General features: G+C 45.8%; 16 protein-coding genes and 1 non-coding gene across 23 annotated transcripts in view; 7 read left to right on the top strand and 10 right to left on the bottom strand.

The window, feature by feature from the left end:
* Positions 1–156,037: 156,037 nt before the first annotated feature.
* On the top strand, positions 156,038–156,724 carry LOC119462017 (prenylated Rab acceptor protein 1). The gene has a single exon (XM_037723374.1). It carries the CDS (start codon positions 156,038–156,040, stop codon positions 156,722–156,724), a length of 687 nt encoding a protein of 228 aa, XP_037579302.1.
* Positions 156,725–161,423: 4,699 nt separating this feature from the next.
* LOC119460904 (cubilin-like) lies at positions 161,424–291,265 on the top strand. Its single transcript, XM_037722028.2, is given in 17 exon segments — positions 161,424–161,513; positions 161,943–162,123; positions 223,613–223,790; positions 230,020–230,228; positions 243,956–244,163; positions 245,903–246,111; positions 262,957–262,998; positions 266,441–266,670; positions 270,599–270,766; positions 272,103–272,314; positions 273,292–273,509; positions 274,144–274,311; positions 275,036–275,165; positions 276,245–276,312; positions 277,048–277,161; positions 282,105–282,256; positions 282,259–291,265. Coding segments are annotated over 17 exon segments (2,643 nt in total). The 3' UTR covers positions 282,325–291,265.
* On the bottom strand, positions 202,604–202,793 carry LOC119462973 (U2 spliceosomal RNA). Its single transcript, XR_005194322.1, has one exon. It is a non-coding gene; the product is annotated as a U2 spliceosomal RNA (small nuclear RNA).
* A 2,751-nt stretch (positions 291,266–294,016) lies between the features above and the next one.
* Positions 294,017–295,711, bottom strand: LOC119462016 (kelch-like protein 10). Its single transcript, XM_037723373.1, has one exon. It carries the CDS (start codon positions 295,709–295,711, stop codon positions 294,017–294,019), a length of 1,695 nt encoding a protein of 564 aa, XP_037579301.1.
* A 2,555-nt stretch (positions 295,712–298,266) lies between these two features.
* LOC119462015 (cyclin-dependent kinase 1-like) lies at positions 298,267–299,205 on the bottom strand. The gene has a single exon (XM_037723372.2). It carries the CDS (start codon positions 299,203–299,205, stop codon positions 298,288–298,290), a length of 918 nt encoding a protein of 305 aa, XP_037579300.1. The 3' UTR covers positions 298,267–298,287.
* A 7,626-nt stretch (positions 299,206–306,831) lies between these two features.
* LOC119460903 (transcription initiation factor TFIID subunit 12-like) lies at positions 306,832–316,819 on the bottom strand. The gene is made up of 7 exons (XM_037722026.2): positions 316,466–316,819; positions 315,914–316,140; positions 315,453–315,671; positions 312,860–312,937; positions 308,679–308,793; positions 308,411–308,499; positions 306,832–306,941 (listed from the first exon to the last, which is right to left on the bottom strand). Exons 2-7 carry the CDS (start codon positions 316,085–316,087, stop codon positions 306,903–306,905), a joined length of 714 nt encoding a protein of 237 aa, XP_037577954.1. The 5' UTR covers positions 316,088–316,140; positions 316,466–316,819; the 3' UTR covers positions 306,832–306,902.
* A 134-nt stretch (positions 316,820–316,953) lies between these two features.
* LOC119460899 (coiled-coil domain-containing protein 174) lies at positions 316,954–334,153 on the top strand. The gene is made up of 11 exons (XM_037722021.2): positions 316,954–317,217; positions 317,281–317,379; positions 317,470–317,576; positions 318,547–318,608; positions 323,143–323,353; positions 325,369–325,467; positions 326,997–327,142; positions 327,688–327,782; positions 328,200–328,326; positions 332,210–332,377; positions 333,479–334,153. The coding sequence occupies exons 1-11, from the start codon at positions 317,155–317,157 to the stop codon at positions 333,766–333,768; spliced, it is 1,467 nt and encodes a 488-aa protein (XP_037577949.1). The 5' UTR covers positions 316,954–317,154; the 3' UTR covers positions 333,769–334,153.
* Positions 334,154–335,415: 1,262 nt separating this feature from the next.
* On the bottom strand, positions 335,416–343,425 carry LOC119460902 (dynein light chain Tctex-type 1-like). 2 transcript variants are annotated; one of them, XM_049672517.1, is made up of 6 exons: positions 343,360–343,413; positions 343,220–343,277; positions 343,073–343,114; positions 342,666–342,789; positions 342,040–342,117; positions 335,416–335,765 (listed from the first exon to the last, which is right to left on the bottom strand). In XM_049672517.1, the coding sequence occupies exons 2-6, from the start codon at positions 343,223–343,225 to the stop codon at positions 335,695–335,697; spliced, it is 321 nt and encodes a 106-aa protein (XP_049528474.1). In that variant the 5' UTR covers positions 343,226–343,277; positions 343,360–343,413; the 3' UTR covers positions 335,416–335,694. The 2 variants fall into 2 exon arrangements, with proteins under 2 accessions (XP_049528474.1, XP_037577952.1); XM_037722024.2 differs by having other exon boundaries at positions 343,220–343,425.
* Positions 343,426–343,616: 191 nt separating this feature from the next.
* LOC119460897 (protein dopey-1) lies at positions 343,617–400,985 on the top strand. Of its 4 annotated transcripts, none has more exons than XM_037722017.2 (34): positions 343,617–343,813; positions 345,948–346,112; positions 348,890–349,242; positions 349,952–350,141; positions 351,235–351,410; positions 354,173–354,362; positions 354,691–354,821; positions 356,146–356,455; positions 358,940–359,345; positions 360,446–360,715; positions 361,566–361,759; positions 362,320–362,559; positions 364,202–364,302; positions 365,022–365,454; positions 365,562–366,605; positions 367,633–367,792; positions 368,822–369,035; positions 370,862–371,093; positions 373,833–374,021; positions 375,876–376,001; positions 379,741–379,878; positions 380,931–381,091; positions 381,539–381,605; positions 382,282–382,420; positions 383,474–383,607; positions 384,623–384,732; positions 386,137–386,348; positions 386,947–387,099; positions 389,392–389,528; positions 390,136–390,191; positions 391,624–391,638; positions 394,441–394,602; positions 398,312–398,447; positions 399,699–400,985. In XM_037722017.2, exons 2-34 carry the CDS (start codon positions 345,966–345,968, stop codon positions 400,020–400,022), a joined length of 7,050 nt encoding a protein of 2,349 aa, XP_037577945.1. In that variant the 5' UTR covers positions 343,617–343,813; positions 345,948–345,965; the 3' UTR covers positions 400,023–400,985. The 4 variants fall into 4 exon arrangements, with proteins under 4 accessions (XP_037577945.1, XP_049528467.1, XP_037577944.1 ...); XM_049672510.1 differs by having other exon boundaries at positions 343,617–343,822; positions 345,964–346,112; XM_037722016.2 differs by having other exon boundaries at positions 343,618–343,822.
* Positions 400,986–403,642: 2,657 nt separating this feature from the next.
* Positions 403,643–426,477, bottom strand: LOC119460898 (DDB1- and CUL4-associated factor 6). The gene is made up of 19 exons (XM_037722020.2): positions 426,092–426,477; positions 425,766–425,827; positions 424,128–424,220; positions 423,969–424,046; positions 423,608–423,826; positions 420,417–420,552; positions 420,011–420,171; positions 418,898–418,960; positions 418,134–418,233; positions 417,023–417,274; positions 416,374–416,584; positions 415,122–415,357; positions 414,509–414,605; positions 412,832–412,930; positions 410,448–410,604; positions 408,074–408,230; positions 407,367–407,455; positions 406,184–406,292; positions 403,643–404,012 (listed from the first exon to the last, which is right to left on the bottom strand). Exons 1-19 carry the CDS (start codon positions 426,177–426,179, stop codon positions 403,939–403,941), a joined length of 2,481 nt encoding a protein of 826 aa, XP_037577948.1. The 5' UTR covers positions 426,180–426,477; the 3' UTR covers positions 403,643–403,938.
* Positions 426,478–426,658: 181 nt separating this feature from the next.
* On the top strand, positions 426,659–432,261 carry LOC119460901 (mesoderm-specific transcript protein). Its single transcript, XM_037722023.2, has 10 exons — positions 426,659–426,943; positions 427,495–427,652; positions 428,563–428,699; positions 429,552–429,601; positions 429,700–429,740; positions 429,818–429,885; positions 429,975–430,076; positions 430,712–430,788; positions 430,880–430,940; positions 431,359–432,261. The coding sequence occupies exons 1-10, from the start codon at positions 426,784–426,786 to the stop codon at positions 431,522–431,524; spliced, it is 1,020 nt and encodes a 339-aa protein (XP_037577951.1). The 5' UTR covers positions 426,659–426,783; the 3' UTR covers positions 431,525–432,261.
* Positions 432,262–432,847: 586 nt separating this feature from the next.
* LOC119460896 (SET domain-containing protein 4-like) lies at positions 432,848–438,015 on the bottom strand. Its single transcript, XM_037722015.2, has 7 exons — positions 437,678–438,015; positions 437,112–437,238; positions 436,620–437,052; positions 436,063–436,231; positions 435,823–435,913; positions 435,656–435,739; positions 432,848–435,534 (listed from the first exon to the last, which is right to left on the bottom strand). Exons 1-7 carry the CDS (start codon positions 437,826–437,828, stop codon positions 435,324–435,326), a joined length of 1,266 nt encoding a protein of 421 aa, XP_037577943.1. The 5' UTR covers positions 437,829–438,015; the 3' UTR covers positions 432,848–435,323.
* Positions 438,016–438,171: 156 nt separating this feature from the next.
* On the top strand, positions 438,172–469,344 carry LOC119460894 (Golgi-associated PDZ and coiled-coil motif-containing protein). Its single transcript, XM_037722012.2, has 8 exons — positions 438,172–438,676; positions 456,170–456,334; positions 456,971–457,146; positions 459,217–459,487; positions 460,663–460,827; positions 462,383–462,465; positions 463,749–464,042; positions 464,576–469,344. The coding sequence occupies exons 1-8, from the start codon at positions 438,461–438,463 to the stop codon at positions 464,589–464,591; spliced, it is 1,386 nt and encodes a 461-aa protein (XP_037577940.1). The 5' UTR covers positions 438,172–438,460; the 3' UTR covers positions 464,592–469,344.
* LOC119460893 (uncharacterized) lies at positions 448,309–455,291 on the bottom strand. Its single transcript, XM_037722011.2, has 4 exons — positions 454,154–455,291; positions 452,282–452,571; positions 450,398–450,788; positions 448,309–449,405 (listed from the first exon to the last, which is right to left on the bottom strand). Exons 1-4 carry the CDS (start codon positions 454,394–454,396, stop codon positions 448,542–448,544), a joined length of 1,788 nt encoding a protein of 595 aa, XP_037577939.1. The 5' UTR covers positions 454,397–455,291; the 3' UTR covers positions 448,309–448,541.
* A 2,708-nt stretch (positions 469,345–472,052) lies between the features above and the next one.
* LOC119460892 (SH3 domain-binding glutamic acid-rich protein homolog) lies at positions 472,053–478,200 on the bottom strand. Its single transcript, XM_037722010.2, has 4 exons — positions 477,766–478,200; positions 476,336–476,518; positions 475,881–475,970; positions 472,053–473,475 (listed from the first exon to the last, which is right to left on the bottom strand). The coding sequence occupies exons 1-4, from the start codon at positions 477,808–477,810 to the stop codon at positions 473,014–473,016; spliced, it is 780 nt and encodes a 259-aa protein (XP_037577938.1). The 5' UTR covers positions 477,811–478,200; the 3' UTR covers positions 472,053–473,013.
* An 11,972-nt stretch (positions 478,201–490,172) lies between these two features.
* On the top strand, positions 490,173–494,019 carry LOC119460891 (mediator of RNA polymerase II transcription subunit 24). Its single transcript, XM_037722009.2, has one exon. The coding sequence runs from the start codon at positions 490,435–490,437 to the stop codon at positions 493,456–493,458; it is 3,024 nt and encodes a 1,007-aa protein (XP_037577937.1). The 5' UTR covers positions 490,173–490,434; the 3' UTR covers positions 493,459–494,019.
* A 15,292-nt stretch (positions 494,020–509,311) lies between these two features.
* Positions 509,312–534,127, bottom strand: part of LOC119460889 (protein argonaute-2-like) — a 47,758-nt gene continuing 22,942 nt past the window's right edge. The window contains exons 1-3 of one of the 3 annotated variants that reach the window (XM_037722004.2): positions 529,731–529,801; positions 528,271–528,419; positions 509,312–512,655 (exon numbers count right to left, since the gene is read on the bottom strand). In XM_037722004.2, the coding sequence (XP_037577932.1) occupies positions 509,975–512,655; positions 528,271–528,412 (2,823 nt within the window). In that variant the 5' untranslated portion in view covers positions 528,413–528,419; positions 529,731–529,801 and the 3' untranslated portion in view covers positions 509,312–509,974. Of the gene's footprint in view, positions 512,656–528,270; positions 528,420–529,730; positions 529,802–534,127 lie in introns of those variants that run through there. The other 2 variants (XM_049672463.1, XM_049672462.1) reach the window with 2 other exon arrangements.

Genomic DNA, 534,127 nt, shown 5'->3' with positions numbered 1-534,127 from the left:
TGGCTTCGTTTGTCTGCTGTTCGGGCGCACCAGACTCGCGTCCCTTGAGCTGCGGTGAAGCGAACTTCTCTCGCAAAAACAAACGGCTGTCTCTCTCAAGACAGCCATCACATCTGGGCGGCCGGTGAATTCCCCATTCTAACTCAAATGAACTGCATCAACACCAGAAAGCTATGTCCTTTGACGCGGAGAATGATTTGGCTTCACTGGTAATTGCTGGTGGTAGCAATTCATCTGGATTGAGTTCTTGTTGAGCAGGCGCTGAATGGGTGTAGCTTCCGCGTGCGACGGTTTCGCGATTACCCAGGCCAGACGCGGAAGGGAAAAGCAGCGAAATAAGTTCACTTCAACACTGAGTGGTTTGTTTTGTCTTATTTAGCTGTCGTAAATAAGATTTTTATATCTTCTCTTTCCCAGCCTAAACTAACGCAGATGAAAATGTGGGACTCTTGTCAGGAACTAGCGCTTGCGCGCGCTTTGCCTCCGTAGCTCTCCCTTCATTGCCAAGTTGGCCGCAAGATCGAGCAGAGTCGCCGCCTGACGGTCACAAAGGGTAGTGTGGATAGCGCCGCGCATCGTCTGCTAGCGCTTCGTGTTGACATGTGCATGCACGGCGTGCGTATCTTAAATGGCAGTTTATTCTGTGGTTGTAGCCCAGTCGAAAATGTTGGCCTGCATTTTTTTACGATGTACAGAAGCATTTACCCTTGCGCTGTCGTTTTTGCGCCGTAGTAAGACCAGCGACCGTACGTGTTGAGCTGGCGATGTGCTACCGCCGCTTTTAATTGTTTCGGGTACATCACAAAAAGCGATTTCCTCGTTTTTAACAAGTGAAGTGGTCGCAGCGAGTCGTGAATGCCGCGCTTTAGGGACTTGTCACTGACGTGTTGATCACTCCTCAATATAGCATGAAACATGAACGAGGTGGCGTGAACATCACTGAGCATCAGAAAAAAAAAAAGCAATAAACATGCACTCATATTATATCGCGTCATATACTTTATATTACGATAACTGACATTATGATAAGTGCGATAATTGCATGACTCTCACTTAGAAGTTACGCGACCAGCCTTAATTAGCTGTGCATGAGGTTTTCGTTTGATGTGGGCTTCTGAAGCTACTACCGTAAATCCGTTTTGCCTCGCAACTAAATTGTGGGCTTCTGTGCACTGATTCGCTGCTACAAAAGGAACGCTAAGATAGAGTACTTTATGGGGATCATGTGTTACACGGCAGTCTCTAGACGCAGGACGTCATAAAACGTAGTTGAAAAGCGGCTATATATAATTTTCTTTCGCTCTTCTGTGTGGCGTTGTTAGCTTTACGGAAGTCAGCGGCCATTATTAGCTGAAATAAAACAACGTAATAATTTTATCTCCTCAAATCATTACAACGTTGTCGCATCGCCACCGCGTCCGTAACAATATAAGGGCATTGTTGTGCTGAAATGATGCGTTTTCAGTGCAACTGCGATAAACATAATCTCGTCTGAAGCAACCTGGGAATCCTACTGACGTACTGCCACTCACAGTGGCCTAGCTTCTTTTATGAGTACATAAACACAAGGCATTGTGTTTGTAATAAGCGAGTGTCAATGGGCGATTAGACGCTTACGCGTACAAAAAAGAACCAGAAAGCTCGCCTTTGCGCATCCGCGGCAGCGGCGGTTGCATTTTGCATTGGCCTCTCTACAATGCCTGAATAAAGCCTTCCGTGTCACTTTGTGCGGACATTCAATAAACACAAATAACTCGTGTTTCGGCTCCCTTATGTACTCAAACAAAGCTTCCCTGTATATCAATTCCAACTCGTTGGATCTGCTGCATTTCTTTATTATATTTTTTCAGGCAGTGGGCTGCCAATTTCACAATCGCCAGGCAAAATATCTGTTATAGGTATTGCACGCGTCAAAAAGAAGAAAAAGTCGCAGTTTCAAAAACGGAGCATCGATTGCGATAGGCAGCTATACGAAGTAAGAATAGAAGTTTTATCATCCGTATAAATTCGTAAACACTCGCTTATTAACTAAACAAGCATGGTGCCACGCGCACTCAGGCAAGCACACGTACATACACATCTCACTCGATGAGCGCGGTGGCCCCTTCTATACATACGATGCAACGCCGGCTCCTCCTCTGCTGCAACGCGGTTTCACCGGCTCCTCCTCTGCCGTCATGCCAGATGCAAGCGGCGAACGCTTGCAACACAACTGCGGCAGCGGCGGCACGTCCCCGCGCGTGGTAACTCGAGCAGACGATGCCAGATGGCGCGGTGAGCGGCGCTGCCAGCTGCGGCGGTTGTTAGGCAACGGCTCAGCTCGTGGTGCGGCCACCGGCCACAGCGACACGGCGAGAATGCGGCCAGTGTAGCTCTCACTACAAAATTATTGAAGGATCGGAACAAACTCGTACAGGCTCGTCCACTCTTGGGTGAACACGTAAGCGCGTGGCAATATCGCCACGAGATCAAGTTACATGTGGCAGCACCGTCGCATGCGTTAGTGTGGATAGGCGGTTGGCGGCACACATTGAAATAAATGCACAGTCTCAGCGGAGGCACAATCCATTTTCCAAAGCAGGGGTGACCGTCAGAAAGCGTGTCATGATTTTGCCGCTCCGGCCACCAGTCACTTGAGCTGATGTTTTTCCGCTGGGACTGTACACGGCGGCGCTTCGCTGTGGACGATTTGGTCCGACTTTATGGCAATATGAAACTCTCTGCGCACAGTGAATTGGTCATACATTGCCCTCCAATGCCACATTTTTGCTTTTATTTGAGTTCCACGGCCATCGAGTTTGATGGAAAATACTATGTGCAGAAGAAGGCTGGAATTTGCGTTGGTTCGGCAGTTGCACCCGTTCTTTGCGATATCTATCTGTCGGTGTTTGATCAAAGAGTTCAGCAACTAATTTCCGGGGAACATGTCGTGCGTATTTTCCGTTATGTCGACGATTACTTAGTCATACACCACGTGTCCAAAAGTGATAACCTTAATGAGGCCGTAGATCGCATTTTGAATATATTTCAATCAGCTTCGGGAGGGCTCACCTTCACCCACGAGCTAGCCAGGGATAATGTCCTTCAATTTCTGGACCTCAGCCTACATTTTGACGCTAAACACATCTGTTGGTATTACAATCCGAGGACAAAGAAGGCCCCACTGCCGTTTGAAAGTGCTCATTCCAAACTAGTCAAAAGGGCCAACGTAACCCTAGCTTGCAAATCCGCCCTGGAAAAATCCTGCGAGCACAAATTAGAGCTCAGTTTCAATCAGCAAGTTAGGCGCTTCCTTTCGGCTGGTTACCCTCAGAGCTTAATCACAGGTGCCTGTGAAAGTCTCGTGCAAAAACTGAAAGGCAGAAAGCAACAGAAAGAGGATATTAAGAAAGATAAACTGCAAGTCATGCCCTACATTCATCGAGTTTCGCACAACATCAAAAAGGTGGCAAGCCGTTACGGGGTCAAGGTCGTATTTTCGGCTCCATGCAAGCTTAGTAGAGTGTGCCCAATGGTGACAGGTAAGAAAAAAGATTAGACCCCAGTGCTCAACCATGCACGAAACGAACTACACCGAGTGTGTTTGTGGGGTAGTGTACTCAATTCCCTTGACTTGTGACAGCATTTATATTGGTCAAACGGGCAGGTGTTTTAATGAAAGGGCACGGGAACACCAGTGACATTTAAAGAACAATGCAGGAGGCACTTTGGCCCAACACTGTAATAGATGCAGAGGAAATGATGAGGGCGGAAGAAATAACCCTTGCAAACCGATTCTTAAAAACACAACGTTCTTGTTCAAATCGAGGGACCAGACCGAAAGGGAGATTGTTGAAGCTTTTTACATAATAAAAACAGGCGACAAGTGTATCAGCACGCCGTCTCTCTCGTTGTTACCAGAAGAAGGTAATTTTCTGGAATGTGCCTTGTAAAATCCTTCTTGGCGCTCAAATTTTGCTGTTTTTTGGTTTTTTTATCGTTGGTTTTACACTGAAACAACGCTTCAGCGCTAGTTTTTTTACCATGTTTTATGCTTTTCATAGCCACGTTTATAGTTTTCGTCGACGTCATCTTTACATCTGGTGTTTTTTTCATTAAGCTTTTTCTTCATCCTTCATGCCTTTTATCACATCATCGCCTCTACATTTGTTGTTTGATGTATTATTTGTTGATTTTATTTCTTTTTCTTTTTTTCAAACGTATTTATCACCTCATCCTACACCTTTACCATGGTTATTTGTTAAGTGACATCTGCCATTTTCGTTTCGTTCACATGCTCACGGTTTTCTCTCCCTCGTTTGATGACGCAGCAAGAACGGCTCTTGGTTAGTTTGGTGATCGCCTGTCGCAATCCTGTTTACAAGGTTACACAGCAGATATATTAATTTTTTTGTGTGTTTTTGTGTTTATCGGCACATGTGACAATGACAATGCGGGCACATGTTCAGGATCATGAATGAAATATATGCTGCTTGCTATCCCAGAAATAAACAGTTGGCAGTTCTGCGCTCGTGGTGTCGTGTGTGTTTTCTTTCTTGTGTCTTCGTTTTTTTGTGCAGTTTATGAACGTCTAAAAGCTATGAACCAACTAGCCCGCCAGAACGTCCTACTAAATTTCCACGCAATAAAGGGGAAGAAATTTGGTTGTGGCCTAATGGTCAGAGCATTGGGGTGCCTGTGATGGAGGGCCGATTCTCCATCCCAACATCGGGCACTTAATTCAATTTTCTTCTTTTTAAGCGTGAGCTATTCGGCAGCTGCAGCAGCCGCGGCAAAAAAAAAAAAAAAAAAAGAAAAATAAAAGAAAAAAAAAGGAACTTCGCTTTAATAAAGATCTTGTGAAATGGACTTATCAGGCCGGGAAGTTTACTTTCACTCGCGCGTCATCATGCTGCACAGGAAGCTCCGGATTAATGCTACTATTGTGATTGTACGCTAACATGAACGTTTAGACATGCGGTATAGGATAAGCATTGGAGTTACAGTCATAGTGAATTGGTGTCGCTATCCATCGAGTGACAAAGATGTGAGTAATGCCACAATATAGGAATAAATTCTGACATGCCTCGTTGTAGCAAAAAGTACATGTTATAGGTGGGTATTATGCCCCAGTGTAGCTTTCTTGGCCCGAGGTCCCTCTTTTCATGCATCTTAAACCATATTTTAAAGTGATCGAAGCATCAAAGCTTCTCTTCACATTATTCCAAAATGTGCGTTGGATCTGCATAATTTCATTGTACCGTAATTTGGGTTCGTGTTCTAGCTTGCAGAATGCAAGCACTCTCTGAGAAGAATATGAATGAAATCTGGGGTTCTACAGACCAAAACCACGGTTTGATTATGAGTCACCTCACGCTCCTTCACGCGATGTACCCCACCCTTTATCAGCCCCTTTGTCCTTTCTGTACAGAGAGAGCTACCCTCTACCACACCACATGGGCATGCCAAAATATCCTCAATAACTCCCGAAATCGAAACGCAACGTATGAGCAGTGGGAGATGGTGCTGACCAGCTCGGCACTGGAGGATCAGCGAGAGCTAATCGCCAGAGCCGAAAGTGCTGCCGCCGCCGCTGGGGCCCTGGACTTAAGTCTCCACCCACCACGGAGATCGACGCTTCTCCGTGCCCCATCAAACTAAAGTTTTGTCTCTCTCTCTCTCTCTCTCTCAACGACAGCGGTAAGCTTTCAGTCAGGATTCGACAATGCCTGCCGTATGCACGCACTCCAACCCATTTTTTATTCTTCTGTAACTACCCTTCTCATGATCCGCGCCACCAGCGAATCATGATCTTCTTATGATCCACTCCACGCCACTGGTAGACGGACGGCGCAGACATCTCACTGAATCGCCAGCTGACCACGGAAGCGTCCACAACCACTTTATTCGCGGTTAGCTAACGACCGTCTGGCGTGGTCCGTCCCTCTGGTCTATCGGTCATCAATTTTGTGCAGCCGCTGGCTGCTTCCCTCCTGACGATGACAGAGTATATATTGCCGACAGCTAGGAGGCCGGCTATCTTGCAGGTCACTGCGACCAAGTTGGCCCGCCGGCTTCGAGTGTGCGTCGCCCCTGGCAACGCGCTGGCCTTCATCAATGACACGAGTGCGTGGTTGAAATTTAACGCGGAATCACCGCAGATTCGTGTTGATTGCGGATCGCGAAAAAGGATAGGTTGAATTGATTGGAAATATACAGCTTACTGCGCTGACGTTTGGCGCTGTTTCGGCGTGTCGTACGCAAGCGTTAATTTCCTGAAAAGTTAGTTGCGACCCTCGTACAGATGGGAGAGCATGGTGGTATAGTGTCCGATTCAATAACGTGTCGAGAAGTGCGCCGAAATCTTTTAACTAAGAGTAGCCAGCAAATGAAGGGTTGAGACCGCGCAGGAAAACATGGTATATATCATTAGACCGTCCATAGCCAGCACTCGTTTTCGCAGGCTCTTCAATGAAATATAATCTCACTTTGATCATTAGGAAGAGCCGTTTCTATAGTGGAACGCACCTTGTTCTTTGCTTTTTAATGCGTAAGCATTCGGAGTATCAAAGTGAAAAGAAAAGTGCGATTGACTGAAGTACGTCTGCTCCGGACCAGCCGTCAGTTGCGCTTGGCTCCACGAAGAGACAGGGCGTGTGTCGAGTGAGCTCCTCAAACACCAATTTTCAATGTGAACGTGGTTCATACCATGTAACCGGGGCCATAAAAAGGTGCGACGTAATACTAACGCATTTATCTCGCATCTACCACGATATCATCACTGATAAATGTTTGTTGTTCTTGTTGTTTCGTGAGGTTCTAGCTCAGCCGATTTACTCTGATAATCTTGGAGCAAAAGTCAAGAACTGCACCGGAACGCTTTCTAGCGCAACAACAAACAGAACGATTTGGAACAGGACACGCACCACTAAGTGCACGACTTGCAACTTCTGGCAAACAGTTGCTGTAGTCGCACTCTATATGGGGCATATATGTCCCGTTCTAAGACACTTCTGTTTTGTTTAGCGCTACGAGATAGCGCGTTTCTCCTAAACAAACAACCCAACTGCGGCGTTAGTTAGTGCATCTTACTCGCCTGTAGAATTGTGGTCTTTTGCCTCTCGCGTAAAGCATAGGGATGAACGACAAGAACCACCCGTGATTAATCCAAAAGTGAGTGAAATGAACTGACGAGAAAGGATTACTTCAAGCGCGCCGTGCCAAGGCAAGAGTAAGCGAGCGCAGAGAGCAAACAGCCCTATAAGACGCCCGTTTACTCGCACATACAGCTATACTAAACACACACACACACACACACACACACACACACACACACACACACACACACACACACACACACACACACACACACACACACACACACACACACACACACACACACACACACACACACACACACACACACACACACACACACACACACACACACACACACACACACACACACACACACACACACACACACACACACACACACACACACACACACACACACACACACACACACACACACACACACACACACACACACACACACACACACACACACACACACACACACACACACACACACACACACACACACACACACACACACACACACACACACACACACCACACACACACACACACACCACACACACACACACACACACACACACACACACACACACACACACACACACACACACACACACACACACACACACACCACACACACACACACACACACACACACACACACACACACACACACACACACACACACACACACACACACACACACACACACACACACACACACACACACACACACACACACACACACACACACACACACACACACACACACACACACACACACACACACACACACACACACACACACACACACACACACACACACACACACACACACACACACACACACACACACACACACACACACACACACACAAAGAAACATTTGAAGAAATAAGTGAAAAAAAGAATGATAGAAGGAGTGCTTGTCACTAAACGGGACGAAGCGACAGAAGCGTCGTTTCGATCTGTCTTCCCACAGCTTGCGGGTGCATTTTTAATTTGGAGTAGGAAGCCGTCTGTTCAACGCATTTCCGTGAAACCTAAGCTCCTATATCTGCTCTTCCATAACTTCGGTTACGAAGCCCATGCCTCAGCATAGCCGGCACGTTGACTAGCATGTGAACAAATAAAGACGACATTGTTGCCACCGGTGGGCAAATAATTCGAAGCGCTCTGCGACATCAAGGAATCATAGATTGCCTAAAAGTGTCTTTAACTTTTGTGTACAGGTGGCGCGTGCGTCTGTTAGTTACAATACCTTAGTCGCAGGGTTATGATCGGACTTCTAAGCGATGTCTCGCAAGTCACGCCACTATCAGGGAAACAGTGGGGAGCGCTTCACTCCACTCGAGGTGTCGTTGGAGTAATATCGATCGACACGTATAGGGAAAGCAGCGCCTCTCGGCCAACAGATGCCCGACGGGCTCTTTGCCGCCACTCTGCGGATGCGGCGGCGAAAGAGGGAAAATATGAACAAGCCGGCAACGGCGGGTTTAGGGATGCCCCCGGGGAAAAAGTGCGGGAAGTGCGGTATAGGGGAAAAAAAGGAAGGGGGAATGCGCGTTTCCAACTCACTTAAACGGCGAAGGCGTGACGCGTCGTCGACGTCTGCTATAGGAAAGGATGAGGAAGGGAAAAGAGGGAAGCGGTTATATTTATGTTCCTCATAGCAGTCGCTCGTCCGTAAAATGCTGTCAGTTTGTGTACGGAGTGGTTCTAGGCTGCATGCCCTCGGAGGTTTGCGCGCACTTGCTCCCCCCCCCCCCCCCCCCTTTTATTTTTTTAACAATTTACGTTACGGGCGCGCACAGGAAGGAGCCCAATTCTTAGCCTGCTCAGAACCATCCGAAGACGCAGTATGATAAACAGAGAGAGAGAGAGAGAGAGAGACAGAGAGACAGCTCTCGACTTCTAGTGGTGCGCTAAAATGAGAGGTAATAAACAGCACTATATAGTTGGTAGTCATTTTTTTAAAGGCGAATGCCTTAGATAATGTAGCTCATGGGCCGAAAAATCCGTCGTCCGGCGTTAAAGCACCAAAATTCATGGTTCCGCCATGCCATCTGGTGCCACCATGGGTTGAAACAAAGGGCGTGGGTTCGAGTGCCTTAGTTTATGCTACCTTAATTAAGATAGAGCTAATTAAAGCGTTCCAATCCACGACTTGTTTTCTCCCACCAGAGGCTGTTCGACTCCCATCAAAGGTCGTTTGTTCGAGTGCCTTAAATAACTCTATCTAAATAACTGTGCCTTAATTAACCTTGCCTTAAGTAACACCAAATGTAGTGGGTTCGACCTTTTCTTTGTGAACAAGGTATTTCAGAAAATGCGTCCCAAGTTCCTTAAACAAATGTGGAAGATGATATGCTCAAGCGATTTCATAGGGATCGATTTTACCACAGCCGAAGACACATTAAAACAATATAGGTAGTAATCAGACAAGTACTGATAAATGCTAGACTAATTAATATTTTAATATAACGAGTCAGAAAGTCAGATGGCCGATTCTGGCGTGAGACTTTAAGCCCGTCTTCCGAACAGTTTTTAACCGGTTCCGGACTGAGGCTGGCTCCGCTAGTTCCTGCGGGATAAAGTTGTATCGCAAAATTGACACGGAAAGAACGAAGAGCGCAACTGCCAAAAACTTAGGAGACCTCCGTGGGTGACGAGACTGTTCTCGTCTCGCAGTCAGTAGGCATGAAGAGAGGGAGATAACGGGTCAACTCTCTCATGCTCAGAAGACGGCAACTGAATCTAATCTAGCAATCTATTAGCTATCTTGCAAGATAACCTATACCTTGCTATCTGAAACGCAACGTCTGCTCTTAAAACACGTGCCGTACTTGACGGCGCAGGGGTATCGTTGCTGGTTTTAGTTGGTTAGTTTGTTTGCTTGTTTGTTCGTTTCCGTTTATTCGTACTTGTGCCTGTTACGTTCGTTTTGTTTACGCAGCACCCTGAATACACTCAGCCAAAATGAGCAAGCAAAGCTTGCTGCCCTAGCTAATTGACTTTACGTGAAGTTCCGTGGAGCGATAAAGGAAAAATGAGGTCTTGGTGACCGCCTGTACCTGCGATGATCTGAGCAGATAACGAAGTGATACCACAGCAGTTGTTACATTCGCTATAGGAATAGGACAGAAATCAGCTCCCGGTATTAAGAGAGTTTCGTAAACATATTTCGTCGGTGTTCGAGGTTTTTTTTTTTTTTAACAGCGAAGCTGTTAAAGCTTGAGCTCCAGCCATGCCCAGCGTGGATCGGAAACTATCATCACCCGCCGGGGTGGCTCAGTCAGCTAAGGCGTTGCGCTGCTGAGCACGAGGTCGCGGGATCGAATCCCGGCCCCGGCGGCCGCATTTCGATGGAGGCGAAATGCAAAAACGCCCGTGTGCTTGCGTTGTAGTGCACGTTAAAGAACCCCAGGTGGTCAAAATTAATCCGGAGCCCTCCACTACGGCGTGCCTCATAATCAGAACTGGTTTTGGCACGTAAAACCCCAGAAAGAAGAAGAAACTATCATCATCAGCATCGGCTGGAAGCGTCGTCGTCTTCTTCCGAAACTGGCTCGTTGGCACCCCTCGGGTTGTGTTCGCGCCGTTGGATGCCGTGTCAAGCACTAGAGCACGCGCTCGAGCTCGGCACGGCATCCAACGACACGGAGAACAACAAAACGACGCATAGAACAATAATTTCGTATTCATATGCGTGAAGGTTTGGCTCCGGGTGCGTGGCGGTTTCCCGCCAGTTGTGCAGACAGGACGAGAAGAATGGTACGGCGAAGAAGATGGCATTTGCCTACGTGGAAAAGAGGAGGATCAAGAATCAACATGTGAAGATGAGCGTGAAGAGGCTGACGAAGAAGAGGAAGATAAAATGCTTGACTAAGCAATGTTGACTGATGAAATGAAAGAGAGATGCATTAAATAAGCCACGTGTGTGTGTGCATCATAAAAAATAAAAGAAAAAAAAAACATTCACCAGCCCTTCCCCTGTCGAGAAAATGGGGGTAAGCGAAGCTTGTCATGTGTGTATGTGACCTCCGTCAGGGTAACGTAAAATTCACGACATGTCACGGCAATGTAACATAAACGTTTATTAAATGTATGCATCGAGGGAAGGAAACGTACAATGCATTGGAAGGAAAAGTTGCACGAAAAGGAAACAAAAGTAGAAGGAAAGGGAACGAAAAGTAGTAGGAAAGGGAAGGGAAAGTAGCAGGAAAGGGAAGGGAAAGAAGTAGGTCAAGTACACACATGAACCTTTGCTTACCCCCATTTTCTCGACAGGGGAAGGGCTGGTGATTTTCTTCTCTCTCTCTCTTTCTATCTCTCTTTCCTTCTTCCTCTCTTTCTTTCTCTCTCTCTTTCTGTCTTTCTCTCCTTCTCTCTTTCCTTTTTGTCCCTGCATGGTATGTGCCATTGAGCTTGGACCCTTTCTGCACTATCGCCAGGATCGGCCAACTTTTCAGCGTGACACCACCACCACCACCACCACCGCCACCACCACAGCCACCACAACCACCGAAACTTGTGAGCCTATAAAGCTTCGTTAAAAAATTACGTGCAGCTTCGGAAAAGCGGCGGGTGAAGGGCCCAGCACGCCCGTGAGGCGGCGGCGAGGCAAGCCCTCGACGATCCCTCATGGGAGGCGCCCGGCCATCTTAAAGTGCTGGTTCCGCAATAAATGTTTATTCCTCCTCCTCCTCCTTCGGAAAAACGGTGCGAAGGCTGAAGGAACAGCGAGCGTCATACCCACTACGCTATACACCAACGCTTGCAGAGCTCCGCTGTTTCATCAGATTTCACAAGCGTGGAACTGCCTTTAATTTTTTTTTGTTGGTGTATTACCATGGTGGTCAAAGGAATGCCATAGCTCAATGCAATTCAAACAAAACTCGCTGCTCCCTACGAGTTACTACATACTACTAATTAGTACGAGTTAACCCTACACATTTACAACTGCGGATTCAATATATCAAGTTATTTCTAACCATACCATTTGCTACATGCCTAACCATATCATTTGCTACATGCATGACATGCATATTCAAGTTCAAGCAGTTTGGAGGGGGGGGGGGGGATTCTTCCAATTGAATGAAAATGTGCACACAATTACCTTCCTCCAATAGCTTTGTTCAAAATGGATCGGCGGAATGCTAGTATCCATCGGCGCTTATTGCCGAGAAAACACGGTATTTCGGCATTCGGTGAGGGAACTGCTCCTGTGCACTTTCTTGCCATGGACGTAGTAGTGTTCGCACATTTACAGGCCAGTAAAGGGGCTTTCTTTCAATGCCCAGTGTGTGTTACCCCAACGCCATAATCTTTCCCCGCGAATCCTCGAGTTGCTGCACTTTTATCCGGCGAGCGACTGCGTGCTACATAAGTAATAAGCTTAGAACGTTTCTCGCAGTACGTCGGACGAGCAGTTGGGAGTTCTTTGTCTTCAGCCGCCTTGCCCTTATGCAAAATACAGCTGGGCATAAATTTTGCAACGATACCTAGGAGCAACTCTGAATTGTGGGACTCGCTTGCTTGCGTTGGGGAGCGTTTATGGCGAAGAGTGGCGCCACGGAGTGTTTAATATTTGTTTGCTTGTTCTCGGGAAGCAGTTCTCGAAATTGGGAAAGCATTTAAGAGAGAGAAAGGGAAGAAAATATAAGTATTCAGAACCATCACTTGTTGCAACTACAAAGAACAAAGCCAGAAATGGATGTCTGATTGTGGAGGTCGTTTTCCGAACGTTGATGGTACGTCAGTTTGGCTTTCTTTTTCTTCGCCACTTGTGATACCTCGTTGGCCGAGGTACTGGTTCCTAATCTGCCCAACAAGCAGCAGTAGCCTCTTTTTTCTTCAACTATATTTCCATGAATAGTTTCCTGGATGTAACGATGGGCGTTTGGACTAATGAGTCTACAGCACCACTTTGCCTATTTGACTTTCAATTGATCTAATACTAGCAGCAGCAGACAGGGCGATGGTTCGCGTTATTGTACACATATATCTGCTTAAAATTTTCCTGTTGAGTGTGTGCTAAGCTATCTGTACACGTTGATTACGCATTGTTTGGCGACAGAATACGGCTGGGCACGACAAGACACGCTAAAACAACGCTTTTCCCAAATTAATTTGGTAAACACAGGATGGCGTACTTAAAAACGAGAACCACAGAACTTACGCGAAAGAAAGTGATAGCTCCAGAAAAGTGTTAAGTTTCATACTACTTACCTTGTTTACAAAACCAGTTTCAGAGACGCAGCTATCTTTAAAGAAACACTAGAGAGGTTTAGATTAGGTTGCCCAAGCGTTGGGGGACGCAACCTGCTAGGCTTACAATAGAAAGCAAAACGAGCACTAATGAGCGCAAAGGTACCACAATGGAGCTTGCGTCCCCCAATGTTTGGGTGTGGCCTTGAGTACCCTTCCATATCACCCCGTCAAACCACCGTGGGTGATGGTTCAACCGTCGGTATTCGTGCACGTCCCCGGCATACTAAAGAAATCATTAGTTCCCGTTAGCGGACTACAAGAACTTGCTCTGGCATACATCTGGTCAGAATAGACGACGGTAGAATAGACAGACGGTAGAATCTAGATAGGCGGTAGAATCTGGTAGAATAGACAGACGGGTCCGCGTCACCAAATGCATCGACAGCAGCTGTGGTGAGACCAGCCCAGCAGATGACTCGAGGTTTCATTCTAGATCACAATTCAACATCAACCGCTGCAGAGCTTGTGGCTATTCGGGAAGCGATTCGCTACATCTGCGGGGAAAGACCTCAATAATGGTGCATTTTCACGGACTCAAAACCCGCGCTGCAAATTTTGGGATGCTACCTGCGCCACACCGCATATCAAGTTCTGGCACTACAGATCACCGAGCTACTTTTATGCGCTCAAGAAAAACACCACCACATAGTGTTCCAATGGATCCCGGGACACTGTGGGCTCAATGCTAATGAGATGGCCGATGCTGAAGCAAAGCGCGCCCTCAGCAATGGCCTGCGAACTGTAGTGCTGTTCTCTAGACCGGACATCACATGCCTCTTGTCGAAATTAATGAGGAGTGAGTGAGTGAAATAACTTTATTGAGGTCCAGAGAAGACGCAGGGGACACCCCGCGCCACCCGGCTAGTCCCACGTAGGGACCGGCAAGCCGAGCTTGACGGCCTGATCGCGGGCACTCTGGACGGCCAGGGTTTGGTCGTTAAGTTCGGGGCTGCCCAAAAGCGCAGCCCACCTATCCTCGCTGAAGGCGGAGCCGATGGCTTCACACTCCCACAACACATGGTTAAATGTTGCCGTTAGTCCACAGGCAGGGCAGTCCGCACTGGGATACCTTTCAGGGTATATAGCGTGAAGAACCGCAAGGTTAGGATACGCACGAGCTTGTAAAAGTCGAAGGGTCACCGCCCGCGCCCTGCATAAGGCAGGGTGCGGGAGGGGGAATACCCGTCTTGACAGATAATAATGCTTAGTGATCTCTTTATACGTCATCAATGGTTCCCCGCGGGGTAGGGGGACTGCGGAGGCGGCGCGGTCAGTGAGTCCTCGCGCGGCCTCGTGCGCGCTCTCGTTAGGGTTAGTGGGAGAGCCCTCAATCGACCCCAAGTGAGCGGGAAACCAAATGAGAGAATGCGGAGAGATACTTTTCAAGCTTTGGAGAATGCGAAGGGCCTGAGGGGAGACCATCCCGGTTTGGTAGGCCTTAATGGCCGCCTTAGAATCGCTATATATTACCTCTCTGCGACCATCGAGCACAGCCAGCGCGATTGCAACCTGTTCGGCTACAAATGGCTTCGAAGTGCGTACTGTAGCGCAGCAAGTGATCTTGGAAATAGAGTCGACGATGCAGACGGCGAACGCCTCTTGTTGGACATACACCGCGGCATCCACGAAGCTTGCCTCAATGTGGTGCCTCAATTAATGAGGAGTGCGACGAAAACATACTGGGCCCAGCCAGACGCTCGTCACGTCCGCCTTAAAAGGCTGGATCCCGATATGCAATTTCCTGTTCTGCGTGGAATCCCACGCCCTTATACATGCCTGATACACAGACTGCGATTAGGCGTCGCTTTCACGCGCAAATACTTGCACATCATTGGACGGACAGACTCCCCGGACTGTTCAGTGTGTGGTATTATAGAGACTATAGACCATGTTCTCGTGGTGTGCCCTGAGTATGCGCGCGCAAGACTGACACTGGCAGCTACCTTGAGGCATTTATACAATGGACCACTGTCGGAAGACCTCTTGCTGGGCGCATGGCCACAGAGTTGGCAGACGATAGAGACAATGCGTGCTATTTCACGTTTCTTAGGCGACACGTGCCTGGACTCACGATTGTGATATTTATGCAATGTGTCCTTTCACCTTGTTCCTCCCATTGTCATCCCCCATTGTGACCCTCTTTCTTCCCCTCTTCCCCTTCCCTTACGTAGAGTAGCAGGCCAGATGTTCCATTTTCCGGCAGACCTCTCTACATTTTCAAATCATTAAACTACTTATTCTTGGGTACCCTATTCTAAAACTCTCTACTACCTGTCGTCCAGTTGCTCTTTCTCACAAGTGCATACGTCTGGACCAATGACGCCCCAACAGGTGCTATAAAATACGTCTTGCAAATGATCTATAAATAGCATTTGCAACACGGCCGGTGCACTTCGATCCATCACATCATGCTACCTTGCCCGACTGCCATAGGTTCTAATGAGGATGCTCCAGAGTAAGCCGCGGTGATTTTGACGTCACCACTTCGCCATGCCGGTCTTGGCAATAGAAATCTTTGTCCAAGTAGCATTACGTCATAAAGCAGAGTGCACAGACCTGCTATCTAGGAGGCGTTGACTGGAGCCCGGTTGGCTACCCAGCACTGTGGAAAGGGGAATGGAATATGTGAAGAAGGAGAGAAGCTCACAGTATGCATACACACACGTGCAACGAAACGGAGTCCATAACAAGCGATTATATAGGCTGGCGCATCTTAAGAAACGCAACATCTCTTTGGAGGCTTTGTACATCGTTGACGCACGAGACCATGGTCCCAGGATCCCACGCGGAAGGCTCGCCATCTAATTTCCCTAAAGCTACCAAAACTGGGGAAACAAAATGGCCGACGCGCCATGCTCTCCCACGACAGCGGTTGTGATGGAGAGGTCGTATCATGGAGGAAGGGGTCGTATGGATCTGTGCAGCAGACGTGATGCGGAGGAGCGGAGGAGTGAGAAAAAGGAGGCGCAGGAGAAGAGGCGCTCGCGCACTCAAATAGTAATGCAAAAAAATAGGGAGAACAATTGTGGCGCCATCTCTGGAAAGGCCGCAGAACCGTTTGCTGGAACCACGCGGTGGGCGCGCCCCCTGAATGTCGCGCGAGGCGCAAGCGCAGGCTTGCGCGGAGAGCACTTCGCGCCGCCCGCGCCGCCGCTTGACAGCCTGCAAACGCAACATGGCCGACGCGTTGATCGCCGGTTGCGGAGCTCCGTGGGGCCGGCGGCGGTGCTAGTGCGCGGCGCGTGCTCGCTGCGTCTTCCCGTAACCGTGGCGACCCGTCATCCGCGGCGCGATCGCGGACACACGGATCGCCCGTGCGCCGAAGGCCGTGAGCCCCGAGGATAATACTGCAACGGCAGCAGCAGCAGCATCACCGTCGTCGCCTCCGCCGGGCCGTGCCGTGTATGCATCCCCTGTTCCAGAATGCCTTCTCGGCGACGATCGAAGTCGACTCTCACATGGGCTGTTTCTCAGCTGCTGCCGCGTCGTCTGAATGGATGCGACCGCCGGTCTTCTTGAGTAGGCCTAGGAGGAGACGGGTAAGTACGTCGCCCGATCGTATACCGAGCTCTGTGGTGTCCCGAAAGCGCGGCGAATCCCGAAAGTGCACCGGGAGTTTCGCCCGTGTCCCGCTTTTCTTCCCTCTCCCATCCCGTGCCACCCGCGAAGAGTCAACGTGGAACCGGACCCGTCGAAACTAGGGCGGGAGCAGTAGGACGGCGTCTGGAGGCTCGGGAGCATTGATGCAATGGGGCGAAGCGAAACGCTTGTTTCGCATCCGTTGCGTGCCTCTTCCTCCCCTTATTTTTTTTTCCTGTTTTCTTTAGAGCTCGCCTGACAGGGTGATCGAATGGTGCTTATTGTTCTACTGTAGCATGCGGGTCGTCGATCTTACGCCAACGTACCTCTGCTGCGTTGATGCCAATAACGATGCATGTGCTCTAGGGATCGACACATGGTCTCAGAGACTTGACTGATACGCCCGCCGACTGGCTACTCGAACTCGCCGGGTGGCTCGAGAACGTATGAATAGTGGCGAACGTAAGAAAAGAAAGAGAGCAAAGCCGTGTCCACCAAGCGAACTTTGTTTCACGTTAGCATGAACTTGGTGGCCGTGAATCGAGAACATCCGTAATTATGCAGAATATCCAGCAGTACCCTACGGAAAACTAACTGAGTGAGCGTATTACGGCTTGATTTAGTTGCTTTGTTTGTTGAACGTAGCGCCTCTTCTAATATGCATACCTGACTCCTCGTTCTCCAGAATGGACGAATTCTTATACTGACAGACGACAGGTAGCATTCGTAAATTGAAGTATACAATAAAAAAAAGTATGCTTCGCTGCACCAAAAAGTACTTTTTTAAAAGACAGTATACTAATACAGCGCGAAGACACAACGACAGAGAAAACACATGACACAGCGCCTGTGGCATGTGTCTATCTGTGTTTTCTTCACGGTTGGGCCTTCGTGCTTCATTAGTAATGTCCTCAAGCAAGCGCTAACTAGCCCAACGAAATGTGTTCGCTCAAGAAGCGTTACCTCTTTTGACAGCGACATAAACAGCGACAGTCTTACTGGTGCATCGATGATCTAGAGAACGTATGACACTGCGGCTTCCGTGACTTCGAGCTCAGCGGCAAAAGCCGCAGCCAAATGAGACCATGGCTGGTTTCAATTTCAGCAGATAGGCCAAAGCTGCGATGTTGTTTCTCTCTCTCTCAAAAATATGTCCGCATACTTTTACTCATGGGTGTTCGTTCTATGCAGACACGCTTTCATCGCCTGATTTAGGTTGTTCCCGGGATACCATGGCAGCCTCGTACCCTGATATCCCTCCGCGCGACGCGTGCGCAAATTGACCAACATAAACTAAATTAGCGCGGCCTAGTCAGTGCGCTTGTTGCGTGCGTCTCCTGTGCCGCCGTCTGCAGCTTGTCGACAAGACCTTGCGGAAACCCCCTCCATTCCGCGTGTCTTCTCTATTATGCATGCGTCTTCGCGAGGCAAGAATCTTGATCCTTTTTTCCCACCGCTGTGGGTGCATCCATTCTTGTAGCTCCACTAGTTGTGTACAGGGTGTTCGTACCTTGGTTTTGCGTACCAAGTTACGCCTTCTCGCGACGTTCTTAAGTAGATTAGGGGCTCCTTTTGTCTTTCTGTCGCTTTATCTTTTACGGATGCAAGCCTTCGCGCCAGCCCCGTGGTTTCTAAATGTTCAGGCTCCAGCTTAGGAACTTGTCGTTCTTCTAATGAGGCCAAAGCCTGGCAAACGCAGGTAGTGTTCGAGGCGCACGAGAAGTACAGCATGAATCAAGTCTGTTCGTGTATTTTTGATATGCTTTGTATTATGCCTAAGGGCAAGCTTTCGAAAAAAACAGTACAGTACACCCAGTTACAGCGAAGTCGGATACAAGGAATGACGCCCCACATTGAAGTAGCAAAACTGTACGGTACAAGCGGTATTAGTGAGATGGGCACTTTTACAGGAGATATGTAAGGACGAAGACGCGTCTTGCTGTCGAAACGCTGGGACCATTCGATCCACCTTGAACTTCGTGAACTAGTTCCCGCCAGTTCAGTGGAACTTCTTGCTCGTGCGGAGCCGGCACGAACGCTGCACTTTTATGACGAGTGCAGGCTAAGCTGCGAAGTCCTGCACGAAGCTCTCCACTGACTGAAACGAATGGTGAAGTGCAGACGCCGCCATGTTGAACCGATGAACCGAATATAGCGAAGCGGAGCACCTCGTGAACTAGTTTAGAAAATGCAGGCGAATACAATGAACCTGTTGTCATCGGACGTAGGCACTCTTTACCTTAAATGTAGAAAAATGGAAAAGAAGGCTTCTTTAGAGCCGCCTATGGTTGACTTGTACAGGGCCGATGACCCCGTGCTGCAGTTAGGTGACGCAGGTTTTCGGCCGCCGTTGTGAGGTATAGACGCGGGCGAGTTCTTGTATCCGGCCACTTGCTCCAATGCGTTCTTTTATGCTTAGCGCTGTTTCTCCACCGTGCCTTTACTGAAATTTCCCACGCCTACCTACAGCTGCGTGTAATTATGCAAGCAACGTGTCCGCATGTACGGTTCCGGCCGCAAGGTACGTACGTAAGTTGCGCAAAATACGGTATTCAATCCACCAACTTCACGTGTCAACTCGCAGATCATCTGCGTTGGTCCGAGTACTGCAGCGTTAGCGAGGCTACAATTCATCCGTGAGAGATGACCACTCGGAATCGGTAATTTGGTACGTATCAGTGAACAAGAGATAGCTAGCCGCGCTTTTTGGTTTGCTTTCCTATTTTTCATGTACTTTGCTCACATGGAATTAAAAATGTCTCGAAAAAAGTTTTAGGTCATGCAGTCAAGGGCTCTCACCGCTGCCGTTATCGCTATGCAGTAGTTAAAGATGCGTGATTGGTGCACGCATGACAACATGCCAAGGTACTTCACCTGCCCCGTTGCGAGGAACCAAGCCTGCGTTCACTGGGTCATACGTTATGCGGCGAACACACTATGTGTATGTCAGAACACCACAGCAAACTCAATTAGACAAGTTGCAGGGCGCGCGTGGCCCATGAACTTTGTACGTGTGTCCTGCGCTCGCCCGCATGTCTATACTTTACAATGTCGGCGGAAAACCAATGTGTGCACACGGGGCTGTCGACATCACGCAAAAGGTCTATACCGAAATCAAAAACACAGTACAGAGGCAAAAATAAAGAAGGTAAAGAAAAACAAGGAGAAAATATCAGCAAGCACCACACCACACTAGACACACGAACACAAGTCACAAATACACACGCAGAAATCAGCACCAGAAGCAACGTCCAATAGCTGAGGCAGTCACTCATCACAGAGGAACGAGGGAGGAGAAGGAGAATCTGCACAATTTCTTTCACGTATATAAGCATATGAAGCATCTATATGTTTTTGTCCCATACTAACGGCAGAGCTCTACGTAGGCTCGTGCTAGATGCGTGATTGAATAACGTTTTCTCTTATGCAGGTTACCGAATACCACAGAGAGCTTTATTTTGGAACGCATTCTCCATCCTCCTCTTCCCCCATCACGCCACTGCTCTCATTTCTCTTTTATTTTTCACCGAGGCGGCTGCCATAACACGAGCGCTTGCCTAACCTCGCAACCATTGCCCATGCCCGCTTCCATTCTCCAGCATATTCCTTTTCTTTTTCTTTTTTCGTTGTTTGGCCTTCACGTGCCGTCTGAGCTCACATTCAAACACCTCCCCACTAACATCTAAATTACCCCTCAAAACGGTGATGCGCAGGCTGGCCCGTTTATAACGCTCTCTTGCCGACTAAATCTATACAGCATTGTAGAAGCCAAGAATCATGCTGCAAACAGGTTAAGCTAATGCCCAAACGAGAGCAATGTTGAGTTTCAACTGGGCAGAAGAAGTACTGCGTACTTTTTCTGCTCAGTTGAGAGCACTCACTCACAAAACGAGTCACTGAATACTCACTGTGAAATTTACAGAATCGTCCGCTTGTTAAAAAAAAAAAAAAAAAAAAAAAAGCCGGACGACGCGAGGCTTCCGAACTTGAACAGACGGCTCAAGATTACCATTACAGCGCCGGTACGTTCACTCCCTTAATTAGCTTAACTGTTTACTCAATGCTGCGCGGTTTATTTGAGAGAACGCGCATGCTGTTTTGTAGTAAAACTGTGCAGTTATTTGGAAGCTTGGTTAAGTGACAAGAAACGACGTTCCGGCTTCCACTTGAATGCCTGGTTTGGCGTTAAGTTTTATTTGTTCTTATTATGAATCTACTTATTGACCAGACGGAATGTCGTCCAATGATCGATTTCGCTTTACTGCTTTTGTAAGCTTGGTGTGGTGTAAGGCACGAACCAGTCACGTTGCGTAAATTGTGTGCTGCCATGTTTGCGCCTAAGCTTCTGTATTTGTACCTTGGGTATTTGAGCAACCAAAAAGCCCATGCTTGAAACCTCGCGCGAGAACATAGTTGTTGATTTTTGACTTGGGATTAAGCATGCGCGAAGTACTTGACCATCTACTGAAGACTTTAGAGTGAAGTTGGGGCAAGTAGGGGAGATAGGATATTTCAGCGGACGCCAGATATTGTGCGCTGCCTGTTCCAATGCTCTTCTCTATCCTAATCAAGCAGATCTGCGTCGCCACCTTTTTGGAGGAGGTCTCTCTTCACATAGGTGGTGGCGGGACCTGCAAAGAGAAAGAGCGAACACAGGCCTTTTCGTGTGCTATGCTTCCAGATTCGAACAGATGCAGTAAACGTATCAACATAGACCAATGAAGCTGAAGTTCAACCAACTTTTATAACATCGCTGGACTCCCAGTGTTTAAGCGCGCTACTGATCTACGTTCTCAAATACGACTCGCAAATAGAGTATTTCGAAGCTCCGTGGCCTTCTACAACACTGCTCGTTTTTAGTGACACAAAACGCGCAGTGCCGCGCACGTAAGGCCTCACGAGCGGCGTTCACCTCGGCCCGAGCCAGGGACATGGGGAGGCTTCCTGCCACGTGCCCAGTTACAACGCTACGCGAGTTAATTGCGCCCCAAGGGCCATGCTCCGGGACATCTCAGGACGAGTGTTTTGCGCCAACTCGGTACGGCCGGCAGCAACAGCTAAACTTGCTCGCCTGCTCGTGTGTGTTTTCTCTCGAATTTGTTGTCCCGTTTCTTCGTCTGGCGTGTTCGACTCCGAAAGAGAGAGTGAAAGAAAGAGTGCGAGGAACTACATAGCTTGCGACAGAGACAGGGCCCGCCTGATTTAGCAGAAAAAAAAGGAAACAGAAAAAGAACTGCATCCGCGGTGTGCAATTCGGTGACACCACTCGAAGGCAGGTCACCGTTAAAATTGCCACCGCGACGTTCCTCTTCTCTTTCGGCCTACCCCAGGAGACGGACGTTATTGCTGGCAATGGCGTGAGTGGTCGCAGAGGAGCCGTTGTTTCGCGCGCTTACATCTTCCTGTCGACACGTTCCGCTTGTCTTTGAGGCTATCAGACCCGAAGTGCTCCAAACGAACTAGAGTGAATTCTTTTTTTTTTCCCGCGTAAATTGGGTCTACCTGGCTGACGAATAGCTTTTCTTTCCTGTTGAGTGGCTGTCAACAGAAGTTCTCTGCATTTCTTTACTTTATGATATTGATGGTTGCTTTTAAGCCAAGGAAAGGTTGCTTTTAAGCCAAGGTCAAATTTAAGTATCTCTCTTTTTTTGTATTGCGCTACGCACACTAACGTAACACACGTTAAAGTGTAGGAAAGATGTAGACGCAACATGTCACCAGTAGGAACCAATCTACGTAATGTTGAATGTACGATTTATACTGGATGCGATGAACGGAGCTCACGGGTTATGTTTACACCGGTTGTGTGCTTGTGCTTTTCCACTTGATCTCCAGAACGTCTCCAGACAGTTTCAATGGGGCGGATGTGAATGTCATGTGCAACTCAATATCAAGATTTTTTTTCTGTCCGAACAGTGAATAAAAGTAGGTCCGCAATGCTGATTAGGTATGCAGAATAGTTTTCATGTGCGTTTGACTAGTTGGACGTTGGCGGCATATGTAACGTATGAGAATATGAAGACAATATTTTCGACATATGGGCTTTTCGATTGAGTTAACCAACGTACTGTAAGTGGATTCTCTCGGATACGTTTGCTCCGCACATGCCGTATCCATTTCTGGAGCGCAGCAAAAGCCGATAGACCGATGAAAGGGTCACACAACACAAGTGCACACGATGCAGTCAGTTATGCAATACCAACAAGCCCACCTATCTATCCTATTGCATATGCCTTGTTATCTTGATACTGACAGGTCATTGAAAGCTGAGGGATTATAACGAGACATAGATTGTAGAAATATAGCGAACGAGTCAAAATGTTTAGACATGTTCGGATCAACCGATATATTGGATTAATATGGATTCTTAACAATAGCGAGTCACTACTGCATTTCGCGTCTACCTGCAATGATTAACTAGTTTCCATTCTAACACACATCTAATGGTCTCAGCGGCCGTTGGCCTATTTTGTAATTTATTTCGCTTAACGACCTTCTCACCCCTCCCTTGCGCTCGCTCATCCTTTGCCGCAGATTGTTAGCTCGGCTTTGCCGTTGAAAGAGCTCGTTAAAGGAGAAGCACGCTTTACAGGTACTGACGAGCCACATTTGTCGACTTTTTGCATTGCTTAGGCAGCGGGGAATCTAAATAAAGTGAGGCACAGCACTTTAGAAAATTGGGTCAGTAGTGTTTAAGACAAGGTATAAGTTCGGCGTCAGGACCAAATCACTCATTTTGCAAAGGCTTGTTGGTGTGGCTTTACCGTCAAACGAGTTGATAAAGAAGGACCACGCTTTACAGGATTTAATCTGCGCTGGGCGCGCAATAATCGCACGTAACGTCGCGAACATGAAATACAATAAAGTAGGAACGCCATACACGAATAACCATAACAAGAAAGGTTCAAGGGTTAGTTGTCCCCTCGAGGATCAAGACGAGGACACCCACTTTATCCTGGTGTATATTGTCTGGCTTTGCCACCAATAGAGTGCGCTTAAGAAGAAGCAAGCTTTACAATCAATACAGTTCTTTCAAAGACGTTGTACTACGTTGAAATTGTAAAGACAGAATGAATATAGCAAGTAAACAAAGAATAACATACGCACGAGGCACCTACGAGATTTATGTGGTCCTTGACGGTCGCTTTCGCGTCATGCCAGCAATCCGTGTTGTGATCGCTTCTTCTATATAGTTTTGGCTTTGCCGTTATACGAGGCTACTGAAGGAGAAGCACGCTTTACAGATTGCAAGGAATTCGTCTTGGGCAGACACTGAACTTGTTGGTTGACAATAAAAAGGACAAAAACAGAACGTAATAGAACAAACAACGATCATAGGTGAGTTACGTAGACGCATTTTGAAAAAAAAAATTAGGAACGAAAATATTCGACGATATTTGCCTAATGTTTAGCCGTTGCACATAATACATACGAACAGCTGTCAATGATATCAATTAACTGGAGTGAGCACCCACGGCAGCTCTGCGTGACGTCACACAATGTTGACAAGGTTTTCTCTGGTCTAGAGAAATACCTACTGGTAAAGAAAGACTACATTGCATTCTCAAGGAAATAAGAACTACACCTAGCAAGTTCTGAATACATTTCTTGCATCAAAACGACTGATATGCGAAAAATAACTTGGAAATCTGTGACGTCACCCGGACTTTTTTTTTAATCGTGGCTTCAGTACGAGGTTTGAGAAAGGGAAGTATGGCCTTTATTTTTCTAGATTTTTCTGCTCCAAGTGACTGAAAGCACAGTTTTTATCTTTCTCATCTCTTTTCTTTTATTTCCGCTTCCCCTTTCCCCTGTGTAGGGTAGCAAACTGGGTGCAACTTGGTTAACCTCCCTGCTCTTTCTTTTCTCTCTCGCTCTCTCTTGAAAGTACACGTAACTAATCTGAACTGCTTTAAATGGTGCTTTAAACCGTCCCTTAAAGTCCTGCTTTAATTTGCCCCCTGCAAATTATTGTGATCACATCGGTACTAGAACAAATAGCCAAAGAAAACGAATTGCATAAATAAATGAACATAATTGTTCCAATGAAAAAAATAAAAGGAAGAAAAGAAAAAGATAGGCCAGAAAAGCGCGCGAGGTTCCGGAAAAACGATGTCGCTAAGGAAACGGGATCTCGCGCTCTTACAAGATGCAGTTTTAATAATGAAGTAGTTGGGAGTTCGATAAAAGCTGAGTTGCTCCATCACCAAATTTTACTTAAACGAGCTGCGACCTCGTTCCATCCGCTCCTATAGACAAGATTTCCGCCTCTGATGCCTGTCTTTATCGGCTGTTCGAGTGCTCCAATAATTTTTTTTCTTGTTCTGAGTTGTGTGAATAGTAATAACGTAGTAAATATTTTGTGTCTCCAAGGATGCGGCCGCTAGCTTGCGGTAACATATCTAAGGTTATGCCTATGCCTCAATGATCCTCCCCGTCTCCCCCCTAGAAAAGTCATAATAAACCATCGCTTGTGGCGGGTCGGACATGATTACCGGACATATCGGACATGATTATGCAGACACTACGCCGTCGTCCATTTTTTTGCGTTTTTGTTGTTTAATTTCTTTTCTTTACTTTCAGCGCTAGAAGTGTCTTTTTGTTTAGTTATTTTACTTCATGTTGTCTTTCTAATATGAGCGCAAATAGTGGCGCCATTCTTTCTATGTCTCTAGAGTCATTGATTGCAGAAATGTTGGCAGGGAATCGCGACTGATTCGACTTTCCTGCTTCCTACTTAATAAATATACGCATCCCAACTGCCTACCCGATATGCAGGCTCTAATTTCCACGCAAACATTATTTATCCTTATTACAGTTAAAACTATTTTTGTCCTATAACGTTAGGCGCCGAGAAACACGGAAACATAAAACTTTTGCCTGTTGTAGGCGCTGTGTCAATCGCTTGATTAAAGCGAAGACATTTACGCTGCAGTGCTTCGCAATACCAATGATTACTATGAGATGTACAAACGCTCTTTATTAGATGAAGTATCCCGACGCTGGTGTTTTATATAAGACACGCAAAAGCAGCTAAACGTAATGTGTGGAGAGGTTATTTATTCCTTAACAACAACAACAACAACAACAACAACAACAACAACAACAACAACAACAACAACAACAACAACAACAACAACAACAACAACAACAACAACAACAACAACAACAACAACAACAACAACAACAACAACAACAACAACAACAACAACAACAACAACAACAACAACAACAACAACAACAACAACAACAACACAACAACAACAACAACAACAACAACAACAACAACAACAACAACAACAACAACAACAACAACAACAACAACAACAATCTGTCGCGAGCCTACATAACGAGGTCTAGACAGGTTTGGGTTTACTGGAACTTTCTCGTGGCGGCTATGCATCCAAGCAATCGTGGAGCTTCGTCAGCGTGTGACGTGCACGTTCTCGTGTCGGCTGCAGCCCGCTTTCGGCGCGGGCACTCCTTGCGGTCGCCTCTACGACGAACGTTCGACGTGATTGAATGCGAAAGACTACTTTCACTACTGCCACTCCGCTCTTTGCATCGCCAGTTCGCAGCTTGCGAAATGACCTTTTTGCGTTGTGACGAAGAAATAAATAGGCAATGAACGCAAATACCATTTGCTGTACCACGCCGTCAGAAGCAGTGTCAAGTGCATGTCGACGCTAGGGTTTCGTAACAGTCTTAGTAATCTAAAGTGTATCTTTTTCTTTTCTTTTTTTCTTTCTCAGTCAGTCACAGAAGGGCTTTTCAACACAATCTGTCACCTTTCTCCGCTTTTCACTTATCGCAAATTCGATGTAGTTTATTTTACGCAGTTTTTCTGCAACCTCGCTTTCGTCTAGCTATTTCTGCACCAACCTTGTTTGCTTATCTCTGGCTATGGTTCCTGGCATGCCCCTTTTCAATTCTTTCTGCTGGATTTTGTCGTTCTCGCTGGCCCTGACACTGCTTTCGCGATTTCGTTCGACACTTGCGCTATCTGCGTTGCTACGTAAATTCTGGCGTGCCTCGACCCTGCGACCCTGCATAAAAAAGTAAATCAAGCCTGGCTGCACGAGCAGCCAAGTCTGTCAAGCAACGAAAGAGAGAGAAAAAAATACTCAAATTGCGAACGTGTCTTTGTTATTTTTTTAACGTTCCAGCAGCGTTAAAACCTGTCAACCATGTCAGCGTCCTGAAGTACGCCGGCGCAGTGCGGGCCTGGTTTTGCGTCTGGAGGATAAAATGGCTCTAGAGGCACCGGAAGCGAGCAAGTGTCATGCAAAAACGAGCTAAGAAGCAATAGCGAGAGAGATAGAGAAGGAAAAATAAAGAGCAACAATAGAGGCAGAATGAAAGTGCGATGAAAGGTAAAGAGAGAGAGAGAGAGAAATAGAAAGAATGGGAAAGAAATGAGAAAGGGCGGTTTTACCCGAGCCGTCCGCGCGACCCTTCAGCGACGCGTTTTGCGTCGACGTTGCGTCGGTGCTTTTAGCTCGTCTCAAAAAGCGGCGCACACATTTTTGCTTTTATTCCCAGCCAGAGCGTTCCCACTCCTTGCAGTCTCAGAGTAGGTCTCTCCTTTCTTTCTTTCTTTTTTCTTTCTTTCACAGCGAGATATATATATATATATATATATATATATATATATATATATATATATATATATATATATATATATAGATTATGCATGTCAGTTTGAACGCAAGAATAATCAGGCCTACGAAAGCCTGAAAGAGCTTGAGTGGCAGCGCCTGGGAGACAGCGAACAATGAGATAAATATGCAAAAAAAAAAAGAAAATACAGACGTAGAGAACCTGACAAAATGACTTAGTAGCACAGAAGACTAACACTACACACACACACACACACACACACACACACACACACACATATATATATATGTATATATATATATATATATATATATATATCATCATCATCAGCCTATATTTATGTCCACTGCAGGACGAAGGCCTCTCCCTGTGATCTCCAATTACCCCTGTCTTGCGCTAGCGTATTCCAACTTGCTTGCGCCTGCGAATTTCCTAACCTCATCATCCCACCTGACTTTCTGCCGTCCTCGACTGCGCTTCCCTTCTCTTGGTATCCATTCTGTAACCCTAATGGTCCACCGGTTATCCATCCTACGCATTACATGGCCTGCCCAGCTCCATTTCCTCCGCTTAATGTCAACTAGAATATCGTCTACCCCCGTTTGTTCTCTGATCCACACCGCTCTCTTCCTGTCTCTTAACGTTACTCCTAAGATTTTTCGTTCCATTGCTCTTTGTGCGGTCCTTAACTTGTTCTCGAGCTTCTCTGTTAACCTCCAAGTTTCTGCCCCGTATGTTAGCACCGGGGCAGAAACTTGGAGGTTAACAAAGAAGCTATATTATATATATATATATAATGAACGAGAAGGAAGGGAACAGAGGCGCCCGATTTTTATTAATCATATTATAAGAAGCCAACAAACATTGACACCAAGGACAACATAGGGGAAATCACTTGTACTTACTAATTCAATTAAAGAAAATGATAAATTGACAGAAATTAAAGTGGATGAAAAAACAACTGTCCGCAGGTGGGGAACGAACCCACGTCTTCGCATTACGTGTGCGATGCTCTCACCATTGAGCTACCGCGGAGCCGTTTTCCCATCCACTTTCTGGGGTATTTATGTTTTACAACTAAACTCACCCTGGGAGTGTTAGCCAGCGCCACCACTCACAAACCTAGGGGAAGATGTGGAACATTTATTCTGCCGCAGGCGTCACGAGCACGTGATCTTTTTGGGTGATGGCAACTGGTCAATAAACCCACAACAAAACATAAATACCCCAGAAAGTGGATGGGAAAACGACTCCGCGGTAGCTCAATGGTGAGAGCATCGCATGCGTAATGCGAAGGTGTGGGTTCGTTCCCCACCTGCGGACAGTTGTTTTTTCATCCACTTTAATTTCTGTCAATTTATAATTTTCTTTAATTGAATTCGTAAGTACAAGTGATTTCCCCTATGTTGTCCTTGGTGTTAATGTTTGTTGGCTTCTTATGATATATATATATATATATATATATATATATATATATATGTATTTCAGCACAGAGACAAAATAGCTGCATATTCAAAAGGAATGACAACATTTTGAAATGAAGTCAATAACAGCTGATAAAAACAATTTATGGGACAGGAAGCGATGTAGAGATGGATCGCAAGGTTTTTTTTCAGACTGAATTTAGATTTAATGCGGAACAGACTAGCTGGTAGGCTATTGAAACAAACAGGTGCATAGTAGTGGCGTGCGCATTTTCCATACCGGGTTGAGGAGCGAGGAATGCTATACCGATGTATTGGCCTTAGATCACGTGCAGGAACGTTGAATAGTGAACTGACTGCACCAAAAATGTTTTTAATACACCAGTGTATATTAAGAAAGCGTTAACGTTTGGAAGCATTAGTATTTTAAAAATAGCAACGTCATTGCCAATGGACAGGTCGTACTCTTTAGAATGTACTGCAGAATTGAATTCACCCTTTGTCGCCAACGGACCGTACAGTGACCATAAACAGTGATACCATATCTAAGCACACTATACGCTATGAAGCGAGAGCTCTATATGAAGGGCATCCTGCAGGGTTTAGGATGGCGGGAGTCTGCATTGGCGTAAAAGAGATTGTAGCGACATATACTTTAAAGAAACGCACGAGTACTGTTACTGCAACTACTATTAGCACTACTACGACAACAACAACCACTAGCAGTCGCAAATACAAGTTCCGTTCGATATCATTACAAAGTTACAATGCGCATTTTGCTTACACACACAGATGTGTTGCTGCAGCACTCGTCATGACCATTCTGCATGACTTCTACGCCTCTACAATCCTCACCGTGTTTCTTTAAAGCGACAGCTTCTTTGCCACTTCAGCGTCTTTCCGTGGTCGTTGGCTGGCAATTCGGTTTCTAACCTAAAGCCAGCTGATAGACCTGTTTTTCACCGAATAGGCGACGTAACAGCCGAAATTCTGACGAATCAGCTTTTATAGCCGTCTGTACATGCGTTACATAAGTGCTACTGACCAGCGTTGTTCTCTGCGGTTTATCAACACTCGACCGGTGCTGTAGGCTATATAATTAGCGGTCGCGTGATTCACGTGGGTCGCAGCGATGGGGGCCTCGCGTTCGCCTATAGGTGAGAGAGCATGGGCACAGCTGAGCATATGAAAACCCCCGTTGCTGTGCGAAGGGCGAAAGCGCGATATTTTTTTTCTCTTCCTTGATCCAATCTGAGGTTCTGTATTGACTGATTTTCTTTTGATCGCGCTCGCCTTCTTTGCATTAGGACTTGCACATATTTGGCTGTCAGCGCGCGTACGTGCACACACTCTCGATTTCCTTTCCCTTTCTCTCCCCCAATGTAGGGTAACAAACCAGGCACTATCCTGAATAATCTCCCTGCCTTTCATTGTTGCATTGTTTCTGTCTATCTTTAAACTCTTAACGCTTTTTACATTTATTTCTAGTTCTTAAGTGCTCAATGTACATTGATTGATGGGATATAGCGTCACAGTAGTGGCAGAGGGGCTGCCAGTGGCGCCTGAGTTGAGGGCTCTTAATCAGTTCCGACAACCTGGGAGTACTCAATGTACCCTCAAAGAGCGGTGCACGCGCGTTTATGCATTCCGCCCCCATCTAAATCCGGCGAACCCACGATCTAGTGTTGAGCAATATAGAACGCCATAGTCCATAGCCACGTGGGGTTAAATGCACCAAGTACAAAAGTTGTCGTAGCTGCTCTTGGGTATCTTGGGTAACACTTGGAAACGCTTGAGTGATTGATCGACCGACCTAATGATTGTTCTCAACTACGTAGAGGCCTCTGCACGCGTGGATAGAGCAACTGCCGGGGGCGTGTGGGCTCGGTTGGCGTAGCAGTCGTGGCTGAGACAGAGATGCCGAGAGCGAAGACGAGTGTCCCCCCCCCCCCCCCCCCCCCCTCCTTCCCCCTGCTCATCTCCTGTAAAATTTCCGGGAGCGCAGCAGTGTTCGGGACTCTAGAAAGAAAGACTGACGCTCTTGTTTTTATTAAATGAAGATGAATGGGAGCACTGCTTGTCTAAGAACCTCAGCACGCGATACAGAAAAAAAAAGAAGCAGGGAAGGTAATATGAAAATAACACTGAATACGACATATACTATCGCAAATCGCAAGCACACAAGTAGTGCCACCAAATGCAACGGCACCGGAAGCACGCTGTAGTTTTTTATTTATTGAACTACGGCGCACGTGTATAGACGTGTCACTGGTGCGTTGTATCGGGTATACATTGTCAACGTTCGCGGTACTTTTAATCTCCAGCGAGTGGCAAGAACCGTTGTTCACATTGTCTATACACGTTTTGTGCGCCAAAAGTGTGTTGGATGTAGTATGTGTGGTTTTGGCGTTAATCACACCTTCTGGGGCGAACTTGGTTGACAGAGTAGGAGCCGCATTGCGGTGTCGTGGAGCAGTTGCGGTGTCGTGGAGCAGTTTTTAAGCCTGGGCATATACAGCGTCGCTGTAAAAGTTGGGACAAAAATAAGAGTCAGCAATTCAGGCTCCGTAACGCTGCACGGAACAGGGCACGACCCGAAGTATAAACCCTACGTTGCGCGCCTCTCACGCTGTCGCGGGCAAACGCCAGTGTCTCTGACTGAAAGTTTGTGCGGGCTAGCCATCTCTCTCGCCCTCCTCTCTGGCGCGGGAACAACAATGGCTATGACAGCAGCTGCGAGCAGGACGCATGCTCGAGCTCGGCGAGGAAAAAAAAAAGAAGCAATAACAGTGACCATACGAAGGAATGGCGACGCCGGGTCCAGGGAGGAACGGCGGCGCAACAACTTCGACATCGCGGACGGTATTGAACGCGCCGGACACGAAGAGAATCGGGTGCGGGCCATTGGTAGCGGTAAGAGGAGAGAAGGTGCGGGGATACGGGTTGGGAAAGGGGAGTACAAGAACACGCTATAGCACCAGCAGGTTACTGAGGCGGAAGGACGTTGTAAAAAAAAAAAAGTTTATTTAACGGCGGGAGCGTGGCATTTCTTTCGCGAGAAAGTGTGCGCGAGAGAAACTAGAGGCGCGCGTTGTCGGGGATTGAGCACTTTTGTGGAAGCACCGAGTGTGTGCTGCAAGTGCATGAGCTTTACTTTACCTAGTAGTTTGTTCTATCTTTGTTTTTTGTTTTTTTTGTCGCGTCTGAACACATTCCTCGCGGGGTGTCGCGGCTTGAGTGCTCTTCTGCGCGCTTCCCTTAGCCCCCCTTCTCCGTACACACACAAACAACCCCGTTCTTTGGTGTACAAAGAATGCTTTGGTCATGAGTTCGGTATTACATATCGTTTCGCAACTCTTTACGGCAGTACTTCCCGAAATGCCCAGCTCTCGTACGTGTATGGCGCTTTATAGGACGCTAAGCTGTCGACCAAACATTTTGCGGCCGCTGTCTCTACAACGTTGCATACCTTCCCCCCGAGCTCTCGTCCGCTGTATCGCCTCTTCTAACGGTTAGAGGCGTCGTCTTTTTAGCACACTCGTATTTCTTTATTTCTTTTCGTCGAGGGGCATTCGAACCTTTCTCTCTCTCTCTTTTTTTTTCTGTACGCGCTTGCGAACCTGGCAAACGATGCCGAGCGCAGCCGAGCGTATACGGCTGTTTGCCGATAGACGCAGCGTGTAAGTTTGCCTAATCTTTCTCTTCCTGGGGCGGCAGACGCGAAGGAGGGGTAAGAGGGTAAAAGAATAAGAAAAGAAAGACGGGAGGAATAATGAAACCACAAGAACCGTAAGAGGAAAGAAGGAAAGGCGGAAATGGCAGCCGCGCGCAAGAAAAAAAAAATAAAAAAAAAGAGAATCGAATTCAAGAAAGAAACCGAAATAAGGAAAACCAAGAAACATACGTAGAGAGATCCGAGCGAAATGGACACGACACGGCGGTGGTCGGTCAGGATTCCTGGAGATCTAGACGAATGTCACGGTCATTTAATGCGCGCGCGCGCGAGCGCCCTCTGGTGAACGCCGCGTGCCTCATCCTTTTCTTACACGCCGTCCCGTCCCGGATCCCGGCGTTTCCTGTCCGGGTCCCGCGCTCTTGCGCGAAAGAAAAATCGCGCCTAATAAACAACAAGGAGAAACGTTATTCGTACCGTACATATTTCTTCCTTCCGTGGCCTCTTCCTTCCTCTTCCCTTTCTATCTCTCTTTCTCAAGCTCGAGACAGGGTCGGAAACGACGGAGAAGAAAAGACGGAGCGGATGCTGGGAGATAGCGAAAAGGAGAGAGAGAGAGAGAGAGAGAGAGAGAGAGAGAGAGTGAAGAAAATACGCTTCCAAGCAGGCGCGTGCGCCGAAGAGAGAGTCACAAACAACTCCCCGCTTAGAGTTTTTTTCCCAGCTGGGCTCGGTTTCGGCTCAGCGCGTCTCGGCAGCGCCTTCGTTGTCCCTCCTCCTGATCGTCGAAGACTTTCTTTCCCTTTGTGTTTCTCTCTCTCTCTCTCTCTTTGCTTTCTTTCTTTCTTTCTTTCGTCGATTCGTCTTTGTCCGTTTTCCCCTTCTATACTCCGGCCTGGCCCAGTTTCAAATTCTTCTCTCGGAGAGACAGCGCGGCATCTTTTCGGGTGGGCGTCGGAGGAGGGCGTCGGAAGGAGGAAAACAACCGACACCCCGACAGTTCCTCTTTGCCAGACGACTCTCGCGCTTCGACCCTTTTCGCGAAATTCGCGTTTCTCGAGAAAAAAGGGGGCAAGAAAAAAAAGAAAAAACAGAAATGCGACCGCTAGGCGTGCGGAGTGCGCGGTGCAGACGCAAGCTGCTTTATTCGGTCCCGTGCCACTTTGCGTTCCATTAAAGGAAAATAGAGGAGGAGCAGCGGGAGGACCGCCTGCTGACTTGCGCTAAATAAGGAACGGCGTTGGTTGGGAAAAATCTAGCCCGTATTTTGCCCGTTAGTGCCGTGCAGTGAAGTAGACGCTGCAGCGGTGGGGTCGGCGTCTATCAGCGGCGGTAATTAATTCACGAAGCCGGTGACGCGTGATTGAGGTTTGCGCTTGTATAGTGCCTTTTTCTCTTGTACCGTGGGCCACGTGATTTGTCGGAGCGTGCCTTCGACGAATCTCAGATATCTCATGCAAAAAAAAAAAAAAAAGGGAGAAACCCACAGACACGAGCACGAATAACGCCACCAAGTGTAAGTAGAAAAAAAAAAGAAAACAATGTTCACGAGAAAAACGTGTGTCGGTTCGAAGGAATACCTGTATCGCGCGAAAAGTTCGCTCACCCTATAGGTGAAATACGCATGGCCGAACGCGATAAACCTTCAAGCACTTGTCGCACTGTTGTGTTCCGGCCGCTGTTTGGTGGAATCGTAATTCGAAGGAACAACACTTTGCAGCCGTAGACTGAAGAACTCTTTTGCTCCGATTGTATTAGATTTCTGCCATTCGTCTTGCCGAGTGCCCAATTCCGGCGACCGTAGATACATGTCTTCGTTCGCGTCAGTAACGAAGAAAGAAATGTAAAAATAAAATCAAAATAACTTTTATAAAATACAGCCCTTTGAAGTATACTTTCTCATTGTTCAAACAATAGGACCAGGCGTTTTCACTGTAAAGTAAGAGAGCGTTCATGTCTGCATCTAACTTTTCGTTGCACTTCCTTCAGTGTAAATAGGCGCTGACTCGCCCAAAAGTTCACGTCACCGACGTAAGCCGCTCTGTTACTATCTGCGTTATGAGTTCAGTTTTCGTTTGTTTGTTCCTTCGTACGATTATATATAATTATTCATTTAGGTACCTGCCTTCTTTACACAGGCCACCACTACAGCAGGCATTTTGGATACATTGATCAAAACTCTGAACAGAGCCCACTATAGTGCACACATGAAAAGAATAAGAGGAAGAACCGAAGAAATACTGCATCACAAGTGAAGCAACAAGAATTCAAAACCAGAGACGGGAGAACTCAAAAACAAAACAAAGAGGCCAATAATAATAATCATTAAAATATAAGGCGCTTGACACCCCAAATCATATCGCGGGCTATGAGAGACGCATGTAGCTGTGTTCTGGATTAAACTCCATCACCTGAAGTTCTTTCCCGTTTCAAAGCAGGGCACACGAACGCTTTTTAATTCCGGCTACCATCGGAATGCGAGCGGATATCGAACCCGCGTCCTCGTGCTCAGCAGCGGAATGCCACAGCCACTGAGCAACCGCGGTAAATGAAGTAATAGTAATAGCCGTTTGAAGCCAAAAGGACGAAGGTTTGGCAAATATGTGTACTAACCATCACTCCCATATCTAGGCTCTACATCTACTTCTACATCACTCCCAGGCTGGCTGACAAAATATCGCGTCAGAGGTTCGTGCGCCCGCAAGTAGGTGGCGGTAAGCGTACAGGAGTCTGCACATTCACAGAAATTCACCTTTTCGAGCATACATGGCGGTACGGGTGGGGCGTTTTTGGGACACGAAACGGAAGGACGAACGAAGTGGAGCAGAAAATGAACCCGGACTAACCTAACCAGAGAATGCCTACGCATTAAAATATTAATAAAAAAGAAGCTTACGTAGGATGTCACTAACGCTTTCAACGCCAGAATGAATAGCAGTACAGAATATGAAATTTGTGGGTGCAAACGACGGTTGCGCAGCATCTCTGTGAATGTTCACGCTTCAGTTCACAAAGAACACCCCTGTGCACGGTAAAATATTTACACCCTGAAACGTGAATGCGGGTGTAAAATGGTCTGACTCACACCCTACACCATTGTTGATTGTAAGGGTGTCAGTCACAGCCGATGTCAGTGCGTGTTGCTTTAAAGGCGCTGATGTGTTTTTCAAAGCCACCAGTACTGTATAAAATATTTTAACCGTTGTTAGGCGCCTTTGTGCGAACAGATCGTTTTCATATATTCTTTTTTTTTCTCATCTTTTCTACGCTTCACTTCCTACAGTGCAGAGTAGCCCACCGGACGGTTAGTCGGTTTATCTCTATGCTAACCATCTCTTACTTTTTTCTCACTCTTTTGTAGAATGAAGGCAACCATAAAACAAACACGAAAGAAAAATCGTTACGACGATATTATCGACAGGAGTTACACATTACTGCGCAAATATTGCTTAACTACAATACCAAACACTTCGCCAAAGCAGCAAAAGCAACTGTAGGTTTCCATAGTGCTGCACAGAATACTCGGAAGGAGCAAACTTTTTTTTTTCTCGTGTGTTCATGTTTTTCTTACGAAGCAGCTCCCGAGTGCTTGCGCTAGCGTTCTCGCGGTTGTGTGCTGCGCGCCGTTATCTGGACGTTTCCATTGGTCGAACGCTATAGTTTCGTTTTCATTCTCTAACCCAGCACTGCTCTTTCTGCTCGCCCACCTCGTTCATCCTCTTTCGCGTAGAGAGAAGTTACGTAAATAGCCGAGTGGCTCTTTTGTTTCTCCACCTTTTGTGTCTATCGCCTTGCCTTATCTTTGTTTTCGGCCTATTAACTTCCTCGTTGTTTGCGAGCCCCCCCCCTCCCCTCTCCTCCTCTCGTTCCCAGCGCTCATTCCTACAACCCCATCTAGCCTCGCTTTTTTTCTCTCCGGATGGCTCATTTGCGTAGCCGGTCGTCGGCGTCTGTTTTTTTTTTTGATAAACAGCAGGCATACCACTGGCATGCGATTTCTCAGACCGTCTCTCCCATAATGGCGATATGGGAAAGGCAACCCAGCTCGGATCGTTATTCACCGTATAGCGCAGAGATATGACCGCGGTTCTGGTGTTGTCCATAAAAGGAGCGAGCAAAAACAATGTGTGTGCCATTAACTAGTTTAGTCATTCCTTATTCGGGATATAAATGATAATTTGAGCACTGTAGGTCTAAAAAAAAAGGGGGGGGGGGTGTAACGCTGAAGAAATGCTAACGCTGAACAAAGAGGGCGATGCTGAACAAATGAATACTGTTGAAGTTTACTTCGAGAACTATATTTTCCGTCATTTTGAGCAATACGCTGAATTATTAGGGAAGAAAAATTAACGCGAAGGTTCCTTTTACAGAATTTGTAACGGCGCAGGGCTTCGCAAGTGGCATCAAGGATTTGTGTATTACGTCGTTGTGTGAGTCGTGTAATTGCTAAGAAAAATGTTTCAAAAATTTGATAGGTTGATTCTCTGGTTTTTCTTGGAGGCGATATGGCCCTTTTTCGTTGATAAACAAATAAATAGTCAGCGGCTGAACTAAATCCGGAGTCCTTTACCAAGTGCTCGCTTATAGACTCTAACCCGTGTGTTGCTTTTTAGACAATCAGTCTTCATCAAATAATCAAGCTCGGCTCGTTCTGCAGCATAAAATCCCAAAGTGCCGCGTTTTTAAAGCTATACTGATGTACTGAGGCAGCGTTTGTTTTACTTGTGAGATAAGACAAATTGGATTTGGCGGTCTCGGATTTTTTCTCCGCAGTAGAAAAGCATAAACAAATGAAACATAATGCGCAAGAAAATTTGTTGTGGTGCCTTAGGTATCGCAAAAAATGATTTTCGGATAATTTAAAGCTGGATAAACATTGAAGATCGTTGTGGGGGTGGTTATGAGTGTTGGTGTTATTGGTGGCTTAAATTACAGACGGGTTTGAATACCCTTTGACCGATGTTTCGCTAACTTGGTTATGCGCTTGAGCTAGGCTGATGTTGCGTCATCAGCCTGGTTGCATCCATTATGCTTACATCAGCATGATGTACAGATAATGGCACGTGAATGAAATTCACGGTGGAACTGTTTTGAATTTTAAAGAGTTCAATTACTTTTCCTTAAATATTGTGAAATTATCCTTCTCTGCAGGGCATACGGCTAATCTCTCCCTGGACTTCTAGCGAATGATGTCGTTTGCTGGGGGTTTGTTTAGTATCACCAACAGTATGATATCACATGTCTAACATTACGCTTTTGTAAGAAACAGACGAAATGTAGTTATATGGACTTTGTATAGTGCAATGAAGAGTAAATCCTAATACTGTGCATGTATTCCCGTTATAGTTTATTTCTATTAGAGGAACTCAACGCGGCCACCTAACAGGTCACCTGTGATGCTGGTAAGTTTTTATTTAGATAGCAATTACATGGACACTCTAAGCAAATTTTTGCCGTCGTCGTCGGCGTCGCCGTGAGGTTCAGGATATATCTCGGTATATGTATGCTATATGCCAGGCCATGCTATAGCACATGCAATATATGCGGGTTATATTGCCACACCATTCTATCACTAAAGTTGCTCATACCAGGTCCTACATTCTCGACAAAATTATTCCTCGGAATTTTAAGAATGGCAGGCCACAAACAAATGTCATGAAACAAAACACCGACAGCGAATGCTTTTCATCCTGAATCTTTTCAGACTTAAATGTTAAAAGTGCGAAACAGTAACACAGCGAAAACTTCAAAATGATGTAATTTTATTGGTGCGGCTGTGCACTACCTCCGGGATCGGCCCAAGAAAGGTTTGAAACACACCCGATACGGTAAAGTGGTGGTAATGTCGCTAAGAAAGACGTTGGCTTTAATTAGTAAACACGAATGAAATTGTACGATGACAGGATTCAAGCAGAGGGCCCCTAACACTCGTTTTTGCGTATTCAGCTTACGTTTACTTCAATTCATACTGCCACTACAGCTACGAGTCTTACACTTCGTGCAATATTTTAACATGTTGCAATCGCAATTACTGCTTCGCCCTCATGGCGAAACTGTGATATATTTCGATCAGGTCAAAAAAAGAAAACAATCAGAAGTCAGCTGGTAAACTTCGCACAGTGATCTATCGTCACCCCGTTGGCCTACATCTTCCTGATGGCCAGCCGTATTACTCGGTGGGCTAATACGGGAATTGCGGGAGATGAAAATTAAAGACGTTGAGCAAAACGAGAAAAAGATGAAAGTAGGAGCCAACGTTTCGACAAGTGGACTTGTCGCCTCGAAAAAGACAAAAGTCCACTTGTCGAAACGTTGGCTTCTGCTTTCATCTTGTTCTCGTTTAGCTCATCGGTGGGCCAATGTAGTTTCGTAAATTAAAAAAAAAAGAAAAGAAAGCTTACCGTCTATCTCGTCAACTTCCTGCTCTAGCGGCGCCAAAAAAACAAACAATCCGATTGAATTCAATTACCTCACGTGTAAGCTCTCCAGATCCCGAAAGATATATATAGGTCTCGAAACAAGCGTACTCAAAGTCACTATTAGGGCATGATTGGGTTAAGACCGCACCCTGACGTACGTCCCGCCGAAGCAAATAAAGCTCGACACCAACTAACGAGAAGGTCGAAGCTAAGAAACGACCACTTTTCCGTCTAGTCCTTAACGAAAAAAGACAAAAAAAAAAAAACGCTCTGCAAGCATAAAAAAACTAAGCAGAAATGAAGGAAGAGAGGCTGCAAGCATGGAATCGGTCGAAGTTAACGAAGTAAAAAAAAATCACTAAAACCGTGCAGTGTTGTGAGACCTGGAGAGAACGTGGGACAATCAGGAACTGTGCTCGTATAGCGCTGACTGCATGGTAAGGAGGGCGCGTGATTGGTGGACGCTCGCACGCTGGCTGACCAATCGCGATAGCCGATGACGCGAGCGTCAAGGAAACTGCCATTGAAGAAGCGTCCTTATTGTGAACCTTGCGCCGAATTTGCAAAGCTTTTCTTTCGTAAGCACACTTTGTCTCTGGCCGGTCGCCTGCGCTAATAATATGCTCAACGTCATGATTGGCAGTAAGTGGCTGTTAAGAACAATTCTAGCATGAGTGCTTTCTGCGATGTTTGCTGTATTACGACGTCTTACCGGCAAGTCCGGCTAACGACCATTTTGCCGATGGTTTTTGAATTTTAAGGTTATTTTCAGCACGAACAAGGCTCTCATTTGGGGAAGCAAAAGATCAGCTTTCTAACAAAGTTTGCCCTTGTAGGCGCTAAGCTTTTATTTAATGTGATCTTCCTCGAAGAGCACGACATACCGTCAGACCGTCGATTGAATCAGAAAGGGTTAAATATGGGACAAAGAGAAACAGTTCCCCTGCAAAGAAATAAAATAATAATAAAAAAGGATAGTTGCGACTACTTTTGTTGAAGAAACCTGCCACCAGTGTTGGCATATGTTAGGTGTTAAGTGTTCTTGATGCTGGCTGCCGAGCTTCAACCTGCACCCTTATTTTTTTGTTTACATTTTGCCAGTGTTGTGAAGCTGCTTAATTCGTTTTCCCACCCTGCTATAACCCCGATACCGGGATTGCCGTATCAATAAATATGTAAGAATGCTTCACCTTAAACGGGTGATGTCTACAAAGTTGCATCTCACATTTATGTAGCAGTGTGGACATATGTTAAATGTTAATCAAACTATCTGTGGTGGCATCCTTAAGCAGAAATAACACAACTTTTTATGTCCAGCGTTAAGATTGGGTAAAATTTGCTCTTAGGAACAATTCAAGTGCCAAAGCTTTTTTTTTCTTTCTTTTTTTTGTATTGCGCCTAAATCGTCTGTGGATAGTCGGTACAGTGGCGAAATAATTTTTCATTGAAAGGGCAAGCTCTTGAATAATCCTGCACGGTACTGTCGGCGTGGTACTACACCACGGGAGCGCCAAACCGTAAGAGGCTGTAGTGTACGTGAGAGGCGCGATAGCTCATGGGTGGCGTCGTTGGCGGCGCAGTTTAGTGAAGACGAGGTTAAGGGCTGCTTCCCGGCATCGATCCCTCAACCGAGGGGAAACCCACGCCTGCCAAAGAGAACCCTACTTGGCCACCGCCGAGAACGGCGAACCCTTTCCCCCCACCCTTTCGTCCCTTCTCTCTCTCTATCTCGGTCCAGAATTGATCTCGTTGGACGTATACGCTGTTGGCCTCGCAGATCGCGTTGCCTTCTCGCTCGCTTTTGCCGTTCAGCTTGTCTCTAGTCCTTTTACTTTGTCTCTGCTCCGTAAACGTTGTTCGGCGAAAAAGTGTGCAGCGTCGCGGAGCGCTATAGGGATTACAAAATTACGTCTGGGCATACTCTCTGTAGAAGCGTGCCACGCTGGGCTACTTAATTCGACATGACTTGTGACGGGCAAGCAGCGTAGAGATGCACAATACATGTTGACGGCGCGTCGTAAAATCAGCGCGCAGAAGGTTGCGTATGCCTTGCTTTTTTTTATTTTTTATTTTTTAGGCAACCTTCCCGCGTAGTTCTTTGTCGTTCGGCATGTTCTCGCGTGCTTATCGGGCGTTGAGCTCTTGGTTTCGCGGGTCGGTTGTTAATGCTATTTTTTGATCTCGTTGCAATAAGACCCCCTCCAGTTGTTAGTCAGCGCTTTATGGCGTGTGTTCTCTTACGCTGTTTGTGGCGTGTGTCCTCTTCTGACGCTGCTTACCGTCACAAGTCTGTATAGGCATCATCGATTACTTTTCCTTGGTATTGCTCTTTCTGTTGTTCCTGTCAATTTGCTGTCCATACCCCAAAGACAATAGCTGGCTGAGGTTGAAGACTCTTTATAACCAATAACCTTGTAAATGAGGCTGTTTTTAGGAGGATTGCATATATAGTTATATATAACGATGGTCATATTATTATATTGTTGATAATGTCATAATTATTTACAATTTATGCACAACAAAGGGTTTAAGTGAATTGTCTATAGATTGTTTGTTCACCTCTGTTTATATTCGCAGGCCATCTATACATTTTTTTACTGACTATAGCCGGTGGTTTGTGCATTTATAGGATATCATAGACAATAATAATATTGTCAGGTCATAACCTATACAATAACACTATTGTCAAGTCATAACCGATAGGGTTATACGGATTGAGACAGCCTACGGACATTAGGCAACTTGAAGTATGTATGTATACATAATGTATAGATGTGATGGGTCGAGTGCCTATAGACTTTCCGTGAACCGGCAACACAAATTTTTGTCAGGATAGAGCTGGTGGCAATCAACTGCAGGGGAATATTTATGCATACCGAAGACCTGTGTTATTGGGCTGCACCTTATTATAGCTCTTTCTCTGGCGCAACGAGACTGTTGATGTTAGGGAGCTTACATGCAAGCGCTGTTTTAGTTGATATGGTTATCGAATGTTGGGGCAAAGCTGGCGACGATTGTTTCAAACATTTCTACAATCAATCAATCAATCAATCAATCAATCAATCAATCAATCAATCAATCAATCAATCAATCAATCAATCAATTATTTGTTTCTTTGTTATTTTTTAATAATTAATTAATCAATCAATTTGCTAGTGCACAAGAGCTACGCAAGCAGGGCGCACCCACTCGCCCATAATGATCCCAGTAATTATCTACAATACACCGAGGATATCTTTAACACCATAACGACTTATCTATGAGCTGTGATAAAATGATGCTGAAACATTTAGCGCCGATTATACGCTGTGAATACTCTAAAAAATTGTCCAGAGTCAGTGTAGAAGTTAAACTGTGCGCCGCACGCGATGCGAAGCAACGTGCCAATACCATCCGTAAGGTTATCGTACCAGTGAGGTAGGTATCGACGAGTATAGTAATTCTCTTGCAGAATTCACAGCGTTCGTTTGTTCGCAAGAACCTTTATCATTAGACGGCTGTCTTCAATAACGATACCTCCTCCTTCACAACCTACCAACGCATACTTTAACGAACCACTCTAGCGCATGAATGTTTTGTGAATACGGGCTCCTGTTTTCATTTCGCGCTTTACGTTTTTCTAGCATTGATTCTTTCTCGTTAAATGCACCTTCATACGGACTGTATATAACGATGTACCGAGAGGCGGGGAGAGTGCGAACGGGAGTGTTTACGAGTTCATTAAATGCTTTCAGAACTGTCACACAATGAGCACTAATCAGGGTCCGTTTTCACGAAGCATTTCGTGCGCTAGAGTGCTTCATAATTAGAGGCGCCTGCCAATCATGATAACGTAGCGAACGTAGCTAGCCAGTCAGAAACTGTTCTTAGGAACGAAAAATCCTCGCGAATTCAGCCCCAAGTTACACGAACACTGATGGAGCGCAACGCCTCTACTTGCCTCCTCGCATGTGCGCGCTGTTTGTAAACCACGTGACACGACCCACCGACAGCTCGAACCAAATCTCTCATCCAGTTCGTGTTTCGAACGGTAACAAATGTAAGCGCGCACTATCAACACTCGTTATACCGTATACTCCATCGCGCACCAGTAACCACTACTCCTCGGCGTCCAGCTCTCACTGCACTGAATGGTACTATCCAGCCAGTTATACAAGCTCGTTGTTTTTTTCTTTTCGTTTATTTACGTTCTGTCTTCCTGTCCCTCCACGGGACGTCCGCGGCCTCTTCGGCCTCGACGTTCTCCCTGGCGACTATTGGGACTTTTCTTTCTTGTTCTTTCTTCCCTGTTCTCCCAGTGGTTCTCCATCCTCGCGCATTATTGGGTTTAGACGGGGATTGTTCTTTCTTTTTTTCTCCGGTACAAAGCTGTGTTCCCTCCGCGTTGCTGCTGTCGTTAGTGCGTGCGATGTGTATGGGCATGAGTGTGTGTGTGTGCAAGCGGGGTTCCTACGGGTTTGTGCGTCGGGCGGTTGTTGTTGTGCGGCTCCGCCTCCTGCCTCGCCCTCCTAATTGGTAGTCCGGCCGAGTCACGTTCCGGGCAACGTTTACCTCGGACCTGAACCAGGCACCCGCCACTCGGGCAGTTCGCGCGCCGTGGCTCGAGAAACTGTACGTAATACAGTACCAACGTGTACAAACACACAAACAACGCGCGCGCACGCTGCCACTAATACGATGCCCGCGTGTCGCAGACCGGCCGAGAGATGTAAGTCGCGTTTCAAACTCTCGCATCGAGATTCAGAAATACGCGCAGTGCCGCACAGGCTGCTGCGTGCCCTGTGCTTGCCGCGTCGATATACACATAGCAATATCAAATACGACGCGCAGAGGAAAGGGAGACCCCCATAGAGACAAACACGAACCCTATATGTCTTTCAGTGTCTTTGGGTGTGCGCCTTCGGGGCTGAGCCCCTGTGACTTCTGAGCGGCGTTTGCGCTTATTAGTAGCCATAAACCGAACTAGCGAAAATCAGGATTCTCATCGGGAACACGACGCGTTTGGATCGTTGTTTGTTTGTTCGTTTGTTTGTTTGTAAGCAGCCGTGTTCTCGTGCACTGTCAAAGCTCCGGGGAAGCATCCTGTGAAACAAAGCTCTCGGTAATGTTGCCGAAGATAATGGTCAGTGGGGCTGAACTGGACTCATCTCCATGGTCTCTATTAGGCGATGTAATTGTGAAACCATCACAGCTATGAAAATAAGGGCCCGCGTCGCCAAAACAGTTTTGTGCGGTACGAAATAAAGGATTGTAAAAACAGGTACTGGTTAATAGTGGTATCAAAGTGGGTTCAGCCAATCACGGGCAGTTATTACGAACGAAAACCGCCGTGGATGCGGCGCATTTTTGCCGCAGAAAAACAAAAGGATATATGCAGGCACAAGAGGGAGCCGTACTTTTTGAACGTATTCATATATTTTAGTAAATGCTGTGGCTGTGTTTCGTACTAGACGCATTTATTTACCATCAAGTTCGAGAGCAAAATACTTGTGGGTGGAAGTCATCTGGAAGCGCAGGGCACTCTGCCCAGTCATTATGTGGACCAAAACGTATTTATAAACCACGACAGGAAATGCAGCAGACGCTCGTACACCGTGCCTTGTGCGCATTTTGAAGAACTCAACGTTGCCAAGGTTAATCAAAGCCCTCCATAACCGCGTTTCTCATAGCACCAGTGTCGCTTCAGGACGTTAGCCCCGAATGAATGAGTGAAAGTGACAGCTACCGATTTTACAAGGCCATTTTTGTATACAGAGTACTTGTAAAAGCGAAGCTTTTTGCGTACTTCGCCAGGTTTCGTGACCGTGGCTGCGGCCTGGCTGTTCCCTTGCCGAATAGGCCGACCAATCACAGCGGAGCACGCGCGCCGTGAATGGGCGCCTCTGCGTTCCTTGCTGCACCATCAGATGGCGCTCGACTCCCCGCATTCCTGGCAGTGGTGGCGCCGGCCGTGCGGGGGAAAGAAAAAGAGCCAGAAAGTTCGCCTTCGCGCATTCACGGCTGCAACGAGGAAGTAAACGCTTCTAGCGGATAGAATTGATTGGCGTCCATTTCAGCTAACACTGGCGCAGAATTAAGGCATCGAGCGCTCGCGAGACAGGGCGTCGTTGTGCCCCGCTCAGTTAGCGTGTCATTGGCTGCTCGAAGTAATTGCAAAGCTGCAACGCTTCGACTCAACGCGGAGCCGCCGCGCGGAACGCTCGATAAAAATAACGAATTCGCGCCCTAGCGAGCGGTCCCTAGCTGTGATTAAGCGGCGTCGGATGCAAAAACGAAAGAAAAAAATAAGGAACCCAGCGGGAATGTGGCGAAACTGCGTGGAAGAGATGATTGAATAATTGGATGAATAAACAAACGGGCGAGCGCGTTCCGCCGCGAAGAGGTGCGGGTACGTGTTGCGCTCTGCCATCTCCGCGACAACAAATGTGTTCAGCGCCATGGCAGCTGCTTAACGCACCGGAACTATGAGAATAGGGGCAGTTGACGTTCACTGCAACGTAAACGTAATGGAATTGACAGTGGCATAAACTGAAGCGGAACAACGAGCGCCGCAGGAACTTGAAATAGAAAGCATTAGAATTGCTAGAAAATTTCCTTTCTTTCTCTTACACCGTCGAACCATGGAATAGCTCGGATGGCGCAGTGAGGCAACTGCAAATTGGGCTTTTGCACTCGGAGTATCGGATTATACCTCTCTGTCTAACTTCACTTCGGTTACATTTAATTATGATGTACTGTGGATTCATATATGAGCGGAGCACGCGCGCCGTGAATGGGCGCCTCTGCGTTCCTTGCTGCACCATCAGATGGCGCTCGACTCCCCGCATTCCTGGCAGTGGTGGCGCCGGCCGTGCGGGGGAAAGAAAAAGAGCCAGAAAGTTCGCCTTCGCGCATTCACGGCTGCAACGAGGAAGTAAACGCTTCTAGCGGATAGAATTGATTGGAACCACGCGCTATGTACGTACGCGCATGCTGTCTCTGAAATTATGATGCGTTCAAGGCGTCCGTCGTACTCGCTAGTAGTCAGCAACTCCGCTTACCAAAAGGCTCGGTACTATTCCAACTCGTTGGATTTGCTGCATTTTTTAATGCAGGCAATTAAATCAGATTTTAAACATTTAGCCACGGCTATACATAACTGTTGAATAGGACAATGTCATCTGCAAACTGAAGGCTGCTGAGATCTCCGCCGCGTATCCTCACTCATAAGCCTTCCCAGTCTAAGAGCTTGGATACTTCTTCTAAGCATGCAATGAATAGCACTGGATACATTGTGCCTTCTTGCCTGACCCCTTTCTTGATAGGTAACTTTCTGGTTTCCTTGTGGAGAACCAAGGTAGCTGTGGAATCCTTGTAGATATTTGCAAAGATATTCACGTATGCCTCCTGTACTCCATCATTACGCAATGCCTCTATGACTGCTGGTATATCTACTATTCAGCAACAATGGGGACAAATTAGAACAAATGATTGAGGACCTTAACCGAGAAAGTGAAAGAGTGGGGTTGAAGATTAATATGCAGAAGACAAAAATAATGTTCAATAGCCACGCAAGGGAACAAGAATTCAGGATCGCCAGTCAGCCTCTAGAGTCTGTAAAGGAGTACATTTATCTGGGTCAATTACTCACAGGCGATACCTGATCATGAGAAGGAAATTTACAGAAGAATAAAATTGGGTTGGAGTGCATACGGTAGGCATTACCAAATCCTGACTGGGAGCTTACCACTGTCGTTGAAAAGAAAAGTGTACAATCATTGCATCCTACCGGTGCTAACATATGGGGCAGAAACTTGGAGGTTAATAAAGAATCTCGAGAACACATTAAGGATCACACAAAGAGCGATGGAACGAAAAAACTGTCAGCCCTTCTGGGGTGGAGATGGAAGACCAGCGAAGCTCTACTATGGTGGGAATTATGTATTTCCAATTATGACTAATAAGATGTGATGGTGTAATTGGTTATTTGAACTATTAAAGAATGAGAAATATATATGATCCGGTGGTTTTAATTTATTTAGTGACCACAGGCACCATGGCCTTATGGTCGCTACGGTACATGTGCACTGCCATAGGGTGTACGGCAAAGATTGGCACGTTTTTCATAAACACGTCACCAACGCCACACGCGCTCGGTGCGAACGCGGGCAAGACGCCGCCGCCGTGGACAACAGTTCTGCGCGTTGCGAAGCATCAATTGCGATAGCAAATTAGTAGCGAGCTGTACGGAGTAAGCATAGTAGTTTTATCGGCTGTATAAACTTGGACACATTCGCTTACTAACTGAATTAACAAGGATGGTGTCAGCGCACAAAAGCAAACATGAATAGATCACACTCGATGACCGCGCACCACCACTGTAAAAACGCTGGCGTGAGCAAGCGCGCCAGCAGCAGCGAGCGAAGGTTCATGCGGTCTATCGCTTCAACGGAAACAGAGCGGCGAAAGCACAGCGCATACAAAGGTAGGAGCCGTGTTGCAGATCGCTTTAAAGATACGGTGCGCGCGACCGCGCGTCGCCGCGCAAAGTACAAGTACGCAGTTAATTGCTCGCAGAGCAAAAGCCGCTATCCCTCCCTCCCGCGCTGCCTTCCCGCTTTCCTCCTTTCGCGTGGGTGATTGAGTCGCCAGTTTCCCTTGCGCCCGGTCGCAAGATACGCATTTGGTGGCCTCCGGTCCCCCCACGGCCTTTCACGTGACGGAAGAAGTGGCATTTGCTCTCCACCGTGCGTTCGCTCCCCGTGAAAGCGCCCGTCCATCGCGCGCTTTCACTCGCACCTACAGCATACGGCCAATGAGATTTTATTCTACACGCGGACACGACCATCAAAGACTGAGCCCTTAACAGCTTCACTGTAAAATGTTAGGACTATCGTTAAGAGCTGATAGGCCTAACAGAGCGATGTGGATCAGAGAGCAAACGGGGATAGCCGATATTCTAGTTGACATTAGGAGGAAAAAATGGAGCTGGGCAGGCCATGTAATGCGTAGGATGGATAACCGGTGGTCCATTAGAGTTACAGAATGGATACCAAGAGAAAGGAAGCGCAGTCGAGGACGGCAGAAAACTAGGTGGGGTGATGAAGTTAGGAAATTTGCAGGCGGAAATTGGAATCAGCTAGCGCAAGACAGGGGTAATTGAAGATCGCAGGGAGAGGCCTTCGTCCTACAGTGGACAGAAATATAGACGATGATGATGATGATGATGATACATAACTGTATGTATCGGCCTGCTTTTGGACTGGTCACGTGACTTACAGGGGCCATAATTTCTAGGAATGCTGATTGATTGTTCACTTCCTTTTGTCTAGGTACACTATAGCCTCGAACGTGAAACACGAAAAGTAAGTGGAAGCTTTTTATTCGTTCTTCCGTTTACAAACATGTAGGGACAAATTCACAAAGCCTTTGTGTTCACAAATCCCGTTTGCCATTGGCGGACGCGAACGCTAATAATATGTCCGTCGTCGCGATTGGCTGGCATTCGCTCTCAACAATTCTAGCGTAAGTAGATTTTTTTTCTTTTGCGAATACGGGCCATTGATTTTAAAAGACGTCGGTTTTCTTCTTTTCAGTATCGTTTCGAGGCCGGCGCAGGAAAGTGGGTCGTGTTTGCTCGCGAGGCGTAATGAAATTAAAGAAATGCGGCCGGGAAGAACAACGTTGTTATTAGTTCACGACAAGCACGTTCCTTTAGATCCTTATTTTCCTTTCTCGCGTTTAATAAACGGAGAAAAGACAGAAGCTTGAAATAAAAGAAAGAGTAAAAAAAAAAGAGCTTGGAAGGACTGCAGGTGGCGCTTAAGGCAATTTATCGTGTTTTATCGAACTAAAAGTAAGCGTGTTTGCAGCGATGAAGTGCTCTTTCCAGAAACGTTCGCCTTCATTCGAAGCCCCAAATTTGCTGGCATTCTAGTCACATAACGACGTAACGAGTAATCCTTTAAGCTAAGCTGGGCGCTTTTACGGCACGCAATTAAGTGCACGAGAAGTTTACCAATTTACAGCGAGGAGCGGCTAATGAAAGCAGCATTAACGGCCGCAGTTATCTCCTAACGATGCCAGTATTTTGTGAAATGTCTAAGCGAAGATGCACTGAAACGAGAGCGACTGTCTCGCTATTTCATCTAAAATTTAGCTATAGGTGGTTTGCTATGGTGTATCCATTAGGGTTTAGGAAGATTAAAAAAAATGTGCTTTGTAGCTGTTTTGTGAGGGTTAATTTTAGCGGCACTATTATAGGTGCTTGGCAAGGAATAGGTTCAGAGCTGCAACGCATGACTGCAATAATTTTGAGTTGTTACCCTTAAAACATTTCTAATAACTTTTATCAGAGTACTATGTTGGGGTTAGTTGACGTATAGCTTAAAAAGGATATGTGACGCAAGGTTAACATCAACGGAGCAAATAAGAGGTGAGCGAAAGAGCGCTCGTCTTGTCTCCTCTTATTTCTTCCGTTGATTTTAACCTTGCGCCATACGTCCTTCTGAAGCTTCTCCTAAAATTATGTCAATTGGGTCAAGTTTATTTTTTAAGGACCAAGAAAAGTTGTGTGAGAAGTTTCAAAGTATACAGCTAAAGTTGAATTTCGCGCATGTTATTTTCTTTTTTGCTGGTTTCCTCGCCTTCGTTGTGAAGAAGAATATTATACGCACGTAAATCCGTATTAAACAAATGCAATGCCGAGACAGGCAGCTCCCATGTGCGGGTCTGTGCCGGTATCTCCTGGAGAAACGTGCACTGAAGCGAAGAAACGTGATACATTTGGAAGCCATGAGACGCGATCTATGAGTAACCGGCTTGATTTAGGATTTCGGTGTTCAATTGGCTAAAGCGAAAAAAAAAAAAAAAAACGGTGGTGACGTGCATTGCCAAATGCTTGGCTACAGAGAACTGGTATAAACGAATATAAATTGTGAATGTAAAACGAGCGTTGTACACCTCATATGTGCGCCTGTTCATCTCTGGTCGCATTGTGGCCTGGTGTGTGTTGCAACTTGTCCTCGTCTTTTATCTCGGTGTGTTTAACTCCGCTCTGGATCTTTCGAACCTGTGGCGTATTTTCTTGCGATATAGTTTAATCGTTACTGTTATGTGCAAAGATGTAGCCGTCATTATTAAAAGGTGACTAAATCTCTTTATTTCACTTTCATTTCAATGAAAATAAAATCCCCTATATGCAGCAGCCAATTAACTTGATCGAAGAAGCAGACAGCTCTTGCGTTTTCGGTGATTGGGAATTAAAATATAACTCCACAAGGCGCCAACAAACAACAATACTCCACAAAGCTGATACATCGATAGTGTTCAGCGAGCAAATAGAAGAGCTATTTGTGATCACTGTTGCACCGTGTAGAGACATGTAATGCCCGCACTCGCGTAACTCAGAAAGAAAATTTTGACAAATAACTTATTCTTTTACTTCACCCCCTTTGTAAGTCAGGTCTCTAACTACGAGAGAAAAACGAACCATTCTTCGTCATGCCAAGCCGTAGTCACAAAATTAATCCTCGCCCTTGGTTCTTACGCATATGCCGAAGAAAAAGGTGCGGCTACTAAACGTGTGTTTGCGCAAGTTTCGCTTTGTGGCGTAGCACAGAAGACGACAACACTACGTGGGACTTCTGGCATGAAACACGCAGCAATGAACATATGGCATGGAACGGATGAGCATCATCATGCCATTTTGTGCCATATAAGTGCGTGCAGAGGCTTAAGAGATGTGATAAGCTAAGAAAATTTGCTGTCAAAGCATGGAGTAGGCTGACGAGATAGAGATGGTGAGAGAGAGAGAGAGAGAGAAAAAAAAGCCAGCTTATTTCAGAAGTAAGTGGGGATGGCAGTGAGACGTTCTTCGTCCTCTTATGAAGGAAAAAAAGAGGAGGGGGAGAGGGGGGGAGAGAGAGAGCGGAGTAGCATTACGCGTGCACTTACTTCGAGGTACTCTATAAAGCAAGAACGAGGGGACAAATGCTAAAAAAAGTTTGAAAAAAAAAGGGAAGAAGAAAAGGTCGAGCACATAAGGCGCTAGTTTGGTTTCCAATTTCAGCAAGGTCCGAGATCCATCGCCCTTCCTGATTTCTGGGGCGTGTCATTCGCATTTTTCTTTTCTTTCTTTTTTGACGAAAAGCCGAGAGCCTGGATGGAGTCTCTTTTCAAGCACGAAGCGCTCTTTTATGCCTCCTTTTACGCGTCTTAAGCGGTCGAGCGCGATGCCATCTCAAGGGTGCGCCGACTTGCGAGAGGGGCGAAGACGCCCCGGTGCACCTTTTGTTCACCGGACGGTTTTCTTAGCGGCTCCGCTCGGGGAAGACGACACCGTCTGGCAGTTTGTGTGTTTCAGCCGCGTCGCTTAAGCCGACTGTCGTTAATGAGCGACGTTGAAAAAGCAGCTATTTACCGCTCATTACGTTCGAGGCATTACTTTGGCTAATACTAACGTGGCGCTGGAGTTGGAGGCTACAGCTGGTGTTAGCAAATCAGGAGTGCGGTCATGCAGAAGGACGCGTCCTTATGCGCCACGTGACAGCATCGTCTGCTCGGTCTCGAACGCCTGGTAGCTCTACGTTGAAGCAGAGCGTACTTTTAAAGCGAAGCTTTCTTCGGCTCTTCCACTCACTTTGCATAGGCGTATTTCTGGCCGAGTAACTGGGCCGATCCCGCAGGCACTGTAATTAAAGGTGGTCGTTTACTGGGACGATCCTGATACCAATGCAGGATGTGTGCCCTAGAAAGGGTTGCAGCGTATTTGGTATCTAACGCGGGACGACCCTAGAGTTAGTGCAACGTCACAGCCCCCACACGCTTCATGGCATTTAACCAACAGATATAACCAATAAGCGTCCCTGGCAGCCTATACCAGTAGGGCTATACCGAGGAGTTATCACTCGACTTAGACAATCACTCTCTGATGACGTAGCAGCAAGCTCGCGAGTGGGTGATTTTCGGTGATTACGCGCGGCTCTGCGATGCCTGAAGTCTTCATGCCTGCAGGACGCAGCTAGTCACTGATATTAACTGCTGACACACGATGACCTGCAGGTTAAGCCGCAGTGTTATGCCCACTGTGGCTTATAGCTGGCATGTGTCAGAGTTCCCTTTCATTTTTCTTTCTCTCCACTCGCTCCCTTTATTTCATTCCTTCTCACCATCTCACTTAGGGTAGCTAACCTCGCCAGATATCATCATGCTTTCTTTTTTTTTCTCTCTCTCTCTCCAATGACTACTGCCCCATTTTAAAGCGAAACCTGCTTTGCCTATTATCACGTGTTTTCGCCTGGTTCGCTCGATTGGTCACTGGTCGTGTTCTCGCCGAGTAGCTTCCTCCTCTCCCTCAAAAGAAAGAAAACGTAGCGCGTCCGGCAGCCGGATTTGAATCTCGCCCCCACCATGCAGCCCGATGTTCTAACCACTGGGCCAATGGCACGTATATTCCCACCGGGCCAACGCCAAACCAGCTCTTTCAGGTGATGGCCGCGTGTTGATCATGATGATGATTTACATACTATGGCACATACCCACAATGGGGTATCGGCCAAGAAGCGGCCGGTACATTTAAAATAAATACATATGGTACACGCGCGTTTTTTGCATCCCGCTCCGATGAGAATACGGTCGCCGCGACTGCGATTCGAACCCACGACCTCCATGATAACAGAACGCCATAGTTACTGAGCTTATACGGCGTTGCAAGTAAAGCGCGTTCACTTTCTAGTTTTCCGTTAATACTTCTTGCTGTTTTTTTTTTAAATGCGAACGCATTATATGCCTCATTACGAGAAAATCCGTCGGCGTGACCGAAAGATGCTCGGATTGTCGTCAAATTTCTCAGGGAGGTTCCTGTAAACAAAGTAAATTAATGGCTTTGGAAAGACAATTTGGTACATTTAGGTCTGGGTGGGAATCGAACCCGGGCCACCGGGGTGGTGCGAGACGAGCACGCTTCTCCAACGCCACGGCGGCTCTACGGTTGTGGCTGACTAAAGGTGTACCTAGTGCGTGCGTCATTGCACACCCCACGTCGCAGCCATCTGGCTGACTAAAGGTGTGGCCTGGTGCGTGCGTCATTGGGCACGTGACGGCGCAGCCAATGGGGAGTAGGTGGCGCCACGTCATGAGTGTATAAAATGAGCGCGTTCAGGACGTTCCGAGGTCAGCAAACGGTATAACGCTTTCTTATTCCCACACGTAAGCAGTTCTCTGCCGAATCCTCTATTTTTTGTACTTCGACGAAAATTACAATCCACGAGAGAGAGAGAGAGAGTGCAGTGGGAACTTACACTTCAACATTGAAGGGGTGATTCAAAGTCGCTCTGGTAAAACGCAAGAACGGTCCCTCCTTTTTTTCTCCGCTCCCCTCTAGGGAGCCGCCTGTGGCGGAGAATTTATTGTCTCTGATAACAGTGTGGCCTCCGCTTTCTTTACGTCCCGCAGGTTAGAAGCGGCACTCACCTAAATTTTTTCTCACTTTCATTTTCTTTTTTCTTCGTTTATTGTTTTTTTTAAGCGTTGCTTTTTCAAGTTTTCGCGTTTGCGCGAGCAGCAACGAAGACAGGTCTCACGCTCTCCTGCGTCCGTTTTCTTGGCGGTGGAAGATTGGGAGGAGACGGAGTGTAGGCGAAAAAAAAAGATAAATTAAGAAGGAAAAGGAAACGGTGTAAAACGTGGCGAGTATAAACTCTGCAAAGGGACGAGGTAAAAGAGCTACACTTCGGATCACTTTCGCTGGCGAGAAATATGGCGCGCAGTCAACTCCCCTTACCTTTTTTTTTTTCTCTTTTTTTTCCCCCTCGGGAGCTCTTCGTCTTTGGCCAGTTCTGGAAGAAAGAAAGTAAGAAAATTTGTTGACGCGCGCAGATTTTTCGAGCAGTTACGCTTTCTTGTCGAACGTCCCGCGATTACTGCCGGATAATTGTTTCTTCGCTAAGTGACAGGCGACGCTTTGCCTTAGAGGGCTTCTTTCGTGCATGTATAATTGAAATTCAATCATTCTGCTTATATATATATATATATATATATATATATATATATATATATATAAACGCGGATATTTTGTTGATTATAGGAAACTATGTGCATATTTTTTTTTCGACCTGTTAGAGCGCTCACATTTTTCAGTCAGCCGAATTTCATCCTTTTTTTTTCTTTTTCGTCGCAGTATACACGAGATGCGTTTCGTATAATTGAATTTTACGTAAGAATAGTAAACCGTTCGCCACTCCCCCTTGTCTTGCATATGCGAAACAGCGTCCTAAAGTAATATATAAAAGAAAAGAGATACGGTAAAAAAAAACGGAAAAAAATAATAAAAAATTAAAAGAAGGGACAACCGCTTAACTTGGAGAGCAGGATGAGTGCACGCGCTTCTCATATTAATTTCCTCAGAAGCCCAGCAAAAGCAATAGCACGGTTATTCAAAATCTGCATTTGGCTAAACTTGCAAATTCAAAAAAAAAAAATGTCAGCGCACTCTTACGGAAGACATTTTGACATCGCTGCTGCGCTGTTGAATGTCACGAAGCTAAGGTTTCTCTGAGCTCGGAGAACTAAGAGAATATGCTGATGACGCCTGTGATTCACATAAAAAATTATCCACGGTATAAAATTACGAGGAGCTTCAGCGAATGAAACAGAGCAGAAATATGTTCGTCGCACGCGTATATTGCGAGACCTGGAGAGAACAATGAAAGACACATATGCAAATTTTAACGATTGAACGCTGACTGCCTGGAACAGTGCAGCCTTATAAAAGCCTTTGGTGCTTTAGTCTAGGGGTATGCATGCTTTGACAGTGTGCAGTTCATTCATTCATCCATTCTTTCATTCACTAATTAATTAATAATTAATTAATTAATAATTAATTAATTAATTATTCATTCATTCATTCTTTCATATAACGCGCGTAGGAGCCACGTGGTCGGTTCTCGGAAGCATGAAGCCGACCAGGATGCAGGTAGCTTGGCGGGAAGGACATTCAGGATAGCAACAACTTCCTATTGAGGAGCTTCTATGCATAAATAGACAAGGATAAACAGGGTTTAACTGGAGAGGTTGGAAGCAGTACGCCTCCGGATACCTGATTTGACCTACACAAAAGTACACCGATGCCTTCAAAACTAAATGAAAAAAAGTTGCAGTGGCTTAGCTCGGCTATGCCAGGATATACGTAGCGTTAGCAAAGGTTCAGCTGATTATTCTTAGCTTCCCTGGTTGTCTAGATTGTCAAGGATTAGCTTGATTGTCATGCTTACTGCTGCTCCAATGACACACACGCGGTATACGTATTATGTGGCACATGTATATTTATTTTTGCTCAACGTCACGTTGCTTCTCTATTGCCACAAAGACGGCTCGGTGATCAGTGAAGTAACACGCTGCCGTCTCTATGGCCCCAACACAGTATTCCTCCTACGCTCAACCGCTAATTGCCAGGCAACTACTTCGGGATCCGATGAGTCAAGCTTCTCCGTTCTTCTGCGCTGTTGAGCAGCATTTGCGCTCTCCTTCTCCATGGCTATACCACACTGGCAAACGCCAGTCAGAAGCGCAGCGGCTCCAGCGCAGTGTCAGACGGCGACTGCACAGCTAGCGCACGCCGGCGCCAGTGCGTCTACCACGGCTACGACGTCACTCCTCTGGAATACGCAGACCGGCGGCGGTGAGTCGCGCGCGGCGGCGGTGGAGTGCGCAAGCCGTGTGACATCACTGATCCTTGCGCATGCGCAGCACGGCTCTTGATGTGCCGCGCGAAACGGGCTTGGCTAGGCCAGTGTAGCTAACGCTACAAAATAAAACGCATTAAATTAACATTCTAGCGCGCAGAATCACTGACACATACGAAAGGACAAAAAAAAAAAAAAAAAGTCAGCGTGCGAAATTGCTATGAATCAAATCGCTCCTAGCGTTTTGAGCATGTGTCCGCACTAATAAATAAGTATTTAACTGTCATGAAAGCTGTCTTTTCAAGGCCACTAACTGGCCATTGTCTGAATATAATCCCAAGCCACTATGCACGATTGCTCAGGGGCGCTATAACATAAAACTATTCCAAACTGTTTTTTATTCCAATCTCCTGACGTCAAATTTACGTAACCACCGACGAAAGCATCGGGCGGTGGCCCGCAGCGTTGTCTGAACAACTCAATCAAGCACTCTCCTCGTTTATAGGAGGTCACCTTTGTTCGTTTTCAAAACCAATAACATCGCCTACACTCAGCGGTTTTTCTTATCTAATTGGCTGACAACAGGCGAGGAGCAAGCTCTAGTGGAGATGGTTTCAATGGGGCCTGAGCCAGCACAGTGAAAATATATAAGCGCATGAAGAGCCAGCTTCTCCGATTGGTCCGCTTCGCCTTACTTAGCTTGCGGTGGCTGGTCGAAAATCGCGGCGGCGTGCAACGGAAGGATAAGAATGCTCCTAAAACGGATCCACATCAAGGAAGAGTTGGCAGAGCGATGTCGCATACGTGCCGAAAGGGATCGATAACATTTTACTGCCACGCAAAGAGGTTTATCATGCGCAAATAAATACATGCTCACCGGCAGGTGCGAGTAGCGAGGGCCTGAGCGATCGGCGGGCAGCCATCTTCTATTCCTTTCGGAACGGGGCAGTCTCTGGCTATTCAGAAAAATTTTCAGTTTTGTTCGGCATAATATGCATTTTTTTCGCGCACACGTCACTCTGACGCGGTGAGTATTTGCGGTTTTGTGAGGTCGCGTGACAGAAAGGCGAAGTGGGCGCAGCCTGAAAATATTGGACCAATAGCAGAGGGCTAATCGTGAAGAGGCGTCGAATCAGGAATAATTATTTTTCTTTTGTGCATGTTTAATCATGCATAATCAGTGTGTACACGTTATATCAGATGGGAAGCTATCGCGGTTTTCGTGACGTCGCGTGACAGACAGGCGAAGTTGGAAGTGGCTCGAAAATGTTTTGACCAATCGTGGTGTGCTGATTCCAGAATTGGAATAGAAAAGTTTGCAATAGCTTTACGTTATAGCGCCCCAGAACTCTAATTTTACAGCGTAGATGTTCTCCTTGCGCGGCATATATAGCGGGCATCCTGTAGAAACACGTCCGCTCCACACATCTCATACGACGCTGAGCTTTCACGATGGAAAAAAAAAAAAAAAAAAACAGGAACAAACAAGAACGAAGTGTTTGCTTAAGACCACAGTAAGGCGAAAGCGGTGAAACAAGGTAACCACAATTCCCGGTGGCTTCGCATGTACAGATAATTTCAGTCCAAGGTTTACGGACTGCGCAAAATTTATGTCTTCTCCGTTAGATCGGATCATGGCACAAATGATTTTTCTCGCTCAGAGTTTGAATGATGACAATTACGGAATTATCGAGTCATCACACTTTTAAATATGGCCAAAGTTCACTGTAAAGTATCCTGACCGGTCTCAACGTGATACTTTAGCTCTGTATGCTTTGTTACCGGCGTTCATATCAATCAATCAATCAATCAATCAATCAATCAATCAATCAATCAATCAATCAATCAATCAATCAATCAATCAATCAATCAATCAATCAGCCAATCAATCAATCAATAAATCAATCAATTTCTTATTATTTCACAAAAAGCTTTTACAGATAGAGGTATACAGAAGGAGGTCCCATAGTAAACTGATTTGGTTTGGTTTGGTTTGGTTTGGTTTGGTGCCTATAGATATAGCACAACCCACTACGGGGGATTGGCCATGAATCGGGCGGCAGTGGGAAGAAAAATGAAGGAAACTGAATTGGGGCCTCCTGTTCACGGTTAACAGAAAAATTACAGTGGCAAGAACGGTAGATGAATCAGTACAACTACAAAAATGATAAATAATGATACAGATATAAGTAAATGAAGATATTAACAGACAACAATGTATTGGCAGTAAATAATATAATGAAACTAGGTAAAACCAGGGTCCTTCAATACTATTGAAGGACTATTGAAGGACCCTGGTAAAACTAACATGGAAGACGAGGAAAATGATGGGGATAAAGAAAAATTAATGGAGATAAAGAAAAATAATAAAGAACTTAAGCAACATGTTGACGTACTGTACATAAGAACGTCAGGTCTAAAACGAAATCGAGTTAACAATACACTGCGCCACCATACATATCACATAAAAAAAAAATCAATTCATGGCCAAACTCATGGGCTTTCTGGAGTTTTATGACAAATGGTAATGTATTCCATGATGATATGGCTGTAAAGTGAACAATCTGTTTGCCATAATTAGTACACATTTTGGGCAGAATGAAGTTATTATGCAGCGCGAAACGTGTTGAGTTAGTGTTCGTTAGAGATGATACAGGGACAATGAGATCTCGTCATTTATTAGTTTGAAAAGAAAAAGTGGCAAGGTTGTACTTGACAAAGGCGGCAACGTCAAGAATGTTATTTTCTTGTAGTAACTGTTTAGCATTGTCGGTGTGTGGACTCGACGTGATTATTCTGATGGCCTGGTTCTGGATAGTTTGTTTTAGCGGTTTTAGGTGAGTAGTGTACGTGTTACGCCGCGAGGTTATGCGCGTGGTCTTATTACATGTCGTATGTCCACGTGCGTATCATTTCAATTAACATCGCATTCACCTAGACCGGCATGCTATGGGCACGCCTCCAGGCTAACTTCTCCCGTTTTCATTAAAGCATCTCTCTCTGCTGGCAACTCGGCACTATTTTCTTCTGCGTAGAATAGACAGCTTTGGAACGCTTCGCAGCCTTTCAATCCGCTGCACGGTTTAAACTGGAACGGCGACGCGCAGGTCCGCGCGCATCAGCATTACAGACGGCCCAACGCGATCCCCCGACGTAGCGGTAACAGCGGGCGGAGCCAAAATTGAATTGCCGTATACGGCCTTCCACGCGCCTGCTCCCGCGTTTCTCGCATTTTTAATGCGGTACACGAAACTGCAGATTAAAAAAACCGGCGTCGCTGATGTATATGTCGAGGTATAAGCTATACGCCGCGGTCTTCTGTCGTTTCATAAATCACTTCTTCTCCGACGCCGCTGCGGGAATTCCGGTGTGCGCCGCGTCTCCCGATGAAATTGCACAGGCTCGTAGAAGGAAGGACCACGGATGCGTCCTGTACAGCAGGAGAATAATCGCGGGTTGCCTTCGGACTGTTTTGAACGAAGTCCTATAAACCTAGACGCGTTGGCGTCCCGTTTGGATTGTGATAAGAAGCGGCGCAATATGACGTTTCCTTTTGGAAAAAAGAAGTGCAATATTCCGTACAGGAACAGCAGACGGCACTGTTGTAACCGACTAAACAAAAGGTTGAGAAAAGGAACCAGAATTATAACTTCCTTATTGCGTTATTCTTAGAAATAAACATTTGGTCTAATTTTAATGCAACCAACGTTGGACAGCCGACGAGGCTAATAAAACATTACTAGCTATGGTTACTAGCCGTATGCATAATTCTTTGCCAGTTGAGCTATGACTGCGGTTGTCACCGCAAAAGCAGACAAACGCCCAAGTTTTGAATTACGGCTCTATAGAGTCTCCTTTCTTTTTTGTTCAGCTTTATCTTAATTTACCTTTTTGACATGCTATACAAGCGAGAACACTGTACGCTGTCGGTTGCACTTGAAGGGCCTATATTTTTCTATGGCTTTTCTTGAGTCGTTGACTGGTAGCTTCCTTCATGTTTGGTGGTGACAGCGGTGGGGGTGATGTGAATAGTAGTAACACTTCATCGATCAGTCAGAAGGTATACAGCACAGTCCACTCTTATAAAATAATTGCCGTTAGATTAACGCTTCTGCTGTGACTAACGCTCAAATTTTTATGATAATATTGCAGTAAAATTTGTTGCGCTTTCACTTCATCTTGCGAGACCAGTTTTTAAAGAAATAGAAAACGAAAATTAGAGCAGGGCCCATTCCGCATCTATGCGTTCGTCCAATGCTTCAGTTCCCAACAAGTTGTAAAGCACGAACGCCGGGATTTGAACATCCTTTAGTCGCGTGCCTTACCAATTAAAATCGAATCCCAATACTCGTGGCAATACGACTGCCCCTTTCAACATCTTGCTGATACGTTAGCATGCCCACTAAGAACTTTACAGGTAATTTTAGAATAGGAAAGTTTTCAAGGATTCCTTGGCTATCCGAGCGCATCAGCGCTTTCTTAGTCTTTTCGCGAGTCAAGATTTTGGGCTGGCGTGACGGTTGCTATTTGGTCGCGGACACCAGCGGTTAAACCACGACAGGCGAATGAGCACGAGATCTTAGATGATGAATGGCTCGGAACGGCGGCGTGATTAGAGCCTGTCGTGATTGTGGCACCGTAAGCGCTGAAGTTACGAAACATTCAAATCCTTCCTCTCGAGATGCACCTACGTGACCCCAAGAGGTCGTTGTTCAGGTGGCGTGCTATCTACAGCTTAGATGAACTTTTGGCTAGGGCTGACTTTCAGGGAGAAATGCGCATGGACTCGTTTAAACTTGGCTTAGAATGCAGACACAAGGGAATTATTTATGCGACCTTAGTCTCATCCTAGGAAAAACAAAGAAAAAAAAAAATAAAGACAGGGACATTGCAGACTTTCTTGGTCTCTATGGCTTCGTCACTTTAGGAATACATAAAATGACAAAAAAAAGATCACGCATTTTAATAAGCACATGCAAATGCGAACAGAAGAACAAAATGGGGTGCTATAATAATGTGCTCCAAAAAACAGTGTTTCTATTTTAGTTTGGCTTAAGGAAAACTTGCTGTCAGGGAATTCCGGTGCGTTACACTGGGTTGGCTGCGATGCCTTTCCTGAAGCCGGCCGGGTGCGCGAAACGCGAACAGTATATATATATATATATATATATATATATATATATATATATATATATATATATACTTTGTGCGTGCCCAGTCCGTTCAATGCTGCCGAGCGCTACGGAACCGCGTCGCACTATGCATTTACCCATCCTAGCGTGAAAACAAGGTGTATTTGACAATGCACCGTAATACAAAGTGGAGAAAATGAATAAATAAGAAAAAAGAGAACATTCTTCGAGCGGAAACGAGTAACGTTGAATCATTTTTACCGCTCGCATCGTGGGAGATCAATCAGCGCTTCAGGGCTTTAGTATTAACACTTAATCACCTTTTTTTTTATCGTACGAGGCTCCCATGGTGTTCACTTTTGCTTCGCGAAGACTTTAAACCGAAAAAAAAGTTAGGAAGATTGTAGCTACCGATACTAAGAACGAAAAAGAAAGTAATAGATACAAAGGACCATAAAAGAGAAAGATTAGGTGAAGCCGCGTTGAAGTTTGTGAGAGAAAAAAAAAAGGGCCTTATTCTTATTTCATGCCTGAGTGATTGCGGAAAGAAGACTCTCCGTATGTTCCCAGGGGGAGCTCAAGGCTATTTCCTCCGAGATCGTTGACCATGTGGCGGTAAAAGCAAGTAGAACGCGTCAGAAGCTGAAATTGGGGTCCTGCTACCTGCTTCCCCGAGCACGTAACGATTTCGAGATGGTTGTTTTCATATGAATTATTTTTGCCCTGGGCCAGTCTAAACCTCCCTTCCCTGCAAGGGTTGAGCGTTTTTAGGATCAATAATGGGCGTCTACTAGACAAGAAAGAGGCTGATAAAATGGTAAAGCATTCGCAGGCATCAGAATTGCTATGCGCGTAACCCTTTCAGTCGCAGTGCCTGCAATTACTCCTCCTCGTGCCCCAAAACCAATTTCATAGGCCAAATTTGATGCGGACCGTAATTCGGAACGATGTGAACGATGTTTTTTTTTTTTTTTTTTTTAAGGAGCTTTACTACCAGGCCAAGTCAAGTCTTTTTATTTCAATTTGTACATACAAACAAACTGGAGATGGTGGGAAAAGAGCAACGAATTATACATCGCTAACGCGCCTCACCACCCCTACAAGTCAGCCGTAGGCACAATGCAAAAAAAAAAAAAAAAAAAAAAAAAAAAACACCACTGGACAAAAAATGAGTACGAGTCTATATGAACTTATATAAAAGAAGATTGACAGAAAAGATAAGGTGTCGTAAGCGGCAACAATAAGTAATGCAAGTAATTGTAAAGCTGTAAAAGAGAGTGGTAAAGTGTAAGTTAACATACAAACACTTGACATCAAGGTAGCATAGATTGCGGAATAAAGCTTTTCCAGATTCCAGACAAAAACATAGTATTTAGTTGGTCAGACAATGAGGTATTCAAGAACTTTGGCACAATATAGTATAGCATAGAAAACCCATAGTTATTTCTACACTTCGGTAATACAAAATTACTCTGTATTATGATGTCATATGATGAGTGGCGACGTATAAGAAGTACAGTTGGAGAAATAAATGAATAATCTTTTTCTTGTTATTGTTTTACAAAATCATGCAAATCTGTAGTCAAATAAATTGTTGACAGGTACAGTATTATAATGTATGTAAACATGCCTAGCGGGCGAATCATGCGACCCGCTGACAATAGCGCGGAGCATTTTCTTTTGTAACGTTTCCAGTTTTGGAATGTTAGACACCGTTGTTGTGTTGCCCCAGACAAGGAGACAATAGCTTAAGTGATGATGAAAATGTATATTACTAAGTAATGTTAGTTTTGGTAGGTAAAATATGCATGCTACGCGAGATAATTGCGATTATTAACATGGGCATCCCATCTCACCGTACGGCTGAACGTTCCCTCCATGATTTGAAGGTGGCCACATATTCGATCACAGTGTCACCGAGGTAGAAATAGGGGTAGAAACACACACACACACACACACACACACACACACACACACACACACACACACACACACACACACACACACACACACACACACACACACACACACACACACGCACACGCACTCACACACACACACACACACACACACACACACACACACACACACACACACACACACACACACACACACACACACACACACACACACACACACACACACACACACACACACACACACACACACACACACACACACACACACACACACACACACACACACACACACACACACACACACACACACACACACACACACACACGCACACGCACTCAGAGGCAGAAACAGACAGAACAGCTGGCGCCGGAGTGGGGTAATAGGAGATCGCAGGGAGAGGCCTTCGTCCTGCAGTGGACATAAATATAGGCTGCTGCTGCTGCTGCTGCTGCTGATGATGATGATGATGATGACATAGAACAGGAGTGGGCCCCGAAATGCTACCCCGATGGACGAAATGTTCGACGGTTTCCTCCCTGCAGAGGGCTCTTTTCTTATATAAGAAGGTCCTTAACTTCTTTAGATAAACATGCCTTTAACAAATATTTTCTTTTTGCGGATAATCTAAACAGCGGATAATCTATGGAAGTTAAATAGCTGGAATAAATATGGCAAGAGAAAGCATCTATCTATCTATCTATCTATCTATCTATCTATCTATCTATCTATCTATCTATCTATCTATCTATCTATCTATCTATCTATCTATCTATCTATCTATCTATCTATCTATCTATCTATCTATCTATCTATCTATCTATCTATCTATCTATCTATCTATCTATCTATCTATCTATCTATCTATCTATCTATCTATCTATCTATCTATCTATCTATCTATCTATCTATCTATCTATCTATCTATCTATCTATCTATCTATCTTGCCTGAATAGTTCTAACGTTTATTTTTATGCTACGACCTAGGAATTTCCCCCCCCTTTTTCTGTGGAGTCTGTGCAGTCGTGTCCCTTGAAAAAATTACGAGATATGGAAGGCTTAATAACACTCGGTCATAATATTAATGAATTAATGAATGAAGAGATAGATAGAGAGATAAATAGAAGAGAGGAAAGGCAGTGAGGTTAAAAAGACACACGTCCGGTTTCACTGGGTGAAGGGGGTGTAGGGAAGAAAAGAGAGTAAGATGAAAGAGAAAGAGAGAGAGAGAGAGAGAGAGAGAGAGAGAGAGCACAGGTTCGCGCGCGTCTGCAGGTTCGCAACGAGTCTAGAAACGGTCGCCAAGACCTGTCGACTTGAGGTACTGCAATAACGCTTTAGTGGCTTTCTGTGCCGTTCATGCAGAGGCGCAAATGCGGTCCGGGATTGGCAATCCCTCCAGCTATAGTCTCGCAATCAGGATGATCGCAATTTTCAGTATGAAACCTTACAAACTATCCCGTCAGTACGAGTCGAATCCTTTCTTTATTCTTTTATATTCTTTATATAGGTTTCTTTTGTTTTGCTGTTACTGTACCTTCTCAATAACGACTACGCCTCTGCACTATTTGTTGTGAGTGAGTCTGAAAAAACAAGTGCCATAAGAAAAAAAAAAAAAAAAACAGGAACAGGCGTAATGGGAGCAAGATGTTCAGCTTACGACGCACGAAATGTCACGATTAATGTCACCGCGGTCTGCAAATATGGCGCGCGAATGAGCGCGCACACATTTGGTCGAATCAGCTTCTCTCCTGATGCTTGGAGCGACGTGCGAAAAAAAAAAAAAAACAGAAAAAAAAACATCAGGGAGTTGGAAATGGGTCTCGGCAAAGCTCCCCCGCTCTTCCGAAGTCGTAAAAGCGGGAAGATATCTTTAATTTTGTTTGTTTGTTCGTTTTTGTTTATGGTTTACGATGCGGGCCACCGTCACCACTGCAACGATTACCGTGTACGCAGTTTCTTCGCACCAGCTAGCTTCTCTTTCATTTACGGACGCGAGAAGTACGTCGTTCCGCATTCGCGCCTGCATTACCCGTCCACAAGCCCTGCAGGAAACGGTCGCAGATGCAGTCCTCACGAGGTAAACAACGATCCCCAGGGCAAAAAAAAAAAAAAAGTAACTACAAGTGAAGAGGAGCTAGCAGGAAATAACGAAGTCGACGCGCCATGAATGATTCCCGACGCCAAAGGCTTTGCGACTCTCTCGGCGTTGTTTGGTAAACAAGCCGAGACAGCCACGTATGTTAGAGCATTCTATATATATATATATATATATATATATATATATATATATATATATATATATATAAGACGCGGAGGTTGTCTTTGCAGCATGGAGACCACGGAAACGCGCTGGGCCTAGCTGATACGCCATTACTGCACGGGCTTCTTCATCTTTTGTTCTCCCTTTTTGCTAAGAGCGCAGCGACGATGTGGTGGCAATATACGAGCGGATTTAATACGGCGGCGCTAATCGCCGCTAACGGCCCGGAAGAAAAGCTTTCAAAGCGCGAGCGTGGTGTCTGCGCTGCCGGTCGCACAGCAGCAGCATCCGCAGCGTGGGCCCGAAGACGCCGGCGTGAACGATAACGGCCGGAAAGATGATGGCGGCTCGGCTCGGCTGCCTTTTGTTTAACGCTGACCTCGACCGAGTTGAAACAGGTCCCTCGAAGCGTGTGCTTTAATCGCTGTATACAGTGTTACCAGGAAAGCGCGAGGGACTCTTGTAAGGAGGACAACGAAGAGAAACACCGAACTATGATTATCGAGTGCAGGACTTATCGAAAGCCTCGTTTGCATTTCCTTGACGAATCAAGAAAGAAAAAAGAAAACGAAACAGAAGGAAACAATGATAAGAAAGGATAAGGAAGGAACCAAGCATAGAGAGACTGATGACCAAAGTCCACGTGCTCTCTCTCTCTTTTACTCCCTCCCCCCCCCCCTCCCAATTTTTATGTACGGAAACTTTTCAGAAGCTGCAAGGTGGAATGACTGCATAGTTTTCGTAGTGCAATGCGATCCATACAAGCAAGAAATCTTCAGAATTAGGGAGTATTCCACTGCTATATTGGTATGCATTACGTGAGTCGACCACATTACCACGCGCTTGTTTTCTGCCTCCCCCTCCCCCCCCCCCCCCCCCTCCAAAAAAAAAAAAATACCCTGGTCGCTCGTCGTTGTGCAAAATACCGCAGCTAGCCACCGGTCTATTTCTTATGTTGGTGTTTTCGTATGCATAGAAATGGTAGGAAGCGGCGGCTACTTCCTGTCACGCGATAAAAACATAAAAACAACGCATGAAAAGTGCTGACGACCGCCAGAAACCACGAACACGTGCAATGTTTCGCGCACCAGAGAACGGAATGCGCAGAAAAGAGCACGCACAGACTTGCAGATTTACTACACAGTCAACTATACAAACATAAACAGTGGTGCCCTCTAAACGTGCCGGAGGGTATAGGACAGCGCGAAGCAGGTGAATAAACTAGAAACGTCGGACGGTTATTGGCGCCGCCATGAGCCCCTCGGCCTGTGAACCACGGCCCATCTCTCAGTGTTAGGGGCTGCCGAGTCACGTACTGCCTGCAAAGAGTCGCCGACCGACTGCGAAGGCCCCGGTGTTGTCGTTCTCGTCAGTTTATTGTGACGACACGAAGAAGTGGGAGACGTTTTGTTTGCCACCCGGCGCGCCGACGGAAGGTTCGCAAACAGTGGCCGCGACGTGTCGACGGCTCTGCGGCGTTACGACTGCGTAACTTGCATATGTGGTATACGCCTCAGTAAAGCCGTGCAGCAGTGCGGATGCCACAGGGCTCGATTCAGTGAATCGAGGACCGAATTCACTAAGCTTTTTGTTCGCAAGAGCTGTAGGCCATTGGTCGAGTGCCTACGCTGGTAGTATGCGCAGACGAGGCGGATCAACTAGCTCGTAAATTCGTCGTGGCGTTTTTTTTTTTTATTGATGGCAACAAGAAACGTCGGTGGCCATTTAGCGGTGAATGCGAGAGAAATGCGTTAACGTTACGTCGCGCCCCCTTAGCTTTGCAGATCATTTTCGCTCTCTCGATATACGTCCTGCCTTTTCTCTCAATATACCAGTGACGGTGATCCTGAGCAGACTGAGGCGACGGCGCTTCAGCGCCGCCGCATCTTCTTTCTCTATCGAGCGTTCATTCGCAGCTCTGCTCTCTCTCCCTCCTTCCCAGCTCTGACTGGCTTCTAGACCACCCTCTCGTAAGCCCTCCCGTCTCCTACCTCTACCACGTGACCGGCTGCACATACCTTGAATCGTCCTCACACCCTTCATACACATACACTTTTCCTCACTTCGAACACTCCTAATGCTAACGCACTTAAAAAAAAAAAAAAAAAAAAAAAAAAAAAAAAAAAAAAAAAAAGTGAGGAGCCGGCTGCTGTTCGTGGGGCCGGAAGATTCACATGGCGACGGATTACCAGGGAAGCTGTTTAGACTGCATACTTGACCTGCATACATTATGAACTCATACATTTTTTTCATAAGTCACCGTGCACACCGACACAAGCACCGCCGCCGTCACTGCACCTTCTATGCATCTGCCGCAACCGCTGCTGCAGCTGCGCCGGCACCTCCGACTAGAGTTATTCTGCAGGCTACCTTTAGGATCCCTTTAGGCTCCCTTATTGACCCTTTTCGCGGCGATCCCGTGGGCGCTGCCATATTTGATCACGTGGTGACGCGTCCATTGCTTGCCTCAACTGCCTCCGTTGCCTCCTTGTTTACAATGGAAGTGTATGACGCCCGCGCGGCTTAGAAAACCTCTGTTTCCGGAGATATCGTAGACGGTGACTACGTGGACGACACGAAGCTTTGATCACAGCTTCAGAGAACATGGAAAAGCACTTTCGGAGCTGATTAAGCTATGTCCAAACGGCGCAAGCAGCGTATATTCTGCTTGTTCTAAAAGCGGGGCTAAATATCTATTCCAAGCTATCCAAACATTCCGCTCATGAATTCAGTCAGGATTAGTGTGTTTTGCTGTTTGTTCTTTATTCGGCAAGTATTTTGAAGCAGTGGCTTGCCATTTTCTGACTCAGTGAAGTTCCTCGGTGCGGCCACTATCTGATTATTTTCTGCATAACCGCTCGCGGGCGTGCTCAGTTCCGATAGATTTACCTTGCTGCGCACAAGGCTTGAAACGTAGCTGTTTTGTACATTGTAATACCTTGTAGCAAATATATGTTATAGCTAGTAACTCGCTTACTCTTGTGGACCGTCACGAAACATTCAGCTTCGACCATTCGTGCGCCATAGGTGTAGTCCGTCATTTATTGTATTTGTGCGTATACAGTGTGCACATATTCAAGTGTGCGCCCATTCACTTATTCTTGATAAGTCGGCGATAGAGTCGGCATAAGTTTTCCTGCCATTTGGGACATATGTGTATAGAATAACGTGCGCGAAACTTACTATGACAGGAAGCGGCGCTACTCCCTTTCTCATTGTTTAAGGAGTGGTACTCACTCTTGCCGACATTCTGGGGATGAAGCCCTTTCTTTGAAGGTTAGCGATACAAGGCTGGCGGATGAGCAAATTTCTGTATCCTCGAGGAAAGCCGTACATCACGAAGTGCCGGTAACACGTTCGGACAGTTGCCGCAGCGGTCCGCGAACTTGGCCACACAGATTCATTCTATTCTTTAACATGCCAGTAACTATTTTTGCAGCCAACTACTGCACACGTCTTCAATCCACATGATTCAATCTAGCATGGTTGGAGCACAGTGTGTTAGCGAAAACTCAGTTGCGTTTCCGGCAGCTGATCGCACAAAAGCAAGGTAGAAGAGGTAATGGTTTCGTATTCGTGCGCGGTCGCTGAGGAGAGGTATGGCGCGCCGCCGTGAGCGCCATCTCGTTTCTCTAAAACAAACTGCTCCGCGCAAAGGGCCAATAGGCTCCGTAAAGAGAGCATCTACAGTAACCCTACCAGCGTATACGCCACGTGCACAGGCGCCGTCGCCACCCTCTTTCCCTCTCTCCCCATACCCGTCTCCATTGCTGAAGCACTATCGTCGCACTCTTCCACCTCTCCCCTACCCCTCTCCATCACTGCAGCGCCGTCGCCACACTCTTTCCCTCTCTCCCTTACCAGTCTCCATTCCAGCAGCGCCGGCACCTCTGAGGCGCTTGACGTTGTAACCACAGAAGTGCAAGCAACGTGCACAATCGTCTCCATTCCTGTCCAATCGTATCGTCTCCATGCGGGGGATGCATACGGGTGCTAGAGGTAAACAGATTCACTGTAAAAGAGAGCGTTTGGGAGATAGGTGACTTCGCGCTCCGCTTGCGAACTCCACGAGTCGCGCACGACTGCAAAACTTGGCTGAGATGTTCACAGCATTGTATGCTATCTGTGGACTATGTTTATTCACAAAGCCCGAGGGTTGCTTTAGGACCCCTTTAAAATAAGGTTCACTGCTACATGCAAAATATAGTCACTGGACGTTTAAGAACAGAGATATATTGGCAGGTTAGAATATTATACTTTAAATAAATTGCGGAGAAAACTTGTGGCCTTGCTGTTGCTGTAACGATAGTCCTATAATGGAATGGCTAAGCTGTTGGCTCCAACAGCAGTTGATCTCAGGAGTCTGATCATCTGATCCGACCATATTTTGACAAGGGATGTAACATTCTGTATGCCCTTAAATAGTCCAAGGTTATATAGGCCAATATCTGGGGAAGGCTCCATGATAAAAAAAAATGTTGAAGTTTCACCCGAAAGGCGAAGCATCAATTGCGATAGCAACTTAGTAGAGAGCTATACGGAGGAAGGATAGTAGTTTCATCAGCTGTATAAACTTGGACATGCAGCAGCACCAGCAACGCGCAGAACTGTTATCGACGCCGTCGGTGTTTTTCCCGCGTTCGCACCGAACGCGTGCGGCGTTGGTGACTATACGGAGTGAATTGCCAGGGCCTCTGGGGGCGGCTCGGAGGTTTTCGACGAGATCAGAACGGGAAACTCGTCGAGCAGCGTCGGAAGTCGATGCTTCGGAGGCCGATGCGTATTTTATTTATTAAAAAGTTGTCGCAGTTTCACCTGAAAGGCGAAGCATCAATTGCGATAGCAAATTTGTAGAGAGCTATACGGAGTAATGATAGTAGCTTTATCAGCTGTATAAACTTGGACATGCAGCAGCACCGGCAACACGCAGAACTGTTGTCGACGCCGTCGGCGTTTTGCCCGCGTTCGCTCAAAATGCGTGCGGCGTTGGTGACTGTTGCCGGAGCCTCTGATATAAATAGGCACTTGGTGCCGCAGCTAAACGTCGCCTCCCTTCCCTCCCCCACGGCCTCTCGCGCGTCGGAAGAAGGCGCGTTTGCTTTACATATATGGTGATTGTAAAGGAGGAAAGAGACGCCTACTTCTGCAGCCCTTAAGCAAGAACCACTTATCATCATCATAAGGGAGCACGGCGCAGAACGCGCGTTCGTTCTCCGCCGTGCGTCCACTCCCCGTGAAAGCGCGCGCCCCTCGCACCCTTTCACTCGCACATACAGCGTTCGGCGCGCGGCGACGATTTCATCTCCATTGACGTCATACGGAACCTCACGGCGACGGCGACGGCGACGCCGACGGCAGAAATCTGCTTTTGGGTGTCCATATAATTGCTATCGCAATAAAGAATTGTCGCAGTTTCACCCGAAAGGCGAAGCATCAATTGCGATAGCAAATTACTAGAGAGCTATACGGAGTAAGGATAGTAGTTTTATCAGCTGTATAAACTTGGACATGCAGCAGCACCAGCAACGCGCAGAACTGTTGTCGACGCCGTCGGCGTTTTGCCCGCGTTCGCACTGAACACGCGCGGCGTTTTACTGCGATAGCAATTATATGGACACTTCAACCGGATTTCTGCCGTCGTCATCGCCATCGTCGCCGCCGTCGCCGTGAGGTTCCGTATAGATTCCAAAGGCGATAAAATCATCGCCGCGCGCCGTATGCGCGAGCGAAAGCGGGCGTGGGACGCGTGCTATCACGGAGGGCGAACTCCCCCGCGCGCTATCACGGAGAGCGAACACACGGCGGAAAGCAAACGCGACCGTCCCGCGAAAGGTTGTGGGGGTATGGGAGAGAGGGAGGCGGGGCGGCGCTGTGCTCCAGCACCAAAGGCGTATCTTGCCACTCAATCTCCTGGCGCTGAGCCGTGCTCCCTCAAGGGCTGCAGAAGATAGCGCCAACCTTTCCCTTTCCCTCAAGAACCACTTATCATCAATCTCCCACGCGAAAGCAAGAAACGGGAAGAGGGGGGGAGGGGGTCGGCAGCTTCTCCTCTGCCAACAACTTCTCCTCTGCCCTTTGCCCGGCGGTGCCGGTCGCCCGCACCGTCTCTTATCTCCACACGGCTCTGACCTTTGTATGCGCTGTGCATTCGCCGCTCAGTTTCCGTTGAAGCGATAGACCGCGCGAACCTGCGCTTGCTGCCAGCGTTTTGACAGTCGTTGGCTGCGGTCATTCAGTGTGATCTATTCATGTTTGCTTGTTCGCGCTGACACCACGATTGCTAATTCAGTTAGTAAGCCAATGTGTCCAACTTTATGCAGCCGATAAAGCTACTATCCCTACTCCGAATAGCTCTCTACTAATTTGCTATCGCAATCGATGCTTCGTCTTTCGGGCGAAACTGCGACATTTTTATATAAAAAAATGTCACAGTTTCGCCCTAAGGGCGAAGCAATGAATGCGATAGCAACACAGCAATGTCATACGAAGTAAGGTGAGCGGCTTTGGTAGCAACAACACGCAGAACTGTTGTCGACGCCATCGGCGTTTTGCCCGCGTTAGCTCAAAATGCGTGCGGCGTTGGTGACTGTTGCTGGAGCCTCTCATATAAATAGGCACTTGGTGCCGCAGCTAAACGTCGCGTCCCTTCCTTCCCCCTCCCCCACGGCCTCTCGCGCGTCTGAAGAAGGCGCGTTTGCTCTACATATATGGTGATTGTAAAGGAGGAAAGAGACGCCTACTTCTGCAGCCCTTAAGGAAGCACGGCGCAGAACGCGCGTTTGTTCTCCGCCGTGCGTTCACTCCCCGTGAAAGAGCGCGTCCCTCGCGCCCTTTCACTCGCACATACAGCGTTCGGCGGCGCGCGGCCACGATTTCATCTCCATTGACGTCATACGGAACCTCACGGCGACGGCGACGGCGACGGCGACGGCGACGCCGACGGCAGAAATCTGCTTTTGAGTGTCCATATAATTGCTATCGCAATAATACGCATTTGGTGCCGCAGCTAAACGTCGCCTCCCCCCTCTCTCTCCCTCCCGTACCCCCAATGCCTTTTTGGCGTCTGAAAAAGTCGTGTTTGCTCTCTATATATGGAAATGTGGAAAGAGACGCTTAATTCTGCAGCCCTTCAGGGAGCACGGCGCAGAACGCGCGTTTGCTCTTCGACGTGCGTTCGCTCCCTGTGAAAGCGCGCGTCCCTCGCACCCTTTCACTCGCACATACAGCGTCCGGAGCGCGGCGACGATTTCATCGCCGTTGACGTCATACGGAACCTCACGGCGACGGCGATGGCGACGACGACGGCGACGCCGACGGCAGAAATCCGGTTTGGAGTGTCCGTATAATTGCTATCGCAATAAAAAAAGCACAACCTTGCACTCGGCTGCGCAAGGCTTGAATCAGCGAAGGTGGGCGATCGTAGCCCAGCATTTTCTGCAAGTGCACGCATACTTTTCATCTTATTACTCATGATGATGATAATGTCTTTTCGCGCGTCTCGGACTTACGGCTGTCACTGCGCGTTGCTTAGCGCAGCTTGCAACACCGACACCGCGTTCCACCACGTTGCAATGCCGACAACGCGTTCCAGCAGACCCGCTCCGTGAATGCGTCTGTAGCGCCCACCGACGCCGCAGCGCGGGGCGCTTCGTTCGGCGCTCTCAGCTGGTGCCTTGGCGCCGGCTGTCGAAGGAGAAAATAAAAGAAGCGCAGCGCGTGCTCGGGGCGCAAGCTCGGCACGCGCAGTGTCGTTCCAAAAAGCCAGCCACGCTGGTCGTTGCAGCCCCGTCGCTCGGCTCGCCGCCTTCACCCTTCTGATCAGGGACGACGGCACGGCTCGTACAGCCGCCATCACGTCCCTCCTACATTGGTGACCCGGGAGAACGCGCGTTCCACCGAGCGACTCGCTGCCATGGCTCACTGGCCGGAGCCGCAGTTCGACCCACCACTGCCGCCGTTCTCGTCCAGCTACGTCGGCGCATGGTTCGCTCAGTTCGAGGCGGCTCTGGAGCTTAAACACATCTGGATCCAGGAGTTCAAGCACGCGGTACTCCTCGACGTCCTGCCGCTTGCTCTCCAGCTCCACCTCGGCGTTCCATCGCCTGGCCCGCGCCCGTACGACGAACTGCGGCAGCGCGTGCTCGACTTCTTCGGTGCTGTCTACCACCCTCTTCCAGAGGTAGACCGCGCGGTGCGCGAGTCATCTCTGCCGGCGCTCTCACCGCCAGCACCAGACGCGTCTGATCCTGCGCCCGTTAGCCACCATCAGGCAAGCCTTCCTCACTCGACTTGCCCCGATACCGTCTCGGCGACCACCCGATGCGCTGCCGCACAGACCCCGGCCTCCGGCTCTCTCCAGGGGTCTCTTTCGTGCAAGTACGCGCACAATGTTGTCGCCGAGGGTATCGTCACGACCAAGACACCGGCCACGTCATCGCCTTTCTCGCCCCCAACGATGGCAGGCGACAGTGGAGACATCACCGACCCAACGCCGGCTACCGTGCCGCATGCCATAGGGTCTGTCTCCAACGCCATCGCTCCTGCATCAACGGCACCCGACCCTTCCACACGGTCTGCTTGGCCGGTCTCCGAGGCGGCGCGCGAGCTCGGTACCGCGCCGATCCCACTGCCTCCGACTCTTCCGGCTACCACCACCGCGGACACGGGTCACGACCTTCAGCGACCCTCACTGCATCCCACGTCAGGCGTCCTCAACGAACCACCGGACGCTCCTGCAGGCCTTGACCCCCCTTTGCCCGGTCCGCTCGTGGCGCCCTCGCGACGTATTCCGTCGCTATGTACCCTGCCAGGCTGCGCCACGTCCACCTGCACTGCTCGCGTCGTGGTCCGCCCAGCACTTCAACGCCATCGGTCGTGCGCGCACCCTACGCGCCACGTAACGGTGCGGCACGTAATACGCCGCCGACCACGCTCGCGCGACTACCGCCGGCGTACCATTCGCCTCACAGGCCTCCCCGTTCCTCCTTCAAGACTTCCCAACAGCGTCCGTTCTGCGAGTCCCTCGACCGTTGCGGAGCTCCCAGTGCCGCCCGCCTGAGTAGTGGTGGCGACCCGGTGCCTTCAAGTTCACAACTCGGACTGGCTACGGACAATTTTCAATCGTGATTTAACCGGCTTGTCTTTTCGACGTTCCGTCTGGGCGGGGGGCCCTGTAGCGCCCACCGACGCCGCAGCGCGGGGCGCTTCGTTCGGCGCTCTCAGCTGGTGCCTTGGCGCCGGCTGTCGAAGGAGAAAATAGAGCTATACGGAGTAATGATAGTAGCTTTATCAGCTGTATAAACTTGGACATGCAGCAGCACCGGCAACACGCAGAACTGTTGTCGACGCACTCGGCGTTTTGCCCGCGTTCGCACAAAATGCGTGCGGCGTTGGTGACTGTTGCCGGAGCCTCTGATATAAATAGGCACTTGGTGCCGCAGCTAAACGTCGCCTCCCTTCCCTTCCCCTCCCCCCCACGGCCTTTCGTGCGTCAGAAGAAGGCGCGTTTGCTCTACATATATGGTGTTGGTAAAGGAGGAAAGAGACGCCTACTTCTGCAGCCCTTAAGGGAGCACAGCACAGAACGCGCGTTTGTTCTCCGCCGTGCGTTCACTCCCCGTGAAAGCGCGCGTCCCTCGTGCCCTTTCACTCGCACATACAGCGTTCGGCGGCGCGCGGCGACGATTTCATCTCCATTGACGTCATACGGAACCTCACGGCGACGGCGACGGCGACGGCAACGGCGACGGCGACGCCGACGGCAGAAATCTGCTTTTGAGTGTCCATATAATTGCTATTGCAATAATAAAAGAAGCGCAGCGCGTACTCGGGGCGCAAGCTGGGCACGCGCAGTGTCGTTCCTAAAAATGTTGTGGCAGTTTCACCCAAAAGGCGAAGCATCAATTGCGATAGCAACTTAGTAGAGAGCTATACGGAGTAAGGATAGTAGTTTTATCCGCTGTACAAAGTTGGACATGCAGCAGCACCGGCGGCAACACACAGCACTGTTGTCGACGCCGTCGGCGTTTTGCCCGCATTCGCACAAAATGCGTGCGGCGTTGGTGACTGTTGCCGGAGCCTCTGATATAAATAGGCACTTGGTGCCGCAGCTAAACGTCGCCTCCCTGCCCCCCCACGGCCTTTCGTGCGTCAGAAGAAGGCGCGTTTGCGCTACATATATGGTGATTGTAAAGGAGGAAAGATACGCCTACTTCTGCAGCCCTTAAGGGAGCACGGCACAGAACGCGCGTTTGTTGTCCGCCGTGCGTTCACTCCCCGTGAAAGCGCGCGTCCCTCGCGCCCTTTCACTCGCACATACAGCGTTCGGTGGCGCGCGGCGACGATTTCATCTCCATTGACGTCATACGGAACCTCACGGTGACGGTGACGGCGACGGCAACGGCGACGGCGACGCCGACGGCAGAAATCTGCTTTGGAGTGTCCATATAATTGCTATCGCAATAAAAGCCAGCCACGCTGGTCGTTGCAGCCCCGTCGCTCGGCTCGCCGCCTTCACCCTTCTGATCAGGGACGACGGCACGGCTCGTACAGCCGCCATCACGTCCCTCCTACACGTCTCTCTGTCTCTACCTCGCTCTCATTTTCTTTATCTCTCTCCCGAGCATAGCGCGCAAAACCTCTTCTTCAGCTCGTAGAGCACTGACACGAGCGCGTGCGAACGCGCCAGCTGTGGATGAAGACGACAACGCTCGAACGCAATCATATGGTTCGCACAAATGCATGTTCTGCAAGCGAAACGTTACCTGTTAAAACCTGGTTAAAAATGTCACAGTTTCGTCCTAAGGGCGAAGCAATGAATGCGATAGCAACACAGCAATGTCATACGAAGTAAGGTGAGCGGCTTTGGTAGCAACAACACGCAGAACTGTTGTCGACGCCATCGGCGTTTTGCCCGCGTTAGCTCAAAATGCGTGCGGCGTTGGTGACTGTTGCTGGAGCCTCTGATATAAATAGGCACTTGGTGCCGCAGCTAAACGTCGCCTCCCTTCCCTCCCCCTCCCCCACGGCCTCTCGCGCGTCCGAAGAAGGCGCGTTTGCTCTACATATATGGTGATTGTAAAGGAGAAAAGAGACGCCTACTTCTGCAGCCCTTAAGCGAGCACGGCGCAGAACGCGCGTTTGTTCTCCGCCGTGCGTTCACTCCCCGTGAAAGACGCGCCCCTCGCGCCCTTTCACTCGCACATACAGCGTTCGGCGCGCGGCGACGATTTCATCTCCAAATGACGTCATACGGAACCTCACGGCGACGGCGACGGCGACGGCGACGGCGACGCCGACGGCAGAAATCTGCTTTTGAGTGTCCATATAATTGCTATCGCAATAATAGGAAGGGCATCAATGTGTCTTCGATTAACTGTCGTCTCTGTAATGTGCCGGAAACTATAGAACAATGCTTTATTGATGGCAAGGACGCCATATTATTGCGATAGCAATTATATGGACACTCCTAAGCAGATTTCTGCCGTCGTCGTCGCCATCGCCGACGCCGTGAGGTTCCGTATGACGTCAATGGAGATGAAATCGTCGCCGCGCGCCGAACGCTGTATGTGCGAGTGAAAGGGCGCGAGGGACGCGCGCTTTCACGGGGAGTGAACGCACGGCGGAGAACAAACGCGCGTTCTGCGCCGTGCTGCCTTATGATAAGTGGTTCTTGAGGGAAAGGGAAAGGTTGGCGCTATCTTCTGCAGCCCTTGAGGGAGCACGGCTCAGCGCCAAACCGTGCTGCCTTACGGGCTGCAGAAGTAGGAGTCTCTTTCCTCCTTTACAATCACCATATATGTAGAGCAAACGCGGCTTCTTCCAACGCGCGAAAGGCCTTGGGGGGGGGGGGGGGGCGGGCAGGGGGAGGGAAGGGAGGCAACGTTTAGCTGCGGCACCAAGTGCCTATTTATATAAGAGGCTCCGGCAACAGTCACCAACGCCGCACGCATTTTGTGCGAACGCGGGCAAAACGCCGACGGTGTCGACAACAGTTCTGCGTGTTGCCGGTGCTGCTGCATGTCGAAGTTTATACAGCTCATAAAGCTACTACCATTACTCCGTATAGCTCTCTACAAATTTGCTATCGCAATTGATGCTTCGCCGTTCAGGTGAAACTGCGACAACTTTTTGTTTTGGGACGTTCTCCAAAGGACTCTAAAAAAGGATCTTGATGTAAATCCTTATACGATACGATATCTGATACCACCTAAATGTGAAGATGTGCCTTTTGACATGCTCCTACTTATGGCGTTGCACTGTTTAAGGAAAACTCGCATGCTAGACCGGAATGCAGAACCAATTGTATCTTCGAAGTCACATTTCATTCGAATGATTTCACAACTGAAAGACTTTTATGATCACAGAGACTCCCAACCAGACTGGTATCCATTGTTGATGCAGTGTATCCTTTTGTCTCCCTTTTAGAGAACTCTTACTGTAATAATTGTACTGTGAAGTGTTTGTTTTGGGCTTGTAGACGCGGCTAAGACTGTTTTGGCCGCTATGAAAATGTATTACGCATGTACGTTTTATATTCGTAATAAATACCATGAAAAAAAAAGAAAAGTGGCTGTATAGCTTTGTGGTTACGGCGCTCGCCCTGGGATTGTGGGTATACGGGTTTGAATCCCGCCTCGGCAAGAAAGCTTTTATTTAGTTCTTCATTGCTGATGACAGTTTCGTGATACAAACCACAAATTACGGCTGGCTTAAACAGCTTCGCTGTTATAAGCCGGCAGATCTTACGCCCTGTGGGAATTGATTTTATGCGAATCAGTGTGCGGGGAGCCTACCAAGTTAACGAAACGACCAGGAGAGCACCAAGACGTTAGCGGCTGTCTCATGACCTACATAACACGCATGCCATGACCTATCATTTATGTTCATCATAGACTCTTGTCATACTATGTCAATTTTGGTACCTACCAAGTTAACGAAACGACCATGAGAGCACCAAGACGCAGGTGGCTAGGTAGATACTCTCAAAGTGGCAAATTTTTGCCAAGAAATGCTTTGCATTAACAAGAAAAAAAAAAAGAAAAGTGTGTGAGTCAAGGTTCTATAACCTTGCATTATAGTGAGATAGCTTTCCTGATGCGTGTTATGAACAGCGAACAAGGACAAGACAAGGACACGGGACAGGCACTGTCCCGTGTCCTCGTCTCAGACCGACAGCTGTATCCTGTTAGATACGGACCCTTTTCATAGCATCGGTAAATTTTTTCGAACGCAGCCACTTGCCGTCGCCTGTCAATTATGGTGCGCATTGAGGTGCGCGTCGACCGCGATATCGGGATCGTCAAACAGATTGGCTATCTCGACCTCGGGTGCCGCGCGTGGAGCTTTTGTCGCCCCCCCCTGCGTGACTCTTCCCGAAAGTGTAAAAAGAAACCGGCACGGTTAGAGGTAGTTGATCCAGTCCCGAGAAAAGTTGCTTTGCTACTCTGCAATGTCGTTCGAGAACCGCCTGTCCCCGCCAGCTGAGCGCCTACCAGGCGAGGAGGAAACGCCGGACGAAGGCAATCATCGGAGAGTAGAGCCCTTGGGGTGTCCCCATTGGCCGAACATGACGCCACTTGCACAGGCCCGACGATTGGATGAAAATGACAACACCTGCATGGGCAGTATACGATTGGCTGAAAATGACGTGACCCCGACGGATTCAAGGAAATATAAGCGAAAGATCGAGAAGAGAGTCATTCTTGCCACGGGCTGCAGCGTCCGATTTGCTGCCGGCCGTCGATGACTTTATATCTGTTATTTGCTTTGTTACTGTACATAATGTAAATAAACCTTCATTTCCCTAAGTCCCCCTCAACGTCGGCCAACTCTCACACTCAACGGCACGATCTAATAACGCGTTGGCTAACAGACAACAAATTCGCTGAGATACTGCTAAAATTTTTACATAGGAAGGGCTTCCACGATTTTAATTGAATAGACATATATGTGGCATGGCAAGCTGCCCGAAAAAGATAATAATTGAGAATGCGTTTGTACAAATTCTTTCGATAGGTTTTCGTAGCGCCACGGCGCACAGCTGTGAAGTATTCGCTACAGGGAAGGGAGGAGACCATTTTTTTCGTCGGTGACAGCGCGCACAACGGAACAGAAGCGTTAGCATTTTTGTAGCCAAAGCAGTGACGTTTGCAGGAGGTGTTGACCAAAACCGAGGTGTGTGGGAGAGTTCGTTCGGCCGGTGCTCCCCGCTGGCTGTGAGATATCGGTATATCACAGTGGTATTTTCTGGTCATTTTGCCATAATTTTATGAGTGTAGGTTTTCGCCGTGTTTTCTACGCTGGGTGTAACTGTGGCTCAATTTTGAGTCAATCAGAGGAGTAGGTGCAAGACGTCGCAGCCAGCAGCGTGTTTATATAGACATGCGGCTGTCCTGCACGCTCGTCCGCAAAAATCGGAGGACACTTAAGCGCTTATGAGTTGTGAATGTGAAAGCATTAATTTCCAATTGAATGCCGCTGAGCGGTCCTTCGAGCTCTGCGATGCGAGTAGTGTACCTAGTGGTAGATGCTGCCCGAGCTAGAAAGCAGCAGGAGCCTGTGGTGTCAACGCCGCATGCCACCAACGTCCTGCGCGACGAGAGACCGAGGAAGCGGGAGCTGCCACCAGCGCGGGCAAGCACGCGGAGCAGCTAAAAGCCCAGTGGGGGTGAGAGAGAGAGATACGGACCGCTCGCCGGCTTCCGAGAGCGAGGGTGACGGGGTGTCGCCGCGATGCCCTCTCCCCTCAAGCAACACCTGGCGCGCTAGTGTTATAACAGATGTCCCCTTTCCCCCTGCTCTGCTCCGTCGAGACACGCTCGTGACGTGGCGTCGCAGCCAATGGGAATTTAGAAGTCGTTTCGCTGATACAGACTATAGACGACGGCTTTTTCGCTTATGCGCCATTTGACGCTTTCGCATCAGTAATTATAAAAGCTCGAACACTTTGTCGCGTAAACAGGAACATTTGAATTAATAGACACGTTGAGTCCCAGGCAGAATACACTCAAACTTTAAGCTACATGCTGAAGTGGCACAATGTTGCCAACATTTAACAGTCTCGGTCACCGGAAAACCTTTGTGCGGAGGTACTCATTCAAGTTGCAGCCACATTTCAACCATTATTGCACAATTTGCAGCTAGTGAAGACTAAGATGTCAGAGCGTGTCCATGTTTGTTTTAGGTGTTTACACAGGATATTGTTATGACATGGCAATATATTAAAGAAGAGGGAGAGAGAAAGACATTAAAGACAGATGGCAATGTTAGCGAAATGCCTATTGTGAAATGACTCAAATGCTACTGCAAGTGATCAGAGCGGAAGACGAAATGAAAATAAATAGAAGAGAAACAAACATGAAAGAAGAAAAAAACGCCGTAAATAAAAAAAAAATGCAGCAGATACAGCAAGTTGGAATCTATACACAGCGAAGCTTTGCGTGAATGCATCATAAAAAGTCGAAACACGAATACACGCACGCACGCACGCACAAGCACCACACACACACACACACACACACACACACACACACACACACACACACACACACACACACACACACACACACACACACACACACACACACACACACACACACACACACACACACACACACACACACACACACACACACACACACACACACACACACACACACACACACACACACACACACACACACCCACACACACACACACACACACACACACACACACACACACACACACACACACACACACACACACACACACACACACACACACACACACACACACACACACACACACACACACACACACACACACACACACACACACACACATGCACACAGACATGCACACAGACACAAGCGCGGGCGCACACAAATTATACCGACATTTTTGTTAAGCGGAGCGGTTGACTACTAGTGAGTACGACAGACGCCTTGAACGTATCATGGTTTCATCAGAGGCAATATGCGTGTACGTACATATAGCGTGATTCGAATCTATTATACCCGTGTCACACGGGCGTTTCGAAGGCCTTCCAACCAATGGTCAGTTGACTCAAAGGTCAAGTTCGAGCTGCTACACGAGCGGTTTCGAAGGCCGTCGAGTCAATAGTCTATCGAGTCAACGGAGCACTCTACAACTCTATCGAAATCTCGATGGCCTTTGAGCTACGGAAGCGGAAACAGCGCGAACATGCCCTCTCGTTCACAGTGTGCTCGTACTCATGGTTAGAAAGAACAAATCAAACGAAAATGCTCTAAAAATTCTGTGAGTGTTATTAATTATTCAATAAAGTATTTTTGCTACTTGATATGTGCGAACTGCACGTACTCTCGACAACAGCGACGTGCTTGTGTTCATTCCTTCCTCCATGTACACTTTCCCTCTACTTCATGTGCTGCCGGCTGCCGTCATATCGCCGCCATTTCGCCGTATAAACAAACATAAAAGAAATTATAGTGCTTTTAAGTGGTTTTAATGTTGTTTAACTTTTGGTGACATGAAAACGAAAATAAAGATCCGCAGCGCCACACAATTTTGCGAGAAACGCCTGAACCACTCAACGGCCTTTCAAATGTGCCGTGTAGCAGCGCGACAACTCCTTTGAGTCGATAGAGTTGTGGCGTTTCGAAGGCCGTCGACTGGAAGGCCTTCCAAACGTGCCCGTGTGACACGGGTATAATATCCGCTATAAGCGTTTACTTCCTCGTTACCGTGCAGCTGTGGATGCGCGAATGTGAACTTTCTGGCTCTTTTTCTTTCCCCCGCACGGCCGGCGCCACCGCTGCCAGGAATGTGGGAGTCGAGAGCCATCTGGTGGTGCAGCAAGGAACGCAGAGGCGCCCATTCACGGCGCGCGTGCTCCGCTGTGATTGGTTGGCCTATTCGGCAAGGGAACACCCATGCTGCAGCGCCCAAGGTCACGAAACCCGGCGAGGTTTGGCAAGGAAAAGCGTCGCTTTATTATTGAATGATTGGGCGCACAAATGAAACAAGGACAAGCATATATGAATCCACAGTACATCATAATTAAATGTAACCGAAGCGAAGTTAGACAGAGAGGTATAATCCGATACTCCGAGTGCAAAAGTCCAATTTGCAGTTGCCTCACTGCGCCATCCGAGCTATTCCATGGTTCGACGGTGTAAGAGAAAGAAAGGAAAATTTCTAGCAATTCTAATGCTTTCGATTTGAAGTTCGTGCGGCGCTCGTTGTTCCACTTCAGTTTATGCCACTGTCAATTCCATTACGTTTACGTTGCAGTGAACGTCAACTTCCCCTATTCTCATAGTTCCGGTGCGTCAAGCAGCTGCCATGGCGCTGAACACATTTGTTGTCGCGGAGATGGCAGATGATGATAAGTGGTTCTTGAGGGAAAGGGAAAGGTTGGCGCTATCTTCTGCAGCCCTTGAGGGAGCACGGCTCAGAGCGCAACACGTACCTGCACCTCTTCGCGGCGGAACGCGCTCGCCCGTTTGTTTATTCATCCACTTATTCAATCATCTCTTCCACGCAGTTTCGCCACATTCCCGCTGGGTTCCTTATTTTTTTCTTTCGTTTTCGCATCCGACGCCGCTTAATCACAGCTAGGGACCGCTCGCTAGGGCGCGAATTCGTTATTTTTATCGAGCGTTCCGCGCGGCGGCTCCGCGTTGAGTCGAAGCGTTGCAGCTTTGCAATTACTTCGAGCAGCCAATGACACGCTAACTGAGCGGGGCACAACGACGCCCTGTCTCGCGAGCGCTCGATGCCTTAATTCTGCGCCAGTGTTAGCTGAAATGGACGCGCTTACTTACCACGCATGATCGCGAAACGTCTCGTGCGGGAGGGGAAAAAAAGAAGGAAAAAAAAAAAAGAAGAAGAAGAAACAGGAGAAGGCGGTTGTTAGGCGATTAAAAGATAATCTCATTTTGTGGAGTGATATCCAGAGCTCCACAGTTAGCAGGCTGGTTCCAACAGTCAAAATGTGCACAAAAAATCAAGTAGAGGGTGCGGCACGTCGCTAGAACTCGAATTACAAGCGCTCCCTAGGCATATAGAGAGAGCGAGATAGATAGATAGATAGATAGATAGATAGATAGATAGATAGATAGATAGATAGATAGATAGATAGATAGATAGATAGATAGATAGATAGATAGATAGATAGATAGATAGATAGATAGATAGATAGATAGATAGATAGATAGATAGATAGATAGATAGATAGATAGATAGATAGATAGATAGATGGGGATGTGCACGAAGATTTCAAATTTTTTGAAACCTATTCGGACACGTGCCATGTCGAGTGGGAGCTGTAGCGCAGCTCTAATATGAGAGAAGCCTGAGGTTTGATGTCTCGTTTCGAAGTGTCCTGTATCATACCTTGCTTCAAATCGAGAAGGCATTGCTTTTGCGGTATTGCCTTTGCGGTATATTGTGTTGAAGGCCAACAAGAAATAAGAAATTGCTGCGTCACAATGCCCTTGCTATGAGAACAATATGTCCGCGTTTTAAACGCTAGGCGTTTATTGATTTAGTGTTCTATCTTTAGCTTAACTAAAAAAGAAGACCCTAGAGAAACGATACAGATAGCGGCACCAAAATAAACGACGCGTGTTGGTAGGATAAGCGACACAGTGAGCAAAACAAAATAGCAATAATCACATCATGTATCTAAATCGTTGTTATTTTTTCTATATCTGCCATGGGACTACCGCGCTATTGCGAGTATAACACAGCGGTCGTAACCGATAGTCATGGGCTCGAATGCGGTCCGTATAGATTAGGATTTCTTTCTGCTGTGTGATGATGGACCGACCAACCGAAAGAACGCAAGCGCTAGCCGACAAAAGGTGCATTGTGATCCGTAGAATGGCTATACCATTAGACAAAAAGGCAGTATTTTACAAGAAAGTGTCTAACCACAAGAAACAATGTAGTAGTTGAAAAGGCTAAACTTAGAGAGCACGTACTTCCGCAGGAACACAGTGGCGCCCGACTCGGATGGCTGTGGGAGACGAGGTCGGCCTGCGATAAGACGGCACTTTTAAACAGTGTGTTGAAAATAGCAACACAGTTATTTGAGCTGAGGAAGAACTTCGTATTAAATAAAAAACAAACCATACACTCCATATGCTCTGTGTTCATAATTCTGTGTTCAGATGGCGTCCTGTATCCTTGTGTATCGTATCCGTATAGGATTATACAACGCACAAAAAAAAAAAAAAAATGGGGCGAGGGGCCACTTAGAAGAAACTCATCAAAATAAGCAAGCTGGCTCAAAAGTGGGGCACACTTGAAGGCAGAACAAGTTAAAACAGAGCATTGAAAAAGAATGCGGAGGTTTTCCTTTCTCAATTTCTGCACTAGAGAATGACGTCAGTGTGAAATTCAAATTTGTTACAGCGTCACTGTTCTTTTTCTTCTAGAAATAATTAGAAAATAATTGCATGTCTCGTTCCATTATGCAGTTGAATTTATACCAATTAGAATGAGGCTTATTGATTTGCAGCACATTTACACGATTTCCAACGTGGCACGCGCTTCTATTCGTTAGTTAATAACGACGGCGCGTGTCTTGGATTATATAAAACAGCTTTTATTTTTTGCTTATTCAATCAGCAACTTTTTCCCTGCACTTTTCACAAGTAAGAAACTCGCTAAATTAAATTCTACATTTGAAGCCTTCCTTTTTTTTTTAAATTCGGATTTTCTTGCACGATTCCATCGAAGGTTCCCTTATTCCCGCACCTCTAATACAGACAATAAATTCGGGGAGCTTTGGGGAACGATGGAAGGCATCCGCGACTGAACGATACGAGGGAGGTCTGGCCGTCCTTCGACGTCGGCGTGGTTCCTTGGGTGTTTGCTTTGCGGATAATACTCCTCGTCTGTGCGTAAGACATATTCCAGCATTCATCATCTCCCGCCGGTTCCTGTATATATTCGAGTCACACCTCGGACGCGCCTGGCCAGATGAAACGCAGAATGGAAGGGGCCAAGTATGACTAATGAAGGATCCGAGAACGGATGGGAAACAGCAGCAAGAAGGCGGATTGGTAGGCTTCTCTGTACGCCACCGGTATCGTGCAGTGGAGCCAAACCTAGTACGCGTGCTGAGGCGCTGATATAAAATGGGAATGTAGCTCGTGTTTTGAAGTATGCCTCTGAAACTAGGTTAGTTGTTGGTCTGCCTATAAAGCTAGCTTGGTAAAGCTGTAGAGGCGCGCATTTGCGGTCGCTGACAAAAGTTTGTGGAATGCACGAGCTGCAGGAAAACAGAGCTTGTTCGTGGCGCAAGCATGCAAATTGATGTTGAAAAAAAAGGGTAATAACGATGTTTCCACGCTGAAGTTTTTTAACGAGCCGTCATTTCCATGGTACGCGTTTTGGACACGAAACATTTATAGTTTCTCATGGTTTATGTGGCCTAATAACACCAATCCCAAACTGTTCACGCACTAATACGTCGTTTCATCAGGATACCTTCCCTTTTTCATATGGCACATTTAGAGAGGCACATGAAAACCAACGTGTAGACAGCAGCTCAGTATGTGGGGATAGTCTGCCTGAGTACCAGATATTATAAACAAATCTCCCGTGACGCTCACGTGAACAAGAACTGCGAGATTGTACGAAATGCAGCGCGATCATTCTGCGGTTATTTTGGAGTGCGTGAGTGTCACGAACGCTGCGCGAGTTCGTGGTCAGCCCAGGCGCCGAGTTTTTATGCGAATAATACTCGACAAATGCATGGCGTGGCGGTCGCTGAGCCGCCATCAAATTGATGCGTAGTGCGTCGACTTTTCTTGACTTGTCCGCGAGCTTCACCGAGAACACGCCAGTGGTTTGGTTTTTTTTATTCGTTGAAGGGCGAGCACAAATTGACGGGTCGTGGAAGAACGCTCTGACGCGTCCAAGCGCTCGCTTCTCTGATTGCTTAGCGTGACCCGCACCATTGGCTGCACTGCACGCAATTAGAGAGAGAGAGAGAACATAGAGATACGACAGGGGAAGTAGAAATAACAAGTATAAGGAGCACGCTGGTAGTTGGTGAGGCTGTGAGTAGATTGTGAATGGAAGCAGCACTGTTGTTGCTCACTCCTGCAGACAGCTGGCGCATTGTCCGTTCGAGAGTGCCGCATGGCTGAAGTGGCTGCAGCGCATCTAGAAGCAACGACGAACGGTATAGGAACGACGAAGACGTTCTCCTATAAGCCACTTCCTCTTTATTTTATTTATTTTCGTGTCATCTTGCCGTCTTCACTTTGGTCCTGCCTCCTGCCACCCCTTTTTCTTTCGTTCGTTTTTTTTTTGTTCTTCTTTCGTCTGGTCGTCACTGCATTGTGTCTGCCTCTGTCACCACTCAGCGGAGCTGGATTGGCGTTCCGCTCGGGCAGTCCAGGCACGCTGCCTTCTGCTCATGAAAGACGAATCGGAGAGAAAGAAAAACATATCTGCGCACTCAAGCCTTGGTATTGCTGTGCAGTGATGGCTAGGCGGCTCACCGACGAGGTTACCGTTACCAGTTGAAGGAAGTAGCGCCATTGTTTTTGAGCGCACATCTAATTATCACTTTCTGAAGTACGCATCCGTCACGAGCGAAGGATCAAGAAGTATACTTGAAACTGAGTAAGTAGCAGTGCCAAGCCTGCCTCTTGCAGAGCGTCGTCTGCTAGCAGCATTGGAGAGCAGACGACTTGTCCCTCGTCGACGTGCACAAACACTGTGGGGAAGTAAGGAGCACAGGCGATCTTTTGCCACTCTGATTGGCTGACGAGGGACCACTGTCTTCTACAGCGCTTCGGTAGCTGTAAATTACACCCACTGGATTTGCAACACAGATTCCTCCTGAGAAAAAAGAAAGAAAAAAAGAAGAAAGTGCCACAGAGACTTGCGACTTTCTGTAAGCTTCCGAGGCGTGAATAGGCAGTCATCTGCGCGCGGCAAGAACTAGTGCTCACACTGGACAACGCTACACGTGTTCTGAAGTCATTCACACCGGTCCTTTTTCTTTGGACTCGGTACATTACGGCAGGTGCAGTTATGTGTCCACGTGACCAAGCAGCGTCGTATGCCGTTTCCGACAGCTGACGACGTAAACAGCGCGGAGGAATACACGCGTGTTCTGATTGGCTGACGCTAGGCACAGCTTGCACAACGATGCACGGTATTAGCGAGACAATACGCGTGAGGAAGACAGGGAAAAGGAATAGGGAAAGAAAGGGAAGGCATCTCGCGGAAGCAATGGCTTTCCGTGATGGCGCCGAGGTCACAGTGGGCGCCAAGTGAACCTCGTCGCCTCCACGTTTGGAAGGCAATCGCCGTAGACGTCCGTGGGCTGCCGGGGGAGAATAGGGGTGGAGAGTGCGATCTCAGGCGATGAGGGGGCAAAGATTGATGCCCATGTGCCTTCGTGTCGCGTCGCGTTCGGGAAACGACTTGCCCGCCCGCTCCTTCAGCGAGACGCGACTTGGATCGACGAGAAGAAACGCTGTTGCGACTCTCAAAGTCGTTGGGAGTGCTTCCTGGATTCCTTTTGAGACCCAATCCCCAATATATATGTGTATTGCGCGTACGCGGAGGTGTACGCGGATTGGCCCGCCGCGGTCATTTGTCACAGAAAAACAAACGCTACGCGTACTGCGAGCGCTGAAATCCGCGGCGCAATCCGGAGACCCAATTCGGGACTGAAGTCCGGGATTTAAGTTTAACGACCGGAAAGAAAAAAAAAATAATTTAGGGCGGGCGCGTGGCAGCGTGGATGGACAAACGAATGGCTCACTTCTGTTGCTCAATTGTTCTATGTAACGTTAAAAGTGGCTTCCTTATTTCTTTTCTTCACACGCACCAAGTGTCTGCGGATATGTGAGAAGCAGCGGCTGTGATACTTGTGCACAATAAATCAAAAAGCAGATTGGAAATTTTGTCGAGTTTGCTAAAGGACAGATAGATAGAAAGAAAGAAAGAACGAAAGAAGGGCAGGAGTTATCTAGTTAAGAACTTAAATAAATTAGACTATATTGTTTGTGAAGGAAACAGAGAGAATGAGAGAAAGGCAAGCCTGTTCAATGTTACGACAAGCAATTGCCTGTAAAAATGCGTACATGAACTCTCTGCATTTGCAGTCATCTGCGTAATTCAAGGTTATACTTAGTTCACGTTGAGAGCTTGCCAAGCCCACGCTCTAGTTATGTAGCGGCCGTGGTAGTTGTATTTAAGCATCTTGCTGGTGGATGCCTTCAAGAAACTTTCAACTTCTCATTGCCATACTATGTTGCTCGCATAAGCACTTGACCAGGCCAGAACGAAGATGTAGCTGAACTTCCGGATATTCAGTCTCAATGATTCTGGTGCTAAAACGCTGTGTTGCAGAACATATGGTCGGGTGTTTGATCCTCAACAGTGTCGGACTCGGTGCTGGTGCGGGCAAAATGGAAAAAAAAAGAAAGAAGAAAGAAAAGAAACCCGCGTGTTAGGTGTATGTTCAAGTGAAATGCTAAATAGCTCGATGGAAATCAAAATTAATTCCGAGCCCTGCACTGCGGCGTGCCTTTGAGACACAGGGCCCTCATTGGATTAATACTTTAGTATTATTAATACTGATAGTATTAACATTAAGAAGTAAGTACTTTGTCTCTTTCTCTCTTTCGCACGCACGCACGCACGCACGCACGCACGCACGCACACACACACACACACACACACACACACACACACACACGCACACACACACACACACACACACACACACACACACACACACACACACACACACACACACACACACACACACACACACACACACACACACACACACACACACACACACACACACACACACACACACACACACTCGCGCAGCGGTTCGCTAAAAGAGAGAAATCCGTAAAAGAAAGCGCGCTCAGGGATGGAATAAATGACGTCATCATCATTTCTGCCACCGTCGACAGCACACAGTCCTTATTGTACGAGAGATGGGGCAGTTCGACGCGGCGCCGGCCATCGCGAGGCCAGACCCACTGAGTTGCACGGATGGCCGACCCTGCAGACGAGCTGCAGGAGTGGATGGCGGTCGTTGAAGCAACGACAGTGCGTCAGGGCGCATTGTCACGAAGAAACAAGACAGGCACACGTTACGGCTTCTTATGACCCTGACGGCGTCTTGCGAGAGAGGAATCGGTGGTCTGCCCTTTCTCGAAATTATTGGCGGGCAGTATGCCCGCTGGTTACCCGATAACTATAATAATAATCATCCTGCCGTCTTGTGAATCAGAAGGAATTTTATATGATGAACGGAAGATAGCTGTACTGAAAGCTGGGTGAGTTTATTCCATACTGACTAAAAATAGCACGAAAAAAACATGGTACGAGAAAGAAACTGTCGTACGGGAAGTGGTACATCGGCCAAACCGGACGCCGTTTGAATAACCGATTAATGGACCCCATAGGTTCGTTGAAAGGGCTGATGATGTCTCATTTGTGCCTACATGGCAAAGAATTGCAAGTGCAAACTGTTGCTGAATGAACCTAAGGTGCTGTCAAGGCACGAAGATACGACTGCGCGGAAGATTGCTGAATCATTGTTTATTCGCAAGTACTGTGGCATGTTCGTTTCGAGGCCGTCTGCATGCTGCATAAACTAGAAATTGATTCCAAAAGAACTTCTTGGGCAAGAAGGTGCTGAGATTTCCTGTTTACTACCAACTGTTTAACGACAGCCTCAGAACATACAGAAAAAAGGTCAACTTCCGCGCGTGCGCAGAGAGCCAAGGTGTGACATAGAACTACATGGTCATGATATAACATAGTTTTAAGAAAGCACATTTCTGCAGAATATAATGTGATGGATGTATCGCCAACGGAATCAGAGCCTTTCTTTTTAATAAAGAAAGCTTCCAACAACTCTCTATAAGTTTTGCCCCAACTTTTGCCCAGAATCGATACTTGCGTAAAGCGTGGTTCACAAGGACAGGCCTTACAGTGCGCAGGAAGATGCGCATTGTCACACTTACCAATGCTAATAGCATGCTCCCTCAGTCTGTCATTAATGCAACGTCCCATTTGTCCAATGTAGGTCCTGCCGCAGTGTAGGGTTATATTATAGACAACCCTTTCAATACAGCGCCTGAGAGGGTTGGTGTACTGCTTCTGGCAGCCCCGCGGCCCATCGCGTGTGATACGAGGGCACAATTGAGCCAACTTGTTGGGAGCTGAAAAGACCGCGGGAATGCCATATCTGGTAGCCATACCAGGACCTAGAAATTTATAATTTAGACGCTAATCGTTAAGCTTTTACACGTGTTTGTGCCATGGTAAATATTTGTGTTTCTGACAATAAAGCACAGTCGTTAGTATGAGCTTGTAGCGCGTTTATTTTCTCGTTACTTGTTTTTTCGCGCTATTTTTCGTCAAGGTAGCTGTGTTTGGGGATAAGGAAGATAAGTGGCCAGAACAGAATTGAAAAGTGACCGGTATAATAAAGTACGGCAGTGCAGTGCGCGTATGTATTCAAGTGTTTGACTGGACTAGTGTGGCCAACCATTTCTAGGAGTGAGTGGCAGAAAGTATTTTATTGTCAAAAGTGGGGAAGACGCAAAACCTCTGTATGAGAACAGGGGGCGCTGTCACACTGCACGTGATTCACTTGATCCCAGAATGGCGTGAATTTATGCATAGTCCTCTCGAGAAGTCCCCATTTGTCTCCACGTAATCTACGAGAAATTGCTACGTCCATTCCCATGGGACCGAAATAGAAAGAACGTTTCTTTTTCCCACTATATCACAAAACTGATGACGTCAGTGATATATTAATAAACGAAATAACGATTCTCAGTAACTGCTAAGTTTACATGTGTTACACGTTTATTTAAACTTTTACACAGGAACATAGCAACATGGTGGATGTGCTGTTATCGGTGGTTGCGTCTGTTAGTGACGATGTGACCAACCTTCACGAGGGAAAACTCTCAACGTGTAAGCTCGAAGGCAGTTTGCGCTGCTTTTAGCGTCTTATACAGAAAGTGTAATGTGCAACGTTTCCGTTACGTAATGTCACCTTCTGTTGCCAAAAACGGCATATACGCAACTATAGTCGACTTGTTGTTGTTGTTGACCTCAGTGGTCGTGTCGAGCGCAGATGAGGTCTCACTGAAGAAACTCTCATAGACAGCAGCACCCCCATTTATCCGATGGAGAAGTTGGGCGCGTGAAGCAGGATTGCCATGGGAAAGAAACTTAAGAGATGGAGAGAGAGAGAGAGAGAGAGAGAGAGAGAGTCGGAGTATAGATGGACGAACACACATGCATCCCCCCCCCCCCCCTCCGAAAAAAAAAAGAAAGAAAAAGGAAGCCGCACAATTTTGGACGACGAGCACCGCGTGACGTTAAGCTAAGAACATACGTGCCGGCTCCCGTTTCCTGTAGGCTGCCTCTGCGTGATACGCAAAGAAAAACGATGTCGAGTCAACGAGATATGACTCACGACTCGCGTAGGTTGGTAACTTCGAGAGCAGAGCAGGCACGAGTGAGCCACCGACGGGCGCCGCTGGTGTAAAGAAATTTGGGGAGACCGTCTCCCGCGTTTCCGCTCCAAGGAGCGCGAGTAAGTGTTCTCACGACGCGCGGCAGCGGAGTGCAAGCCGGTGGGGCCAGCAGGGAGCGCGAGGAAAGCCGCGGTTATGGCTCGTCCTCGATGAAACCTTTCGAAAACGAGGATAGAAGGGTGGGGAAGGAAAGTATTAGAGGAACGAGAAAGGGCAGAAGGAGAAAGCAAACAACGAAGGAAGAAAAGAAAAAGGATAGAAAGATAAATGATGGAGAGAAGAGAGGAAATGGATGAAGCAACGAAGTACGAATGGAAGGAAGGAGAGAAGGAACAGAGTGAATCAAAGAATGATAGAAGTAGCTGCCAAAAAAGAAGAACCAAGGAAGGAAGCAGGGATGCAAGGAAATACTGGAAGGAAGTAATCAAAGAAAGTAAAGAAGGGCGCAAGATGAAAAGAAAATAAAGGAAGAAAGAAATAAAGAAAAAGAAGGAAGGAAGGAATCAAATAAAGAAGCAAGTGGACAAAGAAAGGGTAGCAAGGAGGACAGGCGATAAGGAACGAAGGAACAAATTGAATCAAGGAAGGAGGGAAGTAGGTGAGAATGAAGAAAGTAATTAAGCAAGAAAGGAAATAAAATAACGAAATTAAGAGAGTAATCAGGGTAAGTAAAGAAGGAAGCAAGACAGAAATAAGATAAAAGAAGGAAGGAATCAAATAAAGAAGCGAGATAGCAAGGAAGGACAAGCAAGGTACCAAGAAAAGAAAGGAAGGTGATAAGAAACGCGAGAAGGGAATAAAGAGAAGTAGGTTCCCGACGAAATCTTGAACCCGGGTTCAGTGGCTACTGAGGACGTTAGACGCAGTAAGCATAGGAAACAACATCGCAAGGGTACAATGTGCTTTTCCTCGCCGTCTGAAGCGTTTTACTTCTCTTTATCCGGACGCCAGAGGCATAGCTCGCAGGTTAAGTGTTTCTTGAGGCGATGGTTGAAGAATAACTCACCTAATCTACGGCGTTTCTTTTTTCACTTTTTTTTCTCGCCAACACGGTCACATGCGGCCGTGTTGGCGTGTGCTGATAAAGGTGAGAACAAAACGGGGTTGCCAGCTGCAGTGAACTGACTTGAAATGCTGCCTTTTCTACCCCGTTCAAACAGTCCCTGCGAAAAACTTTTCGCTTCGTAGACTTCCCCATAGTGAAGTGTTGCGGGGCGCGCTGCTGAGTCATTTTCTCCTTCCTTTCATTTATCTCACCTAGAACCGCCCTGCCCCACCGGTATCGTCATTAGTCACCCGAGCTTCACCTCGGCGTCATCTTTCTCGATTTTGCTTTCTCCGACAGTATAATTTATGGACATTGGCGTTTCATAAGGGCGCTGGTTCTGATGCGGCGAGTAATTAGCGCCGGCGAGAGCCTAACGACGTTTTAATGCCCTTGGTATGAAGACGCCAGCTGGCAGTCTGCAGGGCGTACTCCCCGCCCGGAGACCACGTGGAGGAAAGGGGTCAGAGAGCAGTAAGAGGACCGCTCTACAATTATTAGCAGAATATTCCAAGCGTGGTCTTTCTTTTTTTTTCTTTTTTCTCTTATTTTTTCATTCGGCGTTAAGCAAGCGGGGATTCTCTTCTCAAACATAGCATGAACCCCCTAACCTGTCCAACGAAACTGACAGGAAGATAGGAACATGCAGCCAGATGAAAACGTGCGCAGACGAAGGACATTATAAGGACAAGGCGAGATGGGCCTTTATCCTTTATTCGCTTGTTCTGAGGTATTGGATGAACACAAACAAAATGATCTCCTGATCTTAGATGTCAAAAAAGGCGCGGTCGGATAATTATTAGCCTAATAATAGCCTGAATTCACATCTTTACTGTTTAATTAAACTTAAAATAAAAAAAAAGATGCCTCGTGGCTTATTGTGAAAGGCGAAATGAATTACGGATTGGAAAGTGAGATATATATGTTGATAACGGGAACGCCGGGTGACCGCAATGAAGAAAAAAACGACGCGTGCAGAGGTTTTGTACATGTGTTAATGCGCCATGTAGTCCGGCAGAGTTTGACGACGCTTTCGGTTTCCTGGAACAGATACTGAATTAGCGTAGCTTCCACGTGCGATGGTATTGCATTGCCCAGACACGGTAGAGAACCGCGCAAAAAAAAAAAAAAAAAACCTACTCGCCACATTGGCAATGCGAAAGAGGATGCCCAGCGAAGCTATTGAAAACCACCACTACAACTGCTGAGGGGTATGCAAAGCTTCATGGCTTTAGAGTAATGCTAGTAATGCTATTTTAGTGTAATGGGAGTAATTGCAATTTTGACAGCACGCCGCCGCCCATAGCGGTGCTACAACAATTTCGAAATCATTTGATAGGCTGGTTGTTTTAAATACGAAAGGCTAGGGACGTCACTCCTCACGTCGCAAGCTGCCGTCGCCGCGGCAGCTTGTGCAACAGTAATCTTTACTGGTAAACTTATGTGGGAGCGCTGCGAGCTTCGCATTGCATGTAGGGAGCACCTTATCATCAATTATATGGTTCAGATGCTTGTTTTGAGCTTGTTCTTTAATGAAACGTATGCGGTTGTGTGATTCCAAAGCGTGATTCCAAAGAATGTATGCTGAGTGCTTGTAGCCACTGCACTTTGCTGAGTGCTTGTAGCCTCTGCCTTAAAGAGGTATAAGCCCTTGCATTCAGGGGTTACGCGACGATTAAATCCCGGGATCGTAGCCATAGACAGCTTCGCTGTAAAAAAAAAAAATGTGGTTGATCCCTCTTATATAGGAATCGGTATAGAACACGAAAGTGAAACGTGTCTTCACAGAAGTAGTGTAATGTTTATTGCACATTGATATATAATGTCTATTGGTGTTTTGTGGCTAAAGCGCCCTTAGGCGTTGATGCACCCACGCTGACGCCTGGTGGCACGTCTCCTCCATCACGACTACCAACGTCGATGACCATGAGCAACCGTCGTGCATATGGAAGCTGCACTACGCTGCACACGCTAGCACAACGCGAAAGACGAAGCACGTAACTGACACACTAATACAACGCGCAAGACAAAGCACGTAACTGAATCGTCACCGAGTCAAATCAGCGCGTACAGCGCGTCGTAATTGCAGCCTCCGCGATCAACTTCAGAAACATTTTCAGAGCTAATTGCGGAGGCCACGCTCCGCTGTGCTGAGTACGGTGAACGCCACCTAGGTGGCGTTGGTAGTGCTTCTTGATGCCAGCGTCCCTTCGAATGCTGGCATCGAGGCGTCGTAGTGCTGAGACCACCGAAGCGTTCACTGTCGGTGCGCGTTAGTGTCATAATGCAGTACTTCTCTTTTCTGCTCGTAGGCGGCGGCACCGCCCCGAGCAAGAGCGCGGGTACACGGAGGAGTGTTAGATATATAAGGCGCGTCTGTGTAGCTCTCTGCAAATGCGTTTGTGGCGCAATGGGTTAAACGCTCGGCGATCTATCGTCGCGGACCGAGAGGTCGTGGGTTCGATTTCCAAATTTTGCATGTTTGTGGAACTTTTTCTTCTGGTTTCTTTCTTTGTATTATGTTCGTGTACATTGTAAGCTGACGTATTTCTGTGACGGAAATACGTCAGTGAAGTCTTGGTGGACCCCGGCATAAAACACTTTCGTGTTAAAAAGTCACATCACTTAACACTCACGGGTGTATTTAGTGTCTTATTATTATAAGCGCTGTAGTAACTAGGATGTTTATGTTTTTTTTTTGCTTTCCAGGCTAAAATAACGAAAATGAATGAAAATGTGGGACAATTTTCAGCAGCGCTCTTACGTGTGCGCAGTTTTCCTCCGTAGCTTTTTCTGCATCACTACAGAAAGTTGTCCGCAAATATACGTGTGTCCTACACGTGAACACACCCCGTATATCATATGATAAAGGAGGAGAAAGGAATGAGAGATAGTGCAGAGAGAGAGAGAGAGAGAGAGAAATAGAGAGATATAGAGATAGGAAGGAGGCGAGTGCATGTAGTTGACAGCTTTCTTCGCAGTAACTGCTCACAATTAAAACGCTAAAGACGCTCATTTAAGAATGCGGAACAGGACAGTTTATGCGACGCTTGCCGCCTCTGACGCGTCCGTCGCGTCCTCCTGCTTCCAAGTTACGACGCGAACATTAGCGACGCTGCAAGTCCCGACTATAGCCATTGAAATTGGGGCTGGATAAAATAGGCCTTATCGCGCAGTCGCGGCCTTATCGCGTATCCACGCGGCCAGCGCGGATATTCCACGCTGCAAGCGGAAAGTGCGTGGTACGCGCGTTGAAAACATTTCAATGGGCTGCTGCAAACCCAGTGCAGGAGAGCAGCAGTGCATTCTGAAACGTCTTCGTCTGCACGCAACGGGCGGTGCAAATCTCATGCGGCGAGTCCGAGGCGGGCCTTGCGTGCCCCTGCCTCCACGCAGCTGACACAGAGACACACGGCAGCACCAGACGCCGACAATGGGGTTCACGACAGCACAGGTCTGCTGGCACTCCCCGAGTGACGTTTCACGTCACCTGCACCGAAAGCATATGGAGTCTAACTAATCTTGGAGAATGCTATCACGAAAGTAAATAAATTTGAAAAGACTGAATAACACGCACTCTGTGTCAGCACACTCATGGTACGTACATTCGACACGTTATTTCCAAATGCTCCCGCGCGGCTGTTTACATTCAGCTGGTGGAAATAGAGCGCTCGGAACCAGGGCTGGGCAATGATACTTTAGAATTGTAATCATGCATACGATACAAGATACTCGGGCAACAAGTATTTGAGATACAGATACAAGATACTACCGAGATATTGTATCCGATACGATACTTTCCATTTGTATCTTAAGACACTTCGATACATTCACAATTTTTTTATTATAGATCTATATAATGTAGCAGCAAATGCGTATACACAAAAACGTTTGCTTGGAAATTTCTTGACTCTAACCAACCTTGTTTCATTTGAATGAATTGTCTGTAATATTATCTCAAAAGCTTTGTATTTCGTGCTCAAAGTATAATACGTTCATTCCGAAACAATTTATTGGGGTTGCTTTAGCTGGTTGGTATGGACGTTCTTTATACGGTGCGCTGTCGCCTTTGTAATTGATGGGAATCGCTGCTTTGCTTGCCGACCAGCTAGCGGGTCGCCATCTAATTACAAGAACGTCAATAAGAAGCCTCTGTACGACGGCGCAAATACCTTGTCCGTAAACGTATTTCCGTTTACGCTACACCGGATCACATGACAGGTGTACAGCAGCAACAACACTAGTAGCGACATTTCTTGTGACGCATCGCGTATACAAAGAGCACATAGAGCTGCAATGACCTTTCATATTCTAATTATCTGCTGGCTTAAAGCGTTCGTTAGCGACACATTCATTCACGTGCAATCAGTTTACGTTTTTTCTTCTACGAGAAAACTTGTGCAGCCCAAAAACGTCTCGTACGTATTGTATAGCGTCGCAGAATACCGCCGCTATTCACACTACTGCAAACTTATAGCTACGATTACCTGGTGATTTGTAACAGTAAGAAATTTAAGGGTGAGCAAAAGAAAAATATATCTAATAAAAAGGCGGTTTCGCATCACACACTCACGGTGAATACGGAGAAACACGATACAGGCGGCACCACTAATAGCTGTTACATTTAAGCATGAATTGTTGTAAACTTACCGGTTAAGGTCAGACAATAGGAAATTCAGTGCCTGTGAAAAATAGCTTAGAACGGCTCGTGTGGACGCGCATCAGAAAAACGGTGTAATTGGCATTACAACGTTTCTCGAATCCCCTTCCTAACATAATCCCTTTCCAATTCCCTTCCTAACTAAAAAGGAAAAAGAAAGAAAGAAAGAAAGAAAGAAAGAAAGAAAATTAAGGGCCGGCTGCGCGCAGACGTTCGCGCGCTTGTTTTTGTCGAGACGGCGCGAGCGCCACCACGTGACTCCGCTCCACCAATAGGGATGCGCAAACCTCATGGCCTGCCCTCGCTGGAGGGCTCTGGCGGAAAGATAAAAGAATGTCGCTGCCTCTAGTTTTATTCAGGTGGCTTAGTGGCAGCACTATCAGCTTGAGAAACGGAGTTCAGCCAAAGTTTATAGTTTCGCACGGTGATGTTGCGATAGCAGTATTTTCTATCTTAAGATACACGATGCATTCTTTCAGGTATCAGAAATGCAGATACTGATAAACGTCTTGCCAGACGTATCATGATACAGATACAAGATATCCAAGGACTATCTAAGATAGTATCTTCGATACTGCCCAGCACTGCTCGGAACCCATTCGTATGATTCATTCAGAGCGTCGGGATCCAGCTCAGTACGCTCGGAGGCACTCTCATCTTCCAGCTGAAAGAGCGATCGAGATCCACCGAACTTCCGATCACGTGGCTCCTCCCTTTGCTCTGGTAGCAGTTGAACGTTCGGCTCAGCCAGGCTTTCTCTGGCTTCAATGTCGAGAGCCCTCCGCATCGGGGCAGACCGTGTCCTAGCGCTTTAAAATGCCAGTCGAATGTACCATTAACTTCTAATGTAGGATCAGCGATCTGTTGCGATGGATCACGCGTCGTATAACATCGATCATTTCTGGAGACCACCGTTTTTTTTCCCTTCTTGTCCGTGCAGATAAATACACTTAGAAATGTCAGCCTGGATCAGCCTTTACGCTACTCTGCCTGCGTTTAAGTTCCCCTTTGAGCTGTAAGCAATACAAATCTTAACCAGCTCGGCCAGCTGTCCACATTGACGCAGTTCCTTCAGGACACTCGCGCAGACGGTGACGCCATGTTTCCTTCGTAGGAGGGGTCGTACGAAACTCCTACACTTGTGCAAGCACAATGAAGCGCATGACGTACACCCTGCACTGCCATGCAAAGCGAACTCCTCGCGGCAGGGGGCGGGCGCGATGGTGCCACCATCGGGAGAGGAACTCGGACTGTGTTTTTCCTCGCTCGGTTGAGTTTCTCGGGCGTCGGCAGTGAGCGAGTGTGCGTTTTCTCTCGGTCGACAGGGCGGCTGGTAGCGGAGTAACTCTCAAAAAACGGGCTAGCCGAAGGGCACAGATGTGTAAATATATCAGCGATCCTTCTCCAAACGTCATCGATTCGCCGAGGCGTGCATATATGTATGGAATCGCGGAACAAAATCATTTCAAAGAAAGCAAAGAAAAAAATAAAGAAACCGTTGAAGGGAGGAAGGATTGCAGAAACAGGCCGGCTCAAAAACTGAAGCAGCTCTCTCTCTCTCTCTCTCTCACCGCATGGGGAGGAGGCTCCCGGACAATATTATCTTCATCTTCACGAGCACTGAACCGGAAAGCGCCAGTAACTTAAGAAAAAAAAATAAAAAACACAGAAGGACGTTGTAGCGAAAGAAACGCAATAACGAAGGCATAACGGTAAGGAGGGACAATTAATGCTGCCTAGAAAAGAAGAAATGGCTAAAGAAATTGCTACAAAGAGAACAAGGGATATTGAATTGGTGGTTGGAGGGGAAAAAAAAAAAAAAAGCGGAGGAAAGTGCAATCAGTAACAGAAGAAACGCAATAGTGAGAGGAACGTAATAGCGAAAGAAAGGCAATAAGAGAAAGTAGATTGTAATAATAATAATAAAACCGATAAGCTTAAAGTATAACGGTGAATAAAGAAAACAATATAAAAACGTACAACGAAACAGCGGTTGGACGGCGGCCCTAGCGCGAATATAACGCATTCGGGGCCGCGAAGATTGCTCACCACGGTGTCTCTTTCTATGTATTTTTCTTCTCTCGTTCTTAACGGAGGTGCTTTGCCTTGGGTCGTTCGTTATTGATCACTGCACGCTCGCACTAGAAGTGCTTGCCAGACGAGTGATGCCCGCGAAAAAGTGTGAGCGCCGCACGCCGTAGAGACATCGTCGTCAGCGATGAGTGGGATGCCAAGGGTGGGAGGGCGCAAAAAGATGGACGCACTAGAGGGGAGAGAAGGGGAGCTGGAAGCGAGTATACGGGCAGGAGAATGAGGATGAGACTGAGCAGGAGTCGAAGAGACTCGAACGGCCGCTCGGCTGGCGTCTTCCACCGTCTCCCCTCTCCCTCCCCAATCCGCTCGTCGTTCTATTATCTTTCGCAAACCCTCCTCCCGCACTCTTTCCCGCTTTTCCTCCATCTTCGCTCGCTTCGGGGGCGACGGAACGTCTCGTCGAAGTTAGTGGAACGAACTGCGCCGCCGACGCATTCTCTTCAAGTTCGGCGCACCTGCTGCCGTCGGCGTAGCACGTCCATTCAACTGTTGCTAACGAGCGCCGTTGTGCCGTGCATCTCGAGATACGTGCAGCATGCACTGTTGGAGCCGTGCGAATGAGGCCCGCCGCCAATCCTGAAGCGAGCGAGAGAAAGACGTTGTCACAATTCCCCCACACGTACAGATTCTTTTGTGGAATGTCTACAAATTTGTTTTAATTGTCTGTGGTATACGCAAATGTACAGATAAATTGCGAGATCACCATTTTCTTTCTTGTATCTCGTTGGATGTCTGCGGATGTTGTTTGAAAAATACAGATTTACACAAAATGTACGATGCTTCTAGATTTCCGCGTCTTCAGATACGCAAACATTTTGAGATTTAAAAATTTTGTAGAAGCGATAATACTGGTGGTACCTTTCATAGCCTATATGTATAAGGCGGCTTAATTATGTTCAGTAATAACCAGAATTTAAAACCCCAAGCCCCCGCTTTTTCGCTAGCCAAAGTGACTTGTTTTAACGTTCACGTTTTTGAAAAAAAAAGAAAGATACGCAGGCGACAAAATGAGGACAGACGAGAATGAGGCGTTTCTTTAAAAAAAATTATTATTATTATTTCTTGCTTTCTTTTTATTTGAAATGGGATAGTAAAGCGAAGCATTCTTCACGGAGTCTACAGACTGGGTTGATGCAGACGTTACTTTTCTGCATTACTGGGATTACTACGAATGTTACTTTTCAAGCGTAGCGTTCTTTGTAGCGTCCGACGGTTCAAATGCATTGGTTACTGGTGGTAGTGGTTGGCCCGTGGAGAGGAGGTAGCAAGTAGTGAGAAAGAGAGAGAAGCGGCGCCGAGAGGTGAATGCAGGATGAGGGGCAACGCGCGCCAATTGGTTGGCGCAAGTCATGAGGTGTGGATACAGCACGCTATCCTATCCACTATCTATGAGGTATCGATGAGGCACCACTATATCTATGAGGCACGCCGTAGTGTGGGACTCCGGATTAATTTTGACCACCCGAGTTTCTTTAACGCGCCCCTAAATCTAAGCACCAAAGCGTTTTTTTTTTTTTGAATTTCTGCCCCATCAAAATGCGGCCATCGCGGCCGGGATCTAACCTGAGGTGTCGAGCTCAGCAGCACAACGCCTTAGCCACTAAGCTACCACTGCGGGTGTTTTGCAAATACTAAAAAAAAAAAAAATTCATCTTCGTGAGGTTCCACTCTGCAGCCTATCTACAGGGTAAATCTAAAGCGCAGAAGTACAGCGGCTCATTGTCCGATGTGTGCTCTAACTTGCGCAGTTAAAGCGCGCATTACTATATGCCTCGCTAAAACTGCGCGCTGCGCAGTTCTAGCGAGGCGCAGTTTACAATCGCTGTGTCGTGTCTTGGTTTAGCGGGGACGCGGAATGTCGACAGGCGTGTATGAACTACGTGTGTGTGTGTGCTTCTGTGAATTGTGGCGAAGCTCGAAGCTTATACTTAGCAACAGATGCTGTCGTGGAGCGAGGAAGCGATGCAATTTCTCGCGGTAGAATTAATCTCGCACGGACGTAGTACATTGTTCGTTTGAATGAGGACTCGCCACAGCGCAGAAGCGCTCTGTGGAAGCGAGTAAAGAAGGCCTCATGTGTGAGGTTTTCAGTATATGTAAGAGATTTGCACGTGGAAAGATCAGTCAGCCAAGATTGGCGTCGACGCTGAGTTACAAGGTAGAAACTGTTACTTCGAATAAGTTTGATTCTGACGCAATATACTCTATTGTTTGGCACCACATGCAACGTAATAGTTTGGCTTAGCTCCTTACTTTAAAGGCGAGGTAATCAGCAATGCTTACCCGTAATTGGTTATAAGAAATTGCAGACTCCACGGTTCATTTTTTCCGTTCCTGCCTCTTTTTTTTTTTAAATCTGTGCATACCTTGGGAAGAAAGAAACCTTTATGGGGGAATATAAATAACGCGCACGCATGCACGTACGCACGCACGCACATCATCTCATGCTTAGACTCCCGCTAAATCCATCGATCCATCGTTGAATCCAGGCGCATTTATGATAATCAAATTAAACGTTGAAGCCGAAGTGCCTGTGAAGAGAAACATTTCATCAAAGGGAGAGAGAGAGAGAGAAAGAAAAGGAAATACAGGGACGTTAACAAGGTGCAACCTGGTTAACCTCCTCTGCAACCTACCCTGCGGGAAGGGGAAAAGGGCACAAAAGAAAGAACAGGTGATGAGCGCGCACACACACAACGACGTTCACCGCGCAATCACAGTGGTTGCAGAGCTGAGTCATTTTCAAAAAGTGCAGCAGTGTTCTTGTGGACCGCAGCGCGGTTGGCGATCGAGCAGCACGCAATGTCCGCCTTTAATTGTCAAAAGAAGGGCAGTTGATCAGGGACCCTCTTCGAAAAAACATCTTACCCTAGAATTTGAATAAAAATAGCGCAAAGTAGACGAGACACAAAAAAGTAACAGTGAAGAATACAAGTACAGCGGGCGGGCGCTAACTCCCAACCAAGTTTTTATTTGAAGAAACAAGGTTTTTTTATACATGAAAAACGAATTGCACCATCGTGACGTCATGAACTCCTATGACCTCCATGACGTCATCAAGGTCCTGCTACACTAGAACTGTACGTTAAAGAAAATTCCTACCTATCCCGATGCTGGACAGGTTATTAGCGAATGTGAGCGGTCATAGCAAAGGGCACTTACGCAAGCAAAGCTTTGTGAATTCGTCCCCAGGATATGTTCTATGGTCTCGTCGCAATCACAAACGCTGCGCAAGGCACCGTCCATATTGGCGATACGGAAACAGTCGTCCTGCAGTGCACATAAATGTAGGCTGCTGATGATGATGACATGGCACCTAGCTTCGTACGTGTGAATGAGCTAAACTCATGTGTTCTCTCTCTCTCTCTTTCCCTCCTACATTCCCTCTCCACGTGCAGGGTAGCAACATGGACAAAGTCAAGTTAACTTTCCTTCCTGTCCCCCACCCCCCTCTATCTCAGCGTGATTCAGAAGGCAGGCTTGCGTTGAGGAAAACCAGCGCGAGAAATGCCGAGTCACATCATAAACGAACACGCATGGACGCGCAAACGCACGCGGACGGTCTTACACGCACAAACTGGAAAGAAAAAAAAAGAAGCATTTGCTTTACATATTCTCGCGCTTCCCGCAAAATTTCATAGCGCGCCCTCACCAACTTGGCCCAACTTAAGATGCCGTTGTAGACGGTGCACGCGCTTCAGCGTAGATCCCCGGCGTAAAAACCTAGGTCGTATAGCCGCTGCCGCACGTCCTTGCGAACAACGCGAGAGGCGCATGCCGATGTTACCCGCGGGCGTCGTTTCACGGCTCGCAGAACGTGTTCCCGATCGAAGGGGCAGCGAGAGCCTCTCTGATGGTTCACGGAGAAAAGAAGAAGAAGAAGAAGAAAAAGGAGGAGAAAGCAAGATTAAGGGTAAGAGAAGGAAAACCAAACCAAAAGGAGGATGGAACCCGAGGAGAGGCAGTTACGCGAGAGCTTGGGGCGATGTACAGGGTGATTTGCTTTGACCGGCAACACGATATCGGCAGAGTCAATCACCATCTGCACTTGCGATGCCGGTGGCGGGGTCTCGGTGCGGTGTCTGGTTTCGCAGCTCGCCGGGACGAGACGCTAGAGCTTTTTCCGACGGGCCCGAGATGTGCCCCTTCACCTGACCGCCGATGAGGAGGAGCTCTCACCACGTGACATGTTCGTCAAATCAGCGGGGCTGTCTTAAGCTTCCTTCCATAATAAATGTCAGTGCAGTTCGTCGCAGGTGGTTCTTCGTCAAGTGGCGTGCATTTTGATCGTTAATTATGAAAAGTGCTTACTTTCCGAGACCGAAACAAATAAATGGACGCCTAATTGTGGCATAGACGAGTGGCCACAAACGAAAGCTTAACCAGCACACACAACTTGGGGATAGCGTCGTAGATTTTCACGGCAAACTTTTGTAGAAAGCTGAGTGCGTGCGAAGCAGAAAGTTTCACAGTTTGTAGAGGACGCTTCGCTGACTAAATAAACAGAGAGGAAGAAAATGAAAAGTTAATCAGATTCCGCTTGGTTTGCTACCCCACACTGAGGTCGGAAGAGGGCAGAGAAAAGTCGCAGTATCGCCCGAAAGGCGAAGCATCGATTGCGATAGCAAGTTAGTGGACAGCTATACGAAGTAAGGATATTAGTTTTATCGGCCGTGTGAACTTGCAAACATTCGCTTACTAACTAAATAATTAAGAACGGTTTTACGCGCGCACAGGTAAATGTGAACACATCTTTCTCGATGACCGCGGAAATTCGCTGTCAAAACGCTGGAGTGCGCAAGCGTGGCGGCAGCAGCGAGCCAATCGACCTTCGTGCTGTCTCTCACTCCAACGCGAACTAAGCGGCGAAAGCACATCGCACACGAAGCTACCGGCACTCTGCGTAATTTGTCCTCGTTGCGCTCGCGGACCGCTTTCAAGATGCGGCGGCCGCTCGGCCGCGCCGCAAGCAACAGCCGCCGGCGTAGAACCTCCCCCCCCTCCCCCTCCCTCCCGCGGCACCCCCTCGAGCCTCGCTTGCGACTAAAGACGGCGCGCTTTCGTTCCGCCTTCCTCTCTCGCATGCGCGTGATTGAGCCGCGATCGTCGGCTGACCCTCGCAAGCTTTCACTCCCACAGACAGCATACAGCGCGCGGCTACGATGTTATCGTGTTTGGACCTTATACGGAACATCACGGCAACGGCGACCGCAGAAATGCGCTTGGAGTGTCCATATAATTGATATCGCAATAAAAAGTAAAGGTTGAACAAGGCAAGGAAGAACATGTTATGCGCGCGCTCACACAACAGCTTTCACTGCGCAATCAAAGGCGGCCAGAAAGCTCAGAAGTCTTCAAATCGTGTAGCAGTGCTCTTGTGACCCGCATCGCGGAGGACGGATTTTTTTTTTCTGTGAACGCTATGTTGGCTTCTAATGTAGGGCAACAAGCGAACGCCAGTTGTTGTGGAGAGGAGGAGGAAAAAGAAGACAGGAAAGGCAGGGAGGCTAACCAGACGCACGTCCGGTTTGCTACCCTATGTGGGGGAAGGGGTTTAAAGGGATTAAAAGAAAGAAATGAGAGAGAGGGAAGAAAGTACACTCAGTATGAACACGTGCGGGTTGTCGAACACTTCACAATCGGTCACTGAGGCCAGTCGAATTCGTGAACTGTAACAATGCCCGCGTCGCTTTGTGAGCCTGCTACGCGTGGGGCCAAGGCCATGGTCCAAGAATATTTGTCTCTGAAAACGGTCCGCTGTCTAGGCGATTTAGCACACTCTGAAGAATCTCGCGTTCGATGTCATAAAGATTACGCAAACACATCACGTGCTCGATCGTCTCATCACAGTTGCACGAGTCACAGATTGGTGTGTGGGGCATGTCCATAAGGAATGAGTAGGCTTTCGTAAAAGCCACCCCTAACCAGAGGCGCCAAAGTAAAGTTGCATCACGGCGGGGGAAGTTCGATAGAACCGGCAGCTTCAGTGTAGGATCCAGCCGGTGGAAACGACAGTTCGAGAAAATCGGGGTGCTCCATGAAGCTTCAGTCTTGGTTTGAGCGAACTGTCAGGGTTTCCTTATGGGCTGACCGGGCGGCATCGTCAGCAAGGTAATTACCGACGATGCCACAGTGCCCCGGCAGCGAATGAAAGATGATGCCAAGTGCGTTCCTGAGGGCTTGATGGAGAAACTCTGTGGTCTCAAACACCAGTTGTTCATGGGTCTTGCGTCGTAATGCTGACTGCAGACTCGGGAGGACTGCCTCGGAGTCAGAATTTTCAGATACCACCTGAAATACACTGAAGAACAGAAAAGCGGGCGAGTTGGAAATTACCCATTTTTGCACAGCGTAAGAACTAACAAAAAGGAAGAATGAAAGAGAACGGGACCAGCGCTTGTTCCGTCCTCTTTCTGCGGTTTTTAAGTGCGAAGTAGTTTAGGGGCCCGGGCTGTCAGCGTGTAATGTGATCTCATGTCGTCATGGTCACGCGCAAGAACAGCGTCAAAAAAAGTGCAGAATTGATCAAAACCGGTTCAAAATAAACCGACATGATTCAGAATAATGTAAAATATAGGTATAATCAAGGTTTAATTAAGCGCTATAATTAGCCGAACTCGTGAAAGTCATGAAAATCTTGTAATGTGATATCCTGTCGTCGTGGTCACGCGCAGCAAAGGCTTTGGCTCCATGTGCGTGTTGGTTTGGCTCCATGTGCGAGGCGGTTTCCCACCAGTTGTGCCTTAGCACAGGTGTCAAAACGGATGATAGATTGCTAAACACAAGGTAAACATGGGATAAAACAAGATAAACACAAGGAAAACACAAGGGATACACCGGCGAATCACTGCTTCGCACTTTCCCAGCTTTCACGTTGAGTGGAATTACTGCATTACCGCCGAGTTTACCAAGGCCACTGTCCCGGACCGGTACCCAATTTTTTTTTGTGAGTTTGGGAGCTGTGCAAAAATGATATATGTTAATGTAGTTTCCAGTTAAAGCGTATATAGGGATATCTCACCAAATGCATTGCGGCAACAACAGGGCTGTATTCTAGCGTGTAAAATACAGCATCGAGGTGGGTGATGTTATGGCATATTTGAGTCGAAGGCTTCGTCGGATGCAATTGACGCACTGCGATGCAGCTTGGGACAAAGTTGTTGCGAATGATGCTTGGCCTTACAGGATGCTTGTGCCAGTTGTGGCGTCAGCTGTTTCCGTTCAAATCGCATACCCGTGTCAACATTTTGCCGGTCACCGGTAGACATGGCTTGGAAGGAAGGTGTCATTTTGGCCACATTGTGCGACCACATGGCAGCAAAAGCAGCTACGAGGGCTGTTATTCACTATTTACAGAGCACCGAACTGGACTTGATACATTAAGAAAACCACAGTCTGACTGAGGTTATTGTACATAGGCATCCCTTCTCGTCCGGCGACCCGCCTCGGTGGCTGAGCTGCAGTGGCGTTGTGCTGCTAAGCACGATGTCGCGGGATTGAATCCCCGTCACGGCGGCCGCATTTCGATGGGGGTGAAATCCCGTGTACTTAGATTTAGGTGCACGTTAAAGAACCCCAGGTGGTCCAAATTTTCCAGAGTCCCCCACTACTGGCGTGCCTCATAATCAGATCGTGGTGACGCGCGTCACCTACTGATCAGATTTTCGACGATCGCTGACTGTGCTCGCCGCTATCGTTGTGCATTGAATGTCACTTGCTTTTAGGGGCACAAGTTCGCTCAATAAAGGGCTAGTTTCGTCATTCCCAGTTTCGTTAGTGTGTTCTTGCCTGTCACTACGACGTGACAATGTGATGAATGTTACGTATTCCACTAATTGGACGGGGTCGCGTCAACACAGCGCCTTTGCCGCTCTTAGGGCAAATGAAGAAGCTGCGTTCGACTCGAAGGTGTAGCGCTAATGAAAAGAAAACACGCTCAGTCGTTCCGCCACTATCAAAGCAACTATACGAAGCTTCGCTTCCAGGGAATACCACGTGGTCAGCAAAAGAGTGTCTATTCAATGCAGAAATATATGCTCCGTAAAAGACATTTGGTGCAGGAGGAAGGCGTCATACGGGCGGGAACATGTTTGCGCCACGTAGCCGGAAATAACTCTATTACACCACCCACTTTAATAATGCGTTCGCATTAGGAATGTGAAAAAAAAGTGTAAGAGTATGAAGTGTCGGAAGCCGGACATATATATATATATATATATATATATATATATATATATATAATGAACGAGAAGAAAGAGAACCAAGGGGCCCTATTATTATTAATCATATCAGAAGATACCAACACAAACAATGATACCAATGACAACATAGGGGACATTAATTGTACTTACTAATTGAATTAAAGAAATTACAAATTAATGGAAATGAAATGAATGAAAAAACAAATGTCTGCAGGTGGGGAACGATCCCACGTCTTCGCATTACGCGTGCGATGCTCTTACCATTGAGCTACCGCGGAGTCGTTTTCCCATCCACTGACTTTAAGAACTGGGTGAAAGGTGGTGCTAACGCATTTTTCTCGCATTTACCGGTTAATCGCCATCGATTTTTTTTCTTTAAGCTATACAGACTTACAATACCTATAGAGTGTTTACCTTTCTTATCTTAAACACTGAAACTTACTGAAAGTCGTCTGCTGCAGATACGTCAATCCACCACTCTGATATGATTGTGCTTGAACAGGTGCAGAACCCGCCTGTTGCTACAACCCGCCACCACCACCACCATAGCTAGTTACCAAAATCCTGCTAATCAACTTATTAGTGCTCGAAGCAGTGATACGCTATAAGGAAGTCACTTTGAATCTTAACGGCACAGTTTAACCAACGCCACCTAGATAGCACAAGGCCTACGCACTCCGATCCATGACGTCATGCTACCTGGCACGACTGCCATAGAATCTAATGGAGATGCTTCCGCGTAAGCAACAGTGATTTTGACGTCACCGCTTTCGTCACGCCAGCCTTGGCAATGGAAATTTCGGGCCAGGTAGCGTGACGTCACAGATCGGAGTGTGTAGGCCTTGTGCTATCTAGGTGGTGTTGGTTTAACGCTGCTGTGTAACTCACTTTAAATCATTCTCGTGGGGAGGCTAAGAGAGATATGGAGATAAGATTTGCCAATTTTTGTCGAAGGATTGTTGTTGTTGTTTAACACCGCCAACGTGTTGCTGTCATGGCATCTTTCATTGTTATAGCAAACCGTTGCCGTCGTCATTGCCATCGTGAAGTCGTGGTCATGTCATTGAGTGTTTTAAAGATGCAGTGTAAATGAAATAATGAAATGCTTTTGATTGTTATCCTAATTTGTATAGACTTTTGTATTTGACCTTCCTTACACAATGCCTCTGTTGAGGCCTGTAAGGTATTTGTAAATAAATAAATAAATAAATAAATAAATAAATAAATAAATAAATAAATAAATAAATAAATAAATAAATAAATAAATAAATAAATACGAATACAAAGCATATTATTTAAGGGACCCAGAAAGTCCGACCGCACAGCCGACCGTTCCGCCCTTTTCTGTCGAACCCGTCCGATAGTGCCTAACCGAAAAGTCAGCTAGCGCAGAGATAGACAATGACCGAACGACGAAAGGATTGAGCCAAAGAGGACGCGTTGCCTACAACAGAAGTTTATTAGACGAATACACACATACAAACACGGAGCGGTAACTCCCTCGCGACGGCATTGGACACATAGTTAGCGTTCTTGACTATAAAAAGACGAATTGTTAAACAATACACTTTTCAAATCATGGGTAAAAACCAGCGTAGCGACCTTATGCCAGCCATGCGTACCTTTCCTACGAAGTGGCATTCGTCCGTGTCTATCATTTCGAATTTCACTTCCTGCGTGTATTTGTGCGTCAGCTGACTATACCAATTCATCCTATAACTCGTTTTAATCTAAATAAAGAATGATAAAAACGGTTCCGAAGGTTCATGGCGCAGTGGCTTATGGTTTCTTGGAGCATAGAGAGCCGCCATACCCATATTGATTCTTCAGCAGAGACCACGCGATCACCAACTCCCAAGAAGACTCCTGTCACAATTTTTGAACGAACGCTACGTTCGAAGCCTCTCCGCGTTCGTGTCTGCTGCCGCCCTCGTAAACAGTTTCCCTCACTCGGCAGAGAAACCTTAGTTTTTCACGCTGCATAACGCGCATCGAGAGAGCTCGAGGAATCATTTTAAGCAAGAGCATGAGTGCTGCTACTCAAACCATTAGCGAAGCCGAGTGTGCACTGGAAAGGGTTGTGAAGCGCAAGTCGTCGGCGCGGGAAACCGCTGACGATGCAGTTATCCCGCTTGACAGAGCGGATAGTCCTCGAAGTCGTTTGCGTTTTGTTCACCTAGGCAGCTGGTTAGGAGCAATATAGATTGACGTTAGGTTGACGTAAAACCTAAGTTTATGGCAAAACTTTCGATTAGAATGCTACGAAGCGTTCTTGGAGACGCTCGATTCGGGCGAGTTCACGCTCTTTTAGAGAGCAGAATATTTTGCAATGTTATCGATTTGGTTGTGCGCGTTGACGAGGAAGCCTAAAAAAAGAAAATAAGAGAAGAAAAGAAAGAGACAAAACACGTGTTTTCTTAGCCTGGACACGGCCATAGAAGTGCTTTCAGACGCGCAGCGAAGGAGCGAAGTGCGCTGTCGCTGAGAAAGTGACAGGGCAGCAACGCAGGCCACGGTCTGCGAAATTCACACCAGCTGCGTGTTGTTTACTTTGCGTCGCTCGAAAACACCGGAGGGGAAGTTCGTGATAGTGATAAGAGGCTCTACGAAGCCGAAAAGAAGCTTACTTTGATGTCTTGATCCCTTAAAAGCTGATGGCGTTATCGCTATAGCGATGTTTGAAAGATGCTAGATGCTTTCGAGCGTTAGAGATGTTTTGCACATCTGTAGCGATGCGAGAGCTCATCTGAACGTTGAAATACAATGCATGTAAACATACTTGTATGAATTGTGAAATGTACCTGTATGCCGAACGTCAACAGGAGCAAGCGAGAGCCTCTGCCAGGCCACATGGCGTTTAGCTCTTGCTCCTCTTTCTTGTATAAGAAATAAATAAATAAAACTGAATTGAATTGAAACACATCACAGCGCGTTTTATTGCAAGATAAGATACGCCACGAATACTTTCCCTTTATTGATGCTTACAGCTGTAATAATTTGACTTGACAAGCTTAAGTGGATTAAATAATATGATTAATCACTTCACGTTTTCGTTTCACCATTGTCATTACTTTAGTGTCGGCATCGCATTTTCGTCATACCACCTTCGTCGATACATTGAAGTCTTTCCTTGTTTGTCGTTCTATCGTAATAATGCTGTCGCCATTCAGTCATGATTCTGCCGCCGTTGCCATGCTATCGTCGTCAATGACGTCACGCAGACGCTACCTCGCGCATGCGCTGTCAAGCCGTCGTCATCGGGCCCTCTTGGTAGTGCCATGGTCGTCATTCCCGCTTCTTCATTCGGTTGTCGTCACATAGTCGTCATCTTATTGTCCCCGTGTTGTCGTCACGTTGTCGTCGTTATATCACGTGACTTCACGAATATGATCTCTCACTACATTACTCGATTGCTATTCGCATTACCATGGACAGCCGTCGTGAGATGAGTTCTGCCTTATTATTTTTTTTTACGTTCGCTCATTCATTTTATTTTGTTTCGTCAAAAAAAAAAAAAAAAGAGAGAGAGAGGACGGGACTAAAAGCCGCAGCAGCGACTTAACAAAGGTCCCGACTCCAAATCACGTGGTAGTACAGCAGTTGCGGCGAACGAACATCGTTCGTAGATAAGAAATACCTGGAATACTTATCACACTCAATTACGCATACAAGCACGTGGTTTCATATTGCACAGACAAATAGAAAACAGCAAACAAAAAAAAAAATGTCCACGCGAAAAATAGAGTAAGACGAACACTTCTATTCTAGGGAGAATATCACGAGACACGCTCGAGTTGTCGAGCGACTGCTGTCTGAGTTAGTATCAAGAAGTCACAAAGATATCCGGAAACAACTCTCGCTTCGCGGCTTCCCGCTGTCCATAGGTTTTTCCGGTTCGCCATATTGCCAGCTCCCGTAGGGACTGTTCCTTATCCGAAACGGAGAGGACTTCGAACTTTTATCTCCAGTTCCCTTCATTTTCCCCACTTTTATCCCCCACTTTGCTCGTGCGGAGTAGGCACAGGTACTGGCACAGGCCCACACCTCTGCCTTCCTTCCAACGAATTCTCGCTCTGTCTCTAGAAAACACACTCGTCTTGCCACCCTCATTGCCCCCCTCATTGTGTTCTTCTAGTGGCCTCTTTAGCTGTCCTAAAACAAACTCTCTCTCTTGTTTTCTATCTCTTTAACGTTATCGGCATTTCGCGCAGCTGTTTTTGTCGTGTTTAATCAGGCGCTTTCCACGCGCGCAGTCAACGAGAGTTTCGCTTCTTGAAATCCTGCCGGCCAGTTTTACGGCCCTTCGCTGGTTTTAGTGGCTGTTCGCATGGTCCGTGCGTGCGTGCGTGCGTGTCCTGTGTTCTTGAGCTTGCTACGCGTACGTATGCGCGTGTGCGCTTGTCTCGACGGGCTTCTCTCGAGAGAAGGGATTCATTAGGCGCCGAGCTAAACTGTTTTCTCCGGGCAAGCCCACAGGGCTTCGTTCACTCCCCGACAGTTCCTTGTGCGGTCTCACTAGGAGTCCGGAATTAACGCGCTCCCCCAGTGAAAGGCGGGAAAGAATAGAGCTCATTTATTAGGCGCCGCCGCTTGGGGTCTCCCACAATGCTGCCTACCATTTCGTATCCTCCTCTTCCACTCTCTTTGGTGGCAAGAGCGGTTGTTTGCTGTAATTACCTAACGCAATCGTGCGTCGCGCTTTCGGAGGCGGAAAAGGTGGCGCATAAGTTAGTTAATGGCGCAAGCTTACGAGGCTCTCCATCATTGCATGCTGAAAACTGAATATGTCTCGTCATTGCTGCGTAAAATTTGTATTGACTTTCCGTAGTCCCGAGTATATTTCTGTCAGTATGTTAGTCACTTCGTTGAACTGCGCTGTCTTTTTTTTTTGTTTTCACTTTTGTGCTTGATCGTGAACTGGAGCTCAACTAGCGCTTTCAAGAGGTCAATACTTCGTTCGGCAGATTTGTTCACATGTTGGGGAAACTTACGATTATCGCACAGACTAAATAAATAAATAAATATATATATATATATATATATATATATATATGGTGACGTAGCGTTATCTTTCCGCACGCTATCTGTCGCTTTCAGTACTTTTCCTTTTCTGTAGAAAGTTTTATTGCGATAGGAATTATAAGGACACTCGAGGGCGCGGTCCTCGCCCTTGCCGCTGCCGCCGCGCTGTCAGAGTATCGAAGGTAGATGTGTTTCCGCACCAGAACGGTTACAAGGCACACGAGTTATGCGAGGGATAGGCTGAGCGCTTGACTGCTAAAACGACAAAGCTAAGTGGACGCATTATCATGCTCTGCTCAACTGGCATGGCCGCGGAACCAGACAACAGTCTGAATGGAACAGACAATTAATTTCAAACTTTTTTTTTCGGTATCATCTCCTGCACAATCGCGGTGTGACGCCTGCAACGCCGCAGACGGTGCTCCTCAACACGCACAGCGTTGTGGGACACACACACACACACACACACACACACACACACACACACACACACACACACACACACACACACACACACACACACACACACACACACACACACACACACACACACACACACACACACACACACACACACACACACACACACATATATATATATATATATATATATATATATATATATATATATATATATATAACGCCGGCAGATCCTACGCCCTGCGGGAATCGATGTTATGGTAAGCAGTGTGCGGAGAGCCTACCAAGTTAACGAAACCACCATGAGAGCACCAAAACGTAGGCGGCTCTTTCATGAACTACATGACACGCATGTCATGACATTCCTGTCATAAGTCCTCAGGAGTCCCTTTAGCCACACCTAAGAGACCTTAAGGCGAAAGCCTTAGTCATACTCGTGACTACGACTTCTACCACCATAATTTAGTGTTTCCTTCACATATAGTACACATATAGTGGTTTTTGAGTGTTAATCTTTTTATTGCGATAGCAATTATATGGACACTCAAAAGCAGATTTCTGCCGTCGGCGTCGCCGTCGCCGTCGCCGTCGCCGTCGCCGTGAGGTTCCGTATGACGTCATTTGGAGAAGAAATCGTCGCCGAACGCTGTATGTGCGAGTGAAAGGGCGCGAGGGGCGCGTCTTTCACGGGGAGTGAACGCACGGCAGAGAACAAACGCGCGTTCTGCGCCGTGCTCGCTTAAGGGCTGCAGAAGTAGGCGTCTCTGTTCTCCTTCACAATCACCATGTATGTAGAGCAAACGCGCCTTCTTCCAACGAGCGAGAGGCCGGGGGGGAGGGGGAGGGAAGGGAGGCGACGTTTAGCTGCGGCACGCAGTGCCTATTTATATCAGAGGCTCCGGCAACAGTCACCAACGCCGCACGCATTTTGAGCGAACGCGGGCAAAACGCCGATGGCGTCGACAACAGTTCTGCGTGTTGTTGCTACCAAAGCCGCTCACCTTACTTCGTATGACATTGCTGTGTTGCTATCGCATTCATTGCTTCGCCCTTAGGGCGAAACTGTGACATTTTTTTCGCTGAGTCATTGTCATTTTTGTTCAGTCATACTCATGGGTATGACTTCTACCATCATCCATTAGTGTTTCCTTCACTTAGTACCCACGTCAGAACCCATCTCAATGGTTTTTGAGTGGTAATATTTTTCGCTGGGTCGTTCCCATGACCTACGAGACACACATTTCATGACGTTTATGTCAATACCCATCATTTATGTTCGCCATACACTCCTGTCATAATATGCCGACTTTGGTACCTACCAAATTAACGAAACGACCATGAGAGCACCAAGATGTAAGCGGCTGTTTCATGACCTACATGACACGCATGTCATGACATTCATGTTATGACATATCATTTATGTTCGTCATTAACTGTTGCGATAGTATGCCAATTTTGGTACATACCAAGTTAACGAAACGACCATGCATCAGAGCACAAAGTCGTAGGCGGATAGATAGATAGATAGATAGATAGATAGATAGATAGATAGATAGATAGATACATAGATAGATAGATAGATAGATAGATAGATAGATAGATAGATAGATAGATAGATAGATAGATAGATAGATAGATAGGTAGATAGATAGATAGATAGATAGATACTGTCAAAGTAGCAAATGTTCGCCAAGAAATCCTTCGCATTTAAAAAAAAGTAGCTGCCCACAGTTGCCTGGCGTGCCGACTCCCACCAACATGTCACCCCCGCGTACTGTCAGAACACCGTATAAGAAGCTTCAGCCCGATGCTTAACCTTGCTAACACTTTCAATGCTTCACCCTTCGGGCGAAATTGCCATTTTTAAGTGCGAAGCACTTAAGGGACCCGGGCTGTCGGCGTCTAATGTGATGTCATGTCGTCGTGGTCACGCACAAAAACAAGATCTGCCGAAAACTCGCGTATTGTTTGCTTGGTATATACCAAAATTGGCATGGAAGGGTACGAATGTATGGCTAACATTGCTGATAGGTCATGACATCAATAACATCGCATGCTCGTCAGTTACGTCACGATTAATGATAATAAAAACACGTGTGGCGCATAACCGCATTGGATATGCGGGTATGAGCCAGGGATATGCGGGAATTAGCAAAAAACTCGTGAAAATCGCTTCCGAAAGGCCAGTCTGGTAGCAGCGCAGGAGAGGGCGCCACCACCCCACAAGCACTCGATTCCTCCTGACTTGTGCAAGAAGAGCAAAAGAATAACGTAAGGGAAACACCGACGCATCACTGCTTCGCACTTCTCCAGGTTCCACGTTAGTGGAGCTGCATTAGCGCTAGATTTGAACTACACAAGCGCATAATTTGAATCCAGCGCTTAATGTAGCTCCAATCCTGCTCAAATTCTGCGCTTTTGTATAGTTCAAACCAACGTTGAGCTAACATAAGAGAAACACCGACGCACCACTGCTTCGCACTTGCCCAGGTTTCATGTTAGTGCTGGATTTGAACTACACAAGCACAGAACTTGAGCAGGATTGGACCTACATTAAGCGCAGGACTTGAGCAGGATTGGAGCTACATCAAGCGCAGGACTTGAGGAGGGTTTGAACTACACAAGCGCAGGATTTCTTTTTAAACCTCGATCGATACTACACTCTGGTACGTCTATGGAGTAGGATTGGAGCTACATTAAGCACAGGACTTGAGCAGGATTGGAGCTACATTAAGCGCAGGACTTGAGCAGGACTGGAGCTACATCAAGCGCAGGACTTGAGCAGGGTTTGAACTACACAAGCGCAGGATTTCTTTTTAAACCTCGATCGATACTACACTCTGGTACGTCTATGGAGTAGGATTGGAGCTACATTAAGCACAGGACTTGAGCAGGATTGGAGCTACATTAAGCGCAGGACTTGAGCAGGACTGGAGCTACATCAAGCGCAGGACTTGAGGAGGGTTTGAACTACACAAGCGCAGGATTTCTTTTTAAACCTCGATCGATACTACACTCTGGTACGTCTATGGAGTAGGATTGGAGCTACATTAAGCACAGGACTTGAGCAGGATTGGAGCTACATTAAGCGCAGGACTTGATCAGGACTGGAGCTACATCAAGCGCAGGACTTGAGCAGGGTTTGAACTACACAAGCGCAGGATTTCTTTTTAAACCTCGATCGATACTACACTCTGGTATGTCAATGGAGTAGGATTGGAGCTACATTAAGCGCAGGACCTCAGCAGGATTTGAACTACACAAGCGCAGAACTTGAGCAGGATTGGAGCTACATTAATCGCAGGACTTGAGCAGGGTTTGAACTACACAAGCGCAGGATTTCTTTTTAAACCTCTATCGACGCTGCACTGTGGTACGCCTATGGAGCCAGCTTAACTCAAGGCGTTTTCTATATGCCTCTCTGCAGACTCTTCTGGAATGTCATAGCAACATTATTCCGTTCGATGTATATTTTGTGACTCTTAATTGCCCGAGATAGTTCCGTAGCAAGGTACTTGGGGATTGTTTCGAGCACGGCGCCTGCCCTTTACCTGAATGTCTGTCAGATGGCCGGAATATTGCTTAAAAACATAATCTTTGCGTATTATTTATTACACGCAAGTTAACTGCCCATAGGGGCTACGTGTTTTCTCTTCTCCACATTGTGAGTCTTCTTTTAACATATTGATGTCGCGGCGGTGTCGTGCTTATGTATGTATACATGGAAGGAGTTGTGTGGACTTTCACTCCTGTGTGATGGATGATCTCTTTTTTTTTAAACTTTAGGTGTAGAAATATGAGACGGTAAGTATACCGTTAGAGCCGGCTATCCAAAAATTCCTAATTCGTTACATATGCAACGCTGAAAAAGGGAAAGCAAGACGAAACTGATAACTATTGGCCTCGTGCGCCAACGATGGCGGCGCTAAGAACGGCGCTACGCTGACGTCAGCAGGATGACTAGCCGTTGTCTTCCGCTACGCTCCTGGCTAAAATAGCTGTATTTTCATTCATTTGCTCACGCTCGGACTGTGTGCTCGCGTAGCACGGCGCTCTCCGATTGCTAGATTGTAGTTTGCTTGCTGACTTTAAAAATCTCAGCAATAGGAGGCCAACAAACGTGAATTATTTTTATAAATCTTCCATAAAACCACAGCCGTCGCCGTCGAACAAGTCACGATCTCGTAACTAATTCGCAGCACTTCGCGTCGAATAAGCGGCAGTGTAGTTGAATGCAGATTGTACGTTTCACTCACAATTGTAGCCATTTGGTGCTTTGTATGCATGTATTTATCCTGTCGGCCTTTGCTGACGAAAACGATCACGTGATTTCTCCGTAATAGGCTTATCTAGAACATTAGTTGCACTGCGCTTCTATCAAGTTTCGCCATCGTCAATGCATGCTTTACACATTCTCATTACCACTTCTGGAAGCGAAAAGTTTATGTTTATTTAGGTTAGCTTGAATAGACTACTTCTATTCAACGAACTTTCAGACGACCGCGATCAATTTGGAAAACATCACTTTATCAGTGTGACAATAAATATAGTATACAATAAATAAATAAGTCAGTCACTAACTCAATCAATCAACCAATCAATCGATCAATCAATCAAATGTTCAGGATAGTGCCCAGGAACAGCTACGCAGCCTTCGTATTGTACTACGGGCCATAGGAACTATGGACACTTAGCGCAAATTGACAAACATTAGTGGAGCAAGGGACAAGGTGATCGCTAACTCTCGACTGTTTCCTGTGGTTCGTAGTCGAGTACGAACCGACTAGGCCAACAACAAGTATTAGGGAACCTTCATATTAGGGAACCTTCATTTAAAAATTAACACGCGAGACGACATGTACTGAAAAGACAAATGTTGCAGAGAAAACAATGTGAGATGGGGAAACAGGAAATGAGGAGGCGGACGTAAAAGGGAGGTAATCATACGACATGATTATCTACATATATACACGCAGGAAATGAATTCTGAAATATGTCAATATAGGCAGAATACTTATTACATGATTTTTTGAGTCGAGCCATAGGACAGTCTCTAATGCAACAAGGCCGCTCAGGAAACGTGGAATGCTGCCTGGTATACTTTTGCGGCACGAAAAATTCAAATAATAATAATAATAATAATAATAATAATAATAATAATAATAATAATAATAATAATAATAATAATAATAATAATAATAATAATAATAAACTGCAGCAGACCCAACGAGTTTGAATCTATATACAGCGAAGCGTTGTGTGAGTGTATAAAAAGTCGAAAATGAAGTACACGCACACACACTCGCACACACAAGCGCGGGCGCACACTAATTATACCGAATCTTTTATTAAGCGGCGTTGCTTGGAGGCGAAATGCAACAACTCCCGTGTGCTTGCGTTGTAGTGCACGTTTAAGAACGCCGGCTGGTCAAAATTAATCCGGTGCCGTCCACTACGGCGTGCCTCATAATCAGAACTGGTTTTGACACGTAAAACCCCAGAAAGAAGAAGCGGAGTTGCTGACTACTAGCGAGTACGACGGCTGGCGCTGAGCCGTGCTCCCTCAAGGGCTGCAGAAGATAGCGCCAACTTTTCTTTTATTGCGATAGCAATTATATGGACACTTCAACCAGATTTCTGCCGTCGGCGTCGCCGTCGCCGTGAGGTTCCGTATAGATAAAATCTTCGCCGCGTGCCGTATGCCCGAGCGGAAGCGTGCGGGGACGCGCGCTATCACGGAGAGCGAACGCACTCAATCTCCCACGTGCAAGCAAGGAAGCGGGAAGCCAGGGCCGGAGGGAGCAGGGGGGGGGGGGGGGGGGCGCACTTCTGCTCTGCCAACAACCGCTCTCGTCGCTCGCCCGCACACTCTCTTATCTCCACACGGCTCTGACCTTTGTATGCGCTGTGCATTCGCCGCTCAGTTTCCGTTGAAGCGATAGACCGCACGTAGCTTCGCCCGCTGCGGCGCATGCGCTTGCTGCCAGCGTTTTGACAGTCGTTGTCTGCAGTCATTCAGTGTGATCTATTCATGTTTGTTTGTGCGCGCTCACACCACGCTTTTTCATTCAGTCGTAGTCGGGCCACATTTTTCAACGCACGCTACACATGCAATGCTGCCCGGATCGGCAGTGCAGCGCTACAGGTGTGTCCCTTCGCACGCGCTGCCCACGGGAAGCGCTTCTCATCAACACCACCGTTTCACACGCGCCTTCTCGTGGTCATCGAGTCTCCCATCATGTCGGTCTACTTACGCCGCAGCGCACCTGCTTACTTAATCAGCTCATGTTTACTACAATTCATATTGGTACCAAAGCCGCTCACCTTACTTCGTCCGACATTGCTGTGTTGCTACCGCATTCATTGCTTCGCCCTTAGGGCGAAACTGACATTTTTCCGAACCGAACCACTTAGTAGTACGACGGACTGAACGCATCATGGTTTTAGAGGCAGCATGTGCATGCGTACGCATCGTAGTTCAAATCAATTCTATCAGCTTGAAGCATTTACTTCCTCATGATCGTGCAGCCGCGGATGTGCGAAGGCGAACTTTCTGGCTCTTTTTTTTTCTTTCCGCCGCACGGCCGGCATCGCCGCTGCCGTGGATGCACGGAGGCGAGCGCCATCTGGTGGTGGTGCAAGGTAGTACTCAGCGGCGCGCGCGGCGCGCGTGCTGTGATTGGCTGGTCTATTCGGAAGGGAGCAGCCAGGCCGCAGGCAAGGTCACGAAACCCAGCAGTGTTCGCAACGAAAGGCTTCATTTTTGCTGCTGCTACTACTACTACCACTTCTACTACTACTACTACTACTACTACTACTACTACTACTACTACTACTACTTCTACTAATATTAATAATAATACCAATAATAATAATAATAATAATAATAATAATAATAATAATAATAATAATAATAATAATAATAATAATAATAATAATAATAATAATAATAATAATAATAATAATCAGGCAACCTGCCTTGAACGCAGTAGTGGGAATCGAATCCGCGACCAGGTGCTCCGAAGCAGAACGCGGTATTTCCGCACTGAGCCGCCGCGATGAATGAGCACAACGTTTCGACAGCATGTCTCGAGGCCCCAGCCGAAGCGGAGGAATGCGACGGACGCTCTGTCCATGGTTGAGCGCGAGCTGTCTCTACTACTGCTGCGCTCTTCGCACCAATCTGATGGCAAGTTGGTCTGCTCTCTGTCGGAACTAATCGTTGCACAGTGAGGCGTAACCGATCAGAAGACAGAGGGCCACACAGGAGAAGGAACTCGGCAGAATAATAGACCGAGTTCGCGTGCGCGCGCGGTACCGAACGCCTTGCTGCACGCTCAACTTAATCTACGCTCGAGCAAAACACTATACATTCATCCGCAAGGAGTCGTGGGGGCACTCCTCTCCCGCATACGAATGAAGCGATCACGCAGAGAAAGGGTGCGGTTGGGCCACGTCCCAACCAGGTGCCTTAATGAGCATCGGTCGCCCGTCCGTTCCTCTCTCAGACTACCGCACCGCCTTGTTTTGCGCTCACACCGAGAATGGGAGCCCTCGAAAACGGATCGGTCTTCGGTGTGAGCCGCGGGGCTGCTGCGCAAAGCGCCGGATGCAAGTGCCGTGTTTTTCAAACTATAGTATGCTCAGAATCTGCAAATTGTGAGGAAACGTGTTTCCCGTACCCATAAAGTGTGGCGAGATGCACACGCGGGGGAAGAAGCAAATAGCCTTTTCTGAATGCGCCCGAATGGAATAAAGAAAAGGAGCCGCTTGCTTTACAATGTCGACCAAGAAAGAGAGAGAAACAAGTGATCGAAGGCAGGGATGTTCACCAGAAATTGTCAAATTCTTTTGCCCCACTTGCTGATTGGAGGGGGGGGGGGGATTACAAAGATGAGAGAGCTCGGTAGAAAAGACGGCCAAAATAAGCGGGAAGCATTGTAGCGATATTGCGATTTTGGTCAGTCAGAATGCATTAGTTCATGCAACAAAAGCTCAAAAACAAGAACACGGGAGGCTTGGAGTTGTGAGAAGCGCTCCATATTGTTCGTGCTTGTTTGCGAGACTGCATTTTCCGAGCTTTTGTTCCAAGATGCAAACGGCGTTCTTGGTGCTTCGGAAGAATATGTGAATTTTTGGCTGGCTGCAATAAACATCAAGACCATGGCTACTATTCATAAATTATTCGAGGAAATTTTCGATGTGTAATGGTGCCCAATCTGGTGCCACAACTTCTCAATTCGTGTTATATTCACGCTTAAGAACAGAAAAATCACGCTGCTCGCACAAATACTTAACAAAGTAATGTCGTGAATTTTACGTGGGTTTCCACATTCACGTTATTTTTCCGCCTCCAGTCACCCGGGCCGTCAAGTTCGGCTTGCCGGTCCCTACGTGGGACTAGCCGGGTGGCGCGGGGTGTCCCCTGCGTCTTCTCTGGACCTCAATAAAGTTATTTCACTCACTCACTCCAGTCACCCACAATTACATAGAAGTGAAAGGACGTACATAGACCCAGAAACAGATAGGCAATTTTCATCGAGAATACTCACTTGCACAGCCTGTCACTCTCGGAATTTACGACAGCCTCTGTAATCGTTAACACTTCTTCACGCATTAAGCATCTTTATCCAGCTGATCGGACCCGCCGTGCGATGACGCGAACAGGAGTTGTCAGTACTGTAGGTTGCTCTTTGCAATTGGATCCAGTGGTGAAACTGTTTGATACTGTCGTTTGGCCTTCCGCGTTTCGGTTATTACCAACAAAATAAAAGGAAGAATTAAAGAAACTCGCATACGTACACGCGTCGTCAACTTTGGATTAAATTTTGTTTTTATTCTAAAAGTCTTCTAGCTTGCGGACTCTAGCTTGAAAAGTACGGTATTGCGTTTTGTAAGTGCACGCAGTCATCTCCTTCTGTTCCTCTCCACCCATTCTCCATATTCTTGGTCCAGATCTCGCCAAAGCTTCGCCCTCTCACTTACCTCTACCTTCACTTCCCGTACAACCCGGCAACTCATGCAACCTAGCCTACGCGCGCTCTTCCGCGTGATTATCCAGCGTACGAAGGCACCGCGGTTGTGTGCGGCCGCTACCAATTCGGTTATCAAAGGAGCCCCCTGGAGTGGAGACGTCCTCTTAGAAGTGAAGCCACGGACGCCACGTTACTCCTTGTTCACAATCAATAGTGAGAAGTAAGTTTATTGGACTCGTTTACCAGTACTGACCAGTGACAAAAGTTGGACAGACACACTTGAGATCTCGGAACGTCATGAACGCGCTCATTGCATGCATCATGGAGGAAGGAAACAAAACAGGAGAGGCCCTGACGTCACTTTTTTTGAAGCCGGAAGTGCAGCCATGTTGGTGTGCCACCTCTCTTTGCGCCTCCAATGAGGGGTTCTGCAGCTCGCCGGAGCTGATGGGCGCGAACTTTGAACTTGCATTGTTACGAGCCGTCGGAAGTGTGTGCTGCTGACGCGCGTCAATACAAAGCCTGCAAAACTTCTGTAGCAGTTTCAGTGAAGCAGACGCGCTCCTGTGTTTTTCCGTGGCACGTTGAAGAAGACAACGAAGACCCGCGCCATGATTGCTGAGTGTATTTATTGCTGGCCGACACTCATACTCACAGACCCAAAACACAACTTTCAAGCTTACACACCAAATCCCAAAGTCAGCTTTTCTCGCGAACAAAAGGTGCTGCGGGAAAGACACCGGCGGAAAAATCTTATCTCACTTTTCAGAGACCGAGAGCAGCAGCGAAGCTTCAGGAGCGCGGTTGTCATGGCAACGTTGACATTTGGGGTACCCTTCCCAGTGCTCCTTTGCGAAAAGAGCACGTCACTTCCGCCACACCTTCTCCAATACGCTCGTGCTGGCCAGGGCCTCTCCTGGGGTTTCCTTCCTCCATGGCATGCATGAACGCGTTCACGAACCCACGCACTAGGCACACCTTTAGTCGGCCAGAACCGTGGAGCCGTCATCGTGGCGTTGGGAAAGCATGCTCGTCTCGCACCCCGTAGTCCCGTGCTCAATTCCCACCCAGACCGAAAGGTACCAAATTTGCTTTTCAAAGCCATTAATTGACTTCGTTTACAGGAGCCTCCCTGATAAATTTGACGCCAACCTTAGCATTTCTTGACGTGTTTTTACGCTTTGCGCCGTCGGCCATTTTTGGTACCACCTTTCGGTCACGACGACGCCGACGGATTTTCGTGTATTGGGGCATATAATGCTTTCGCATTAATGGCACGCACACCAACGGCACCTATTTGTAACTAGTTAACCACGTCAGAGGAAGAATACAATGCAGAGCGAGAAGGCATTCAAGAACATATACAATTCATGAAACGGTGATGTCTTAGCGCGTTGGTATATTATACGACGGTATTTGATCGCCACAGGAAGGCGTGTATTGCCCAGCCAATTAGTGATCTTCAAATAATACAGCATCAAAAGTTGCCCAACAGGTGTTTTTGGGTCACGAGTTTGGCTTTGCCCTTTATCACTTCAGTTTTATCGTCCACCATTATTCACGAACTTAGACAAAACGAGCCAAAACAACCCATAGCGAGCACTTTCACGGCAACAGAGTTCTGGGTTTCTTTTTTCTTTGAACTTATTGCGCAACATATGTTAGAATAGCAGACTATACTCAGCACCCGCCTCAGGTTTTGCTGGCGCAGCGTTCTTCGCCGCATTTAATTACACGGTATTTTTCTGAGCTAGTTATTGTCCTGTTTTCTAAACTTTTTTTCATCTGTGTATAAATTCTGGCACCCCTTCAACAAAATTATCGTTAGCGATTATTTTGCCTCCTTTCTGCAATCACTGTGTAACGTCATGATGGCCGAACCAATACAAATGCAGTTGACCGAGTCTCCAAATATTCCCGCAGGTGGTCATCGAACACTGCCACTCCAGAAGTAGTTTTATAAACTCCGCGGCAGCTACTGAAGTCTAGCGCAGTACTAGTCTAGCGGAGATCGCAGCGGCCCCTAATTCGCTTCGTATGAGCCTTACTGCGTGATTCTTGGTGGTCCGGCTACCATCTAATGTAGCCACTGTGGTCCAGCAGTCTTCCGGACGTGCGCAAGACGGCGTCGCCTTCGTTGATAGCTGCTTGCGCAAAGCAAGGCATTTCAGGGAGACCGCGCACGTAAATGTTGGGTCGTGCGGTGATGGATTGAGCGGTAATGGGGTCGCTAGTTAAAGAAACACTAATTGTACACCCTTAGGCGTAGCGGGAGCCCGCGTGAACTTCTCGGAATTAGTTCTTGCGTCGGGACCATCCGCAGTGGCGCAGCGACCACACGAAGTTAATCAAAAGAAGGTACAAGAGTAATTAACAAGAGAATATCCGGGTCATTGACCTGAACCATATACTAGTGTGCAGTACAGTGCGAGAACAGCTCCGAAGGCCAGCTTCGGGATCCTCCAATTAAAAAACCAGATTGAAAAGGAAAGAAAAGAAAAGAAATATTGAAAAAGTAATTTGGGAAAACTTTAACAACTTACAATTCGAAAAAGAATATCAGTAATGAAGTTGTTTTCCGGCAATCCATCATTCGCGCCTCGTGGGCGTCAAGAATTGTTCTAGATTCGCCAGTGAACAACACTGTTAATGAACCGCAATTCAGTAATTAAGTTGTCATTAACGACATTTGTGCACGGCAACCTGCAGGTATAAAACAAGTATAACGTTGTTTTTAAGAGCTTATGGTCGCAGAGTTTCGCCGGAGAATCGGTTTCTCTCCGCAGCGTGTACAAAAATTATAAAAAAGAAGAATAAAGTGTTTTTAACATTATTAGAACTCACACACGCTACTTCCAGTTTGTCAAACAAACAGCATTAAGGTGAGAAAAAAAGCCAGTCTTTTTATGTTGAAGCCCGTGCAAGTTTCTGAGCGCAATTTTTTCATATCCACCTGCTCATTAAGGAAGAGATCATTAATTAATTACGGTGAATAACCGAATAACGAATCTACAGAATACACAGGTCGTTCTTGTTCGGCACGAGGAAAAAAAAAACAAGTGCTCCTTACGCAATAACTCAAGACAGGTGCGTAGAAAAGAGGAAATATAATTGAACTTGTGCAAAACGACCTTAACGTGCTCAAGCACCTTAGTAACATAATTAAGGAATAATAGGCAAAATGCGAGATCAAAAGAACAACATATAGAAACAGTATTAGCGCCGTGCAGAACTCTTGCTTTAAGTGCGCTAGTTAGACATTAAGAATTGAAATGTTTAAAATGTATTTGAAGAAATAAAAAGAGGACAAAAAACGAGATGAACTTGCTCGAGTAAGAATTCTCACTGCTCTTCCCTTTGTTCATATCCCTCTATCTGAGTAGTGTATGTGACTTTGAGATAGCTGGTCCTCAATGGGCCCGCTTTCCTATTTCTTTTCACTGAATAAACTTTTGTTATTTTATTATTTTCTTTTTCAAAGTATATTCAGCCTTTTCCAGACAGATTACTTAAACAGATGTACGTCATTTGGACAGCAAGGGTCACAAATTGCCTTCATGTAATTATCAAAGCTCTATTGACTAATCTTTGATTAGTCAATTCGAAGCCAGTCAGCGCTCAAGGTACGTCGACTGAGTAGGAATATTGGTACACACTGGAACCAACCACACCGTCGAGTCACTCGTTCGGAAAATTCGACACGAAATGCTTCTTCTTTCTGGGGTTTTACGAAATAAATTGCCATTCTACGTTAACCCTTTTAATCAACCGAACAATCAAGCAAGCAATCAACCAATCAACTGTTTGGTTGATCGATTGATTCATCATCATTATCAGCCTATTTTACGTCGACTGCAGAACAAAAATGTCTCATAGCGAACTGAAATAGGTGGTGTCCTAATCCACGCCCCAGTGCCGGTCGCCTCTAAGTAACTAAAACATATCTCGATGGTTATGCACTTGTGGGCTGCGTACGCCGGAAGTTATTACGGATCCGGAAACAAGCCATGGCCGCCGTGTTTCAGACATAACCTATTATTTTTGTTTTGCCTCAGCTGACTCCATCTTCTGTCAGCAAATTTCCTAATTTCATTACACCAACTAGTTCTTTGCCGCCCATTTAATTAATTGATGAAATAATTGATTGATTGATTGATTGATTGATTGATTGATTGATTGATTGATTGTGTAGAACTTCCCTAAGCAACGCGATGAGGGCTATCAGAGACGCTGCATCGGAGGACTTGTGATTCCACCTGCGGTTCTTTAAGCCACCTACAGCACTGTGCACGAGTGGTTTTTGGACCTTTGCTTCATCATCGGAATGCGACAGCCGGGGCCGGGAATCGTGCCCACGACCTTGTGCTCAGCAGCAAAACGCCATCGCAGCTGAACCACCAATTCGGGTGGCTTATCGTGGAAAGCGACAACTCGTAAGACCAGTGCTTTAGGCCCCTATTTTGGTGACAGATATATCCCGATTGTTGCGGCAGTCTCGGATCTATCGCAATACGAGTATTGCTTGAGCACGAGGCCATTCGCTCCTGCAACTCTAACATCTGCACTAACGTAAGCAATCAAAAAGTTAATTAGCAAAACTTCCTTGATCAGCAGTTCACCCCCTTGTGCCCCCCACCTCGTGCAAAAAATATTCACTTCTAGTTTTTCAAGCTGAACAACTCGGAATTGCGCCTTCTGCCATAATCCCCTTGTAAAGGTGTTCTTCGAATGATCGAAAGGAAAGAAATAAAAAAAAACAAATAAAGGATAACAAGAAATGAGAACAGGCACTGCACTTTCGATTCAAGGTCCGATTAATTTTCGTGGCTCAATTTCTGGTACTCATATTATCACTCGGAATATTCTTCTGACTCATGCTAAACTTGACCAGGTTTAAACTGTTTTAATAATCCCTGAGCTTTTCCTGCATTGACTCTTAGCGTTCTCCCTTTTAAGTACGACAACGAGAACTGCAGGGGAGCTCGCAGCTCAGGATAGCAATGTGTCGCTTTCATTTGGCTCTTGTTTCAAGATCGGGCAGCAAGAGTACGGACCACATCGTGCGGCGGCGCTCTTGCTGGAATGTCTTACTGGGGCTCTTAAGCAGATTACTTGCAGCGAGTATTGGTTGCCCAACGTGGCAGCAAAAGCACGTACGCGGCTCCAGTTTATATTACCATAACGATGACGGACGGCCGTAAAATGACAACTGGCTCGAAAGTGAAGTATACGAGGCGCTAGCCGAATTGCGATCGCAATCAGCCTATCTTATCTGTCCTTGAGTCTGATGTCGAGTCTGCTAAGCTTATTCTTTCCATTTGCTCCGGAGAGAGCGAATGACGCGAAACTGGAGCGTTTAGTGCAACGATATAATAACTCAATCCGAGTTACGGAAATGCGAGACGAAAAAAATCTAATTCCTACTGGATGACGTTTACCTTAGTTAACAGTAGTTTAACCCGACGTGAGAGAACGCTGCGTCTGCTTAAGTAGCACCGGACATGCATGTTCCGTCTGGCCGTTATTACGGTAATTGGATACGCATCGCTGAACATCACCTAACTACGAGTACATTTTGGAAGTTGAAGTAAACGATAGATAAACAATACATTCGATAGATAGATAGATAGATAGATAGATAGATAGATAGATAGATAGATAGATAGATAGATAGATAGATAGATAGATAGATAGATAGATAGATAGATAGATAGATAGATAGATAGATAGATAGATAGATAGATAGATAGATAGATAGATAGATAGATAGATAGATAGATTAGCGGCATGTACTAATTTTAGTAATATTGCGTACTTGAAAGACAATACTGTCAGAGGCTACGAATTGCTGGATATATCCCGCCAGCGACGCCCAGTTATTTCTGGAAACAGTGGTACCATCCGTGCATTCATGTTATCAGCACTAGCGCCACTAGTGAATCGAATGCAGTTTGTCGTCCCGTCTTGGCTTGGTGACTGAGAAAAGACGCTCCCGTAGGACATTATTATTGATCCGGAGTTTGTCCTTTCTACGTCGTTTTCTTTTTCCTTTTTTTTTTTAACAAAGGCAAGTTGTATCAGTAGCATTCAAGTCAGGAAGACTGCGAGTGATAAAAAAAAGGGGGGGGGGAGAGTGATCAGTATGCGCATAATAAAGCGAGAAATAATTCTGTTTCTTCGCCTTTTTACGCTTTTGTCGGAGCTGCACCCAAGAAGTATCGAGTCTTATGAATATATATCGGGGTCAAGCCTCAAATGAACACCGCATTCGCGCAATAAGAGGTAACAAAACGGAAACTGCGATTTGCTGGAAGAAACACAAGGCGGGGCTATGTTTTAAATCAAATCAGGTGCAGCGTTTCGGGACCCAGAGTCGATGACTTCCCGTATAAATTACTGGGAGGCAAAGAAATTAGCAATGCAAATTTGTGCCTCTTTTTACGACCCCGTAAATTTGCATATCATGCGCGAATCGAATAAACGGAATGCTACTGTATTATGTTTTCATGATGCTCGTAAGGAGGATAAGATGAGCAACTGTGGCTAGCTTTATTTATTTTGGTTTGTGAATTTCGTGCATGCGGATGAAAACAACAACAACAACAACAACAACATACAACAGAGTATAACCGCTGATAACGCTGTATTCGAAAACTTACAAAACCCGGTAATCCGCGTTAGTAACTAAAGTCAAACCCGCTTCATAGCGAACCGCGAGAGGCACCGAAATTCGTTCAATAATTTCAGGATTTCCATACATTTGTACCGGCGTACAGAGTATTCTTGTTAACGTCGTCGCGCGCGTATGTGCTTGTACAATAGTGTATGTCTATATAAGAAAGAATTCTGGGGTTTTACAAGTCAGAATCACCATCTGATTATGATGCACGCCATAATGGGGGACTGCGGATTAATTTTACGCCCTGGGGTTCTTTAACGTGCGCCCAATGCACGGCACTCGGGTGTTTTAGCATTTTGCGCCCATTGAAATGAGGCCACCGCGGCCGGGATTTTATCCCGCGCCCTCGTGCTTAGCAGCGCAACGCGTTTATATAAACAAAGTATTTATTTCATTATTCCGTTTTACTGCCGACTATTGCATCTTTACTGTTGCAATGTTACTATAGTAGTATCTTTTCACGTGTATAATTCCTCGTTCCTCGGCATATTCAAAGTAGCTCAGTGAACGTTCGCTGCAGACGCCGTAGCAGAACATCTTGGACAACTCACAGGTCATTTAACATGCTGGAACACAGCACAAAGCAAGCTGTGAGGCTACTTAGCCCCAAGCCCACGCGTTCGGAGAATGATTTAGTCCGCTTCGTTTCGTTTTAAAGTGAATAGCTTTCATTCGCTCTTTCGCCAGTTTTAAAGCGATAGCTTTAAGGGTCCCGTTACGCGGAAATCACGGCGTCGCGGCGTTGACCACGTGCGTTGACCATGAGCGAAAATTGTCTACCAGTCACAGCGCGGCGCGTGGCAGCGCTTCTACCAATCACAGAGCGGCTACACGTCCACTCATTTCCTTGCAGAACCACCAGATGGCGCTCGCCTCCGCACGTCCGCGGCAGCGGCGGCGGCGGCCATGCGGGGTGAAGCAGAAGAAAGACCCAGAAAGCTCGCCTTCGTGCGTAGCGCTCGCCGCAAGTGTTTCCCGGTAAAGATTATGGTTGCAGAAGCTGCAGTTGCCGGGAAGCGCGAGAAGCAGTCAGGGAAGGGACCCTTTAATGCCATCGCGTTCTACTCTCAAAGGCGAAGCTTAAGCGTCTCCCAAGTTTTAGTTTTTCGTGGTCGGCGGCCGAACTTTCTCTGCTGATGCCAAGGGCGCGACACTCTTAATAAAAAAGTCCGAGTAGTTACTACCTTTTAGTAGACACACCATTTGCTACCTATGAATAACTGTAGTTGGTAGCGATAGTGTTAGTAACATAACTGACTAAACAAGGTAACCACTAGCACCAATGGGTCTCAGCTAGCAACCGAACCCAATTAGCACCACCGGTTTCAATGTTTCTATTTTATAACACATAGCGGACTTACTATGTGTTTGGAATTGGTAGCTGAGACCTATTAGTAACAGTGACTACTTTGTATAGTCCGCCATGTTACTAACTTTATCGTTACCAAGTGCGGTTATACTACGGTAGCAAATGGTGTGACACAAGTTAGTCACTAGTCGGACCTTTTTTTTTTTTGTGGAAGTGCACGTGCTCCGACGCAACTGAGCTGCGTTCGTCACTGAACGCCACCTAGATAGCTCTTTGAGACGCGCGTGCTCTCGCTCGAAAACTACGTGACGTCTGAAAGTTTAGAGACTGTGGTGGCGCTGTGACGCGTTTGCCCGCTGCCTGGGCTGACGGTTGCGAGGCACGTTCGTCTACGAAGTCCATTGCGCATCCCTTGTTGAGATTCGCCGCTTCGTCTTGCCGCGTCACCATAGATTCGCTTTGACCGACTCTCACAGCTTGTGGGGTCTGCATTATTTTAATGCGATAGGTCGGAGGAGCATCTGGCCCTGAGGTGACCTAGCTTTGCCTATTTTCTTCAACTAATAAAAATATACAACTAACATTTTAATGATATGATGGCTGCCATAAATTTTGCAATGGTGCGACTTGTATGCGTGGGCATATATATATGTCGATGTGCATGACACAGCCTTTTCTTGAATACTACGTTATACTTAGGAGATGTTGGCGCACTTAGGCGGAACTGGGTACTCCTTTCCGCATATGTAAAGTGGAAACGTACCTTAATAAGAACTAAAAACCTATCACTAAACAAAAGGAGAATCCTAGGCCAACGGTGATCAGATTGATTTTAAAGGTGAGCGCTAGTAGCTATTTCTCCAGAGATTCCAGGAAGGAAGCAATATTGTTGAAAATGAGTGATCACAGTTTGTTGCATCGATGTAAGCTTCCTTTAGTTTACTTGACCTTAGGGTGTGCTCAGTCTGGTGCCAGCATTTATCTACCTTGACGTGACCTGATTTCGGGTTTTATGTGTTTAGGGTTCACAGTATGTGAGCTGACGTCACGTTCCAGTGGGTTTTACGTGACTTGTGTTGCTAAGCGTACGCATTTCGGCTGGTTTGTTCAAGACTTGAGCGGACACAACGCAATACAACAGGACGTCCTGCTAGTAATAACGTCCTCTTAAGTCGCGCGGTTTTGGTTGAGGTTCTGCTGCGAGTCGCTCTTAGTTTATATATGTCACGTGACCCCTAATCACTGTCCTTTTTTTTCTGTACGCAGGTCGCGGCTTGCTTCGGTGGCCGGTGCGAGAAAGGGGCGTCACGCGTCTTCGTTCCAGGGTCGGACATCGACGCTCTCTCGCGATCATGGGGGCGGTGCGAAGTCCGACAGTTGGCCCGTCACGGAAACAGCGTCAGCGGGTTCTTCACTGCCTCTCCGCTGCCAGAATGCGTTGGCCCACTTCGCTGCTATCGGCGCTGTGCGCCGTCTTGCTCTACCTGCCGCTATCGTCCATGGCTTACGGTGAGTACGACTTCCGGTTCCGGTTTCCCTTCGTCTTTACACACGCACTGTTTCTCTGTTATGCTGGGTCAAGTAAAAAAAAAAAAAGAAAGAAAGAAAGACACCTAGCAGGGATGCGTCGATTTTGACGTTGGGACAGTTGCATAAATACAGTGAGAACGAAGAACTTCAAAGACAATTTGCCAAGCATTGCGCTATCATTATGAGGCGTTTATTATGAATTGCCTCACTTTTAACCGGAGTCATTTGTGCCGTCTTAGTGGTATTTTAAACGCGTTAATCTGTTATTCATAGAATAATATTTTTTTTCTACTGGATATCGCTATATGTATTGTGTGCAAAGCCTCTAATTGGTACGACTTCTGTGATGCGCGCCACTAATTTCGCGTAATTTGTATAGGCGGTTATTTCTGTGAGCTCGGCGGCTGCTGCCGTTGATTTTTCGTTTTATCAACGGTCATTTAGCGCGTTCTGTTTTCAGCATGCTCACCGACATAATTTGATTCTAAAGCGTCATGCAGTTTTTACCCCATTATTATTGCGATAGAAATTACACGGACATTCAATGCGAATTTTCGCCGTCGCCGTGATGTTCCGTATATGTTTAGGTATATGCATGCTACATTCTGCCTATGCTGTATACGCAAGGTGTAAGCTCTTAACGAAAAAGTCGCAGTGGTTACTACCTAGTGTCATGCCATTTGCTACCTTATAGTAAAACAGCAGTTGGTAACGATAGAGTTAGTAACATAACTGACTAAACAGTGCAGTCACTGGTACTAATGGGCATGAACTACCCATTCCGAACGCAGATAGCATCACCGAATTCATAGTTTATATTATATAACACATATATACTACCCGCTGTGGAATACGCCACATATGGTCTGATATATGCAGCGTAGGTGCGTGCGAATCATTGTATCAGGTGGTGCTAACTGCGTTTGGAGTTGGTAGCAGTGACGACCTAGTTCAGTCAGTTATCTCACTAACTCTATCGTTACCAACTGCCGCTAAACTAAGACAGCAAATGGTGTGACACTAGTTTGTAACTACTCCGTCCGTCTTTGTTTTGCTATTTTTTTAAGAGTCTATGTTATATTATTCAACAGCCAAACTTACTCAGACTGAGCACTATGTTTTAGGGGCGAAGCTCCTTATAGCGGCACCCGTTCCGTCCCCGTAGTAGTAGTAGTAGTAGTAGTGTGTAACCAGTCTGAGAAAAATGAGAAAAAAATTCCCAAGTTGTGTCCGTAGCGCGGAATCGAACCAGGGACCCCTCGCTTCCGAGCGCGCGGCGTTAGCCCACTACGCCACGAAGCGGACATGGACAAACGCACCACGATGGCTATAAATACCCAACATTAACGAAAGGCCGCGTTTCTAGCGCGTTTCTAACGCGTTTGTGCTAGCGCGTTACGGCCCGTGTAAGAAGCTGGTGTAAGACGCTGTGGCCTCTCCACCTTACCTTCAACGTGTTTCGATCGCGCTGCCCAAAGCGGTGGCAAGTCAAGTTCAAGTCGAGGAGCGTTTATGAATACGGGGGGTATACTCTCTCAGCAGTCATGTGATGGCGTCGGCAAACGCGGTGCACGTTCCGGCATGTGTAAATGGCTGCGTAAGACGCTGTGGCCGCTCCCCCTTACTAGAGAGTACTGCACGTTTCTAACGCGTTTGTGCTAGCGTCCCCTTAAGCGGGAGATCCGATGATTCCCTCCGGAGCTTCGCCCACTCATCATCATTCACCCCGTGGATATGCTGTGATTTTTTTATTTAATTATTCCTTATAATTTTGACAATTGCAGCGCATAAGGAAAACTCATACTTAATTTCATTCACAGCGTACGCTTTCTATCTTAAGCCTTCTCAAATAAAAAAAAATGCAACTCTGTACAGGATGCTTCACTTGGGCCAAAGTTCAAAAATTATGTAAATGCTACGTAGCTGGACAGAACCAAGATAATGTTGTTTGCCATCACTTGGAGATATTCAGATTATGTTTTCCATTGGATAAATTGTCATCATTATTTAATCAACTTCTCAATTATTACAAATAAATGAACAGTGTCAATGAGATAATTGTAGAGCAACATGACAAACTCCCGATGGAGCTTTCTGTTGCTTAATACGTGCTACATAAAAGTGTTTTTCCGAGCGTGAAAGATGCCCGCGAATTAATACACGCAAAGTGCCTCGAGCGGCCAGTCGCGCGGCAATTTTGCGTGTATTCGCGGGCTTCTTTCACGCTCGGAAAAACACTTTTATGTAGCACGTATTAAGCAACAGAAAGCTCCATCGGGAGTTTGTCATGTTGCTCTACAATTATCTAATTGACACTTTTCATTTAATTATAATAATTGAGAGGATGATAAATTAATGAAGGGTAATTATCTAACTAGGCGGTATGACAAAAAATTATCTGAGAATCTCCAAGCGACGGCTAACAACATTAGCTTGGTTCTGTCCGGCTACGTAGCATTTGCATATTTCTGAACTTTGGCCCAGTAAAGTGAAACTCCCTGTATTAGTGTTCACAATCCGAAGCTGATGCAATTTCAGTGTCACGGCACTTTGCGGGAAGCACAGCGGTGCCCATGCTAAACCTTGTTATCGCTGCCAATGATTCGCTCTTCAGGCGAAACTGCTATAATTTTCTCCCTCATTCGACTCGAGTAAGCGGGAAAGCCACTGCTACGGGTAACATGAGAGAGAGAGAGAGATGGCCTGAATCAAAGTTCTGACCTGCTGCTGAGCGTTGCGGAAGGCAGACGGGAGTAAAAAGAGAAACAGGCGGGTAATAAGTGGTGATCGAACCGGAGCTGAAGCTTGCCCGCAAGTTAGTGTCGTTGACGGCACAGGCACAATTGATCAGGCACAACGTGCTCACGTTGCAAACACTTGAGGTAAGGCAGTCAACATTTTGTAGAACGCCTGCGACAAGAAATAGCAGCGATGCACATAAATTAAAACAGCCTTGATTACATCACTAGAAAGAAGGCGGAGAGCTTCTTGAATGACATTCTTTCACAAGATGTATCAGAACCATGCTTCTCGCACGACAGCGATAATAAAGGCAGCAGCTGCAGCATTTTCGCGCGCGGGCCGCTATTACAACGTTCACCAACTTTTCGACCGCACTGACCTACTCGGTTTTTCTTTCCGCCACTTGGCAATTCAGGAGTGGAATCAGTTGCCGAGGTCAGTAGCTTGCTTAGTCAATGCAGAACAAATTTCAGAAGCACTGAACGATTTCTTTCGCTGGCCAAGTGACTGCTAACATAGACACAAAAGGTTACTGATTGTATTCACCCCTGGAAAAAATGGCATGCAATTGTCTAATTGACATCGTGCTTCTTTTATATTTTCTCTTTTTTAGCAACATGCAACTATTTTTTCCTTTTGTTGTATTCAAGTAATCCTTTTATAGTTCAGTATTTGCTTTTCCTTGCGCTAGCTGATTCCAACTTGCGCCTGCAAATTTCCTCATTTCATCACCTTACCTAGTTTTCTGCCGTCCTCGACTGCGCTTTACTTACCTTGGCACCCATTCTGCAGCTTTAATGGTGCACATGTTATCTACCCTATGCGTTACATGGACTGCCCAACTCCATTTTTTCTCTTAATGTCAACTAGAATATCGGCTATCCCCATTTGCTTTTTGATCCACACCACTCTCTTCCTGTCTCTTGAAGTTACGCCTAACAGTTTTAGTTCCATCGCTTTTTGCGCGGTCCTTAACTTGTTCTCGAGCTTCTTTGTTAACCTCCAAGTTACTGCCCATTATGTTAGCACCGGTAAAGTGCAATTATTGTACACGTTTCTTTACAACTCCCAGTCAGGATTTGGTAATACGTGCCGTATGCACTTCAACCCATCTTTATTCTTCTTTAAATTTCCTTGTCATGGTCAGGGTCCCTTGTGAGTTATTGACTTAAGAGGCTGACTGGCGATCCCGAGTTATGGTTACCTTGCCAGGCTATGGAATGTTATCTTTCTCTTCTGTATATTAATATTCAACCCCACTCTTTCATTTTCTTGATTTAAGTCCTCACTTATTTGTTGTAATTCGTCCCCAGTGTTGCTGAACAGGACAATGTCATCTGCAAATCCAAGTTTGCTGAGATAGTTGCCGTGATCCTCACTCCTTTGACTTCCAAGTCTAATAGCTTTAATACTTCTAAGCATGCAGTGAATAGCATTGGAGAGGTTGTGTCTCCTTGCCTCACCCCTTTCTTGACAGGCAATTTTCTACTTTCCTTGTGGAGAACCAAAGCAGCTGTGGAATCATTGTAGATGTTTCCCAAGATATTTACGTATGCCTCCTGTACTCCTTGATTACGCAAGGTATTGTATCTTGCAATGCAAGTGTTTTCTTGTATATTTCTCCCATTGTAAATGAGGAAGTGCACCTGTACTCTTTTATGCAAGTGTTTGTTCAATGATGTTTTCTAGGAGTACTGTAAAAAAATTTAGCATCCCTGAAAGCTTTGTTGCGCGCATGAAATTTTCGGTGTTCATTGTACCAAAATATTTGGCTCCTCTCTATATATAGCCCGATGGGCCTTTAGGGTAAATAATAAAAGAATGAAAGAAAAATACGCTTGCAATGAGCTACAACTCTTTGTTGAGGCTCCCCGAAGAAGTATGCGTCGCGACATGTAAACAAAGCGAAGGAGCGAGGTGGCTACTAGAAATGAAGCCAAAATTAAGGGATTTTTGAGGGAATGGTGGCGAACTGATTAGTGTCTCAAAGCTGAAAAAAAAATCACGAAAACACGTGAGCGTACATGATTGGCTTCTCTCACGACGTTTGCCATAATTTCTAGCACATTTCTAAAAAAAGCTAACCTCTATTTTGAATAAAGGCAGTGTGTCCTTGGAAAGGAGATGTTAACTTTGGTGCAATTTCTAATTACACTAACCTCATGACAAACGAAACGAGTGTATACCTCAAAAGAAATTTCTCGCGGGACTCTATATACTTGGAGCCTACGCTTCAACCTGTAGTTCGTCATCCTTTCTTTTGCATCGTATTCTTGCGCAGTAACTTTGCCTTCAAGGAACAAGTGTGCTTGGAGTTAGGAGGACTCGTTGAACCATATATTACTTTAATGAAAAACAAAATGATGCATTAGAATAAGTGACGGTATTGTATGTTGCTGCAGCTCCTAAGATCCTATTAGGGACGGAGGCGAGCAGACGAGAAACTGCTCACACGAAAGAAAGGTTTTGTCAGGCCAACCACTGAAGCTAACGGGTTATATCCGATGTTCACGGGCACGAAATTAACGTTCGGCGATAGGTTTAAGTACTCGCAGTTTTTGTTTAGAGGTTAAACTAACCAGCTAACCGAGACTGTGGGTATAGTACTGGTGTCTCATAAGTCCAAGTATGCTGTCTAATTTGACGTAATTTTCATGCTTCTATGGACCTCCCATCTGGAATGTTCCGGATCGTCGAACGAAAATACCAAGCATTTGCTATATCTTACAAGGGACAGAGCTGAAGCTTTAGTGGTAGATGCGAACAACTTGCAGGAGATTTTGAGCCGTCTGCCGCCGACAGCGCGAACATCGTCGTGGTTCGGGAGCCTTACGACAGAAGTCATCACGATTTTGTTTAGTCGTTGTTTTAAACGGCATAGAAATGTGTATTGAAGGAAGTCGCGGACGCAGACGTCGTCGTGGATTCCAACGCTAACGAGCGAGCGACTGAGATGACAGGTCTGCGAATCTTCGAAGTAGTTGTTTTTTTTACGTGCTTGGCTACTGATTTACCGAAATTTCTCGCGTGTGTGCAACTGCTTTCTTCACTACCAACGATGACCAAAACGGGAAGGGTGTTTAGATTCGAAGAAAATCAGCAAATATTACGTAACGAAGATCGGTTGCTTGAGCGATTGGGTGGTCGATTCATTGACAGGTTCAATTATCGATTGAATAATTTATTGATCTATTGATTGATTTTTGATTTATATATTGATTGATTGACGTTTATTTAGGTCAATTGCTCACAGGGGACCGTGATCATGAGAAGGAAATTTACAGAAGAATAAAATTGGGTTGGAGTGCATACGGCATGTATTACCACTTCCTGACTGGGCTAGCTTACCACTGTCGTTGAAAAGAAAAGTGTACAATCATTGCATTCTACCGGTGCTAACATATGGCGCAAAAACTTAGAGGTAACAAAGAAGCTAGAGAACAAGTTAAGGACCGCACAAAGAGTGATGGAACGAAACATGTTAGACCTAAAGCTAAGAGACAGGAATAAAGCGGTGTGGATCAGAGAGAAAACGGGGATAGCCGATATTCTAATTGACATTAAGAGGAAAAAATGGAGCTGGGCATGCCTTGTAATGCGTATGATGGAGAACCGGCGGACCATAAGAGTTACAGAATGGATACCAAGAGAAGGGAAGCGGCGCAGTCGAGGACGGCAGAAAACTTGGTGGAATGATGAAGTTAGGAGACTTGCAGGCGCGAGTTGGAATCAGCTAGCGCAAGACAGGGGTAATTGGAGATCGCAGGGAGAGGCCTTCGTCCTGCAGTGGACATAATATAGGCTGCTGCTGCTGATGATGTAAGGATGCGAGATGACGTGGTCTTTTCGCTAGCCCCTGGTGCATGGTGTTGCGCTGCTAGGTTTGCCGGCCACGGCGGCCGCATTGCCGCACGCGAAATTGACGTAGAATAGCGCTGCCTCAGATGCGTGGCCACTTCCCGTCGAAAGTTGCAACGGAATTTTTAACCAGTAGCACACATACGAGGGCGAATCAGAAAGTCCTTGCCCCTATTTTTTTTAAAGCCAAATTACGGCTGTAAATGCGAAGTCAACATATTCATTTGCAGCGATGGACCTTTCTTGGACCGGCTCGGCCTTATCTGCCGGTAGCTCCGCGGGACGGCGCTGCTGTCAGTTGTTGAAGATGACGGTTGTGCTCCACACGTCCACGGCGTACGAGCAATGAAGTGTGAATCGTTTTCTATTGAGCAAGGGACAAACGCTCATCGAAATCCACAGGGAACTGCATACCACGTATGGGGAAAGATGTCTGACTTTGAGGAGTGTGAGCTGGTGGTGTTGTGAGTTCGCAAAAGGCCGTGAAGACTTGCATGACAACGAGCGTTCGGGGAGGCCACGCGCGGACGAATTCTACCACAGGGGCATCTCAAATTTAGTGCTACGATGGGACAAATGTCTGAACCGGTGTGGGGACTATGCGGAAAAATAGTGTAAGGTACGTAGAATAGTACGTATATTTGTAATTACATGTATGTACCTTATCTTGGCAAATAAAAACTAGGGGCAAAGACTTTCTGATTCACCCTCGTATAAAACATTACACTTTTGTTTTTGTTTTTCCATTTTTTTTATCTCAGTACCTGCTGCACTGGGTTCGCCTTGAGGTGTCCTGAGATTTCTACTGAGGTGCCCGGCTTCTAAGGTCACCTGGATTGGTATTTTTTTTTAATTTTCCTATATTTTCGTTGCCTATTTCGGCGCGTCTTGTTTTCGCCGTTGACGACCTTCGCCGCGACCGATTTTCACTGCGCTTCGGCGCAGAGTCGACGCGGCAGTAACGGGCTGCTGCCGCAGTTTCGATCGTCGCGAGAAACGTGCGTCGGACGGCGGCAGCACACGGTGTTTACCTTGGAACCCCGTCGCTCCTGCGCTTAGCACAACGTCAACCTCGACGCACGACCGCGGTTCCCGAAACTGTCGGCTAGAGAAACGGGCGCCCCTGCTACCACCGCTGCCGCTGTCGGCAGCCGCACACCTCTTCGTTTGCCCCTGCCCGACTTTCTTTCCTCCCCGATTTCCCCCTTCCCCAATCTGCGTCGTCGACACTTCGGCGGCTTTTCTTCTTTCAGGCGCTGTCTTTCTGCCTGCCCTTCCGCCGGCTTACGCCCGTCGCCTTTCCTCCCTCGCTGCAGATTTCCTTGCTGCTCCATATATATATATATATATATATATATATATATATATATATATATATATATATATATATATATACTACATTTTTTGTATCAAGGCAAAAGCAATGAAGCGTGTAATGACGATCACAGTCTATCGCGCAATCCATTCCTTCGCTTGTGCCTTCTTTCTTTTCTTTGTCTGTAACATGGTAGCACAAATTTTCTCTGTCTTGCTCACTCACTCACTCTCTTTACTCGGCTCTTGTCTGAATGATCCTCGCTGATTCTTGTTAAGTATATCTCAATGCAGAAGGGGCAACGTCGGTCTTCGGGTCCGATAAAAGGAAAACAAGACGTGGTGGGTACTTATGTTGGCCATGGCGGCGACAACGCGCGCCCGTCAACAAACCCTGATGAGGAGAAAACAGCGCCTCGAATGCGGCCACGAGCTTGTGACACACCGGCAGAGCTTGTGACACACCGGCAGAGTGGGACGAGAGAAAAAAAAAAGATTCTGTGAAGATGTATACCAATCCGAGCAACGCGTACATCAAAGACAGCGAAGCTGTATAATTGAGTTCTCACAACCTTCGGAAGTGTCGTCATTATCATCATCTTTATGCTACTGTAACACGAAGGCCTCTTGCGGCGATCGCCAAGTACCCCCGGCTTGCGCTATAGCTGATTCCAATTTGCACCTGCAAATTTCCTAATTTCCTCACACCGCCAAATTATCTGCTATCTGCGACTGCGCTTCTCCTATAGCCTTGGCCGTGTTAGTGACTAAGCGAGAAATTCATTCAATTTGGCAGTTGTTTATCACCTTCAAGACAGATTTGCCTTTTCGGAGTCTTAGTGATTTTAGTGACATTTTTGGTGAATTGAATAGCCAGAACATTGACTTGGTAGAAATATCGCAAAGGACTTTGGCTAAGTTCAATACTTCGCCTCTATATTATATTAAGGGGAATATGTAAGCCTTCACTTGACATACCGAAGTGCTTAATTTTTTTAGGCAAAGCAAACTCTTGAGATCTGACACCGCTTTAGAAAATTGGGGGTTGTTTTCTCATTTCACATTCCAACCATTGACTTGCCACCGCAGGAGATCCATTAAAGCTGTAGCTTAAAAAAGAATACGCAATATGTCTAGGAGCAATAAAACATCAAAATACACAAAATTCGGTGCAAGAGATCGTGATCATTATCATCACTTAGCCACTTTTCGCTAAAGATGGACTGTCTTGCGCCGGAAGTTGGGCACATTCTCAAAAATAAAAGAAAATACGTTACCAACACTGGTTATTAGGTGTTCTTCGGTCACAATAAATGCATTTTTATGACGTAATTGCCGGCGCGTTAATAAGTCTCGAAAGTTTGGAGTATACGTGTCGCTAAATCCGTAGGTGACATTTTCGTTCCCGTAGAGAGAAGCCGAGTGCGTGAATCGACGCTGCGGCACAAGCGCTAACTTTTCACCTCTCTCTCTCTCATCCTCTCGAACAGTCCAGAGAGGCAGTTCGCCGGACCACAGCAGAGGCCGCCCTCTTCGTTCGATCTCCCCTTTCATTACAGGCGGCAGGTCGTTGGAAATTCTGACCCTCGTTAGCGGGATTCGAATGAGGTTTTGGCGCTGCAACTCCACCATGACTTCCGTACCTTCTTCCCGACTCGCCGTAGCGCGAGTCCTTTTAAAGCGCGGCGCGTTGAAGGCCAGCTATAGACAGCTGCCGCTGATGGCGGGCTCATTACGAACCGGCCGCTCTATTTTTAAATGCGCCGCGGCAACCACCGCTGGACAGGACAGTCCCCGACGGCGCGGAATCAATTCAGGGTTTCTCGTTACGAGTAGGAAAAAGATTAAAATAGCAAAAGAAAAGGATAGAAGCGCACGTACGGCTTCACGAATCTCGCTGCGCAGAAGTTGTGCTCGAGGTGGAAGGGCGAACTCGGTCTCATTAGTACGGTGCAGTGTCGCAGATTCTAACAGCGGGTGTCAGGCAATGTGGAGAGCCAGCAATGCGATGCGCAGCGTTCATTCACAATGAACAGTTAGGGATGTGTCGTTTGGTTTAGAGCAAAGAAGGAGTCGACGTTGCGAAATGGCTCAAAAAGGAAAAGGTAAAAAAAAAAAGGAACATACTGATTAGCGAGCGAGAATTGCAACATGGGCTGACACGATTTCGCGTTCACTAAGTGCCGGTGTTGAGAGAAAAAAAAAGTGTAGTTGGCCAGATCGTGTAATGAATAGAACATGTCACTCATGAAATAGTTGAGTAACGACATCGGTGCTAAGGGAAGGTAAACGTGCAGTAGAGGGCGGCGTAGGCTTAGCTGTTGTAAGGACAGTAAGAAACCTGCAGGCATAAAAAGGTCTCATTTGGACGCAAGAGAGGGGTAATTGGATATCTCTGAGGGAGGTATTTGTTCCGCAAGCGGCATAATATAGAATGATGATGATGACGATGTCAGTGGTGGTTGTGATGAAGGTGTTGGTGGTGATGGTGATGGTGATGATGATGACGACGAGTATGAGGAGACGTTGCCATGTTGCGAGGGTTTAGTACACAGGGTGTTTCAGCGAACACTTTCAAAAAATTGTAAAGATTGCCTGTGGCAGATAGCGCAATTATAGTCCACGAACTGGTCTGCTTGAAGAGGCGGACATTGCTTGCACAAAAAGTTGAAATGCATAATCGGCTAATTAACAAAAATTCCCCAATTAAGTTTTTAACTAATTCATGTAAATTATCTTATGGAAGTTACCTTATGACACTAGTCTCACCAGCTAGAATTTGCAAATTCTAGCGGGTGAGATTGCAACGCATATCCACATGAAAGGAATTGTGTGGTGCGCCGGTAAACTTGCCGTAAAAATGCACTGTCGTTCCATTTACTTACTTAACAAAACGTCGTTCTTTTTTTTTTTTTTTTTGCATTGAAGCACAAAAGTAACTGGAACGCCAATGCATTTCTCCGCAAAGTTCGGGAATTAATATCTTGAAACTTGGTGTCGTACTGAGAATTCGTTCCAAGTGAGACTGCCTTGCGAACTCCCCGGCTAGAATTTGTAAATTGCAATATGTGCCATAGGCTAATTAGTTAAAACATAATTAGTGAATTTTCGTCAATTCAACGATTATGCATTTCAATTTTTTTGTGCAAGTAATGTCCTCCGCTTCCAGTAGACCAGCTCATAGACTAGAATTGTGCTATATGCCACTGGCAATTAAAAAAAAAAATAATGTCTGAAAGTGTTCGCTGAAACACCCGGTACACGTTGACCTAGCGCGGCGTTCCATTCTGCTGCGCGAAAACGTGAAATCTACATATCGCGTAGCTTCCACTGTAGTGAACAATTACAACAACACGCGATATGTTTCCTCGACACGTCGTATGCTTCGACACGTCAACACTGCATATGTAACACACGCTCGTATGAAAAGGTTACGTGTTCCACATTTATTCCTGCTTAACGTGGCAGTCTCACTAAATGCGCGGGCATACCTGCTCTGCATGCATGATGCGCGGCTGCGAATTTTCCATCAAGCTGACTTCATTCCTGGCTTTTATTATTACTATTTGCTTTGATTGCTTGAATGCGGCTTTGTGGCGGCAGGACGACTTGTGGCAGCGTTAGTAAGCCAAATACAGTAACAGTCGCGCCCAATCACTCGTGGAAGTTCTATTTTAAAAAATGCTAATTTCGGCTCATGGATCGTCCCCTGTAGCCGCAACCAAAGCCTGAGGTTAAGAACTTTACAGTCGTAGCTGCGTATCTTGGTTTAATCAGCAAACGAAATTCAGCGAAATATTCAGTGGCTCACCGATATGCATCCGCGCTTTAAAAAATATCAGTACGCAAAACATTATTAGCTGTTGCTCGCTAACATACTGTATGAGGTTACCTTTGTAAGCTTCATTTTACTCTTTACGATCGCATGTAACGCTACGTTGTTAGGCTAATGAAATTTACTGTTTCTTACCTAGTATAAACTTTTATGTTTTAAATTTATTCTTCTTTAAACCATGTTCTTTTTTTGTTTTTTTGTTTTTGTCTCTCAAAGTTTTCTATGGGACAGTGTGTGATAACCAATGCTTGTTTATTTCACTCTGACGCTTTTCTGGTGCGCAAGTGTATTTCGAAGCTTAACCTGATTGTTTCTTGGTTTGGATTACTCCTGCCAGCTTGTCATAATTACTTTCGAATGTATGTGTTCTTATTAAGCGATTAGTATGCTACTCTTTTTATAATTGCCCTTTCTTTATCTGACAAATCGCTTCATCTGTCCCCTCCCACCCTGTGTGGCGCCCTTATCTGACGGAATCGAGGAGTATCTTTGAAGGACCTTTAAATAAAGCGAAATGTCTTAGGCACTGCAGTGTAATAACACGTTACAGCGGTGAAAAGCGATACTGGATAATGGTAATAAATCTGCCTAAGGTAAGAATAGTTCCACAATTAACTTTCGTACTGAGGTGATCTGTTTGCACTGCATTGAGCTATCGGATGCACGTAATTATTACTCAAGAAATTTAATGGCTCTAGCACGTGCGCACTTTCAACGGCCATTGAAATCGACGACTACTGGGAGCGGCGAGTTATATTCGCGCTCAAGAGTAATTCAATCTCGCGGATTTCGATTATCATTGGTCTCAGTGGTCGTGCGAGTCTGAGACTGGTATAGGTGCCTGATACAAACGAATATACAAGTTCAAATAAAACTACCGTCATAATCTGAATAATTATCAGGTGAATAACTCTAAGAAATTTCATACTCGTCAAGCAGCTCATTTAGACCATGTGCTTGTTTCTTTCACCTTCCCTTGTCGCTCGAGTCGACGTCGGGGAGATTTTTCTAACAACCGCGAGCGAGCTCTTTTCCCACAGTACGCTGTTCTCATTAGAGCTTATGGCTGATAAATTCAGTACCTCTATACGGAACTATACAGTACCCCCGTGTTTTTTCGTTAGGTTCTTCACAGAAGCACGTTGCGTTGTTAAGCGCAGCTATCTTATATTAGATAAACGTATGTCCTGTAGAAAGCGCATGCTGTAATGCATATGTACTACGACATGCAGTATATATAGGTTACAACAGTGAAGGTAATTAATTAATTAATTAACCCATTTATTTATTTATTTATTTATTTATTTATTTATTTATTTATTTATTTATTTATTTATTTATTTATTTATTTACGATGTTTATAGTCTCAAAGCAGTTTCTTTGTTGCGAGAGGCGCCATAGTAAAGTGCTACGCGTTAGTTTTCTTCGGACCGGTTATTTCTTTAACTTGCACCTAAAGCACAGTACATAAGAGCACTTTGCATTACGCCCCCCAATTTACCATGGCCGCCGCGGCCGGAAGTTGAACCCACGACCTTGTGCCCCGATAGGAGAACACCATGGCGATTGATTTAGTCGGGTACAGTGTAATAAACGTTAAAAGGGTTGATCTTGATCAGCAAATTTAGCTAGCCGTTTAGATCTATAGAATTACGGTAGATTACAAGCACATACTAAATCCTTTTAGCCTACCTTTGAGGTTCTTGCCCACATTTTCTTTAAAGCGCAACGCGCCTCGCGCTTTGAACTGATCGGACCCCGGCTCGAAGTGGTGCCACCTTCGATAAACTGAACTGGCTGAACGGCCCCAATCTAATTAAACATCCTCACAGCAGACCCGGAGGTTCAAGTTCATTACACCCCGCGCAGTGAATAGTTTGTGCGGGCTGCCGAAGTGCATGGGGCGCACGCATGTCGATACGAAAGCCTTCGCTGCGCAAATGCACTGCTGCCATCTATCGGGAGTTTCGACATTGGTGCGACTGCTACAACTTTCCGCGTCTGGATCGCGATGGCGCCACCGCCAAAGGAGGCCACGAATTTTCTTCGTTCCCAGCCGAATCGACCTTTTGGTAGAGATGGGAGAGCTCAGAAAAAGCAGAAAATATGAAGGAAAATTCTGTTTTTTTTTCCTCGTTCTTTTCTGACGGCATTAAACCTGTAAAAACAATGTGCCCAAATTTACTCAATAAAATGCAGCGCAATGATCTGCATCATGCGAAAGTTAGGTCGGTATCACTTTGTGATGATTCAGGTGACATAGTTTCATCAAGGTTCTGTAACATTTTTGATGTTGGTGGCATGCTGTATCTGAATTGTTGGTTGGTGTGAGAGGCAAGTTCGACTTGCGTCACTTGTCGGAGTACACATGATTCGACTTTTACGGATGAAAAGCGACAGTCATGGTCGGGGCCCCATTCACAATGATCCAAAAAATATGGTTTTGAAAGCGTTGCGAGGTCCTTTGCCTTGTCAGATGCTTTTCGTCGTCATATACCTTGGCACGCTTCTAACAGCGCCTGCGTAAGTAGCTTTTTTTATACGTACGTTAAGCAACCATATATGATGGTTGCGTTTGCTCTTTATGGACCTCGTTTATTACGCAGTCATATGTGTCTTGTCTATGGGGTATCACATAACCCCAAGAAACTTTTACAACGTGAGGCAGGTCAGATAATAATGCATCAGACAGCTGAGAAAGCGTGTTCAACGAGGAAAATAATAGACACGGGAAACATTAAAAATATATATATCCTGGCCAATCATGAACAGGAATAACGCATCAGTTGTAGATGATTATCAGCTATTCTGTTTAATTGTTGCCACACATCACGTTTACTAAAACGAACAAGAGTATGCGAGCAGCAAGGCTCGTCAGAATATTTCGGTACCGTTCGTACTGCGCCGTTTCGTACTGTCAGCTTTTTTTCGGTGTAAGTTGCATACATCAGGCGAAAATGTTGAATAATTGATTATTTGATTAATTGAATATTTGATTAATTGGTTTCTTGATTGATTGATTGTCGCACAGTTTCAGTTTCATCTGGGCATAGTAAAAGTTTTGGTTGCTCCTTTCGTAAAGGCTACCACTGACGGAATTGTGTATGCTTAGCCGCAGTACCACTATGAGTGAGACAGAGCACGCTTCTAAGGCAAGAAGTGCAAGCTTGGATGTTTCGTGTGCTTTTTGGGCGCTGCCCACTATGTGACGTTTATATAATAATAATAATAATAATAATAATAATAATAATAATAATAATAATAATAATAATAATAATAATAATAATAATAATAATAATAATAATAATAATAATAATAATAATAATAATAATAATAATAATAATAATAATGTTTATTGCCACCCATAAATGCAAAAACAACACAAATAGGGCGATCTAAGCCTCCGTTGGTTTGTAGGAACGTGCCTAAGAACATGATAGATGTGGTGAATGAAATACTAACATCGATGAGACATCGAGAACAAAGAAAAACAAAACCAATGATGAAAAGAAACAGAAAAGGAGCGCAAGCTAACATTTGGTTATTCTACTTAAAAAAAGAATCTATCTATCTATCTATCTATCTATCTATCTATCTATCTATCTATCTATCTATCTATCTATCTATCTATCTATCTATCTATCTATCTATCTATCTATCTATCTATCTATCTATCTATCTATCTATCTATCTATCTATCTATCTATCTATCTATCTATCTATCTATCTATCTATCAATCTATCTATCTATCTATCTATCAATCTATCTATCAATCTATCAATCTATCTATCTATCAATCTATCTATCTATCTATCTATCTATCTATCTATCTATCTATCTATCTATCTATCTATCTATCTATCTATCTAATCTTTATTTCTTGCTTTCGTTCTTCCTTCCTTTGTTTCTTTGTCGTTTTTTAATTTCTTGTTATCGTGATAAGAACACCATTTTTATGCTTAAGGAGATCATCCGAACTGCTATTTGTTCTGCCTTCTTTTATTATCTTTTTCGTTTTCTTCTTTTCGTCACCTGAGAAATCTTGTTTTTTTTTCGCAAACGCTTCCCTGCAATACCTCGAGAAAGAAATGAATGAGAATTTAAATTTGTTGGCTGCAATTAAACAAGCTGCAAATAAATGTTAACAAAACGAAATGTATCATATTCAAACAAGCAAACAAAAAATTGCTTAGTAACATAACTGTTTTATTTCAAAGGAAGTGTATAGAACAAGTAAAAACACAAAAATTCCTGGGGGTCTGGTTTCAAAATAACCTTTTTTGGGACCCTCATCTCAATACCCTAACCAATGAGCTTAGTAAAGTAGTAGGTTGGATTTAAATGATTAATCCTCTTGTTCCATTATGGCTAAAGAAAGCAATGTACTATAGCCTTCTTTACTCTAAGCTTACTGTATATTAATTTGGGGAACAAGGACTGCAAAAAATTATGAAAAAATGATACTTTTACAAAAAAGGGTAATATGAATGTTTGAAAGCTATCATGGTAGGCCGCGAGATTTACCGACAGGCAACTTATTTGTTTGACAAGCACTCATTTCTCCGAGCCAGCCAGGTATACCAATCTAGATTGCTTTTACACAAAAAGAGCACCAGACTTCACATCGTTAGCACGCCATACTTCTCCATTACGTTACCCATTGCGCAAACAAACGAGAACAACAACATTCACCCGCACAAATTATGGACGTCAAGACCTATACTATCAAATACGCCGAGTATTGAATATTGCTGAGCCGGAAATTGACTTTTATGAGCCCCAATATAAACAGTATATGAAAACGTTTTTGTTGAATCATGTCATTTCGTACAAATAAATATGCTCCCTGTACTGCAAACTTGGTACAACAAAAAAAAGTGATTTTGATATATGTTTTGGTTTGTGTTGCCTTTCAACTTTGCCAGATGTATAATTCATTTGAATGATTTTTATCATGCGAGGTTCATGAAGACGTATGCCGCAAAATGTGCGTACAATGCATGTATGGAATGGGAAATGTACCTGTATGCCGAACGTCAACAGGAGCAAGAGCCTCTGTCAGGCCGCATGACCTTTAGCTCTTGCTCCTCTTTCTTGTACAAGAAAGAAATAAACTGAATTGAACTGAATTGATTGAATTAACCAACACGTAGTCATTACACCCACACGAAGTAGCGGGACCACTCGACACAGCCTTTCTTGCACCCGTAACAGCAGCCTGGTGTTTCACTTTGTTTCTGCACGGTGGAACCTCATCGGATCAGGTGAGCAAGTCGAGACATAGCTCGCGCCGCAAACGAAGCGAAAGAGCAGGTTCCGTCTCAGGTTTTTTTTACCGCTCGCGGATCACGTTCTCATATTCCGAATACGCTCGTATTCTTCAAGGCGGCGAGGACTTTCCGTTACTATCGACGAAGTCGAATACATTCGACCGATATTCCGGGCTTCTTACGTCCCTCTGAACCCTCTCGTAAGCCTATCGGTGTCTTTGATGTTAGAGCATGAAAATACAGCGCGTAATAGCAAACGTCGTCGTTTCTTCTGGGTATCCGATTGTCTTCACGAGCTCGTCTCACGCAAAGCAGCCGCTGGGTTTCCGCGAATCCTAATGTGCAAGCGCAGCGTTCGTCTGCTTTTGCGAGCGCTAGAAAATTTTACGTGCCCCAGTGTATGACCCCAGGTATAGGAGAAATGGTACTTAGATAACCTAGCCATGAACGAGAACCACAGGGGAATAAAGAAAATGTACGCGCAAGTCCTTCATCTCTTATTATGGCATGTTATATTCTCATTTTATTGATGCTGGTGGGTCCTCACAAACTGATGTACAGGTCTCTTGCAGCGGAATCTACATTAAATCGATCTTCTTCTACAGTGTTCTCGCAGGCTACTGATCATCACGAGATACAGACCATAATCTTATCGTTAAAAGACGATATTGCTTCTGGTGCAGATGACATAAAAGTAACGCCGCTGAAAGCCGTCGGTGAAGTTGTAAGCCTGCCTCTTGCACATATCTGTAATTTATTTATTTCTAACGGTGCGTTTCCAGATAAAATGAAGCTAGCCCGAGCGACTGTTATTAAACCACAGTATGTTGTAAATAAAAAAAAAATAAAAAAAAGTGGCTCAGTTAACGATATCAATAACTACAGGCTCCGTATTTTCTGTCTTTGCGAAAATTGCTGAAGATGTTATTAACAAAAGACTTCACGGGTTTTTAAACGGGTATAAAATAATAGCACAAGAGCAATATGGTTTCTGCAATAGCAAATATTCAGAAACCGCTGTACTTGAAACAAAAGAACAAATCCTTGACAACTTTGAAAAGCGAATGCTATAGAACTCTAGGTATCTTTCTCGATTTTAGGAATGCCTTCGATTGCGTGCAACATTACAGTTCTCTTCGAAAAGCTACCTGTTTATGGAATCCGTGATGTCGCATTATCTTGAATAAAAAGCTAGCTTACCTCAAGAACCCAGTACACAATAATAAATGGAGTTAGCTCCAAAATTCAGTATATGAAATACGGGGTGCCGCAAGGACCCATCTTAGGGCCTGTTTCATTTTTTACTGGACGTTAATTATATTGCAAATATTCAAGGCTGTTCCGATATTGTACGCGGATGATACTAAAGTCTTCTTCTCTGGAAGAGAAACACAAAATCATTTTGACCAAGCGAACATCTGGATACAGCGACTAAGTTTGTGGCTGAATGCAAATAAACTGGAATTAAACATTAATGAAAGTAAGCATTTAGTATTTAGGTTGAAAGGAAAAATAATTAACCCATCCCCAACTACAAGGGCAATTTCAAAAAGTCAACATCGAACAGGCACCAAAGGCGAGATCTTTAGGAATTATATTCCACGAGAATCTGTATTAGTCACCGCCACGTAGATGTTCTCAGAAGCAACACTGCTCGTGCAGTAGGCGCGCTGAACAGGTTGCGATATTTGCTACCGATAGATGTGAAGCAGATATTTATGATGCGCTTATATACATTCTCGATTAGCTTATTGCCCTTTCTGGTTTGGTTGACAACTACACAATCTAACATCAAACTTAAGATCCCTTCAAACACTTCAAAACCGTGCACGTCGCGCAATAGGAAACTTAGAACGTTCCGATACCACTCAACCATACTCTAGCAAACATAAAATACTAACAGCATCAAAATTTCACACTTATAAATTATTCCTCGTAATTTCGCGGCAATTCTTGGCAGACAAATGTTCCTTCCAAAGCAAATACCGATGGTAAAACGGCAGGCTATAACTTCAGAAAAAGTCTGATAGTAAAACCACGTTGCTGAACAAAATACGGAGATCGAAAACTGGCAGTGCAACTTCCTAACCTTCTAAACAACTACCCCTTAGTATTGGACCTCCTAAATTCTGGAATTTCAACGCAAAGTTCCAAGAAGAAGGTAAAAGAATTGTTACAACCAGAAGACTAATACTAATGTTAAACTAGAAGTATTAAATAGTTTGTATATGTTTTTGTTTTGTGTTTCAAGTGCTTATATAAGATTAGGATTTTTTCTGTCTTTTTTCGCGGACTTGCGTGTTGAACTGTTTAAAAATAAGTGTACCAGTTTAATTTCGTGTGTGCCCTCTTAAACGTGTGCCATTTTTGCTATCCTGCGGGTGGCACGGCCTAGTCACGCAAATGTTTGCTTTTAGCCATGTCCCCAGAGGAAATTTCAATAATGTCTTAAATAAATCAAGAAAGAAAGAAAGAAAGAAAGAAAGAAAGAAAGAAAGAAAGAAAGAAAGAAAGAAAGAAAGAAAGAAAGAAAGAAAGAAAGAAAGAAAGAAAGAAAGAAAGAAAATGCATAATGAGATTTTAAAAAAAACTCACCAGCAAGTAAACGTGACATTCAGTACAAAAGGCTTCTGTACAATGGTTCAGCTTATTGAGGGAGAGATAAAGAAAAGAACAGAGAGAACAAGTAAATAAACGTTATGCAAACGCAAAAGTTGATAGTTATACGCGCTTAGAAATTGCCGAGGCAAAAATTAAATAAAAAAAGAAGCTCGCCATGAGGGACGCTGTAGACACATATTAAGTTAGGCTGTACTATTAAATTACGCTTCGGCAGCAGCAAACCGGCCACTTGTTTTTGTCAGAAGAGGCTTGGGGATCACGAGAAGACGCAAAAACGAAAGACTCGCTGCCCAACGCCGCCTTGAGGTACGCGCACGATCTCACCATCACGTCACTGGTTCTGACAGCGATTACTCGGTTGTAGTAGAAGCACTAGACTCGGGTTTTAACGAAACCGAAGACTCAACATAGGAAGTTGGGAAAGAGAGAGAGAATAAACTTTATTGAATCAGTTTTCTGAGAGTTTTCGTGCTTAGCGAGAGCTAAAACGTCAGCTTTTTCTAAATGAATAAAAATTGAATTTTGAAAGATTACCCTAAACTGATTTAGTGTTCATCTGAGGAGAGGCAAATACGGGGAGGTTAGCTATTGTATCAACTGGCTGGCTATTCTGTGCTTGTGTAAGGGTGTAAGAGGAGATAAAGGTTATAGGAGGAGATGCAATCTAACATTTTTTTTTTAATTGGCTGACGGTTTAGCTCTGGGGAAGCACGAATTGTTGTGTGCTAGCACCGTTAGCGCTAGTTTTGCATAGTTTTGTCTTGCGTTATCATGGGCACGTGCCACTCGGTCTGTGCTAGTCTGAAATGAACCTCTTTGACGCCAACTTTGGTGATTGGGTACCTGCCAGTAGGTTTGCGCCGCTCGTCAATGAACGTATTTGACCAAGCGCGCGGCATACTCTTCGGCACTCTCGTTCCCCCGTCGAGTCCTCCATAGCTTGAACGTTTGAGTTCACGTGGCGTCGTCGCTGTTCGGGAGTTTCGTTAGGCCACGCGTTTCTCGTGACCTCTGAATCAACGTCTAGACGGCGTTCGCTCTGTTCAGGAGTTTCATTTGCACGTTCACGACATTTTCTCAACCCGTCTGACTTCCAACTCTTCTCTCGTTTCGCTGCAATGTCAGGATCAGTGGGCGCACGCTCACGTTGTCGTTTCACCCGCAGTTGTGCGCTTTAAAAAATGATGATGTTCTTGAAGGCATATATTTGTTGCACTGAGGATATCTAGGTACAGTTCATTGTTTCACTGCGGAACATACCATTCTGGAGGGTAAGCCAAAAAATGGGCACATATCCAGTGGTACATACCCAATTCCCAAATTGTAGAAAATCAAGTTACTCCTAGCCACCGAATATAATGCGCTATTTCATTAGCAGGTCTGCGCGCTTTAGAGACGCCTATGAGTCGGGATGATGTGTTGAGGTTTTATGTGGTAATTTTCTTTTTATTACGCAAAAAAGAGGTGCGCTTAGTCGCACTACTTTGGCGGTCGGTATGCAAGGTTTACGTAAGCCCACTCGTTTAAATTTATTAAAATCTGAGGTTGTACGTGACAACAAGACCACGATCTGATTACAACCCATGATGGAATAGAAATAATAAACTACCCGCCGTGGTTGCTCAGTGGCTATGGTGTTGGGCTGCTGAGCACGAGGCCGCGGGATCGAATCCCGGCCACGGCGGCCGCATTTCGATGGGGGCGAAATGCGAAAACACCCGTGTACTTAGATTTAGGTGCACGTTAAAGAACCCCAGGTGGTCCAAATTTCCGGAGTCCCCCACTACGGCGTGCCTCATAATCAGAATTGGTTTTGGCACGTAAAACCCCATAATTTAGAAATAATAAACTGATTGATTGATTTATTGATTGATTTCTACCTCAGAAGCTAGAATCCCGCAGCTCATAGAAATCATGCGTCGTCATTTTGCACGGCGCATGCACTCGAGCGCTGTTCTGTAGGTTCTGGAACTATCCGCTAAGAAGTATTTACTGTACCACTAGCGTCGTAAAATAAGGCGAGCGATGAGGTTCTGGATGAGAAAAAAAAAAGGAGCCTTAACTCCAAGCAAGCGAGCCTTACGGATTCGATCACTCGAGAATACCGCTGTTTCTTCAATGTGGGGCTGTGTGGGACTACGCGTCGCCAATACGGTCTGCATGTTTCGGCCATACCAGGAAAGCGAAGCAGAATGAACGTCAGCGACAATGTTGTCACTGCAACAGCATGTCTGCACCTGTTACGATTTTTTTTTTCAGGTGGGACATCAACAACGGAAACCAGGGCGGGTTATTCTAACCGCGCGTGTATGTTCTCTGTCAGCCGTTTTTTGACAAGACGACACGAGTAATGCGTCAGACATGACGCGTTACGAGCGAAAGGCACCGAACACCCCGAACGTTAAACGAAAGAAAGAAAGAAAGAAAGAAAGAAAGAAGAAAGAAAGAAAGAAAGAAAGAAGAAAGAAAGAAAGAAAGAAAGAAAGAAAGAAAGAAAGAAAGAAAGAAAGAAAGAAAGAAAGAAAGAAAGAAAGAAAGAACTTGGGGAAAAAGCTCGAACTTGCCTCAGGCGCAGAAACGAAACTCGGGCAGGAAGTTTCCAACGAACGCGATGTAAAAACCGCGCGTGCGTGTGTGTACGCGAGTGTGTTTTTCTGTGCCTTTGGTGGCATTCGCGTTCGCCAAAAAGGCTTTGAACCACCGGCGGCAAATATTGTTGCGTTAGACGGTCTTCCGTCAAGCAAGCGTTCTCTGGTTCGCGCGCTAAAAGAAGCGAACGCCCGCCCAACCCTTCGGGGCGCGGCAGCTGCGAGGAGAATTGAGAGAGAGAGAGAGAGATCGGCCGGCGCTTCAACGTGGCTTCGCTGTTTTGACAGATGCGAGGCAAGAGTGTTTACGTCTGCGCCTCGTTTCATATCCTCTCCCCACTCCCGCTGGTTCGAGGTTGGTTGTGTCTTCTTCTTCTTCACAAGCAGCACGAGGCGAAGACGGAGCCCTGACGCCGCCCCGGGAAAGTGCGCCCGTGAAAGAAGTTGAATTCTATTGCTTAACTTTTTTTTTATATTTTTTTCTTTATTCCGTTCCTCCGTTTAGTTCTGTTTTCTCTCGTCGTGTTCGCCTCTTTGAGCATCGTGGTCGGTTCCCAGCTGAACCGCGCCGAGAGGGGCGGTCGGCCGGAATGTTGCGAAATCCTTCGCATCTTCAGCGGTACGCTGCGTCTCCCTCGACCCCGGCGCGGCAGTCGCGTCAGCGGAGCACCTTGTTAGTTTAGTATAGCACTCGTGTTCGGCTCTTCTGACGTCTGTTCTTAGCGCTAATTCACCGCAACAATTATGCAACACTAACTAGCCGAACAGTTAGACCTCCTGTGGTTTATTCGCCACGGCGTTCTGTGAGTGAACGCGGCGGTATAGGGGACTTGGCCGCTAGACGATTGAGTATAGTCAAACGGATAGCTGGTGAAATGGTGAGGGATAGCTTGTGAAATGCAATGCGCAGTAAGCCTCAGACTGTTTCGAGTGGTGCTTGTTGGAGTGAACATTGGCAGGTACTAGCAAGCAATCCCCTTTCGAGAAGCAAAAGAAATACGCGAATTGTATTTGTTTGTGGAAGTAGCGCCTCCCGGTGGCGAAAGGAAAAGACTCGGTTTTCATTCCTCCTCTTACCTATGCGGATAATATAGCCACTGGTTTCTACTAAAAACAACCCTTTAGCTTCTTACTGCTGGATTCGTTCGACTTTTCTGAAATTTATACTTAGGGTACCTCATTAACCGGTATCAGGCGATTCCTTTGCGAAAACAAGAGGACGTCAGCACCATCCAGTAAACATAAAAATATGCCGAGCGCTATCTCTCCTCTCCAGTGCTCGTTTACTTTTGGCGAGTGGTGATTTTTTTCTGAATGAAACTTAAAATGTGTAATGTATGCCAATTAAAATTAATATGGTTCTGCTGCCTGCCAGGCCTTGTCGCGCTCAAGCCATATGTGACTTTGCCAGGCCTTATTTTTACATTGTTTCCTGTGACTTTGTGCACTAGTATTATTTTTTTACGCAATCGAAATAAATAATAAAAAAATCACCAGCCCTTTCCCTGTCGAGAAAATGGGGGTTAGTGAAGCTTGTCGTGGGTGTATGTGACCTTCGTGGTGATTTTCTCTCTCTCTCTCTCTCTCTCTCTCTCTCTATATATATATATATATATATATATATATATATATATATATATATATATATATCTTACGCTTTCTCTCTTTTTATCTCTTTTTCTTTCTCTTTCTCTGTCTTTCTTTCTTTCTCACTCTTTCTTTCTCTCTTTCTTGCTCTGTATTTCTCTCTTTCTTCCTTTCTCTCTTTCTCTTTCTTTTTTGTCCCTGGTATGTGCAATTAAGCTTGGACCTTTTCTGCACTATCGTCAGGATCGGCCCACTTTTCAGCGTGACACCGCCGCCGCCACCGTGCACCACCGCCGACACTTGTGAGCCTATAAAGCTTCGCGTTAAAATAGTAATCAGCCTGAAACAAAGACGGTCGCTGCATTTGACCGCGGAGCCACGCAGGGCGATAAAACATGCTGGGCATTCTGCGCGCCTCGCTCAATACGCCGGCGACGAGGAAGAAGAACCACCAGAGAGCGCGTGAATTTAGAGCGCGTTCGTTGGCTCGACGGCATTCGCGAGAGTTCTAAGCAGCACCTAGCGACACGTCATCGTCTCCCGAGCCCACCGAGGCGGACAGCAGGGTACAGCTGCCGATTCTACTCAGACCACCGTGTGCTAGCGCAGCGGCCTACCGCGGAGCTCGAAGTCATGAACCGTGAACAGGGAGACATCGGGGAGAGCCCTTATTACCAGCCTGCAGCCATCGGGTGATGCTCCAACCGCCCCGAAAGCGCCAATGCCCGCACCGCGGAAGCAGAACTACTCGTCTCACAAGAACGAAGACTTTGACATGGAGACCCTTGATTCCAGCCCGCAGTCTTCGGGTGATGCTCCAACCGCCCCGCGAGCGCCAACGCCCGCACCGCGTAAGCACTACTCGTCTCAGTTGAAGGAGGACTTTGACGTTCGGCGTGCCGTCATGACCTGGTTCAGTCAACAGCTCAGCCAGGCGCAGCCGTGGCAGCATTTCGCGGACGCCGCGAAATTTTCCGTTCCAAAGGCAGCCCAGGTGGTCGCAGACCGGATCCGATTGAACGTGGGTCACTTCCGCTGCAACTACGGCGTCATTTTCTTGGTCATCCTGGTGTGCTGCGTCATGTCCAGCTTGGAACTTGTGGGGAGCGTCGTGCTGGTAGCTGGAGTGTGCGTCGCGCTGAAGCTGAATGAGGACGTCGAGACCGTGGCCGTGTGGGGAACGAGGCTCGAGCTCGACAAGAACCAGAGGCTGGCCGCGGCGGCATTGGTGGCCCTGCCGCTTCTGTGTGCCGCAGACATCTGGTCGGCCGTGGTGTGGTCCGCCGGGGCCACCGTGGTGATCGGCGCGGCACATGCCACTCTGCATGCCGGGCCCTGCTCCCCCGGCAAGTTCGTCAAAACGCTGCCCGACATACCAGAGGAAGGTGATAACATCAACAATCTCTGAGTGAATGCAGCTGTCTTTTGTGTTCAAGACATTTTGTTTGTGTCGTTTTTTTTTCTCTTTTTGTTGAAGAATTAAAATAAAGGCATGCAGACCCACTCAATCGTTGTCATTACGTGTAGAAAATTAGGTTCTTCAGGAACGTCCCGCCCTGCAGGAAGGTGACGTTCTCGAAAACGAAGAAGGCGCGGACACCAGCCCTATTCAGGGGACAGGTATTGAACAGGCTTGAGCCAATCATGGCGGCTGCTGGCACGATCGCGCTTTGCAGGATCAGCCTAAAATTATGGCCGTGTCAGCCATCTCTATGTGGAACGCGTGTGCATTGTTTAACGCCACGCCTTTTCAAGCGAAGCTTGTTACAAGTTGCAGATTTCGATGGCGTCCGTGTACGCAAAAAACTTCGAGCATCGTCGTCGTCTTCATGCAGCTGGCTCGTTGGCGCCCTTCGGGGTTCGCTCGTGCTCGGCACGCGCTCGTGCCATTGCTCCCGTGTTCGTCGTCGTCGTGTTCTTCCACAGCTGGCTCCGTTGCCGCTCATCATTGGAGCGTAGAATTTCACTTCTCTTCTGTCGTCGTAGTGGGGAGGCCTCGTTTACGGGAGGGGAGGAGGAAAGACAGAAGGCGGGGAGGTTAACCAGAATAACGGTCCGGTTAGCTACCCTACACCGGAGGAATGGGAAAGAGGAAGATAAAGATGACAGGGAGAGAGATGCGGGTAGGAAACAAGGAAATTAGCGGTGAATTTGCTGACGCGTGTGGTTTTCCACTATTAGTCAAAGACGTTCACACAAGCCCGTCGTCCTCAAGAAGCACAAAAGTGCCTTCACCGCTTTTTGGGTCGACGAGCAATGGGGGCGGTGTTCCAGCAGCACCTGCATGGAAAGCGGCCGATTGTCCAGTTTTTGTAGCGCGTTAGCAAGTTTTTGTCTTTCTGAGGCATGTCGTGGACAGTGGCACAGTAGGTGGTCGATAGTTTCTTCAGTGCCACAGACCTCGCATGCTGCACTGTCGGTCACTCCAATTAATGTACAGTATGCCTTTATGAAGGCAACTCCTAATCAAAGGCGACAGAGAAGGGAAGCTGCACGTCGAGGAAGTCCGAATGGAGGCCGGAGTCGCAGTGAGGGGCCTAATCGATGCAGTCGTGTATGTCTTAAGTTTCGCGAGTTTTACTCGGTCAGTGAGAGACTGCGTGCCAGGTGTCAAAGCTGCCTTGCGGCGTCTGTCCTCGAAAGTGGAATTGGAACGCTGCGCTCTTCTTGGTGTGATGTGCGAGCAGCGTTATCTGCGGAATCATTGCCATTGATTCCACAATGACCAGGTACCCATTGAAAAACAATCTCGTGGCCTTTTTGTTGGATGTGGTGCTGAAGTTTCACAATTTCGTATGTCAGCTGTTCATGACATCCGAAATTCCAGTGCATGACGCAGAACCGTTAGTTCTGCTGCCATAGACGTCGTGAAATGCGATGTCTTGAATTGCAGTGTTATTCCTCGCGTTGCTTTAACCACCGCACCACAAGAACTGCACGACGTAGTCGATCCATCGGTATGAATGTGCACGTGGTTGCTGTATTTTTCATACAAGAGGAGCAAGCTCAGTTGTTTTAGGCAGAGGCCGGTAGATCTGATTTCTTCTGTAGCCCTGGAATCGTTATATGTACTTGTGGATGGCTCAAACACCACGGAGGAAGAACTGGCTTGGCCGCAAGTGCATGCTCTGAAGTAAACGACGCACGATGTGTACTGACAGTAGCGCTAAATGTCGTGCAGGGCCTTTCAGCAGTGAGGCTCGGGTATGAGCCATTGCTTAAGGAGGTATGGGCCATTCATTGTCTTACGCGACGGACAGATTTAATAACATAGGTGATACGCGAATGTGTGTGCGTACCTGTCGTCACGATGACCACCGATCAGGACAATAATATGTTCGTACCTTTGTTCAAAATTCTGTGTGATCGCTGTGTCGTGCGCCTAACAGCTTCGCTGGTCATCACAACTTCACGGAGAGGAATGGCTCATAAATTTTTTAATAGAGGTGGGCGAATATCAGCTTTCTCGAATACGAATCGAGTACGAACAGCAAGTATTGAATGTCGAACCGTCTATCGAATAATTAAATGCATCCGCATATATTTGCAGCAGGAATATTTATTTTGTAAAAATTAGGTACCACGCCTGTACAAACTAATGCAAAAATAAATAACAGAAAAAAAAGAACACAGCTGGGTATCAGAGACAAATGATCAATTTTAAACTCAGCATTACTAATTGTCCTTAAAGAACTGCAAGAATAGCCTCTCGACAGCTTTCGAGCCTAGTTGCAAACAAGCTTTCCAATGGCTACTGTATGGAATGAAACTTTCCAAAAACGCTAAATAAATGGTTGCCGAAAAAAAGGTTAAGACGTTGTGGAAAAAGGGTAAAGCTGCCAGATGACTCGTGTACCGTAAGCAAATGTGAAAGGGCCAGTTGCAAGGAAAATATCACTGGGCGTAGCTTAAAACATAGAAATGCTATATGGCTAGACTTCCAAAAATACCAAACGACAGAATACAAGCAAAATTGACAGGTTGTCATGTGGCCTTCCGCTGCAAAACCAAAAAAAAAAAAAACTAGCATTATCTGTTTTGTTTCTCCATTGCTTCTAAGACTTCTGTCATTGTTTCACTTCTGATAATTTGCGATGCCTTGTTGAGCAGACGAAAAAAAAAGTAATATTAATTTAGCAGCCAGTTGTTGCGGCTGCAGTTGACTTCCTGCCGCCGCATTTGAATCGGCTAGCCAGCCAAAGAGCCTAGAGCGAACATGGCGACAAAAGCTGCGCGCATCGCGTACAATGATCGACTGATGACTTGACCAATGGGGTTCAGTTGCAGAACAATGGTTCAGTTGCAGATACAAAACTATTTTTTCACTGCATTTTACTGGGAATGGAATCACGCTGTTTCTAGCAACACTGAAATCGTGGCGATGGCGGCTGCCTGTTTTTCGACGCATGTGGGGGCACCGGCGCGCTGGTGCGGGCCGCACGAAGTTCGCCGTGAAAATACCGCTCCATGTGGGTCGGGCTTTACTGTGCCAATTTTGCGTATACTTTTATGTGTTGCTATGCTGCTTCTGCCAAATTAAACAAATCAGGGGCTGTGGGCTGCTCAAGCTGCCTGTGAGCAGCTCCGACATCTATGATGGCAAATAAACTTATGATTACTAACTTGGAATACTCACCCACCTCTACTTTTGATGTTTCCTAGAGCAATACGGGTACTGCAGATATGAGAAAGCCTGTTGGTTTCTGGGTTAATGTTGACAACTTCTCGTTCCTTCTCGTACCTTTCCATGTAATTAAGTACACGTGCGTTTTGGCATTCGACAGCCATCGAAATATTGCTGCCATGACCCGGTGTGAAACTCTCTGCTCAGCTGTAGACCGCCATATTCACTGAGCCACCACGCTGGGAAACACTCCGCGAGGGTTTGGAATCTGACACCGTTTCGGCTCTCGAGTCCGGGGAACGACGGTGCGAAGCGCTGGACTGCCGCTCCAGGCACTTCGCACCGCTGTCGAAAGCCCCCGCAATCCGCGCACTCTCCGCGGCCTCCGACCATACATTCCTCCTGGTGCGAGAGCGTGGCTGCGCGCGCGTGCGCGCGAGTTGGGGCGTGCTTGCGCGTGCGCGCCGACAGGGCGCGCCACCTGCCAGCAGACGCGGGCGCACACCTTGGAAGCGAGACCACCCGCCGGGGCTTCGTCTTTTCGGCGGCGCTAGCGACACCAGTTGCCCACGGCGCCGAGCGCTGGACGACAGTGCTGTTGCTGCTGCTGCTGCTCGCCTCGGCACCTGCCGCGACAGGAAGGCGTCTCTGAACGACGTTTCAGCTTCAGCTCTCGCTCCTCCTCTCGTCGTCGTCCTCTCCACTCTCGCTCTTCCTCCGGTCTCCGCAACGACTGCGTCGTCGTTCTAAAGTCGACGAGGAAGAAGCACGCTTCGCATCGTAGTGAAGAAACGAAGTGTGCGCGTGACGACAGGTGAACTGTTTCATCTGCGCCGCCTTCTGAACATCCGACGTGTCCTCGAGCTAGTAAGCCTCACCGGTGTCCCGCCAGGCTTTAACCCGAATACCACTTGAGTCATCTCGTCGAACCTTTCCACCCCGAAAGTTAAAAGCACCGAGGGTAAACCGGAATTTTTCGAGCAACGAACATATTCAACGTGCCTTGTTTATCAGGTGAGAGGTGGGGAAAACGAACGAGTGAGAAGATATTGAAAGCAGTTTTATCAGTTCGTTTCGCGAAACAACGATCTGCTGTCAACGCCTCCTAATCCGCCTCCGGTAATAGTTTGTCGAAGACCTGTGCCTCTCGGCAGCACACATCAGCGACAGTTTGGAACAAAGAGAATTCTGACTCACCGGGTTCTACCTTCCTATATCTGTGACGTCAGAACTCCGCCAATCGGCGGTCACGCTCTAGTTCAGCTTGACTTTTTTGACTGACCGGTTATACATCGAAGACAGCAGAAGGCGAGAGTGGTAGCACTGGTTTTGAAGCAGCGAAGAACAAAAGAAGCCCCATCAATGTTCAGGTGCAACCGCTGAAATAGGCTTCTTCTTTAGCCCCCTTCGGCCACACCGACCGGTGACGTCACAACTTTTTCCCACTGAAGGGCGAAGCGCGAAAACACCTGCAGTTTCGATGATGCTTCTCGTCGCCGTCGGCTTCGTGCTCATCCTCCTCGTCGTCTTCCTAATCGTCATCATTGCCTACACGCAGAGCTCGGTGCTCATGGTTGTCTGAACTTGGCTTACGCGCGTCGATATGTACTCGGACAGTGGGCGACGGGGAACGCAGTGGCTCGGGGCAGCCTCTTCCCGCTATGCAGTCGGTGATGCAAGATGCCGCCCAGAGCTGCGCGCTCGAGTGCGTAAGATCAGCGACCCGGTGCCAGCGAAGGATGCCGGGTCACCGGCGCAACGCTCGAGATATCGCCGGGTCTCTGCGACGTCGCCGCTCCACAGAGGCGTAAGGACGTGAATGCTGGGGACGAGTCGACGGTGGGGGAAGACGATGACCATGTGGTTCTCGTCTCTGGAGGAGCGCGTCAATTTGCATCGACTAAAGGCTTGCGCGCGCGCGCGCCACTCGTAGTTTGTTTGTATATTTGTTATCGTATTCGATGTGCGCGGTCTTAGAGTCGTAGACAATGTGTGCGCGTAGAGGCAAATATCGTCGCCGGTAGAAGCATCTCTGTGCGTCGTGTGTGTTTGGTCGTTTCGGCGTCGTCGCGTCGTTTTGTTATGCGTGTGCGTGCGCGTGTTTATACGAGTGACCCACAAGTTCCCCCCGTGCGCGTCGTCCCACTCATCATCGTCATCATCACTTGCAACGAATGGACCAGGTAGGTCGAGCATATGATCGTAGTCACGCTTAAAGGGATCAGAGTAGGCATGGAAGAACGCTTTAAGGACTGGTGCTCTGACATGAAACGTGTTCGCTTGTCTGACCAAAGCTTTAAATAAGTTTTGTGTGTGTGACGCTGAAGGTATTGAGCGCAATAAAAGAAAGTCAATGCGACGCATACACCAATGCTATACCTGTTTCATTTGCGACGAATTGTTAATTTTTAAGGACAATGCTGAAAACATGAAGGCGTTGGTTTTCCGAGCAACTCATTATCAGTGCACCTCGGCCGTTAGAAGGCGCTCGATGTGTTCGTGTTGCCAACTAGGCAACAAGAAGTTAATGACCGGACAGTTAGGTGGTGTCAATTGGGCGCATGACACAAAGCTGGAATCAGAGTCATACCGTGTTCTTAAGACATGCCCATTTGAGCCTGGGGCACTGTACCTATCTGGCTCTGAAACCTTTTACGGAAACAAAAGCGCTAGACAGACTTCATAGGCGTACTGGCCTTGGTCTGGTACGACCACTAGCGCAGTGGCTTTTAAAGTGTTTGCAGAGAGAGAGAGGGATATAAGCAAGGCGGGAATGTTAACCAGTCGAGAGTCCGGTTGGCTACCCTACGCTGGGGAAAGGTAGAAGGGGAAGAGAAAGAAGGGAGAGAGAGAGAAAGAGAGAGGGCGGGTGGGTGGTATCTTCAGGGATTAATTGCGTACGGTACGCGGTAACAGGAGATGCTGTCAATCTTGCTAAAGAGTCAACCCGTTGGTCTAATAATTAAGAAACTCTGCCTGCAAATAGATGAAGTTGGTGCAGGTACCTCAAGCCATTACACGTTTTGCGTGTTTTCTGTCTTGTCGGAAACGTTTGCAATATTCCAAAGCTATGTCGACCAAGAGAAAAAAGAAAAGCAAGAAAGAAAAAGAAGCTGTTTTAAAACATCCGCGTATTTCGACATTAATAATACCTAAGAACATTTGCAGTCACGCAGCATTAGTTAAAAGTTTAGCGCCTTCTCGTCGACACGGGGCAGCTATAGGTCAATAAAGCTACCGGATTCAAGAAACCCAAGCATCTAGAATTGTCCGAATCGAGATTATCAGATCGTGATCGCATTATACTCGGCGCCGACGACGCCAACTTACAACGGCAGCACAAAACGCAAAATGAACTGATCCTCCTCCCATCACCGCAGCGATGATGCCTTCCGCTCAGCCATAACTGTCGATCCGGTTCGTTGCCCAAAGCGCAAAGAAAGAAAACCTCATGCGCTCTATGTAATGACTGACCGCTGCAGCGGCATCATGTTTGCTTTCCGTTGTATACACTTGCAGCGATAATTTGTGTACAGCCTCATTATATTTAGCACCTAACCTACGAAATGTGTTTACTAGCGGGTACTAGAACTAACGGCATAATTTCCGAAAAGCCCATCTTATACCATTATGCAAACAACCCGATGCGCATGTTTGGTTATAACGTACAGCTGTTTCCTTCCCAGTTTTGTCGCGCGATTATTTTTCCGCCTCCAGTAACTGTACTCATCGCTTTTGGTGCAGGGTCGATTATGGCCACGCTATTCAGTTAGCTGCATAACTATTAGGGCTAACTAAAATTACCCAGCCTAGCTGAAACTTAGCCGGTTAATCGAGAACTGCATTTCCGACGAGTGCTCCTTGCACCACAGAAAAGGAAGAGAGAGTCTGGGGTGCCGGGCTGCAGAACACAAGTACGCAGAAAGCCGCTCAAGTGCTATATATATTCTGCTTCTACACATATATAACCGCTTCCTTGTGCCTCTTCGATGCTCAAAAGTCACAAAAGCGCTGCTGCGTTTCTTAGGATACACCAGCTTAAGTCACCTCTTGTGATTTGTTGAAGGATGAACGCTTGAGCGTGTGTGTGCGTGCTCTACGCAATTCTTCTCTCGTTTTCGAACCATTTTTTTTGTCTTCTTTCTTCCCTTTTCAAGGTGAAGGGTAGTGAACCGTGCTCAGCCTGCACAACCTCCCTTCTTTACTCTTAACACTTCTCTCTCTCTCTCTCTCTCTTCAAAGATCGACGTTTCGGAAGCGCGCACGGGTTCCTTGTTCACTGAGCAGGACGAGCTAACGTTGTTACTAATGCACGCAACACATAACGTGATAAGTGTGCGTGAACGAATGGGATATTTCCTGCTGTCCGGTTCATCGCAGCTGGCGTTGACTGAATACCCAGTCTGGAATGACTGGGAAATTGTCATACCGGCTGCAGCCGGTATGACAATTTTTCTTTTTTTTTTTTTTTTTGCTTTGACAGTGGCGTTAGTCGTATAACTTATTTTTAACGTCACGTATGTGGTCCTTGAGTTGTTTGGAGAACTTTCTTGTTTCACCAATGTAAACCTGATGGCAATCAGCGCATAATATGCACCAACTTACGCAAATGAATTCGACCTTGAAAATCTTGTTTTCATTAAAATTTTATTTGGGCTAAGTGCACAGTCAAGCTCGTAAGGCAGCTTAACCAAGAACTTCTTGACGGATCCAATTAACGCTGTGATTGTTGTCTTACGTAATTCATCTCCGAAACTAAGAGCATCTATACAAATGCAAACATCGTAATACCATACACTTTGCTAGAAAGCTTCCGTCGAATCGATCACGTCGAGCGACATGCTCTGAGAAACGACTCGCCTGTTGTTTTGAAACTTGCAGCGCCCGGTTATCGTGTTCTTTCGTGTTTTTTTTTTTCCTGACCAGTAAATGCTTGTATATTCATGAGCGAGCGCAGACCCGAAAGATTAATGGCGGGAATGCGTAATGGGAGTGCCGTGTATTAAATGCTACCAGGCGCTTATCGAGATTTGCATACGCTGGAGGTTCTCAAGCCTTCCGCGTAGTTTGACGAGCGATCATCCTAAAGATGCGCGCATCCTTCCCTTGTTTTTTTGTTTTTTAGCACCCAGGCAAACGAGAACAGTGGGGCTTCTTTCTTGCAATGCGCTTCCATCATTTGTGCTTCAGCTGCAAAACCAATGAAAAGGACACACGAAAAATAAAAAAAGAGGGGGGAGGAGGGCACTGATAACGTGCAGAGTGACGCTGAGGCCAGCCAATTTTTCCAAGACATCATCGCTAAAGGTAAACAAGCAAGAAAGAAGTCTGTGTACTGAGAACGCGCAGGAAATAATGCTGAACGGTCGGAGAAAAACAGCGGCAATTGTGCAGCGGCAGCCATTATTCTGGCGTCCAACGACATCTCGTTAACGCGGGGGCGGCGGCGACCAGCAAATGACTCCGCGTCCGCGGAGGATGCCGGCGACCGCGGTACCGGGGTGCCGCAAGAGTTCCATAGAGCCGCAATTACTCGAGGAAAAAAAATACAATCATGCAGGACTTCCCGCGAAGCGTCAGTGAGGACTGTCGCTCATTACAGCGTATGTGTCTTGAGCAGGAGCTCGTTTTCTGGAACAGTAACTATTAGGACACTATATGACTACGCATATTCTCCTAAGATCCCTTATACAATACGTTGCACTTTGCTTTCTCCATTTTTTTTTTTCGAAATTCACTCGGAAGTGAATATTCATTCTCGGTATGAAGTACGGTGCAGGTGTGACTGTAAAGAAGTGGTTTACTCGTATTCTTTTCATCCGCTTTCGAAGAATTTGACACTCAATTGATCTAGGCCTCTGTGTCCTACCCGACGGCCGAAAGCAACATTAAGGTGTGTTTCGAAATCACTGAGGTTGCGCGAAAATACCAGACGCGCCAGCAACGTGGCAATGTACTACACGTGTTTTCATCATCATCTCTGCGTTTGAGCAAAGAAATGTAGTTTTTTTAAGTAGCAAATATGACGGAATGATGGAGATTTTTTTCCCTGTACATTAAGACGCAGTTTTTTGGTATCTAACGTTGGCATATGAAATTAAAAAAAAATGTTTTTCAAGTTTATAACGTAACAATAGAAAAGCGATTATATCCCATAGTTGTGTTCGGTTTGCAGAAGTATATAGGAACCGGGAAGCAGAAAGAACGTGCTCAAGTGTGGAGTGGAAGAAACGAATAATGCGGCGGCAAATAAATATCGCCAGAACAGTTTCCGCCATACCAGCGCCATAAACCATCATATTGTCACGGTGCCACGAGAAGGACAAAGAAGACGTGCGATCACCTAGAAGACGAGTATGTTTTATTTTATCCAGTGTGGCCAATCCCCCTCGTGGGTACGAGCCATGTTTTGAGGCAACAACAACAAGAGACGACGTATAGTGGGGCTCACCTAACGTACCGCCATACTGGTTGTACCGGCCATATCTTCTGAATAGTAAACACGGACAGAATATCTATTCTAATGCTGGACATTACAGCCAGTCGGAACTCTGTGCGCGTCTTCTGTGCGGTCTTTCGTGTGGCCCCTTCATATATTACCGCTTCTCGAAAGTGAATCAGACGGCCAGAGCTCGCAAACGTACGTGCCGTTCGCTCGCGTGTTAACGAGACAGAGGTTCACGGGAAGATGGAGATTTGTAGTGACTAGTAGCGTTTGAATAAGGGATGTTCCAATCTGGCAGAGCCAACGTTCCAACAAAAGGATTTGCCTTCCTCCTGACAAAGACAAGCCTGCATGTCGAAACGCGGGCTTGCTTTGGGCAGAGGGTATCGACCACTGTTGACCACAGTGTAACAATCCACAGACTGTCTGTAAACTTCAGGCAGATTGCCTGTTCTGCGTACTAGTTTTGACCACTTAGTCGACGGACCGTTCTCGGAAGCGAAGGTACTGGGACTTCGGCCGCAGATCTCTAGTATGCACAAGGTCACCATAGCGCTAAATCGCATATTGAAGACAAATGTAATAGACGAATGCTTTTTGCTATATAAGTGAGTGAACATTCATTTGCTTGTGTGCGCACAATGAATGTCCTTCTTATCCTTCGTTTCCCTTTCCCCACGTGTTAGGTAGTCAACCGGGCGCGACCTTGGTTTACCTCCCGGCCTTTTATTGTTTATCTCTACCTCTTTCATTCTCAGGTAAACTGATTAGCGCTTTTATACACTTGTCCTTTTAGTCATACTATGTATACAACCTACCCACAGAGAGAATTCGTTAAGAAGCTTATTTCTCTTTATGCATATTTGTGATCAACGTACTTCCAAAGGGCTTGCTCGTCCAAAGTCTGCAACCATTAGTTGAAAACGAGCTGATGGGCCAGATGTCCAAAGGCTGTCTTTATACAAGCTGTAAAATTCGGGACATTCTATAGCGTACGTGTAGACAAGTTTTCTTGCGAGTATAATCGAGTCAAAAGTGAGGCAATTCGAGCAGTCAGCCTTGTCATCGTGCTAGCTTCTTGCGAAGAGCTAACATGTGCAACTTGAACCCGGGTCTCTGCGTTTAGCAAACGACGAAGTGCAGCTTGTTTGTTAGTCGTGCTCTACGCAAGCGGGCGCGCCGAAGGATAAACTAACTCCTTCTCGCTGTTTTTTTTTCTTGTGTTTTTTCTTCTTCTTCAACCATACGTACAGCGAGTTCTACATTATATATGAACTAAACACGACAGAAATGTTCCTCGCTTGCGCTCGCTTGCGCTCGCTTGCTGAAGTAATAAACAATTTTCACCGCGGTCTTCTTTTCTGTTTTTTCCCCGCGATCCGCAGCTGTGTTTACGAAAGCCGGCTAAAGATCGTCTTGTGCGCACGCACGTACGCCCTGCCAAGATGAATACGATGCAGATTTCTGGAAGTTTTGAGGCGTTCTCGAGAACGAACATATACGGACATAGAGACTTGGAGCACCTCTCCGCGACCTGCAGGCGCTTTTTCATCGTGCAGAATTGACCATCAAGCCGTCAACGCGAAGAAGTAAATTAAGACCCTTTGGCTAACAACAAGAAAAAGGAATTAAAAAAAAAACATCGCCAGGGCGCGTTCAAAATTTCCGGAGGTTGTTAAAATGGCTTCTCCGCTCGTCATAGTTAATGGACGTTCTCGTTAACAGCCAGTATGAAGAGCAGGAGGAGCGATAGATTGAAAAGATTGTACGCGGAGGGGGTGGTTCGTTCACAATCCTTAAATGAAATTACCGCGTTTATAAGGTTGTATTAGCGATTGGGGATGCGAAGTCGCTCGTGGTAAAGAGATCATACAAGCCCTGCAACTGACAGCACGGCGCTTTCAAGGCAGGAGCAGCAAACTACAGCCAGTGTTCATGCGTCGTCTGCCGCCGGAGCAAATTCAGAAGAGGCTGTGAAGGTGGCGATGACATCCAACGTCCACATTCGTGATCAAAGGGGAAAAAAGACACCGCGAAGCTTACAGGACGAATCTGGTGAAAGTTACAAATGAACCCTGACATCTTTAAACAACACGTGTCTTTGCCGCGAAGCGTCGAATACGCAGTCTGACACAGGCAAAGTTTGGTGCTACTTTCGTCCGCGCACGCATTGCAGTAACCACCTCCGCACTGCTCGCAGTTTCCACAACAGTGCGCAATTTTGGCGAGCCAGAGCACAGCTGTTTATGCTACCATGGCGTGCCGTCGCAGTGTTTGCTTAAGTTCGTTGCCTGACATGTTTACCCTGAGTCGACGGTGCACGGCGCCGCTTCGTCATCGATATTTTCTAAGGCTTAATCCCATGACGTTAACGTTATGAAACAAGACACTGCTCGGTCAGTTTATATTAACATCAAGCGCGGTTTTATGCTTTTATTGTCTTTTGCTTTTCAATCCACCCAAGTCTTACGCGTTGCTGCGGTTTCATTTATTTAAAACAGGGATACCCACGCGAACCGCATTGGGATAACGATGCTCGCATCGATGGAAAGCATATTTTTATAATCCAACAGCGTTCCGCGACATGCAGAACTAGACGGAAACAACAAGGTGAAACGTACTTGTGACGTCGAGAAATTGCAGAAGTCAATCCGATAGCACGTTGAAGACTATGGAGGCGGTAAGGGTGGAATGCGCTCATCCTAAAAAAGAAATCAACCAATCAATCGACAATCAATCCGTCAATTTTGTTTGGGTTTAATAAAGTACGCCTACAAACAGGCAGGAAAAAAAGAAAGAAAAAAGAAAGAAAGAAAGCAGACGAGAAAATATGGAACATAGCGAGAGCACAACTGTACTACTGTTAGGCATAGACATGTCGATTTGCGAACAATGCGAACGGCTGCTCAATTTTTTTTTTTTTGAGAGCGGAAGTTTCATTGTACTTTAGTCCACGTACGTGCAAACAAACGTGCTCACACTCGCACATAAACGCAAACACAACACACACGCTCGCTTGATCACGGGACAGTTCACAGGGTCAAGCGGGTCGCAGAGAAGAAATGGCGTTTATGCTGCCGACAGGCAGCGTTCATAACAAGGATGGTGACAGGTAAACAAACAATTCTGACCCCATTCTATGGGCGTAGCACCAAAATCTAAACACACAAGCACAGACGTCTCCTCCTCCGCAATTGAGTGGTGTAACGCGTAGTCCTATTTTGTTGTTTACCACTAGCCCAGTACTCTACGACAATAAAGTGCTCCATGCTTTTAGTTAGTTACATTTCACATTGTTTAAAGTGTGAACCAGGGCCACGTATTAACAAAAGAGTATGGTCGAACCTCGTCATAACGAAGCCGCATCCAACACGAACATGCCTACGTTCTATCCAGTATTCGCTAATAAACATGTATTTGTTACATTTTGATATTGGCGAGAAACACTGCAGAGTTACCCACTGACATCCGGTAATTCGTTATATCCGTATTCGGTGCATCTAGGTTCGACTGTACTTACGCTAGGACAATTCGTAATAGGGCGTGCCAGCCAATGGTGACGTCGGGCTTATTATAAGCAAAGGCGGTGCCAGTGGGAAACGACACTTACGATTGGAAAGCTTTGTTAATACGGACCTAGAATAAGTAGTTTTTTCTATGTAATCAAGGCGAAAACACGCTGACGAAGTGCATTATTGCCACTATCCGCACTACCTGTACAATAGCACATTACGATAGGGTTGTTTAATCAGCCATGAGGCTGCAGCAACTGAAGGCTTGACAAATGATTTACGGCCCTTGAAAAGCACACGGTAACTTCCATGGCTGCGCACAGTATGACGTGACAGCTTATCGGCGTACATTCGCGTTTATTTATTTATTTATTTATTTATTTATTTATTTATTTATTTATTTATTTATTTATTTATTTATTGGAAGTAAAGGTCTTCTTAGCAGACTTCACACAGGTTTGGCGTATCTTGGATCTTGTAACAACTTTCGGATATAAACGGCCTTTTCGCGCCTCCAGGGTGTAATAGCGAGTCGTAAAAGCTATCAAAATGTAGGTCTAAACGAGACAAGAAGTAAGAATTAGTCGCAGAGTAGGTAAAATTAACGGTACATGCGTAATTAGCGCCAACATAACCAAAAGGTAGCCACATTGCACAATACCCCTGTAAAGGATGCATCACCGTAGATATATGCTTGCTGAGGTGAAGCCATTGTACGGCACACTTTTGGGAGATGGAGGAAGTTCGGTTGGACTAAGCAGGACTCGTGCGAGGCAATATTGTCTGGAAGGTGGCTTCGCCGGTGCCCACAAGAAGCGAGAATTAGTGACTGAGTGGGTAAAATTAATAATACGGGTGTAAACAGAACCAATGTATTCAAAAAGTTACCACATTGAACCGCAGACTGCCTCATCTCTTGGATCGGCCCACCTGGCCTTTGGTCAAAAAAAGAAAGTCTTAGCGGAGTGTCAATGAAAGCGTTAACGGTAAAGAAGACTAGGTCGACGGAAGATATAAAATGAGTGAATTATGAACATCAAAAAGAGACGGAGAGACCATGGAGAGACATAATCAACATTTAGTCATCGAATCATTCGAACCACCATGTGTGTCGACCTTGTCTTCTTTAGCGTCAGTACTTGGCTGACACTTTCTTTTTGGCGTTAGCTTGCTCTTCAGCATTAAGAATTTGCTGCACGTAATTATGAAGTCCTGTTTGTTGCACAAATTTTTTAAAAAGAGCAGGAAGGTTGTCAATGCGTCCAGTAGAGCAAAATGTTGGCGACTTTTGTCGCGGCTTTCCACAACATTTCATATTGTCTAGTAAATATACAGAAATGACAATAATAGATTCGCGAACGCGAACATAGGTACACACATACGCACAATGACAATAACTCCGCGTCAATGCGCTTGAGTCGATGAGCAGCATAGTGGGCGCGACAATGCACTTCGCGCAATGTGCACATAAGTGTTCACGCAAAGGGAACGAGCAACATTAACGAAAGCAATAGAATATACAATACAAGAATCATTCACAAAAGTAGAGACACTGTCACAATGAATACAGAAATGGTGAGCAAATACAATATGTAAAAGAAAAGCACACATATGTGAATAAATGAGCTAGAATATGGACAAATAATTGAACATTGAATTGAAATTGAATGGAACCGGATGCTTACTGTTTACGGCGTAGGGACCGCGTGTAGTGGAGTGCTCCGGCAATCTAGAAGAGAGAGAGAGAGAGGTTTAATGATGGGAAATGCAGAGAGGTCGGCCTGAGGTAAACTCCTCTAGCCAGCTACTCGGCGTTGGGGAAGGGGAAGAGGGAAAGAAAGAGGGAAGAAAGAGGCGCATGATGGGTGACGATGACGAGAGAAATCGTCACCTAAAAGAACGAGAGAGGCGGTACCGTAGACGCTGGAAAAGGCTAATGACAAGAGAGAAGGAAGGGTAAGAAGGACCTTTAGGCGCACGCGCAAGCCGGGGTGCAGATCATCTAAGGTATTAACAGTCGCCGAAGCTTGTCGACCTCCGGAAACTGCAGCAATGCTCGACCTACTTTGTGCGCCAACGACACTCCGTCTGTCGTGAGAAAGTGCCCCAGTTTCCGATTTTCTGCTTGTATAACAATAGCTGCACCACCTTAGCGCTTTCTCTATTTTGGATATACGACGTTCATGTCATTCACGGCGTTTTCCACTCATTCCGCTAGACGTTCCTAAAGATACGCGTGGAGCGTCGCCCATAGTAGCTTCGACGGAGACGTTAGTTCCACTGACTGACACCGTCGCATGACAGCGAGGACGCTGTCTGACCGCTTTTCCATCGATCAACAATATCTAGTCGTCGAAGCCGGCGGCCCTGACGCGCTTGGCTGCCTACTGAGGCCCCATCATGTGGCATGTCTCGCTAAATGCGTGCACCATTGGGGAAGGCAAAGATAAAGCGGCTGGCCAAATGTCGAAGTCGCGCAAGGATGGCCTAACAAGATAAAAGGCAACCACGTGGAACGTATTCTTCGCGTATTTCCGACGGTGGCGTTAGTCGGCGTCGACGCACCCACTTTGCGCTTTGCGATGACCACACCGTAGCATAAATTTACATATGTTTCATATGGTTTAGTTTTGAAACGGGTCACGCATTGTAGCATCGTTTTAGCCATAATAAAGATGTAGGCGTTGAGCGCCGGTAAAGCGGACGCGCGGACACGACAAATACGTCGGAAATACGATCAATGCGGTTATTCCTAAGGCGTCGGAATTAGGCGGGTCTATTGAAATTGCAGACTACTAAATAACCAACGTGCCGGCTAAGCTGTTACCTCACTTCATGACCTCGAAGCTGATTATTCCGCGGCAAATTTGTGCATTTAAGCTCTTGCCTGAAGGGTTTCGTCCTCAAGCACAAAACCCTACCCCCAAGAGGTGAAGAGTGGTCCCCATGGAGTTAAGGCAACCCCGCCTACACCATCCAACGCAACCCAGGGCTTCGACAGCACTGCACGATTTTGTCGTAACAACGCGGTTTGGCAACGCCACACTTAGTAATTCGGATCTCATCTCGGGAGCAAGAAGCTGCCGCTACGCTACAACACGCACGGCGTACACACACGAAGAAGGGACGGAGTAAACACGAGCACAGCACGCTTGCACAATGACCGTCGGTCGCACGGCGTGGGATTGCGCCAGTGCAGTGCATATTTAATGGCGTCCCCGTATTCCTGACGTGCACCTAACTTGTCCGCGTGGCTAAACTTAAACAACTTGTCGCGCTGCCTGCTACGCGTGTTGTAAGAGCGACGCGAGCACGGCTCGAAGTTTTCGTTTATTAAAATATGAATTGAAAGAGGCGCCAGATACACGTATACTCCACGAGGCTGCAGGGCAAAAAAATAATAAAAGCACGAAAAGCGCGGAAAACAAGGCGAATGTTTGTGGCACCAGTAAAGGAAGGCACAGACAAGAACCCGTAGAGAGACAGTTTCGTAAATAAGCGAAATTGCACAAAAGAGTCCGAGAACACGCACAAAAGTTGACAGTTTGGGGACACTCTCTCTCTCTCTCTCTCTTTTGAATTAAACGTTCTCACACGTGCTCAGTTCTGCGCCCTGCAATGGTTAAAATTTTATTTCCGAAATGAAACGAAGGGCCGTGATCTAAGGCTTTCCCCCTGAATGCACGAGTTCTTTCTGAAGTGTTTTGTGTGTCGCTCTCGCTTTTTCTTCTTCCTTAGAGTAAATCTCATTTTTTTTCACACGTCGGAGCAGAGACGTAGCCCGAAATCTCTACGAGGGACGGCCTCCACGCATACATTTACGACGGCTTATAGACAACTATTTTGAACCATGATGTACACGTGGCACGATTACTTCAATAAAAGGCAATAAAATCATACACCTAAAGCTGAAGCGTGTTACTGGACATAGAAAAATGATTCGTCTTTCGCGTTTCGCTTCAAGTCTGAAACAACTATTGAAGCTATTATTATTATTATTATTATTATTATTATTATTATTATTATTATTATTATTATTATTATTATTATTATTATTATTATTATTATTATTATTATTATTATTATTACAGTTTCTTGTTTTTTTAGTTCTTTAATGTATGCTTGTGCCAGCACTCCGACTTTAAGGCTGTTTCTGGGCACGGTAAATATATGATTGATTGATTGATTGATTGATTGATTGATTAAACAATACTGCGTACTCCAGCGGAGTCGTTGCAGGGTCGGCAAGAAATTATGAGTACATATAGAACAACGGTTTCTGAAATAGAGAGCAGCAGTATTAAAAAGGGAAAACACAAACGAAAAAGTGACATTCAAGAGACCCGTCAGCTGGCAATAAATGTTTGGACATTTTCTACGTTTTCTTTGTCGACTGCACGTGAATCTGACGCATACCATTCCACTTTCGTTCGCCCACAGAAAGAAGACAAATTGTTTTTCGGCTGAAATAGAACTATTGAAAGACTATGTGGCCCTCTAGTAGCATGACCTTTTGAAAAAAAAAGCACTTAGATTGGCCACTGTTTAAATGCCCTTCAATAATTTTACACACAAAGCGTAATTGTTCGATTCTGTTCCTCCCCGAGGTGGGCTTTAGACCAGCTTTTGCCAGCGATACCGAAAGTGATAAGTTGCTGTAGACATTGACATCTTTAGTTTGAACTCTGTCTAAGATATATTGTAATATTTTCAATTTTTCTATAAGTAAAGGGGTCCCAAACAATATTAGTATACTCAAGATCGGGTAAGATAAATGTCTTGTATGCTGTAGGCTTTGTTGCCCACAAAGAATTGCGAAGGGAACGCTTCAAGTAACCTAGTTTAGATATTGCTTGATTGAAAGCGTTTTCCCACTAATTCTCGACGACGAGAAGTAGTGCGTTCAGAAACTACCAAAAGCCACCCTTCTGGACGGACTCAATTTCTGCAAACGTGAATTCGGTAGCGCGAAGCTCTCGAGCGTTCCAGACAAAGAGAAACACTCTTTTAGAAGAACTGGAAATCGGGAATCCACCGCCTGCAGCAGGTTTCTTTCTCAAATGCCAACGGTCCGAATTCTGCGAACAATGAGCACGCCCCCGTTTTCGTCATCGTCGAGATTGACGTGTCCAATTTCGTCGGAACTCGTTCAACCTGCTTAGTTAGAACACCCCGCTCACCTCTCTGGCGAGTTTTCTTTCTTCTTGGTTAGCCTTTTTCGGTTCATAAGAGTGAACGCCCTAGCAGAATCCCGGTGACGTCAGCCCACTGTGCCTTTACGGAATAAATTGTACCGTAGAACTCTCTTATTGTAACAAAAGCACTACCGTGTATATTCCTTAGAACCTACGCTAGGCGATAGCCGCACACCCAAACGTTAACGAAAAATGCCGAAAGATACTATTCACTATAATTTACGCGTCAAGTTCACCTCCAGGCACATAGTGATGAACAGATTTCACGAGTGACGTCATTGCGGCAATTATTGCGGCACTATAGCATCGACCTGAAATCGTCATCTGGCACGTAGCATTTCGAAAAGTTTTGCTCAATACAGGCGAAACGACTGGACGTGGTTGTCTTCGTAGGGCTTGGTTTGCAAACAAGGACGTCAACCCGGAGAATAATCAGTAATAATAAGAAAAGAATTGCTCGAGCATTCAAATTAATGCGCATAATATTGCATTCACATACATCGCACGGATTCTGCGTCATTATACATCCGCCAAAGATATGCGCTGCGATCCCCTACTCAGGCAGCGATACGGTAACTTCATTTGCATGACAGGCGTTAGAGAGACATTCACCAAGCGCACAACCACGGAGATATAGAGAGGGTCACGCAGAACGAACTATTTCACCAGAAAATTGCTACTTCAGGGCTGTGTTTCAGTGGCGTACATCCCGCATGCGATTGTCGAACACAAGCGCTCCAAATCATCCTTTTGTGCATACATGTATGCCAAACGGTATATTGTTCGAAAAGCAGTAGCAAACGATGCGCCCACTTGATTAGTCGACCTGAACGACCACGGGGCGCGTAATAACGAAAGCAACACACTCGCGTTTGTGTGGACGCGACACACACCACGCACGAAAAAAGAAAAAAAAAATAGAAACGAAAAGCGAACAAAAGGCGGAGAAGAGACACGAGGTGGAAGCCCTTTCGATTACCTCGCGTCCAGGTCTTCGCGTTAATCGAAGCAGTCACGACACCCAATCGTTATTCCGCGTGCACTTTTTTTCCGGCTCCCTTTTTTTCCCTCTTTTTTTCGCGCTGTGCTATGCGATCTCTCGCTGCTGCGTATCCCTAGGGCTTATAGGGAGTGCGTCTTCGCCAATCACTTCGCGGTGGCTGACACATGCCACGTTTCGTGACCGGTAACAAGCAAGCGAGATGGCATTCCTCGTATGAGGCAGTGTCGAGGAAATGCTCCGAGAATTGGCTGCAACCGCAAGCAGCGACGAAGAGGAGATCATTGACTCTCTGCAGCAAAAAGAAAAAAAAAGTGCGATAAAGAAAAGGAGAAACAGATGAAGAATCCAATAAAGATAAAGGAAGGCTCGCGAATCCTTGGTTATCCGCCGCAGTGGCTCGCTGTTCTGCTACCGAGCACCTGATATCGGGTTCTCTTGCCTGTTCCAGTGGACACGTTTGTTTGGAAAGGAATGTATGTGCAGTTGTTAGCAATATAAAAGGGAACGCAAATTTTTTTTCGAACGCCCACACTGGGCTAAACAAACATGCCCTTCATAAAAGTGTTCGATGAGACTACATTTTCAACAGAACTAATTGTTATGTACCAAGTTCCTAAACACGCGTATCACAAGTTATCGTCGCCTTAAAAAACATCCGAGGAGACCTAAGCCCTTCTTATGTGTTGTGAATGCGAAAGCATTAATGTCCAATTGAACGCCGCTGAGCGATCCTTCGAGTTATGAACTCCTCGCGGGCAAGCGAGCGCGTTCAGATGCTTGGCCAACGCCTCCTAGCTAGCACAGGGCCAGTGCACATCGATCTGTAACGTCATTGCGGTGATTTCGACGTCACCGCTGTCGTCACGGCGGGCTTAGCAATGGAAATTTGGCCCAAGTATAATAACGCCATAAAGCAGAGCGCAGAGGTCCAACGCCTCCTAGATAGCAGGCCTCTGCACTCTGCTTTATGACGTCATGGTACTTGGACCGAAAGTTCCACTGTCAAGCCCGGCATGACGAAAGCAGTGACGTCAAAATCACTGCGGCTTACTCGTGAGCATCTCCATTAGATTCTATGGCAGTCGGGCATGGTAGCATGACGTCATGGATCGAAGTACACAGGCCTTGTGCTATCTAGGAGGCATTGACAGGCCTGTTATTTAGGAGGCGCTGGTTTAGCTCAGTGGGCAAGACACTCAGCTTGTGAGCGGGGGATCGAAGGCTTGAAACTCACTACCGCCAACGTTTTTCCTTTAGAATCTATTCCGCTTTTTATACATTATTTATAGCGATTACCGAAGCGCAGCTAGAACGCAACCGATAGCTTGCACGGACAAAGAACGCACGGATAACACAGGCCTCCGATAGCGAGGTTGACGTGGCGTCGCACCGATTCCCTTTCTCCTCACGCAACACCTGGCGCGCTATCGCATCAGGAAGTGTTCCCTTTCCCCCGCTCTGCTCCATCGAGGCGTGCTCGGGACGTGGCATCGCAGCCAATGGAAATTTTGGAGCAGTTTTTCGCTTTTCCAGATGACAGACGCCCGCTTTTTCACTCAATGAGTCATTTGACGCTTTCGCACCAAAAATGTTCGCTGCTCCCGTTCATATTGCTCACAACTGTACATACATGCGCGTTTAATACGTTATATTTAAGACAAGGCGCCTATAACGTGTTTTCGGTTCGGCCATTGCTTCCGGCGCATGCAGTCAGCAAAAGCATAGCCTTCGAGATTATTTTACGCTACACGATGGGAACCGCCCTTTGGGCGTGGATTTGGACACCAAGCCCCTATTATTTCAGAAATCAAATGGAAACAGATTTTTCGTTTACCGCTCACGATTTGCAGCAACATCGCATTTTATGCTCCCAATTGTTCAAAGTAACGCCTTGAACTGCTACTTTCCTGGATTTACAAGAACGAAAAGTCGAATTTGCTTTCGTTTGAGCCTCTCATGGCGTCCACGTCACACGCCCCAGCGAGTAATGGAAACGCCTCTGACATAAATCTGGCATGTAAAACGTAAAGAAATATTAAGTATGAGAACCGCACAGCAGCGACACGGTACATTGCAGGTAATTACGGATATAGGACACTAGAAATGGTATAAAGGATTTGAAAATGCAAGGACAGAAAACTTACGACAAAAGTAATAAAGTTAGACGCCTGGACAGCGCGACCATATAAAGAATGCCGAAGAAATACCCATGTATATGCTTTTGAAGACTTGAGTCTGGACTCTCGCTCTCTCTCTTCTTGTGTGTTTTCTGCTAGAAGAAACCACAAAGACATTGTTCTGAGCAGCGTTGCAGCATGCTTCTTACGCTTTTATAGTAGCGCTCCGTAATCCCCTGCCCCCTCTTCGTTTCCATCCCCATACAAAGTTACCCTAAAACATAGCCGGACAGCCTTTTCGCTTAATATATCACACGGGGCTTTATGCTCTATAGAGACCCTAAGGTCGGGGGGCTGTTTTCGTATCAAATGAAACAAAAAAAATTAAGAAGAAGAAAGAAAGAAAGAGAGAGAGAGAGAGAGAGAAACATTCCTAAAAGGGCACGTTGAAAGAACTCAAGCTGAACGTCCATCTCGCCGTAAAATGATGCCCACGGAGCGTGCGCGGGCGACCCCAGCCTCTCGAGCCTAATTAACCTTGCGCGAAAACACGCCGAGAATGACGGCCGGCCTACACACCGCCGCAGCGCAATCACCGCCAGCGGCAACGCCGTGTCAAGCTTTTAAAGCCGGTCTCTCACTCTCCGCGCTACGCCGACTCGCTCGAGGGGCCGTCGACGGTATACCCGAGTGGCGCGCAAGCTTGGAATGCTCTCTGTGCTCTCGCCGGCCATGTAAATGAAGCGGCGGGCTGTGCACGGGGCGTAAGTACGTACGCGCCGTGCAAACACGCACTTGCAGACAGGAACACACAGAAAGGGGAGACACTGAAGGATGTAGGAGAAGGACGAAGTTCAAGCCTCTGCCACACACGTGCAGACACCCGCACGAATGGAGGAGGGGAAGCGGAGGAAAAAGGTTAATGGGGAGGAAGAAAGTTGGAGCGAACTGAGCGAGAAGCAGGTGTGCTTGGCGTCATCGCGTGCGCGCTTTGGAACGCACGAATTACGCATGGACACAGGCACACAGACACATCACACATATGTATGAAAATGAGGTTTAAAAGAAGGAGGAGGGAAGGAGAGAAGTGGGGGAGACGGAGTGCGCACATAGCTAATAGCGCACACGTAGGCGTTATGAACGGATAACTCACACGTGGAGGTACTCACAAACATATCACACAGATATTATTATGGCACGTAATCAGCTCTGCAGAAGGTGTACACACCACAGAAACTGGATTACGTAGGCAGATACACAAACACGCGAGTCTGTGTTTCCCGCGAATACGCGTCGTCAAGGAACAGAGGTGCGCGCGCACGCGTACAGACAGACGAATACGTACGTACATCAAGATACGCCAGACGAGAGAGAGAGATGGGAAAGTGAAGAAGAAGGAAGTGCACGAGTGGAGCAATGAGACGGCGTCAGGCCTTCTTCCTTGCGGTCTGCATTATCGATTGTCGTCGTCGTCGCCATCCTCGTAGTTCTGGTCGAAGGGAATCTAGGAGTCTGGCTGTGGCAGTTCTGGCCGGCCGTATGGCGCGGGCCCCCCCGACATGCCTCGTCACTGGGAGAGGGCAGCTGGTGTGTAATTAGTCGAGATTCCCACCGAGGCCGCAGCTCGGGTTCCTTCCTGACCCGTCGTTTTCCCTTCCTGGTTCGTTGTGACCAAAGAACGTGCGGGGTGCTCCATTTCTAAACGGACTGCAGTGTGTACTCCCTCGCGAATCCCGCACACTGCGCTCGTCGAGAAATTCCTTAATTCCCAACAGCGCCGCAAGTTGGCGGCCGCACCCGGGGTCACGTAGGCCAAGTTGTGGTCATGTTCATTTTCTTGCCTTTCTCTCTCTCTCTCTCTCTCTCTCTCTTTTACTTCGTTATTTTAATCGCCGTTCTCGAAAGGACGGCGGGGAAGTGAGATTTATTCGTGGAAGTTAATTGGCTTCTCTCGTGGGAGGTGTCGGGCTCCTTTACGTACTTTGCTCCGATTCATTTAAATAAACGCGCTGAAAAAAAAAAACTGAAGGAGCGAGAGATTTGAGGAAAACGCGGCGACTAAGTTTGAAATCGGTGGCCGCTGTACCAGAGTAAGTGGACGGAGAACGTACTACGACAGGGATGCCGATTTGAAATGTTGTCAAGTCGAGCTCTCCGCACAAATTATTCGCTGGTATGCGCCGATGACATCAGCTAAGTATTATAATAGTGCATGTTGCCCTAAACGTAGTCGACTTGTTTTCGCATAATGTAAATGCTGAACAAAAATGAGGAAGTCATTATAATGATACGCGCGTGAGGTTGAAGATGGGAGCGGGGGAAAAAACTGTCAAAGGCAGCAAAGATGAATTATTGTACCTTAAACAACCTCCTCCACAAGACGAGCTTTCGAATGATGGAAAAACAGCCATGTGTACTCAACATTGAGAGAGAAAGAAAGCAAAATATTATTTAGAAATGTTCTCAGCCCAATCGCTACTAATGCAAGACGATTGAGAGAACGCTGGAAAGAGTGCTCAGTCTACTATTGGAGAAACCAAGATTAAAAGCTCTGGACGATCACTCTGGGATTGTGGATGCTGTCGGACGAGCGTGTCACGAAACAGATTATGTGTTTAGTCGGCGGTATTGCGAGTCGAGTGCCCGGTGAATCTCTTATAGGGCTAAAGTAAAGAGCATAAACATTTCCAGAACAAAACAGCGTTATATACTGGGCTTATTTACGACAATCTCACAGTCCTCCATATTTATCTAAGCAGAGAGAAAACACCGGCATCTGGGATTCGGCGCCTTCGCCTCATTGTCGCTTTTAAACACAAACCGATATTTTTTTCCCTGACACGTAAAAAGGCAAACATTCCGAACTCCATCCGACGGTGCAAGAACCGTGTCATCATCAATTCTACACCAAGGATTTTTGCCTTCGCGTATCCAAGTTCGCCGACCTGTTCTTCGCATACAATTGCGTTCTCCAGCACAAAAATTCGGGAGGAGAAAACAACGGAAAATCAATTCCACGTGGCGAGCCCACTGCTGGAAGCCCACGCGTTCTCTTAAGTATACCTCTCTCAGAAAGCGCTAAATCTGATAACTCCTTGCTTGCTATTTCTTTTGTCTTTCTCTTATACGACGCTCCGCGCACCGTCCTGGCAAATAACGGGCCGTATACTTTAACTCGAAAGCACTCAGAAACTTACAGTTTTCTCGACGCTACTAACCCCCGCGCGTGCCATAAGATCTTCACAGTGCAGCTTGATTGGACTTGCGCAAGTTGCTCGAATGCGTGCGCGCTTGCTTTCCAAGCCTCCTTAACTAACCATCATTCGTTCCTGCTGCTGCGCATCACCCGCGCCTGACACGTGGTACTTCTTTTTCTATAAGGACGATCTGGCAGTTTTACGGCCCGAACAAATGCGATTCCGGCCGTAAAAGTCACTTGCGACACGCTACAGTGGCCCTGTGCCGTTGTTATATTACGAGCGCGCCGGGTATGCGCCGTTGGGGGTGCGTGGGCAATTTCGAGTGTCGTGATGTATTGGGGACTGTGATACAAGCAAATTCACGAGACGCCGCTTACTGAACGTCACGGCTTTGCAAATTTATCTGCGCTCTTCCTCCAGTGGAGCTCCTGCGCGTACAGGCACTCTCGGTTTGTTTTTCTTTCTTTCTCTTTCTTTCTTTTTTTCTTTTTTTTTCTTTTTCAGTGACGAATTATACCGCGTTCCGTTGCTTGCGTGGGCTCTGGACATTTAGAAAGCCCACGCTGATATATCTAGCAGACTCTTGTAAGAAAAGTAATTTCGCATTTATTCAATCACGAAGTAAGCTGTGTAAATGTGAGGTGATGTTTAGTATTTGCCGTCTTGTTTCTCTGACTACGTGCTTTGCAGATTTCTGCTGCTAAGATCGATTGCTGCAAAAGTCCGCAAGAAGATTAAAAAAAAATCTTGATTGGTCATGCAGCAGTCCGTTGCCGACGTTGTTAGCGAACTCTATAAAACCAGTTGAATTGAGCGAAACACCTGAACGATATGGTTCCCTGCGTATTGCCATAACGTGAAGTAGTTTAGCAATCCATGTAGTTCACATTAGAAGGCTAGGACAGTGAGGTTATTCTTCAAACTCAATTTATTGAATTTTATTCCTAAACGAATGGGCCGTATCGTAAGCCAAGTGCTCATGGATGTGATGTTATACTGCTCGTACTCACTGTTTCACTGCTGCGAACCAAATATTTGAGTAATATCACGAAAAAGTATCCCTTTATAGCCATATGCAATCGTAGCTGCTTTGCACGAGTACACTTCATTCACATGTGCGAGAATATTATATAAATCACACTCTTTCACATTTTTTCTCGCTTTTACGCATTTGCGATAATAAATACAGCATTGTTGGAAACCGCCTAGCAAAAAGACAACGCATCAATAAACTAATACCTTATACTTGATTGGCTCTTATCTATAGCTTATCTTATCTTACTGTGACATAGATGATTGCTCGAAATGAACAAAACGTGCCTCGTTCGTAAATTTTTGCCAAGCGAGCAGCTTTGTCTACAAACTCGTGATCCTACCACCACCATCTCGAACAAATGTGCACACGCCATTCTCGATTCATTTGCCGGCATATTTCGTTTGACATCGACGAAAAAAGAAAGAAAAAAAGAGAAGAAAGTGACGAAATCCGGCGTAGAAAACACATATGACGACGCCATCTTAGATGAAGCAGTTGCCAAGTGCCAAATCAATGTCATTTCGTTTAGGTCCCGTCCGTAAGTCTCAAAGCGATCGTATGATATAAGCCGATGGATGCGAAGCGAGGATTGCCTGGAATGATCGTCCTAGCGTTAATCACACCGCTGGCGCGTTTCTTTCAACAAAAATGAAAAGAAAAAGAATACCTCTCCTCTATCCGTCGCTTCTTATTTTAGGGCGCATAACTTGAATCACCCTCATTCAGTCCCAACTGAATATCTAAGCTGCAATGCAAACTTTAAGCGAGAGAGAGAGACAGAGAGAAACGTAAAAAAAAGAAAGAAATAAAACACGAGAGGAAAGACGCGCATAAGCCGATCCTTTCCACTTGGTCGCGTCTCATGCAAGCTCGGCCTTTGTAAGCGCGGAGTGTCTCATCGAAACGCAAGAGCGGAGAAATAAAGCGCGACTGTACATAGCGTTTCATTAAAAACGTAAAGGCTGGGAAATAAAAACGGGTCCAGAGAGGAAGCGTCTTCTCGTGAAGTATAGAACCGGGAAGTATGCGCAATAAAAGCAAAGTGGGATGTTGGGGCGCGCACAAGGAGCCGGTCTGAGAGATTGCTCGTCAAGCTTCTTCTTCTAATCCTTTCCCGTTTCTGAAGGACTCTCTTGAAGTATGACTCGAAGTCTCTCTCCGCTCTTGCCTGCCTTATGTCTGGCTATTCCGTGTTACTGATTTTCTTTTTTTTTCTTCGTTTACCTTCCTTTTTCCTGTCTCCATTTTTTTTCTTTCTCTCTCTCCCACATCCCACTGTAATCTCCTCGCGTTCGGGCGCTGCCGTCGGCAAAGTAAACAAATGTGTTATCGCCACAGCGCATCGAACGTGAAGGTTTCATTTTAAAGCACTCCGATCTTACGCCTCTCGCGTTCAGACACTGGCCCGCTGTCATTTTTATTATTATTTTTTTTCGTCCGACACCAAGTCGCGCTTCGTTGCGCCTCTTTCCAGTTTTGTTACGGTTCTTGAAAAAAGTCTGACGCCTCGCGAGTTGCAATCACATCAAGGCAGGAGGATTTCTGTCGCCTCTAACACTTTGTCTCCTTTCTTTTTTTTTCTTCCTTTTTTTCTAACACGTTTATCGGTATGTTTCCCTCCGTCGCTTCGCCTTTGTTTCAAGTTCCACTCGGATGATCTTGTTTGGCCAGAGTCCAGTGAGGCGGCGGCTTAGCCTTCCTTAAGCGAACTGCTACTGACAGTAATGTCAGTAGCATTCGCCACTACTGCGAATGCGCGGAGGCTAGCGCCATCTGGTAGTGGTGCAAAAAAAAAAGACCCAGCGACGCGCGTCCTCAGCTGTGATTGGTTGGCCTATTCGGCTAGAGAACAGCCACGCAGCACCCATGCCCACGAAAACCCGGCGAAGCTCGCAATGAAAAGCTTCATTTTTAAAGTACACCTGTAAAAGCCTGACAACGTAGACAGGTGCATGCGAGTTTACTGAAGTGGATCTCGAAGCGATATCTTACGCAAGAAAGAACGACATGGCTTTCAACAACACCGTAAAAAAAATGACCACGACCGCTGTTCTTCGCTTTTGCTGAACTCGCTGGTGCTTTGACTTCGCTTCGTTTGCGAACGTCGTCCTGAATAGTCCGACGTAAGCTCATTTCTCTGTCTTTTGTTCCTCCGCTCTTGCATTCTGTAGTCGACCGACAGCAGCAGGCGCTCTGGAATGCACACCTCGGGGCGTCGGCTGAACAATGGTCGAGCCAAACTTGCCTAATTGCGTGCCGACGAATTACTCACCGCTCCAAGGAGCCCATGTTTTCTTCGCAAACACAAAGGTCTTCTCCCCACTCCTCCACTCTCTGCTTTTGCGAGTTATGAAAAGAAAAAAAAAAAAAACACGAAATCTTCGCCTTTCGCTTCACCGCCGAGGCTGACCTTTTGAGCTACGCGTCAGCAGGAGAGCAAGGAGGATAGAAAAAAAAAAAGCAATGGTAGTGCTATATAGAAGGCATAGCAACCACCCAATGCCGTAAGACTTCCTCCACATTCATCCTGGCGTAGTTTATTTTTTTTTTTCGTTTATGCGCACTCGGCTCAGCGCAACAGCACTGTTTTTATTATACCGGATGAGGATGGTGGAGCTGGCGTCAGCTAATCAGGGGACCGAATTCACTTAGCTAATGAAATGTTAGCGCGCACCGTGATTGCCCATTTTCTGTATGTCGATGCATTACTATGCATCAGCGACACGATCAACAAGGCGTCGCCCCCTGCCCAGCATACACTGTTCCGACGTGTGAGCAGCTTGCCGAATGTAATCTAGCGTACACACTTAGGGCTTCCTATAGATACCAAAAGATCAAGACTCACGGACTGAAGGTTTTCATTGCAAAGCGCGCTGGATGCCTGGAAAAGATAAGGTCCGTGCGCTCAAAATGCGGCGTCATGTAGGTGCGACCACTCTTTAAAGAAATGTGGCACCTTGTCTCTCCAGTGTTCGCAAATGAAATAAACCCGCATGTTTCCGCGACGCTATTACAACGTGACGGTTCCGAGTTTCCAGGCCTTGTTCTGCATTGCAGTCGTTATCACAATCAACTACCGCGACGTATGCGGTGGCCGTTGTCTAGGAGGTGTGGAAAAAACATTAACCAGGTGCGTGGCGGTTTCCCGCCAGTTGTGCAGACAGGACGAGAAGAATGGTACGGCGAAGAAGATGGCATTTGCCTACGTGGAAAAGAGGAGGATCAAAAACTAACATGTGAAGGTGAGCGTGGAGAGGCTGACGAAGAAGAGGAAGATAAAATGCTTGACTAAGCAATGTTTTCTGATGAAATGAGCCACGTGTGTGTGTGCATCATAAAAAATAAAAGAAAAAAACATTCACCAGCCCTTCCCTGTCGAGAAAATGGGGGTAAGTGAACCTTGTCGTGTGTGTGTCTGACCTTCGTCAGGGCAACGTAAAGTTCACGACATGTCATGGTAATGAAACATAAACGTTTATTAAATGTATGCATCGAGGGAAGGAAACGTACAACGCAACGGAAGGAAAAGTTGTACGAATGGGAAACATAAATAGAAGGAAAGGGAACGAAAAGTAGTAGGAAAGGGAAGAGAAAGTAGTACGTTAAGTACACACACGACAACCTTTGCTTACCCCCATTTTCTTGACAGGGGAAGGGCTGGTGATTTTCTTCCTTTCTCTATCTCTATCTCTCTTTCTTTCTTTCTTTCTCTGTCTCTTTCTTCCTCTCTCTTTCTATCTCTTTTCTTTCTCTCTCCTTCTCTCTTTCTTTTTTGTTCCTGGTATGTGCCATTGAGCTTGGACCCTTTCTGCACTATCGCCAGGATCGGCCCTCTTTTCACCGTGGCACCACCACCGCCGCCGCCGCCGAAACTTGTGAGCCTATAAAGCCTCGCTTAAAAGTGACGCTGGCGTCGTCGTGGTTCCGAGTTTCCAGGCATTGTCTTATCTAGCAGGTGCTCCTCAACCCCCTACCGAAACGTCACGTAGAGTTGCGCATTTTCAAGTCTCGCGCTGCCAAAGTACGTCTCCTCAAACTTTCGTTGACGTCACAGTTCCAAGTATTCAGGCGCTTTGCCACAAGGAGGCGCTGTCACATCTATGTGCTGTTTTAGGGGTACAAAACATAATTTCTGTTTTATTTGCGCTCTTGCTGTCACCGGGGGCATCAGGTGGCAACCGCTTACCCGCGCCGGCACCCTCCCGCCCTCTTCTTATAGCCGTTTTCTTTCCTTCATTCCCGTTCCTCCATCACTCTCACATCGAAAACCAATCTGGTGCTAACGCAATTTCGTGAGCCCCAAGAATACTGATGCTTTACTTTTTGCTTAATTTTTTTCACTGTGAACACAAATGCTGCATTCAAAGAAGCGTGGCGTTTCGTGAGAAAAGAAAACTTGTCTATCGTCGTGTGAGCTCATCGCGTTTTCGACATCCGAGAACACGATGCTTCTTGTCGCGATGTTCGCGAGAGCTGTTCCGTTGATTAGCATGCACGTCGTTCTGTTGTTTCGTGTTGTTTCAAAATGTTGGAAGTTTTTTTTTCGTTTTTTTTCATAGTGGGACACATAAATTTACGTTCTGAGAATGCCTTCTGCTAAAGAAATATGTTCATCAGAAATATAGAAGGAACCGTCTTACAACTCCCTCCAAAAAAAAAAAAAACAATGGTCCAATGAACTCTATTAAAAAATGAAAAAAAAACTTCCTGGTTGTTTTGGTATTATTCTGCTTGTTGGAACCTGGACAAGAAAGCGCTGGGTCCCAACAACTTCCAATTCAGACTACTTTTTTTTTTAATAGTGCGCGAACCTACGCGCCGCGTATTCTTTCTTATCGCTAGGAGCCCCAAGATGACTGAAAGGCTGGGAAATTGAGCACTAGCGTCGTCGTTTCCTAAACCCTGGTCGGGATAGTTTGTTAATTAACGAATTGCTCTCGTGATGTGACGTTACTCCTTCGAGCGACACATTCCTCACTTTTACAGACATGCAGGACGACTGTTTCCTGTCTTTTCTTGCTCAGATATCTGATATTCCTGAATTCACTAGGGTTCCATCTTCGCTACCAGTCCTATATTCGTGGACCGCCACGTGCAATACCTCCAATGGGTTCTTTCAAACGCACCCGTTTTAGAAACTGCCATCACCTCATCGTTCTTTCAGAATGACGTCTTGTAAAGCTTTCTTCTCCTTGAAGAGCAGCGTAATGAGGCAAAGCAGACTTCAAGTAAAAACGAAGAAAAGCGCGAACAGAAAAGGTGAATGTCGCTTTTTTATCGTGAGGTTGAGTCAGTCTAGAAAAGAAATAAGTCAAACAACAAAAAAACACACAAGAACGAATTGATCTGCTGATCAAAGAACGCATATAAGGTATATTCAAAGTGCAAGTGCGCTCCACACACGTAATAACCAACATTGACTCGGATGCCTCATGTATCTGTGTCATGTGGATGCGTCTTTTGTTTCCACATAGTCACTGGAAAAAATAAGAATAAAATAAATGTCGCAGTTTCACCCGAAAGGCAGAGCATCAATTGCGATAGCAAATTAGTAGAGATCTATACGGAGTAAGGATAGTAGTTTTATCAGCTGTATAAACTTGGACATGCAGCAGCACCAGCAACGCGCAGAACTGTTGTCGACGCCGTCGGCGTTTTGCCCACGTTCGTACCGAACGCGCGAGGCGTTGGTGACTGTTGCCGGTGCCTCACGGGGGCGGCTCGGAGGTTTTTCGACGAGATAAGAATGGGACTCTCTGTCAAGACGGGTACTCCCCCTCCCGCACCCTGCCTTATGCAGGGCGCGGGCGGTGACCCTTCGACTTTTACAAGCTCGTGCGTATCCTAACCTTGCGGTTCTTCACGCTATATACCCTGAAAGGTATCCCAGTGCGGACTGCCCTGCCTGTGGACTAACGGCAACATTTAACCATGTGTTGTGGGAGTGTGAAGCCATCGGCTCCGCCTTCAGCGAGGATAGGTGGGCTGCGCTTTTGGGCAGCTCCGAACTCAACGACCAAACCCTGGCCGTCCAGAGTGCCCGCGATCGGGCCGTCAAGCTCGGCTTGCCGGTCCCTACGTGGGACTAGCCGGGTGGCGCGGGGTGTCCCCTGCGTCTTCTCTGGACTTCAATAAAGTTATTTCACTCACTCACTCACTCGTCGAGCAGCGTCAGAAGTCTTTACCGTCTTCTCGCCTCGCAACGTTTTTATATAAATAGGCATCTGGTGCCGCAGCTAAACGTCGCCTCCCCTCCGTCCCTCCCTCCGGTCGCCCCACGGCTTTTGGCGCGACGGAAGAAGTCGCATTTGCTCTCTCTCTCTCTCTCTGTCTCTCTCTCTCTCTATATATATATATATATATATATATATATATATATATATATATATACATATATACATGTGGTGATTGTAAAGGAGAAAAAAGACGCTTAATTCTGCAGCTCTTCAGGGAGCACGGCGCAGAACACATTGCATATTAATGCGCAAGTATATCCAAATAATGTACAGAAAATACAAACCCAATGCATTAAGCGACAGAAAATCTTTGTACATCGTGACGAGAGCACAGTAGATCGCTCACGAAGCTTGTAGTAGAGGTAAAACTGAGAGTCCGGAAACAGAAAGAAGAGGCGATGGTGCGCTAAATACGAGGTATAAAAGCCTAAGAAGCCGCGCCGGCTCAAAAGAATTCATTCTGATCTAGTGCCACAATTCCACACAAAATGCGTGGCTCCAGCAAGTGCACTAAGCGGTGCGAAAAAATAAGATAAAACATTGCTCTGTAGCGAGAACCAAAGCAAATTAAAATAAAGGAATTGGTTTTGCCGAGAAGTAGTTTAATGTTAAGGGCTGGTGAAAATGTATGGTCCGAAAGTGCAAGGAGATGTAGAGAACAAAAGACATAGGGTGGGAAGCCGAGGGGCAAAGAAACAAAAAGCTTTAGCATAAAGCGGGCGGATGCAGAAAAGTGCAAGAGCAAGCAGCACTGACTCGCTGCAACCAAAAAGAGTCTAAAAGAAATATTAGAACCCTTCGAACTAAAGATGTTTACGCTAACTGGCCACAAGGATTGAAGATAGCAGAAACGAAAAGCAATGGTTCACAAGTAGAAAGAAAGAAAGAAAGAAAGAAAGAAAGAAAGAAAGAAAGAAAGAAAGAAAGAAAGAAAGAAAGAAAGAAAGAAAGAAAGAAAGAAAGAAAGAAAGAAAGAAAGAAAGAAAGAAAGAAAGAAAGAAAGATGAAACAGAGATAGCTGTGGTAGCAGCTTGTGAATTCTTACGCGCAAATATTCCGCGGTGCCTGCTTTGTCATTTTCAGCGCGTAGTAATTTTTGCCCCTGGAAAAGGTCTTATCACTTTCACGCCAAGCGTCGAGCACTTCCTGCTTTGGCGAGAAAGTTCGAGAACCGGAGAGAAGGTCGAACGAGGGCGAAGTAATGGATGGGCGTCAGCAAGGAGAAAAATGTGGAAGCACTATAGCAGTCTTGTTTTTCCTCGTCTTTTTTATTTACCTTTCTTGAAGCCTATTATGTTCGAAATTATTGTTTAACACCCGACGTGTCTGTTTCGCGGCGAGCTATCTGGCACCGTTTTCCAGAGGATCGTAACGTCGGGCAAAACAATAAGTAAACGCCGAGATTCGTCAGAGCAACAAATCTCCACATCTCGTGAGGTGACTTGGAATCTGATGGCGCTCCAGCAACGAATATGAATCCGCAGCACGCAATCTCGAACGTGCAGAATGCCCCTTTGTTTTGTTCTCGGTTTCCTTTCGTATGCGAATTTTATACACTGACCTCATTTTTATTCATAAGCAAATGTAGGACCCCGTCGCGTAAAATAACGTCGTAGCTGCACGAAAAGCTTCGCACCATGGTGTGCTATTTCTCAGGCATCTGTGCGAGTGTCTTTTTGATCTCTTGTTTCCACCTGCAAAAACGTCTGACATTTGCTCGAAACGTACACGGTGCCAATCTGTTCGGTCCTTGTTGTGCGCCCCCACTGCGCTGGCGCCTTCGTGTGTTCCGAGGGCGCCCACGGCATAGTCGGTTTGGTTCTCATTCACAGCGGACGAGTTCCGATATTGACAGGGCACAATAAAATATGAAGAAAGAAAATCTTGCGGTCTGAGATTCTGGTGCCTAATAAAGAAAAACAGCTGGTCAGAATTTATCCGGAAATTCTGCTGTGTGAAAGCTCCCGAATCGCCCACCGCGACATCACTGTTCTCGCGCGAAAAACAAGAGACGATAATTCGACTTCCACTTCCAAGTTCGAGGGACGAGATCTTTGAAATGTCTCGCTGCATTTTTGCAGCTTAATAATTAGAAGTCAAATAGAATAAAATGCAGTAAAGTTTTTATGTTGACCAAGCGGAGCTCTCCTGGTTGGTTGTGTCGCTCGTTTGCCAGAAACTGTCTCGCCGAGAGGCATCCTAGGCTTAACAGCATTGAACCTTGTACCGTTGTTTTCTTACAGAATTCGAGCCTGCGATGTAAAATTTTGTAACGCGCGTATTAGTGAATTTTACTGGCGTATCAAAGTAGAGTGGAGTAACAAAGTAGCTTGTGGGCGTTTTCATATACGTCGGCAGAATGTTTTGTATTTAATCAAAGAGCTTTCTCTCCCTGAAGTATTCATTATACTCAACAAAGCATTCAAAATTCGGACAAAGATGCTAAAACACAACAGCAGGACAAACTAAACCGCTGCACATGTAAAGCCTAAGCGTTTAACATAATCCTACCCTACCTAGCAATATCGTGCACATAAGCAAATGGTACATTAACTGTACTCGACAATGACGCATTGACAACGCTTGCTAAGCATATTGACCCTGCCGCGGTGGCTCAGTCAGCTAAGACGTTGCGCTGCTGAGCACGAGATCGCGTATTGAATCCCGGCCGCGGCGGCCGCATTTCGATGGCGACGAAATGCAAAAACGGCTGTGTGCTTATGTTGTAGTGCACGTTAAAGCACCCCAGGCGGTCAAAATTAATCCGGAGCCCTCCACTACGACGTGCCTCATAATCAGAACTGGTTTCAGCACGTAAAACCCACAGAAAGAAGATGCTAAGCATATTGTAAGGTAACCCTACTGTAGTACAAAAATACATCTTCTCAATCTGAAGTCATGGTCTTTCGGTTAGGCCCTTTTCGCTGAAGCCTTCACCTGTAAGAAGCAAGGAGTGGCCACTTCGAGAAGGGTTACACTGTTTTTCTCAGCCGGAGAGCTGCTTTCAACATAGTCTCCAATAATACGACAGAGAAAGGATGAAAAAAAAAAGAGTGAAGTACCGTTAATGCGTTCGTATTGTCGATTCTGTCGGGGGCATTGAAACGTCGTCGCGCGGAGCAGAAGTGGCCGCAAAAACAAGTCGAAAACAATGAAGCTAAGGTGAACCAACTCGGACCAAATAGCACCGGCGCAGCTTCTAAGCTTCCAACGTGCCTCCAACTGGCTCGGCAATCAATATCAATCACGGAAAGCTGCTGGACCCTACGCAACGGCCTTGCTTTTTTTTTTCGATTGTCCCGCCCCCTTTCTTCTGCTTCCTTCGCTGAAAGCGGTTCTTTCTACCAATGTCTGTATCCCAGATCTGCAGGAAAAGCAGCAGCCCTTTGCTCTCACGTTTTCCCTAGCGTCCATGCTTTGGTACACCGGACGAAGGTCCTCGACGACTGCATGCTATGCTCCCGCGAAAATCGGCGAGTAGTCCCCGATTGTCGCAGGGCTTGCCGGGATTAGATGGGATGGCAAACCACAGACGGAAACGTAATGAAAGAAAGGCGAGCAATAAAAAGAAAGGAGGTCACGGCACCCATATAGTAACGAATGGGCGAAGAAGGAAATATTGCACGAAAGCGGCACGAACCGAACGGGAAGGACGGTGTCAGCATTCTCGTGGGGAACGACCGGGGCGGGGACACGACGCCCGCATCAGGCTGCGGGCAGACTGCGACTGTGTTTGTTTCTCGAGTGAGCTACGAATGCGATTCGTCAGGCTCGGTGTGGTGTTCTGCGTCATGTTTTCTTTTCATTGCTTCGATACGTACTCTTTTTCTTTGTTTGCTTGTCTCCTGCGACCCCGAAGTGCTGTGACCGCTGTATTCATGGCTTTGGTTGGTGGGCTTCCTCGCCAATGCCTCGGTCCTAGGAAGATGGTTTCTGCTATACCGCCGCGGTGGCGTTGTGCTGCTGAGCACGAGATCGCGGGATCGAATCCCGGCCGCGGCGGCCGCATTTCGATGGAGGCGAAATGCAAAAACGCCCGTGTGCTTGCGTTGTAGTTGCACGTTAAAGAACCCCAGGTGGTCCGAATTTCCGGAGTCCCACTACGGCGTGCCTCATAATCAGAACTGGTTTTGGCACGTAAAACCCCAGAAAGAAGAAGAAGCTATAGTTGCGAGAGTTTGCTATGCTACCATGAAACGCTGCACGTGAGTGCGGAATCCGACTGAGGGACGGTGACAAAGCCGGGATTCTGTGCTCTAAGGCGCGCTTTGTCACTCTTTGTTCCGGTACTCTCAGTCTCACTTCTTAGGAGGTGATCCGTAACTTTGTCAAAAGCAAGCTTTAGCTGGGAGTCAGCTTTAGTTTCCGTGTTAATGTTCTTTGTTTTAGAGATTTAGACGCATATGTTGGGAACCTCTCAGCCGATACGAATTAAGTTTACTGAGCTGGTCCTTGAGGCAGTGTCACATCACTGCACCACCGTGTACAGCCCTCACATGCTTCATGGTTTATTAAGGACAGGTTTCCCCTGGTTGCAAGCACACCTCACCAGGTTTACCGGGAGGCGATCGCTTGACTTTTACACTGATCCACCACTGTTTTTCTGGCCAACATTTTGCTTCATTGGGTAATCACCTAGAAGGCGTTTTGATCGGGATGAGTTGCCTTCGCGAGGGCTTGCACTACACCAACTAGAATGACCGTCAGTGCTGCGTGGGACGTCTGCAGCTGCGAAGAGAACTTAGAGCATTTGTTTGGCCAGTGTCCTCGATTGCAATCACAAACGCAAACACTCTCCAACACATTGCGACGACTGTAGACGATCGGCCGATGTTCGTGCGAGCGCTACTCGAACACCGACCCCATCACTCGTCGGCCCACAAGGCAGTGAAGGTATCTTGAGGGCGACTGGCCTTTGTGAACGCCTTTGACTGCGTGCATGAATAAGCCGCGTCTTTTCTTCCTCTTTCTATTATATCATCTTTCTGTTGCCCCGTTTCTTTTCCTTCCCAAAGGGTAGGATAGCCAATCGGACGCTTTGCTGGTTAAGATCCCTGCTTCCTGTATTTTTCCCCCCTACGTCAAAAGACCAACATAACGAATGCGTTGACACCCACGAGACTCATCCACCAGCGAGAAAGCGTCGAAAATACGTCCCGCGCAGTAGTCGCTTTTCGCAGCACTGCACGGTAATAGTGCGACAGCGTCTTCTCGACGGAGACGAAATATGCACGCTTCGCTTCGCGGCGCAACTTCGATTGGGTTTCGAGACCACGGGGGTCGGGTGGACGACGGGTGGGCACAATTTCAATAAATCCCCATGGCAACGCCCTCGGGATGGGGACGCGGGGGAGGGGGCAAGATGGAAGGAGAGGGAACAAGAAAGACCTTCGGGCAGCTTAAGGCCACACGCTGCTCCAGAATACAGGCAAGAACGGGAAGCGCCAAGATAAAGGAAAAGATAAATCACTCGCGAACACATAAGCGGATAAGCGGAGAAAGATGGTGAATAGCTCAACGAGCGCTCCGCGGGGTGAAGAAGATATCTGCTCTCTGGGAACGAAACAAGAAATAAGGAAAACGACCCCGCGGATTCCCCTTCTTTTTCATCCTCCCGCGGTTTTCTTTTTCTTTTTCCCCCAGAAACTGGAGCGACTGTCGGATTTCGCGCGAAACATGACGTGTGTTTCTACCATTACTCACTCACTCCTTCACACTTATCCTACGTGGCATTGCTTTTATTTGTTTTCCTTGGTTGTTTAAACTTATTGTCTAAGTTTTATACTGCTCGCTGTTTTTCGTTTTGTGCTCGCGAAGAAATATCGGGTTTAGAAATATTCCTGTAGTTATATCATGCATTGCTATACACTATGCACGCCTTGGAATATCGTTGTGTCCATTATTTTTTAAATTATTTCCGTAAAGTTAGTTTTGTCTGACAGACCGGGGCGTACTTGCGGAGGAGTATTCGGAAAGAAATATAATATTCGGAGGTGACGATATATCCAGTTTTGCAGGCCCACACCGGTTTGAAGAGCGAGCCTGAGGGTTATTGCGCTTGCTCACCGGATATTGGCAGGCGGAGGGCAATTTATCCTTATACTCTCGACTGCTTTCGATCTATGTTTGAGCAGCAGTTTCCCAACGTTATATTTGATAATTGCGTGCTATAGCGTCTCTTCCCGTATGGATTAAAAAAAAACTGCAAGAACAGTACCCAACGGATATCATCATCAGCTCATAACCATAATCGTCATCAGCTTATAGATACAACAGCATAACTTGCTTTACCAGAGATCTCTAATTACAGCTGCCCTGTCAGAACTGAACACCATATAGTACCTTAACTTGTGCTATACGTAATACCTCAAACGCAATGAGATGACACGCTAGGAATCTATGACTCTTCAAATTGTTATTTCGCTTCCAAGTTCAAGCCATTGGACAACAGAAGATGTTTTTTACGCCTTGAAGAGTAGGGTGTTAGCCATGGGACAAGCAGTACCCTTGGGAAAATACAGAGCTCCAAAGGCACCCTTATGGGCGTTTTTGATTTGTCCTATGGCTAACACACTCATTCGCAAGGGTGTAAAATTTATTTTACTGCGTACAATACACGTTACGCTGAGTCCAGCCTCGGCGTACGTCCGACGTTCGCCCAACCGCTTAAAACCCTTCCAAGTCGTCCACCAGAGCGTTGTTCTCGCTAAGCGAAGCCGCCCGCTGCTAAACGCGCCCTCGAGGAGGAACTAGCGATTAATTATTCTTGACTCGCTTTACTACATCGCCATCTTGTCACGCGTGTACAATTCACTCATTAGCAAACGAGCTAAGCTCCCACGGTGCGCCGAGCCTACAAAACCGCCGTCGGCCACGGCGGTGGAGCCCGACAGCCAATATGCTCTCTTTTTTTTATCGCGCTGCACTGGTTTTGCCGGCGAGCTATTTATTGCGCGGCCAACGGCATGGGCTCCGGAGTTCCCCTCCGTAATTAAGGCCTCCCGCCCGCGAACACGTGGTCCGAAAGAAGCCTCGCCGCTGATTCGAAGGCACGGTCGCAAAAGAGCGAGATAGGGAGAGAGAGAGAGAGAGAGCCAGCAAGCGGAACCGCGTCGCGCAACTGCTAATTGGGGGTCCGCACAATGGCGAACGGCTATGCGAGCGCCGCCTTGCAGTTTATCGACCGCCAGTTCTTCGCCCAGCCAACTAGGGATCTCGTCTCCTCCGCCTCGCTTTTTTTTTCTTTTATGGCTTCCAGCTCAACTGCGGCACAAAAAGAAAAGCGCGACGTAACACATTACGAGAACGGACTTGCTTTTCTGCCTGTACGGATTTATTTAGGCAGTGATACAGGACGTTGAGTGAAGAGACCGGCAGCGCCAACTCAAAGTTGGTCATTTTGGGGTGAAATTTATGTTAACGTTGTATGGTTCGATCAGGTGCATGCACCTAACGCAGTTAGGTGTTATATCTCTCTAGAATTTTTTTATTTTCTTGCTCTGTGTAACAGGGTTCGAGTTAGCGCTTATTTCTGTTATTTCGGCTGCCGTAATTCCCTCGCACCGTTTTCGGCTGGCTATGTTCATAATAAACAAATGTTGAAGCGCATTACGTTGCTAAGTCATTTTTATGTCTCTTTTGTAGACGGATCTCAAGAAACACTGAAATAAAATTCCTAGCTGTCAGGTTTAGCGCGAATAAAGCACCATTTAAATGTGTAGTGGCAAGAGCTCTACACGTTCGTAACTCAATAAAACGGTGACTACTAAAATAAAATAATTTCTTGTTCGAATTCAATGAACCTTTATGTCCAGGATATGAACAGCGAAGCTGTTTAAGCCGGGCGTAATGTGTCTGCTGAATTCAAAAATGTGGGCCGATCCTGGCGGTAGTGCAGAAAGGGTCCAACCGCAATGGCACATACTCCTGTGAACTAGCGAAGCTGAGCTTGGCTAAGTCTAGCTAAGCATGGTTGGGACTACTTAAGCTTAGTCGCTTATCGTTAACCAATCGATAGCCAATCAATAGCTAACCCGGAAAATTCCGGAAAATGCTGGGGATGACTTGGTAGTGCTTAGGCTAGCCCAAATACGTGGCCAATACCTTGCGATAGCCAATCGATAGCCAATCAATAGCTAATCAATAATCGATAAATGATCAATAAAATCCGGAAAACGGGGGCTGACTTGGTAGTGCTTAGCCAAGCCCAAAAGCCAGGACTAGCTAGGTGCCGATCAGCTCCGCTGTCTCTTTAGCATTGCGCCTCCCAGTGCAAGCTACGCAAATTTTTTTTCGTCTTATAACTTTATTAGCACTGGTCGATTGCACAAATAAACACAAACCACAATGAAACGTGGACAGGACGAGCGCAATCCTTGTTTTCTTGTGTGCTTGGAGTTTCTTCGCGCAGTCAATGATGATAACAGAAATGCACCGACTAACCCACCAAGATGTCCTTGTGTCTTATAGTTAGTTCCCTTCGAGTTGCCCACGAACTAAGCAGGGGCAGCGCAAAGGCGAAAATATTGTTATGCTGCATTTGGACAGGACCGAGCGCCCAAGAGAGAGAGGAAGTGCTAGACTGTATGCTGGATCTGTGACCTTTGTACCAGCCTGCGCGTTTACCGCTAACTTTTCCCCGTGCAATTAGTTGTATATACGTTTGTGCATCGGGTTTCCTCTTAGTAAAAATATATCCTGCGCTTGCGTACGAGCATGTGACCGTGCCATTATCCGGGCTTCGCATGAGCGATTATAGTTAAGACTGTCGTGTGCGAGACGCTTTCGCATGTCGCGATGATGTTATGGAGTGTACACAAGCTGTGGCGTCCGCAGTAGTCAGAAACATCTTGGTAGAATGCACGAGCCGACTCGAAACCGAGAAACCGACCTCATTGTGACCACAAAGAAACTCACTGGAACGAAAGGCCCTTACTCACGCAAAGTAGAAGTGATTCAAAGAACAGCGCCTGACAAGGGCTTTACGTTCACCTCTTCATTATTAATGGCGTTAGTAATCTGCGTACGTTCTCTGCTTGTATTCATGTTTATCGGAACTCTACAATTAATTAGTTGAATACGTGTTTCGATTTCTCGTGCAAGTAATGTTCGCCTCTCCGAATAATTCAGCTCAAGGACTAGAATTATGTTATCTGCAACAGACTATTTTTAAAAATTCAATAAAACTTAAGAATGACCACCGTGTATACCACAGTAATGCTAGAAGCGGGTAAGTATAGTGCTAAACTGAAACAGTGCACTGCCAATGCAGAGGGATGTCGCGCAGCTCAGACCACTTGTCGTGAGGCAAGTTTGAGGCGTTGTTAAAGACAACCCTTGAGCTAGTAAGGCGCCTGGCATGCTGATTGCGTGGTCCGATTGCGTCATTTATCTTCATGCGTTCTACAAGAGGATCTACACGTAAATAAACATTTCAAAAAATAATTGTAAGGAGGACGTCACACACCTATTACCCTGGCTTCTATTACCTTATCTCACCTCCCTTTCTCTCTATCTGTACAAGAATAACTGAGTTGCAATTCAACATACTGTCTGTAGAAGATCTCGTTAGCGAAACTCTCCACAACAGACTCTGGTTTTTGAATGGTCATTCAAGAAATAAATCGAGTCGAAGGATGGGCTACTATTTTCTTACAATGATGGGATTTCACTCGTCAATGCGCCATTCTATCGCAGATGTCGACGCACACGAACAATTACGCCCTCTTTCGTTTTTTCTTAGCGCTCAAACGAGTAGGAATGAGTTCGCAGGACACACCATCATGCGCACAGGCTTTTCCGCGCGAAGTCACAGTGTCGTGACGACTTTCTGCCACACGGGCGTTCTTGAGCAACTTTGTCACGTCCATTCTCTTCAACGTGAGCGCTCTCCGCCGCATCCAATCTACGTAATGGGTGCCCGTAAAGGGCATGACTTCTTTTGTAAAGTGTATGCCCGTTTTGTAAAGGCATGCAGGACTGAATAAAGTTTATTCCATCCATCCATCCATGCCCATAAAGGATATGCTATCTATTTTTGTGCGGCACTCCTACCGAAAAAAAAGAAACATGGTACAAAAGTGAGCATTTTGACTGCTTAAGCGGACGGCCCATTAAAATGAAAGCGAAAAAATGTTTAAGTCTCTTCGCATAAAACTTCGACTGAAAGAGGTTACAATAGCGAGCACAGATTTGTCTTGAACAGTGTGCCGCCCAATGCACTTGCTCTCATTCATGAATGGTAGCTTCACGTGCACGTTGGCGAACTTGTCCTTGCAAGGCGTTAAAAAAAGCAAAAAAAAAAAAAACACGCACTTTGGCGAAGTCTCAGCTTTTGCTATGGCGCGGTTTCGTGGCACCATCAAGCATGCACTAGGCGAACTATGACTGTTGTCTCCAAGATTTCGGCTCTTTGAGTGAGAAGACGTATGGAACAGAAGAGCTTTCAGAAAAAAATGACACTTACCAGTGCAAATACTAAACGCAACTATAGGTAAGGCAAGTAAACTTTGCGTGGTTACACCACACGAGGCTCCAGACAAACGGTTTCACGAGCCTGTTCCAACACAAGGTGTAACCCTATTTTGTAAGTAAAATCACCATAACATTTAATGCAGGCTCTCCTAAACCTAAAATAGGTATATTAGGGGCATTAAACTGTTACTATAACGGTTTTCATGTTTCATTGCCATGAGCAGTCACTTACTATATGAATAGTAGTGCACAGTTCGCACATGTACAGTTTATCTATTGACAGTGCCTGTTTGATTTTGTGAAAATTCCGAAGAACATCACCTGCCACAATACCGTGACCCTCTTGCTCTCCAATTGTGCTGGGAAAACGCCACCGTCTTTTTCTATATTTTTTTTTTCCTTTCCTTTGTCGTCGGTAGAATAGACTGCCAATAGGCGCAATTTCTCATGCAATAAATCTCTATTTCACTCCACTTTATATACCGCGATTCACGTTTCTTGTTTGTTTGTAGAGCGTAAACATCACAGTATTTTCATTTCTTCGACAATATTAGTATGTGAACAGAAAATTGCGGCAACGCGCATCACCAGCTCCGAAACGGAGCTCAAGATGGCTTAAAGCCGTACCTTCCAGTCTAACACTGTAAGAAATACGCAATCGAATATGAAAAAGAAAGAAAAAAAAGAGAGAAGAAAAAAAACAGGTGGAAAGGTTACCGCGACACCATCGGATGACCGGAGGGGACTCAATTCCCGTGCCCGTTATAGCGCACGTTGTGACGCAACAGGGAAGACGGCCGGCTCCGCGCAATCCTTTCGCCTGGCGCGTCGAATCATTTTTCCTCCTACTCGGGAACAAATCTCTTTTTCTTTGGTCCCCTCTATATAACTTACCTCCGACCCTCCTTTCACCCCCTCTTCCCCCGACACCCTTTTTCGCGCCTTCCAAACCCGCCATCCCTATAGCTGTCCCGATCGGAGGGAAGAAACGACTCCGGCATTTCGCGCCGGCGAGCAAAAAGAAGCATGGTGTTTATGTGCGTCACGACGCGGCCGAGTGCATCGCCTTCGCGCCCCGCGCGGCAGGAATGGGGAACTGGGGAAGAAGGCGGGGAGGTGTGAGGAGTCGAAAGGGCTCGAGCACCGCGAGGGGGCGTCGGCGAAGCGGCATTCCCTTTCGGAAATTTGTCATCCGGAAAAGATATCTTTAGCAGGCCAGTATCGATCACGGCGCGCTCTCTGGTCTGCGGTGGGCGGGTGCGGGAGAAGGCGGGTGGTGTCTGTCCGAGACGCCCCCCGGAAAACAAGAGCTGGTGCGCGCCGAGCGGGGGGGTCTGGCCGAAAGATGGGGCTTGGCTTTTTGTTCTCGGCGCGAGCCTTCACCGACGCCTTGCGGCGCCTGCGTGCGCGGCGCGATTGCGCAGGCGTCGTCGATGCGCATACTCGCGCAGACGGCACGGAATGCAATTATCGGACAAAAAGAGAGACATGAAACAAAGGAGAGTGGCAGCGAAGTCGACCAGAACGTAAAATCCTGTTTGATACCCTACACTGGTGAGACAGTCACGTAAAAAGACAGGCCTGATGGGAAAGAGCAAGCACAAGATTACAAGAGAATCTTAGCATGTCGCTACCTTTATAGCATTACCGCCGCAGTTACATGCCATGTTCGAGCGTGCTACGTTTAAGCGACAGCCAAGTGGTCAGGTACAGCGCTCAATGATTGAAACGCGATGCTCGAACCGCATGGTGGCCTGTGATTGTGCCATCGCAGAGCGCTGTGTGATCGCCTAGGGCCAAATGCAGCCACAATACGCGACAAAGGCTTGGGATTTTACTGTATACCAGAATTAATCATCATGGTGAGCGCAGCGTTCAGAGTTGGCGTAAAACCCGCCGGCAGCGACGCGCTCCTAGTATCTCGTTTCAATCACTGAGCACTGTATACACGTGCAGCGCAGCTTAGTTTCCACGTATACCTACCTACAAAGGACACCCCTACGAACACTGCAGCTTTTCATGCATCATGCTTCTCAAGAGCAGTTCGTATATGAAATTAAGCACGCTCCCCACCAATCCTCTCGGAAGGGGCATTATATTTCAATGGCTGCCCAGCCACTGCGAAATCGTCGGTAACCTCGGCGCTAATGAAGCAGCGCGTTCGGCGAATCAACGAGATCAGAGTGTGCCGCTGTCGTGAACCCGATGCAGCGCAACAACTTTACTCACTTCCTCGTTGCGTCAGACTTCGACAATTAAATTTATCGTAGTTCGCCAATTCCCGATTGTGCTCACTCGAGCCTGACTTGCGACTTCGCTTACCACCCGGACTCTCCCATCGTGAAACAGCTTTAGCATGTAGCATGTGGAAACAGCCCGTCATCTATGATTTCGCCGCAGTATAGCTGCGTGAAGTAACTGGGCCAACAACAATGCAACGAAGAGGCACGAAGCCATGTCTGGATACCGCGCCCGGCACGTTTCACGCAAGTGCGTCCGCCAGCGACAATTCCGTTCAGGTTGGCTGGTTCGTAGCGGTATAGGAATGATCCATTATATCCATCACGACATACCAAATAAAGTATGCCTATAGAAAGTCTTGCTACCAGTGCCTCTATACCGTGTCCAGACCCTCACCTATTGACGGGTTCAGAAAGTGGTCTCTTCGGAGAATACCGCTCTACCTCAGTCCTGGAAAGACCACGAAACGTGCGCCTTGGCGAATCGCAGTCGTGGCGTCTTGTGCGCAGCAGCGAGGACGGGCTTTTGCGCAGTCATAGCGCTTCGCAGGCCAGCACTCCTGAGGCTTCGCTTTAAGGTAACGTTGGAGGCGTCCACATCCGGCAGCTCCCGCACTTCCCTCGCAGACTGAAATGGTTTCTACACGATTGAGCTACTATGAGCGCGCCCTCTTCATTTATCGTTGCTCTTGGCCGACGCCCATGTGACGCGTAAAGAATGCGGCCTTCCTTGATTAATGCTCGAGTGATCCTACTCACAGTCCTCAGCAGCCTGTCGGGCGCTGAGAATATCCCATCGCTCTTCAGGAACGCGGTTCATTGCCAGAAGCCTTTCTGATTAAAGCGGAATTGCGGATGAATAAATACTTCTTTTTTTCGAACGCAGGTTCAATAAGTGATAATGTTACGTGTCACTGGAACAAAACGCCCAAAACTAGAACACGCATGCGCGGCCGGAGTCTGCAGCTACAAACCGTCGATGATCTTGGCAACAAACGCCGGAGGAAGATGGCACGAATTCAAGTTTATTCTCACATCGTATTGAACGGAATTGAAAGTTCAACACTGTTTCCGCTCTTGATGCGTAGGGTTCCTTCATTACTGTACGCGTGCAGCAGTCCAGGTGCGTGAGCTTTCGTGACGTAATGTGCGCAAAGGTAAAATTTTTACAGCGAAACTGTATATGGCTAGATTCCAGCTGATCGATGTCCGTAGACCAAGAATCCCGAAGATAGTGCAATACCGGGCCGATTGCGGCCGAGGTGAAGCAAGCTTCAAGCACTCCAACAACTTGTAAAAATAATTTTAGTATCTTGGGTCCAAATACAACCCGTATCAGATATTAAGCTGATAAGAACAGATACTACAATTTGACCCGTGCCGGCCATGTCTACATTCGCACCATACATGTTCTACGCCATCCCGCGTATTCAAACTAGTGCCTACTAATCTGAGTGTCTTCTGTCTCCTGACATCATGCCCTACGCAGACTCCCTCCCTCAGTTCTGCTCTGACTGTGAAATGGGTAGGCCACTTGTTGTACGGTCTGAAGAAGAACAGCGTGCCTACCAAGAACGATGGCGTGAACAGAAGAGGGAATGAGCGGAAGGAGACCACCGACGATAAGCGGGCCGCGGACGCCAAGCGTAAGCGTGCTGCCCGCCAGGACAGCGAGGCGGAAACAAATGCGAAGCCGAACGAAAAGCTTTCCAAGGTTTAGTCCCGCTGAGCGCACCGACGAGTCGCACTCGGTCCGCATGTGCCGACGCCCCAAAGCCGATGACGAGGAAGCAAGTTCTTCTCGTGCCCGAGTTATCCACGCCGGCAGGCGGCATTTATATCGGAACACCCACCGCCCCGTTTCAAAATGGATGCCATTAAAGCATCATCATCATCATCATCACCATCATCATCATCATCACGTCGTCACTCATCGTACCTGGATGCTACTGACATCGACTCCCCAGCATCGCGCGCGTGCCATGCGAGAAAGCCAAAACACAAATGAGTTGAGAGCCATGCGGGGAAGACAAATTTCAGGGGACGCGAGTCACTCGAGCGTCCCCATAGGTGGTAGCGGCATGCTAAAACCTCTTAATAAGAAGTGTTAACACATCGCTACCGCTCTACCGTTTGCGCTGCCGCTTCGGCGAACTGCGACCTTTTCGCGGTCGTGGCTAAGCTTGCACGTGTGAAGCTGGCAGTAGAAGCAGACGGTGTCGGAATGCTATTTTTTATATTAAAAGTGACTTGCAACACCCGTCACAGACACAGACATTTCTTCGTTTTCACTTTCTATCTTTCGACGCAGCAGACGCGTGGGATCACGCTGCACTTCGAACGCGAGTGTAACGCCTCCCGCAGGCGACTAACCTAAAGCAGCAACCGCATGGAACGCATCTAAGTGGAAGGCTCTGTCCTGACTTTGATCCACATATAACTCAAGTAAACATAAACTGAGGCAACCTGTTTTAACACCTGCTTTAATGTACGTTCACGACAGTTCTTACATACAGTTGCCTTTGGAATCGCGGCCGCCTTAGGAGAGGATTGATGCCGCCACCTAGTGCTAAGCAGCAGAGCTCCGTTGCCACTGATCCACCTGCGAGAGTATAAGAAGGTTTATGTTGGGTCTACAACATCTAAGAGGTGACGTATTAAAACGGTTCAACTGATTCCGGCATCCGCTCTGCTGCACGCTTTTAATGAGACAATGCATGAACCACAAGCGGTGCACAAGGCTGCCTCGATGTGTGCCCCTGGTGTTCGGTTCCCATGCACCGGTGTTTGCTTATCCGTGCCGGGAGCAGCTGCTTCCCTGAGGGATGAGCCTCTGAGGTTGTGTACCAAGCCGCCAGCTCAATTGCTTCTATTCCCTGGGTAACGCGACGCTTTCTTTGCATTGCGGCCGAGCTCTGTGGTGAAAGCACGTTTCTTTGCATTGCGGCCGAGCTCTGTGGTGAAAGCATCCACTCGGTTCTTGTCATTCTTTCTTTTCTGCTCTTTCTTTTCTTTCTATTTTCCTTCTACTTTTTTAGTAAAGTTCATGCATGAACAAAAATGAAGTTGGTGTCGCATTTGCACCGCTTTTCACGCGGCAAGAAAAGGCAGCGCAGCTACGCAACATCGTCCCGGAGATTCCTTACGACACCGCCTAGGATTTCGTCATCCAATAAACAACGACAAAGCGTCTTGCGCTGTCGCACCTCGGGTACCTGACAGAGTAAACCCGCATTCCGTCCGCCCGAGGATAAATGGGATTCTCGAAAGTTTGGTGAATGCGAGAAAAGTTGCTTTCGCTTCGGGGAAACCATCGCTTGAAATGAAACATAAAAAAAACCAGAATGAATTGCGGGTCGCGGTGAAGCGCTCATGGCGAAATATATTTATGCTATAACACACACCTTGTACGTCACTTGTCGCAATCTGCAACGATAGGAAAATGAACCAAAAAACAGGACACGCAAAGAGGAGGGCAGGCACGGCAGGCACTGCAGGACATATCTAAAAAACCACTGAAAGCGTTCTTGTAAAAAAAAGTTTTAATAATAATAAAAGGGAAAGAAAAAAAACAGCGTATGGCGCCAACGGCTTGTTGACGGCAGCGCGTGTTTTGTGTAGCGATATTGATCATATTTAGTCCGGTCGTTGGGCTCTCAAGTGGCTGCCCCTTTATCTGCATCTCGTTCCAGCATCCCTGTTCGTAACAGGTTCAGTATACTCCGTTCCCTATCACAAGATTCTGCTTAAAATATGGTGCAGCGTGCAAGTTTATGGAGTGGTAGCGTAAAAGTTTCTCAATGCCAAGCCAAGGCTTACGGTTTTAATCTGTCAGTGCATGATTCTATATATAGCACAGTGCAGCTTGAATAATAAAGCCGTTCTTCTTTAGAACATGGTTGACGTCAATCCGGCTATTGCTAAGTCATCCAGTTTTTGAAGATCATGTCTCCAATTAGCTCACTTTCAGTGATAAAAGTACAAGATCTAGGTAATACGATCTTGCTTTTGTTTTTGAGCGAACGCTTCAACGGCGGATGATGAATGCGCGCTTTGGATGCGAAACATTTTCAAGTCTAGCTGGATCAGCAAAAAATTGGCAGGGGGGAGGGGGGGGGGGGAGTCATTTCACCAAAAAGCAATGAATTGAACATGAGATTCTTTTAGTGCGGCAATATTTTTTGAACTGTGTTGTAGGGTCAACATTCCGCTTGTAGAGATGGAATCCATAGATCGTTATCGCTTAGCCGTTTGTCTGGTACGCCGGCAAGGGGCTATAGCAATCGTCTCTTGCAGAAAATTGAGACATCTCACGGAACTGAAATTCTGTATCTATGCTGTAATGCATCGAGACAAAGGCGGGTATAGTGACATCTGTCCGGTAATCGCACCACACAAGACTGCTAGCCGCAGCCAAGACATTCAGCAGCGTAAAATGGGCCTGTTTTACTAGATGCCTGAATCACGACGCATATTTACGCTCATGGCAACAGTGTGTCAATTATGACCGTAATTTGCCACTGACTTTAATTGAATTGAATGGAATTCGAATTTATTTGCAGCAAACACCAACAAAGGCAATGCTACGGGGGACCAAGAAAAAAAAAAGCTGTTTAGGACAGCTTGAGGAGACCTGGCAACCACAATACTGTACATTTGTGTACAGATCACAACTTTTCTTCAAACGTGCCGTTTACTAAAACCAAAAATTTGATTCCAGCTTCTCTAACTCGTTTTCGCGGTTTAAGCACGCATTCAGAGAAACTACAATCAATAAGACACTGTCATCGGAAAAGAAATGAACTAAATGTACAGAAGTTCCTATTAATAAACTTTGCTCCGTAAAAGAGAACTCGTTCTATCGTGAGTACGTAAAAAAAAAAAACGGCAAACGCGCAACGTGCTGTAAGAACTAATAAGCCGAGCCTCGAGTTCGCCATATACCGTTTGCAGAGCTTAACTTTTTTCTGCGCATTCTTTCGGAAAGCGAGCTCACCGTGCCTATACGATAAAAACTAAGAGAGACAAACGCGCCAACGACCCGTGAGCACTAATAAACCAAGCCGCAAAGCGAAGCCCCAGACTCGACGAATAAAACCAATCAATTCCCGCTGCCACTGATTATGCGCCGTTGTTCACTCCCTCGGGTGCCGGCGCGTTAAACCTCGGGCACAGAGCAGCAGGAGCGTGGGCTTCGCAAAAAGCAGCAGAACGATAGCGGCGGGCGTCGCGTATAAAAAAAAGAAAAAAAAAACGAAATGCAGGCTGGCTGTGCTCGGGAATCCGAGAAAAAAAAAAGCCAGAGAAAAAAGGCGAGAAAAAAAAAAGACAAAAGAAGCTTTGGTCGCGCGGCCGCTCAAGCTGTCGTACGTAAGCTTGACGCGAGCGCATCGCATTTCGCCGACGTCCGCCAACCCGCCAGCGTTCGACTCACGGGTGATGGGATCGGCAAACAAGACGTCGTCGTCGTCGTCGCTGTGTAAACAAGCGGCTCCAGAATGCTGACGTTCGCCGCACGCCGGTCTCGTATAGTCGAGTCGAGCCCGGGACATTTCGTTTCGCTCTCGTATATATACCAACGTCGCCGCCACCAGTTTCCGATCGCTTCGAGAGGTTCACCGCGTTCTGCTTCCGTGGTTTCTTCTCTCGGCGGACATCGGAGCATAGGGCGTTATCGTGCACGCCGCTAAATTCTGCCACGCTGGCGTCTCGAGCTAATCACAGATGCCTTTAGTGGGCCTGTGGGGCCAATCAGAGATGACATGATGGCGAGTTTTTGTAAATATGGTGGAATTTGAGAGTGCTGTCCGTATAGCACTCCAGCTTGCGGCGCTTCTATACCAGCGAGCACACGCGCGGACACATTCCTTCTGCACTCGATTTTCTAAATTTCAGACGACACGTGATGTAAAGATAATGACAACACAAGAACCGTCACGCATTAGATAACAACTTGCCTTAGCGCGTTAAATCCCTTTGACGTGTTGCGAATTGCCGGCAATTTTGGTTGCAGCTGCCGCGGGAACCACCGCAGTTCCTGTGTTTGCGGACTTATCAAAGTTTTCGCACTTGCGTGGCGTCTTAGCGACGGTAGCGTGGCAGTACGGTGTGCCGGATTATTTATTCATAGATGAAATACTCTGCGGCGTAACTTCAACATCTCTTCTGATGTACTGGGATGGGGTAATGTCACCGTTAAGGCCCCTGAGATTGTTATGCATTAGCAATGAGAGCTGGTTCTGTGGACCTTCATTCTAAACTTTCTTTGGTGTTTCCCCTAGGAGTGGACGACACTGTACCTGTTGGCGTGTCAGCTGGAGAGCACGCTCACTACTGGTGGAGTGGTGGTTGCTAGAAATGTGACCATCTCAAACAAACTTAACGCTATGCACATCACGTCTGAGCATTTCAAATCGTAAAGTCGCTAGGATACGTAAAATGGGCTTTAGATCTATTATATAGCTTTCCTCTCCATATCAATGTACAAAGTTATTAGCTTTTCTCTCTCTTTCTCTCTCTTACCATTTCAATATTTTGTACGACCCGCAATGCGGCTCTTTGGTGATCGGTGAGTGACCGCTGCTTTCATGCGCTCGTGGTCGTTACCTCATCATTCAACAGTGCGTGCGCGCGTGTGTGTGCGTGCGTGCGTGCGTGCGTGCGTGTGTGTGTGTGTGTGTGTGTGTGTGTGTGTGTGTGTGTGTGTGTGTGTGTGTGTGTGTGTGTGTGTGTGTGTGTGTGTGTGTGTGTGTGTGTGTGTGTGTGTGTGTGTGTGTGTGTGTGTGTGTGTGTGTGTGTGTGTGTGTGTGTGTGCGTGTGCGTGTGCGTGTGCGTGTGCGTGTGCGTGTGTCGATCGACTGAGCTCATCAAACGAGACAGCAACCAAGCACAATAGCGCCAAGTGCGATGCCGCCAGACGAGCCATGTAATGTAGCGAGAAAGTCACGTCGACGCTAGAGCTTATCTTCGGCTCGCGCTCCGACAGGCGCCGCGCCCCCGGAATTCCGAAGAGCAGCTATCGGCGCTTCGCCAGGCGGATAAACCCGTGGGGCGACCCGTCGTGTAGCCAAGAAGCACGTCCAGACGCCCCGATTAGAGAGACTCGGACCGCGACGAGCAAATCGATCGATTCGGACCCAGAAGGAGTGTTCTCTCTGTGTGTGGCACCGCTGCTTTCAACAACGGCCATTTTCGATTGCACCACAGTCGATCGAACTACGCTGCCGACGTTTAGCTCTTCACCCTCTTAATGGCAGGCCACTCACAGTCCGCCTTAGCAGAAGAACGCAGTGTCGCGGAAGCTGCAAGCTGCATCGGCCATTCAGACGAAGAATTCATAATCGTGTGCGCACGTGTCGTAAAGGGGCACGCACGACGTAAGCGAAGTTGACCTGCGCAAGTCGACTACAGCCTTGGACAGGTGCGGTCGTTATGAACGCGTCACGCAGACAAGTTTCAAGTGAAGGCTAAGAAACGAAGGGCCTTACATCAAATCGTAGCTGTAGCCAGAGCTGGAACAGGTGCCGAAATGAGTGTTTGTCAGGCGTATGTTGGGGCTCGTGTTGGAGATGCACAGGAAATATAGCGGACACGGCGCTCTCTAAATGTAAATTCTAAAGGCAAGAGCCGCAGTGGAAAGATCGGCGTAATCAGTTTAGACCTGCGATTGCGAATGCTCGACCACCCTTACGTCTTTAACGGCTAAATTGTTTCGGCGAGCGTTCCATCTCGCGGAGCACTGGTTTTATACATCAGCGGTTCACGTCTGATGTAATAACACTGGTGTGATGGTCGACTTCGTCAGCGCATAGACGACAGCATCGTTCGAGGAAGGCTCCTCCTCAAATTCCTCCGCGATGAAGAACTCGTGTGGCGAGGTGTGCCGGCGGGCCAGCGGTGGCAAACGTGAGACGGATGGCGCGCAGCCATGTTGGGTTCCGGCTGAATTCCATCTTCGCCGTTAGTACTCCCTGTGTGTGCTGTTGTTGTGACAGGCTTCAATCATCAGCATTGGCTCGAGCGTCATCTTATTCTTCCGCAGCCGGCTCGTTGGCCCATGCTCGTGCTTGGCACGCGCTCGTGCCACAGTTCCCACGTTCGTCGTCGTCGTCTTCTTCCACAGCTGGCTGCGTTGCCGCTCATCATTCCAGCGTTGAATTTCACTTCTCTTCTATCGTCGTAATGGGGAGGCCGCGTTTACGGGGGTATGAGCCATCGCTTAAGGGGGTATGAGCCATTCATTGTCTTACGTAACGGACATATTTAATTTTGAAGCAATTTAATTTCGAAGAGTCGCAAGCGGCAATGGCGGGCGAATGCTGCTAACCACGCCGCCGAGCAAACTCGAGACATCGAACGCAAGAGACAACGGCGGACTGCGGGCATACCTTCAGTGACGTCGTTCGTCTCCGTCGCCGCCCAACGAGTGTGTAACCTCATAATTGAGAAATAATTTAATGAACCCTCGGGATTAACGCAGTGATAAACACCGGGGCCGCACGTTTCAGCTGCGCTGGTTAACCATCTTCACGAAGTGGAAGGGCCGACGAATTTCTCTTTCGTGCTGTAAGACCTTCAATATGAAGCTTTGTAGCCTATGCAGCACAGCACGGTACTAACGAGGCTCTGCCAAACACCTCCGCCATCGCTCTCTTCACGGTGCACGTCGTAGAGCGGCGGGTTGGAGCATCCGTCTCAGGCGCCCCCTCGTTTCTCAAGTGTCGGGTTCTCAACGATTTCTAGTAGCAACGATTCGAGAACTGCGCGGAGGTGGAGAATCTTTAAACGCCATTTTCGTGTTTTCGACGTCGCGAAGACGAGAGGTTACCCCGGTTGCACTTAACGGGAACATTCTTCTGCTGGAATGAGTCTCGCCGGTTTACTTGCAGTCCCAACGCGCTCGGATTGAGACATCGCAAGTTCTCGGAATCGGCGCCCATGTTCAATTTACGCGTTCAACCGCTAAGCTTCGAGCAAAATGACGGCTATACATCTTCGTTCGTTGCAGCCTTTCATCAGCTAGTGTCGGCAGGCTTATAATTGGGCTTGGTGAACTGTTCTGCGTGGCACTTTTCTCGTTTTTTTTTTTTTTCATTAAGAAAACTATATGTCATCATCGAAATGATGTCGCACCTAATCTAGAACTTCTTTATTACAGAAAGAAGAGGGGGGGGGGGGGGGGGGGGGGAAACGCGTTCCGCTGAGGTACAGTCGGCCACAAAACATTACGGGGGGCAAATGTGAATTTCTGCTCTGTTAACGCCTGTCGCCTATAATTTAATTAGGCGTGCGCGAACAAGGACATTTCCAAATCTAATCGGATACGAATATTAGGGAAACACGACCCCCGATTATCGACTCCGATATCGAATATTTTCACATTTCTGAAGCGACATCAACTTTCCGATCGGTCTGGAGTTAACAACCACAAAAAAATCGACGTAAAATACGAAGCTTGCGCGGAGGCCGTTTGATAAAAGAAGAAATTGGGCGTAATTACATTGAAACATGCATGTAATAGCGTTCACAATGAGACGTTCGAATAACTGAGGAGCTTGCAAATGATAAACAACGGTTTTGAATATTCTGGGACAATACGGCAACGATAGTAATAAAACGAGGGAACAGTATGCTACCAGGTGCACGTACAGTGGAGTTGCATTCGCTGAAGGAGAGAAGTGGGATTATAAAGCACCGCACGTTGTTTTTAAAAGAACACAAAAATGGTAACGTTGGCCAAATAATAAATCGAAGCAAGTTCGTACATAGGCTGCCTAAAAGCGAGCAATTCTTATTGAGTGACTGGAAATTTTTGAGCAGAAGTTATCTGCCCCTGCGCAAAAACAGCAGCTATATCTTGCAGAAGAATAATTCTAAACAGTCCTCTTTCTCCCTCGAGACTCCAACAAGTGTTTCTATACCTTACATATTCGAAAGAAACGAACGTTTGACAACTTCTAGCAGTGAATTCTCGAATCGAATAATACGAATCGAATAGCGCGGACTATTCGATTCACATTCAAAAGCTGTAATATTCGCGCACTCCTAAATTTAATGTATCACTGTGTATGTGTAGATAGCAAAAAACTACGACAAATTGAAAGTTTGAATTCGAAGCCGCGTGTCCAGGCTTCGCGGTGAATACAGATCTTTTCTCAAATCCCGTGTATACTTTAAACTTTTGTGACCCACTGTACATTGCGTGTTGAAGCAAATTTTAATTGCCGCGGCGGTGAAAGATTGATCCTCAGCACGAGTTCGAAGTTTCAATCACTCGCCGCTAAGGCCGCACTTCGATGGAGCTGAATACACAAAAGTTCGTGTGCTCACGTACAGGTGGCGCTTGAGAATTCCACGTGATCAAAATTAATACAAATAAGACGTTTCTCGCATATTGTTTGTTGGTACTCTAATCTGAAAACAGCTTAAACTGCATCAGTTACAGCGTGTTATGTTTGCTTGTTTTCGCGAGTTGAGACTTGTCGTGCTTTTAAACGTTGCAGGAAAAAAAAAACGGTGCTTTTGTGACGCTGTAGGACACAAATTGTTGGTTTTCTGGGGCCGTATTTAGTAGCTGGTCATATTATTTTTTTTTTCATCCTTCCTCATTGGGCCGCCTGCCCGCCGCGTTCTTGCCGGATTCTGTCACTCGTAGCTTCAACAGAGCGATATCTTAAACAAAGTTATAATTCCGCCTCAGGTGTAAACTTACACATTAAGTCACAGACGGTATAATTTAGCTTTCTCTGTTGAATGCAACACATTTTAGTCAAATAGGTTCAGCGTTTACTAAATCAGAACAATTCTGCGTTTCACGTGTGCATTTAACAGAGAACTCGGAACTGGCCCGGAACATTCTTAAAAAGTTGTTTTTCTCTTTCTTTCTCAGGACGGTTTAATTAGTGCTCGGATTGTTCTGCCCCATCGTCCCGCGAAGATATAGCATAAATGATAACATAAATGTGGAATGCGTACGACATTTGTGAATGAATCAGTGGTAGCAGTATGCTAACTCGCCACACACTGGTTCACGTTCAGTACACTCGAAATGCCTCGTTTCAGATTCAACAATGCGTCGTGTGCTCGCTTCGACTCGTGAGTTAATTAAGTCACGTCTCCTCACCAATTATCACCGAAACCACTCTAGCAGCTCCCCCCTTTACTTTTTTCTTCGCGCTGTGAGAGCGGTTGCTTTCCCTGCGTCTTGTTGCTTTCACAAAACGTTTACTAAGAAGCTTTGGCGGCCCAAAAAGAATAGCCTTTCACCGTGTGTACCAAGTCGAAGTCAGCCATAGCCATTTGTACTTTCGTTCTTTTTTTTTTTCTTTTTGTGTATGTGTGCGTGTGTGCGTGCGTGTGTGGTTCGACGCGTTTGATGGAATCAACCGCGTGATCAAGACGTTTGCTTTTCGCTGCTGAGTTAGTACAGCTACACACTGTAACTCTTGCACCATTTTCGTGTCTTTACTTTCCCTGCGAGTGCTGTGGACAGCTGTCGATTCCGTTTCTCGTTTCGGCTTCACCACACCTAACCTAACCTAACCAAACCTCTTAATGCGATCTGGCTACAGGGTTTTGGGAACAGCCGCTCGAGCCGTTGCGTGTTCCCGGCGCGCTGAAACACAGTAAGCAGAGCAGAGGCCGGGTGCTTTTCTTCCTCTCTCCCGTTGCCCACGTGAGCATGGCCCTTTCCTTATCTCGCTCTGGTCGTCGGCGGCTCTAAAAGAACGACGACGAGGACATTCAACCGGGATCAATAAGCCGAACTGGTCAAGCGTCCACTGCCACCGAAGCGCGCACTCGATAGAAAAAGCGGAAGGAGAAACTTCCTGTTGCGCGCGCGTGTTTCGTGCGTGTGTTTCTGTGCGTGCGTGCGTGCGTATGTGCGTGTGCGCGTGTGTGTCTACGTATCTGTACCTATCTAAGAGTGACTACCTGTACATTAGAGTGTATCTGCATGAGATTCAAAATTTACCGCTCGCGTGTGAGCGTGCGCGCGTCTTGATGCATCAGTCTGTACCTGTATGTATACATCTGGGCCTAAAGTGTTTGCGTAAATGTGTCTGTATGTGTTCGCGTACGTATACATTTGCGCGTGCACTGTCTCTCCATACTTGTCAGTACAACTCTGCAGGTGCTTTTTGTGTGTGTGTGCGTGCGCGTACACTTAAGTGTCTTTATTTTTGTGAACGTATACCTGCTTTTGCAAAAGCATGCGCGCCGGCGCGCGTACGTCTTTTTACCTCCTTTTATGTCGGCATCTAAAGCGTGCAAAATGCGAGTGGCAAACGTACGAGTGGCAAAAATATAAAAAAGACAGACGGTGAGAGTGCGCATATTTCCCACTTCTATCCGCTGCCGGTGTACGCCAAAACCTGGAAGCCTCACTGCGCAATCCCTCGCTATCCCAACAGGCACGCATTCACGTACGCGCACACCGTACATACGTGCTCGTCTCAAAGGCCGTGCCGTGGAGTAGCCGAGAAAACATGCTTGGGTCCAGTGAACGCGTATCAGACTGGCGAACACTACACAGCGCGTCGTATTATTTTACGCTCCCGGTCGACCACTGGATTTTCTCTATTCTTTTTTTCTTTTTACATTCCCCGTTCGTGGCCTTGTTTCTCTTCATGTTCACGCCTATATTGTGTTTCACTGCTTGTTGTCCCAGTTACTTCCATGTCCTTGTTCGCCGCCTGTCATTGGTTGTATTCTGCAGTCCATTACCCGTACTTTCTTTTATTCACCCGCCCGGCTGTCGATGTGTGGATGCATCCAACAGTGGCACTCGGCTTACGTGCTGAAAGCGCCTTGTCTAAGTTGGAAGACCTGCTACCGTGTCTACTCGTACAACACCCATGCTCCTACGAGGCCTGCACTCCCGTTTATGAACTCAAACATTTGGTAAAACTTTTCACCGAAGTTGACTCACCAACGTGTCACCAGGGCAGGTGATGGTGATAGCGAGAAAGAATACTGAACATGCCCGGTATAGGGCCGGTTAGTTATCACGTATTTCGTTCTACTCTCGAAATGCATTACGATATCCTTCAGAACTCTTTCTATAAGCCTGTAGTCGGTATACATACGCACAGTGCACGTTGAGGCGGCTAGTTGCCGTAACTTTGACTCGTTTCAAACCTTTACCCTGTCATGTTTTTGAAAAGTGGGCTGCTCCATTGAAAGGAAGGCAGCGCCATTCGAAGCAGTTACAACTGTGAGGGACACTTATTGGTTTCCTTTGTAGTTTCGTGGCTATCTTCGAGTGAATGTTAGTTTTCCGTTTCGTTTTACAATTCTGAAGCTTTCTATAGAACTACCAAAGAAACGTAATGAAGATACCTCCGACAGAATCCAGGAGAACTCCACGATTTACGCTTAACAACTATCATTGTGGAAGAAGTAAAGTGACAAGAATAAATTATTATATTACGGGTAAAGGATGTTATATATCCATATATAGTTTGTTACGTTTAATTAAGTCTAGCAGGAATCGATTGTTGGAGCTTGTAGCAAGTTACATTGTTACAGGCGTACCGACTCTGCTACAATGTTTCTTTTCCTGCCAAATGCTCTTTTCATTATAGTGCTTACTTTGCGACCACCTACCGATTCTACGCCAAAGTATTTGTTTTAATTGAAATTGTGGAAATTCGGGCCCTCGCTTGCAGTCTTACTTAATTTGTTGCTGCGTGGCCAATCATCCTCCTGGTGGAGATGCAGCAAGTTCTCAAGGACTCCACATCGATTGCGAGTCTTACACGCTTACACACGGTAGCTTCCGAGGTATACAACCAGGCCGCGACGGGTCGATAAAGAAGCCGCGTAAAGCTGAAGAGACCGAAGCCAAAGGCCTCGCCACCACCGAGGCCTCGTTGGAAGTCGCGCGGAAAGGCGGAAGCACTCTTTTTCTTCTTCGCAGTCCTCTCGTTTGCTGTGCGGCTTCTTGCATCTGCTTCAACATGGCACGCCGTGAGACCGGAAATCGCATCCGTTCTCGTTCTTCGCTCTTTTTCTCACGCTGCTCGTCGGCTTAGCGAAAGTTGCCGAGACTCATTTTTAATCGTAGTGGAAGTGAGGACAAACGCGCTCGCTTCTATAAGAATGGGCCTGGCAGAAGATGCTGGGGCTTTAATAGCGCACACTCGAGATTGCTTGGGCGACGCTCCCGTCGCTGTGGTTTTTCGTATCTACCGGCAATCTGAACGTTGAGGCCATGAGGGCCGCTCGATTATGTCTTTTCTTCCTCTGATACAAAATTGCTAGTTTTAGTCGCTTGGCTTGTATTTGCGTTTTCCTTTTTTTTTTTTCATGCAGCAAGAATATTTCAAATTGTAGTAGGCGCGGTTCAATTATTATTTGAGTGGCTTTTTCTTGCTTACTTGAGTTAGTTAGTTAGTTAGTTAGTTAGTTAGTTAGTTAGTTAGTTAGTTAGTTAGTTAGTTAGTTAGTTAGTTAGTTAGTTAGTTAGTTAGTTAGTTAGTTAGTTAGTTAGTTAGTTAGTTAGTTAGTTAGTTAGTTAGTTAGTTAGTTAGTTAGTTAGTTAGTTAGTTAGTTAGTTAGTTAGTTAGTTAGTTAGTTGTGAGACTTGTTTCGGTGTTTCCTTCTTTTCATGGCAACAAGATTCATTCTACTGTAGCAGGCGCAACTGACTCAGCTACTGACTGGGTGATTATTTGAGTTATAGTTATTTACTTGTTTGGTCAATTAGTTTAGCGGAATGTTTTAGCGGTTGTATATTCTGCAAAACGATGCGGCTTGTAGTCACAGCCAAGTGTCCCCATGTTTTTCGGTACGAATTGCAGTTATGCTCGAAAAAGTCGCCCGACATAATGTAACTAATTCTGTCTCGATAATTTGTGCCGCTGGCGTGTGTGTATTGGCGTTGCAACACAACCGATCGGACGACGGAATTCGGCTGAATTCAAACCTCGGGCCCTTTTTTTCTCTCTCTCTCTTCTTTTTCCCCTTCTCGTGACGTAGACAGCAACTGCTGCCCTCCCGCCTGCGCGAGGCAAGTTACGTCAGTGGCAGGTAAGCTGGCGGTCCGCAGAACCAACGCCTCCTGGATAGCAGGCCTGTGCCCTCTGCTTTATGACGTCATGCTACTTGGACCGAAACTTCCACTGTCAAGCCCGGCGTGACGAAAGCGGTGACGTCAAAATCACCGCGACTTGCTCGGGAGCATCCCCATTAGATTCTGTGGCAGTCAGACGAGGTAGCATGACGTCATGGATCGAAGTGCACATGCCTTGTGCAATCTAGGGGGCGTTGGCAGAACACTCCCCCCTCCCCGTGCGCTGTCTCAATAAAAACGGGCGCCGCCGTTTTCAAGCCAAAGATGAGGTCGTACTCTGTCGAGCCGTATGTACGGACATGTTATCATGGCATAACGGCGCAAATAAATTGAGCGCCACAAAGGCAGGTACAAGAGAAAGCTCTTACCATCAACTAAATACTTTGGATGTCAGTGAAGGCTTACGCTACCCTGAATTACGGCAATGCGGATTGTATATAGTATGGCATGAGAGACAGAAACAGAGAAATAGGCAGGAAAGTTAGCCACAAAAAAAGTCGAATTGCTGCCCTGCTCGAGGGAAAAGGTATTGAAAGATATAGAAAGGGAGAAGTAATAAGGAAACGAAGATCGGCGCACGAAAGTCTTAGGCGGCACACGTCACTATCACAGTCTACGATTATCTTGCAGGCCCGTATAGCAGGGTAGCACTCTGGGTTCCTTTGGCGCATGTGTCTGTTGTGACCACTGTCCTAATATATTTGTATAAACGTGGCCGGCTGTCCGATGTCTCTAGTGCGGGATATGGAACGAATAATGGGACAACGCATCATGACACCCCCCACAACGCATAATTTGTTTTCCACCAGCTTGAAATCGTACATCATTTCGTTGAATTCATCCCCCCCCCCCCCTCTCCTGCCTCTCTTTCTTCCCTTTTCTTTTTCATCGCCGTCATTTGCGAGTTGTTGTAAGAGTGTGATGTGTGGCGGAACAGCCTTCAAGCGCAATCTCCAACTTGTCGGCAGCACACAATTTTCGTATGTACACACAGGCGTGCGTCGTGACGGATGTTTTCTCCAGCCATTATAGCGGTTCTCGACAGTACGCCTGCGGAGGCTATACGTTTCTAGCTTAGCAGTCCCTGCAAATATTACATATCATGGTGTACCGTTTTCTTTACACTGTACCAAGCCTCTTCACAATCCAGCCGAAGTTTTCTTTCCTCCCTTTCATTTGTTCTTCCTTTCACCCGTACCTCTCTAGCGCTACTGGGAAGTATACACCCAATCACAAAATATTACGGACCATGAAATCTGAGAGAAAGCTTAATATCTGCGCAGCCTTCACAACGCACCCTAGTATCTGCATTTCGGACCTCGACTAGAATATGCTAACAACATTGCCGTGTGCAGTTTTACTGGCTACTGCTAGTTGTTGCTCGGGAATTCTGAGCGCCCGTGGTCTTTAAGCTTTTGTGGTTGAAGTGTACATACCATTTGCCAGCTTGTGGGCGCGGAAAGGCGAAAGAAGAGAGTAAAGAAAATATTGAGGGCATAAAGGCGTTGGCAACAACAAACATAAATAAAGGAAGAAGAAAAGAGAAACAACACTGAAGGCACAGCGCTGCTTTGCAGCCAACGCGTCACGATGCGAATACTGACTACTGCGATGGAACCGAGGTCCCAGCGGAGTCAATGTATCATGCCTACCGGGAGTCGTTTAAGCTACGGAAAAACAGACGGGCAAAGTGGTTTTGTCGCGGTATACCAAAACACGAGGCGGCTAGAAAACGAGTTTAAAGCGTCGTTCTGCACAGAAACAAACAAAAGCAGAGCCGTACGCATTATGACTTTTTTTTTTTTTGCTGCAGTTTAAACGAAAAAAAAAAGCGAAAACAAAACAAGGTGCGCTGCTAACTGTCCTGCTCGTTTTATAGAAACGGTCACTTGCGTAGCACCGAAATTGTGCTCCACTCTTGTGCGCGTTTTCACAATGAAATTGTGCGAGGATATTATGCGAAAGGCACTCGGCTTCTGAACATTAACGGAATAGTGAAAATGGCGTTTTTTTTAGGGTCCCTTATTTCTCTTTCTCATCACCCTGTGCTAGTCTCGGTTCTTTGTTGGCTACAGAATGCAGTTTAATGATTTTCCGCGTGTCGACCTTGAAGTTAATACACCGTATTACGGGTCTGGACTCTAGGCTGTGGAAGTAGAGCTGCTAGTGATGTGTTTCGCCTGCTCACCCTGTCGTCATCGTCACTCATCGTGCTCCTCTTTCCTTCTCTCTTTCCCCTTTCCCTTTTCCCCAGGGCTGAATAGCCTGCTAGAGGAATGCGACCTCTGTGCCTCTTATCATTAAACTTCTCTTTCTCTTTCTATCTCTACTACACGGTTTCAAATTACTTGCAGGACGTGTACTTTTTTCCAAAAACCCTTGTACGTGTTTGTTTTCTGACGGCCGATCCATCCTTCGAATTCTGTGCAATGCGGATGGGTACCGCCAAATCCTCACGCGCACCAGTGGCCTTGTGCAAGGGAATCTGGTTCGTGAGCGGGAGGTACTGGATTCTGATCTCGGTGCCGTTGAAACCCGCAGGTTTGCATGCGTTGAGATGTGCCCCGGTTTGCCGCTCGGCGGTTCGTGGGGGTTGTCCTCCCGAGAGGGGGCTTTATAGAATATTATAGGCGTCGTCAATGGGGCGCCAACTTATCTAAACCACAGACGGCCTTCCGATAGAGCATGCACCGTTGCTGTGGGAGGAGGCAAACTAGACCTGGCGCCGGACACCTAGCAGTAACAGCAAAATAGGCCCAGGCGCTCTCCCGGCCAGCTGCTCGGACATTAAGAAACATGAATGCTTGGTAAAAGGTGCACATCCCCAACCCGTTCACAAAATGAGCGATGTAGCGTTAAGAAGAAAGTAGAGCGCGACAAGATAGACACTGCTCTGCGTTGCGTTTTCTCCGCTTTGTGTTGCATCTTTGCCGTCGCTTTCTTCGCGATGTACTTGCTTACTCTCCCGGTTGTCAATCTTTCTGAGTATTGAAGTGCCACGTCACAACAACAGTTTGCGAGTGGTAGCTTAACAAACCGGCTAGGACACAAGAAGATACACACGGCGCCAATATACTTGTTTTTTTTAATATTTATTATTTATTTAAAATTTAAAGTTATTTTGGTGTATTAAGTGCTAAAACCGCGATATAATGATCAGGTACGCCGTAGTGGGGGATTCCAGTTTAGTTTTGACCACCCGGGGGTTCTTTAACGTGCACCTAAATCTAAGTACACGAGTGTACTTGAATTTCGCCCCCATCGAAATGCGGCCGCCGCCGCCGTTGGCGATCGAACCGACGACTTCGAGCTCAGCTGCGCAACGCCATAACCACTGGTCTACCGCAGCGCGTGAGTAAGCCTTTAGCAAAGTTTTCAGCGAGCACACGCTGCAGAGGCAATAGTTATTTACGCCACCTAACCGAAAACCTTACTTCGGCGCCTGTTCTCGCCAACATTTATATCTATTTAGGTCGCAGTTGTATGCAGACACTTGAGGCTTAGTTTTGGTGTCTAGATCCTCGTTGTTGCTGCCTTCGAGCGCGACGCGCGAAATTATTCACTCTCGTAAACCATAAATTTGAAAAACTACGCTCTCGGGAAGCGCCGGAAACAAGTAAGCGACGGTTCCTGCATTCCCGAGGCTTTGAGCAAAAGGGTCACCGTAGTACATAAATCACCTCGTGTGCTCGAGCCTCTTACGCAAGCAGGCTGTCGTATGAAACGGACCTGCGTCAGGCTTTGAAATTTACGTGTATCATTCCTCTTTCCGGTTTCATTTAACTGTCTGCGCCGTCTTTTCATTTATTTTTATGACAACACTTCTTAAACAAAAAGGAAGGAAATTGTAACAGTCTTGATAGTGTGTAGATGAAACACACAAAGGCAGAATGTTAAAGTTTACCGTTTAAGGCAAATTGCCGTTTCTGTTACGAAAATTTTGCAAAGGCCCTCTGAACCAGAGAAGTTGGACCTTGTACAGTCGTATATGTCAGTCCTCGGCGCTGTATAGACCCTCTCTAGCGCATGCAAGTGCTCATAGAATCGTACCTGTTATTGTCGTTAAGTTACAGAGATGGTAACAAAATGCTTCAATTTATTCAAGTTCTTGGTATTTTTATCATTCTTGTACTAAATAATGGCCTACAATGGAAGTTTGTTGCGAAAGTCACAAGACTCATAACAATGTGTCATTTACCTCTGAATGCAACTCGTTTCGTTCATATGTGCTCAGTGTTCCCAATTTAACTTGTACTAATAATGGCCTACAATGGAAGTTTGTTGCGAAAGTCACAAGACTCATAACAATGTGTCATTTACCTCTGAATGCAACTCGTTTCGTTCATATGTGCTCAGTGTTCCCAATTTAACCTCCCAAAGCAACACTGCAGCTATGCGAGACGCCGTAGCAGGGGGATCGACATAAATTTTCAATATCTCGTAGTCTATAATGCGCACCTACAGCTCCGCACAGGAGCGCTTCTTTCCGTTCCACTCCCATCGGAATGCAACCGCCCCTACCGGGAATCGAACCATAGACCCGTGCTCAAGTTCTATGCGCGGACACCCGCAACATGGTGGGCGTTGGAGCATTGCTGGTACTATAGCGCTTTGTGCGCCACGGCGGTACTCTGATACATTGGCCTCGGTCGGGCACTATACAATTATTTGTTACTGTGCGTGCCTGAATATATGTTGTGTGCGTAAGTACTATGCAGGTATGCGCCATTTATATGCCACCCTCGTCAGGTGAAACGACATATTGTGCATATGGTCCGGCAAACCTCTCTAGGATCCCTTGGTGATTTGAGAGCGTCTGCCAGACGTACTCTAACCTAATCGGTTCAATTAAAACGTGCAGTGGACGTAATAGAGGCCGTTTATATAATAATAATGATGATAGTGACAGTGATTGTGATTACTATTATCATGGTGAATAAATCTTGTACTTCAACCTCAAAAGAAGTGATCAACCTTTGCAAAACTTTTTTCTTCCTCGTCGTACGAGTAAAAACAGTAACGGCAAAAGGGGCGAGAGGGAAAGAGAGAGAAAAAGAAATAATAAAGGTAATTGCGTTGCTCGAACTGTGTCGTCAGACCCTCGTTACAATGAAGTGCGCTCTATAGTGCCCATGTATCTACAAAATGACATCGTGCTTTAGGCTCGCTCGAAAAAGAAAAGTGCTATTATACCGCCAAGATTGCTGCGGTCTTCAAGAACGACGGCGCAGCCCGAGACGAAGTTGCGCAACATGCAGCAGCGTTCGCTTCTATTTCGAGATGATGAAAAACGGGCTTCCTCTCTCAGACGCCTGGGATGTTTGCGCTTGACACGATGAAAGCCAGGTTGCCTCTTTTTGAACCCGGTTGTCAGATTTTTTTTTTTTTTTTTGAGTATGCGCTGTGCGAATCACGGTGTAGTGGTTATGAGACTGCTGCTTCTTGAACTCTATTCATAGGAGGCCGCAGATACTCTTTGGTTCTGTGTTGAGTACTTCTTGTTGACGGCGTTGCTGAGCTAAATGATGGCGTGCTTACACAACCGCGGTCACGCGCCATCTTGCAATATGCGAAACTCCATGTCGTGGCTAGCTGCTGTTCATTGTCGTTCTAAAGGCAGCGCAGTTGTTGAGACATGGACGAATATGTTTTTTTTTTTTATAGAAGAAGAAGAAGGAGCAATATTTGACACATTCACTCAGCAAAATAAAAGCACAACAATAAGATATACAGAAGGAGGTCCCAAATTTTAGGGCTATAAGGGGACCTCCGGTTTTCATTGAAAATAACAAAACAAATTAGGTTAACGCAAATGCAGCAAAGATATATAGTTGTCAATAAGCATATATATATATATATATATATATATATATATATATATAAACTTTATTTGGCTGGAAAATATTTTAAGTATAGCGGTGGTCGGAGCCCCTCAGTCCAGGGCCCCACTGGCCTCTGCCGCCTGCCTGACCTGGCTAATTAAGGACTTTTGTCCTGCCAAGTCGGAACGGGCGAGCTGTGCCTCCCACTGCTCCATTGATTATACAACACAGCAAATGAACTGAAACATGATAAAACACTGTGCAGAATTACCCTCTTGTACGAATTAAACGAACAAGATCAGGAAAACTTGAGTGTTTTGCTATACATAGCAAAACATTCGATATCTGCATATAATCACGTTTCCTTCGCGTTTTTGGCTTCTGTATTCATACACTATGAATCAGTTCTGCAATAATTCTTCGGGATTTCGTAATGATGCATATGTTGTAACGCCCCATTTTCGTTCCTCTGATGTACAGCTGTACTTTTTCCTTGAGCACGTGTTTTTCTTGTCTTGGCTAAACCGTAAAGAAAATGAGAAACGTCACTGTTTGTCTGAACGGGACAGTATTTCGGTATTCTAATTATACTTCTTGCCATCGTTTCTCGTTTCAACATGCTACGTACAGTCAATATTGGCTTAAGATTTAGCAACGAAACACGTATATTAGAAATCAAATCAAGCTTAGGCGATCAGCGGATGAGACACACGTGTCAGTGGAGGAACACCAAGCAAAATATATCAATGCAAGCAAGTCATCATAAACTGACTCACAATCAAGATTTTTTTTTCTTTTAAAAACTACTACTAAGTCTCAATCCTTTATTTCAAAACTGTCAGTTCAAAAGAAAAGGGCAGAAAAAATGAAGCACATTCCCCGCAATTGCATTTATATTTGGTAACAAAATTTGTTGTAACTTGATTGATTGATTGATTGATTGATTTTTATTTTCTCTCCTGTTTGTCATTCACTACTATTTTGCTATGTACCTTTTCTCATCTAGAGCCAGCAGGCGTAGTACCCCTATTGGAGGCAGTTGCCAGCTAGCTCTTCCTTTTCTGTGATTGATTTTATGTGTGCAAACCAAATAGTAATATTATTAATAATAGTAATATTGATTGCCTGATTGATTGATTGATTGATTGATTGATTGGTTGGTTGGTTGGTTGGTTGATTGATTGATTGATTGGTTGATTGATTGGAGCCCCCGTAAGCGTAAAACAAAACCGAAGCGCGAAGAATTACGTTGGCCCTCGTGTTGCAGTTATGGTTGGTATGGTTAGTGACGCCTCTTCTGTCTCGTTCTCGTTACAGAGTGTGACCGAATGTTCATCAGCAACCCGGACGGCCCCAAGAACGGAAGCTTCAACGCCCCGCACATGGAGAACCCGCTGGGCCATTCTAGACAATGCATCTACACTTTCATCGCACAGGAAAACGAGAGGGTCGACATCAACTTCACCCGCTTCAGGGTGCGAGGATCCTCGCCAGAGTGAGTGCTGTCTTTTAGTTAAAAAGGGACAGTGAAGACGCATACTGAGTTGAGCTGTATTAGTAAGTTACCGCTTCTTCAATTGCGAAGCGGCTACTCTGAGTACAAAATTGACTTGGCAAGTTCGAGAAGAAACACAAACGACAGGCGGGTGGCGACGATGTCCGCAAGTTGACACTCCAGCTCACCGTATCTTCGATAACTTTAAAATCTTATTAAGTCTAGTTCGTTGATTCCCGCCAAAGAAGGACTACACGGCGTTTTAAGGGAACCAGGAACTCTGCCTAGAACTTCGGATAACTTTTTCCTGCGTCTTAACCAACCAAAATACGAAAGGTCTGTGACGCGTATGACAGCGGCCACTTGCGCCGGCGCCGCCAAAGCAGAAATTCCCACTGATTCTCATCGAATGTAAAAACTGTGAGCGTGTTTGCACCTCTACAAATCACCGCCCTTACAAAGGCGTGAGAACGTTTGATCGATGAAAGCTTCTTTTTTTGCGCATTGCCAAAATGACGTGAACTTGCCTCGTAACTGCGGCATTATTCCATGATTGAACTAAATTCAATACTCAATTCCTCTTAACACGGTCTAATTTTATATCAACTGCTAAGTTTCCTTTATTAAGAACCCGTTTTCGTTTCCTTCAACAGCTTATTCCTTTTAGAGAAAGACACCGAAACGTCTGCTGATGATCCATCGATGGCTCAAACACGATTGCTCAGCAAAATTCGAACTTTTGCGCATGCAACGATGCTATACGTGAGGACAAATGCTTGCAATTTATCTAGCGCAACAGAAAGGTAATTCGCAGGCTTGAAGCTAGGCGATATAGCACGTCTTCACGTGACTTCACGTGACCGTCTCGAAGCAAACAGTCCAGCGTTCGCGCCCCTTCGGCAGTCGACTATAGAGTGGCCGCCTCTCGGGTTTCAGCAAAACTTTGTTCGCCGCACTGTTTCTGACCGCGATGCATCGGTACTTTCCTTTGCTACACATTTACTCGCACAACGACTTACGATCTGCAGATCGGACAGTATACGTATGTATCAGTCCGCTAAAGTGGCAAGTGCGCCTCCGATCGATACGGTTGTTCGGCCACCGCTGAAAGTTTTATGTACAGTACACTCTGCTTCAGTTATTCCATGCAACGTCGTGAAGGCCTTCTTGAGCCAATCGGGATACGGGTTCGCGAAGTTTCTTGTGCTCCAGAACGCTTCGTGAGTGGACAGTGGCCGCCGTTACTGTTTGCTTGGTTGTCGTAATCTACGCTGTGCAGGCCAATGACGCATCTCACAAAATGGTGAAATTTAAGCGTTTTCTGCGCTGTTAAAACGTAGCTTTTAAGTTATAACCCAGTGTTGTCGACACTCTCTCGGACTCGCTTTTCTTAGTTACCTGTCGAATGATTTCCGCACCTTAAGGCTGCATCTTAAGGGGCAAGAAGGTTTAGAAAAAGGTTAACATTGAGTTGTTCTAGGCGTTACACAACCAATTAACCCCGTTCTAGATTTCATATCGTTGTAAAGTTATCTTTAACAGTATCTCTATTTTCGGTAATAACGTATTTCCTTGTGTTGAGTGCTGAACTTAGGAGGCGATCCTAACCAAGCTCGTCCCTTGAATGTTTCTCAAAATACTATTCAAAGTTTTGAATCAACAATAGCTGCCTGTTTTAGGTAGGTATACTCGCTAACTTATATTCTTTATATAGTTATGCTGTACAAGGCCTGTGCCGGGAATCCATTCTGGTCACCATTCGCAAACTCTACCCAGAGTAAACCTCTCGACCTTTAATGTATTTCTTAAAAGATAGTGTCATGAGGTCGCCATTGCGGACAGCAAACAAGTTTATTGCACATTTTATTGCGAAAGTAATATCAGGAACAATCGACGCGCTTTCACGTCGTTGTCGTCGTGTTGTCCTACTATCGACGGCGCAGGCACAGCTCGCGCACGGAGGGTTAAAAAGTCTCCAGAGATGCTGGTCGTGGTCATCAAGTTTTCTCTGTTCATGCGCCTATGCACGCCACACCACGCATGTTTACTTAGCTTGCGTTTACTGCAATTTATACTGCTACTACAGCTACGAGGCCTTATACACTTCGTGCAATATTCTAACATGTTGCTATCGCATTCATTGCTTCGCCCTTATGGCGAAACTGTGATGTTCTTTTTTTTTTCTAATTCTTCAACGCATTCACAGCGTACTTTTCTATTCTATCGTTGTGCTTACAGCGATGCTTTCTTTTTTCGTCCCTCTACAGCATTAATGTTTGCACCACACTTACGATGTTAGTTGTTATCACTTGTACCCTTGCGCATTAACTCATACACTTAACGCACAGTATTCTATTCAGAGACATATAGCTTGATTATACCTGTCGGGGCCAAATTGCTCATCGTTCACTTTTACATTTTTTTTTTTTTTTGATATCGTGACACATCAGTGACACAACACCTGCGGAAAAAGCCGGCGACACGAGCTGCAAGGATATTCGATCGACCAACCGTGCGTGAACAAGATGAGCCAGAGTCTGAAGCCAACGTTTTGCCAATGTGCTTTTTTTTTTTTTTCGTGAGGGCAAAAACGTGCTCTGACGCATAGTCTTTCGCCCGGACACAGTAAAGTGTCCTCGTTGAAACGTTGGCTGCTCGCTGAGGCTGCTTCTCTTGTTCGCCTGCTGTTGATCATATCGAGTGCCCATACTCCTGTGACCTTCCCGTCTTCTCGGTATTTAACCGTGTTTATTTGGATGTGGTTCACTTGTGTGTTGGTGTAATATATAATTATGTCTGTGTTGCTGTGAACCCTTGTAATGGGGGCAGCGGGCTCGTCAAGCTGCCGAATGGTAGCTTTTATTCGCCGCTCCTCTGTCTGTTTGTGAAACAGACGAAATAAAATGATTGATTGATTGATTGATTGATTGATTGATTGATTGATTGATTTATTGATTGATTACATTAAATCCGCCCTTCGTTAGTCTGTATATATCCATTAATAAACGCAACTCCACAGCTTCTACAGCGCTGCATGCATTTTTTCAGGCACCGTGCAGTCATATCGGTTGCTATCCAACTTCAGCGGAAAGGCACTCGGCGTTTTCCCTCGTCTCCATCGGAGTTCAGCGTCTTCATTCCACACGCAGACACACGCACACGAACACGAAAATAAAAGGAAAGGCAATGCGAACGCGAAAACGGAGGGCAGAAACTGCAAGTAATTTCGCTAGTCCAGGTCGCGCGCCTTTTACGACCGTCTTTCGGTAGTATTATACGAGTCGAGATAAGCTCGTCGGGCATCGTAAGTAAGAATTCTTTATTACCATCGCTCGGCATAAGCACATAAGCGCGTTGACGCTTCGCTGAATTTTACTGCCGCGATTTTTTTTTGTGGGAACGAAACCGACCACGAAGCGACCGTTACGTATTTTGTATCGTGATCGTTCAGCGGCTCTCCGTTAGCACGTGACCCAGAAAGAGTCATCCGCCTTTATTGGCCAAATGGCTGAAACAAAGCACAGGGCTAACTCTGATTTATGTACCAGAAGCGGAACAGTGCTGCGATAGCAAGTATTTGCGTATACAGCCTCTGTCAGAAGTTTCAAAGCCACCATCCGAGCGGCAAAATGCGTCGGCAAGCGCTGTGGCAGGCGCTTCGAAGTTTGGGAGAGCGAGGATCACTATCCCCGTAAATATTTGGGTCATTACCACATGCATCTACGCTGCCAATTTTAAGTTGTAACTAAACACCCCTAAAATATTGCTTTATGGGCGATTTAGAAAATACAAAAAAAAATCCACTAACCTCATCATCATCAGCCTATATTTACTGCCCACTGCAGGACGAAGGCCTCTCCCCTGTGATCTCCAATTACCCCTGTCTTGCGCTAGCTGATTCCAACTTGCGCCTGCAAATTTCCTAACTTCATCAGCCCTAACCTAACCTAATTGTATAAAATTGTATATAATAGTATCACGATGACAGCTTTCCGCGACAGAGTTAGACAAAGACACCGAGAACCGAAGGAATCCTTCTGTAAATGAATTTTCTCTTAAAAAATACCGCTGGATACACCTCCCTACCGCAACCACATGCGATACGCTTGCCTTCTTTCTTCACACTAAAAAAAGAAAAAAAAAGAAAAAAAATTATTCCAAATGTATGCGGGGCACTGGGCTGTGCCAGTTACGCCATCGTCCTTTTTATTTATTTTTTTTTTCTAGTTACCCCTCTCTTTCTATCACGTTTTCTAGTAAATCTTCCTACATTCATGTTTGCATTATCTCTATCTTTTTCCACCCACTTACACACCATCCTCTATTTCCCTTTTGCCGCTTTTGTCCCTTTTCGTTTCCTCACGTAGAATAGGAGAATGGATGCACGAGGCCTTTTCATCTTTTCTCCACTGTATCTTCCTCATGTGGTCAACAGTGATCGAACAGGGAATGTCACCGGAGCTAATGTTTTGCCGAGGACAAGTCCTCTTGTCGGAACGTCGGCTACAGCGACATTCTTTCTTCCAACACTTCATGCCTCCATCTTTCCTGTGAATTCATGTCTCGTTTGCACCTCCGTCTTCCTCGGTGATTCGAATGCGCACAAGCGGTGAGGCCATGCCCGCTATACTAGCTTGCTGGAAGTCACAGGCGACCTAGGAGGTTAACGTTTCAGAGCTTAACTGCAGTAGGGTATGAGACTGGGATTAGTTTAACGCAGTGTAAGAAGCCAGCGATTCACGCCGGAAAAGGCAAACTATAACGGGACAGGAAGAATAAGGCGAGACGGAACAACTCGTACCCACCGTCTCAACCAGACTCTGGACGGCCCCCAACGGAAGCTCGCGAACGAGGACGGGACAGGAAACTGTGGCTGCTGCACGTGGTGGTAAATATTTTACGAGGCAGTCACGGCCTACCCGTGCGACCACTTCGACGCTCAAAGACTTTCCATCCGGCCTTTTTGTTTAGCATGCATGTGAGTGCTTTCAACGTTAATCCAACGACCATCACCGAGGGAACGGCATGCGTTCGTGCAACCTCTTCGTTCTTTTTTGCCCCCGTCAAGTCCACTTGCCGCTTCTGGTGACCAGCAGGCGGTTCCCGGAATAAATATTCATCGGCTTTTATATGTAACGATCCTGGCGTGAAAAGGTTAAGAGGCGTTTTCTGACGCAGAGCCTGTTAGAATTTGCGTTGAACCGACAACTTTGACAGGAACTGAAATGAAACAGCGATAATGCATTAGCGAGCTTTTAAAACGCGCCCTATGGTAAGGCCACCCCGGTAAGGCTAAGCCGACGTGAAGCGATTACGTTGTACAGGTAAACGAGAACCGAAGCCGTATTACTGGTAAATTTGGACACTCTGTTGAGTCAAGCTTCCCGCTTAGCTTAGTGAAGACAACCTCATCATCAAATTACTCGCCTGCTCGTTCACTCTCAAACTTTTTATTTTTATATAATTATTCACCGATGTCTGCTATGCTTGAGGACACAGTGGCAGGACCTTTTTTTTTGGCTGATATAATTAATGAGGGGCAGTCGGCAGGAGACGGTAACACAATGATACTCCTATTCGCGCCTTTTCGTACTCGTGTAACCGTCTCCCCACGTTATATGTTCCAAGCAAAAATTTTTACAGGAAAGGCAGCAAGACCTTGCGTTGCCCAAGCCAAAGTCGCAAGAGTGCGCAAAAATTGGAGAGCCCTATAAAAACTATATAAACTTTTGTCTGAACTATATTTACGTCGGTGCGCTCAGGGGCACGGAAGGATGTATGCATGTTTTCTTTCTTTTAGGTGCGCACCTTATGCGCCCTGCCTGCCAACGTCTCCTGTCGTAATCGTCGTCGTCGTAGTCGTAGTCACGGTATGCAAGCGGCTCGTGCTCGCGCTCGGCACGCGCTCATCCCACTGCTCCCGCGTTCGTCGTCGTCGTCGTCTTCCACAGCTCGCTGCGTTGCCGCTCATCATTCCAGGGTAGACATAGTAAGAATCCTGAATCTGGCCGCAGCGTCGAGACATTCGGGATTGAAATCTGTGTTTTAATTCGCAATCCTTGAGAAAGGTAACTCGAGAAAATAAGTGGGGCACCGATACATTTCACGCTCAGTTTGCGTGCGTTCTGTGGCTTTTGTAGATAGCTGTGATGTCCATGTGATAACTGTGTGTTGTCCCTTTGCGTAATAGAGTTGTGGCCTGCAATACCTCTTTTGTTCTTTAACGCAGCTGCGGCCGCGAGTACGTGGACCTGTACACGGAGCTGGCCGACCCGAGCAGCGACCTGATCAGCACGCCGTTCGGGGGCCGCTACTGCGGGCGCGTGTTTCCCCGGCGGCGCATCTCCATGCATCGCACACTCGTCATCGGCTTCTACACCGACTACGAGAACGACACCGCCGACGTCTTCCACGGCACATACCAGTTCGTTGATGCCTGTGAGTATGTGTGGGCAACCCACACCACGTTCAGTAGCGCTGTGTTCCCGAGCCCGCGCTCGTAACCTGTTAGGGAACGTCCTTTAACTGCATGCGGGGCGGTTCCTTCTGGCCGCCGTGTGCCTACCGGGATTTACATTTGTCTCTATTTTTTTTTACAGCGAAGCTGTTTATGGTTAGGGCACCGCGAATTTTTCGACTACCTAAGCAATAACTCAGGTCCCGAATTCGATGTTAAATCGCTTCATTCTAAGCAAAACCTTATACGCCTCATCACTTTGAGTAAATTAGTTATCAATATGCACAATTTTCAAGATCAGTAGACTCTCTGATAGATAATAAAGGTTTCTCAAAGATTTACCACTGTGCGGCCCGCGTCGGCCATGTCTACGTTCACACCGCCCTCTCTTTGTCGTCGTTTCAAACTCGTGCGTGCCTAGTTTATTTCCGCTCTCCCGGGGCGGCGGCACCATCGTGCGTTGTCGGCAGGACAAGCTACCGTTCTCCCTGTTGAATTTCACTTCTCTCGTCGTAATGGGCAGGCCGCATATATAGTGCGCGCTCCCGAGAAGCAACGTGCCTACGAAGAGCGGCGGCGAGAACCGGGATGCGAGAATGCAATCGGCGGCGGCGGGCGGCAAGCGCCGATGAAGATCGTTCCTGAGAGGCCAGCCGCAAGCGGCTCGCCATCCAAGAAGACGCAAGCCGTGTGCCCTGCGTCGTGTGCTAAACAGCTTCGCTGGTCATCCACCTTCACAGAGTGGAATGGTTAATGATTTTCTTCCTCACTCTCACGTTTCTCTGCTTGTTTTCGCCTCACTCGGTGTAGGGTAGCGAACCATCAGCCATTATTATTAACATCCTCTCTTACTTCCTTGTACCCTTCCTTCATTGCTTCAATCTTTCGTCCCTATCTCTCCCCGATCCCATCCTTCGTTCTTTAACACGTCCCCTAATTCCATCCTTCCTCAATTCTATCATTCCCTCTTCCTTTCCTCCTTCCACCGTGTCTTAATTCCTTAGTTTCTTTATTTCCTTCCTTCTTTCTTTCCTTACTCCTTTTCCTCCTTCCTCGCTCTACTCAGCCCTATACTTCCCTTCCTCCCATATTTTTCTTTATTTTGGTTTGATTCGTGGAGTTTACCGTCCCCTAAGCAACAATGGGGCTATGAGAGAAGTGGTAGTGCAGGGCTCCGCATTAATTTTCACTACCAGGGCTTCTTTAACGTGCTCCTTAATAACAACCAAGTACACAATGGTTTTTACGTTTCGCCCCCATCGAAATGCGGCCGCCGCGGTGGGAAATCGAACCCCCTGACGCCTGTCATTCAGCGTTGGCCGAACACATTTAGCCAGAAACTTTGTAGTCAATACTGAAACTCTGCAAGAAAAAATAATTTTTATGGTATGTTGTCTGTAGGCAACATACCAGATGAGATAGAGTTATATTTCCCTTCTTTTACGGTTCTTTGCAAGCTTTCTTTTTTTTAGCTTGACAAGCTTCAGCTCTACAGCTCAGTAAGGGCAGACGAAAACTAGCTTTAAATACTCCTATTCAGTCTCGAGAGTTGCAAAACCCTGCGACGGAGTCCGGCCGCTCCGGCAAGTATTGGTTAGTAAGCACACGGTACTCCGTTCTCCTGTACGAGCAAAGAATCACGTTCGCCCCATGCTGAACTAGCGTCAACAGTTCGCGCTCCCATCCCTGTATGAAATCGTCGTGTTACCGGCGGGTAACACTAACGATTCGCATGTTTTTGAGCAGACATCCCACTGGCCGTGTTGGCTGTCAAAGCGGGACCAGTTTTGGGAGTAGTTCGGCAAAATAGCACGGCTGTGGTGCACATCCTCGCTTCGCTCATTGCCTCGTGTTTCTTTTTCGTTTTTTTTTATTTCCTCGCAGAAGCAGGCTGATAAAACGTGTGTCCGTCTTCTCTAGTATGCACATTTTGCGACGGTAATTAGACGTATAGATGCAGCTCCCCGAAGTATATACATAATAGAGAGAGCATAACGAACGAGCTCTGGGTATATTCCTGCGCCATAGGGGACAGTGCCTTTATCCGTAGTTCCGGTCTGTCTTTATGGAGCTTCACATCGTCATGGTCTTGTACACGACATATAAAATGCATGTGGATGAACTCGCTGATATAGTCGTTTGTTTATTACGTCTTTTCTTCCAACGGTCTTATAGCATGTGCTTCCTTTTTTTTCTTGCTTAGTCACCCATCCCCTCGTTAACTAGAAACCAGGAACTGCTCCGAGCACAATTGGGTTGAGCACACGCACAAACAAGCAAAAATTGACCAAGAAACGCAAACGAGATCGACCAATAGCTTGATACGAGGAAGTAAAAGTGCATAACCGGGCCGGATCTGCCTGACGTCGTCATTTGATCTCGTTCGAGCCTAACCTAACCAAACCAATAGGGTGGGTGAAAGCAAGCCTCCAGCCAAAAGCTTATCTGCATGTAAGAACACGTCGTCCAAGAAAGCAAAGTCAGCAAAACACCGTCGTGAGGAAATTCTTTGCAATTTTCTTTGATCTCCTTTTTTTTCACTTAAACCATGCAGTATACGGAAAGATGAAGATCGCCTCGTTCGGCCAAGACAGCGAACGATGACAGTGAGCTGCTACGAGGACTGGTGCTATCAGCGGCTGGTATATATACCGTCGTACCCGGATATATCGAACCCACGTATAACTAATGATCGTGTATAACGAACACCAGTAAAATACCCTTGAAATGTTTTGTATAATATTTTATTTTATATATCGAATTATCTATATATAGAACTTTTCTGTGATCCCCTTCATATGCGATATATCCGGGTTTGACTGCATAATGAATAATAGTGAACAATAGATAGAGGGAGACAGAGAAAGAGAGAGAGAAAACAAGGCAAGGCAGAAAGGTTAACCCGATGTATGTGCGGCGGGCTACCGTGCACGGAGAAAAGGAAATGGGGCATTACAAGAAAGAAGGAAAGGGCAAAAGGTGAGAGAGTCCATGTACGCAGCAGCGGACACAGAGTATCTATAAACTTATTCTCAGGCCCGTTGATGTTGAGAGAGTCATTGAAGCGCGCGGATAGCTCTCCGAGTTAATGATGGGTTAGGCCATGCGATCGCATGGGTTTTCAAACTTCGAACTATAGTATGTACTTTCAGGAACGCACTATAGTGACCGCCTGAGCACACCTTGTGGACTGCTCAATGCCGAGCCGTAATGGTGAAATAGAGTATCAATCAATCAATCAATCAGTCAATCAATAAATGAATATATCTATCTATCTATCTATCTATCTATCAGTTTTTATTATGTTTCAAGTAAATTATACATATAGGCGCATCATAAGTGAGAGCGATAACCAGGAAGCCTACATACGCGCGAGACTGAGTTGCGCGCGTATGTAGGTTCCCTAGGGATAACCCAACAACAGCGACAGTTCGGCAAAGTGGCTAGAAGGTAATACAACGGTGCGTGGTAATACCACGGAAAAAACAATCCGATGGAAGCCTACGCAGAATCTACTGTGGCAAGTAATTTTTATACTTTTTTACTTTTACGCGCCGCTGTACGAAGCCTTTATTTCGAGACAGAAGTACGTCCTCAGTGCGACGAATCGAAAGAAATGGCACGCCTCCCCCCCGTCTACCCAATCTGATATCCAGGCCATTTACACATTCTCGTTGCACACACACGTTTCAATGCCGTTGCGTCAGTTCGGCGCGCAGCTGTACGATAATAAAATAGGTGGCGGTATATTGCCAGGAGGTTGCCAAAACCTTGGAAACGATGCGACCAGACACATAAAGTGGCCGCAACGTTGCGTGTTGAAGGTGCCGCGGGACCTATTTATTCTTTTTCCAACGACATCACCGCCATGTTATTTGTAGCTGCCTGAGTAGGCCGCTTATAACTACCGCTGTTATTCACCTCTCCGTCGCTTCTGTTACTAGGTAGCAACACTTTCGAAAGGGATACAGGCAAAGAAAGAAGACAGGGATAGGCAGTCTTTCTTTTACCAAAAAAAAAAGGAATGAGGTCGTTCTCTCGGCAGAATATTTTCGTGTCCAGCAATTTGCTGTCTTCGCGGATTGTTTCTTGTAGGAGCCGCTAAATTAGATTTTTTCTTGCTTTTGCCATAAAATAAAGTGGGTTGTTGGAAGGTGTAGGCTTCACTTGTTACCCAGTGCTTCTTTCGCCTCAAGAATTGCGTGTAGTATGGAACAGCAGTGACTGAGATGAGTAGAAGACACGACGATAATGGTTTTCGCGATCCCCTTCGTCGTGAAGTGCACGTGGTATTGGTGTCGCTACTGTAGTCCTGCACTGGATTAAATATGATGATGATGTGATCATGATGGAGATGGTAATAATGATAATGAGCACGAGTACGAGGAGGACAACGACGACTACTACGACAATTTTGACGGTTATGTATTTTAACGCGATAGCGTTAAGGGATCCGTGTCGCAGAAAATCCGGCGTCGGCAACCGGCGTGCGATGCGGGATGGCGGAGAAAATCATCCCCAACCACCCCGACCAGCGCAGGCCCTCCACGTGGCGCAAGGTTCTGGTGAACAAAAATTGAATTTCTTACAGTGAAATGCGCCAGGAAAATGGTAAAGTACGACTTTACCATTCCCCATCGGATTCACTGTCGGACTGTTTACCAATCGGCGTCGGAGTGTACTTTGAATGTACGAGAAAAACTAATTCTGCTACGAGGAAACTCAAACTCTTTTTCCAGCATTTCTACCAGACCTACAGCCGCGCGTTGGGATACGAACGGGTCCCGATAACGCTATCGCGTTCTGCTCTTAAAGGCGAAGCTTAAGCGTCCTCCATTTTTTTTTTACAGGCCGGGCAGCATCTGGCATTTGCGCATTAGGCACATAAATCACCATGCCCACTGGGAACGGCAAATTAGAATGTGTCTCCCTCTCCGTGGCCACGTGTTTGTTTAGGGCAACTTGAGCGCACGTTTAAGAACCCCAGGTGGTCAAAGTTTATCCGAAGTCATCCCGTACGTCTCCCTTAGCCGCAGTACTGCTCTGAAAACGTCAGCTCGTCGATCAAATAAATAATGCTGACTTTCTTTTTTTTTGCCTGGTTCTTGGGCAGACATCCTCGAGAGCCCAAATAAAAAATTCCCGAAGAATGTTACTGTTATAATAGCGCGAGGTTGTTGTGCTCAGTGTGCAAACAAGGGCACAGTGATGAGCAGCATACAACACCTAGCTGGATTACCCTGACACGTGACCTTTTCTATTCCGAGCAATTTCTCGAGGCGCCCAGTAATATCCGGGCTGCGCCATCTTTCAGCGCTGCAAAATAAGAAAGAACAGAAAAGAAAAGCAATTTGTGCTTCTCCGGCGGCTCTTCGTGACTTCCAGCAGTGCGCGCGCAGACACGGCGCTGCAAAAAACACGAAGAAGTTTTTCCCGCCGGTGCGTGCTCGATCACGGTTTTGCCGACATTCGCGTGCCTCGACTTTCTGCACTGCCTCGGAGCGCGCACCCAGCCCCACTGGCGCGCCTTTCACTGACGTCATAAGAGGTACACATTCAATCATTCTAAAAGCCAACAGGAGATAAGACGCTGACTTTGGAGAGTAAATGAAAAATACATACGCGTTAGAGTCAAGTAATCTCGCCTCTCAGGAACAAGAGATTCTCGCTTTGCAGCCATCATCATCATCATCATCATCATCATCATCATCATCATCATCATCATCATCATCATCCTATTTTTATCTCCACTGTAGCACGAAAGGCCTCTGCCTCTATCTCCAATTACCCCTGTCTTGCGCAAGCTGATTCCAACTTTCGCCTGCAAATTTCCTTATTTCATCACCCCACCTAGTTTTCTGCCGTCCTCGACTGTGCTTCCCTTCTCTTGGTATCCATTCTGTAACTCTAATGGTCCACCGGTTAACTATCCTACGCATTACATGGCCTGCCCAGCTCCATTTTTATTTCTCTTAGTGCCTTTAAGGAACTTCAGGTAGTAAAGGATTAATCCGTGGCCCCCTGTTACAGATTCTGACTGATTGACTGTCTTCTCGCAGTCGTTGCTTCATGGTTGCGCGTCTTCCTCGGCTGCGTGATGTGGTGGGTTTGAAACCGCGATGCCGCCTGTTACACGACGGTTTAAAAACGGTTGCAGGCGTCACCATGCCGGACAGTCGGCTTTCTTCAAGAATGAACAGCCTGTTATGGGGAAGGCGCCTGCAAGGCAAGTGATATCCCGTCGAAGACCCGCGGGCGTAAAACCACGTACAAGAGGGCCCGGTACGCTTTCATGAGGGTAGTTTACCACATGGAGTCCTAAATAGGTGGGGCCGCCCTCGATTTGGAGAGTTGTACTCATACTCAAGCCTTTAGAGGTTGCGCAAGTTCTAAGCGCTTGGCTGGGAGCGATCTTGCGCCTATTTTAGATCCAGGAGGCAGCTCTACTTTACGACCAGAACCGCGGTGAATAAAATACATTTACACTGTGTGTGTGGTTGGAAACCAGATATCATACCACAAATATTTATAAGGTGCTCTGTCCATAATAGAAGACCCGCAAGCAGCCGAGCATCAGGCCTAGGGACAACTGTGCTCATTAAAACCGGTGGGTTTACAGTGGCACCGAGATTTGAACCTAGTTCCCCCGCATTCGAGGCGGATGCTTCACCACAAGGCTACCGGTGGCCACGGGCTTGCGTGCATGCCTGCAACACTCCGCAAGCGTCTCATTTGCATTCCGCAATGACAAAGAAGGGTCTTGTATGCCTTTTATATAAGCTTCACCGCAATACAGTTCTATATTGCGGTGAAGCATACACAGCGTACTGTGGTGAAGGGAAGTGACAATGGTAAACAATGTATGTAAAGAAATTGTAAATAACGTGTCGTGGTTTAGTACTATTCAAAGGGACAACGGGGACACCACAGCTGCAACCAGGGTGGAACTTGGTTTGGCGGTGCCCTGATTCCAGCTTTGAAACACTGTAGCCCCTTAGGTGCCCTGGAGATCTTGCGTCGCCCACTTTATTTTAATCTCAGGTGCTCTTGAGCCCTCCGTTTTCCAGTATTATTTTTATTTTGGCACGCTAAATTCCCTCACCGCAATTCATATTTGTATTGGGGGGTAGGCGCCTCCGATGCCGGAGCGTGCAGAGGAATTGTCCCCATACCATATCGGCTACCCCCGGCACGCGGAGGCCTCGCCGATCCCCCAACCCATGGACCTGCCCAGGCTCCAACTTTGGGGTCCCCGTTGTTCCTCTGGTGTCCTGGAAGCGCCCCCATCGTGTACTAAGTAAATGGCACGTTTGTTTAGACTCAGTCATGTGGCCTGATCCATTGTACCACAAAGGAGCCGCCGCGCTCCATCTGGGTCGGCAAGCCGGGAGGAGAGTTTGTCCCCGCGTTGTAAGTGGGTGGGTATTTCTCGGCGTCTGCACCGTCTGACATACCGACCAGGCCAAAGTTCAAGCGCGCGCTCTCGCGAGCTTCCATCGTGTCTCGTAGCAGTGGTGCGTGCGTCGTCGTCGTCGCCCGCGGCGCTCCTCCTCCGCCATCCCCCATCGATCGAATCGGGAGAGGAGGAGCGTCCTCCTCTCTGCCAATAGGGCAATTTCTTTTTTGTTCTGACTTCCAACACAGAACGGCGGCGCGTCTGCCGACGGCTTCTTTTTTTTTTTTTTTTCCTCCTCCGCGCGCGAACGAGATGCCGCTTCGAGGAGCGCCGGCGGAGAGAGGCCGCCTCGCGCCTCGGCGACGGAAGACGTACGACGCGAACGCCGCCATCGCAGCCGTTATTGCGTCCGTTTCGCAACTCGACGGCCACACGGACCGCCTTCCTGCCTTTCCTTCTTTTCGTCCGTCACTCCTTTCATCCTTTATTTCTTTTGCCCTTCCTTCATGCCTCTCAGGTTTGTTTTTTTGTTCGGTGTTTCTTCATTTCATTCTTACTCGTTCCATCTTCATCTTCTTTTCTCTTTCTTTCTTTCTTTTGTCATTACATTCTTCCTGATATTCCATCTTTCTTTATCGATATTTTTTTATTTTCGTTCTTATCGTCTTTATCTTCTTTTCTTCTGTCGTCAGTCTGTCTCTCCTTTCCTTCTTTATTCCTTTCTCCATCATTTCCTTGCCTTGCACTCTCCCACGCCTCTTCTTCTCGATCGTCTTCCTTTGCTTCAATTCTCGGTCGCCCCCCTCTATTTGCCGTTATTTTGTCGCTCCTGTCTTCTTCACCCTCATTCCTTTTCGGTCTCTCTTCTTACTTTCTCGCGCAGCCTCATCCTCACACTGTTACTCTTCCTTAGTTCTACTTGTTCTCCATCTTCTCGTTCTCCTGCCCCATTTCGTTCGCTCCCGGGAGCTCCTCTGCTTCTATACATCGACAGCCGCTCTCGTACTGCCTTTTTTTATTTCGTCGTTTTGTTATTACAGTGTCACCAGGGAGCCGCCCCGGGATCGAGAATGCCGCGGTCTGGAGACCCAGCCCCGTCTATATAGCGCTGCCGAGAGTGAGCGCGCGCGCGCGAGCGTGCAGATTACAATGGATGACAGATAGGTCGTTCGCCGAGCGCTACGCCGCCGAGCGCACCGATCCCGCGGCCTGTTTGTCGGTCGTCGCCGATATTAGACGCCCAGCTCCGAGCTGCCGCGACGTGTAATGGCTGCGCTGGGAGCTTCACTTTTGCTCACGCGTGGCCCATCGAATTGTCGTCTGACTAAAAGGCCTCGTTTATCCTTTCTTTTCCCTAGGCGGGAAAAAGAAAGGAGGATGGTGGCTTTCAAAGAGTCCATGGGGAGTAGGAGGGGTGTAAAGGAACCCGTGCTGCCGGCACACATGTGCTCGCTGTTGGCGTAATAAATGTGTAGAGAGGACACGGTGCGCTGTGCGAAGGAACAGCGCAAACACGATGACCGCGCGGCGGGCCGGTTTTAGGTGCAATGGCCTGGAAGAGGCGGCTGCGTCACCTCACCGCGAAATTCGGGTGTCTGATCGGTTCATCACTAGAGAAACGGTAACTATCGTCGCCCCGCGTTTGCGTTTGAATATTTGCGCCATTACGCTACTCTTACCTAAGCGCGTTACGTTTGGTTAGACATTGGATCGACCTTGCGTCATGAACATTTTATTTGCGCAAAATAACACTTGATTTGCGTCCTTTTCTGCGAGCATTTAGGTCATTAGCACTGAGTTTGCATAGCATTCACCTTATACCTTTTGCGCTAACATCACCGAAAGCTTCGCTTAATATTGATTCCTACATAAGCGTGGGATCCGGCGATTTTTTCTCTTTCTCCTTTCTAGAACACAATGGTCTGATTACCGAGACTTGATTGAATTTAGCACAGATGCCGTCGAAATCATGTCCCTGCTCGCAGAAACTAACTTGCGCATTGAGTTTGAGTCCGAGTGAGCTGCATTGAGCTCGAGTCCAGGTGACACTTGTTGGCCCTAATGTCTGAGTCTAAGTCAGTATCGTGAGTCGATCTGTGAGGCTTTTGTTTTTCTTTCATTTGCGTACGCACACAGGACAGCCAGCAACGAGTGAAACGCATCAATGCGAGCCCGCAACCTTTGGCACATTCGGACGCTTCTATAGGGGCCTGTAGAGCGTTGACGCTGTACAAAAGCTTTCACTCAACCAGCGAAACGAACAGCGGTGTGTCTACACGTTTAATATCAAGAAAGCCTGTTATGCATACAAGTTAAGAACATGCAGCGTCCCTTGAAAAGAACAGTGCAGACAAGAAAAACAGTGAATCAATGACGCCTAAAAGACAAAGTAAAGAATTACAGGGCGATAAATCCCGGCCTTTCGCGGATGCAGGAGTATCGGGGGAGGGTGTTCGGATTCCGCTAAGGATAGTCCCTCCAGCGTGCACATCACTGCGTGGACAACGCGCATTTATCTATACGGGGCATAAAGAAAAACGAAGACACGCGAGTCTTGCCTTGGGACGAGAGCATGAAATATGCAACGCTCGGGGGGGAAGGATGTACGCCGGCCCTCATCAAGAATGCGCATTTGCCGGTGTTGTAGCCGCTTCGCCGGCGCTGCCTGCTTGACTGCGATGCTGGAGGGAAAGACGAGGCGCAACGGCTGGGCTTGGCTTGGCGAGCTGAGCACGCTCTTGTATACCGCACTTGCTCGCGTGATTTGCGCCGTCCGAGTGAGAATTGTAGCACGTGACCTATACACGAAGCATGGGTCGGATGTCGGGCGGGAACAGTACACGTAAGAATGAAATAAATACAAAAAAGGCGAAAAATAACGGTTGTAATTAAGGTACATGTAAGGAAAGAACATTTCGTGTAATTGAATAGTCAGAAGTTATACATGCACAGTAATTAAAAAAAACAAAAAAAATCAAAGGGAAAAGAAACTTCATTACGATAATTGAAGGGAAAGAAATTCAGTAGAGAAATCGTGTAGCGATGGAAGAAAAGAACAGCCCGGTAAACGTTTGCTATATCGTATGAGATTGAATATAGCGTCATAAACAATTCGTGAGTGAAACACATAGCCGAGGCCCCAGAAAAAAGAAAAATCGTATTCTGAAGCAAATACAGACGCTGAAGTCTTCCTTTCTGTTGCTTTTTTTTCCCGTAAGGTGGACAAAAAAAAAGGTTTGTACGGTTGCAACTTTGGGAAACAAGAAGATACAGTAGAAAGAGAGAGCACCAAAATATACCATACTACAGAAATCGACACCCCAGCGTTCACCATACGAGGTACACACATTGCCGAAAGAAATATAAATTGTCTATAGATAACATATATTGCTCTCATTTCCGGCGCGAACGCCAGCTGGTTGGTCATGGTGACCAGTCATGGTGACCAACCATCAGCTGGTCAGCAGATGCGCGTCATCTTTCCCACCGGATCTGCAGTCCAGGCTTCCTACACTTTCCATGGAAACTCCATACAGCGTATTTTCCCCCCTCAACCCTGCAGTGATGTACTCATCCGCAAACTGTCCTTAGAGAGTACATGACTTCGTTTATAAGCAGCGCACGGCGTACGTTGCCCCTAAGCAGAACGAGTGTACCTCATCGTGGTGTACAGTGAGTTCTCGAAAATATAAATCGGGAGAAAAGCACCTACTCTAGCAATAGTCGTCCAGGGCACACCCTTTGTTGTACTGCGTTAGAGACGCTGGACATGCACCTGGTCACTGTCAGAGCAAACGATACCAGGACCGTGGCCACAACGGACGTATGCGCTAAAGGCAGCCAGAGTTCTAGTTCGCTTCCTGCGTTCGACGGGCCAGAGAGATAGGTTATGATAGTGACGTGCGGAACCTCAGAATACCGCGTGCCGTTTTCCATTGCGTAACTCACTTTTCTCCCTTCCCATTACTTTAAATTCATTTTCCCCGTGCAGGGCAACAAACCAAGACCACATAAAACAAGTTATGTTTATGTTAAACAAGCTGCTGAGCAAACCGGCTGTTTTTCTCGTTAACCTCCTTCCCGTTTTTTCGTTTTCTTTCCTTTATCTCTCTCTTTCTCGCCATTTGTTCTTACAAGTGCCGTTGTTGGGCATCATTTCATGCATATTTCCCTAACCCCTATATGCTACGCCTGTCTGTCCCTAAATTATACATCTCCTTCATCGCAACCCCCACTAAACTTGTTGCAGGTCAACGCCGAGACAAATCGATGGAATTGCCGGAATTCCGCCATGTAACAGACATTCATTTGCCTCTGGAATGCTTTCCCGCTTACAAGCTCGAGGTTGCCTCCGTTAGCGAAAATGACTGCACAGCGTTAGCTTCATTTGTTTGCTCGTAGCTCCCGTTCGAGCATTGCCTCAGAAGACCTTGTACGCGAGGCACTGAAGGTAATTGCCCAAAGGGCTGCCCCGCAGTTGCATGCAGTTGCATGCAGGAAGCTTCGTTGCTACCGGAGTTACACGAGCGCTCTCGCTCCTTATCCAGCAGCCACAAGCGGTGCAGCGAAGTTCACCCTGCAGGAAAGTGTGTAGACACGTGGCGTGACCGGACAGAATGTGGTAATTGCACGTCGTCGCCAAGACAGCTTCCGGGAACGCGGGCGCCTTTTATGGTGATATTAACGGCACTCTCGTGCCGTCTGGGCACGCGTCGACACGAAAGCGTCATTTGGCTCCTTTGTAGCGATTCTCGTCCTTTTCTCTAATAACGTTTGTTCTTGTTTTCTTTTTCTTTTTTTTTCTTTTACTTTTTCATTGTCGCTGGTAATGCCTTGCGACTGTAGGGACGCACGTACTCCGTCTCGTACCACAGAGCCATTTTCAACGAAACGTTGTGGTGCGCGAAACGTTTTCTGCGAAACACGCTTCAAGCCGTTCAGCGCCACATGTCGATATATCGATTTATTTTCTTTTTAACCTACGCGGCTCGTGTTAGGACGGTGTGAGTAATTGTTTACGATGAATGCTGCTTCTGCTAAGAGCATGGCTTTCCTTGCGCGTGCGCTGTACACACAAGAAAGGCTGGTGCCGACTGTACCAGCTGTTTCGCTTGCCTTGTTCCTATGTTGCCTACACCTGCATTAATGCTTAAGGTGGACAGAGTCTTCCGTAGCCGGAACTTGCTTGACCTACAAACAGAGACGTTATCTTGAGCTTTGACCATTCTCTTGTGTTCCACTATTTTTACATATCAGCAACGTGCGTCTGAAGTTTAAAGAGCCGGTACGCTTTCCTTGTTTGCTGTGCTTCGCACAGAACATGCGCAGTCGTTAGGTCACTGTTAGAAACGGCTTTTTTTTTTTCAGATGCCTCACGCTTTCTGTTATAAACGAGTGATCCTCTGAAGGAATAATAATTTCTGACAGATCTTAGAATAATTATAGATAATGTTTATGCACGCTGGTTTGTGATCCTTAAAACTGTATGATTATGCTAGTATATTTTGGTTGTTTGCTGCAGTTGTGCATAATTTATGTTCAACTAGTTCCCCACTCCCTGTAATTCCATTGTACCTGAGGGTATAACAAATAAATAAGTTAATTATTTATTATTTAATTAATTAATCTTGAAATCTTCCTTCCTAAAGAATCTCTCGGGGATTATGCATTGATTAAGAGCATGCGACGAGAGCCTCTCGAACGTCCTCTCATTCTCATCTTTCACGCAACTTAGTATACCTTTCCCGTCACGAAAATTCTCTGACGGGCCACCCTTAATTTTTTTTTTGCCTTGGATCTCTATATGAAGCAGGAAGTTCTCTTCTCTGGCCGACTTCGGCCACATTTCTTAATTTTCGCTGCTGATTCGCTTCATTAAAGAAAGCGCAGAACAGTCAGTGTCACCTGTATGCATGTGTCGCTGTCGCCTGCTAGCAAACTAACGCCGGCGTTTTATTCGCACCTAATGACGTGACAAGGCGCCGTACTGTGTTCTTGTCCTTTGTGGACAGCTTCTGTGACGCGTTCTATCTCTTTTTGCTGCCGTCCTTGTTGCGTTGCCATCATAACTGACTCGCCCTATAGTTTACGTCACTGTACAATAATTTACACCCCTAAATAGTGAATAAGGATATAAATCTGTCTATAGTTCACACCCGTACATCCAAAAGGAGTGTAAGGGAGTAAGTTATAGACAGATCTACAGCCTTCTTTACTTTTCAAGGGTGTAAGTTATTTCGCGATGTACTATGCCTATACCAAAAGACTTGACGCTCATTCCGAAGCCTCTCACGTGCCTCGTGTTGGGTGCAGCACGCTTCCTGATTGGCAAGCCGGAGCCTGGCTCGGTGTGCAGCTTCACCATCTACGGCGACCAGAAGCGCGAGGGCGACTTCTTCTCCCCCACCTACCCGGGCGTGTACCCCAAGAACCTGCAGTGCCGCTACCGATTCCTGGGCAGCCGCGGACAACGCGTGCGCCTCGAGTTCCTGGACTTCGACCTCTTCTACGGTGGCTCTCAGTGAGTTCTCCAATTCGCGATGGTGCCTGGTATGCCGGAGAGGGTGAAAGAAAAAAGTTTAGCATGAGGGCAAGTTTCAACGCAGTATGCAGATTGGTGTAAACGGGATATGATTAACAGGGAGGGTAATTATATCACGTTTATGACCGCGTGCTGGAGGAAAGGGGAGGAAAGATTAGGACAAAGCAAACGAAGAAGCGAAAAAAAGAAAGGAACCGACAGAGCACAGGACGACCAGGTCAACGATCGCAGTCTACCGTGCGGTCTTGATGCTCTAAAGACCGGCGAATCCCAGGCATATGTGGGGAATCGGTGATAAGCGAAGCTCGCTTTGATATTTACTGAAATGCCTTCACTTCAGTTCTTCTTTTTCAATTCTATGTAGCTCAGCGGTTTTTGCTCAATGCGCGCTTTGGCTTCATTTTAAAGAAGATGATGACGCTGATGACGATGCGCCAATAAAACTGCACGACACCCAATGAGGAGGATGGGCCAATGAATCGGGTGGTTGTACGCTCAGGTATTTACTTTAAAAACAAGAACATAAAAAGGTGCAACTAAATAAAAGAGTGATGTCTAGTCTAAAGACCAGATGAATGAACGGTTAAATTTAAACGAAATAATAGATTCATCGCAAAATTTAGAATGATAGGAATTTAGAATAAGTATAATAAGAATAGCAAGGGAAAGTAGGAATTTGCACCGTATAAGTTTTGTTGCTTGAATGATATCGCTCACTGCGCCAAACACGTCTCTGTGACTAAAATCCAGTACCGAGGCATCGAAAGAGATTAATATTCCAGCCCTTAAATAAAAACCCATTTTACCGAGCGGCGCTTCAAGAACTATTTATAATCAATAATATCTACCGGTAACTGAACAAAAAATATTGATCGATAGTTTCTATTTTCTGGCAGAATTTGCATTTTGTCCACTTAACATCTTTGTTAACACTTCGCTCCTCCTGTTTCCGATTTCTTCATTTTTTACGTCTTGTTCGACTTGTCTGTTCGGGCACATAACCAGTGGCACATATATTCATTTTTGGGGATTGGTCAACAATGTTCGCATGCACAGTGCCACGTGTACAGCAGCACATTAACTAACTAACCCAACCAGACAGCTGTCAAAATATTTAGCTTTCAGTAAGTTGTCCAATGACAAACTAGTGACTTTCTTCTCTTTGCCACACTTTGCGCTCCATGGCATACTCATATCCGCGGTGAAAAATGCTTCGTAAGGCAGTCCCAGCTTGTATAGACTGCACCAAGCTCCAGCGGTAAGACGGTCGTGCAGGCTACATGTTTCCCTTACAATGCCGTTTAAGAGGCATGAGTGTTCGTACAACGCTTTGTAGGACAGCCAGAGGGCCTCGATGATCTCCACTAGAATGCTTTTCGGCAGTATTTTATGAACGGAAACGGCGCTGAAACGCTATAGACTTCGGAGAGAGAGAGAGATAGAACTTCGCTTTCAATAAAATTCTTCTCTCTCGCTCTCAGCTTCCCCTACCCTTCCGCAATATATGTGCCTGCACGGTGCAGATAAGGCCACGAAACGTCCTGTCAGTGATATACTGGCAGAAGGTTGTAGCAACGCTACTAGAACCAAACTTTGGTTCCAGTAACGTTGAGTTGTAGGTACGGTTCCGTGTCTGTAGCTCCTTCAGCGATCCGCAGTAGCGTAAAGCTCGCGCTTCAGACTTACGCAGTTACGTGCTCGTACGCTGCGCGACGCAGTTGTCCTTTCGACTACGTGAAGATATACGACGGCAACTCGAGCGAGGACACGCTGATCGGCACCTACTGCGGACAGCAGCGCAACCTGGTCGTCTACTCGTCGGCCTCAAACCTCTACGTCAAGTTCACTACGTTGCGACGCATGGCCGACAGCCAGAACCGGGGATTCGCCGGGTGGTTCGAGTTCGGCGAGAAGTTCGTCAACCTCGGTGAGCTCGACACCCACGCACTCATCTCTTTTTTTTTTCTTTTTTTGCCCAACTATACGGCTGCTCTAAACAAGTAACGTGAGGGAGGCTTTCCTCGGCTCGTAACCTAAATTTCGAAACTATGCATTTATTGAAGCATTGTTGGAAGCATTCTTGCGTCTATTGGCGCTAAAGTTCTACGAACGTACATCGGTCTCGGAGAGAGACAGAGGACGCTCTTTAATGAGTGCTAGATATGTTTGCCTGGCCATGCGCCTAGTCTGCCACTCCAGGTAGCAAGGGTGGTAGATCTCAAGGCAGCTGTGTCGTTCAAGCCGTACTTGTGCTGGACGCTCATATAAGGGTGACAAGTGCTTACCGCTGTATATTTTGCTAAACATTGATTGTATGCTGCAGTAGGAGTAACAAAACACAAATCTTGTCGTAAAGCTTAGCCGAGGTTCCTCCTGATTGAAAAACAATACGCTAATACATAAATGCCTAAATCTCACAAAACACTAAATGCGCAATTACGACAGAATTATCCATTGCGCATATCCTTAATTTTTCGAGGCTACGTGAGAGAAATGTATTAAAACATTATCGTGATGCTAATGGCCAGAACTTAAGTGCAATTAAACTGTAAGCAGCTGTGTCGTCCTCACTTGTGCTAGTGCAGCAGCACAAAAAAAAAAGAAAGAAAAACAACGTTTATTGCTTGCAGTTATATAATTGAATGAAATCGATGGAACTTTGCAACAGAAATGGCTTGTACGAAAGCTGGCTCTAAATTAGCGTTGAGCTCCTCGAGGGTCGCGACAGCTCATGGAACGATCGAGGCAATAGTGAAATGAACAAGCTGTTGCGTTTTTGTTATTAGGTTGCCCACTAAATGAAACTACTGGAGCGTCTGGTTTTCCTGGCGATGGGTTGATCACGGTCCCGACACGAGCACTACTCGTAAATTGTATAGCGTTAAATAAATGACAGGACTCAAGCAGACACGACACAAATTCAACGTACGTCGTCTTTGCTCAAACCTCTGCCTTTTTTCACCTTTATTATTCTTCAGTACTAATGAACCCGACCAGACACTATTGGTAAATAAGGCAGAAAGCTGGGCTAATTAGTTTGAATATTTTGGAATATTTGAAGCGCTGGAAAAGACGGAAGCACATAACATGAAGAATCATCAGGTGAATCAAGTGTCTCAGAAAGGCTGGCCAGATGAGGCACTTCGTTCTTCGTCATGTAACTTCCATACCAGAATATGTCAAAGTTTACGTTGAACTGAGCTAGTTGATACGAATTCATTTCCCCAGCACAGCGCTAACAAACAACGAAGCAGAGAAGACACACGAAAAACGACAATACAGCGCTGAGTAAATTACAGATCGCCGATTCAGGAAACAATCACTATGAACGCGCAAGTGTGTGCTTAAGGCATGCGCCATCTCAAATTCTAGCGTCTCATCCAACACACCCATCACCGGCGTTCCAGAAGTGCTGTTTCACTATCTAGTAGTGAATTAAGGAACCTCCGTTTACAGATCTATCACTACTCTGCTTTATAAATTATACGCTTCCATAAACCCGCAGACACAGAGACAGACATAAAGATTATTAAAGCGTATATATATATATATATATATATATATATATATATATATATATATGTTCAGGCTGTGTTATGGAAGTGAATATAAGTCCTGCACCCGTACTCTATCGATCATGTTGTGTGCTTCCATTTCTCCAGCGCTGTAACTATATATGTCAAGCCACTCTTGGCAAATAATGTGTCATTGAATGCTGCTGCGAAAATTTCCAAGCACCCACTCGGTCGTTTCATATGCGCTTGCTCTTATAAGACCGTAGGCACTCGATGGGTAATGTTTTGAAGCGGCCTAATCCTGAAGGCAGTCTTCAGATGTGGGCGTTGTGGCTCTGATGTTCCGGGTTCAGCCCTGCGTCGTGGCGACGTATTCGACGCGGATAAACAATGCTTCTGCAAGGGATGTCCTACAGGGCGACATACGGCAGAGCGGATTTTAATGCGAAAGTGCGCCTAAGGTGTCGCGTTTAATCCTCAAATGCCTCGGCGAAAACTACCTAACGTCAACGTGACACTTCATTTTTTTTTTTGAAGATTTTTTTAGTGCTTTTGCGATCTGTTACACGTCACACGAGTAAATCGGGTGGTGAAATGCCTGTATCACACCTTCGAGGCTCAAAACATACCTATACACTCACTCACTCACTCACTCACTCACTCACTCACTCACTCACTCACTCACTCACTCACTCACTCACTCACTCACTCACTCACTCACTCACTCACTCACTCACTCACTCACTCACTCACTCACTCACTCACTCACTCACTCACTCACTCACTTGCTTGTATGCTTGCATGCTTGCATACTTGCATACTTGCATGCTTGCATGCTTGCATGCTTGCATGCTTGCATGCTTGCATGCTTGCATGCTTGCATGCTTGAATGCTTGCATGCTTGCATGCTTGCATGCTTGCATGCTTCCATGCTTGCATGCTTGCTTGTTCAATCGCTCGCCGCGCGGTTCTTCTCTGATGAATCCGCGCTCGATAAACACTATCTCGCATGCTCCGCACGAACAGCAGTCGCCGGATTCCACGTTCAATGAAAGCGAAGAACCGGAAACCAATAATCTACAAGCGAGACCACAACAAACAAGTAAGCCCGCCGGAGGGCAAACACGGAATCAATCACTAAATGGAAGAGACGGCTGTTTAATGTTTGAGGTGGACTTACCGGCTGTCTCTTGGCAGCCGCATTTCCTTGAAGGCAGAACGTCTTTCGGGGGCGGGGGGGGGGATAAAGGGGGGGGGGGGGAAGCCGCAGTCGCGCGAGAAACACACGTCGTCCTTAATTTTCTTCTTACCTTGCAACGTAGTTGTCACAAGCAAGGTTCTTTCATTACATTACATCGCAATATTTCGGCGCAACAAAAGCAAAAAAGGCAGAAGTCGCAGTTTCGCCCGAAAGACGAAGCATCGATTGCGACAGCAAATTAATAGACAGCTATACAAAGTCAGGATAGTAGTTTTATCGGCCGTATAAACTTGCTAACATTCGCTTACTAACTAAATTAAGAAGCATGCTGATCAGCACGCACAGGCAAACACTCGATGAGCGCGGACACTCGCTGTCAAAACGCTGGTGTGAGGAAGCGCGGCGGCAGCGAGCAAAGTGACCTTCGTGCAGTCCATCGCTTTAACCCAAACTGAGCGGCGAGAACGCAGCACGCACAAAGGTATGATCCGTCGATGCGCCTAGACTCTGCCCTCAACGCAGATCGCTTTCAAGATATTGCACGCGCGGACGCGGAACTACGCAGTTGCTGTGGGAGTAGAATGCCGCCCCCCTCCCCACTCCCCACAACCTAGCGCGCGACGGAAGATGGCGCGCTTCCTTCCCGCTTTCCTCACTTTCGCGCGCAAGATTGAGCCGCGATCGTTGGCTTCCCTCGTACGCTTTCACTCGCACGTACGCGTACAGCGTACGGCGCGCTGAGACGGTGTTATCGCCCTTGGACGTTTTACGAAACATCACGGTGACGGCGACGCAGACCGCAAAAATTCGCCTGGAGTGTCTATATAATTGCTATTGCAATAAAAAATATGGTATTTTCGCTGGGATTGATTCTTAATGAGAGATAACATTTGCTCTAATGATCCAATGAGCATGCAGCAGGGTAACATTCTCCAACCCGGCATCAAATTACGTGCTGACTCATAGCCCCTTTATCAGACATAGATGGCGCAACATTTCGTAACATTCAAATATCATACGCCTTGGAAACTTCTTTCTTTTCGTTAAATACCTTTTCGGACATTTATTTATTTCATTAGTTCACCTACGCACTCTTTTTCCGACTCACTCATCCAATTAATCAGTAAGATCATAACAATAATCCTCTCCTTTGCTAACCAAATCAATAATACGTGTTTAAGGAATAGTACAGGTCTAGGCAAAGCTATGAGAGGGTGGCTTAGACAGAAAGTTGGGCCAATAGCGAGGTTTGTGGGACATATGTCCAGAGCATTTTGTGGATGCGAAACGCTAAATAGACACGAAATGCGCTGGATATCTAGCTACTTTCACAACACAAACGTAATACAATTTATCTGGACAACGACTATAGCCCAAGAGCGAAGCAGTCAGTCATCCAGGCCATGTACCAGATTGATTCACGACGTAAAAAGCATCGAGGCACAAACTGAAGTGCGTCAAAGTCTCCCAGAGAAGTCACAGAGTATACCGTAAAAAGCAAATTAATAAACTAGACATAGTGAAAGGAAAAACAATCACGCGGTTTTTCTCAAAATACCAGAGAAAAGAACAGAAAAAAAATACATATACTTTCGCTGACGAATTCATTTTTCGCCGTGCGAGATTGAGCCAATCATAAAGAAACGAAAAAAGAACAAAATATGGACACCATAGTTCGTTCAACCTGGATAGAACTTTGGCAATTTTGGCAATAAGGAAATGGCTGATTGGAAATTTCCGCCTCCGTGAGCAAGCTCTTTACAAGGATTACGGAAATTGGGATTTAGGAATGAATGTCGTTCAGCGAAAACAGACTGCGTTTTCATTTACGGAACCACGAAAGTGAAATCGACCCGATTCCCCCACTTCTGTACTAGGGAAGTTACTTTCGTATAAAACACTCGTGTAGTGTTCTATTCAAAGATCTTCGCTTGCGCTATAAACGACCATAACCGATCCACGATTCGCCAGCATATGGTTCACGAACGACTGGACAAGCTCTTTATGGACGCGTTTCTATAGACCAAACCCCGCCTTGATACAATTAAAGGGGCACGAAATAGAATCAACAAGTCAGTTTAGAACGATAAAGTATTCTTTCAAAACTAACTTGTTCGTTCATTTAGCAGTGACAGGTTAATTAAAAGAAGAAAAAAAAACGAAACGTAAATCTCTTTTTTTTTTTTTTTTTGCGTCGGAACTCCAGTGCCGGTGTCAATGCGACGTCACAGATTTCAAAGTTTTTCTTTTTTTCGTATTTGAACCATGGTGGACCTGTTAAACTTTTTGAAGCTCGCTAACATCAGTCTTTGGCTCTCTTAGAATACAATATACTCCATCTTTACCGATAAATGGAATTAACTAGGCACCGGCAGACGCGGTCAAAATAGATGACGTCACGTCATGACGTCAGACGGCGTCGCCACACGACCTTCGTTTTTCGCGTTCTTTTTTTTTTTTTTTCTGGCATACCAAGACACTTCTCACGATAAGAGTCGCTCTTATTTATTAATTTTTTATAATATAAGAGGGTAATTTATTAATACAGATAAAATTATTTTCCTCTACAGTGTACCTTGTGCGGTCGTGAATCGCGGCCTGCTTTACTAACGTTACTAGGGCTCCCATGCCCTCAGAGATTCCCTAGAATCTGCTTTATATTCATTAACGATGCTATCCATCGTCAGCACTTAGCTGTCGCCATCAAAGAATCACCTTTGTGCTTGGAGGCTCTCTGCGGACTCTGAGTGCGCAAGGCACCAAAGTACATAACGCAATAAAAAAACATTCTCAGGAAAACGACGACTACTCGCTACAAATAGAAATTTATGACCGGCACAAATACAGCAGCATTACTTTTTTTTTTTTTTGCTGAGAACCACTGCAGCCATTTCATGAGAAGGGAACATTTGCGCAGTTTTTTCTTCTTTTTTTTCTCTCAAGTAGTCGCGCGTTCGCTTGCGTAATCAAAACGAGCCACACCGAAGCCCATTTCCTCCGCGGCCATGCATGCACGCCGGGCGCGGTCTTTGGCTTTTACGCGCAATGTAATTTCCTCTGTGGTCGCAACCACATGGGCACTATAAAGAGCTCTCTAAACCACGCAGTTCTTTTTTTTTTTTCTTCTTATTTAGTAATATTGGGTCGGTTCTCGGTGCAAAAGAAATAACCAATAGAAACGCAATTCTGTCTCCTAGGAACAGTAAAGCGTTGAGACACACCTTTATGAAATGCCGTCGTGGCTTCGAGGGAACCGCTCTTTATTAAGGCGAAAGCCTTATATGCCCCATGAAGTGAAAAATCCGCCGTCCGCTGTCATCATCCGATGGTACCAAAGCCCACGTGACCAAGTGATGATGTCACGCTCCCGGCGCTGGACCTGCTGCGGCTAGCACTGCGAAATCCCATGGTGAACAGCCACGTTGTCGGACGGACGTCGAGGCCCACACCAAAAAATCCGTTCAGGCCCACTCCCAAAATTGTATTAAGGTTGATAAAAGTGTATTAAGGTATATTGAAGTGGAATAAGATGAATTAAGCTGGATTAAGGTGGATTAAAGTAAATTACCGTGGATTAAAGTTAGTACAAATTAGCGCAAGGTGGATTAAGGTAGGTTTAATGTAAGGTGACGGCTTACAGAAGTCATTATACTTTCGCATTCAAATCACGTAAGGATACTTGAGTGACTGTCAACTTTTTATATCTGTGGTACCCACGCATATTTTCTTATTTTGATGATAAGTCATCATAACTGATTTCTGCCCTTTTCTATCGCCTAGCTGTGCAGAAGTGGCAGGATAGAACGTATCCCTTCTGGCCGACCTCTAGCTTTCCAGTTAAGGGTGTCAGATAAATCGTATACCGAACGCATCAAGATTGATAACCTGAGATACTAGGCTACGTGGCACAAGCCTCAATATATCTTTTCCTTTTCTTGTTATCTCTTTCTGTTATCTTTTCTGCATTTGTTTTCCGCATTTCTTGTATTCTAGCTCCGCTTGCGTTCCTATTGGGAGCTTTAGGACAATCGGCTCTTCGGGTAAGCCATGTTTCCGTGTTTTAATCAACTAAAGGAAACGAAGCCTTGGTTACTGGAGCATTTTGTTTAGGCTATCACCAGGCATTTATAGTGCAAGGCTGACCTTGTAACTATTCTTATTTTTCTCTGTATTCTTTCTTTCTTTCTTTCTTGCGCAGTTTTGGTCCGATTTGCCAGATAAGGCGCGGAAATGTTTTGTGTACCGCCAAGCACAACGCGGAACTCGAGGCTACGCCAAAAAGACAAGTCCAGCCACCGCAATATCTTTCCGTGCTGCCTTGTTAGACTACAAGACGGTGTACTAAATTTCTCCGCTCATAATGTGGAATGTTGGGCCAATTGTTGACTAATCATCATACCGTGTGGGTGGATGTCGTGTGGGGGCAGCGAGTGTCGTGTATTCTTGTGTCGCCTCTCCGCTTTGTCGTGGTCAGTGCGCTGCTTCAACCACACGGTATGATGATGCTCCGCTCGTGTTTTACAATTGTGCGTGCAAACGAGAAAATACGTTCGCGTGAAATTAAACATCGGGTCTGCAGGTCGCGTTGGCAAAACGTACTGCAGGTGGTCGATATGCATCCGGCTGTGTCATTGAAAGCACACAAGCGCGCCTTATAAGCCTTGCGGGGCCATGTCGATATGATTATCCAATGTACGCACACCGGTCGGTCGGGGGGCCCTTTGCATACGAAAAGCTGTGAAATGGGCCTACTTCACTGTAAAATAATTTGCACCCTTAAACGTGACAAAAGGTGGAAATCCGTTTTTAACTCACGCCCTTGCACCTGCATAGGGGTGTAAATCTGTCTATAACTATTAACTCACGTCCTTACATTGTGTCTGAGTATAAGGGTGTGAGTTATAAACAGAATTACACCTTTTTATCACTTTTTAGGGCGTAAATTATTTTACTACAATGCCTCCTATAAGCTGACGTCATATCTTGCGCGCACAACGCCACAACGCACGGCTTCAGTATGAATAATGAGAGCAGACTGAAAAAAAAATTAAGCCAGTTTCACGCTTGTGAAATCTGATGAAACAGCGCAGGTCTGCAAGCGTGGGTGTATAGCGTAGTGGGTATGACGCTCGCCTTCGGACCCTGAGTACCCGGGTTCAAACCCCGCCTCTCTTTCTTCCTTTCTCTCTATCTGTGTACCTCTCTCGTTCTCTTTCTCTCTCCCTTTCTTTCTCTCTCTTTCTATTTACAGCGGCCAGCCGCGGTACTGGCCGCTGTAGGCATTGTGAGTGTATTCGCGGGTTTTCTTCGAGCTCGGAAAAACACTTTTATGTAGCACGTTTTGAGTAGCAGAAAGCTGCATCGGGAGTTTCTCATGTTGCTGTGCAATTTTCTCAGTGACATTACTCCTCTAATTGTAATAATTAAGAAGTTGGTTAATTAATTAAAACTAGTTGCATAATTAGGGTAAATGTAAAAAAAATAATCTGAGGATCTCCAAGCTACTGCAAAAATTATTACCTTGGTTCTAGTTCAGCTACGTAGCCCCCATATGTATATTTTCAAAGTTTGGCCCAAGTTAAGTGAAACACCCTGTATAATCGGCGACGACGTTAAAAAATTTTCGATTAAGTAAGCGCGTCTAGCCCCTAACGACAACTGGATAGCATTGATAAAACTTGGATATAACAACCGCGCGCGTGATATCTGGTGACTCACACCACGCGCACGCCAGTTGAGGCGCGAGCGTCACGTGATCTGGGCGATTTCATGTCGCGCGCGGCTAATCTTGCCTGCGCCAACCAATCAGGTGCCCCTCTATCTCCTAGTGCACCTCTATCTCCTAGCTTAACGCACCAGAATAAACTAACGTCTGGGTTAAATTTATTCGATGTCGCAACGATGTTAGGGCCGCAGACAAAACGTGTATCCGAAGTTTTGGCAAAGAGTCATTCTAAAACTCTTTAAAACTAATTCAGCGTAACCTCGGCGTTACGTTGCCCTGAGCAATACTGTTATTTTCGCGGAAATAAATGTAGAATATGCAAAACTCAACGCAATAACGATAGAATCCGGAACATCCCCATAAATTGTCCTTCTGGGGCATTTGGGGCAGATACCATGAAGCCGTGACCGCTACTTGCCAGGGCAAAAGAATAAACAATTTTTAGTGTTGCGGGGCCCGAAGTCGTCCTCACCGCCATGAAGAAGCAGCGGGGGTTAATGTGAACAAAAACAAGTTGGAATAGACCACGTTACCAATAGATTAACTCAACGCTAACAAACTCCTTCGGGTCCCTTGCAACCGTCCCAGTCTGCTGGCCGATCAGACGTAGCCCCATCTGGGCGCACGCTCCCTGACATGGCCCGTAGCAACCTCCCCGCCGTTTTTGTTGGTGTCGTCGGCTTATGAAACCACGGCCGCGCTTGCTTCAACGTGCGCACATCATGTGACCAGTCAGTTGATGAAGTCTCGTCATACGGCGGCGGCTGCCGATCAAAGATTCGTATCGCCGATCGGTGGCTCGTCGGCGATCACGACAGTGTTATTTGCTTACCCAGCAAATTCCTTGACTGGACGTTATTTGAACAAAAATAAATAACAAAAATCATATACGTAAGGGCAGAGTTCGTCGAGTCGGCAGCTCCGGGTACTCACGGTCAGAAGGCGAGCGTCATACCCAATACGCTATGCACCCACGCTTGCACAGCTCCGCTGTTTCATCAGATTTCACAAGCATGGAACTGGCTTAATTTTTTCTTAATAGTCCGCAATAAAGTTTCGGTTGTTCAACATCCGATTTGCATTCGAACGCTAGAGTGAAAACAGTGCCAAGGCGAGTCCAAAAAACCTCCTTGGGCGTTTTCGTGTGCACAGAGAAGAAACTGTGCTGTCCGGATTTTACTTAGGCGCCTTCGTGCGTCAGAACGTGAATAACTGTAGCTTGAGCTATTCATCTACAAACGTACCTTTTTTTCCAAATTGCTAAAAGTTTACTGTTTTCTATATTTGGCCTCGCCTTGCAGTCAAAGCACGGCGTTGTAGTCCATCGCTCAGGCTGTGGCAAAGTCAGATGATGAGCCGGGTTATTTCTGGTACGCGACGCAAAGCTAAACAGCGTCTGCTCCTGCAGGCATGTATCGTCTGCTAACTTCTAAACTCTTTGAGTCTAGGCTAACATCACTGCTTGAATTTTTTTTTTTCGTGTCTCGCAATCACGCGGCTCGCGTAAGACGCCACGGCCTAAGTAAAAACATGAATGTCCATACCTAACTCGCTTATAAATTCTGGCGGATAACCCTCCCCTTGCTGTTTATTTGTTATAAATCTGAATTCCTGCGCAGAACGCACTAACGTGAACGAAACACGCGCATTCAATTCTTGTTTCTTATAATGAAAGCTTCAAACGCCCGCTCGTAAAAAAAAATATTTTTGGTGCGCAAGCACCTACTGGTATGTTGCGGCGAGTTCAAAAGCAACAAGAGAGGCAAGCCCTCAATCCGTGCCCCTTCTTTCCGCGGTTTAAACACGTCATCGTAAATGAAAAGCGATTTTTTTCTTTTCTTTTTCCTCGAGTACTGCGAAGTCGTAACGACAACGGAAAGCTCGGGAACAGAAGCCACGAGGCTGGAAACGAGGAGAGAGGGAAAATAAAGCGAATGAGAATGAAATCCAGGCCGTCGGAGAAATCGAAACAGAAATGACAAAAAAGAGAGAGAAAGAAATGAGATTGAAGGAGGCGCGTGAGCTTATAGGGCTGAGAAATTTCTCCGACAGATTCGAAACTGGGCCCTTTTCGTTTCTTCCATTCGACGGTATAGGAAAGGGAAGCCATGAGTGCGTGCTCGAAATGTGATTGGCTTAATTCACTCCTGTTTCGCGGCGCTGCCTCGAAGCGTAAAAGCACCACGTAGTCTTCGCTCCCTCTTCGTTCCCTGTTCTCCCTCTTTCGTTTCCTTTTTTCCCCCCGTTCTGTACGCCCGAGAGAAGGCGACCGGGAGTGCGCACACCGGAATGCTGCTTCGACGTCGTCATCGGCAGCGGCAACGAGATCCATCGATTACCTGCCACTACCGCGGTGGCGCAGACGAGTTCGAGTGAAACGCGACGACCGAGCGGGCGCTTTTCGTGCCCAAAACGAGGAGCACAATTGACAGCGATATGTGCGCGTGTGTTTTCATTTCGCGTGAATGCGTGTGTGCTCTGCACTTGTTTGTGTCTGTTAGTGCGCCGTCGTGTGTATGAGCTTGAGTGTGCGCGCGCTTGCGTGTGTGCGTGCGTGCGTCTTTCAATGAGCGTATTTTGCCGTCGTGGATATCTGCTGTACATGCATGTCAAGTCCCTGTATTTCACCTTTTTCTCAGCTTTTTTCCTTATTTGCCCAGCCGCCAGAGTCCGTGCTTTACCAAGACAGTAAACAGACAATCAGAAGTCATCAGAAAGAAAGTGAGAGAAACAGAGACGCTGAATTGGATGCAAAAAAAAAATGGAACGAAGAAAAGACCATGGAGATTTAGAAGAATGGGAAGAAAGAAATTAGAAGGCAAAAATCTGTACGATAACACGAAGGGAAGTGCCTGGCTATTTGAGGCTCGATCTGGTTGCCTAAGGACAGAAAACATACCGGAGCAAATATTCGCAACAAGACGTCGCATGTGTATGCTGCAGCAAAAAGAATCCGGAGACCACTCAGCACATCCTAATAGAATGCGAAGGGATTCACCCAGTGAGACCTGGAGGTAACTTACACCTTCCAGAAGCGCTTTGATTTAAAGTGGACGGAAGTATCAACCGGTCAGCAGTCGAGATAAGCAAGATACGTTTAGAGTATTCGTGGGGGAAAAAAGCAGGGAAGAAATTGATACGGCCGGATCCGTTACAGGCATAGGTAGCGATACAAAGTAAATTGAGAAGCTTTGAAGAAGATAAAAAAGATTAAGGCGATGCACAAAAAAAAAAATCTAGAATGGGAAACATGTACAGTATGCCTGATTAAATCAAGCAGGCCAGGTGACTATTTGTCACCGCCCCGTTTCAGAGGGATACCCATAAATCATCATCATCATCACCACTTCGCGTTGGCTGTCTAAAGCATTCGTCCATATTCTTCCACGCTTCCTCCCCCCTCCCCGTTTTTTTTTCTTTCTATTTCGTTAATTCTTCATTTGTTTCTTTCTCTTTTTCTTTCTTTTTTTTGTGTGTGTGTGTGTCTGTGTGCCTGTGTTCTTAGACGTGCTACACGGGGTCCCACTTTTTCTGGCGTTGATGGAGAGGCCACAGAACACGAATGAACGTTAACAAAAAAAGATCAGAAAAACTTATTTGCGCCGGATAAATTCAGGGCCGGAGAAGCTGGACGAGAGCAAAGTGAGCTGAGAGCCACTGCAGGTACTCTCAGGAATAAGAAAGACCCTCCCCCACCCCCCCCCCTCCCCCGAAAAAAGGTGGTCTTGTGGGCTCGAGAGTTTGACTGAGGTATGCTTGTACACCTTCTCATCTGGCGCTGCCGCGAATAATCTCTCAGAAGACAACTCTTGCTTTGCGAATGTGTGTTCCTTGTACGTTAGTTATCCAAGAACGTTTTTGACGGGTCACATTCTCTTCTGTTCCATCCTATGTTTTAGTTTGGTTTTGCTAAACGTTTTTACCGTTAGTTTCGGTCACGTTAGCTTGATGGCGTAGTTTTACTTCTTGTGGGAATCTTACCGATAAGCAAATGATTGGATTAAAATTTAGACCATTCTTTTGACCTCAACCCCGAGTAATCCATACGGGAAGCGCATCATTTTAAAACATTGGTCATTTAAGTAATATTAGCAATTCCAAGTAACAATTTATTAAATTAGGAACTTTGGACCGGTGAAGGTTGGTACTGTGAAGTACACGAAACAATGAACGCCACACTCTCTTAAGGAGTACAAAAACAAGCCTCGTATCTTTCTGAATGAAACTATGCAGCTGGATCTGTATGTCCACAGCTGGCTTCAGTTACTCAAGGGCTTAAAGGTGTGAGACTTTCGAATTTACAATAGTCAAGACTCACAAACAACGATGTGCTTTTATTAGCTAAAAATTTAAGAAATCGCAAGAATCCAGCAAAACACACAATTAACAATCGGTTCTATTGCTGTTTAACCTGTTCTAACGACCGCATTACATGATTCTTCAAGTACACTGTTCACATTGCTCCTTCAGTCGGAAGTATTCCTGTCTTGAGTGCTTGAACACAAGCAACCAAGCAACAAACAACTCCTTACGACTATAAAGGACGTTACATACCCGCGTTTTATACCATGTTCACACCGTTCTATTTGCTTTACGCGTGATTTAAATTACTGCGTTATTTAAGAGACACCGGACTGCGTGACAAATTATGACAAGTTGGCAGCACACTGTGTGACGTAAAGTGTATTAGTGGGACGTTGACACTATTTAACGCTATAACGCCTTCGCAGACTGCGTGCGTGCGTGCGTGCGTGCGTGCGTGCGTGCGTGTGTGTGTGTGTGTGTGTGTGCGTGTGCGTGTGCGTGTGCGTGTGCGTGTGCGTGTGTGTGTGTGTGTGTGTGTGTGTGTGTGTGTGTGCGTGTGTGTGTGTGTGTGTGTGTGTGTGTGTGTGTGTGTGTGTGTGTGTGTGTGTGTGTGTGTGTGTGTGTGTGTGTGTGTGTGTGTGTGTGTGTGTGTGTGTGTGTGTGTGTGTGTGTGTGTGTTCACGCAAGCCGCCCACTCGTACGGGCAACAAATTTGAAATCCAGTTTCCGTGCTGAAACTCGGCCGCGACCCGCAAACTCTTAACGCTGACATAACCTCTTTCATATTTGCCTATGCTATATGTCTTCGCACCCCTTTTGATTACGAGCATGCCGCTTATGTACTGCATATAAGCAAAAGGAAGCGCTAGTGGCGCTGGCTGTTCGGAGGGTCGTTACTGGCACTGGCCGAAATTACTGCCCCGAACTGCGGTTCACTTCACGCATAGTAACAACGGGGAAGATGCTGACGTCATTACCTTCTCTACAATACGTTTGGAACTTGAGCAGCTTACGCTCTATCGCAAATCTCGTTTACGCTCTCGACAGAACTGCGGAAGCCAAGAGTGGGCACCTGGAGGCGTTTCGCCCGATCGATCTATCGATTTGTAATCTCGACTGAGCTCAGAAAGAAAAAAACAAGAAGCAAACGATGACAGAGGCTCTTCTGGTCATTTGCACCTTCACGGTACGGCACCACAGATGGCGATCTCCATTACTGGCTAATGCGCCTGAGGTGTAAACAGGGGGAACGAATGAAAATAAAATGAGGCACGACAGCGACCTTACTTGTTTTCGAATTTCGAACTGTTTTCTTTCCTTTTTTGTAGATAGTTGTGGCCTTTGTCCAAACTACGGAGCAGGGAAAGCGATGCCCATCGCATTTATGCGCTAGCAAAGCCGCCGCTGTTGATTCTACTTGAGGATATTATTCGGGCACGGGACAACGCCGTAAACCAACTGTGAAACAACGAATAATGAGAAATTCGCCATCACGTGACGCACAGTCGCAATTCATAAATTGGTGGGCGGTTCTATTAAAGACGATAGTCTTTCTAGGCTACCTAAACGTGAAAAACGTTGTCTGTCTGTCACTCGATTCAACCGCCCGGCCAAAACCAACCAAGCTACTACCAGTGGTGGCACGGAGTCATACACGTCAACATGATACAGCGCAAAGGAAACCTCAGGCATTTTTGACGTAAAATATATGTACATAACCGTGATCAGCAGCGTTCATTTAATTAAGAATACACATTGGGCTGGTTTTTACGTTAGTAAATGAAAAATCAACGCGTTAGAAATGCTGTCGAAGAGACGCTACGCGTTAAAAACAAGCCAACTGAAGCCGCGGCTTTGTAGCCGGCTTTAAGCCAACAGTAATAAAAGGTCCCAACAGAATGGCGCGAGAGCAGGACGAACGCGAGAAATTTGAATTGAATTCAGCAAAACCTCCATTGCATCCATCATGGGAGGAGTGAGAGGGGAGGGGAAGAGCGTGAGGGGTGGGAGGGAAGAGAAGAGAGGGTGTTACGTATCAGGGGTGGCAGAAGACTATCGTCTTTCGACGTCATTTGCAGCGAAGCAAGCAGATATGCGTCAATTTTTTTACTTCTGCACGACGGTGTACATGTGAGACACTGTATGTCGATACCACACGCGACAACGTCGTCTCTGCTGCATGTGGCGTTTCTATGCGATGCTTCAGTGCAGAGAAATGATGCCCTTAAAACTTCGACTCTTCTGTTGACCATTCTGTGCATTCTCTTGGTGCACTCGGCAATAGGTTCAAGCTATACAGCTTTACCTCATGAAGACCCAATGATATTCAGGGCAGGACAAACTTTACTGGCATGAATTTCTCTGGTAGGCAAGGTTAATACATTTGACCAAGTTTTCAGATGTTACCTGGCAAAGATTATTGCTCAATATGCTAAACAACGGAGAAGAAAAGTGTCAACGTAGACATCAGCTGTTTCCCAATTTCGTGTTTTTCTTTCGTTCCTTCTAAACTTCGTTGATTTGATTTCACATTTAGTACGCCGCAAAATCGTTTAACAAACCACCGGTAGGGCTCTCTAAGGCTCTCATCTGAGGTTTAGTATAAGCGTTAACACTTAACAGATAACAAGTCTTCACAATGCTGGAATATTATTTTAGCGTTACATTCGTCATGATTACGTGATGCTTAATGCTCCTACGTCCCGCACCTCTTTACAGATATACTACTTAGTAGCGTAGCCGATTGATCTAGTTGGTGTTGCATCATTGGAGATTCTTTGTCTCCGTTAAACGTTCGCGCTTCGCACAAATAAAAAGATACTCTACATCTTGTGTGAGCAAGCTCGGGCAAACAAAGAAACGCCTACGCCGTCTATACTGCAACCGTGCCTCAGCACCCACGAGGTGCCGAGGAAGGGGTGGCACACACATGTCGCAATGGCGCAGGATTGAGCGATCTCTGTGATAAGGTTTCTTCTCCGTGAATATTCCTCTCTCTCTCTCTCTCCTCAGCATTCGTAAGGCTGCTGTGTTACGGCCGCGACGCATCGAAAGCACGAACGATGGCATGACCGGTCGCTCATTTCTTACTCTACACCTGCAACAGCGTATAGGCAGAGCAGGGGCTTCAGGGTACGAACCCTGCATCCCTGCCCCCTACCTTAGAGTCCTAGGCTGCCGTGTATGCATACGTATGCATGCAAGCATGCATGTACGTATGTATGTATGTATGTATGTATGTATGTATGTATGTATGTATGTATGTATGTATGTATGTATGTATGTATGTATGTATGTATGTACGTACGTACGTACGTATGTATGTATGTATGTATGTATGTATGTATGTATGTATGTGTGTGTGTGTGTGCGTGTGTGTATGTATGTATGTATGTATGTATATATGTATGTATGTATGTATGTATGTATGTATGTATGTATGTATGTATGTATGTATGTATGTATGCATGCATGCATGCATGCATGCATGTATGTCTGCCACCAGAGTCCCCTCCTAAACTCCGCTGATACAGTGACCATAACCCACAGAGAAAGAAATGGAGTGTAAAAATTTACCTAGATGCCAGAAGGTGCGAGGCAGTGAACAGGAATGACCGCACGACCCCCTGTTATGAATAAAAAGACAAAGAAATCGAGCCTCACGACGCAGAGCCCCCTCCCTCCAGATAGTTCCATTCGGGCACGCGATATCGCATTTCACGCGCGGAGCACCGGGTTTCGCCCCGCTGCCTACCAAATAGCCGCGGCCTCCTGCGCCGCGGGAATGGAATCCGCGCGTCATTTGCAGCCATTTGCCTAAAACGGGCAGCCGACGCACTCTCGTCTCTTGAGGACCGAGACACGCGCGCCTGCGCATTCTTCTTCTGGAGAGCGGCTCGCCTGTATTTAAGTGGCCGTTTCTTCAAATCTCGCCGTATTTGCATTACTCGCTGCATTCGCGTCGTCTCTTGGAAGATATTGCATTAAACATGCCGTGTCTCTCCCCTTTTCTTTCTTTTTTTGCAGATTTCATCAAGAAGAATGACGGCGAGCACATTCGGGGAACCGGTGAGTGTCCCACTTTCCTTATTATGGCGGCGCTTTGCTCGTCTTGCCCTGCCGCCATTACGTGTGTATACTCCTCATCCTTGGATCAGTGTCCTCCCGAGACCTCCTGAAAGAAAGAAAGAAAGAAAGAAAGAAAGAAAGAAAGAAAGAAAGAAAGAAAGAAAGAAAGAAAGAAAGAAAGAAAGAAAGAAAGAAAGAAAGAAAGAAAGAAAGAAAGAAAGAAAGAAAGAAAGAAAGAAAGAAAGAAAGAAAGAAAGAAAGCTTAAAATTGTCAGGCAATGGCAGCCAGCTGCGCGGAGGCTCATACTCTTCTTTTGCCTTCGTTTCATTTCATGCTTCAGCAGTGCTCACAATAGCGGGCTCGTAAAGGCACGTACAGGGCCCATCTCTTAGGCCGAATCGCTCTATGGTGACCATATATACTACAATACCTATTATACGTAGATAGAGTCATATAGAGTTTTCACACAAACAATTAGAGGCACGTCTGGCGCCAGTATCTATACGAGAGCTGCATATGGCAGTTCAGCCAATATGGAAATAATGGATAGATAGTGGTACATGAGTTGGCCTAAAATTCGCCCGTGTGGCTTGAAACAAGTTCGTGACTTTGCCAAATCGACTACTTCAACAAAGTGTTGCGTTATCCCTCGTTGCACGCCAAGAGTAGCAACATGACAAATGTCCGAGCGGGTGCCAAAACGTCACGATGCTCCACTCCCACGTGACCACCTGCTGCGTTATGACGTCATGACACATATAATAGGTTTCGTGGGAAACAAAACCAAAACTGGCTCGCAGAAAATGTATTAAAGTAGGAGAGAGGAGAATTTTGTGAGGAAGTTAAATTATTTTGGACGCTATAGGGATTTCCAGTAGTACTTTTTTTCTAATGTTTCGTAGTCGAGGACTTTCATTTACCGCCCCCCTCCCCCCCCCCAAAAAAAAAAAAGTAGTCAAAATGAATTGTCAGTATATTCATTTAATCAACGTCAGCGCTATTCTAGATACTTGCGTTTCATGCCACTGAGCATAATAGACTGCTAGCTGATTCATTGTCCGGAGCCATGTTTTTCTGATTCGGCTAGGTTTCGGCTAGGCTTCGGCTCACTGTCGGCTCAATTCGGCTCGCTGTGTACAGTGAACAGCAATAGGGCTGTACTCTTGTTTTTAATGACGTACGTGGCATGATGGAAAATGGAAGGCCGACTGAGAAACGCGAGCTTCTGGAAGTATCCATCTTATCCTCCCTGCCTTTCCTGCCTTTTCTTCCTCCCTTCTTTCTCTCTGGAAGTATCCATAACATTTGAAATTTAAAAAAAAAAGTTTTTTTTTAACTTCTGTGGGTTTATTTTCTCTACCGACAATAAAAGTTCTTTTTGCACGTGCACTTTCTTTCCTTAACACAACGCTCCCGGCATAGTTCAGGTCACAAACGGCTTGCGGGTGTTCTAGCGTGACATCGCCTTCCAGGCATGAAAGTAGCGAGCGCAGAGCATTAAATAAATAAAGAAAAATGTCTACGTAAGAATAATGACGAATATTGTTGTGGAACAAGATAAGCCCCAAAGGGCTTAAAGTTTATTTGTGTGTAACTTTAAAGCGCGCGGCTGCAGACAAAGTCTCAGGGCATTCTTTATTTTGCCCAGCGGTAAATAGCTGAAGTCTCTATAGCACCGCGCACGAGATTTGCTTAAGCCAGATGCGACTGCAAGGACCTGGTGAATGCGTAAAATTTTGGCTTCGAATAAACGAATAGTTGTAAGTCCATGACACCATGGCGGCTATGACGTTGCGCTGCTAAGGGCGTGGGATCAAATTCCGGTCTCGGCGACCGCATTTAAATGAGGGCGAAATGCTCAAAAACGCTCGTGTGCTTAGATTCGGGTGCGCGTTAATTAACCCCGGGTGGTCAAACATAATCCAGCGTCCCTCCACTCGTGATCGTGATTTTGGCACGTAAAACCCCATAATTTTATATTAATTTTTTTTGGAAGTCTGTCGTTTCTCCCGCCACCTTCCTCGCCTCTGTCCTTGTTTATTTTTACTTCGTTTTCATATTTTAACAGCATAGCCGACAATTATTAGCGAATGAGGCCGGTCGATAAAGACAAAAAAAAACAAAGAAGAAACAAGTCATATACGAAAGGTGGGGATTGTGAAGTCAGCGCTACGTCCTTCCGGCTTATGAACACCCTACGTCAGACCTACGTCAGACCTACGTCCTCCTCTTGGTACACTTTCCTAGTAGTACCATACGCCGTAGAGGTCCACGACGTATGGGAAGAAAGTGTACCAAGAGGAGGACGTAGGGCAGACGTAGGGTGGACGTAGGCCGGAAGGACGTAGGGCTGTACGCCGTAGAGGTCCACTTCGTATGGGAAGAACGTGTACCATGAGGAGGGACTGTGGCGAGATACAGCTATTGTTGTTCTAGCTCCGCCTTGGCCCCCGCGTCTGCACAGCGAAGAGACATTTATGTCGGCAGCAGCCCTCCGGGCACGTAGCGCGCTTCTCTCTGCGTCGTCGTCAACGTTGACCTGGAAGAGTTCTCCTATGGATCTTTTACGAGCTTCTCGGGCCGCCGATCCTTATCTTTTTCTTGGACACGATTATCTTGTTTTTTTTTTTTTCTTTCTTTTCGCATAATCAAAGTTTCTTTGTAGCGTTACACCTCGAGCTGCGCAAGGGGACTGGCACGCTTTCAGATTCGGTACTTGCGAGGACACTGCACTAAACAGAAGATGCTGAATAAAATTGCCGGCGTTTGTTCCACTCCTTGTTTTTCTCTCTCTCCTTCCTTCTTCTCTCTAGTTGCTCAGAAAGCGTGAACGCGATACAGAAAGAAAAGAAGATGGGGAGATGGAGGGCGGGGGGGGGGGGGGGGGGGTCTTTGAGAACTGCAGTTTTCAGCCCAGCTATATGCAGGGCTTGCTACCTCGGATGGAAGGGATTGAAAAAATATGAAAGGGAGTCAAGGAAACAAAAATATTTAACGGTAAAATAATGTGAACATAAGGTATTTGTAACGGACATAGAGTATGCATAAGGTATTCAAGCGAAATCCAAATCATGCGTTTTCTGAGTACATTCGTTTCGTTTCTTAGACTGAGTTGCTTCCTGACGCTTCGTCAGCATCGCTTTTTTAGAAGAAAAAAGAAGTTGAAGTAAAGTGTGCATCGAGTATTTTCTAGTCCTGCAAATACAGAACTCGAGAACCACGACGACAACAACAAACACAAAAAATATGGCACGGACATAACGAAGGACACGGCTCGTGTCCTCTGTTGTCTTCGCAGTCATCTGGTTCCACATTTGCAACGCTATTGAAAAACCCTTCAACTATGTATATTGCAATAGTCCAGTTCACATCCAGTCCGTGTTGACATCGCGCAAGCGTCGCCACGTTCGGCGGTCTCAGTTGCCGACCGTTGTGTCGCAGAGTGCGACCAGAAGATCCTGAGTCGCAAGGAGTCCAACGGCACGGTGTACTCTCCCAACTGGCCGCTGCCGTACCAGGCGAACATCGTGTGCCGCTACTACATCTACGGCATGGAGGACGCCCAGCACCTGGAGCGAGTGCGGCTCGACTTCGACAAGTTCCACATGGACGACCACCGTGCCGACGACGGCCACGAGTGCACGGACGCTTACCTCAAGCTGTACATGCAGGTGAGAGAGATACAGCATTGACGCCTATACGGACCGGGACCCCGAGTGTTCACAAATAGCTCTTGCGCTATAGAATTTTGCGCAAGAGCGAGTAGCAGCCAATCCGAATGCGGAACATATTATTAGGGCACAGTCCCGGGAGAATTTCTGAAACGAATTTCTCCCGGCACTCACCTCCTATTGGCGCTCGGAAGTCACGTGAGAAACTGCTGGGAGAAACTGCCTGCACGTGTGGCCTAACTTAACCTAACTAATCTAGCCTAACCTAACCTAACCTAACCCAACCTAACCTAACCTAGCCTAGCCTAACCTAACCTAACCTAACCTTCCGAAAGCCAATAGGAGGTGTGTGCCGGGAGAAATTGGTTTCAGAAATTCTCCCGGCTGCCGGGCGAATAGACACTGCCTATTATTAGCTCGGCCATGTATATATACTCGGTACTGTATTTATACTCGGCACAGTATATATATATACTCCTCACAAATATATAGTGTTCCGAGGAGACCATATGTAGCCTTGAAAAAGACAAGTCCGCTTGTCGAAACGTTGGCTCCTGCTCTCACCTTGTTTTCGTGCTGCTAATCGTCTTACAAAGAAAGAGATTTGTGAATTTGACCCTAGGTTTTGTTTATACTCTCGTCCCCGCGTTTAGAGCAAGAGTACTTAATCTCGTACCCCGTCAACATCCTGCGATCTCATGCTATGCACCTAAGCCACTGAGTCACAGTAGCGGGTTTATTGCAAAATGTCGGGTGAAAGAGAGAGTTTATTCGTGGTTGTACGTAACCAACGAGTTACATGTAAGCAGAGCTATATATTTTGGGTTGACAGAAAGGGGCGGCAGCAGTGCTGCTTATATTTGTTTTATTTAATTCGAATTCTTCTCAGAACGACCACATCCGCAGTATCCCCAAAAAAACTGCATCCCTACGAGTTGTGCTTGTCTCTTCATAACAAGCGTGTTAGTTCCGATTCGGCGATGCTTCAGGTTTGAAATTCGTTGTCTGATGTGTGACCTAATTATGGATATCCTCTTCTGCTTTCCCGTTGCTGTGACGTCGGAAGTTTCACAGTCAACTTAAAAAATCAACCGCGTTAACAGCCCACTGCAGGTCGCCTCCATCAAAATGATGTAGTTAGAGCCCTCTGTACGTCACATATAAGCTATTGATCACTTTTATGTGACACTCCATTCGCATTCGTCCCTCGCATCCTTGAGTTTTTCCGTGGGTCCACTCAGCCTTTTTTTTTTTTTTTTGTGCAAGCTGCTATTGTGCCTGTACGCGATCGCTGTGCCTCTAAATGTCAATTTACTGCGCGCTGCCTTTTTTTCTCTCTCTCTCTAACCTACAGCTTTCACTCTGGCTTGCCTTCGACATAATTTTTAGATTGTTCCCAGGGCTCGTCGTCGCATCTCCTTAGCCGTATATAGTCTAAAGGAAACTCTCCCACTTGTTCTCAAAATGTTTAAATAATCTTTTCTTACCAATTTGATCATCATATAGCAGCTAAATGTACGCGTGCATTTTATTTTTTGCCATTCCCTGCTACCATTGACTCCAGTGTGCCTCTGGTGCTTTTCATTTATTGAACATCCGAATTTCTCTATTAACCCGCCTTTCTTCACAACTTGTTTCGAGGTTTAGAAGTGTTACCTTGCCTTGAAGTTTTCAAGCAGAAAAATCCCGCAGTGCCTGCACGCGCCTTAACTAGCCTCTGAAGCGTGCTTTTCTGCCACTACTGCACTGGCCTGTCAAGCAGACGAGGAGAAGCAGACGACGATTAACTCGCTTGTCCTTTTTCGCTCAATCTGAATCTATTATTATTTTGTGTGTGTTTCTTTCTTTCTTTCTTTCTTTCTTTCTTTCTTTCTTTCTTTCTTTCTTTCTTTCTTTCTTTCTTTCTTTCTTTCTTTCTTTCTTTCTTTCTTTCTTTCTTTTATTTTTTTAATAGTTCTGCGAGCTTTTCATATCATTCCATGCGGTCGGGCCCTTCCTCGGGTATGTGCCGCATGTTGCGGACACAAAACAAAACAGAACTTTGCGTTCACAGCTGGCTCCTTCACGGCCGTCATTCAAAGACCGCCCTGCTTAACCGCGCATTGAGCTCGCACCTTCTTGCGTCGCTACTCCTACAATTTGCTGTTTATCACTCGCTTACCACTCTGCCTACTCTTCGCCTCCTGCAGAAATCGATAGCCCAAACCCGTCTACGCGAGCTTTCACCAAAGCCATCAATCTTGATTTTCGTTTCTTCGCCCCTCCATTCGCCGAGCCGAACCCTTTCTTCTTTGCATTTTATTTGATCGCACCGTAACGTTGGATAACGATGCGTGAAGCCATTTACCGCCCCTTCTTTCAAAGTTTGCTACCGGCCGCAACCGCTGAAGCGGCGAGTGAAGATCAGAAACAGTGCTGGCTTCATTTCTGAAGAGCGTGAAAAAAAAAAGAGGGTAGCCACACAAAACTGCCGTCTCAAAAGTAACAGAGGTGTCCTGTATCAATTTTGTGGTCGGTTTCGTGTCTACGGGAAGTTCAGGGATGACCCGAAATCAACTCGGTCCACTTTACGTTCTGCGTGAGCTTCATTTCGTCTTCTCGCGTGGTGCTCGTACACACAAGAAGGTAGCGGCGCTTTTGCGCAGATAGAAATAGCCGTCGCTTTCGACAGCGCTCTCATGTTGCCTTTCCTCAACGAATCATGGAAGGTAAAAACAGCTTACGACACGAAATAAAGTTTATGCCGAAAGCGGTTGAATCGGCTCTATTACTTTCTGTCACGTAGTTTTCGGTCACGTCGCGACACTCTCTCTGTATGCTGCCGTCGGCCCCGGTTTGCATTTCTATGGACCTCGGATCCAAACGACGCCTGCTGAGAATTCATATTTCCACGCACGTATTAAAATAAGAAGTGGTCGAAGTTGACTGGAGCCCTATATACGGTTATACGACGTCCCTCGTATAGTCAAGAAGTATATAGCCTTCGGACTTTAAAGTGAACTGCTTGAAAAGAGCCCTCTTCAAATCCCGGCCACGGCTGCCGCATTTCAATGGAGGCGAAATGCGAAAACACCCGCGTACTTGGATTTAGGTCCACGTTAAAGAACCCCAGGTCGTCCAAACTATTCCGGAGTCCCTCACTACGGTGTGCCTCATAATTGGGTCATGTATTTGGCACGTAAAACCACATAATTTTTTTTCAACAGAGTCCAATTTTGTTATATATATATATATATATATATATATATATATATATATATATATATATATACAAGGAAAGGTCACTTCATGGTTCCGCCTGTATAAAGTAAATGTTTCGACGAGTTGATTATAGTTATCCATCATCGTAGTATTGCGCCCAGAACAGGATAGAAGACGTGAATCCACAGGTGCAAGCGCTGGTGTCTGTACTTTCACGCCATTTGCTTAACTCGAGCGAAAATCCGCAATTAATGGCTTACAACTTGCGACTGAGTCGCGAACTTCCTCATTCGCGCCCCCTCTGAAGATGGCGAGCTTTCTCTCGCTCGGTCGGGGATGGATCTGTTGGGTTGCAAGGCGTCGGATTTCTCGTACATGGACAGCTGTACACAGAGGTGGTTTTGTGCATCTATTTCTAGAAGTCTTTTTTTTTCTGTTACAGTTCAACAAATCTTACTCAAGTAAGCTCGGTTGTGGCCAAACGATGTCACTACCACGTTTACGCGAGTCTCTAACGGGCAAAGACCCGGCGTAAGGCTTCCTTGTTTTTCTTAACGCCTGTGCTAGCGACTGTGAGTGAGGGGATGCCTTAAGCGAGCAGCGAATGCGGGAGATATAATGGGATCGACACCCAGCACTTACACCTAATGTCAAGACGAGCGAATGACTGAGCAGGGCAGCGCTCTCACTAGCCGTCCTACATATGTCGGACTGTTTTGCCTCGCAGGGCCAAGAGGAGCGGCAAGCCGTGGACGAGTTCGACCACGCGTTCTGTGGAAACCAGGCTCCTCCGGCGCTCATCTCGGAGGGACCTCGGCTGGTGATGGTCTTCTCTAGCGGACAGACCAAGGGCACGGGCTTTCGGGCGCGCTACTCGTTCGAGACCGACTACAAGGTTCGATTCTGCGACGTTTCTTCTTTTTTTTCTTTTTCATGGCTTTTGATGTGCTTTGCTTCTGTTCGGAGCAAGAGCTCTAGAGCTCCTCTAAATTCGTAAACAACAAATTTGTCGGAGAGAAGGTGAAGTGCCGAGTATTAGGCCTCTAGCTAGTATGCGCGCGCCGTCAGTATATATAGTAGTGACCTACGTTTTCAATTTACAAAGTAAGAGATAAAGATATCTTGCAAGAAACAGAGCTTGTTGTATAACGTGTACATTCAGGGGAGGGGTGATTTTAATACATTGGGGTTACGTTCATAAAATAAACATAAAGAGCACGAGTTCGTGTGCAACATGAACATGAAGGTACAATACAATGCAATGTAATACGAAATACAATATATATGTTGGTACAAGTGTTAGAAGGAGCGGTGCGGCATGACATTATACACGTTATAAAAACAAGGCATCGGAATATATGGCTAAATTAAAACTCTACGTTGAACAGGTGCTTCAATGCATTAACAAATGAGTCGTGATCGCGCGCAGTTGCAACATCGCTTGGCAGCTTGTTCCAATGATAAATGGCAAGAAACAGTGGTGAGTGGACATACTATAGTCCACATGCACAAATACCTGAGAGAGTGGACTGAAAAAATGGCCACCGCGGTGTAGCTAAATTGGTAAAGCAACCCACGGGTAATGCGGAACATGTGGGTTCGACTCCCACCTACAGAAAGTTCTCCTTTCGTCCACTTTCGCTTCCCTTTTCCTGATTATGTCACTTAAAACTTCATTAATTGCCCATATGCTTTCTGTGTTTTCACTGTGTTTTCCTAATAATGCGAAAGTATTACACGGCTCATGAAGCGGAAAGTCCGGTGGCGTCCCCGGAGATGGTACAAAAAGTCACGTGGTCACAGCCGACCAACAGCAGGCGCGCGCCGCGTGGGCGCTGGGTTCCTTGAAGCACCACCAGATGGCGCTCACTTCCGCGCATCCGCGGCAGTGGCGGCGCCGGCCGTGCGAGAAATAGAAAAAGAACCAAAAAGCGCTCGCATTCGCACATGGAGTTCGCCGCCAGCGTTTCACTTCTCAATCAGTAGCTGCGCCCGGCTCTTTTGGACGTCCACGCAAGTGCGCAAACGAGACCGAGGCGTCATCGGGAGACGTCGCAATGGTTTCGTATTCATCCACGTACCTAAGTGCGCTTGAATTTTTTTTTACGGGTACACGATTGCTGAGCGTTATTTGTTGGGCAACGGTTAAGCAACAAATGTGTCAGTCACTTCGGACCGCATATACGAAATGTACTGTAACCACCGAATAACCCACGTACACTTTTTCTCAGGTCCCGGGCACCCCTTCGCCCAACAACACGTGCCACTTCTGGTACCTGAGTGAGTCGCAAGCGACGGGCGACTTCAACTCGCCTCGCTACCCGGCAAACTACCCGTCCAGCACCCGCTGCGAGTACATCTTCCTTGGGGGGCTAGGCGAGCAGGTGAAGATCGTCTTCAACTACTTCAAGACCAAGGCCGAGCTCGCCTATCACGGATACAAGTGAGCCCGTGTAGCTTCACTCTACGATACGACTCGTGCATTCAGTCTTCTTCTTAGTGGGGATCAAAACGTTTTGAGATTTCGAACGTGTTCACTGAGCACCGGAAATGTTGAGCGCACATGCCTCAGCACTTTTGTGCTAGGAACAGTCGTTACAACGAAGCATGAAGCAGACGACAAAACACAGAGCTCGCGTTTGCTGTTTCCTTGAGACTGTTGTATTGCGGTGTAAATATGCACTACCCGGCCCTAAGTAATTAGCTCATAAGCCTAGCTCATTAGCTGCATATTTGTGTGGAAAGGAGTGAAAAATGGATTCGATTGCATCTGCCTGAAAACAAGATTGTAGTTGCACCTCTTCGTGTAGGCTCAAACGTCGTGATGACGACATTGAAATGGCGTTGTTTTCAGGAAATCCTTCCAGAAGCTTCGAATATTATCGGTTCACATCGCTTTTCAAGTCGGTTCTTATTACCAGCTCGTATGTTCCGGACGGGAAAAACCAGTTGTCTGTTTAAGTACCACGGTTAGGAGCTGAAGTCAGCATGTCCTTGTACGTGGAAGAAGTAACCATCTCCTCACGTTTGTTTAAAAAAGAAAAAAAATCATCTTTTTAACAAGGAAATGATCGAATGTTTAAAATTATGTGTAAGACTGCCATGTTGATGGGGCATCTTATATTTCCATGTCAACTCGCATTATTACAAATGCACTGCTATGGTGGTTCCCGTCGTCTGTGATGGTGCAGGAGTCTAGTTTAAATTAGTGTCGATTTTCACAATAGCTGAAGGCGTGAATATGATTAAAACATTTCCATACAGTTCCTTATGCTTCCGACTGTATATCAAAGACGAATATTTTATGTAATCGCTTCCGAGTTGATATTGAAAAGGATTGAAGACAATGTGCATTATAATGTACAAGGGGTCTCAGGGAACTATAGCGTTGCCCTTACTTTTGCTGAACTGTCATTTCAGTGAAGCTTGCGTGGAAGACTGGCTGGAGATTTATGAGGTCTCCGCCAAGGGCGAATCCAGCAAGATCGGTCGCTACTGCGCCAAGACTGCTCCGGGACCCATCGTGTCTGACACGGGCGTCAACATGATGAAGGTCATTCTACACACCGACAGTTCTGGTGTTGCCAGTGGCTTCAGCGCTACCTACTACTTCCTCAAGGACGTCAACAAGTTTGGAGGCAAGTCGCTCAGATCGTCACAGCTTTATCAAGCCCCGCGGCCGTAACGCACATCCAATCTTTCCCTTGGTCGAGAGCGAAGCATTTACGCGATGAAGGAATTTCGTGCGTTGTCTTTTATCACCATCCAGTCCGCCAAAACAGTGACACGTTCAACGTTACTATTCTAGAGGGCCACTATATACGGCTACGCTTCAGGTATTCAGGTATCACGTCTATATTTAGACGTAATGTAAAATAATGGCTATTTCTTGCTTCGTATTACTCAAGCTGGATTGCTTAATATCCAGCAAACACGTTAATTAGATGCGAACTCTTCAGTGACATCGTTAGAGTTTACCACGCTAAAATACTATTTCTTGAAGACGTCGTGAAGACAAATGTCGGCACGTCTAGACGACGATGTGAAGTAGGTGTCATACCGACCGTGATGTGGCCGAGCTCGCCTATAGTCGCACCACGACCAGCCACTCTCTCCCCTGCGCAATTTTCTGCGCCGCGAGATTCAGTGCCGTGAACGTTCAATCCGAAGACTGAATGGCTGATTTATTCGCAAAGTCGCGTCAATACGCTATTAGTGATTTCCCGGGTCTAACGAATAAACCAGTTCGCGACGCACGTCCCTTGCCTGCAGACTGCGGCGGAAACATCACGGGCGAAGAGAACGGCCTCATCACCAGCCCTGGATACCCGAACCCGTACAAAAACGACCGGCAGATGTGCAACTGGTACATCACCGTGCGGCCGGGACACAAGGTGTTCCTACACTTTACCCTCTTCCTCATTGAGGGGCACCCAGGAGGTGAGACACGTTGAAGCAAGTCTATAGCTCTGAACTCACTGTCCCGCTATAGCTCTGGCGACCTGCCTGCATCTCGCGAGCGCGCTTTCTAAAACATCTTTTTTTATTTATTTATTAAAGTTAAAATAAAAGAGAGTTAGTCACCTATAATGATGAAGGTTACTCCTCTTCAGATATTATCACAATTAATAAGAAAAATATTGTAAGATAAGAAGAACCGCCGCAGGCTCGGAAAACCTAGAGCGGAGTCATATAATAGAGTATAGATTAAGTGTACGAATATGCACACTGTAACGCACAAACGCAAACAGTGTGTTTGTAACACCTGCTAACTGCTGAGTGGACTTTGGTGTGCCGCTGCATAGAATCGATAATGTCCACGAGCTTTCAAATATGTATATTTGGCTTTGTATAGTGTAGGTTTCAGTTTTCCTTGGCGTTATTGGGGCGAGTTTCGGCGGCGAAGGAAGGAAGGAAGGAAAGAGTGGAGAAGGAAAGGGCAGGGAGGTTAACCAGTTCAGCTTTTGTACCCATACTTTCGTACCCAAGTCTGAAGTCTGAAACTTTGTTTAACGTAAGTCGACGTACAGTGACAGAACAAACACATCGGTGGCGATGTGTTTGCTCTGTCACTGTACGTCGACTTACGTTAAACAAAGTTTCAGACTTGATACTTCGGTACAAAAGTATGGGACCCCGAGTCAATCGCTTCACTCCTTTCCAGAGCGAGGATGTCCCAGCGCAGTGGTGCGCGTCTGGAAGAACCTGTCCGACGCGCCGCTCGAACTGTGCGGCGAAGGCCTGACCAATGACACCCGAGAAGTGATATCCACCTCCAACGTGCTCAAAGTGTCGTAAGTGGCGACGGCAAGAACGTACGCGACTTCATTGCGCCTGTAGTTGTCGGGATGGATCGGTGAAAAGTTTAAAGCCTGTAAAAGCCTGTGTGCGTTAAAGAGCACGTATGTGTTAAGAATCAACGCCATAGTAAATCCACTGCGGCGTCTCTCACAACTCTCGTGTTACTTTGGGGCATTGAACTCAGTCACTCAGTAGAAGGCCAGTATTACTTAACCGACGTTCCATTCGCGAACGGCCTCACCACTGCGATCAGAACTCGAGGAAGCCTTTCAGAATCGCCTGGATCTCGGCTCTATGCCATAGTACATTTAATTTTATTTATTTAATCAAAGTTGTCGTATGGCTACGGATAATTCATATTTACTATAATCCGTTAACAGAATCTGCAATTTTTCTTGTTCTTTCTTTCTTTATCTTGAGGAGCCGAGAAGAGGGAGGGGGGGGGGGGGGGCGGTACTGGAATAAGATATGGAGGTAGCCTTCATGACCTTTGATTTTGACGATTCTTTCTCATTTTTCATATCAAAGTGGTCATTATCATCAAATAGGGCGAACATGTGCATTTTGGTTTCCAGTTCAGTAGCTATTTTATACTGTGGCAGCAACATTGTTACAACCGCAAGGCGGAGAGAAGCTTAACCAGAAAACAGCAGTCCGAGATGTCGTTGCATCGGTTAAGGGCAATGCCTTCGACCACCTCATCGAAGAGTCATTTTACGTGTAAATTAGCGTTATCTTCTTTCGTCTTTTTTTTTAATTTCAGTGATGTATGAAGCATTTCATGCTATTTTCAGACCACAAGCTTTGGCCCTTATTACTCTTGGCGAGAAGCATACACGTGAATTTGTAATTCTCTGTAACTCTCTGTGATGTTAGGAAGCACATATTCTGGCTTGTACACGGGCAGGAATAATATTTACTTTAATGAACTTTGCTCATTGGTGCGCTCATGCTGCCAGTTTCGTTAAATGTATCTTTCTCACTTTTTCTTTCCTTTTTTTTCACGATATCCAAAAACACAACTTTACTAGAAATGCTAAAAACCATGTTGCTCTTCCGTCTCTTCTTACAGGTTTATGACCGCGCAAAAGGCTGTTGGAAACGGTGGATTTAGGGCCGTTTGGACAGAAATAAGAGAAGGTACTTTGTCTTTTGTATTTGCGTATTAGATACAAAGACTTGATACTTAACTTGACTTGAAATATTTCTGTTTCTGTTGCGTCATTCTGAACTGTGCGTTACCATGTACGCTCGCACCCTACTTGATTTAGTGTGTTCAGTGACGTCTGGCCAACAAGGTAATCGGCACCGTTACTCGTTGAGAGAGTACAGTTACAATTCGCTGTCACTTTCTCACCATAATTCATGATGCGGGGCGTCGCGACTTCCCGTACTCAGAGCACTGCAGCTGCGTAGGTATTGGAGACCTAAAGTACTTACATTACCGACCAGTATTAGAACAGAAAATATTGTTTTGTCCAGTTAGAATGACATTGAATGCTCTCTTTCTTCCTCTTCTTGGAAGCAGTGGTGTATTTCTCTTTCTTTTCTTTTTCTATCTGTCTTTTTCTCGCAGCGCTTTGTGTTTTCAGAATTTGTAGTGTTTATGAAATTTTGCGGTGCGTTTATTTCGCCTTTGTGATATTCTGCGCATTATGATATATTTATTCATCTCTTGTGACAAAGAGCGGCCTTTACAATATCTTGGTGCCAACATCTTGTCGCTTGGTCACGTCAATAAAAATATTAATTTCGGTCAAGAGCGCGCAGCGACCTCGCGTTTGATTTTTGTACATGTATTCTAAATGCGCACGGTGCCCGAATGTTGCTCGCTTCCATCTCACCTCCCGTGCCTCTCGCTTTTTTTTTTCGCAGACCCTAGTTGTGAAGACCTAAGGTGCGCCCTCACTGGTTACTGCATATCTTCGCGCCTCAGGTGCAACGACTTGCCCAACTGCGGAAGCAGCGACAACACCGACGAGGACGATTGTGAGCCTCTTCTCTTCTGCTTTCTCACTTGTGCTAGATGTTTTGTATATACTTCTGAGGCTACTTTATCCGTCATTACGAGCAGTTGATGGGCTAGACCTACATTAACCGAACGTAATATCACTGTCAAACTTTCAACGTTTCAGACTGACCCACCCCATGATGATATGTAATGTCGACATCGCACCCCACTCCCATTACCGCTTCGCCCCTTGCCGCTTCTTCAATGGCTATCTCAAAGCAATGGAAACAAATGCGACTTAGCGTTGAAAGAAGTGAGTCAAAATATAGAACAGCTCTGCTGCATTGCCGTCATGGCTTGCTCGCAGTGGTTAAATGGGTCTGGAAGGTACTTGCGAACATTGTGCATTTATTGAGCGCTGTCCATCTTCATAACACTCGGATAACATTCCGGTTGTGCGGCCGGTTTTGTGCGGCCAGTTTCTGTGCAGCCTCCGAGCGTGCGCTGCTCCGCTGTTGAAACACCGCAGCAGTGCCACAATCTCGAAGGCCGTGATTTCGGCGTACTGCGTTGATGCCGCTCGTGTTCGGACATGCAAAACGCGCTGCACACGAGCTTCAAATGCACAGAAAAAGCCGAGTTCTTCCTGCTGACTTGAATTTGGAGCGTCAAAGACTTGTATAGTGAACAGTTTACTCTAGAACACCCGTTGATTTTTGCTTATCTGGTCAGTGATACGATACAGCGGGTGTGCCGAAAGCAATGGACGACGGAGAACACTTGCCTATTGGACACCACGTATTGGCGTTATTTTTAAACCCTTAAAGCACCAAAAAAACCTGGCCACAGCGAATTATACGCGTAACGGCTGCTGCGCCACTATAATTCTAACTTACTGCCACTAAATTCTGCGCAATGACGCTGTATGGTGAAACCTGCGTGTATACATCTGCTATATTTATCGAAATATGCTGCGGCTGTTCTGATACTGCGGAATCTCTGTTTCTACATTTTATGTGAGAATTTTCACGAGCCACTGGAAAGGGGCCATGGGTCTATGATTTCATTAGTATCACTTCGTTCTTTTGCGTTAATGACACGAATGAGAGACTGGTGTAACAATCAGTCAGAGCGCCTCGTATTTTATTGTAGAAATTACTGCTAATTTTAAGTACAGTACAGTTTAGGAACATGAAAACACCCGCTCTTAAACAGGCCCGCTCGGGCTGGTGGAAAAACACAGTCCGCGGATAGCATACGCTGCTGTGAACATCTCCATCAAATTTTGCAGTCGTGCGCGATACGTGGATCTCGCAATCGGAGCGCGAAGTCATCTTTCTCTCAAACGCTCTCTTTTCAAGAGAAGCCTGCTCCTCACTCTTTTCTGGACGCTTTATTTCGTGAGATAGCAGATTCCCATACGCGGCTACTATTGGCCAATAGCTGACATCAATCAAGGAGAGTGTTTGGATCAGCGCGCTTCTTCCTACTGTTACTGTGTATATTCATTGACGAAGTTCAATAAACAGGCTGAAGTAATCGAAAATCTGCTTCCGAATTTCGATAACAATGACCTACTTCTGGAAGAAGCTGACTATCATCCGCTCACGCTCGACCACGGCCGCCCGCGTAGAAATTAAACCTTGACCACCCTGCTTATCGGTGTCGCAGCCATCGGGTATCGCTAATTTCGACTAGTTTTGAACACTCAACTAGCCTCGAACCACACGAAACTTAAGGTCAGACCGCACGCACGCCTTCCAGCGCGCGCTCACGCCTGGTCACTCCTGGGGGATTATTCTGTAAGTGTCCACCTAGTGGACACGTCCTTTTTGTCTGCTCCTGAAGCTCTGATTGGCTGGGCTGGGGTACGCGTCAGAAGGCGACAGGCGCCCCCTGCTGATCAGTACTTCAGCAGCAGACGAAATGGACATGTCCACTAGGCGGACACTTACAGAATAACACCCTGGTTAGACGCCTTGGCAGACTTCGCTACGTAATGAGCTTCAAAATGCGCGAGTTGGGCGTGGCTACTATCCGTCGGTCAAGCTGGTGCTGGACAAAGCCGGTCCGAACCACGTAGCACAGCCAGACAGGAGCATACGAGCGCGAGCGCGCACTCTAGCCCTGTCGTGCACAAATCAAGCGCTGCGGTTGCATGTAGCTGCGGTCTGCTACGTAGCGTAGCTGTCTCGGCGAGTCCACTGGCTGAGCGCACTGCGGCTCGCTGAGGACCACCGTGTATGGCGTGTCGTAGGCGCCAAAATCAGAAATAGTGGCGTCTACGTGAACATCCACAATCAAATTTGAACTGCGCGCCACGGTGACGTTCAGTAGGCGGAGCGTTGTAGGCACGCCCCACTCCTCTTCGTAGTGCAAATCAATGAAGGAGCGGAAGCACCGCGAACGGAATGTTTGACTCCGTTTATACTGAACGCATTGAATAACTTCTTGCGGCAAAATGTTTCTGAAATAGTCTAATTTACCTTCAAATGCATTTTTTCGACTTTGATAAAAAGTGGTTCAGCGCCCCTTTAAATGCAACAAGATTCATGGCAAATCTTAATGCTAACAGTGAGACCACTGCGCATTACAGCGCGAGATGGCGCTGTACTAGATATTTTTATTTTTTCCTTGCGGGATAGCACCCCGAAGGGTGCATCACTGCATCGCGTGTCTTTATGAGACAAAGCAAACTTTACAGAAGCTTTTTTAAAGTGAATTTTATTGGTTAAAGATTTGCCAACGCAGCTGAACTACCACGCTTGCATGACCTCTCCACGCTAGTCGTATAATCTGTGGAACAGATAGCCGCTGGTCTTTTAGAATAACAGAATGGTTGCCAACGAAAGGGAAACGCAGTCGAGGGCTAGTTTAGATGGGGTGACGAGATTAGGAAATTAGCAAACGTATGACTAAAGGGAAACTGAGACTTCCACCCAAATGTAGCAATTTGCTACAATGGAAACCCAACCGGTTTCCTCGAAAGAAAGCCTCGCAGTTGAAGAAAAATTCGTCCTGGTCCGGACCAGGACGAATTTTTCTTCAACTGCGAGGCTTTCTTTCGAGGAAACCGGTTGGGTTTCCATTGTAGCAAATTGCTACATTTGGGTGGAAGTCTCAGTTTCCCTCCGGACCAGGACGAATTTTTCTTCAACTGCGAGGCTTTCTTTCGAGGAAACCGGTTGGGTTTCATTGTAGCAAATTGCTACATTTGGGTGGAAGTCTCAGTTTCCCTTTAATTACTTATCTCCACCTAGCGGATTTCCGCTGAACTATTACATCAAACGTATGACTGGCTCCACTGACGCAGTACAGTGAAAATTGGAGATATCTGCGAGAACCCTTTGAGAGAGGGGGAGAGGGGGGGGTCCCACAGTGTACTTAAATAGGACAGCGATCCCGATGATGATTGTGAGGACATATCTATAAACTATACTCGGTATACCGCTAGACTATGCTGACTATAATAAACGTGATATTAACGAACTATAGCGGTTAGTGTTATTTATGATAAATACTGGCAACCTGACTCACCATCGCAGCTCTTAAAAATGCAGGAATCTTGTCACTAAAATGCCGAGCAAGAATCACTCGTCTGATATCCATGGATGAAACAAAGAACCGCCAGATAAACCTTGACACGTCTGAATGTGTTTCCAAATGTGAAACAATAGCTTACTAGACACAAACATGACCAAGAACTTCCAGAATACTTCTCTCACGGTGAATTCCTTATTTATGTTGTTGTTGTGTTGTTGTTGTTGTTTTTACATTCCGCTAAAGAATAAAACAGCTTGAATCTTTTCGTTACTAACCTCACGTTATTTGGATAAATTTTGTTTAGACCTGCTGAAAGATCGCCCACTAATAGAAACCAAAATTCTTGGCCTGTAGCCTACACGGACATCAGCGAAGCGTCTATAAAGGCGCTTCTGCGTTGCGTAATAGATTCCGGATTGTGCGCCAAATTGTGACTGGATGACACAGCGCACTGCGTGGTGCTGTATGTCTTAATATGTGACGGCGATACTGTTGCCGACCTGAAAGGCACTGTGGCTAGTGGCCACAAGACAGTCTTAAGTTGTTCATTCTTCCTTCTTCCTTTTTTAATCTCATCTTTTGTACAACTTCTCCTCTTCCTCAGTACAGAGAGAGAGAGGAATAACGGGAAAGGTAAGGAGGCTAACCAGATCGGTATACCCGATTTGCTACCCTGCATTGTTCCCCAGTGCAGGCTAACCAATCGGAGATATGGTTAGCCTCCCTCTCCTTTGTTTACTTTTCTTTAGGGGTGTGCGAATAATGATTTTTGAGACCGAATCGAATACGAATCGAATAGTGCCAGAAGCTAATCGAATATAATCGACTATCAAATACTTTTCGTATAGTTTTCGAATAGTTTCCGAATAGTTTTCGAATAATGAACAGCCGTTATCACGATTAATATAAAACGATGTTCGCATCCCAGTATTCTTAAAGTCAGCAAGTTTCTGACTGTTTCTTAAAAGCACAAATCGAGCGTCAGAAGTCAAACAAGTAGCTTCTTCGCACGCACAGGGCACTTCAGAGAGCGCGAACGATCGCAGTACAGCCTATGGAGTATGGCTACCCAAGTGGCATAGCCTGCTGCACTACGCAAGTTCTCATGCTTTATCTCTATACTACACCTGCGGTGGTGGAAACTTACCGTACTTTTTCTCCAGTGGTATGTTTATTCGGGCGCAGTTGACGTTCTGAAATATTCGAAAAGTATTTGAAAAATATTCGCATTTATGAGCAGCGACTATTCGATTCGAAGACCGAATCGAATAAGACACTATTAGATTGGCTATTCGAAAGTTTCGAATATTCGCACACCCATATTTTTCTTTCTCTCTCGTTCTTGGTAGCAGTTCAGGATCACGTGCGCAACTAATAGCCGTAAGTTCAACACAAATATTCAATGCACGTTGTTCGATTCACGCGTTCTGCGTCGCAGGCGTACGCAGCCCCGAGCTCAACCTGTACCTGGTGGGCGGCGTGTCCGCGGGCTGTGCGGCCTTCACGCTGCTCACGCTGTGCCTGGTCTGCCGCAGCCGGCGAAGGCGGCGGCGCCGAAGGAGGCGGCACCCGCCGTTCGGCGACCGTCCCGCCAGCTGCGGCCGCCGCCGCCCGGAGAGGTGCCGGCCATGCACTTCGTCTCCATGGACACCGTGTGACTAGAGACCACCGTCTAAGAGCGACGAGGCACCCAGGAACTGACCACTCCTCCACACTCCCCACTTCCTTCCCGGCACCCGGGGTCAGGAAGGATGGAAAAAAGAACGACGCGGAGCCCAATACGCTGCATGCGCTTTGTTACGCATACTGCCCTCCGAAACCCGCTTGTCTGCCTACGTACGTAACTGGGCGGGAATGCATGGCGATGTATCGCCCTGAGTCGCATTGATTGGCTCCGATCTATTTAAGTTGGGCTAGGTGGACGGGTGTGCTAGTTGGTCTTGCATCGGAGTTTTAGCCTGCCAGCGAAACTGTTACCGTTTAAGGAATACCGGAGACGCGGAGAGCTGGTAGCGCCACCCTGCGACGAAGAGTTCAACTACAGCTGCAAAACTGTAATTGCATACGATCATGTTCTACTTAGCTGCTGGTGTAAACACGTCGGCAGCAATAATCACCAAAGTGTGTGTCTCTTTGTCTTTTTTATTCCTTCCGGCAAGGATGCTTATGCAATACAGAAGCGTCCCTGGTACGCTATAGTTGAACAAAGCGTCATAAGTTGTCGCTACCAGTGTTGCTACCATATGCTGCCATCCGATTTCCCGGTATCCCGTTCACGGGGTACCGTGAACGCCGCACACAAACAGGCTGGAACACTTGGAACCGAGTGATGCAGCGTGTCTCTCAATTCGTTCCGTGTGTATTCAGCGATGTCGTTCTCTTCAATTAGCAGACCTAGCTTGTTCGTCGTCGACAGGATTCTACAGGCAAACGAGCGAGCAAAGGAATCTGTTCACAAGAATAGCAAATAAAAGTGGCACGAAAGCGAGACAAAGAAGCATGTAACAACACCGTTTTCGCGATGTTGGTCTAACTTCGCATGAGCTACTAGTCAGGATCACTACATAAAATGTGTCCCCGTTGCCTCCTTAAGAATAACGTTCGCTACTTTAAATGTGTAACTCACGTTGGGTTAATACACACGGATTATGGATTGCGGTGATGACACAACTTTCGCGTGTGTCGTGAAGTGAACAAGAGGAGGCTGGGCTAGCGTTGAAAGATCGTTTTGCGCAGCTATGGTTAACGCGCCGATGGGCTTACTACTGCCAGATGCAATGAAGCTGCGATGTCCAGAGATACAGGTGAACACTAGCCTGTAGTTTCTCAACGTCCTTCGTACACGCTCCTGCTCAAAATATTTAGGGGATGGTGAGGCATATTGCGTTATAAGCAGCTTCCGTACGTATCCTGCCTCCAATGTTGTTGTTCACCTTTATAAAGCCCAATGTTATCCCTCCTTGACTTTCGTCAGCACGGCGCTAGAGAAGGGTGACGCCGAGGCAGTGTCGTTGTTTGACGCACAATGCGTGCAGTGTATTAGATTCTCGTGCGATTCTTTCATTGCAGAAGAAGCCACCTTCACGAAAGACAGGAGCGGCACAGTTGAGCTCGACGCAAGAAATTGCCCGCAGTAAAAGGTTATCTCTCAAGCCAGCCTGCTTATAACCGCCGTGATCTTGGCTGAGATTCAGCACTCTTTCGTAGCACTAACGCTTACATGACTTTGCCTCTCTCTTTTTCTTTTTTTTTCTTTTTTTCTGGCTGACAAGTGACAAGTTTTATAGGACTTAAGTATTGCCTTGCTGAGCGCGTACGGCAGCGTTGTAAACTAAACCAAGAAATTTATTCTTTCAGCGAGCTTACCCGCGAACTGCTTTGACAAATCAATGAGTCACAGGTCTCAAAATCACCACGTACTACGACATAAAAGTGCTGGCAAGGCGAACGACTTGAGAGGCACCCTCCTTTTACTGTCCGCTTTTAAGCGCGTCGGGCACAACGCAGAGTCACTTCCAAATCTTTGCACCGCAGGTGCGAACTAGAATGGCGAAGCGTGAACCTAAGTTCCGTGCAATCCAACTCGCTTCGGCGACGGCGAACGCGGGCTGCAAATCTTTCAACACTTCAGTGCCAAAATCGAGCCTCAGCCAGAGAGTGCTTCCTGAAACGACGTTATGCGTCACGTAGCGGTGCTCCCGAGCGAGGCCCTGCCGTCCTGAGAAGCCATGAGACGGTGCAGTTGATGCAATGGCGTCGAGAGAGAGTACCAAGCACCGCCTACGTAGGAGCCACATTATACGAATGTGCGCTCTGTCCGAAGCCTACCATGTGGCGGTCGAACACGCAATTTCGTAAAAGACAGCGAGGCCAGTGAAACCTTACAAGACTGAGATCCTTTCTAACTCTACCCTGTCCTGTTACCTTTCGGTTTACGCCGGTATTCTCTTCTTCTTCTTCTTCTTGACTGCTGTTTGCTTCTTACGCCGTAGCGCAGTAACAGGTTTGGCCAACCGACGACAAGCTCGCAAGTCAAGCACTTCGAGGCTGTCGAACAAGGACTGCAAGTGTGAAGAGATTTGCGCCAGCCACTTGTTAACCGCTTTATTTTCGGAAGCCAAGTGACGATAACGACTTGCTTAGCGTATGCGACGTGTTGCGTTACGTCACAGAGTAACCAGTGTTGAGCCGTCTTGTAAGGCTGGTTTGTTGATTTAGTCTGAAGGCGACGCTTACGTAATTAAACGTTAACTATACCGTAACCATGGTGACGAAGGCACTAGCTTTCTCTTATATACGTCATTTTTCTTCTTCCCTTCTTCCATCTTTCACAAGAATACTGTTCAGCTAGGTGTTTTACCCGACTCGATAAAAAGAGCGAATAAGAATGTCACCGCTTGCCGAGTGGTTCAAACCGCGGTAAACGTCTGAGGCAAGACGAAAATTCGCCAATGCGTTAGCGAGGTCGCTGAACTTTCCTTTGTGCTTTGATAGCGCATTCAGGATCTTAAGATATATATATGCCGCAAGGACGAGCGGGGAACTCGAGATGGCTAATTTGATAATGCAATAACGCTACGCGAATGTGAAAGGAGCGTTGTTCCTTATTTGTTCTTTTAGCAGGTTTGTTAGTGTTACTGCGGAATAAGCAACCATCTGTTGACATTATTGCAAGTAGAGCAAATAAGTGTTTTTCGTCTTTCCAACGCTGATGTCGTTATATGATGCTTGATAATGCTGGTGCTTTCGCAGTAGGTAGAACACTGTCTTGAGAGACGCAGGCATCTGGAACAGGCTCACGAAGTTTGACTCAATAAAGCGTTATCTGTTATTTCACAGACAGCTACGCGCAACCTGAACGAAATGGCTGCGGATTTCCGATGACGTAGCTTGTAGGTTGCAGATAGAGATATGTCTATCACGAGTCACAAACGTCTACGCGCTACTACGTTGTAGCTGCGTGTACAATTAATCCAGTCATCCAGTCATACATAGCTCAAGTATGCCAGAAGCCCTCTGTTTGCCTGGCCTCGAAGAATCACAGCATTCCCGAACTAAAATTAGCTTCTCGTGATTCGGCAGCAAGGACTTTCCAACAAATCTAGACATTTCGGTGCAACCGACGCAAAAAACAAAGTGACTTATACGAACAGATGATGCGTCTCTTCTGTTTCCTAAGACGCAGAAGTGACGTCTTTCGCAAACACAAAGAGCCACTATACTTTGTTTTCCCCGTTCTGAACCTCAGCGTAAATTGCGAATTCTCTTTTCTTCTCGTCATCATTGTGATCTGCGCGACCCGCATCGTCGTCTGGGGCCTCAATTAGAGGGTCTTAGAAATATCGGAACCAATGCAATCACATGCGCCATCGGCCGCATGCACGAAAGGGTCGGAGCCAAGTTTGGCTTCAGTACATGCGCACATTTCCTAAACTCCAAGTTTTAATTTAGCATATGCTACCTACTTGCGCACTTAACATGACTTTATTAATTGGCGCAGTTTAGATAACTTAGTGGCGGCGCTGTTTCTCGGGTACACGAAGTAGACGCTAAAGTACATTTAGCGTAGTTCAGAAGATAGCGTTGGCAGTCACTGCGCATGCGCTTGCCGCAATTTCTAACATCCCCTATATTATAGCTGTCCCTCTCTATTCGTTCGACCGTGCTCTATCTGTGCTTGGGACCGCTTGTTTCAGCGGGGTTCTCGGATTCTGCTCTCTCCAACATGATAAACAAGGAGGAAGAAAAAGAAAAAAAAAAGGAAAAGAAAGGGACAGAAAAGGCGGCTGGAAAATCAGCAGCGCTCGGCTTCTTCAAAGGTGCAATCTCTCGCCTCGCTCAAAACAGCCGGGCGGGAAGCAGTGTTGCCAGACTTCAGTGACCGCAGCTCGCTCGCTGCCGACGCTGGAAGACGCAAAGCCAAGAAGTCCCGTTGCCGCCCTATTCGATACATGTGCTGGACTCTCGAGTGATTGCGAGGTTCACAAAAGGGACCGACCGCCAACCGTTCCCTTTTTTCTACTCCCGTCCCATCTGAGTGTGTGTCTGTGCGTGCCATTCCCGTAAGTGGAAGCGACGTTCTCATCGGGAGTCTTCTCTCTCCAAAAAAAAAAAAAAAAAAAAAAAAAAGCCCCGACGATGGCGTGGCCACAACAACACTCAAGACCGCCGCCTATTATATATAGAGGGAGACCAATGAAAGGGAGCATCGTATACGCGATAAAGCTCAATTGTTTTTTTTGTTTCGCTTCCCTCGGTCCGATGTTCCGTTCCGTGCTTCCCAGACGACTACCACCGGACTTTTACGAAAAAAAGAAATGTCACCGTACTTTTGGTGCCCGCGGCTGCTACTAGCACTGAGCAACTTGAGAACTGGAAGAAAGGAAGGGGGGAATTTCAGCGTTTTAATTGGGAAAGTGAAGGGTGCTAACGTACTCCAACCCATCCGATTACTAGCGCAACGATCATACACAAACTTAAGTTGACATACCCACTACTAATTTTGTATGCGGGAACACAAGAGTGTCGAGTGAAAGCAATCCGTGATCGTGGCATCGGCGATTCTCAACAGCGAGGCGTTCTCGGTCACGGCGTATCCCTCGGGCGAATCTCAGTACAGCGGTTCCACGTTGTACTCTAACGCTTCCCGCCGACTTCAGTTTGTTTACCGCCGACTTCATTTTGTTTGGCTCTTTTTCATTCGAACTCCTTTTTTTTCTGAACCAAGTTATTTAGTACGAAACTCGCTATTTCTTTTGTATTATTATTCTTATTATTCAAGCAAATATTGCGCATTCCCCACCGCTGGTCACAGAGTCTGCGAACAGAGGCGGAGACGCAGTGAGGGTTCTGAACTGGTCCTTGAAAAAGCGTTGCTCGAAGTACCGCTTGGTTCCCGAGTCTGTACACTGTCTTAGACTGCACTATCTTCGGGATCGGCCCATAAAGAACGGTTCGACAGTTACGTGTAATCGGGCTAAGTTGCCAAAGAATGCTAAGCGCTTTAAAAATTGCGCGACCATAATGTAGTGACCTTTATGGTGTATAAACAAACTGCGCGCGAGATTTAAACGTTGCGTAGAATAAAGGTATACAGAATCGTACGCATCGCCATTAGTTGTACAGCATTTAATTGAGCTCTTCATTAAAGCTTCGCTTCACATAGATTCAAACGTGCGCGTTCGATATCATTTTCTGACCCCTTTTCTCTCGGTTTTTTTTTTCTTCTTCTTCTTTGTTTTATATATTCCTAAGTCGCTGGAGCTTATTTTTTTATATATAATTGGGACATCCGGCCCTTAGGTGGCTCATTTTCTCACTTGCTCATCATTTAACAAACAGCAACAAACTGGGACGTCGTTCTCATCTTGCGAAGGCAGGTTTACACACCTCGCAAGACTCCTCCACGATTTTGCTGTCTGTACCCACAATACCGCCGCTCACTGGGAATCATCAGGGAAACATATATATTTTTTGTTCTCCCATCCGCTAACCTTTGCCGATTCACCGTCACTCCCTGAGCACTAAACCATTTCTCGATGCCACTCACGTTAACTGAAAACTACGACTCGCTCTGTCCTGGTGGTTTGGAAAGTGAGAATGCGTGTTCTTTTTTTTTTTTTTTTTTTTTTTTTCTGGGGGCGCGGGCGGACGTGGCGGGGCCGTTAAATGAAATGTTTGAATAGCCGGTACGTTGCCACGGTGCTTCGGCAGCGCGTTATTCTTGTAGCTCTTTGCTCGTCGAAGTCACACCACAAGACACACATGTTTATATATTCAAGCGCGGCGAAACCATCTATATGTACATGATCGCGTGAAAGACATTCTTGTATGTTGTGAGAATGTGTGCGCGTGCTTGAGAGTGTGTGTGTGTGTGTAGCATTACCTCGTTCACAAATTACTTGAAAAATGCAAAAAAAAAAGAATTTAAAAAATATTACGACGAACTCATATCTAGGAATTTAAACTCTTCCATGACAGTTGATTGTTTCACTTTGAAGGAAGCTGTTTTGTAGCATGGTACTCTTATTTTATTTTTTTATTTTTTTACCCGGATGGGGGCAATAAAGAAAAATATGAAGTCAAGAAAGATTGATGTTTATATTAGTCTTGACGAAAACCATGAGGTAAACATCAAGGGCAGACAGCGTCGCCATTTTATAATTATTAAAACCTTCTTGTGACGTCGCAAAGTGGCGACGATTGACCTAGGCCGATAAATTTTTAATATTGTTAATAAACAAAAATAGAAATGAACTCTTTCACTAAAATAAAATCGAATTCAAACCGGCAGCCTTTGCAATGTGTTTCTCTCTCTCTCTCTCTCTCTTCTATTCTCTTTAATGAAAGAGGATTGAAGTCTGCGACGAGCTATCGATACCTAAAACTTCAAGCGGTCGCTCACGGTATTTACAGTAAGAAAACTAAATATAAGTTCATTTCCTAGTCGGTGATTTTCTCAACATTATGACTCATCGCTCGTCTCTGCACAGAGCTGAGACGATATCCATTAGTTTTGCCGCTTATAACACGTTTCAGGCAGGTTTACACACCTTGCAAGACTCCTCCACGATTTTGCTGTCTGTACCGACAACATCGCCGTAATTGAGTGAGGGTAATCTTGAAATAAATATAACTTCGCCCTTTAACCCAATCAATCTATCCTGACATTCAGATTTGTCTTCATTGCCCCCTCCAGACAAGCTTGAGGCCGTAGCATTACTCGTTAAGAAGAAGCAAAGAAAGAAGGTAAGCAGCAAAAGGAGAACGGGTCGGTCACGTTGTTCGTTCTGTGCTCTTCAAATAAATCGCGGTGATGAAGATTTCCGTTCCACGCCACTTTGTGTGAAATCCCGCAAGCGTACTTTCCCGCACATCAACGTAAATCTGTGTCCACTTTCTTTCTCTCTACTTCTGCACGGACGCTCTTAACTGTGCGAAATAATTAAGTTTCTATCTGCCCGCCCTCTACAGTATACCCACCTTGTTGTTCAGATGCGCTCCGCTATGCTAATTGAATGCAGCGTTGTGTAAGCTATAGAGTCACGCGTCATCTATTCGGGTGCGGGATTTACACAGCGATTTGCACATTATAAGAGCATTACGTTGCTGGCTGACGTTTGTAGGCCGGCCAATCACGGTAGCCAGAGACACGACTCCCAAGTAGCCTCGCGAACTACGAAACACCGGCGTACTCGGTTTCTGCTTTGCTCGTTCAGCAGTGACGCTTAACTGTACGTTGGCGTACAAGTTACACTTTATAAGTAAAATGGCACCAGAGTGGGACAGTTGCTGACAGCCCTTGCATTGTTAGTTGCGTGCAAAGGGAACAGCATCTTTTCTCCTGTACGAGAATATTTCGGGAAGTTCTCCTGAACCCGATAAAGAGAAGTTCGCATCGGCTAGTCAGCCTGACGAGCGCTAAATGCTAGCGTGCCGGGCTGACTCAGCCTGCCTGTATAAAGTGCATTGACTTGGAGAGATATCTGCAGAGTGTGGTCAACGTGTGCAAGTTGGGAGCAACACTAATTATTATTCATTCCCATTTCGCCTTTATGGGAAGAAAGTGGCCGTACTGCGCCTAACGCGGACTTCTATTGATCAAAGTTTATTCTGCAGTACTTCGAATCAAATTTAGGCTGCTGTAACGCACTCCGACACTAACGGAAGCTTTTTTGTAAGGGTCGTGTCGGCGGGCGTGTCTGGTTGGCAGTGTATACAGACAGTAGCAAGGAACGAATGCGTGTAAAGAAACGCGTGGAAACGAATACGCGTAAACTCGGCCTGCGTCCGAGTCAAGCCACTCGCCTAAGACCCATAAAACAAGTGGCGAAAACCGAACACGATTATAGTATTGATCCCGTTCGATGCCGGTCAATTTTGTGCTAACCGTTCCACACAGCTTTGCCCACTAACGCACGAGCAAGGCTTTGCTGAATTATGGTAATTACCCCGTGATGGTCCTCATGGCGATTCCTATCTTACATGACGCTGCGCAGTCGGGGACAGACAGAGCGTGTTAACACGGTTTTCTAAACATTGGCTCTGTGTTTGCTCAAAAGCGGGTTGTGGTCGTCACAGGAAATGCGTTGTTGTTTTGTTTTTTGCTTTGTTATGAAACGTCGATTGTGGCGTCCTATAGGTGCTGATAACGAGTTACCAAGCTTATTGCGTTAGTATTTGTTACTAGAATACTTCGTTTCTCTCTATCCACTGTGCATAGTAGGGGTGTCTTCTAACGTATTTGTTCACGATGTGAGCGAGAACGAAAAAAAAAAAGCAATGTAATTCACTTACGTCCATACCACATCACCAATTCATCTGAGACGAACGCCGGTGGCAGGTTCCTTTTCACATCCGTGGTTATCTATGTACGTATTATATCGATAGAATTACGGCGAGTGTTTGTATAGCACATGCCGGTGCGTTCGAGCCTCACGTTTCTTCCTTGTCTATGTTATCACTGACGAGTTGAAAAGAGAAATGTGGAGTTTTATCGTAGGAAAAAGACTTTAAAAAACAACCAAAAAACTTATGTGTCTCGACGATGCGTGACAAGTGTGTACGTGCTTTAGTTTCTAGTAAAAAGTTTTGAAAGTTGGTCTGTCCCTTGGCTCTGTTTCTTCTCTTCTTGAGATACATGCCTTACACTGTGTAGACAAACGAAGCACAGCAATCAGCCTTTATATATATATATATATTTCATCACTCTTTGTCAAATAATACCTATCAAAGCTGGGCCGGCTCAAACAAAACAACAATTAAAAAAAGTTGACTAAAGGTCAGAAGGCGCTAACCCATATATTTTGCAGACAGTTCAAATTGGCACATCGTACATCACGACGCATACAATTTTCACATCAAGTAAAAATAGTGTGTTAAAAAAAACGTACGTACGTTGCAAATTACAATAGGCCTCGAAATATATGAGACCATCAAGCTGGCTTCAGTCTTGCTACGCAGTTAATAAATTGTTTGAATGTTACTCCTGAATGCTCACGAAATCTTCATGCATGAGCTCTACACACCAGGCGTGTTTCTTATATGCGGACCACATCAATAACATGTAAGTACATCAATAGCATTATTTGATACGTGCATGTAATGCCGTCCGCAACTGAACGTCCTGACGACTGAGGAGCTTCTACATGTCCGAGTTTCATTTATCCGGCGCCTCATGGCAAGTACAGTAATAAAACAACGTAACAGCACGCCAACAGATAGTTGCAGAGTGCAGTGTTCGTTGAAGGAGAGAAGTGTGATACTAAAGCAACGCACATTATTTTAATGAGGTGCAAACGCGATGAGACTTGTTAAACAATCTATTGCTTTGCTTATACATAGGGGCAGCAAATTCAGGGGAGACCGGTCTAGCAAGTCATTCAGTTCATTCTGAGACTGCCATGGGTAGACCACGGAAGTTAAAGACGCCAGAAGAACAGCGTGAATACAATGCTCGACCATGTGCGGTGTTTGGTACAGCTTCGCTGGACATTCACGTTTGCAGGGCGGGATGGCGGCCAATTTGTTCATCTCCAACCACGGCACTGTTCTCGCACACTACACACATTACACAGATATATACTCGCACCAAAGGTACATTTGGTAGAATATGCAGTAACTCTATAGTGGCCACGGTACGAGCGCGCCTCGACGGAGCAGAACGGGGGAAAGGGGACACCTGCTGCTGCCGCCGTAGCGCGCCAGGTATGGCGTCAGGGGTGAGGGCACCGGAGCTAGCTGCTGGCTCCGGCAGCACTATACCGCTATGGTACAGTACTCGCAGTGCAAAATTCGAAGTACCGCTCAGCGGCGTTCAATTGGACATTAACGCTTTCGAATTCACAACTCGTACGAAGTGCTTAGGCGTCCTCGGATTTTTTGAGTGACTGGACATTTTTTTTTTTTTGTCGAAGTTCGCCGTCTTGTGCGTTCGCTCGGGAACCGGTGGCCCTGCGCAACAACCATGGCTCTGCTGCGGAAGAATCAATCGGAAAAGTCTCCACTTGCGTCATTCTCTCTCCATCGAGGCTCCTATATAAATTTCGTTATCATCTCTTAATATTCGAACAGAAATTAGATTCTACAATCTAAAATAGTGAATTGGCGAATAGAATACGAATCCAATGACTATTAGATTCGTACTCAACCTTTAGAATGTTGAGGCACCTTTACACATTTTCTATATACCATTCCTCGTCTTTCTGAACACCACTCTCTACTGCGACGGTCGCGGCAGTTATACCTGCCGTTTAGATTTATTACGTTTCGAAAGAGAGAGGTCAGCGATTGCGATGACAAGAGCGGTTATGGAAGATGTCTTTATATATTTATAATTTACTGTTTCAATACAGTGGCGTTCTTAAAGCACCGAGTACAGTTCGGCGTCGTGCGATAATTGCAACGTGATCTGTACTGTCCTGCAACGCGTCTCGAATGGGTTCAATGACCCAAACTGAAGACCTCCGAGAATGATCGTGCAGTGCTACTAGCCAGAGAACAGAACATCTGTCGCGCACGCCAGCGTGTACGCTGAACGCACGCAAAATAGGTACGTGCACTATTATCTCTCGTAAATGGCAGTGGTCGCAATTTGGGCTGCTCTCAAAGCCGATGAGTTACGCATACCGATGCTTGAATGCTACCCCAACACGTTTTCTGTGCAACAAGCTTTGTGCCACAGCGTTTGAGTTTCGGTGGTTCACAAAACATGAACTCGGGGTCAAGCTTAACGAAGACATCTGTGACGAAGGTCTGGTTGAGCCTCTGCCGGTCAGATGCGAAACCTCGGATCACAAAAGCAATCAGAGAGTTTGTATCTGCTCTCGAAAAGAGCAAGTCATGCACACGGAGTAATCTTACAAGGTACAGGGCTTAGCGCAGTACCCGCAAGTTCACTGCATACCAGATCGCAATTAGCCCAATCACCTAATGAAATTTAATTTTGTGACCCCTTAGCTGCGCGCGTCCCACAAGCTCTGCAATGCCGAGAGTCAAAATGTAATAACGGTTTCTTTCTCCCGAGTGTGAGAATCTTTAATGCGGTCTTGGTATCCCAATACACAGTCGACACGCGAAGTAGTTGGTCTCAAATGAAGCTAACTGCACCCTAAACATCAAGGTGGAACAAAATTTACAAGATTTACAGTGTCGATTATGTGTTGCAACCTGCGGCTACCATTCTGGTCTCCGTTCCTACTATCATGCAAGCACTTGAAATAAACACAAGGACACCGAGAAGTAACATTTCTGTCCTTCCCTTCCGCTACATTACAACAAAAGAAATGTCCTGGTATCGACAAGAAAAAAAATCTGAACAGTTTCAAGTTTCGCTTCCAGAAACTTAGACCCCTAAAGCACAGCGCAAGCACACTTGTAGTCCATTTCCTTTGGCCTGTTGATGTAGTCCATAGCGTTGGGCAGGTTCTTGATCACGCAGGCTGTGTAGAACCAGCGAGGAGGCGCGAAGCCCGGTATGGCGTGCCATTTCCGGTCATCACCCGAGAAGTACTCGAGACAACGCTTGTAGTCCTTCTGGTTGGCCTCGCCAATCGCGTAGATTTTGTCGTCCAGAACCACGGCGACGACCTTGTCCGTGAAGGTCTTGGTCTTCGAGCCTTTAGACCACTTCCCACTTTTAGGGTCGTAGACTTCGCACACGCTCGACTTTCTCGAGAGTCCGCCAATGACGTAGATTTTGTTCCTGTACGATACAAGACCGTGGAAGAGCCGCTCAGTCTTCATCGGCGCTATGATCGTCCACTTGTCAGTCTCGGGATCGTACGCTTCGGCCGAACGAAGAAGCTTCTCCGTAGACATGCCGCCAACGATGTAGACGCGGCCTGCGCAAGAGGCTGCGCTGGCCCCGAGCCGAGGGTGGTTCATGCGGCCCGCGGTACGCCAAGTGTCTGTGGCGGTGTCGTACTCCTCGGCGGTGTCCAGCGTGACGATGCCGTTGGGCGAACCGCCGATGCAGTACACGCAGTCGCCGAGGACGGCTATACCGAAGAAAGCCCGCAGTTGCCTCATCGGCTTTATGGCCGACCACTTCACGGCAGCTGCATCGAAGCAGTAACAGAACGGGCACAGCCTCGCGATGTCAGCGCCCATGACGTAGATTCTGTGACCAACCGAGACGCATTGCAGGCCGAAGACCAGGTCCTGCCTGAAGTCCGTCTGCACGGTGTTCCACTCATTGGTCTTGTAGTCGTACACCTCCCAGGTGTTGCTCTTGTAGCCGCGGTGTATGCCGCCGTACACGAACATGATCTCGGCAGGCACCCTCTGCACGAACATGCTGTGGGTGGGATTTAATAGGCACGCGTCACGTCCCGACTGCTGAATTTTGTAGCATCGCTTGACGACCGTCTTGCAGAACATGTTCTTGGCGACGAAAGAGTTGCGCATGACCACCTTTCTCAGGTAGCTGCCCTTCATGAGGCAGAAACGGATGTGCGGCAGCAGCTTGTCCAGATACACACTGCGTTCCTTGGGATCGGACTTGATCCAAAACACGGTCGCTTCCCAGACGGTCTCCTCGCGTCGTACCTTGAGTTCGTCCGACTCGAGCAAATCCACCAAGTTCTGCAGGCTCAGACTGCGGAAGTCGAAATTTTCCGAGTACACCCGCTCGAAGTTGTCGAGCAGGAAGCGGAGCGCCAGCTTGTGCAGCGGTTCGAGGTGAAAAAAGCGCGCCATCTCTAGAACCCTGACGCAGTTGTCGAGGTCCACGTTGCGCGACATGAACGCGCAGCACTCGCCGAGGAGCCCGTCGACGAGTAGCTGATCCGCCGCGACGGTCAGGTGTGCCACGTTGTCGGCAGTGATTGCCACGTCTCCCGTGCTGGCGTACGCAACGATGGCCTGCAGTTCTTCCTTCGTCACCCCGGGGATGAGGAAGTCACCTTGGCTCGCCTTGGAGAGCGGCCCGTTGAAGAGTGACTCGAAGTACTCGCTGCACGCACTGAGCTTGTCCTTGAAGACCGCGACGCTTCCTCCATCGGAGGTTCGCAGGGTGGCCAGCGAGGTGAGGACAACATCGCTCATGACTCGACGAATCGCATCCAGCCGCAACTCCCTTCGGGAGTCGCCGGGATAATATGTGCTCCTGCACTTTGTTTGCTTACCGGAAGATCGCGACGGGCTCGAAAGAGAACAGCGGCGAAGCCAATGCAGTAGACAAGGTCTCGCCTCGGTCGCAGAGGTTTGCGACGCGAGAATTTAATCGCGGCGGCGGCGGCGTAGGCGGAAATTTAGTCGTGGTTTTCGGAGTCTCGAGGTGACCGCTGCATGCGAGAGCCGCGGCTGGGCTCAGGGCAATGAGCGCGCGGATGGTAGCTTGTTTGCTTCTCAAAGGCACTTACCCATTACGGGCGATTGGCTAAGAAGCCGCGGCACTAAGGCGAAACAAAAGATGCACTAATTCCAGCAATGACGACAAGAAAACCGCTAAACTAAAAATTATTTCTCTTTTTTTACTTTATTCTTTTCTTTTTTATATATACTGTTGAGTGTACTTTGCATCGCCTCCAGTGCGCGAGCTCCCCTCGTGGGCACAGGAGCCGTGATTTGAGGCCATGGCCACAATGTCCACCCTACCATCTAGGCTCTACGTTATACCTCTACGTCCATGCATTTCTCATGAAGCGAGTCCCGCGGAGTGATGTCATCAGCAAAAGTCACGTGCAGTACGCGACCATGACGGAAATCAAGCTATTAAGGGACTATGCGGAAATTAAGGACTGGATGTTCACAACGCTGAACTAACAACTCAGGCTTTATTTCCTGAGAGCAGGCATAAATATACGCTTCAAACCACGGAAATAGAAAAAAATGCAAACAGAGCGAGAGTATAAAAATGCACTCTGCAGAAGCACATCTCCACCGCACTTGTCACTTAATCGCGTTTGCACTCCTTACTTGAGAAGGACAACAAATCTACATTGACGCACTTGTCACCTCGTATCAAAATGTCATGCGCTTCGACATCGCCTCCCCTCCCTCCCTCCCGTCCACCCACGGCCTTTCGCGCGACGGAATAAGTCACATTTGATCTCCGCCAGTGCGTTGGCTCCCCGTGAAAGCGCGCGTCCCTCGCACGCTTTCACTCGCACATACAGCATACGGCGCGCGGCGACGATTTCATCGCCGTTGGACTTCATACGGAACCTCACGGCGGCGGCGGCGACGCCAACGGCAGAAATCCGCTTGGACTGTCCATATAATTGCTATCGCAATAAAAAAGAAAAGTAAGCTGAAGTTAAATATGAACGTTGGTCGCGGTGGCGCACACTCTAGGGGCTCAGCACAAGAGCAAGATATCAGTTGTAACTATCCCGCATACTTGGCATCGGATAAGCTGCAACGTAAAGCGTATTGGCAAACTGAGCTGGTGTCAATGTCGCGTTTTCGGCACCTGACAAACTTTCAAGAATATGCCGTCAGGTCATCACTAGCTCAGGTTCTGGACAAGCACATGCACCACTAAGCATAAGAAAAGTTCGTGCCGTGTTGTGAAAACGTCGTTAGCAGTATACGCATGTCATTATCGTGCAAGAGTGAGTATGTTGGCCAAGCTGTCCGATGCCTAAATGAACGGCGTCGAGAACATAGGTGTTCTGTCGAAAAGGTTGTTAAGTCACCTTAGTACACACATTGTCGCGATTGTGGTTACCGCGGCATGCGTTCCCATCAGCAAATTCTCTTGAAAAGCACTTTCTGCCAGAGTAGACGAAGCGCAGAGAGGAAGGGGCAGGACGCAGAAATTCGCGTGAGCCAATAGTATAAAAACAGTTGAAAGCGCAAGAACTGGTGGTTAACTTCATTGATACATTGTACATGCTTTGTTCAGATTCATTCAAAATACGACTCTCAATGTGTATTCATAGCTAGTTCAGCATCAGTCAATACACTCTGTCAAATGGGCCGTTGAATCCCTCTCCGAGCGTGGAACATTATTTAATATCACGCTTGTGATATTAAAGCCTATAATGAGAGCTAGTACGAACAAATAAGCTACGATTGCTGAAAAAATTATTAATGTGAAACAAATACGGTGCCTTATGAAACATGCATAGCTCGCGTTTGCAACAAATGTAATATATTTCCCGATGTCGCACCCTGTCGTCTAATATCTGCTACCCTTGCTGTTCAAAGGCAGTACGTTAAATTGGGGACAAGCGGCTCAAAACGGCGAGATCAGGAACAAGTTCATTGAAGAGCGGCACATATGCCCTGAAGCGTACAACCAGTGGCCCAAGCTGACAGATACCAAAGTTGTTGTTGCCTCAAAACAACAACTTTGGTAGTGCGCGTGCGTCCCGTAATTTTGTCCTCGTTCTTTTGCGCCGCTTGCTTCCCTTCGACGTGAACGACCAGCTAGCACAAAACAAAAGAAAGAAGGAAACATTTAATGATACGAAATGCAGAGAGGTCGAACTAAAAATACATTACTGTAGCCAGCCCTAACCGAATATCATATATACATTAAACATGCGTTTGAACTCTCACTTTATTTACAGCCGGAAGCACTATGCATGCCGTTTCCCGAAACCGCACTCTTCGCATGTCGCCATAGCTTCCGCGTTCTGCGGTGCCTGCGGACTGGGAAGGCGCACTCTGGCTCAAGCCACTTTGTCCGTGGCGTCGGCCTGCTTGGAATCGCTCGAGCCAGTGAAGTAGGGGTGTGCCAGGGCGTCTCGGGCCGATATCCTTTTGCCGGGTACGTAGATGAACATCTTCTTAAGCAGATCGATAGCCTCGCTGACCGCCTCCGGGAGCAGTTCGGACAAGTTGCGCGGCTTCCAAGCGGGAAAGGTCGGCTTGAAGTACGGCAGCTGCGCCACGTCGGGCCACGTCTCGTCCGTCGGCGTGCCCAGGATGCGGAATATGTGAAACAGCTGCTCGATCTCCGAGTTCCCGCGGAAGGGAGGTTTGCCGGTGGCCAGCTCGAAGAAGATGCAGCCGATGCTCCAAATATCGACGGGCGTCGAGTACCGGGAGGTGCCCATGAGGATCTCGGGGGCTCGGTACCACAGGGTGACCACCACGTTGGTGTACGGGTGCACGGGCAGGGTGAACGCGCGGCCCAAGCCGAAGTCAGCCACCTTGATCGTGTCGTTCCGGTCGATGAGCAAGTTGGCGGGCTTCAGGTCACGGTGCAGTACTCGCCGTCTGTGGCAGTAGAGGATGGCATCCAGGATCTGGCCGACGTACTTTTTGACCACGGCGCCGTCCAGCTTCTTGTTCTTGGGCAGCGAATGCAGGCGCCTATTGAGGTCCGTGGCCATATACTCAAACACTAAGTATATGGCCTTGGCGGATCCCCCCATGACAACATCTACGAGGCGCACTATGTTCTTGTGATCTAGCTCCTTAAGAAGGGTCACCTCTCGTATGGTCGACGGCGGCACTCCATAGTCTCGGTCCTCGATGCGGACCTTCTTCATCGCCACGGTCTTGTTGTTCAGCTTGCACCTCGCCTTGTACACGATGCCGAACGAGCCTTCCCCGATCTTCCCCATCATGACGTAGTTTTCCATGCTGTCCGGGCCGGCCTTGATGCGTCTCAGCGAGGGTTGCATGCAGCGGTACGCAGGTTTGTGGTCGAGGTAGCTGCAGTATCCGCGGTAAACGATCCCCGGGGATCGTTTGAACAAGGCGGGTAGCAGCTCGAGACGGCCGACCGCGCGCATACGCTGCTTGCGAAGGCACACCAGCGCCACACTAGGCAAGCATGCTAGCTTCTGAAAAATAACGAGGCCGCATGCTGTTCTTTTCCTTCCGTGTGTATGCAATAAACGTATACGCACAATTCAATGTCGTTCCCCACAGACTGAATCAGTATGGCTAAGTATAGAACGACAACATGCACACGAATGAAACGATATACAGCACACGCTTATACATGACAAGCGCAATGGCATGATACGCTATAGGGCGCAGTTATTTATACTCTTCGCTCTACACTGAGTACGTAGGGAGCATAAATACGCAGCCGGCCGGCATGTATAGGCTTCTATGAGTGCTGCCAAGATAACAATGTTTAAAACGAAGCCTTCTGCAGGGTCGGTATCTCGCCGGATATGGATGTATATATATATACACAGCTCCAGCAAACTAGCCTATAATAGTCCTGTATGCTGACCCGCAAAGTATTACCACAGAGCGCACCTCTCTTCTGAGTAATAAAAAAAATAATGCCTAAGAAGGGCAGAATAGAACAGCCGACCCGGTGAACTGGTGCCATTTCTGTTCTCTTACTTACAACATATAATACTGGCTCACAGATACCTCTAAAGCATACCGATCTCTTATTGGAATCGCGCATTATTTTCAACGGCTTATTCGATTTGATTTTTCTTTGATTTTAGCCATTGTGTATCTGCCACTCCGTATTATTGGCCAATCCTCCAGAATATATGTTTTTCAACGTAGTTAAATATTGTCACGTGAACATTCTGGATCGATTTCCGGTGACCATTTGTTAACTAGCTAACCAATATTGCAAATGTTACATACAAAAACACACACCTTTCTCGAATGTTGTCACCGACGCTATAGCGATGATGATGATCATGATAATGATCCATTCAACAATGACACAAACACGATGTGAGGATAGGTCCAGAAACGAGTAGTACTTAGATATTTGTTCAACGTCAACAAAAATATGAAAGAAATCGATCATAATAAATCGAACAAGATGGTGTGTAATCGCATTTCTTCCCTCGACAAGAATCAGACATCGTCCTCGTCATCGCTATAGACGGTTTACAGCGCCGCTGCATAGGCGCCGCCATCTTTGAAGATGTGACCGCGCCGCCATGGAGCGCCTTCTGGCTTCCCCATCCCTATCGTGGACGACGTGCTGAGTAAATGCAGAGAGCAGCGCCGTTTTCGCTTTTAGAGCGCAGCTCGAAAGTGCCTGATCGTGCATTTCGCGTCGGCGTCGTCCCTCGGCGTAACCGAGCGAACGAGCACAGCGAAGGGTGAAAGAGCGAACGCGGAGCGCATCGGGGGATGGAAGACGGCGATAGCAAAGAGAGTGCAAGGAGGAAAGCGGAGGAGGAGGGAATGACGAAAGCGAGAGAACAAAAGCGTAGAGCCGCGCAAGACGGGCTCTGCGGCGACGACCGCTACGAGATGGCGCCAGAGTAGCACGCCGTCGTCTGTTGATTAGAGATGGGTCGCTCAGGAGCGAGCCGGATCTTTTGAGCCGCTCTTTCTAAACAGCGAGTGAGCCGTAGTTCAGTAAAAGTGAGAGAGAGTGAGAGAGTGGTGCGTTGACTTATAGATGGTTTGCCCGTAACGCGACAGATGCAGGTACTTATTGTGCTAATATCGAAACAAGTTTGCCACTATGCCATCAGTGCGCCACGTCACTTGAACATCACCCAGTGTGGAGAAAGGTAGCCGGCTCTCACTAGTTCACTGAGCCGCGCCGCGTCAGAGCCGGATCTTCTGCTGGGTGCGACTTCCGCGCCATGTGCGGCAAAGCAAATGCACTCCCGCTCTTCCTCGGAAGAGTCGCAACATGACTCGCAACCACCCCCTTGCCTTCGGCTGTCTTTTGAGCCGCTCTTCTTAAAGAACGAGTAAGCCGAGTGTGAGCCGTGGTTCAGGAAGTGAACGGCGGTTCTCTTGGAGAGAGGAAGCCGGTTCTCTCTCGTTCAGTAAGCCGTGCCGAAACGCTCCGTGGAAGCCGGGTCTTCTGCTGGGTTTCGTGGTTTCGTTTTCTGACCGACGTGTAGTGGCCGGCGTGAGCAGACTCGCGCTACTCATACTCGCTTGCTGAGTGCGATGTACGTGACAGTCCCTTTGGTTTTGTTTGCGTCCTATAGTGTGGCACCAGATGCCACCGAAGCGAGAAGAAGCCTTAATTGGCAAAGGATGACGCCGTTTGTTGCCTGCTGCTGTTCGAACGATGTCTGACGAGTGACGACTCTCACCGATCGCCCATCGTGCCCTGGTGCAACACTTCGACGACGGTCTTCCGTGTCTTTAAAGACAACAGGTGAACGTACAGTTTACGTCCTGGTCTTCATTTGCGCCAATTAGTGTAGTCATGAAAATGTCGCCCATGTCATCCACTGCTGTGCAGTTTCTGAGCGTGTATCATTCGCACATCAATAAAACGAGGCCAATCATCTGTTAAGTTGCAACAGATTTTTTTTTTTTTTTTTTTTTTTTTGTCTGGGCGCATGATGGCATGATCGCCAGTACCGCGCGGGAGCCCAATAAAAAAAAAAACGGTAGGTACACGCGGCAGTTTTCTGGATGTTACGTATGATTTTTGTATTGTACTTCAAGAACTAATTTCGACATTTATTTTGTATGGCGTTACAGCTCACTCATATTATGGCGAGCGTGTGTATGTGAATAAATAATAAAGTTGAAAGATAACTTACAATAATTTTTGTTCTTATTTTGACCAAAGTTCATTTTAATGTACCACAAAGACAGAAAAGCTCCTGTAATGACGATGAAGTTTTTTTTTTTTTTCTGAAACAAGAAATACGTCGCATTCTGCCTGCTACAGTATAATAAGTATCTTATCCCCAATGTCAGAAAAGAAAGCTTCATTACAATTAAAAGTTCGCGCTCTTAAAATATGTAAAAATATTCTACAAGCATAGTGGAAATGCCTATAACAAGGTCATTATAAGAATGCCTATATCGTTTTTTTTTTTTTTTTTTTCACAGTCAAATAACTCGAATGTGCATAACACAGGTTACAGATTTAAGTGAGCCGTTCAAATGAACCGGTTCATTTCAGTGAGCTGAGCCGTTCCGTGCCGCTCACTGAAGTGAGCCGTTTCGCCCATCTCTACTGTTGACTAATGGCAAGCGGCGAGCGCGTCCACCGATACCATACATGGAAACAAAGCGCTGCATGACTGCGGCGGCTGCTTTGAATCGCGCCCGCGTCACCTCCGCGCTGCCTCTCGCAATTAGCGAGGCAGTCGCGCCACACTTCGCTCCGTTTGCAATGTGCCGCACGAGACAGATTGTCCACGCCCGCCAATATATCGCGAAACGGAAACACGTAGCGATGCACTCAAATTTCGCATTGGGAGTATCGTAATCATAGGCGATATTTTTTTTTTTTTTTTGCGCGTTATTATTCGCCGGTAATGGGCGCACATTTGAATCAATGCGTCAAAGCATGGGTGACAGCGACTACACTGACAGCACACGTATGGTCAAAGTTCAATATTTCGTGAGGATCCACAGGAGTATGCGAGTTACTAGCGATAATACAACTTTTCTACAAGCTATAACAAAGTGTGCAGCAATAACAAACCTATTGCAACTTAGTACACCCGCGAGCGATTAGGTAGAAAATAATCAGATAGAGACCGCACCGACTAACTTCACTGAGTCAGAAACGCGACAAGCCGCTGCTTCAAGGTATTTGCCAAATAAAAACAGAGCAAAACACGTTGATCCTGATTCAATTCATAAGCGGAAAGTTTGGATAGCTTGCAACACATATTTAGCCTCGCTTTTAGAACAAGCACCATATACGCTGCTCACGCCGTTTGGACATAGCTTAATGAGCTCCGAAAGCGCTTTTACATGTCCTCTGAAGCTGTGGCCAAAGCTTCGTGTCGTCCACCCAGTCAGCGCCCGCGATATCTCTTGAAACAGAAGTTTCCCGGACCGCACCGGGCGTCAAGTATATCCACACGGAGGCAGCTGAGGCAAGCAATGGACGCATCATCACGTTATCAAACTTGGCAGCGCCCACGGGATCACCGCGAAAAAGGCGACTAAAGCATCGCGAACGCCAGTTTCTCCCCTGGTGTGTGTAAAATATATAAAGAAATCAAGCCTGCTGGTCATGGCAACGGCGTTGTTGATGCACGAAGGGAAGAGGAAGGGGGGGGGGGGGGGGGGGACTTTACGCTCGACGAGCAGGTGGTTTTCTCGTCAGACGCAAACGAAAACGAGCAAGCGTTCTGCTTGCTCTCGCAGTCTGTTCTGTCATTTCCAGCCTCTTTCTTGTATCGCATGACAATTTATTTTTTGCATGTGCGGTTCTTCACGTATTAACTGACAGCAGCGCGAATGTATTTCTTAAAACTTTAATCTATTCCGTTCAAGATACTCGAGCCAGCACGACATAGCACGCGGCTACTGCGCTTCGGCAGGACATTAATAAGCAGAGAAATGTGCTTTATTTCGAATTTTTATTGGCAACTTTCGCACAAGGGATAAAATACACAATATTGCAGAGCTGTGTATGTATTTACAGTACAAACCGCTCATTCCATACGCTCATAAGTACATAACGAAGTTTCTTGGAATTTCTGAACAGCGAAAGTCACGTTCTTTTGCTTTGTATGGGACAATCCTACAATAGCAACTCGATTGTTGACAGTTATTTGTGATTACTTATGCATTGGATGCTACCTGTCGATAGGTATCACCAACAGACCACAGACAAATATGCCGCCTACAGAAGACCCTTCCTTTCGTGTTGTAGCCGTTTCAACAAGGTTAGTGGCTATTTGCTATACGACTGCATAAAATGTATGCTTACCTTTCATTCTCTCGTTAGCTGAAAAAAAGTGGCCCTACTTATCTCCCCTTATCAGCCAAACAAATAGCCACAAAAAACGCCTTGTCGCCTTTCTTGTTATCTTTTTATTGCTGGTACACTGTCCAATACAGAAACAAAACATTGCAGCGCACAATGGACAGTAAAGGCATGCACGTGTGCATAGAGCGCCGGGAGTAGAGGAACAGAATGTCAGCCGAAGCGATAACAGCAAAAGCGCCACCCGTTATTTTTTTTTTGCATCATTTTACTTTAATAATTGTTTGTAGGTCCCAGAGATCAAGCAGAATCAACACCACCTAGATAGCTATCTAGCGGTGTTGGCCCAATATGCAAAAAGTGTTTCTCTGATGGCCACCATATACATAGCAACGCTAATTGCCATAACTACAGTACACTATAGCAAACTAGATAGATCTAGTTCACTATAAGCACACTCTACCAGAACCGAAACAAGCTCAGCTGTCATGTCGACTCCAGGAGCGGCACTCGAAAGACGCTGTATGGCGTCGTAGAGTTACTGTATATGCTCCCTGCTCTATGGCTTCGGAGTCGGTGGCGCCATCTCTTTTGCGCGCTGCAAGCTAATCACTTTAAACAGTGTATATGAGTGGTTCTTAACGAGTTTAGCTGAAGCTGTGTGAATGGGAATGTAGAAAGTGGCTTGTGAAGGAGCGCAAGGACCCTAAGGAGAGTCCAATAGAAATCTATATTTGTCTTATAAGAAATACACACAGGTCCAATAGGAAAACCTGCAGGTCCCACAGCAAACATTACACGTCCCACTACAATTTTTGCCAATCCTGAATCAGGGCAATACAATGCTCTACAAGAGAAATAAAATCCTTTATGGGCCCCCAATTGAAGCAAAGTAGTAATACCAACTTGTGTTGCACAAATAAAATGCTTGTAGGTCCCAATAGATGCAACAGAAGTAGAATGACGATATAAACTTGTATTGGTAGTACTCCACGGCAAGAAGCCGACCACACCTATGCGCCAAACATCGAGAATGAAGGCAGAGAAGGCGTAATTATGCATTTTAAGCTGTATACTTGTCGCACTGGGGATATTTGGGTACCGTTTGTTTCACTGCGTCATTTCACAGACATCAGAGCTGTGCTGGTTGTACAGACAGGGTGATATATAGGCCACGATTCGTTATACAAGTGCTGTGAGCAATATATTTAGCAAGGCAGCAGCTGCAACCACGCTCAGAAAAGCCCGGGAGAGCTTTAAATTCACCCCCCAATATACCTTTGTAGAACAAACCACTTTGGTAGTCAGCGCTCCTCTCTGCACCATAACACTTGTGTAATCTAATAGACCAATACAGACCATCAGTTTTATTGGTGTATTAGGTCTATTTAAAAATCCAACAGACCAATACTAGGGATCAACTCTAGCAGTGTATCAGGTCTATTATTTTATAGTCCAAGCGAACAATACAGGCTATACTCGCAGACAACTTTCTGTGGGAGTGAAAGCTATGAGGGCGGAGCATCTGCACACGTGTTACCGCTCTAAGTAGTCCGGCAGCGTTTGACAGCGCTTTTGGCCTCTCGGAGCACACGATAAAGCGACCCAGCCTTCACGTGCGAGTTTCACGATTGCCCAGATGCAATGGGAAAAGCCACAAAATGAGTCAGCTGCAGCACTCAGCGGTGTTTTATTTAGCATGTTTCGTCTGGCGCAGCTTAAGTTAGCGTGGAGGAAAATGTAGGACTACTTTCAGGAGCACACTCTGCCTACGTAATTTCCCTTCATTGTCCCAGAAAGTTATTGTCCGCAAGTATATCAGCTTTATTCGTGTAGTATCAAGTTTATTGTTTCATTTCATAATCTAATAAGATGAAGCCTATAGAAACAAATAAAATATTTCTATTGGAATATTTCCTAGGGGAGCATGCGGCGAGATAGCTTGAAGGGGAATTTGGCAGAGAAGGTGCACGTAAAGGTTAAATTGTACGCGCGTCGCTGTCCAAGTGCCTGAGAGATGGCTCGCCTCTAGTCGCGCTTGCTATTGGCAGAGGCGTTATCACGCGAGGTGGAGAAGCACACACTTTGCGAGGATCAGCAGCGCCAGCTCAGTTCCTTTGTGGACTTAGATTGCAATGACGCACCTTCTGGAGCGACCTCGGAGGCTACGGTTCCTCTCGCATCAGTGCGTGAGTCACTGCGTATCACGCATAGGAAACTTCATGGTATCACACCGCTCTCTTCCTGGATGTGTCATGCACTTGCCCTTGCTTCTTCTGTTAAGTGGCTTATATAAGACGCTGCCCAAAATCGTATACTTACTCTTGCTGAGATTGAGGAAAAGTTGCGTGTCGGAGCAACTTAACTGAATTCCAGCGGATTTTAAAGCAAACACTGTATTTGACAGTCATAATCAATAGGTTTTATTGAAATTCTGCTTGTGATGCCTATAGATAATATTCCTTTACTCTTTTGATGTAAACAAACAGTTCTGCGATGCTTTAGAATGTATTTCGACTGTTTGTGGTTTCTTCCGGTGTATATATGGTACTAAAACAGCCTCTTTCGTAGGCACTTTAAAAGTGAATGTGAAAAGTGGACACCAATTCAGCAATACTCGAAACACAGTGAACATATTTTTATTCACAAACATATAGAAAAACAGTAATAGATGTTGCAGTAATAGCAACGTAGCTAGTATTTCTTGAGGGTCTTTCTGATGAGGGCCATGCGCTGAAAAGTGTAAGGTAAAAGATTTCAGAACAGCACAGCCCATCTACATGTTAAATAGACACCAAAGGAAAATATTAAGTCAAGCTAAAGTGATAGATCAGTACTCGAGAATCTCTAGGGCATCATTATTATCGTGCACAGAGCCATAGTAATCGAGAAATTGAGGTAAATGCAGGACACCATTAGAGACTCCCCTGGGACATTCAGTACTTGTCCAATGCCGAAGGCACTATTCATTTAAATTCTGTCACTAGAAGAGTCTGTTGCTGGGCCTGTTGGTACATACTTGTAGAAACGACGGAACCCAGCCTTAAGACGCAAGCACTGTGTGTCCGTCTACTTCTCTCCTGATGTTTGCGTCTTAAAGGCTGGGTTCCATCGTTTCTGTCACTAGCATTCAACCACTCGTAATAAAAACATCATTTTATTGCATTATAAGATGAAAGAAAATGGTACTTGTCCACTTCTATTTCATTTTTAGAAAGAACTCACAGACATTGTTACCCTTGACAACAACGCGGGCGGTTGAAAGGTTTCGTTATCGCTTGACTCTGCGTCACCCGCACTTTCTCGTTTCAGTAGTTTCGTTATCGTGTAGTGCTGCACTGGTTTTGCTGGCTCGCAAAACTCGCACAAACTGCAAGTAGCAGAGAATTCCACTTCCATATTATGTTGCAGGATAACCTAATGGTCCATGCCACTTGAACAAAAGCAGCTGCAGCGGCAAATCCCCTGCTCCGTCTTGGCTTGGTTTTTCCATGGCTACGCACTTGCCTTTGTGCAAAAACCCGTACCGCCATTTGTCGGGCGCCGTTTTACTCACTAACGGCAGCAAAGGGCGGTGATGACGTATGCAAACGTCACCACTCCCTGGTTGGGTGGCAGGATATTTTAAGTGTGATAAAGGTATTTGGACCCTTCAGATGCAATTTTCTCGTAACCTAAGTCTTTTTTGGCACGGAACAATCGTTGCGAGATTTCTGGAACGTCGACTTAGTATTTGCCTTCAGTGTCCCTGCAGCCGAGATGTAAGATGTTGACACAAAAGAGGACCCATATGCGCAAAGCAATGTCCCGTAAATCATTTGCTCTATTTTCGATTTTATGCTTATTTGACTGCAAACTACCATTGCAAATAAAAACACAACTTTGCACGGATTGCGAATGCATGACCCCCAAATACAACAAACAGCTAACCACTTTTCCTTTGGGACCATTTTGCAACTGGATCCCCAAGTGTAAAACTCAAATGACTCTAGTATGAAACAAGACAATGTGAGCAGAGCAAGTTGTCAGGCACTCCCCCTATCCCAGACATTAGCATGTTACACTGCTCTCATAATTCTCATTCCACTTTATGCAAGCATGTAAATCCATTATGTAATGAAAACAACCAGTGGTGTTAACAAGGAATCCAGTTTTTCATGGCATCATAGGTTGAGGACCAACCAGTGCATATGATCACCTACCTGCTTGTGCGCTTCCGTGCTGCTTGCTTTTTTGTAGGGTTGCACCTCTTCAGCACCAAAGCCAGGTATCCACATGTTCCAGTTTTTCTCTGCACAAATTCGAACAATCACCTTCATTACTTGCACAAAACTGACTTGAACCAAAGGTAAAATTCAGTCTTTACTTCAGCTCCTGTCTGACATTTAGTTAATACATTAATACATTTCGGATCTGAATTTGCTGGTTCAGCAAAAGTTTACTGCAAAGGGTGCTTCATTACAAACTCACCAAGGCTCAGCTGAACATCTTTGGTTTCCAGGACGCTAGATTTTCGGTGCTTAGCAATGCGGCAGGATGATGTCACCACATTTTCAATGAATTCATCCGCAATTTGCAAGAGGAGCTGCAACATGAACCACACACGACAGCGGCACGTTAGGAAACACATGCACACGTAGAAGCGCCACATTCCTTTCTACATGATTTGCTTTTCAATGATGGAGTCCTGGCTCCCATAACCAAATCACACACAAGTTAACTTCAGCAAGAGGCAGAACAAGGTGAAGGAAAGAAACCTGCTGTAGCAGCTCAGAGAACAGGGTGTCTTGGTGCTAGGCACGAGGTCACAGGTTTGACTCCTAGCTGTATATTTTAATTAGAGTGGAATGCAAAAACATCCACTTATTTGGGTTTCAGTGGACGTCAAAGAACCCCAAGATGGTTGAAATTAATCTCGAGTCCTGCCTCTGTGGTGCCCTATCACGGTCGCCTGTGGCTTCCTCTATCAATTTTTATATTAGGGGTGTGCATATATTCGAAATTTCGACTACACTAGTCTTTGCTATTCGTATTGATTGATCCATTCTTGGGATTCAATGTCCCAAAGCAACACTAGGGTTATGAGATGTGCCATAAGTCATTTGCTCTATTTTAGATTTTACGCTTATTTACGCATAAATTTATGCATAGTAGACGGCACTGGATTAGACTCAATCACCTGCGGTTTCTTTAACGTCCTTGCCTGTCACCACCGTTTATATGCGGCTGCGGCATCCAGGAACGTAACCTGCAAGCTTGTGGTTCAGCAGCAGAACGCCATAGCTATTGAGCCACCGCGACGACCCGATTCATACTCGATTTAAGGATTCATTATTCAAAGTGGCCGAACGTTCATTTCTGTTCGAATTCAATGGTTATGACACTTATAGGTGTCTCTAGGAAGACAGACGGGAGTGGTGAATAGTCTGAGCGTCTGAATGATTCTGCTGCAAATTCGTGGTTTACTGCGCTGAAACACCAACTGCTGAGTAAACGCATGAAACAGCCTACTTCTGCTCACTAATTTACAAGCATTCAATAATGGTGACACACTTCTTAGGCAGCTTACGAATTTGTTTTCTCAATTTAGGTAAAGTGTAATTATTATTTGAATACTTTCACCATGTTTGCATCCCTCTAAAATGATGCACAGTGGTATGGCATTACGCTTTGCTCCTTCAACAACCACAGTCCTCTATGTGAATCTGGTGAAATGCTGTGCCTGTGTTTCATTACTGCCATTGTGACGGTCTAGCACGTATGATCACCTTTAAAATTGTTTCTCATTTACATTGACAGGACGCACAGTTATAAACACCATTACATGTATCAAAGATGGTGTAAATAAGCCCTTCGTTTCTTGCCAAATTAATTCCAGACATCCTTTATATTTCACTTTGTTTAGAATGAAAAGATATCCGGTATTAGTATCCGTCTTAAATATTTGCACACCTTTAATTAGTATAACTACTATTTTGTAAAGTAAAACTTCAAGCTGAGAGATATATTAGCCAAATTATTTATACTGCTAGTGGCACCACCACCTTCTCCACAAAACCACAGGCAGACCCAGAGGGTGGATGAGCGAGTGACTAGCCAAATTTAAAGCAAAAAGAAATACGAAGGGCATGGAGCAGGCAAAATTATGGGCTGGCATCTAGCAGCATGGAATGCAAACTTGAAGTGGTGTGATTGGCTGCCCCCCACAGGAACCACTGTTTTCCAACTGCACAATGACATGAACATGTGATGGGGTCCAAAACACCTATTATGTATTTGTAATGATATCTGAATGTGCCATACAGCAAACTTTCTCAAATATATATGCCTGCTCTATTTGTCCCACAACCTAGCCCAGCCTTTGTCATCAAGATCTTGCAGCTGTGTTTGACCTCAACGAAGCTCTTGTGTATACAGTGAAACCTTGTTAAGTTGGATATAAAATAATTTGGATTCGTCCTATAGTCCCGGCAGACGTATGCATTACTTAATGGCATAAAACATTATTTCAGATGTATTTGGCTGCACACCAGTTAATTCAGACAATTCCCTCGGAGGATGGCGAGCACAGAGTGTTGCAAAAGAATAGAGTTGCTAGGGGCCAATTGAACATTGAAACGAAGCCACGGAGTCCGCATTGCTATAGTTATCAGCGGAAAAAAATGAAAACGACAGAAACACCAAATGCGCCGTGTCTATTTGTGCATTTATGCGTTTACCATCTGCACGTGCCTTCAGAACTGCATAGTAGTCACTCACGATCGCATCAATAACGACCGCGGTTTCATCAACAGCGGTTGCAGCGAGCAGTAGTTTTGTTTTGACTCAGTGCATGCGTTGGCCACGTGTCTTCAGAACTGCACAGTCACCATGCATAACCGCGTTAATAGCGAGCGCTGTTTCGGCGAGCAGAAGTTATGCTTTGACTCAGTGCAATGTCAGAAACACCGCAGCCCACATGCTGACATCAAAGCCGCGGCTACACCATGATGGACGGACGATCTGTCGCTGACCAGCTCACTGGTGAAAAAATAATTGGTATGTGCACACGGTAATGAAAAGCATGTCTACTCGGATGAAGACGTGGGGGTCTTGTGTCACGACCAAACCGACCACACTGCGAAGGAAGCCGCTAGACTCCCACTGCTGCAAGTGCTAATCAATCACGAGATGATGAGAATTGGCCGCTTCTGCATCGATCTTGTGCAAAATAGAAGCAAGGATTTTAATTTATTCAGTAAATAAAAGTAGATTGGTGTAGCGAACATTTATGTATTGTTTTCTTTATGCCTTCGACATTCGGTTAATTGGGCCTTTTTTCGGTCTTGTGAAATCCGAATTAACGAGGTTTTACTGTAGTTCACTATGAATGCAAGTGCTGTTTATTACCGCTAGATCATGGACACCAATTCCATACAATAGACATGCATGCAGCAGCTGCTTTTAAGCTGTTGTCCACCAGCAGTGTAACAGGTAGTTTTAAAGGACACTTAAGATAAACACTAAACCAGCTTGCACTGATAAAGCATTTTTTAAAAACTCCATTTTAATTAATTTCGCGGTAATAGTAGATTGAGTTAGCAGAGAAAGTTAAGGTCAAAGTGCAATTTTTTTTAGATTTCAAGCCGAAACTACCACATCAACGAGTGTGATGTGAATTTCAAAGCACTCTCTCCTAATTGTGCCGTAATAGAGCAGTAAATGTCCTCAGCAAAAGTTCATTCTTTGGCTTTTTTAGAATACATTGTAGTTCGTCCTTTACCATTAAAAATATAAACTCGGACCAAGCAGACACCGTCAAAATCGGGGACATCACAGTGAGCTGGTGCAGGATCTTCAAGGTGGCTTCTATCAAGTGTAATTCACTTCTTAGAAGAAAAGCGTGCAGACACGGACACTAGAAGAGGGAAAGGGACAACACAAATGTGTACGCTTCCCTCTTCCTGTGTCCATGTCTCCACACCTAACTTTTTGAACATGGATCACTACCAACTAGCTAAAATCTCTGTCGTTCTAAGTGCAATTCACTAATACAGCTCAACTTAAACAGCCCTTTATAGTAAAGAATAGTTGAATTCAGTCTGACTCCTCGGCAGAGAGAGAAAAAAACACTGGGAGAACAGATGACGTGTAGCCAATCTCTTTGAGAACCCTGCAATAATGGTTTTCAATGTTTTCATTGGACACCAAATTGCAAGGCAACATATGAAACACGATTCTATGACTCGAGAAGAATACGAGGAACCAAGGCTTTTGTTGCTTACAAGCACATGAAAGTTGACAGGCAATGATATGCATAATAAGGAAAAGGGAAATGACACTCATTATAAAACCTCCACGAGACAACATTCCACACCAGACACAGACTAAAGGACAGTGATGATTTTCTAACTACAACGGCCCAAGAAGTCCAGGGCAGGGTTCTCGAATTCAGTTTTCCCACTTTTCCACTAGTTTAGTACTGCACAGAATTTAGGTTCTTTCAGAATACAACCACAAAGATTTATATGTACGACTTCCATATGTTTGTGATCACCTGGCATGCTTGCATGCGTGCCTTAAATCATATGCCACTGCCTTTTTGCTAGTTGTCTCTGCTTACTCCCCTAATGCAGGGTTGCAAAGGTAAAGTACAAAGGCAGGTCACTTACTTCTTCAACATCATCATCCAGCTGCTCATTTGGGTCCACTTCTTTGACAAGGTCTTGAAGCCGCTGCTTGTTCAGGACCTAAAGAAAGTAATGAACAATTATTGCAGCCTTGCAAGCGAACTATGCTGGGAAACGGAGCACACTACAAACTAGGAATGCATTTAAAAAAATGAAATGCCAGAGGAAAGCTCAAACTAATCAGCACACTAGGGCTGCCGCTTATGCTTGCAGGCAGAACCAGTATATGAGGTCCCTATAAGTTCTAAGGTGGCCGCAAAAGCTGCTTTACTGCATGCACTCAGTTTTCTCCCTCTTTTGCAAGGTAATCAACTAATAAAACTGTTCAAAGCAGTGGCCAGTCCTGTTCAGGCCCCTACTTTGACACTAATAATTGGTTACAAGATTAGAGGAGGAATGACATGGGGAAAGGGATATGATCATGTGGTGTTTTGTGGTGCAAGGGCTAGATAGGGCCCAGTCTTTGAGCCAGATAAGGCCAAAGAATGTCAAGTGGAAAGAAGAATGGTACAGCAGTTCATACAGAAACATTACTCGTAGTTAATTGGCAGTTCTTATGTGAGTAGGTACAGCAACTACATACCTGCCAACTTTAAAATTCGTAAGGTCCTGCGGACATGACAACAACGAAGGTGGATAGCACACTTTTTTTACATGCTTGCACTGAGCGCAGGCTCTTTTAGGGACAGATGTGCACTTTAGTAAAGATTATTTACCTTTAGAGACAGCATGCAAGCTGCAAAAAACTTTGCAAAGCAAATACTGACAAGCAACAAATTATTTTTAGATCACAGTGACATTTTCAGCAACTGTGGTGTTGGCGATTTCGCCAGCTTCAAGAATTTGTCTACACAATATCGCTTGCAGCAAGTGCCACTCTTGCATCCTTCCACCTTCAAAAGACTTCCAACAGAACTTAATTTTTGTAAAACTTGACAAAATGTTCGTAAAATCGTAAAACGAGCCTGTAAACTACCTGTAAGGTGACGTAGAACTAGTGCACAGGTGCACACAGTGTGCATTACTGCCACAAAAGCATAGCTGAGGCATAGTTGAAGAGGGGAGGGGCTGATAACACTAACATATCACACGCTACAGAAATATGATTTACTCAAGAAGGCTGATGATCCTAACAATAACAATAATGTGAAGCATTATGGGCTTAGCCCTTGAGTTTCTTCATACTGTGAACCAAGTAGCATGGTCAAATTCCAACCGACTATGTAATGTGAGTCAACAAAATGCCGTTCTGCATAATAAAACAAAATAAATTAAGACAAAATCTGTACATGTAATGTTGGCTCGTATCTTCGGGGCACACTGACCTCTTAACAGGAATAGCGTATGATATTCGATGCCTTCGTTGCTTTCCAATATTTTGGATACACCATTCCAGTATGTGCCACCGAATGCTCCATCTTATATAGAATGGAATTTTGAGCGATGAAGTAGTACCAGTGAGCGCATCTCTGTTCTGCATCACCTATCTTTAAATCATGACATGAAACCTGTGCACATAGTACCACTACAGGTGCCTCTAAAGCACACCGACTTGCACAAGAAATTGAAATGTGTCATTGACTATTGACTAGTTAACAGATATTCACAAATTTTTTTAACTAATTACCTTACGACACACATTGCAATTTACAAATTGTAGCCGGCGGGACTGCAAGGCATATCCACTTGAAAATAATTCTATAGATGACACCATTTTCGAGATATGTGCCATCAAACTAATGGTAAAAATGTACTGCCATTCCACTTATGTTTTTAACAAAATGCCACTTTATGCATTGAATCCCAAAAGTAACTGGACCACCAATGTATTTCTTTGCAAAGTTGGGGAATTATATCTCGAAACTGGTGTCATCCTGAGAGCCCCTTTCCCATGACTTCTATTTTGGAAGTTGCTAATAAACATATACTATATATATATATATATTTAGATGCTTCTGCTCTTTCAGTTTTAGCATAGCATGCTTTGTTCTTTTTCATACACACATTACAACTTCTGAAGGTGCTTTCAAGGTAGCTTTTTGTACAACGTTCAACGTAGTATTTATTGAATACACACAAGCAAAATTATACAAAATGTATATGCAAGAAACACAACACACATAAGGAAACACATTGTTACTGGAAAACAGCATGATGTCTTTGTTGTGCTGGTTTCCAGTAATGATGAATCTGAACCAAGTAGTTGAACTGCATTTTGCTGAATTAGAAAAATACCCAAGCCGTGAGTGACCGTTCAGGTCAGGCAACAGAACAGTGCAACTGGAGCAATGAAAAGCTAAGCTAATACTGTGGTGGTAAAAAAAAGAAAGTTTACTGAGACTAGGCCTGTGGATTTGGACTTCACAATGTGTCACCTTCCACCAACATCACAAACGAACAGTATACTACCACACCTATCACAAACGAACAGTATAAATAGAACAAGGGTGGTTGCTTGGGCTAGTTGGTAATTCATGGTAAAAACGACGTTTATAAAGACTTACAAATTACACTATGAGTGATATCTTAGGAGCCTGTAAAACAAATATGGCGTGAGGACCATAGGTAGACTAACCTGAACGCCATCACCTGTGTTCACATGCCTCTCTGGGATGCTTGTAGGTACGACAGACTTGACTAGGGTTGTAGTCAGAGTTGGGGCACATGCTGCAGCACCTCCAACATTAGCAGCGGCTCCCACGTTTGAAGAAGACGTTATGGGCGTCACTGTGGGTGTCACTGCAGGCACCGTAATTGTGCCGGATAGCGCTGGCGTTGGCTGAACAACAGTGTGCTGAGTGCAACGAGAACAGAGTACAACAGAGCAAAAATTACTGTTTTGCTACTGACACTTCACAGACAACTCGCCAGAATATCAAATCCAACACGATACCGTCAAGCGCAAGCTTTCTGTTGTTAATATTATTTTAAAAGCACGGAAGAAGACAAAACGTAGCATCAAACTTGATAATAGAGTTGCAGGCGACCCCACGTCAGAGAGAAAACTATGTTTACGAAGAGTCATTCAATACTTACGGCTACCACAGGAGGTATAGTCACTTGTATCGGTAAAGTGACCGTCGAAGTCGCACACAGTTGGTGGTTTTCAACCGTGCCCTGACAGAGCGGCATCGTCGTGCCTTGACACAGCGGTACCGTAGTGGTGTAAATGCTCGTTGAGGTGACCACGCTCGTAGGAATAGTGGCCATCTCTCCTGCTGCTGTGAAACTGCGCACTTTGGTCGTATACCTAGCGTGTCATTCTGCAACAACAAAATGCAGTAATTTTGACCGCGCAACTTTCAACATTCGCGTATGACAAGGCGGCCGTCCTATTTACGCGCCATTTTTAGAATACCATTACGACTGCTTTAAATGCTAACAGTTTTGACGTTCCGCACACGCTGATCCCAAGCCTCGTGCCGAAGAGGATCAAGATCCCCCCCAAAAAATGTAGGTTATTCATTCGCTACCGCGAAGTAAGGGTCCACACGCAGCGCTCACTTTGCGCACAATGTTCTCAATTGGTGACCGTCATGCGGACGTTGGATAATAATCACATTCGCAAAGCATTCCTCGTCTTCTTACCTTTATTCCCAAAGAAGAAGTCACTCAGAACATATCATTTCACTTGTCAAGAAATCACACACAACTGCAGCGCGAGTTTCTATCCGCGAAAGCAACACGAACGCGGCCTCGAAAATACTCTCCAAACCAGCAACTGGCAGCAAGTGAAAATAGTGACGACTCTGCCAACCCTGCCCACCAGGGAGTTTCTCGTTGTTGGACCTACTGGCAGTGTTTTTATCGCCGTAAAATATATTTATTTGGCATTGTGCTTGCCCAGTGACGCGCTCGAGGATTCCGTGGGAGGCTTATGAAGACCGTGATTCTATAGGAGTTATACAAAATTAATAATTTTTCTCTTTTGCGGCGGCATTTTCGCGCTGCGATAGAGTAGTCGATTGTCCCGCCCTCTATGTCAACAACGACCATTATTACCTCCGAGATCTCAGAAGCCGATACGGGCCACAAGTCACGGCCAAGTTGGTTCTTTATTCTATGGCCAAGCCAAGCATCCAAGCTATGTTGTGAAGTGGTGTTTACGTCCGGTGTGGTTCGTTGTCGTCGTACGGTTTCTGTTGCTTCTAACCATGTGTAGCGTTACCTGTGTTGGGTACTTTGAGATTGTGTCACATGTGGTACAGTCAGGAATTGTGTGAAGTCATAGTAGAACGTCCTGGTGCAGCGGCTTACTGTTACAGACGCTTTTTGACATGGAAGGATCTGGCAAAAAAGGCACGTTCGGGAAGGTGTCCCTGGGCGCAAGTGTGTCATCGGTAAGCAATTTCTCTGATTGCTCCCACACGATCTACGGTTAACGCTTTCTTCTAACGTTCCAGCTCATTGACCTTAAAGCGGAACTACTCCGGAAAAGGGAAGCGCTAAAGGTGCAAAAGCTGAAGCAGTTTCAGCCTGAAGACGGCTATGTGAAACAGAAGGTAGGCACCTTGGTAAATACGTGCTCTAGCATGTGCAGAATGAACCATTGGGCTCACTACGCGAATCCTCATTGTTGTTAATTTATCTAGCTTATTCTTGGGAGCGACTCTGGCGGTGCTACTAAAAAGGAAGCGCCGAAAAAGGCGCCCGAGGCTGAAGATATCCCTGACGAAGATGCGGATCTGAAGCGATCAAGGTGAGCACTGTTCACTTGAGCACAGAATGTACTCGGACGGCAGTGTAGAGCTCCAGTCACATTGTTTACAGTACCCTAGCAGTGTAGTATCGGGCGGAGTGCTCATTTACCAGCTTTCCCAAGCTCGAGGTGACTTTATTTCTGTAATGCTAAGGCTAAGAGCGGTCATTTACCTCGCAGCACATATGATCAGTAATAGGCAGCTTCATGTCCTCAGCCATGTCCTCAGTCTGTGCTAAATCTTTATTAATTAGCAGTGTCTATCTAACGTGGCTTATTGGCTAAAACAGTGCGCTCTGAATGGATTATATCTCTTCCTGAGCAAAACCAAATACACATAGAGTGGCGAAATATACGGCATACCACAAGTTTAATCGTTAATATTTTATGCTAATGTTCTACAGGCCTCTCGTAAAACCCATGGAACTCCTACGCTGACATCATAAAAGCCCTTCTCAGGCCACTTGGAAGTGTAGGTGTCATTGTGTGATTGTGACAAACATGAAAACTATGCATGAGGCACCTCTTCTAGCTGGCCGTTTTGATATAGAGCTGACATTCTGATAATTATTGATCCACCCTTTAATTAGCAGGCCATTTATTCCTTCAAAACGGACCGTTGACATGACGTGATCTTCACACCGTGCTGTAATGTACAAAGTTTTGTTTTGCTTTAATGCCTTTCTGTACTAGGTTGCATTATTGCACTACCTATGTAAGAAAGTAACACTTTCTACCAGTAACATAAAACTCATGCCAGAGTTTGCACATAATGCACCAGCCTTCAGCTGTACTGGTGAAGGTCGATGCGTTGCATGCACACTTTGGCACGTGTGTTTATATCATTGCTTTTATTTCATGGGTTTGTTCTTGTTTTTTTTTTTTTTTCTTGCCTCCTAAGAAAATCGAAAATGAAATACCCTACTAGCGTGGATCTTACACATTTTTTTGTTGCCACTTCATTTTTCAGGGCTGCACTACAACGGAAAGCCAAGCTTTATGAGAAGCTCAGCTCTGGCAAAGTGATCCCAGGTATGTCTGCATATCGTGTCCTCTTTTGTATGCACATGTACTCCTCCATGTTTTCTTGCTTGTATGGTCAGTGCACATTCTGAGAGAGCTAGGCATCGTGTAAAGGAAACTTACTGCTTCTGTATCAAATGTGTGAAACTTGCGTATATTTTTTTTTTCCAATGTACTACGGATTCCATTGAAACAAAATCAAGCTGGTATGATGATTCTTTCTGCATTTTCTAATGAGTCCTCTGTAATACAGAGTAATTAAACGTATTTATTTGGGTCACTCATGTCAGATTTTTTTTATTATTTAAAAAATGTCATCATTGCGTCAAAGCACATGTGCAAGTTAATTGTTTGCTTCAAGCATTGCAAGGAAGGAAAAACTAATCCTTTGCCATTGCTGACAGAACACGGCACATCCAACATGCCGTCAAACATGGCAGTGTATCTGTGAAGCAGCTGTGTGTAGCAATACTCTGCTTAATGAAATGAAATCAAACCACCTTGGTCAAGCAGAGGGTTCATTTTACAAGCAGCTTAATGTCCATGGTTTTTCCCTTGGCATTCACAAGTATCTGCACCGTGGCTGAATGGGATAAGCTACAGCAAACCACTAATGCATTGATTTTGCTATAAAAATGTATGTTTCTTAGTTAATCCTCGTGTGCACACCCGTATCTAAGTGTTGTCTGGATGTCTCATTCCATGATTTCCATTACTAGCAAGAACCTTAATTCATTGCAGATATGTGTTACAACGGATGTTGGCATGGGCAGTGCAGCCTTCGAAGAAGTGTTGCGCTTATGACATGATACCGCCTGGTGTAGCATGTCTGCAACTGAGAAAGAAGTAGATGAAAACACATCAGACATTATTAGAGTGTTGGTGTAGTGCATCTCGTTGAAGATGAAAAGACCAGCTGCTTGTGGTTGGCATTGTTTTCCAAATGAAAGAAGAAGTTCTGGTGACATTTAAATTAATGTCTTCCTCGTATTATATGGAATAAAAAGAATCTCTGAAGCCACAAGCCAAATGATCCTGTACTTCATGGCCAGCACAATGCTCAGAGGTGCTCTCTTTTATGTGCATCAACCAGCCAGGACAAAATGACATAAATGTGACTTGTAGCGGCTCTTCGACACCACCCGTGGCATTATTTACACTGTCTGAGTCTTCAAAGCTACAGCGTTTGACTCCCCAAAACTGAGCTTTATCCTTAATATCACATTGTGTCTTTAAAAACAATAAATCAGTGTACACTGATAAATTATTCTGTCAGAACCTTCTTTTACATAATTTGTTGTAAGAGGCTGATTACTAGATGAGAAAATGGAGGCCAAAGTTCACTTTCTTTAACTAAGAATACAGTGTCATCCATCCTAAGCGATAAAAAATTAACTGGACTCAAGCAGATGCTGTCAAAATTTATGGATGTCACAGCAAGCTGGAAGCTAGTGCAAGAACTTCAAGGCCAGTGTCGCCAGCCATCTTTTATTTTAGTGTCTTTTCTGCCTTCTCTAGAAGTACGAGTGGCTTTTTGGTATAGTATAACGGTAGTTTACCAATACGGCTCAACTTGCTTTTCAGTTTAGTGTCCAGCCTTCTTGCTGTAAACAGGTTTTGTTTGTTAGTACAATCTTACTGAGACGTGCTTCGCAGTTGTGCAGCATGCCCATTAAGGTCATGCCTTAATTTTCATATCTTGGAGAAAAATGGTGTAATTTTTCAGGCTCCGTGTATTGGTTATAGACAGCAGAGCAATATTGTCTGGTAATTGTGCCATTCGGAAGAAAATTTAGTAAGATGACATTGCTTGTTTTCGCAACCTGTGAAAATGGTGCTGCACTTTGGAGCAAAGTGTGCATTTGCTGGTTAAAAAAAAGAAGAAGAAAAAGGTGAAAGCTCTCATTGTGTGCAGTTATAGTTCTCATGGTGGACGAAGTGCAGGATTGCTCTTCAAGCAGTTTCAACAACAGCTTTGAGCTGAACAAGCACAGCTGCTGTGCATGTAGAATACGCGTACTCTAGTGACATTACATGTAATGTTTTGTCAGCAAATCACACTTTGACTGTCTCGTGGTGTTCTTAAAGGGACACTAAAGGGAAAAATTATTTCTTCTGTATCAGTAGATTACCCTTCCACAACACCAAAAACACTACTCTTAACACGAGAAGCCGCTTGGTAAGCCAGAAAGAAACGAGAAGGCGAGTGGCGGCGGCCACCTTGAAGTTCCCGCACCAGCTCACCATGACATCATGGATTTTGACAGCGCCTTCTACGTCACCGTTAATTCTTTAGCAGTAAAGATTGACTACATTGTGTTCTAAAGGAGCCCAATACTGGATATGGCAAGTTTCGCGAACTTTTACTGAGCCAATGTGGCCCAAATACAAAAAATTACTTTAGAAGTCGTGACGTCACACTGAACTGCTGACGTCGGCGTTTCCACGCGAAATTTAAAAAAAGATAACTTTTAGCTTCATTTTCTCTTCTAATAATTGACGTATAGCTGTGTAATTAACGACAGCAGAGTTTTCGAATACTTTATCAGTCTAAGCTGATTTCTTCTTCTTTCTGGGGTTTTACGTGCCAAAACCAGTCCTGATTATGAGGCATGCCGTAGTGGAGGGCTCCGGATTAATTTTTACCACCTGGGGTTCTTTAACGTGCACTACAACGCAAGCACATGGGCGTTTTTGCATTTCGCCTCCATCGAAATGCGGCTGCCGCGGCCGGGATTCGATCCCGCGATCTCGTGCTCAGCAGCGCAACGCTTTAGCTGACTGAGCCACCCCAGCTGGTCTAAGCATAATCTAAGCTGATTTGTTGTCTTGCTTTAGTGTCCCTTTAAACTAGGGACTGTATTTTGAAAACATACATTTCATCTTTCATTCTTTTCACTCTTCGTTGTTGACTCAGATGCTACTGGATTAACAATATTAGCCAGTCAGCACTGCAGTGATAAGAAATGAAGAACAGAAAACGAAACGAAATGTCGCAGGTGTCAGAACACAGAAGATTAAATGTTTTTGGAATATAAATCATGCTCGAAAGAAATGCGGAAAGGGTCAAGGGAGTGAGACTGTGATAGACAGAGTGCGTACAGGTCCTTGAAATCCTTGAAAACCCTTGAAATTGAAAAGTGCACTTTCAAGGCCCTTGAGAGTCCTGGAATTTTTTTGCTTCCTTGAAAATCCTTGAATTTCATGAGCAATGCACTCTGATATCGACATTGTGACCTCCTTTCTGTGGTAGATCGGCATCGATCCAATATACTCCCCATTTCAGAAACAATACGCCGACATGAGCACACACGGTTCCGTTTTGCAGAACTACGGGAAAAAAATAAAAGGCTTCACCGCGTCAAACCGTGAACGTAGTGAGAGATGCGTGCCGCGCTAGGGTGCTGGCTCGGCTGGCAGTGTTTATGCTGCTTTCCTCGCCCTATCGTTCGTTTCACTCCTCGCCTGTCGGTCTGCCTTTTCCCACTTTCCCTCTTGCCCGTGAGGTGAAGCTAAAGAGAGCTTTAGTGGAGCAACTTTACCACTGATGCTCACTGCCTTTGTGCCTTCGGGTGGAGGTTTGTTATAATATTATTTATGATAAAGTAAGTGCAATAACCTTATGCTGAATGTTTTGTAAATGTTTGATGAACCAACCCAGCTAATACTGCAGAAGCCTGAGAGCTGTTGTGAGTGTTTGTTGTGTTAAATTTAATATTGCGGACTTGAGAAACGATCAAGACATGTTTTACAAAATTGCAATATACTGTACATGTATTTTTATAATTAAATGGATGTGTAGGAAGACTACACTGGATGGTATGAAAATGTTCGGTAAACTTGCCCAGTTAATACTGGAGAAGTCAGAGTAGCTGTTGGTAGCAATCATTGTGTTTTGTAAACTTTTTTTTCTTCGGCATTGTTGTGAACTTGCAAAGTGATCAAGGCTACACAATACTAACATCATTGGGATATACATTTATTTCTTTTTATTTTAGCGCAATCACCCTATGCTGAATGTTTTGAATATTTTTGGCGAACTTTACCCAGCCTATACTGGAGAAATCTCAGCCGCTGTTCTAAGCATTCATTTTGTGTTGTGATCTTGAGAAGTTATCAAGGCTATACATTTTATTTAATTGTGATATACATTTATTTATTGTAATTGCAATAAAACTAGTCATTTTTGGAAATGTTAGAGTAAAGAAATCCTACTTTGGATGCCGCTTTGAGTCCTTGAAAAACCTGTGACAGGTCCTGGAAAGTCCTGGAATATCCTTGAATTTTTGCCTTGGAAACCTGTACGAACCCTGGATAGAGCTTTTGATGTCTGGCATTGCAGTGTTGCTGTCGTAAACAGCTGCACTTAGCACCAAGTTTCCTTTCACTTGGTTCCCTCTTTTGTTCCATGGAGTTGCTCTTTGACTGACTCTTTGACTCAACATTCAGAGGGCACACTCTGTCTCTTAGATGCTTAGCTGTTGTCAGATGTTTGAGGAGGGTTTGCAGCCTTGCCCTTTTTTTGGTTCCCTCATACCACCAGGCGATGAAGAGGCAAGTCTATACGTTGTGAACTTCCAGAGGAAGGCAATGGATGCTGCGGTTGAAGAGAGGGAACGGCAAGAGACGCCCACTGTGCCTACCAGGGAAGAAGCTGTGGTCTATACTAAAGATGAGTCTGCTGCAGATGACAACGTGCCAAGTGCAGACCATGAGGCCCTGGACGAGATCCTTGCAGGAACAGAAGAAGAATGGCAAGTGCCAGTGCCTGTTGTTTATTAAGACGTCTCAACCCTCATGGGTTTCCGGCCTTTAACAATCTATGTAATTGATCAATTTATCACAATGAATCTGTTTTAATCTGATTAATTGTTATGCTTAAATATATTATTTTCCTTGAGCCAGAATTACTCCAATCACATTATGCAGTTTCTCTTATTGTCACGTTGACAGCTTGCAGAAGGCGGCATTCACAGTACAGCTGCCTTCTTTAGCTACCTTCTTCCCTTTCTTTGCTAGTGCTTCAAACTTAATTGTAGTTTTTTTTACATTATATTTTGTGAATGTGTTGTCTGAAACACTCGCCAACCTGGTGTACTAAAGGGCTTCTCTGAACGTTTTAGGATATTGGTTAATTGGAAGGGGTTTAGATCAATTACTGAAGTCATAAGAGTGCCTTTCAGTGCTTCATTTCTTACTAGCACAGTTTAATCATACAGAGCAGCATTTGCAGAAGAAATTTGCTCAATATATATTTTTACTATACAATATAAACATAGCCAGGGCAGTTGGTGCAAATGAATTTGTAATGGAGTCCATGCAAGAAATACAGAAATGCTATAAATGCCTGGAGTACAAAAATGCATTGTTGTAAAGCTTGGGCTGCATTATAGGCTCATTAGATGCGTATAATTTGCACAACTAAGTCAGTTTGCATTAGCGGAAGCATTATGTGGTGGAACGATTGCAAGCTAGGCAAGTCTGAACAGATTCATTTAGAAGAATGCGCAAAAAACAAGAAAACTAAGCAAGGAAAGACAAGGTGCATTCGATTTGCCTGTACTTTCTGAACTAGTTCAGTCAGTGCTGCACACTACCATTCATTTTGGCAGCGCTAGTGTGGCATCCTCTGCACGCCACCGTTTATTTAAAAAATTGCAGGGAAAGTTCAGGCCCAAGTCCTGAACTTTCCGCACCACTGAATTGTCTCTGCCGATGCCATTGTCACGACTTGTCACCCATTTACCGTCGACGCGAAGTCGTTGATGGGGTATACAAGCCGGTTGGTCATTCTGTACTCAAGTGAACACAGTGAAAGGGTCAGTTTGGAGTAAAAAAACAAAAAAGAAAATGAAAAAGAAAGAACAAGATATTTATCGACTGACAACAATACACAAACTAATTTTTAAAAATTACACAACGAAACTAACACTCATGCACTTAACATAGATCAGTAATGACAACAAAAGAAATATAATGAGCAATTAACAGTGGATATCAAATTTAGGCAGGACGCGATCGAAAACACAAGAATACACTTAAAAGTAGTCCACTAAAACAAAATTCAATAGAAAACAAACGATGGCATACGTATGACTGGGCAGCAGCAGCAAGACCATAAACCATGAAGTCGGCATGCAGAGCTTTCCCGAAGAATGCTGGTGAGCTGATCATGTTGAGGTGGCTGCGATTGCTGGGCTGGGTTTCCTGGGAGTCTAGATCTGACGACTTCCCTCGAGCAGGTTGAGCTAACTCGGGGTGAACTACCTTGAGCTTCGTTGCAGACGTTGGTTTCGCGTCTCTTACGTCAACTAGGTCACTCGGAGTTCAGACGCGGCTAGGCGGTCCAGGCGATACTGAATGGCAATAGCCTCTCAACTGCTTCTCAGCAGGCTCAGCTTCTAGACTGATTAGCAGGGACTAATACCTGCATTTAATTAGCTTCTCCTTTCCCCAGTCCTTGGGTCGGGGAACGGTAAATACGATCCAATGAATTTCACCCAATTATTTCACGACTCCTCCCAAATGTCTTGGCCATGCCCCTTTTAATCGAGGGCGAGGGAACGGGTGATTCCCCCAGCCCCCCCAAGACGAGCGCCACTACCAACTGTTTTCAAAAACAGTTAGTGTCGTCATTTCTTACATATGTTAAATATATGTTGTGTTACAGGAAGACTGTCATGAAAACTTTGCACTACAGAACTTTAGATTTGCTTTCTTTTACAGTTTTGTGTTGCACCAGACTTACACATACTGTATCGCCATTTAGGGTGGACTATACCGATGCCCTTGGGAGATCCCGGAGGTGCATGCGAAAAGACCTGCCCGCACTCATTAACAGTGACAAGGAGCTTACAGGAAAAGCTGGGTAAGTGAACAATAAGGTGCAGTGCACTCAGTTGGCTGTGTGGGCTTTACAACTCGAGGAGGCTTTGTGTTGTATACTGGTGCGCATATTACTTGACAGTGAATGAGAATTTGTCACTTGGGTTAGTTGGCCTTGCATTCCAACTAGGGTATGCTAGCGCAACACACTGCAACAAATACTAGCGAGAAATAGACAGTGATGAGTTCTCGTCCTTATCTGTTTTGTGTTTGTGTCTGTTGCAATATTATGTGCAAACATATCCTAGTTAGAAGTCGGCAGTGAGGATGTTGACAAAGCAAATGAAGGATAGTAAATCTGTAGAAGATTTAAAAGATTGGTTGGAACATATTTGGTAATCACTTCCGAGTTACAAATCACAGCCTGCCAATATTTTTTGAAAAGAAAGAAAATAACTACATTCTCTGCATTTCGCTATTACTAATCTGCAAAGGGCCTGGAACCTGGAGAATACCAAACTTGAAACAAAGTTTCAAGTTTGTTATCTCCTCAGTAAAGTGAAAGATGATAGAGATAATGTCAAGAGACAGAAAGTTGGTAATACTAGTTAAGATTAGCAGAATAAAACATACTTAGATAGCACATATCATGCGTAGGACATAAAGACTGGTGGTTGGTTAGATATGGCAAAGGATTAGATGGAGTGGTGAGACCAGGAAATTTGAAAGGTGTTCCGTTGGCACAGGACATGGGTAAGTGAAAATTTCTGGGAGAAGTCCTGCAGTGGACTTAAAATAGGGTGTTGATGAACCTTCTAAGAGAAGAATTAATGTGACTCGGGAGCATATTACTTATTCATGCATATTTCACAATGTCGCATAATTTGACCGATTTTTACTAAGGCATATGAATGTATATAGTTTACTGAAGACATGAATCATATTTTGCGGAAAGAAAATTGAGCCTGGAGCATGAATATTTGCTTCACGTTGGGCCATGAAAAGCTAAATATTTTTTACAAGTAAACGCGCTGGTTATATTTGAGTTTAGTGCCTTCCGATGCAAAAAAGAACACCAGCTGCTGTAATACAGAGGAACACGTCAAACTTCACCTCAAATGCAGTACTACTAGCGAACCTCTTAAGATACAATTGTTTTGGATTAGGCTTCGTATTAAAGTGACTTATGACGTTGCTTTTCATTAGCAGAAGGTTGCGTTTACGTTCAGCACCATGTTGAAGCTTTTTTTCCTTGTTGTCACTTGTCAGTACATTGAAAAATAGGTTCGGTTTTCATACTTAAATGCTGCGACTGAAAGAGCTGTGCTACATCAATTCAAATCAGAAGGATTTGATTTTTTACTGAAAACCACCAATATTCACGCACCCATCAACTATAGCGTTTGCATTGTATTGTTGCCATTTTCTGGCACATGTCCTTATACTAGGGAAAAGTTCATTTGTTATAGTACTACTCCCCACACAATGGATAGTTTTGTCTCTTGCTCACCTAGGTTTGTTTTTGCCATGTTATACGAGGGATACCAATATTATGCTTTTGTATTTTTTCAGTGTTGTCGAAGCAGACATTCCTGAGCGTACAGCGCAGTTCCTGGCACATGAGCGCACGCGCGAGCAGCTAAGGCAGCAGTGGCAAGAACAAGAGGCTGAGAATGCGTACAAAGAGTCATTGCACTACGGCGATGTGCGCTTCCAAGGTTTGTGTCCTAGATGTTGTGACATTGTTTTGGGAATTTGTGATGTGTAGAGCCCTAATGTTTCCCTGATGTGCATCATGGTCACTGAGCAGATACTAGAGATTTTAAAATACTTATGAATGTCAGTCATCCTTTGTGCATGGTGAATGAATAAATTTGTTCTTACTCAGTGATTAGCAGGCAGTTAGTGGCCTGCCCGATGCTTATGGAAATTACAAAAAGGTTGAATGTCTTAATAAAATCTATTCCAGGATTTTTAACGTAAGAAAGAGCTTGTGAAGGACTGGGGACAGGAAGACGAATGCATTTCACAATGTTCTCTTTGTCTGGCACTAAAAAACCATAAATGGATCAACACTAACTCGCCCAAAAGTTCACATTACTAAATAAGGCACACGTGTTGTGTGCCACATGTAAATTTAAAACACCACGAGTGTCCTGGCAGCTAGGATTAGCTTTAAAACACCAGGCCTAGTTTCTTTGCTGATATAGTCTGCATTCAAGTTCAGTGAATGTTTTCATGCAATTATTCCTTTTTCATCCAGAGGCCAGAGAGCATGGTGTTGGCTTCTATGACCTTTCTGGTGATTCTTCGGAGCGCCAAAAACAATTGGACATGCTGAACAAGCTCAGAGATCAAGTGAGTTTACGCAACACTGTTTTTTTTTTTTTCTACCCCTATTTCTTAATTTTTTAACCTTGCTTATTCATCCTTTTTTCACTTGTGTTGGTAGAAAACGGCTTTGTGCAATGCAGCAGCTACAGATCTACTAAACAAGATTTTTGAATGAACTTGCTAGCTTTTATACACGTCATGTGAGATAAATGAAGACCACTTACCTTAGTTATTGTCATGGTGTGTAAGGTTGAATCATTTTATTAATTTGATGGCATTGTCCAGTTCATTGCAAAAGCCAGCCTGAAACATTAGACACTTTTCATTGTTGCTGTGTGACAAGATTGCAGTGCAATTGCGTGTGGCCAGTTCCTTTTGAAGTCACACCCACTGTCTGCAAGTCTTCCTTTTCTCACTGCCAAAGATTTTGTTGTTTTTCAGACAGAGAAACAGAAAGAGATCTCGAAAAGGATGAAAGAGAAAAGAAGGGCCATGCTCGAAGCACGCTTGGCTAGGATTCGTCAGAAAAAGAACATTCCAGACAACAAGCAAGAGGAAGAAGATAAAGGTATAACCTCACATGCATACCTAAAAGGAAATAACAAATTAACTTCAAAACTCTACTGCTAGAACTACTGCTTTGCCCAAAAAGAATCGCACAAGTGCCATATATTATGAGCTTCACGCGGTGCACTTTTGATCGTGGTCAATTCCAGTTGGGCTCAATCACAATCAAGTATGCATCGTGTGACACCATTGTACGGTAACCTAATCAGCATTGGAAAATTCATCATTTTGCAGCCTACATGTTCCCAGACTTCCTGGGACACTATATTCTGCACCTAGGCACAACAAAATCAATAGATATGCATTTGTATTATGAAATGTACTATGATATGGCTATATACATAAGAAAACTATGAAGTATGTTAATCTAGTGCTTACAATATTTTATTTGGCTAATAGATGTGGCACACTGAGTCACATGGATGTGATGCGGCAGTCCGAAGCACAGTGGGAGCCAATCTAAAAGAGAATTCCTAGCTTCCATTTGGAACCGTTATACTTATTTTTTGCACTGTACAGTAAAATACAAACGGGAAATTCCCCAACAGCTGAGAGGCCAGTGGAAACAGGAGTTTGAAAATGCTTATAACCAGGTTGCATGAAAAAAAATCAGAATAGGGGAACGGCAGAGCTGTTGTGAGAAAACAGTAATGGTGGGGAGGCCAGTGCCCGCTCCGGACCACCGTCTGCCATCCGGCTGCCGATTGTGTTGACTCATTTAATTGTTCAACTCTGCTTCCTGCATGCTCCGATCGCGTGTAACAAGCTGCGGCTGTAGGTGTTCAGGAATGGCACTGTCATAACAACTGCAAAGCGGGGTCACGAGCGGCAAGTGACGTGCAAGCTCCGCCGAGGCATCACTTTGGTGGCCTCAAAAGGGGTCTTTTAAAAAATGCGAGAAAGTTTATGCCGCAGCCTTTCAGCTTGAGAAATCTAGAAGAAATGCTGGGGCAAGATTGCCACAAGCAACTCGCCGCGTGGCCTTAACGCTATCTGCTGGGTCCGACGTCTTGCGGTAGCTGTTGGGCATGTTTGGGCCCAACAACTATGGTTAGACATCGCTGGCTTTCTCTAGAGTGCCCCGGCAGCCGCCATTCCTGCTCTCTACACAAGGGTGAAGCCGACTATACTTCCCACTGGCTTGCGCGAGAGAACCCCATGTCCATCAGCTTTGCTTGATTTATGCGAAGCTTGCTGACATCCTTCTCTCGCGAAGGTCCCTCGCGAAAACGAAGCCTTGGAGGGACTGAATCATCTGCAGGGCCTCCTGCGAGGACAGTGTTGAGGCAGCCTGCCCTACTGCATCATCGCTGCCGTCACTGTCACCGTCGCTATTCGATGCAAGCACGATCGAAACGACAGCACTTCGTTTCCAAATCTATTGCAGTGTGTTTTCTTTTCACCGGCAACGTCGTGCATTGCCAATGATCAGCAGGCGGATCAGCCATCTTCCGTTTCGGCAGCGAGTCAAACGAGGCTGAGAAACCACGTGGCCTGGAACGACTTCGACGCAACCAACAAAGACGAGCACGAGCGACTTAATCCATCGGCAGAATTATACAGAATGAGGGGCCAGACTGCGCTAGTAGCGCAGTTGGTGCGGTCCATTCGTGTTTTGGAGGGTGGCGCGGCGTAGAACTATGGGTGCAGCCCATTTGTTTTCGGAGGGGTGGAAAGGCTAAGGGAGAGAGGAGGCGAGGCTGGCGATACGGAGAAGGCTGGAAAACAGCATGCGGTGGTGTGCAGCGGCTCGAATTTTTTTCTTTTCGAGGATTTCGCATTCCATTCCCTTTTGGCACGGACACCCAGTAGCCAGACTTCATCGTTATAACCGATAATGTGGCATGGGGGCATTGTAGTAAGCGGGTTACTTCACCATAGAAAACATACAAAAGGTGAAGGTGCAGTAGATTCTCGTTGTTATAACCGATATAGTATTGTCAAAAACTGGTATAGTTATAAGTGGGTTCGAGTGTACTATACTCAGCAACTGCTAACATTCAACACTCGCTAATGCTTAGCAAGTGTTCCTTAGTGAGCGAGGTCTGAGGCAACACTCTGCAGTGATCACTGCTGCGGACAAGCATAGGTAGCACCTTTCATAACAGCGCACCCTGCACATGTCTGCAGCAGCAGAGCTTCAGACTGTTGCACCACATTCACAAGTCCCAGTGCCTTTACTAATACTCTATAGAAAAACTCAGTATCACAACAAGACTTTCGTCTGATGAAATCGGAAGTTGCCAGTTGCATAGAAATATACTTACTTGTAGACTTCATAGAAGGAATCTGCTTTATCAATTCTTGCAGCTACTTATGCTGCACTGTGTCTGGGCGACCAGTAATACTCCTCTTCTAGTTTGTTGTTGATTTAGAAATACATCTAGGTCTCAGTGTAATGAAGTCGGCAAAATCGGCATTTCACTTCATTACAGTGTAGACCGCTTATAATGTAAGTCACCGGAGTCGCGAATATCCGCACTTTAACAAAAACAACAATTTTATTGCGATAGCAATTATATGGACACTCCAGGCGCATTTCTAGCTGCCATAGCTGCTGCCGCGAGGTTCCGTATAAAGTCCAGGGGCAATAAAATCGTCCCCGCGCGCCGTATGCTGTATGTGCGAGTGAAAGCGTGCGAGGGTGAGCCGGTGATCACGTCTCAATCTCGCGCACGCAAGGGAGGAAAGCGGGAAGGAAGCGCACTGTCTTATCTCACACGCAAGGCTTGAGGGGGGGGGGGTGCATTTACTCTGAGCGCACACGCCTGCCCACAGGGGCCGCTGCATCTTGAAAGCCATCAGTGACGAGGGCACAGTCCACCTTGCACTGCGTTTTCGCGGCTTAGTTCACTTTGATGCGAATGGCAGCACAAAGGTAAATTCGCTGACTGCTGCTGCCGCGCTTCCTCACCATAGGGTTCTGACAGCGAGTTTCCACGGTCATCGAGTGAGATGTGGTTATGTTTGCGTGTGCGTGCGTGACACCATGCTTGTTAATGCTCGGAGAGCTGCAGCGACGGGCGTGCGCTCCCCCCATAGCATCATTCTGGCCGCTCCTCGTGAGTAATGCTGGGATGCTTGGCCAGTGTGGCTTAGTGCGCCGGGCAAAAAATATGAACGGAGCTATTCATGCGCCAGCAACGTTGGAACACGCCCGACGGCGCGAGACGCGCTGGCAGCCGCACTGTAACCGGTATCTCGTCTCCCGCAACTGCACTATAAGCAATACGGGTATACATGGAGTGCCATGGGAAAATTAACGTGATCTGAAAAGACCGTACTATATCCGGTCCTGCACTATAAGCGGTTCTGTTATAAGTGGTCTATATTGTATAGGGAAAGTTTGTTATACGTTTTATGCAGTCGCTGACGGAGTTTTCTTATTCAGAAGTGGCCATAAAATTTTGCAAATCATCACGCATTCAGAAAAAACTAACTTCAATGAGAAAAAAGCTTTCGCGTCCACTCTGCCACCGTGGCTGATAGTGTTGCCTGCAGTGGGATAGTACTATCAGCCATCTTGGCTCGTTCTACATTTGCGCCCAACACTGCAAGCCACATATGTTCCCGCACGGCCTTTGATGATCTGCATCCGCAGCAGACAGACAGACAGAGCAGCAGTTTCCATTTTTTGTTTCGGTATTCTTTTGTGGTGGCAGTGAAATTTCGTTATATTGAAATCGCATGTAAACACACTTGTTATATTGAGGTTCAAAATACATGGTGTTGTATGGACCAGAAATTATAAATGTTAAATACTTTGTTATATTGAGAATTTCGTTGTAATGAAGCTTGTTATATCGAGGTTCATTTGTACCATGAGCAGCTCAATTTCTTTTTTTTTTGCTTATTCTGACCCAAATAAATGACTCACCCAACAGATTCATCAGAAGATGACACTGAGCAAGTTGAAACTAGCAACAATGTCCCAGATCATTCGAAAATTACTGGTGATTCCGACACTCTGGAAGTTCCTGAAATGCGACCGTGGGATGAAGGCAAGAACCTGGCAGACATGGTCAACGACCCACACTTCCGAAAGAAGAAATGTAAGTTTGTACTAGGTTACATCAACTTCTAGCAAGGGCAGTGACATATGCCTTTGTCTTCTACATTCTGAGGTTAACTGCAACTAAATGTCACTGTCCAAATTGGTTATAAATGAGTATAGTATATGCCGGCATATTGAAGCAATCTTGGCAACACTGCAGGATTAGTATAATTGTTTAATTTTTTTATTAACAGCCTCTAAATAGCACCGAAGTGAACAAAGCGAACACCTGTTGGTTAGTGGATTTGACTCGTATTTCATAATGTGGTCTCCGAGATTTCAACCCACCAACGGGTGCCCTGCTGATTCTCAACGTTTCACATTCTGCATCATTTCCAGTGAGCGGTAACAGTGGTGTTTGTTTAGTTTCGGTATCAAAAACATGTTCTTGCGAGCTTTTCATGATGCATCCAGTCATGCAGCAAGCTTACTGAGATAACCATCCGCTATCCCCTAACCTAACCCCCTATCCTAACCAACCACTCTGCAACAAGCTTACTGAGATAACCAAACAGAGTGTAGACATGGCCAAGTTGATAACTCATTCTGAGGCTTGCACAACACGTGAAAGAAATGGGACAGAGAAATAGACAAGCCCACATCTGCACACAAAATTCTGACTTTCAACTAAGGCTTACTGAAAGATAACAATGTGTACGCACTATACTCATAGAAAAAAATGCGACAGTCAAACTTTAAGTTAGAACACTCTGTATGTGCAATTACCCAAGGAGTTTGATGTCTTGTCGCTACAAATCTGGTGTCTGAAGGTGATACTGACTGCAATATGATTGTAAGAACACGAATTGCGCCGATGTCACACAAAATGGAGACGATACAAGTAAAAGCATGTGCATGAGTTAGTCTTAATTTGATATGTTTCATTTTGTGAGCATAGTATGCCTAAATTAATAAGAACATAAGAATAATTATAATTAACTAAAACAATTGTTCGGCACCACTGCCAAAGCTGATAGTGCCTCAATTCAACTTGAGGTTTCACAAACATAAAATATGCTGATAAAGGCACCGCATATCAGCTATTTCCATTTATAAGCTTGGATACTCCTGGTCTATAGCTCATGTTCTTCACTTCCAGTGTCTCAAGAGGATTGGGTGGACCTTCAGAGGCAAGAAAGGCCAACGGAGTTTGCCCCTCCGTCTGCGTACCGCTCAACCCCTGATTCTAAGAGGGCAAAGTACTCCAACTTCACGAGGGGGCAGATGCAGTTTGGAGCCAGCATAGACGCCAACAATTCACAAGAGAACGACCAAGCCCCACAACCAAGGCATCTGCAGAGTTCTGCCTTCGAAGACATGATTGCAAAGAGGCTAGCCGAAGCACGCAGAGCGAGCGAACAGCAGTCACCATGGGGTGGTCCCTTTTAAGGAAATCCTTTTCTCAAAATGAACAGTAAACACTTTAGTCTCAACCTAGGCAAAATACCTTTTCTGAGCTCCCAAGTCAGAAGTTGGAAGCTTAAGCGAGAGAAATTCGGGTTCTGACGTCATGTGTTGTCTGACAGAAACATGTCAGTGTGTCACCATCTCACATTTAGAAGAAAACAGTACTCCAATCACCGAGCTTATAAGAACGCTGAAGACTCCAAGAAACCTGCGAGGCTGCATTTATTCATGTGCACAAACCACAACTGTCATCTCTGCAATACCAACTGTTTTACAGGTTGCCACAAAGACGTGACATGTTTTGCCTTCCAAGTCAAAGGATGTACAGTTAGATGACATGAATATAAAGGCATTAATTCACGCTAGACACTCGTTTGTTTTTTGTAGCAAACCTGCAGCTTACATCTGTAAGCAGCAAATGGCGTGAAAACAATTGTAGATTCTGTGACCTCACATGCAAGTATATTCTGTTAAGCATCTCTCAAGTGTTCGTGTTTGAACAAACACATGAAAATTCTGCTGATTAGAGTTTTTTTTTTTTCTTTGCATGTATAATCCCTACCAAAAGTTTTTAAATTCAGCTGCAACTTCTGTGTGTGAATTATATGCACATTTTACCTTGAGGTGTGGTTTCACTGCAGTGCACTGCACACTGCCATGAAACCACACTGTAAGGCAAAGTTATACGCCAGCCAAAGTTTCATGCCAAACCCCGCCCCCACGTGTTGGGGCTCATTGTAGAACACTAGGTGGTCAAAATTAATATGGCATCCCTCATTATCAGAGTGCGATACTGACATGTAAAACCACAGAATTTAATATTTTTAAATTAACATGTCACTAAGTAAAACACTTGAAGCTAGCTAATAGCCTGGTTTTGCCGCATGCAGTGTGCATGTGCAGGGGCCCTACCACTATGTTATAATTACAGTGCTATGATAGTAGTCCTCGCAGCTTTCCTGTTGTACTTGGGTTCAAGGCAACATAGAGGGGAATGCCAAGGACAGTACTATACCAATGAGTATTTTTCTAGTGAACTTTAGGCGGAAGTTGGGGGGCAAGTTTTCTCAAAACCACTCCTAGTGTAGAATCCTTTTATTTTCTCACCTACCCACCATTTGATCTTGTGGACTAAGTGGGTTTGTCATAGTACAAACACAACCTGCATTCATCCACAATAGCCCGCTAAGGACTACCACTACCGGCATGCTTTGCCGGAGTGGTGGTGTAGTGAAACTCGTCATGAAATTGATTGTTCTTGAATAAGAGAGGGGTACATTGCTTTCAAACGTAAGCAAAACTCAATGTGGTAACCTTTAGCAACGTTCCTGGGAAAGAAAGGTTTGTATTCATGAAAATGGCATCAAATTTGAGATGTCATGCTGACATTCTTGTCACTGCTGGCAATGCCTTTGTTCACAATTCAAAAGGAAAAGTTGGACCTGTATTTTTTTTTCTTTTTTTTATGTGCGCGAATCCAAGCTGATTCGGTGCGTCGCTTTAAAGAACATTTCAATTTCCCCATGCTTTCATTGTTATTTGTGGCTTTTGGTTGCAGCTTGTCCACCCTTATCCTTGCTATTCAAACAGCCACACTGTAGCCATCAGGAGTAAACATAAGACAAGAAATGCTATACACAGCATTTATTTCATCCATTATTTTCACATACAAGCGAGCTTTCAAAAGCCCAACAATGCGCATCCAGCAGCAAGCTTTCACTCAGTGGAAGTAAAAAATATTGGTCAGCAACTTCCACGAAACTAGCGTAGGCGTCCCTTTTTTTTTTTTTTTTCATGCATGCGGCACAGTACTGGAAGGTTTAGTTTCCAGGCCTATGGAATGCACATGTACTGACACAAAGAGTGCCTCTAGTGGGGCAGTTCTACAGGCACACGTGTTAGAAGTCCTCAGATGGCCAAGCCAAACACAGATACAATGCAATACATTGTCTTGTTTTCCCAACGTACCGTGCAACTTCCTGAAAGGCAAAAGGAAACAACACATTTTGATTCACCAGAGATATGCCAGACAGAGCTACACTTTGCTCAAGGATCAACGTTGCCGAGTTCAGTGGTGTTCATACTTTTTTTGGAGCTTTACAAAAATTGTGACTTTATAGTACTGGGAAGAACCATCTGGGGTTGTAATTTGTAATGATGCTTTTCATTGTTTTGTTCTTTCTGCCCTTCGTCATTGGCTCACACGAGGCCACATGCCTGTTCCCTTTTTTTTTTTTTAATTCTGGTATTTTAAGTGCCAATACCACGATCTGATTATGAGGCATGCCATAGTGGGGCTCAGGGGCGGATCCAGGTTTTTTCTGAGGGGGGGGTCAGCTTCTGTCGATGATGCTGATGATGATAGTAGCCTTTCTTATTTACCGAAATTCACCGTTTCTGCTCACGATAAACCCGCGTTTTATACGGCTAGAGCAACATCTGTAGCCCACCGTGGTGGCTCAGACAGCGTTGCGCTGCTGAGCACGAGATCGCGGGATTCGCGGCGGCCGCATTTCGATGGAGGCGAAATGCAAAAACGCCGTGTGCTTGCGTTGTAGTGCACGTTAAAGAACCCCAGGTGGTCAAAATTAATCCGGAGCCTTCAACTACGGCGTGCCTCATAATCAGAAGTGGTTTTGGCACGTAAAACCCCAGAAAGAGGAAGAAGACCTGTAGCGAAACCAGATATCGGTTTCTCCAAGCTTATAGGAAAAGGACGTTACCCAATACAGCCATGTGCTTGGTGGCTGTGCCTGATGATACCGGGTGTTCAAAACTAAGCTTTATGCCTTTCTTAAAATTAGGCACTGGGAGGCACACGAAGACCACCTGTGCAAATAAGTTATGTGGTCAGGCGGGCACAAAGTGCGATGATAATTATCGGTGTGAGCAGCCCAATTGACTAAAATTGAACAATTATTTTTTGTCGACTGCAGTAAGTGGGTATGTTTGTATTGAAAACTTAGAGGCAGTCGTGTTTATTACTGCAGTCAATAAAAAGTTAATTATTCAATTTTAGTCAGTTCGGCTGCTGACAGCGATAATTATGATCTCAATTTGTGCCCCCCTGGCCACATGACTTATTTGCGCAGGTGGTCTTCACGTGCCTCCCAGTCCCTAATTTTAAGAAAACCATAAAGCTTAATTTTGAACACCTGGTATATCTAGCCTGTATTGTTTCTTAAAATAAAATTTGGGATGATCTGTTGCAGGTTCGTTATAAATGTGTAAGCACGGGCCCGTCTTTGGAGTTCTGTTGGGACACCTTGTTTTCTTTAAGGAGATTGTATGTGTTCGGCTGAGACACCTTCGTTTGCTTTGGAGCTCCAACGCGGCAACCACTACGCTGGTTGTTTACGATATGCGAATCACCGCGTATGAAGACTCACGACGCCACCTACAAGAAGAACGATGCGGCGTAGTAGCCGAGAGCGCGAGCCAGCGTCTTCATGTTTTGTTTCCCACACGACGTCATCCTTTTACACAAGGCGCGCATCTGCTCCCGTTTCTCTAACCACGTGACGCCATCCTAGGCCCGCGCGCTGGCGTTGGCTGTGACGCTCCGCCACTTCGCAGCCGCTGCTCGAGGCTTCGCCCCGCTCCGCAAGAACGCCCACTCAGATAAACGGATCCGGCTGCTTTGAGCCTCCTATGCTTAATGTACGACAATAAAACTGCGAAGTTACAATGAAAAACTTGTAGCGTACTGCGCTCGTACTGGATATTGTCAACGTGTAACTGTGCTACAGTTAAGAAAAAGTTGCCCATGTGTAGTTCTTAGTTTATCTGTTAGTTATTATTTATACAGGGTTTGTCCGAAAAGTAATGTCAGTAATGTCGATTAAAAAGAAACTATTGATCAGATCGGTACAACACAATAAAATGTTTCAAAATAGGCTCCTCCTGCGTCGTTACATTGCTTCTAGCGAGATTTCCAACCATCGAAGGCGTCACTGACAGTAGGCCTCCTTAGGAATGTCCTTTATAGCCTTGGTGCAAGCCTCTTCGACTTTGCCAACTGTTGCGAAATGTTGTCCTTTCATGGGAATTTTCAAGCGCAGAAAGAAGAAGCCTGGGAGAGCCACGTCAGGACTGTAGGGCGGCTGGGGAACCATTGGCATCTTTCAATTGGCCAAGAAGCGGGTCACGAGGAAGGCGGTGCAGGCTGCATGGTGCATTGTCATGGTGAAGTTTCCAATCGCCCCCGATATCAGGCCGGGTGCGATGAATCCTTCGTTTGAGTCGCTTGAGCACTTTTGACCTTTGACTTGCTAATTCTGGCCTTCTTGGGGCGAGGGGACGCCGAGCTGTGCCACTTGGCACTTAGCCTTTTTGTTTCGGGGTCGTATTCAAACACCTAAGTCTTGTTACCTGTGATGACATTGTGCAAAACGTGGGGGTCACTTTCGCACAAGTTCCAAACCTCCTGGCACGTTTCAACTCGGTTCGTTTGTTGGTCGTCCATTCACATTTTGCGCGAGATCTTCGCGCACACTTTTCGCATCTTAAAATTATTCGTCAAAATCTTGTGAACGGTACTTTTTGGAATGTTTACGGTCTGTGCCACTAAACGGACACTCAAACGAGGGTCTGAGTACAAAAGATCTCTCGCGGGCATCACATTTTCGTCGGTGATGGTCGTTGATGGCGGTACAGCGCGGGCTTCATCGCTGACCTCTTCAGAACCTTCTAAAAAGACCCTGTGCCCCCGGTAAGCTTGACGTTGTGACAAACAATTATCACCAAAAGCTGTCTTTATAATAGGAACAGTTTCCTCTGCAGACTTGCCAAGTTTCACACAAAACTCGATGGCGGTCCTTTGTTCCAACGAGCGCTGCATTACGGCTTGCACGGTAAATGAAAATGAGTTGACGAAAAAATGCCAGGCCTGCGCGGCACACGCAGCACAGTCACAGCGTAAGCTAGAGGAGCGTTTCGACAGTACTACCTAGTAATTTGAGTGAATGCGTCAGGAACGCGTTTGGGACGCCGTCGCGCGTGCAAGCCGACGCGTTCCATCGCCGGCGGCATCATCGCGACCCGAAACGGCTATTGGAATGAGCCCATAACAGGTTACGCTGTAAAACCTTGTCCTTACTCTCCAGACGGTCGCAGACGACTGAGCGACCGCGCGTGCGTAAGCTAACTTCCCCCTACACCAATCCCAACTGGTCTTAGCGCGCTGCGACGTATAGTCGCTTCACAATATAACCATTGACATTACTTTTCGGACAAACCCTATATATTAACACTTCAGCAAGTGATCTCCTTAATCAAGCAGGTTGGTCGCGGAACCCATGACAGCCAATGAGGCAACCGATGACACCCCAAGGGGCAACTAAGTTGATCAGGCGCGAAGGCACTCGCGCGGACGTCGGCGTGCTTGGCAAAAGGGACGTCTCCTCGTTCATTCGACGCCATCGACGGGACGAGTAAGGCACCACCGGTGCCAGGAGGTCGAGGTGTTCATGAGAAAAAATAACTACGGGAACTTCGCAACACCACACCCCGACGGAATACAACTAAGCTTGTGAGCGAGCTAGCTTTACTTCCACATGGCTGATATCACTGGTACTCGCGAAAAATACTTTTGAAGAATGCTAGTGGCCATATTTTTTTTGCGACAGGGCCATCCCGCTGTCACCGAGGGGCCGATGCGGAAATCTGAGGGGGGGGTCAGGACATCCGGACATCCCCCCTGGATCCGCGCCTGGTGGGGCTCTGCATTAATTTTGACTACCTGAATTTCTTTAATGTTTACCCAAATCTAAGTATACGAGTCTTTGCATTTCACCCCCACCACAATGCAGCTGCTGCGGCCGAGATCAAGATCGAACTCGCAGCCTCGAGCATAGCAACACCATAGCCACTAAGCTAAGCTGCGGCGTAGCGAAGCATAGCACGAAGCGGCAGGTACACCTGTTAACACATGAATTATCCATTTATGGGACATATAATAATTTAACGGAATTAGAGAGGAACGCTTTCACAAATATGGCCCCTGGTGTAGATCATTTATGAAATTATTCACCAATACCATCTACTTCAATGGTGCACAACAAATGATGCACTGTTTACCACTTCAGGTCTCTATCTTTCTTTGATCTGCTATCTTGTAAAGTAAAATAATTGTTACATGTGTTTGCCCTACCTGCAATGTTTCCGGCACTTCCCATCTTTCGCACTGCTATCATCAGTCTTCAGAGTGCAGCACACATATTCAACATGCTTCGTCATGAAGCACTATAGACTTTTTTAGTGGATGTACACATTTGACGTTCTGATGATGCAATCGGCTAAGAGCCACCCTCAAAATCAAGTGGGCCCAGTTTCAAGCCTAAGCTTGCGTGTCTGTATTATTTGCTTACAACTGTGCTTGTTGCTAATATGGTCATGTTTCCAGTCATATGTTAACCAGATATCTACTGCGTACTGGCTATAAAATGAAGGGAATTACAATAGTAGGCTTATCCACATATGACAACTTGTAGTGGAAAAAAGAGCCTTCAATGTCCCCCTTCTGTTGCCCATGTGCAAACAACTTTAAAACAGCACCAAATTTCACACGTACAGGGCCTATAAAATGTAAGAATGAATAGATAGGAATAGGGATGTCAACCTGAAGCTATGTACAAGCAATCTCTATTCAAATAATAGACTACATAGATGCGCTACTGAGATGGCACACACAGAGGAACTGGTACAAAAAGATGAAATGAACATGGACCTTGTGTGCTATGTAGCACACAATTACACAATAATTTTAACAGAAACAAATCTCACAAGCTTAAAGAAACACGACCCTTAAGAGACTGCTGCATCGCTTCATGATTCAGAAACAGAGTTGCTGGATTATATGGCACAGTCTTGACAATGATAATGTCTTCATATTCTTGCATTTCCCACCCAAATGCTCAGCAGTATCTGTTGAGCAATTGCACAAGCACCGTCAAGCATGCTAGAGACAATGTAGATCAAGTATTGCCATACATCACTTTCAAGCACACTTGATTTCGATCCTGCTATACTCAACCAAGCTTTGACTGCACTTGCAGTGCAGGCTTACCTCACTGAAGACTGAAACTGCCTCTGTGATGGGCATTATTAGATACCTTTTCTCACCAGTGTTGGTAATTTAGAGCCACTAAATTTCTTGAGTTTGATATTTGTCACCTTAACAACAACTTTGCCTTTTTGGAGTCCTAGGGCGCGATCCTGTACGCGTTCCAAAATGGAACGGAGGCGTTCCGTTCCATCGAGCCGCACACGATTGGTCAATTTGAACGTCGCGGTTGAAATTGACCCATCGTGTGCAGCTCGATGGAACAGAACGCCTCCGTTCCATTTTGGAACGCGTACAAGATCGCGCCCCTAGTGACTTAGCTAGTGAAGCACACTGGTAAAATTCCTCAAAGAATTTTTGAAAGTTTAAACTCCTTGCCTTTATTTTATCCCAAGGTGGATCTAAAACCACACTGAATCGCTTATTAGGGAACCACCAGGGTGCACTAAAACTGCTTTTCTGGCAAAAAGCACAATCTTGAGATCTTACATTGTCTTAGAAAACAAGGGTTTGTTATCCCATTTCGCGCTCCGACCATTGACTTACTATCCGGGAGGTAATTTAAAATAAGAAGGAAGACATCCAGAAACAAATAAAAGAAAATTCTGAGCTTTCAAGTGACTTTTTCCTAAATATGGGGTGTTTTGAACTCCGACCTGACGACTTTGTCGAAAAAGAAGTTATTGACACTGTTGTTCACCAAATAAGATCACCCATAAATGGCATATATGTACATTGCCTTCTGCCTGTACTTTTAGGGCCCATTCACACTTGCGACTAGGCGAGGTCACACGACCAAGTTAGTCGCAAAGCGACCAGTCGCAAGTAGTCGCAAATGTTCGTTTTTCTCGAAATGCGACCATTTCGGGTCAGTCGCTCACTGCTCGATTTCTCAGTCGCGCGACCGCAGTCGCAGAACAGCTGAACTAATCAGATGCGAAGGAACAGGATGTCCGTATACGCTGACGCTTATTCTACGCGGCGATGACATTTCAAACAGACGTGAATGGAATATCTTAAGACATTTCGGTTCTGCGACTCGTCAGTCGCATTTGTAAGTGTGAACATCGTTCGTCTTGATAGTTTTCTGGTCACCAGTCGCAATCAGTCGCGCGTGAATAACAGTGTGAATAACATCCACTAGTCCTACAGGAGATACTACAAGGTGTCGTATAAATTGACAATCTCACCATCAGTGGTGTTGTCCCAGTAGCAAGAGGTTGCTGTGTGAAGACCAGCACCGTTCTTCTCCATGATAACACATGTCACTAAAAAAAAAAAAAATGTGCACCATAGATCATGCATAAAAGAAAACAGAAAATCTGATTTGCTTATTTTTATGCTTCAAAACCAGTGGAGACAAAAACATGGCCTATTCGATGCTACAATACAAAAAATATATGTTTACAGATATGCAACAAATGCAATTATTCTTAATACATATGTTAATATACATATGCAAGAAAATGCAACATATTATTTTCTTGAGCTGTTGGGGCATTCAGAATAACATGAGACTGGGACAAAATATTAAGTTTTGAATGGTAAGCCATACAATTGTAATTAAAACGCTATCAGTAGGACTTGTTTATAACAAATGAACTATATTGACAAATACCATATGCAATAAGAAAATTAATTAGTGTCATTCAGCTGCCACTAGTTTTTAAATTGTTCCAATAGTGTGAACTTTGATTATTCTAAATTATAACCACGTAGTGTGAACTTTGATTATTCTAAATTATAACCACGTAGCAATGTTAACGATGCATAGAATATTCAATTTACACTCAAATGTGCATGCATGCACCATTACCTATGTACTTGAATGGCTTGTTCATTTTTGTAAGTTGGCCCAGTATGTGCTCCACAGTGGTGTTTGTCCACTGTGGTACTTTGCTATGTTGGTAAACGTTTCCACCGATAATCGTCTCCATCGCCTGGAACACAAAACATGTATTCATTACAATCACGAAGGCTGCATGTCAAAATTGCTGGGGCCTTATTGTATCCGAAATGATTATCATACCTGTCCAGGACCGCTACAGGCGTACTTTATGTGGGCGAAGAACAAATCGCAGTAATTTACAGCAATACCTCATTGCACCCAGGCAACATTTGTTAATCAAGAAAGAAAACAAACTTCGCCATTAAGTTCGGTACAGTACTACAGTGAATCAAGCCTGTCTGCAATCATCAGGATATTTAGGAAACTGTACGTACCTCCTTGATTATAGCGCTGACTTCGTCTACTACGAATGTACCCTGCGAAATTGAAGACAAGTTGCAGTACAGAAATGTTTTCCAAAAGCAGCACGCAACCAGTGATGACGACAATCAGAAACTTGGCTCGCGGCAGTTCATGCTTACCTCCATTGTAGAATAAATAGTGATGGTCAGGTTGTATCCTTGAGTGTACGTTACTTATCTGGAAATGAGTGTCACTTTGAAGGAATCAAGGGGCAAACAAATAAGGACGTAACGAAAAACGGGGGTAAACAAATTCCTACGATGTGGGCAAGCTTGTAGGCCGCTGCTACCGTCGGCTGCAAACCAGCGGCAGTGGCGTCCTCTAGCCATCACTGGAGCTTAAGATCATCTTAAGATAATAAAAGACAGAAAATACACCTAGCTTTCTCCACGTGTATACTGCAACCTAACGATACATATTATAACTATGTGGCTGCAGAACATCTATTGCACAATGTTTATTTACTAGCGTAATCTGGAGATAGGCCACACTCGCGGTCGCTCCAACGGCAGCTGCTCACACTGGGGAGTGCGAGCGTGGTGCTCGAGTGTGTGAGCGCGAGCCAGGCGCGACAGTGCGCTGCTTTTGCTGTCGGTCACGCGTACCATATCGTTCCGATTAATTTTTGCGATCAAAATGCGGTGTTGTCGTCTAAGTGAGTGAGAGGTTGCCGCGTACCTGGCTACAAGACATCACGCCATGTGGAGCGTAGGGTACGTAAGGTAAGCACTTGTGCCTTTCATGGGTCGTTCGCTCGGTCCAGCTACTCCGATGTTCTCTTCCGTGTACTGCTGCATTGTGCGGTGACGATCCTCTCGTTTGATAGTGCATATTACACAACTCCTTGCAATTGGGAACAATCATTGGGCGTCGCCTACTGCTCGTCTGCAAGTGTTCGTCGTGCCGCCGTTTTTAGGTGACAGGTGCGATTGACAGGGTCTGAAGGTCTTGATGCGCCGTGCGTGATGGTTTCCTGTCGGAAAATGTGCGGACGTATTCTCGTGCGGAGTTCCTGGTGTTCCGCTTTTATCCACTTTCTGGCGGTTGCGCATCGAGGCTGAATAACTACGCCGTGAGGATTATATCCAGAGTGTTTGTTTTGGGTTCTCATTGCGAATACGCTTGTCTACGGCTTACGCAATATGTTGTAAATAAACAAGTGCCCAGTCATGTGCGTTCGTCTGATAACGTCGTTTATCACCGTTTAGCTTGTTTGCCACTGGGAGCCGTGCAGCTGTAAATCATGGTGGCTTTTACATTTTTCTGTTAAACGTTTTCACTGGTGTGTCTTACTCACTTTTGAGTTATACAAACGTGGTTTCCAAAACCATGTTTGAATTTTGGTTGTGGAATAATCAAGAGGCTGCGATGTCATGGTCTGTCTAAGTTCAGACACAAAGTTTCGGTTCTCGCGAAGTCGCGGTGCTGCCGCAGGCTTGTCAGAATTTGTCGTTCGCAATCCGCTGAAATAAATTTCCAGTTACGCTGTCAGAACAACAAAACCTAAGCGTATCACATCGAAGCACATAAAGTTGTCCTCGAGTATCAAATATAGCTGTGGAATGTTGAATGGTGTCAGTTTGAACTTTCAAAGTGCGCTTAAGCAGTTGACGTGGGTGATGCACAAGTGATGCGTCACATAATGTGTTGATGCTCAAATGTTGAGCGAAGGTGTGTAAAAAACACCCTCAACTGAAGCCAACTGCTTGTTAGTGGCATACAGAACTTGTGAGATGATACAAGCATATCGTAGGTGCTTGCACGTGCTGCAGAAAAGAGTCGTCACTTTTATGAGCGTACCTGCAGCTGTGCCTAGTATGAGTGCTGCTGCATTTAGCTGATGCGGGCTTGTAGATTGGATGACGATTGCCATTCATTGCTGTCATGTGGGGCTTATTGTGTAGCACAGTGCATGAAACACCCATCGCCCATAGTTACAAAAGCATAAGTGGCTATATAGGTGCACCTGCTGTAACGAGTTAGCACTGTGTTAACCTTCCCAAAGTTAATTCCGAAAAAAAAGGGGGGGTACAAAATTTACTGTCTTTATTTTTAAATTACAGTGAATTATTGCATATTATATCGGCGTTCCAAAAGTATACTCATGTGTGGTTTATCTCCGATTCACCCAAAATATTAATAAGACAACTGTTGCTTATAAAGAGAGACTTTCCCTCAGCAAATGTGTTAGCTTTGAGCGTAATTATCTGAACAGGTGACAACGAACGGAATTGAAAGCATTGTGCAAGTGCCGAAACCCAAATGCGTGATGCAAGCTGAGTTGACGAGCATGGCTCATATACAACAAGAAATGCAGGAAGAGCAGTGGCCGGAACAAGCACAGCTCGTCTTTCCTGGCATTGGTACAAACAGTCGAGATGAGAACAGCTCGGGCCTGGTTGTTAATGGGCTTTGTTACCACTGTAGCAAAAATGTCTTCAATTGCTACAGGCCAACTTGGAGGAGAGAGTGGCATGAAAACATCCTCCCGTGATGGAAAGAAAAAATGTTGTGTTTTAAAGGGACAAATGCTATGGCAGGAAAGCCAGACCGTACATTCAGTAGTTTTTCTTTACCACTAAAGTAATTTGCCCTTCATTTTTATGGCTTAGCGTCAACATGCTCTCGGAAGTGTTTTGCTGTGCGCTACCGTTCAGAATGTCGTGCAGTGAGCAACAGCCCCTGACTGTTTTTGGGCGTTCCAGATGTTTCGGCATGTCAAATTTGTGTGTGGCCCAGAGCTCGTGCACAAATTCGACACTGCTGCTCTATATGAAAGATAGCGCAGGGCTAACATATCTATGGTTCTCTGATAGGGAAAGCTGTTTTTCTGTGTTTTTTGTTCAGGCCTTGACCATTGCAGACATGGGCACGGTGGTTCTTGAAGAGTACGAGCTGCTTGGTGATGCCAAGTACCGTTCCTATGTCACTGCCATTGACAAAGCTCTCAAGAGCTTTGATAACACCAGTGAATGGGCTGACCTCATTTCGGCCCTTGGGAAGCTCAATAAGGTATGAAAATGTGCAGTAGCTGACTTTTAACACTATAGCTTTCTGTTGGATTCAGCATGTAGCAGTTCACTTTTAATTTGAACAAGTAATGGAACCAATACTTAACTGTTTGTTCTAACCATGACTTGTTGATGTTGGTTACATTGTGCTGTGTTGCTTTCATGTGTGTTCATTACGTGTTCTTTAATCTTTTGTATTCTGTATAGCACCTTGTTATATGTCCTTTTTGTGCCATAACAGGCCTTGCAGTGTGGGCCTTGTTGCCTTACTGTGGTCTCACTGTTCTCTTGTGTAAAATAACTTTTTATCATAACCATAGGTTTCATCAACTAGGTGCAGACCTCTGCCTGCACCTAGGTGAAGTCCCTTAGAGTGTGATATACTGTTGCAACACATCGCTCCTAGGTGGTCATCTACAGACCTCCTTCACACAGCGATGCTTCAGATATGTGGTGGTATTGATGTTAGTGCCTACTGCTGCCTGCTGCTATCAATGTGTACCCTGGTGATAGAAGCAAAAAGCGTTGCCTTTCGAGAGGCTGCTATTGTTTTTCTAAACTGCTATGCATATTAGCAGCATTAAAAGCCCAAAAACTTTGTTCGCAACAGATTAATATGAAAGGAACTGATTGTTGTCAGTTGAGCAGACAGAAAACATGGATCTGAATGCAAGGCCCTTTCTGTTTTTGCTCTAGTGATGTCACAGCACATTTATTTACAAATGTTATTTGTGTTGTACATGTTGCCTAACCTTTCCCCTGGTACATTTATTTTAGTCACAATTCTTATCATCAGTTAGTGTCTTGGCAATTAATGCGATTAGATATAATCATCCTAGCTGCTGGGGCTCTTGTTTATGTGAGACGATGGATCGTGTATCGTAAAATTTCACATACGGTTTCTTACATGTTAAATTCACTTCTCATATATTTGAACATAAATTCACTTCTCATATATTTGAACATAAAAGGGGTTTGCTTAAGGGGTTTGCTTGGAGTTATTTTTTATTTGATAACCAATAAACCAACCACCTTTTCTCTTTTTTTTTCCCCCCAAGTTGGACCATTCTTATGCTCATTTTTTTTATTTCTTGCATTCTTGAAATTACCCCATATTATGTTTGGTACCACTTCGCTTTATTTGTGTTATACACACTATATCATGGCATGTGCACTTTAAGGGACACTAAATAAGAAAATTATTTACCAATAACAAGTCATTCTTGCCATCAGAAAAGGCTTGTTAAGCCAGAAAGGATGAAAAAAACTATAGACAGGTGGTAACACTGCCTTGAAGTTCCTGAATCAGCTCGCCATGACATCGTGGATATTGATGACATCTGCTCGGGCATATTTAATTTTTTTGTCACTCAAGATTGACTGCATTGTATTCTAAAGAGCCAGAAACTGAACTCTGCAATTTTCAAGAACTTAGTTACTGAGTCATAGCACAAGGAAAATAAAAAATATTTTGAAATATGTGATGCCGTACTGATGCGGGTGGTATCACATGACATTAAAACAATGGAACTTTTATTTTCATTTTCTTTTCTAATAATCAACCAATGACTGCAACATTAACGAAAATATAATTTTGAAATTACGCTTTGTCTGCATTAACTGATCCAGTGTTTATTTACTTATTTATTCAAAATACCTTACAGTCCCTTTGAAGGGCATTGAGTAAGGTGGGCTACACTAACTACAAGAAAAAAAAATGCTAAAACAAATATTACAAAAGGCAACAAAACAAATATTACAAAAAGCAAAGTGCAACATCTTTATACAATATTAACACATAACGAATTCACGTTATCATGGAATGTTTCACCATTAGAGATGGATGCAATGTGCTCTGAAAGACAGTTCCTATGTGCAATAGCTCTAGGTAGTGGTGATGAGTTAAATGCCTGCGTTTGACCATGAATGCGCATGAAACTAAGTGCATTGTGAATGCGTTGAGATGTGCGTACAGGAGCATGAAGTGGTAAATAGTGAAATTTATTACTATAAATGTACCTGTGAACAAGACATAAAAGAGCAATGAGTTGGCGATCTTCCAATGACTGAAATGTGAGGTCTTGTTTTATTCGGGTAATGCTTGAATGATAGTCTTAGTTGCCAGATATGAATCTGGCTGCCCTATTTTGAACAACTTCCAACATACTGATTAGATAATCTTGATATGGTGACTATGTGGATGAAGCATATTCTAGTTGTGGGGGAACATAAGTAAGATATGCTTCTCTTTAATGTCGCTCTAATGGTGGCCTGCACTGCGGGGCCAAACTTCCACGTATTGGAGGAATGACCGCGTCAAAACATAAGCACTCCCCCAATGCACACCCTACGTTTAGTTCCAGTGCACCAACCATTTATTTATTTATTTATTTATTTATTTATTTATTTATTTATTTATTTATTTATTTATTTATTACCCAGAGCATCAAATGATGGCATTACAGTGAGGGGGGGTGGGGGAGGAATTGTTGCCTCTTTACACAACAATCGTGGCTTCCCTGCAGTTGACAAAATTTTGAGGTTATCAACCTATGATCAATAAGCTATAAAGTAACTCATCATTACAGAGCAGCAAATATATATCACTTACAAAGCATTTATAACTCACAACAAGGAAGCAAATAAATAACCATCAACATGTAGATTAATTAGTCACTGTTAATGCAACAAATCACAACTTAGTTAGTGTCAAGACCAGTAAATAAGCAAATAAACTAAATAGTGATCTTGTCACTGGCTACATAACACTGCATGCAGGTAGTGTCCAGCCACCTCAAGTACCAAGTGGTGCCTCGACGGCTGACCGTCAGCAAGCGACTAGCACAATGCATGCACCCAGCGCTGCCCAGTGGTGTCCACCTCAAGGCCCTCGAGTCGTACGACCTGATCCTGAGGGCAGTGGGGCCTCAGAGGCTCGGCCAAGAGCTCTTTCTGTACGGAGCTGGCCTGTTCCCGCTGCTGGCGCATGCTGCCATGAATGTGCGGCCCGCACTGCTCAGTCTCTATGAGACTCACTTCCTGCCCCTGGGCGAGCGACTGCGGCCTGGACTCAACGGGTTCCTCATTGGTGTCCTGCCAGGCCTTGAAGAGGGTTCGGACTACTACGAAAGGTCTGTTCCACGTACATGCTAGACTGTGTGGGTGCAAAAGCGCGTCATGCACAGCGCATAGAGTGATCAAAGAGAAAGTGATAGGCATTATGTAAACATTGATAAAGGGGCAAGGTTGATGCTTAGAGGTTGCTTGTGTGTATTGGTGATATAGAGCTGGAAGGTATGTGTAACGGCATGGAAAAGATGCTCATTGGTCTGTGGGCATAACAGGGTGGATACTGAGGCAAGGGAAACAAGAAAATTTGGGGCCTGGATAAGAAAAGAAAGATGGGGCACAGGGTGGGGGGCCTGCATCTTGTTTCCTTGTTTCTCTGCACTAAAATACTCGATGCATACAAAAACCCTTGCTGGAATGTTTAACGCTAACTCTTCGCGGTCGCACACAACTACTCAACTTGTTTCAGTCAGGAGCCAATTTGCACATTTGGACTCCTTGCAGGAAAAGCGCTTGGATAAATGAACGCATGTAAAGTGATTTATTTCAATAAATTTACTTATTCTTAAGCCTCTCAACAGTACATATAAGCATTTAGTGAAGAAAGCAAAAAAATATTGCAAAACTTTTAAAATTGCATGTTTTGGTTTGAATTGAGTTGCCTCTGCTATGGAATGGGCAGTAGCATTGAGTATAGGATATGCAGAAAACTATCTGGATGTGTCCTTTCTGAACGATCACTTCTTTCCTTTTCTGTTTGTTTACCTACAGAACTGACAAGCTGCTTCTTGACGTGTGTGTAGCCGTCGAAAAGAGCTACTTCTATGGCAGCCTGTGGAAATGTATCCTGTGTAACCCAGGCATCCGTCAGGCAGCCATCAACTTCATTGTCTCCCATTACAACCGGAGACTTAGCATGGAGGACCAGCTATATGTCATTGGCACTGACATTGACTGCATGGTAGGCATTCACGTACAGTATTGCTCATTATAATCAGCACTGGTATGGTATCAGCATTGAGGCTATTTGGTAAAAAGGGCATATTTATTATTATTTACATTGTTTACGTGTATTACAACTGAACCCAACTGGGCATACAGTCAACTGAGGAGCTTATAAATGAGGAGCTGCTTCTAGTTATCTGGTTCACCATGAAAGTGACCTTAAATGAGACAAGGGAATGGCATGCCACCAGATGCATGTTCGTTGAAGGAGATAACAGTGATTACTACAGTACCATGCATTGTTTAAAGATGTGCAAGCATGGTGAGACTGGCTGAGTAATAATAAACTGCTTTGCTTAGATAGAGACAACAAATCCCTAGGCTGCTTCAAGATGAGGCATCCTTATTGAATGACTGGAAATCATTGTGCAGAAGTTAACTGCTCCACGCATGCGCTCATGAATTGGTGCCTCTTTGCACAACAATTGTGGCTTCCCTGCAGCCAAATGCTAATGCAGAACACTCGCCACTTGCACTGGTTCTTTCACCCTGTAGATTCCAATAAGTGGAATATTTGAACAGAAAGAAATATTAGATAATATGAAATGCCGATTTCTCATATCGAACATGCATTGAATGGCAAAGACTTTGAGTCGTGTTCGAAATTTCTAATTTTCGCACACCCCTACTTAATAACGACAACAGTAATAATTAAAAATATAATTTTATTTCCAACTTGAAAGAATACAAAGAAGAGAATACAAAGAGGAGCTGCAGAAAGAAGTGGCCCTAAACAACTTGACAAAGCTGCAGCCCCCGTTATCTAAGGAGCAGTGATAACAATGTACGGTACCTTGAACATCATCAAAGTTGTAAATCGCAGATAGCAGATGAAAGGCACAAATCGTAGAATAATAATATAACAAAAATGTTAATTATTCCCATGCATTTCCCGTAACTCCCACAACTTAAAGGCAGAACTGGGGTGGCGAATATATTTTTCACTTGTCATGAAAGTAAATGCTGCAGAATCTGAAGAGGAATAATCCACTGCATCATTGTCTCAGCCTGATATGTCTTTTGTCTGTGTGCTTCCTCTCCGATGACAGATCCAGGCGCTGTGTGCTTCACTTCAGGACTCGAGCATCCTGGTGCAGAGGAGCACATTGGAGCTCTTGCTTCTGGGCTTCCCCTTGCACAACTGTCAGTTGGTCCATGCTGACAGGGTCCGCGTTTGCACGGCAGCTCTGGGTGTCCTGCTTCGGAGGGACATGTCTCTGAATCGGTACATATCTACCATCACTTTCCCATTAACTTTTCTTAAATTTTCTCTTTATCAGCTGCATGTTGTGCTTAACACAGAGTTCATGCTGCGGTTTGTAAAGTTGTAGGTAACTGTATCCGTTGACTTTTTGCTCAGTTGTATGTGACACAGAAAGCATAGGACAGAAAAAAAGGAATAAACATAATAGGATTCCTATTTCTCTCATACTCTAGTTCTATTTCTTCGAGCCCCATTTACTCAGTGCTCACGCCCTTGCCCTTTCTAGTAGCCTTCATAGAAACAGCACTTGTCTTCGTTTGTCGCCTCTTTTGCCGTCCTTTGTCTATGTTTGCGCCGTCAAACACAGGTGTGGAATTCCTGCTCCATTTGTGCCATACTGCTCCATCATCCGCCAATTGCACCAAAAATGAAGCCCTGCGCCATGCAGGAAATTTTGCTACAAATAAGGCCACTTCGGCTAGTTTCGGTTTCAGTTACTAGGCAAGCTTGTCTTCTGTCTGGCTATCTCCACTTCTGGCTACGATTTAGCTATAGCCATTTTTTTCTGTCGCGGTGGTTGGTGAAGTTGGCAGCGACTATCGTTGTGCGCCGCTAGTGCCGGGAAGTTCAAGGACTGAAAAATGGCCAAAAGTAAATACTGTTCTCCTAGTATTTCGTATAACCGCAACTAAGTGTACAATTGCGAAAGTGTAAGGGTTGTTTTGAGTGCACCAGCTAGCGTGTAGCCAGCTATGCGGTGTCGGAAGCGAGCAGTAGGCTTTTAGCCTTTTCTTCGCGTTCGCACGTTTTTATTATTTGCCTTTGTCGCGATCGCGAAGTGGAATAAACAGGTGTAGCGGCTCAGCTTGTACGGTGTGCGTGTAAGAGTTACGGCATCCTAGGGTTTAAGAGGAAGCTTTAGCTCATGGACTCCTATCTAAATACATGGGAAAGGAGAAATCGTTTTTCTCGGCAACCACTGCACCAAATTTGATGAGATTTGTTGCATCCAAAAGATAAAGCTTAAATCTAGTGCACTGGTGGAAGCAGATTTTTGACTTAGGCCATATAGATCCTTTTATAAAAATTGTCGAACATAGCAACTTTTCAGAAAACGAAACTATAGTTTACATCTTTCTAAATTGGCCATGAAAAACAATATCACAATTCCTTAAATTGCATTTAATAGTGCATCTAAAGCAGACAAAATTTATGTATAATAAATACACTGCTCTGCATTATACCGTTATTATGTGTGTGACTTTTGCAAAACCCTTGTAAACAATGTAACAAGTTCACGTAAGATATAAATTGATGAATACAATTTGTCCACTTTGGATGCTCTTTAGGATGCGGTTTACAGAACTGCGATATCTGTTTTTGGTGCAGAGCTACAAATTTGTAAATGTTGTGCTTCTATTTCTTTCAACCTTAACAATTTTTGAAAATTCCTTTGAAAAAATTCAGGCTTAAAGTCAAAATTACACTTACAACAGCCACTAGAATTTAAATTTCACAAATGCAACAAATTTCATTAAAATCGGTCCAGTGCCTAGCACACCAGTATTCCTTATGTAAATCAAATGGTGCAACGCGATCGAGCCTCTTTTTGTAACAATTTTATCAGGTTTAACGTTTTAACATATGATACATGCTCCTCTAATGCAAAATAAACCCTGATATGCCCCATCTATCTCTTCTCAAAATGTATTTTAGTTGCTCCCAGCCTGCTCCAAAACAGCAATTTACCTGCTCCCAGGAGTGCTCCAAGACAAACTGAATCAGTTCCACCCCTGAAACATCATACTGTAGGGCCTGAAAATGCTCCTGGTGGTAGGCATTGAGAACACGGTAATGCGTACAAAAAGGGGCATTTATTGCTCGTTTTATACAAGAACGTCAGCTAGCCAAAACACATGCAAGGATTGTAAGACTCTCTGGTGTAGAGGAAGGTCAACTCACCATCACCACTCAAGGATACCAAGGAATTAATTTTTTACCCATACTGAACTCTGAGCTCCTAAGTTGTTTGAGGGTGCACTCCTACAAACGGAGGCGTATCTGGACGGTTGTGTTTGCTCATGCTGGTTACTGATGCCACACTCCGAAGACAAAAGGGAAGCATTCTGCAGGCGAGTCCCACGAAGAGCACTGACAATGCAGTTGGTCCGCCGACGTCCTGCAGCCAAAGAGCTAGAAGCAATTTCCTCCCATGCTCAAGTTATCCACGCAGTCATGGGGCGTTAGCACCGGAACACTTTTGCCATCTCACATCGTATCCCAGCTACAGACACTGACTCCCACCATCACATTTGTGTGATGCGATGGAGCCGAGCGCCAAAAGAAGCAAGAGCTGTATAGCAAAGGCAAACATGAGATGCGAGACTGTTGAGCATCTTCACAATACATATATGTAATATAGACAGCAACTTGCCCAGTTCTCTATGTTGTCACCTATTACATATTCTTCTGAACCACTTTCCAACTTGCACGATGCTGTACCACATTGTATGTTTGTGCTGAATGTATAGGCGCGGTGCCCGCCCATACGTGCTGGGCCTGAGCCATTTTCAGCTATCACGGAGGGCTAATAATGGATTTGGAGTGGACGCTGATTGGATACTTTTACATTATCCTGGCCATGCTACCTGCTACAGGCAATTTTTCGAAATTCTGTATAATCTTGTATAATCTTCATGTAGTGTGTCAGTTTTTACATTGAGGTTCCATTAACATCTTTAAATATTGAGGCTTAGGGGCGCCACTTGTTCTCCCATTACCAGACGGCTGTTTGCCTGGCTGTTTGGAAGTGATGGTTCGTCAACTGTCAGCGTTGTGCCATCGCCCGAGTCTGCAGGATCGTCTGAGCCGTCGTCCTCTCCTGTGCCCGACTCTCCAGAACCTGCACAGGCAACCTACTTCCACATGCATTCAAGTTCCCTCCTCTTGGAAGCCATTAAGTGCTTGTTCAGTGTAAGTGGATTGGTTAATAATGCGACTTCACCTACTTTGGAGGTATCTAACAGGATATATGGGCTGATCCTGAAGGCAGTGCAGTCTAACTGAGCGTCTCAAAGCACTCGCTGTCACCAGGGAAGAATGCAAGAAACTGGCGTGAGATGCACGCGCCAGATGCTTCAGAGGAAAGTAGTTAAAGATAATATAGTTATGTTTATTATATTACATGTAAGTTTAATGTTTTCTTCTTTTTTTAATACACTATTATCATGTTTAGATGACAGTATAGTCAATTTCTGTGCATGTTTGCATCATGTTGGGCTTTGTTCTTGCATATTTGCAGCCTTCAACGTCCAGGTCACCTGTGCTCAGCAGCAACTTTTCAGTCTTTTGGCCGTACAGGATTCTTGTCTCTCTCATGGACAAGCCCGAGACAAATTTCATACTCGATGACATTCTCATTGACGTGTTCAGGTGAGATTTCCTTGCTTTATGGAAACTTCTAACATGAAAAACTTCGACTCTGGTACATACTTTACTGTCAAATAAATCTATTGATGGTGCATTATTGTCAGCACATAGTTTCATGCACACGATGTTTTTTGCCTTTGTTGTGGGTGCCAAGTTTCTTAATCTTTTTAGGGCCCCTCACCAGGTTGGCGCAGGGTAAACAAACAAACTTGATATGTAGATTAAGCTGTAACAATCTTGTGTTTTAAATATATTACATTTATGTATGTCAAGAAAACAACTGAAAATTTAAGTGAAAGCCCATCTAGAGCTGCCTGCCTGAATATTGATTTACCTTTACATGAGACTTCAGACAAGAAATGAAAAATGAAAAAAGAGAGAGAGGAATGTGTTATAGATCAAATAAAAGACGAAATATAGCCCCTCCTGTCATAAGTTGTGGTGGACTGTTTATAAATGTGTCAAAGTTGCAATAATTTTATTCAGTCGCTGCAGACTCTATTGAAAGATAGTCAAGGTAGTAGGATGATGCCTTGTGTATTTCCTAGTTAAATTTCATAACTGCTATATAATTAAATATTAGTTTATTGCATTTTTCATGAAAATAATTCAATCACCAGCTCAAAGCACGGCACAAGTTGAAAATTGGTTACAGGCATTACGAGACAGGAAAAAATATTCTTTGTATATTACTGATGAAACATGACACATGAGACATCCTGTCAAACATGGTATATTGCCTTCATCAGAGTGATCACTTATAGCAGTGCTCGGCACATTAAAGTGAAATTGAACCACACTGACTACACAGAGGGTTCCATTTCCCCGCAGTTTAATGTCCATACTCTATTCCTGGCCACCACTGAATAGAAATGGCAAAAACAAGTCCCAAACACAAATGTCTATACTGTAATTGAAGTGGATAAAGCAATGAAATCCAATCTGTTGTTGACCTTTTGGAAAAGGAACACCGTATTTATTCGATTATAAGGCAGTCGCGATTATAAGGCGAGGGTGCCAGTTGGAGGACCCAGGAAAAAAAAATATCGCCTTATAGTGTGGCTTCACGGCATCGCGGCGCATGCTGCCGTAAAGCCACACAATAAGGTGAAAGTCGTGCTGCCCTGAAGCCACACCTAAATGCAAAATTTGCCTATATGGCGGAGGCTAACTTCGAGGCTAAATATTCTGGGAAAGAAACCTCGCCTTATATTAAAAAAAATACAGTAGTATACCCATTAAAACTTGGACACATAAAAAAAAAGGCTCAACAGTCCGATTGTGACATGTGTTCCTGATTTTCACATTCTCTCGTGCCAAATGTCAGGTCCCTGTACATTGAATGCAACCTGGGGACAGTGACCAAGTCCAATCAGGAAAAACAGGCCAACCGGAGCAACTTTGAGCTGATCAAGACGGCCAATCTGCTGTTCAGCTCCCTGGAGCCGAACTATCTCTGGGAGTACGTGCACAAATGCTTCCAGTGCGCTTGCGAGCGTGCATCGTCATCTGCCGGACAGGTGCCTCCCGTGGCAAAGTGCAGTGAGGGAAGCAGGGTGGTCCATGTTGGAGCCGGACAGCCATCACTACTTGAAGTGTGTGTCCTGTCAGAGTTTCTGCTGGAAGTCATCTCATTGGTAAGAATATAAAAAAAAATTAAATTCGGGGTTTTACAGTGCCAAAACCACAATCTGATCATGAGGCATGCTGTAGTGGGGCACTCCGGATTAATTTTCACCTCGTGGTGTTCATTAATGTGCACATAAATCTAAGTGCACAAGTGTTATTGGAATTTGTCTCCATCAACATGCTGCCACTGTGACCAGGGATTGAACTAACAACTTTGAACTCAATAGCAGTGCAGCGTTAAAGGGAAAATGAGACATCCACCCAAATGTAACAATTGCTATAAAGGAAACCCATACAGGTTCCTTGAAAGAAAGCCTCGCAGTTGAAGAAAAATCTCTCCACCTAGCGGGTTTCCGCTGAACTATTATGTCGAGCAGTGCAGCGTCATAGCTAGGGGGCCACTGCGGCGGGTCTTTGGCAAAAATTCTGTGCACATGTACGTGTTGCAGTCAAGCTAGACTTATGCGTCTTCAATTTCGCTAGCTTCAAGTGGCACTGAAACAAGACTGTTGTGCTGATTGCTTGTTAGCACCGCAGGGTTTAGCTTATGGTCACTGGTGATTCTAGGCGTTATATGTTATTTATGCATGCAGGCTTCTATGGCATAAAGGAGGATGAAGCCGTGATGCACCAGACACGAGGTTAGAAACAGGCAATAGTGAGGATTTTATTAAGATTACATGAGCTCAGAATTAAAAGGCCACACTTAAAAACTGTGGTCTGGTTTGCAAGAGCATATTCCCCTAGGGCTAGAGGTTATAGGGACACTAAAGGCAAAAAAAAGTCAAGCTAAAGTGATAGAGTAATGCTCTAGAACGTCTAAGGCGTCAATATAATTGTGAACAGAGCTTTAGTAATCGAGAAATTGAGATAAATGCGGGACACGATAAGAGACTCCCCAGGGACATTCAGGTACTTACCCGATGACGAAGGCACTCCTCAAAAAAATTATGTCACTAGTATGTCACCACTCAGATTAAAAAGATCATTTCGCTGAATTATAATACAGAAGAAAATGCTACTTGCCTACTTCTATTAGATTCTTAGAAAAGATAACTTTTTGGCGTTAGCCTTGATAACGACATGGGTGGTGTAAAGGTTTCGGATTCGCTCGACTCTCCGCTGCACGCTTTCGAGTTTCAGTAGTTCCGTTATTGCGTAGTGCTGCGCAGGTGTTACTGGCTAACTAAACTCGCACTTGAAATTGCAAACAGCAGAGAATGCCACGTCCATGTGATGTCACTGGATGCCCGAACGGTCCGCGCGACGGCCCGTCCAGATGGTGACCAGATTCGTCGCCCGACGTCCCACTGCTGGAGTCCTTGCTGCTTTCGTGCTTGGAAAAGCCGGTGTCGAGGCCGCCAACGTAGTACGCAACAACGCCGGCAGCTCGAGCACTCAGCAGCATGTCACGCTCATCAGAGCTTAAATCGCCGAAATCCAGCCCAGCATCGCAAGCCAATGTGTTGTCAGTGTCATCAACAAGGTCCATAGCGACAAGCGTCGACGATCATCATGTTTACAATTCGGTGCACGCTTCTGCTTTCGCACTGCCGTCGGCTCTATTTTGGCTCTGTTTCTGGCTGCGCGTCTGCGTTTTCCGCAAGAAAGCTGTAGCACTGTCTGCAGGCGGCGCTTTACTCACCAGCGGCACGTTACTATGAGACCATGACGTCACCACTCCTCGTTCGGGAGGGAAGGCGTTTTGAACGGCGCTAGAGGTACGCGGACGCTTCAGACGCAATTTTCTCATAAAATAAGTCTTTTCTTGGCACGAAACAACTGTTTCGAGGTTTCTGCGATCGTATTTTAACATTCCACGTTGACTTAATATTTGCCTTTAGTGTTCCTTTAAGGAGTCTCATGATCTCAACTGCAAAAAAAAGGTTTAAAAATTGTTGGCACATTTACTGTAGACTCTCTTCTAGCCAAACCTTTCAAATCTGTCTTTTCTGAAGCTTGGAATAACAGAAGCTTACAGAATCAATGGGGAACTAAATAAATATGCCCGATTTGTTCAGTTCGTTTGGGAATTCAGCTAATTATGGTTAATTCAAAAGGAGGCTATTAGTAACTTGTCTTTTACCAAAAAACTTGAACATATACCGTATATACTCGTGTAAGGGCCACACCTTTTTTTTTTTTCAGAATTTTGATGACGTGCGGACCTTACACAAAGCCACACCTTTTGGTCAAAGTGGTGCCGGCGCAGCCAGCGATTTCTGCACACCCTAGCTCTCGTCGTTTAGTAGCGGCACGCAGAAGTACGCAGCGTACGAAAATTCGCCGATGCGCGTGCACTGCATAGGGGCACTGAATGCAATTGCTTCTCCATTGGAAATTTTTTCCAAATTTTGGGCTGCCAAGTTGTGGGTGCGGCCCTTACACGAGTCTCTACAGTATCTGGGGTGTTTATCTGGTTTGTTCAATCTTTTTGCTTGCCCTCCATTTTTGTTTCTATTGTGTTCACACAGATATCTTTTTACTTGCAGGACACATATGTAGAAACCGAGAACCTCCCAACACTCCTGCAGAAGGTCGCGAAAGATCTAGAGCAGTACTGCAGCTCGCTCTCACCCGAGGAGCTTAATGGCGCTCTGCTTCTTTGCTCGAGACTTCTTTCCAAGGTGCAGCCGACGACAATGCAACCCAACACTTCATGCACGGAGCCAGCCTGCTCTCTCGCCGACTCACACGTTACCAGTCGTCAGATGACGTCATTGGAAAAGCAGTCAGCATCCTGTGAAGAGGAGCTGTCACTAGCAAATCTCATTTCCAGCTGTACATCGTCCTTTCAGCATCTGTTTCTCCGCTTCGTTGAGCTTTGGGTGCTCGCTGATGCCGATGCAGTTCAGCGCCAGTTTGCCACTGCACTCGTCTCTAAGAGACCAAAGAAAGGTGAGTGTAGGCTCTGTATTGGGATTAGCTTTGGCTGCTAAAGCTTTTTCTGTGTACAGTCGATTTCCATTAATTCGACCCTGATAGGACCGCCGAAATTGATCGAATTATCCTGCGGCTTGAATTAAGATGCAGAAAAAGCTTCAAAACACAACGCCGATTTATTTGGCAGCATTTGCCTAACACAACCCCAAATCAAACACGCGCACCCTTTCTATGTGTCTTAAAGGGGCCCTCAGACGTGTTTTGAACATATTAAGAAAAGGTTGCTGATCAGTCGTAGAGGCTACTGTGAACTTGGGAGCTAAATATTACTGCACTGCATGCAGCAGGAAATTTACAATCTTGTATATGTTGCTTGCTCTCGCTTTTGCTACGCTGTCATGCAGTGTTATAGAAAGCAGCTGGATCCACCAACGCTATTAGCTGATTTCGTGATTATAAGAGCATTCTCAGTAATACATAATTGCTAATATTAAATGATATAAATGATAAAATATTTATGTCTGCGATCTCACAAAGACAGAAAAACCATTTCATCTTTCAGCTGCGTGTGGCATCCGAAATGGCAGCGGCGTGTCGCATAGTGTAGTCTACTGTGTGCACCATAGGGTGCCATGCCGAGCCCTTTCGCCACCGTGACGCTGAACTTTTGGCTGGGTCTTTGCACTCTTGGCTTCTCCGCTGTTTAGTTTCTAGCATGCTAACGGAGATGAAAAGAGAGAGAAAGCCAGGTATAGGGGCAATGACACCACTTAGAGTTGAAGGATTCGAAAAATGTATGTAGCATGAGGTTCGTGATAAAACATCCTTAAATAGTAAGGCCATTCTATGCTTAGTTAGAAAAGTGTTTCAGGGACCCCGTTAATTAAGTAGAAAACTAACGTAGAGATAACATTAAAGCTCCTAGACAAAATATAAATCTAATGCTCACTCGATCCTTTAGTAAGAAAACTGGACAAGGGTCTAATATGTGTTGCACAGTGACAGCCAGTTTCCTATATGGCTGTATTGCTTCGCCGCAATACAGCTGTTTCCCTTAAAGTCTTTTCTTCGTGCATAGATCCTATTTTTTTCTTAATTTCCTTGGTTGATTGCAGATGACAGGGAGAAAGAATTGCATGGGCTGCTGCAACAATGTTTGCTCCAGGAGGAAGGCGGCGACCCGTACCAAAGCATCGAGCTGCCACAGGTGCCTCCCCGGCCACTGGAGAACACAGAGGTTCCACAGATCAAGCTAGATGTGCAGCCTGGTTTTTGCAAACTGAAGGAAACATACGCTACCCTTTGCCAGTTACTTGTTGAGCTGTCCTCATTCCCAGCATCTCTGAGTACGCTCAAGGCCATCTTCTTCGACGACGACTCTCCACGTGAGTTTTGTGAATATGTAAGTTACATTGCAACTGTACACCTGTCACCAGTAAACTAGGTATTCTGCAAAAAGAATCTATTTCCTCAATGCCTTTTCATGTAAACCCAAAACTGAAGGCTGCAGCTGAGTCTTCGCATTGCAAACGTTGCAGTGCATTTGTCGATTTCAGGATGTCAGCTTGAATTGCCAAAAAATTTGCTTTCTTTTTTCTCTTTCTTGTTCCCCTGCTGAATGTCTAGTTTGCGTAGGTTTGATTACAGCTGTACATGTTAAATGGTCACAGGTGCACATGTTGAGCTTTGACATGATAGGCGATTTTAATGTTGCTTTGTAGAAAAAAGGCTGCCTGCTCTTTCTATTGTGGCATGCTTGGCTGGTATTTAATGCAGATCATGAGTGTTAAACAAAAGGCTAGAGAATTGTAAGACACATATTTTTGTGATGCAGCTGTCGAGACTTCTTATCTTCTAATCCTGCATGTGCAATAGAACTTGCTTTGTGTGGTGCGGGTGGCCTGTACTTCCCTCGGTAGCACTGGTGCTTGGTATTCAATGCACTATCGACTAGGCGCACTTGACATTGCAGTCGCACCTTAGCACCATGTTTTGTTCAGGCTGATGTGCTCGGTTTTTCTTCTTCTGCATTGTGGTCCACATGAAGTAGCGGACTGCAATGAACCTGCCTGCTTGATTAGCTCACATAATCGTGATTTTTGTGTTGGTCATTGCATTTCATTCTTTGCGTTGCATTTGTCTCTTACTCTTTTCTACTTTGTCTGCGTGCCAGCACTGCTTCATAAACAAGAGCAAAATCTCAATGTGGCACCTGTTCATGGTGCTTGTGTGCAGATAGCCCAGATGAAGAGTTCCTCCCGGTCTGGCTGCGGCAGTTGCTGATGCTGTCCTGCTTTGTGGAAGACCGTGACCTTCTGTTGCAAACGCTCGCCACAGTGCTCGATTTGCTGGGCCTTGCCAGAACAGCAGCCGTGGCCCTGGAGCCGCCTTTGCGTGATGGAAGCCGCATGCTTTCTCCAGGCAGCCAGGTGTGCTACTACAATACCGTGTTGCTCATTTCAGTCTTGTCATTCTTTGCCAATCCTAGAATGGCAGTTTATAGCACTGCTAGATTTTGTGAAATTGCCGAGAAGGTCAGCACCCCGGGAGAGCTTTACCAAGAAAGAAGTGAAGAGCCCCCTGCTTCATGCCACTTTAGAGGGAGGGGCCATGATAGGAATTGGGAAAAGGGGATGGGGGGACAGACCTAGTGACACCCTCAGGGGGTCCCCCCTCATTCCTGTCATCATTATAAATGGTGCCTCTCTTTCTCTACTGTTAGACAAGTCCCATGGCTACAGCTCCCTTGTGCCTGATCCTTATTGTGCACAGTGGGTCACAGATGTTCTTGCTCACTTTGACCATGCTCATGCTCAGTCATAGTAAACAAAAGATCGACACTTTTGCTCCTAGTGGCTTCTTTCTTTTGAGATAGGGTTACATCTGAGAAAAATTTGCAGCGCTACCCTGCGTACAGCCTGCAAGCTGCTGTTGCAGGTCAGTGTTCAGAAATGCCACTTTGGCCTCTCTTTTGGCACAATTGTTACAGGCCACTCTAGCGATGGTGGTTGTGCCGATGGTGCGGCCGGGGGACTTGCGTGCGATTCTGGAACGGACACGCTTTGTGGGCCTGGCAGCGGGCCGCCTCTGGGGCCTGCTGGAGCCAGGTGCCAGTGACCTGCACCTTCAAGCCGTGGAACTGCTGCAACACCTGAACAACCTGACACCCGAGCAGGACGGTTCCTGTGAAGATGTCCTGTGCAGGGCACTGGCCAGTGAGAATGACCAGGTATGCCATGGTCCAGGTTGGGAGAGGGAAATCACTTGGGTTTTCTCTGGAAGATGTTGCATCATACTGTGTCTAGTGCTTTTCCCCATCCGCACTTGTATTCCAATGCGGCTATCCTTTCTGCACTTCTGAGAAAACCTCCGCTTTTGGTTCTTTCTTTCTTTTTCATATCCTGCATCTCACTTTATTTCACTAGCTCTGCCTAACTTTTATGACCTTAGTGTCATTTCATTGTTACAACGTAAAACTATTCCAATATGTTTTAACAGTGGAGCTGTTTAAGCCGGGCGTAATGTGTCAATTGCGAACAGAAAATGTGGGCCGATCCTGGTGGTAGCGCAGAAAGGGTCCAAGCGCAATGGCACATACCCATGTGAACTAACGAAGCTGAGTCTGGATAATACCCTTGTTACACAGGCAGCCTAAACCGCGGTTGCGCGTAACTGCGGTTATATCAGCTGTGTAACAAGGGTATAAGTCTAGCTAAGCATGGTTAGGACTACTTAAGCTTAGTCAGTCATTGATAGCCAGTCCATAGCCAATCAATAGCTAATCAATCAATAATCAATTAATTCTGAAAAATGCTGGGGATGACTTGGTAGTGCTTAGCCTAGCCCAAATACGTGGCCAATACCTTCCGATAGCCAATCGACATCCAATCAATAGCTAATCGATAATCAGTCAATAATCAATAGCTAATCTATAAACAATCAATAATCAATAAATTCCGGAAAATGCTAGGGATGACTTGGTAGTGCTTAGCCTAGCCCAAAAGCCAGGACTAGCTAGGTGCCCATCATCTGTGCTGTCACTTTAGCATTGCTCCTCCAGTGCAAGAAACGCTAATTTAAAAAAAATTTCAAATCCACCATTAGCCCTTCATGATAAGTCAATATGGCTTGAGCCCAGGCCATATGGGCTGGACCCGAGCCATTTTTGATTTGTCACGGAGGGCTAATGGCAGATTTGGAATAAAAACGTATTGTAATAGTTTTACATTATTCCAGCCCATAGTGTGATGTAGTTCTGAATGCAATGGTTGCCTCTTGCTTAAGGTACTGCTTCTCTCTGTGCTCATACTTTGCCTGTGTCCTTGTGATGCAGTCAGTAGAAGCACAGTTTTCTGAGGAAAAAAAGCTTCAGTTTCTAAACTGGCTGATGGGGGCTCTCTTTTTTCAATCAATAATTTTTTTTCTATCTTTGGCATGCGGGCACAATAATGATAAACAGTGGTAATGATAAACAGTGGTAATGATAAACTGTGGCAATTTCAGTGCTGCAGGTGCAGCTGGAAATTTTCAACAACACCTCGTGTTTGCAAACTCACTGTGGTGGATCACTGGCGGTTCTGTTCTACCGCTAAACACGAGGTTGTGTGATTGATTCTCAGCTGCCACCTTGGCATTCATATTGAGGGAGCTGCAAAAACGCTTGAGAACATCATGTAGTCAAGATTAAACCAGAGCTTATCCCCGTAGTACCTCTCACAGCCATTGTATCGTTAATTTAGAATGTTAAATCAATCAACCAATTAATCAGTTGCTATAACTATTGTAAAGGGATGACAACACAACCTTACTACAACAACACAGCATGTCCAATCTAGTGATAAATTTTTTTACATTTTAATATTTTTTTGTAGGAGCAGACAGATGCCCAGAAGAGGTTCGCCATCCTCTGGCATCTGAGCAGAGACCTCAAGTTTAAGTCTACTCCATCAAACCTTGTTCGTCCATTTGACAGGTAGGCTTCTTTGTGCATTACTCTGTAACTAGTACAAGTGGGACCCCCCAAACTAGCTTGAACCTGGCACCACTGACTTTCTAGTACATTTACCATGCCATCTGAGCTATCCAGGGGGCTAGCAGGCAAATGAGAAATGCCGTATTTAGATAGATAAATAAATAAATGTCTTATGGCCCTTGTGTTACTTTGGGACATAAAGAACCATCAATCAACCATTTAATCAATATAATTCAAGGTGGTCAAAATTAATCCAAATTTTGACCACCTTGAATTATTTTGATTGAGTGGTTGGTACAGCATCTCTTCCCATATCCCTTGTGCTGCTTCGGGATGTTAAACCCATTCAATCAATAAAGGTCACCAGGTGGTTGAAATTATTCTGAAGCACTCAGCTGTGGCATCTCTTACAGAGCCCCTTTGTTGCTGTAGGAAGTTCAACCTACTAAGTCAGTCAAACAGTTGCTTCCTGGACCAACCGTGGTGGCTCAGTGGCTATAGTATTGCAGTGCTAAACATTAGGTCGTAGATTCGATTGATGGCTGCGGTGGTTGCATTTTGGTGGGTGCGGAATGCAAAAGCAGTTGTGTACCAACATCGGGTGGTTGAAATTTATCCAGAGCCCTCTATTACGGGCCACCCTCAAAGCCCACTGCAGCTTTGGGAAGTTAAACCACCCAAATGAAATTTTGATTGCTTCCTGATCATTTCGGTGCCAGGTGCCTGTTCCAGATGCTGCACAGCCTTAGTAGGCCTTCTGGGATGCAGAGGGCAGCAGCCCAGGTCTGGCTGAATCACTCACTCATGCGGGGTGACCTGGCTCGGCTGTTGGAGCCTGCCATGATGGTGCTTCTGCACCCAGACACTGCTCGCATCTCGGTGCAGCACGTGAGTGTGCGGGCCGGAGCTGCTGCCACGCCCGCAGCGGTGACCGCAGATGCCACCCCGGTCACCGCCCATGACGACACCAATTCGGAGGGTCGAATATTTGCCATCAGCAGCGTTGGTGGAAATGTCATTTACCACGTGGACAAGTCCAAGGCAACCAATCTCACGGCCGGCAACACTAGCATTCTCACACCCTTGAACCCCGAGAGGAAAGTGCTGGCACTGACCTCCATTGTTGGATCTGAGAAGGGAAACGGTTCAAAGGTCAGCATCAACATATTGTTGCATTGCCGCACTGTTTGACTCCTGCCTGTTTTATTTATGGGGAGTTCCATTGGACTGTAGCATTAATTGTTGCTTTACTATTGCAGGTTGTGACTCGCAGCTCAAATCTAGACATGGAATTTCCCCCGGCACTCGAGTCTTTGCATCAAATGTCATTGTTCGTCAATCCATTCGGTTCACTGACCTCACTGTCAAGCGACTATGGTCTGGACTCGTACAGCTACGACCCTCCCGACCTCTCCAATGCCACACGCATTGATGGTGCCACCCTCCGCAAGAGTTCTTTCGAGGAGTCAGATGAGCCAAGCACCAAGGAGGAGCTCTCGCACAATGTGGTGCGCTCGATACTGGACGAGATACTTGACCTCGCTACTTCATCGGAACTCAAGGAGCCCCTTGACACCGCCGCCCAGAACTTGTTCGGCGAAGATGCAGCCCGACTGGACGCCACTTCCAACACTCCCTCGGGGCAGCTCACTTCCCACCCCCTACACACGCATCTCCTGCTGTATTGCCAAGTGTTCGATTCACAAAAGACTCTGTATGCACTCACAGTGTTGAAGATGATTATAGAGTCAAACCCGCGCGTCGCACTGTGCAGTATGGCAACCACGAGTGTGAGCAGCTCATTGTCGCAGCGCGGCGCGCAGTTGCAAACCTTGCTCGCTCGTCATCGCAAGTCTGTATTTGGCAACAACTTTCACGGCGAGCTGGCACCGGAGGCACTGTCGGGCTACCGCAGCAGCATGTTTCTGGAGGTGCTAGTATCAGCCTGCTTGTACTTCGTACGGAGTTACTACCCGAGTCTGCCGCAGACGCACTTAACACCTGCAGAGCTCTCTGGAAACCGGGATGTGCGGTTGCTCTGTTGCGAGCTGTTGCGGCTGGTTTTCTCTGAGCTTGTTGCAGTTGTGCGGGACAGTGGCCGCAGTTTTGCCATCTACCTCAATGACCTGCTCACTCGGTGCAAAGTGCAGAAGGCCCTTCTGCACTGCCTTGTAGCATCTGTGTATAGCTTCCAGAAACCGTCCTCTGAAAATGACAACGCTCTGACGGTTGGCATCATTGAGTTCAATGAGAAGATACCTGATGGAGAGGGTTTGGCCGAGGACTTTCAGGAAACATTCCAGGTTGGTGTTGTTCAGACTTTGTTATTCACGTCTTTGTGTTATCCACGTCTTTGTTGAGACGAAATAAGTGTGATGATGTTTCAGCGTTGAGTGTTGTTCACATTAGTCTGTATGACACTGATCAGTATGTGGAACAGAAACCTTTGTGGTAAATATAGTACTAGGATGTGCGCGCGCATAGCATTTTGCAAACCTTCCCAGCAAAGGTATAGACTTTGTAACAAGTGTGTGGTCGTTTGGCTTCCTGAACTGGTGTTTCCTTGTTGAGTTCAATTTAGAGCCATCGTTTCTGTGCCTCTAAGTTGCTCTCAATGTGCGCACATTCCACTTTCTACAAGCTATTACTGCATGCTTGAGCATGCATATTGTATGCACAGGAGTGTCTTAAGTCAGCAGTAATTGCTTTTAAATAGCATGTTAAACTGAGATATGTCAGGTCTGACATTGTAAACAGTAGTGCTAAACATGGTTGGGAGAAAAATCAGTAAAATTTATCTTTACCAACCAATTTTGCTCTACAACACAAGGTCAAAAACATAACTGTCAGTGTGACGTTTACCAGTAGGCCTGTTTAGCCACTGGTAGACGACAATAGACTGTGACACTAACAAGGTAAGTGCTCAAAATTAAAGCTTGTTTTGTAATAATTGAGACTTTCAGTTACACATGCTGAAGTAGTAGAAAAAAGTTGAAGTGAACAACCTAGGCACTCTATAAGAATGTTCAGGCTACTTGTGTTTTGCATCTCTGTACAGCGAGCTAATCCAAAATCAATAAATGAATTCAGGACAAGGTGTAGACATAAATTAACAGTGGGTAAACTAGGAGAGCTTTGGCTTACAGCCAACATTTCTACAAAAGGACTCGTCTTGGTCAGTTTCTTGTTGAACTGTTGATCTGGTTGAGGCTTTCCTCGTTTGCCTTCTGTTTGGGGACATAGAGGAAGAAGGGTTAGCACTGAATAAAAAACACGAGTGTGTTGTGTTCAGCGTTTCTTATGGTTAGGTGCTTCTTCATCTGGTTCCAGGTTTACTTGCTCCAGTTGATCGCGGCCCTTATTGTGTTTGAGGAGAGAGTCACTTCCCAGATCGGAGACGACGGACATCCAGGTCACAAGCCTGCCACCGAGAAGGCAGCACCCAAGATGCGGTTTCAGCCACAGATGTCCACACTGCGATACCAGCACAGTGAGTCCTTTGTCTTGAACTCAAAGCCAATTTCGCTGACCTGAAAGCCTGAAAGCAGCCTCGAATCAGAAGCCAGTTTTGTAGCAGAAGGCATGCATGCTCATGTCATGAGCAGCTAACAAATAAAGGCTGACTAGAATTTAAAGGGGCCCTGAAACAGTTTTCCAACTAATTGTAGAACGGCCTCGCTTTTAAAGTATGTCATCCCACAAATCTCGTGCTGCAAGTATTTTTTTTTTATCCTTCAGCTATAAGTGGAGTTATTGCACCAATACCTGGCCTTCTCTGTCTTTTCATCCCCATTAGCACGCTGAAAGCTACACAGCGAAGCAGCGAAGAGGGCAAAGGCTCCTCAGCCAAAAATTTAGTGTCCCGGTGACGAAAGCACTCATCGTGGCACCTCATAGTGGCTGCGGTAGACTACACTGTGCAGCCCACCGCTGCCATCTCGGCGGCCACACTCTGCAGTCATAGCTAGCTATGCACAGCGCGAAGATGTAATGATTTTTGTGTCTTTGAGCTCTCGCAGACACTACATTTTTCATTTAACTCAAAATTACCAGTTATGTGTTACGGAGAATGTTCTCGCGATCACGAGATCAGCCATCAGCGTTGGTCGGCGAACTGCTGTCAATCAGCTTTTGATGACGACATTGCAGATGCAAGAGCAAGTGTCCGTTCACTGCTTTTGACACGAGATTGTTAATTCCCTGCTGCATGCAGTGCAAAAATATTTGGTTCACATGTTCACAGGAGCCTCGTTACCAGATCAGCAGTGTTTTTTTTTTTTGTTTTTTTTTGTTCAAAGAGTATTTCAGGGCCCCTTCAACCATTAGTTGCTGCTTGCGATGCCAGCGAGGTTTCAGATTGTACACTTTGTGGTGTTGTTTGAGACCTAAGCCCTCTTTGGCTACAAGATACATGCAGTACAAAATCACGCTTCAGCTATTACTAGTAAGGAGTGTTTTACTTTATACTTTCCTGCTTTTGTTTTATTGCTCCATGATAACATCTCTGTTTTCCGTGCAGACGTGCCCATCCCTTGCCAGGCCATGTTCGGCACAGCTCTGCTGACCGCCATGCGGCAGCAGCACAAGGCACACTTGCACGCCCATTGGATGAGCTTGGTGATGTGTGCGCTGCCCTTTGCGGGCAAGTCTCTTACCCAGCTGGTGCTCTCTGTGGCCAGCCAGGTGTGCTCCAACCTGGAGGTGGCTGTGGCCGCACCATGCGCTGCCACCAGGTCAGGCAACAGTTGTACTGTGCGCTCTGCAATTGTGAAGTCACTAACTGCGTCGCCTATAGCTGGATATTGCATTTTCTAATGCTCATTTTTCCTTTGTTGCTCTAATGTACAGTGCCACTTTCAAAACTTGTTTGCATTAGCACTGTAAAGCACATTCTTCCAAGTGCAAGGGTCTTTGACATCCAAGGTTCTCTTCATGCGAGCCCAAGTTGGTTAGACTCTGCAAACTGCTTTTGTTTGAGTACCTCAGGCAGATAAGTAATGCATCACTTTACAGCTCATGTAAAATGTTGGCTTTGTTTAAGTGGGTTACATAAAAATAATTTTATTTATTCACTTAGGAAAATAAAGGCACAGTAACAAAATATACAGAAGGAGGTTGCAAAGCTCAAGGCTGTAAGGGGACTTCCTGTTCTAATTGAAAAGAACAAAACAAGTTAGGTTAGAGCAAATGCAGCAAAAATGTAAAGTTGTCAACTAATAATTACACACAACAGCAAAAGAAACATGATATAATAGTATACAGAGTTACCTTTTGTACAAATTAAAAAGAACAAAACAAATCATGTTAATGCAAATGCAGCTAGTAGGTGTTAACATGTACTAATGCAAGAAAATAAGTAAACTGAAAACATGGTATAACGCTGTACAAAATTACATCTTGTACTAAATTAAAAACAAATCAGGTTAAGTGAAATGTAGCAAAGAGGCAGAGTTTTAACAAGTACTAATACGTACAAGAAAACAGGTGGACTGAGATCTGGTGAAATGTTATGCAGATGTTTACACCTAAATAAAGCAAACGGAGCATGCTAAATTACATCACAACAATCGCAAGTTAAGTAAATATGAGAATAAATGCTTTTTAAAGCTGCCTATACTAGGAGACAGCTTTATGTCATTGGGATGCAGTTCCAGAAGGACATCGCTGTGAACGTAGAAGTGAATTTGCCATAATTAGTTCTAATTTTAGGCACTAAGAAGTGGTTAGCTAATGCAAATCGAGTTTTATTATGATTAGCAAGTTGTTCACTGTGAAAAATTATTGGGGGAATGTTTGAGTGAAGGGAATTGTAAACAAGGATTGCCATGTTTAATTGAAATAGTTTATGATTTGTGAGAATGCGATGCTCTTGCAATAGAGCAGATACACTACATCGGGGGGATGGGAAGGTAATGATGCTGAACGTATTATAAAGGAGCAAGATTAGAGCTATATGTGTTGCCCCAAGACGCAATGCAGTAGGTGAAGTGACTGTGAATGAACGCATGATAAAGAGAATGCAAGGTTTGTAGACTAAAGTATGAATGTGCTTTTACAAGAATCCGGATACCGTATCCAGTTTTTTGCTTTAGATGTGAAATATGGGTAATGTACTTTAAGTTAGAATCAAGAAGAACCCCCACAAATCGACAATGATTAGAAGTGTTGATGGGATAATTATTGATAGTTATAGTCGGAATATTTATGACCTTCTTTTGATTCAGTTCTGAGTAACATATATTAATTTCATCTGCTTTAAGCTCTCCAATATAAAATTTTTTACAAAATGGCTCTGTTTTTGTTATACAGATAGGGCTGCAAATGTGATATCTCCCTCCTGAAACCTTTGGCAATTTTTATAACAGATTTAGGGCCCCAAAAATACATATCCGCTCCTTAGAGTCACAAGAACTTTCCCTTTTCTTTTAAATGGAACAAAGTGTTACTCAAATCGGTTCAGGCATTGCCAAGCGAGAGTATTTCTGGGTTTCGCATGTGTTTGAATAAAGCGGGCAGTGAGGTGAAACTTTTTTGAAGCTTTACCCAAGGTTACATGCAGTGCCTTGGAATTGGAGAGCATGTCCACCTACCCACCCGACTACCTCACTCTGCTTGTGGAGGGGCTGACCCTGCTGTGCCACTACTGCCTGCTAGACAGTGCTGCACCTGCGGCCGTGACTCCTGTGACCCAGCAGCCACCTCCTGCCCCGCAGGCACTTGCTTCCAGTGCCAATGTGTCTCAGATCATCTACAACCTTATCCACGTGTTCTCCAACACTGACCCACGCAAGGTAATGCAGGTGTTTACACACCCGCTCATTTTCTGGGTTATCTTATGTACAATGTACCATAACTGTTGTACCTGGAAGGATCAGTCAAAGTGTCTTCACGAGGAGGTCTCTCACCTACTTCCTGTATTCATAAATGACTGCTGTTTGACTGACAGCTGGCAGAATTAAACATTTATCCAAAGCAAGATGCATTAAGCAGGTGGCAAATGGTGGCAAGCTGGCAATATGCAAGGCTGGATCTACTTGTAACAATGCAGCCAGCATATGCGCACATGCAGGCACACACATGCTCCATTGCATCTGTGATGGCAGAAAATTTGCCGCAATAAGTCTCTGGCTTCTAACTTCTCCACAAGAAAAGAAAGAAAGCGATGATGATCACTGCGGTGCTCTTTTGTATAGAATGCATTCTGTTCATGTGTTCAAATAACGGCAACTTGCATAATGCCTGCAGCTCCCCAAGGAAGCAATTGAACCATTTCAATCAGAGGTATCATTGCCCCTTTGCTTAGAGGAATCAGCAAGACGAGTCAAATGGAGGCAGATTTAGGAATACAGTCGTGTGTGTGCTACTGATGATAGTGAAAACTTTACTTAAATTTGGGGGAAAGGGTATAGAGGAGGAGCTCCTAGGCTAGGGCCCCTATGATGTTTTCGGTGATAACCTTGGCCGGGTGATCGCCCACCGTGCTTCAGAAACCCCACCACAAAAGGTCATCTCCAACTGTGGTACTAGAGACACTAAAAAAAGAGAAAAATAAGCTCAGCTGTATTAGTAAGTGACTGGAAAGGTTATCATCAAGCCCCAACAGCAGATGTTAGGGACCCTTCTATTATACAAAAAAAAATTGCACTGTTACCATGAGAGCAGGCTTAGTAAGACAAAAAAGAAGAGAGAACGAAATGCAGGTGGCGATGCCATCTTAATGTTCCCGCACAGACTTGCTGTGAGATCATGGATGTTGAGGCATCTGCTCGGGCCTAGTTGATTTTTTTTCTGCAGAGGACTGCATTGTGTTTCAAAAGCGCCAAGGACTGGATTTAGCAAGTTATGAGAACATTTACTGCACCTCAGTGACTGAAGTAAGAGAAAATACCTTGAAATGAATGACGCCACACTGTCGCCACCATGACGCCACCAATGACGCCACACTGACGCCACCAGTGTTGGGGTTTCAGTGCGAAATTTTAAAAATTGAAGATTGGCCTTCATTTTCTCATCTATACCCAACCTCTTCGAAATTAATGAAAAGATAGATTGAAAAAGTATTCTGTTAATCTAAGCTGATTTGGTGTTTCTCTTTAGTGTCCTTCTAAAGGCCAACTGCAACAAAATATTGAACCGCATAAAAAGCTTAGTTTCAGATGTGTAGATATAGAGCAGCCTCCATGCAAAATTTCCCGTTTTAGATACGAGATAATGCGTTATGAGAAGCTCATAAAAATAGACGTCTTTGATATGAAAACTAAAAAAAAAATTGGCTGTGGCTTAACTCAGTTATGCCCAGGTGTGCGTAGTGAGAGGTACGGTTAATCTTATTGTTTAGCTTGGTTCTCTCTACGGTTACATCTTTATCGTTTAGCTTCGTACGTCTGAGTGTTTAGGTTTGGTTGTTACCTCTTGTTAAATTACAGTTACATTAAAGACTGGGACATTTTAAAAGTGTAACGCATTTATTTTGAAAGTCTTCATCTTGTTGTTTCTCAATTGCCACAAAGACCCGATGGTCAGTGAGGCAGGAGGATAAGGGATTGTCGTCCAGTAAATTGAACACGTTTCGGGTGCTCTCCTCATCTGAATCCACTCGCCTGGCCACTTCGTACTTGCGGTGCTTCTCGAGGCGTGCAGCTCGTTCTTCCTCCGTCTCCTCGGCTTGCTGCCTCTTCTTGGTTTCGTTCCAACGACGAAGCCTGGCTTCTTTCAGTCTCTCCGACTCACTTTTCATATGTGCCGACAAATCCCACCGAGCCGCCCCTTCTATATATACGATGCAACGCCAGCACCTCCTCTGTTGCAACGCGGTTTCACCGGCTCCTCCTCTGACTTCATGCCAGATGCAAGCGGCGAACGCTTGCAACACAACTGCGGCGGCGGTGGCGACGCATCGCTGCTCCGTGATAACTCGAGCAGACGACGCTAGATGGAGCGGCACTGCCAGCTGTCGCGGTTGCTAGGCAACGGCTCAACTCGCGGTGCGGCCACCGGCCACAGCGAAACGGTGAGAATGCGGCCAGTGTAGCTCTCGCTACAAAAAATGACACTATTACCGCTTGCCGAAAGTTATGCACGACTCTGGAGCATGTGACGCCTCGGCATGACCTCCATGATTAGTTGGCTGGGACCTATGTCACATCCGCTAACCACCAGATGCATGCAGTGTCTGCTTAGGTGCTGTTGAAAGGTTGCTAATACTAATATGAAAATTATACAGTTACTAGTCCCAGTCAATTACCAGCATTGCCAAGATTGCTTGAATAGTATGTACTGCTCAGGTATAACTAATCTAGTCAAATTGAAATTTTGTTGCTGTTGGCCTTTAAGATCACACTCTCCCCCCCTCTCTCTCTCTTTAATAAGGAGCTCCCTTGTGCGAACTTTCGGTGTGTAATGAAGTCTGCAGGAAGACGGAATCACTTCAATGCCACCACAAAGATAACGTTATAGCTCGGATAGTGTTGAACGATAATTTCAGCCTGCCCACTTGCACAGTTTCAGCTGCTGTCCCTGTGGCTTTGTAGGACTTGCATGCCCGCGAGAGTGGTGGCAGTCTGGACCCCATCCTATCGACGCGCCGGAGCCTGCTGAGCAACCTGCCTCGCCTCCTGGCCGCCCTCGTGTCTGTCTGGGAGGCTGTCTCTCGAGAGGAGAAGGACCCACCCCAACAGGGCCCCAAGCTGGCACAGCTGTGGGTCATGGGTGCACCCAAGGTGAGGACCATCAGTTTACAGTGGAACCTCGTTGATACGATTCTGCATAATACGTTTTTTTTTTATTTATTTTTTCTCGATAATACGATTTGGTTGGATAATACGTTGGATGATACGATTTTCGGATGATATGCTTTATTTTCCGGTTCCCACTGTATTCTTCGAGGCTTCCTTTTAGATGAACAGTGTGAGAATGTGATGCATTATAAGTGCATTTTCCAAGTGGAAGGTCCTGCCACAGGAAATGGTGTCTGTGTCTCAATCAAAGTCTTTTAAAATAATTTTGCTAGTATCACCCTGATTGATTTACATGCTTGCATGCATGCTTGCGTGTGTGTGTGTGAAATTTTTTATCTTGTGATTCTCTGCTTTCATTATGAAAGTTCATTTAAAAGGGTTCATTTTACATATTACTCTGGTCCCAACAGAGCTGCATCGCATGTTTTCAGCTTGTGTTGCAGATAAACTGGCAAAGTGGCTAGTCTAGGCATGGACCTAGACAGTTTGCGATTGCTGCAGTCGTTAAAAGAAAGTGAAATATCAAGCACAATGTGTCACTGAGAGGGTGACATTGTGTGGTAAATCAATGGCTAAGTGCTTTCATTGCATGGCAACAATAGGAATTCAGCGTGCTTAAATTTCCATTTTGTGAAGACAACTTCTGCACATTTTATTTTCATCTACAGTCAACGTCCGATTTTTCGGACTCCCTAGGGGCCGCAAAAACGTCAGAAAAAATGAATGCATGCGTTTTATTGCCCCCAAGGGCTCAAATCGCCACAGGTGCATCCGAAATAGCCCCAAAAGCCTGCCGGTACACTTATTAGGTGTATCGTAGCCTGTACTGTGATAGGATACGGCAGGTACTCACGTGTATAATGAATACATACAGTGTCCCATGACAATTGCCCCTTCCCACTCTTGGTATGCTTTACCGCAGTACTTTGCATATGCTTCGCTGCGCAACACTGCTGTATTGAGGCGTAGCTGACTTTCCGGAACTGGCATTGTGCAACGCGCCGTGCTTTCCGAACTTCCAAGACATTGGTGAGGATTACAAGGGCGGAGTTGGCTCGATTTTTCACAGCAGCGAATTGTTTCAATGAAAAACACGACACCGAACAGAAAGAAGCTTAATTGTGAACGTCTGAAGCAGCTAGGCCTAGCGTTGCTGAGGTGGTGACTACTGCTGCCAGTGGATCTGCATGCGAGAGCGCTGGTTCAAGGCAGCGAGATATTCAACATGCATTTCTGCATTTCTGGTGATGCACTTCTGGTGGTGGCTACGATTAATGCTGTTTCGGACCTGCGGCCATGGCAAGAAGTCCGGAAAATCGGACGACAGAGGTTTTTTGCATCCGAAATCTCAATACGTTTATACATTGACTCATGGGGTACGTGGCAGTGTCGCGAAGGCGTCCCAATTATCGGGCATGTCCGAAAAATCGGGCGTCCCGAAAATCGGTCATTGACTGTAGTGTGAAAATCGGAGGCATGCTACTTTTATAAAAATCAGGTTGCACATTTTCTTTGTACTTAGAACAAGAATGTACTAGAATATATTCTAGCGACTCTACTGCTAATGATAACATTTCCATTCTTTTGGCACTCATTCTGTTACTATAATAGACCACCGCTTAACAACTGCACTGTACATTACATGAGCTGCTCAAGTACATTTGCTCTATAATACATTCTGCATTCTTGCAGTCTCTGTATGTTAAGCAAAAGGTATGTGACTACTTTTATGATTGATTTCACTACAATGAGCATCGTAGGAACCTTGTTGTGGGCTTTGTAAGCATTTCATGAATGCACTGTGACTTTGTCAAGCTGTTTCTTGCTCACTGGCAGGTTGTGAAGCAGCACATCTTGAGCTTCCTGAGCCCCATCTCAATGACCTATGGCTCCAACTTCATGGCAGCTGTTGCCGTCGTCTGGTACGAGCGGCGAAAGAAGACTGCATGTGTTCAGCGCAAGGTATTTCGTTTGTGGGGGCTTTCTTCACGCCTTACGCCTTTTGTACTTAATTGCTTATAGCAGTTATCATGCAGAAGCATTAGCCTCTACAAAGGAACTTTGCTCACCTGCTATCAACGTGTTTTTTTATGCTAAAAGTGACTTTGTGTATGGCTGTGGATGCTGCTCTGCAAGCGCAGTATGCGCCAGAAGTTCTTGGCCCATTACTCCAGTTAGTTTGACATATTAAGATGCAACGTAGTGTCCAATGATACTTCATCAATTCTTTATCAACAATTTTTTATCAGAAATCACCTTGCCCATTGTTAAGGAGTTAAATTTAAAGCAGGGAGGTTGAAGCACTTCAAAAATCGACTCATTACTGTTGCAGCCACACTGGCACTTCAGATAGCTTGTTCCACTCGGCAATACTGCTAGCAAAAAGGAAAAAAAGTAACGAAGAGCGAAGGAATCGGCAGACAGATTTGTTCAAGGCTGGTATTCACACACTTTCTAACTGTAATCATTTCACTTTGACATGTAATGTGGGTTTTGATGGGGTTTATTTGACAATAACTGAATTTGCTTGGTTTTCTTGCAAGCCAGTCCCTTATGCACAACTGATGCTGATTCCCCAGTGATGAGATCATCCTTGCGCACAAAGTATGTGGGGCTTTGTCCCACATGTGACGAGGTCTCAGGACTTCGTGATTGAGGGGCGTTCTCTCATTGCGAAGTCTGAGGGGAAGCAGTGTTGGCTGTACCACACATTTTAGGGTCCATGATATTCAAGATCTTGGCATTTAGTCTAATATGAATAGCACACAAGCACTTTTGATCATGATCGAATTTCCCAACCACAATTGGCTGACTTCTGCTTACACAAAGGAACCAATCACCATCGAGAAATTCGATCCCCATCAGGCTCGATTGCAATAAACTGCGCCGTGCGGCACCTGTATTATTGGCAACTTGCTGGAAAAAAATATTGATTTACTGAACAAAATTGAGAAAACTTGTGAAAAAGGTCGTCTGACAAAGTGTGCATACTGAAGAGCTCTACAGTGCAGCAATATTATAAAATATTTAAAAGGGAAGCTATTGAATTATATATTTTGAAAGTCATTAAGCAAAGCAGATAGTGGCATGAATGAGTCGCTCTTTTGTTTTCTTGCTGAGTAATTACTGATCTAATGAGTCAGGTCTGGCATGGAAAGTTGATTTGGATCCTTTAAGTTGTGTAGCTAACATGGGCACCTTTTGGAATTCGTCACACTTTTATAGATGCAGTGTGCTACTATTAGGTAGTTGCTTTTAGGTGTGGTATATCCCTAATTGCTATGTTTACGAAGGCAGCACAAACGGCACATTCTTGAAATTGCTGGAAAAGCACTTGGGGTGCTATTCTGGACATCGTCGAATTCTATCATTTTCGCCATTTTGTCAGCTCTGATTGGCTCAGAGGGCTGCTACGGACTCTCTTGATTGGCTCAGAATGCCAACATGGCAGAACTTGGAGGTGCTATGAATCCAGAGGTGCAAAACCCAGTGGTGCTGTTCTGGGCACCCAGGGGTGTACAGAGCTGCACCTCTGAGTTCTGCACTTCTGGATTCACAGGGCCAGTCAGCAAATTCCATGCCGCCCACCGGCCCAGAAGCAGAAAACACATTTACTGTCTCAAGGTTGCCTTCATGGACAAATGAAACTCTTTGAGAGGTAGTATATGAACAAACATCAGGGGTCAAGCAAGACATTTGTTGGACAAATTCACAAATTTCCATCCCACAGAACCTGTTGGAAGCTAGATAAGTTTTACTTTAATGAAACTAATTATGCAGAAGTCTGCAAAGTGGGAGGTACTGTTGCATTCAGTATGAGTTGCTACATCTGATGCACTCGAAAAGATGGAGAGAAGATTAGCCATTGGAACAATGTGCATCAGTCCCTGTGCTTTCTCTCGTCTGCTTTCTGTGGATACAGTGTTCCTATACCAAAAAGTGATAATACATTTACCCACTGCGGTATCTTAGTGGCTATGGTGTTGCGCTGCTGAGCTCAAGGTCGAGGGTTTGATCTCGGCCGCAGCGGTCGCATTTCAATCAGGGCGAAATTGTAAAATACTTGTGTACTTAGATTTAGGTGCACGTTATAGAACCCCAGCTTGTCAAAATTAACCCGGAGCCCCCCACTATGACGTGCCTTATAATCAGATTGTGGTTTTTGCACGTAAAACCTCAGAATTTAATTTTAATTTAGATAATCCATCCGCCCACCAAGAAGCCAGGCTTCCGGTGCTTAGCATATCATGCTTCGTCATGACAGACTGCTGCTGCTCGGCAGGATGGTGTATTGTTGCTTCGTGATATACATGCACCACTCCCAAAGAAAGATGACAGAAAGCATGGGCGCTGATGTGCACGGCTAGAATGGCAAAACCCTCTCTACATTTTTGTGGTGCACGTTGGCCGACAGCTTACATATCAGTCAAGCTTGCGCTGAATGCGGTGGTACCGTACATTGACAGTTATGTTCAGCCACTTCCTTATGGTACTGGTTCCCCAGTGATGAGACCATCCTTGCGCACAAAGTATGCGGGACTCTGTCCCATCATGTGACGAGGTCTCAGGACTTCGTGAATGAGAGGCGTTCTCTCATCATGGAGTCTGAGGGGAAGCAGAGTCTACTGAGCTGTGACACGCCATATAATTTTAGATTCCTTGCGCAAGGTTTTGGCACTTTCTTAGTTTTTAGTTGACTGGAAATAATAAACTGGGTGATACTACAGAAAAATGGGAAAGCTTGCAGTAGATGTCAGCGGACAAAGTGTGCACACTGAAAAGCCATGTAATGTGCTAGCAGTTACGACATATCATTAAGGAAGGCACAAATTGGTCGTCATTCTTCAGTTGTTTTGCCGACCTAATCTCTTGAGTTTTTTGTTATGGTGCGTCCAGTTCTGTTAGTATGGCCTCATGAAGGGCATGGAAAATTGGTGTTTAGCAAACATCAGTTCCTTTTAGGATTTTTTTAAAGCAGTCACAATAATGTTAGATTAAAACATTGGAGTATGCTTAAGCTTCGCCTTTAAGAGTGGAACGCGACAGCGTTATTGGATGCCGTTGATGCCGACACCGACACCGTATTTTCTGCGACATGGGGCCCGACAAAAATTTAGAAAGGCTCGGTTTTCAACAATTCCCGCAATGCTGCCTAGAACCAAAGTAAAGTGAAACACCATCAGAATTGGAGGATGCTTAAGCTTCGCCTTTGCGATTGGAATGCGATAGCATTCAAAGATCCCTGGCTGCTTATCAGGCTTTCTTCTTGTATATTCAAATTTTAATCAGACGCTGTCACGTCTGTAGGTTGTAGTTAAGTCGTACTTTACAATTTTTTTGACGGATTTTACTTTGAAAAATTCAATTTTTGTTCACTATCGCATTGCGCCACATGAAGGGCTTGCCCGGTCGGGGGGGGTTCGGGATGATGCGGTTCGGCATGGTTAATTCCACCAGACGCCGATGCTTACGCCGACGCCGGATTTTCTGCAACATGAGGCCCTTAACACTATCGCATTAATAAGTCACCTGTAACACTGTCCTATATGCGGTGTGCTGCTTTCCTTGTCTACTTAATTTATGCCAACTTGTCAGTTGTTTATCAGTTGTGTCGTAGATGCGCCATCCAAGGCTACTTGTAGGGATTGCCAAAATTGCCTGTCTGGCGATGTCTATTTATTATGTGTGCTTGGTGTGGCAGGTGATCCCCTTGTGGAGTCCTGACCAGCTCCTGCTGGTGGAGCTCGTGTCAGCCATCAAGGTGCTCCCCATGGACAGCGTGGTCCAGGTCGTACGGCAGGTCATCCGCCAGCCACCTCCCACAAACCACGACCGTAAGGTATGCATTGTTCTGCATCGCATAAACTAAAGCCTTCACAACATTTATGCACATAAAATCTATCCTCCTCACTTGTGCCCTCAACTTCTGCTTGGAATGTTCATTTCTTCCATTCTCCTTCTCATGTCCATTTTTTAACACTGGTCATGCTTTCATGCTACCTATCCCAATTCACAATTTTGTTACAGAATAAAGATGTCACATTGTTCTGTGTCAGGGAGATAGGCTTATAGTGGTAGTGGTTGCAAGCATTTCAATAAGTGGGGACAGATTAAGTGGAAACGAAGAAGGCAGAAATTGCACAGATCGACTCCAATGATGAATTGGAAGATAGCAGCACATCAGTGATGAATTGGCCGGTTTAGTTTTTAAACAATTGATCCAAGCTACATACCATCAAGAAATGCTGTGAAGAGCTGCAGGGTTGCAAAGTAGGCCTGACATCAGACATGACCCTTAATGTGACCATTGAATGTAGCCGTCTTTGTCATCTCACAACCAAACTTCTAAGCAGCACTGTTTCGCCATTGATTGAAGCTCGTCTTATGCTGTCATTCAAGCTGGTTCTGGTTCCCCGGTGATGAGATCATCCTTGCGCACAAAGTATGTGGGGCTTTGTCCTACATGTGACGAGGTCTCAGGACTTCGTTATTGAGGCGATCTCTCATAACGGAGTCTGAGGGGAAACAGCATCACATGTGCTGTGACACCGTCTTGTGCTGTTTTCATTACGTAAAGTTACTTGCATGTGACCTTGCCGTTTTGTTTCTAAATTTATAGATGATTTGCTATGTTTGCATGTTGCATCATGTTTGCTAAACCTGGATTTCCTTGCAGTTTTTAAAGGTAGTCAGATTAAATGTCAAGTTTAGTCAACCGTCACACTGTCTTACATGCAAAGTGCTGCTGTTAGCTGCGTTGTTGTGCTGCTTCTAAACGTGGCATATTCCTAATTGCTGAAGTTTACAAAGGTAGCACAAACAGCACGAAACTGAACTTGCTGAAGCGAAAAACAGAGTTGCCAATATGGCCGTCTGCCTCAATTTTTTCAGAAACGAGTTCCCCTGGAGGTGAGCATGCTGCAGTTCTTCCTGGCCTACGTGCAGAACACTCCAGGCACCCAGCTGCAAGAGTCGTGGAGCTCTCTGCTGGGTCTCTGGAAAGACGGCCTGCAGCTCACAGCCATGCCCTTGGTTCAGTTCCACCTGCTTGGGTGAGGAAGGGGTCTGTGCCTTTCTGATCCGGTGTGATTACGGGCAGTATTATGGAACAGCCTTTCTCGACAGCCGACCATGCCTGTCCCGCACTTAAAAGAGCTCAATTAAACTGCCCATGCTGGTAGTCTCTGGTGGTATGGTAGATCAGAAAGGGTCTACTTGGTTCTCGTTCGCTGTGACGAATGGTGCAGGCGATGGAAGCAGACACAGAAGATAGTGGCAGAAGACGTACACTGTCTTCTGCTGTTTTTCAGCGTTTATCTCCTGCTTTTATCGCTTGTCTCTGGTCCTGTCATCTGTGCTGTCTGCTATGTTTAGTCGGTGGGAGTAACTGCCTTCTAATTCCTCGAAGTGCTGTGTAATATACAAAATCTGTAAAGGTCACACCATTGAGTGCTTGAGAGATATGGTGGTCGAATAAGTGTTCTTAATGCTGTTTTCAGGCTGCTCCACGAGTTTGTTCAAAGAGCACCCTTGCTTGAGGACAAAAAGGACCAGAAGGACTTGCAGGTGAGCCTTCTGCTACTTCCTCTACTGCCCAAAGACCCCGCTGATACGTTTTTCACGGGAGCGAAAAAAAAAGCAAAAAAAAAAAAAACTAAGAGCCGGGACACGCAAGAGCCAAGAAATAGAAAAAATTGAAAAATGACAGTAGTGTTGAACTGCACACAATATTATTTTAATTCTTACGTGTGAAAAAAGTCGTAGTTTCGCCCGAAAGCCAAAGCATCGATTGCGATAGCAAATTAGTAAACAGCTATATGTAAGGATAGTAGTTTTATCGTCTGTATAAACTTGTAAACCTTTGCTTATTAACTATATTAACAAGCATGGTGTCAGCGCCCACAGGCAAGCATGAACACATCAGATTCGATGAGCGCGGACACGCGCTGTCAAATGCTGGCGTGAGGTAGCGCCGCTGCAGTAGTGAGCGAAGTGACCTTCATGCTGTTGTCTATCGCTTCGACGCAAACTGAGCGACGAGAACACACAGCACACACAAAGCTACGAGCCGCGATGCACCTACACTGCCTAGACTCTGCCCCCAACACAGATCGCCTTCAAGATATGGCCGGCGCGACCACGCGCCGCCGCGCAGTACGCAGTTCATGCTAGAGTACAACGCCGCTCGCTGGAGAGTGCACTTTGTGGTCATTCTCTCACATATTGCTGTCGTCATCTGCAGGACATTACTCAGAAAGTGATAGAGGCATGCAGCACGGTGGCAAGTGCTAGTCTGGAGCAGACAACGTGGCTTCGCAGGAATCTCGCTGTTCGTCCAGGACCTCAGCCTGACATCCTGGGCAGTGATGCTGACCCTGAAGGTTTGTGCTGTGTATTGGGTCTGTCTATGGCCATGCTGGAAATACGAGTCTGTTTGTACTCATGTGCAGCTGTACAGGGAATTTGACAAAAGCCCAATTTACATCTGCACATAGGAGTATTAGTAGAGGTGGTCTAGTAGTACTGGTAGAAATTTGTGCATGGCCTTGCTTTCTTCTGCTCTTCTTTTCTTTAAATTGCTGGAGCATAAACGAAAGTATAGTGTCATGTGGTAGTGACGGTCAAGAACGCAGTAGCAAGACTGCGAATGGTGAAACTAACTCTTTATTGGGCGCACCTGTGCCCAGAAAAACAGGCTACACTCAAAGCACAACGATAGCGGCAAACACAGCCAGCGATCGTCGAAAATCTGATCTGCTGGTGAAGCGCGTTGGCTTTTATATACGGGTCATCGAAGGTTCCAGAATAATCGCTGGTGCCTGCGTGTCTTCCAGTAAGTAGTACACAATTCGCATCACACATACAATCGGATTACACAAGCTTCGGTGACAGCAGACGACGGATAGAACAGATAACATTTGAGTAAGTTCCAGTCATGGCAGGTGCGTCTTGCACTGAGCAATAACTAAGTTGTTAGTGGGTGAAATGCAGTCCCTGAGAAAAAAAATAAGTACACGTGTCAGTGTGATGCAGTAGACCTCAAATTCACTCATAATTTTCTCACTTAGCCATATGGATTTGTTTGTGCAGCACGTGATTGCCTGTAGTTCAGAACAGACTGACAAAGCATCTGTAGCAAGTTAAACTTGTGAGATAGCTGAAGACTTATCATGGTCAAGACACAGCATGGCGACAGTACAATAGCCTTAAGGCACAGGAGGCAACAGTGCTTTATCCTCTACCGTTTAGCTGTTATCCCTTAGGGCTGTTAATTCACCTTGACAAAGTCTGAAGAATGCTAGATTACAACTCTAACCAGTGCTGTTATACTTCAAACTGTTTTGTAGCAGAGTTGTTGTATGCACCACCAAGTGCTTTCTTTCTCCTCAGTGGTGTGTCCGTTATTCTAATCCTTTTTTTCTCCCTCTTTGCAGGAGACATGGTTACTGCAACTGAAGGCACCCTCGTAACTGCTCCGGACACAACCGAACAAGCAGCTGGGCAGCCAACTTATAATCCGACGTCCTATGCCCAGTACAGCGTGCAAGCGCTTTCTGTCCTAGCAGAGGTTAGTCAGCACCGTATTAGTGTCTTGCAGCCTCACATAAGAACTCTGCAAAAATTATCGCTTGATCAAATGAAATTAGTTCCTTGTTTTTATTTTGTTTTTTAATTGTGTTGCAACAACAAAAAGTTGAAAGGCAGATGTCATGGGGGAAAGACTACTACTTTTATACACAATGTCCCATGGATTCTGATACAAGGCTTGACAATTTTTAAAAATTTAATTTTGGTTCATTCCATGAAGATGTCGGGGTAGCGAGGTTCTCACAACTGTTGCTAACAGTGGCTGTCAGGCCTTGATTCTGTGTCAGGACAAGCATGCTTGTTACCAGCAGATTGCATGCACATGCTATCGTGAAATTAGTCTTTGGCTTATTAGCTGCACCCCCTTTCATGCTACTCTTAGCTAATAATTAATTAGCAAAAGTTAGACTGCATTTCAGCGATATTCAGTGAAACGGAGCGCGAAATGATCCTCTGTGCTCGAGCGGTAGGTGTTTCCGCGTGCGATGGCGGTGAGCCGCCGGCCGCGCCGGCGGAATGCAGAGCTTCGTTTTCGTCGATGGGAGGCGAAGCGTCCGGTCCGCCACGCGACGATGTTCCCGACAGAACAAGCGTAGAAAGTTGTGCACGTACTCGGTATGGTTATTTCGTGGCTTTCTCCAAGCGACGCCACATGAAAGGACACAATCGAGTCAACACTGCCGCTGCCCCTGATCAAGCGCCTTGGGCCATTTATACAGCCCTCAACACTACACACACGAGGCATTTTCTGGCTGTTTCCCGCGAAGTCAACGTTTTTCGAGCCACGCAACACGCAACCAAACACCGTAGAGCGGAACAGGCGCGCGCGACGATGCATTGACCAAAAACGAAACTACGAAACTATCACGGCCGCATGTATCGCCATGCCATTTTTTCTTATTTATTTAATTGCTACTTGAACCAACTATTTCCACTAAAATTTGTGAGGTTGGAACAACTGTTAAAACAGTATTTTGGCTCTGTCTCTCTTTCAGTTCTTAGCTCCAGTGCTTGATGTTGTCTACGTGAGTGAAGAGAAGGAAAAGGTCGTTCCACTCTTGAGCGGAATTATGTTCTACGTCACACCATACCTCCGAAACCACAGGTGAGGCATTGCTAGAAACCAGCTGGAATAGATTCTGCATTTGTGGACACAAAGTAACTTAGGAAAACAAAATTCAAAATTTCCAGTCTGTCATATTGCTGTTTTAATGATGATTACGATGCAGATATTATGGTGCAGGGCTGGCATTTTGCAGCGATGCCTTTTTTGAAACTAGTGCCTTTCAGTGCTTTAGGCGTTCGTGAATGGCTGCTTTCAATGCTCTGCCCGGGGCAAAGCAACGTTTGACCACTCGCAAACGTGGAAAGCGCCGAAAGGCATTAGCATTGGGAAATATAATCGCGGCCTAGTTGAATCTCGGTATAACAAACATGAATGTGACAAAGTATATCTTACACTCTTCATGCCAATATTAGCATTTGATGAATTATTCCCACAGTGCCATGCTATGGCATTACAGTGTTGGGGTAAGAAACAGCAAGGAATGCAGATGAATTGAGTTCATACACAAATAACAAGGAAAACACTTATACACATGCTAAAGAGCAAAACGAAAATAAAAAAATTATCGGCACTGGCAATCGTATCTCCTTCAGGCATCAGTATTTTCTGCCCATTCAAAATTTAATTTTAGGTGCATTTCTTGCATCTTTACAATCATAAAAAGCGTAGAGTTGTAGAAAGGCTTCAGTATTTTCATTTCAGGTTTTGTCAGGTTTACAGAATGTGAACTCCATGTGAGAACTCTCTTCTGGATCGTCAGATATGAGATAACTATCTTATGTCTAGCATACTTGGAAAGAACAAGTCCAGCCACTTGAAAAGTATGCCTGAAGGTTTAAGACGGTGAAAAACAATGGAGGAATGAACTCAAACCCGCTACATGACGGCATGCTGACATCGTGGGCGAACATGCAGCTGCCCGTGTTCCAACTCACTTTACACTTAATATTAAAACTTGCAGCACATGTCAAATCAGAAGTGTTTCAAGATGTATGTGAAAGTTTTAAATGTACCATTTATTCATCGGTTCCGTATTTTTACGCGTATGACCCGCACCAAAAATTCAAAAAGTTTAACAGTAAAGTCGGGGTGCGGGTTAAATGCAAATTTTGCCATGAGGTATGGCTTCACAGTAGTGCAGCACGCGCTGACATATTTTTATGCGTTATATCCAGAAAAATATGGTACTTTTGCTTTTGATGCACTATCTTGCTGCACCTGTGCATGCTGCACCTGAAGGGGATACATAGAAATGCTATATGCTCATAAAAATATCAGATATCAAGGAGGTACATACCTTCACGTTGGAAGAAACTTCATTATAACAAGGTTTGACTGTATAGCAAAACTTTCAGCAGGCAGAATTAATTGGTGCCTGAAAGGGTTGTGTCCGTCTCCGTGGGGTTTACTAATGCGCTTCCTATTTCTTGGTGGCCGGTGCAGGGTACACAATGCACCCAGTTTCCGCGCCTGCTCGCAGCTGGTGTCAAGCCTGTCAGGCTACCAGCACACCCGCAAAGCATGGCGCCGTGATGCACTGGAGCTGCTGCTTGATCCGGCCTTCTTCCAGATGGACCTGCCCTGCCTCGCTCACTGGCGCGCCACGGTGGACCACCTCATGACAAATGACAAGACCACCTTCAGGGACTTCATGGGTGTGTGCGCGGCTCTGAAGTTTGGTCTTTGTATTTTATGGTTTTATTCTGACTCTACAAAAGATTCAGGCTTGTTCCCTAGAAGGAAAGGAAGAGAACAACTGCATGTGAAGTAAATTAGAAAGAGTCAATAGCCCTCTTCTGAGGTTCAAAATCCCATGCCAAGCATGGGAAGAAGCAGGGAAGAGGATGTAAGACAAAAAAGCAGCTCATTGTAGGTGCATCATTGTTGCTTCTTTTCTTTTTATGTCCTGCAAAATGTTATTGGTATATAACTACTACTACATCTTGCTGAATTGCACTATTTTATAAGTCTGTTGTGTACTGCACTACAGCTAAGGCATGCGCTTATTTGAATGAATGTTGTTTCTTCGAAATGATAGAGACAAACGAAATTCAGCTCTTGTTTTGATTGGAAGCAGTAAAAATGTTGTTGCGAAGCATGGCGTTTTGATGTCGAAACAGTCCCTGTAATTTTTCAGACTCCTTCAGCATTGATGTTCAGTAAAAATGCTGAAATTCAGCGCCTTTCATGTCTGTACAGTGCTTCATGCTAGTTTGCGCTGCTTAGCTTTTCTTCTTTGCATGTTCTTTGCAGCCCGTTTCGCACTGGCACAGAGCGGCTCGTTGAACATCTTCAGCAGCAAGGAGCAGGAGTACGAGTCTCGGGCGCAGCTGCTCAAGCGGCTGGCCTTTGTGCTCTTCTGCAGCGAGTCAGACCAATACCAGCGCTACATGCCTGACATCCAGGGTACAAACCATTCCTCATGACAGTCTTGGATGTCAGCTGTGGATACATGGCTTTAGATTTAGTTGCACATTAAATAACCCCAGGTGGTCAAAATCCAGTCACCTACTGCGGTGTGCCTCGTAATCGGATTATGGTTTTTGCACATAAAACCCCAACAATTACATTTTTTTAATACATGGCTTCCAGCATGACAGAACAGGGAATAGCAAATAGTAGCAAACAGAATGATACAGGAAGACTTTGTGATAAAGACAAAGGTCTATGTGTGTTTGTGTTTCATTTTTGTAGATGCATTGCTAATGCTCTGATGTGAGCGCAGGCGTACATTAGGTTAGGATGTTAAAGTGAAAAGGGAAACTGTCACAATGTTTAGTACAATACAGTATTGACTAAGTTTGCTTTAAATTCTTGGTTGATTCATTTCAATAGAAGCATACTAGAGTAAGGGATTATTATTGTATATTTTATGCACCTTTTACAGTGAAGCTGTAAAAGGTAGCGTGACATCTCGGGATGTATTGCATGGAAGTGGTCTCTGTGCATAGCTAATCTCTACACCCAGACAACTTTCAGTCAGTCAGTGTCTGTCTTTACACAGATGGAGTCTTTTCATAAAGGTGTTATAAGTCAGCGTTTGTTAATTTTACATATTTGCTCTGTACAAAATCATCTTAAGTCATTTGACATTCAATTTAAAATTTAAAAATTTGTAAAAGAAGAAAAAAAAAAGATAAATTTTATTTACTCGCATAATGAACGCACCCCCCACTTTTCCAATCAAGAAGTGAGTTTTTTCTTTGCCTCGCATAATGAATGCAGCCTGAACTTGCTGCCGTGAAGTACGAGAAACATGGTACGATTCGGCGTCCAATACAGCACGGCGTCTGATACTATCGTACCCACCGGACGCTGTATCCGACGCCCAATCGTACCGTGTGTCTCCTACTTTTATTGCAATAGCAATCATACGGACACTCCAGGCGCATTTTTGCCATGGGTGCCGATGATTACGGCTCAATTTTCCGCGCTCGAGGGAGGAAAGCGGGGAGGAAACGTGCCGTATACCGGCACACGCATGGTGCCGGGGGGAGGGGGAGCGGCGCTGCAACTACGCATTGTGCGGCTGCACATGCCCCATCTTGAAAGCGATCAGCACGAGGGGCTGAGTCTAGGTTCAACGGCGGCTTACAGTGGAATCTCGTTGATATGATCTTCACGGGAACCGGGAAATAAAAGGTATCATCCAAAAATCGTATTATCTGAAATACGTTACTCCTGTAAGACACTGACCGGGAAATGAACAAAAAATGTATTATCCTGAAAAACGTATTATGCAGAATCGTATCATCAAGATTCCACTGTATACCTTTGTGTGTGCTCCGTTCACGCCGCTCAGTTTGCATTGAAGTGATTACACGGCACGAAGGTCACTTCGCTGACTGTTGCTGTCGCGCACTTGTATCAGGTCAGCATTTTGACAGCAAGTGTCCACGGTCATAGAGTGTGTGTTCATGTTTGCCTGTGTGGGCTGACACCATGCTTGTTAATTTACATAGTTTGCAAATGTTTGCAAGTTTATATAGCTGATAAAACTACTATCTTCACTTCGCATAGCTGTCTACGCATTTGCTATCGCAATTGATGGTTCGCCTTTCGGGCGAAACTGCGACATTTATAGAGGTGGCCGCATAATGCATAATAAACACAGCCCCCAACTTTGCGCATATTTTTGTTTAAAAAAGTGTGTTCATTATGCGAGTAAATATGGTATCTTGTAAAAGGGGGGCGGGGGGGTCAGCACTTTGTAGCCTGAGAGGTCAAAAGTAAGCTGACGCATTTCATTACGTCATCTTTCATATCCCCTATGTCGTCTTCGGATAAAAGTCTGGGATGTTTGTTAAATGTTTTTATGATGTTTATTTCTGTTTTTTGGATTACTTTTCTAACAATATGCCAATATTAGTTTGTAACTAAACCCCCCTACAATAATGTGTTATTGGCAATGTAGGTATGCATAATAAATAAACAAATAAATAAATAAATCCAATGAATCAGTCAGCACAGCCAATTGAGCTCATCAACTACCCATTATATTTCTCCTGGTTCAAATTATTTAGTATTCACCATGTAATTTAAATAGTACTGCACTTTTTCTTCGATGGGAGAGTGTAAGCATGTGCGGGGTGTTTGGTTTTAATTAACCGATGTCCAGTTAGCTGAAGTTTGCTGTTCAAAGTGCCTCTTGATCAACGTGATAGCACCCTGTTGCTGACTCTGATTCAATGTTTTCAGAACGGCTCTCGGAAAGCCTCAAGCTTAGCCATGTGCCAAGCATACATGCGCAAGTGTTTCTTTGCTTCCGAGTGCTGTTGCTGCGAATGTCACCGCAGCACATCACCTCTCTCTGGCCGGGTATCATCACTGAACTGGTGGGTGGCATCCCAGAGCATCCACCTAAGTTTTGAGTTGGGGTAACTGTATTTTCTTAAACAGGGTATCTCTCTCTCTCTCTTCTTCTGGTTCTTCCTTTAAAGCTTAAAATCCCATCGACAGATTTAACAGTGAAGCATGGCACTGATGGCAAAAAAATGAGTGTTATATTTGTAGCACTGTTCCTAATATAGCATTAGGTGCACTCTTAGCATTTTTAGAGGGAATAACGCAAGAACTGCTAGACATAAAATTGTGTCTCATACACACATCTGTACTTTTCTGCATGAATATTTGTGTCGCGTGGTCTTTGTACTACTGTTCAAAAGAATGCTTTAAAATCTTGTCCAAGCTTTAACATCGGCAAGTTTCACACTTATAGGCTGGCATTTTGCCAGTGATGTCAATCGCATAAAAAATGCATGCTGCAGCAAACTGACTGCATGTGAGGAGCTGGCTTTTTATTGAAAGCAGCCTAGATTCCCCCTGATTTTGAATTTTTAATCTACGCATTAGACAGCAATCAGGAACAGCCTGCCATTTGTCTGACTTGATGTTTTGTTTAGCCTTCATGTCTTTTTCTTCTTTCACATTGCGTTTTCTCAGGTGCAAGCTTTCCTCCAAATAGAGCAGGAGCTGTCAACAGACACGGAGGAATTTAGGTGAGCAGGCATCGCTTCCACACAGCTTGCGATTTATACCAAGTTGTAGTTCCAACTGCAGTGTCCTGAACGGAATGGGCTCTTCCTGTTTGTGAACACTGTACCAATATGAAAAGGAACACATAATCTCTGTTAAAACAGCAATTCCTGCAAGTGTGAAAGTCAGAACATAGCTCACTGCTATTCTCTTGTTAAAGGTTTTCACTCACGGAACTGTCTTATTTTGGTGCAAGTACTAGCACAGTTACTTGCCTTAAACGTATATGTGGCGTTTCCTTCCATGTTGGTGTGCCATGTATGCTGTCAATGTCAAAAGTTTATGAACTGCAGGAATTTGAATTCAAAACATGAATTTCCTAGTAGTTTGTAACCATAGGCAATAAAATCGTACAACACTACATTGTTTGCATACACTAGTACATGCTGAAAACCCAAATACTACACTTCATGCCCAGGCTTGAGGAAACATAGTAAGCTTTTTCTTTGGTGCCACAGTCCTAAACTTTGGACGCCAACTGTACATGATTGAGCTGACAAGCAGGAAGCCACATTATTAGATAAAGCCGACAGGCGGTCTCACACAGTTGCTGATGCACTAAGTTCGCAGGTTTGGTGGTGGAATTGCAAGTGAAGCATTTTGTGCGATACGGTGTGTGCATTTTGCGACAGGATTTTGCTAACCATACTAACCAGACCTGGCTTTTTGTGCTGTAGTACTGCTGCTTACATGCTGTAATTATTTTTGCTGAATGTGTAGCGATAAAAATTGAGGCACAGAAGCTGAGTGCATTCGATAAGATTGTTATTAGAAAACAGGACTTGTGTTTGGAAATGCTATTGTGGCTGGTGGACAACTGCATATGACAGTTGTATTTGTAAGTGCTTGTTAAGTGCTGTAGCTTTTCTAACTTGGATATAAGTCATGTGTCCCGTGCTTGTGCTTTGTATGCAAAAATAATTAATTTCTTATGAGATGCCTTGTACTTTTGACCTCTGCATAAACTCAGCGCTGTCAAGTGGCTAAACGCTAAACAGCAAATTTATTCAAAATTCCAAACCTCTCATTTGAAAAACTGACGCTTGTTGTCCGGAGCTTTGGTTACATTGCTTTTGCTAAACTTAAATATTCATTACTTCTCTTGGCTTTGTGCTGTTTCTTGTCTGCGTTTGAACGCTGACTGCCATTTTAATATACTTGCGCATTCTGTTCTCTAACGAGCATCTAACCAGCAACTTGCAAAGAGCTTTTTCGTGCATTGCTGTTTGTACTGTACAAGATGCTTGCATAACGCTTGCTGTGGTACCCTTTTTTTTTTTTTTTTTTTTGCAAGCCATGCTTAATATTAGCCCTGACTCCAGTGTTCACACATGTCTTGTTCTTTGCCCTGTATGCCTTTAAAACAATTTTTCTGCTGGCGGACCCAACACGAAGCAGACGGAATCCAAGGTACTGCAGTCTGTGCCCTCCTTGCTTTTTCTTTGTTGTGTGTGTGCCTGCATGTATGCTGAACTATTGTAATTGATATTTAGATTGCCCTAATCTTCATAATTGCAAGCAAGACATTGAAAAATACATTTACTTCATAGCTTTTTTTTTATTAAATTTTTTATTCTTTATATTTCTTAGGCATGACAAAAGCTTTGCTTCACTGAAGGCACACAGTTTGGATTGGACATTAGTTATATAGTCATTTGTGTGTCATTGTAATAAAAATGCATTTTAAGGAATAATACTATTCCTTTCTGTACAATGCATCAACTACACAATGAAAAGCAGGGTGTACTTAGTTTAACAATACCATGCCAGCTGGTAATAACAGCCCAAAGCTTAAGAAGTTATGAGGAAGGTTTAGCTCGGGGCCAGCTCCAATTTCCCTCTTTAAGTGCATGTAAAAGGCAGAAATGCTTTTATGAGGCAACTGCTGTACCAAGTTGAATGAAATTAGTTGCATTTGAAAGAGAAAGTTTAGTTCTAGTGACTCTAGAGAGCGGAATGTAAATTTAAGACCTGGAAATTTTAAGGAAACTTCTGAAAATTGGCAAGTTTAAAACAAAATTGAAGCATGAAGTTCACAAATTCGTTACTCTGCACGGAAAATGGGTATTGCAGTTATGTAAACTGCGTCCGTTAGAGCATCTCAAGCAGATAAATTTGATATATGAATTTACAGCTTACATACAAAATGAAGCGGTTTTGTTCACTTTAGATGTATTATTAGGTGCAGTTTACAGAATAGTGATATTGCTTTTCATTGCAGAGTCAAGGTTGTAAACTTTGTAGAGTTTTATTAAATTTCGCAATTTTGAAGTTTTTTTTTTTTATTATTGTCAGTCAAAATAAAATTTTGCTTCCTACAGTCACTAGATTTTAACTTTCTTTTAAATGCAATAAACCTCATCATAATCGGTGCAGTTGTTTCTGCAAAAAATGATTTCTTCGTTTCAATGCATTTAGATTAGAGCTTCTGAGCTAAAGTTTCCTCTTAAAGCAATTGTCTTGTCTTGTTACTTCACAACGAGCTGTGTTTGTTGATTGCACATTATATCTGTTTAGATAGTTACTGGTAGAAGCTCTAGTCATCTATTCTTTCAAAAATATTAATACAGAAGAAAAATAAGTATTCATCATGGTATTAATCACGCTAGCAAAACCTCACTCCTCGTTGAAATAGCGTTTTTGGCAACAAAATTGCACGCTTTCTCACGTGTGTCAATAAAGGTTTTGATATGCAGGCAGGACATCATCCCCATGAGTATCAAATCATGTTTGGCAATGTGAACTTGGCAAAAAGCTGTATTGGTGCTCGTGCACATTAGTACGTTCGAGTTTGCTTTATTTGTACACTGACATGAACAATTGCATTCCTTTGTTGTATCTGAAAGTGCCTAGACTACCTAAATTTCATATGCCCTGGTTGGGCGGCACTAAGAACAAGCTTGTAGGGTAAACTACAAGCGTTTTTTGTGTTTAAATAAGTTTTGATTAGTCGTTTCAGATTAGGCCTAGGTGTGCAGTCCATCTAAGTTTTCTGCTTCAGCATTGTATGCAGTACAGCCTTGTCAAAGTCTGAGAGTCTAGGAGCACTCGCACGAAAATATCTTGTCTTTCTTTTCTGGCTTTTTAGGTAGCTGTAGAATAACTGTTGAAGACTCAATTCCTCGAAAGCGCTACAAATAAATACTTCACCTTTTAAACAACCAGTTCAAAATGCACGCCATGTGTACTGCAGTTTCAGGCACGAAACGGTAGACCATTTAACATCATTGAAACTGGAGGTGGCAGTCATGTGGTACCACAAACAACTCAAGCATGCACCAGTCAGCCTGGTGTTGTGGTTGAAGGCCATAAAGTGACTGTGTCATGTAGAGCTGCGAAATTTGCACTTCTAACCGTGCGCTTCTCTTGGAAATGCAAGGAGACCTTCTCTTTCCTCTTATCCTCGTTGACTGCTGAATGGACTTGGCTTTTGGCAGCAAGATCATACTAGTGCATGTGTGTGTAAGCATCAGTGTTGTTTCGAACCATGAGACTGGCACATCAGGTTTCTGTGACTCCTGCTTTACTTTCGAACCCACGCCGCCACTTGGTGTGCATTTTGAATTGGTTGCATTAGAAGATATTGTAATTGCTTACTGTGCTGTCGAGGAATTTAAGCTCCGTAGTATAGTTGCTGCGTTGACAGCTATCCAATAGAGAAATATAACGAGAGGAAATGTTTGTCAGTACTCCTTTAGATTGCACTAAACATGGCTACATAATTTTTCTTTTCTCCTTCATGTATGGCTTGCAGCCTTTTCTTGGGAGGATGGCAGCCTTGGTTTTAAACAAGTTTCACATTTAACAATTGAAAGTGGGGATTTTAGATAAGATTTCTCAACATGTAATGATAATATTATAAGATAATATGATAAGATTTCTCAACAGGTAGTGACAAAATGCACTATAGTATGTACTGTTAGTCTTACTTTACTGCAAGCACTTGATAGCAGCCAACCTAATGTGCTTGAATGAAACAGCCAGGTACCGGTCATTTTGTTCAGAGGATATCTGTCAAAAACTCTTGGGGTGTATTAAGCCACGCACAAACGTAACGCACAGCACTTCACAAATACAAGCTCAGCTTACATTCAACATTCTTTTGGCCAAGTGGCCAGTACTGTACATCTTGTGCATTGTCAGAAGTTGCTCTCCTTCCGTTATAGATCTTGAAGTGTAGTGATGAATGATGTGTCTCGTGCTGGCGTGCAGCTCGCATTTGCGCAGGCTACAAGGCCTAGACAGCAGCTGGGCCGTGAGCAACGGCCTCAATGCCCACAACCACCCAGCGTGGTTGCAGCTGTATCTGTCAGCCTGCAAGCTGCTCGACCTGGCCGTTGCCCTTCCTGCTGACATGCTGCCCCAGTTTCAGATGTGAGCATATAGTAGTGGCTACACTCTAAAAAATGTTTGCGCCCTTTCGAGCTTAACCTGTCCTGAAGACGGTAATTGTCAACTATCTTGCATGCCTTTCCTTTCTTTAGTGCTGTGCGCCCAGTACTTCCAGGTCACGGATGGCATACACATTACCATCCCAACATGGTGTTCTTGACAGGAACGTAGCGAGTGCAGAGTTTTCGAGAGAGGAAACACAAGCAAGAGAGATGATGATTATTGTTTGGGGACAAGATATGCCCCAAATGGCGTAAACTTATTACGTGTACTATGGGCTTCACTCATAGTTTCCTACAAAAACCACTAGAGGACACCATGGTGCTGCCATCGTTCAGCTGCCATGGGAATGGTGGGTAGTACGTGGGTTTGTCTAATCTCTGTGCTTCTCTTCCTGTGACATTATTTATTGCGCTTTATCTTTCTAATTTTCAAAGAAATCTTTTTCAAATGCATCAAGGCAATATTTCTGCACACATGCATAGTCGTTGTGAGTTGTTGCATTTAGAATGCAATATTTTGTCGAAAATGATTGATTGTTTATAGCCATAAGGACTAAGTATATGTCAATCAATATACTACTTATCAGTCCCATGCTGGCTGAATTGCCATACTTGTAGCTCACATACACACCAGCAGCAGAATTCCCGCTAGTATTTTTTGCAGGAAACTATGGCTTCACAGGCTTTCATGTCCCAGCATGGCATCACTGAAATGCTGCCATGCGATCATATTGCGCATGCGAAAATATCATTAACAGTGCCATTCACTGGTAGTATTTAACTGAACCAATAAAGGCCTCTTTGTAAATGAACATTTAGCCCTTTAACCACCAAGCCCGAGCTGTACTTGTCCTGCAAGTTTGTACCAGTATTGCCAAAGACGAGTTCTACTTGTCCACGCCATACTTACCATTGCTTTAATTGCCATAAACGAGTCTTGCACATCTGTTCATCCCACCGCATATTATGTTGCAGTTTACATTTGTTTTGCCGTTGTGTGTTGAGATAATTTTACTGAAGACTTATGTAGTGTTAGAAAAACTGTCTTTCTCAAAGCAAGGTTTGCTATTCAGTTTTTTTATTGAGTGCAAGGAATAGAGCATACATACATTTTTTTCATGTCATATAAATTCGTATGTCGTATAAATTCATGTCACTGCGAAATAGTTCCTCGTGTGATTTTGAAGGCATGCAAATTAGACCAATAAAGCACGTGTTAGATATTATCACACCGCAACTTATATATATTTTTAATTTATGTTTGTCCAGTGCAACTTTTCCGAAAAGAATGCAAATCGCTAAAGTGAGTGTTTTATTTAAAAAGGGAGACAAAAATGATATCCAAAACTATAGGCCTATATCCATATTGCCTATTTTCTCTAAGGGCTTGGAAAAAATCTTGCATTGCCAACTTAATCATTTTTTCGAGAAGAATAATATAATTTCGTCTGCCCAATTCGGCTTCAGAAAGCTTAAATCTACCGAACAGGCACTGTTGGAACAAAAGGAATTCATTTTATCCCAGTTTGAAGAAAGAAAACTTGTGCTTGGCGTATATGTGGATTTTAGCAAAGCATTCGATAATATTAACCATTTAACATTGTTTGAAAAACTTGAAAGCTATGGCATTCGAGGTCATTGTTTCGCACTAATTAAATCTTACCTGGCAAGCAGACAGCAGTTTGTTCAGATAGATAAGCATTGCTCAAGTATGAAGCCTATTTCAAAAGGAGTTCCGCAGGGAAGTGTTTTGGGGCCCCTTCTTTTTAATGCTTATATCAATGATCTAACGAATATTTATGTAAGCGCGAAATATGTCCTGTATGCTGATGACGCCAGTATATTTGTTTCAGGAACAAACTGCACAGATATAGAGTATGAAACGAACCTCATGCTCTCTAAGCTGAGGGACTGGTCAATAATGAACCAATTAGAAATAAATACAAAAAAAACCAAAGCTGTGCTCTTTAGGCCTAAAAATAAGCCAGTCAATTCAAGTATTAACATTATGTATGGGGATAAAACAATAGAAATGGTTACTAGTATGAAAACTCGGCGTAACGTTTTCGAGTGATACGCTTTGGGACGAGCATATTGACGCCCTTGCAATACTGTTATCTAGAGTCATTGGCATGATGTGGAAATGTAAATCACTGCTGCCGTTTAAAGTTAAACTACTAATTTATAACTCTCTTTTTTATTCATATCTATATTATTGCTTGTTGGTATGGGGTACAACTACTTTTGTTAATTTGCATAAATTACTTGTCTTGCAAAAGAAGTTTGTTCGGCTGCTCTTTAATGTCCCCTACAACTCCCATACTAAAAACTTATTTCAGGAAGCCAACATAATTTCTGTGTTAAAATTATACCACTACAAGTTAACTGCTTTTAGGCGAGAAGTAAAACTAAACCGCTCCTTTCTACGAGAACTTTGTAGCCTTGAACCCAATAACAAATTTTATGTTACCCGTCATAAAGAAATATGGTGGGTGGTCACACCCAGAACAAATTATTTAAGGGAAAAGCTATCGTACACAATGCCAATGCTTCTAAATAAATATAATAGTCTAGGCGTTGATGTCACGCAAATAACGGCCCAACAACTGAGAGACTTGTATATGCAGGATTTTTAAGTTACTGGTAAGTGTACTTCCTCTCGGTTAATATGTATATAAGGTGTGTATATATGTATATGTATATATGTATATGAGTGTATGTGTATGTACGGGTATGTGAATGCATGTGTATGTGTGTATATATGTATATACATGCGTGCTCAGCGGCGTCTACTTGCTTCATTTTTTCACCATGAGAACTACATAAGCTACCTAATTATTTTTGGACACCAGTGGCTCTGTATGCACACGCGTAGGTATGTGCATGCATATGCGCTTATGTGGGTACATATATGTGTATGTATATATAATGCACATGTGTATGCATGTATGAATTGTTGTTGCCGAATACTCTGAAAGGGGGCTGCGGGCCTCGTCAAGCTGCCTCTACGGGAGCAGCTTTTACTTGCAGCCTCCTCCACCAAGTTGATGGAAATAAAATTATTATTATTATTATTATTATTATTATATTTTTTCAATGAGCACGCTACGTGCAATACCTAAAAAAAGTAATTAAAAAATTGCGAAATTTTTTTAGTTTTCCAGGCAACATTTTGGTATTTAAAGGGTTAAGGATCTTGCATAGCACTACTAAAGAATGATACTCTCACATGGCAATGTCATTAACCGTTTATGGTAACTGTTATGCTTAAACATTATCTTGTTGCGATGGTTTATAACTTGCTTGGACTCTGAAGTAAAAATTTAGCGCTGTCTATTTGTAGAACTCTTTGCTTCTGGAAATGAAAAAGCATGCGTTATTGTGAAAATGAAGGAAAGAGGAGTCTGAACATGGTAGTCCTATTTTATATTTCAGCAGCGGTCACAGAATAACAATGTTTGGGTAGCATTCTTGCAATGCATACCAGCTTCGTAATGCAGAAACAAGTTAGAAATTTGATTTCATTGGATATTTGCAGTACTTTTAAGAATGGGGGGGGTAAGAGGGAATGAAATTCCTCCTGTAATGTTCTCTCCTCGTATTGTAAAAGTGCTGAAATTATTCTAATGTATACCAGCTTTCGTGCCTTTCTTAAAATCAGATTTTCGTAATTTTACATGCTCTGGCAGGTATCGGTGGGCATTTATCGGCGACAATGCTCCACTGTCGTCTGATGGCACCCAGTCTCAGCAGGAGTCACTGCCTAAGGGCCAGCACGAGTTTGTGCCTCACATTGTCCGGCTCGCTGCGCTCATGAACAAGAATGTAAGTTTGGTGTTTGCATAGAACTCGTTACAAGCACATTTAGCTCTTCTACTCTCTTAGAAACTGTACAGCATTTATGGCGTAATTTTGCAACACATTATTTGCTGTCAATACTGTGTGCATTTCCTGAACACTGCATGCCACTGTCAGCACTGCATAGTGTTTTTGACAGGAAATTACTGCGCACAGAGCATTAAGGAGTGTACACAATTGATGATCATTGCTTTGCAGTGATAGTACATTTTTAGAGACCTTATGAATGCGTGTTCCAGCTGCTGAACACTCTTAACCTTTAACTCTGAGAGCAGGAAGGTGGACACACAGTATTCAGATCAAAAAGGGTTGCCTCTGTGTTCTGTCGTAATGATTTGTGATGGCTTTGGCACTATATTTAGAAAATGCTTCATCTCTGAAGATGTGATGATTGTATCATGGGACAATATAGGCTGGTTCTAAACTTCATGCAGCCATGTATTAGACATGTCAAACTCTTGTGTGGCTTGATAGAACTGAAAGACAGTTAAACACATTATGGATTAGTGTTGCCTTCGGGCAACACACGAGAGAAATTTTTCTTGCTGAGTTTCGATACTGAGTATGGAGATTCTGGTTAAATTTCTTCGACCAATAGTGAATGACGGGCAGCAAGCATCATTTGTTGGATTAGAGCAGGAACACAGGATAATGGAGAAGTTTGGCACGAGACTCACTTTATTTTGCGATCAGTCGGAGGAGGCAGATCAGTGCCTATGGTTTACATATGGTGAGAGCTGTCTTTACAAGTTCCAAATGAAGCCCTAGGTGGCTTGGGAATGAAGCCTACTTCCAGTTTTATGGCTGGTGTTACTCTCCTATTGATGGAAAAGTTTCCACAAAATGTTTTCTTTTCGTTGGTTATGCTTATTCTCGGTGTATTTCGCACATTTAATATGGCAAATAAATGTCTTTTTTGGGTATTTATATGTCCTGTCCTTAAATTAGGCTTTAGTTCTTAATGAAGTTTTCATATTAGATGCTGACTAATCAAAGCCTAAACAGTAATATGGCAGCAAGTTTCTAGCACTGAATGCTTTGCTGTTTACACGGAGACTCCGCGATGGCGGAAAACTGTTCGTGTATTTTTATTTTTCTGTATTTGCAAGCTCAACCTTCCTTTCCATTTCAAATAATTTGATGCAACATTGAAGTGCATCAGTTGCTATAGAGATCCTTACGACATGGTAATATTTCACATCGTCACTGTTGTTGCAGAATCCAAATAACGAGAACCTTCACCACAAAAGTGGGCGACCGCTGCTCAGCCTGACCTCGATCAAGTCATTCTACGACCTCCAGGGTTTCTTCAACAGCCTCGTTAGCGGGTCTAACAACGCTGTTGACGTTCAGTGTGCCTTTGAGAACAGTGCATCCAACGCTCGCTCCAGCGAGTTGTCCAAGTCTCGGTCGGCCCCCGAGCTTGCAGCCATGGCGCAAGGAGCTGCAGTGCCGGCAGCAGAAGACGCCGTCTTTCAGACAACATTGCAGTGCGTGGAGCACATTCTCGAACTCGATTTCCTGGAGCCGCGCCTATCGTGACACCACCAGCAGGACGTCAATTGTGTGACAGAATTATTCACCCCGGTGGAGACCACCATCTTTTTCCTACTCTTTCATTTTTTTACCACTCCGGCTAGCTTTCTTGGGTCCATGAACTGTAGAGCTTTCTTGGAGTTGCACATCAGCTAGTCATATATTACTTTCATGTTCCATTCAATTGCGTAAATTTTATACTGTATATATTATATATATCGCTGCTATTGAATGTGACAATGCCTTGCAGTGGGATAACATGCACTGCGCCAGAGGCGACGGAGAATGTTTTTATTGTCGCTAATCTGACATACCTGTGTGTTTAAACGCAGTGTGGCGCTTTCTGTTCTGCCCGATTGTGATAATTGCGTAAAGTATGTACTTTTTCTTCGTGTCAGATGAACCTTGCAGCACTTGACAAGATCTTGGTGATGACTGGCTCTCTACGAATGCCTGCTTTCTTAATCAAGCTCAAACATCAGCCATTTACTAAACCTTTTCCCAATGTGTTATTGATCTTGTATATGTGTAATATGTTATAATAATGTATTACTAACAGCGAAATACAGTGCGATACCCTTACATGCACCTAAAGATGCGCTGTGGACTGTCCTGCGCCTGCTGTAAGCGATGCAGTCAGAATTTGTTGTTTGGCCATAGTTTTAGCATTGTGGTGTCCCTAACATTTTAGCTTGTTACATATGTGTATGTTAAGCTGCTGTGTGGCAAGATAATTCTCTTATTTTCTGCAACATGGCAGAGCTCACGTGTCAATATGGTTGAAATAACTATATGCACAAAATAAACAGCGACTGAGCTACTTTTATTAGTGTTGTGAAAACGTTGCAATGCCACCTGTTATGCAAGCAAAGAAAGAAAAAAAGAAATACCTGGCATACTTTTGTTGACTGCATAGCTGGAAAATGTCTATTTTGTAAAATATATTTGCAGAGTTCTTGCAAAGTGATATCTGGGCCTTCTCCATTATTTCATTTTGTGTAGGACACCTTGTGTGTCGATTGTTGCTGTTGTGCGAGAAACTTAAGCATTAAAGAAGTGTATTAGCTTGGGGCAAACTCAGATTTGCTTATTCCACTATATGTTAAATACAGAAACGCTGCCAACTGGCAACCACTCAATTGATTATGAAATTTGATGCTGAAAGTTGGCTTCTGCTGAATGCCATGTTGATTTAGAACGTCAATTTTTTTGTTTAACGAGGACTATGGAAAACTTGTAGACTTTTAAAATTGGAAACATGACGTTAACATTTCAATTTGCCCAAAGTTTCATATCTAAATGAATGCTTCAGTCCAGGCCACCCAGGAACCTGACAGTACGAAGGAAGCTTTGAATGGATGGGTAGGTTGCCAAGTAGGGGGAGGGATGAAAATAAAAAGTTCTCAAGCCAGCAAGTCTTAATATATGAAACAAGCAAATTAATTTTACAAGTGACTTGGTGAAAATAAAAGTACATACTATTATAAATAGAACTGCTGACCCTTCCCTGGAACATGCACTCTTGTGTGCGGATATGGCCTCACTGGTTAGTCGTTTTATACAGTCGCCAAATGTTGCAATGTGAAGGGTGAGGGGCCACACACAACTTATGCTCATAGCCCAATGCTTTCTGCAAGTTATGCAGCAAAAGCCATTACAAGCTCTGTACTGGCTGGCGGTGTTGTACTGTTGCCTCTGTCATAACTTACTGTGGCAAAAGACAGTGACAGCCATTACAGGCACTTCTCTGGGGCTGTATGTTAGGGAGTTTTAGTATAGCGGAAAACGCTTACGTTAGCGTTAGCGTGCAACGCAACGCTAACGCAAAGAAAGGTACAAGGTAGTGTTTTAGAATAGCGGAACGGAGCAAAACGCTAACGCAAATACACTTGGGCGCCATCTCAAGGCGGATACAGCAAACATGAGCAAACCTTCTCGTTAAGCCTACTCCGCCGCTAATCGAGAACGTATATCGAAAACAACGTCCATTTGTCACCTGTATGCCGCTGTCGAAGCATCAACACACAAATCTAAAGCAAACACGGGCATTAGTGGGGACCGAATGAGCCAAACAGTGCAGGCCGACGACTCGATAGATCCGAAGTGGACGGCTCTTGCTTCAACAGGTGCCGCCATCTTGCCCTACGTACGGAATCTCTTGCATGCGTTAGCGTTGAACGCTATATTCCCGAAATAGCATACGTACATAAGAGTTCTGGCTACGTTTACGTTCTGCGCATGCGCAGTTTGCGGCACGCAACGCTAACGCTAAATCCTTGCGTTTGCTGTTTTCCGCTATACTAAAACTCCTTGTTTCCCCGATTCTATTCATCATGCCAAGTGGTCGATGTTGCTGGTAATGGCACAGAGATTGCGTGTGAGCCAATGACAAGGGGCCAAAAGAATGGAAAATGAAGTCATTACAAAATATGGCCCTGCCTTGAAATTTATTAGTTCATGGATTTATAAAGCAAGAGGTCCCAGAAAGAAAGCTGGGGAACTCCCTATAAAAATTGAACTAAGAATAAAATGTAGAAGGTAATTGCAAATTATAGACCACGTTTAAAGCCAAGAGGAAGGAATTATCATTGCTGGTTAAATAGTCATGAATTCTTTCTTCATAAAATTAATTCACAATATGTGAAAAAAATTTTAAAATGATCAGAATGATGCAGTCTTTGTCGTCATGCAGCTTTCTTCTGGCCAGTGGTTGCTGATTAGGTTATCTTCACGCAGCCCCCTACAAACCTCTCGAGATTTGCACTTTGTTACAGGAATACTGAAATGAATATTTTTGTTTGTTTGTTTCGGGTACTCAGTGAGTGTAAAATTTCAATTTTTCAACCTTGCAATACATTAAATCACAATACATCACCCAGCCACTTAAAAATTCACCAAATGCAGCTTTGCTTTCAACATGCAGCAGTAAACTGTTACACCATGAATTCGAGGTGTGGTATTACAAACTCCTTGCGCATCAGTCAGCCCAGTGCAGTGGTTGAAGATCGCACAATGACCATGCAATGCCGAATTGGCCAATTCGTGCTTCCTCATTCTGTGCTCCTTTGCATGCAAACCTGGTCCTTCGCTGCTACTTCTCCGTGAAGGGGGTCCTTCTCACCTTTCTTTTTTTTCCCGTTTATCCTGTGAAGTGCTTTGTACTTAGTACTCGGCTTTAGGTGGCACAGTAACAGTGTTGGTGCAGTATTGGTGCATGCAGTACCATGTGACCATGTCTGCTATTTGTAATGTGGCCGGCCTCCTGCTTCACAACCGAAGTCACGCAGCAATTCGTTTGCATTTTGAACTGGTGGCATTAAAAGGCAGTGGAATTAGCTGTTGCACCCTCAAGGAATTGAAGCATGAAGCTGTAATTACTGGGTCAACTGCTGTTCATTAATGAAAATATTGAGGCAATTTTTCAGATTTTGTGTCAGTGCAGCAAACCTCGTTAACAAAGTCGCATCCAACACCCTACGTTATACTTGATATTTGTTTCATGCTGATATTTGTGAGAACCATTTTCGATTAGCTTTAATATATCGGATTCGACTGTACTCCTTAGACTAAACAAAAGTGTGTAGAAAGCAAAGCAGACTCGGAACTGGGCAGAGAGGCCACTGGGCCACACAATTTATTCATGCGCCTGAAAACTTGGTGACATTGCCCATTCTACAGTGTTCTATGGACAACTTATTTGCACATTCAACAGTGGCAACCTGGCAGGAACCACTTCCAATAAATAGTATAGGACTGCAGCAATGAGGAAAAAATATGTTGCTGCATGGAACAGTGGAAAATTAATTAAACACGGCATGATCAAAACACTCGCAGATGAAAATAAATCTGTCTGGGCGGTAGACTAGGCAATAAAGATAAGCTTTTGAAATTAAAAATGCAAAAGAAGAAAGGTGAGATTTCATCAGTGGTTGCTGCTGTCAGAGTCGTCTGTTCGAGCATCGCGCACCAGCCGTCGCCAACCCTGAATCCCAGAACCTGAAACATACGTCAACGTGAGAAAAATGCCAAGGGGAGGGAAAAGAAAAACTTGGTGTGGCAAAATGTTGGACACGCACAATAAAAATTTAGCAGTTTTGCCCAATGGGCATAGCATTGACAGATATAGCAACGCTAAACCTTAGTATAACTAGCATTATGCGGGTGTGACATTCTTGCATGACACGGCTGCGCACAAGGCAACTGCTGCTGGGCAGAAAAAAACAGCGCCTCGGCAGCTACCAGGCATTTTGCAACACTGGCAGAATTCAGAGCGCCACCAATGATGATGTTGCACCTTGACGGTGCACGAAATGAGACAGACAGGTACCACAGCATTAGTCGGCACCCAGTGAAATATTAGATAACATTAGCTTGACATTTGCTGCCCGTTACACCCAGACAGCAGCTCAGCAGGAACGCTAGTGTGCTTATAGTGTACGCGCACACAACACTTGTGGCAGCAGCAGAAGGCAGAATGCTGTCCGAGCCATTTGAGTGGAGTATTGACAGTGTGCCCGCTTCACTTCATCATTTTTTGCAGCAAAACGTACTTCGCGTCTCTGGAGATCCTCCACGCGTGCTCAGTGCATGCGCTGTCGATAGCAGGACAGCACATCTACGGGAATACGCCTTGAATGTCCATATAATTGATCGCCTTGAGCGTCCATATAATTCATCTCACAATAATACAGCCTAGCAGTGAAATACAGTGGAATCTCGATGATATGATCACAGCTAATACGAATTTCCGGATGATACGAATTTTTCTGAGGTCCCGGCCGAGCCCCATTACTTTGCAACGTGCTAGAGAACGGTTGTTACGAATCGATTTTCGACCCGCGTCGGTTGATACGAATAAACGCCGCCCCACCGATGGCCGCGAAAGAGAACAGCGAGCAGTCACGCGCGTTTTCCCTTTCTCTTTTGGTGCGGAGGCGCGGACACGGCGACGGATAGCGCGGAAGCCGCGACTGGGCGCGAAGAGTTTGAAGCGGCGGCGCTTTTGTTGCTTTTGTGCTGTTCCTTTTGTCTCTTCGCTCGCTGCGGCGGCCGCTCTTCCCCACACGCGGCCACCGCAGCAAGCGAAGGCTCATGCGGTCTATCACTTCAACGGAAACTGAGCGGCGTAAGCACAGCGCATACAAAGGTCAGAGCCGTGTGGAGATCGCTTTCAAGATACGGTGCGCGCGACAACACCGACAGCTGGCACAGGCTCAAAGTAGAAGAACGCATTTGTTGGCAGGAGTAAAAGCCCCCCCCCACTCCCTCCCTCCTGCGCTACCTTCCCGCTTTGCTCCTATCGCGTGGGAGATTGCGTCGCCAATTACCCTTGGCTCGATTGCAAGATACGCATTTGGTGACGTAGCACAGCGTCGCCACGCCCCCCTCCCCCTCCCTCACCCCCACGGCCTCTCGCGCCACGGAAGTCGCGTTTTCTCTCCACTGTGCATTCGCTCTCCGTGAAGGCGCGCATCCCCCACGCGCATTTACTGGCACATACGGCGCACAGCGACGATTTTATCGCCCCTGGACTCATGCTCCACGTATCATGCTCCTCCTCCGCATCGCCCTCGTTGATCTCCTCTCCCATTGGTGGGCGCCCCTCATTGAGAAGCGTGCTCGCTACCGCTCTTGTCGGCGAGATTTTACCGCGGAAGCCGCATTATAACCGGTATTTCGTCTCACGCGGCTGCACTGTAAGTGGTATGCGTATACATGGAGTTCTATGGGAGGGTAAACGAGTCGGAAAAGGCCGCATTGTAGCCAGTTCTTCGCTATAAACGGTTACGTTATAAGTGATCTATACTGTAAATGCTTTTTACGTGCATGTGCCTGAGTGAGTTAACCTCTGACTCTTTAATTTAGCTAGTTTTAATTGTGTTTCGATGATAAGAATTTCGGCTAATAGGAATATTTTTCGTGACCCCATGAGATTCGTATCATCGAGGTTCCATTGTATTTGCAAATGAAGCTAGGTTTACGGCAATACTGTTCCCAAAACCATTACCAAGTACAGTTAAACCTCATTATAACTACAAAAAAATACATTCGTTATATAGGCATATACTATTTGTTACATGCTGATATCAGTGAGAAACGTTTTTTAGATTTAGTACTTCATTAAATCTAAGTCAAAGGCCAAGCGTAAAATGGTTGACAGCAAGTACCTGAAGATCGCAGGTGGTTTAACGATGCAAGCATACGAATCATGAAGGAAGCTGGCACAGTAATTGTGTCCTTTGTTTCCTCCAGCATCACCTCGTTGCGTTTTATCATCTGTAGAGAGAAGCGAGAAAAAAAAAATGCAGTCCAATAACTAACTGCATGTCTGCACGTCTGTAAGCAACCACTGGGTATGCAGGCTTGTAAAGTGATTCCATTTTCCATTGTATATCATATGCACACTTATCTTGGGCCAAGTAAAATGTTCTCGGGTGGTTCGTAGTTCAAGCTCAGTTCACCAGAGGCTTGGAAAAATCCGACAAGCATAACCCATCCTCGAACGCTTTACACTATAAAATTGCACGCAAGACGATAAGTTCAGCTAATGCACTTTCGGGTTAATAAACATGTGATGCATGCAACGATCGAGAAAATGGGCTGCAGTTGGGTGAAGGCTAATGTTCCTACAGATACGAGCACAAAATCTGTTCAGGAAACAATGGCAACAGCTGTTTCGGTAAGCTGTTCTCCACAAAAACGCCATGTTTTTCTCGCAAAGGCTCACATTATCACCGAAAGCTGAAGAACATTTTTAAAGGGACACTAGAGAGAAAAATCTACTTGAGCTGTCGTAGTAAATTACCCTTCTACAATGACAAAAAGCCACAATTACTGTGAGAAGAGGCTTTGTAAGCCAGAAAAGACTCGGAAACAAAAGGCGGGTGGCAACGCCACCGTTTAGTTTCCGCTCCAGCTTGTCATGAATTTTGACGACATCTGCTCAGGCCTAGTTAGTTTGTTATCAGTAAAAATGGACTACGCTGTATTTTAAAACAGCCATAGACTGAACTTAACAGGTTTCAAGAATTTTTACTCAGCCACAATGGCCAAAATAAGAAAAATACATTTGAAATCTGTGACGTAACATTAACATGCTGGCGTTTCGGCGTGATATTCAGGAAATGAAACTTGGACCTTCATTTCTCTTCTAATAATTGAATTATTACCAGGAAGTTAACGAGTATATAGAGTTTTGAAGGGATGCCTTACCAGCACAAATAGATTTAGTGTTTCTCTTTAATGTCCCTGCAAGTGCAACTGTCAAAATCCAGTGCATAGAATATGGCACATGTCACTTGTGATCTCTGCTACACTGTCATGGTAATCAATGCTCATTACTCAGCATACCTCTGCAGCCTTTTCAGTGTCGAAGAAAGGTTCTTCCCGAAGAGGAGCCCAGATTTTGATGTCATAGTCTATCCCACTTGATGCCAAAACTGCAAAACGAGTAAGCCAAAGGAGCTCAGAGGGGAGATGGATTTTGCACAACATACATCACAGCACATACTAAGGCTGTTCTTTTGATCACTGTTACACCAGAGAGTTTTCTAGTTTGCTAGCAGCAGGCACCTCAAGAACCGAAATGTCAAGGCAAAACTACAATTCCTGCAATAAATAAAATTAAATGAAACTGTGTTCTATGTGCATAGTAATTACTGACTCTATCAGCGACATACTGTAATACTATAGATTTTGCTCTAGAACAGCTGCAGTGGCCTGGCCATTTGTGCACTAAACTGCTGCAATTGTACAGCTTGCTACTGCTACCATAAGTGATTAGGTACTGTTTCTACTGACAATGCCATACATGAAAATAGTCGTGTGGCAGCTGTGTTCACTAGAACTGTAAAAGCAGTGTGTCACTGTCGATGCAGACGGCACAAGAGCTTTAGTGCTAGGCATGCAGGCCTTAGTAAGGTGGACCCTTGCCCAGCTTTATTGTCCTTAGACTTTTAACACAAGAACTGATTGGTGTCTGGGACAATTTCAGACATCAAGATGCAGCTGCATCAACACTTTCTATGCTGTTTTTGAGAAATGATCAAGCAGCTAACCTGGGTCAAATGGGTGCGGCTGCAAGCAATTCACAACATGGTGGTCTGCCTCCATGATCATGACCAGCTCGCAGGTCTCCTTGTGCCAGATAAAGATGTGGCCGCAGTCAGAACCACTCATCACAAACTCATTGCCCCAGAAGGTGGCCTCTTTGATCTGCGAAATTCACAAGACAGCAAGGAAGCAGACATGAATAATTGTGAACTGCAAACAATACTGCACGAGCACGTTATCAATTGATCAATCAATTACTGATGGATTTTAGGCAATGAAATCGCCACTGATGCAAAAATGCTTCAGATACAACAGGTGCATCATTCATTACTAATGCATAAAGATGGCTCTCTCAAGCAAGTTAGAAACATTGCAATTCGTTTCAGGAAGCGACGGTGTCTTGACTTGATGTCTAAGGCAGTTTCCTTCCTGCGCATTGGAACAGAAACATGCCTTGGCGTCATTCACTCTCGGATGAACAATTTTTCAAGCCATGCTGAAGGGCTATTGTGAGAAATGTTCTGCAAGAAATAAGTAAGTCACTTCTCTCACACTTAAGTTAAAACTATGATGCTGCTTGGTTTGTGTCTTGTCACTGATTACAGACTCTCTCACTCTCCTTCCCAAAACCTGCATTTCCTTCATCGTGCCTCTCAAGCTTCATCGGTGCCTCTCAAACATCGCTCAAGCTTTAGGTGTGATGCCTCAGCCACTGTTGATTGACCTTCAACCTGATCTTAAGTTTGGCGAACAATGCTCACTTGACTCCAATTCATTTCACAGCTCCCCATCGTACCACCCATGTGTGCTACCTGCACAATGGTGAGCAAGCAGCCTGCAACATTACAGCCTTGATACTCTCCCCGAAGCGTTCACCTCTGTCATTTATGTCAGGAATAGAACAACATTTGAGACAGCAGTCACTTTCTGACAGCAACGGCAAAGCTGTCTAAAGCGAAATTTGGCACACACCATTCAAAGCAACTCGTCATTTAAACAAGTCGCCAGGGGCGTAGCCAGGGGGGGGTTAGGGGGGTTCAACCCCCCCCCCCCACTTACCCACCCTTTTTTCTCGTTGCTTCGCGCTGACATGATTCAAGAAACCGGTGCTACTATCACAATTTCATTCCTGGGCGCTTTTGCTTGGGTTGGTAATTTACAGTGAATCATGTCTGCATACGGAAAAACGTGTCGTGGTGTTTGTCAAGGCTTTGGCACTCTTGTGAGGTTTTGGGCGAGAATGCGTAACGTACACACCCAAACCAGCAATGTACACACGAAGGGGTTGATGCCAGCAGTGAAATTCCACCGACTCGCAACAGAATGCATGAAACAGACAGCCGACAAGCATAGATTACTGCTGTGCACAGTACAGCATAAGTAAACTCTTGTTGCATGCGCTGACAGTTCTCATCTGAGTTCACACGTCCTGAGAAATTGATTATGTGCACTATGCACTGAACAAGACTGGAGTTCATTCCTGCATCACTGTTGCTGCTCGACTGATCACTGATCAGTCGAGATTCTGTGAGGTACGAGCCCGCTTCCTGTTCGCGCCAGCGTAAGTGAAGCAGAAATGAGTTGTACGTACTACTTAAAACTGCGTACACATGCCATATCTATGCTGTGCGATAAAAGAGTCTGTACAATTCTGAATCTGTTGACGCAAAGGCAAATGACTGCTGCACACTCGCACACAGCGGAAGACACAGCGGCCTATGCACTTGCCGCAGGAAATGCAACACTCTTGTTTGAGGGAGCAGGGCAACGAAAGCTTCGAAAAAAAAGCATTACGCGTTTTTGCGCGTATTTAAGTTTTCTAGCGCAAAGACGCAGCGAACAAGCTATTGCTATGCGAGTAGGTATAGCTTGGTCACACGTGCATTTTCACGTGTATAGTCAACCTCAACTTGTAAAACGCACTTCGCCCCGACGAGGACGACGCCATCTAAGCTTAACAAAGATTAACGATTAACGATTTCTTCTCCGATCGGGCGGGTCGTCTCAATGATGCGTTTTCGAAGACTGGTCCATTGAGTGGCGCGATGAGAGGTCGTTGCACCAAACGCCCACTGTACCTGTCGTACTTACTGTATTTTACTGCGCTTACTTTACTTTTTACTGAATTTCGTCGCATGCGAGGTAGGGGGGAGGGGTCCCATGTCTTTGATATACATGCATAGAGTCTGCTCAAACTACCGATATTTATTATCCATCACGTCACGTAGAGGAAAGAGCGGCCCACGAGCGGGCACATCGGTGACAAACTCTGTGACCTTGGACGGCCTCGCATTTGACCTTGGCTCCGACTAAGCAAAGAAATGTTAAACGCTCACATAAGCAATAATGACGAGGAACGAAAAAGAGTCTGGAGCACACCATTGTCCTGGAGTTACGGTGCCCAGTGTAGCGCTTCCGAGCGCGAGGCCCAGTCACCGTTCTTGTGAACGAAGGCTCCTCTACACACTCCTTCTCGAGATGCAAGTCTTCAGCCATGGCACGTAAGACACTGTCCGAGTCGGGCACCACCGGCTGCCTGAAAAGACGCAAGCAGTTTTTGGGAGTCAACAGATGCCACCTTTCATATACCTCTGCACACCTGCTAACCTTAATAATTTTATGGTAAAATGCAGAATTTCTAGAGCTTTTTAATGACTGTTGTATTGACGTCAATAATTTTACAATTTTTCATTTAGCAACTAGTCAGGGCAAAGCTAATTTCAAAGGAGTACAAATGCAGTTGCTGACCAATTTTTCAGAGCCTAACTTTTAGGACCTGTCGATTATTCGGACCTAACCACAGCAACGGCACCAACTCTTAAACTAAGGTATAATGGCAACCAAAATGTTAGCCACCATTATGTGAATATTTCATGAATAAATGTCAAACATTTCTGTTTCTAGAAAAAATCATTCTTGGTGTGACTATAAGCAAAGTGTCTGTTCACAGCTTCCCCACAGAACAAAATTTGCAAAGCAATAATAAACTATCAGCAAGCTGAGTAATCAAACAATTGTAGTATAATTCACCAGATCCTAGTGTTTTTTGGGTTCAACTGCAATAGCTTTATATTCTGAGGCTGGTGGGTCTGAACTCAACTTTTGCAATCAATCCATCAATTCTACATCAACAAGACTAGAAAATCAAATTACAATATTCTAAGTTCAAATTACTAGCACTGAATTAAACACAAACATATGTCATGATGGCAGTCACAACACGTTCTTGTAGCTACAGTAAAAGCTCGTTAATTCGAATTTCGTGGGGACGTCCAATGAGTTCGAATTAAACTGAAGTTCGAACTAACGAAATTCATTGAAAAAACAGCAGGAATTGAGACCGGGTTGTTGGAAAATCACTCAAAATATTTACTTGCGAAAATAATCCGTGATCATTGTCTGTTTCTCTTCTTTGAATGCGATCGCTATAGCCTTGTTTTCCAACGCGCGAACGTGGCAGAAAGCATCCTCTGCGTCTTCCTCGAAGCTGAAGAATAGACGCGCGACACGCATAGCCTCCATTAGTTCCAAAGCTGAGGGCCGCGTGGGTGCAGTCATCCTCTTCGTCATCCGCACCTACATCGACGACGGGCGCTTCTCCACCAGTCACCTGTGCGATGATATCATCGTCGGTGATTGTGCCGCAGACCGCTGCACAGCGATCTGCATCGACGTAATCGTCGAAGGTCACGTCCTCCAGCGCATCCCGCAATCCGGCAGGAATGACCACGGCCGCTCGTCGGGCTCGCAAGCTGTGCCCTCATTGGTCACACAAAAGCCACTGTGGCGGAAGCAATTGGCAACAGTTGTTGCCGTGACCTGATCCCAGGAACGCACCAACATATGCAAGGCCGTGAGCAGCGTCACATCGTAGCGACACGGCACCGAACGACTTCGTAGCTCTGACGTACACGAGGCCTAGCGACTGAATGTGCGGCACACAAAGGACACGGAGACTACGCAGACACGTTCGGCACGAACCACCACACGATGCGAAAGAGCGAGCGCAATGACGACAGTGACGCCGCTGCGCTCGCGCCATCTATCGTTGAGCCTTGAAAGCTTGCGGCGGCAGTATAAAATACCACCACGCAGCGGCGCGCAGTTCGAATTATCGATAGAGGAGCCGATGCACGCGTGAACTAACGAGTTGGTTAACCCATAGACACCTATATATTGTGGCCGGACCATGACCATCAGTTCGAATTAACCCGAAAGTTCGAATTAATGAGGTGCGAAATTAACGAGCTTTCACTGTACTAGGTGCATAAAAACAACTTTGTGAGGCTAACGTGCGTAGTGAAACCTGGTAAGCACTATGTGCGGGCAAGAAGTTCGCATTAGAGCCATATTCAGATGAGATTACTAAATCTCAGACAAAAATTGCAAGGTCTCTTTATAGTAATCTCAAATTCTGTCTGGAAGCACCACCTGCTGTGCAGAGCGGCTGCAAATTGTTCGGTCTTCATCATTCAGCAGCTTGCCACTTCTACGTCGGCATCAATGCTGCACATGTTCTTTCACGTCGACATTGCCTAGATTCAGCTCATCTTGGTCAAGAAATAGATCATTTGTTACTGCATATTGCAGTCATCCTGCTGTCCTTGTCCCATGAGTGAGTTCTCTTATGCTGTTGACAAACTATGTCAAACCATCCCGAAGGTAGTATGCTTTGACCAGAAAAGGTGACAAATCGCTGCTAGCAGCACTTTCACTCAAGGCTAAAAAAATAATAAATAAATAAAGTAGGAAAGTGGGGTCACCTAGACACAGAATGTGCTCTGCTGGTCACAGGAGAAGTGCTGTCGCCTGTTCGCTGTGGGCTAGCCTCAGAAGGTGCTCGTGGTGGCGTTGCAGATTGTCTGCAGAACTAAGCAATAGGACTCTGAAAGAGCTTCAGCTGCACATAACTGCTATGTAGCACACTAGAGCCATAGAGAAAAGATCAGCAAACTGCAACAAGGTCAACTCAATCATTCTACAGTAGTATTATGCATCTGACAGCACAGAAGTATGCACAGCTTTCGTACCTAGGGTTGCCAATCGTGCCTAATTTAACAGGACAGTACGGACTTTTGATTAAAAGTCCCAAGTCCCGACTTGACGCAGTCAGGACAGCGAAAGCATCCCGACTTTTGTTTTTCTCTATTGAATAACGGATTGGCAGCTTTCAAAGCCACGAAATTGGTGTCAGCCGCAGGTTATCGGACCGATCTTCCCATATAATTCCGTTTTCTCCATATTGAATAACAATCAATAAACCAGGGCCCATTATCACAAAAGAGTTCTTATGCTAGAACTAGTCATAACAGATGCTAGCCAATAGTGATGTCGGACATATCATTAGCTAAAGCACCCAGCCAATGACAAACAGCATTTACGAATGCAAAAGCTTCTCGAATTTGGTCCCAGGCTTCATTTTTATAATGCGTCAAACAAAAGGACACTTTAGTTTTTGTTGTGGGTCTAGTTCTGTTGTAGGCCCCATCGTTCACAGTACCTCCATCTCTATTCGTAGAATTGTTAGCCAGGCAACTACTGCACCTTTCTTGATGTAAATCGCGACATGGTAGGACTAAAGAAATCCGCACAGACTGACAGCTCCTGGCACTGAAAGGATCAGTCGTTGCCAGCCCCCTCCCCTCCCCCCTGTCGTTTTGAATTCGTCCACTCGAGAGGTTGGCAACCCTATTCACCACCAAGGGCTTTATTTACGAGCAATCAACTCTAGGCACCACTCTCGTGTGGTGTCAAGTATGGTAAAGTGCCTTATTACGGTCGGGAGCATTCATTTATATCATGACATTTCTGTTTGCTGTCTTACCAGTGCACTCGACAATGGTGCAATGTAATAATAATAATGCTGATGGGAACCATGCCCGCTCTCAAAAATCTTTCATCAGCTGGTGCATGATAAAGGTTATTGTGGAGCTCCGTGGCTTTGCAAGAGTTCATCATAACAGAGCATGAGGTATTGTTGAGGGCCACTCGGAGAAAACATGCAAGTGGCACCCAAAACAGCAATACCTGGTCCAAGGACAATAATGATGACAACAGCGTGATGATGGCACAACAATGGCATGACAGGTCCCACACTGCAGACCGAAAATCAAATGCCAAGTGGAGAGAAGAGCTATGTAAAACATACACAACTACCTCTGTAGAAGCACAGACCCGCAAAGGACAAGCATTTTCATAGTGGTGTGAAAAAGGGTTAAATACTCTGTCTTCAGGTTGGAAAACAGCAAAGTGAGACAAACATAGTGCTGGATCCACAGTCAGCAACATGTCCTGTACATTTCATTGCCCGGCATTTTCTGCTGCTTGCTAAAGTAATTTTATTGGTGTAGGTTTGCTAGTAAAGAACAAGAGGGAGCAATTTCTAATGAACTCAGTGTTGTGAAAAGAAGTCCGTAGATTTCAAAAGTAAGAAAGCTCACCTCCTCCAATGAAAAGCAGAATCATCATTCAGGTTTGGATTTTCATCTTCGCTCGTGTTATCGGCACTGGCGTCCCTTGCTGCTGCTGATGCAGCTCCTAAAAAGAAGAGAATTAGCTCTACATCAGTAGCCAGACAACAAGAGCAAAGTAAACTGAATTTGTCACGTAAACAATGTGTCACTGTATCAGTAAAGTCATGCGAATGCAATATTATCGGAGCATATTACAGCAGCATTAGTACCTTCCTAAGTCTGTATTGATGATGATACCATAAGGTTAATGTGCAGTGAACTTCCTTGGCACGATTATAATAACATATTCATTTAGCACAGTCAAACCTTGATAAGAACTAACACAGATACAACTATGCTAATATAATTTTTTTTTTTCGATGACCTCAACATGTATGCAGCCTTTAAATTAATGCGGATAAATAGACTGTATTGCTGATTTAGAGAGCTGCACAGGACACAATCAGGTCCCATTTACAGTCAATTCTCCATAATAGTAAAGCCTCTAGGAGTAAGTCTTGTTGCATTTGCTTGCGTATCAGCTGGAGAGAAAGGAACATTGAGGCAACATGGCGATTAACAATGCTGACGCTACATTCACCTATCTCTCTTGATGGAGACGAGAGATCACCCAACAGCGCGCTGTCTTTCCCGTTTTCACGAGCCGGAGATATGTTCTCTGCTGCCGACTGGAAGCACTCATTTTCAGAAATGCTCTCCACAGAGTCCTGGAACGCAGCATCGTCGTCATCGTCCGACTGGTTCGGCGAGCGCCGAGGACCAGCTGCTGGCACTGGCTGCGAGGCATTCTTTGAGCCATCCTGCCTGACACTGCCACTGCAATCAGGAACAAGAATATGCTGTATGTGCAAGTTAGCATTTACGCCTTTTTTTCTTTTAAATTTACTATCAGCGTCAAATGTTTACGAAGCACAGGTTCCACAGAAAACTGAATTTCTGCACGGCTTAGAACTATGCAGTCAGTCATAGGTGGAGCACCATGCTCATCACACGTATAGATGTGGACTGAGATAGTGCATTCCAAGCCACATGCCCAATGGGAGAGAAAAGTTAATTTCAATCAAGACTTCATGTCCGGAGCACAGTCATGTAACTTTGCTAGCCAGACCAGGCATGATGGCCAGTGTGACCAAGCTTCTCCTACTTTTCGATGTGGCCGTGGTTTTCGTTAACCACTTTTCCACATGCCCAGGGATTGTATAAAGTAAGCTTTCACAGAGATTCTGTGCCATGTAAACTTCGTGGAAATCTATGGCACTAACTGAATTGTTAGGGCAAACCTAGTTGCAAAGACAAACGGCTAGAACATACTGCAGAGCACAGAAAAGATGAAAGTGGGACATGTTCATTAAATTGAGGAAATGTTACAATAAGGGCCACTTCTTGGCCACCGATCAATGCATTTTAACTCTCAAGGTAACCCAGTAAGTGCAGTGTAAACTATTGGCTATGGTGTACAATGTGACATCTCTTTCAGTCACTAATGCCCAAACAAAACTGAACGCTCGGACAGCATCTTTTTTTTTTTCTGTTTCGATGTTTTTTGTTCTCAGATTCGTCGCTAAACAAGACCAAATTCATCCAAGTAGTGCTCAATGTAGTATTCCCCTGTGTCGTTTGATACAACAGGATGCTACATTGAGCACTATTTGCAACCACACGCTAGGAAACGAGGAAGACACACTTGAAGGCAGGAGCAAAAGTTCAGCCAATGTTTAGAACTTTTTGTCCTTTCTCTGCTCAATTCCTTGAGCCTTTGCACTGAAGTTGCAACCCATTCTCTATAGACGTACCCACTAATCCGCATTTCTCTGTTAACAGGAGAAGCCCACCTGCTGCATGCTGGACAAGCATCTCCCAGTCGCTTCTGCTGCTTGCTGTCGTCGGATGTCGCTTGACCAGAGGTGCTGGCACTCGGTTGAGATAAGTCCAGTGCCACCACATTTGACGATGAGCCCTGTGCTGTGGCCTCCCCTTCCCTCTCTGCACTTTCTTGCTGAGCAGCCCTGCTCGCCATTTTTCGGCGGATGCGTTGCTTGATAGCTGTAAATGCACAATGATGCATGAAGCAACTAGGTAAGTCTATATTTGTTGTTTCTATGAAAGGCTATTTTTAACCTGCGCTGCATTTAGGTCATCAACACATTGGTTTTCGTATTTAATCCACAGTAACACGTATCAAGGAGGGCACTTCCTCTCTCACTTAACGATGCACAGCCTTTGCAAAAAGAAATCTAAACACTAAGAGCACGAGTGTTGCCAATTCATGGGTGTGTCATGTTGAGTCTGCAAAGCTCCTGCAACCAGAAGGTAGAAAGCTGCGGAGTGTGTGTGCAACAGTCTGCCTCTATTTCCTGAGCCGACGTGACAGGAGACCAGCTAGAATTACCGAAGTAAGCTGCGGTCACGTGTATAGTGGCTTCGATTCTTTCGACAAAGCCTGCGTACATCTGAATCATAAAGACAGTGTGCAAAGTTCACCTCTGGCAAGCCTCACGCTTCGCGAGTGCCTAGCCACGGTGGCCTCAACGTCTTCATCTGTGGAGCTGTCGCCTCCGCTGTGTCCAGGCGAGGCTGAAGATGAAGACGAGAGTGACGAGCCTGCACGAGGCCTGGCAGTTGCGCCTGCTGTTCTGCCAGCTCCAGTGGACGAGTTGAACATGCGTGTCAGCACGTCAGACATGCGTTGCATCAAGCTTGCATGCAGCGAACGCGGCTGTTGTTCACCGAGTGCTGAAACACAGACAAAAAAGAATATTAAAATCAATAATAATGCGCACACAAAAAATACTGTTGCTACAACAAAAGCACTTCCACAAAACAAATGGTGTCAAGCCAGCGCCTAGACATGATTCCCAGAGTCCCGAAGCCTTGAATAACTGTCCATCAGCACATCTGTACAATGTTGCTCTTGGAGTTCATTCTAGAGCACAGTCAACATGTCATTGGCCAGCATTTTATGTAACCGTTTTGCTTCAGTCAACCGGTGCTATTACTTTGAGAATGTAGGGCTGTTCACAGAAGCATTTCCTGACTTCTGCTTTTAACTGAACATTAATGCACCCTTACAATGGCAGTGCATAACACTACATCATAACAGCACAATATTTTTGCTTGCAATAGAATTGTCTACACTGTCATCCATAACACAAAACAAAATCTTTGCAATACTAAAGGCAGCAATGCTGAGTCTATTCAGCTACTATCAGGGGGGAAAAAAAGAAACATTGTTTCAAATTGTGTACAATTTAGTAACACAACTGATTGTGTGAGAAAGTGTATAGATACTTACAATGAGACCGCACAAAGTGCCCTGCTGAACTTGGAAAAAAAATTTTATCTTTAGAAAGGCAATAAAATTCATCTTAGCAAGTCAACGGCACGAAGGCCGACAGGAACTTAAACAGGACAAAGAATGGATCAAACTAGCCCGTATCAGCCATCCTGCTAAATTAAAATTCAGTCCCGAGAGCATACAACAGGCAAGGAAATAATGTGCACTTACATGCTCTTGTCATACTAACCTCGACAGTAATAAGGAAAAAAAATAGTGGCTACCGGCTAGAACAGTTTAAAATCGTGAGGAACTCACCCCTCATTTCACACTCAGGCCTAGCATTGGGTCCGGTGTCTGACCAGTCTCCACGAACCCGAAGACGCTTCATTGAAACATGACATTCCTTCTGCTTGGCCTGAAAACACATAATATACAAAATGCATCCAATCAGCAATCAAAAGAAGAGAGATAACTGAATGTCCTAAATGTGAACTTTCTCACAAACTTGATCAAGAATCGCAATGCTCTCATCATAAAACTAGTTTACGGCAACCATAATACACCACAACAGCATGCATGCATGTTTCAGGTAATGTTTTCCGCTAAGTGCAACACAATGGGCCCACAGTTTACAAGTCCAGTGTTGATAAACTACGGCTAGAGATTGGATTTCTCAATATTTCACCTTGCTTTTTCCAGTATTTAGCACGCATTCGTTGGTATTTGTTTTTCTGAACAATATCGGTAGTCATCATCAGCTTTTTATTGCATGTGTGTGAATGCGAGGAGGTCAAGAGGGGGTATAACGTTTTCTTGCATTACTGACACTCTCTGGTTTTATGAACCGCTCGCACGCATTTACACATGAGTTGACTGACACAAAATGGGGGGTAATACGAAATCACCAAATGAATTCATTCTGCAGTGAACATAAATAGACTGATCGTGGTCATAATGAGTGCCAAGTGATTTTCGAATATTAGGATTACCAGCTCTCTTGAATCCCTTACCGGAGAGCACCAAAAATTCCAGACCCCTTAATATAGTACATGATTATAAAAGTGACGGCAAAACATCACCTCTGTAGCACTGCAGTTCCTTCCATCTGTGCCATATGATTTCGGTTCCTCTTGTGCACTTCCCTGCATGGGAGACATTCAAAACATAGTTTGTGTACATAGCTCACCAACAATGAAAAGATGCAATAGAGCTGCACACTGCCGAATGTGTCATCACGAGTAAATGTCCAGACAACATAGATGATGCCGCATTTCTTCCTCTTTTTCGATTTCTTTCTTGCAACATAAATATGCAGCCTCCATTAAAATAGTGCAATGCGAACTTGCTTGTGGAACAGTGCAATACCCTAGTTCCACGAGGCGTGTTCAAGACACAAAGAAGTTTAGCTTCTACCACCTCCTGCTGTCTTTCCATCAAGTATTCCGCTCCTGCGGGCACATACAGATAGTTGTTCTAGGCCACTAGTAGTTCTGATGGCGAAATTAATTCAATCCACCCTAAATGTAAACGAAAAATGTGGTCACTCCTCAATGGCAAACACATGCAGTTACAGCCTTGTCTCAGTGAAAGAAACATGCCGTTTGTAAATGACCAAAAAAAAAAAATTGCCAGGATTAATGAAAGAGGCATTATTATACTTTGAATTTTGCCACAGATAATCCAACTCTTTTATCTATCTATGGTAATGTCCGCAGCTAAAGAACTTGCATTTTTAGGCCCACATTGAACTTAGTTAGGTCCTTCGGTGTGGACCGCACATGCCGCCATTTTTACACTTTTCTTCTTCTTTTTGTTTGCACCAGATGCACATTATCACTGTCTATGTATGAGACTTCACCCTTTTTGGCAATAAAATTCAGGTGAAACTTTGCGCTTGTGCCTGACAAGTCGCCCGTCTTCGTCCTCCAGTTTATGTGCAGAAGCCTGAGGAGCAATTTCTATAACCTGAGGAGCAATTTGGATTTCTTTACTGCTCATTATGCACCACTATTATTATTCCACCACTAAGCACTGATATCATATACAGATACACTTTTTGTAGATGGTGCTTGCTCTCACAATTGCAAATGCACAAAAAACATGGTGGTGTAATAAAAAAAAAAAAAAGAAGACTAAAACATAGAATCAAGTGCCAGTTGCACACACCTCTTTTGAGGGTGTGCACCACATACCATTGCATCAAACAGGTAGATGTAGTCTGAAGAGTAGCTGACCAGCATCTCCTGCCCGTTGGCACTGTACGTCAGCGAAGTGATTCGGTGACTTCGGCCCTCAAATTCAGGAACAGTGAGCCGTGATGTCATGGCATCCATGCTGTTGCTCATGAAATTACCTGGCAAGGAAAGGCAGAAACAATGTACTACGGTTTATTACAGCCACGATGTATTACAGCCAAAGGACCAATGTTACAGAGGCAGTAGATGCTGGATAAACAGCTATAATTAACGTAAGCACTTCAATCCGCAAAAACAATAATGAAGTGACGTGAACTACTCCGCAAGTACGGCTCTTCACTGATCATTTTCTAAATGGAAGAAACAATAATGAGCTAAGAGTTAACAAATACCAGTCACTCACCGGTTGCTCGAGTTCCAAGCATTCGCCGGTCAAACACCCTGACAGCAGAGTCTGAGCACCCTACGGCTAAGTAGTACGGTGTCAATGGATTCACGGCAATTGAAGTAATTGCACGATGGCAGTTAATCAGGACATCCTGCAAAACAAGAACAAAAAATAATGAACTCAAAAGATGTTGTCTTTCTGCATGAAATGCTTCTAGTGAAGCCAGACTGTTAATACAGCACAGATGTCACCTCTTTTTTCTGTTACTCACAGTTTTATTTGTAAACTTCAATCAAGTAGTAGGGAAATTCTGGCAGCCAATACGAAATATACAGTTGGCTCACATTAAACTGAAATCAACAAGACCAGAGGCTCTTGTTTTAATTATCAAAGGCCTGAATTATCTGTACGTTAAATCATAGACAATCATGCTTGTATACACAAAGCATATTTTTGTTCCCAATCTACCATCACCTGTACGGGGCAGATCACATTCGTGGCATCAGGTAGTATATAAAGCAGAAAACGAGCGCAAATTGCGATGCAAGTGCACCACGCGAACGGAGCTCACCGCGGCAAGATAACACGTGGAACTCCAGCAGTTATATTCCAAATGTTATTTTGCTGTGCGCGTTAACATTCTCGCGTATTTAATCATGTAAATAGGCGAAGAACACAAAAATTATGGAGAGAAAAAAAAAGGAGACATGCGTCTTCCTTATTCTGTTTCTTGAGCTGCTTCGCCGATCGGACATGTGTCAGTCATTCTCTGTCCGTTGTAGTTCTTTTATCTTTGCAATGCTTCCCCATTCTTAATTGCTTATAAACTAGCCCAATCTTCAGTCACGGCCCATTTTATATAGCTTAGAGCGACGGGAGCCGTCGGTGGCGGCGAGTGTGAACACGCCACTGCGTTGGCATTCGCCGTCGATGCACAGCACAGTCGTGTGCCGGACTCAACCAGAGTTTGGAATTGCTATGAAGGAAAATGTACATTAAAAGAAAGACTGATACACTGATAAGACGGCAAAATAACGACAAATCTGAGTGTTCGCCTTCGGTGCCCAAGCTCCGGAGTCGTTACACTGCGGAGGCGAAGACAGGCAAGTGGAACACGAAGCTCTTGCGTATGAACGGTTCTTTTATTAACGTTAGAGCAACTAGACCATAGCAAATCAGCGTCGGAAATGTACAGTGCCCAGCGATTGAAGCGCGCGGCTGCCGCCGTTTTTTTTTTTTTTTTTGCCACAGGTGAGCGCCGTGGGACCAAATGCAGTCATAATGCGTTACTAAGGTTCTCGCTTTCACTCTACACCACAATGCATCAGTTTGGCGTCCTCAGCGCTTACAGTCAGTGCAAAAAGCGCTGGCGGCCATGCGATTCGAGTATCGCGTTTCAATTGCTGAGCACTGCACGCGCTGTTGCCTACAGACCGCACATATAGACTTTCTGCCTGAAAAACACGATGCCGACCATATAATATTAGGCTACATATATAAAACAGGTGAAAGATTTGCAAAGAGGATTGTTCATTGAGCAGTAAAATGTTTTGATGCCATATGTCAATAGACAATTACTTCATAATTCATTGAACTAGAAGTTAAATATGTGGTATTCCATACATTCCTACAAATGCTGCTTGAAAGCCACCTATGGTAGTTAAATCAAAGCCACCTTTGAAATTGAAAGCCACCTATCGTTGCTAAGTTATCCAACTTTGAGTTATCGCAGGTTGACTGTAATGCCAATCAGTATGTGCAACCATAGCAAGTGAGCCTCAGGAATCCAGATTTTTCATGTGTCCATCTTCCATGTAGTTTTCATGCCACTACAACACCTTACAACACACAACTGCAAACCAACTGGAAGCTGATCTTTTGTGGAGCCTCCAAATTTAGCGAAACTTTGGTTACTTTCTTATCAGCAAGAGCACATAATAATTTCTGTGGGGACTCTTTTCAAGCTATAATAGGCAATAAAGATTTCTGATACCACTTTTTCATCGAGGAGTGGTGAAAGGGCAAATAAACCAGGTTTAAAGGTGACATATCAGCAATAATGCCTTCATTATAGATTTGTTTCTCTGGACTGTATTATGTCTACAAATACTGAAACGAAATCTTTTCACAGTTTCTGAAAGTCTTGAAAGAGGACTTTAGCTGTGTTATACTGTCGTTTGAGAGACACATTCAGCCATTCAGTGCAACTTTCCATCAAGCAATATGCACGTAGGTGCAGTACTTCCCCAGCATGGTACTTGGGTAAGAACCTCAGCTGAGAAAAGCCCAGAAAGCCAGCGGTCATGCAGCAGAAGGTTTATAGTTAAGAGTAACAGGGTTCTTAATGAAAACAGAAGAGAACAGCTCTGCTACAAGCAAGCTACTTCAGGTGCAGATGAATGAAATGATATGAAAGATTTAAATAAAGAGAAGGGAGGAGAAGGGCAATCAAGCATCCATCAACAACAAGGTATCCAGCAGCCCCCCCCCCCCCCACCTGTTGCAACAATAAAATGACTTCAATAGCTCAAGTGGTATCACCTTATGTGCTCCTCAGTCTTTTCAGACTTGGCTTAAGAATGATCTATAACAGATGATTTTATCTTAAAAAAGGTGGTGTCACCATCCTGAGTTAGCATAGCTTAAGTCCAGTGTTTAAAAAATGCTGTACAGCCACATGCATAATGCTGTGATCAACTTAAATAACCAAATGGGCCAAGTTCTGCACCTGCAAGTATTCCCTAACAAAGTCTCCTGAACAACAAAGTCTCCAGAACCAAATGCACTTAAAACTTGTTCTCGGTCGGGTTGGTCTTTACTAAAAGACCAAATTTAGCACTAGAGAGATAACTCTACACAAAAAGGAACACAACTACAACACTGCCCATGTCATCATTCCTTGGTGTCTTTGACATCCAAACAAGACAGAAGTACACGTGAAGATACAGACTTAAAGAGATGAACGGTATTTGAACAAGAGATGTCTCTGTAATCAACAATTGAACGCACAGGGGCGTCCTGACGAAGACAAGCCCCTAGTCGAAATGTCGGCTCCAAAGACTTCTCTTCCACGACCTGCCATTATTGATAAATATGTCATTTCTGTAACAAGTGTGTTTTCACGCACTCACACACTAGGGTCAAAACTTTACAAACAACAACAAACTAACATGTCAGGTGTGTAAGACATCCTCCACAACACTAACCTCGGAGCAGTCATCAGCAGAGCAGCTCGTCTTGGTGCGCAGGTCAAACCAGCGCACTGTGCCATCTTCACCGCACGAGAGAAAGCTGTGGGGGTCATTCGGAACCGTGGCAATCTCGTACGCAGTGCCAAAGTGGCAGTTGAACAGATTGCGCAGGCTTGTCTCCGGACGCTCCACATCTGAGAAAAGTATGGCGCCATCTCCTGAGCAGGACACCACCTGAAACAAGAGTGTGCAATCACATTTTATGTATTCATCAATTCGCTATAGCTGATCAATGAACAAAAAAAATTGTTAAGCTACCAAAATAGGGAACATTGTTATCTTGCTTACAAGCATAACAATCAACAAAGGCACTCACCAAACGATCTCCAGAGCTTGGAAGAAACTTTGCACTGAATATATTTGCTGTGTGGCCAGTCCTTATCTGTGCCAGAATCTGCACAGGCAATGGAAAATTCACTCAGTGATCATTACAGACATTACTCCTTGTGTCTTATCCTGCACTGATATAACATACCACATGTGTGTGTGCATTTGTGATGCACAAGTGTTGATCGTCGGAGCCGGACAGCAGATATGTGCCCGCATCATTCCAGCAAATAGTGTTCACCTGCAAAGTACAATTTTCATAAGCAAGGCAACAAGCGAGGAATGCAAGCACATTTGAAAGCATTAAATAATACATTCACTGCAGCATTACTTTTGGGGGTCCCCATTTCTGCGCGTCATGAGCCAACGGCGGATCATGCGCTGTTGCATCTTTCTCAAACTTCGGAGAAGTGACATCACTGCACTTGCAATCGGAAGCAACAAAAATTAAAGCTGCATTAATTTTTTGCAAAGGATTGCTACAACGCTACAGGAAACACCTTTATTTTTATTGCAACACAGAAGGGCACCGTGACCCACTGGTGACCATGCCACAGTGAGCATGTTCAAGCAAATAAAAGGCCATTAAGAGTGCCACAAAATTGACCTGCCCACTTTATGTGTCTTGCCTGCTTTCCTGCATCCTAAGGTGTGAGTGAATTAAGCCGTTTTTCTTTTTCCCACAGGGCAACACACCAAATTGCAAAGCATACAGCAGTTGTACAGACGTGCATTAGCTAACATTTTTCATGAAGACTTTTGCAAGAAAATGCATTTATTAACTAGCTGGCTCTTGCAGCATGGCCATATGAACAACTTGAATCACATACTTGGTCTGAGCAATGACGCAGTAAATACAACCTATGGACATTGAAAATATGCTCTTGAGAATGATTGCCCTGTGATTAAAAAAGGGCAGGAGTTTAAGGCGACAGCATGTTAAGTGTCAATTTATTTTTTGTTCACTGCATCTGCACTGCATTTGTCTATACCAGAGAGGACCAGCCACTAGCAACTTCAGCTATACATTACACTGCCATTATCCTAACAAGAGCAGGAACGCGACAGTAAGTAGCAACTTGACATATGTGTTCCTTAAAGCAGGCAACTTATTTGCATTTAGCAAGAGTTATAAACAAAGTCACATATCGTATCATACACTTGCATTAAACACATGTCAAAACAACACAAGAACAAATATGACATATGCGAGCCATATAGAGAATGTACCAGCAATAACAATTTCACATAAAATTTATGTCACTAAATATATAAAAGCACGTAACCAGATACATGCAGACATATTCAGTACAGACAGATGACTGTAGTCCCAAATAAATTTAATACAGCATATGCAATGAGACATTTCGGTCACATATATATATATATATATATATATATATATATATATATATATATATATATATATATATATATATATTGCACATAATTAAGCAGCCTGCCCCCCAGCCCACACATGCATCTTTACTATTACGTACGAGTTTTATGCAACGTCCAACGTAGTTTAAACAGTATAAATGCAGCTGTGTGCACCCATCGTTTAATGGCACCTTAAATCGTGATGTAAGAGCCTGCTCTAAGCACCAGTAGATCTGTATAGAACATATCTAATTATACAGATCGCAGGCGCGCGCAATGTAAAGTGAATAATATCACATGCAGCGCAGAAGCATATAGTTGCGTGTTCCGCACTGCAATCCTTTCACAACAGCGAAATAAAACGAGAAGAGAGCCAACAAAAGAAGGATATGCGCGTCGTACTCACACAGCCGTTGTGCACAGGAAGTTTGACTTCAAGGCGCAGTTTTTGTACGAAGGACAAGCTGCCTGAAAAATGATAAAAGGACAGAGATGAAGCGGCAGAGTTAGTAAATAATAACAGACAAGCGCGGCTCACAGTAACAAGCGCGTCTCGTCGGCGGCACCTAGATGGTGTAAATTATTGGGCGAGGTTTATTTTTAGAGACTTTTGCGCCTCGACGCGCACATCCGTGCGGTATGCTTACGGCCTCCAAAGGCTCTGTCACAACAACACGAGAGCATATCACGTCGGCGACACCGAAATAAACGCACGTCGCACGGCGTACGCACCTTTCGCGGCATCAAATAGTTGGTACGGCGTCGAGTACCCGTAGTGGAATCCTTCGGTTTTCCAAAATAGGCCTTTCCTATTGAACATCGCGATGCGTACAGTCGTTACCTCTGTCTAGAAGCGATCATTTCACTTTGACAATTACCACAGCGTGCGTAAAGCAGTCTTTTGACGCGCGACTATGATATCAACAAACGGATCATCGCCTCTTGTTTCACTCCACCGACCAGTTTCTGCTTTGGATGGCCACGGCCGCAACAGCAGCAAGCGGAGAGTGGGCCAAGTGATCAGCGCGCAGCTTGAGCAGCACAAGCTACAAATTGGCGACGCTAGCCCCACGTAGACGCTGAAATAGCGTCACAACTCGTCATAAGACCTTATCTGCGTCGTTATGAATTACTGCAACGAAAAACTCGGGACGCTGTTTGCTCAACTTGCGGCTCTAAATAACCATCGCACCAATAAATGACAATTTCGATTTCGGTTTCGCTAGTGCGAGGCTTTTGTGGTTGCTGGCCACCTCTCGGCGTTATTAAGAAGCTCCTGCGCACGTGCTGTCATCTATCGCTAATAACGGAAAAACTTGGTGCATTTAGTTTTGGAAAAGTGAGCGCGCTGCTGCCGTGACGGTTTTGGCCGGCAGAAAGTTTTGTTGCGCTAATGAACCTAAATTAAAGCTGACGGCTTTACCATGAATACACTTGTCAGCATTTTGATTGCTGCCTGCGCTGCGGCTTTTGCCATTTTTCACACTTATCCCGCTCCGCCGAAATCACCGCTACTTTACCAGTGGGAAAAAGAAGACGGTGGTTCGTACTTCAAGTTTCAAGACTACGACATATTTTTTAAAGGTAAGTTTCATCGTCATTTTGTCTTGTACTGGCAAATGCCGCTGTACTGGCAAGTGCACCAGCTTTTCTATGGCGTCTGTAACCGCACCCAGACAACCGCGAAGGACCAATTCTCACTTTCATTGAGCTTGTTTGAGTGGATTACTTGTCATCGCAACGAATTCTCTGAACTCTCTGTGCTGGCTCGTTGTTTATCCTTAGCCGCGAAATGTGCAAGGAAACATAAAAATCTGTTTAGTGCGGACTTTCTTACTCTTAGTAGACTGACTGAAGGACGCGTTGGGAAATCTCCCCAAATTTTAGCAGCATCTGTAAATTCTGGAACCTCCCGAGTTTGCTTCATCGTAGAAAATTTTCTGTTATTAGTAAACGACGAACAGATTTTAGTTTTTATCTTGCACAAAAAAAAAGTTTTTATCTTGCACAAGAACGACCGGGAAGTTTAGTTGCTACGGTCGGACCTTTTATTTATTCTTTGTTACTTTTTTTTTTTTTTTTCGGTGTCTGCTGAAAATATTACTTGTGTATGCGTGCCAACTTCTCTGTTGCAGATGTCAAGGGCAATGCAGAAAACAAGGACGTGCTACTGTGTCTCCATGGCTTTCCAACTTCTAGCTTTGACTATTACTTGGTCCTACCATCACTGCGAAAAATATTTGGCAGGATTGTGCTGTTTGATTTTCTGGGATTAGGCTACAGCGATAAGCCAGTAAGTATGTAGTCTCCCCTGAAACACGATTCTGTAGAGAAGGAGCACTAACGTTAGCGGACCAATTATAATTATATGGATGAAAATTTTTGTTTGACTGCCTCGCTGTGCATACGTACATTAGGTCAAAGTTCATTTGGTAGTCGACACTGTTGCCCAATAAAATGTCAGAATTAAAGAGTACTTTAATATATACTGCTGTAACATTATATATACTGCCTTCAGTGACACAAGTAAAATGAAAAGAGCAGTGGCTTTCTTTCTGTGCACTAGCTAATTGCTATGCACTCAGATAGGAAACATTAATGCTCAGGATTGGAGTTGGGTCTATTCAAGCCACTAAAAGTTGTTAGTTTCAGATACCCTTTGTAGTGTGTGCTGTAACCTTTGCAATGTGTGTGTGCATGCATGTGTGTGTGTGCACTGCAACAGCAAAATTAGGGTTGCATACCTGTGTGTGTTATATGTAGTCAAAAAATGGCATAAAGGCTGATTGTTTGCCTCGAAGACCTAGTCACTGTATGAAGCAGTATCGATAATTTCCCAAATTGGCTTACCATGCAAGTTACCCATGCTCGCTACAGGTTCTGTAAAAACAATGGCCTCTGTAGCATATTCTCCATGTTTAGGTGGCCCAGCAAACATGCACTTTATTACATTTCTAAAATGTCAGAAGATATAAAGGAACTTGGTTGAAAATATTCAGTGTTATTGAAAAAAGATGAATATGAGAAGGTATTCCAAAACAGGCACATGTTCTGCTTTGTTCCTGGTAATTTGCGAGAGCTGTAATTTGGCATCATAAACGGCGCCAGAAAAAATTCTTAAGTGTGCCAGTCACTTTTCATGAAGCCACAACATATACTTGATTACAGAGGCTTCACAAATGGCGTGTCCTTGTTTGTTCCAGAGGTTTCACACTTACTCCATCTTTGAACAAGCCAACATTACCGAAGCCCTCATGAAGAAATTGGGCTTGCGCAGGGTTCATGTCCTAGCTCATGATATAGGAGACACAGTGGCCCAGGAACTTCTTGCTAGACAACAGTAAGTCAATTGTTTCTCAAGTTCTGCATAGTGCTGCCAATAATTTTACACCCTATTTCGTGAGAGCGCAGACAACCTGTATTGCTCAAAGATCATTCCTACGAGCCTCAGGACATTTCTTTCCTTGTTGCACAGTCTGCAGTTTTAGCCTGTTGATTTCAGTTGTAGCTTAGTTCTTTATGTTCCACTGGTTAGTAAAGCTTCCACTGGCGATATAGCTTAGCAACATCAAGGTTTGGGCTTGTTGGAGTGTGACATAATGTAACAGTGTGTTCTGCTGTTACTGTATTCATGTTCATGTTCTTCAGTCTTTCATACTTTTGAATGTTTGCAGTAACATTCACAGGCTATACGGTCCTTTGCAGTCTGTTGAAAAACGAACTATGTATTTCGTTTTTGGTATAATGATCAGTTATTACTGGCCTTACTTTTAAAAATTAGCAAGCACTATTTTGCTATTGGAGAATCTGCTAGTACTAATTGAGACAACAACCCCCTGCCCCCTTATTTGTTTGTTTGTTTTACTAAGTATTAACCACACTGTTGGCTTAAGCAAGCTGTGTGTTAAACGTACATGCCTCATTGAAGAAACTCTTGTTTGCTGCTACAACTAAGCTCACAATCTCAGTGGAACCAGTAAATTAGAAGGTAGCACTTGATGATACATTTGTCTCTTCTACTCTGAACTGGTAAGCTTGGACAAATGATGCCATTGGAACTTCATTAGGATGTTCTTTTTTTGTGTGTGTGTGTTTGTGTGTGTCAGAAATGGGGACTGTGCCCTTTGCCTAATGTCAGTGTGTACACCAATGTGCATCCCGAGTAATCAGGACACCTGCTGTTTCTTTCCAGGGAAGGTGTCCTGCCATTTGAAATTTCGACTTTGTGTATGATGAACGGTGGTATGTACTTCATACTTGCACATGTTTCAATGTTTATAAGTGTTGGATGTATGGTGACTTGGACACATTATTACAACTTGCTTTATTTCCCTGCTTAGGAATTTTGCCTCAGCATCATCATCCAAGATGGTCTCAATTGGTAATGCCTTTGAAAGTTTGTCTTTAAATTTAAAGTTACGGTGACTGACTTCTCTCAGCATCTGTGGTGTCTTGCAGATATTGAGAATGCCTGTCATTGGTGTTGTGGCTTCAAGGTTCATGAACCACCTGGTCTTCAGAGTAGCGTAAGCTTTGGTCCTGTTCATTCTCAGTGTCTTGTTTTCCGAAAGTTGCACTGATCAAAACTTGATTTTGTTTGCCTGTTCTCTAACAGGCTGGCTGATGTCTTTGGCCCCAACACTAAACCAACTGCAACAGATGTCCACAATTACTGGCATTTAGCTCGGCTGAAAGATGGTTACCGGGTATTTGGCCTGTAAGTACTCGCATGGCTGGCTTTGGTGTAAGTCCATTATTGGAACCTTATGTAGACGGAACTGTGCGTATGAAGGCCATACTAAATGTCCAGAACTTTCGTAATTTGGAGGGCACACAAGTGTGTATACATTGGAAGCGAACTATGCTTCATTATTGCTAACAAAATACTATTGGTTAGTAACCATTGGCGTTGGTCATTGTGTGTCAGAGGAATTGGAAACAGCAGTTTTTTAAGTGCACGGGCTCTTCTTTTTGGTACTATGTCAGTGCAACAGCAATTGACAGAACTGCCCACTCGTGAAACTGCACGCTGAAATCTAGGGTTCAATAAAAAGCTCATCTGGTCCAGGATGAGCATGGCACAGTTGTACAAAAACAAATGGACAGTGACCACATAAAACACTACAAGTTTAAAACAAAGAACAAAATATGCTTTAGTTCCTATACGGAAGCCTTGTTTGCAATACTGGAGCTTTGTGAATACGGCTGACATATGGGTGCTGAAATGTCGTTTTTTCTTCTAAACTTGTAGCGTTTTGATGTGGTTGGTATCTGTGTTTTTTACACAACTGTGCCGAAACCTCATGCTCTAAGTTCCACATCATGTATTTGTAATTTGCGTTTTTCATTTAGGCTCCTCTCCTACATCGACGAAAGGTTCGAAAATGAAGAGAGGTGGGTTAGAGCACTGCAGAAGTCGGCTTCCAAAGGTAACTAATTTAAAACCATACATTGAGGTGCCTGAGTGTTGATTAAGCAGCCAGCTCAAAAAGTCCTTTATTTTCACTTTTCCTCGTGAAGTTCACATGATATATGGCCCGGCCGATCCTGTCAACAAACCACCATTTCAGGAGCACTACAAGTGAGTGCTCTTCTTTCTCTCTCCCTGCAACCCCATCTCCCCTCAAATTTTTTTCTTCATCATTTCATACATCACAGGACTTTTTTTTTTTTTCCTTTACTGAAAAAGGATGTCTACAAACACTTAGTACTTTTCATTATTATTGTAATGGCACTTAGTGCTCTCCACTATAATAGTAATGAAAGTTAATAGTGCGCTTGTGTACAGGAAAACCCTTGCAACAACCAGTTTTAGCCCACAAGATTCATTGAAATTGTTAGAAGTAGTACACAACCACTTGGTGACATTCTCTGCCTACACGTATTTGTAATGTTGTGATGATAAGCTCAAGCGATGCAAGTTACTTCCAGAGTTCTTCTGTCGCTCAAGTTTTGATGTTTGCACTTCATAAATTTGTGTCCATGCCTTCTGCCAATAGGAAACTCGTTCCTGGCTCTAGCATCCACATTCTCCACGAACACATCGGCCATTACGTGCACCTAGAAGCTCCCAAGGAGGTGGTTGCAGGCTACTTACCGTTCTTGGAAGCCCACGGTGTCAAAACAAAGACCATATCTGTTGCACTCCCCGACAGGTTGTTGTAGTCCAAACCCCATTTTTATATGACTTAAGTGGCACATTACTGTACTGATCCTCTTTTATTCACCTGCTCATAGGCTCAGAACAGTATGAATTTTTAATTGTAATCTCATAGCAGTGCCTTCAGCAAGAACTTTCTGTGATATTCTCTCCACTATGCCTTAAGCTGACCACCGTGCCTGGTCATGTTACTTCAAACACTCTGGTCGAAAAAGAACTCAAAAGAAAATGTCATTACCTAAGGTATGTCACCAATTTCCAACTTTTTAAAAATCTTATTGTTATTTCATGTTCGGCTTCTAAAGAACCATCTCAAAAGCCTTTAAAGTGTTCTAACCAATGAAAAATATAACAGTTCTAATTAAATAAGCAGACTATTTTGTGAACTAGGATTTCTATTTGCCATCTGATTAGTGCAAAGTGCGTTATAGCTCTCCCCCTTCTCCTCCTCTCCCCAAAATCTGCCACTTAGATGGTAAAGCTTTAAATGAAGGATCATAACATTGAAAGTTAATTGTTTTCAGTTAACCTAATTCATTGTGCAGCCTAATCTGTAAAGGAGCTTTATTGAAAAATGTTTATAGTGAAGTTGTCTGTGTTCACAAACAAAAATTTCTTGGCACAATGAAAGTTGCTTCCAGCTTTTGAGCAAAACAAGGTAGACACAAAATTTTTTATGCTAAATGTTTGAGTGTGTGAGGGTGCTTAAAATGTCTAAAATAGAAAAGCTTTTTTTTTTTTTATGCATTTATCAAGGTGGTGACATACCTTCACATATATCCATGTGCTGTGGACGGCATTACATCACTAGGCAAATTGCTGCATGATGAAGCCTTTGATGACAAATCTGTGTGTGTTTGTTTTTGTTGGCATTAGCGCAAAGGGGCCTTAGCACGTACTGCCTGAAAGCTAGTGTGCCTTGACTCATACTCATATGCAGCATTCCACTAAGTATAAACAATTAAGTCATCCAGTCGCCCTGCATCTGGGTAACACGTACTTGCAGAATGAGAGCTGTGACAGACCATTTTAGTTTTGGCTAATGAAAACTACTGTTTTTAAGACACGTATGTGCTCATATAGAAGACTAGTATGGGCACAAATGCACATTTTCTCATTGCCATATGCACTTGTGTGACTGTCTTGCTGACAGTCCAAGTGTTAGACAGTGCATTTAAGAAATCTTTAAGAGAAAGGTTTAGGTCCTGCCATAGTGATTCATATATGTGTGAAACACAGAAATGTTCTCAGTTTACAATGTCCAAGCCAATATGAAAGTTTTTTTACTTTAAAGAAAGATTGCTGTTTAAATTGGCCCTCAGTTTTTCTTCTTTTTTTTTTTCTATCTTATTTTACAGATGTTGACAGGAATCTGCAAACAGATAGCAGTTCTGTTAAGTTGTTTAAAGCAGACACATTCTCTATTATTTTCGATCTACATAATATACTTGCATCATTTGCTTCATTTGAAGGAATGCTGACACGAAAATTTTGTCTCGCTTTATTGTTTCTTTTAGGCAGATGTCGACTCTGCACTGGTAATATGAAGTCTCAAGTTGTTGAAAGGGCAACAAATATTTAATTACATCACCTTTTAATGAAAACAGTTCGAAATGTGCAAAGTACAGCACAACCTTTGATGTGTCGGCATTCCTTTAAACAACAGTCTTACCAAGAGGGTTATTTTTTAGAGTAATGTGCAATATATCTCTCTTGAACATTTGCACTCTCATATTTCCTTACAGAATTATGGCATCTATCTCTTCATTGATATGTTAAAGTCATAAACACGATGCTACAGTTTCCTTGAATTTTCCTCTCTTTGTCAATTTATGCAAGAAATTTGAGACGCTAAACATAAAATCTGCTCCCCACACTGACTAGATTAATGCTGTTTTATATATACCGATTTAATTCAAATCAGTTCATTGGTTGTCTTTGTACATCAGCTTTCTTTTTTCTTTTCATTCTATGCATCTTAGCATAGGGCCAGTAAAGAGGCTAAATTTAAGGCAGGACCCAAGGTCTCCAGCTAAACTCTGCAAAATCTGACAAAAAAAAAAAAAGGAGAATCACTTTGCTGTATAAAGTGCCAAATTTCAACCTTGTGCTGCACCTTTACAATTTTTCCTTTCTGTATTTTTTTCCCCCTTTTTTGAACATTCCATAAGTGCAAAAATATTAATAATAATAAACTAAGGAGAAAAATGAAGAGTTCGTTGCTGCAATATCAAAGCTGCATGTTTACAGAGCAGCCGCCAATATCAGTGCTGAATAATTGCTTAGTTTCCTTCAGAGACACATGGCCTGTGTGGGCTCATAAGTGAAATGGAGAAATATGCAATGTACTGTGTGGTTGTTCCTTTGTTTGCAGCAAGATACGCTCAAATAAAAGGGAAAAAAAATTATCTTTTTGATTTCCCTCATGCCTTCATTTCTCGACAGTTATGCTGTGTAATACACTGTAAGGACACTTCACTCGAGCTTTTAACTACAGCTCTCTAGCTTTACGCTGATGAAAAGAAGAAAGAAAATTTTAGAACCTCTGTTATTTTAAAAAGACACCTCAAAACAGCGTGGCACGTTACTACGTACGAGGATGTGTTAGAACTGGGTTAGCGCAGTAAATACAAGTGAGTGGCTAGGTGTTGCACGACAGGATTTAGTGACGTCCTTTGCCACTTTAGCCATGAGGCACCTCATGTGTCCATTGCAAAATTAAGCAGCTGTGGTGCCTGCACCTCTGCACTTTCTCGTTGTCTCACATGCAGTGCTGAGAACATTCAATAAACGACAACGCAGAGCAGGTGCATTCAAACACTACTTAGCTGTTTAGTTCAGCACTATTTAATGCATGGCAGCTGCAGCACTTGTGGAAGTCTTGCGAAACAGTACTTCTGCTATACTGGACGGCACATGGGCGAGCGCAAGCTTTTCTGCGGGCTGTTCCAACTTACTTTAGCCAAGGTTTAAGCTGCGGCACACCAGACTAAATCTGCAGTTGGTTCATACGTGGCATGTTTGACCGCACTGCAATCACGGCATGCAAGTGGCAATGTCACTTGCATTTTTCATTATTTTACAGGCTTTCTTTAGGACGCAGAAAAAGTAATGTAACAAGCAGGCTCTGCTTAAATAGACATTTCCACGAATGCTTCGCAACTTTCTTGTTAGAAGTTTTGCCCGAAAATGTTAATTAATAGGTTAAGTAATCCTAAAGGTATACTGACATTATATTCTCAACTATTCATTATTTTTGTTAAATGAAAGCCCGGACCTCTAAACCCTAGAAGATATAGTGACAAACCCCAGAGCACCATAAGTCATTTGATGCAAATGTTCTTGCAGTTTCTAATGAGAAACTGAGAATGTTCTCACAATCACGAAATAAGCCAAAAGCTGTTAATAGGTCCAGCTGCTTGAAATGACGCTGCATGCAGTGAAATAATATTTGGCTCGCATGTTCACAGGTGTTTCAGTAACAGATCAGAAGCATTTTCTTACTGTGCTCAAAAAGTGTTTCAGGCCACCTTTAATGCAAAAAAAATGAATATTCGGAAAGATAATGTCAGTACCGCTTTAACTAATTATGCAATCAAGCAGAATACAAAAAAGTAGTGTGACTTGCTCGATACAACAGCCAGCAACACACATGTGGTCGGGCCCTTCTCCGGCATATTTTTTAGCAGTGTCTTAAGTTAGCTGGAACACCCTTTATGTGGTGCAGTAGACAAACTACAGCACTGTGACCAGTTATTATGATCTGTGTGTTGCACACTACCGCATTCACTCACAGATGCACATCTATCTCGTATAGAGTTGTAGTTGTTTCTTGAGAATTTTTGTCTCTTCTCTGATAAATGCAGCCACTGTCTGTGAGCAGAAGTCTTTGCCTTCAGGTAGCGGAGCACTGTAGTCGCACAACATGGCTTCTATTAAAGTCACCACTAACTGACACTGCTGTTCGTCGAGTTCCTCTTCTCTGGACCGAAACAGCAATTTGTTCCATTCCAACCTGGAAAGAGTACCAGGCGTGACAGTAAGTCATAAACTGGCAAGCCACTTCGGCTCCATATTTCACAAGGCTAACAAAAGATGGAGCGTTCAAATCGCTTTGACATACAACTGGAGCACACCTTGATGCCTTGGGATGTGACAGTACTTGCATGACAATTCGCCCATTCCATGTCAATCCATCCGCAGTAAAGCCACAAGACTCACTGTAATGCGTACAAATTATTGCTAACAATCAGAATAAAATGTTTAGTGTCCTAGCAACTAGAAAAATGCGAGAACTGAATACCTTATAGCATTTTTTGCCTCCAGAAAAGAAAGCTTTGAGGCAAAATGTGGGATTGCTTGCGCCTTCCAGGAGTGCAGCTTACATAGGTGCTCTGTAAAGGTCATTAGTGTTTAAAATTGTGGTTATGACATTGCTATCTACAGTGTGTATGCTTCATCACAAGCACTAAATGGTGCTGACACTGACAATTTAATTCAAGGCAATAAAGCTTAAAATACTGCCTTGGTCAAATCTTCTCACCTCTTGTGATTGCAACCACGTCATTTGGGTTATCGGCAAGAACAAAGCCGTACTCCATAAATAACTTCTTGTTGTCGTGCGAGCCATAACTGATGAAAACTTGATCGTTCGGCTGGTAATTATTATTTGTAACAATTTCAAAGTAGGAGTCCACTATTGCAGTTTGCACCTACAACACGAAATGAATAGAAGCAAAAGTATTAAAAGAAACAAAGCCTTGATTAAGCTCTGTTCAAAGCTAAAAACGAGTTGACACAGCCGAACATTGCACAATAATACCTGAAAAGCTTCATTATTAAGATTTCAAGTTGGCAATCCATTTTCAACAGGGACGAGGAAAGAGAACACTGGACATGTGCCGTGTCAAAAGTTCTCTGTTCTAAGTGGTGCTGTTAAAGATGAATAACTAAAATATGTCATTTAATCTTGATCTATAATTTGCTAGGACGCCAGTGTTCGTGCTGTACAGTATGAAGGAGCTACACAGAATTTTAACAGTGAAACATTACACAGTACTAGAAAAAAAAAATGGACAGTCATGCTGAGTGTTTACTTACACTTGCCTTCCAGTGGTGGTTCAAGCAGTCCAGAAATGGAGCTAGGGCACACTTGTCATCATCCCAAAGGGAATGGCCAGTCTTGTGCTCACTAAAGATGCAGCGAGTGTTAACAGCAGTCCAAGCCCACACAAACAGGTGCCATGTAAAGTTCTTGGAAAGGCTAGAAAGCAGCGAGTTGCCACCAGTGCTTTCCTTTGTTAAAGTTTGTAACTTTAAAAAAGTACTTCGTATCCTAGACACTTGGGTCTGTGCTTTTCGGAACAAGTCGCAGGGCAGTTTGGCAAGCAATCTGCTTCCAAGGAACACAGGTGTTGTGTAGGTAGCCGGCAAGCTTTTGATGAAGAAGCGCCACTCTGAATCATGGCCTCTGAGCTTTTCATTCATAAGAAAAAGTGTCAACACTTCAATGGGAGTGAGTTGCCCATGATTTCTGGAAAAAAGTAAGAGTCTGAGTACATTTGTTGCAAGTAGACCAGTGCGCTTACCAACCTGATAACAAAATCGCGTAAGCTGCTTGACAAAGCTGTCTGAGTGGTTATTAGGAGACAAGTTGGTACTCTTAGAAAAGTGTCTCCAGAAGACAGCATCTGTTGCGTTGCCAGCCCTCTTCCAGTTTCTACAAGTAAACAGAAAACATACACGTCAACAGAAGTTGCAACTTTGCACAAACACCTTAGTGCAGCAACTTTAGCCCCTTCAGTCATGGATGAAGGAATAAACCGACCGTTCCATCCTTTATATATATATGAAGTAGTTATTCGGATCCGGTGTTTATTAAACTGAAATAAGTGCAGGCACACGTAGAAAGTAAGAACAAACATTTTCGACGTTTCGTCCGGGGTCCGGCCTCGTATACATATATATATATATCATTTCTTACTGAAATTAGTGAGCCGTAAGTTACAGGAATGCGGTTTCCTAAAAGTATGATAATCGTAAGAGCAAGGAGTGCTGCATCCAATCACCGCTGGGACAAATATGGGAAGCAGAGTGGCAAGTACGTGATCAGTTCATGTTACCTCACTCATTGCGGTTAACGCTGTTTAAAACCTTACCACGGAATTCCCTGAGACACAGCTGCTTGTGCAGTTCGAAACCGTTTGCAGTCATCCACTTCAAAAGATTCGCGCTCACATCTTCAGTGCACGACATACGTTCCGCTCTTCGCCTCGCCTTTTTCCTGTGATTACGTCCCTTCTTAGCCATTGCAGATCCTGGACATTCAATTGATAATTACTATTTCAAGTGAGATTAATTCATACAACGCGAAAAGAACACGCACAACTTCAGCTTCTCAGTTCAAAACAACAGTCGACATAGCATGCCGAGCACGATGCCGCCATGCCTCCCAACCTGCGCACTCATCGGTTTCGGTTTCTGAATAGTCGATTGCGCGCACTTCGTATATTTTGTTATTTGGGAGTCGTTTTATGTTTTATTTTTTATTTTTCAGTAATCGCGCGATACACTTTATTATAGTTATTCTCAGTCATACGGACGAGTTTCTTCGCCTTGATATGAATGTTAGCTAGGAATCGAGCCAAGCCGAGTTGGTCGACGTTCTGTTTCGCTCGCGTGCGAGGAGGGTGAGCGGAGCTCGCGTTTGTTACGTTTCCGAATTTGTTTTCCGTGGCACTTCACCAGCAGTTCACCCTCGGTGGGCAATGTTTTGCGTTTTTGTTTGTATGACATGCGCAAGGGATACTGAAAATCCCCCGAGCGACAGGCCCTGACGGCGCGCACCGAGTGAAACCCCTGCATGCACTTTCGTGTTTGGTGCCTCCCAAATCGAACGCATCGCCGCCGAACCGAACGTCTCGCTTTGACGTCCATTCATCATGGCTACGTCTGCCGTGGCCATGAAATGGCTGGAACTTCTGGAAAAGGAGTTTGATAGGGCCTACCTGGACTTGGACATTCTTTTGGGAGAGGTAGACGAGGAACAATGCGACATCACGTACGAAGCCCGCCGGAGGATGTCTGCCCTCAGCAGCGCCTTCGCCCAGCTGTGTCACAAGGCTCAGACGGTGTTCGAAACCAACGAGAAACAAGAGGTCAGTGAACGCCCCTGTTTCGTTACGTTTCTTCATTTCAGGCGAAATGTAAGATCGGATACGGGGTTGTCTGATGGCTGTCTTGGGCTATTATTCACCAGATTTCTCGAAAGTTGATTGTTGACTGAGCTTTATTGCGTTTGCTTCGTGTTAATCCGAGCGTAGGTGTAAGCTAGTTGCGGCAGAACTGGTGATGATGTGGTACATTGGTAACAAGACCTGCGTGCGAGTTTGCTGCGTCCCGTAACGCTAATTTCAGAGCCACATAGTGACGTGACATATGCTGGGCTTTCGTTCTAACCCTTAGGTTTTTGTAGGAGAAGGCGCACATTGAGAATTCAATCAAATGTAGACCAGTTTTGTATAGAAGGCTCCTTTTTGAGCGCATAAATTTGATTGATTTAAGCTACATTATTATTAGTGCTAAACTGACCCATGTTCATGCACTACACAAGAACGCAAGTAATTTATGTACGTACGGAGGCTAGCATCTGTGTACATGAATACATATAACGTCGAGCTGGAGTTCAGTTACGAGTTTGTCATTCGACCAGCTATAATATCTAGCCACATGTTTGATTGTAGGAGACTGGTGTCACAGCAGCAACCAAACCGCCTTTCCGTCATAGCGTCGAAGTGACATTTTACGTTGAGCGAGCAGATGCGTGCGGCGAGGTAACATCATGTGCGAAAGTGTTTCTTTACTTCCGGGTGAAAACCGCGCCACTTGCGCTCGCTCCGTCTTGGTTTTATTTTTTTATCAATAAAAAAAATTACTGCTAATGAGAACCGCAGTTTTAAAAGCGCTCAATGCAAATGATCTTTTTTTTTTCCTTGAAAACATGACTGGCAGGACTGTGTTGGTATTTCTAAAACAGACGTCCGCCTTCCCGTGCGTCCGAGGCTGCTGCAGTGCATGCGGGCAGGTAGTGAATATGACGAAGTAGCTCACGCTTTCTGATATCCGTGAACAGGCAGGCGATCGAGCTGTCAGTTGTTTTTTTTTTTTTTTTTTTTTTTTTTTTGAACCTGCTTCGCGATTTTACTTCGGAGAGCTGCAGTGGGGTTCGAACTATCACGTCACTACACTTGTTACAGAGAGAGGAGCGAGGGAACCCGAGGGGTAGTTCACATACAAGCGTGCAGTGGGGTTCGTACTATCACGTCACTACACTTGTTACAGAGAGAGGAGCGAGGGAACCCGAGGGGTAGTTCACATACAAGCGTGCAGTGGGGTTCGTACTATCACGTCACTACACTTGTTACAGAGAGAGGAGCGAGGGAACCCGAGGGGTAGTTCACATACAAGCGTGCAGTGGGGTTCGTACTATCACGTCACTACACTTGTTACAGAGAGAGGAGCGAGGGAACCCGAGGGGTAGTTCACATACAAGCGTGCAGTGAGGTTCGAACTATCACGTCACTACACTTGTTACAGAGAGCGGAGCAAGGGAATCCGAGGGGTAGTTCACATACAAGCGTGCAGTGGGGTTCGTACTATCACGTCACTACACTTGTTACAGAGAGAGGAGCGAGGGAACCCGAGGGGTAGTTCACATACAAGCGTGCAGTGAGGTTCGAACTATCACGTCACTACACTTGTTACAGAGAGAGGAGCGAGGGAACCCGAGGGGTAGTTCACATACAAGCGTGCAGTGGGGTTCGTACTATCACGTCACTACACTTGTTACAGAGAGAGGAGCGAGGGAACCCGAGGGGTAGTTCACATACAAGCGTGCAGTGGCGTTCGAACTATCACGTCACTTCACTTGTTCCAGAGAGCGGAGCGAGGGAACCCGAGGGGTAGTTCACAAACAAGTGTGTAGTAGGGTTCGAACTATCACGTCACTACACTTGTTACAGAGAGAGGAGCGAGGGAACCCGAGGGGTAGTTCACATACAAGCGTGCAGTGGGGTTCGAACTATCACGTCACTTCACTTGTTACAGAGAGCGGAGCGAGGGAACCCGAGGGGTAGTTCACAAACAAGTGTGCAGTAGGGTTCGAACTATCACGTCACTACACTTGTTACAGAGAGAGGAGCGAGGGAACCCGAGGGGTAGTTCACATACAAGCGTGCAGTGGGGTTCGTACTATCACGTCACTACACTTGTTACAGAGAGAGGAGCGAGGGAACCCGAGGGGTAGTTCACATACAAGCGTGCAGTGAGGTTCGAACTATCACGTCACTACACTTGTTACAGAGAGAGGAGCGAGGGAATCCGAGGGGTAGTTCACATACAAGCGTGCAGTGGGGTTCGTACTATCACGTCACTACACTTGTTACAGAGAGAGGAGCGAGGGAACCCGAGGGGTAGTTCACATACAAGCGTGCAGTGGGGTTCGTACTATCACGTCACTACACTTGTTACAGAGAGAGGAGCGAGGGAACCCGAGGGGTAGTTCACATACAAGCGTGCAGTGGCGTTCGAACTATCACGTCACTTCACTTGTTACAGAGAGCGGAGCGAGGGAACCCGAGGGGTAGTTCACAAACAAGTGTGCAGTAGGGTTCGAACTATCACGTCACTACACTTGTTACAGAGAGAGGAGCGAGGGAACCCGAGGGGTAGTTCACATACAAGCGTGCAGTGGGGTTCGAACTATCACGTCACTTCACTTGTTACAGAGAGCGGAGCGAGGGAACCCGAGGGGTAGTTCACAAACAAGTGTGCAGTAGGGTTCGAACTATCACGTCACTACACTTGTTACAGAGAGAGGAGCGAGGGAACCCGAGGGGTAGTTCACATACAAGCGTGCAGTGGGGTTCGTACTATCACGTCACTACACTTGTTACAGAGAGAGGAGCGAGGGAACCCGAGGGGTAGCTCACATACAAGCGTGCAGTGGGGTTCGAACTATCACGTCACTACACTTGTTACAGAAAGCGGAGCGAGGGAACCCGAGGGGTAGTTCACATACAAGCGTGCAGTGGGGTTCGTACTAACACGTCACTACACTTGTTACAGAGAGAGGAGCGAGGGAACCCGAGAGGTAGTTCACATACAAGCGTGCAGTGGCGTTCGAACTATCACGTCACTTCACTTGTTACAGAGAGCGGAGCGAGGGAACCCGAGGGGTAGTTCACAAACAAGTGTGCAGTAGGGTTCGAACTATCACGTCACTACACTTGTTACAGAGAGAGGAGCGAGGGAACCCGAGGGGTAGTTCACATACAAGCGTGCAGTGGGGTTCGTACTATCACGTCACTACACTTGTTACAGAGAGAGGAGCGAGGGAACCCGAGGGGTAGTTCACATACAAGCGTGCAGTGGGGTTCGAACTATCACGTCACTACACTTGTTACAGAGAGCGGAGCGAGGGAACCCGAGGGGTAGTTCACATACAAGCGTGCAGTGGGGTTCGTACTATCACGTCACTACACTTGTTACAGAGAGAGGAGCGAGGGAACCCGAGGGGTAGTTCACATACAAGCGTGCAGTGGCCTTCGAACTATCACGTCACTTCACTTGTTACAGAGAGCGGAGAGAGGGAACCCGAGGGGTAGTTCACATACAAGCGTGCAGTGGCGTTCGAACTATCACGTCACTACACTTGTTACAGAGAGAGGAGCGAGGGAACCCGAGGGGTAGTTCACATACAAGCGTGCAGTGGGGTTCGAACTATCACGTCACTTCACTTGTTACAGAGAGCGGAGCGAGGGAACCCGAGGGGTAGTTCACAAACAAGTGTGCAGTAGGGTTCGAACTATCACGGCACTACACTTGTTACAGAGAGAGGAGCGAGGGAACCCGAGGGGTAGTTCACATACAAGCGTGCAGTGGCGTTCGAACTATCACGTCACTACACTTGTTACAGAGAGAGGAGCGAGGGAACCCGAGGGGTAGTTCACATACAAGTGTGCAGTAGGGTTCGAACTATCACGGCACTACACTTGTTACAGAGAGAGGAGCGAGGGAACCTGAGGGGTAGTTCACAAACAAGTGTGCAGTAGGGTTCGAACTATCACGGCACTACACTTGTTACAGAGAGAGGAGCGAGGGAACCCGAGGGGTAGTTCACATACGAGCGTGCAGTGGGGTTCGAACTATCACGTCACTTCACTTGTTACAGAGAGCGGAGCGAGGGAACCCGAGGGGTAGTTCACAAACAAGTGTGCAGTAGGGTTCGAACTATCACGTCACTACACTTGTTACAGAGAGAGGAGCAGGGAACCCGAGGGGTAGTTCACATACAAGCGTGCAGTGGCGTTCGAACTATCACGTCACTACACTTGTTACAGAGAGAGGAGCGAGGGAACCCGAGGGGTAGTTCACATACAAGCGTGCAGTGGGGTTCGAACTATCACGTCACTTCACTTGTTACAGAGAGCGGAGCGAGGGAACCCGAGGGGTAGTTCACAAACAAGTGTGCAGTATGGTTCGAACTATCACGGCACTACACTTGTTACAGAGAGAGGAGCGAGGGAACCCGAGGGGTAGTTCACATACGAGCGTGCAGTGGGGTTCGAACTATCACGTCACTACACTTGTTACAGAGAGAGGAGCGAGGGAACCCGAGGGGTAGTTCGCATACAAGCGTGCAGTGGGGTTCGAACTATCACGTCACTTCACTTGTTACAGAGAGCGGAGCGAGGGAACCCGAGGGGTAGTTCACAAACAAGTGTGCAGTAGGGTTCGAACTATCACGTCACTACACTTGTTACAGAGAGCGGAGCGAGGGAACCCGAGGGGTAGTTCACATACAAGCGTGCAGTGGCGTTCGAACTATCACGTCACTACACTTGTTACAGAGAGAGGAGCGAGGGAACCCGAGGGGTAGTTCACATACAAGCGTGCAGTGGCGTTCGAACTATCACGTCACTACACTTGTTACAGAGAGAGGAGCGAGGGAACCCGAGGGGTAGTTCACATACAAGCGTGCAGTGGGGTTCGAACTATCACGTCACTACACTTGTTACAGAGAGAGGAGCGAGGGAACCCGAGGGGTAGTTCACATACAAGCGTGCAGTGGGGTTCGAACTATCACGTCACTACACTTGTTACAGAGAGCGGAGCGAGGGAACCCGAGGGGTAGTTCACATACAAGCGTGCAGTGGGGTTCGTACTATCACGTCACTACACTTGTTACAGAGAGAGGAGCGAGGGAACCCGAGGGGTAGTTCACATACAAGCGTGCAGTGGGGTTCGAACTATCACGTCACTTCACTTGTTACAGAGAGCGGAGCGAGGGAACCCGAGGGGTAGTTCACAAACAAGTGTGCAGTAGGGTTCGAACTATCACGGCACTACACTTGTTACAGAGAGAGGAGCGAGGGAACCCGAGGGGTAGTTCACATACAAGCGTGCAGTGGCGTTCGAACTATCACGTCACTACACTTGTTACAGAGAGAGGAGCGAGGGAACCCGAGGGGTAGTTCACATACAAGTGTGCAGTAGGGTTCGAACTATCACGGCACTACACTTGTTACAGAGAGAGGAGCGAGGGAACCTGAGGGGTAGTTCACAAACAAGTGTGCAGTAGGGTTCGAACTATCACGGCACTACACTTGTTACAGAGAGAGGAGCGAGGGAACCCGAGGGGTAGTTCACATACGAGCGTGCAGTGGGGTTCGAACTATCACGTCACTTCACTTGTTACAGAGAGCGGAGCGAGGGAACCCGAGGGGTAGTTCACAAACAAGTGTGCAGTAGGGTTCGAACTATCACGTCACTACACTTGTTACAGAGAGAGGAGCAGGGAACCCGAGGGGTAGTTCACATACAAGCGTGCAGTGGCGTTCGAACTATCACGTCACTACACTTGTTACAGAGAGAGGAGCGAGGGAACCCGAGGGGTAGTTCACATACAAGCGTGCAGTGGGGTTCGAACTATCACGTCACTTCACTTGTTACAGAGAGCGGAGCGAGGGAACCCGAGGGGTAGTTCACAAACAAGTGTGCAGTATGGTTCGAACTATCACGGCACTACACTTGTTACAGAGAGAGGAGCGAGGGAACCCGAGGGGTAGTTCACATACGAGCGTGCAGTGGGGTTCGAACTATCACGTCACTACACTTGTTACAGAGAGAGGAGCGAGGGAACCCGAGGGGTAGTTCGCATACAAGCGTGCAGTGGGGTTCGAACTATCACGTCACTTCACTTGTTACAGAGAGCGGAGCGAGGGAACCCGAGGGGTAGTTCACAAACAAGTGTGCAGTAGGGTTCGAACTATCACGTCACTACACTTGTTACAGAGAGCGGAGCGAGGGAACCCGAGGGGTAGTTCACATACAAGCGTGCAGTGGCGTTCGAACTATCACGTCACTACACTTGTTACAGAGAGAGGAGCGAGGGAACCCGAGGGGTAGTTCACATACAAGCGTGCAGTGGCGTTCGAACTATCACGTCACTACACTTGTTACAGAGAGAGGAGCGAGGGAACCCGAGGGGTAGTTCACATACAAGCGTGCAGTGGGGTTCGAACTATCACGTCACTACACTTGTTACAGAGAGAGGAGCGAGGGAACCCGAGGGGTAGTTCACATACAAGCGTGCAGTGGGGTTCGAACTATCACGTCACTACACTTGTTACAGAGAGCGGAGCGAGGGAACCCGAGGGGTAGTTCACATACAAGCGTGCAGTGGGGTTCGTACTATCACGTCACTACACTTGTTACAGAGAGAGGAGCGAGGGAACCCGAGGGGTAGTTCACATACAAGCGTGCAGTGGCGTTCGAACTATCACGTCACTACACTTGTTACAGAGAGAGGAGCGAGGGAACCCGAGGGGTAGTTCACATACAAGCGTGCAGTGGGGTTCGAACTATCACGTCACTACACTTGTTACAGAGAGCGGAGCGAGGGAACCCGAGGGGTAGTTCACGTACAAGCGTGCAGTTTTTCTCAAACAGATTTGAAGCCACTTGCGCGCTTGGCAGCCGGACCATCGTACAGGGGCACCTCTGAAACTTTGGCTGCTCGTTCCGAGTGGCAGGGAGAGCCGAATCTCGGAAAAGCTTCCTGGCTCTCCAGATGTTCGGAGTGCCAGGCTTGGCCTCCGCAGGGCACGGCGACGGGTGTGGCTTCAATACTTTTTGCGTAAACCGCGCTTACGTTTGAGGCCGTCGTTCGCTCTTCGCCGCGAAGTTACAAGTCTGACAGTAATCCGTGGAACTCGATTGTTTTGCTAGTCCCAGCCATACGATGAGTCCGACAGTGAAGCGAGAAAAAGCGTATGTAGGGGGAGTTAATTAAATGTTATGTTTTATTGAAACGTAGAAATAATGAGGTAAAAGGGAATGAAAGTAGACGAAACTTTCCGAAGGTGGGGGCAGAGCGCACATATTCTTTAACAAGGCTTGTTGCTGGACTAGTTGGTTCATGGTATAAAGTAAAAATAAGAGTGTGCAAAAAGAAACATGGACAATACTGTCCGTGTATTTTTTTGTCTTTTTTGCGCTCTTTTAATTTCACATTTACATATACCACAGCCCGAGTGTGGGGGATCATATCCCGGCCGCATTTCGATTGGGTGCGAAATGCAAATGCAAAAGCGCCTGTGTAACGTGCATTGGGCGCACGTTAAAGAACCCCAGGTTGTCAAAATTAAACCGAATTAAACCCCAATGCAGCGTGCCTCGACACATAAAACCTCAGAATTTAATAATACCGCTGTGGGCCATCCTCAAGTCCACATTTTTGGGCGGTTTATTTGTATGTGCAACATTAGCTCTGCAAGTGCTTTCATATGGGGGGGGGGGGGGGCTAACCCCCCCGAGGCCGAGCTAATACACCCCCCCCCCCCCCTTCCAGCCCCACCAGTCCAACGTGTACCTTCAGTGCTCTGTTCACATTGTCATTACAATTCAGGAGGTGGCTTGAGGTCGAATCCCCCCCCCCCCCTGATTAACAAAAACACTCTTATCATTGTCTTGTATTCATTCATTCTTAAATTCAAGGAGGGCCAACCGCGTGCTCGATGGCCTTGTGTTGAATTCCACTAAGCAGCTCTAGGCGGAAAAAAGGTGCAATTTTTGCCTTTAAGGGGTTGCCATGCAGTTTGACCCCTTTTCTTTCCTTGCGCCTTTGAGTGCTGCAAGTTGCAACTAAGATGTGCGACGCGCAATCGTCTGCACTGCGCAGCCCCGCCCCCCTCCACCACAAGAAACGGTCAGCCCTTCCACTGGGGTGGAGATGGAAGACCAGCGAAGCGCTGTACCTATGGTGGGAATTATATATCTCCAATTATGACTGTTAAGATGTGATCGTGTAATTGGTAATTTGAACTATTAAAGAATGAGAAATGTATATGATCCGGTGGTTTTCATTTATTTAGTGACCACAGGGACCATGGCCTTATGGTCGCTACGGTGCACCGCCATAGAGTGTACGGCAAAGGTTGGCGCGTTCTTCATAAACACGTCACCAACGCCGCCGCCGTCGACAACAGTTCTGCGCATTGCTGGTGCTGCTACATGTCCAAGTTTATACAGCTCCTCAGAATTTGGAGAATGACAGCCCATAAACAAATGTCATGAAACAAAACACCGGCAGCGCATGCCTTTTATGTTAAATCTTCTCAGACTGAAATATTAAAAGTGCGAAACAGAACTCCCGGTCGCGAGATACGCATTTGGTGCCGCAGCTAAACGTCGCCTCCCCTCCCTCCCTCCGTCCCGTCCCCCCACAACTTTTCGCGCGACGGAAGAAGTCGCGTTTGCTCTCCGCCGTTCGCTCGCCGCGAAGGCGCGCGTCCCTCTCACTCGCACATACAGCATACGGCCAATGAGAGTTTTTTTTTTCTACACGCGGACACGACCATCGGAGACTGAGCCCTTAATAGCTTCGCTGTAAAATTCAACCCCCCCCCCCCCCCGGGGGGGGGGGGGGCAGAGAGGATCCTGGGTGCGCTACTGTCTGCTGACTTGCATAATCATTGCCACAAATTCTAGGACGGATTTTCTGCTTAGAACGACAGATAGCTGAGTAAGTTCGTGCGCGTTCATGGTACGCAAAATCGTTTGTGTTCTAGCTATTTACGTCCGCGTTTCGCTCGTCTGCCTTTCCGTGCGCGTTTCCTGCACGAAGCCACTGGTGCTGGCAGCGTCCTCGGCCATGTCGCGTACACGACACGGCCGGCGATGTACGAGGTGTATACCTCTATTCTGTCTGTTCTGTACACGCTGCACGAGACCCATAATTGTCGGGAATATTTGCCGAGAGGAGAAACAGTACCATTGTCATCACAAACCGAAACATCACTGTTCAACGTCATGTGCGAACTTGTTTGGTGTTCGCGAAGTAGCGACTTCTCACCTATATATGTCTCGTCTTGAACTCACCTTTCGCGTTATTGAAGCTCGCGAAGAGGATCCTGTAAATGCGCTGCATGCTGTCGCAGACAACCTAAATCAATATTTCGCGCGGAGAAGCTAACTTCCCCGCAGCGTTATGGTTGCATTGATTTCGTGCAGAAACCGCATAAATAACATTTCACAACGAAAAAAAAAAAGCTATTTCTTTCCAAACTAGACGCTGCCAACACCGTTATTCTATGACGTACAAAACGCGTAAACACACTTACATTCGCCAGAATAAAGTTTACGTACGTGTGACACATGTAACGCAGTTCTGATTTATTTTGTGCTGCTGGCATCACAGCTTTCTGCAAACAGCAGTTCTTGGGTTGTCTTCTTTTTTTTTTTTTTTGTCAGCTGGCCGTTTACGTGCGTCCGGAATTAGTATACACCTCATACACGTACTCTTCATCAAGTAGCACATACGCACATGCCCATTTGCCGCGCATCGATCCCAGCGCGGAGAATCCTTCTCGCCACCCTATATACAGTCAACATATTGGCGGTATGGTATCAGCACCAACGTCTGTGAGCGCGACCAAACCTATCGCCGAGTCTTTCCGCCCCCTATTTGAGGACGTCGTCGTAATAGTCGTAGTCCTGCGTCGCCGCCGACGCCGCAACGCCACTGGCGCCTCCACCGCCGCCACCACCACCAGCACCATCGGACCTGTCCCTCGTCCTGGCATCAGCAGCGGAGCCTGCGGAAGACGCTGTCGTGGCGAAACGTGGTGGCGGCGGCGTCGTAGCCGCACTCGATGTCGTCCCAGTGGTTCCGTTACCAGTACTGCCGCCGACCGCTTGGGAAGCGCCGGAAACCGACGGCTGTTCCTTGCATTCGGACCGGCGGTTGCCGAGCAAATTGCGCACCTCGGCGAGCGTGGTGTTGCCCGCGGCGAACACGGCGCTCACGGCGCCCTTGAGGAGCGCGGCGACTTCGTGGCTGTGACCCTGGAGCTCGTCGCTGATGCGCTGCGTGTCGCCCAGCGACCGGTTGCGCATCTCGAGGATGATGCGCTCGAGCAGGTCGTACAGCTGCACCTCTTCCTCCTGGATGCGGTGGCAGGAGGAGATGAACGAGTTCTGGGCCACGAGCAGCGTGGCGAAGCTGTGGTCCACCGTGGCGCCCAGCTCGACGATGCGCTTCTCGAGCCCCTCGCTGAGGAAGCTGAGCCGGGGCTCGATGAGCGGCAGCGGCTCGATCTGCTCGTGCAGCTTGCGGAACTCCTCGCGCACCAGGACCCGGGTGCGGTTGCCCTGCTCCACGGTGTCCTGGAAGGCGCCGCGCACCAGCTCGTCGGTGGCGCGCCGCAGCTCGTAGATGCCGTTGATGACCTTGCGCGTGTAGCTCTCGACGTCCGAGTCGATCTCGCGCAGCTGCTCGCCACCCACGCGCACCATCTTCTCCACCAGCTCGGTCAGGTTGGTCACCTGCGCGGGCGCCGCGTTCGTGTGAGCGCGCCATCGAAAAGGGCAAAACGACCTCGTCCGCTTGGCGAGATTCCTTCATCTTTCTTTTTTTTATGTATTCCCGTCAAAGCAAGTTAACGCGACGAGTCATGTGTGAGATCGTTTCTTTCTCCAGGAAGTTTCGGAGAAAACGAGCGCTTCGGGTCCCCAAATAGTGCTCTCGCGAGGGCTGTACCTCTCTGGGGCGAGCTTCAGTATATGGCATTTGCGTGCATGCCGGCCAGCTCTATTAATAGCCTTTCACACACGCTTCCCTATGATCAAGACACTCATGACAATGTTGTTGGTATTTCCGATGGCCGCGTACGACTATCGTGTACTTTATGTATACCTTGTTTGAGTCGGCAACTTCTCAAGGCCAGACAAATGAGTGTTGCATTATAGGCGAAAGTTCGTGGGAGCTCAACCCGAGAATCGTGTGCCTGTGGGTCTGTATATGAGAGCGTCGGCAGCCCTTGTCACGCGGAGGTTAATAATGGGCTAATGGCTGGGTCAGTACCAGCTAGTTGCTCTGCCAGAGCGTTTGAAATGGATATAGTTTACCAAAGTCCGCTGGTTCGTGGGGCAGTCGCTCTATACATTGCCCTCCCGCCAATTTCCGACGCCACTGGGTCTCTAATAGGAAACGTTCGCCCGTATACCGAGTTCTCCGGACAGCAAGGAGCCGGAACACCACATCCACTGGCTGGGCTTGCTGTTGCCATGGCACACCACACTGAGCGCTCACGCGAGCACTTGAAACATGCAACAAGTCAAGCGGCTCAAGACAAGCGAAGCGGAAGAAAACAATCGAAATAATGCGCGGCGAAGATCACACAACCGAAGTGCGGCCGGCCTGCTCTCGCAAGGCTCACAGTCCACACTGGCGGCATAACATGTTCTGACGCTAGACGTCGCCTGTGTCGAGCAATGGCGCTACTCAATGGTCGGTTTGTGAAAAGGTTTATACTCGCCTGTTCCCAGCTGGGCGCATCAGCCGACATCGCCTGGCAGGACGATGCCGCCTGCTGCGTGGCGTTCCCTTGCTGCTGCAGTGCGCGCAGTATGGTGTTCGCCGTGAGCATCTCGTGGCTGAACAGGTCCATCTTGGCGTCCGCCCGCTTTATGACGTCGGCCACGTCGACGCGCAGCACCGTGGCCGTCTGGCGCTGCGCGGTGTCCGCGCGCTCCGCCAGGTCGGCCAGCCGCGACAGGTCCGCGTGGAGTCGCGCGCGGGCCTCGTCGCCGCGCGCCATTTTCTCGAGCGCGTCCTCCGAGGCGTCCTGCAGGTCGCGCTCGAGCAGCTCTAGCTTGTTGGCCAGCCGGTCGGCGCGCATGTCCAGCTTGGTCTCCAGAAAGGCCAGCCTGCGACACAAAATGGTCCTGGCTATGGCATCGGAGACATTTCCCCGCGTTTCGTGGGGAAAAAGAAACAAGCAGAGAAAGGCGACAAGACACTTTTTGCGGCGCACGTGAGATAGCCGAAGTTGACTCGTAACCTTTGCTATATACTTTACAGCGCGTCTCTCGCAGCTGCTGTGGAACGTAAAAACATCGCGAATCGCTCGAGTGCATTCACAAAAGGTATTTGCAAAACACGGCTTCGCGCTCATGTACGTCATGCGCATTTGCAAGGCTGATACGAAGCCATGACCAGGCTGCAATCGCTGTCTTATGCGGTACATTCAGCTCATTCGAAACATTCGAAGAGTGCTGCGTGAGCCTCTATTCAAGACGTGCGTTGAACGCGCTATAGTGCAATGCGATGGGATAATTTTAACGCGATAGCTTTAAGGGCCCCGTGTCGCATAAAACCCGGCGTCGGTATCGGCGTAAGCATCGGCGTCTGGCGGAAATAATCATGCCGATCCACATCATCCCGAACCACCCCGATCGGGCGAGTCCTTCACGTGGCGCAAGTAGTTAGTGAACAAAAATTGAATTTCTCAAAGTAAAATCCGTCAGAAAAATCGTAAAGTACGACTTAACCACAACCTACAGGCGTGATAGCGTCGGATTATAATTTGAATATACGAGAAAAAAGTTGTCGCAGTTTCACCTGAAAGGCGAAGCATCAATTGCGATAGCAAACTTGTAGAGAGCTATACGGAGTAATGATATTAGCTTTATCAGCTGTATAAACTTGGACATGCAGCAGCATCGGCAACACGCAGAACTGTTGTCGATGCAGTCGGCGTTTTGCCCGCGTTCGCTCAAAATGCGTGCGGCGTTGGTGACTGGTGCCGGAGCCTCTGATATAAATAGGCACTTGGTGCCGCAGCTAAACGTCGCCTCCCCCCCCCCCCCCCCCCCCTCCACAACGGCCGGAAGACGGCGCGTTTTCTCTACATATATGGTGATTGTAAAGGAGAAAAGAGACGCCTACTTCTGCAGCCCTTAAAAAGGAGCACGGCGCAGAACGCGCGTTTGTTCTCCGCCGTGCGTTCACTCCCCGTGAAAGACGCGCCCCTCCCGCCCTTTCACTCGCACATACAGCGTTCGGCGCGCGGCGACGATTTCATCTCCAAATGACGTCATACGGAACCTCACGGCGACGCCGACGGCAGAAATCTGCTTTTGAGTGTCCATATAATTGCTATCGCAATAAAATCCTGATAAGCAGCCAGGGATCTTTGAATGCTATCGCGTTCCACTCTTAAATTAAGGCGAAGCTTAAGCGTCCTCCAGTCCTGATGGTGTTTCGCTGTACTTTGGTTCTAGGCAACATTGAGAGGAATGTTGAAAAGCCGAGCCTTTCTAAATTTTGAGCGGGCCCCATATCGCAAAAAAATACGGTGTCGGCGGTTTTTTTTTTTTTTTTTTTTCACAGCGTTGCGCACATTATCAGGCGGTCTCACTTGTTGGTCATCTTGTCGGCGAGCATGTCGAAGCGGCGGCTCAGGTGGAAGGCGTCCGCGGCATCCTGCTGCTGATGAGCCGGCGACGCGGCGTCCTTGCCGCGTCCGCTGAGCGCCTCCTCGACTTTCTCGAGTCGCACGTCGAGCTTTGCCTCCAGCCTGCCCAGTCGGCTGTCGAAGGAGTCCAGCTTGCGCAGCACTTGCTCCAGCGAGAAGTCGAGTCTGGTAAGCCGCAGTGCCGACCCGAACGCATCCAGGCCGCGCAGCCGGTCGTCGATGGACGTCAGCACCTGCGCCCCGACGCATTTCAAGAAGATCCACTCGCGTTTAAATATGGTGTCAGTTCGAGAAAACCCCCGACAGGCGTTCACTACAACTGATTTTTCTTTTACTGAAAGAACGAAGCATAAAATCGTACATAGTGTATCGATTATGAATAGGAAGCGGGAATCAAGTAAGACAAAGAACACAAGCACGTGCCCTGACTGACGCTGGTGCACGGCGTCAGTTTCTTGTTGTTGTGACCTCTGTCCTTCCTGCGCAGCTGTCCTAGCTTACGGAAAGCGTCCGGATTTGTGTAGTATACATAACGTAGTTTGCCCACGCTATACATTTGGCGCCTCACTATATGCTCGAGTGATCGCAGCACGAATCTATGCATCGGAAGACGAGGCCGCGTTCTGTTACAACAGCACGGCTAATCGACTGTCAGATGTCTACGCGGGGGAAATACAACTGTCAAAAGAAGGCGCAGGTCACATTTGACGCGTGTTTTTAGCCATATGTTCGCGGCTCTTACGCGGCGCTCTGCAAGATGCGACGAGCTCTGTTTTCATTCGGATGCTCGCGGTTCTTGCCACGTGGTTGCACGCCTGAATGGAAGGACATCGCTGGCATTGGCCAGCTGCTCCAAGGTTGATTGCGAAACCTAGGAGTTTCACAACGATGAGAACGGCGTGGCTCACATGTTTCTCGCCGAGATAAGGAGCGAAAAAGGAAGCGAAACAGTGTAAGCTTCAGTAGCTGTTGTAGCCTGCATTGAAGGTACACTTTTTTTTTTTTTTTTTTGTCAGAAGTGTACGGGCTACTTTGCATGCGAGCTCAAGGATGAGTACAGGCTGGTTGAAGGAGTTCTTGCGGTATGCCGCATCCAGCGCCCTGGGGAATGAAAAGAACTTGTCGATAGGTCCGGAGTGTCATGAACGCTTTGAACAACACACATCCAAACAACATATATGGTGAAGGCGCGGAGAGAAGCCCGTATACTTTTGACAAAGGCTGTGCGTACTACGTCTCCGCAAGCTGCAGTGAAAGCGATTCCGTACGCACACGCGCGCGCGTCTGTTATTTACGTTCACACACCTCGGCGCACTTGGACCTCATGATGCCCTGCACACGTGGCGTGATAATTAGTCGCCGCTGATAGCGCAGATATGAGGTAGCTGGTTGGACTCCTCAATGCGGAATGCGAAAAATTGCGCAGTTCTTATATTTGGTAGCCGTTAAACTCCAAGCTGTCAAAATTAAAATCAAGTTTTCTACTGCGAAGTCCTGTAATCACCCTAATTAATTACAAGTCGTAATAAACATTGAAAAACCTCAGCGCGCGTGATTAGACCTAACGGAAGTTTCGTCGCGTCATATGCTCTCGGCGATTGAGCGGGACAGTGCTCCTGGCACACCTGACGTGCTACAGGAATTCTGTCACAGCGCCCGTTGACGGAGATGCCGGTCAGCCAGTAATACTCGGCGGTGTGTTAAAAGCTACAGGATCAAGTGAAGGCAGATATATATGTATACACCCTGCTTCGGAACAATAACGGGGGAATGTCGCTGGCGGATGTTGTTAAGCTATAATAAACACAGTCTTACCTGTTTGAGGAACGGGGGAACGCCGTGCCACAGGTCGGGGCTCAAGTCCAACCCCTTGGGATTCGCCGGCGTCTGCTCTGGTGGTCTGTTCGTCGTGGCGTCTCGCCGGCTCCTTTCATGCGGCGGCCGCTGATGGCCGTGCTGGTGTACCGCCGTCCCCACGGCACTGGCATCGCCTTTCGGGAACGGACACGCCGTCACGAACACCAGGACCACTGCGACCACCACTGCCGGCTCGCGCATCTCGACCGGAGTTTATATGAAGCGCGAACTGCGGCGTCTGCGTCCGTCCCCGCTGGCCGTGGGTGCCGACCCTCCTCTATCGTACAGCGTCGTCTGCTTGGGAATCCGTTCCTCTTTTCTCTTTTTTTGCCTTTGCCGCTGTTCTCATTTTCTTTTGCCCGACCTTAGTCGGGTTGTGTGATTGTGCCTCGCCCGTCGGAGCGGGGTGGAGTAGCGTGGGCGAGGAGGTCGCGTAAAATGAGAGACACACCGCGTATATAGAGCGGACGTCATGCGCTTGCACGTTGGGCCGCCGGCGTTTGTAATCGCCGTGGTGCTCGGACGTCTTGGGCACGCGGTCTTCTCTAGAAGAAAACTACGCGGTTCTTGCCCCGCCGAGCGCTTCTGTGGGAACCAGCACGACTAAAGGCCCCTGGAAAAAAACGAGGCAGTGCCCCCTGACAGAAAAGCTGCCACGTTTGGAAGCGCGACAGTTTCGAAGTTTCAAAACTATGCGTGTCATCACAGACGTTGCGTTGTGCTAGGCCGGTGTCAGTTAATTCACAACACCGCTAATCTCGTCATGTTACCGAAAGGAACAACGAACTTTTAAAGCGATGTGAAGGTTTGGTTGGCTTTAGTTAACGCGATTTAGAAACGCGGGCGTTGTTTGCTTCTCGTGTCATCGTCCCGTCATTGTGTCAGCTGTCGCGTGACCAAGTAAAGAACATCCGCGCGTTTCACGGCCGTGGCGAGACAGCGGCTCCAGTTGCAGCTGCTGAGCGCCGCGTGCGAGCGCTCTTAGGACGCGGGCCAGGCCCGCCTGGTAATCTCACTCGAAGCCAGCGGCGGTCGAGAGATGGGCGCTCGCGCGGATTTTTTCTCTGAAGTCGCCGCCACTGCCGCCGCGGTCAAAAGTGCGCCTTGGGCTGCTGCTTTTCGTCAGGGAGGACGCACCGACAAGGCGAAGCGGGAAAGGACGCGAGGGGGTTGTGGGGGAAAAGGGGGGAGCAGGGTCTGCGGCCCACCCACCATGAGCTCCAGCGCGTACTACACTGTCGCCGTCACTGAATTCGTCACGGTTGTGTGTGCGACCCCTTGAGCACTGGGACGTGGCTCTCTGACGTCGGTGGTGCACCGCTCGTTATTTTTTTTTTTTCTTGGCCTTGAATACCGCGCGCTCCACCGTACCCTCCTCCTCCCTCCAGCGTGATGACATTCGGTGTTTGTGAATGGCACGCGTTACTTTTGGTATGTTTCAGCGTGGGTACAGTTGGGACCTTGTTCAGGCCATAGACAACTGATGGAAGTGCAGAGATGATATACGCAGATTAACGCGTTTGTAAATCTAGCTAGAACCCATCCCACACCGTGCTCAAATGAGCAGCAGCAGCAGGAGGCTCAGCAGTGGCACATTTTTGCTGGCTGTACACATTTGGTTCCATAAAATATGACAGAGGAACTGTGTGCATACGTGGTGCATCATACATTATTTTGGGAAGTTCATATGGTTATGGGACACAACTGAGGACTGTACTAAATAAGCCTGGCAGGCACAGCAAAACAAAAAGGTTCTTAAAACAGATGGTGCATGTACACTTGAACTGTTTCTGAAGAAGGCTGTTCTAACATATTCTATGCCTAAGTGAAAACGATTTGGTGCGGCTGGAACTTTGAAAGAAATTTTTTTCGAGGTCCATTGGGGGTCTGGTACAGAGGTACTGAGTGAATGTACGTTGTCATGTCCATGTCATTCCAGCTGGCAGTCGAATTCCTTGGCTTTGTGCTTTTCAGTGTCAACTACAGGAGCTCAAGTCCGATCTTTATGAGGCGCAATCAACTAGTGCTGTGCTGAATAAGGAGCTTCAGCATTTGGTGCTGCAGCTGCATTCAGCCCAGCTGCAAGTGTCTGCGCAGATGGGGCATGCAGGCGACTCTACTGCAATCAAGCAGAAACTGGTGAGTACCCTGTTACAAGCGAGTGCTTGAACCGTGGATTGGACTGCTTGTATTCGGTCGTTGCTGGTGAGTACACATGAGCAGAATGACAGACTGATCAGAGTACTCAAGAGAAAGACATTGTCTATATTACATGTTTGCAGGAGCGGCAGAGTGCTTGGATTGAACCATTTTCAACATTAGTTTGGAATTGTGATTGTTATGAATTTATATTCAATGCTGTTGCACCTATTTGCTGCCTTGCACTGTTGACCCTGCTACGGCCATTCCTAGGCCTTCTTCTGCACTTTCCAACCGGCTAGCATGACCTACAATTGAGCAGGTGTTAAGCCAGTGTTATTGCCCCCAAATTAGCAGATAAGTGAAGCAGAAGAAGTGATAAGGTGCATGACTGTTAAAGGTTTCTCTTAATGTACGAAGAAAGAGTGATGACTCCACGTATCGACTTTTATCAGCAATGATTCCTTGCTTGTCAGCACAATTAAGTCTGATGCCCTTGCCAATTAAGTCGGAAGTCGTTCATGTTGTCAGTGTCTCACCTGTGTTTGTCTGCACTGAATTATGAAGACCACTATGAAAACAGCCAAAATCACAAAAGTAACACACTGTTATGGCTGTATGTGTAATGTCTTGCAGGAACAAGAGATGACTATGTACCGAATGGACCTGGGCCGTGAGATGCAGCTAGAGGCAGAGGTTGCCCAGCTGCGCAAGGAGAATGCTACGCTTCGCAGGGACATTGTGTCCCTGCAGAGCGAAGTGTTCGGGGCCAAGCTGGCTGCCAAGTACCTTGACAAAGAACTGGCTGGCAGGTTAGGCTTCTCTTTCAAAAGTTGCACAAATGGAAGATATCACTTAAAGGAACATTGCTGCACCTTTTATGGAAGATATGGAATTGGAGTGCATCTTCTGACATATCTTTGCTGGCGAGATGTTTTAGAATGTGTCTATGGGAATACATTCATGACCAATCAAGTGTTGCTGCTGCTGCACCCTTGCAGCCTTCCCCTCATTATGCCATTTAAATGGCACTTGAAGTTGTGCTGCCCTGCCCACATGGAACGATGCCTGCCTCCTCCACCTGCCTGAGCTTCACCTGCCTGAGCTCCACCTGCCTCCACCACTGAGCTTTTGTATCGGTATGACCTAGGGATTGTAGAGCATGTTGGACCGCCTGATCTGGTAGGCCATTACCATATTTTCCAGTGTATAAGTTGCATTTTTTTCTCAATTTTTCGTCAGTGCATTTTATGGAACAGTGTGACTTATATACGTTTCTTTTTTATTTCGGAAAAACTGCCGTCAAGATCAGATTGGATGTCATGGCCACGTGAAGCGCACTGTGTTGAATTTCTCTGGCAGTTGGTACGGGTTATGTGCGCGCTATGGAGGTACCGGGTTCTTCTCGTGATCGAGTGGCCCAGCGCCAGTGCGAGGACAGAGCAGCAACGCAAGCAGCACAGGCTGACCGCGAGTCGACCGCCCCAAAGTCGTCGCATCTGCAAACTATGCAGTTGCTACCAGAGTACAAGCCAGCACCCTCCAGCGCTGCCTTCCTGCTTTCCTCCCTTGTGTGCGATTCGGCTCACGGTCCCAGGCTGCAGCGTGCAGGGACAATGTTATCGCCCTTAGACTTTATACAGAACAATGCGGCGACCACGATAGCCGAAATGCGCATGGAGTGTCCATATCATTGCTATCGCAATTATATAGGAATGTTACCCATACGCTTGCGCTTGACCCGCATTCACGAAGTGAACCGTCACTGTATTTTTTTTAATCGCTTACCGAATGAGCAGGTGTGTCTTATACACCGGTGCGACTTATATACATTTTTTTTTCAGGAAGAACTGCTGAATTGAGGGGGGTGCAACTTATACAAAGGTGCAACTTATAGACTGGAAAATATGGTATAACAGTACTCTTCCACTAGAGCGCACTAACACCCCATCATTGATTTCTCTACATTTGCTTCTGCTAGAAACACTGCTTAGTCATGGCATCTGAAGAAATGTTTGTTACTGAAGACAAGTGTTTGTTACTTGTGCATAATAATCTGGAAAATAAACATCTTCTTCTTCAAAAAAATCTGCCCAGTGTAGTGAAGAAGAGGAAGAAGTGCTCTTGCGTCTGTCGGTGCGCACCAGTCAGCGTTCGTGGACTGCCTCGATTGCGTGAGACGTCTAATAAATTGTCATATCACATTTGGTGGAGGTGCGGGGTAGCGATCCCTGTACCTCCATCCCTCCATAAGAATAAGGAAGAAATATGTGGCAGGGTTTTTTTATAAGTTGAAGGAAACTACAGGCAGCCTTTTGAGCAAAATTTAGGCTTCCAGCTGTGTGTACAGTACTATTTCATTTACCATAATTAAGAAGTGTTGCAGGTTTTTTCTGTGTTGTTTGCCACACCTCGTGTTGAAGTCTGAGAAAGCCACAGTAGACCATGAACAGTGTAACATTCTAAACACATATGCTTATGAGCAGGTTTGTCACTTCATGTTACTTTTTTCTGAATAGCACACAGGGCAGACTATGTTTAACTGTAGCCAACTCAATGTGTGATATAGTGGAGCTCCTCTGAAGAATGTTAAAAACTCTCATCCTTGACCTCCAGATATTGAGAGTGTCGGCACGGCTCTGGCCACTCAGTGGTTGAAATACTTTTGATGAGAACTGTACCAATGTTTTGCATCATAGTAAAACAGCCTCTTGAACAGTGCCTTGATATTTTGTAAATGCAACGCATGATCTCCATTTTTGCTGAGCATGCAGTCTACTTTTGCACGTGTATGCATTAGACATTGAGTACAGAACACTAAGACATGGCTGTTTCAGCCATTTATTGGATGACAACACCTCCCTTACCTTTGCATCCTTCAGGATCCAACAAATACAACTGCTTGGCAGAGACCTAAACCCAAGTGAACATGACCGGCTTTGGAATCAGCTGGAGTCTGAGATCCACCTGCACAGGCACAAGGCAGTAATCCGAGCCTGCCGAGGCCGGTCCTCCAATGCTGCTACCCTACCCGGGCCAGAGCTTGCAATGCCCGACGAAGGCACTCCACTGCGCCGCCACCAGGGAATCGGGGATGTGCGGACCGTGCGACTGACCAAGGGCAAGGACGAAGGACTAGGAATCTCCATCACGGTGTGTGATAGATTCACACTTAAGTTGGGGTAAATGGTCGAAACCACCTGCGCATATCACGAACGTGGAATAAGAAAGAGTAAAGAGTCATAACTTCGTTTTTCAGCCCAGAAAAATAACATTACAGACGCTCTGAGAAACTGGGAGATCGTCAGTGTGTTGTTGCCTGTTAGCTTGAATGAAAATGGAACCATTGCTGTTGTTGCTATGACAATCGCCTGTGTTCCGGCGTTCAACTGCTCGCCTTCAGTACTCCCACCTCTCTGCCTTTTCAATAGTTTTGTTTGCAGTGTTGTGTGGAGCGAAACCTCGTTATAACAAAATAGCATCTGTCACAAAAATACCTTTGTTAATCCGATATCCATTATAAGCATTTATTTGTTATATCTGATAATTCATTGTATATTCATGTTTGTTATACCAAGGTACGACTGTAGTGTTTTTTGGTGCGCAATTGTAAGTGACAATTGCAGATTTTTAGGAAAAATGACTGAGAGAACACTGTTGTTTGTGGGATATTACTGAAGGGCTGCTGGACTGTGCTTTTATAATTATGCTGCCAATTTTTCTTATCCCCTTTTGTCCTTAGCATGCCAGGTACTTCATATCTAATCTGCAGGATATGGAGGCTCACTTTTGTGAGGCCTCATATGCAGGTCAACTCTTGTAAGCTGGTATACTCACCTAAAGACCAACATCATTTGAAATTGGCAATGTCTTTGTTCGGCAATGTCTTTGTTTGCACGACATTTACACCAATAGGGGAGGCCTTTCATCATAGAGTAGCTGGCCTGCATTCTGACTGCCACAATATATTGTAGCATTACTGCACCTAAATTGCTTAATTGTACTGCTCATAACCTTTGTTCAGTCTGCATCCATGGACAGCACATATTAAAAATTGTGCTGCCTTGATATTACTATGGGACAGTTGCAGCCATAGCACACACCATTTAGTGTGGTTAAAATGGCAAAGAACCACCCTTGTGTGAGCGGGACTCCATCTTACTCAGCGCTGCACATTTCTTGTAACTTGTACTTCCTTCTGCATAACAATATTCAGATCACTCTGTGACATTTCTGTGTGCTAGTCTACCCAGTGCAGAACAACTGCATATGTGCAGGCATTGAGCTGTTTGGTGCGGCATTTTAGACAAACACTGCTGTCCTTGCAGGGTGGTCTAGAGCACGGTGTTCCCATAGTCATTTCTGAAGTTCTCCCAGACATGCCAGCCTGGAGGAGTGGCAAGCTGTTTGTTGGAGACGCCATCCTTGCTGCCAACGGTGTTGACTTGAGGGAAGCAAAACACAATGATGCTGTCAAGGTTCTTTCAGGCTTGGTATGCTATACTTGGTGCCCTTGCTTATTCAGATTTTATGTTGAAGTCTGGTTAGAGGGCTCCTTTTATTTTATTTATTACCTTTTCAAGCTAACTTTCCCGGGAATGCAGGTCAAAGGTAGCGCACCGCATACCTCACAATAGAACCGGGACAGAATTATAAGACAAAATGGCCGTTGCCGAAACCTGAAGAACCACTGGTATCTTCAGCTCCCAGCTGTGAGATTGGATCTTGTTACAACAGTACAGTAGCTCTAGGTGATAAGCCAAAACTGTGCAATTAATGCTGATCCCATGCGATCAGCAAAGCTAAAATACTTTTATAGTGACTGTGTGCATAGATGTGCACATACTTCGGGTAACACAGAAGTCGACATTAGTATCAAGACGAGCTGCATCAGCCAATCTAGATATGCACAGTGTCATGTTTCAGTTGTGTTAACTCTTTCAAATCTGTTTCAAAAACAAACAAACAAAAATTGCCCAAAGTGCAGCACATAAGATAGCAGAAAATATAGGAGGCAATTTTAATTTTGCCAGACATCACATGTTTTAGGAGAAGTTCAAATCTTTTTTTAGATTTTATTAGATTTGTCCAAATTTGCTTCGGTGCCTGTTGAGTTATGGTAAATTGTATCACGAATCAAGAACAGCACAGTTCTTTTTTCTTCTTCTTTTATTGTTTGCTAAATGGTATGTGACTTGTTTCTCATACCTGAATAAACATGACAGGCTTAAAAGGACTTTAAAAATAAGCCCTTTCATATCATTGGTGGTCATTCTGTGTGATATATAAAACAAAACAGCCACAGCATGCTAAAGCTCTTTATTGGCATGAACTGCCTCTTTCTCAGTGAAGCACAGATAGCATTGTGCATTGGGAAGGTACTAATTTATCTTGATCAGGGGTGGATGTGACATCTGTCATACATGCTGTTTCTTTCATAAATTCAAGAACTTTATCTTTGTAGGGACGCTAAAGAGCAACACCAAATCAGTTCAGTGTTGAGAGTGACATCTGTCATACATGCTGTTTCCTTCATAAATTCAAGAACTTTATCATTGTAGGGACGCTAAAGAGCAACACCAAATCAGTTCAGTGTTGAGAATGAAGACCAAACCTTTATTTTTTAATTTTAACGCTGAAACTCTGGTGCCGGTATGTCAGTGCGTTATTGCAGATTTCAAACTAATGTTTCATATTTGGGCCGTTTTATTTAGCACAAGACAAATTTTTGAAACTTGCCAAGGTTGAGTCTTTAGTGCCTGCAGAATGCTGCGTAGTCCTTCTTTGCTGGTAAAGCAAAGGGTAACTAGACCTGACTAGACGCTGTCAAAATCAATGACATCACGGCAAGCTGGTGCGAAAACGTAATGGCAGCAGCACCACCTTTGTTTCTCTCATTTTTTTGTAACTTCATTGGCTTATCAAGCCTCCTCTCATGGTAGCACCGGCCATTTCAATGTTGCATAATTTACTGATACCTTTTTACTTAATAATCCTGTCTAATGTCCCTTTCATATCTCTTGTGGGCAACATGCAATCTTTTTGCAGCAAGGTGAGATTACCCTCAAGGTCCTGTATGTTTCACCTGATGAGGACAGTGATGATGAGACGCAGGACAGCCAGCACCTAAGGTAAGAAAGCACCCAATATCATTTATGCTTTGTACAAAGTGCAGACTTGACTTCTAAAGTATGAATTGATTAATAATTGGGCACAGGACGTAATAGATATATGGTGTTTAAAAAGGTGTAATCATTGTTAATCAAGCTGTTCTGCTGGGATTAACTTTTATCTCTGCTGCTTCAGATGGTAGAAGTTTGAAAAATGTGGGGTTGCGCAACTGGTGCATCGCAAATCGCACACTCCAACTGCTTGACTGCAAATACACGTGGCACACAAGCCAACCACGGCACACTTTGCTCTTGCCGACAAAGAAAATGGCGACATAGATGATCACACAAAAGGCATTAGTTAGTGTTTCTTTTTTAGTACTAAATGCCGTCTACCCTAGATAGAACAACTACAGTTCCTCGGAAAGACTTTTCTTAGGAATCAGAGTTTTAGCTCTGTGCCTGTGGGTTCCCGAGGTAATGTTCATTTGCCCATGGCAAGCTCCAAGGCCTAACCTGAGTGTTAGTTGCAGGATCTTCCCCATGAAACCATGCAATTGCTACTGAGCATGTGCCTTTGTTGGTGCTGTGCTGTGAAGCGAAAGATGAAATGTCCTATAGAATGGTGCTTTGAATTTTAACCGATATGCGCAGTGTGTCCGATTGTGTTCATGTCTGAAAGTCCGAGAAGAGGAATAGTTGGACATACAGTGCGGGAACACAAGATACACAAGAAAGCATACACGTATAGCATTGACTTACAACCTTTCAAGTTTGTGTGTGTGTGTGTGTGTGTGTGTGTGTGCATGCGTGCGTCTTGTGTTCACAGACTGTGTCTAGTGATGTATCACCAAGTTTCCACTCTCAAGAATAGGGACAAAGTTTCTTACATGCACCTGCTACACTCGCCATTAGGTGACACCAGTAAAAGAGCAGTGGTACAATCTAATTGTAGTTGCTGTACCTATTAACTGGTTGCTGCTATTCACTCGGCTGTCATGTATGTAAGGCAGACGAGCATGAGGGAACGCAAGATAGTACTTGAGCATTCCCACACAAGTTGCCCCACTTCCCAGAATGATGTTCACGGGGTAGGATGAGCCTTTGATGGCACACAGCCTCAGGTTATTGTTGGTTGCAAAGGAACAACACAGCTGTTCCTGAAATGCAGTGTGGGTTGTTTTGAAATTAGGAGCTGATCTCTCAGCAGAAGTTGGATACCTGTGTGCTACTTTCCAGAAGTGGTTCCTGTTGTGCCTGTGTTTTTCCCAGCCGTAACAAACTGACTGTCAACACCTCTGCAGGTACCACTTCTTTTATCCGGAAGACGTCAGTGAGACTAGCGTAGCTCCAAGTGACGATGAAAACGGTGTGGTGGATCGGTCCCTGTCACGCTTTGCCACATCACCTCACACGACACCCGGTCATGGGGTCACCACAGCAGTACCTGGTATCGCAGTGCCTGCTACACCTGAAGCCAGAGCAAAGTCCAGTGAGAATGTCAGCCCAGAAGCCCCACCTGAGGTCAAAGCTGTTACCAATGGTTCACCTGCTAAGTCGGCCGCTGAAGTGAATGGAACCACTGCCACTGAGCAAAGGTAATGTAAAGGTCATTTGGACTACAAACTTGTCATTTGTAGTCCAACTGGTTTGTGTTCACCTTGGGCTTCCTTTTCAGAATGAATTGTGCAGTCGTTCGCCAGTGTCAGACTGCTTAGATGTTTCCTCAGTGTATTCACCTGCAGACTCTTGTTAGTCTCTCTACTAAATGTTGCATCTAGTATAATTTGCGACTACGTAACTTCAGTGAATGAGGCTCTTAATGTATTGTCTCAATTTAGTGCTATCCACTGGTTCTGACACTTGTCCAGGTCCTGTTGCAGTAGCAGATAGGCCACCCACGTCCTACTCTAAGCCCATTCTATATAAAGCCTACAGATGCATTATGCATTGTGGGCTTGTGCTATAGTTATGTTAATAACTATAGCTATATAGAGCTGAAGGGCACATCACACATGCAGGTTTCTGTGTGCCACTAGTGGTACAGTTGGGCCATTTTCTGTATATTAAATGACTTTGAAATGCCGTTTTTCCAACCACACTTACTGATGCCTTCTCTGTTACCTTTCAGAGCTGTTGCTACGTGAATGGAGCCGTGAGCTCACGACACGCTGTGATGAGCTTAAAATTTGTTACAGCTTTTACTGGTGGTTCAAAACAGCAGTTCACCAACTCTCCTGCTACTCTGTGCAACTCACACACACTTGTCGGCGCTAAATTAAAAGATTGTTTGAGTACAATGTGATTTAATCATTCCAAACAGCTCTTGATATCTGTACTTTTATACACATTTGTGTAATTTCTTTTAACATTTAGTTTCGTTAATAACGTTGAATAGCCTCTTTAAACTATAGTGTACTTGCATGTACAAAACGTGTTTATGGAGGTGTCTGAACTGTTATTGACGATTTGCAGGGTGTGTCTTGGAATCTCGCATTTTACTGTCAGTAGCATATGTTCGTGTGCATTTTTATACTTCGCAAAGTGGGGAGCGATGCTGGCCACATCCAGAAAGTGTTTTGAGAACTGTTGTCAGATGGGCATGACTGTTTCATTGGCCCGTGCTACTGTGAATTGTGTTAATGTCACACTGCAGCCTAGCACAATGCGCATTCCACTACCACAGTGCATAGTCTCAAGGCAACGCATCAGGTGTGTTAGTGCCAAAGCAGCTGCACAAGCACGGTCGGTGGCTGGGAACGGTGTTTTCTACGGTGAAGAAGCTTCTTTGTCGCATATAACAAGAGCTTTTGGTGGTATTGTGGCCAGAATGGGTATCAGTTAATTAGTTAGTGCATACCAATTTCTTAGTGGTCAGATGTAGCTGACATCGTGGTGAAGAGGTTAATAAAAAATAAGACATTGCCTATGGCCACCACACATTGAAATCACGTCACCGTGGCAGTATGAATCTGGGAGCTGGACGTTCTAACCACTGAGCTATTATGCAATTTTGTGCTTGGCATTTTGTTTGGTGATTTGGAGCGGGTGTGACACTGATTCAAAGAAACTGTGCATGTATTTCGGAAGCAACAGCAGACAATACAGTAACGCACCATAGCTTGTGCTGTCATAACAATGAAAAGGCAGTCGCCAGCCAGGTAGCTTGGTCTGTAAAGGTCTCAGAAGTGTTCGAGGGTAAATTGGCAATGATAGATTGCTTGTCACAAGTATGTATATTTTTCTTCCCCTTGATAAAGGCTTCCCATAAGACATACTGTGTTACGTGTTCTGTGGAATACCTGCCACAGTGACTCAGTGGCTAGAGCATTGCGCTGCTGAGCACGACGACCCAGGTCAGAATGCAAAAACACTCATAACCTCAGGTGTTTCAAAATAATCCGGTGCCCCCCCAGTGGTGAACCCAGTGATGAAGCTTCAACTTAATAGAATTTCTAGCCTCAATGGCTTGTTGGCATGAACTGTGGTCACAGATTTCATTGTGCTATGCTGTAGCATTGTGATGTTCAGTACATAGGTTCCTTCAAGCTTTTTCTTTTCCTTTGCGCACAAACATGTGTACTCGGTGGAACAGCATCTACATAACAGAAGCATATGGACCACTGTGTACATGACCAGCATGTTCTGTATCATGTGCTAGGGCTCCTGTGACATACCTGGCATTGTGAAGATTTAGGTAGTGAAAAAAAGAGTTCTTATTTTCCAAAGCCACAAGGTGCTGCAGGTGCTATCGAGGCTGTGCACACAGCTTGGTCTTAGCCCGAGTTGGATGCAGTGCATCTTGAGTATGTTTGATGAAGAGTATTTATTTCTGAAAGTGCCCAAAGCTCTAGGCCTTAGTATTGGTGCACTTGTGTTACACAAAGAACAGAAAATAAAAACAATGATTGTGCCAGAGAAAGAAGTTTTTCATGCATCAACAACGTCGGATAAAACAAATATAACTGCTTGATAAAGTTTCGTGCTGGCATTCCATCATTTTGTCCACGTTATGTTTGCTAAGCTTAAACAAAGTACCAAATATATTAAGTTTTGCATCTTTCGTACCAGTTGAGGTATGTGGGATGTTCATTTCGCAGCTCTTGATTAAAACTTGTATGATGATGTGCCTGGTGTAACGACCCTATAAGGTTTTTTTTTTTTTTTACTTCAGACTTTCCCATAACAGTTTTTTTTTTTTTTCTTTTTTAACTTCAGACTTTTCCATTGCCTTAAACGCTGCAAATGTCATTCACTGTTGTTGTCAAGTGCATAATGGTAAAACCTTTTGGTCTAGGGAAGTGTATAGCTGCATGCCAGTCGGTGTTGATTCTATGAACATTTTTGTACTTAAAAGTGCATTCTAAGGGACTCCAAGTGCTGAAAATTGATGTGAAGTCCTCCAGGCAGTGCAGCTGTGACATCAGGGATGTCACTTTGGAGTGTAAAACCCTATTATTTGTTGGCCAGGACTGAAGCTTGGGCTAGTTGCAACTTTTTGGTGCTGCTTTACTGATCTCCAATAATTTTTTTTTTGTGTGTGCATAGAAGCTCTTGAAATAGATGTGAAGAGTGTTAACAGCTGGGGTTAGGAAAGCATGAGGTTTTGTAATGAATGACAAGTCATTATTACTTATTAAAAATAATTAATTTTCATATTAATGTTGGTGCTTGCAATATTGTGAAATGAAAAAAGTCATTTTGCTTGTCTAACAGGACGTTGTGAAGCACACATTTGCTAGTGTGTGCCGCTGTGTATTTCCCTTTGAAGTCTTGTTTCTTGCAAATATTCAGTAGTCGCATTATCCATTGTGAAAATAGTAGCTCTCTTTTACCATGTCATTTATTTTTACAGGTCTTTCATACTTGTAGTTCATTGATGCTGCTGTGAAATACAAAGGCAGAACAGATTAGCGTACAAGTTATTAAACTTCTGCAATGTTACTTCATTTCAGTGCCATACAATCATATCCATCTTATCGCTTAGTGTTTGGCACATGCCAGAAAAAGTAACAGGATCAGTATTTCTGCCTTTCACAACAAGTCGCAAAGGCTGAAGTATATTCTGATGCGTCAACATTAGTTATTTAAAATGGAACTGTTGTAGCACTCCGCTTGTGGACAAAACATTATTTAATGCCAGAGCTAACGGTGGCACTGCAGCTTTTATCAACAAATTATTTCATTGTGGAGAACTTCTATATTACAAAGTTTCACCCTAGACAGTTGTAATGCACTTGATTCATCATGCAAGGCTTAAATGACTACTGTATAGAATTTGTCAAGTCTCCTGGTAGCCGATGAAGTTCACACGCCAGTTTCAAGTTCTTGGTTTATTTTTATCTCGCACACAATTTGTTTAGGGTGTGCTTTGTTTAGGGTGTGTGAAATTCACAGGTTGCAGATGCTTGTTGGTGTGATTGCAGAAATGACATCTTTGCGCTAGTGTAACACTGACAGATTTGGGAGAAAGAGCAAAGGATTGAAAGAACATGCTTGAACTTTGCAAGCTGAAGCCGCAAACAAAATCTTAACTTGAAACACACGATCTTATCGGCATCAAAGGTGCTGTAATAGGGTTGAAGTTCTCAGTTTAGTCATTGGCCTCCATTCAAACTGCTGCTTAGGGGATTAAACCGCCAACTCACAGTAAAGACTGTCCCATGAGGCTACCGAGGAAACCGAGATACATCACTGTAGTGTACAGTCTGAAGCAACTTGAAGGTGTGCCCCCCCCCCCCCCCCCCCGAGTGAAAATTGAACACAATCAAAGCACAGTGCTGCAGCCGATTTTAGAAGTAGCTCCAAGCTTGGGTGATTATTTGGCTCCTCCAGTGCTCAGCAACATCCACAGAAAAACAGATCTATACATGTGTTGGTGCTTATGCAGTAACACACAGTTAATGTAGTAGTGCTGTTGCTCTGCAAATCTGTGCACATATGTGCATTCTTGTGCAGTTATGTGTTAGAAGTGGTCCAGTATGTTGCAATATAAAACCACTGTTGATACTTTGCCTTCATCTGTGCCTTTGCCAAAATATTTTTCAGTACTTAAAGGCTGCTTGAACCACCAAATATTTGGCGAAAACTTTCACTGGCAGCATGCACCCATTGTCTCATATCTACCCATTCAGTGTGCTCCTACATGCAGTGTACCGACTAGTACTGAGTAGCCCAAGACACATGCGCTGCAAACTTAAACTTGGCAACTTAAGCCACATAATGAACCCTTCATAGCTGCTTTCCCACGAGGCACGGCTGCTTTTTCACGAGACCCTTCTCCAACAAGTCTACCTGGGGGTCTAGCGACTGCTCGGCTAATTTCTTTCACGATGTTACAGGCTGTACAGCATAAGAAAATGTCAGTTCGCCTTATCCTAACAGGGCATGTTCATAATGCTTATACCATGTGTATTTAGTTGAAATTCACTGTGCAATTTTTTATTTGGAACATGCAGTACAGTCCAGTATGAGATTCAGCATGTCACCCAGTGACCTGCACTGTAGGCGATTTATGCATGTGCTAAAGTATGGTCACCTGTGGCTGTAGTCCGATGATACGAGGAGAGAGCTATTGCAGAAGATGTGCTCCAGCTAGCACTGTCTTCACTTCTGTGCATGATCTGCTCACACTCTATGTTGCATCTCATGTCGGACTGTTTTGTACTACTACTACCCACTGTAAAAAATTTGTGTAAAACAGAAAGAGCCCCCATATCTGGTGTAAACTCTTGTCTGATGTGAATGTCTAGTCCCAAGCTGCACATTTTAACATTGCATTTGTTATTCAGTGTTTTTTGTTTGAATTTGGGCATGCTGCATTGAATTCTCATTGCATGCAAGGTGCATAACTTAAGAACATGGAAATAAAAGACATCATAAAATGTGTCTTGCATTTAATACCATTGTCCTGTGTCACTAAAAACTTGTAAACACCCCTTACACGACCATCTGAAAGGCCTTGAAATCCTTTGCAATCAACATTCTTGCAAGATGACAAATGAAAAACAGACTCTTACCTGGGCAGTGGTCTTTTGTAGGAGCCTGCAAAAATTGTTATTCCTAGCAACTGCACATTCTTCCTTGAAGCCATGTCCTATGCTGTAGATCCACCTTTTTGTGGCACAGATATCACCTCCTCTTTTGATTGTGTCAGCCACATGCAAAAACCTTGTAGTGCTCTGCCTGCAGTGTTCTGTTCTACCATGACCATTGTCCAGTCTCGAGCTTTGGAACAACCATCAAGTTTTTTTTTTGTGAAAAGGTGTATATAAAGTCTCTGCTAATGCCAAGGGATAAGTATGACCAGTCTTGAACTAAACGCACGACCATGACAGCCTTTTGAGATTAGGAGAGTTTTCAGCTGCAATACATTTTTTTCATTCTAGGGTTTTACTTGTTAAAACCATTATATGATTGAGACTTTAATATGATTGAGGTTCTTTAACGTGCACCCAATGCACGGTACACAGGCGCTATTGCATTATGTAGCCGCAGTGGCCGAGATTTTATCCCACGTTCTCAAACTTAGCAGCGCTGAAGCCACTACTCTACCACGGCAGGTATTTCTGCTGCACTGTCCCAGTGAAAGGAATAGACTCTCGCTTGTAGTGTAAAGCAGCGCCACCTCTTAACTGATGTAAACCACATGTTTTAGTCTGTGATGCTTGCATGAGGAGATGCTGAGGAACACCTAATCACTTCAGTGCCTTTGAGCAGACATCGAAAGTATATGGTCACTAAATTTTAGCTTGGAAACTTCCAAGAAGGATTACTGACTTGCACTCATTGTTCCAGCTGAAAAGCAGAATGGTACATATGTGAAAGCAGGGGTCAGTGTTGATGTGTGTGTATTCACTTCTAGAGTCTCGGCCTGCATTTGCATTGGGGGCCTTATGCCATTATATTCCTATCAGTTATTTACTGAAAAACTGGTCTGGCAGTGGTGGCCATTTGTCATGAGCCTGTAGCACAAGGTGTTAGTAGCACAATATGGCTTCCACTTGCATGGTGGCTTGCTATTATCGCACATAAACTGGCACTGGCCTGCAAGGTGCCATACACCCTAGCATTGCTTCACTGGTGGCATGAGTTTGTGTTATGTGCTGTTACTGGTGCAATGGTTCTTGTGTTTCCAGCAAGAGTAAACAACGGTGCTTGGGTATCTACACAGTGGTTTTCAAAAGTGAAGGAACTATTTTAATTGTACAAAGCAACTTACATACTTTCACCATCACCGTGAGGAAATAAAAAACAAACAAGCAGTACCTTTAATTGAAGCTGTGCGGCATGTGCACATAACACGTCTTAAAAATCTGGCAAGCAGCTCAATTGCAACATATAATAGTGCGCTTTGCTGCTCCAGCACTCAACATTCCCTACTGATGCATTGAAACATGATCAGCTTCTTACTTTAGGCAACACAACCTTCTTAAAGCACAACAAACACGTACAGAGGCACCTGGTCAATACACGGCATTTATGCATTTCAAGAAGCAAATGTGGCAATATTTTAGCCATGGGCACGCTATGAGAATGTGTGAAATTACATTCTCGTGGAAGTACATTAGAAAGCCACCAAGTTGGCCCAGAGCAAAAAGGTTATCCAGAATCCACTTCCGTAGCAGTAACACGTCTAAAAACATTTCGTTTTGATTGGTGTCTGCACAAACTGTGCTTGCAACAAGATAAATACATTTTTTTTTCCAAGGGTGTACCAGAATCCTTTAAGACATTTGGTGTACTTTTAATTAGGTACCTCATGGCAGTTCAGATGTGATTAGGAGGGAGTAGGCACGTTGAGAAGCAAAAACAATAAATAATCCCACTCATCGCCAGAAATGAAAGACTGACACTCACAACTTTGCTTGCATTTCATGGTCACTGAAAGGGGCTCATGAGCTGTACAATTAACGGCATATGATACACTAGAACATGCACAGTCACTGAAATGTTTTGCACACATGGTTAGTTTACAAGCTTTCACAGCAATTCACAATGCAGGCATGCTAAATGCCTATTCTTGTTCTTTTGCTTTTCTGCACCAACGCTTCGGCCTTGAGCAAAACACAGTCACTGGTCGTCAACCAAAAAATGCATACTGTGTCACATTTAAACATCTGAAGGTGGCAGCATTGACAGTTTTAACTGATTCACAATATTGTTTCTCAAAAACAATAGGCAACCCAGCTTCAGCCACTGGTCTTTTTCCATTAATGAATTTCACTGCCTGAGCAATCAACTTTGTTCCATCGTTATCAGCTTTGTTCAACAATGACTCAGCCATGCTATCATGCAGCACTAGTATTATAATAATAATTGAACACAATATGCAGTAATCAATAGTAAACAGTAATCTTTTCATTTTGGTGCAGTCATTTGCCATTGTTTGAAACTGAACACTATACTGAAACACTAGTGATCATGCTCACATGCGCAAAGTTCAGTAGTCTCCTCCGATCACTTGATGCAAGTAAGGACTAAGAACACACAGTCCTGGGTTAGTGGACAGGCAAAACACAACCTATGCAGGCAATCCTGCAAGCTAAGCACTTTTTAAAGAAAATGGTTGCTCTTTGCAGTGAATGCTGAAAAACCACAATGCTTAGTAGACGTGATGGCAAAACATTTGTTCAGGCAGTGGTAGTTGTACAGGCTTTGGTTGCACACGCACGATCATGCTGCAAGAAAAAAAAAAAGAAGACACATTGTTAGAACGTCAATATATCTATAACAAACCGCTTTATTAAGCTCTAATATAAATGTTCTAGAAAAGAGCTTTTTACAGCATTTGTGGTACAGTTTGTACCTGAAATCATATATACAAATATGCAAGCCTAAAGAAATTGAGCATATAATTGTAACCCCTCTCATAATAGGATAAATATCCTTAACTGCTGCTTCTGGCGATTTGGCAAAGCTTATTAGCTGAAGTTCATAGTTCTAGGGTGTGTGTGACAAATGAGTTGGAGCTTTCATACTTTGCCAAAATGCAGCTTTTTTCTCCTTTTAGAAGGGCTATGAAAAAAAAAATGTGCACAAGGCAAAATAAATGTCAGATGAAGCCATTAGTGGCGTAAGCCAAATATAGCCTCTCTGGTAATTTATGGCACAATGAATGCTCAGCAAAATCAAATAGTATCCAGTGGCCAGGGCAACAGCTTTCTACTGTCTTTTATATGCAGCCATAGGTTATGCAACAAATAATGCTATGGTTACGCATCAAATGCTTAACTATGCTAGCATTGATGTGCCACATGGGTGATGACAGATTTTTATCTGCAAAAGGTGCAAATTTTTGACAGATAAGCATGCGTGATTACTTCATATAATGCGCTGCACATCAATGACATCCCATCTAATACAGAATTGGTTCCAAACTGATGGCAGTGGTTTTGCCAGTGCAAACGTTACCATTGTATTCCATCTCAAACAGACAAAAGAGACATCCGACCTCTGCTGTTCCACCACACTGAACACGGCAAACAATAGAAAATTGCATAAAAATGTACACAAGGGCAGGGCATTCCTAAAGTTTCTTTTTTCTTCTGCCTTAATGATGTAATAAGATCACTCTTCCTTTTCCTCTTCAACATCCACCATGTCTTCTTTTTCGCCACTCAGCTCTTCTGTTGCTTCATCATCGGCTTTCATTTCATCGTCATCGGCCTTCTCTTCTTCACGTTCATCGCTTGGAGCACCTTCGGTCTCTTCTTCAGCTTTGCTGTCAACTTCGTCACCCCCAGTCCCACCCTCATCCTTCTGCTCCTCAACATCTTCCTGTTTCTCTTCTTCGACGTGTTCTGTACCTTCGTCAACTTCGCCCTTCTCTTCGGCATCTCCCTCCTCTGTACTGCCTTCCTGTTTCTGTTCCTTGCTGTCACCGCTGACCTCCATGTTTTCTTCGCGGTCCCCGGTGCCATCCTCGCGTGTGCTGTCCTCATGTGTACCATTCACTAAACCAGACTCAGCCTCTACGTCACCTTTGTCACTAGGAGAGACAATGGGCTCCAAGCCTTCAGGCACCACACTCTGGAGAGAGGAACAAAACAAGCTTGCAAAGACTGACCAAGTGAAGTGGTGAAAAATATGGCGCTTTGGCTCCTGATTCTCCTTTGAAACGGGAGATTTAAGCAAAAAGAATTTAGATAGGGGTGTGCGAACAGTAATTTTGGAGACTGAACTGATTAGTGCCAGAAGTAAATTGAGTAGTTTTGTGAATAATGAACAGCTGTTTTCACACTTATCAGAAAACAATGTTCACATACTACTAGTATTCGTAACATTAACAAGTTTCTGTGATTACATTGCACATTATGAGGCGTCCTTTATTAAAAACCGAATTGGAGGATTAGGAGCAAAAAAAGCAGTTTGCATACGCAAGAATGCTTGGAGATCGCAAATAAATGCTGAATGCGGTAACGTCTAGGTCACTGTGCGACATGGCCTGTTCCACTTCCCAAGATCTTTCGTCATGCCTATACTATGCACACAGTGATGAAATTTAATGTACTATTGCTCAACTTTTATATCTTATTCCGCAATGCTGACGTTTTTCAAATGGTAAAAACCTATTAGAAAAATACTTGTATTTATAAATAGTGACTATTAGAATCAAAGACCGAATCGAATAGGACATTATTCGATTTGTTGTTTTAAAGTTTTGAATATAGACAGTGCCTCTGTCAAATTTTGCAGTTCATTTTCCTTAGGCATAACTTCATATTTGCAGTTCACAAAAAATGAGGTCAAAACAGAGACGGAAATGAAAGTAACGCTTAAGGTGGCGGTCCCACTCCGGCGGCACAAACCCCCCGTTTTCAGTACCTTTGGAGCAACCATGGCGGCTCTTCTACTTAGGATATAAAGTTTTCGTATGTACCACAAAAAGCTTAATTCTTGTAGATTCCAACTATATATAATATAATGAAATTGATTAATGTGATTTAGAAATAAATGTTCAAGAACAAGCATGAGATACATGGTTTTTGTGAACTGTGTCTCAGTTGTGACCATATTTAGAAGAAACTACCGCATTTACTGCATTGCGGCTTGCTTTCTAGCTTTAGGCCATATTTATCTATTTCCTAGACGCAGCAAAATAATGTTAAATTTTTACTTTTTGGATAACTTGCTCTTGAAGATTGCCAAATATTGCAATCTTCTGTTGTAAACAGCCTGGCAACTACACGCTCAAGGAAGCTAAATTTTTGGACAAATTAGAGTTCAAGTAATTTCCACTTGGGGCCGCCAAATTTCAGCCATGTACCTTTATTCGTTTTCCTAATAATGCGACTGAAATTAAGCAATATTTAGAATTCTGGTTCTACTTTTGCCCATTTTTGTGGGAAGGTACTAAAGCTACGAAGCTGCGGTTTAAAAATAATAAAGGTACATGAATGAAATTTTGCGTGTAGTTGAGCGTGTAGTTGTCGGGCTGTTCACAACAGATTGCAATATTTGGCAATCTTCAAAAGCAAGTTATCCAAAAAGTAAAAATTCAAAATTATTTTGCTGCGTCTAGGAAGTAGATAAATATGTCCTAAAGCTACAGAGCAAGCCGCAATACAGTAAATGTGGTAGTTTCTTCTAAATATGGTCACAACTGTTCACAAAAACCATGTATCTCATGCTTGTTCTTGAACATTTATTTCTAAATCACATTAATCAATTTATTTATATTATATATAGTTGGAATCTACAAGAATTAAGCTTTTTTATGGTATATACGACAACTTTATATCCTAAGTAGAAGAGCCGTCACGGTTGCTCCAAAAGTACTGAAAATGGGGGGCTCGTGCCGCCGGAGTGGGACCGCTACCTTAAGGTTTATGCAACTTTAGCGGCATTCTTCTCTCTGTGGGGTATAGTAGCACCACGTAGCACTACAGGTGCCTCTAGCTCTATTTTTGTCGTCATTTTACATGCGCTACGCATATGAAGTCAAGATGTACCAACTCTCTCAAACTGCCGCCCTTAGGCATATCATAGTGGTAGCTACCACAGAACGTCTACAAAAGAGCTTTCCTATCATAAGACATAACATATAACAAGTTTAATTACCACGTAAGTACACCAGTTTACATTAGTGGTGGGGATGGCAAGATAAAAGCTGCGTGACAGCATCTTGGCTGGAATCAAATTGACTAATGTGCCTTGCAGCTGCCCTATATAATGCTAATTTCAAATGCCAACATTTATTTGCTAGCAAAACATAGCAATTTCACGGATAACGCTTTCTTTCTGTTAATGCCAGTTTGCTGAAATAGTCATTCGCATTACAAGGCACTTATCTCACAGTCATATTTCTGCATGAATGCAGAGGAGGAAGGAAAGTGAAAAGGCAAGGGATTGAAAAATGCAAAACGATCCTTCTAACATTCTTAAATTTAATGTTAGCGTACCATATATCAGCAGTAGTAAGAGGACAGACTTACCGATCCATTCAGGTTGTACTCTGAAGGGTCAAGCTTCAGGAAAAGGATCAACCTATCCTCTTCCGTGGCCTGGTCGAAGTCTTCATAATCCTATAATGAAAATAACAGCACCATTAGAATATGTGCCTAAGACAGGGGTCGTATCTCTCACTCTCTGCAGGCATATAATCAGTTCAAACAAATATTTCAATTTGCAGCTTGCCCAAACATTGAAAATAAAAAACAAGCCAAGCACAAAGTGATCTCACTGCTGACACACACCTACACAGGGATACACAAGTGAAAATTTTGCTATTGAAAACAGTCGCATAAGAAGTACAACTAACCAACATTTACATCCAAATAAATGTAGGCTTGCAATAGTGTGATAGTGTGAGACACTATAAAAGTAGAGGTCAAGCAGAATTAACATTTTATTAAGTGCTATTCAAATGGTATACCAATAGCTGTCTTACCCCACAGTATTCCTTTTCGTTGAAGAAATGTGGTGGAAGTGTGCAAACACCGTCAACCTTCTTGCAGTGTTCCTTCATGAAGTCCCTGTCTTCTTCTTTGCCAGGTTCAGTGATATCGATACTCTCAAAGGGCACCTTTATTGACTCCAAGATCATTAAGGACCTTTGCTGGTTCTTTTTAACCTGAAAGGATGACATTTCAAATAGTTCAGCACAGTTGTCAGGATTGTGTAGCATAGCATAGCATGTGTGCTGCATAAAATTCGGATGGGCTTGTATCAATCGCCGTTTGCAATATGTGATAACGTCTGCATGAACAGCAAAATAGGAAGTGATTAAAGTAGTCAAAGATGTTACACGTCACGTGGCAATTGCGCTTAGAGATCGAAAGAACAATTACAATCTAGAAGCAATAACTTAGACCTGCTGTAACCATTGTGCAGAATGTTCATTGGCAATGGACACTAGTTTTAATTTTTAAGATCCAGACATCTTGGCTTGTTCGCAAAGATCAGTCGCTATATAACAATGTCTTGCCGAATTCTCCGGTGCACATGTCGTGCGCTTTTCGCTGCACCTAAACTTTCTACACTTCTGCATTCCTTTCTCGACAACTGTTTGTGCCATATGGTGCACCGTCAGAAACAAAGACACCCATCTGAAACTGCAAAAGAAGTTTGGCAATTGGCAGCGGCTATACACAAACACTGTGGTTTAACTTGCCGGCTAGTGACTGATATCTTCAGCTGATTTTCCCTCTCTATGTTAATTAGTAACGCGAGCTCATTTGACGATAGTTCGGGATGCATCCGCCAGCGACTTTATTTTCAACAAGTCCACAGGCACATCGCAGGAGCGCGAGTGCTTCGACGCCAACGTCTACAAAGGCACGGCTCAGAGCTCTTTTTTCGACCAGCAATAGAAAGAAACAAGAAAAAATTGGCGCATTGCTCGGCATCCCAGCGTTTCAACACCGCGCTATATTTTAGCGGTTTTGTCGCACGGCGGAAAGAAAGACGGCCGTGCAAAAGCCCCCAAGAAGAGCGCTGCTGGCAGGAGCCCATGCGTGCGAGCCTGCGCAATCAGCTATATGCACTGGGTGGGACCGCGCGGCCCAACCCCTCCGGCGGGCTCGTATCCTCTCGGGGACTGTACCGCTATCCTCAGAAAACGCGGTCCGGAAGGCACGCTCCCGGCGTAAACAGGATGCGCCTTCGAGCCGGTCGCCTGCGACGTCCCCGCTTTGCACGGTCGTTCAGCTTCCCGTCTTCCGCGCCGCGTTCGTTTTGATGCGCGACTCGAGCTCGGGATTGTTGGTGCAAACCCGCTGAATAAGGAGTGGGCCGGTCCCACTCCCTCCCTCACAGGCACCACCACCGCCGCCGCCGCCGCCGTCGCGGCAACCGGCGTTGTCGAACGAAACGACCTACCTCTTTGCTGGCGGAGATGCCGGAGACGTACATTTTGATCACCATTCTGAACAATCCTCAGTGTACGGCGCAGGCAACAGAGATACTCCCCTCCGACGAGTTTCTCGCAGGAGAAGCAACGCGATCTCACTCACTTTGCAAGGGCACGCGAGAGCACCCCAAAAAAAAACGATGACCAAACACTACAGCACTACTGCGTTCTCCACGTCGCACAGATCGTCTCTGCTCGGCTCGGAGCTGTTTCCAACGCACTCGCTTCCAGACACGGGCGCCCGCCGACAAAACTGGACGATTCAAGAACGAGCATCACGAAGAAAAACAAGACGGCGTGGCGTCATCCGATCACGTGCCGCGGTGGGCGGAAACCTTTGCCGCGACGCTCCCGCTGGTTTTGGTTTCTGTTTCGCCCTCAGCATCTCGCTGCGCCCTTCGCCCCGAGTTCGTGGTGAATATATTCTGTTATCCTCTCCCCTTTCCTTCTTCTTCTTCTTTCTTTTCTGCTTATTGCTGCATCTCTTATTGTGTCTCGTACGGAGCACCGCGGAACTACGCCGACCACAAGGTCGATGAGCGTGAGCCGGTGTTAGTCATCGTCGAGCGTCACGTTTTGCCACGTCATTGCGCGCTTGGCGATTGAGTGATTGTTTGGATAACAACAGAGAAATAACTGCGGTGGGAGCTCATTTTTTCAACTGTATGTCACCAAAAGCTCCAGTACGTGCGTGTAGGGCGCATACTCGCGGTTGTTATTAGGGAACGACATAAACTAAACCTCACTCCTCGCCTTCCGGCTGACAGTGAAAATCGGTTCGTCTTATCAGAAGTTCGTCTTGACAGAAGTGATCTAGAAAATTTGAGAAATATATTCTTGCCGCACCCAAACATGCACGACATAAAATTATAAATGAAAATTCTAAGTACGTCTACTTACGTTTTGCGCACTGGTTTGCGAAGTTGTGAGCTTCTGTGTGCTCTCGGACAATTAAAAGTTCTGGTATTTACATGTGCAACTGCATACACGTTTATCTTCTACGTGTTCCTCGACTCACTCACATCACTTTGTGTTCATGCTGCCTGTCTGTATTTTGTCATACATTTGCTACACATTCTGTGATAACATGTTTATTTCCGAAGCGATTAGGTGTAGCCAGTGCCACGCGCCAACCTCTCCTACTATACATCATGTGAATAAAAATACTAAGACAGGATTAACACCTAGAGGCAGATGTAAAAAACGACATTTATTTTACTCGTATGATGCAAAGCGTTGCGTTATGCCGCTATTGAGTAGTAATTGTTTCCTGGCACAGTGCAAACCTATGCGTTATCTCAGAAGCTGACATTAGGTTACTCTAAAATTCTTCAGTATACAGGGTGTCCCAACTATCATGCACCAAGATTTAAAAAATATGCAGATGCCACGTAGCTGGACAGAACCAAGGTAATGGTGTTTGCCGTCGCTTGAAGTTATACTCAGATTATTTTGCATTCCGCCTAATTAGATAATTGGTCTTAATTAATCGACTTCTCAAATATTATAATTAGATAAAAAGTGTCAATGAGAAAATTGTAGAGCTGCATGACACACTCCCTATGCAGCTTTCTGTTGCTCATTACGTGCTACATAAAAGTGTTTTTCCGAGCGTGAAAGAAGCCCGCGAATACACGCAAAGTGCCTCCAGCGGCCAGTCGCGCGGCAATTTTGCATGTATTCGCGGGCTTCTTTGACGCCCGGAAAACACCATTATGTAGCACGTATTGAGCAACAGAAAGCTGTATCGGGAGTTTTTCATGTTGCTCTACAATTTTCTCATCGACACTTTTCATCTAATTTTTGACAAATTGAAAAATTGATTAAGACTAATTATGTAATTAGGCGGAATGCAAAAAATAATCTGAGTAACTCCAAGCGACGGCAAACAACATTATCTTGGTTCTGTCCAGCTACGTGGAATTTGCATATTTTTAAATCTTGGTGTATGACACCCTGTATATCCTTGTAATTCTGAAGGGAAAAAAGGTCAACAAAATTATTCAGGTTATCTTCAACTCTGTCACGTGTGAACACCACTGAGCGGTGTCCTCCCTGTGAAAATTGGCCTGCGGAGTGGCGTAGGCGACTTTGCGTAGGTGCACGCAGCTGCACGCACTTGACCGGGGACGGTGAGGGGGCGGGAGCGAGGAAGGACACTTGGCAGGCTGCATATAATACCGGGAGGGATACGGGAGCATTCTGATGAACTCCTCTATCACAAACTTTTTTTTTTCTTTCAGCTCCTCAGGTTTCCACGGCGTCGTCGACACTGGCGTAGCTGTTTGTGTTTGTAGAAACACCATTTGCTTCTTATGCAGCTAGCAGAGTCGCCTTCTCCAAGTCTGCCGATCCGGGCCTTTTGCTGAGCCGAGTAGCAGGCACGTTACATGTGGTGCCGCGCAAGTTCCGTTTAACCGAAGTATCTGTTCGTATTAAGCGCATTTCTTCTGCATTGAACCCCTGGAGGAAAAAAAAAAACACCGTTCGTTATAACCGAAAATTTTTTTCTAAACCGAGTTCGTATTAACGGGAGTCTATATACTGTACGTTGTTGCTTTTTTTTTACCTACTTGTTGAAAAATAAATTTGTCATTCGGTAAAATCCACTTTGCAAACATCTGAACGAAGTGATATATTTTTACTGGCAAAAACAGAAATCTTTAATAAGTGAAACGCATTAAAGGAGTGTTGGGGATGTCGTAGCTTCACGTATCGTGCTGATCAATTAAACCGCGCACAACAGGTGAGCTCCGCAAGCTTCGTTAAGTATTCATACGTCCCTGTTTAGCACCGTGCTGTGTCTCAGGAAACACACTCCTCCCAGCGACACGCTGAGAGCAGTGTAGTATTTATAGGCACCAGCCTACTGCCGGCCAGAACCGTTACGCATGACGCAGCGTTCCGCAACGCGGAGCGTTTAATTGCAAGGCTGGAAATATATGTGAACGCCACGGATGCGGGCACAACGTCTTCGGCATCACGCGCCTGGATGGTTATTGATGGTGACGGGGCTGTTTTCTTCGACTTGGGAACGAGTACGTGAGCTTCCTTAACGGCGTCGCGGAGAAAAACAAACGAGCTCAAAGAAGCGACGTGATTGGGTAATGCCGGCTTTCACATATACGCACCGCTTATTATTAACATCGCGGTACGGTAACGATAACGATCCCTCGGTGACTTGATGGGTTTAACATACGAATACGTTGCTAGCCAGCGAAGCTCAATTACGCTGTACGTGTGCTGTATGTGAGTTTCGCTTCTCATGTACTATATTACATGTATACATAGATGTGTCCATGCAAAGCGGGCGTTACCAAGTTGTTGGCGTCGTGGGGAGCTATTTATTTATTTATTTATTTATTTATTTATTTATTTATTTATTTATTTAGCACAGCAATATTGCGTATTGTCTGTTATAGCATTTGCGTAGTAAACTAATGGATTACTTTATTGTGGTTGCTTCATAGCTATTGCTTGAAAATACTGTGAATATATTGGGGGCGCGATATTTTGTAACGACCACGGAAAACAGGTGAACTCCAATTAATTCTTATCTGTTTATGTGTTTGTGGCTGGCGCCTGACGGGGAAAAAGAGACAAATGAGAGAGAGAGAAAAAAAATACTTCTGCTGAATTCTAGTGGCAGATCTGAAGCAATCCCGGATCAAACGTTCTTGCTCTTCTTGGAGCAAGTCTGCTCCGAGACCGTCCTGCGGAGCAGTCCAGACCTATCCGCCGAAATCGGCAGATTCGACTGGAAGTCTACGGGACGTAGTCTCGTAGTTTCTCCACTTGATGGTCCATGTAGCTACAGTGAACTAGATGTAGTTCACTGTAGCAGACGGAGCAGACGATACGAGACAGCACAAGCGATTCTCTGTTCGGCCGCAATGATGGATAGAGATAAAAGTACTATTGTCGCACATTTTCTTCTTAAGAAAATCATTGCTCGGAAAGCAGCTTCTTAAGTGGATTCAAGCGGTAAGGACATGGCGGAGACGACAACAAAGGTCACGTTCGACGATCTGTTCCGTTCGCCGAACCAAAGAAGGCCAAAGTAGTTGTCAACTTTACGGTGGAAGCCACGGTTCAGATGAAAAGGTAAAAGAGACATAGCTTCTTTACCAGCTCAAACTTTATCATAGTTCGCTTTTGAGTTTTTAGGCAGCGAAAGAACTGAAGTTCCGCACACTATATCAAGCCACGATGAGTGTGGCAAGCTAGGCGCTGGCATGGTGGACCAGCTGACATCCAGGCTTGTGTTTATCCGAGACTTTTGCCGCTCGGTAAAAAAAAAAAAAAAAAAAAAAAAAAAAAAAAAAAAAAAAAACAATTAAATGACACTTCGGTGTGAGGAATTCCAGTACTTCGCATGTGGTTAATTGTGCAGCCCTTACTGCTCTGGCTGCAGCGCGAGTGTTCCAAACGCGGCTCTCTGTGGACTGCTGTGGATGGCTCTCTGCGGCAGAGCTTGCGGACTGCTCTGGACGTGCCCCTGTTAATTCAGCGTTATATGTATCGAAAGTCCAACAATTAAGTTAGGATGAAACGCAACACGCGGGTGAGTTGTAGCATAAAAGGGTTCATGGGACATGGATTCAGTTTGCATTAAGTGAGAATGACCCAGAGAAGACAACTCGTCCGTACATCCGAATCATGTCCCTTTGTGTGTGAATCGTTTCGGAGACAAATAGGACATCCGCCAGACGTCCAGTTTCGGATATCCAACCACGGATGTCCCAATAATATCGCACATGGACCATTTTTTTTCCTCGCAGTCCTCGTAACTTAACAGCATCATGTTTTCTCGCATGTTCGAGTTACAATCCGAAGCTATCATGTCTGCAGCTCGTGTCTATGTTTGTCGTACTTTACAACTTTTCTGACGCAATTTACTTCTAAAACTTCAGTTAGTTCAATAGTTAAGCCACTTGCGCTTGGCGGAAGACCTAGAAGAATGAGGAGTATATTATGATGCAATTCCGCACTCGTGCGTGCCCGCGTAACGTGTGCACGTTCTTGATGCGTGGGCACTATAGCGCCCGTTGAATCTCGCATACAGCGTGTGCTGCGACTGTAACACATATTACAGCAGACACTGTGCAAAAGGCCCTCGCATATGTCTGTAAAATGTACGCAGCATGTTCCCATGATGTCGTCCTCGAGGACATGCAAGGGATGTCCGTAGGACACGGAAAGTGCGGGCACCTGATCATGGGAGGGACGTCCGCAGGACGTATTCGAGACATCCATATAGGAGATCTCGTATGTGTGTGTGTGTGCATATATATATATATATATATATATATATATATATATATATATATATATATATATATATATACAGGCGTGATGAGACGCCGCGATACGCCCGATCGAGCGCCTTCCGAGGGACGACCTTGGCACGATCGACGGCGACAAGCCGCGCGCCAGACCGAAACCGCTCGCGAGCGACCCCGACGCTCCCGCCGCTGAGCTCTTGTTCTCCAATTTCGCGGTCTCCCTCCAGGCTTACTGCTAGGTGAGGCTCGCCTGCTCGTTGACACGGAAGCGTCCGTCACATTGGCGCAGTGCGCTCGCCGCGGTTGTACGCCGCTTAAGGACCGGTTTCCGGTGTTTGCAAATTCTCGTGCATTGCGCGGCGAGCGTCGACGACGACCACGCGCTCAACGAACCCTTGTTTCGATAAAACCGTTCGCTTTGTGGCAGCAGTGTGTTCAGGAACCTATAGAAAACTTCCTGTCCTTCATTTTTGGCAGTCAAGTTAGCCAAGAAAAAAGGCACATATTCTTGGTGTGTTCAGATATAAAGAACAGAACGTGCGCCATGGGTCGAGCTCATGCATGGGCTTTTTGTGGTTGTTGTTGTTGTTGTTGTTGTTGTTGTACTTAACCATAAAAATTCACTTGTAGAACACTCCAACTCTACCGCAGAACTGCATGGTGCCATCTGGAGAAGTGTATAAATATATAGGCTTTTGTAACTTGTGTTGTTCCAGAGGGCTTAACCGGAAGTATAGTCTGGTAACGCTGATTGTAAACATGAAAAGCAAATCAATCCTGCCCGTTGAAAATTTTGTTTCCCCCACATTTCCTGTATCTTCATAATCAAGAAAGTTCTACAGCTGCATAACGGATTGAGATTTTCAATATTTCGGCGACGTTTGTTGTTGCAAGTTTACGGAATGTGGACTCCTTTCGAGAGCTCCCTATACATATGGAACGTCAGATAGGAGAACATAGACTTTTTTCGAGTCCAGCATACTTGGAAATCACCCATATAACAGCCATTTTAAAGATATGCCTGATGTTAAAACGTTGTGAAAAACTTTGAAGTGAACACGGTACACGACGACATGACGACACCTCCCCCGCAAAATATTTCAGACTACGCCCACTGATGTAGGAGACACGTTTTAAACATCATTAGGGTCATCTGCGATCTTGTTTTCGATGCGCTATCTTCGCGTATATACAGCGCCTGCAGGGGATAAACCAGGAACCGAATTCGAATGGCTGTTTGCGCAACAGATCTGTGCGCAACTTGAACGCTTCAACACTTGACTCCAGTGTCTTGGGTGCAGTTAAAAAATGCGCTACTTTGTTGCGGCCTTTTGGCAGCTATATACATTAGCCCAAGCACTCTTACAGTCAAACCTCGATTTCGTGAAACTCGACTTTACGAATTTCTTTTACTTAACGAATTGCTTTCGATTGCTCGGCACATTTTCAGAAAGCCATAGTGCGTTGAAAACCTCCAAGCAACAAAATGAACTCAACGTCTCGCCCGAATTGTGTGGAAATGTAGGTTAAATATGGGGGAAACATGAGTATGCCGGGCTTCAGTTCTGGCCAACGTTTTGGCCAGTTCACGAACGACGGTCAGTCGGGAACTGTTCTTCAGTACAAGTCTATAGTTTCGAGAATTCCGCGCCTATATCGATTACCTGCATGCTCCATGACACTGCACGGTAGTGATTATATAAAACACAGCTGTACTGCTCGTGGTACGCGCTGACCACAATATATATGAGCTGGCTGTATACACAAACTGGTCCAGACTGTCTGCCTCGTTCGCACGCGTGCGAGGGTCGGTAAACGTACACGCTTGTGCGCGCTTCCTGTTCACGACTCCACTGCGTTAACCTGCGCATGTCAGCCGGCTATGACTGAACGTCCAGGAAATGCGCTTCCCTTCTCCCTGCGCTCGCTAGCTATCACTGTGTCACCGCGGTGTGTATTCGTTTCTTGCTTTCCTGGCACGAGTCTGTGCGTCACGCTCTCCAATGGAAAAAAACGCTACCGGTATTGTTGGCTGCGTACTGAATAACACACACACAAAAAGCGCGCTTGCACTAGCTAGGTGTGGTTTGGATGCGTAGTGAACAACGCCTATCGGTTCAAGCATATTCACGTAACTGGTGAGCCAAAGTTAAATAAAAAGAAACGTAGCAGTTACCAATTCTGGGTTGAAAGCAGACGTCAAACATGTTCGATGCTATATATGCCGCAATATATGTATATGCCCACATCTTTACGCTTTCAAAATATCGTCATAATTTGGCGTCACAAATTCTGGAAGACCAGCGCTCAGACGAAATACACACACACACGTGTGTGTGTGTGTGTGTGTGTGTGTGTGTGTGTGTGTGTGTGTGTGTGTGTGTGTGTGTGTGTGTGTGTGTGTGTGTGTGTGTGTGTGTGTGTGTGTGTGTGTGTGTGTGTGTGTGTGTGTGTGTGTGTGTGTGTGTGTGTGTCGGTGACTGCCTCTCGTTAGAAAAGCAGTCACCGCACTGTATAATGGTTTATAAATGTAGGGGAAAAAAACATACAAGTACATTGCAACTCTCTGTAATGAACTTCAGTATGGACGAAAATCAGACATGCGCCGCATAAATAGTTATTGTTAACCATGTGAATTCGCTCACATATCCCGGTATTGAATAAAACAAACAAAATTTAGCTACATTAAAACGCGAACGGCTTTGTTAAAGCGGTTGCGATAAAGGCCCACCACGTTGCCGAGACACTGCATAAGCACGATTGCGCAATAGTTCTTCAGGCGGATATATTTAACCAGATCGCATTCTCTCTATTTTAAACAGTCGCTGCAACGCTGGTGGGAGAAACATTCAGGCTAATAAGTAGGCATGTCTTGTTTTCGCCGGGGAACGATATCCTGCATTCGAGTGCGTTATAAACGGGCTTCGATGTATCCGTGTCAAGCGGGCTTACAATTGACAGCCGTATAACTTAGGAGATCTGATTGTGAAGAACATCAGTACGACACTTATGGCTTGGCTCGTATTCTTTCTTTTTTTTTTTTGTATCCTAAACCATTTAATTGGTTCACATTCTGTCGAGGACACGAATGGCCAAGCGGGACAGATGCGCTGTCTATTTATTGCAAGACAGAGGCCGAACCGGCGCTTTTAATGGACAGCCTGGGCAGAGCGCGCGCAAGATGATATCTATAATCATGATGATTACGTACAGTGAAAAGGATGACGAACATAAAGAGCGGTTGCCACAAACACAAAGGTACAGTTCAACGACGCTTATAGGCGGCATCGGGCGCGAGACGTGGACAATCTCTGCACTGCGCCGACGGTGATCGCACAGCACCGGCGCGATGCGATAATTGACCGGAGCTGTCTTTTCGAGCAGGCCGTGTAATAACCGAGGTAGCGGTGAAGGAATTCCTCGTAATATCTCTGTTTAAATACTCGTACACCCCCCTTGTCGCTTCGGCCTCGTACACTACACGTTCCTTGTGATAGTCGTTGCGGAATCACTGCACGCAATAACCGTCGCGGAACGTTCAACGGGTGCGGGTATTCTTCGAAATTTGATGCACAGAGAGGACTGCATGCGCGCTCCGACCGGCAAGAAGCGACGGCTTCACGGTCGGCCGCCGGTTGACCGAGTATACCGGCGCCCAGCCAGCCACAGGTGGGAGGAGGAAGAGGGGATGTGCTTGCTCGCTTGATTCAGTGCGTCGCGGTGTTATCGAGAAAAAAAAAAAAAAAAAAGCGGGCCCTGCCCCGGTTTGTTGACTTCTTCCATCGGGGAGGCCACGGCGTGCGGTCACCCGGCCGGCTGCGAGCGACGGGCCTCCCGTCGCCGACGATGCGGGACTACTGCCCTTGTTGCTGGAGGCAGTATACACGCAGGACCCGGTCCACGTTGCAATTCTGCTGCCGCTATATACCTTTTCTGTGAACCGTGTGCCCCTCTTAATGCGCCGACTCGGCCGTTAATGTAAAGGACGCGCCCGCTACGCCACGCAATTGCGCGATTATAAGGATAAATACGTGCAGTCCACGTGACTCCTCGGCGGAACAAACTTGTGCCACTTGTACGATACTCCCCTTCTCTCTTCTTCTCTATTTTTTTTTTTCGTCCTGTTCAATTTATCTTTCTTTCCTGAGAGACCCGTTTACCTAAGGCAATAACAGCTATAGTTGATGTGTACGGTTAAAACTGGGCTCGAGCAATTCATATGGGGAGTCCTATAACGTCTAACATGCGACAAGTGCTCGTGCTGTTGGGAGAAAAAGATAAGAAAACACACACAATAAGGAAATTAGATTTCGTAATGGGAAAAATAATGGAATTACCGAAGCAGGCAGGGCGTGTACTGATAGATATAACTGATAAAGTGAACGGACGTGATTGCATGACGCGGCTTGGCTGTCGCTGTTATTCATGTTTGTTCGGCCTACCTTCATCCGCTTTCGGCAATTTTCTTTTTCTTTCACAATTTCGTGCGTCATCCTTTTTTTTTCTGGCTGTGCCTTTTTTCTCCAGCACCATGTATGTATGTATGTATGTATGTATGTATGTATGTATGTATGTATGTATGTATGTATGTATGTATGTATGTATGTATGTATGTATGTATGTATGTATGTATGTATGTATGTATGTATGTATGTATGTATGTATGTATGTATGTATGTATGTATGTATGTATGTATGTATGTATGTATGTATGTATGTATGTATGTATGTATGTATGTATGTATGTATGTATGTATGTATGTATGTATGTATGTATGTATGTATGTATGTATGTATGTATGTATGTATGTATGTATGTATGTATGTATGTATGTATGTATGTATGTATGTATGTATGTATGTATCTGCGGGCACAAGCACAGTCCAGTAGTTCTATATATCATTTGAGATATTCTTTGTGCTCTTGTGTTCAAAGTGCTTTTTGATAACTTCTTTCATTTTTGTTGTTGTTGCTTGAGTCACGAATTTGAGATTTTAGGTATGAGGGCTCTGACGTAGCCTACCTTCCCGTGTTTCTACATCTAAAAAAATTACCAAGTACCCTTTCTTTGTTCGTTTATCATAACTACCACATTCACGGACGACGACAACAACACGATCAACATTTCCAGAGATGCGCTCGTATAAGCGGAGTGTGAATGCATCGACCGGGACACTGCGTTACATACGTACGCCTGGTCCTCGTCAGGTGGCGTCCTCTCAGTCGATCCACGCCCTAAGGCGAACACATAGGTCAACAGTCATTGTAACTATAATGACGACATGAGATAACCAAGGGTGCTTGTTTTAATCTTGTTTCTCTCAATGCCCTGGTTTCCTTCACTTAATTCCCGGTTATTTATTTATTTATTTGCTGCCTCGTAAAGAACATCGTTTGTTGACATATCTTTGAAATAGTTAGACCGGAGTGTCAGAAGTGCACGTTCACCACCTGCTGCGGCTATGATCATAGGATCAGAAATGAGGGCTACTCGAGAAAGAATTCGAAGAGCTGCCGGCTAAGATGTAAACAGACATGCAATATATACCATATATACAATATATACCCATAGGCTAATGGAAAGCAAGTTATGTAAGCTCCTACTACAACTTCTATACATACATGAGGAGGGCTCCACGCTTTCATTGAAATATATGTCGCAAGAAAATTTAAGCATTTCATGCAGTTCTCTGACACTAGGAAAAAAGAAAACAAGTGTAAGAACTAAATGCAAGCAAACAGAAATTTACAGATACACCAATTCGTGGCGGAAAATATATTTCCAATAACCGAAGTTCGATCATAAAATAAACTTTTTTGAGAATGTCTTGGGCGACGCTACCACGAGGCACCTTGTATACGGGCAAATGCGGCAACGTTTAATGCCAACGTGTACGTCTTCGCGGCCATTTCTCATATTTCGCCTCTTCTCTGCAGCGCGCGAATAAAAAGCGCGGCGCGTGTCTGCGCGTGTTTCGAAACAACCGTCCGTCGACGTTCGCGTGCAAAACTGTGCCGTATGCGACGTTCAGAAAAACGTTCGTGTTTCGTCTACCGTTCGTGACGATGACGACGACTTTAAGACGCCACAGCCGAGCATTAAGGGCGCTCCTGACAATTTGGTCGGCGCGTGCAGAGTGGCGACACACTGTGATGTAAGCATGGCACAAGCACGTCGGCATGCGTCACGTATTTATTTCTTTTTTCTGCTCCCTGTGAAACTGGTCGGGACTCTGCGCCCCACTTTCTGGCGACGCGAGACGACCACGAAGAGAGCCGACCGACGCGGATTGCGATGTAACTGCGAGTGTTTGTAAACAAATGGTCCACGGCACGTCGCCTGGCCGTCAAAGAACGTTGCGCTGCGACAAAGCGTGCATAGTGGCCAGATAGCGATTTGGGTTAGTTTATCGATGTTCATCAAGTTTCTTGAGGCGCACTTATATAATGACGACAGCCGCAGTGGTTTAAACACGATGTCCTGTTTTTACTTTCGAATATGTTTTACTTATATGTGTAGTAGTTGCGCGTAAAAAAAAACGTCAAAATCAGATAAAATGACATATCAGTGGCGATTTAGCGGTAAATACGCGGGTAAAATTTAAAAATACTGTTAACGATTGGGGAAACGAAGAAAAAAGAAAACACCAGCCTATACATGAAGCGTTATCATTTGTACTTTAGGAAATTAGCTGGATCATCTGGTGATCACAATAGGCGATGAGGCCGACGTACGTAAAGTGAACAATCGCATTTATAACGTTCTTTTTTTTTCTTTTTTTGGAGACCTGTGATACATTAAAAGTTTGCATTTCTGTGACAGGAACCGAAAAGGTGACGTAAAGGGTAAGTAAACAGGGTACCATTTGGTACAACGGCAACTGCAAATTCAAAATTACCGCCACACTTATCGGCCAGGAGCAAAACTATATATTTCGTAGAAAGCCAGTAGCAAGGACATTTAAAAAATTGTTGTTCTATAATATAGTCTAATGAGCTGCTCTAACTTCAAGTGCTAAAATAATGAAGCAGTTTGGCTTGCACTCACTCTGGCTTAAAGACATCGTTTGTTAGCTGCCGTGTTAGCCACCCTAGCCGTGTTACCGGCAAACAAAATGGCGCGTAGCGCTTGTGTTTTCTGCTCATGTTCTTACTTTACCAGTTGACGTGCGGCACTTTACTGGATATTTTCGTCCTTATTCTATAATTTTGCCGCAGTTAACTTGCTTGGACCCAGCAATCTGACGTGTGCGGTGTCAGATATAGTGGTTCAAGCGGATGTCACCGATGCGTTGTAGGAGCGTAGAGTGAGTGCGAGTTTGCGATACCGGCACACACCGGTGCTCTTCACCATGGACACGAGCAAGACGAGTAGCATTAAGTCGCTGCTTCTTCAGGCATGGAGAGAGAGGTGGACTGATGTGAGATGGGGCATCAACATCAAGAACGTTCTTCCGCGCGGTGTCAGTGGCGACGTGTACGATCTCGCCGACTGCATTTTGCAAGAAGCGTTGGTAGGTCCCGGGCCCAACAACCTTTTTCTGTCCTACCTCACGCACTGCTTGAGCGCCCAGGTGGTGTCTTACGGAGCGGTGCTGTCGAGTATCGGCCGATTCCAGTCGTTCTTTAAGCCTCCCTGCATATTGAGTCTGCTGCAGCTGCTGTATAGCATACAAGCCAAGATAACCTGCCACGGCAATGAAGAGGAATGCATCGCACTATGTAAAGCCATAGTGGGCGTCACCCACTGGTTGTATCTGTGCATGTGCCACTCAATCGGCAAGATCGTCGAGCTCAAGCAGAGCACAGAGCACGGGCTCATTTTGGAAAAGGCCTGCGAGTCGCTTTCCTTCTTCAGCGAGTCGACGTTCCTCAAGGCCCTCCTGTACATCGGCAAGCACGAAGAGCCCACCGTCTACTCGCAGCTCGTGCAAAAGCAGCAAGAACTGGAAACCAAGCTGAGCCAATCGCAGAGCTTCAGCATACCTAAGGACACGCTGGAAGGAGCTTTGAATTTGGTTCGCCTAGTGGACGACATGCCCAAGATATCGCTGTCCTCTTGCGTTAGCGGCCGCGTGCCGAAGCAGCCTCTCGTGTGTAGCCTCAATGCCAACGTAGCGATAGAGGCGGTGCTGAACCCTGCCAGCGATATTCAAGGCACTGTCGACCATCTTCTGCTCATGAAGAAGCTTCTGAACCTCTCTTCAGCGGAGCTTTATTGTGAGATAATTAGAGCTGGCTTCATGGGGCTGGCCAACGGTAGCAACGAGGACTTAAAGTGGGCTGCTTTTACATTCCTCAAGGTCCCGCAGCTGCTGTTGAAAATACACAGTGCTCGAAAGGATGACCGGCAGTGGGAAGAGGAGCTGGAAGCTGGACTGATGCAGCTGCTGAACTACTCTCCATTGCTTGATCTTACCGACTCAAAGTGTCACTGTGATTGCCTTCAATACCTTTTGAACGAGCTCCAAAAAGCCGAGCTATTGACTGAAACACAGGCGAAGGCACTCATGCATCGTAGACAGACGAACACGCAGAAGCAGAACCTACAACGACCTGATCAGCAGACTCCGCAAGCAGGAGCTACACTGATTCTCCGTGCTGAGCCCACAGTTACTAGCATCCTGAAGACACTCGACTCGGACTATTCAAAGAATCAAGAGGGTCTGCTGGGCATCCTGTGTCACATCATATCAGGAAAGAGCTTTGAGCTTATCCTCTCTGCTGCTGCAGCTACCGGCAAGCTGAGCAGCTTTGTGAAGAAGCTGATAAAGTTCAATGAATATAACAAGCAGAGTAGCGGAGAAGCAACTAAGAATGCACAAACAAGGGCACTGTTATTTGATATTACATTCTTGATGCTGTGTCACATTGCACAACATTATGGTATCCATTCCATGACCTTCAGTGAAGAGACAAGGGACTCTTTCTTTGCTGCTTGGGTGCCAGAATGCCTTGCTGAAGGTGGACGGTACAACTGTCCAGATAAGATGCTAGCTGGGTGTGATCCCGCTAAGGTTGACTTGCTGTTGGAGCAGTTCATGAGCAACAGCCCAGATTTCAAGAGCAACCAAGCTAAGTGGCATGAAGTGTGTGTAAATGTACCTATGGCAATCAAGGAGATATTGATAGCATGGGAACATGGTGCAATCTCGACTGACACTGTCAAGATGATTCTAGACAATGTCAAAAGCCGCATGTGCTGCCTTCCCGTGTGCATATCTGCTTGGCTGTGCAGCTACATCACTGTCTTGCATCACGAAGAACGGTTGAAGCCGATGAACATGCTTCAACAGTTTATGACTCCACTTGCTAGTGATACCGTTGTGAGCACGGAACCAGGCGGCGAGCGCTCAGGTGCACAGGAACAATCCCTCCAACAAAACCCCTCGTACAAGGAGCGCTCAACACTGATGGCAAACATAATCAAAAAGATGATGTATGATTTGCACCCACCCCAGCACATTCAAGTTATATCACATAGCCTGACAGCCAAGACTCCCTTGTGGGAAGTTATGGATCAGGTATTCAGCGTGGCTCATTCGAGGGGCTGGATTGATTGGCGTGCAATTCACAGCTTGGACACACTTATGTGCGTTGGTGGTCCCCAGTGGTTCAGTGACACTTTGGTGAGACAGGCTTTGAAGCATGATCATCTTGAAGACCTTCATCGAGCCATTGACCTTTCTTTTGGCCTGTTCCACGTAGACATTGAGCAGTGTGCACTTGCTCTTTTGACTCAAGTGCTCCCGAACTACTTGCTGTGGGAAACACGACAAGACTTTCTCACTGAGCCCAGAGGCTCTGCTTTGGCAAGGCTTGTGGTTCTCAGCACATTCGCTGCGCTGCAGGCCAGAACAAACTCGCCTACTTTGGGCATGCAGAGAGGCGGTCGCAAACGGCCTTACTGGGACATGGAACTTGAAGAGGCCATGGACGAATCTAAGCGAATGCGGCCCAGCAAGATAAGGCGAGGCCTCAATGACTCCGAGCTTCTGGACGACACACCCTTTGCATTGCAGTGCCACTCTGAAGAAAACTACCGTTCCCTGGATCCTTTGAGCAAGGCAGTGGCTGACACGATGAGACTGTTGATGGCTATAGCCTCAGACTCTGTTATCAGCCAGCGGTCAGTGTTCCCGCTCCTTTTGTTTGAGCAGGTTGTGCTTTGTGCGGGTGAAGAGGCACACCGTGTGCTCCAGTTTGCCCCGTTGGGCCTCGTACCACAGCTGGTGCGAAGCATGCCCCTTTTGATGTCCCACCAGCTGATTCTAGCCCTGAGCAGTTTGCAGACATCCAGGGCACGCAAGGTGACTGCCAGGGCCACCTGCCAGTTGCAGATTGCTCGGTCACTCAACACCACTCACCTTACTTGACGGAAAAGGTAGATCTCCATAGCAGTATTGGTCTTCAAGTATGGGGACCAAGGCCCCGTTTACACAGTATGGACTGGCTTTTGCAGTTCTCTTTCCTCATTACAAATATCATGATGCAAGAATGAGCTGCTCTGGCAAATGTAAAGATGAAACCATGCAGTGTTTGACCTGGTTGAAGGAACAAGGGGGCACCTTGGTTTTTAATGTGTTATAAATCTCATTCTAATCTGCATATTAGCTTTGCCAAAAAGGTAGCATAAGTTTGTTATGCAAAATTACCATTCCTCCTTTCAGTTCGTTATCTGAATAGGTTAGAAATGGCATTGATGCAGGGCGTCATGGTGAAAGCGCAACAGCATGGCAGGGGTAATTGTAAATTTGATGTTTTCTCATGTAGGCTACTTTGGTATGTGTAATGTTAAGGTGCGAGTGAAGTGATGTTCTTGTATCTTTTCACTGAAAGAGTTGAAAGCTTTTGTCCTTGCTGTAACCATGTCACACGTTTACACAATAATGAGATGAGATTTGTCTGTCCTGAATAAAACCAGGTAATGTAACTACGTGTGAATGGCCAAATGAAACTGCCTTATTCCTTTATATAGCATTCTTGCATTGTAACTGTAGATGTGAGCAACAGTGACGCTACAACATAGACACGAAACAACAAACAAATGATTTGGCAAAAGCTTGCTTACTTTTTTATTATACAAGTCATTACTACGATAAACTACAGCAAAAGAAGGAAGATAGGAACTGAAGTGACTGAATGAGTGCAGTATATTGGCCACAGTACTGTCAATTGTGGGGTGTGTGCTCCCTAAGAACACTTGACTAAATACAAGCCCTATACAAAAAGGCAAAGTGGGTACCGTGAGTTGACCGTGGCACGTACGTGTATGTACAGTGCTCAACGATTGAAATGCTGTACTCGTAGCGCATGGCTGCCGACGCATTTTGCACTGATCATGCGCGCTGGGGACACCGAGCTGAGGCATCATAGTATATGATGAAAGCGAAAGCCTTTGTGATGCATTGTGACTGTATTTGGTCCCACAGCGATCATCCAGCACTCATTGGTGGAACGAAACAGCGGCAGCAGCCACGTGCTCTGAGTATTGTTTCAATCGCTGAGCACTGTACATTCATTGTAACAGTAAGCACATTTAATCACATTAAATTTTGAAAACTGACCATGTCTTAACATACAGTTATTGCTCTGCTAGATTATTGTTCCAGCGCCTCCTCTACTTTTTCAATGCCAGCCAGATGCGGCCAATCCAACGGTTCACCACCCTCTCCGATTACCCTTTCCTACTCTCTCCCGGCGCCTGCTTTATGGTCGTGGGGGAGAGTACCCTCTGGGTGGCGCCTCACTGCGAAAGTCGCAGTAAGTAATCCTGACAGACGCGTGAAGCGTCTACCACATCTCCGGAACGGCACCCGCACGCGCTCAGTGGCTCAGACGCACTCGTGATGCAAGCAGTCGTACCCTCTGGGTAACGTCACATCGCGGCAACTCACTGAACTAAGGCGGACCAGTGGCTCGCATTGCGGAGCGGGCGATTGCACTGGCATTGAAAAAATAGAGTCTAGGGTTTGACGAAAACTCGTCTGGCGAGGAAAGAAGGCATTGTGAACAAGGCACCCGTACTGGGCGCCGAAACGTCAATCTGTTGCTTTGTGTTCTTCAGTTGGCGAGTGTACGTTTATTCAGCCATGAAAAAATAGAGGAGGCACTGATCGTTCTCATTGTGGTCTGTACGAGAGTCACAGTATGAAAAGTGCACGGAAGGCTGGAATATGTCTAGGCAAGCACTGTTAGTGGTGCAGTGGTGATGGTGCGCTAAAGCATTCTAATAGTTTACAAGGTGGTATCCAAAAGTTTAGAGACTGGCTCTGTTCTGAATAAAGTAATTTGTTTATGTGTATTCAAACATTGCCACCTTCGAAACATTCCCCCTTGCAGAGCAGTACAGCGCTTCCTGTGTTCCTGCCATTTTACAAATACTTACTGGAAGTATTTTTTCCTATACGAGTCGAGCATCTTTTGCAATCCCTGCTTGATTTCAGGAATCTTGTCAGAACGGCGACCTTTGAGTTGGGTTTTAATTTTTGGAGGAGAGCAAAATATGCAGGACTGAAACCTGACGAACGACCAGTTTTTCACACTGAGTATCATCACTAAGGTTGAAATTTAGGTGTACACATACAACTTTGAGACGAAGCAACAGTCTTTGCAGCTGAAAAGCCCAACATCTCCACGGCCAAAGAAAGGCTGGGCATGCCCACAGCTTGACAAAGTGCATGCTCATTGTCTTTTTTGGCAGTGGTGGTATTGTCCATCAGAAATTTGTCCTGAATAGTCGGGCTATGAACAGCGAGTTTTACTGCTGTATTTTGGGGCTTCTGAGTGAGGACGTTCGACGAAAACAGCTCAATCTGGGGCACACGAGGAGCTTGATGCTGCACAATGACAATGCACCCTGTCGCAGATGACTTCACACACACAAGTTTCTCGCCGGAAGCACTATGGTTTTGCTTCCACATTCACCCTACTTGTCAGATTTGGCCCCTGCTTATTTCGCTGCCTTCTCAAAATAAAAAATTGCTGCAGAACCCATCTCGCGATGGATGTCGACTTTAATGCAATTGACATTAAAGCAATGTAGTGACACACCGCAGTACCACCGCCAAAACACGTCATGTATAATGCGTGCATACAGCCTGGCTCCTCTCTCGACCTTCTTCTCTTGACACACAGTGCCATCTGGTGGCACCGTCACAAAGTCTGCAGGTGGTGTGTGTGTGAATATATATTTATCCATATAAAATTGTCTGAATATATACAACAAGGGTCTAGTACCGCCCAACATTGGAGAAATTCTAAAGCTTTTGTTTTTTTGTCAGTGAGGAACGCCATATACCCAGTGACCCAAGTTGACGAAAAAGTTTGTTGAAGAGTGGTGTGTATGCTGTTGCACATACGCAGTGATGCAAATTCATGTCAAAGAGGTTCATTCAAGTCTGGCACATCCCACATTGTTGCCAGTTGCCAAGTTGGCATCAAATAGGTGCATTGAACAGCAGCGCATACAAAGTGACCAAAGTTGTTTTCGAACCTTGCTCCCTCACCATGACAGCCTGGTGTGCTTGGACCATAAAGTACTCAGTGACCCAAGTTGGCGGGAAACAGTTAAAGACATAGATGGATAGATAGTCACCCCCAGAATGTTCGTGCAGTACCTTAAGAATGCTAATCGCATTAAAACCCAGCCCAAAGGTCACCATTTTGACACGATAGCTGAAAGTACCTCTGCTTGAATTGCAAAGGTACTTTGTTTTTTTCAATCAAAAATTTAATTCTTTATATACAAAATGCAGTAATTACCATTTGGGCTTTTATCTGTTATGGATAGTCACGGGCCTATGCAAGTACAACAGGCAGAGTACTGTGAACTACAAAACACACACCACAAGGAAGTGTAACCATCTGTCACACATACTGAAATCTACATGCAGGTAAATATGCACATGCACTGTAACACATGCAGGAAATGTACATGCAGGCTTCTGGTAAATATTTCGAATGTGGCAGCAACACTGGAAGCTCTGTATTGCTGTGCAAGGGGACTATTTCAAAAGTGACAGTGTTTTCATGCACACAACTAATTTAATTTTTTTTTAAACAGAGCCAGTCCCAAAACTTAATGATACCGCCTCGTATTTGGGGAAGTTATGTGACCAAGAACTGACCAGAATACCGTAGAAGACTATGTTAGTAATTAAAAGTTCTCATTATGTGTTAGTGAAATATTAAGAGATAAGTGGTTAACCCGAAACTTCTAATTTTAGACTCGCAAAGGAAGCTAAACTGAAATAGAAGAACCAGTGCTCACTGCAACATTCAGTAAATGACCAAGTACATACACATTGCAAACATAAGCCACACGAGGTACCTTAAATTTGGAGAAACGCACTAGCTTTTCATCATCCGAAATACACCAATCTTTCTTCCCACTTGTAATGTATTTATAGCACTTGAACTGAAGAGTTAACTGGCATATATAAATTCTCAGTATAAATGTTATTTTACAGCTTATTTTTTATTGCTGTACCAGAAAGGTTTGAAAATATTGGATTTTGGTCCAGCTAACATAACTGGAAAAAACTGGACAAATTAGCGATAAAAATACATGCTGTGTAAAGGACAGTGACATGCATTTTGTCTTCTTTATCAGTATACAAGAAACATTTTAAATTCATCATGTTCATTAATTTGTTTCTTCCGTAATCAGACATAAAAATGCTGCCTGATAACATATATGTCTATGTCTCTGGCAACCTCATGTAATTATGTTTATTTAAGTCAACCGTTCTTCAAGACCCCTTGATATTTGTTCAGTCAAGTATTGCTGTAATATGGTTGCAGGCTTGATGCAATTAGCGCAGACACTTTGTGTAAATATGATGCCAGCATATTGTCATCAATCCTTGTGGTTGTAGTCCCAGATATGTTTTCCATGGCCTCCTCTTCTGTCTGCCCACACAACCACAGATTTTACATGCGGGCCGTCAGCCAGCTCCAGCCTTCCAGTGAAATGTTGGTCATTGCCTTTCCTGTAGCCAAAGCGATGCTGTCCGTGTGCAGGAATCTCTGCAAAGCTTTGGAGATTGAACCAAAAACATATAAAAATTACTTGTGATTGAACATAAGCGTATTTCCACCATTATAACACCAACATTGTAATGCTCGCCTTGCGCAATGCTTAGAATCGCGCTGCGATTGCAACTCGATTTTTTTTACCCTCATTATCTGGGCTCCGCCACCAAGCTTTGCAGCGAAGTGTGAAAGCCGGCCCTTCTGCATAAACTTCCGCGTGCTACTGAGGTGCCAAGTAGTGAAGCACGGTGCGATGGCTGCAGGAGGTTAATTTTGGCGAATGTAAGCGGACGTACGCGACAGATAGAACTAATGGAAGGCGTTACTATATGCATAGGTATCTGCCTGATGGGCCATATGAGCGACATTTTCCCATAAAGTTAAATATTGAAGTTATATCGACTTGGTAGCTGTGTGAGAAGACCATACGGTACATAATGGGCATTGTTCCACTGCGAAAGTGCGTTTTGTTGATTTATGGTACACGGCATTCTGTACGCCGCCTTCACAAGGAATACCTGCAACCAGATTCATTAAGTATTGATTAAAAAAAGTTAGAGCCCTTGTGCGCTCTGGTGGCATTTGCTATGTTGAATTTGGCTACAAAATGGTGAACCGACCCCTTCGCTACATATCGGGAAAGAGGCTTCGGTGCCGCCTCCGAGTAGCACAATTGGGTATTTTTTAACACTTAGACAATGGCTATACAATGCCCGGCTCTGAAAGAATTGGCTCGGCGTCCACGGGCGACGGCGATCCTCACGCTTTTCTACGACGTTCCCAGACAAGAGTCCTTGACCAAAGCTTAGTATATACAACCAACGCTAACGCGAACTCCTCTTACACCCCACTCCTCCGTTGACCTGCTTTATTCGTACACCGCCATTGGCTGGCGCGCATGACGCTATCCCCCTCCAACGCGAGTATGGGACGGCGCGACTTATGTCAGCCCCCCTCCCCGTTCTCCTTTTCATCTGCACCCTCTCACAGCATTCCAACAGGGTTAAGCTCCATCTCCCGTTAGGTCACGTGGCTTTTCTACATGCAGACACGATCTCCTGGAACCTAGCCCTTAACAGCTTCACTAAAAAGTTCAGAGCCATTGGACTTCTTTTGATTTCCCCTTGAATCACGCATATCAGTAAGTGGATTGGGCAGAAAATGCGCACTGCCAGTAGCTTTCAATCCTGGTGATCGTTATTTATTGGAGTATGTGCGAGCCATAAATTCTCGTATGTGCGAGCCATAAATTTATGAAATTTACATAATTTTGTGCCGAGGTGCTGCAGACTCCATTAAGATCAAGTCAAGGTTGTAGATGACTGCATTTTGCGCCAGCATAATTAGAGTGATTAATTATCTAATTATTGTGCACTCAGTAATGATACGATTCTTCATAAACAAGAGTTGAATCACTAGCACGGATCACTTGCACAAGTTATTTGCAAGCATTACCTAGAAAGAAAGAAAAAAATATTTCGCAATTGCTACAGAAACGTCCCACGTCACCCCTCCTGTCAAAGAATGTAGTGCCTTCTCCAAAGCGATTTTCGATAGCGATAGATTTCCCTCAGAAATATGAATTAAGGTACTTGAGGTAAGCAGAATGTTCAAATTACCCTAAGCTTAACCTTTGTGGTCTATTCCTTGCGGCCACAACTGCACAGAAATGGCAAAAATAGGTCATGTCCACAAATGTGTACACCGTGACTGAAGGAGTTATGGTACGAATATAGTCTTGGGTAACAAATGTATTACCTGAAAAATTTGGAGGATCTTGTGTCTTCTCTTCGGTGGCTCGATGTACCGTGCGCACCTTCGTGCATGCTGTCTGCATCGCGAATCAGCTGGGCACCCGACATGGCGGCAAGTTCCGACGCAGCCGCCGGCGTTGAGTCAGTAGGCGGTAGCTTAATTTTTTTGTCACGGTCACGGCTCGGGCCTTGCTCGACATTTGTTGAATTCTGTGCGTCTCGACGCAATCCGACGGAGGCGAGCTCGCCGTCATCTTCAATTAAAAGTGTAAAGCCTTCCACCGTGTTGTTCAGCGCACGGGAGCTTGCGCTTTGGTTTGCCGGGTCCACTGCGTCCTTGCTTGCGTCACCGTAGTTTAAACGGTTAGTTCCCGCTGTTGATTCGTGTTCTGCAGCTCCGACATCATTGGCGGCTGCTGCTTTTTCTAGGGTCGAGTTGGCGACGATTTTCGGCAGGTCTCCTTTTTCTGGAGTTACATCAGGACTTGCGAGATTGCTCTCTCGGCGGTCCTAGTTCTTGCGAATCCTCGTCGCTGACGTCTTCCGGGGACTCGTACGAATCGCGGTGGTAGTAGTCTCCTTGGTCGTGGTATTCCGGTGAATAGTCGTAGTAATCCTCTTGCGACTCGTGAATCGCTCGTTCTTCGGGCGGCTGGTGCACTTGCCGAGTACGTTTCGCGGCAGGCTGCCTGGTTTGCTGTTCCCGCTCTTTGCTACCGACGACGGGGTCCAAGCCGTAAACTCGCGGTCGAACCACGGATGAGTCGCTCATGTGGTCGTCGGGCCTCCGCTGGTCTGGTTCGCAGGTGCGCCGCCGAAGTCCGACAGTCCGGCACTTTCTTCCTCGGGTCTGCACGTCTGCTGCCGGCTTGCGCCGTTTTGGTTGGAAAAGGTTTAGCTTGGGCCGTTTTTTTCTGCGCCGTAGTCTCCGGGGCTTGGAGCTGTTAGAGCTTCCTTGTCTTACTATAGCGCCTTCGTCACGTTCTATTGCGGCGTCGACTCGGTGGGTTGGGTCGCGAGTGGTTCTCGTCTCACTGCTTCTGGTTGCCCCTGGAAACTCGGAAAACCGCGTTGTTGCGGTTGGTTTGATCGTCGTCGGTCTGCCGCGAAGCAGTCTTCGTCCTCTTCAGGGATGTCGCGGCGGTCACTGACGAAGACTGCGCGCTGAAGGTGTTAATCCCGGCACTCTTAGATTCAACGCTGGGCTCTGGCGCTAGGACCTTATAACCGTATAGCCTCGACTGATTCAGAGGCACTCGACTGGCCAATGCGTTCGCGCTGCCGTCATCTGATGCTAGTGGACTTGTATTTAGTTCGAAACGCTTCGACGCACTTGGTATAGCACGGCCCGGTCCACGGGCGAGTGCAACGGTGTCTTCGGGTACTACACGTACTCCGGAGCCTTCCACAACTGACCGGGATGTTCCGTTTTCGCACGGTGGTGTGACTGTTGGCGTATGCACGCGTTTTTTCGGCGATGAAACGTCGGAAGCATTTGCAAGACCATTGATCACCGCGAGCTCGAGTGCCATATCTGCCGTACGATTTTTCGGCTTGGACATCACTCCATTCGGAGAGTTGGTGGGCTTTAGCTGCTTGTTAATGGAGTCGACGAACCTATTAGTGTCCGCGAGTAACATTTTCCAGGCTGGATCTTCCTGGTATGAAAACCTGCCGGACCTAGCGGGCTTAACAGCTGGTCTCTTCGTCAGACCAACAGTACGGATATCGGCTCTTTCTCGGTTTCGCAGCGGTTCCACGTGCAGATTCCAACCCAGCTTGCTGCCAATGTGGGCCGATACAATGACTGGATATTTTTTGGAAGCTTCTCCAAAAGCTGTTGGATGTAAATCTTCGAGAGGAAATGTATGTATTGCTGTCAGCACTGTGCAGACTGCTGGTAGCTGCAAACAACGAACCAAAACCCACACGCTATACAGCTTCTATATAAGCGTTTTCAAATTTACAAACAAAACACATGCAAACCCTGTGCTGCACACGTACTACATAAGGAGCTGTATTACTGGTCAGCCCACATCATGTGCACGTTACGCTGCAAGCGGCCGTTTGCACCGTAACATGCACGTGCTTACGTACTGAAGGCCTTAGACGTGGCGCATCCGACACAACACAAACGCACCTGGCGCGTGGTATGCCGTACCAAAAAGCTCAACGTGCAACCTTTAGTGGGCTACTACGGCTGTTGAGCGCTCCACAATTCCGTGACAACGCCGCGTATGTCCCTGAACAGCGCACTCGCAATTCACGAAGTGACAGGTCACAAACGTAACTGGCCGTTTTCGCAATTGTATTTTTCGCACATGCATACCACGCGCCGTGGTTCGTCGCATACACGAATTATATGAGGTGCTGCGGTGTCTCCAGCATGTGTCGTTTCTAGAATTCCAGTGAATCGAAGCTTTAGCTCGGGGCCAACTGCTGTATTCCTGATGCTCGTACAACCTCGTGCTGATCGAATAAAATTTGTTTACTTGCGATAGTTTTAATTGTAACAGCACGCTGCCGGAGCCCGAAGTGTCATTTATCGTAGTTTTTCTTGCATAAGTAATTCACTTCTAAGCGTTCATGTTGAGTGGATCCGCAATTTCTAACCGCTATTATCAGTAAACAGGAGAATTAGGAGCTTCCGACGAAAACGTTCCACCCCCCTCCCCCTTTAAACAACTTGGCAAGACACTGATGATTGTCACCGCGAAGCCTCAAACGCGGAGCCCTGCGTACGCACCAGCATGTCGAACGGTTGAGCTAGGCGTCGTCGACGACGTCCTGGAGCTGCTGCACACGCGCTGCAGGTCCGTGCTGTTCGGCCCAAGACGTGTCTTGTTCGGACAGTTCGCCGCCACCGACGGCGTCTCGGCTGACCCGCTTCCTCGTCCAACCACACAATTCTTCGTACGCGCGACAGTGGCTATGCACTTGGATCCTTTGTTCTCTGGAAGGCGAAGCCACAGTTCCGTGACGGTCTTCGATTCGGCATCACTCGCTGCTCGGCGCACCAGACATTGCGGAACGACGGTCATTTACGTGCAACTTGTGGCAGACGAAAGTGCACAAGCAAAAACTATCTTTTCTTTTTTCCCCCACAGGGCGGCTCCGCTCGAGTAGTTTTGTCTTTCACGCCTTCGCCAACGAGTTCCGTGGGCTGCTCAAAGCGCACGCGTCTTCTGGAATTGTTAGTGCGCTAACGTCCTATATATATATATATATATATATATATATATATATATATATATATATATGTTGATGAACCAGATGACTCTCGCTTTTTCTCAGTGGAATTCGTGGTTCAGTGGTTTCGGAAATTCCTAAGGATCGACGAAGATGAGTAAGTATTCAAGGCCCGGTCATTTGGGACCAATAATAAACGCTTATTGTCTTTCTCTCTGTTAACTGAAAAAGAAATATAGGCCTTCATCTAGACTGGCGGACATTACCGACAGAAAATATGCTGTGAGCGCGATTTCCCAGAATGAAAGCAAAGCGCGCACATAAGTCTTTACGTGCGACGACGGGCCGTGCCATGATAGCATGGAGTTCGCTTACGGTGAGAGCTCCACATCCGAGTACTTCTTTTTGTGAGCTTGAAGATCTATCTCATTTCGAGACATGGTGTGTGAAGCACACAGAAGAAGGCTTACCATCGGATCAACTGTGTGCGCATCTGCGATGTATACTTCCGATTCCCATCAGCAAGATCTGTTGCCACTGATATCCAATTCGATGGCATTTTTCCTAATGCGAAATTACTTCCACATAGTATTCTATACCGTCAATACATTATTCAATTCAATGTTTTAGTTATATTTGTGTGAAAGAAGAGCCTTCTGTAGAGCCATCAAATATAACCATCGTAATTGCGACAGATATGCTTCGAAATGTGAAGAAAAGTCAGGAGTGGGTATATTTTCCCCAATTCTTTATTGAACGTATTCTATTCGGCTGCCACATTTTATGCCCAACTTTCTGGCCCAATAGGTGACCCGTAAAAGAGCGAGGGATTCTGGGATGCGCCGTCTGCTCGCTGTTTCCGGTTCGAGGAAGCGTAGCCGCCGCCACCGCTTCGCCGTTGAAGCCTATTGATGCGCTCGCAGTCCGGCTTTGTCACACTCGAAGATTACCCGGTTGCAGGCGCCTAGCAAAACCATGGTCGCCTGTTCAGCCGTTGGCTGCTCAAATTCAAGCGTTAAAGGTAAACTCGTGTAACTACTGCCTTGCAGCGTCCCTTGCTGAGTCAGCTGTGCACAAGCATCAGAGGCATGGCTGCCACTTCCAAAACTGAACCATCAGTGAACAAAAAGAAAATGAACGTACAGTGGCACTTATCAGGCGGCGATGAGCTGTGTAAGGGCCGACACGGAATGATTCCCCATGATATTTCTTTCTCTAACGTTGACTCGAGCAACAATAACTATTTCAGTACTCGCATATTATGAAACAAAAGGAAGTGTGCTACTCATGTCACTCGGTGCGAGACTAGCCGCGCGTAGCTATCCAGTAAATTGTAGCACAGCAAATGGATGAGACACCGTGAACCGTAATTTGAGGGATAGCCTCCGAGTTCAGCGTGTTGTAGACGCCAAAATCGGAAGTTGTGGCGTCTATGTGAACATCCAAAATCAAATTTGAACTATGCGCCACGGTGACGTTCACTAGGCGGAGCGTTATTGGATACGCCCCATTGCGCCGTAGCCTCCCCAGTGCAAAGCATTGATGGACTGGAAGTATCACGAAGGTGATCAAACGCAATCTTTCATTGCCAAACCCTCCATTTCTGTTGCACGCCTTGAAGCACTTTTTGCTGCAAAGCATTTCTGAAATTGTGTATTTTATTGTCAAATGCATTTCTCGACTTCGATAAGTGTTTCAGGACCCCTTTAGCGCGACTGGTCAGCACTTAAATGGCCGAGCATGTTGCAAATATGCGTATACGGCTCAGAAAGGGCGAATAAACTGTGAATGCAGATTTGTGGTCAAGTGTCTAGTCCCACGCTTATCCGACACATTGTGCTTCTTTCACTTAGATGAATATTTTTTCTCATTTAACGAATATGCAAAATAAAAATGAACTCCAACAAGTGACATTAAAGGATAGTACATTATCAGTTTGATATAACGAGAGGGTTTCAATACCAGAAAGTAAACATTCACTTACTAAATTAACAAGCATGGTGTCGCGCGCACGAACAAACATGAACGCATCTCACTCGATGACCGCACACACTCGCTGTCAGAACGCTGCGTGAAGAGCGGCAACAGCGGTGAGCAAATTTCCATTCGTGCTGCCTCTTGCTTGAACGCGAATCTGGCACACGAGAACACAAGCGCACACGAAGCCATCAGCTGTCTCGCGTCGGCCAGCCTTCGAACCCAGCGCAGATTACCTCCAAGACGCGTGCGGCCGGAGTAGAAGCGGCGACGCGAGATCATCGGCCTGCAATAATCCTTTCAAACGAGACAGTCCCGAGCATCACCATAATTAGAGTGCTGTACTTACGCGCAAGCCCCTGCAAAAGCACTGCACCAGCTGCAGCAGTGGCGCACCGACGGGGGGGGGGGAGAGGGGGGGGGTTGTTTCGGGTGTTGTAACCCCCCCCCCCCACGCGTCCAGCTCCACCAGCCCAACGTGTACATTCAGTGCTTGTTCACATTGTCATTACAATTCAGGAGGTGGCTTGAGGTCGAATTTTCATGATTAACAAAAGCACTCTATCACTGTCTTGTATTTATTCATTCACTCTTAACTTTTATTTTATTTATTTGCTATTGAATACCTCTGGCTAAAGCAAGAAAATTGCATATTATGCAGAGTGCTTGCTCCCCCCCCCCCCCCCCCCCACAAAATTCAACCCCCCCCCCCCCCCCCGGCAGAGATCCTGGGTGCGCTACTGAGCTGCAGTGCGTGCGTTTGTACTCGCACCCAAGTCCGGAGAGGAGGTACTGCCTCAGATTTTCAGTGAAAGTCATTTTTCTCGTCAACTGCATCTTAGTTATGAAGCACGAAATGACGAGCAAAATGTGAAATTCGTGCTTTCCTATGCTCGGTGATGGGAATGGCCAAGTGTACTTTGGAGCTGGTATTGTAGCTACAAAAATGACCTTTTGTAGCAGTCAACAATGATGATTCTGAATGATTGTGTGCCGGACACTGTTCCTGCACGTCAAAAATGGGGCCAGGGTACCAGCGCACATCAGCGCGCACGCGACCACTCACGAACTCACGTGGCTACACTGTCAACCTGCTCGCTCAAAAAAGAAAATGCGCATCCTTAGCAGTAGAGCAAGCCGCCCCCCCCCCCCAAAAAAAAAAAAAAAAAAAAAAAAAACCCGACAACTATGCAGTCACGTGGTATGCAGGGTGGTCATTCAAGCAATTTTGTTTTAGGTCTAAAGTCTTCTGGCTGGTAAAATGGGAGAGCTACAACTCCACTGCGTTAGGAGCGTTAGGAGGGGCTCAGCTCAGAGCCCCTCCAATATTTAAGGAGGGGCTCGGCCCCTCCTCGGCAGCTAAGCTGTAGCACTGCGGCACCCATTCGACAAGATCTGGAGGATTTTATTGCTAGTAGTACCTTGCGCGGGGCAATTGTAACTATCAAATTTTTCGATAATGATGTAAGTACTATTAATTGGTTGATATGGCATGAGTAAAAACAGGAAAGCAGGCATTGTCGCACTGTTCCTGCTATTTTTCCTACGTGTTTCCATTCTTTGACCTGTTTCACTGCCGGATCCTGTCAACGCTTCACTGATATATACAGGATGTTTCAGCGAACACTTTCAAACATTTTTAAAGGTTGCCTGTGGCAGATAGCACCATCCTAGCTCATGAGCTGGTCTACTCGAAGAGGCGGACATTAATTGAAAAAAAAAATTGAAATGAATAATCGACTAATTAACAAAAATTCACTAATTTAGTTTTGACTAATTACCTTATTCTCAGGATGAGACGTTGTTTCGAGATATTAATTCCCGAACTTTGCGGAGAAATGCATAGGCGTTCCAGTTACTTTCTTAATAAAATGTCATTTTATGCATTGAAGCACAGAACTGGAATGTCAATGCATTTCTCCGCTAAGTCCGGGAATTAATATCTCGAAACTACGAGTCTTCCTGAGAATTCGTTCCAAGTGGATCCGCCATGCGAACTCCACGGCTAGAATTTGTAAATTGCAATATTGGCCATAAGGTAATTAGTTAAAATTAAATTAGTGAAGTTTTGTAATAAATTGATTATGCATTTCGATTTTTTCTGCAAGTAATGTCCGTCTCTGCGAGTATAGACCAACGCAATCTGCCACAGGCAACATTTGAAAGTGTACAATGTGCAATACGTAACACACCAACGCAGAATGGCCAGTGCGCGCACTACTAGGCCCAACAATACTTCATCCCAAACTAAGCAAAACCCGCGAATATGCTGCATAGTTTCCTAATGGCAGACTGAAAACATACGTGAGCGTGCACTGGATTGGATTAACTCAGTGACTCTTCAGCTCGTTCAGCTTTATTAATGGCAGGAGACGAGGGGCACCTCTGTGTAGGGTGGTGGCAACCGCCACCTGGCACTGACCGCAACTCCTCTTTGCAGTGGCCTCCAAGATTGCATGGCATGGCTTGTCTTGGAGCAGTTTCTCGTTTGTAGCATGCATGTAGCAGCTTTTAACGGAATATAGTAGCATTCCCACCACTATGTACGCTGTAGCACAGTCAATATGCCGTTCTGCACTTCAGGTATCAGTTTGAGCTTCTGTTCCAAAGCCGAGACTAACCTAGTTTACCGTACTTAGCGCGCTAGGTTTCGTGACCTAGTATGAGATCGTGTCCTTGACCGTGATGGCAAATTTTTATGGAAGAAGCATTTTAATGCTTGTTTGCCTCAAAACACAATTAACACTGCAAAAAGTATACAGTAATTGGAGTGCGATGTTGCTCGAGTACGCAACGAGAGCAGGAGCACAAAATCAGAAATGCAGCTATTTCAGCCACAGAATGGCAGACTACATCACAGCAGTACTGCCATCAGTTTTGCACTAGGCCAATACTCGCCTACAAAACTTGTGAACAGCAGGTAATGTGGTTCCTCTGAGACATTTGAGCACCTGATATCGGAGTGTCCTGCTTGCCTTCCACAGTGAACATCACTGCTAAGGGACCAGTCTTTTTCAACTATGGTGTATGACCCTCGAATGCCTGTATCCCAATGGATGCGCATCTTTGCAAAACCATGTTCACTGCGTCTTTGTTTTATTGGGATAGCAATTATATGGACACTTCAACCGGATTTCTGCCGTCGGCGTCGCTGTGACGTTCCGTATAAAGTCCAAGGGTGACAAAATCGTCGCCGCGCGCCGTATGCGCGAGTGAAAGCGCGCGAGGGACGCGCGCTATCACGGAGAGCGAACGCACGGCGGAAAGCAAACGCGACTTCCGTCGCGCGAATGGCCGTGGGGGTATGGGAGGGAGGCGGGGCGACGCTGTGCTGCGGCATCAAATGCGTATCTTGCAACCGGGCGCAAGGGGAACTGGCCACTCAATCTCCCACGCGAAAGAGGGAAGGCAGCGCGGGAGGGAGGGGCGACAGCTTCTACTGTGCCAACCGCGCTTGTACTTTGCCCGGCTGTGGCGGTCGCCCGCACCGTCTCTTAAAAGCGATTTCCACACGGCTCTGACCTTTGTATGCGCTGTGCATTCGCCGCTCAGTTTCCGTTGAAGCGATAGACCGCACGAACCTTCGCTCGCTGCGGCGGCTGCGCTTGCTGCCAGCGTTTTGACAGTCGTCGTCTGCGGTCATTGAGTGTGATTTATTCATGTTTGCTTGTGCGCGCTGACACCACGCTAGTTAATTCAGTTAGTAAGCGAATGTGTCCAAGTTTATGCAGAGGATAAAGCTACTATCCCTACTCCGAATAGCTCTCTACTAATTTGCTATCGCAATTGATGCTTCGCCTTTCACCCTTCTTTAATTTTTTTTTCTTGAACAGGGTGGTGTTGTGCCCCTCCCAGTGACCAACCTAGTTCTTTCAATTGCACACGTTTCTTCTTTCTGGGGTTTTACGTGCCACAACCAGCAGTTCTGATTATAAGGGCTCCAGATTAATTTTGACCACTTGGGGTTCTTTAACGTCACTACAACGCAAGCACACGGGCGTTTTTGCATTTCGCCTCCATCGAAATGCGGCCGCCGCGGCCGGGATTCGATCCCGCGATCTCGTGCTCAGCAGCGCAACGCCTTAGCTGACTAAGCCACCGCGGCGGGTAATTGCACACGTTTTCAAACCAAATAATAGTAATACAAAGCTTGCTTTGTCCTTTAATAATGGTGAACAACTGGAAAATGGACTTTCAGCTGTTTAGTTACTAGCTTTGTAACGAGAGATGCTTGGCTATACAACGGACATGAATGAGACATGTACACACTGTATTGTTCCTATAATGAAAATTTATTGCACTCTGTGCACGTACATTGCATTAGTATCACGATCCAAAAAAAAAAAAGAGCTTAGTGGATGCAGCAATAAAATCCAAGAGCAAAAACTAGAACTCACAACTTCAACTGACAATTGAATTGATGTGAAGCCAACAACAAAACATGCCAGTAAGTATTGGTCACCATACCACTAAACACATCTATGCTGTGAAATCAAATTCAATACCAAATCAAATAGTCCATACGATTTCCGGTGGAATTAAAAATTTCATCAGTGGTTAAAAATAGTTAAATTACGCATCACAAGTAGTTAAATTATGCATGATAGGAACATCATCAGGAAAAACAGGCGTTCAGATAAACAACAGGATCACAATGATGGACTGTGCAAAGCAGCAGTAGCACAATAAAAACATCGCAGAATTTTTGAAGCGTGCTAACTTCACATTTTCATACTTTTGAACACAAGAATTGCTTCCCAGAACAAGTAACCAGCTAGTACAGATTACAGGTACAGGTTAAATGCACAGGAACATTGCAATAAATACCCACTCATACAGGCCAATCGCAGCAGCTAACCCAAACATTCCTGGCGATGCCACTGCACCAAAGTAGTCTCATATGAGAGAAGTGGGCCACAGTATGACATACCCAGCCTCAGATAAAAAACATTTTCCTCTCCATCAGCTTTGCTATCTTAACAGCATCATCGAGGATGGAAGTCGGTAGCATGGAACCACTAGAGCTGCTCCCAGAATCGGAAGAGTCAGTGCGAGCGTCTACATAGCACTTCGCCCGCTTTGTGGCATGGTGGGCGTAGTAGACTGGCGTGGGAATGGACACTGATCGAGAGCAACGGGCATACGTGTGACAGAGACCATACGTGAGCTTCTGAAGCGTGTCCGCTTTGAAATCATTGTCATCCCAGAGCACATAGTAGTGGGCAGGGCGGCTGGTGCCTTGGATACCAAAGTGTGAGCAAAGAAAGAAGTCAAAGTCGACAGGGTGGGTGACAACCGTGTCAACGACAGTGCCTGGAGGCACATTACCATGCTTTCCGCTGCCATCATTCCTGTTCCTTGGCATGAAGCGAGTCTGGTGTCTTTTCTGCACAGTGAGAAAGGTGATGCCAGGCTGATAGCTGGACTCCAGTGCTGTGCACGCTTCTCGCAAGGCAGCAAGTTCATACCGCTGGACTTGGCTGAACTGCCCCTCACTGACTCCATCTCGATAGAAGATGATCTTCTCAGGTTTCACTTTGTTGTTTATTTGGTAGAAGCTCATAAGAAGGTCCTTTGCAATGTTTTTCATGTCTTCAATGATTTCAATGCGTGCTTTTGCTACCGTGTTCTGCTTCTGGATGCGAAAAGTGGCAATGTAGCGGAATGCATAACGGTCCACACTTGCGACAACAGCTGCAATGGAAGGCTTGTTCATTTCTGTCGGTGCCGGGTGAGTCACATCAGCGCCCATTATAATGACTGGGCGGTTGAAAACTATGGTCTTTACTTCTTGTGGAATCGTGTTGTTGATGCCACCCAACTTTGCGTTAACCTTCTGAAGGATGTTGAGAACTGTTGCACGGTTGCATCTTTTTGTGATACTTTGGTCTGTAACACACTGTGTCACAATGCCAAGTTCAGTTTCTGCAACATTTTTCAGCGGACTGTAAAATGGAGAATTTCTGCCATTGCCAGCGAGGATAACGAAAACAATCTGAAGGTCTGGAAATTGTTTTTTCTGTTCGCAGAGCACCCATTTAGGATCGGCACTGGGCTTGCAATATGTGATCTTAGCTGGTGGTTTTACAGTCATACCTAGATCGGTGCCATGTTGCCTCATCATGGACACAAAATTGTCAATCGCATCTTCAGGACAGAAACGAGGGTTGCAAGTGGTCACTATAGTCCAGACAGTCATACTGGCAGCTTGGATGAACTGCTTGTTCTGGAGCTCCCATGCGCCATTGGCAGGATGAGCCAGCTGTTCATTTTTGTACACTACGTCAGGTGCGGGCAGCACTCTGGCTGAAAGCGCCACCGGCTTCGCACTCATGCGGATGCCAAAGTGATCCAAGTAAGGCTTGTTTGCAGCAATGCAGCTTTTGACATCCTCTTCAATGTTTCGAAACCTCTCAGATGGAGGCACAGCTGCCTTTCTAACGACCATGCTGGTTTGGTTCTCGTCCAGCTTGCGTTTGCAATGTTGGCCGGGAATGACCTCGCAAACCTCCACGGGAATGTAGTTTTTCTTGGAACCAACTTCAATACATGGAAGGTTTGGATACCGCAGTGGCCTATACTTCTGAGCAAAGTACTGAGCAACTGTCATGGGAGGATCACCAAAAGTGAGCCGGCTCGCTGGAGCAGCAGTCAACTTTTCAATGACATACTTGCGGCGATAAGGCAAGTGGGTCACGTGCACTTTCAACCTTTTCAGCTTCTTGTTCAGCTGGAGGATCTGGACATCCTGCAGTTTGACAACTTGCTTTATGTCCAAGTCACCTCTCCGGTCACCTAATATCTTGCCCATAAGATCCACTAGGGGCCCTGGCTCAAAAAATGCAGTTACCATTGTGTTAACATTCACAAAAGGTTTCCATTGTCCAGGTCGCAGGCTAGTCTGGAAGCCATGCCACAGCTCAAGGCCACCACCAAGAGATGCATTGGCTACAGGTTGCCTGAAGAGAGACCTGCCCACAACTGCAAGAAGGGTAGATGGACCATACCGGAGGATAATTTCCAAAGCCTGCACTACAGCTTTTGGCACTTCTGGCGTCTTCGATTGACCATTGTAAAGCTGTTGCATAAGACTGAGATCTAGCTGTGCTGCAAACTGTATCTTCACCACAAACTCGTCTGGTTTTGAGCGACCTTCTTCTTCCATAATGACAGTGAATGTTTGCCTTTCAAAGCCAAGGGCACTTCTAGTATACATGTTTTTCTGGCCATCAAATGCAGGCAAGTTGCCTTTTAAATGCTTGGCATGTTGCTTCACAAGAAGCATAAAGACACGACGCTTGCAATCCTTTGATATCACAGACTGCACACTCCCCCCTTGTTTGCGAACGCCTATGTCTACGTCGTAGTGGTACATGTTCCCTGTGGGTAGCACTACTTCAAAATGATTTGCAACTATATCAATGCGACGTCCAACCATCCCGTAATCAGGACGACGGGGGAATTGAGTGCTGACAGCAGGCAGCTGAACACGCAGGCCAGCTAGTTCCAGAGCGGATGTAGTAGTGCTTCCATCGCTACACCTTTCTGGTGGTCGGTTTCCACTAGATCTGGGCATGTCAGGTGGAGTAGGCGGTGGTGTATCAGGCGTTGGATACTCTGAAAAGAAAACAGTTACAAATTGTCAGGAGATATTGAGCAGTCTGCACTACCCATTCTAACGAAGCAAACTTCTTGCTAATTTGAGGTAAAACGTGAAAAAAAAAAATTTGAGTGCCGTGCTACAGACAAGTGGATGACAATTTTCCGTTTCATTATGGCAGGCTTTCATTGTCTGAAACGGAAAATTGTCATCCACTTGTCTGTAGCACGGCACTCAAATTTTCCCTTTCAGGAACATTCCTCCACCTTGCATTCTGCAGAGATGACACGCCAAAAATTTGCCAAGTTCACGAATCACCTTTTGTACTCATTTATACAGTATCACAATTTCAAGACGCCTCTATTAGTGCACATTACAGATTTCCGACTAATTCATAATGCGAAAACATCTTACATGATTTCATTCACCAAGAGAGGGAAGAAAAAAAGAAAATAGAGGACTGTGCTATGCAACTGCTCACATATATTCGAGAGTTTTGGGGCAATCAGTGCACTATATCGTCAGCAACATGTAGGGGAACACAAGAGTACATTCTAGATACCCTCAAACTCAACTTCAGCAATATGGGGCAGGCGCCATTGAAAAAGGGAAGGTAGGTTCTGGTATCAACTGGTATTCCCAGCAATGTTATGACAATGTGGGTAGCATCTTGGCAGCAGCCGATAGTGATAATGCTGTCCTCTAAAATCCTTGCTTAGCGTCCGCTATTCTTATCTACGCTCCCACTCGCCTCTTCATTGGCAGTGACAAATGCCACAGCTGTGATAGGCACAGTGGTGGGACTGATCAAATTCATTTCTTAGCAATTTTTGGAGCAAGTGAAATAGCGTTTTAGAGCAGTTTGGAGCAGACAAAATTTCATTTTGGAGCAATTTGGAGCATTCTTGTTCTTTCTGGGTTTTTACATGCCAAAACCAGTTCTGATTATGAGGCACGCCGCAGTGGAGGGCTCCAGATTAATTTTGACCACCTGGGATTCTTTAATGTGCACTACAACGCAAGCACACAGGTGTTTTTGCATTTCGCCTCCATCGACATGCGGCTGCCATGGCCGGGATTCGATCCCGTGAACTCGTGCTTAGCAGCGCAACGTCTTAGCTGACTGAGCCGCCGCGACGGGTACAATTTGGAGCAGATAAAATATCATTCTGAAGCAGTTTGGAGCAGGCAAATCTTAATTCTGGTGGAATAATGGAATATGGAATAGGGCAGCGCTTTCCTGCAAAGCCGAAAACATCAGTGACACTACGATCGAAATATCCCGCGCCGATGCTCATAATGATAGCAGAAAATGTTCTCAAATTATGCGGTCCAGTCAATGCAGTAACGTAATTTCTGGGTCACCATATGTCAACGCAGACCAAGAGAGCTACAGTCAACCCTGTGCTGGTATACGTAGAACTATTTCAATCTGTATTTATTGCGATAGCAATTATATGGACACTCCAGGCGTATTTCTGCCGTTTTCGTCACCGTGATGTTCAGTTTGAAGTCCAGGGTCGATAACATTGTCGCCGCACGCTGTATAGACGTTTTCACGAGGGCGCTTCCAACAGTCTGGCGTAGAGAGTATGTGTCAGTGTTGCCTGTTCGGTCTGGACTGTGAGCTTGCCTTGCGCTTGCATTGCGGAGTGGTAGCTTTCCTTCGATGTTTCCGTTTATTAGTGTCAAGAATGACTGACACTTGTAAATAATGTCAAATACTCATCAAAAGGCGACAGGCCAACACTGTGCAGTTTATGGGTGCACAAACAACCAGCGGAAAATAACGATTTTGGGGACTAAATGTGTCCACAACACAGCACTACACGAGACCACTGCCAATATTTTATGCATACCTGCCAACCTCCCAATATGAAAATTCGGGAGACTACCATGCGACGGGAGGGGTCAAAAAAGTTTTTAACCCCCCCCCCCCTCCCCAGAATGTTGCAGCGGTGCGAAACAGCGCACGTGGTAGAGTCCATATACACTTGTCACGACTCCGCGAAGTGACAAAGCACAGAAACTCAGTCGTGTATGATCTCAGAAATAGTTGCAAATACCGTATTTTCCGGTGTATACCACGCATTTTTTTCTGAATTATTCGTCGGTGCGTCTTATAGAATGGTGCAGCATATGTTTTTTTTTTTCCGGAAAAACTGCCGTCAAAATCTGATTTGATGTTATGGCCACGCGAAGAGCGCTGGTTGACTTAACTGTCTGGCTTCTGTGCACGATATCGAGGTGCCGGGTTCTTTTCGCGATCGAGTTCCTGAGCGCAGTGCGAGAAGGAAGGAGCAGCAACGCAAGCGCCGGCAGGACTACCAATTCCGAAGTCGTTGCATCTGCGGATCGCTATCAAGATACAGCACGCGCCGCTGCGCAAACTACGCAGTTGCTATCAGAGTACAAGCCCCCCCCCCCCCCCCCCCCCATTCCCCCCTACCTTCCAGGCTAGCGCGCCTTCCCACTTTCCTTCCTTGTGCGTGATTCGGCTCACCGTCGCAGGCTTTCTTTCACTCGCAGGTACAGCATACGGCGCGCGGGGACGAGCCCTTGGACTTTATATGGAACATCGCGGCAGCCACGACAGTAGAAATGCGCCTGGAGTGGAAATATATGGCATTCATAGGCTTGCGCATGACCCGCGTTTACGGAGTGAAACGTCACTGTAATTTTTTTAAATCAATTACCGAACGAACAGCTGCGTCTTATACACCGGTGCGATTTATATACGTCTTTTTCCGGAAAACTGCCGTTTTTAGGGGGGTGCGTATTATACAAACATGTGAGCTATAGAGGGAAAATACGGTACTTATTCTTGGCTTTTGAAAGTGCCATCGATCGTTCCAACTAAACTCAGGGAAACAGAGTAGTTCGGCATTCGCACTTCACTCGACAAACTGACAAAGCCAACTGATGCCTTGCGCACTCACGGTCATATAACGACTGAATTGCTAAAAACGCTCGACCCGACCTGAGACGAGCCAATCCAGAAAATCCAATATGGCAGCGCCCGTCGGCTGCTCGCGCTCGTGGTGGTGCCGGTGGCCACTACCACGATTCACGTACATGCTGGTGAAGAACTGCTCCCGCGCCGCTTTTTCGCATGGTTATATTACCGTCCATAAAGAAAAAAAGAAGTGGCGGTCACTTTTATGGAGATTTGAGGTCGCGTCCGTAGTATCGGGAGAGGCGAGAAAAATTCGGGAGGCTCCCGGACAATTCGGGAGAGTTGGCAGGTATGCTTATGTTCATGCTTCACCAGTTTCCTGCATCACCTGAGGACTTAGCATTTCAGTCTGATGTGAACGAACCAATGCACACATCAGTAAAATAATGCATTTTGTCAAACTCTTTTCGGCTTATTTCCCCAATAGGTTGCAAGAATTGTCAGCTCTTCAATGCAATATTTTCTAGTATGTAGTGGCAGAGGCTACATTTTTTTCTTTCAAACACGACTTCATTCCAGTGTTGTACGGAACGGCGTTCCTGGAAATAGTTCCCTTTGGGAGGAACTGTAACAGTAACTCGTTAGGTTTACGGAAGAACGGCAGAGGGAACGGCGTTCCTTTTGTAATCGTTCCATGGCATTCCACCACACTGAACAGACGCACGCACGCAGCACATCATGCAGGGCGGATGGGCGACCGCGTGAGGTGCAAATAACTACCGCTTGCCTGTCACGTGACTATGGTGCATTTTCTTTCGAGAGTTCTCTGTTATATTTTTTTATGACTAGGCTTCAAGATGGTCACGTGACGCTCTCTACTGCAGTTCCTTTCCTCCATGCCGGCCTGTTGGACACCAACATCGAGATGTAACACTTGCCGAGTTCAGACAAGGGTCTTTACTAAATTGCAAATATGTATTCTGGACACTAGCTTTGATCTTCAGGACCAACTTTGGGCCATCCAGCAAGCCCGGGAAGCTACCGAGAGACAGGCTCTCTGCTGCCCCCGGCGCGGCCTAGACCCAGGCCATCAATTTGCCGGATATTTATTAAAGTTGTCTCCACTCACTCATTTTTATTTTTCACTCATACTGCAATATTGAATCAGCATTCACTAAATGCCTGTGTATTGTTCCTTTCGATGCGGTTTCTAGTGCGAGAAATTTTATTATATCCTCCTAAGACCCCTTGCACAATATATTGCACATTGCCTGAACTTTTTTTCGAAATTCACTCGGAAGTAATCACGCAAGATATTCACTCTGGGTATGACGTACGGTGCATGTGTAACTGTAAAGATGTGGTTTACTCCTATTTTTCTCATTAGCTTTCGCGAAATTTTACAATAAGTTGGTCTAGGCCTCTGTGTTGTCCTAAATGGCGGAAAGCAACCTCGAGGCGTGTTTCGAAGTCACCGAGATTGCGTGAAAATACTGGACGCGGCAGCAACATGGCAATGTACTACAGGTAGTTCAATCTTCATCTCAGCGTTTAAACAATTAAATGCAGTTTTTACCACAGCTAACATGAGGAGATGATGGAGATAGTCATTTTTTTCACGCACATGGAGACGGAGCTTTTTGCATCTATCCTTGGTATTCCAATTTTAATAATTGTTTTTCAAGTTCATGACATAACATAGACAATAAAAACCACCTTGAAGAGCGATTATGCACCGTTGTTGAGTTCGGGTCTCGGGAGGATATTGGTGCATGCGAGTAAATTTCTATTTGTAGATCTGAAGCACAGCATCTTGACTGCACATTTGAATACCGAAGCGGAAAATGCCATATGTGTTGCACTTGTAATAGACGAGCACCAAAGTTGCAGTTAGACATGTCTGAAGTATGTCCGGTGCTCCCTGAAAAAATTTGTCTAGAAGCATTTCTTTCTCCAGATAATCTGCCACCGGCGATGTTCAAATTCGTATAATATACGTAGTTCGATGCGAGTTTTATATTGCTCACTTTATTTCGCCTCAGGATTGTCCGACACTATATTCTAAATTTGAAAAATTGAATATAATGTTAATAAAACGACACATTCCAATGTTCGAAGTGTAACTGTAACACGTTCCTTTCCCATTAAAATAACTTGTAACGGGAACTCGTTCCAAGACTGGGAAGGAAAGAGGAACGAGCTTCCGTTCCCGTTTTAGAGAAATGTGTACAACACTGCTTCATTCCAGTGCCTAATACGGGGGTCACACGGTGCACTTTTGATCGGGATCAAGCCCGATCCAATCTGGATCGAATTTCTCGGCCGCGATTGGCTTACTTGCTCAATCTGCGGAAGGAAGCCAATCGTGGACGAACATTCTGATTCAGATTGGGCTCGATCACGATCAAAAGTGGCCGTGTGGCAGCGGTATGAGACAAATTGAAGCATTCTGTAAGAGAACTAGTCGTTAAATACACTTTGCAACGATCTGGAAAAATTGTGCCCTATGGAAGTTGTATGCAGCCCCTGTGTCTGCCAGAACATTGTTTCTGCGTTCACACGTGCCGTGCACATAAAGATAATTTCAAAATCTAGCACCTGGGCTGTATCAGTTCGCCACAGGTACCACGCAGCTCGAGCGCTACACTTCTGCTTTGACATTTGGTTATAAGCACCCTGTGCTTCACTAGATTCAATAAATTTTGCATGACTGAGTTGTTGAGTTGCGTCGGAAGAGAATGGAGTAACCACCACGTTTCTAACAACCGATGATACACGTCGGCGGGCCACCGGCACCTGGTTCTAAGCGTTGCCTGACAGCTACATACGCGCCTGCTTTCGCGAAATGATGTAAGCTTCAACCACGAAACGTAATAGTGATCAGATTGAATCGACGGCTAGTCACACGTGCCCAGCAATAACGATGAAAAAAAAAAAAATTATTACTTTCAAGAGCAGCAAAGAACAGTGCAAGAAATGCAGCTCCACTAACATGAAACCTGGGATAGTGCGAAGCAGTAATGTGCCGGTGCTGGAGTAGCGCTACAGCCCGGGCACATACCTGCCAGGTTCGGAGAAACGAAATCCGGGAGATCTTCGGAACGAGGGGGGGGGGTCAGTCGGTAACACCCCCCATGTCGATATTTCAAAGTACTCCCAGATGAACTTCACTACAATTTTATTTACAGATCTACATACAGATCAAGGTCTCACTTTTGCAAGCATGTCGTTGTTGCCTAATTTTGCCTTCAAAAATTCTTTAAAATTTAAATTATCGGGTCTTACATCTCACAACCGCCATCCGATTATGAGGCACGCCGTAGTGGGGAACTCCCGATTAATTGGACCACCTGGGATTATTTAACGTGCACTCAATGGACAGCACACGGGCGTTTTTGCATTTCGCCCCCAACAAATGCGACCGTCACGGCCGAGGTTTGATCCCGCGAACTCATGCTTAGCAGCGCAATGCGAAAGCCACACACGACGGGTGTTCAAAAAATTCTTCAGATGTTTGATTCTAAGAAATTTCATTTCTTTCACATCAATGTGAAGATGACGTTTCCCAGCGTCTTAGACGAGCGACACATGGACGAGCGGCGCTGTGTCTTCGTATTTTCCCCGATGTTAAATTGCCTCTCGCAATCTGCACTGCTCTGTGGTATCAACAAAATACCCAGCGTCACTTCGGCTGAGCACTACATAAAAAATATCCTATACTTCTTGCGCTAGTGCTCCTTGCTTTTAAAGCCATGACCGACAACAGGCCTAAGCAATGCCAGAGCGGCTGACGCCGAGGAGAATGTTGGAGAATCAGAGTGTTGCTAGTTGTGGAACGCAGCTTTTGCTTGTTAGCTTGATGAGACTAGGGCGACTAGGGCATGCAACAAACCCGTCAGCGCAAAGAGCGGCTCTGCAGTTAACAAAATAGCGCATGTATAGGGTTCCCCTACTACTTTCTTAACAATGTTTTGTGCGATGAACTTCCAAATGGATTGGGTTGGGTTCTTTTTGCCAATGTGGCCTGACAAAGCGCTGGACGCGGATAACAACAGGATACAACTGCAATTTCCGGGAGATTGTCCTGTAAACCGTACAACCGGAAGAAATGGTCTAAACCCAGGAGTCTCTTATGTAATTCGGGAGACTTGGCAGGTATGCTATTCTCGTTGGGTGGGCTGCGTCTTATCAGAATGGTTAAGTCTAGCTGTGCTATTGTCAGTGCTAGCCGTCGACCCTTTCGATTAGTTGTCTCGTAACCCCGCGTTGGGTGTGCTGCATTAAAGTCCCCTACGATAAGCAACCGTTGCATTGCTTCCTTTAGGGCGTGTTTGAAGAGCCAGTCGAAACAGTCTGCCCACTCTTTCTGGGCACTATAGATGTTAAGGACAAAGAAGCTAGGCTCTTTCCTGTCTACGGGAATGATTTCTATGAGTATGTGCGGTATGCGTTCGGAGCTGAGAATGTGGTCGATTGCGGTTAATCTCTTTGACACTAATGTTGCTGTTTTAATAGGACCATTCTGTTGTTCTTTGTACGCAAAAGTATAGTATCCAGTAAGTTTAGGTTCAGTGTATGTTTCTTGTAGTGCCAATATGTTTGGTGTGTGTGTCTGTGCGTGTAGAACTGTGTTAGATTTCCTTGTTTCCGGCGGAAACTGCAGCAGTTCCATTACCAAATTTTGATCTAACATCTAACTAGTATGCCTAACTTCGCATCACGGAAACAATGCTGATGTAATTTATTGCTGCCACCATGCTGCCTAGATGGCCAGCCTAAGGAGCTGAATTCTGCTGCCATGGTTGCCCCACTGTTAAAACATTAGATTCTTTCAGAATACTGTCGTGCGCAATTTCTTGTACTCTTGAAAAAGCAGTGGTCACGCCAGCATGCATAAGATGACCACAACAAAAATCTTGGAAAAAAAGAAGCTTCTTGCGACACCTGCAGGTTTTGAATGTTATGGAAGCTGGTCTTTAGAAAAAAATATGGTAAGAGGGACCACAACTATTTTGCACAGCTCAATCGGAGCATGTGAACCAAGTTTCATAGCACCTTTGCACTAATGTATATCTTGACTCTTACCACTTTCGTACTCCAACAAATTTTCTTAAATTATAGCTCATCAGTAGGCTTGTTTCCAAATTGCACTTGGCAAGGAGACTACCCACTGCACTGGTTCAGGGCTACGACATTCTGTTGCTGAGCACAGGGGTCTAACACTTGGGGTCCAGTGGTTTCTGTAGGAATCGTAATGCTTTACAAAAAATATCCAATGTGGAGAAAACCAGAAAAACAAACCCATAAGCTAATCCTAGAAATCTGAGTGGGAGCTACGCTAATTCCAAAACTTTGTAAATTCGCTGACGCAGTAAATGTGGTTCTCCTCAATACTATTTCACAAATATTCATGCGTCGTATCAAGATGAGGGGAAGCCTCTATGCGGTATCCTTGGAACATAGTACCTAAAAGATATCGCTTGCCTTGGGGAAAAGAAAAATGGTTTTCAAATATTTTACCCATATAATTCACTGTTAAGTCTCAATGAAGAAGTAGGAAGAACCATATGTTTCTTCAACGCCTTGACTTTGGACAGTGTTAGAGGTGATCCAAGTCACCTGGACTTGTGCTGAAACTGGAAAAGTGGTGCTTATCGAATGAGCATATGAACAGCTGTTCCTGGGCCACACCATTCACAAGTCTGGCGTCCGTTCCAAACCGCAGAAGCCATGGCCTGCAGACAAGAAGGCTGTGCAACAGATACCTTGGCCTGTGTGCCTATTACAGGCATTTTGTCAGATATTTCACACATTGCCAAGCCACTGACCCCATCTCACAAAATCTGACATCGACTTCAAGGGGGAAACCCAGCAGGTCAAAGCATTTCAAGAGCTGAAATGACGCTTGCAGACACCACTGGTACTAGCACACTTTGACGAAGACGCCGATACGGAAACCCACACTTTGGCACCTTGGTGCCACGCTAGTTCAAAGGAAGGGCAGAGTTGACAGTATTGTAGCTTATGCTAGCCAGTCATTGTCGAAAGCAGACGTGAATTATTCTACAATGAAAAAAAAAAGTGCCTTGCAATCATTTGGGCTAGAGTCAAATTTTGGCCTTACCTATAGAGAAGGCACTTCTAAGTCATAAGCGACCACCATGCCTTGCGTCGGCTGGCAATTTTACGGGACCCTTTGGGTCGCCTAGCACAATGGAATCTTAGATCTAACATCACCAGGTTTTTAAGTCTGGACAGAAGCAATCCGATGCTGACTGCCTGACCCACGTCCCTCTTGACCTGTCGTTGCAAGCCGCCTACCTGGAAATAAGAGCAGACATCGCTGCACAACAACGATCCGACGCGAAGTTATAAAGCCCTGTGGAGTACTTAGAAGGCAAGACCAGTATGGTCCCTAGGGTATTTAAACGTGGATTGTGTTCGATTGCACTGCAAAACAAGACGACCACAGCACCACGCGGAGGCATCAGTAGCAGACACCACCTACAGCAAAAAATTTACAACGGCCAGGGTGCAGTGCGCGCTTGTCAGCTTCGATGCCCCACTGCAGAAACACGAATTTCGGCACCTACCAGACTGCGTGCGTAAACTTTATGCCGACTGTTTGCTACAAGTGCTTCGTGTCGAAGGACATCTGCATCATCTGGTCTGAATCAAGCTCAAACAATTATTTTCACTGTTCAAATGTTGTGAAAGCGCAGCTAGCCTTGCATTGTTACATCAACAGCACTGAGCAAGTAATGGAAAAAAAAAAAAGAAAAAGTGTTTGTGCAAAGGAAATGCTCGTTAGTGTTGGGCTTTTTTTGTGAGTGCATTATCTCTGCACGTTATAATTGTCACTAAGGGAAAATATGTTTCGATACGCAATTTCCCAATTGTCAGGTCAGTTTTTTTTATTTTTCAGGTACTGCAATGATTTAAATTGTCGGTTAAATGAAGGTGAGCATGAACACTTATGGTAATTCAATGCCTGAAAATAAAACATGTCAGCAGGAGGTTATGTTCATGCTCAGGAAGTCTGCAGAGACTGGGTATTTATTGATCTTATGTGCGTCACGTTGAATTTACATTCCACACAAAAGTGTCTCAAGGCAGACATTTCATTATTCTCACTCTGTATACTGCGTTTGTTCTTACATTATGCACATTTCAATGGAAAATGAACAGATTATTCACAATATTTTTTCTGTTATCCTGCATGTATTACATATGCATAAAGCTGTGATGTTCTTCAGGAGCACATGAGTGCGAAAAGTGTTTCGTTATGTTAAATTGTGGGGCTTAACGTTCCGTAGCTGAAAATTGGACTATGAGGTATGCCATAGTGCAAGCCTCCAGATTTATTTTCACCACTTGGCGTTTTTGACCGCAGATCCCAAACACGGTAAGACGAGCATTTGTTTACATGAAATATCTGGGAATGTGGCTGCCATGGTTGGGAATCGAACCCACGGCCTCGTGCTAAGCAGAGCAATGCTATGGTACTGAGTGGACCAAGTCAGTAATGCGACATGAAAGCAATGAGTTCGAATACGAGTCTCGATAGAACTGTTTCTGTTATCCTTTTTATTTTACTGCAGCCTTTTTTTTTAACTGTCCAGACTTCGTATCTCTTCTTTCTGTTCAATGTGGACAGATTGAAAAGCTATTGCAACATTTTTTTCAGACCACATAAGATCCTCCGAAAAACTGGTGCACCGGACTGAGGTTGTGCCTGACAGCCTTACGTAATCACAGCGATACCACGCACGACCTAAAATTGTCCACCTGGCGAGTCTTAAGCCACTCTATGCACACTGACAAACCTTTGGAGTTTTCAATTTTTCTTTACTACCTGTTGTTTTGTTTTTCCGCTTTTGTGTTCTGTCTGCAGCATCGAGACAATGCTTTTTAAGAAGGGGGCATTGACACTTGTACTTGCTTATCTTTTTCCGGTGACTGCTTTTCACTGGTTAAATAATGTCAAGCTTTACTCCCCAGCGTAGTACTGCTGAATCTACCTGAACATTCTGGATTCTTGTGGCCGATTCTATCTGTTGTCTGTGTTGTCACCGAACATTTCGTAACCTGACTACATGCGTTACGCGAACAGTGTACATTCCAGAACTTGTGTGAATACCAGCTATTATGTTGGAACCTTCCACGAATCAAATGTATAAATAGTCGACGCATCTGGCCTGCAGATCAGATTTCGAAGAGTCTGCAACCGCTATCATTGTTCTTGGCGTTACTTGTCTTGCAGGGCATAGGTTCGCCCAATGAAAAGATTCGTGACTGGCATTGTGCTGCAGCGATTGTTCACTTTTACTACAACGTGACAATATCAACCACTTTTCCCACCTGACAACACTGCTGGAATGGCTGTTTGCTGCAGTGCACTATGCAGTCTATGTGCAAGTCTATGCTAACTCTGCCTTGGCAGCAGTTATCTTTCACATAGATGAAGGCAACCTTGCTTGTTTTTTCCTTTTGGAAACCAGCACCATGCAAGTAAAAGTGCCAAGTGCGATACTGAGTGATCCGGACCGTAAAATCCAACCTTTTTGCAAGAACAGAGCAGCAGTGAGCACAAAATTCTTTTTTTCAGCGCATTTAAGACAAAAATGCACAAGCACGAGCAGGGCTCCACCCAGAGCAACAGCTGCGGAAAATTGGCAGTGCAGCACAACAGTCCCGGGACGAGCAAGTGTGCAAGCAGCACGGTCTGCTCAGTACACAGTTGGCAAAATTTCAACGAAAACTGGTGATGTCTGGCCTCAAATGCTTGGAAGACACACCATGTTGATGTCAATGTCATGAGGTGCTGTACATAGCTTGACTTACCTCACACACTTTAAATTGAATTTAAATATGTTTCAAGCTACACACTAATGTTATTGTGTAGATGCCTGTGTGTCTACAGATAGATCTCCCAAGTTATTTAACTTCTCAATTCTGTGTCAGTACTCTTTGAAAGTACTGACATGCCGTTCAAGACTTCATTTTTTTTTTCCGTTAAATGAGAGCCTCATACTTGTACATCTAAATCCCAGAAGAAACACAAGCAAGCCCTAGAGAGCCCTGAATAATTTAATATAACAGATATTCCAAAGTCAGTTACGGCGCAATAGCTGGTCACGTGGGAGCAGAAAAGTACAACATTTTGACACTTGCTATGACTCACTCGGTTGTCTGCTATGCTGCGACATTGGTCCTCACAATGAGTAGCAGCATAGCAAGCACCTGAGCAAGTTGCTGCGAGCGTCAAATGTCACAATTTCCTGCTCTCGTGTCACGACAGCACAACCAAGTAGAAACAAAACCGAAACTGGCTGTAGAAGACCTATGATAGCTCTTCTACGGCCAGCTATCTAATCAAATTATTTAGGGAGCTCTTAATGTGCACTCAGCAATGCATGAAGGCGCGCAAAATTTTCGAAAGGGGAGAGGCCTAGACAGAAAACTGCTCAGGCCCTCCGCGTGCGTGGGCTAACTGTGTCCTCCCCCCCCCCCTCCTTCTCTCTCTATCATCTTGCTATTCCCTCTTTCCCCTCCCCAAGAGTGGGGTAGCCAACCAGACGCATTTCTGGTTAACATCCCTGCCTTCTCTCCTCATGCTTAAAGGAGTACTGACACAAAAATTTGAAGTCGAGATAACTTGTGAGATCGATTTAGGGGGACACATGCACATCGTCTACAAAATATCAGTGGCAAACGAAGCTTAGAACATGTTTAAAATCAATTTTAAATGTATGTGCGCGCAGCCACCCGCAAAGCGCAGCACCTCGCGTCATTAACATCAAGGAGGGATTGTAAATAACCAAGAAAACGCTACGTCACGAGTTTGTGCTGCCGTCGGGGCAGGGCCAGCGAGCAAGTTTCTCGCCGCTCCGATCGTCCCGGTGCTTTTTTTTTTCTCTCCCTGTTCGAGACGCTGGCCTTGTTCGCCGCTGACGGCGGCACGAAAATCGGCTCAATAGTTTCTTACACGAGATAACCCTTAGAGCAAAGTGACCTCGAAAGTGTGCATGTTATGAAACGTTGTGCGAAATGGTTAATCGTTGCTGTGATTTTGACTCGCAAGCGGTCAGCGCAGCCGCCGCAGCAATCGTCTCTACGAAGTGGCTCGCCTTGCTAACGTGTTTTCTCATCGCTACCAATGCCGTCGGCAAAACTAATTGCACTGTCAGTTATGAGCGTCATAAATATGCAGACGCTGATTGTCATGACGAATATAGGTGCTTTATTATGAGCTGCGGACGGATCACAAGGGCCGTCGGCCACGGATCAGACGGCCAGAGAGCTAGGCCTGTACCATTTCCCAGCGATCGCCAGCTCGCCTGTGGTGGATTGAGTCAAAAGTGGTTGGCCACGTCTAATACGGTGGCGACTCCCGTCTGGAGGAAATAGTCGCCGTGGGACGACGAAAACGAAGACGGCGACGACATCGCAAAGCTCGTGCAGGCGTAGCAGACGAACTACCAACACGAAGTTCGCTCGCCTGCGAGCGCGCTGGCTTGAACACGTCACAGTTTTGTGCGATCACGTGCTCACTGTGTTTGCAATCCCTCTTCTCCCATCTCGTTGCTCTCTGAAACCAAAACTTGGACTGGTCGCTGCAAAGACTCCAAATAATTACCTGTCGCGCTCTGAAGCAAATGATGTTTCGCAGCGTGAATACTGGGTCATTAGCTACTTATTACAGCAGAAAGAACAAGTTCGAAAATTTTTGTGTCAGTACTCCTTTAACAGTGGAGCTGTTTAAGCTGAAAGTCAGTCTGTAATGCATTAACAAAAAACTGCTGAACGATAACGTCACCTATGTTGCCTAGCAACTACCTGCCACAGCTGCGCCTCGCTTCTCCTAGCTCCGGCAACGCTCCTCCACTGCCACCCCAGCGATGACGTCACTGCGCATTGCATAGCGCATCTTGCAACGCCGACACCACATTCCACCGTGTTGCTATGCAGACACCGCGTTTCAGCAGACCCGTTCCGTATATGGGGTCGCCTAGCAATCAGTTACCCAGCTTTGCCAAGCCATATCATTGCTTCGCGCTGCAATTCTTGCTTTGCTTAGTCATGACAACACTTTGTGAAGCTTGGTCATGACATCACACTGACGTCACGTCGCCACGACGACGACACACACAACTCTCGTAGACTTCGCACGGAGTAAATGTAACATGGGACGGCCGAAGAAGTACAAGACTCCCGAAGAAGTCGCTCTGCTGGAAGCTCCGAGCCGAGAATGAATGCGGCGATTGCATGCTCATCCGGAGCCTATCAAAACTTAGCCAAACATAGTAAAATTTAGCTGAGCCTAGCGACACTGGAAGAAGATAGGTGATCACCAGCTCCGCTGTTTCTCCAGCCTTGTACAACTTAGTGCAAGCTGCGCTAATTTTTTTTCAATGGTTTAACGGTCTAGGACCTTCACTAAATGCAAAAAATGCCAGAAGTACTGACAATTTCAAAAGTGCAGAAATTCTATGACACATTTGTCGCACATAAAATGATGACACTCAGCAAGTAGGTTGGAAAACACTCGTAAGATACCTTATATTTGGTCCTAACGCTGCTCACAGAATGCTGTATATGGTGTTACTGACATGAAATCTTGATGCAGAGGAAAATTAGTAGACATGTAGCGGCAAGGTGGGCATGACGATGTTGCTCATGATAAAATAAGCAAAATAAGCGAGATTGATGTGCGCGTTTCAGGCTGTGCTTGCCTATGACAGATGCAGTGATCGCACAAATGGACTGAGATATTATGTGACTACATGACGCGTGCACCTTCGGGGTACAAAAACCGAAACTGGTTTGCAGAAACACGTATTACAGTAAAGTGTTTAGGGAAGTTGCTTGCAACCCGCCGGGGTGGCTCAGTCAGCTAAGGCGTTGCGCTGCTGAGTACGAGGTTGCGGGATCGAATCCCGGCCGCATTTTGATGGAGGCGAAATGCAAAAATGCCCGTGTGCTTGCGTTGTAGTGCACGTTAAAGAACCCCAGGTGGTCAAAAGTTAATTTGGAGTCCTCCACTACGGCATGCCTCATAATCAGAACTGGTTTTGGCACGTAAAACTCCATAAAGAAGAAGGAACTTGCTTGCAAGTATTGCTTACCAGTAATGTGATACCAGCACTATTTCAACAACTTTGCTGAAACAGAAGAAGTGAACTTGGGCCACTTGGTACATGTTGAAGCTAAAAAGAGTAACCATGAGGGACAGGACAAAACAGAAGGGAACAAATGGAGCACCGACTATCACCCAGTTCTTACTGCGCACACAGCAATGCATGAAGGTGCGCGAAATTTCCGAAAGGGGAGAGGCCCAGACAATAAACTGAATTGCAAGTAAAGGAACAAGGCATAATATCAAAGACCAAAATTAGAAAAGTTGCGAAATGGTTCGTCATCCACACTCAAGAAACAACTTTCTTGAAGAGCGATACAGATGATGCACTCCTGAATGTATCCTCTTTCCCATTGATGCAGAAAGCCGCATATCTCATGTGCACAAAGGTGCCATTAGTGCTTTAGTATTTGGCACCAATTAAACAAGGCCTCACAACCACATCGGGAGCAATGCAATGCTCGGCGGCTGCCTTCACTTTCCTTCTTTAAATTGGCATACTCCGCAATGACCTCATGAGTGGGGGATTTCATATACACCATTGTGGTATCAGTCAACAAGTTCCTGCTGAAGCATGACTCTTTCAATGGTACTCACTTGTACGGGGTGGTGTGTGTGACAGCTCTGCTGTTTCCTGTGGCTGTGGCCTGTTGCTCTGTGATTGGCCTCTGCCTCGGTTTCCACCACCTCTGCCTCTACCGCGGCCTCTTCCTCGGCCTCGAAATCCTTCTGCCTGCATTGCTCACCTTGACATAGGGCATTACAATATTAAGTGCGATGCTTCAAACAAACCCGAAAAGCGCCAGCTGAATTTTGGCATTAATAGGGAGTTTTAAGAAATAGCGCACCCAAGTGTCTGAGTATCCACAGCCCCATCCATTGCTTGCGCTCTTTTGTATACACTCTTGCACGTCTTTTTTCATTTCTTTTTCTTTTTGTACGCCCGGCAGTTTGAGCCCTCAAACTTTGGCTGCGCATAACCTAAAGCTCCCTAATGGCCGCTACCTTAATACCGGTGTCACAAGGCTCACTGTGGATATCAATTGAGCTCAATCCGGATCGAAATTCTCGACCGCGATTCACTCACTCCCGCAGCCTACGAAAAGGAACCAATCGCGACCGAAAAATTCGATCCCGATTGCGATCGAAAGTGCGCGGTGGGACACGTATCATACACACCACACTACGAAATGAACAGGAACTGCGCAAAAAGAAACTGCTCTTCCAAATACAGCCAGAGCCAACGTCAGCAGCGTTCACAATTTGCTAATGGCTCAAATTTATGCACACACAAAAATCAAGCAAACACTTCGCGAAAATGCGTGGGTCATAAACATTACGGCCGCCACTAATAACGAAAAAGTGGGTGACGCAACACGGAAGGTAGCGCACAATTCCCAAAACGTCCCCCTACGTTTTCATTGCAGTCCCGGCAAAATGCGATGACAACATGCGACAACTACGTAACAGCGACAACTTAACAAGGCAAGACACTGCAACTGCTGATGCAACCTCTTACCACGAGCCGAGTGTCTTCGAACGCGATCGAAAGTGGCCAGTGAAAATAAGATCGGAGGTGTCCTAACACAAACAGGCCGATGTGCACTGTGCTTGAAGGCACACCGGTAAAAACAAAGCAATAACGCAGTGACTGCAGTAGTTACCTTTCAATACTGCTGGCACTAGTTAGTGCTAACGCTATTTGGAAGTCTCAACAGGTTGACCCCGATTGAGCAATAGTATAGTTTATAGTTTCGGAGTGCTACGACAGCTGCGATGCTACTTGTGGAGTAGGCGGTATGCAGGCCGAAATACACAATTTCTGATTGTGACACAATGTAAATGTGGACAGGGCGTTCAGATCTTGTGCAGTGTTGAAACTTAAGTGCTGCTTTATGGTATAACGCGTCCGAAAAGAAGGGTAACAAACACAAGAGTTATATATGGCACAAAAAAGGTATAGGCATTATTAGCGCAGCTAATTCTAGCAATCTACATAGAGCTCTAATGCGGCGCTGAATAAACGGACAAAGCCACAGCTTCCCGGACGGACTTACCAAATAATATCGTCCGTTCTCGGCAGAACTACACACATAGATGAACCGTCACCGGCACTCACCTACTGTGAACTAACAGAACTAATCAGCTGACCACACACAAAACCTGCTACATGGCCAGCTGGCTGGATGGATACCCTGAGTGCATTCCTTGAAACAGAGTGGTTGGGTTGATGCGCGGGAGAAAACGCACGAGGTCACTAAAAAGGCTTTTTCATTTTCACACACCCTTTAGATTAATAATGCCGAAATTTTCATAAATCAGAACGTACTTTGCTTTTGCTACATATTCAGATCATAGACATCATATTCTGTTTCCCTGGTGGCAAGCGATGACGATAGCATGCCAAAATACGCGGTGTCCAAATACATGCTCCAGCAACGGCTCTGGGTAACAAAAGTTAATCTCGAAGGTCATGCTTTTCCCGGCTGCACAGGCCGCAAGCGTGTTCGTCTCCACGTCCCTCTGAACCTAAAATGTAAATCTTGAAGGCTGTGCTTTGACTAATATAAAGCGGAAAGAAAATATTTTGAGCCGAAAATACGTCGTTGACGTCGGGTTGCCATGAACTTTCACGATTAGATTGGATATGAGTCGGGCCGAGCGTCAGTGGTCTGCCTTTTTCCCCCTCAAAACGTTTTTCTGTATTTACCGCTGCTCTGTACTTGCTCAAACTATGCTGTACTGATAGTGAACTAGAATGCTCCTCTATGCGCGAGCGGGAGGGTGCGCCAGTGCATTGGCGTTAGGCCTCAGACATAGAGTTATTATAACTGACTCACTAATATAACTGATTTATATATTAACTTTATGGCCTCAGAGATTCGCGCACGTTGGCAGGCTTGCTTCGGCCGTCCCATTCGCACGGAGAGAGCGTAATGTAAGTGGTGGGTGTGGCCCATAGCCGGCTCCCATGCACCGCGGTGCTCGCACTCGAGGGCTTTTCATGCGTCGAGGACATCGAGGACGCTATCGCGCGCTCCTGTACTGTTTCTGCGGCTTGAACGAGGCGAGAAAAACAAGATTCTGCACTGCTGTATCTTCTAGCCGCTAGATGAAACGCACGAGGTGCGGCCCACCGTTACTAGATGCGGCCTGTCACGTCGCCCGAAACCAGTGTGAGGCGCCTAGTTCTCCGCGCCACCGCTGCGGCGCCACTGCTCCTGGACAGGCGCGCGGGTGGGAACATTTGGAGTTACTGTATATTCCTGTAACTCTAGGAACATTTCTTTGGCGGCGCCCGCATGCGGCCGCTTGCGTTTGCATTTTATTGACGCGAAAGTTGTGCTTTGTGTATTCAAAATATAAACATTTGTCGCAGTTTCACCCGAAAGGCGAAGGAGCAGTTGCGATAGCAAATTAGTAGAGAGCTATACGGAGTAAGGATAAGTAGTTTTATCAGCTGTATAAACTTGGACATGCAGCAGAACCAGCTACGCGCAGAACTGTTGACGCCGTCGGCGTTTTGCCCGCGTCCGCACTGAACGCGCGCGGCGTTGGTGACTGTTGCCAGTGCTTCTGGGGGCGGCTCGGAGGTTTTCGACGAGATCAGAATGGGACACTCGTCGAGCAGCGTCGGAAATATTACCCACCTTCTCGCCTCGCAACGTTTTTATATAAATAGGCATTTGGTGCCGCAGCTAAACGTCGCCTCCCCTCCCTCCCGTCCCCCACGGCCTTTCGCGCGACGGAGGAAGTCGCGTTTGCTCTCTATATATGGTGATTGTAAAGGAGGAAAGAGACGCTTAATTCTGCAGCCCTTCAGGAAGCACGGGGCAGAACGCGCGTTCGCTCCCAGTGAACGCGCGCGTCCCTCGCGCGCTTCCACTCGCACATACAGCATACGGCGCGCGGCGACGATTTCATCCCCGTTGACGTCATACGGAACCTCACGGCGACGGCAGAAATCCGCTTTGGAGTGTCCATATAATTGCTATCGCAATAAAATAGAATCTCAACGCTGCATGCAAGGATATCAATATACCCAGGAGTCGGTATTGGCCCGATAATAGGCTCATATCTATAGGCCCGGACGGCTCACCTCTGCCGCTGGTTTCAAGCCTTATGGCCATCGTTCAGAGGAACTGGCGAGTTCTTTATCGAGAGGCAGTATTGCTGATACAGAGGGCGCTTTTGTTGAGTGTGCCGATTTACTTGCCTCGCTTGACGTGCTTGTTTAAAAAAAAAATAAAAAAAATAACGTTAAACGAAACTTCTTACAAAAGCGTGCATAATGACATAGCTTTGTATAACTATTTTCTGCTAGATTTCTGTAGTTTCACCTTTCTAGAAAAATGGGGTAGATAGCAGTTTATAACGGATCGTACATTCAGCCACATTGCCGGCGTGTAGCATATTTATGTAAAGACGATGCAGTAAAAAAAAAAAAAGTTGTTCAGCGTGAATAGAGCAATTACAATTGTGAAAAAAAAAAAGATCTAGGGAGGCAGTGCCAATTGTTATTTTCTTTATTTACACGATGTGAAGCCACGGAAAAGCGTCTCGTTCAACAGCTTGAAAATCATACTACTTTCCGTGTAGGCGAGTTTTAACCGCTCCACAGTTGCATTCAGGTCCCCGGTCCAGTTCGCAGTAGCGGCTGTAACAATTTGCTTAGAAACACCTAAGAGTTCCGCGGTGTGGCCCTCGGTGAAGTGAACACGCCAATTAAAAAAGAAGATGACACCATCTTCCCGTAGGGGAACCCTGAGTAGTATGCGAAGCAGCCATGGGGTCGACTGAAGGTAGTTTTATCAGCTGTATAAACTTGGACATGCAGCAGCACCAGCAACGCGCAGAACTGTTGTCGACGCCATCAGCGTTTTGCCCGCGTTCGCACCGAACGCGCGCGGCGTTGGTGACTGTTGCCGGTGCCTCTGGGGCGCCTACCGTCGCGCCTCTAACCTAAGCTGTAGCTTCGCATTATCGCGCGCGGAGCCGCAGGTGTTGCCATTCGTTGCGCAATCCGGAGAGGAGAGGAGCGTCGAGGAATGCCGAGAGGAGAGGAGGGGGAGGAGGATCCGCATGCGCAGTAGGGGTGTGGACGCACGGCGGATGTATAGAGGGAGGGAGTGACATAGCCCCGAGCATAAGATGCTTCGCATCTAAAACGTGTCCCTCGGCACCGAAATGCTTCCCTGTCGCAAAATGTTTTTCAGCCATGCTTTACGGCGTTCTACGTCGCACGAAAACTGAGGGTACCGGATTAATGGTTCTTTTCTTGCGTTAGTATAGCACGCAACAGTTGCGCGGGATGGTGCTACATGTAACACGACAAGGACATCGACACATTTATACTACAGTGCCTAGAATATACTTATTCTAGTACCAAAAACATCGGTACCGAAAACTAGTACCGAAAACATCTAGTACCGAAACATCGAACCGGAAACATCGGTTCCAAGCAAAATTATTTCCGCTAGACAAAGCGATGCATAAATTGTACATTTTATGAAAAACAATATCCACTGTCAAACTTGAAACACGAACGAGAGCTCCGATACTTGTCGAGCTCAGCTGCAGTGCACAGCTACCGACGGCAGACGACCGGCTCATCTGTGCTCGCATCGCAGCCGACGGCGTCGCCAATATCAGCGCATTTTATTCTTTGTGTACAATTATTGCGAAGAGCGACAACAACGGTAAGAAAATATTGCGGCTCGTGGCGTCGCTAATTCATTCCGAAGCGCTGTCCGCTTTAGCTTTGAATGGAACCGAAAAGGCCTAGCGACGATATCGGCGCCGTTGAGCGATCAGCGGCGGTGAGGCTGCCGCACAAATGAGTCCCGGTCTCATCCTCTCTACGGCAAGGAAATCTCGCCGTTCGCGAACAAAACCGCTATAGAACGGCGGCCCGTGAATGGCAAACGGCGTGCAGCGAGTTATCGTGCAGGTAATACGCGAACGGGCCTTAGCCGCGACTCAGCGCTTCTTGGCTACCCGCTGTTGCTTCCTTGCCGGCCCGCGCTCATGCGAAGCATGCCGCTGTGGACCCTGTGTTTCGCGCACGTTAGAAAGGCCAACACTGTCGCACAGATGCACCCTGTGACATCGTGAGGTGGTGTTGCATCGTGACGACCGCTGGGGACGGAAAGGCCAGGAGAGGAGGACGGCATTGTTTTCTTGTTTTTGTGGCGCGCCCGAGGCGCTTAGCGCTGCAGCGTTTGGTATCCGAGTTCGACATTTTGTAACGTTCAGTAGGCGAGCGTTGTGAGAACCAGCCCGCTCCGCCGTAGCCTCACCAGTACCGTACCTAGCCTTTCCAGTGCAAGGCATAGAAGGACTGAAAGTACCGCGAGGGTGATCAAACGCGATCCTTGATTGCCAAACCCTCCATTTATGCTGAACACCTTGAACCATTTTTTTTTCTGCAAAGCATTTCTGAAATGTGTTATTT

Source organism: Dermacentor silvarum, chromosome 8 (assembly GCF_013339745.2).
Source record: "Dermacentor silvarum isolate Dsil-2018 chromosome 8, BIME_Dsil_1.4, whole genome shotgun sequence".
Classification (NCBI taxonomy): Eukaryota; Metazoa; Arthropoda; class Arachnida; order Ixodida; family Ixodidae; genus Dermacentor; species Dermacentor silvarum.
This window is presented reverse-complemented; position numbering and strand designations above follow the sequence as displayed.

Coding starts and splice junctions, on each gene's coding strand:
- LOC119460894 (XM_037722012.2), top strand. CDS start 438,461: ATGGCTACGTCTGCCGTGGCCATGAAATGGCTGGAACTTCTGGAAAAG. Junction 457,147..459,216: donor GACAAAGAACTGGCTGGCAG/GTTAGGCTTCTC, acceptor TGCATCCTTCAG/GATCCAACAAATACAACTGC. Junction 459,488..460,662: donor GACTAGGAATCTCCATCACG/GTGTGTGATAGA, acceptor CTGTCCTTGCAG/GGTGGTCTAGAGCACGGTGT.
- LOC119462016 (XM_037723373.1), bottom strand. CDS start 295,711: ATGAGCGATGTTGTCCTCACCTCGCTGGCCACCCTGCGAACCTCCGAT.
- LOC119462015 (XM_037723372.2), bottom strand. CDS start 299,205: ATGGAAAACTACGTCATGATGGGGAAGATCGGGGAAGGCTCGTTCGGC.
- LOC119460903 (XM_037722026.2), bottom strand. CDS start 316,087: ATGGCCACTATTCCTACGAGCGTGGTCACCTCAACGAGCATTTACACC. Junction 315,672..315,913: donor CTATACCTCCTGTGGTAGCC/GTAAGTATTGAA, acceptor CGTTGCACTCAG/CACACTGTTGTTCAGCCAAC. Junction 312,938..315,452: donor ACACAGGTGATGGCGTTCAG/GTTAGTCTACCT, acceptor TACTTTCTTTAG/GTCCTGAACAAGCAGCGGCT.
- LOC119460896 (XM_037722015.2), bottom strand. CDS start 437,828: ATGGCTAAGAAGGGACGTAATCACAGGAAAAAGGCGAGGCGAAGAGCG. Junction 437,239..437,677: donor GTGTCTCAGGGAATTCCGTG/GTAAGGTTTTAA, acceptor GTTTACTTGTAG/AAACTGGAAGAGGGCTGGCA. Junction 435,535..435,655: donor TCACATCCCAAGGCATCAAG/GTGTGCTCCAGT, acceptor TACTCTTTCCAG/GTTGGAATGGAACAAATTGC.
- LOC119460897 (XM_037722017.2), top strand. CDS start 345,966: ATGGGCACGGTGGTTCTTGAAGAGTACGAGCTGCTTGGTGATGCCAAG. Junction 354,363..354,690: donor CCATTAAGTGCTTGTTCAGT/GTAAGTGGATTG, acceptor GCATATTTGCAG/CCTTCAACGTCCAGGTCACC. Junction 398,448..399,698: donor CTGCGCTCATGAACAAGAAT/GTAAGTTTGGTG, acceptor CTGTTGTTGCAG/AATCCAAATAACGAGAACCT.
- LOC119460898 (XM_037722020.2), bottom strand. CDS start 426,179: ATGTTCAATAGGAAAGGCCTATTTTGGAAAACCGAAGGATTCCACTAC. Junction 420,172..420,416: donor GCTTGGAACTCGAGCAACCG/GTGAGTGACTGG, acceptor TTTCCTTGCCAG/GTAATTTCATGAGCAACAGC. Junction 410,605..412,831: donor AGAGCACATTCTGTGTCTAG/GTGACCCCACTT, acceptor GCGTCTTTTCAG/GCAGCCGGTGGTGCCCGACT.
- LOC119460902 (XM_037722024.2), bottom strand. Junction 342,790..343,072: donor TCAGCGCTATAATCAAGGAG/GTACGTACAGTT, acceptor TTTGTGTTCCAG/GCGATGGAGACGATTATCGG. Junction 342,118..342,665: donor CAAGCCATTCAAGTACATAG/GTAATGGTGCAT, acceptor TTTTTTTTTTAG/TGACATGTGTTATCATGGAG.
- LOC119460892 (XM_037722010.2), bottom strand. CDS start 477,810: ATGGTGATCAAAATGTACGTCTCCGGCATCTCCGCCAGCAAAGAG. Junction 476,519..477,765: donor GCATCTCCGCCAGCAAAGAG/GTAGGTCGTTTC, acceptor TCATCCTTTCAG/GTTAAAAAGAACCAGCAAAG. Junction 473,476..475,880: donor AGTACAACCTGAATGGATCG/GTAAGTCTGTCC, acceptor TCCTCTCTCCAG/AGTGTGGTGCCTGAAGGCTT.
- LOC119462017 (XM_037723374.1), top strand. CDS start 156,038: ATGCCCGCACCGCGGAAGCAGAACTACTCGTCTCACAAGAACGAAGAC.
- LOC119460893 (XM_037722011.2), bottom strand. CDS start 454,396: ATGCGCGAGCCGGCAGTGGTGGTCGCAGTGGTCCTGGTGTTCGTGACG. Junction 452,572..454,153: donor TTCCCCCGTTCCTCAAACAG/GTAAGACTGTGT, acceptor GTCGGGGCGCAG/GTGCTGACGTCCATCGACGA. Junction 450,789..452,281: donor GCCGACAAGATGACCAACAA/GTGAGACCGCCT, acceptor TTTGTGTCGCAG/GCTGGCCTTTCTGGAGACCA.
- LOC119460901 (XM_037722023.2), top strand. CDS start 426,784: ATGAATACACTTGTCAGCATTTTGATTGCTGCCTGCGCTGCGGCTTTT. Junction 426,944..427,494: donor CTACGACATATTTTTTAAAG/GTAAGTTTCATC, acceptor TCTCTGTTGCAG/ATGTCAAGGGCAATGCAGAA. Junction 429,602..429,699: donor TTTGTGTATGATGAACGGTG/GTATGTACTTCA, acceptor TTCCCTGCTTAG/GAATTTTGCCTCAGCATCAT.
- LOC119460891 (XM_037722009.2), top strand. CDS start 490,435: ATGGACACGAGCAAGACGAGTAGCATTAAGTCGCTGCTTCTTCAGGCA.
- LOC119460899 (XM_037722021.2), top strand. CDS start 317,155: ATGGAAGGATCTGGCAAAAAAGGCACGTTCGGGAAGGTGTCCCTGGGC. Junction 317,577..318,546: donor GCGGATCTGAAGCGATCAAG/GTGAGCACTGTT, acceptor TTCATTTTTCAG/GGCTGCACTACAACGGAAAG. Junction 318,609..323,142: donor CTCTGGCAAAGTGATCCCAG/GTATGTCTGCAT, acceptor TCATACCACCAG/GCGATGAAGAGGCAAGTCTA.